This window comes from Apteryx mantelli, chromosome 3 (genome assembly GCF_036417845.1).
Source record: "Apteryx mantelli isolate bAptMan1 chromosome 3, bAptMan1.hap1, whole genome shotgun sequence".
NCBI lineage: Eukaryota > Metazoa > Chordata > Aves > Apterygiformes > Apterygidae > Apteryx > Apteryx mantelli.
The window spans coordinates 40,616,008-41,192,723 of NC_089980.1; the positions used below are offsets into that span (position 1 = coordinate 40,616,008).

General features: G+C 41.6%; 5 protein-coding genes, 2 long non-coding RNA genes and 2 other non-coding genes across 14 annotated transcripts; 4 read left to right on the plus strand and 5 right to left on the minus strand.

Annotated features, from left to right (window-relative positions):
* Window positions 1-11,181: 11,181 nt before the first annotated feature.
* On the minus strand, window positions 11,182-94,733 carry PLB1 (phospholipase B1). Its single transcript, XM_013943815.2, has 58 exons — window positions 94,685-94,733; window positions 90,439-90,479; window positions 88,778-88,841; window positions 88,252-88,310; window positions 86,757-86,797; window positions 85,792-85,835; window positions 84,759-84,843; window positions 84,163-84,214; window positions 82,928-83,014; window positions 82,382-82,444; window positions 80,961-81,043; window positions 78,850-78,928; window positions 78,090-78,194; window positions 76,457-76,549; window positions 70,099-70,167; window positions 69,205-69,285; window positions 67,671-67,737; window positions 66,655-66,713; window positions 65,545-65,618; window positions 64,091-64,134; window positions 63,172-63,280; window positions 62,180-62,231; window positions 60,172-60,252; window positions 58,980-59,045; window positions 58,171-58,271; window positions 55,428-55,509; window positions 54,577-54,681; window positions 53,824-53,919; window positions 53,241-53,312; window positions 52,493-52,552; window positions 52,019-52,079; window positions 51,236-51,294; window positions 49,477-49,544; window positions 48,403-48,446; window positions 47,013-47,121; window positions 43,232-43,283; window positions 43,014-43,094; window positions 41,834-41,899; window positions 41,378-41,478; window positions 39,208-39,289; window positions 38,689-38,793; window positions 36,812-36,907; window positions 35,630-35,701; window positions 33,672-33,749; window positions 31,580-31,640; window positions 30,828-30,886; window positions 28,397-28,455; window positions 27,092-27,135; window positions 25,764-25,863; window positions 24,328-24,379; window positions 22,281-22,361; window positions 21,147-21,212; window positions 20,495-20,589; window positions 19,266-19,347; window positions 17,810-17,914; window positions 16,602-16,697; window positions 12,985-13,059; window positions 11,182-12,460 (listed from the first exon to the last, which is right to left on the minus strand). Exons 1-58 carry the CDS (start codon window positions 94,731-94,733, stop codon window positions 12,239-12,241), a joined length of 4,434 nt encoding a protein of 1,477 aa, XP_013799269.2. The 3' UTR covers window positions 11,182-12,238.
* A 20,480-nt stretch (window positions 94,734-115,213) lies between these two features.
* FOSL2 (FOS like 2, AP-1 transcription factor subunit) lies at window positions 115,214-132,142 on the minus strand. 2 transcript variants are annotated; one of them, XM_067293175.1, is made up of 5 exons: window positions 131,797-132,142; window positions 128,895-128,939; window positions 125,614-125,868; window positions 121,792-121,899; window positions 115,214-120,227 (listed from the first exon to the last, which is right to left on the minus strand). In XM_067293175.1, the coding sequence occupies exons 1-5, from the start codon at window positions 131,893-131,895 to the stop codon at window positions 119,718-119,720; spliced, it is 1,017 nt and encodes a 338-aa protein (XP_067149276.1). In that variant the 5' UTR covers window positions 131,896-132,142; the 3' UTR covers window positions 115,214-119,717. The 2 variants fall into 2 exon arrangements, with proteins under 2 accessions (XP_067149276.1, XP_067149277.1); XM_067293176.1 differs by lacking the exon at window positions 128,895-128,939.
* An 887-nt stretch (window positions 132,143-133,029) lies between these two features.
* On the plus strand, window positions 133,030-134,496 carry LOC106485474 (uncharacterized). The gene is made up of 3 exons (XR_010883696.1): window positions 133,030-133,065; window positions 133,535-133,758; window positions 134,367-134,496. It is a non-coding gene; the product is annotated as an uncharacterized lncRNA (long non-coding RNA).
* Window positions 134,497-160,159: 25,663 nt separating this feature from the next.
* Window positions 160,160-349,486, minus strand: BABAM2 (BRISC and BRCA1 A complex member 2). 3 transcript variants are annotated; one of them, XM_067293178.1, is made up of 12 exons: window positions 349,416-349,486; window positions 345,626-345,785; window positions 328,439-328,515; window positions 316,342-316,436; window positions 297,694-297,888; window positions 292,370-292,444; window positions 250,702-250,811; window positions 207,756-207,855; window positions 205,679-205,749; window positions 204,019-204,101; window positions 182,470-182,623; window positions 160,160-163,563 (listed from the first exon to the last, which is right to left on the minus strand). In XM_067293178.1, exons 2-12 carry the CDS (start codon window positions 345,751-345,753, stop codon window positions 163,500-163,502), a joined length of 1,152 nt encoding a protein of 383 aa, XP_067149279.1. In that variant the 5' UTR covers window positions 345,754-345,785; window positions 349,416-349,486; the 3' UTR covers window positions 160,160-163,499. The 3 variants fall into 3 exon arrangements, with proteins under 3 accessions (XP_067149279.1, XP_067149278.1, XP_013799289.1); XM_067293177.1 differs by lacking the exon at window positions 349,416-349,486 and adding an exon at window positions 349,370-349,415; XM_013943835.2 differs by lacking the exon at window positions 349,416-349,486 and adding an exon at window positions 348,075-348,119.
* Window positions 349,487-349,758: 272 nt separating this feature from the next.
* Window positions 349,759-422,836, plus strand: RBKS (ribokinase). Of its 2 annotated transcripts, XM_067293181.1 has the most exons (9): window positions 349,759-349,918; window positions 364,493-364,584; window positions 368,707-368,839; window positions 377,479-377,542; window positions 380,414-380,476; window positions 387,100-387,264; window positions 392,291-392,382; window positions 402,062-402,250; window positions 421,476-422,836. In XM_067293181.1, exons 2-9 carry the CDS (start codon window positions 364,577-364,579, stop codon window positions 421,647-421,649), a joined length of 888 nt encoding a protein of 295 aa, XP_067149282.1. In that variant the 5' UTR covers window positions 349,759-349,918; window positions 364,493-364,576; the 3' UTR covers window positions 421,650-422,836. The 2 variants fall into 2 exon arrangements, with proteins under 2 accessions (XP_067149282.1, XP_067149280.1); XM_067293179.1 differs by lacking the exon at window positions 364,493-364,584.
* A 2,415-nt stretch (window positions 422,837-425,251) lies between these two features.
* On the minus strand, window positions 425,252-429,318 carry LOC106485496 (uncharacterized). The gene is made up of 3 exons (XR_010883697.1): window positions 428,728-429,318; window positions 427,971-427,989; window positions 425,252-425,358 (listed from the first exon to the last, which is right to left on the minus strand). It is a non-coding gene; the product is annotated as an uncharacterized protein (transcript).
* A 21,617-nt stretch (window positions 429,319-450,935) lies between these two features.
* Window positions 450,936-452,508, plus strand: LOC106485497 (uncharacterized). The gene is made up of 3 exons (XR_001292730.1): window positions 450,936-451,004; window positions 452,026-452,166; window positions 452,445-452,508. It is a non-coding gene; the product is annotated as an uncharacterized lncRNA (long non-coding RNA).
* A 4,361-nt stretch (window positions 452,509-456,869) lies between these two features.
* Window positions 456,870-456,956, minus strand: TRNASTOP-UCA (transfer RNA opal suppressor (anticodon UCA)). The gene has a single exon. It is a non-coding gene; the product is annotated as a tRNA-Sec (tRNA).
* A 32,607-nt stretch (window positions 456,957-489,563) lies between these two features.
* Window positions 489,564-552,301, plus strand: LOC106485571 (uncharacterized). 2 transcript variants are annotated; one of them, XM_013943982.2, is made up of 5 exons: window positions 489,564-489,846; window positions 509,624-509,699; window positions 511,019-511,509; window positions 534,640-534,693; window positions 552,098-552,301. In XM_013943982.2, exons 1-5 carry the CDS (start codon window positions 489,742-489,744, stop codon window positions 552,224-552,226), a joined length of 855 nt encoding a protein of 284 aa, XP_013799436.1. In that variant the 5' UTR covers window positions 489,564-489,741; the 3' UTR covers window positions 552,227-552,301. The 2 variants fall into 2 exon arrangements, with proteins under 2 accessions (XP_013799436.1, XP_013799437.1); XM_013943983.2 differs by lacking the exon at window positions 534,640-534,693.
* Window positions 552,302-576,716: the final 24,415 nt, after the last annotated feature.

Sequence of the window (576,716 nt, forward strand, 5' to 3'; positions counted from 1 at the left end):
GCCAGTAGGGAGAATTTCACATATAGGCACACCTATGGCAAATAGCCAAGGCAGGGTGGATCCACCATACTCTTGCTTCCCACATGCTCACTCACAACATAAAGGATATGTAGAGAATATAACTACTCAGAGTAGATGAAGAGAAACAGATTAGGCTAAGTCCCAGCAGAAAATTAGATAACAACAAATACAAGGCACTTATACAGAACTCTTCACCAAGGAGTTCAAAATGCCTTTATGCACTTAATTTATGAATTAATCACTCTGACTCTTGTGAGAAGGTTGTTGAAATTCACTTATCTGTTCTCTAGACAGGAAGATGGGGGTAGAAGAAGAGATCAAGTTACTTGTTCAAGGCCTGAGACAGTAACAGAAACCAGGTCTGCTAATTTTCAGTGTTTTGCTCTTAAAAATTGTGCTTACATGCCTCAAAGACCTTCAGAGGTCCCTAGTCCATCTGTCCCTCATGTCTGCTACCCTATACTTTTTTCCAGAGTATTTTGCCCAGTCTGGGCTAGAGAGACTATCAGTGTTACTGCATATGGTGACTGGACTAGCCTCTTGTCTTCAGCTTTCAGTGCGGGTGGAAATATATACGGGAAGACACTGGCCCTTTCGCTGTCCTGGATGTGCCTAGTCTGAGCCTACAGGATTTCAGGTCTCCAGGACTCTCAGTCTAGCAACTTGTAAAAGCATTACCAATTTACTACTCTTTTAACCAGTAAAGAAAATAAATCCTTCTTGCCATAAATGCTAATGTTTTCACACCAAGAAATTCTACGTGAGGCCACAGAGAGCCGGAGAAACTTTCCCCCTGTGATGATTAAAGTGCCAGTTCATGAAAGCTGACGTCAGCATGTGCTTTTGGGGAGGCAGAGCCCTTTGCATTTATCCTCTCCTTGTTTGTGCTCCATCTGGACGGGCTCCAGTGGAAAAAAGGAGGAAAGGAGAAGCTAATGCCTTTCTAATACATTTCTGAATTTCTTCAGCTTCACGCAGGGAAAAGGTCCTGAAGCACCTCGCTTTGATTGCCTGGGTCCATTAGATAAAAGAAACCAAAGGCAGCTGGTGCCAGTGGCCAAACTAAATTATAATTAGACTGCAATAGCAAACAGTCAGTTGGTACAGCTCCAGGGATGACTGAAGGAAAGCACGTGGGCAAATCACATAATCCCGAGATTCAATAATTTGCAGAGGCAAACCTGTTTCCTGTCACCCTGAGTCATTCCAGCTCACAATTGCTTTCATATAAAGTCATGATCATTCAAGAAATAAAGAGTTAAGCAGCGAGTACGAAGTTTCTGCTAAACATGGTCCGACAGGAAGATGGGAGGAAGCCCCTGAGCAGCTCCCTGACCCCGAGCTGTTGCTTGGAGGTCAGAGGGTAGCTGGGGTCAGTGTGAGGTGAGGAGTCAATGTGGGTCTCCCTGCCCTTGCAGGGAGCAGTGCAGGGAGGGCTTCACGATCCCAGCAGTGGCACCACGCACCGGGTCAACCCGAGCAGTTTGCTGGCAAGAGCTGCTGGACCTTGTACTAACAAACAAAGAAGGACTAGTTGAAGATGTGAAGGTCGGGGGCAGCCTTGGCTGCAGTGACCACGAGATGGTGGAATTCAGGATCCTGCGAGGCAGCAGGGCACCAAGTAGGATCGCAACCCTGGATTTGAGGAGAGCAAACTTTGGCCTCTTCAGGGACCTACTTGGAGGAATCCCATGGGTTAGGGCTTTAGAAGGAAGGGGTGTTCAAGAGAGCTGGTTAATATTCAAACATCACCTCCTCCAGGCTCAAGAGCGGTGCATCCCTATGAGTAGGAAGTCAAGCAAAGGAGGTAGGAGACCTGCATGGATGAGCAAGGAGCTCCTGGCAAAACTCAACCAGAAGAAGGAAGTATACAGAAAGTGGAAAGGGGGACAGGCCACTTGGGAGGAATATAGGAACATTGTCAGAGTATGCAGGGATGTGACGAGGAAGGCTAAGGCCCGTTTGGAATTAAATCTGGCGAGAGATGTCAAGGACAGCAAGAAGGGCTTCTTCAAATACATCAGTAGCAAGAGGAAGACTAGGGAAAATGTGGGCCCTTTGCTGAATGGGGTGGGTGCCCTGGTGACGAAGGATGCAGAGAAGGCAGAGTTACTGAATGCCTTCTTTGCTTCAGTCTTTACTGCTCAGGCCAGCCCTCAGGAACCCCAGACCCTGGAGGCAAGAGAGAAAGGCTGGAGGAAGGAAGACTTTCCCTTGGTGGAGGAGGAGTGGGTTAGAGATCATTTAAGCAAACTTGACACCCACAAATCCATGGGCCCTGATGGGATGCACCCACAAGTGCTGAGGGAGCTGGTGGATGTCATTGCTAAGCCACTCTCCATCATCTTTGAAAGGTCCTGGAGAACAGGAGAGGTGCCTGAGGACTGGAAGAAAGCCAATGTCACCCCAGTCTTCAAAAAGGGCAAGAAGGAGGACCCAGGGAACTACAGGCCAGTCAGCCTCACCTGCATCCCTGGAAAGGTGATGGAGCAGCTCATCCTGGAGGCCATCTCCAAGCATGTGGAGGAAAAGAAGGTGATCAGGAGTAGTCAGCATGGCTTCACCAAGGGGAAATCATGCCTAACCAATCTGATAGCCTTCTATGATGGAATGACTGGCTGGGTAGATGAGGGGAGAGCAGTGGATGTTGTCTACCTAGACTTCAGCAAGGCTTTTGACACTGTCTCCCATAGCATCCTCATAGACAAGCTCAGGAAGTGTGGGTTAGATGAGTGGACAGTGAGGGGATTGAGAACTGGCTGAATGGCAGAGCTCAGAGGGTTGTGATCAGCGGCGCAGAGTCTAGTTGGAGGCCTGTAGCTAGCGGTGTCCCCCAGGGGTCAGTACTGGGTCCAGTCTTGTTCAACTTCTTCATCAATGACCTGGATGAAGGGACAGAGTGCACCCTCAGCAAGTTTGCTGACGATACCAAACTGGGAGGAGTGGCTGATACGCCAGAGGGCTGTGCTGCCATTCAGAGAGACCCGGACAGGCTGGAGAGGTGGGCAGAGAGGAACCTCATGAAGTTCAACAAAGGCAAGTGCAGGGTCCTGCACCTGGGGAGGAATAACCCCATGCACCAGTACAGGTTGGGGGCTGACCTGCTGGAAAGCAGCTCTGCGGAGAAGGACCTGGGAGTGCTGGTGGACACCAAGTCGACCATGAGCCAGCAGTGTGCCCTTGTGGCCAAGAAGGCCAATGGTATCCTGGGCTGCATCAGGAAGAGTGTTGCCAGCAGGTCGAGGGAGGTGATCCTCCCCCTCTACTCAGCCCTGGTGAGGCCCCATCTGGAGTACTGCGTCCAGTTCTGGGCTCCCCAGTACAAGAGGGATGTGGCACTACTGGAGCAAGTCCAGCGAAGGGCTACTAAGATGATTAGGGGACTGGAACATCTCTCTTATGAGGAAAGGCTGAGAGAGCTTGGCCTGTTTAGCTTGGAGAAGAGAAGGCTGAGAGGAGATCTTATCAACGTGTACAAGTATCTGAAGGGAGGGTGTCGAGAGGATGGGACCAGACTCTTTTCAGTGGTGCCCAGCGACAGGACGCGAGGCAACGGGTACAAACTGAAACACAGCAAGTTCCATCTGAACATGAGGAAAAACTTTTTCACTGTGAGGGTGACAGAGCACTGGAACAGGTTGCCCCGAGAGGTGGTGGAGTCTCCTTCTCTGGAGATATTCAAAATGCGCCTGGATGCAATCCTGTGCAATGTGCTCTAGGTGACCCTGCTTGAGCAGGGGGGTTGGACTAGATGATCTCCAGAGGTCCCTTCCAACCTCAGCGATTCTGTGATTCTGTGATTCTAATCAATATGGTCATACGAATGCTGCAGCTGATACAGTAATTATATTGCAGGGTTTCTTACTGAAAACACCTAGGGATAATTTAGCTTTGGAAAGGTACTTGGACCATGAGGCAGTAGCAGGAGCCCAGATAGAAGTGGAGGGAAAAACTCTGTAAAAGGGCAATATTGCACTTACTGCTCGTCACGATCCCTTTACCAGGGGAGAGAAGAGGATCAGGAACTGCATCATTGCCACCACTTGACACAGGCCCTTATAAAAGTAAATTCCCTGCCTTGGCACTGACAGAAAGCTGCAGACTTTCCAAGCCAGAACTGGTTGCCTGTAATGAGTTGTCATGCTAATTCATTTTCACCCACATACCAAGAAAGCAGACAAAACTGTAAGGGCAAATACCCATGAAACTCAGGCTCATTGCCAGCACTCAGGCTGGGGGAGCACATCTGGAGCTACACGTTGACATCACTGAGCTGTGCGGATGCTGTGCACGACAGTGGTTTTGCTCTGCGGTCTTTGATGATAACTTTGAATTTAGTTGAACTATTCAGAAGAAAGAAAATTTTCCTTCTCCTTGCACACACTGACATTTTAAAATTAGCTCCCATTTCAAAATCAGGATGGCAATACAAAAAAAATCAAAAGTTTCCAAATCAGTAACATTTTTCAACTGTATGTTTTAAATTGGAAAAATAAATTCAAAGGCAAACATCCTATGCTTCTAAATATTCTGAAACTAAATAGTCTTTGAAATAACATTCTGAAATGAAAAATTTCACTTCAGATCAACTTTTCCTCACCATTTTTCTTCCACAAAATAAAAAAAGACAGACCAATAACCTTCTACAAGAAAAAATGTCATCCCTTTCAACAGCATCATTTTTTCCCCAATAGAATACTTTTCTGAGAAAAATTCAATCCCACAGGATATACCTTCCCCATGCAAAATAGATCTGAGATCAAATCGCAGAAAATCCTGACCCTTCCTACTCTACATGGCACGCAAGGATCCCCTGAGAGCGAAGCAACGCGACGGTGCAGCCTGCAGCCCTGCCTCTCGCAGGCAGGAGGTGGAACCTGGCAGGCTGATTACTGGGTGTGGGAAATGCAAGTGGGAGCATGACGGGAGACCAGTGAATTTCTCTCTCCTCTCTGCTCCCCACCCTGTAATCATTACAGATTGGTGCTCTGCCAAAGCACTGCCGCGCACCCAGTGCCCCGGTGTGGAAATGGGGCATCAGGGCAGGTTCTTGGGGACCTGCACACAGCACAGCTTGTAGCACCCCATGCAGACTAGCAATGTTTTGCTGCATTTGCATTTAAGCTAAGGGGCAAACAGGCATAAAATTGGTACAGCTACCAATGTAGCTACATTAGTGATAGAGTGATAAGTTATGTAGTGGTTACACAACTGGGCTGTGTCTGTGGAGCCAGGACTTCTGGGTTTAATTTCCTGCTCAGTCACTGACTCATCACACAGCCTGGGGCACATCACTTCACCTCTCTGTGCATAAATTTCATCGTCTTTAGTGTGGGGGTAATAAGACTATCTCACAGGAATGTTAGGACACACAAATTACCCTCATAAACATTCGCAAAATGCTTTAGATGATGCTTCAACAAAGGCATCAAGTATTTCACTATTGAATAAGTAACAGCCAGGGGAATGTCCTAATTGCGAGGATGGCTTATTTACTTACCTTGCACCATAGATTTCTGGCAGCCCTAAAGGATGTCTCAGGTAGGGGAAAGGGTGAAGAGGTTGTGCAACTAGTGCAGTATGAGCAGCAGCAGAAAAAGTTCGGCTCATGCCACAGAACAAGTGAGTAACGGATAAACGTTATATGGAAGGGTAAGAGGCATTTGCGTGATATTCAGACAAGAGTCAGAAAAAAAACCTTATATAGTAGACTTTCAACAATGACGGGATTTAGACATCTAATCCTAATAAGTGTGGTTCACAAAAGTCTATGTAACTTTTTCAGACTCAATAGACATTACTGTTTTCAGGTTTAAAAAGTATTAAGACATTTCAAGTTCTGCTACTGCACATTACCGTCTTGCTCACAGTGAGCATCTCACTGTCTGTCTTCCACCTGAGGCTGTCTGGGATTCACAGCCTAGGTGTGTCAGCGCCTCAGATCCCCAGAGAATCTAAACAGGGAGGGATATTCAGATTGTATCTGAAATATAATGCTAGCATTAAGTCTAATCCAAAATCAGGAGTCAGTGACCTTTGTTCAGGAACAGGATGGGTAGTTTCTACAGTCCAGCAGTTGGAGCATTTTCCCAGGAGGTAAGGAATCCACATGCAATGTTCAATTTAATGCAGATTCACAGTGACATTTCCTACCTGTTAGAAGAACACCCTAGATATCAGGCTAGGCTGAGGTGGTGGTGGTGTTTGGAAACCAAGACACTGTGCAGAAACAAATGTAAAACACATTAGGGAGGGGAGAAACAGGGGCTATGGGTTCATGGGATTTTTTTCTGTTTCTACTGATCAGAGGGTATTGCTAGGTTCTATGACCTGTTCCTAACATTTCTATATTTTAACCTTAATATATAATACTTAAGCAGTCCTAGAAGCACACCAGTCATCTTCTGGTTGTGCTTCAAAGGAGGTATTCTAGGCCTGCAACTCCATCAATAGCCTATCACCTATCATTTCCCTCATCCTGTTCTCTGGATTTTGCAGGGATCAAGGCTCAGCTCTGTAACCTGCAAAGTTTCCCTGGTGTTTCAAATGGTTCCAATACTTTTCCTTGCCTCACTCCATATAATCATATAGTTTTGCTGTGGGATGGTAGAGTTGCAGCACTCCTGCCCCTAGAGGCTGTATTTGCACAGGTGAGCTTTCTGGTAGCCCTATGCCAGCACTGAAGTGATAAAGGTCATCGCTGAAAGGAGAGCGCTACGTAGAGAGCCAGCCTGAGAAACCTTCAGAAGATACTTGACTTCTGCTGTCTAATCTATCTTGACTGTGTCTTCCCCACTATTTGTAACTTCTATGCTTTACTTTGATCCAAAAGCTGATTCAGAGGATACTTGTGGGACAACTTGGCAAGTGCGTATAAATCTCTGGCGGGTGCTGGCTGAACTGGCCAGTTCCTGTGACTTTAGCAGAAAGCACTGACCACAGAACCGAGTTGGTTTAAGAGCGCTGAAAGTACATTCTGCTTCATTCACCCACTGTGAAGCCGTTAAACATATTTTTCTGAAATGCCCAAGGCCCTCTTTTCCTGCTGCTCCTAAACTGAAGCACTGCTGAGCAGCTCTGGCAGCAGTTTTGCTTTGGGGATTTTATCTTATTGCAACCTGAGCCCACTCAGGGCCTACAGGTGGTGCTTCCATTCACGCCTAGTCTCTAGTGCAGTAGCCATAGTGTTAAAAAGGACATAAAAGGAATTTTTAAAAATCCTTGATAGTTATAATACAGACACTTTAAAGGTAACAGGGCACTTACTTTCTTCCCATCAATAATCAGTTTATACAGGTGAGAAAGCAGTATTAGATATTCGGAAGCAGCCGGTTTCTCTTACTGAAATAACTCATGCCAGGATCAGCCCATGGATCAATAGCAGAATACTCTTTTGGTGCTCACTGACCCACATCCACACAACACTGCTAGTCCAAAGGGCCTAATAAATCCTTCTTGTAAGGAAAGTATATTCATAAGCTACAGAATGACAGATTCTCCCCTTTGAAGCAGAAGGCCTGGAGAACACAAGAACCCAGCCACAGAAACACATTCACGGATCCCATACTCCTGACAGAGCTCACCAGCACATTTTCATGCCTGACTTTTACAAATCCTGCTAAAGGACTGCAATCAGACAAGAAAGCGCAGGTCACTGAATCAGTAAGTACCTGACCTCCAGAAAGATGAACTTTCTCACTAAAATCCACATAAGTGCTTAATAACTTAATCTAGCACAACTTTCATTAGTGACAGTTACATAGATCACAGAAGAGGAAGAGACATAAGCACACTTCTTCTGCCCTCTGACCAGTGCAGTTTCAACCACCCCTTATACATGCTCTCCTGTATTTTATCTGATTCATTTCTAAAAATCCCTCAAGCCGTGGGCTTTCTGTCTTTTCCCTTGAGTAACTGTTCTCTCTGATGGTCAAAAACAGGACAGTTTTGCTTTGTGCTGGGAGGTTCATCACTAGCAGCTAAGTTAATAAGCCTTTTTTCTCCCCTGCCCTGTCAAGCATGTGTTGATAGCACTGGGTTTCAAAATGTATCAGAGAAACTTACTGAATTCAGACAGGAATTCAATGGGCAAAAGATGGTGTCACATGTGGTATCCAGAAAAGTTAAATTGTGGCAAGGCTGGTCATTTACAGTTAAACCAAAGATGCTCAGCATGTGCTAAGCTAAAGCATGCCAACCTCTCTTCTCTCTTCCATCCTCTTTTTTTGGATACAGACTACTGCTGTTACAAATATTTCTCCATTCCCTTGTTTCATTCCAGTAACTTGTGAGTCACTTTTGGAAAGACTTTTGTCTCGCTCCTTCCAAAATCCCAGACATCTTCCTTCCAAAAAAAAAAAAAAAAAAAAAAAAGGGACTAAAAATGAGCAAGCATTGCAAACCTGTGGTCCTCCAACAGCAAATTCTTTAAATCCTTCAAGAAACATCAATCACCTGATTGCAGAGCTGTGAAAATCTAGGGCTCTTCTATGCCTGAGTGGCAAGATTCCCCAAGCCCCTCTCTTGAGGGTGCAGGGGGTTGTTTCACCACTTTTTAGCTAAATGCCCATCAAAGCAACACAACTCCTGCCCAGATGTCCCAACCTATAACACACTGATAAACTGTTAAAATGGAATTATCTGTAATCATTATGTTTGTATTTAACCAGCTAGAATGGGTTGTTATCTAGGTGGGGGAAACATCAGCAATCTCCAAAGCCACACAAAATTTTTCTGTGCAGCTGCTTTTCAGAGTTTTTCTTCTCTCCTCTAAGTTCACTGTGCACCTAAACTGGACTTTGGGACAAACTGATGCTAGGTGAAACTCTTTTGTACCATTTGATCATACAAAACAAAATGCAGATGCTGCACCATGACAACAGTGAGGTCCATCAGCAATGAAAAGGAGGCTAGAAATTGAATTCAACTGTTAACCTCAGCTGTAAGCAAGCTATTTGCAAACATCTGTTAGGCTCCATGACTTCCCTATTTGAAGACCAGACTACTTCCCAAGGCAAAACAAGAGCATAACACTTACCCCACCAGCCCTTCATAATGAGCTGAGTCAGGCAGCAAGGCCCATACCCCCAAATGTCTTGGGGACAGTTAATGCTCCCAAGAACTGAGCTGTAAGTCTCCTCCAAAGGAAGAATCTGTAAAGCATGTTTTCACAGGTGATTATGAAATCACTGATCACTCAGAAGAGATACTTTCCAGTGGTAGGCAAGATCACAAATGACCAAAGCAAAATACTGGGCTAATATAGCAGCTGTTTAATGCATTTTTCCATACAGACTTGGAAGTTCCTTCTAAGCACTTCTTATTTTGCTTCAATAGGCAATGTGGACTACATTAGAGGTCCAGTGAGGGAAAATGCCATAGGGCAATTGAAACCAAAGGCAAGCTATTAAAGAAAAAAAGAAGAAACGGAGAACTGACAAATCAGGAGGCAAAGATAATTCTGATTTAATGCTACACTGAATGCAGTTGGACTAAGATCGAGACCTAATAATTTGTCATTCATTCCATTTTAACGTTACCTCTACTTAACGAGCACAGAGGGAATGCTCTGCATTAATATTTTCAAGAAAACAATTTTGCTTGTGCAGCAGCTGCAAGCTGTATGACTCTTGATTTTTTTTTAAATGTCAGTGCAGTTCATCACGTACTTCAGTCTATACATGAAAAGTGCCAGGAGGTATTTCTGGAGACTAAATTAAGGGGCCCACCAAGCTTCAGCTCCTATGTGGGGCTGTAGTGCAGTAGGGCTATGCCACAGCTACAGAAACTAAAGGAAAAGTCTTGCGTTGCAGGAGAAGCACAGAGCAAATACAAGTTAAACTCTATAGTCTCTCTATTCCTGAAAGCTTCAGTAGTGAAAACATTCATTACAGAGCTGAGTGCTGAAGGGAACTAAGTACCTACAGTCCTGAAGCAGAGCCACCCAAACTCCCACACAGGAATTATTTCCACTCTGGGAGGAATCTGGACTTCAGGATGCTAGGGGAGCCGAGCACCATCTTTTCTCTTCACTTCCCAACAGGCTTCATCTCTGATGTTTTGGCTTTCAGAAGCTGAGAACAAAATATAGCCTCCTAAGTGAGGAAACAGGCTATGCAGTTATTCTAGTGAGGGACACCAGCATGAAAACTAAGATACTTTTGTACCTGTCTCCAGGCAGTAAGAACCCAATGTGAGAAACTGTACAGTATTTTGTAGCTCCGACTCATGCTCTAGGACCCGCATCCCACTCCCTGCACACACAAACACATCATTTAGAAGGGTAAATCAACACTGAACAGTTTGAGCTTCCTTTAAGATGCCTAGTATTGATGAAAGGTTCTGCAGAGAATGGTATCTTTTTTTTTCTCCCAAGCCAAGGGCAACTTAAATCGTGGCTATCCAGGGTCCCAGGAAAGAAGGGGACTTGCAAAAACAACATTTAGGGATAAGAGGAGATTTTAGCCTTCATGGTCCACTTGGATATTTGCTGAGGTTGCTCGCTAGCGAGGATGATACTTTACAATGTGTCTGAGGTAAGGAAGGAGTAGAATGCAGTGACCGCGGTAAATCTTGTCTCCTGCATCACAGATTTGAGGCTGTGTTTGCTTCCATTTACTCAGCTAAATAAATGTCAACAGTTGGGATATCAGACAGACAGCTGGTGATCCAGAGGGAAATGGGGACAGAAAGAGCAGAAGAGATGGGTTGTCTGAGCTTATGCCCAAGTTGCACACAGGTGCTTCTGTTTTGCATTCCAAATATTTCCCCATTGGGGGCTTCATATAGAGCTCACAATGGAACTCAAACACACATCTCTGGCTAACATTTAAACAAAAAAAATTCTACCAGCAATAACCCAAGCTGTGAGAACAGATCAAATGAATGGTGAATGGAACCACAGTTCCTGAAACCTGACTATACCATCTGCATTTTACACACTTACTTTTTTTTTTTTATTTCAACAAAGACAATGATGGGAGTGAAATGGAAGAATGGTAGAGTTTGAATACCTTCTGTGTGCATAATGAGCAGATTTAGGAACCCCAGAACAGGTTTTTCCCTAAAACCATTTAATTTTTGGTTCATTTGCATTTCTGAAGTGGGAAAGTAGCATGCCTCACAAAAATCACACCAGTACAAAGCACACTTTGGCTTCAATTAAAAAAAAGGAAAAAAAAAGCACAATATTTATTAAAATGTTTGACACAGGAAATTACAATGATATGGAAAACAAGACCACAGAGAACCTATCAACCTGCAAGTATAAGACAAGGAATGTCTAATTTCCAGGAAAGAGCTTTTCCAAAGTCCTGATTGGAATCTTGAAAGAACTCAACAAATTCTTTCCTGGAGAACAACCACGGAGACTCCAGTTTGGGGGCCCTGAAAACACTACAGGTCCTGTGAGAAGGGTTAAGCAGTTTAGGCTGCCAGTCAGATACTTTACGCTTGTTTAGATCCCATAGCCACATGCTTGCACAGAAATTCATTCTGGAACCAGTCACAGTACAGCCATGGCCAAGATGATACTGGACTACCTTGGGCTATTTAGCCCTAGGGAAGAAGCTGTGAGCATGGCACAGCTTCATTCTAATCCCAGATAGATAGTGCCCAGAGTCCAAGATAGTATTCCTGCCCAGCACTGCTCCATGGATGCCACATGGTTCTAGGTTGCTCAGAAGTTGGCTTGAAGATCTTGCCATGGCATTGTATTTCTCAGTGTAAAATGACCTTAGCACCTCCAACTCAATGGTCTTGCTGGAACCTAATGCATAAAATTGTGGCTTTTCTTTTCCTCTCACCTCACTTACCTTGCTTTTGAGGAACACCAGGCAATAATCATGGACTCTTTTCTAACATTTTATATCCAGTGTTTCATAAGAAAAAGGAACAGATGTGCAAGTAAGGTGGCAACATGCATGAACAAGTTTTCTCATTTCATGCAAGCAACTGACATCCTGGGTAATTCTCATGAAATGGAGAAATGTATCCCAGAATGAAAAATGTTTTAATGCTTTCAACTTCTTCCTCCACCTGACTGATCTGCAGAAGTTTATGCTATAGTATGTTTCTGATTAAGATGCTGGGCCCAAAAATCACTGGCCAACAAAGTTTGATTAATATTCAACAGTTTGGGGTTTTTTTTCCTGCTGCTCTCTGCATAACACTAGAGCAACCTCAGTGGAGATAGATATTTGTTCCACTTGCTTCAGGTTTACAGAGATGTTGATTTCAAATTCATTGCTGTGTCCATCTCATGTTGGCATTTCTTGGCTCTTCTTACTGACACAACCCAGATGAACAGAGAACCTGCCAGGACTCCAGCTATTGCTGCCACAATGACAGCCCAGTAGGGGACTGAAGGTTCGTTTTTCTCCAAGATGGGAGACGAATTTCTGAATCCACTGTTTCTTACTGTGAAAAGAAAGGGTTTCTCCTACAAAGGGAGATCAAAGGGTTTTACTGACCACAGATGACTCAACAGGCAGCATTCAGACAATATGCCATCACCCCTTCCCAGAGAAGAAATGTCAATCTTTAGCTAGATTATCAACCATTTCTCCCTTCTGTCTATTTTAGTCCAAAAGAATTAAAGACTATTTTCTGCCTTATGGCCTGAAAGTTCTTAGAAGAACAAAAGAGGACCCGTTTCAGAATCAGCAGTGGTGGCATCAATTCCCAACTTGTTTGTTGCAGACAGCCAAATGGAAACATGTAGACTAGTTAAAACTGGCTTAAGTGAGAGGCTTTCCACTACAGGGAGGATGATATTTTTGCATTAAGTCTTAAGTAGATTTTCCTGAAGACCTGCCATGTGATCACCTGTTACAGAACAGGAGGATATTTTTGCTGTTTAAAACCTTCAAAAAGATACTCTTTTAATGAACATCACCAACAAGAAGAAAGGAGAAAAACAAAAGTAGTTCAAAGGAAAGTATGGGCATCTTCATCTTTACTTACTGCAGTTGGACACTTGAGTTTTGATCTGTCACGGGTAAAGTTGTTGTAACTCTGCTTCTCACCAACTGGCTCCAGCTGAAGAAGAGAAAAGCAATAGTAAACATAATGACGAAGTTTGCTTCCTCAAACTCTCCTGGCTTGGGTAGTTACAACTTCTTATCTAATCTTTTGATGCTTGGAGCAATGAAAAAATGTAGGAGAAGATAGATCACAGGAAAGTTTCCAAACATTTTAACACTCATGAACCAAAGACACTGAGAATCTGATGAACTGTCTGCTGAAATGCTCCCTAGGAGTGAGGGGCATGAGAAGCCTTTCCTTCTTTTTGCGCCAAGTGCAGGAGAAAATAACTCTGAATACCACATACATTAAATATTCTGCTAAAACAAAGAGGTTCAATATACACCCAGTTCTCCCCCCCACCCCCAACACACATCCCAAATGACAGTATAAGCCATTGGGAACAAACCACATGACAGACGTTAATCATGTTACTTAGCATGGTACTGAAAGAAAGTAAATGCCACAGTGGTGGCAGCGGCTTCAGGAAAGATACAGAGTTACAAAGACCGGACAAGATAGTACCAATCTTTGCAGTCTTCACTTGGACAAGAAATTCCCTGGGAGTTTTAGCTAAGGCTATGTTCACCAGATTGAAAGAACTGAGTTAAATAGAGCCTTTTACATTATCAACTAAGCTGCACTAAGGTGACCATAGGCTCACCCTGAGTGCATTTCAAATGCAGAATAAAGTACGTCCAGGCTAATGCCATAGCATTTGTGGTTGGCTAGGAGCGCCACATGCCATCAGTCACCATGGTTAAGCTAACAAGCAGAAGCTTGCTCAGTCATGTTAACGGAAGTGTTTACAACTGTGTATGAAAATGCCTGAAGTAAAGGCTTCAGGACTGGTCTATAGAGAATAGCAGAATTGTCATCCAACACTTCTGGGAATACAGTGCAGAGCAGTGCTGTTGCTTCTGCTGTTATCTATACAGGCATTTACTGTCCTCAAGAGATTAAAGTGTCACCTGTATGGTGAAGAGAAACAATACCTCAAGAAACCAAACACAGTGTGGAGAAAAGAAAAGAAATTCTACTAATAAGATTCCCATATGGAAACACTGGGAATACTTTTTCTCTATAGTTTGGTGATAAAAAGTGGAAGTACACACTGAAAACAAAATGAAAGCAATGAACCAAAACGAGATGCGGAAGGTAGCCTCTTTCATATTAAAAACATAAGTAGGGATGGAAAGAAAGCTAACAAATGTGGAAAAGTTGAGAAGCAAAACCACCGAATTGTAAGTTTTGCAGATTGTCATGGAGTTCTGCTGTTGGATAAAGGCAAATGTTGCATAAAAGTCTTAACCATTTGGCCTACCTGCAGGCAAATGTTGAGAAGATTGAATTTGGAAGTTTTGCTGTATCTTAAAGGGAACAGCCAAAATTCTGATGTTATTATTTGTAAGCTATGTGGCTTGTATCCTACAGTGTTCTGTCTGCAGTCCAGCTGGTTATTTGTAGATAATTGTAACACTTCCAGTGCCAAAGCACTTGGTAAGGAGTCTGGCGTGGAGCCCAGACAAGGATGATAAGGTGCAAAATTCTGTAGCCAGCAGTATTCACCTCATCTCTACGCAATCCCTACCTCAGAAGCATTAGTTTCTGAGCACTGAGGATAACCGCATCCCTGAGTCCACATGTGTAAAGGACAATTTTTGGAAGAAAGCAGCACACAGTTCCTGCAGAGCCTTGCAGCAGACATGGAGACAGAATACAAGCTAAATGCACTGTCCATGTGCTCTTCTCCTGCGCCAGTGGACTGAGGAGGTGGATTTGCAACCACTGGGGCCCCTTAAGACAACAGGGCCTTCTGACTTCAGAGAGTGTTTTGCAGTGTGTGAGGCAGGCAGGGCAAAGAGCATCAGGGGGAGAGAGAGGCTCCTTAAGCCATCCCCATCCCTGCATACCCACGCAACAGCCAGGCACAGTCTGGCCCTTCATCTGCACTGATGTGAATCCATGTCATTTGGCCATGAGTCTACAGCCTGCTGAGCTTTTCAGTGAACAAGAAAACAATACAGCCTTAGAGTAAGCTTGCACAACCTCTCTGTACAAGGATGGCAAGTGAAAAACAGAAATGTGCTACCAGAACTAGATTTAAATAATAAACAGCCAAACCTTCAGTTAACACAGATCAACAGAGCTCTATTGAAGTGAATAGTTTTGCTTTACATTAGTAAGAATCTGGTTCCCAGTATCCCAGTAGAAGGCTTTGTGTCAATATTCCTATGTGTGTAGAAAATGAGTGACAGCCTGGACAGAATAAAACTTGGGTGGCATAGAGAAAGGACTAATCATGATTCAGGAATGAGTAACGGCCAGCAGAAACACCATGTGGCAACAGAAATCCAACCTAAAGCTACCATATGCCCAAGTGCGATCTTTTTTTTTTTCTTCTTGGAATCTACAGCCATGCACAATTTGAATGTTTTCTACATTTGTTTGGGGTTTTCAGGCCACTGTTAGTCCTACTGCACAATAAAGCTTATCAGGCTGCTGACATCTGGAAGCCCAGAGAGTGAAGCCTGGCATTGGAAAACAGGCAGATTTGCTATGTGTGCACAAATCAACGGTTTAGTGCAAGTGCATGCACTGTACACCTATTGCTTCCTATAACTCTGGCCCTCAGCTCATATGCTATGCTGAGCAACTGCATGGGTTTCTGCCCTGAATTTCCCAGTCCTTGAGCTCATGTTCATTCCAGAGGATCCTGCAAGTTTCTTGTCTCACTCAAGCTTTTCATTAAAATGAAAAGCAATTTGCCTCCATTTATGTCTATTTCTTGTATAAACCAGGATGCAGGACCTATGCTAGCACAGTGTGTTTGGGAACTGGTGTTTATGAGACAAGAGGAAGAAATGTTGCTGCAGCATAAAAATGTCATAGTATTCCTTCCACAGTATTGCTTTGAAAGTGACGGCAACATTGGAATAACCAAGTTCATCATATGCCCTTTACACACTCTGCCAGCACTATTCAAAAGCTGCCATTTCCCCCCAAAATGACAGAAGGAATGTGGCTGCAGAGGAAGCCTAGGTGCGATTTCAGCTCACCATTAGTTTCAGTGACTCTACTAGAATTGCCTCAGATACTAGAGTAGGTGGTACAACATGTCCATACTATTAATGGCAGCAAAAATTCAATCACATGTATATTCTAATAAATCTAACAATTCACTGTAGAAGGGCAAGCTAATTCAACATAGACATTTTTAGGAAACCTACAGGATTGAATGTTTAACTAGACTGAATTTGATTTAATGCAAAACATTTGCCAAATCAGAAGGGAGTTTTTCTTCAGAACTCATGGGACTCTCAGAATTTCTCATCTTGAATGAGCAAAGGCTTATACTGTTTTATACAACATGATTGCTTCGGACTGTGCTCCCAAACAATGCAACCTGAGAAGGACCTCTTCTTAGAGCTCAGGATTCCCCCTCCTGTTAGCCTACCCATTTTATTCCTCACTGTTTTATTTTGGACACCTTTCTCATGATTTTGTGTGGGGACTCCTACCACAAACACATAAGGATCTATTCCATAATCTCTTACCATATTATTCCAGAGAGCCATAGCCATCTCAGCATAGCCTCTTTCACTGAAATGAAAGCAATCTGCAGAGAAGAAACTCAGATCTGGCTTTCCATTCTGCAACAAAAAGCAAAATACTTTTCTCAGCACTTACTAAACTTTGAGATCTGACATACTGTATCTAAAAGTACACTATACTTGGCATATCCCCTTCATAATTTTGGAATTTTCTTAGAGGCGATATATTCTTATTTCAACACTATACACAAACTTAAGTACTGTCTAACCGCAAGTTGCGTACTGCATCTTGAGACCTTCTGTGTAATGTAGTCTGCTCAACTTCACACAGCACTTTCCATACTAAAACTAAACTTGTCATTAAACTGACAATCATAGCTCTTACATGGACACTGCTATTGACCCATAGCTCACCCTGCAAAGAACTGGTAGGAAACTGGATGCTTATTTTTGCTTGTCAAGTTTCTATAGCTCAGCCTCGGATTTATAATCTTTCAGGTTTTGAAATTTGTGCTGTATTTCAGGTGAATGTCCAAAATTGTGGGCTTATCCAGCTGTGGCAAATGCCTTTCTTAGGGAAAATTTGCCTTATCACTGCCAAAATGGTAACTAGTCAGTGAACTTGAAGACTGCCAGAACACAATGGTGATGATATGACAAAAGGATTATGCACAATTGGGTGCTTTAAACTAGGATTCACACTTAATCTTCATATTCTGAACTACACAGCGTACAAAATGCTAAGGCTCAAGAATGAGAGAATCAGCCTTTAGCTTCCAAAGTTGCTTTCTATTTCTATGCTGGGATAAACTGGACATACAGCATTTTCCAGTGAGTGATCTGGTCTCCACGTGAAGAAAACCTGAACGCATTTCATAACCTAGATCAGAAGGGAATTCTGGCATATGCCAGTTCTAGTCCCATACACAGGCAACAGGGGAACCAAAAGGGGACCAACATACAATCTAGATTAAGTCACAGGGTGCTTATATTTAATGTATGCACACCTTGAATGTTTCCCAAAGCCACTTTAATTCACAGAAACTATGGTCTTTCCTATTTTTTCCTTTGTTACCCTTACTTCTGGCTCCACTCTGCACTGCTAGACTATGCAGACAGAAGCCAAGCCAATCCTTGTTCCACGGATCTTACTAACTTTGATACTCAAGATGCTGGTCCTTGAATGATGAGCAAGAAAAAACAGCACTCACGCTATCCAAGGGCACAAAGGCATTTCGGAAAAATGGTTGCATGACAACTGCAAAGTCCTCACGCTGTTCATATCGACCACTGTTGACCATCTGTAAGGCTTCAGCCTGTGTGGAATTGCATGGCCAAAAACAGAAAAGTAACTTACAGGGTTCATCCAACTTCTGTCAACAATCACAAAAACATGCATATTACACTTTTCTCACTGTAGTCAACCATAAATTATTAATATAAATCCAGCTGGATAGTGTAAAGCAGTCCAGAAAATGGCAAAGAAAATAAATCTGGTTCATGAAGAGATTTTTCATGAGAAAAATGCAAAGAGGCTAGGACAATTTATCTGAAATGTAAAGATGATAATTTTTTTTAAACATACTTCATACCTTATAAAAACAGTGCTACACAATTGCAACAAGACTTAAAGTTTACAGAGAATTAAAAAAAAGGAATAAGCCCCAACTTTTTAGGAGTGGCAAATGAGTTCAGAGTGCCAACCTGAGACATTAGAAATCTGCTTGCTTTTTCAGAAAGGTGTACTTGAAGCAAAATAAGACAGGCATTGAAAATCAGCTGCTACTTTTTAAAATTATGGCCATGGACATTCGTGTGGATAATGAAAACACCTCATTACTACTTGGCAGCTTATGGGTAAAAATTCTCATGCTTCTGGTCATATCTCAAAATATTCCTAACCCCATTTCCTCAGTTAAGAACCGCCCCCCCCAGTAGGTTTATATGAGTATTTTCTAGGATAGATTTTTTGAACGTTGTCAGACTCATCAGGCAACATCCTCTGCTAGAGACAGAATAGTAACTAGAGAACATAATTTGATCTGATACAGCAATTCCTATGTTCATAAGAATAATGATGGAAGATTCTTCTGCTCCGATAGCTATTTATAGCTTTTGTTAAATTGGAGTGAATCTTATACCTTAGGCTATGAAAAGTTACTATCAGATTACAAGCTGACCCATGGTAAGATATCTGTGCACACAGATATCTTTACTTGTGGCAAAAGAAAGGAATATCAGGTTAGTTCAGTTTGTTTTCTTTACTAAGAGTTACCACAAAACAGCTGATGTGAGGTAATTTGTCACCCTTGCAGTGACATGTTAATTCATGTGAACTATTCATCGGATTCATAATGGACAAAAACACATAAAACAAAACAGACATCATAGTAACTCCTTTTCAGCTGTCCACACAGTAACTGGAAACAGAAGTGGTCTCAATCAGCCTCCAGCTCAGAACTGAGGTCAAATAATAAGGCAGCACGGAAAGACTTGTACTGCTGCTAACCAGGTAGCTGGCTAGGGTTTTAGATTGTAGCCACACTTAATCACCCCTATCTGTACTGCTAAGGGTATGTGTGAGAGAAACAGAAGTGAGGGAAGTAGTCAAGAAAAAGTAAATGGAGACAGAGGTGAAGATGACCAATTACAGAATTAAGGTATTACCTGAAAATCTCTGTTAACTCTTTTCATTTCTTGCAGTTCAGAAGAGCTTTCCTTGGGGGTTAAGAAACACGGGCAAACATTCCTTCAGAGAAAGAAATACTAAAATTAAAAGTTAGCATGGAACAGTCTATGTAGTTCTTTAGCAACATGTTTGTTTTCCAGAAGCTCAGAACAAGTGCTCAAAAGCTCAGATGGAGAAGGAGAGTCACCTCATTGGCTTAGAGATGGACAGGTACTTCAGAAAAATATCCCTATTGAACACCTATCATGTCCAGTTAAAGTCAATAAGAGCTGCAGCATTCAGAACCCTTGAAAGTCAGGGACAAAGTGTATATTGTGCCATACATTAGTAGTAAATCACATGTGTTAGAATTTAAAATCTATTCTGCTTACAGCAGAATTTTAGAAATCTTAGAGTTTAAAGACAGAAAAGACAAATTGTTCATGAAATCTGACTCCTCAGACTATTGTGTTTCATTCTGTTACCCCTGTATCTAGGGTAATGTCTGCTTGACTGAAATGTATACTCTGAAAAGGGTCTGGAATTAATATGAAGACATCAAGCAAGACAGTCAATTCACTATTTTCCTTTCTAGTGTATTTCAGTAGTTAATTGCTTTTATTATAAAACGTGCTAAACTTCATGAGGCATCAGCTCCCAGCCACTGGTCTTTGTTATACCTTCCTCTGTTAGACTAAAGAGCTTTTTCATATCCACACTGACTCCTGTGAAGTCACTGCTGCTCTCTAAATCATGTCTCTCAATCTTCTTTGAGTTAAGATTTTGGTCTCCTCCCTTGGGTGTGAAAAGCAGCTCCTGGTTCTGCATTCTGCCATACATAGCCCAACCTGCACCATAGGTTATGCAGCACTGAACGCAAGTAGAAACGTCAGGGATGCCAGCCTCTATTGCTGAGCTGTGAATGGCTAGGTGAACAGGCTTTGAAGTTCAGTAGTATGACAATTATATGGTGACTTGTGCTGTGACATGCTGCCTTAGTCAGAGCTGAGAAGAAAAGCAATGACTTAGACTGATATCTACAGGTGCATGCCTTTTAGCCAGAGTATTGGAAGAAGCGATAGTAAGTTGATGGGAATTAGTGCATTCATTTAAAGGCAGCAATGAAAGCAGCTTGAAAAGCTTGATGTGGATGTCCTACTGTAGCAGCAGTTTAGACTGATCCCAAAAAAAGCACTTTGAAAGGTGAAGATCTGTTCTACTCACTCACATTTCTGATATAGCACACTCTGAAGAGCTTGCTGCTATCTGACGCAGTCCAGAAAGCTCTAGTATCTCCACCATGTTGACAAAGACTCTCGGGAGCTGCAGGGTTTATAATAAACAGTCATACTGAGTCAGCGAACATGATACCACTACAAAGTGAGAAAGAAGTACGATCCATAGGTCAGAGAGTGAGTGCAAACTGCACTGACTGCAACCAATGGCATGTGCAAGGATAATGTATAAGGGAGAGGAGGGGGGTTAGGGAGGCACATAGTGGATGTCAGCCAAAAGATGAGTGGCAGCTTGTAAAAACTAGCTGAAATACGGCTTCACTCCCTGGGGCATTTCCATTTTCTCTAGGGTAAATAACACCTTGTGCAGTTGGTTTAGCCATCAAGATTGGCAGCAGGACTGTACTATATGTTTGGCTCACAGCAAAAACACCGTGAAACACACATTTTTTCTGAAACAGCAGCCCACTTTCTCAGGGCATTATCTAACATGGTCATTAGACTACTCCTCAGTGCTGCATTACAACTGCAGCTATTTGGAAGATGACCTTGGATGAAATACAATCACTGACAGTCTATCAGAGGTGAGAAAAACGTCACTCTGCTGCCAGGAACATAGCTTGCTAAGGTATCTTAAAACCTTACCTCCTCATAGAAAATATCCAAAGTGTCCTGAAGGTGCTTTATATACTTTTGTGCAGAATAGGTTTCCTGTGTAATTAAAAAAAAACAGATCAGTCTCCTTTCAGTAATCAAGGAGTTTACTGTTTTAACTGAACAAAGAGCCCCGTGAGAAGATACACTGACTCAATGCTCCTTTTTGCCTCTGATGGCACAGATGATATTTTTTGGATCAAGAGATTTATTGCCACACACACACAGAGGTTATATAGTGTTTGTTTTTCCACATAACTAATCTTCCCTTAATCTCTGTAGAACCACCCTCCCCAGGTATATAACAGTTCTTGGCAAAGTCTTTCCGTGATGAATGACTCCATAAATCACACCTCAGGATTTCATGGTGTCTTTCATGGGGCCCAGGCCGGGGGTATTTGGTTTATGAAGAGTGACACTTTTTTTTTTTTTAACTGCCAATTTAGGGAAGTGGAGATGGAGGCAGTCAGGCTCCACAAAGCTCTTGGGCAAAACAACTTTGTGAGGGTAATTGTAGAGGTGTAGCTGTGGGGGCAGAGATGCGAGTTAGCGTCCTCTAAAGGAAAAAGAGCCAACCTGACCAAGCAGTACCCGTCATTTCCATGGGCTGGGGTCCAGGCCCACAGCCTGTGCTGTGGGAACCTTTCTAGAGAGGATGACTGTTGAGAGCTAGGCAAAAGACATCTTTTTCACTAGAAACTGATGTATTTCATTTGGTGTCACTCTGATGCAATAACCAGGCACCTCCAATAATTTTTGCATGGAGACACTTTCCAGAATAAAACCTCACCCATGTCTCTTTAGCAACACGCATAAGACACCATACTGTCTTGATTGCTCTGTCTAGTTAGACTGGGAGATGTCTTCAGTTTATACTCCGTGTTTTGTTCAGTATGGCGCAGATTGCTGGTTCTTAAATAATGCATTGGTCCAGAGCTACAGTGCCGCAACATTAAAAGCTATGCACTCCTTTCTGGTACAATACAGATGAAAGGAATGGCAGTTCTAAGTGCTTTTTAGACAAAGAGGAGCTTTGGCTGACTGAGAGAGAGAGGAAGGCAAAATTTCCAAGGCTGGTCACCTGCCAAGCACCCAGACTAGCATGCCTAATTCAGAGATACAAACCTTGTCCAAGCAGTACTGACACAGGTCGTTGCCTCCAACAAAGACAGTGATCAACTTCCAGTCCTCCTTGAAGTTAATGTTCTAGTGGCACATAAAATAAACAGATTGCAGTGTCCTACCAGCTCAGAATTGCTTAGTCACACAGAGGTAACGTTTACAACTAGGGCTAAACGGGCTACAGGCATCAGGTCAGAACAGCAGAAAGAAGGCTTTGAGCTAAGAAGGCAGAAGAAAACTGTCCGAGGGGAAAATGTGAACTGCTTGCTAGTCTGGCCACAGTTCACTTTTTCTTTCATAAAGAAATTCCCTTCAGTAGACAAAAATTGTCAGGGTAGCTAAGTAGGGAGATATGTTTCTGTGGCAGGAAGTGTGCCAGGATGGATGTTAGCTTCAGGACAGGGATGGACAGGCGAGATTTGCCAGGCACGGCCAGACACCACCAGCAGCGTGGCAGTGAGCAGGGGCAGGGAGCGGATTCAGGAGTGACTCATGGGAGCGGTGGAGCTGGAGCTGCTGGGGATTGCTGCCAGCTGAGCAAGTATTACCCTGACTGCCAGGAGGGGAGAGGGGTGCCTCAGGGGCAGGCAGCTGGATTAAAATAGAAGAGTCCAGGAGGCTGGTGACTTCAGCAAGCTCATATAAGGGCAGCTGCAGCATCCACGTCACTGCAGCTAACAATAGGAGCTGCCAAGAGCTGGAACTCATCAAAACATTTTGTAACGTTCAGTACAAAGAAAGGAATCAAAGGCAACTATTTTTGGAGTGGTGTATTTACATAATAAACATCTGTGAGAGGAGCCCACAAACAGAGGAAGGGCCTGGGAATCACCCACAGGCCTGAATTCTCCTCCTTAACCTCAGGCTTTGCTCGGAAAGCCTTTTACAAGAGGCAAAGTGCAGCAGGGACTTTCCCCCACTCTTTTTAAAGCAGCACAAAAAAATCAGGGAATAAAACAAAGCTCTGGCACTACCTACTATTTTACTCAAGAGCCAGTGTTTCCAGTGGCAGTTCCCCTCACTCTGCCAAAGAGTCAGTAATGAGGAGTAACTGACAGCGGGGCTAGCATGCAGCTTCCGTCAAGCGTGCTGGCACAGAGAGACACGTGCTTTGACAAATCCTGCTCATTCAATACCTTCCTTTCCCATTCAGCCTGCGCCAAGGAGCACCAGGCACTCGCACTCCCTCACACAGCACTGTCCCTCAACCAACAGATCACACCCAGACAGCCATCCACCCGGACAAATTCAGCCAATGCTTGGTGAAGGGCAGCCTCAGTTTTCTTCCACATTTGCCACCTTCCGACCCAGCTTACAGCAGTGGCCACTATGTTGAAAGCAAAGTAGCCCTTTTGGTCCCTTTTGCAGCCCTCACTGAGGCAGGAACAGCAGATTGTTTCCAGGATGCTAGATCCCTTACCAATTCCCTGAAAGCTTGTGCCACTGCAGGGATTCATCCCCCCACCCTGAGTATCTTGGCTGGTGATTATTACTTGCCAATTAAGAACCAGAATTTCAGAGGTCCTAATCTCCTGGGAGAGCTTCAGTCATCCTCCTTCCTAGCATTGCCATTCCCCAGACCCAAACTCAAAGAGTGAATAGCATGATTCGTGTTAGCCACCAGGCCCCTACTTGAGCAGCTTTGCACTCAGTCTTTATGACTTCCAGTTTCAAGGCCACTGCTCACCTGTACAGTCCTATGATCTCCCTAGTCTTCACATCTCCCCCTTCTCCCCAATACAGTTCTTTCAGTCCCTGGATGAATCACACATTAAATTAGTCTCTGCCCTATCCCCTTCCTTGTGTGTTTGCACACTACCTACATAGATTTATATAGGTAAATTATAATCTCCTAATGGTAGTGACTAATCCATTGCACTTTCACATTGGAAAGCACACCAGAGACAAAACCACTGATTTTTCTTCCATCTATAAAGCACTCTTTACCACTCAAATGTCCCATCAGTTATAGTTATCTACCAGAGACCACAGGATCATTGAGGGTGGCTCAAGCTCCCAGCCTGATAGCTCAGAGGAGCAATCCACTTACCGAGCTGCTTCTCATTAGCTCCACCAATTCACGTGCTTGGGATGACATATTGCTATAGAGAGAGGAGAGAAGCATTTTAGATTTATGCTCTGAAAGCACATCATCTTCCTGCTCTCCCACTCCTCCTTTCAGGAAACCTTAGGAACAGCAGAAATCAGTACAGGGAAAGCAATGCCTCAAAAGGGAGAGCAAACAAACAGGGACTAAGAGCAGCAGCAGCTGCACAAGTGAATAATCTGACCTGAAAGGGCTTTAGCTAGGATGGCTGCCAAGTGGCAGGCAACTGGGATGAATATTTCCCATTTCAGAATTCACTTAAATGCATTTTGTTTGGAGAAAAACACTTAACCCTAGATGCACAGAGACATTTAGTTGCATAACTCCCTTTGAAATCCAGTGAGAGAGTTTGATGCTTACACATAAGCTAGGCACCTAAACAGCTTTCTTGACCTGGCCTTAAATTCCCATGGCTTGTCTCAGAGCTGGAGGACATCACTTACACTGTGGAATTGCCAGGCTGGAGAGTCCCAGCCCGTCTCCGAGCCGGATGCAACATCCATGGAGTGAACCACAAACCATGTCAAGGTACCAGGTGGAAACCTGATATACTAGCATGAGACTGTACTTGATCTAACAAGCCCTGCCTCTCTCCAGCAGCTACACAGATGTGACTACATTGTTTGCACTCCCAGAACCATACTGATTGCCCTGAGTCTTTGCTCGATACATCCATGAAGTATTTCACAACCACACAAGCTTTGCTAGCTACCCTGAAACTCTCTTGCGGTAAATGTAATGACAGTTAAGGCTGTCACACAAAGTCTTGGAAACAAACTCCATGAGTATCCACAGAGCAGGTACAGCATATGCAATATATACTCTCATGTATTTTGGCTCTCAAACTAGAGGAGTTTTTCTTCAAGAGAAGAAAGAAATTAATTCCCAACCGCTCATTCTGTTCTTCTGCTTTGCACCGCAAACAGGGGTAGTTTTTAATGCAATTAGGGTAGCAGTAGGCTTCTATTTGATAATTTGAGGAGCATGTCCCAGAAATCAAGGAATAACTATAAAATGATCATGAATTTTGTCTGATTATAGACATGGCCTGACAATGAATGAGGGACCTGCATACCAAAGGCTGGGTAGAAAAAGGAACTGATAGAATTAGAAACATATTATCATTAAGGCATTGTCTTGGAAGTTCTGGGCAAAAAGTCAGATGAAGAAAGGAAGTTTCTCTCTGTCTCTAATTTAGAAAATGATGCAAAGAAATCCCCCAAATATTGAATTAAAAAACAACAGTCAAACCACAGAAACATGCATAGTACAAGGAGATCATCAGTATTAACTCGACCTTAACATGCAGCTCAAAGCTAATCTGCCAGGCCATCGGTTCTCACCCCTCTTTGCCCTTCCTTGGTTACGATTATGCTTACAGTGCTTTGGCGCCTCCCTTCGCTGCATTGAATCCAGCCGTTTCCTTAGTGTTGCCAGTGGAGAAGCCAAAGAGGTTTGGATTGAATTTTTTCAAGATATCTTAAAAGGAGGAGAAGACATGATGTTTAGCCATCCACAGCACAACAAACAGTATTGCTTCCCACAGAAGTGCAAGCCAATCTTGTGGTGAAAATACAGGCTTGGTTTTCCCCTGATTCACTGTGACCTTAAGTAAGCTATGGACACACCTGCCTTGGAGGCTCCAGATACTGTCCAAACTTAGGTGTTGCAACTATTTCTCTCAGTGGTCTCCCAGAAGCCAGGGTCTGGCAGACCTGGAAAGTTACGTGTCTCAAGAAACTCGCCATTCTTGAATATGAGTGCCAGAGTGATCACAGCTACTTCCATTAATACTTCCCTTAATTTAGATGCTCTGAATATGGAGATCTGCCTCCCGCTTCTTCAGCTACCTGTGTTTGTTGCAAAGAAGTGAAGTTTTATTCACATTTAGAGATTTCACCCTCAGTGGGGAAGCATGATGTCTGATGGCTACTGTGTCTGTAACGCTGTCTGAAGCCTCTTTATAGAGTCATATTTACAATGCTGCATACATAAAAAAGTGCCTTTTATTCTTCTTTAGACACAGACGTGTGCGGTACAAGACAAAGCGTAATGAATTTTATTACCAACTATGACAGGTATTGTCAGACTGCTTCACAGCATGAATCGCATACATATAGATGAACTGTTGTGAACCAAGTGCCCTCTAATTTATGGTCACACTGACCACTTGCAGTTTCCATGGCAACTACAGCAACTGGTTACACAGAACACTAGGACAAGAAATTTATAGTATTTTTAGATTTTTTCAGTGCAATTTAGCAACTTGAAATCACTGGGAGGAACCATAACCTTGTCAACAGCCTTCTCTAGATGGACCACTAATTGCTTCACAACCCTTCATTTGCTCACAGCCATTACAATCACTCGTTGGAAAGCACAGAACAAAATAAAGGAGGGGCAGATCTGCCATGAACTTCTATCACCTTCAGCACATTTGCTCCTCACCAGTCCTGTCAAAAGGATGTTACAATCACATGCAGATCCTGTAGTGCAGAGGAGCTGAATCAGGTTTATAGCTAATAAGGTCAGTCTGTGTTGCAGCTGTGACTCAGATGAACTGCTTGTATCCATAACAGACAGGCATCCCCCACTGTTCACAAGGAAAGCATGATCATTTCCAGATGTCTCCTAGCATCTGCCTGGATTGCTCTCAGAGTAATACATGCCTTTCCCTTTTCTCATGTTGGTTTTCCAGGATACTCACTGGGTAAAGTAGTCTGAGTCTCCAGGGTCCCGTCACCTCCAATACTACAAAGGGAAAGAGCAGAAGCACTAAGTAAGACTAATCCTGCAACCATCTGTCTTATTGTCACCATATGTTGTTGCTGTAGCAGCCAAGGAAGGAAAAAAAAAGAAGCCTTGAACAGGACTGAGAAGATAAACTACAACACAAGTAGGAATTCAGGGAAAGTACCGAAAGGAGATTTTAGATTAAATCAAACTGCTAAGACAGATGCTATGACTATAGCCTAGCAGTAGAAAATGCTGGCAGAAATACCTTTCTCATATACACATGCTGGGATGTCCATCATCAAAAAACAACCACCCCTCTCCCCCCCCCCCAGCATATTTCCTTACTAAAGTTGCTCCATGTGACCTTGCTGCAACTGTACTTGTGTGCATAGAAGAGAGAGTGCAGTAAATGCCCATTAACTACCTATTTAGGATCCTGCAATATAGACTATAAAAAAAGTCTCTGCTTCTACCATTTAAAGCTTGTCTATGTGTCTGTGTGCACAGCCAATACCTTCCTATACCAACTCTATCAGCCTCTCCTAAACATACCTATCCCTGCATATACATGGGTGGGAGGGAGAAAAAGGATCAAGGAAAGAATGTATACATGCATGTGCTTTTCTACATACTTCTGCCCATATAAAGCAGGCAGTTTCCTTCCACTCTGTCATGGACATTGAGGTTTGCACCCACCCAGACATATATCGTCTTTGACCACTTTGCAATTGCCTTCAAACAAACTTAGTCATGAAACACATGGGACAAATTTTTTTGAATATACATGTAGTGCTCTCACCATGTTCAGGCCAATCCACATTTGTATTCATAATCTCTATCATTAGATATGGCAGTAGATAATCACAGTATCAGGAATGTTTTGAATCATCTCCAGGGGGACCAGCAGGAGGCTGAAAACTCACTCATATTAATAACCTAATACTGCCAGACTGGGGCACAGGACTACACTGGCAGCAGTCAAATCTGGTCAAGAATCACTCCCTTTCTCTTCCAGTCTTGACAAGCAGATCTTCTTTCCTCTCTTCCTTCCTCTGCCAATCTTTATCCAGCAATACTTGCTCTTAACCTCCTAACCACACATTTACTCCTTCTAGGGAGGCATTGCTCTGTAGGAGTAGGATTTAGTTACTACAACTGTGGCAGCAAACCCTTATTTGGGACACCTCATTCTCATCTTCTCAAGTATGTGACTACACCACCAGGTGACTCACACTTCTAACTGTGTCTGTAGATAAAAATACCAGAGCATTTTTACCTCCAGGAAAGTCCCCTGCAGTCTCCTTGTGGGTCTGTTGCTTGGGCTCCTACTGCAGTCTGGAAAGGATGGGAAGAATTGTTTATAAAATACTAGATGAAAAAAATGCTGCAAGCTGAAGTAAGACAGACATAGTGATTTCAAAGTGCTGAAAGCATTTCATTAACATCACTCTGCACCCAGCTAAGCTTTTCAAGTATTCCTTTGGGACTTAAATGCTCCATACCCTGATTCACCGACATACTTGGCCCCCTAGGCAACCCTATGTCTCCTATGGTTCAAATTCATGGGCTTCTCCTCCTATGCAAGAGCAGCTCATCTAGATAATAGACCATGGGGCATCAGAGGAGATGCAGTCCAACCACAGGGCATCAGACCACAAGATCAAGAAGATACAGCTTTGGAATTACTACTCTAATAAAGTTACTTCAGCAACCCAAGGGGACTCAGATTAATATCAACAGCTTTGTATTTTGGGGGGATTTTTCTGATGGAAAATGCTTCATTCTGGCATTTTCGAAAGAAAGCTGATTTGAGAGAGACTTTATAATCCGGGGGGGGGGGGGGGGGGGGGAACCACTGATGAAGAATTCCCAGCCAGTTTTAGCTGTAAATAAATCAGTAGAGGAGCTGTTTTTTAATCTTCCACAGAAACAAGTCTTTGGTTTAAAATCCACTTTTCTCTGCTGGACCTAGTTTCCTAGTCTAGCACACAGACTTGATGAGATATAGGCAGGATTTTTTTTTTTGCCAATACAGATAAGCGTGTTGGCAAATCTATTGCTTTCACTGTGCACTGGTGCTGAGAAGTCAAAAACAGACGCATTCCAGCCAGTGGCATGACTAAATTGCTCGATGTTTCATTAATCTCCAACTGCATCTAGACTGAGAATAGTCTTCCTGCAGTGTGAACTTAAATAACTTTTCTTTTAATAAAGAAAAGCTATCAGAACAAAATAGATAGGTGATGGATTTGAGCAACTCAAGGGCTCACAGGAAAGAGATAGGATTTTTTTTTTTTTTAAACCTCTAGCAAGGTCAGCACACTGACATGCATTCAGGCCAGTAATCATGAAAATGGGTTCTTCCGGAGCTTTATAGTTTATTAGTGGTTTCACTTCATTTCGTTCTCTTCAAAAAGCCACAGTGCAAATTCAGCTGTAAACACTGACTGCATTCAGGGCTCTTGTGGGACCTGTTAATTTCCACCCCCAGTCAGTAGCACTAAATCCCTTAACAAAAACCCCAGTCACATTGCAGTGGCAAGTACCAGTTGCAACTGGCAAGAACAGCATGAAAAACTGCAGCCATGTGTCACCCAGAGTGGTCTCACTCAGCTGTTGAGACAAGGACCTCAAACATCAGATTCTGTGGCCCTTGTGACTATGGCACTCTCGGATGTTTCATGTGCTAAGAGAGTGAAAATTTAGAAAAGACGTGTGCACTTGCAGGAGGAAGTCAAGCAATTAATTTTAAGAGTCATGGCAACAATAGGAAGGAGGCTTACAGGGTCATTGCTGAGGTCTTCTAAGAAAAGCTCAAAGCTCAGCAGGGGGCAAAGCCAGGATTATCTCAGGTCATGCAAAATCAGTTATCAGAGCTAACAAGGAGGTGAAGACATGCACACCTGCCTGTAGAGAAGCCTGATCATTTGAGGGCCTCGGTCCCCTCAATTTCCTCTGAACCCTACAGGAGCTGAAGCTGCTAGAACTAGCACTGGTTTTGCTCAGGAATTACAATTCATCAGAACTGTTGACACCAAGATTTGCTTTCATCCCATGCCAGAACAATTCTGTACTGCTGTGCAATTCTGGAACTTCTTCCTCAAAGAAAGTCAGTGCAGATCTGCAGTATTCCCTGCTATTCTTTTTCACTGCCTTTCTTTTCTGTGCCTATTCTTTTTCATTTCAGTTCTTGGTACATGAAATATATCAGAGTTTTAATTGGAAGGTGCCTAACCCAGGAAACAACATTTGAAAGCAAAATTCTGAAATACTGAATATCAGAAATTACCTTAAATGAGGAACACTCCATTTTGCAGTCAGTTATTTCCACAGGAATTTTCATCAACATTTCTCATTGTATGAAAACTGCCAATTGTTTGTTTTTGATTTTATGTCAGAAAAGACTATTCCTTCAAGACAGACACTCCTCTTTTCAAAAACATATGAAAGAAACCTCTGTTCAATACAGAATGTGATCGCATTTCTGCTTTGGCCTGAGTTATTCATTACTGATTTACACAATTGCCAGTATCACTCACATCCCTTCAGGCTAGCTATTTCTTTTGCAAAGGGACACAGGTGGATGAGTTTTGCTATGCCAAGTCAAAGCAATTTGCTTTCTATCTGATGATGCCTGACTTGACAACAGATGGAAAATGACGATTGTTTTTTTTCCATTTCAAACCTGGGAATACAGCAGTACTCACAGTCAGGGAATCCCCCAGTGCTCCTATGACTTTGATGTCAACAGGTCGCAGCTCATGTACTAAAATAGAGTAGGAAAAAAAAAAAGGCAGAATTATTGATAACTGACACAAAATGCTGCTCATCAAAATAAAGATCCAAAACTTCAGTTCCAACCCGATGATATTTTTACAGACTTTTAGGGAGAATAAGCCTAAAAAAGTTCTATCCATCAGCTAAGCAAGAGGCATAAACTCTTGCAACTTGCTTGCAATAATATCCTCAACTAACAAGAAAATAAATGGACCTTAAAACAGCTTTCCACATGTCACCTTAGGAAGGAATGAAAACAGATTAGATACATTTAGAGATGCATACTTTCATTCTCTTTTAATTGGTTTTAAGGTTTGGACCATAGATCAATACTTCCCATTAGCTGTATTCCTGCAAAGCATTCCAACTATGCACAGCGCACCTACTGCGCTGCTTATCATAGCAGGTTCACCAGGCAGGTCAAACTTGCTGAGCCACTAACTTGCCTAGGAGATTTTAATCATGTTGCTGTATGATCACATGTATCCACAGAGAACACACCTGCTGGGCTGCAGAACTTGCTGCATATGGCAAGACAGACTTTCTTGCTATGCTGCTAAATGTGTCAGCCTTTATTGTTTCCTTTCCATCTAGGATTTACAGTTTCAAGATCTTACTGTTTTTAAAAATAAAAGGAGAAATCTTTCCTATTTGTGATTTTAGCTTACAAGTTCTTTCTCACCTGATGTTGGGACAGATCTGGATGGAGTCTGTTCGGAACACAACAGGTCACTGCCCCAATTCTGAAGTGACAAATAACGAGACTGGTCACTTTATGGTTAGAAGACTATATGGAATATTTATGTAGTTGAATTGCACAATTAAAAGCAAAACAAAATCAAGATGTATATTCTAGTTTGGTGCTACGTAGCTCAGCAGTCTTTCCCTTTTCTTTGTGTAATGCTGTCCAAATATTGTCTTTGGTGAAATCTTCTAGCTAAAACATACCATTTTCCAAAGTCAAACATTTCATCTAGATATATCACTTCTGACAAAGTTTCTTAAGGAGAATAATTTTTCCCCTCTTTTCAGCCTGGAGATTTTGTCCTTGACTTAGGAGGTGGGGGCTCCAGGCTTGAAGTCCTGCTCTGATCTGAAGAGACCTCAGATTTAAAAAACAAGCAACAATAAAAAACAAGAAAACTCTCTGCAAAGCTATATTATTATTATTTTCCACATATCTTGCTAGAAAACTCTTCTTTACCTGGAAATTTTCAAAAATGCCTTGCTTTCACTTAATATAAAAATTTTAAAAAATTTTGAAGCCTCAGAAGTTTCAGATAAACAGAGCTGTCAGCCTCTAATCAGCTTCAGTAACTATAATTTACTATATATTTGCAAACGATATCATAGGTTGTATATTTACTCTGCCAATGATGAAACTGAGTCAATCAAGCACTGCAGAAACATCCTGGTTCACTCACAGAGGCAGCTGACGAATGTACTACCTATGTTCTTTCATAATGACAGCAACAATATTAGCTGAAAACGTAATAAGGCAAAAATTGTAAACATTGCAATGGGCAGTTCCCTGTAAGAGCAGAGATATCTGCTCATTCTGATCTCAGAGCTGACCCTGCTTCAAGCCGGAGGTTGGACTAGGGATCTCCTGAGGTCCCTTCCAACCTGAATTATTCTATGATTGCATGATTTGATCATTCAGACAGAAGTTACACAGACCAATGATCTTAGGAAGTATGAGAGTCTCATGAGGTTAGCACTAAAAGAAAAAAAAAAAAAAGCCAAAAAGGTTCTCATGTATAACACAATGTAAGAGGCTGTACAATCAGCCATCTAGTTAAAAGCTGCTTCAAGAGGCTAGAATGGCCAGCTAGGCTTATTTTTAGATGAGAGAAGAAACTCCTCCTTTACTGTCTACTGTCTCTCTCCTTTATCATTTTTACCGAATCTCAACAACAGTTTTTAAAGTGCAGGAATTACCCATTAAAAATATAACTCCTGCCTACAGATAAAAATCCCACTTGAACATTGCAAACTATGGCTTGCTGAAAGAATACTAGCTGTAGCTCTTCATAACCCTCAAGGTATATAGAGGATTTCATAATTTTGCTAGGCATTGAAGACCCTCAGTGTGCCCAGCTAGTCTAGGCCATTTTGACAGCCATCTCCAGCTACTTTTACCAAAAAAAAAAAAAAAAAAAAAGGGCATCCGTTTGCAGGAATTCTGCATGCCTGCAGCCATTTATCATGAGCAAGTTGCTGCCCTTTTCTTCAAGTTTTATGCAAGGTTTGTTTCTACAGTTTATTTTATCTCCCCTGTGCTAGTTGCTCAGTCATGATGGAAAGTGAAAGCCTCCTTTTGAGACTGGATCCCTGCCAGTGGACCCCTACTGCTTCCTTTGCTGCTGGAAACGTGTCCAACACATACAGGTGACTGCCCTCTACAGGCTAAGCTTACTTGACTGCATGGAAGTAGGACGCAAACTTCCCCAAATTGTGGGGGGGCTCATGGTCCTAAATCCTCTTCCCCCTGTTATGAGCACCTTACCTTTTGATATAGTGGTGCATCCCACATGACTTACTGTTGAGCACAGTTTTGATGAAATTGCACCAATTGACATAATTGATTTTATATGGCTTGTAGGAAAAAGAAGAGTTTAACAGGAAGATATGCAATGTAAGAGAGACTTCCATGTTTGAAAATTGGTAATAAGTTACCTCATTTAAAAACTCAGGATGACATGCAAACAGTCACTACACAGGGACAGCTTTGCACAGTTTCTATAAAATCAAGCAAAAGATGCAACAAGTACCTCAGCTGGCCTGTTAGTGGGATCCACAGGTGAGTGTGTGTAGTTGCTATTCTTGTAAGTTCCCAGGAAGGGTGTGTTCTGGTGAAAGAAGAAAAAAAAAAGAGAGAAATAGAGATTAGGCAATGAACACATGGCACAGCCCAAACCAAGTGACACTAAGATAGGATGCTACCAAAAAAAATGGCATAATTGCTAATTGCCTAAGCTGAAAAATGGGGATCTAGTTTTTGAAACTATGCTCGTCCTTGAAATTCAGAAGTGAGATTTTTGTTCAGCACATTATAGTAAAAATGACATGTGCCAGACATTCAGATCCTGACTAGCAGTCTAACATTCCCCTCTCTTAGCTCTTCCACAAGTTACTTTGACTTGATTAGATGTCTAGTCCTTCCAAAGACACCACCCTGATGTAAAGCCCAGAGAAACCTGGGCAGATCTGCCTGCATCAGAAGAGGAGAAAGGAATATTGAATCCCGCACTACTCACTTTTTCCCCAAAGAACGGCTGTACAAATTGCATGGTTATTTCTGTCCCCTACTCCTGCAACATAAATTCATGGAGATATGTACATTTTATAGGCTAAAAGTCTTCACTGGGATGCCCACTGATCTCAGACAAGAACAATTCCAGTAACTGCATGAGGAGGTGTTACAAAATACTAGAATCAGAAAGCATATTTAATTGACTGGAAGTGCCTCTGACCCTTTATTTATAGGTTTTTATCCTACTTTAAGTTGTCTCAATACAAATAATTTTTCTTGGCCCTATGGACCCTTACAGTCTGGCACAGTCGATATTTTCATGGACATGAACACCTCAAGTATGAGTTTAAAACTGTTGTGAGAAACTATGGGAACAAGGGATGGAATTTGTGGATGTCAGAATCTGAAATCATTTACTACTCCCTTTAGTAACAGAAAAGGCAGAATTCCCTGGAAACAGCCAATTCTGTTGCTTTGTACTTTTATTTTATAGTCTTTACCTCAGAGCCTTCTGAATAGGGAAAGGTACGGTGATTACTATCAATGACTTTTTCAAAGCACTGTGGGCATACCATTTCTGAAAATAATGGTTATATATTCTTTGCAAGGGATATAAAACTTTGTGGCTAATTCTCAGCAGCACCAGCATCTTTGAATGGGATTGGATGAAAGGAAAGAAATATGAAAATCCACATTATTTGGCACTGAAGAAGTTGATAAGTTAATTTAAGCTCCCTGGAAAAATTACAGAGTGAAATAAAGTAGGATTAATTTAAGTGAATCTGAGAACTTTTGAAACATGCTGATTAATAACTCAGCAAATCTCCCTTTTCCCACAGAATGGACATGATATGGACAAAATCCCCTTGTATGACCTAAAAGACCATCTTCAGATCTGAGAGCATAGCTCTACACCCTAGTCTGTTCAGTTCTTTGGGATATTCATTGAAGAAAGGGAGTCAATTACCATCATCTGCCATGGTCATTTCCACATGCTGATATCTAGCAACTACACTTCAAATTCAGCAGTTTTGATTTATAAATGTAGAAGCAGTTTCCACAGAGTCCAAAGCATCTCAGTTATGGATGAGGATAGGAAACCCAACCTACCACTAACTCAAGATAGAACAGATGCTGGGATTTTCAGAGCTGCTATCATGCCCCAAACCTATTGATTCTAATTGGAAAGATCACTCAGAATATTCCGTTATTTGCATCTTGAGCTGCCTCAGTACTAAAAAATGTAGCAAAACAAAATCTCTGCTACAACTGAAAACACACAAATCAGCATGCTATCAATTGGTATTAACTGCACAGTTAAAGACCAAGCAACACCTGAGCACCTGTTCACACAGAGTTAATCAGAGAGTGAAAATTTTCAACAGACTTGTTCCCGACATACCCAGTCCCTGCTCTCTGCAGCAAGCACAAGCACAGGCAGCTGATACCTGGCTTCCACAGTGTGGGAATATTTACCTGAGTTGGACAGCTGAGGGTAATGTCAGCCATGAAGTCAAAGGAGTCTGTTTTCTGGCCTACAGGTTGGAACTAGAAAGGAAGACAAAAGAAATTATCTTGTAGCTGTGTCTTCTCATCTTACATTCATATAACAATTCTAATCCAAAAGAATCTAAATACACCTTTCAAATTTATATAAAGCTGCCTGTATTTACAGATCTTGATTCACCCAAGACTGAGATGCATCTGCTTCTCAGAAAGAACATGACAACTGTAAAATAAAACAGCAACTCTAGAAAGAAGTTTAAAATGGGAAGTGGAAAACTACACTGCATCAGTTTAAACTCCAGGAGGATTTTGGCAGGCATATGCAATTCCTCTGGAATTATGCCAGAATACAAGGTCATAAACTATCTTCTCCTGCACAAAAGAAGATACTAAGAGTCCCTCAATTTTTATAGCTAAGCTGCATGAGGCCATCTCCAACAAGAGGTGGTCTATACGCAGAAAATTAAAACAAATTTATTTAGAGGTACTGCTTGACTGCAGGCAATCATGTTAGCTGTTAAGACAATACACTCAAACATATAGAAGTTACCATCCAGGATCTGAGATACTATCTCTGTCTGCCTGCACGCTCCTACTGCACTGCAACGCTAAGAAAATGGGTTTGCTTAAGCAACCTTTAACTTAACAACTCATTTTTATTGAGTTTTATTCATGTTCAAAGGTAGTGAATTAAAGCCACTTTAATTCCTAATGAGGAAACCTACAAGGTTTTAAAACAATTTAAGCAATCCATTTTAAATTGGCATATGCAGTTAGGATTCTTTTTTGGTGGTTCCCCCAAATAAGTCCATAGAAACATCATCTCTACTAAATATTATCCTACCTTTAGTGACAATCGGTGAAATAAACTGGAAGTTACTCAGCTGAAATCCCTAGAGGCTCAGATGATGCACTTACACCACCCCTCCCCACACACTTGCAGAAGCAAGAGCTTCTAGGTTGAGATCAGTTCTAAATTTGAAGGCATCTGACTAGTAAACTAGGAACATAAGCACTGGGAGCTCATCAACAAGATCCAGAGTTATCCAGGCCTTCATTGCAATGTTTATTACATAAATAATTACATAGATAATTGTAGGGGTAGCCAGTTATAGCTAAAGACTGTATTATGTGCCATGCATGTCACCTTACCATAGCATTCCAGAGAGCCCTGGCAAGCTGAGAATGACCTTTCTGACTTGCATGGAAACAGTCAGGTGAAAAATAGGAGACATCTGGATGCCCATCCTGAAAACGAAAACATAAAGGACATCTGAGTGCAGAAGAATCCACATAGCTCCAACTTTGGGTTGCTGAGGTCAAACCAGAGCTGCTAATGGAAGCTGCATGCTATATGTATTTGATGCTGCAATGCAGAAAGTCTCTTGATTATCTGGTGATACAAAGTATACTGCAGCAGGTCCACTAGCTGTTAGAAATGCTTAACCTCTGTGTGCCTAGAAGCTCAGGTTCTTTGATGTGCAGATCCACATAGAAATAACAAAAAACAGGATTTTGAGCTTGGTGGTTAGTCTCTCTCAAGGTTCGCCAATAAGGATAGGTTCTTCTCCTTGACACATCATCAGAGCTGCTCCACAGGCAACACTATGCTGTGCAGTGCCTTCACATGGTAACAAGCGTATTACTGATGATGTACCAGAAGGAACAGAATCCATCCCATTTCTCACAGCTGTGTCAGTTCTGCAAGTCTGAAAGAAGTAAAAAGCAAATAAAATGCTTTTGAGTGAAGGCAGCCAAAATGACTGAATACACCAACACAGTGTCCTTCTGAGCACAGCTGTACTTTAGTACAGACACTGGAACATCTGAAGGAAACAGAGTGTGGAAATTTAAAAATCTTGGCTTTCATGCGAGTCTACTGAGATGAGAAAGACTAGATTACAGATGATTGAAACCTTTTTTTCAGAGCATTCCTTCCTCAAAGCTTGAGCAGGTTTTGATCCAGTATGTTTTGGCTAGCTCATTAGAGGTCTACCACCAAAATTTGGATCCATATTTGATCTTCTGCCAAGTTTAGAGGCAGAATTTTCTGTTCGGGAACAACTGAATTTTGTGCAAGGTATTAAAAAAAAAAAAAAAAACTTTCTTAAAATCTGAAAGAATGATTGTGAGATTAAAGAGTTCAGAGATTTTTCTCCTCCTATTTTTGTTTCTGTGTTCTTTTCCTCTGTACCAAAACCCATGGAAATGAATTATCGCAACAACTAACACAAATAAATAAATAAATAAAAGCCTATTTTTCTGTATTCAGCCAGTTTTGACATTTAAGAGTTTTGTCTAGCATCTGAACTTTTCAAACTTATCACAAGCTATTTCCAGGATCACCCTGATCCAATGATACCAGAGCCATATCTGCTGCTCACAAGTTTTTTTGTCCCATCTGCTACTAGTCCCACCTGAAGTCAGGAACTGCAGATGTGTGAGAATTAGCACATGGGGTTTCAGTTTCAGAGAAGGTTTGGGTCACTTCCTAGATTTATAGTTTGCTGGGACTTGCCATACAAGGAACTGAAGTACATTCTAGTTGCCACTGACAGGGAAAAGGGCTCACTGCATAAAACTACTACCTCCATTAGATCTTGTGTAAACTTCTCTTTCTGAACAGGCACAGAAGAATTGGTTAGGGGACATGAAAAGGAGGTGATGTTGTCGTCTCCAGTGAGCACCTATGTTGCTTTAAGAGCTGTAACTTAATATCTTTGTCTTTATTAATCATTTTATATTTTCAGAAAGAAAAATATTTACATATCCTTGAAAACAGACAGAGAACAATCTCTTAATTCAAGTTTTGATTAATTTTTCAAAGCAGTAATTCATATTGACAGCACAATATGTAAAACAAAGAACTGATAACCAAAGAAGTCTAATAATCTGTTATACCAAAAATCAACAAGTTCTGATAAAAAAGAATAAAACATGACGAGCTGAAACTATTTTGCACATCAACTTTAAAGGCTAGATACTTGCACTTAGTCCTTTACATGCAGGCAAGTGTCTCCAGACCATACCTGATGAAGAGGAATCTTGGGATTTTGGAGGAAAGGCTGGACTACCACTGTGAAATTTTCATGGGTGTCATATCTGCCAGACTCCACCAGTTTCTGAATACCAAGCTGCAAGAAACAAAAATGACTCATGATAACCCATCGACATTTTTCTTTGAGAATGCAGGTATCAGTAGGAAGCTTTGTTTTTAACTGAAATACCCAGGGAGACTGACAAAAAGGTGAGCCTTTGCAAAGTGGCTGGGAAGGCTTGAACACACTACTGCAACTGGTTTTGGGGGGACCGGATTTTGTTAACTAAAACCCCACCTATCCATCTGTACTAGGGAACAGAATTTTGCTGAACAGCTTGGCTGCTGTCATATAGTATTTTGAATAACATCAAATTACCTCCTGGATAGCTCACAGGGCCCATTTGGGTAACACATTGCTATGATTTGCAATAAACAGACAGGTTGCTGGGTATTCAAGAGCTCACCTCAACTAAAAGCAAAGTGACTGCACCACTCCTGATAAACGTACCTGGTAAGCTCTGGTAGCTTCTCTCACCATTGTTACATTTTGTGAGTTTTCTTCTCCTAGAAGGACACAACTACACAGGTAACTGGGGGAGAAGTTAGAGGAGTAAACAGAAATAGAGACTGTTAAAACCTGAGAATGCAGAAGTCACCCTTTGCCACCCAAAGCCCTATAACACGGGAGCAACAAGGAAATCTACACTCTAGTGTTTCTGTGAAAGTGTCCGATGGTCCTTGCCATCTTTCAACATTACAAGTTGAATTAGTCTTATTTTCTGCCTCACATGAGTGATGCTACTCTAATATTGGTTTAGTTTCACCCCCAGGCATATTGAGGTGATGATCACTCTACTGTACCAGTTTATGTCCCATTCATTGTATCCAGGCATCCAAAGACCCTTTGGCCTGACAGAGGTGCATGCCATTCCCCCTGGAACTAGTAAACAGGTCTTTGAAATTTACTGGCTGCATTACCCCTGAGCCTTTCCAGGCAACCACTCCTTCTGCATTCCTGAGACACAGAACATGCCCCTGTCTAGAGGGTTAGCAAAGAAAGCAAACCACCCATCTCAGTAAAGCCTCTAACCAGGAGAAACTTGCCTACTCTGCAAATACTTCCCATTTCCTCAAAAGGCCTGAAAATCCAGATGCTTGTGGACTTCAACCCACTTTGAGGAACCCTGTATCAATAACTTCAACCCAAGCCCACTGAGGTCTACCTTACATATCACAGGAAGCCCTACAGTTCTAGACCTAGACACTTCACACAGAGGGTCTCTTGGCCTAAGTGTCCTAATCTTTAAGGCACAGGCATCTATACTCTAACCTTAGAAAGAGAAGCCCAGCTCACTACAAACTACTCTAGTGTGGCAAATTCTGTTCCCTTGAGACCTGTAAGACCACAGCAGCCCTAACCCAGAGAAATCTATTTGTTCAAACACTAAATGAAGATTATTAGGTGAGCCGAGCTTCCCTAAAACTAATGGTATGTGGAGTGCTAACTAGTGTCTCTACTCTGAGGTTAGAAAAATGGAATGGCCTCAACTGTTGTAACATGCTTGAAGGTCAAACAGCCCCATAATACTTTCAGCCAGAAAGGGAATGATGACCTACAAATCAAATCCACCCCTATCTTAACCAAAGTCCAAGGAACTATTACACAAATCCTGATTTAACTAGCGTAAGAACGTGATCCTAATCTGACCTGGAAGGGAATCCAGCAGCCCAAATCAAAGCATAGTTCCATAAGGGTAAGCTACCTTTAATACAACCCTGCCTCAAGTCTAAACTTGTTACCCCAAACCTTGAGCAAAAGGTTAAGCCTGTTACCTCACTCTTTTTGATCATACCAGGCCCAACCTTCATTCTTTTGCCAGGGGACTTTACCACTTTGCTCATGTTAAATGTTGTCCTGTGCACTGCCTTAGTCCACATCTTTGGAGTCACAGTGAGATCTGTAGCTTCCAAAATCTTAGACGCAATTTAGACCACTGACTTCTAACAAGCCTGGTTCTACCCCTAACCCTTATAAGCCCTCTCAGACCCAAATGAAATCCTCATGCAGCTAGCTCCTCTCCAGCCCCAGCCCTAAATCCCATGCAAGCTCTACTACCTCTGATGCAAGCTCTAGATAGACATGTTCTAATCTCTCTGATCCTGACCTAAGGAGCCTCACCACCTTCCACCCTTATCCTAACTCAAGTATAACCATAGTCCAGGCATCTAAAACTTCTGCTACCTTAATCATAGCCCAGGGTGCCCTATCTGATCCAGCCGTAACATCAGGAGTCCTTACGCGTCTCAGCTAGGAAACCCAATCTACTATTTAGCACAAGCAACTCCACTCTCCAGAGCCATAAACTTTGCCAAAGAACATCTTTGAGCCACTGTACCAAACCTGGTCCGGAGTTGCTTACACTCTGTAACCACAAATTAGTATAAGGAGCTGCCTGAAATACCTGTAGAAACAATACTTGTTCTTGGGAGCCTTTTAAGTGAAAGACAAGATAGGCAGCCCCATCAGGCAGGATGGTGTCAGCACTGGATGGGATGTCCATAGGACTCTAATGCTATCTTTGAACATCAGGTCAAATGATGAGACAAATGGAACAAAAATGTGCTTTATCATCATAGACAGTAAGTTTAGGTGCAAAAGGAAGTAAAACAAGCCTTACTCTGCCAAGTAAGTGGGGCACTGAACTTGAGTATCCACAAAAAACTGCCTCAGAGGGAGAAGGTCCATTACTTCAACCAGATTCACTAGAGCTTTTGGAACCTGAAAGGAAAGTCAGACCTTAGCTTAGAAGGAACTGGCTAGGTGGTCTTAAATGCATTTATTTTATATCACGAAGTCCAGCCACTCCTTTCCCTTTTCTTTTCTGCCTTGTTGAGAAAAAAAAACAACTTCTCCAACCCAGCTGTTGATCCTTACCCAGTCCCATGGTCCAGTATTCCTGTCTGTCATTTCAGACAGCATCTCACTACCCTCAGGTAGACAAGACAAAAGAAAATGTTTTTATGGAAATTAATAGAGTACATTTGGTACCAGAATGGAAGGAACAACAAAAGCTGGCACCAACAGTTATATACCAGTAAAAGCTAGAATGCCGGGACAGTTTCACAGCACTTGCCTGCTCATGCAGAATATCAAGGGTTTCTTGAATTCGTGTGGTGAAATTTACAGCTGAGTAATGATCCTGGTAAAAAGAGAAGAAAAGGGTTTACTGCTAATGGAGACAAGACATTTGAGTAGTGAGGATGGAGACTCACATTAATGCACTTCTTCTGTGCCACAGCAGTATGTTCAGTGGAATGTTCTTGTTCCTTTCTAGAGACCAGGAACTTTAAACCTATCAGTTAATCTAAAATGTACAAAGACTCAGTTAATTTAGGGTTTAAAATAAACCCTCTTGAATAGCAGCATGTTAAACCTGAATCCGCTGCGTCCTTCATGTGAGGATGGAGGAAGGAACCTAATATGTTTGCGTGTGAAAAACATAAACCAAGTAGACATAGGCAGGACCACAGTCAACTGATAAGCTCTCAAAGTTAGGTGAAATCATTACTAGTCAAGGACATAGCTATAAATATAGCTATAATTAATATTTGGCGGCAGCAGCAAAGACACCTATCAAGGTTCCTGCAAAAGCAGAAAATTCCCCAAGCGCAAGGGGTGCAGGGGAACTGAAAGTGCTCACAAGTTCAGAAGTTAGTGTATTAAAAGTGAAAGAGTAAGAGCTGGCAGAGGAAGGTGGTCTCTCCTCACCACCTGCCTACTCAGCTCCCATGATCTCTTCAAGGCAACCCTCAAGATAGTCCAAAGAAGCATCAAAAGATACTGAGCACCACAGCAACTTCCCCTATATACACCTCACCTGTTCCTAGCACCTCCCTGCACTGAGTTATGGGGTGATGACAAACATTGCTGGGTTGGACTGAAGGTGGTTCAAAGTAGTATAATTCCTTTTTGGGTGTCTAATTGCTGGCAACAGAGTTACCATATCAGAGGAGTGAAGCTCTTCTTCCCTTTGGCCCTTCCACTTTTTGCTCATGGTCATAAAAGAGAGTAAAGATGACAGTGGTTCCTATCCCAGTGAGCCAGAGAGAACACAGACTTCCTAACTCTGCTGCTGGTGACTGTTACTACATCAGGGCACTGTCAGCAGCACCCCCATCAAAACATACAGCAGCACATACAATTCATGATCGTTCCTGTTAAAGGCTCTAAGGATTCATGGATTTCCCTTAAAGTGTTTCTACTCTGACATCACAGTCCCACTATTGTTTTAGTTAACCATTTCTACTACTCACAGGGTCTTTGCAATAGTTGCACAGATCATTGCCTCCAATATGCACCGTTATGATCTTCCAGTCAGCATTGAAGTCAATTCTCTATGTAACAAAGAAGAAAATAATGAGCCCAATTTTCTTTGACTGGTATGTACATGGTATTTTTGAAGATGGATCTATCATGGGAAGTAACACCTGTTTCTTTTCATGTTGTAAGATTAAAGTCCCAGACAACTTACAGGATCAGTTTTCATTAATCTCAGGAGAGTTCTTGCTTGATCTGGTAATTGCCTGTGAAGAAGGACAATCAGTGAGTGAAAGAAACACCCTTAGGGAGAGGTCAAAATTATGCTCTTCAGACACCTTAAATACTATGCATTTTCAGATATCAGAAGAGTCAAGAGAGAGACACTACAATTCTCATTTTGCAGTTATCAAATTACATGTTTGCATCTTTGCGGGAAGTAAACATCAAATTGATTGATACAGATCGCATGCAAGTTCAGTAATTAGTCTGGAACCAAAAGTTTAGCTTCTTATTACAGTGTTTAGCACCTAAAACAGCTGAAATGCCAGACACTGCACAGCATCTTGTTTGTTCGCAGACGGTCTGATTAGAACTGGGCTGCTATCAACCTATTCCTTGTGCACCAAAACACCAAAGGAATCATATGTCCCAATATTTAACGGACCTCCTGAGCAAGTTTGTGCACATACCACTCTGTGCTCATTCCCCTGGTTTCTGTAGCTTGCGCCCAGAGTCAACACTTAAATTTTCAATTGTGTACTAACAGCCTTGTGTACTCTACCTTTCTAAGCTAATTAAAAAGTCCAAGCAACTTTCAAGATTACTCAGACAAGTTGACAGCCTTGCTGTTTTGCAATAGCCATTTAAGCACTCTCTCTCTCTCTTTCATGTATATACACACATACATAACTGCAACTGCCATGAATTTTGAGTTACCTAGACTGAACACTTCAATCTTGTTCCACTGCTCTGACACATCGATCCTCAAATATGCTTAAAGAACATGATTGGAAAGCTTTGGCCCTCCAGGCAGTTCTGTAGTCTGAGATGAGCTGCATCGCTCTCCCAGCTCTTGTTAGAAACACTTCACTGACTGTATATAATTTCTGGAAGTACATCAGCTGACATTAAGCATGACACACTTGTTTTGTATAGTAACCAGAGCTCAGCTCTCCTTTGCAATGCTGTATTTACTGTAGAAGCAGGAGATATTTCCCACCACCTCCCTCCAACTGAATATTGATCTAACACTAACATAAGTGTATTTACTGGGGAATGAGCCCTGACACACATCTACTTGTGACACAGACACTGTATGAATCTAGTAGTTCTGTTCACTCTTGCCTTTGTCCAAAGTCATAACCTACTTATTTATATCCCAAAGCTATCACAGGCCACAAGCTGTAAGGATTTTCCTTCTGTTCTCACTGTGGAAGCCCCTAAGTTATGGCACTGACTTTGGTATTCATCCAGAGGAAAACACCACTTATTGAGTAGACAGCCTGCAACACCTTAGATTTCTCATGCAGTCGTTGAACTGCTGATGCATCCCCAGCCAACAGTCAATAAGATCTAACAATATCCTGAATGAAGCAGCATCAATAACTTTCCATTCTTGAGCTGCAGTCTCCAAAAAATTTACATCTTGATCAACAGAAACATTCTGCTAATGGGAAACACACTGATATTCACAGTTCCTGTCACCTGTTCTCTCTTCCGAGCCTTCAATTCTTCACCTCATGTTTTCAAGTGAAATCAGAGCTGTCAAAAAGACTGTACACTTCAGCAATATGCTTTAGCTACGTGCTTAACTCCAGCATGTACTTAAGCACTTTGGCAATGAGAGGAAAGGGGATAGGCTTAAGAATATTTTGCCGAAAAAGGTCTGGACTCCTACATCGCCATCAAGTTCACTAAGCATCTCTTCAAGGCAACCACTGATTTCATCTTCGTAAACCCCCACATCTGGTTTTTAAAAGCCGATAAGGTTGCAGAACTACTTGGTTTCAGCAAGTGCCCAGCACCTCTGGAAAACAGTTTCCATATTGGTACCCAAAAATAAAACAGACCAGGTAACAGTTCTGAAATATCAGCATTAGATGCTTTCATTCATGGAGTATTTTTGCCCTCTGGATAATAGAAAAAAAGGAATATTTTTGGCTGATGAAGAATAAACCCTGGATTACACTATCACTCCAGGGCCAAGTATCTAAAGCTGGAGAAACATTTCCTCTCTCCCTTATGTTGCAACAGTTTTAAATAATTTTACTAGGAGACATGTAACTCCTCAGATACATCAAGAACCACAAAAGGACAGGAAAGAATCTCAAAAAAGGCATCTCAAGTTCAGGGATGTTACTGAAGTAGTTTACTCTGAGACACTGAACTTCTTTTCTTTACTCTTGCACACCTTTCTACAGAGAGGTAACAAATAGAGAAACAACAGAAGACTAGCAGGAATCATGAAGAACTGTCTTCATCCCATTGCTAAATATTTACAAAATAAAAAGGTGGCTGCAGAAGTCAAGACAGCTCTACCTCTTCATGCTTATCTAGTCCAGCTGGATTGAAAGGGAAAAGACTAATCAGTATGGATGAAAAAGACAGTTGTCCTTTGAACTAACATCCATCAATTCATTTCAAATGGCTACCAAATAACTATCTAATATTAATGCCTTGGTTGCTACTGATACGGACGGCATTCATATTGATGACTTAAAAGGAAATATTATCCTGTTTCAATCCTTCTCCCCCTCCAAACAGCCTCTTTAGGCTTTAACTGATGCAAAATGCAAGGCAGCCACCTATCTCATTCTTTCCTGTAACAAACAAAAGCTGAAGTTAATCTGGATATATGCTCCATATAGCAGTCTGTTCATGAATTCTCATGAATGGCTGAATCAGAGCCATAATCCATGCATGTATTTCACTGACACAAACAGAAACAAATTCAGTCACCACTATGAAATGAAATTCCTGCTCTCAGGTATGGGACGCTGTATGATACTTCAGGGCATCTAGCAGACTATTTCTGTCCAGAAAAATAAGCATTTACTGAGAATACTGGTATGAGTCAGAAGTTACTCAAGGCCTGCAGGAGAACCATAAGTAATACCTGATAAATCCTAACTGACATCGCTTAGATGCAGCAAACTCAAAGACCTCACTTGGCTTCTGGATTTCACTTTCAAGAGCTCTTTGGAAATCAAGAGGATTTTTTTTTTAAACAAAAAAAAAAAGGGGGGGGGGGATCTGGGTATTATCAACTAACAGTGTCAAATCCAAGCATGGTCTGCCAGGTCCTCTGCCCAAACTGTGACTGAATCTCAGCAACCATATGTTTTGTTAATTAAACTGCACTGATTCAGTAGGAAGCCAGGAATTTCTAGGATAAGAGTATATCAAAGTTCAACTCATACAGCCTCCCAGGTGTGATTAAAAGTAAAGGGCCAAATGCAGATGACTGCAAGACATTACAGCCCCAATAAACTGGCAGAACTGGCTGCAACTGCACCAGGTCTGCAGTGCACCAAAACTCAGATGTGACTATCAGCAATTCTTTCTTCAGATTCCAGACTGTGACTATTTTTTTCTCTCTGTCAATCTTGCTTGCCTATCCAGATGCCTGAGGCCAGAATTATGGAAGGTTTCATTGAGTTTTTCTCCTAGTAATTCTTTACCAACTCACTACATGCTCATTTTCCTAAAACATCCCTGCTCTCAAAGATTTATAGAGAGATAGATAGATAAATGGATGAATGTTAAAGACAAAGAGTAGAAACCATCACCACCAGTTTCTGTCAATTTCTTGCTTGTGGAGCACATAACCAGGACTGCTGGTTTCATTTGAAAGTTCAGCTAAGCCAGTTTTCACCACCAACTAGACTGGTTTTGCCTGCTGCTCAGAGCAAGTTATGACAGCACATGAGACAGTTGGAAGGGAATTAGATGAAGCATCCACCACCTGAAAGGTAAAACAAAAAGCTACATACTCAGCCTCTGCTTCAGGGACTGCCTGGTTAAGGAATGCGCCTGATTCATTCGCACGCCCTGTCCCAGTTGAATAGCCCACGATCTTAGCATTGAACTCTCGAATGATGTCTGAAAAAGAAGGATGGCAATGAAAGGAAAATGACCTTATCTGTTTCCTGCCTCTTGGGACCAACACACACGAGCACTGCCACATTTTTGCCTTCAGACAACACAGTACAGTTGCTACAGTCTCCATTCATCCACCAAGCAGAGGCGAGAGGAGCAACCAGCTGGCAGCGGCTCAGATAGCACTGGGTCAACTTGCGTGCCCTGTACTGTCACCAGAGGATAAGAAGATCAGAATTTAGAATTTTATTGTATGCAGCTATCCTACTTGTTATAGTGGATAAAGCCTGAACTAAAACCCTCACAGTCACCTGATGGGGACTTGTGAAGCGAGTCTGAAGGGGGTGTCAGCCCTGTAGTAGCTATAAGTGCTAGGTTTCAACTGGAGATTTTGGGTCGGTCTCGCGGCTGTGCAACATCTCACACTATTGACAAATTTGAAGAAAATCTCAGATGCATGGTTCGGAAGTACTCCCACCTTATGCTCTGTTATCTCAATAGTAATTTCCAAAAGGAGGTAAACAGCAGAATTCAGAGCCGATAATGAGAACAAAGCCACATTATAAACTATAAATGCTACTTTAACCTCAGAGATTCAATTAAACACATTTTAATGGTTAAAAAAGGCTTTATCAAAATGTAATAGCATCCAGTGAATCAATTAATTGCTTATAATTGCTTATAAAGATGATATTCTTGTTACATTCTGTTCATAACAATGAGCAACACAGAGGGCCAGTTTATTGACCCTCTTGAGGCGGAAGTTTATTATAGACAATCTGAACTCAAACTCTGGTGGCTTTACATTAACAATAAGCTGAGTTAGGAGAAGTTGCAGGTTTCAGTGAAAAGAAAGTTAAAATTATTTCCCTCAGGTTACATGTACAAGTAGTTAGCTGTATTTACCAAAGATGCCTGCTCTCTGCAAGCATCCCTTTTTAGGAAAAAAGTGTGGTAGCATATTTATTAAAAGCAAATGCTAATTGCATCACAAACATGGACATAGCAAACTTATTTAGAAATTCAGGTAACGCCCACCAAGCAGTTTGAAAAGGGAGAGGAAAAAGAAAGGAAGGGAATTTCTAGTTTCTTCTCAGTGTCACTGATGAAGCAAATGTTTTTTCATTAGTCTTGGGATATTGTTTCTTTGAAAGGTAGTTCTTGTGAATTACTCTCAGATATCTTGAAGGCATTTAAGAAGATCTCTCTGCAAACACACCGCTCAAATCAGCCCATTCCCTCTTTTTAATCTTGCCAGTTAGATCTAGGAAAGCATTTACTTACTAGGTAGAGTTGTCACATTCTCTAAAGAGGCATCCCCTCCAATACTAAAAAGAGAAAGAGAAATCCCAGTCACTCATCTCTCAGCTGGACACAAACAATAAGGAAAGAGAAAACCTACCACATTGTCTGGAAAATGTGAAGGGTGATTAATCTGGAAACTATACAATCTATCAGACTAAGTGGAAGGGCCAAAAGTGGAAGTGTTATTTGGGAGAATAGCTGAGGTTTCCATGGTAGAGATATTTGTCAGAAGGATATATGTTCTTGCAGTTGTACAGGGGTTTGAGTCAATCATTATGAAATGGCAGAAAAGTGCCTGAGAAGGCTGCATCTTTGAGCGACTGAGCCCTAGAGCACGGCAGACTCCAAGGCAGGTTTGCAGACCAATTTCAGCCTCATGAAGTCGCCCTAAGGCGGCACCGTGCAACCAGCCCCTCTGGTGACTGAGATTGGTGACAGCAGCTCCTACAACTCTTTCCCTGCCTGCTTCCTGCGCAAGAGTTTGTTCTCTCAGGTTTTTCAATTGCTGGAACACACTGGGACACTGATTTATGGGGGGGAGACTATGACAATACAGAACCGCTTCACTTTCAGCTGTGCTGTATTGTCACACCAAAAAAATCTAGCCTTTCATGACTGTGTGTGTTACATGTGCTAAAAGTTCTCCAGTTAAACAGAAACTCTATTCCCTGGTCCAACAAAAAGTTCCAGAATAGCAAAGTTTGAGAAGAACTCCCAAAAGTAAAAATTTCTGATTTGTTCGACCAGTGATTTTTCTCCAGTTCTGTAGATCTCCAATTCCCCATCTCACCACAAAAAGACAAACTGTCATGAGCAGCCCAAGAAAAAAGCATGACAGAAGCCAAAAGATTGTCTGAAAATCTATTGCTGAAAATACTTCATGTAGAACCACATTTGTAACAAAACCAGAACTCTTCATAAAAAACACCAGCCAGAGAAGCAACTCTTTTCCCACTTTCTGACATCTGAAAGTCCCAAAACATGTAGAAGAGAAAAAAACTTTTCATGGCAGAGAAGACTTGTATCTCCTCATCACCTTGGATGAAGACTTACCTCCAAGACAGTCCTCGGTATTCGGTGCTCAAATCCATGAGATTATCTGAGGCAATTCCTGTACCAGCCTGGACATTAGTTTTCATTAACCAAATGAAAATAAAGCACAATTACTAACACAATAGCCATTCACAGTGATTTTATTTATTTTTGAATGGGTCTCTTCAAAAACTTTAGAAGGCATCTGGCTTTTCCCCAAACTTCCTCCTGAAAAATGCATCAATTCCTTTCATGATTATTCACAAGTGTTGTATTGTACATAACGCACAAGATATATGATGGAGCAGTGGAAGGAAGGCTTTCTTCACATGGTTCTAGATGAGGTGAATAATGTTTATAGTTGCATTACTCATGAATGATGAAAACATCTCAAACAAACCCATAAAAATTTCAGGCTAGTGACAGGCAACACTATATGAATCCAATACAGATGAGAAAAACAGGTATCTCAGAAACAAGAAGTCCTGTAATAACATTACACTGTTTTGAGAAGTACTGTGCTACACAGAGAAATTTGTCATAGTATTACAGCAAGGAGGGAAGCACTCTCTATACTCACGCTAACAATGGGGCAAACTGACAACTACGTCCCTCTTTAAAAACCACCAGAACTCAAAAGCAGAGTATTTGCCCACAGTAATACTATAGTGTCATATTAAATTTGAGTACCGGGTAGACTGCCCATTGCTGCCTTAGATTAAACAATACTACATTTTCTCCTATATATGAGCTTTGTCAAATTAACAAAAGACTGGAGTTCAAAATATCTGTGCATTGGCTAAGTGCAGCTCTGAAACAGTAATACACAAATGCTGTTTCTATGAAAACAGATTTTACTCTCAGTTCCTACAGGCTATACTTAGAAACACCTGTAGGGTCCTGGTTATTATCATACAGCAACTGCAGCTAGATACTGACTATCTTGTCTTTGTCAATATTGCAGATTTGCATTCAAATACTTCTATTTATTTCAGTAGCCTCTTGTGTGTAGGAGTTTCAGCACCATGCCTGCCAGATAGTTGTAAAGGCTTCATAGTTTGTACACTCAATGTCTTTGTTATTCAGGCTCAGATTCAGAGAACCTAAATTCCAGTTATGGCTTTCTGCCCAGTGTTTCCCATGGGCTGGCTGTAGGATTTCAGGGGATTTGGCCAACAGAAAAACATTAGGCAGAAAGATGTAATCAGAATTTAGGCTGTCTGGATCTTGATACAAATTCCTTCTAGCCTACAAAAGATCCTCAGTGAGAATTACATCTCGGGAAGAAACTGGCTATGAGTTAAAACAGGCACAATAAAGAGACTGAATATTTTCTGAAATGGGTGAAGCCAGAGGACACTCTCCCTTGTAGATCCATATCTCATTATCCAACATCTCCTAGTCACTCTGTTCCTGAAAGAACTGAGGCAACAGGACAGGTTCACTAGCTCTTTCCTATTCAGGAGGAAACTTTGAAACACACAATAACTTAAGACTTGTGCTAAGTCCCATTAGTTTCAACATCACCTGATGTCTTCTGTTCCCTATTCAACAACCCATTTAAACACTTTCTTAAATGATTTGCCTGTGTTCAAGAGCATGTGAATATGTGCGTGGGGGAACAGAGTGTTGGAGAACTGATATCCTCTTTCCCGTTTTAGCTACCAGCCCATGAATGAACGGATCTTTACTTCCAGGAACAACAGCTATTTCCCCTCCACCAGAGCAGGGACACGTTTACAGTTTTACCAAGAAAACAGTAAAATCACCATCTTCTTACCGTCAAAGAGTCCCCAAGGGCTGCTATAATTTTCACATCAGCTGGCTTTAGGGCATGCACTGTAGAAAGAAAGAGATACAGCTGAATGTGCCTAGGAAACAATTATGCTTTTTCACCACTATATATGTGAAATGTGCCATTGTATATTCTGATGCTCAGCCACGTTGTTTTTGCAGTACCCAAATGACAAAACAGAAGCTCTCTGCAGCTCATCTTACATGATTGTAGCAGCAGCACGTGCACAATAGCTAGTTTTTTAATGGCTAACATTGCTACCAAAAAAGACAGAAGAGCGAGGAGAAAATAACAATACATTGTAATCAATATCGAGCACCAAGATGAGGGTGAAACAGTGCAGTATTAGACAAAGCAGGAATGGCATACTAAGTGATGTAAAAAGGCCTAAAGAGACAGCAATATGATGTTCATTGAAAAACCGAATACTGTCACGTCCCAGACTAATGTGCTGAAAGCTGGACTTCCAGTCCCTGTCCCAGAAACGTAGGTGATAACATTTATAGGCTATGTCAGCACCCAAATTTGGATTTTCTCATGAGATATTTTGAAGCTCTCCGCAGTCAGTGAGTCAAGGCAAGCTACTTAGTCAGAATGCTACCTTGTGTGATCGTTTGGCATTGTATCTATTAACCTGCTGCTGAAAAACGTGACATCTCTGCTGAGCAGCATTTTTCACAGTCCAGCAGTCATTTCAGCAAAACCAAAAACCATTCTAGAAAGAGATTTGAAAGTATTTCAATCTCTAGACAAAATGGGTAAGACTACCTGAAGCTGCAGAAGGGGAGGAAGGAGTCCAGTCCTCACATAGCAGCTGGCTTCCATAACTCTAAAGAGAAGGAGAGCCAAAAGAAAGCTGAATAACATTTGGCTAGAAAATAGTCAGTAGTAACTAGTTATCCTCCTAATAGAGGCCAAGTGGATAAACCAGAGCCTGTTTAGTATATAATTAATCAGACAGACCTTGGTTGCTTGATTCAATAGTCATATAAAGTATTAATCAGATTAGAATAGCATCCTGTGCCAATAACTGTGCTGTCTGAGCATGTGCTCTTACAGATCTTTCTAGATGCATTTTACCTCACTCAGGGAATACTTCCCTGTTCTGTGCTGCGCTCTCCACCTCCCAAACCCCTCTGGCCAAAGACCAATTTTGTCTGTCGTGCAAAGCATGACTCCTCTGGTTACCACACAGGAACACACGCAGCAGAGTAACAGTGGGATGGTGGTGTTGACACTTACTGGAGTTTGGTTAGGGTATGTGTAATTACTGTTCTTATATGTCCTCAGGAATGGCTCAGCCTACAAAATAAGGCAATCTGAGTCAATGCAAAACATCAGAAGAATAAGCAGAGATTTCTATTCCCTGAGCTTCAATTCTCAAGTGTCTGTAGGTGATTAATAACTTGATGCAAACGAAACCCAGGGATTTAAAAAAATTGACTTTTAAAATCCATATAATAAAAGTGTAAACCTGGGGTACTGTTTTTACACAGCCAGAAATTACAGAAGATTTGCAAGACCCTGATGTGTGCAATTAACAACAGGACTGTTGTTAAAGGCACTGCCCAGGCTGATTGCGCCTGTGCCAGCCAGGATAGTTTCACTGACCTCTTGCAGAGCTGTGCTGACTGATGTTCGCATAGGAGCCAGCGTGGCTCTGTCTCCCCCACTGAAGCCATTTCATTCAGTGTGGATACTGAAGTCTAAATGGTCTGACTAGGTAGGCTGAACACCCTGCCCTCATGTTTCAGTCAACCTATGCATGGCTGTAAGGAAGTTTTTTCCTAGGATGAGCCTGCCCTCCATCTCATGGGGTGTGGGGAGGGTGTTTTTACTGCTACAGGTTGTAGCAGCACAAAACATGCAGGGGAGAGACCAAGACCCCTCTTGGAGATGGTACTTCAAGCTGTTGGTAAAGGCTTACCCAGACTCCCAGCCATCCCCAGCAGCACCACACATAACAAACACAGATACCCTTGTAATTTACCTCACTTGGACAGTTGAGAACAATTTCATTTTCTATTTGCTGATTATCTGTCTTCTGCCCTACAGGTTCCAGCTGTGGGGAAAACAGGTGGGGGGGAACACAGAAGAAAAGCAAATGAGTATTGAAGTGCAGAGGTAACTCTGTTTGGGCAACCACTGGAAATCATCTCTACAGCACAGCAAGAGGATGGCCATGCCCTGCCTATGCTCTGACCATCCCCTCCAAACACAGTACCTGCTGTCCCAAGATTTTATCTTGAAAGCTGTTTTGCATACTAAACAGCCTATCCTATTCCCATGATATGTCAGGAATGTGGTGTAATAATCAAAATGCCAGCTATGCGTTATCTCCTGAAAGAAGTCCAACCCCCGTAGCCTTAACATGTCCTGGGATGCACTATTTTGATATGGGTGATTTAATACTTCAGGTGACTTTCCTCCAGATGAGCCTTCTTTTCCTTTGTAAACACAACTATCAGTTCAGAAGAGATAGGGCTATCTACATAGTGGTTCCTTAGGTTTTTTACTGCCAAAGGCAAGATAGAGAAGACAAGGAGAAACCAATATAACCTTTAAAATCTTACCATGTTGTTCCACAAAGCACGTGCGGCCTGGGAATGAGTTTTCTGGCTGAAGTGGAAACAGTCCGGGGCAAAATATGAACTGTCAGGCAACCCCTCCTAGAGGATGAAACAAGGGTTGCATTATCCCCTCTTTTTTCCAGTGCAATATCCCTGCTGACTTTGAACCAAGTAGCTGCAAAGGCCTTTGAGACCAAAAGAACTGAACCGGGCCAGAGAGCACTAGTAACTCGGAACTACGAAGCCCTTTAAAGCTTTTTAATATATGATTTCCAGAGTTATAAGCAACACAGACAACCCTGATTCTGGGTACCAAATACCTAGGCACAGATATTGATCATATCCTTGATCTCCCCTGACACTCGCACATTATCGTTTTTTTGTGGCATTTGTGTTTTCATACTAAAAGTCTTCTATTTGCCAAAATACTGGAAGGGACTTTGTAATGTATAGGGGATGCGGGATGAGTGTTCCCTGGGGAATATTTTGAACTAAATGTCTACTGCATAATTGTTTGTGATTACAGGGGAGTGGCTTCAGTGCCCCAGATGGTATCTTCAAGGCCCATATTCCTATTTCCGATTTTCTCCAGGCTATGCCACAAGTGTTTTCTGCAATTTTGGATGGTAGCTCTACTGAATACAGTAATTATTAGCCCAGAATAACGCTGGTCACATTTACAGCCAAGGCAATCTTGAAAAGTCAGGGGAACGGCACTAGGATTTAATGTAGGGGTTTTTTTATTGTTATTTTTACCTGTGTCTTTGGCACATTCACATTCATCATAAATGGCTGCAAAACCACAGTGAAATCTTCCTTAGTGTCATACCTTCCACTCTCCACTAACTGGCGAGTTCTCTCCTAAAGAGTCAAAAAAAGTTGTCACTGTTCCTTCTCTTACATTCAGATCACTGTGGCCCTCAGTAACTTACAGCTCATCCATGGATTCCCCCACCCGAGTGCAGAAACCCAGAAGTGACTGTGAGTTCCAGCCTATGCCAGGCAGCAAATGCAGAGGTTTGAGACACTCATTTCAGATTTCTTTGTAAAAAGGCAGCCTGTGGATTGTTACCTGACATAGGCAAGGCTCTGCTCATTAATTAGATTTTCTATCAAAAGAGGTTCTTCCAGAACCACTGAAGTGCTTTTAGTCTGGCTGACATCCCATCCCTGAGGTTCATTCTTGAGTTATCACATTCTTTGACGTAATCTGATTTCCAACAAGATAAGTTGTCAAAAAACTGCTGGTTCCCTGACATACTCTACTTGCTATGTTTCTTTAACAAATTGTTCCTTATCTGCTTTGTTATTTTATTGAATCAGAGTTGTAAAGATCTTGAGCAGTGCAATTACCCAATAGCCTACTCCCATCTTCCCTCCCGCCCTTTTTTTAAGCACTACTGCAAAATGTCATTAAAGTGAGCAGAAACTGTCCACCAACTCCAAATACTCCCTCAGTGGTCCCTCAGTCAAGTCAATGCCAACAGACCCTGGTATCACTGATAAAACTGTCTGTTATTATTCCCAGCAGAACAAAAAGAGACTATTGCCAGAGAAGAAGAACAGAAGGACTACATTTAATCTTTAAAAAACTCCATTTGCCTTACCTGATACTTTTTATTAAAGGAGACCAACATGTTGAATTCAGTGGAATTGACATCATAGTTTAGTACACAAGGGCATAAACTCCTGCAGAATGAAACAATATGCTGAGAGTGCTTGTCTTTGGTTTTTTTCCCTCCCTTTCACTAGCTGAAAAGCTGCAGCGTAAAAAGCTTCTCTGAAGGGGGATTTTTCTGAAAGACTAATCAATGATACCATTAACTCCCATCTTTGAGTTTCTACATATCCCCAATTCTTGAGCAGAAACACATATTTATTAGGGATAGATTCAGGAATATAAAATAAGGAAAAGGTTACATGCAAGCAAAAAACTATTCTTAGGTGCACCTGTGCAACATGATTTGCTTCAGTAGAATGATACAAGCATACTTAAGGATGGCGTTTCCACAAATTTGTTCTAATCTGCTATAATAGTCACAAGTTGCAGTGAGTTTCGTGCTGGTGGTGCAGCGCCACAACAGGTGCCCAGAGAGAGATGCTGGAGAATCTCTATCCTTAGAGAGATTCAAAACTTGACCAGACAAAGCCTGGAGCAACCTGCTTTACCTTTGAAGCTAGCCTTGCTGTGCATGGGGGTTTGGGAGGAGATGACCTCAGATATCCCTTCCAACCTGAGCTATTCTAAGTTTCCATGAACTAGCACTGGCCACTTTTAACGTTCCCTGCAGTTTTGACCCTTCTAGCACATGATTTTTTTCTTCTGTTGTTCTCCCATCCTGGACACACCTCATTATCACTTGAGAAATCCAAATGAGAACAAAACACTCTTTTTAAAAATCCTGTCATGTGATCATAGTAAAGCACCCCTGAGGGAGCTCTTAGAAAAATATCTCCTACAGTGGTGCAGTTATTATGTATCAAGAATATATATATCCCTACCTCCAAACTGGCAAGTCTTAATGGAGAGTAACTAACAAGCAACATGATTTACTTATGTAGGACATCTATATGAAAGAAAGTACAACGCTAAGTATTTTCAGAAGTATTTTGGTAACATAAGTAAGGCAAAATCAGTAGAGACAATTTTTTTTAGGTTATTGGCTATTCTTGGAAAAAAAAGAAACAAGCTTTCAGAAACAAAAGCCTCCTTCAGGCTCTTCTTCAAATCAGCTCCATGGCATTTATTACTCCACGTAGGGTCTGCTTAGTACCCTGTAAACTTGGATTGCTGCCAGACAGGAACATGTTAAATTCAACATGATACTTGAAATGATGGGGGAAGGTTACAGGTATCTCAAGATAATCTAATCCTACAGGCTCCACTAACTATAACTTTGCGTGATGACTAGGATCTTGAAATACGTATGCACTCTAGCCAGTAGCCTTAGTTGAAGAAAAATTACAACAGGATATCTGAAGCACCAGCGCTCTGAGTTTAGAAGCTAATTTGCCATTGACAGTCACCATGGAGCCCTTAAATCACAGCAAGAGGTTTGCAGCTATGTTCCTCCTGTAAAACCACCTTCTTCCATGAGACCCTTCAGGTGTCCTCGCTAGCCCAGCCAGGTGCTGCCAGCCTGCAGAGTCCCTCGTGGCTGACAGGACCCAGCCAGATGGCTGCAAAGCAGATGTCTTACTGAGGTGGCCGGATGCAGGAGACCCTGCAGCTCTCCTATGACTCTAGCCTCCAAGCTAACCATTACAGTCTGTGCTGCCCAATATCAGATACAAAATTCTCAGCCCAAGCATTAGTAGGAGCAACGGCTGCCCACGTTCAGAGAAGGTTGTCCCACGTGTCTGTTTAGAAAAGCGTAGAGTTCTTGCTTTTCTGAAACTAAGAAAATCCTGTCGGGAGCACATCTGGGGGGGAGTAGCCATCCTAGCAATGGCTACAAGCCCACACAGATTAACCACACTCAGTCACAGCAACTGCAGTTACTGTCCCTGTTTTACAGGGCATTGCACAAGCAAAGCAGGCAGCAGAGCCAAGGCTGTTTTACAGCTGTCTGTAATTTGTTGCCTGAGGCAACTGCCTGGTTCGCTTGTGTTTGGACTCTAATCCTCCCGCCCTTCCCATCTCCCATTCCTCTCTGCTCTCTCCTCTTGCCCACAGCCAGGAAGAAGGGAGTTCATGCAGGGCTGGTGTGATGGCCCAGCACAGCCCACGCTCCACACAACACCTTTGCTCTCCCAGCCCTGTCCAAGTCACAGACCTGCCACCTCAGCTGGGCATTCATGCCAACCTGTGAAGGTTACTCAGCCGAGGAGCATAAGGTAGCACAACGAAGCATCCCAGATGTCTACCTGAGAGGCTAATTAACAATGCAACTAATAACCAGCAAGGAGACTACAGAGATCAGGAACTACAGAAGCAAGAGGGAGAGTTTTAAGGCTCCAGAAAGGTAAATCTGCAAATAAAACTAGATTAATGTAATCAATTAAAACTCTGTGTCTGAATCTCTTCACCGTCTTTTCCCCAGAAGTGCACAACTGAGCTCCTTCTGCTTGGGCTTGAACTCTTGCAACATGAATGATGAGTCATTAAAATGGAAGCTCCACAAAAAGTGATAGCAGTAGGGCTCATAGATACAGAGACAGTGAAAGAGAGACAGGTATTTCTAAATGCTGTTTTAAAATTAACATGTGGGTACACATGTATACACAGAGAAAGGTGTTTGGTGATCTGAAATACTAGAACCTTTTCCCTTTAAGTAGAAAGTTTCCCAAGAAGACCTTGCAGCTTTTTTTGAGCAACAGTGAGAGCTGTAACATAAATCATCTTCAAACCTCATGATCAGCCTTGGGCAGCTAATGCTTTTCTCTGCATACAATTCCTGGAGGCTTGCTATAGAAAGCACTGACACCAGATTCACAAATGCCCGTGGAACCTGCCAAGAGAATAAGCAAACCCAGAGCTGGCATCAGGAGCACCAAGTGCCATCTTTGCCCTTAAACTGCCACAGCAGACTTCAGATTGGTGCTAATATAACAGGCCTGCTGATTGAAACAGCTTGCATTATTTATAATAGACACATTTGAAGTAATACTTAATCCCACGCAGTTAAAATACTAAATTACAGCCCCTGCCTATGTGGGCTAGTTCTATTTTAAATATTGGTAGCCAGTCATTTAAAAATGATGATTTCAAAAAGATCCCAAAATGTTGTTACAGGTGTTTCTCTGCATGGCTCAGACATTTGCTGATTCTGAGTGGTCTCACCATCAACTTCACCCTCATCCTGAGTATCAGATTCTCACCCTTAATGATCAGTAAAGTGTTACTTTGCAGTATAACGAATGAGCAATGCATTTTCTAGTTCTTGAATACCATATGTTTGTTCAAATTTGTTACAATACTTTTTACACTATTTGTCTGCAGCACATCAGCTAGAACTCAGCACATCCTTATTTTTTCTGCAACATACTTCTTCCAGTCCTCTGTCTCTCACAGAGGTTTTCCTGTGTGCAAACACCTCTGTATACAGCAGTGCTGCACAGATGAGAGTGAGGAACTAAATTCTCAATCAATAACCACTGACTGCTTTCCAAACAGAATGTGATCCCCACTCCCACATTACTAGAAAAGCTTATTTTACCTCTCTGTGAAGCATGTCCAAGGCTATTTGTATATTGTGTGTGTAGTTTTCAGGAGAATAGTGCACCTGTTGAAACAAGAGGGTCAGTTTATTCAAGCAGGCACAACTGTGGCAATCTGGAGTCTCACCACAGCACTCGCACTTCTAACTCTTGGGTCAAGAGTAATACTGTCCTAAGTACAACTGGCATGTCTCTGCTCTTCAATTCAATAGAATTTGAATTCTATTTCTTCACATGAGGAGCAAAGAACACACTCCACAGTCAAACAGACTTCTGCATTAGAAATGTCTTCCCCCCCCCCCCAATCTTCAGCCTTAATTCTTGATTTAATTTCACACAGAAGTTCCTTGTGAGCCCCACTGGCCTACTCTATAAAGCTAGACAGTTCAGATCCCTTATTTATTTCCTAAATCACATTGTGGTTGGCACTATTGGTAGCTGTGTAACATAAAGGAAGCATCATTATGGTCTTTGAATGCAAGCAGGACATCTCCCTGCCATTTACCTTTATGTGCAACAGCCATTTTTGGTCTGAATCAGGAGCAGAAGGTAGGAATGGTTAATTTGCTCATTCATTGTTTTAGAACCATTGTGCTTCTTTGTTGTTTTTTCCCTTATCTGAAATTAATCATGCAGAATGGAAAGTATGTGCTCTGCCGCTTTTAAGTAGGTAAAACAATAAGGTCTCATCACTATGTGAGAAGCCTACCACAGTGTTTCATCTCCTCTATAATCACACAGAATGAAGGTTATGTGAAGGTTTAATTGCACGAGCCCGAGCTGCTGGCAGACCACCCCATAGCACCGAAGCTGGTAACAGCGCACTAAAGAGAGACACTAGACATGAGTGCACACAGGGCCAAGGAAGAGGGCAAAACCTTGACAATCTCTTTTATCTACAGGTGGTAAAGCAGCTAGATCAACAGAAAGTTATCTTAGTTAATAGCAAAATAAAGCCACAGTTATGTAATTTACAGGAGTTCAGAAGATATCACTGCATTTATCATAACAACAGGTTGAACGACCTGAGGGTCACAGAGCAATTACATACCAGAGCTGCACAGCCGCAGTCTACCTTATTTTGGTCTAGCGTCCCTACCCTGCTGAGTTCTGCCTTCTCACGCACTGCAACGCATATGGACCCAGCACCCCGGCCAGCCCAGCTCACACTACATGCAGCTGAGGACTTACTGGATCGCTGCAGAATTTGCATAGGTCATTTCCTCCTATGAAGAGTGTTACAAGCTTCCAGTCAGTCTGAAAATTTATCCTCTGCACATACAAAAAAAAAAAAGAGATGGAATGAAAGTTGTGAAGGGAAAAAAAAAAAAAAAAGGTCAGGCAACATACTAAAGAGAAATTTAACATTTCTCTGGGGGCCTGGCTGTAGTTTCTAGGTGTGTTCATAACAAAATGAATTTACAGTCATGATTTTGAGGAGAAACCACTATGATGTAAATAAGTTTACAATTGTTGCTTTACAATTTCAATAGTATCACACAAAACTATTGGCTTCAGAAAACTATTGCTCAAGCTCCATCTGTACACTTCTCTTAGTAGTATCTTATGTATACATTGACTGACTCCTCTAACAAATTTTGGTAATATATCTTCATTGCAAAAAAGGTGGCATATGTTTTATTGTGTAATAAATAATGCAGCTGTCCTGCTGGAAAATCCTGGAGGGCAATACATTTTGGCTTTATTGTGAGACAAACTGCAAAGAAGGGGGGGGCAGTTTCGGCTCTGTCTAACAATATTGGTAAAAATTGTAGCACCTTTTCTCTGGAAGGATTTTGCAAAGAGATGGCTAATGTATAGTAATTATACCAGAGTAAACACAAACCTTCTTAGCTGCGAAGAAAGGTTCAGATATGTTTAGTACCACAGACCTGATGTGGTACTCAGTATCTTAGCACTTGAATTTCAGTGCCTAACACCACAAGGAAAAGCAGTAACAGTACATCAGCCTCAAGTGAGTTAAAAGTATCTAGCTTCCAGTACTATATATCCCAGCTGGTAAAACCCCTGTCCAGTGGTTTGGTCTCAAAATTTACTTATGAAAATTAAAACAGTCTGATGAGAGACTTTTCCTCCTGCTCTAAACAAGTGTTTTAGAAAGAGGATAAAGAAGCTCTAAAATCAAAGATATATCACCTCTAATATGAACATTCTTTCTAGTTAATTAGTCAAAAGAAAAAGCATTTGCACTTATTTTTCCATGTGATGTTTCCAAGCTAATAAATATGACAGAATACTGCTTAGAAGCCTTGAACAAAAAACATCCAATTGCTTAGTTGTTAACTGCTATCCCTTTTAATCTCATTTCAGACACAGCCATGAGAGTGAAACCGTGTTTACCAGAAAGTGCACTGAAAAGGAAGGTACTGCAAATATTTTTGCCAATATGTTTTCACTAGGATATTTATCTTGGACACACACACAGTTATCTTGAAAGCTTTTTGACTGCTTTCCAAATGCACGATTGGCAGGCCAAAATAATACCATGTAACTTAGGTCACTGATTGCATAGCCTATTTGTCAAATTACAAATAGAAAACACTCAAAGCAGTAGTTGAGGTGAAAAATCTGCAAGCAGTCCTCAGCCTGATATATATATTACAGACCATTAATCAAATGATTCCTAACAACAAACGTAGTCATCAGCTGATTTCTGATGTATAACTTGCAAAGAAGGAGCTAAACTGGTTTTAAAGAAAACAAGCCCTTTCCTCACTTCACATGTTCACTCCATATGATTACAGTTTGGAAAGCTTGTCCTCCGCATCCTAGCGTGTATCTTCGCAGCTAGCAAAAACATGTGCTTGCAAGGTAATTAATAGTGCCACAGTAAAATACTGGCAGACAAAAGGTTCTGTAGTCTCAAAGGGTGAGGTGACTTGGGAGGGGAGACTGTAGCACTGAACTTACCAGTTATCTTGTGGTAAAAATGATAGGGAGATTTCAGTTAGCTGGATTTCATAGCAAGATAACTATCACATGCTTGTACACATCTAGTTAAGACAAAGCTGTAGTTGATTGTGTGCTGAGGCACACTCTGCACTGAGGAATATTACATTGCACACTGCTGTGCCCACAGCTTTGTTTGGCATCTACTGTTGGCCTGTTGCGCGGTTAGAGACTAATGGCGCCACTTAACTTCATCCTCCTAAAGATACTCGTGACATGTTAAACTCACAGTATCGTTCTTCATTCGGTCCACCAGTCTTCTAACCTGTGCAGGGACATGCCTAAACAGGAAAAAAATAAATAAATTAAAATTAAAATTAAGGAATCCTGCATAGACAGCAGGGAAAAGAGAAAAGTTGATGTATGGGAGTCCATCAAATGTTGTCTAAAAAACTTGGGAAACTCCAGTTATTTTTGTCTGCTGGATGAGAGACATGAGAAGGCTACATTTTAAGCTACTGATGGAAAAAGAAAAAGCAAGACAAAACATTTAGCATCTACCAGGCACTAGACCACTTTGCAAACACAGCATAGTTACACTTTTACAAGCTATAGTAGAAAATATACTGTACTACAACAGAACAAGTATACTTCACTCCTCCCCAACATCACACTGATGCTATTGATACACATATCACTGTGAAGCATCCACGCATGTATCAGTATTATTACATAGCATCAAGCCACTGATGCATGTTTTATAAGATGTGTTCCCAAGGGAAAAAAGGGTTGATATGAATTTCACTGAAGACTCATTGTATCTGGCTCTGGTTAATTCCCAGCTTTGCCACAGACTGACCATAGGCAAGTCACTATTTTCTCTGCCTTAGTTTCTCTAAGTGAAATCTTGGTCCTACTGATATCAGGCTTTGAATATCCTTCACAGCCCTCCTATAACATGAGGATAATTTTTCTGTACTTCACCAAAGGGATGTGAATCTCTTTGATTAGTCCTTGTAAAGTACTTTGAGCTTCTTGGAAGAAAGTGCTAGAGAATGCTTTGCCATTGCTGTTATTTTATTTGACAAAGATTAGAAAAGCTGCAAAGTCCCCAGTGCATTTCTTAGCCTTTGTGCTAAAGGTGGGCTAAAGAAATATATTTGGGTGTGCCTATCAGCCTTACTGCACTCCTGCCAAAGTTTAGGGTTTGGACCATTTCAGTTGGAACTGAATTTTAAAGAAAAGTCAACCTTCTAATCAAAAAAAGAATTTTCTTCTTACTCTGCACGATCACCTGCCACAGCTTGGTTGAAGGCGGCATTATCTGTAGTCTCCCTTCCAGTGCCAATGGAATACCCTCTCAAGGAAGGATTGAACTCACGAAGAATATCTGCAGAAAAGAGTATCTTGAAACATTGCTTGCTTCAGCAGATAACGAATGACATTATAAAGATTAGACCTTAATAAAAGACCAGGTTTATCAGATACCTATCAAAAATAAACCTCTACGTACACTAAAGGTGGAGATTCATCATGAGACAACTATTATCTTGCCTTCAGGTTGCTCAGTTGCATGAATTCAGATGCTTGTGACTTAACATGACCATCTTGGCTAGCAATGTCGTTTTGCCTGGTAAGCAAGGCTAAGCAACCCTACACCCAGGAGGAGACTCTCCTGCTGTCACACGAACTGCAGAGGGGTTGGAGTCAAATCCTTTAGTCTGATCTCCCCAGACTTATTAACCCCAAAGACCTAGTTCCCTTAGGTTGCAAACAAGCCTTACGAACACCCTAGATCCAATAATGCCCCAGCCTCTAAACCTCTAAAGCATGTAAAATCTGATCTTGTAACATGATTCGGCTCCTACCTAAAACGACTTTACCTTACAGTCAAAATAGTTTCTTTAGGCTATGATCTAAGATCTTTGATTCATCTACCCCAAACACAGTTTGGGCAGAATTATAACCAACAGAAGTACACTGAAACAACCAAAACTCCTAGAAATTACAGAATACATTGTTATAGTCATTCACAACAAATTAAAGTCTGGCTATTAAGCAACTTTTGCTCAGCAGTCGACATTGAATAAGAAGCGATTGGTTCTGCCATGATGCACATTTTAAGTTTTCCTTCTTGTCTTTTCTATAAACTAATAGACAGCTCCACATATCTATCAAGTTTACAGAAAAAGGCACTTACTTGCTAGTGTCGTGACTGTGCTTATGTTTTCATTTCCTCCAACACTGTCAAAAGGAAATAAGCAAGAAAAAAATATTCCAAAATATGATGGACTTCTTAAGGTAATGGAATAAGTAAGAGAGCTCCCCCTTATGGTGTTTCTGTGTATATACACATATACGTAGACACACACCCACCCCCCCACAAGGTATTGTTTAACAATCAAAGAGAACAAGTCAAAGCAAGCTCTTTGTGTGCGTAGCAATGGGGTCACAAACATAGAGACTCTATCATAATCATTATATTAAAAACCCTGCACACTAACTGCTCATTCTATTCTCTCATGTGCTTTAGCACATATTAAATGTAGCAGAAAGAAATGAGAATTTTTAAAAACTGAATAATTTCCATCATTTTTGCTAATGTTATCCCTATTAAAATATGTATTACTTCCACTTGTAGTTAATACATCCATTCTGTCCATAACAACAAGTTCTAAAGGTAGATATTTTAGAGTGATAAGTATACTGAACATCTTTTTCCCCAACCCCACTCAGTTGGAAGACTACTACTAGACTGGCAAAATTCACCATCTGTCTGTGTGTTCTTTATCCTTCCTCATATTATAAAGTAATGCTATTATAACTGTTTTTCCATAAATGTCAGTGGAATATTATTAAAGACCAAAATATAAAAATCTGGATGTACCTCTATAGTATCCCTTTAATTTAAAATGGAATAGTTTGAAGCACTCTAGTGCCTGTTTAAACCTCTATAAAGCTGCAGTGTCTCACATGAGTAAGAAATGAGCAGAAAATCAGTTGGACAATGCAGTGCCATACAGCTGCAGAATAATAAATGAACATGATTGTCTGTCTGCAGTATGGCTTTTTGACCTAATAAAATGCTGCATAAGTAGAAGTCTGATAACTGATGAGCTATTCTGCATGATACAAGTAAAACTGGGAAAGGGTCAAGAAACTAAGGAATGTGTAGGAAATAGCAGCATAAGTGATTCCATTCTGGAGGCTGTCTGTAGCCCATTCAAACAAGACAGATGGGCAACATGGGCCATGACTTGAACAGAAGACAAGCTATAGAAAAGGCAGGAACAGAAATACTGAATGCAAAAGTAGTGCAACTGCACTGGGATCCAGAAATCCCCTTTGCAATGGCTACTGAGATGAAAGTAGAGAAAGGGGCCACCTTAACATGGACCTCATTTCATCCATTAATCTAGGCCTGGGCCAGTCATGCTACACCTTCCTCTAGATGGCCACTAGTTTCAATGTTTTCTTTATCACGAGCAAAGGTGCAAGCAGGTGCCTACATGCAGGGTGTGAAGTCAAACTCACTCTGACTCACAAGTCTGGATTTGTTACAAGAATAAGCAAGCATATCATAAGCCAAGAAAATGGAGATTTTCACCCCACAAAACAAAGGGAATCTGGTTGGGGGGAATTCTGGGGACTGACCTCCAGGAAATACCTCGGTACTGAGTGAGGACATCCAGAACATCATGGGGTTTTGATCCTGCCCCATTACCAGCCTACAAGCAGAAGAGAAGTGGAGCTCACCTTCAGAAAATAAGGCTTGCTACAGTACTTAGCTCTCCGACTGATCACAGCAAAAATAATTAAAAGGAATTTTAATGAGGCAAGCTACATAATCTTCCCAAAATATACTAGATCTCTGTTCTCAGGAGGATCAAGGCCTGAGGATATTTCAGCTCTGCTCCAGTGATTTATCCTCTTTTATCAACTTCTTGATTAGATCAAGTGGCAGAAAAGCAGCTGAGAAAGTTCAAAAGGTTCAAATAACTCTAAATTTACATAAGGAATAAATAAGATAGCAGTGTTCTGAATGTATAATTTATTATAATATCCCTTATGTCATAAAGCAGTACAGTGATTTTCCTACTTCCCACTCCCAATTTCCTTGAAAAAGGAGATTACAAGGATTTAATGTAGCAATTAGTACAGAATATAAGAAACATGAATTACAATATGAGCAGCGAAACAATCACTGATCGGAGAATCACAGCCAGTCTAGGAGTAACCATTATAGATAGTCTAGAAACAGCGTTAAAAAAATTCTCTAGATAAGTTACACTTAATATACTTGATGATCTACTGTAATTTGACTCAAATATTTAGTTAGTATAAATGGATGTGGCTTTATAGACTTTGGTAATATATCTATATACATTAGCTGAAGAATTTGTTCTTTCTATTTACGCTGCTCACTAATAGCTTCAAAGGCAAATACCTGGGGAGCTGCCTAGAATCAATAATGCAAATCAAATGTCGTGGGTTCACTCTAGCAGGGTGTTTTTGCTGCTGTACAATCTAATCTTGCAGTTTTTCCTTGTGCAGCACTCTTGTGGACTTTACATGGGAACTGTGCACACATTAGACCTGTGAACTGATTAGTTGTCAGTCAAGGTGGAGTATGGAAAAGAATGCATGAAAAATGTGTTTGGCCCATTAGGGCAGAACTGTATGCATTCACTCTCTCTCTGGTTAAAATTCAAAACTGCTTTTTTACTACTTGCTTAAGTGAGTTACTCAGTGATCTTTACTTACTGTGAGTGAGTCTCCCAGGGCAGCAATCACCTGAATATCTGCCGGTCTCAAATTATGAACTTAAAAAAAACATGGTATAAGGAAGGGAGGGAAGAAAGGAAACTTCAAATTGTGGTGCATATCAGAACTTTTCTTTAGGATAAGCATAAAGTGTTGCAGAAACTGTATTTTAATATTCATGATTGTATCAACTTAGAATGACAGATACTGACAGTCATCAAAACAGAAATGACCCTTTGTACCATAGCTGCCCATTAGCTACAGTGACAGGGGAGGCAGCAAGATTTCACTCTCATATCTACTCTTATTCAAACTTGTTTTAAGCTATGAAAATAGCTAAAAGGCAGGCACAGCTGCAGTGACAGTGCAGAGTGGAATTTTTAGGATCATTGCAGCTTCTGAAAGAAGACAAATGCACCTGGGACAGGATTCCCCATGACTTTTTTGCTTGTCTGAACTGACAAGAGTACCCAGTCCCTACTCCATACTTTGCCCAATAGTGTGGCTATCTTTAACTGATCATTAAGGATCATATTTCAAATTAAGCTCCACTTCAGAGCAAGCATGGAAAGACATCCTATTTATAAACAAGGCTACCTGAGGGAACTTGGAACCAGTCCTCAGGAACTCCTACTCTGACAGATCCCAAATTGCACAGATACCTAAGAAGGTCCACAGTATGCTTTGAGATCACCGACTGGAGGAGCTGGGGTTATATGCAGCTTTACTGCTTCCACACACAGTTCAGCTGAAGTATCCAGCTCCCTCCTGTCTTTTCCACTGTCACTTTTTTGTTCATACATGCAGGAAGCAGTTGCATAAGCTTTCACTGTCCTTGAAGGAAGACTTGAATCTTGCTATATAACTATTTATGTTGCTCAAAAAAGCATTTTAAAGACACAATAAATAGAATGCACTGCTAAAGGAAAGTGCACCTTTCCTAACCCTAACCCATCCTTGTTCCCCTTCTATCATCAGCTGAAGTGGTTCTACAATACAATTGCATAATGCTGTACCTGACGTCGGGACTGTATCAGAGGGACCATGGCCTGAACAGGGAATACTTGTTCCATAACTCCTTTCCTGGAAAGACAGACAGTGTAAGACTATATCAGACCCTTTATACTCTGGTTGTGACAAACCATTTATGCCCCAGAGCACTAGGTTAATGGATTTTCCATGTACTTTGTATACATCCACCCAACTCAGACCTTCCTCAGGCCATGCCTACAAGTGCCGCTTTTGAGGCAGGCACAGGCTTAATCTGCTAAGAAACTGCACAGCCATATTAGTGCAGCACTGCCCTACCTGTCAGCAGGGCTAGTTATTTCAGACTCCATGTCCCGCTACACCCAGCTGCACAACTTTGTGTGTGCCTGTACTCCAGGCTTATTGAGGTCACATCTTTCTGCTAAAGACTTCACGAACATCCCTGGACTATCCCAGCACGAAACTGCTTTTGCCAGCAGACCGTTTGCCTGCCTTCTCTGCATGCGTGACTGGGCAGCTGGGCTCATTTCCAGGAAAGTGCTGGGCTTATGTGTGTTCCAGTCTCTCTGTGTGCTCCAAGCTCTACTGTGAGTGAAGATGCACAATAGTACACCAAGGTGAGTGGACCATGGCACAAGACCCAAGGACATGCACTCTCTCCAAATTTCTCCATGGCAGGTAGGTTAACTTGCCTGAGGAAACTCTTTGCTGTCTTGCCCCATTGCTCCAGTTTATCTGTTTTTCCCGCCCCCCAAAACAGTGCTGCTTCTTATCACCTCACATCATAGCTATTACTGAAAATCAGATTAGTAGGTAGTGTTGCCCCATACACAGGTCTATATCATAACTAACAAAACAGATCATTATGTTAAAATGAGTGGAGAAATGTACAGTGCCACTGCAATGTCATATTCGCCATTTTGAGTGCAGATACGGTCTAGATACCATATCTAGGGGCATGAAGATGATAATGCTTCATCTTCATGCATTATCACCTCCCTCTGCAGTTGTTTGAAAGCACCAAATTCTGCTCAAAAGCAGAATACCTCATGACTGAAAAAACATGCTTTTTATCTCTGAACAACTGCAATTATCTCTTGAAAAACTAAAAAGAAAAATCCTTTGTTCTTCTGTTTTACTAACAGGTAAACTAGATTAAATCGGACCCACACAGTGGTGTCATGTTGATCTGATCTAGCTTCCTCCACAGCGGGACTAAAGGGCCCTGTTCTCACTATTTTCTTATCACAGGAAAGTTAACATTGTTATCCGGAAGTTTAAAGAAAGGTTCTTAGCCATGGAGACAAGACTTCAGGCTGACTGAAGACATCTAATTTGATTCACACTCTACAAATTCCATCAAGAAGAAAATGTGCCATTATGTGTCTGACTATTTAGTAACGCATAAGCATGGAAATAAAGAGTTTGAGCTCTGTATTGTTTTCCCCAGTAACATTGTTTGATGAGACTACACCTACAAAATGTAGGTGTACTTCCACCCACCTGCCCCACCTCCCTGGAATACACTTAGTCTGTGTGCTACAAACAGGCTTACTATACCTGAAATGTTTCTTTGGTGTTTGACGTCACTGGGAAAGATGAGTAGTTACTATTCTTGTATGTGAACAAATATGGATTTTCCTACAGAGGTAAGAAAGTATTTTTACCAACAGTAGCGGAAATACACTCAGCTGATGCTGAAGTCTTCTAGATAGGTTTTCCCCAGAGAAAAAAAATCTATATAGCTTTAATTTTTCAATGAACATTTCACTAGTGAAGTAAACCGAGTTAAACCCGAAGATTAAGTACTGGTAAGCCCTAGGCATAGCACTACCTCTTGCCTGAAACCTAACATCAAACAAAACAGATAAATCAGTTTCTGTAATGCTTTAATTGCTGTTCAGTGAAGGTTTTGGATGCCAGTAATATTTTATCACTATCAAATTACTGAAGTCAGTGCTTAGATGCAAAAAAGCTCAAGAGCCTGTTGCTCGAACCTCAGAGATGTTTAGGTCCTGAAGACAGTACAGCTCTATTAACAGCTACTAGGACTAAAATAGTCAAATCTGACAGAAGACAGAGCCAAGTCACAGACAGCCCAAATTATATAAAATACGTGGACTCAATTTTATTGCTAAGACTGATTTTAATACTGATGTTTCTCTGATATTCACAATCAATAAATTCAGATTAGCTGATCATCTTTTGAATCAAAAAAAAAATCTGACGCAGTAAGATGATTTAACTAAACTTTGTCAAAAGTTCTTGTTTTCAAAATTTCATCTTTATAAAATAAAGAGTCTGTGTCAATGAACTTCAGTAATGATAAATTTCTAGCAGTGGGAAAGTTCACATTCCCAAAAACTTCAGAATAAGGCAGCAATATCTGAAAACTTGGAAATTCTGTAAAGAGTAAATAAATAAAATCTCAAAGTGATAAGGAAATCCTTTTACCTGAGATGGACACCAGACCTGAAGCATTTTTGTGAAATCATAAGGCTTCTTCTGTCCAACTGGCTCCAACTGGAAAAGGACAAAGCACAAGAATTTTACACATACTATGAGGGCGAAGGAAGGGAGAGCAGCAATAATTCAAAGGCTTTAGTGCCTGGAGTTTTCCATCAGGTTCATATACACTAAAAACTTGTTTTGTTTATGATGAATATTAATCTATGCATTACTGCCACATGTATATCTACAAAACAAGGAAGTGAAAACAAGGCTGCTCACATGATCTGACCGTCACTCCATCATTAAAGCTGCCATCCACACTAACACATCCACTCTCTGGCAACGCTGGCCCTGTAAAGGTTCTTCCCACCAGGCACTGATTTTATATCACATAATTTTTCTACTTGCAAACAAGTTATTATTTATCAGCTCAACCATGGTAACTACGGACATCCTCTAGAGGAACATCATAGCTTAAACCATCTCCATGATTAGTTTTCATGCTCTTATGGTATGTAGTTTAAACTCCGCTGAGATTAACAGGTCAGTTTTACTTCCCTGATGGGTTGGGTACGAGCAAGCAGAAGAATTCGTCTGACAGGTAACAACTCTTTGCAGTAGTCTCTCTGTTATCCCAGACCTCATCTGTCACATATTTTTTGTCTACCCCTAGTTTGTGAAAGCCACGCTCACTAGCACTTGAGAAAGGCATGGTTAGAAGTCCTTTCTTCATCTTTCTGCAATGTGTGGTTCTAATATAAAAACATACAAGAAATTTATGGACTTTTGTGGAGGAGAAAAAGCAGCTTTTAGCAAATTGAAACTCTGAAGAAAAACAATTTTATTGAAGCTCCTCAGAAAATTCAGGTTTGACTCAGATTATACTTTGAAGGTTTGGATAAGTCCACACTGCTTTACCTGAAAAGTCGAAAGCACAAAATCCCCAACATAAATGGAAAACCAAAAATCTTCTATTTCGTGACACATTCATGCTGCATCAACTCTTTCCTTCTGTCTTGTGAGCACTATATTTTTGTACTCCCTGTGCTGCAAATTTATTTTGCAATAAAGTCAGAAATATGGAATATAACACCATAAATGTCTCACACAAAAATATGGAATATAACACCTTAAAGGTCACACACCAATTCTGTGATGATTGTAGCTTCCTTACTAAAAGCTTGCTAATTTATCCCACTTTCAGAGCTGTTTCTTTATCTACCTTTTTATATGTGTTAGACAGTAACAGAAGTGCACTCCAACTCTGTGTAGAGGATTGATAATACTCATATTTGTTGGCCTTTGTTTCTCTTCCCACAAGAGGGCAAGGGGATTGTTATTAATGAAAAATTATGAAATGACTCAAAACTCAATACTGACAACACAAAGTGGTAAATACTATGAAGAATCTTTTCATCTGTTCATGCACCTTGCTGGGTGCTAGTTAAATTGCAATCACACTCAAAAGAGTTGGGCACCATTTTAGATTTCTCAGTGAATCTCTGCTCAATGTGCACCAGCAGCAGCTGCTGCTAGAAAAACAGACTACATAAGAAACATGATTGAAGGCACTGCAAAATATGGCAATAACAAGCTTGACGTCACTGATACATTCTGGGCAGGAATGTTATATTCTATTTTGGTTGTTCCATCAAAGACAATAATGGAAAAATTCAGAGAGAAGTAGAGAAGAGATTTACAGAATTAGATATTCTTTAAAAGAGGCATTTGAAGAAACTGAGACTGCTTTTTTTGAAAGATAGGAATAAAAGGAATGCCACTGAGATCTGCAAAATAAAGCCCTAAAGAAAAGATACAGTGGGAGCTGGTACTTCTTCCCTGTCCTCATAAGACAAAACAAAGTAGCTATTTAATGACACTCTTAAAAGGAAATATTCTTCTTCCAGCACAGAGTTAACCCACAGAACATGGGACCACAGTGGTTTCTCTTGGCAGGGAATGAATATCAAACAAGTATTACACACTTATCTGCTGCTGGGAGCTGGGTGAGGAGAATGAATTTCTCCAGTAGGCAATTCTTTCCCTGTCACTTGATGGCACTGTTTCCTCGGGGCATGGGGGGACTCACAGCTCCCATGCAGCTCGTTTCTCATGTGGCAAAGGTGCAAGATCCTGGTCATAGGAAATCAGGCACTGACTCTGTATTGCAGCCTGCCAAAATTTAGCCCTACTTCTAACACACCTGCCTTATAGACAGGTTCGCATGCTGGCACGATACTCTAATGCAATGGTTTCCAAGGCAGTGTAAACCACTGAACGCAGAAGAGATGCATGCACAGCCTCCGGAGGGTGCTGCTCCCATTCAGGTTCTTGCCTGGTTTCAGTTTGTTTTTTTCCTGTTCTGTAGGATGGGTTTTTTGTGGTCTTTTCTCTTACACAAAAGGAACACAGGAGAAAAAGCAGCTTTGTCTAAAGTCTTTACACACATGAAAGGAGCTTTGCCTCTAGATATATTTCCAGAGATAAAATTGTAAGCATTTGCCAAAATTAATCAGTCAGACTCTCTGTGGTAAACATCAAAGTTATCTAAATAAATAAACAGCCTCTCTCAGCTTTTCCCAGCTACTCAATGGCTTTTAGCAGACTCTTCTCTGATGTCTGTAGTGCAAGAACCACATTGCCCCTAATTTACTAAGAATGCTTCAGTATCCACCTATGTCTAAGACAAAACTTTAGCACCTGCCAGCTCAGCTTCTTTCCACGCAGAGCGAATTTCAGTTCTACTTGCCAACTGCCACTAGATTTCCCAGGTTTTACCCTTTGGTCAGTCAGCAGGTTATCATTCCACAAGGGAGGCTGGTGCCAAGACTCAAAGCGAGTGTGGCCAACATAAAGACAGCCTGGCAGCCAGCGGGAGGAGGCAAATACTTTGGATGCAGTTTTTGTGTACCTCCTCATACTGCTATGTTTGCTGCCTGACTTGATCTGCCACGATCTTGATCTCATATCAGTTCCCAGTGATGCTTTTTTTTTTTTTTTTTTTTCCTGGGGAGCGTAAATAGTTAGCTGCTACTCTTAGCAGAGCTACAGCGTCTCTTATCAGGTAAGTGAATCTGCCAGCACTTTTTAAACTGAAAGCGTCTTTCATATCATCTGCTCTTGCGCAACGGCTGAATACGATCACAGGTAGGTAGGTAATAAACCTCGCCAGGGAGGTGCCTTTCTGACAATCTCCAGTTTTCCTAGGAAAATTCCACTAAAGAAAGAAGGCAGGAAAACAGTAGTGGAAAAGAATTGTCAAGGGAACTCTACCATTCCTGCAGCCTCTTTTCAAACCAGAAGCTACATGCGGTTTTGCCACATCTTGCTCTTCCCCCAGATCTCCTGACTGTCCCCTCTCTAAAGGTGCCACCGGACAGTTAGGTAAAACACTGAAATAAAGCAAAGTTGGTGTTTGTCTCCCCTTATGACAATTTTCTGGTTCTGGTGAATCCCTAGTGTGCTCAGTTGCTGAGACAGTGTAACTGGCCCCCAACACTCCTTGAAAGTAACACTTCATTTGGCTTATAGTATTTTGCCACTCGCTTCCACAAAATGCTCCCAGGTGTTAAAGTGACAACAACAGAGTAACACGCCAAAGAATGGGACACTGAAGGACACAGCCCAGAGGATTAAATAACATCAGGGCAGAAAAGGGGAAAACATGCAGAAAAAATGGTGAAGCAGAGTGAAGAAGGAAGGCTCTTCCAACAGCAGAAACTGCAAAGAAAAAATATCATCTGAATGGACAGGAGGAGTTTCTTGCAAGAAGTGTAAGAATTTGAGAGGAGGAAGAAAAATCAGTGTCAGGTTAACTGAATGTGCCTGCATGAGTTGTTAAACTCCAGGAATCAAACCCCAGCCCTCTTCCCTTCTTTAGAGCCAGGATTTTGAGGAAGCAATATAACAGTTTCAGAATGGGGATGATACTATCATAATTCCTTGTAAAGAATGTGAGGTGCCTAGCACTGTCATTCTGCATAAACTGATACCTGAAAAGCTGGGCATTAAGAGGTCACGGAGAACTATAGGCTGGACTTGAAAAAAATGAAAGTAAAGCCCATTAGAAGCACATGAACTCTCCTAATTGCAGAGACTGGTAAAAGAGAAGGACAATACTCAAAGCTGGAGGACAGGTTCTGGTTGATAAGCCCTGAAAAACATAGTAGTTCAGGCTGATCTATTGACATAGGTAAATGAAACTCAAATTCTGATAAATCTGGTTCAGTTGACCCCAAATATTTCCTGCTGGAAAAGCACAAAGTGGGATAGCAAACTGGCAGCACTGTGGTCCCTTTCCTGTAAGAAGTACTGATTTTCTGCACTATCTGAAAAAAATATTCAGCATTTCATTTCAAAAATTTGCTGATGAAAATATAGTGGTAAGCAGATGTAAGGAGCCATTTTTCACATCAGTTTGGATGTTCATACTTCATGTGACTTGCTTCTGACTAGGTTTAAGATTTATAACAGTTAGTATCTGGGGAGGATATGCCATCTCTTTGAATCGTTTCACAGATCATATTTAAGTGATGGTAATAACTGTGTGATCTAGGTAAATATCACCACCACTGATGGGGACACTAAGACATGGGCAGTTCAAGTAACTCACCCAGTTTCTTACAGAGAACTTAGAGACACAGAGAGACTATGTTTAATCCAGAATTCAGGAACTTGACTTTCAATCTCAGGCTTGCTCATTTGACTAGAGAAGCTAGTTGCCTGGTGAAAGTAAGGCAAAGCAGTGATAAAGGAGCCAACATGTATCTTATCATGGCATCTGTTTTACGATACAGTACAATACTGAGATGGGAACTTTGGCATTATTATGAGGAACGTTACGGGTAACAGTGAAGAACAAGATAACTAGATGCAGCACTTTCGTTCCAAGGTTATAGTTTCAGAGGATCAATTTTTAACTCTTCAGCTGCTACTACCTAACTAAAGTGGCAGGTGTAGAGAGAGAGGTAACACCTTTTATTGGACGATTTTTCCAGCTATATCATCTGGTTTAATAAGACACAGTCTCTCACTACAAATCCTACTTCTCTTGTCTTTAAATGATCAAGGGTACAAGAACTACCAGAATTAGCATAAGAGGCAACAGGAACCTGTCAATCTGTATGGATTTATTTTAAAATTTTGTTTGTTAACAGGCTGTTGCAATATATACTTTTTCCTTCATGTATCTGACAATCTGCACAGACACAGGAACAGTAGGTGCTCTCATAAAAGAAAAGCTTAATAATATCTGGCCTTTAAAGCAAGAAAAAGTCTTTTATCTTTAATCTAACTTCATTTGCCATTGTGGATTATTTTTAATTAAAATAAGATTATATATGCTTTTTTTTCTTAAATAACCATGTATTATAAGAGGGTTATTAGGAAAAAAAAAATGGAGAATCTTGAAAATGTCTAAACCAAAAGGAATAATAAAAATCAACATCTTATCTAAAAACCACTGATATCAGAGCACATCCAACCATGATATGCACTAAACAGTAACATCCTAATTTGTTTTGGCAAGTACAAAATCCAGGCGCCTGGCTTTTTTCTCTCAAACACACTGGAAAGCAACTCCAACTCCTTCAGTTGCCACCACCATCAATGCTGATACGCAAACCCCTCCAGCTGTCTGTGCACCCACAGGGTCAAAACACAAATGCTATGTGTCTGCAGCTCAAGCCTGCATAAGGAAACAGCTTCTTACAAAATTGGTCATCGTGGTAAGACCAGAGGGGGTAGGAGAGTCCATGTTTCCTTCAGACACCCCCTCCCTCCTCTTATAAGCCACCATTTGTTGGCTTTCCTTAGCTGGGTAAAATATCCAGCCCTTGAGGCTGTACAGGGGGCTCCTCAAGGCTGTTTATCCTTCTCTTACTATGATAAACAGCAGCAGAAGGATGAGAGTTAATGAGGAAACCAAGGTTATGAAACTCATTAGTAAAGGGGAGGTAGATACAGCACGCAGGAGAGCAAAGACAATAATCATCATAATCTCAGGTTAGGATGAGCCTCAGCTGTCACTGTCCCACTCTGCCACAAGTGTGGGACTAGCAAAAGAAGGGACTGTCACAGTTCATTATTCCCTGAGACTTCCTGAAGGTCTACTTTGGAAATCTTTCTAAAAAGCTTGCAGTAGTAACAGCTACAGAACAGAAGAGAGAGATCTCTTGGGACTGCCTGACATTCAGCATTACTAGACAGCAATATCTCTGCACATCTGAAGGCAGCAGTTATGGGACGGCTTTGCTCCCATATTCTTTCTTCCCCTCCTTGCTACTCAAAGCCTGGCTAGCGTGGAGATGCTATTAGGTATCCATACTAAGGCCAGTAAGCAACAGTGTGTGGTACTGCTCACCATGTTGTTCCAGAGACCCACAGCCATGAAAATGTAATCTTCTTCCAGAATTTCCACTTGTGTCTTTGACATGGTTCTGAAACCATCCCTTTCCTGAAAGAGAAAGCACTTTAGAGCATGATAAAAGGCCTTATTTTATAAAACAGTATTAATATCTACAAGGATCACAGTCTCTGGTACTCTCAGTAACTCATTTGTTGCTGACCTTAGTTACTGCTGATATGTCAAGACAGAACAAATACTGTTCTTATAAGCAACTGCTGCACCTACCACTGTAAGGCAGCAGTGAAGGGACAGCACATCCACGAGACAGTAGGAAGAGCAGAGCAACAACAAAACAGTCACAACAGTGACATTCAGGAGATCAGGGAAACATGCGGATTGTGATCAAATGAACAATTTGGAATAAACAACTCTTTCTGTAGCTGACACAGGCATTAAAAAGTGAGAGCATGACAAATTTGTCTAAGGGTTTTCTTTGTTTTAATGAAATGACTGAAGAGTTCAGTATATTGCACATAGTGGCCTTCAGATGTATCAAAAAAAAAAAAAACATCAGAGGAAGTAAAGACTGAAGCTGTGATATAAGATAACATTTAAAGCAATAATAAATAATAATAAATAATAAATCCACTAAGAACATTGTCACAAGAGCTAAGTCTGCTATATGTTTACAGACAAGTCATTCATGAAACAAGCCCAGCATAAGAAGACACTGCAGCAAAGAAAGATTTTGCAATATAGCAAATCCCAGCCTTCATGGAAAACAAATTTCCTTTTCCCAGTCCATTTTGGGCTGATTCTGTGGTGTGGGGAGCAATTCAGGGAGCTGTTATGAGGCCCAGGAACTGGACTGTGACCCACCACCCACTCATTTTACTATAATCACCAAAGGTTAGATGTTAATAGATTTTGATCCCTTGCTCTGAGTGAACCATTGTTCAGAAAGTCATATTTTCACTTTCCATTGCTGGGTCTCAGACAACCTTGACCTTTGAACTTTCCTTTAAAATCACCTGTGGCAAAATGCTATCTGGCATCCCAGACAACCCTATCAATAGAAATTCCACACTGGCTATACCAGATATAAAGTCTGAACAAAATACATTCCCAGGAACCCAGACTGCATTAGTCTTAAAGTGTTTTCAGGGAGGTAACTCTACTCTTCAGCATGTTTTACAAAAATCTTTATCATTTTTTTCCTTCACATTTTTAAGTATTTCTTGTTACTCCTTTTTGGCTTTGTTTCCACTAATTACAGTCAAGTCCTCTGAATTCTGACTATAAACACACGAGTGTAATCAGGAATGAATGAGCCAACAACTACAAGTATATGGAAAAGCTAGCAGACCTGACAGTTTCCAGACACTTGTGACCTAATCTACAGAGATGCCATGAGTTCAGCTCTCCAGGAACATAACATTCAAAAACTAAGAGTCTCTGACTGACACTGTTTGAAGTGAGCTCCATTCTCAGGACCTCTGTTTCTGATCCTGAGGTGTGTTCTGCATGCCTGACTACCCTTGTCCTCTGGCATTATACACAGCCTAGACGGGAAAGAGCCAGCTGAACACTGCACTCAGTGTCGCTAAATACAATCCAGAAAAAAATGGAACGACAGGATTTTGCTCACCAGTCTAAGCAGCAGATTTATTTCTTGGAGAGAAGGCTGAAGAATAACAGTGAAGTCATCCCTTTGATCATACCTCTCAGACTCCAGAAGTTTTTCCCAAGCATCCTGAATAGATAAACATTTAATCAGATGGGTATTACTAAGTAGACTGTGTAATATATATGCAATTCATCAAGGCTTAAACTCGACTAAGATTATCCCCATCCCTAATAAACCACAATAATCAAATCCTGTAATGCAAAACAAAGACAGTAATTTAATGAAATCTTCTTATACAACAATTGGAAACCTGCTTGTGGCTATGAGAAAGCTACATTGAATTATCATCATTTTCTTTGGAAGAACAGCAAATTTAGCAAGGCAATGAAATCTCAGGCTTACTGCCTCCCTGTCATTTTTAATGGAATTCCAGCCCAATCGTCCTTGCTTTATGGAAAATTTCCTTCTTCTAAAACAAGTGGCATCAACAGTCAGGTTACTGAACTAGATGGATCACTCCTCTGTTGGGATATAACAAATCATAGGTGGCTAAGAGCTATGTAATCATTAGTAATTACAAAAGATACTGAGATTACTCAGGTATACAGAGAACTTCTCTCCAATGTTTCCAATGCCAGAAAAGGGGTCTGGATTGCTGAGGACATGTGGTAAAATGGCTGTCATAGCTGAAGAATAACTCCTCGCTTCGGCCTAACCTTGAACATGAACAGACACACACCTCTAGCAATATGAGAGCCAAGCAACACCAAATACACCATACCTGATAGGACCATCTCAATATGTTATCATCTACAGCAGAGTGTTCACCAACACAATTGCATTGATTCCTGCCTGGATTGCTGCAGAAAAGAATAAAAAATACAACATTATGAACTTTTGATAAAAAAGACCTGCAGCATGTACTCTCATAAGCCACTGACAAGCACACACTGAAGACTAAATTGTTGCATATATTGACAAAGATACATGCAGACCCCAAATTTTCAGTATAATCGCTGAATGATATTTATTTCCACGTCCAGTGTTTTGGGCAGCTTCTTGGCCTGAATGCCTATTCAGCTGATAAATGTGCCAGACTTGCATTAGCTCAGGGTCTCACAAGCTAGCAGCATGCTCAGGATTAAAATAGCTGCTGCACTAGTTTTCAAACACTTCCTTCTGTAGTCACACTGGAAAGTTGAATACTCTCGAGATACTTTCCACAGGAACTTTTGCCTCAGTATTTGGCAACAGCCCTTCATCTAGAAGTGCGGATAGAAGCTCCGAGTTGCAAAAGCTTATATCTGCCAAAGGGTGGCCAGGCATTATCTAACAGCTAGTCAGTCTCAGCCAAATTCCTGACCTGCAAGTGCATACTGCATATTCCAGCAGCTGATGGGAGAGGATTTGAGTTTTCCTAAGGCTGTAGACAGGAACAATATCAAGTACATTTGAGATTAGTCTGGTTTCAAAAAAGCTACGTTTAGCCAGAAATGCATGGATGGACTGGAATCTGAGAAAATTTCAGTGAGGTTTGCAGGTATAAGTGTTAAGTAGCTGTCAGGATCAGACACTCTCTCCTTTTTACAGAACTCTAGCTAAACCTGTAAAATGGGAGCTTTTTGTTAATGTGCTTTTATTATTGCTGGCCGAGATGAACCTATAAGTGTATCAAACAGTGTGAAGCGCAAGACGTGCAAACTGGTGGAACAGTTCAACCACATAAACACGGCTACAAGAGCACGATAATGAGATAATGAAATAGATAATGAGAAAGAGGATCACCTTAAATTGAAAAGGAAATGTAAGAATTCCTCAGGAAAAAACAAACAAATGATTTTTTTTGAAAGGCCTTCAATATATGGCAAGGCCCATATTCCTAAATCCTTCCTTTCCACCTCTCATCTACCTGCCTCACATCCTTTCCTTCAGTGCCTGTGCAGGAGTAATAAGCTTGCTAGAATGCTCCATGCAATCACTTTTAGATGAGGAAAGCTTATACTTGCTATTAAGCACATGGTTAAGCAGCAGCCAGACTCCTCCCTTGACTGATGAAATGTCTTTGGAGCTGTATATATACAAAACATGAGAAGCACTTCAGGATGACTATATTAGTATGTATGGTGTCTTGTGCTATAGGCACAAGAAAAATAATTACTGTGGAGTAAGATGGAGTGTAATCTCGTAGGCTGTAAACTACTCCATCACAACTGTCCATGTGCACACTCCTACTCTATGCTAAATTGGGACATAAGCTACTCACACCACTGAGGGAGGGAGATGGTTGAAAAAAATATATGTATATATACACACACTCACACATATACATACATACACACACACACACACATATATATATATATATATATACACATGCAGTTACCGTAGAAGAATTGACAAGTCACAAGTTTCCCATCCTGCCATACTCTAAGACCAAACAGCAGCTCTCTCAGACTCATAGCCTAATAAAATGTTTTGTTAGGTATTTCTTTTGTGAACCTTGATACCTAGAAACTTAAACTTTTAAAGACACCTAAGATTTTTTGACTTGAGAATTGCTACTAATAAGGAAGGGCAGGAGTAGCACTAATTAAAAGGGTGGGTGTGGACTGTACGGTCTTATGACCATAACCACAGTGTGCAGTACTGAAACACATTATACAAGCTGGCAGAGTTAAAAGCACCTACTCTTCCCAGTAAATCCATGCCTGCTGAGAGAGTGTATCAGAAAAACATGGAGATCTAAAACTTTTACATGCTTTTGTATTAAGGGCAGAAAAACTGCTCAGAAGACCCTACTTCATAGTGATAATGTCAATAAGTAGCTAACTAGGTATCTGAATACTAGTAGGAGATTGTGAGGGTCAAGCAGTTTAAAAGGACCTCTGTTACCTGGCATTATGACGACCTTGGCGTATACGAGAGGAAGTTGCGAACTCAGTGGAATCCACCAGATTTACAAAGGCTTTGGGAACCTGCAGTGATAAAGTAAAAAAATAATCCCAATGTATTTTCAATTAGAGATCAGAGCATAGTGATAATGGTAAGTGAGGATGCCTGCCATGTGTGTGTCATCTCTGACCTGGTATTCTGCCTTCATTGAATCAAGGATTTCAGTCTTTCCCAATTCACGCCCGAACCCTACTCCCATACATTCCATCTACAATAATATTAGTGATCATCCATGAAGTATTTGTGACCATGACTTCTTGACTGAGAACCAGCAATTCACTTTACATTACTCAAGGGGCCACCAGCTGAAAGCTTTCAATTACAGCTAAATTGAACTCAAATGAACTAGGAACTACCCTTTATGTGGTAATGTACCAATGCAAAAGCCTGAAGATGCAAGATCCTTTATAATAGCCCAGCACTTCATTCTCATATACCCTGCCTCACCTCCCCCCAAAGCAGAAAGCAGCTTTCCATTTACATAATGATATTTCACTTTTACAAGTGCACATATACAAATTCTAAAAAACATAGTGGAGAGAATCTGAAGAGAACGTATGGGTGGAATTTCACCCATAGACAACATTTGCAGAAGTCAGTCTGAGAAAAATGAGCGGATGTGGTTTGATGCAATCAAAATGTGGCATGTTTAGAACACCCTTTAGGCCTTCACTCCAGCAAAACAAAATTCTTAGAGGATGCTATTGAAATACTTTAGATAAACAGCTAACAGCCTGCTTTAGTAGTGATATATCCTCATCTATTCTACTATTTACAAGAGCACTAAGACTCAGAGCATTTCCCAGAAACCATCCTAGAGAAGCTGATGAGTCCTAGCTCAGCCAGCTAGATAACCTTACAAAATGCTGAGATCTTAAAATGAGCACTGAATAGGAGGGAAGACCCATTATACATATTTTTAACAGGTGAATGCCCTAGTATGTACAAGTCATCACTAGATAATTAGCTGCCTGTACACTGCCAAGGTAGCTCCATGTATCCAATAAATAGATATTAGTTGTTTTCACAGATCACCCTGTTCAACAGGAATGACTTTCAGGCCTTGGTAGATGTACTCCATTATTAATGCAAATCACTTAAGTCCTAAACACAAAGATCAAGTGGTACATCAGCGTGTGCTACAAAGATAAGCAGTTACTTGTCCATCCATTCTGTTTGCATGCATCAGCTTTTAAAAACATGAAGAAAACACTTATTGACAACAAATAGAATCAGTGGATTGGAGTCGATGAGACTGGTGTTCTAAGTCACTTGAACTTTGCTGCAAGCTGTAGCCTTGCAAGGGAGACAAGATAACCAGCAAAGGATTTAGGTATTCAAGGTTGATGAATAAGTCTTACTTCTTGATATAAAAAGTCCAAGACTTCTTTAAGTTTTTTCAGGTTGTCCAATATGCAGTTCTTCTGTAAATGAGATGAGAAATACTATCAAAACTAGTAGGGAAAAAAATTATCAATTTGTCAAAAGTGACAAACCTTGTATGTTGAGCTGTGTACTGAAATGTTACTAATGACCATCACATTCTGGATTCAGCCTTGGACAGCACCAAGGACAACCATGGAACTGGTCGTGCAGTTTGACTGTGTATCATGAGGCAACTTTAACATATAAAAGAAGACAAGGATAGGGGAGAAAAGTATCCATAGACCTGAAGGTGGAAGAGAGCTAGTCTTCTGCTGTGGCATCACAGACTTGGGATTCCAAATTAAGTACAATTGCTTATAAACACAAAACACATTTTTTGCCAGGGGGTTACATCACTGCATAGAGTAGTCCCAACATCCTGGAAACATCTAGTGCTTTGGTTCATTATGGCAAAGAGCAGAGCTTAGAAAAGTGTATTAACCATCTGCCCTGATTGCTAAATCACTCTACAGAAATCTTACCGGTTGTGTGGAGGCACAGGAAGAACATGGGTTTTCAGCACTAAAGAAAACGGTGATCAACTTCCAGTCATTTTGGAAGTTCATCATCTGGAGGAAAATAAAATAAGTATGATGGTAAGAGCCCTATTTGACATTTTCTCACTCTTTTTCCACCCAAGATTTGCTATAGGTTTACATCAGCAAGACTAAACAGTAGTCCATGGCCCAGCCCTGGCCACCCTCATCACCTTCACCTGACTCAGCAGCTTTTCCTTAGAGGAGACAGCAAAAGGATGTTTAGGCAGCAAATGCTACCAACGTACACCAATAAAAATCTCAGGATAAAACCAGAAATTGCTACTGCCATTGGAGAGTCCATTGGAGAAGATGAGCACGCACACTTAGCACAAAGCCTGATGCTGCTTCTTCCCATCACTGTTGCAGTCTGCTGAGAGGGTTAATGTTCCTGAACTGCTGCAATTGGGTCACACTAGTGGGATGAAGATTGGAGCAAAAATCTGAGAGCCAGAGGACTGCTCAGCTACACTAAGCACATTAGACCACACACTCCAGTCCCAAAGAGCATTGGTTGGAAACATTCAATTCCACAAAATCTTATGCTAATTCATCCATGTTCAAATAGTTGATTAGGCTCCCAGTAGAGGGAAGAGTTATGTCAGTACCATTTTACAAAACCATAACATGCCTCAGAGGTTTAGGCTACAAGAAAAATGAGTGCATAAAACTTCAGGGTGGGATTTTCAAAGCACTCAGCCATAAGTGATAATCAGTTCTCACCAGTGTCAACCACTGACATCAGCCAAAAGTATATTTAGAGCTTTACTGGGCTTTTGGAAAATATCATCCTAAAAGACTAAGAGAAAACTAAAGAGACATATTGAGAATTATAATTTTGGATGGCTTCTCAGAAACCCTGGTGCAGTTAAAGAGTGTAGTTAGAGGTCTTACATCCTTAACCAATAGGAAACAAAACTGTTAGTTTCCATACCAAGCTCTTCAGCCACTCTGGTGAACGTATACTAGGTGGGATACTTTCAAGAACAATACTCCATACTTTTAAAAACGTACAGATTTGATTCTATTTACAACAGAAACACCAAAGTTCATTAAACTTAAGAAACAGCATTTTCTATTTTGAAGAGGTCTTTGAGTTGTGTTTAAAATATTTCATTATATTTCCCCCTTTTTCTGCTTCAACATCAAGCTCTCTGAATTGTGCTGTGCTTTAAACAAACCTGATTCTCTTTCATGACTTTCAACATTTCTTTAGCTTGATCCAGCAGGTCTCTGAAAAACAGAAAGGAAAAGAAAAACTGTCGAGCTACCAGTAAAGATAAAGCTTTGGCTGATATTTACCATTAAATCAAAGAGCATTTGAGACTTCAGGTGGGATTCATCTGCTCTCTTAAATGCCTAAAGATTAGATACTTATCTGAGCTGCACAGGGAGCCTGGAGCAATCAGCTCATATTCTGATATCTCACTTTCAGACACATGCAGTTAAGAGAGATGAAGCCGACAGACATAGGTTGATAGGCATACCACTAATTCCATTTGAGTCCAGAAAAATTGTTTTGCAGCTATAAAGAGGGAGACCTGATGTTAAGTCAGATGATCCAGCCCCCAAAGCATACAGTGGGCTCATTTCCTCCTGCTCCTCACAGGCGACAAGTGAACAGCAGTGGTACGGTCTGTCCCTGGAGTACCTTGTGCCCCCACTACCAGTACTGAACATATTCTGGGTTCACTGAAGTGCTCCAGCATCAAAGGCCTCCATCCTATACCCTTCCAGCCAAAAGTGAACTGTTCAGCCCAAAACCCCTCAGACTTACCTGGCTTGACCTTCTGATGTTGCTCCCTTTGTGCCAGGTGGAGGAAACTGCTGCTGGACCGAGGGATTAAAACTGCTAATGAGAGCTGAATGATACATACAGGTTAGGCTGTTTCTGCTTACAAAGGACTGCTGCTCTGCAATTTCACTATAAACACAACTGATTTAAGCCAGCCAGAAACAACAAGGCCTGGGAACCTCTTGGCTGGCACTACAGATGCAGCCTGTGACTCACTGCAGCTAGTCTCACCAGCGTTGTTCCTTAGTACTGTGAGTTTTGAAGCAGAGATTTGAAATACGAGTTTGCCTCCAGACTCTCAGGTCAGAAACCCCCATCCTCTTCTCTCATGCCAGCCACAAGAAGTATAGGGGGAGTCAAATGCGGGCAGCTATAGAAACAAGGCTACTGACACAGACCACACAGAGACAGCTTCCTGAAGTGCCGAGGAGCTGCCAGGTTTTAAACCCCTTTCATGCCAAGGGGAAATGGAGGTGACATTAAGACACTAGGAGGAAGATCTGGAGAGGGGGACCCTAGAGTTATCTACTCCTGACTTAGGATTTCAGCTGACGTGAAAATTTTACCTGCAACATCCTTCAAGTGAGTCAAGGCTACCTTCAGAGCCAGCTGGAGCTGACTGATGTAGTGAATGATGAATTTATATATCTGGTGCTTCTATGGCATCCCCAGCATAAATCCTGAACACATTGTAACAGAAAGAGTACTGGACAGGCAAAACCATGCAAGATTTCACTTGGCCAGTATGAGCAGCAGGCGCAGTGAGGACATGCAATGTGGGTAGCAGTATTCCTAGAGTCTCTGATGGGCATGCAAGACCCCTTTACTGCTATTTATCTATACCGAGAGTCTGTTTAAAGCCAGCATGGATAACCTAGCCTGTACTGCACTCATGTTCCCTGCATACACATTCCCTCAGCCTTCCCCCGCACCCCTGCCCAGCAAAGCCCTGGATCACCTGTCAGCACATCATTCAATCTATTTGCTCAAGTTTTAGTGTGACAACAAGACGCACCTGCTAAAGTTTCCATGCTTACTTCAAGGAAGCACTTTTCTGTGCTACAGAGAGGGAAGAGAAAGCATGAAGTTGCCATGATCCCATTTCTCAAATAAAAGATATGTTACAACACATCCCCAGTTTCTTATTAGCTAGGCTAGAGTGTGCTTATTAGCTCAGAGGGTGTATTCACAGCAGCTGCTGAAATTACGAATGGGGCCTTTCTCTCCCCAAAACAGACATGTCATCAGCTACTGCTGTGTAAGAACAGTGCACTGGGTCTCAACTTCTGCGTCTCTGTACACACCGCATGTTGCAGTAATTGCGTTTATGCATATGAATTAACAATGCAGGAATCTCTCTATGTGCACACACACACACAGACATGGGTGCTTGTTTAGCTATTTAAAAAACATTAATCTTTTAGAGTTTGTCTATGGAGTGCCAGATCCTCAGCCAGGGGTCAATGCTACAACTCAGAAGAGCTAAGCAGATCTGCATCTACAAGGATTAGCCATAGGTTTGTCACTGATTTAGCTCTGGTAAGAGGGGGTAGAAGATGAAAATGGTGTAAAACTTGTCCATGAAGCACTGGGAATCACTCAAACAGAGGGCAGGGTATCAGGACTCCTGGGTTCTTTCTCTGCTTTGGCAAATCTCTTCTTCCTTATTTGTAATTAGTGCATGATGATATTTACTGTACAGGACTCATCATGTAGTAATGAGGCTTAATCAAGGTTATTGCAACCTTAAGATAGCTGCACATCTGGGATAGGACACACATTGTAAGTACAAAGAATTTCTGCTAACTAAGGTTGGGGAAGGATCCAATGACCCAAAATCCTTTTTATTTTTATATAGGCTTCCTTCTCCTTTCAGGATAGCAACAATAAGAATTGCTTGGGCCTCATTCCTACTCTGTGGCACCATATAAATTTGTGTATTGATACATATCAGTGTTAACCTTAACAATTCATTGTTACCTTTGGAGCAAATCTTCATGATGCATGCTAGATCCTGGTGTCTGTGAATGAAAAAGCAATAAAAATACCATTAAGCAAAGCACAGACTAGCTCTGCGCACTCTGTTGTCCTATTGTACTCCACTCCTTTTCTCAGTAGTGTTGTTTTGTACGTATTCTTGCTTCACTGTGTTGCAGTTAACTTATTATTTTATTACACTGTGTTCTCATAACCTGGTAATCCCTTTTTTACGTATGGCTTAAAGTAAAATTTGACTAGTTGATGTCAAATTCGGGCAAATGAATTGCTTTTCCAGACTGTATTGAATTTCTCTGGATCTACTCCTTTTTGACATAGGATATGACCTAAAGCCATTTAGGTAATTTTCATGAATGGCACTCACTGGCATCTGTAGAAAAAAAATAAGATAAACAGAGGGAGTTCATTGATTTCCGAGTCTGAGGAGGAAACAGTGACAGAGATGTTTGCTCTAGGAAAGTAGACATTTCTTAAAACAAAATCATATATACAATTTTGCACAGCACCACCCACAGGCAATAAAGACATTAGCATTAAAAAAAAAAAAAAAAAAGGAGGATTTGCTCTAGAGGACCATGCATCTGATATGGGTGAAGCACCTTCAGATTTATGACAAACCTTCTTTTCTGAACAGGGAGGCACACAGGAGGAGTCCAGGAATGTTAATCTTTTATGTAAAGCTCTTAGCTCAAGGAAAAGTATGAACTCGTTGTGAATACCAACTCAAATTTGAGGTTGTTTTGTGATAAGGAAGCATCTCCTTCATTTCTTTGCAATTGTAGCCCCTGCAATGACTCCCAATTTTTGTCCAGTACATATTTCTGAAGTTCCTCAAAGCTTGAGGATTCTGATTAAGTGCTTCTAATTGGGCTTCACTTCTCTTCCAGATATTTATTTCCAGCTCTTAAGATCAGTAACAATCAACCAAGCCTGACTGTATTAAAACAGACAGAAAAATGTTACCCAGTGATTTATCAAAGGTGTATCTTTGTGATTCATCTAGAAGTTTTGTCTTTCAGATAGGAACACAATCTCTAGAGAAAACACTTCATTAGGATGGAAAATCTACTTCATTCCATGATAATTTGTTCTAAAGGTGACCACCAAAATTGCAAGTTTTTCCAATTTGAATTTTCCCAGCTTCTTCTTCCAGTTATTCGATCTGTTACGCTCATTGTTAGGGAAATCACAGCACTCTAATCACATATTATCTTTTTCTGCAAGAGCACTGTGATCGAATTTACTCCCACATAAAGTCAACTGGCTATTTTTAGACTCGCAGTATAATGGAACAATGAACAGCAGATATTTCCAGTCATTTTTCACTAGAAACCTTTGATGATTGTGGGAAGTTTCAAGTGCTGAAGTCCCCTAATTGGGACCCAAAACTGCATCATCAGCTCAGTTCATCATCAGCTCATCAGAGTCAGAACTGAGGAAATGGGTCACATTTGACATACTTCATGGTTGTACTTACCATTTGCAAACTTCCTATTGCAGTGACTGTTTTAATGTCAGCTGGCCTCAGAGTATGAACTGCAGAAAAGTGAAAAGCATCAGGTTAGAAAAGAGAAGTAACTTTGAAAGAAAATTACATTCACCAGTATACTAAAACATAGCAAAATTAATTAAGAGGTCTATACTGATTTTTTTCTATTCGCTGTTTTAAATCAGCAATAGAGGATGCAAAACTTTTCTTAGGTGCTCAGTAAATACTTTAGGTACTTGCATTCATTAAAGTGCTCAACCATCAATCAACAAGAGAGCACAAAACACTGTTTTGTCTGATTTAAGTAATACCAGGATCCTCAGTTAGCAACTGAAGAAACTAAGGTATAAGTGTAATTATGAACAGAACAAAAAACTCAGGCGTTCATAGGACTCACCCCCACTTAAGTTACCTCCCACCCATATACATCCCCTCGAACAGCTGTTTCCCGCCCTCCTGTTCTCAAATAGTTTTAAGAGGGAAAGCCACTATAAGGATACTATTAGATACAAACCTGAAGATGAAGGAGTCCCAGGTGACATCACCTGCTGACATGAAAACTTGAAGCTTCTTAGAGCCTTTGACATAAAAAATTAGCACAGTTGATTGCTTAATTATAACAAGGAAATTTAGAGTTCATGTAGGTGCCGAACTGAGAAGCCTAAAGATGGGGTCTCTGTTCACAAGCAAGGTCACAGCAGGGACAGCAGCACCTGTAGTGCCCCACCAAGCTGTCACAATATTTAAAACAGAGCATATTTGTGGATGGAGGGGTCCTACAGGCTCCATTCTTACTCAGTCCCAAGCTCTCACTGACATAACAGCAGTTTTGAAGAACAGTAACTCCTCTGCTAGAAATACATAGGAATGCAGATCAGGACAGCTGCATTTTCACATCCACTCTTCCAAAACTGTATACGTTTCTCTCAGCATTCTTACTGATGTCCACAGAATTGGGATGGAGCAAATAGTTCGTGTTCAGCACAATTTACTGTTATGTTCATTGTTGCAAACAGTGAATGCTTAATCTAGAAGAGTTCATAAGACCATCTACTCCATGTATCTTCACATGCTACAAGGCACACAGCACACAAAGAAAAGCCACAGCTCCAATATGCAATAGGAAAGGCAGAATGAACCTAGAGCAGAATGAACCCAGGGCATCAGCCATGCTCTGGGTCCTTGGCAACAGGCAAAATTCCCATGCGATGATAGAAAGCACTAAAGAGGAAAAAAAAATTAAAATGAGTTGTAGTTGATGCAAGGATGTGAGTGATCTGAACAAACCCAGCATGTCAGACTGCTTAGTACCACTGAGAATATAACTTCATGCCTCCCACAACCTGACTGTAGCTATGGCCAATCTCTACTGCCTTAAAGAAAGATGAAGGACAAAATCCTCCAAAGATGCACCAAGAACAAGCAGGATCCCTGAAGCGCAGGGCTGTCATCATAAATATGGTGGAAATACACACAACTGACAAAGCAGCAATCTCCCTTCAACCTCCCCTCTGCTGGTTCCAGACAAAAATCTGTAAAAATGAGAGCTCTGAGAAAGCACCTACACAGCACCACCCTGCAGATCAGCCCTGAGAACAGAGTGGAAGAGGCTTAGGTGGACTCTGCCATTGGTCATTATGTTCCACGGTCTGTCACTCCTGCAGGGGCTTCCTTTTGTCACTTGGGCGACTTTCCTGGGGCTTCCCTCAGCACTGTGACCAAGTGTGGCCAGCTGACCGTCACTATAAAGTAAGATTAAATTTGCATTGTGTCAGGGGCCACCATGGTCCCTTCCCACCACCTCAGTTGGAGGACTTCAGTGGTGCCCACACTTGCACCATTATAGCACAAGGATGAGTTTAATCTTGCCTTTCTAAAAGAGCAACAGAGCATCTAAGAACAAGTGCTAACCGCAGTAGGTCTACATACAGGATGTGCAACCTAATAACAAATGTTGCTCAGAAAAACCTTTATTTCCTGATTAGGGTGTGTAATCTTGCACCTGCAATGTTACATTGCTGAGTCATTTGTTTGCATTTCTTTTTGCAGAATTAAACAATTTAGACCATCGAGCTCTATTTTTCTTTTATTTGTCTCAGAGGAAGTAACAGCTAGACAGCTAGACTGATAGATATCGAGAAAAGGAAAAAAGATAAAGCTGTTCTCATACTTTACCTTTAGTTTCTCCTGTTCTTCCAGGACTTGACCTGCATTACCTTAAAAAAAAAAAAAAAAAAGTGCTATTTCCTTACTTTAGAAAAATGCTTCAGAAGACATAATATACCTAAAAATATACAATACTGAGAAAGGGGTAACCTTTCTCCTCTACCCTAATTTCCAAAGGTGATGCTCACCCCAACAACCAAATGTATTTTCTCAATTTTTAATATACTGGAATAAACTTTTAGTTGTTATAAGCAGATGAGGTCTGTTGAAATTAGTGGAATAAAACAAAGTTAAACACACAGGTGATGGACCGCTTGTGAACCTCATCTACCAACTGCATACTCCACAGGCCTTAAAAAAAAACTTTTCAGTTTTGTACCTGTTTTCCTCTTCAGCACACAGCTTTTCTGCTGTGCTATGACTAAATTTAATGATGTTTCTCAAAGAAAGTGACCTGTCTTTATTTGTTGCATGAAGTACAATATACCTAGGGCAGTAAATAAATACTTAACTCTCAATTAACAAAAGGAGATTTTGCAATCAACAACAAATATGTGCATGAGTCAGCCTTCAATTTTTATGCATTAAGAGTGCACCCTAGCCTTATTCTGTAAAAATTTAGAACAATTTAAACACATACATGGTAGAACTCATTGGAAAGGAGCAATTCATATTAATCTACATCTTCCACAGTCAGCGAGCAACACCACAGTGTTGTGAGAGTTTGCTGAGGTCATATAGTAACTGCTGCATTTTCATCTCTTGATAAGAGCGCTGACAGATAAAGTAGTTAGTGGAACCAGAAGTGAGACCTGCAGCTATTTGAGCTAGTTATTCTCTTTTTTTGGCATATACAAAGCAGCCGGCGCTGCAAGGCTTCGCTCTGCTGCCTGCTGGCAGCAGCACACCTTTCATTTCACATCCTAAACGGCGTACATGTGGCAGCAGCTCAACACAGCCATCGGGGTCGCTTGGGCCGGGCCAGCAGGGCCCCTCTCCCGAGCAGCCCCATGTGCTTCCCGCTTCCCCTACTGCTGCTCCTTCCTGCCGCAACACTGCGTAAATACATGAGTCGTATCGCATAACTTTGTTCAATAAATGCCATAACTTCTATACATTTTTTTCCCACTTGGGTTTCAGCCATGAACTATTTGTGGATTTATACTATTTTTATTGTACTTGATAGACAGTTGAGACTCTCACTGCCAGGCCGTTGCGTAACATTTTATCCAATGTATACGCTCGTCCTATCTGTGGTTTTAGATGACAGTTGACTTCGGACGATAACCAGAATCCCAGCTCTGTCGCCCGAGATACTGAAAGCATGCGCAACGAGGGGCACACCTGCACTCTGCTAACCTGGTGTAGAAGCTCAGTATCTCCGAGATGTTTAACATCAACAAACTTCAACCACATTTGAGGATAGATTCAAGGGTTACACTGGGGGAGAAAGAGGGTCCAAGCCCAGTTTCCACGACTAAGAAAAAAAATCGTCCCTCCCTTAATTTCAAAGACGCAAGAATGGCTGTTCTGTGTCAGACTGAAGGTCCATCTGATCTGGGACTCTGTCTTGGACAACAGCCAGATGCAGATGCTTGGGGAAAGAATAAGGAAAATACAGTTATACTTCAATGCTGTATCCTCCCACTTCCCAGCTAACTGTGCTCCTGGGTCTTCCTGAGCAAGCAGTCAGTTAGTGTTGAAGAACCCCTGCTAGACCTTTCTTCCACAAAGTTGCCTATTTGTTTTTCTAACTCATTCACACATTTGGCTGCCCCCCCAGTCCTGTGGCAAAGGAGCTTCATAATTTAATTATGTATTGCGAAAAATTTACTCCTCATTGGCTGATAACTTGATTTGGTGCCTGGTTGTTCTTGTACAGAGTAGTCATTCCCGTTTCCACAAAATTCATGATTTTGCATACCCCTGTATGCCTATATCATATTCCCATCCATCTTTCTTCCAGGCTGAAGAGTCGATCTATTTAATCTTGCCTCATGTTGAAGTTGTTTCATAAGTTTGATCACTCTTCTCCTTTAACCTCCTCCTAGACTTTTTTAATATGATTTTTTAGGTGAAAAGACTAGACAAGGTGTGGGTGAACTATGGACTTGCACACAGAAGGAGAATTGCATTTTCTGTTCTGTTCTCTACTTTTTTCCTTGACTCCTGAAATTCTGTTTGCCTCTTTCACCATTGTGAATGCATAGTTAGGACAATTTTTGCCCATATACATTACTTCTGAGCTCTTATTTTGAGTATCCTGCATAATTTTGCATCACCAAGCTAGTTTGCCCCCTTATCCAGATCACTTCTGACTATGGTGAAAAGCACATGTCTCATCACAGATCACTATGAGACTCTGCAGATTCTCTCCTCCCTCTTCTTCCTGTTTGAAAACTTACAGTCTAGTCTTATTCTTAATTCCTCATCTTTAAACCAGGGGCCCATAAAAGTCCCCTCACCCTCATCCCATGTCAGCTTAGCTTCTTTAAAAGCTTTCGGTCAAAAGACCTCAGCCGAGTTATCCATGGGCATGTGCCCATAGTCATGAATTTTCTTCTTCAATTCCACAACGAAGCTTTCCCATTGTATCACACTTGCCCTGAGTCAGTTCATTCTGTTCTTTACTCTAGTATCACCAATTTGCCTAGTACAGAAGTTATCCTTACTACTGTACAACTACCACTGCAGTTCCCCACATCTTCCTAAAATGGGGGCAAGTTTAAACCCTTGCCATCTTCCATTCCCAGTACTAACACTCATTCAAGAAATAGTTTGCAGCAGAGCTAACACACTGACATGCTCATCTTTCTGTCTGGCATGCCCCCTTGGGTGAATGTCATCTAGTCCTGGCACTCTTTTTCCTCTTGCATTATCCATTTGTTGAAGGATTTTACCGTTTCTCAGGCTTGTCCCCTGCACAGAAAGATTCTGAGTGCAAAGCCTGTTTCAAACTCCTGTGCAGAGGACACTAAAGAAAAAAAGAAATTAGCTTTTCTGCTAGGCTTGAGCTTTCTTTTATATTTCAGTCAGCCCTACAGACTCCCTGTTTCAGGTGTATTTGAAAAAGGATTTATTAGTTTTTAATTCCTTTAGCAATGATTTGTTGCTTTCCCTCAGACTCTTTTTTGGCTTGCCTGAATATAGTTAACCTATCAGAGCATATATTCTTCAGTTTTTCTTGTTTGGTCAGGATTTATGCTTTCCATAGGATGTCTTTTAACTCCTACTGCTCCCAAAATTACAGTTACTCCCTTACTCTACAGTTCAATAATTCTAGCTTTTAATTTTCTCAACTATGTCACCAATAAAAGTATTTCTCTGACAATTTTCCCAAAATAGTGGAGAAATTTCTTATCCTCCTTCCTCCCTTGCTCTTCTAGTTAACCTGTTGCAACAAATAATTCTTACAGGCTGCTATCAGTCACAGTTTTTTCATGAATCAAGTTTTCACAGGAACTCCAGTCACCATGCATTTTGTTCCCCTAAATTAAAAGATGAATTGTGATCATTTCTTCTGCTTATTTTAGGAACCAAAGCTTCTCAACAGTTAGTTATTTACCAGAGCAGCTTATAGTCCTCTGAAGATATTTATCCTCAAAATCTACTGGTAAGCTAAAGCACTACTATTGCGTACCACTTTCTCACAGATGGAGAGATGAAGCACAGAGCCAATAAGCGTTTTCAGTACTAGAGCACCTACAAAGTCAGCATCTTGCTCCAAGTGTAAAATACACAGACCCAGTATAGGTAATAGAGTCTTTTTTGTTTGTTCGTTTAGCTACATAATTTGCTCGGAGTATACAGAAAGTCTGTGGAAAAGCAGGAATCTAAATGAAGATGCCCTGAATGCCAGGATACTGCATAACCCATTTAAACAGTCTTCCATCACTGGAAAAGCAAATGATCACAGGCACAAATTCAGAGAAAACCTCTGGCACTTGCTTGCACCTCTGCACCATTTGGGGACAGACCTTATTACTAGTCTGATTATTTGATGTTTTTCTCTTCAGAAAACCTTAGTGCCTGCCTCAGATGAAGTTGGTCCCCAGAACAGTGCAAACCAATGCATGTATTTGTATCTAAAATGATCAAACATAACCAAAACTATACACAAGATCAGAGTTTTACTCATAGATTTTCCTCATCCTACTTCTAAGATTTCTGGTATACACTAACCCTGCAAAAACCAAAAATATAGGTTCCTATATACTGTGAAACTGGAATTTTCAAGGTGCCTTTCAAATCTTACCTTCTGAGTAGAGAAACCAAAGAAAGAACAAGCCTAACAGTAGCTTCATGATTAGTGCTTCTATGAATTGAGACTCTTCAAGTGCTGTTGCTTAGGCTCTATGGCTGTTCGCAAAGAAATTCTCTTCTTTTTCCTTCTTTATATTTTATCAAGTTGATAACTCAGCAGCCATAAATTTTATTAGCCTCTTCACCTTAGGAAAGCAAATTGACCGTGATAACATTTTCATACCTTGTTTCAAAAAAGATGTGTAACCCTAGTTTATACATCGCCTCATCTACGGGTCAAAGAGCAGAGGTGGCACGGCTTCTCCCACTTCTCTCCTCTGCTATGCACTTTCTCCCCCATTCTGCTCATCCTTTCTGTCCGTATCTATCAGAAATGAGCCACACTATTTATTGAACAAGTAATGTGATCACAAGTGAAAGTAGCTGCCAGTAAAAAAAAATTTGGGGGTTGCTGCTGACGGTTAAAAAAGCTATCCAGAACATGATGTGCATAGCAGGTGTGTTTTGTTGCTCATGCAACAAATGAACTCTTAATAAAGATGCATACGCTTGGTGTAAGTGTATGTTACCCTAGTCCTACGCTTTTAGGAGTTTACTGGTATCACACAATGCAAACCATACAAACTTTCTCACAGAAGAATAATGAAGTTAAGTGTCCTGCTAAGAATTTGTCTTGTTTTCAGAGACAGCTGGCCGCTTCATAAGAGTAGTCTCACCAAATACGAGCACCTACAACAGTAAGCCATCTCCCGGGACACTCAAGGCTCATACAAGCAATGTATTACACCTCAGTTTGGCACCAGTCTGTCTCTGTTGGGCATGGAAGGAGACCCCATTCCTGAGGTTACGGGGCAGCTGAGACCTTTGTAACAGCCCACATCCATCCAAAAGGGGAAAGTTGTACTCTTCTCACCTTTCCTGCCTCCGCTCCTTCCTTGCTTTCACCCATCCTAATGCTGTGCCAATCTCTCTTCCACCAGCTCCAGAGCCACCAGACCCTTCTAAGAGCTGATTTAATTCACTGAAACTGCAAAAAGCTAAGCTTAATTGACTTCCAGAGAGGTGTGAAGCACATCAGAGTCAGCACAGGTGAGCATGGGAAGGCCATGATCAGAGCAAGGAGAGTAAGTCCTCCTCCCAGAGCTGCAGTCAGCTGTTGTGCAAGGCAGTGCTGCTCTACCCTGTGCTATGAAACCCTGCTCTAAAGTGAGACAGTGTAAATATCCCTCACAACTCTCTGAGATCAAGCACTTCTTCAGGGATGTGTTACCACTCCTGAAGGGTCTAGAGAGGCTTCCCTGCTTAGTGATCACCTAGGGTTATCTTTATGTCTGGAACCAGCAGAGCAAGCACCAGCCATCACACAGAGGAAAGAACCCTAGAAAGCAGTGCAGGAGGTTACTTCTCTATCACTATCTGATGTCAATGGTGAAAGTTAAAGCTCCTAGAAACATCCTGAGCCCATAAGATTCCCAATACTGGGAGAAGAAACCATGAGGCACTGAGGGAAGTAGCGCAAAGCCTTGAGTGCCACCAGTCCTGGCACTAGGCATATTAAACCCTACTTCTGCAGCTCCAGGTGAAGTTGCAGCCCATGGGATACGGGCAGTTCTGCTTCTGGAGAATTTTCCTATACTGAGGCATTCCTCACAAATCCTTTCCAAGACAGGCCACCTGCCCACAAGCAGTACAGGTAACTCTGTTCCCATTCCGCCAGAGAATTTTCTGCAAATATCAACCTTCATACTGAACTGACCAGAAACTAGTATGATCTTAAGGCCTGGGCTGATCACACTCATGCTCAAGTTTTTCCAGCTTGAGCAAGCTCCACAACCTCTCGGTCAAACTGCAATAGGTGTAATTCAGGACTCACCAAGCTTACAGTGCATCATAGGCACAGCAAGCAGTGCATAAGAGTTACTGCATATGCACAGAGCAAGTCTCTAAGTAAGACTGTACTGCTGCCTGTATGCAAACAGTCAATCCAAGCATCAGAGATTTGGGCATGTAAGCCACACGCCCAGGTCTCCAAAATCCCAGCTACAACACTACTGCAATAGCCCAGTCACTTTTGCAGATACAAAGAGTCCACACAAGTGCCAGTTAGACTGTGATATTACACTCCCTAACAAGACTCCACTGCACCTTGATTACAGCATTAACATCAAGCCTCTGTAAAACACCCTGCTGTCCTCAGACAAAGCCCTGCAGTGTCCCCAGGTCTCTTCTGAGCCTACTGATACCCAGCTAGAGCTCCTACAGAGCTAATGGGTGACTACTTAAATAAATAGCTTCAAATGCTTTACTAAACCTCTGACACACCTGGTGTCTCAGGCAATCTAGCCCGTCCTTCAAAGGGCTGTTTATTTTGTCTTTTTGTTGTTTCATGACTGAAATTTGTCATTCTTTAAGGGAATACATTGGAGATTGATTTTATGCCCACTTAACTTTTCAGAAGTGGGGATGCAATATTAATTGTGAACACACCTAGATGTTATTCAGGGTAGCACTTAAGCAGGAATCTGCCTAGATGGCAAAAAAGTTCCTCCACCTCCTGAGTCTCTAATTTCATCCCAGCCCAAGCACAGCATGGACCTCGTCAGTGCAAACAGCTGCTCCCCGGTTCCCACGTTCATGTCTGAGAGGGGAGTTTGTTCCACCTGGGCGTCTCCCAGACCAACACACAGCTTGACAGACAAGGCTCTTTTGGCCAGGAAGGTAATGAAGAGGTAGGAGTTTACTTGTGGTCCAGGTGCCACGAAGCTGGGGGCTCCCCATGGTGGGGGCCAGTGTCAGGCACTGCTGCGGGGCCGGGCTGGGAGGTTGCCTCGGTTGGGGTCAGGGGTCCTGGCCATGACGCTGCAGCGGTGCTGGGCTCCAGCCCCAGGCTGGGCTGACGTGGGGTCAGGGGTGGTGGGGAGGCCCCGGGTGGCAGCAGGGACAGGGAGGGCTGGGGCTGCCTGCAGGGCCTGGACACTCATTTTCAGGGTTCTTGACAACACAGCATTACACAGTGTCAGTGTAAAAAGCAGTTACCTTTAGTGTTTTTTTGTCATTACATGCAAGTGCCTGTGGCTGCATCACTCAAGAGAAAGCTCTGGTTATCAGGGAGTCTGAGAAACAGCCTCCTTAGTGAACTGTGAGTGCGTAATATCCCAGAGAGAAAGCTCCCCGGCTCACTGTACATCAGGCAAAGGGTGGAAAAGGGGAGAAAGGTAGCATTAATTTGTACATTTGCAATAAACCACAGCTGCAAGAGTATCAGTTTAGCCACAAATGCCTTTAGACACTGTGACATGCTCCAGCGCTAACTGCAAGGCCTGTAAATCTGCTGTAAATGCACCTTCCCACCACCCAAATGTCAAAACAGCTCCTAGACTGAATAGCAAATGGCAGGTGGAGACAAAAATGAAAGAAACATGCAAAAGGAAGAGCAAAAAATTTCCTCTTAGATGCAGAAAGTGTCAGAGACAAGCCAAGGCTTTGGCATTATTGCAAGCCCGGCAGCTGCATCGCACAGGATGCAGGGAAAGCCCCACTCCCTGAGACAGCCCCCAGCTGCCAGTATTCAGGAACACCCCGGAATTGCAGCCATGCAGCTAATTAGATAAGGATTCACACAGACAGGACACAGCGCTAGCTGAACCTGGCATCCGATCCTGCCTGACTTGTGTGATTTTCTTTGCCATCCGTCCTGGACAGAGAAAGCTGACAGCACACCCGGCACGGATGGGCTTTGCCTGGAAGATGCTGGTGAAGAACAGCAGTCTGCTGCCTTTGTATATTCTTAAGTGCACGTAACCACATACCCAGCTCACATGTCTAGGCCCAACAGAGCGTAACACCACAGAAAGCAAAACTCAGCTATGTCAGCTCTGAAGGAAGCAACACCCAAACATATATTCAGTTATATGCACTCAACCATATCAGTCAAACTGCTTGACCCATTACTACATTTTTAGGTAGCTTATAATATACCTAGACCTTCACTTGGTATCAGAACTACAGCTGGGAAAGCCTATGGATTTTTCTCCTTGTCTTCAAGTTTTCCTCAGCTGCTCACTTCAGGAGAGCTTTTTTTCTGCGTTCCTTTTGCTTATACAGAATATTGAAAACCAGAAACTCTGACAATCAATTTATGTCTTCAACTATAGGACCAATGTTTTAAAATACAAACTAATGAATCTATAGTTGCACATTAAAAAAGACCCTTAGCACTCAGTTGTTTATTTTTAAACCCAAAATATTGCCACCAGAAGCTAATCTTTTACCGTATACACTAAGGAAGTAGCTCTTTCAGCTGCTAACAAGCAGAGGCCATATATCAGAGCGTAATGTTTTTGCACGCACAAAACTATCATATTACACCAGCCTGGCAGAGGACTTATTGTGGAAATATAAAGCAGACTAATTCTCCATTTCATCTGAAGATACAGCATGTCTGTGACGTGTGAATGCTTCAGCTAATCCTACTGCCTAGACAAGGCCTTAGATCTTGACGTTTTTTTTTTTATTTAGGAAGTATGTCCCTGTATTGTTCCAGCTATTATACCACCAACCAGAAAGGGAAGAAGACTATAGCACCATGAAATAGTTATGAATCATATTACAACAGTGAGACATTTCCCATTCCCTTGTGATGTTACGCCATTGCCTCCTGTTTCTGCACTTCACATTGATGGTAAAATTAGTGCTCGCTCTGGACCTAAACAGCAGTTCTTCCTTCACAGGAGGATTCAGGCATGCAGCAGAGGGGTAGGGGATGAAGCTAGGCCAAGGGCAGCCAGGGACATTTACCCTAGCGCAGGAATTTTGCAGCAGCAGGCAGGAAAACTGCATATTTTGAAGGAGACTGCTACCACCTGCTGGAGAGAATGCAAATATTCAATGGGAAGGAAGAAACCAAGGCTAATTAAGTCATTTCGTGCAGGAGTTGAACACCACCACTCTGGGTATAGCAGGGCTACTGAATAGTCAAAGGGCCTTGGTTCCTTCTTAAAAAAAGCAGGCTTCTGGAGTTGGTGGCTATAGGAGGATCTTAGCTGTTTCTAAAATGGCTTTCAAAAATAAATACCAAATGTAAACACAAAGCCTCAAATACACTTCTTTAAAGTGAATTTTTCTAAGCTCATCACATGACTGGAGCACTGGACTCTTCCCTTGGATATTTGGGGTTGGCAGAGCTGCTACGGAGACTCGAGCTGTGGCAATACTGTAAATAAGCAAGCTCACCCCGAAGCTATGCCCATGTTTTGGATGAGCTATGAAGCAGCAGCCTCCTGCAAACACCTGGCAGTTGCTCAAGGCAGCAGTATTGCAGTGAAACCTCAGGTCCAATGTCAATAAGTGAAACTCAAAGTTTCTTCCTTGTGCCTGCAGGAGGGCACAAGCTCCCACACAGATTGCGTCTGGTTGCTTGGCATGGACCCAGGCCCTTTAGCCACTGGCCTGAGGCTGGCACCAAGGGAACGCACACACTCTCTTGCCACAGGCTGTGCCAGGCGCTGCCCGAAGGCTGGCGCTATCCCAGGCTGCCTTTGCAGCTTGCAGAGCCAACACAGGCCCCTGCCCGGTAGGCAGCTGTCCCCATCCCCTGCCCCTGTCACGAAAGAACTGGCATGCCCATGCAGCAAAAGCCGGAGCTGCTCCTCACTGCCTTTTGTAGCAGATTCTGGGCCTTTAATTTAGTCCAAGGTAAATAAACGACTGAAAACTAAATCCAGAAAGATTGAGGCAGCTGGTCAAGGAGGTAAGCTTGAAACTTAAAATAAGGTCATATTATGAAGAGCCACTGTCTCCCCCTCTTAGCTGTGAGTCCGAAAAGGTTGTCACTGTGCTCACAGGAGAGTGAGGTACAGGGATTTCACCCAGCAGGTAACGTGAATCCTTTCCCGCATTCTGATCCCAAGGAGCCCAGGGCTGCGGGCAGGGGAACGAGGTGGGTGTGCTGCCTTCCTGCTGGTCATTGCCCTTCTGTGGGCCAGCAGGAGCCAACGGTGGCTGCAAGCCAGCTGAGGGCTCCAAAGACCCTGAGAACAGCAGATCCCAAGATTTAGAGACCTTCTGCAAAAAAGCTCTTTATTCATTTTACTGCAGCATAAAGATTTATTTGAGTCTGTAAGCAGCAAGAAGCTGGGGACCAGATACTTCCCATGGCCTCTTCTTTAGCTGGCCTCTCAGATACCAGATCAGGAGATAATGCTTATGTCTGGAGAGTCCTGTTTACAGCCACAGTCTTGGGAGAGTCAGCCAGTGCTAAAATAGCCTTGAGAGAGCAGCAGTGGCAGGAAGGCAGATAGCAAAGGAAAGCAATCTGTCTGCCTCTGATATATGCAGCGACAGTGTTAAGAGTAGGGACCTGAAAATACAGATTTTCTTCCTGTGAGTCTCTATGTGTGCTGATTCTTAAATCCAGAGTACCTAGTTCTCAAAGATTTTAATGAAAATTAGGCACCTAAATAACTGAACTTAAGCGTAGGTCTCAAAGTGATGTGATTCTCTGTATAATGGACACACTGGTATTTCCCTTCTCCCATTCTTTTCCATTAAACTACAAAATTCCCAAAGCAGTGCCTGCCTTTTGCTATTTGTGTTCACACCACAAAGGGGATCTGTTTTCACCCAGAGCCTGTGAGCACAGCTATAATTGCAGCAACACTGTGGGAAGGTCCTGCCTCTTCTGTGCTCCCTGAAGCTCTTCCCACATGAAGGCACGACACACAGACTCCATGGGGTCAGCCTGTCTGGGTCCCAGACTTGCTGACCCATCTACCCACACCTCAAAAATTCTCTGTTTACCTGACTCCCCCGTGGAGCAGTTTGCTCCTCAGCCTGCCTCTACAAGTAAGAAAATGTATCCCTTTGACCTGGATGAGCCAGCCCCAGCTGTGCCATATTCCTTTGGTGTCTTAGAAAAGAGGGGACTAGCAAGTAACATAGTGGATGGGATGGGGAAAGAGGGGGAAGGCTGCTTTTTTTTCGTAAGGGACGAAGCCCTTTGACCCTTTGGTTGCAGTTGCACCAAACAGTTACAGACTTCTGAACTCCAAGGTCCCTGAGGCTGATCATTTTTTGTCCATTTCCAGCAGAGGACCCTGGAGCCAGGAGCTTACGGCTCAGCATGCTCTCTTTACCTACTTTACACGCTACAAGTTGTGGCAAAAACATCCTCCCACCATAGTGTTTGCCAGCTATGCAATGCTCTGAGCTGCTCTCACCTGTTTTGTGGCTAACAGAGCCAAACACGGGCCATCCAGGTGCTCTGTGTCTTCTTGCTCACCAGTTTCTTTGCCTGGTGAGTGGAACCACATTCAGGCAAGCCTGGGGGTAGTGGATTCAGAGCTTGCAGAGAAGTGGGTTAAAAGGCCTTTGGAACCGGCCACACGTATTTTGCTTGGGGACGGGACAAGAGCAGGTAGCAAAGGCTTTCATTAAGCATACAGAGGTACTTATAGAAGCTATATTTATTTTTGTACAGAAGCTACATTTCTTTTTGTGAGGCAAAGAAATCACAGTTGAACAGCAAGTGAACACCATCAAGTCAACCCCAAACCCAAAGTCACACATACCTCCGCAGCACTTCAGAAAGGGGAGTGGCTACCAAGACATAAAATAAATAGGAGGGGTGAATGTACTGGAACATGAGAAGCCTAACTGGAATAGAAATATTTATAGTGCAGAGTGCAAATATCAATGCTCTACCTGGAGCACATGGCCTAGGTAAGGCCTGCTGTTTAGAACAACAATTTCAATTTTGAGGGTCACACTTGCTTTTGCCAGCTGTAACTCTCATAGTTGCCACCAGAGGACACCAAATTCCTACTACATTTTCACTCCTGAAAACAGCCTAAATCGAAACCCAACAGGGGCCCTTCAGCTGGGAATGGGTGAAAATTTTATGGCAGAGGACCTGTACCTAGCCTTAGGAGAGAAAGTCCTGGGATCCTTGATGACGTTTTTGTAGCAGCAGGAAGCCTGTATGTGGACACAGCTACACAATGTAAGACCATGAGGAGGAAGGAAAGAAGATACCTTTGTTGGTACAGTCCTTCCACAAATCTTCCTGGGCAGAAACATAATCTACACTTTCTTATTATGCAGGAGGGGAAGGAATACATCTAATTAAACAAGTCAACTGGTCTACATTCCCAAGATCTGCTAGCAACTACTTTAACAAGCCATGGTAATCTAGTTGTACTACTGCACAACTATAGTTCAGTATCTTCATAGTCAGAAGCCAATGTCAAGCTTGCATATTTCCGGGCACCTGGATGCTTTGAAGACCAGTAATAATACAGAAAATATGACTGTTTCAAACCAACATGAGATGATCAGAGACCAAAAGGCACTGCCAGCTGAACAGATGCTCTCATTCCAATTTTTCATTGAAAGAGCCTTCCAAAATTCACAGCCTTGCCAGGCTTCATCCTGACATTTCAGCTGAATATTGCAAGAATGCCATCAAGTGCTAGAGGCCTTTGTTTTTAAGACAGAAAGGCTGGGCTCTGGAACCAGCTATGGGTGCAGGCATGGGCCTGTGCATAGGGTTTTCTGAACAATTAATCTGAGCATTATTATTTCAAGTGATCTCAATAAATTGCAAAAGCTGTTTAAAATCAACTGGATAAAATTCAATAAAAACACAACAAAGTACTATGTTTGGGAAGGAGAAATTAAATCCACAAATGCACGACATGAAATAATTGGCTAAGTAGCAGTACTGCACAAAAAGGATCTGGAGGAATTAGAGTGGATCATATAATAAACATGAGTCTAAGGTATGCTGCTGTTGCAACAAAAACAAACTTTTACTTGGGGAGACGTTAATGGAGTGTCATAAGTAAGTCACACAAGGTCATTACTATGCTTTATCCCAGAAGAGTGCTCACTGGTGCTAAATGTTGTGCCAAGTTTGGGGTGCTTTCAGAAACATAGACTCTGCACTTTCAGAAAGATAGAGTCTAGCGTAGACCAGCCAGCACAGCAGGAAGTTCAAGAAATCACAAAGACACTGGACTGACTGGGGGAGCTTTTTGCAGGAGAGAGAATGATGATGATGATGGCCTTCCCAAGGCTGTTCTAGCAAGCAGCAATTAAGGCAGATATGTTTTTCCTGGTAGGCCAAAAGAAAGATACACAGAAGGGTCCCAGATCAGTGTGAAACAAAAAGTAAGACACCAAACATAGCGACAGTCTGGATTTCATCCCGTCACCAGGCATCTCTCTGTTTCTTATGTAAGCAAAAAGGCATGCAGGTGGGAGACAGGAGGGGTCACTAGTTTTGATGTGACTGTCAGTGACGACCTGGAAAGGTACTTTGAGGTGAGGAATGGACCTTTTAACACAACAAAGTGGCACACCCAGGAGTGCATACACAGACCACACCTACTGGAGCCAGTTTCCATGGGGTTGTTTGTATAGCAAGCAAAGAGGAAAACACAGGTTCGAGATGGAACTTCCTTTTTGCCCATTTTCCCCACAAATCAGCCTAACCTTATGAATAGTATGGCAGAGCCGTTCACATGTTACTGCTTTCTGCAGCTCCCAAGGACCTTCACAGGCCTGCTAGCCTCACAGCTGCTGATGGACTCCCTCCACTTCAATCTGGTTTCCACCAAGCACGTAAACAAATTTGGGCATGTCCCCATTCAATAAAGTCCTTAAGCTGAAGCTTAAATTTAAGCACGAGCTTCAACCTAAGAGTGTATTTAAGTGCTTTTGCAAACAAGGCCTTAGCCTTAAAATACATACATAGATAAAACATTTTCTCACTCCAGCTATATTCAAATGCTTTACTGAGACTCCTTTAAATGGTGTACCACCTCACTGACTCGGAGATGGATGTCTTGCATAAGAAGACTCTCTTGCTTCCTCTCTGCTGTAACTCATCGGCTCTTCCCTGCTCCAGGGCACGTACCTCTAGGGACAGATGAGATATAACCCTGTTTGTTACTACACAGAGCTAGATCTCCGAAGCAGCGATAAAGGCCCTTGCACATCCTAGCTTGCTTTCAGATACTTCCCTTTTCTGTGGAATTCTTCCTCCCCTCCCGCCCTCGCTCCCTTCCCCCTGCCCCGCTTGCTCATACTTCTGGAAAGATGACTGAAGGCTAACTAATGAGTAAGGCGCTGCTGCACGTCATCGCCTGTCTGCTGCAAGAAGGGGTGAACAAGTTCGTTTGTCCACAGGTTAAAGTGAGGTTGCCATTCGAACAAGGAGCATGTAATTGGGAGACCAAGAAGTGGGAAGCCTGTCCTCTCCTCTCTCTTGGCTGGAGCATTTAATTTCTCTCGTTTTCTTCCTTGCATATACCACTTTATGCCTGCACAGCATCTTTCAAGTGAGGATCTTAAAGGACTTCACAGACCTTAATTAAACCTCACAAATCCCTAATTGATAGATGAAAATTCTGAGTCACAAAAAGGTTAAGTGATGTGCTCATGGTGAAACAGTGAGTCAGTTGCAGAGCTTGGAGCAGGGCTCCGGTGTTCCCAGTCTAGCGCTCCGACTTCTCCCCCCTTGCCTGACATCTTAGAAGATGCTTTGAGAGCCCTGGCAAGGTTCAGGAGCTGTCTGGCGCAGCTCCCGATGGCCACTCAGTCACTGGGGAGGGACAAGCATCAATTGCGTTCATTACCGTGGTGCCCCAAAACCGAGAATGGCAGCCCGATTGCGCGCACACTGTTTAAGCACGAAAAGAGCAGCCAGTCCCAAGGGCTTCTGCGCACGCAAAGGGGTGAGACACTAAAGAGGGCTCGTGCAACAGCGCCCCACGGCTCGCCGTCTCCCCGCGCGCCGGGGAGCGGGGCAGGGGCGGCACGCCGGGGCAGGAGGAGCCGCCGAGGCAAGGGGACGCCAGCAGGGCAGGGGCAGGCGGCAGGGAGGCACGCGGGAGTGCTGCAGCGGGCGAGGGGTGGCCTGGGCTCGGGGACCCAGCCCAAACACCCGACCCAGCTTGTAGCTGTTGGGTGGCCCCGGGCAAGTCCCCTTTTGTCTCTGCTTCCCTCCCTGGCCTTTGTTTTCTTTTATTTAAACTGGGAGCTGTGCAGGGCAGGGACGGTCTCCGGCTGGGAGTTTGCAGGGCGCCTGCCCTAACGAGGCTCTAATCTGGGCTGGGGCCTCTACCTGCCGCAGGAAAGCAGCCGCTGAGCAAACACCAGCACTGGCTGGCGCGCGGGCACCTTCCCTCTGGCCCCTCGTCCCTCTGCACTGCCCACGTGAGTTTCAAGAAGCTGGTCCCATTTGGCGGACATCGTTATATATTGCTTTCCAATTATAGCATTTCAGGGTTGCAACTGCGTTTAATTGTCTGCAAGTTTTATAAACACTGAATTGTCTTGGCTGACGCCTCAGTTAATGATCCCCTGCAGAAGCGACTTTGGCCGGTTGGCTCCGAGTGGAGCTTTTGCCACACCCACCAGAAAGACTAAATTAAAAAAAGAAGAGGATAAAAATGCAGAAATGTGACTTAAAAGATGATGTTACATCTGAGGAAATGACACATAACTCCCTCTTGTCTCTGACTGACATCCGATACTGCAGCTTTGCTGAGCTTTCCTGAAGACATAAACAGCAACAGCTCTGTCTTTTCAAATCCACCTGTCTGCAGCAGGCAGAGCAGAGTGACATAAACTTTCCACTCCTCCTCCAGAGCAGCCCTTCTTGCCATCCCGGTGATTTCCCTGGACAAGGGCCCGTAATGGCAGAAGACCTAATGTGGGAGAAGCAGTTAGACTCACCTACACCTGTATTTCTTTCCTTGAGTTTTTATTGTTGTTGTTGTTGTTGTTGTTGTTGTAGTAAATATCAATAAAGCAAAGAAAAAAAAACCCTCAAAAATGCAAACAGAATTTTAAAAAAAGTCCACAAGAGTAAATAGTCAGGGCTTTTATGTTAATGCAAAAGTCACTGACAGCATCAAAACAAAGGAAAAATCGCTGGGTCAAATTTGCAACTGATGTAAATAAGCTGATTGAATTCCAGCACTGATTTTCCCTGGCTGCATGTGTCTAGCTCTGTACACTTACTCCCCTCAGCCCCCTTCACTAATGAGTTCCAGCTGAGTGGTAGGAGCTACCTTGGAAGGGGAACAGATGACACTTTGATATAATCTGTACATACGTGCCACTAAAAGCTCTGCATTTATATTTCAAAAATCAGGCAAATGCCGAGCTGCAAGGATGCCTGGGTAATTGTGCAATGCTGGGAACTTTTAGGTAGTTAATAATTATACTCAACCTTCGGTCTAGTTCCTAACAACACCCCTAGGCGTGTCGCTCTTACAGAATAAGGGCACACGCCCTGCTGTGTCTCCTTGCTTAACAGGAACACAAAGTACAGTAGTAGGAGGTGTTTCCTTGAACTCTGAACAATTGGACATTTAAGGATTAATTACTGTTAAGGAGCTTTGGACTGGCAAACACACTAACTCAGCTCTTGGCTGCGTCTCCCAGCCAAGTTCTCTCAGTCATCCTAATTAGACATTCTGATACAATCTTTAATTATATGATCTCACATGCTATTTTTTTTTCTTACACAGAACCCCTGTCTTATGTAGTGCACGGAGTGGACAGAGCGCTAAGGGGTGAATTAGGGCTCTCGCAGGGAGGAAAGCGCTTGTCTCCGAGTCATCCCCCCCCCCTCAGCTCACTTGCTGCAGACGTGAGGCCGGGTGTGGGAAGCCGAAATTCGGATCTGAGCTTGCCACATTGCTGAAAACACTCGGAGTCTTTCACAACAGGCAGGAAAGCATCAAGCCTGCTGCAGCTCCCTTGCTGCTGTGGGCAAGACGGGACGTATACTATATTTGTCAGTATTGACTGTAGCCTGGCTGGAAAATTCTGCGCCAAGCGGTATCCCGCGCCAGCCACAGCGTGTGCGTGTGGAGGTACATGTATATATACACACACACACACACACGCACACACACGCACACACACACACGCACACACTCTCCCGTGCACACCTTCATCTTGTTGAAACAGCAGGAGGGGCCTAGTGCGTGTTATTAATGTTTTTCCCCTCTGTAAACACTGCATCGCTCAGGCAATATTTCTGCGTCCTGACGTGCAGCACCCAGCGGTGCTCCGGGCCGGGCTCTTTCCCCATCCCCCTTCGCAGCCTTACCCCAGTGCGTGCCAAAAGCTGTTGAAATTGCTTTACATTTAAGCTGGTCCTCTTCATCTGTAACATCATTCCTAGGAAGTGACCTGGCTATATCCTAGAGTAACTAATTCAATGTCGTCTTGGCATGTATCTGCTCCCTTTTGCTGTCCACCCTCCTGCAGCCCCCCCCCACCCTCTAGATGCAAGGAGAGATGTTTTGGGTGGTATGCGCTTTCAGCTGAAATGCTTCTTTGCTGCGTTGAAAACTCAGTACCCTGAGGTCAGCTGAGGTTCACTAAGCTGAGGAACTCCATAAATGGTATAGTCTTAAAAGTGTGCTCTCCTCCTCTTTGCAAGGAGCATGGGGACGAAGAGGCGAGTTCCCACCAGGACGCCTTTTTAAATGCTGCACCCTCAACCCAGAGAGAGCAGGGGGGTGAGGAGAGCAATGGCATCTCCTCCCCTTGCAGCCTGGCGCACAGTAGGCAGCCACAGCTTCAGTCTCTGTGTTTTCCCAAGTGCCAGCACGCTCCCTGGAAATGGCTCCAAGATCCACCCCTCCCTCTACCTGCCAGCAGAACTGGTTGGCCTCAACAGGGAGGGTGTGCAGCACCCATGCTCGCCCCGTGCGCCAGGAGCTGGGCGCACCTTGCATGTGCAGGGTCTTTGCAAGTCCTCCTGGAGGGTCAAGGCTAGCTTGTATTTATAAGCCCAGCATGGTGCTTTGCCACCTGTCCCAAAAGTGGAGGGAGGAAAGGAGGACCTGTCTGTCCTAGGCAGTCAGCACTACCCCACACAGGGAGGAGCCCTTTCCTCCCAGCTCCTTGGCGTTCCTCGCTGATTCAGAGTCAACATAATGGGACCGAGATGGCGCCATTGATCCTGCTGGGCAGGCGGAGCCACCATGCAGTAGAGATTAGTAATGGCTTTCTTCCCTCATGGCACCAGGTCACAGGACTCAGCCCTTCGAACAGGCCCATGTTGGAGACAGTTCTCCTCCCTTCCCACCATCAGAAACGTACTTGTGGAGCAGCCACTGGCCCTGGGGAAAGGAGCAATGGTAGCAAGCACACAGGGATGTGAAGTTAGGAGCTAAAGCCAAATGAAAAAAGGAGAAACAAAATAGGGACCAGATAGTCACTGCAGGTGGGAGATACCCTGCCAAGATGACCCACCATATCCCTAGGAGTGATTCCCTGAAGGGGTCCTGCCTCCAGGCCCATAGAACAGGCAGGTCCATGCAATTATGGACCTCACACAGTCAAGGTGTGTCTCAGGGGAGAGTCATGGGTCATCAGGACCTTCACTCTACAGCGCCTTCTGTTCTGTGCCACCACCGCACACTCTCACTCACCTGCAGCTGTCTGGGGAAGGCCTGGCGAGCAGTGACTGCTCTTCCAGCAAACCCCCACTTCCATTACGGCAATGAGAGGAAGAGGGAAGATGAGCATCATGGCAGGATGAACTCAAGGATTTCCTGCCTAAGTGCCTGCCTGTCTCACTAAGGGCTTTCCCAGCTGCAGGTGCCAGCAGAAAAGCATGCACGGGGCCAACGGAAGAATCTAAAGCCAGTGAGTTGAGGTGTCACTCTCCTCGCTTATTCCCTCCCCTTCACCACAGACAGTTCACAGACAGATCTTCATTTCCTCAATTGCCAGAAGTGGAGAAGGTGATTAGATACCAGCAAGGCCTCAGAACATTACTCGGAGTAGAGATTTAATCACGGTCCTCATTGCTCATAAATACAATGTTCAATATGTAGCTACAAAAGGCAGCTAACACCTCCATCACCCTGGTGACCTGTAAAAGCCAGGGAAGGAGTGGTGGATTGCAGCCCTCTCTAAGCTATCATCAGCCAGAAAGCCCAGAATGAGAACTGAGGTGAATTGCCTCCTGCTAGATGAGGTCCTGATGTTGCTGCCCCAAACCCCAGCTTTGAGAGGTCAGAACAGCGCTGTGCCTGGCTAGATCACAGGACAGTCTAAGATACAGAGGGATCATGAGCTCACCTTTTTCCCTAGATTACTGAAGACATTGATGGGTCCCTGGCCTGTAACTTTTCTTTTAAGCCCACAGGCTGATGTCTGCTGCTCTAGCCTTATTAACATGAAATAAACAGTTTCAAAACTAAGTTAAGTGCATTTCAGAAAAATAATATGATGTAATCAGCCTAAATATGAATTAGGTGAACGTGTTTTTCTGGCCACGTTAGAGCATCCAGCACTTGAATAACTGAGCTACTCAAAAGAAAAGCACTGACCTACTTCTTCCCTTTGTCCAAAATCAACATCATCTCCTCCTGTGGACACTCACATCAGTAACCACTGGCCAGAAATGTGTGTCATCACTGGGAGTCACTGAGGAATTAGCCAGAGCCTGGGAGCCCAATTTGCATTAGAGAAGGGTGGGGGGAGTCAGGGAGAGTGTATGCACTCAATATTGATGGATTCTGCCTGACTCATGAGCACATCTAGGATCACTGGTTGTATATCCATGTTTACCTTTCCAGAGAACTTGAAAAACAACTTCTTCCTGAGGGAGAAAAAATGGTAGGAGAGCCCACAAAAGCAAGGAGGCAACAGTTACTGGCATGGCCTATGGATTTGCAGAAGGATGCAATCCTTTGTGGGATCCAAGGTCTAATTAAGGCCTGTCTCCTTCTCTTCCCCCATGCTAGTCTGTGGAATGGAGCATGCAAAATAAAAAGAGAAATCTGAGGCTCACACTGGCATGCTGAACAGTTTACATTCTTGTCTGCCATGATATCCTCCTCCCAGCTTAGTTCTTATCTGTTTGACCTTGCATAGCCAGCATCAAAAAAGCTGATATTTAGTACAGAGGAATTCTAGAGTTCAAATGTGATAGCACTGCAGTGGGGAAAGAAATATGCTTGCAGTATACTGCGAGGTGGAAAGAGCCAGCTTCTGGACTATGTGGATTCAAAAGCATTTCACAGAATCACAGAAGGGCTGAGGTTGGAAGGGACCTCTGGAGAACATTTGGTCCAACCCCCCCTGCTCAAAGCAGGATTAGTTAGAGCTGGATGGCTAGGACCAAATATCTCCAAGGATGGAGACTCCACAACCTCTCTGTACAACCTGTTCCAGGGTTCAACCACCCTCACAGTAAAAAAAGTTCTTTTTATGTTTAAGTTGAATTTCCTACACTGCAATTTGTGACCATTGCTTCTCATCCTGTCACTTGGTACCACTGGGAAGAGTCAGACTGGATCTCCTTTCCTCCCTCTCCTGTCAGGTATTTATACACATTGATAAGATCCTCCCTGAGCCTTCTTTTCTCGAGGCTAAGCAATCCCAGCTCGCTCAGCCTCTCCTCACAGCTTTGTCCTGTCTTCTTCAAGGAAAAGCTTCCTGAGGTGTCTTGGATCTCACTATGCTAGAACACACAGGAAAAACTTTCTTTTAAACCTCAGCCTTATGAGAGTGCCCCAACAACTTCCACACAGATTAATAACCTATCTGTATTGCTCCTTATGCCCACAGTAACCAATCTGTACTGCTAAATGGGGGCTCACTTGTGCCATGTGAGGCAGAGCAGAAAACACTGCACTGGCACATTTGAATGCAAGAAGTTTATTGTGATGACGTGAAACTTCAGGAGGATCAGGTCACAGCCATCAGTAGAATAGGACCATAAGGTGTTTTTTTCTTTTTTCTTTTTTTTTTTTCAAAAACGCATCATTTGTTCCACTTTGGGATATCTGATGCAATATTCTTGTCACAGTTTTCCTCTGTCACATCCTTCCCACATCAAAGTGGAAACATCACTTCAAACCAGCGTTCTGGATGCTCTCCTTTCCCCCACACTCCCACTCCAGCTCTGCTTGCCATTAAGCTTTCTTAAAGTTTAGCACATGCTTATTCTTTCCATTGGCTGCAGAATTTCCACAGTGTTCCTATAGCTGCTCCCATAGATTCTAGATTAAATTAAAAGGAAAATAAAAAAACAACCTTTCAGCTGCCTTACTGCTGTCTCTGATGTGATATATTCAGGCCACTCCTTTGGGCTACAGTTTTGTTCTTGACACAAAAGTTCTGCCTCAGGCAGGGTCTCCCCTGCAGTGAAGAACAGCGGAGACCACAGGGTTAACTACACTCGATGTGTGGAAGGAAACCTCTGAATTTTTAAGACCGGGCTACCCTCACATGCTGCCTAGGGAGATGAACCATTTCTCGGTACTTCACTAAGGAATGTGACTGTGGAGAAAGTTCAGAGATGAATCTCTCTAGATGGGGAGGGGACAGGCAAAAGAGAACCAGGAGCTGCTGTTAATTCTTGTGCACAGTAAAAATGCCACTGAGCCTTATACTGATCCTAATAGAAGAGTTATTAGTGCAGATGTTCCTAGTGTCTTTTCCTTGCATAAGGGATGAGCTACCTCTCTTCCAGCATGACTCCACACCGGAACAACCACCTGCGTCATGATAACACGCAGATCCCTCTCTTGCACAACAAGATCTGTACATCTGGGCAGGGTGTGTGTGTGTGTGTGTGTGTGTGTGTGTGTGTGAACTTGTGTAAGAAAGAGGGGAACTTCCCTAGGTGAAATGGAGATCTAAAACAAGGTGAGAATGTTGGGGAAAACACAATTTCCATGACAATGTGGTCGAATTCAGCTCCCCACAGCTAGTAGACTGGTGGAAAACACTTTGCTCTGCTGTGTAACTTCAACTTTCAGAGCCAAATTGTAGTAAGTGTGTGGACATTCCAGTGTCTGCCAGCTAATGATGGTGAAAGACAGTCACAACCAGTCAGTGCTGGGAGGAAATCAGGTGGGAGGACTAACCTCGCAACTAGCATTTGGAGACAAGTAACATTAACCCCTTTTGAAGAGTGCTGTCAGCAAACAGGAGGTTAGGGAGCACTTCAGGTTGTCAGGAGGCAAGCAAGAACATATCCTTCTGCTACCCTTTTTTTGGTGGTGGGGAATATGCTGCCAAAGGAGCCGGTTTGACAAACTTGAGGCTGGACGCCTCTGTGCATCAGCATAATGGGAAAGCCCTTAGTGAGACAGGCAGGCACTTAAGCAGGAAATCCTTGAGGCACTCCCCTTAAAGAAAGCTTGAGTACAACAGATCAAAGGGGGACTTCCCCCATGCCTGAGGCCCCATGGAAATAGATATTAGAAGATGATGCTCTTGGGTTCTTCAGTATATTTGCTTATAATAGGCATCCCCTCAAAATAGCCAGTTTTTCCTACAGCCCCACCAGGACCAGTGCAATTGAAGCAAGCTTCCCAAAGGCTCCCCCCTCACTCCTTTGTTATCCTTGACCCCCCCCCCCCCCCCGGGATACACTAGAGCTGGCTCCAGCTCTACAGCCCACGCCATCCTGTGTCTACTTCGTGTCAGCTCTGTTACAGTGTGGATTCCTGACCACTGAGCTCACTCCACGCAGGCGGGTGCATGTATTCCCCATTCTGGTGGCTGGTACTTTCAGCATTCCTCATGACTTCAGAAGTGTTTTCATACACTAGCCACAAAACTTACTCTAGCATCTCTTCTCTTATCTCCTTCCTTCCCATGCCATGAGAGCATGGTGGAAAAAACAGCTTCCCAGAGAAGACAGGGACAGGGACCAGGAGGAAGTCAAAGCAGACATTACTCCTAAAGAAACCAGTGAGTAAGGAGTAGGTTGGCCTGATGCCAGCTTGGCTAATCATGACTCATCTAACATCTCCCCCTCATCACCATATTTTTACTTGAATACAGCATCCTGCATTCCTAACCTGGAATATCTGAGTTCCTTCCACTCCAGAGACTGCAGCTGTTCCCAGGTGAGCAAGGCAATCCCATTTCAATCTCCTCCTTATTGCTAGTGAAGAAACCACCCCAGACGAAGCTTTCAGAGCAGCTTTTGAGTCCTCTGGCTGAAGAGGTGGTTTAAAAAATAATAATAATGAAGTCATCTCATCATGTGTTTTCTTAGCTCCATCCCTTTCTTTTTGAAAGGAAGATGAAAGGATTAATGCATTATTTGCCTTTTAGCCCAGGTGGTCTCCTCTGTTAGCCTCTGCCCTATTTACCATTGTTGCAGCTAACAGCTGTCTGGATTGCAGCTGCTCTAATGAAAGAAGCCCTGAAATGTGCTACAGTCGGGCACCTGGCAATGCTGTACCCATTTGTTCGGATTGAAGCAACATGCAAGCTTTTAATTGTTCATGGCAAAGGGAGCTTTTTAATGACTTCAATTAACAGAGAGAGAAGAACTCCAGTTAGCTCTTGCTATACAAAAGTGTCCACAATGTCATTAAAACAGGATTTACAAGTGTCATAACTCTCAGCAGCATAGTCAACAATACAGCCAATCATTACAACTGAGCACCAAAGGAGAAGGAGGGAAAAAAAACACTACACCATGAAGGAATGGAAGGAAAAGAAAGGAGGATGGGGCAGGGTGGGGGAGTGCAGAGGAAAAAAGAAAACTCTTTTTTTTTCAATCTAAATTGATTTTATTCTACAAAATGCTACTCAGTTAAAATTGTAAAAGCAAAACCATTTTAATATGTTCTTTCTTTCATAGCAGCAAGCTTTCTCTAACAAGCTTTTTGTTTTAGTGCAAATACTGTAGGCCTGTATTACAGTAAAATAACAAGAACAGAAACGAGAGAACACCAGAGAGAATGCCTCAGAGCTGAGATTCTCCAGGACTGCAAGAACTATATAAAGATCACAACGAGCAAAGAAGGGTCCCAATTCAACAGTCACCTTTAAGAACCTCCTTGGCAGAAACTATTTCACCACAGACAAAAAAGAAAAACCATGATCTAAAACTTCTGAGGAAAATAAGATAACGGTGCCCCCAAACCTTCAATAATCCTCATGGTTGCACATTAATCACTGAGGCTTGATTCCACCTCTGACACCTGCTTCGCAGCAGTGAAACACTTGATGCTCTCAATTTACCCACAAGAAAGTGGAATCAGTGTCAGGCCCTTTTTATATCTGAGGATCTTAAAGTAGACTTTAGTGACACTAGTAACATCACTCTAATAAAGATGCACTATCCCTTATTGATGTTACTTTGAACTACACAGTATATCAATATATATACAACATTTTATCCTCTCACTGAGCAAAAACAATTGGATATCTATTTTCTACACATCTTAATATGGTTTTAATATCAAGTAACCACAAACAAGAAAGTGGAATAACCCTTTAATCATACAGGATAGGAGGGGAACAATTAAGTAAAACAGGATGGGATTTTATTATTATCTTGTATTCTGAGATTTGTCCTCAACTCCACCTACTGTTCACAGAGGAATGATAATGCATCTTTAGAAACATATCTCTTTATACATTTTATACAGACAACAACAAAACCCAAAATCTTTTATTTAAAGAACCGGAAAAAAAAATTATTAGCCTAAAAAAAAGAAGAAGATTGGAGTATTTTTAATGCTTTCTTTATTATATCCAAGTCTTGAACAGAAAAAAAGATGTAAACATGATAAATAAATAAGAAATAAAATGTAGACTGTTCCCCCCACCTCTTAAAATGTTTGACTTGGCCTTCCTAATGAAAATGAACTTGTAAGTGTCATAATAATAAGATTTCTTAATATTTCAGAAGTCTGTTTTAGAATGGAAAAAAAAAACAACAACAAAAAGCAAAAGAAAACAACAACCAAAAACTAGGAATGTGAGTTGGGAGGATGTTAAATTAATGGCGGGCAGATCTGCTGGAGCAGGCACAAAACAACTGCCTGCCAATAAATAAGATACTGGGGGAATGCCTTAGGTTTGTTTTCGTTTTGTTTTTTTCATTTAGGATGAAGGCCAGGTGGATCCTACATACAGTAAGCAGCAAAATTAAAGGTTCAGATGAACTAAATAGATCATTTAAATAATAATTATAAAAACACAACAGAGAGCTACTGTCCCCAGCATATTGGTCCTAAATCCCATCATACCACAAGCAGTTTGAGACTTACCCAGTCTCCACACCTACAAGAAAGGAATGGATGAAGGCAATGCCAGAACTGGGAAGGGGGAAGGAGGAAGGAGGGTAAAACTGGAATGGCAAACATCACCTGGAAGCTGAGTGTTTCCTTCAGTGTGGCTGCTACTGCTCCTCCCCATTGGGCATCGATCAATTTATTATTATTTCCGTTATTAGATGCTTCATTGGGCCAGTCACTAAGGGGTTGACCCAATACCAGCTGAAATTCCCTGGGCATTTTTCTACTGACTTCAACAGCTTTTGGTCAGACACTAGTTCTAATAGCTCCCACACCCCTACTGCATGCAGAATGTGGAGACACTGTACATTTAGGAATCATCAGGGGAGGTACTCATGGAAAATACCACTTGTGGGATGGGGAAGACTGTCAATTCCCAAAAGCACATCAATAAACTTGGAAAAAAAAGAATCCAGGGCCAGACCAAAACAGCTGGACAGTTCAAGCTATACCTGCCTGCTAGAACCTAAAATAAGGTAATGCTGATCCACAAAATACAGAAGGCAGGAGACCAGCGATTCCAACACAGAAATCCTCTGAAAGGACTGAGGGACAAGATAGGCAGGCACAAGGTACTCGGGTTCTTGCAGATAACGATCATCTTTCATGTGTAGTTTCAAATGGTTCTCCTCGGTATCACAAGGCAGGAAAGGGGATGCTTCTGCCTCATCTCCGAGATGATCAGTGACAAGTCAGTGGGCAGGGGCCAGCTGTAGCTCCTTGAGGCAATAATTCAGTGAAGCAAAAGTAAAGGTAGAATCACATATTTCCTTGGGCTGTATGCCTCTCCCATAGAGATGAGGAGAAGGGACTCCCTGGTATAAATGAGTGACAAGGCCCCACATTTAAAATCTTGCTAAGCTGAGGACTTCATACTTGGTTTAAAAAAAACAACCAAACAAAAAAACTTAACTTGTTGAGAGCACTTTGGAGCTATCACAAAGGACTGAGCCAAATATGAAAATAAACATCTCAGATTTCTCGGATGGCTTTTGCAGGCTGGCAGCAGTGGGGTTTGAGTGCAGCGAAGGCCACACCTAAGGATTTTTTCAGAAATGCAATTGGATTTTGCCACCTGCCTACTCACCAGAGCTAGATAAACCTTTTCCTTTCCAAGAAACTTGCCTCACACTGCTAAAAATGCTTGTTTGCCTAGGAGACAGATACACAGCTAACGAGGTGGTCAACATAACTGAACTGCAACTGAAGAGGGGACAAGTCACTATGTTAAAAACATCACATCTTTAATTAAGGACCAGCAAGACTTAAGAAGAGGTTTATGTTGTCCTACTATGACTTATATTAACTCAGGTTTGAGAAGGCACCTGACTTTACCTAAAGTCCCTAATAGGAATGCTCCAGATATGTCAGCTGAGCCTTGACTCCAGGGATCTCTCGCAAACCCGTGATCAGCTGGCCTCAAAAGTAGCTGCCTCGCTTTAGGATTCACCACTTGTCAATGTTACATTCCGCCCAGAATAGGTGGAAATGACACGTAGAGACATTTTATTGAATAGCCTTAGATTCTAAATCCAGATTGGCCCAAACAAGCATCTGGCAAAATGGAAACAATTAAAGAAGCAGCAGTTTCTCCTAAACTGACATCATCTACATAAAACTGTACAAAAACAGGATCAGCTGTGCTAACTACCAAAAGTTTAATATCTACTTTATTAAAAAGGAAGCCTTGATGTTCATGTAGGGACAAAAGAACTCCCTTATCAGCTTTACTTGTTGCATAAGCTCAATTTCAGACCTCTAGTACTGGTATAATGATGGAAATGTTTAAACAACAAAAGAAAAAGCCTGAATCACTAAGAGTTTTACAAAGGAAAAATACCACTCATCTCTTTCTATTTCTGGCAAGTCTGGTAAATATTGGGGCAGGAGGGAAAAAAGAAAAAAAAAGAAAAAAAAATCTACCTTTAGAGCCAAAGTAGTGTCCCTTTGAAATGATTCAAGGAATGGGGCAGTGGCCAAGGTTGGAGGGAATCCAGCCCTGCTGAGTAAAGGTCTGGTTCCACAAGACTGAACTCCATTAATTCCCTGTGGAGTCAGTGGGAGCTGCAAGAACAGTCATCTCACAGGACTGGCCCTACCATTGCATACTGCATTTCTCCAGGTCTGGCCTAACCAAGAATTACTTTTTTTTTTTTTTTAAGAAAAAAAAAAAAAAGAAAATCCCACACCAAAATAAATAGCTGCCACCACAGCTTCAACATGCTGGACCAAAGCAGCTGACAAGCTGGGCAATCTTAGTGCGCACATGGCCATGACTTGTCAGTGCCTTGACATCAACAGGAACTGAGCTTGGGTCCAGGCAGGAATAGGTTCAGCACATTGCTGTCTTCAGTAGTGAACATCAGCGTTAGAGATGCGTTAGAGCATCAGCTTGTGCCCTCTGGTGTCCTCGGTACTAGCAGCCAAGATAATGGGTTGGAGGAGACAAGGACCCAGGACTAAGAGCAGAGCTCTCTGATGTGTTTCTGGTCTTTAAGCCAATCAACCCCAACAAAATCAGATCAATTACATTGCAAAAAAAACAGAGGCCAAAGACTGAGGTGCAAATAATGATAATAAATTTTCTTCCAATATCAATTTGTCAATCACAACCAGAGGTTGCCAAAAGCTCTGCTGTAATTTAAACACGTCATTGCTTGGAGTATGCAATGCCTGGTAGAGAAGTGCCTTGTGGCCTGTGTTGTACCTGAGGTTACACCATCACCTTCCTCCTGACCTCAGGAGCTGGGAATCTCTGAGCAAAGACCTGCTAGTATTAACTGCAGGGATGTGTGCTGCTTTGCTTGCCAAAGAAAAAAGGCACTGAGGGGACAGCCAGATACTTTCACCCTCTTATCCACTACCAATCTCCCTCCTAGATTTATAGGCATGTGGTGCCACCTCTTTTTCAGTAGCACATTCTGCAAAGACAGCCAAGGCGAGGGGAGGATTTGCTAATAGGAAGAGTTCAGCATCTGAGTCAGGAGCCGTGATGGGAGGAAGGTGTAATACTCCCTAGACAGCAGACAGCCCAGGAAAAGTAAACAAAGGAGTCTAGTAGCAGATTTGGTATCTACCAAATGGGGGTAAAACCCTGCCAAAGACAATGATAATGCCACCCCAGCAGCTGTTCTGATGCTACTCTGGCCCTGAGATGTTAACTTGGGTTTTGAGGAGACCAGGAGGATAAATATATCTACTTATTAAAAAAAAAAAAAAAAAAAGTCATATGAGCCTCCTACTGTCTCTGTTCACTATGTCTGTGCCACAGGTCACGGAATTACAAGCTCTGACCTTGTTGCTGAGCCCTTGCACTGCTCTCAGACCCCCACTGCCCTCCCAGTCATCCCGCTCCTGCCTTTACAACCCCACTTGTTTCCCCACAGCCCTTCCCAAGAGGATAGATCCTAACAAGCCTTTAGAGTTCAGAGCGACTGGATGAAATGTCATGGGATTGACAACATTGGAAATGATAAACAGAGAGAGAAAGAGATAGAAAAGCAAGGAAAGAAAGAGGTCTAGTAAAATTCACTAACCAGATTGATCTAAGCACAGAGCATAACCGATCAGATCAATTCACAAAGGAAAGGGCCAACTAGCGACTGTCTCCAGCTCGCCTTCAGTCCTGGTCAAGAGTGTTTCCTAAGTCCACTACAGCCATGAAGAGGTTTCCATAGGCAGCCCCTACAGACGGGAGATCACCCTCTCCAAACAGTCCTGGCACGTCAGTCCCACCCTTGCCGTTTCCTGCCTCCAGTGAGTTGGCATTGGTCCTCACTCTCCTTCCTGGAGCTGCGGCACTTCCCCATCCTTGTTCTTGCTGCCCTTGTGCTTCAACGATCCTGTGCCTGTCTCTAACACCATGGAGGGGGGCTTCCCCCATGGTGCTGGGTGGGAATGTAACACACTGGCAATGGGGGGCTGCGGGGGGGATTACAATGCCAGCAAGGTGGGAGAGTTCAAGGAATCCGAGGACTGGTCACCGCTGCTGCTGCTCCTCCGGTGAGCTTTAGAGCAGGACTCGGACGGGGAGAGAGGAGACTCCTGATCCAGCACATTGGGGTAAGTGAACACCAAGTTGGAGGAGCCAGGAGTGATGGCTGGTGTTGAGGTCACCACGATGGGAGTGTTGAGTGCCTCCTCCCCATAAAAACCTCCGGCAATGCTGATGGGCTTAATGACAGACCTCTGGGCTTTGTCAAGGACCAAAGAGGAAGATGGGATCTCTTCCTCCACAGGCTCCTGTTTCACCACCACTGCTCCGCTTGCTCCAGTCCGAACGCTCTGGAGGCTGCTGGATGGCGGGCTCCGGCGGTCCTCCGGGCTGATTTTGCACACGGGGCTATGAGCCACCAGCATGAACTCCAGTTTCTCCTTCTCCTTCTGGAGCTCAGCAATCTCCTTTTGCAGCACTGACTTCTCCTCCTCCAGCACTTCAGTTTCCTGCAGACAAAGAAGGAATAAGTAAATGTCAGAGGCTCTGACACTGCTCCTCACCCAGAACATAGCCATCAAATCCAGTCCCCTGCCATCATGAGCAAATACACCACAGTCCCTTCATGGGCCAAACAAGCACCAGGCCATTTCTAGTTGAGCATTTTGCATCTCCTGCTTTTATTGGGAAACTATCCCCAAACTTTACTAATCTAAGGGTTATAAATGGTCTTCTCATCACACTGCCTTAATTTTCTCATGGCCAGTTTCTACCTCTGTTTTGTCCTCTGACTTGCATAACTCTTTTCCCTCACTGCCTACCTGCCAGATGCCTTTACAGAGAGCACTCAGATTCCCTCCCTTTGTTTCTTGTGTTAGATTAAGTCAAGTTCTTATTTCCTAGAGGGAGGGTAGCATAGAGCAATCTCTAAACTGTTCCCATTTTCTCTCTGTAGCACATATTCTAGATGAGGTATGGCCTGACACTTGCACAAGGGACTAACACTTTTACCTCTGCTGGATCATCTCTTGATGCATCCTAGAATTATTGCATTTACTTTTCCCATGGTCACATCAAACTGATGGTTCATAGTCAATCTGTGAGCAATTAGTATCTTCCTGTGTGAGGAGCTCACCATTTAAGAGAAGTTCTGGCCCTTGGTCCTTCAGGATATGACCTCCCACTTCATACTCATTTCTATTAGTTTAGTCATGAGGATCCTTAAATTCTTCTTGTATGATGTCCTTTCCCCCCACACTGAAAATACCTCCCAGCTTTGAGTCAGCAGCACATTTCATTGGTGTGCTTTCACTGCTTCTGCTGTTAATAAATTCCAATGGTTAATAAAATCAGATACAACCAATCCCAGGCTGGTTCTTGAGGAGTGGTGCTGGAACTTTCCCTCTAGCCTCACACCTCCCCTTGCCACCCCCCAACCCATCCTCACCCCCTCTTCAGCCAGTTCCTTATCCACCCCACAGTTCTTGTACCCGTCCCTATCTTTTCTAGCGGAACTAGTAATTTCCCTTGTGACACTGGACCACATGTCTCTAGGAACTGCAGACCAAATATATCTATGGTGTTTCCTTTGTGCAAAAAAAAAAAAATCAGTTATCTCCAACCAAAGAAAGGTTAGTCTAAAGGATGCAGCTTTGATGGATACACATAATGTTTGCCTCATTTTCTACTGCTCTCAGGTGACCGTACAGTGCTTTTTTTCCTCAAAGCATGCATTTGAGGCACACAGCATCTTTGTTTCCACTTACAGATGGAGACCAGAGGTAGGGAGACTAGTGCTAGCAGGCAGGCTAGAAGAGAGTGGAGTGGCTAGGATGTTTTGGACAGTCAGCACTGGGAATTTAGGCTCCTGAGCTCCAGACCTGAGCCCTCACCACCCAAGCTGTGGTAGGGGCAACACCACCAGTCAGCCTCGGAGCAGCAACGTCAGAAGGTGAAGGCAGCGTGTGTTTCGCAGCATGTTCTTCAAACATGCTTGCAGAGGGAAAACAATGCCCTGCAAGCTAGTCCAAAGGGCAGGCGACAAGGAAAGAGAAATGCATGCAGAGCACGTACCGCCTGGAGTTTCTCTGTTAGCTCTCGACGCCTGTTACGACACTTAGCAGCTGCCAGCTTGTTCCTCTCTCTCCGGATCCTTCGCTTCTCTTCTTCCTCAGGCGACAGCTGTGGGCAAGTGCCAAGAAAACCCACAATCAGATCTGAGCAAGGCATTCCTTGAAGTTTGCGAGGATTTAACCACAATGCAAAGAAAAAAGGCCTGATCCAGCAGGATGCTCCTCACTCCCCCTCTCAACTGATGTCAGCAGAAGATGAAAGTGTGCAGTATCTCTGCTAGCACCGGGTCTTAGCAGAAGGGTGAGGAGAAGACAGTGGGGAGCAGGGGGAAGATTGTGTAAGAGGACAGTGAATCTGCACCAAGGCCAAACAGATAAAAGATGCTCTGATTGTTTCACAACTTGGGTGGTAAATTAAGCAAAACCAGAGCATGATGTTGTAAGTGCCTCTTTCTTAAAAGAAAATATCTGCTGCTTCCCACACAAAAATAGTTGTTAGCTTGAAGGTTGGAGATGGGGTGGGGGGAGAGGGGGAAATCAACAGAGCTCTCATGAAGTCCATGAAGCAACAATGATTTATACCACCCAAAAATCTGACCTCAGATTTTCGAGCACTAAGCGAGATAACACACTGTGCTTCTTGCATCAGCAGGCAAGGCTCCAGTGATATCAAGGGCTTCCTGAGGCCAGCTGACATCCTCACTGATGTAAATCAGGAACAGTTCCATAGAAACCCATAGAGTTACACTCTTGCGAAACCAGAGGAAGTGAGCAGGAGCCCACAAGACCTGGTCAAGTCAGGCTTAGCATTTTAGGTTTGAGACAAGGTTTTATAAATCTCAGCAGCGGCAGATGTGCTTGTATCATTGCAAGCAACAGGGGAGCAAGTCCAGCAACGTGAACGGGGCCGACATTGCCAGGGTCACCACTGTCTGCCCGTTGTTCACAGGAGCCAGTGCAAACACAATGGTGTGGGGATTCACGGCACACACTTGGCAAACAGAGTCACACGACACATCCTCCTCTGCCATGAGCTGACCCCGCGCCGTGCACTTCAGCCTCACTGGGCTGGCATGTGCTGCTGGGGCTTTGGCCCAGTGACTGCAAACCAAACTGAAACAAGTGGTCTGGGTGAAGCACTGTCTGATCTCATGTATTCACCAGTAGAGAATGGAAAAAAACCTCTTTCCTTAATAGCTTTCAGTTTTAATATCTTCTGGGACTGTCGATATCACAAACAAGATAGTCACCATTTTACTATCTCTTCTTTTTAGTTTTATTTTTACTCTAACCTCATTCTGGTTTGTTTTGTTATTTCCTTAGTTTCAATCTTCAGTTTCAGAGAGTTTATTTTAATCCCTGGGCATTCCCCTTGCTCTGTTCTGCTTTTTTCTGGACACTACAGGTCTGCCATTTCAGCCAGATACAGTGCAAGTCCCTGGATGCACACTGAGCAATACAAGCACTTCTCAGACTAGCAAGGACTTCAGGACATGAGCTGTGCACCTGAAAGCTTTTCCATCAGCAGGTTATAGCAATCCATCTCAGAGCAGGCCGTTCTCTCTGCCCTGGTGGACAGCAGCTGGGGCTTTTGCATATTCACCCCCCCAGCAAGGAGCCCCCTCTGAAGGGCAGCCCCGGCAGGCACCACTTCCCCTGGTACGGCTCTGCTTGCTCAGTTTCCAGCCCATACATGTGTAGGGTAAACATGTATTTGCACAAAAGTATCCTCAGTACGGCACAGCATTAAGCATGCGTGTAATTTCTGTACTGACTTGGGGCCTCTGTATACAATTTTCAAGTGCCCTTTTATGCTTTACAAGCACAGATCTCATTGAAATACTTGGGGAACAAAATTATTCCTCCCCGGGCCTTCAGTCATTTTTACATTATCCATCTCAGAGGCTATGTTTTTTAAAAATCTCAAAGAGACAGGACTGAAGACCCTAATGTGGACGTGCTTAACATTATAATGGCTCTAAAAAGGAATATTCTGTAAGCAGTTGCTGGATTTATTTGAAAGCAGTTTGATTTGGCACTCTTCATGCCCCTGCTACATGCATTATCTGTGGTTTGTCCAGGTCCAATACGTGCATTCACTGGCATCAAAACAGGCTCTTTTCATAAAATGTTACACAGTGTCTTCCAAAATGGCACTCCAATTCAGCGTTCACAAGCACCAACAGCGGAAATCTGAGCCAAAGAGTCATGGTAAACCGCCTGGGTACTGACTTAGCACGTGCCTAATCAAAAGGACTTGGATTTGAATGACCCACAATGAACGGCTTGCAAACAAGCCACAGGCCAGGAATTGCTTGGCAGACATCCTTCAGCAAATAACTCCGAACAACAAATAAACTGGAGAATATGGTGATCTCTTCACGGCCAATTTGTGAACACAGAGGCAGCATTTGTCAAACAAATTAGTTGCTGCTAATTATTCTCCCAGTTCTCGTGAGAGCTTCCCTAGCTTTGGACACGAGCCTTGTGCACAGGGAACTGGGAAGTAACCGTGTGGAAAGGGCTGGCACACACCATAGGAACCGCATCTGCCCCACAGAGGGTCAGATTCATCTTTCCCAATTAAAAAAACAGGTCTTAAGTGTATCTGCACTGGCTCCCTGAACAGAGGTGCAACTCATTCTGGACAAGCACCTTTAACCCCTTCCCTGCCTTTTAGGTCTATAAGACCAGCAGTGACTCCACATAAAATAATTGGACTGTGAATCAAAACAGATGACGTGGAAGTAAAAGTAGGGCTGATGTGCCTTATTAGAAACAGACCTCATGCAATAGCGCTCTAATGTACTGAGGGTGTGCAGTGTGTCTCATTACATTTCTCTGCAGCGACCCACACAACTGCTGCTTGGGAACAATTTGGGGAGATCTAGATTATTCATATCATCTATTAAAAAAAAAAAAAAAAGTCAGCCTAGCACTGTGGATAGATATTCATTAGACAGCCCTGGAGAATGCGGTTTCTGACAATGAGATTCACAGGACTGAAAGGATTTCAGGATAAGACACCTGCATTTAGTCCACCCCCTGCCTGAGCACAGGATCCAGGGGCCTGGCTCTGCAATAAAAGCAGGAACCGAGCACAGGCAGCAGCGGTGCAAGCTACCTCACCCCAGCTATGAAAATGCCACCGTGACAGCAATGGAAAGAGCTCTGCTTGTGGGATCATCACCACGCTGCTGTAAAGAGATCAGGCGATTGCGTGTTTGCAGCAGGAAGGTGGATTCGATCCTAGACATGCAGAAGGCTCTTTCTAATAAACTTAAGATGTTATAGGGGAGCTGCTGCTCCTCTCTGCACAGTTCTGGTTGGTGCTGGTGGTATCACCCAAAAGTGAGACTAGAACAGGGCTAGCTGCCACAGAGCATATATAAAATACCAGTTGATGCACTTAGGTCATTTACAAAACTAACAGCCAATGTAAAGCTCTTTTGTTGACTCAGAGGTCTCCTTCTGCTTGGAGTGGCAGTCAAAGACATTCAAACCGAAACCCAAGGCTCGACTTCAGAGTTTCACCTGCTTTTGATACCAAGCCGCAATGTGGCCCAGTGGTGTGAAGTGTTTTATGGAGATTGGTTAACTCTTGCCATATGATGAGGAAGCAGTAATAAAGTCACCCTCCACCTTATACCGTAGTCATCCTGAGAAACCCCAGTGCATGTCCAACACGCAGGACAGACCTCAACTCTCCTGCTTGGGGCTGGGAGATCCTGTAAGGGGGCAGTGGGGGACTCCCCCTTGTGCAGGGGAATCTCTGTATGCCTGTTTCTGAGATACCCTGAGTCACTCTCCCCACAGCGATTACCTGCTCATCTCTTCGTCTTCTGCCCACTGTGGTCCCAATCGTTTTAATCACGCCAGGTCGCTGAAGGGCCGTGTGTCCAGCCACCGAAGACAGCGGGGGCAGTGGATGGCTGTAGGGATGTGAGCGAGAATATGGACTTGACATGGAGGTGATGACCGTGGGCTGGACCATCCACTGCAGGTCTTGGCTGGTTGTGATGGCGTTGATTGTAGGGATAAAAGCACTGCCTGATCCTGGCATATCTACTCGAAATTTCTAGAATTCAGTAGGGGAAGAAAGAGCGAGAGAGAAAGAAAAGAAGAAACTGTCAATGAAAGCAGAACATGGGGGATTGCTCAGAAACCAGCTAGGCCCTAAAGAGCAGCACCAGTGAGGGCCAAAGCAGGAGCAAGAACCTGCTCAGAAGCACCTGAAAAAAAAGGAAGGGTCTGTTGGGAGCCTCTGTGGGATCCCAGGCTGCTCCCACCCATCATGGCCCTCTGCAGAAAGCGTTTCCCCTCTGGATTAACCTTGCCTTCTCCCAGCCTGCTTCCTCACCTCCCTCCTTCTTCCCCAGCATCCCTTACGCCAGCCTCCCTCCACTGGCAGGCACTGCCCCACTGCTGCCACCTCCCCCCACACAAGCCCACCACTGCTTCCAGCATGGGGCAAAAGGGGAATTAAAGAGTTTCTAGAAAAACACTTCCCTGCCAATCCAAAGAAAAGGAAGAGAAACTTCAGTTCTGAAATGCCTTTACCAAACAGTGCAAAGCCTTCTACCAAAGGATGCCCCTGAAATTCTGGTTCAGTCCATGCAAGGTTTCCATAGCAAGAACAACAGTTTACTTCTTGTTCAGTGGTTCTGTGCTCACCACGCACACAGTGCAAGAAACCCAGCCCTGGAATGGTTACGTGCAAGGATATGTATTTTAATAGCAGCCTATAAAACAGGTCTTAGGATTCAGATCGGACAAGTTCCCTGCAGCTCTCCACGCTGTCTAGACAAAACAAGGCAGCAGTAAAACCAAGGCAGTAGGTAATGATCTCCTCCAAAATACATGTACACCTTGTTTCAGACAGAGGTAAATCCATCTGGATAATGTGCTGGCACTAAACAGCAAGGAAAACAATCACCTGTCCCCAGAGGGGGAAGCAGGAGAGAAAGAATGCTTTTGTCTGTGAAGAGCTCTCTTCAGGAGCCTTTCAATGGTTAGACTCAGTTTTACAGACAAACATGCCTTGCTCCAGCAATCTTAGCACTCACTGGGCAAGGGATGGGGCTCGTAGGACCAGCTGGATAGCTGCTGTAAATTTGTGACCCTTGAAATGGTCCTGTGAAAAATGCACATTCTTTGGTCAACAAACTAACTTCCCAGAGAAGCAAGAACCCTTGCACCAGCCTGACCTCAGCTCAGGTAAGCCTCCGAGATAAGGGACAGCACTTCATAGATTTCCTTTTCAGGGTGTGTCTAGTCAAGCACCTTGCTTATGTGCTTTGTTAAACCAAGGCTACTGCAAGTAGTATTGTACGTTCTGATAGTTACAGCATTTTTGGCCGATATTATCCAGAAAAAGTCCAACCGCCTAAACTTGGAGACCAGAAGACCCAGACAAATCCCAATCTATAGCTTTGGGCAGCTCAAAACCTAGCAAGAAAGGGCAGGAGAGGGAAGGACTGAATCAAGTTAAGCAGGTGGGGAAATACACAGGCAGTATGACAGTGGCACCAAGGCCTTGGCAAAATCGCCACCAGAGCCTCCATGATACACCTGGAGCTTGAATCCAAAACAGGCTCACACTTTATAGTGAATGCCATCTTCATGATCTCTCCCAGTTAGAGAGGCTCAGAGCTGGAAACTGTAAACACTATAGAAGGGTTTATAGGTGAAGATCCCTTTCTTTGCTGTACCCATCAGCAGTGTAGGTTGTGACCATGTGGCACAGGAATGGATGCCTTGGTGCCTCCACAACCCATAGCACTATTACAAAGGGAGCTTAACCTTGCAAAAAGGAAGCGTGAAACTAGTTAAACCACAGGTGCTCAAGTCAAGAGGTGCAAGTTCTGCTTCCAATTCCACAAGTGACTTCTGTCATGACCTCTGTCTACCTGTGCTATTCCTCCTGTACCCAAAAAGCAGAGAAGAAAGAGTCCTATCTTTTTTGCAGGATTGCTAGAAGCCTATGGTTGAAAAACGTACCGAGACTTTTGGTGCTTCACTGTGCAAAGTTACTGTTTGCATTCCAGAGGAAACAATCCTTGCAATACCATATTATTGTAACTTCCAACACCTAATGACCTGCTCAAAGTTTCCATCAGAGGTCAGGAAAGTCAAATGCACCAAAATCAGCTATATAAAAGCCAGATACAAATGTCTGACAGAGATCAGGCTCCGAGTTATTCACCAAGCGGCTACTTCTCCACTTGCAGTCACTCTTGTATTTGACTTAGGACTTCACTGTAACACTAGTTCCCAGGACACTGAAGGGGAGCTGCTCAGTTCAGCCACATCCTTCTGCGGCTCCCCAGCGTTCTCTTTCAGACTTGGGAAAGAGACAAGTCAGACTGCAGTCCCTGTCTATGCCACGCACCATCTCTGTCACAAACTTCCCTTCTAACCCCTTGAAATGTCCTAAAAAGCTCTCCAAGATGAGGGCCTGTTTTGTTTTTTCCCCCCAGATATCTAAGGAGCACATGGCTGCGACAGGCTAAGCCTCAAGACACAGGGCGCTTGGGCTCCGGTTGGATTTCATAAGCATTGCTTCCTGACTGGCCAGCTTTTCCCCACAAATTTCGCCTCCCTGCCAGGACACCGTGCCACCACCACCAGCCTTGCTGCACCAAAACACTGCGGGACCCCCCCGTGCTCTGCCCAGAGCTCCTGGCACCGTCATTTCCAGGGGCAGGCCCCGACTTCATTGCCACCTTCCCTGCACAGCCCCTTTGGGCACCCATCTCCTCATTTTGGAGCTGCAGACCTTTCCCCAAACGACACCCCAAACGCCTCTCCCTGTCCCTCCTTGCCCCTCGGACAGCTTTGTCCCCCCGGCAGCCCACAGGATGCCGGCAGCACCCCTGCCCTGCGCCACAGCGCTGCCTGCCCTCGCCCACTTCCCCCTAGCCTCCCCGGCAGGGACCTCCCGGCCACTTCCTCCTCCCGGGTGCCCGCAGCTCTCCTCTCCTCACCCAGGAGAGGCGCCCCTCTGCCCGCTCTCGGCTCTCCCCATCCACCCTCTCAAAGGAGAGGCTCACAGGGCCGCGGCAAAGATTTGGCGATAACCAGACTGAGGTGCTGCACACATACCTGCATGCACAGCGCGCGCTCAGCCGCAAAGCCTCCCCTCTCCTCCTGACCCAAGCAACACGCAGATCAAGGTATCATTAAAAAAAAAAAAATTAAATAAACAAAAAGAGAGAGTCCTATTATTAAGAGCACAAAGAACTGAGATCTGTCCCCCCTCTGCCTTAACATAAGGGGTTGGAGAACAGCCTCAGAGATCCACATCCAAGAGGGTCTCCAGCAAGTCCTACCACGGTGAGGGACAGGCTACGTTAGCAGGCCACAACTTAGATACAGCAGCAGCAGGGGAATATTTCAGGCTTTGGCTCCACAGTTTCCCTTCTCCATCTCAGCGAGGAATTTCTATACGGTGCCACGTTGCACCTCCACTCCCCTCCAGACCTCCAGTTACATTTGCAACCGCAAGCGCTAAGCAGCACCAGAAACCAGTCTGGGAAAGGGTAAAATGGCCAGGGAAGGGAAGGGGAAAACAAACAAACAAACAAACAAACAAACAACAACAACAACAAAAAACCCAGTCGATCGCTAACAAATCCTCAAACGAATATCAAATCTGGGGGGTATATCCTATAACAAATAAAAAGCCCCTGATGGTTATCCCGTGTCGAGTGTCTACTTGAAGGAAAACTGGACATGGGACTGGGATATTTCAGGGGAAAGTCAACTGGTCTGAAAGAGCACACAAATTATTCCCATTAAAATCTATGTTTACCACATGGCAAGTCAATGATTAGGAATATAACATGACACGCAACTTAAAAGAAAAATGTTCCAGCACTGTGTTGGATGGGAAAAATAATTAAAAAGCATCAAAGTTTTGGCTCAGACACACAGTTTCCACTTAAACATGTGACTGATGCATCTTTTCTTGCTTTGGGAAATAAAAAAAAAAAAGAAAGAAAAATTTCTACAATGCATATTTTCTCAAGCGATAAAACTCTGCAGATCTCCACAGCCCAGAATCAGCAGAACAGCCCAATTCCTAGGGTAAAGGCAACACTTGCATTTGATCCTAATCTACAACATCTGCAAGGATCAAGGGAAAGACGATGCACAGGGCCTTGAGAAATCTCCCAGATTCTTAAAGAAAACATTTCTGTTCTTGCTAAGCCAGCGTCCTGCTCAAAGCCCCGTTAAGATAGTAACCTTAGAAACTACTTTCTGGCACCCATATCAAACACTACACATGAGAGCTGCCTGGGGAAGGCACACAACACCAGAGAAATAAAAGGGGGAAAAGTAGTTTCAGCCCCTTTCACGCAGATCTCAGTAGCTCAAATGCTAAGCACGGCCAGAGTTTCACAACCTCCTGAAACAAGTGCCTCAATCTAGTGCATCTACTGAACCTGAGAAGGAAACCGAGACCAAAGGATTTGCAGCTTGCCAAGCATGTTGGGTTTCTCGGATCGCCCTACTCCCCCCGCCTTGTCCTGGCATTTACTGCAAAGCAGTGAATAATCTGCTTCCAAACTACAATCCCTGGAAATCTTCGCCCTCAGCGCAGCCCACAGAGGGCACCAACGAGATGCGTTTGGAGCAGGCTGGGAAACGCGGAGAGTCATTTCTGGTAAAACTTCTTTAATGTGAGGAATGTCACGGGCTGGTACGGTTGGCAAAGTTTAATAGTGGACTTTTTTTTTTTTTTTAATGATCCTATGACTTCTTGATGTGAAGACAGAAATCTGCTCACTCTGCCAGTTCGCCCATACAAGCCACACATGAAATAACAATATGGGGGGGGGGGGGGAAGGAAGAGCACAACTCTGAAAAAGAAAGAGTGGGGATAGGCCAGCTGATGTAAACAAGTTATGAAATAACCTACGTTTGTATAACTGGCCCGATTGTGTAATGCCTTCCACAGAAGTGGTGGATTTAGTCTATGTAGGCATATAAGCCATTTCGAGATGTTTTCTTAGGAAAAACGAAAAGGCTTGTTAAAAAGAATTAGTCGTCTTTTACATCCATGAATTCATGCAGCTTCAACAGGAAATATCTTCCATTCTTCAAGTTCCATTTATTACTCAAGACCAGAAGCTCTCAAGAGGAAAGAAGTATTATCCCAGAGTGTAACTAGATCATATAAGCCTCATAAAAAAAAACTTGCATTCGAAAGGTCAAGAGAACAGGAAAACTGATCAACGGCTAAACACCAGCCAGCAACTCTCGGCAATCAAAGGACTGTCTGGACAGCAGGAAAAAGCAAACTATCACACTGTAAGTGTTTAGAAGGTCTCACTGATGGGAAATGTAAAAATAGTTTCACCACCACAGACAGAAAGTTTGGGGGCAGGGGCAGAAAGCAGGGAGACCCCTTTAGACACCTTAAAAGATGAAATAAAGCCTGCTTAAGGGGTGCCTGCGTATGTTTTAAGGTGGTTTTAACAGCGTTTGGAAGTCACACAAGCCCTCTCAAAGCCGCTGTACAGCGAAGACGCCCAAACTGTTGCGAGCCAGCTCACATGAAGCTGCCGGACTACCTGGAAAACGGTGATGAAAGGAGGAAGAAAGAAGAAGAAAAAAAGAAGCTACGTAAGCGAACAAAAGCAGGACGAAGCGGGGGAAGAATAAGCCCCGCATATGTATTTCCACTACCATCCTTGGAGCGGACGGGACATCGCGGGGCTCCTCGATTTCCAGGGCGGCCCTGCCCCAGCACCGCCGAGGTCCCGCCGGGACGGGCCCGCGGGCAGAGCCCCACGCGCGGCGGGACGGCGCCGTCCGCGCAGCGCGCACACGCGCGCACACCCCGACCGAAACCAGCGGAAAACTCCGCCAAACTCGCGGCCCCGCGCGCAGCCCGCCCCGCGCAGCGCAGCGCCGCGCTCAGCGCCGCCGCCCCGTCCGGGCGCGGCGCCGGGGGGAGCGGGGCGGCCGGGGGGAGCGGGGCGGCGCGGCGCGGCCCTACCTGCTGCGCGGCGCCGCTGGGGTAGGTCTCGGGGTGGCCCGGGGAGCCGCTGCTGCCTCTGGAGGAGGTGTCGAAGCTGCCGGGGTAGTCCTGGTACATGGTCCGCGGCGGGGCCGGGGAGACGGGGCGCCCGCCTTCCCGCTCCGACACCCGCTCGCTCCCTCGCCGTCTCCCCGCCCCTTTCTCCCGCCCGACCTTTTATTTTCCGCCGCTCGCCTTCCCAGGGCTCGCCGAGGGGCGGAAAAAAAAAGAAGAAGAAAAGCAGGGGAAAAAAGCTTTGGGCGGAAAAAAAAGAAAAAATTTAAAATTTTCAGAAGGGCTCAGGCGGACAGCGAAACCCGGCGGCGGGGCAGGGGCTGCCCGGCCCGCGGAGGGCGGCGGCGGGGGGCGCAGCGGGGACCCGGGGCGCGCGCACCCTCCCGCGCTCGCAGGCGCGCACCGCTGCGCGCTTCCCGGCACAGCGGCCGCGGCTGCGGAGCGGAGCGGCCCGGGGCTGCTGGCGCCGCGGCTCCCCGCCCCCGGCGCCCTTTATAAAAGTGCCGCTGCCCTCGCGCGCCGGCCGGCGCAGCGCGGCTCCGCGCCCGGCTCCGCTCCGCGCCCGCCGCTCCGCTCCGCTCCGCGCTCCGCTCCGCGCGCCCGCGGTGACTCAGAGCAATGGCACCGCGTCAACCCCGCGCGCTTATTATCCGGCCCGGCCCCGCCGCCGCCGCCGCCGCCGCCGCACCATGTGCACTCGCACACGTCAAACCCGCGGCACCGGCCCCACCTCGCCCGCGCGGGCGCTCCCACCTGCCGCCGCCGCGGGGGGGGCCGCCCCGCCCCCCGCCCCGTCCGCCCCGCCCCCGCCGCCCCCGCCGCCCCGCGGCTCCCGGCGGCCCCGCGCCCCGCGCGGCGGCGGCGGCGCCCGGCGGGGGGGCGCGGCGGGTTCCCGGCAGGCGCCGCCCCCTCCCGGCCTCCCCCCCCGCGCCACCGCCCCGCTTGGTCCCGTCCATTGTCGCACGTTGCCAAAAATGGTCATTTGCGTCGCACTACGCGAGCGCGGGTTTCCTCGCCGCGGATGACGTGCTCCGAGAGGGATTCCCTGCTCCGCCGGCCGCCGCTCCGGCTGGATTTAAAGGGGAACGGCGCCGCTGCGCCCGCCGCGCCGCGGGTTCGAGACCGCCGCCCGGCTGGGGGGGGGGGCCCGGCCCGGCCCGGCCCGGCCCGGGGGGCGGCGGTCCCGGGGGGAGGGGGCTCCGGGGGAGCAGCCGCCGAGGGCCCGCGCAAGTGGTAAGGGGGAAATAACGGCAGCGGTAACGACAGTAATAACAACGACAACAAAAAGCGCGCTGCCCGCGGGCAAAGCCGCGCCGCGGTGTCCCTCCGGCGGGGGCTCCGTCCTCCCCGCCCCGCGCCGGGCGCCTCTGCCCCGCCGGGTTGCCCTGGCGGCCCGGCGCGGCGGTGCCGGGGAGAGGCCGCTGCGGGGCCGGCGGCGGCGGCGGCGGGGCGGCGGCGGTGGCGGGGCGGCGGGCGGCCGCGCCGTCGGGCAGGGCCGCGGGCGGGCTCCGCGCGGGGCCCGGGGCGGGCGCGCCTCAGCCCCCGCCGCGGCCGGCGACGCGGTGCGGTGCGGCGCGTGCTCGGCGCCTGGGCCGCTGCTGCGCCGGGTTGGGCGCCCCGACGTTGTGCTGGGCTGGACGTACAGTGATCTTGACCGCTTTTGTTTTTTCCTTTTTTCTTAATATAATTTTCTTTGTCTTAGCGGATCTCTCCGTCCTGCCGGGAGCTGGCTGCAGAGCCGCTCCGGGCTCCCGGACCGCAGTATGTCACGGTAGCAGTAGGTAACGAATGGAGGCTGATTTACGGCAGAAACCCAAGGGCAATGACTGTGACACCCTGCCTCAAACAGGGGCTGCGTTACGAGGTTGACACCTGACCCAGGCTGGAAGGCGGCAGATCTGTCCTCACCAAGAACGGGGACTTTTGGTGAGCCACAGCAAATACAGCAACTGCACGAGTTTACAGATTATTAAAATGTTGCTGTTAAAAATGAAATGTTTATTTTTCATCCTCCCTAGAGGATTCATCCAGAACTTACAGTGTCTTTTCTGCTGTTAGGGAAGGAGAAGTCATCTAAGTTCAAGCTACAAAATCCCATTTAAGTTGTCTCATGGACAAAGCATTCTCTCACAGGAGCTCATGAGAGAGTAATGGGCTTTCCTGTGCTCCTACTGTCATCCTAGGGAAGGAAAAGGCAACACCAGAGCTTTGGGGGAAGTCTGAAAAGAAGCAGCATGTCAGTGAGACGTCTTTAGCACCTGACAAGCCAGGCGTTTGGGAATAAAACTCCTGCTGATGCTGTTTGGTTTTCAGCACCTTCATTTTCCAGGCAATTGAAATTCTTGATCCAAATTAGCTGGCCTATTTCGTGCAGCGTCTAACTTTGGGGGGGGGTGGGGCCAGGGCTATAAAAATAAACCAGTGCTTCCAATTTGCATTGCATTAGGAGAGAGGAGTTGGGGAGGGGGAGAGTTGCTTTAATAGGCACTGTGCGATTGTGACGTTGTTTTCCCCTTTGATTGTATGTCAAACAGATGATCTGCACATGCTTGATTCTGCTGGAAAGAGAATTAGTTCAAGATGCAAGAGGAATTAGCCTGCAGTTGTTAGGAGATGAACAGAGACAGAAAAACACACGTTGTAATAAAAATAACCTTAACGAAAGGGGTTTTTTGGCCTGTCACCTCTCTTGGATAGCTCTTCTGCCTCCAGTTCTCCTCAGGTACTGGCTACTGGCGGCCCCAGGATTTAGCAGATTACATGAACCACTGCTCTAACTGGGGATAATAAACCCTGGGTTTGTTCATGTTTTAAATCAAGCTGATGGTCTTGTAGAAATGAAGCTACTGTGCAGCAAGGAATGCAAAAGTTAACTGGTCCAGAAAGACAGCCAGAAAAAAGAGGGGAGGGTGGGGGGAGAAAAGACACTATAGCTTTAGTATTAGGGCATTTTGCTAGTAGAGAGCCCAGATTTCTTGTCCTTATTCCTAGAATTGTTTCTATAATATTTTTCTGCTCATTGTTAAACCTAAAATACCTGCTTTCCTCATACTTCAGCTCAAGTACAAACATTCTGAGTGTTGTTTTCAAACATTATTCCAACATGATTTTGGCACATCTACCATGTCCTGCCAAATTTGCATTAGACCTTGTCTGGGAACAACTCGCTTGAAACGACATTCAAGTGCTGTTTTAATATTTGGCTACAGTTAATGTGGATGCAATTAGTTGACACTTGTAAATCCTCAAGTTAAAAGCCCTGTGAGAAGTGTAGGAAGTTGAAAACACACCTGAGGCCAAACCCTCACTTGGTGTCAGTCAGTGGACTTCTTTGGCTGGATCTGCACCACCTTACCCTCAGCAAGCACCTGACCCACAGCCTTTGGACGCTGTGTTGAAGTAGGCAAGTTTTACAGTATATTTACATTGACTTTGCTAGAGTTGCTTCTGGCCTGAGAGTGTAAACTCTCTTGCTAAGACAGAGCCACACATACAAAAGTGAACAGAAAAAGTGAGGAAAAGTAAGCAGCACCATGGAGACTTTTCATTCTGGTACCAGTCCTTTGTAATACTCTTTTTTTTCCTTCTTTCTTTCTTTTTTTTTGGATCAAAGTAGCACAGGCTAGCCTGGCTTCCAGTGCCCCAGACACATGCATTTTTTAATCCACGTACGGACCAAGCTTCATTATGCAATATGCTCCCTGCTTCCAGAAAAACAAGAGATAACATGTATGTCTGCCTAGTCCATTCTTGCCTGAACCATAGACAAATTAAGACCAACCCACGTTCCAGGGCAGAAGAGGATCACTGTGAGGCAAATGAGACTCCGGCTGCCTGCGCTCCTGCATTTCTGTAGCAATTAGGAGACTGAAACCAAGACCTGGGAATGCTTTTCACAGTGCGCAGGAGCGAGGGTTAAGGGCACTCGGTAGCACCTTAGACTTAGCCCTTTGCACGTGTGTGGCAGAGCCGGGGATTAATACTTCCTGCTCTTGGACTCCCTTTCCAGGCCCTGCTCTATCAGTCGTACCGTGCCACCTTCTTAAAGGTGCAACAATTGATATGAGATTGAAAGGGAAAATTACACTGATGTTCCTCTTTCTCCTTGCACCTCTCTTTTAAAATCCTTTAGACTTCACCTACAAAGAAACCTGCAGTAATTACCTTGTCTTAAGCGTGAACTGCAAGCGCCATGGCTACCTGCACTGTGGGCTGGGCAAGCCAAAGCCCTGGTGGCCTGGGGCAGCCTGCAGACTGGGCAGGGGAGTCGGGATGCTCCGGGACGCGTGCCCAAGGGGCAGGAGTACGACCGCTTGGCACCGGAGGGGTACGGGAAGCTGCAGAAGAGCCCAAGAAAGGGTACAAACCTTTTTTCCCTTACGGTTCCTTGTCTCCTGTTTTAAAGCTCACCTCCGTCTCCCTCCAAACAGGCACTATAGCTATGACCATTCATTAAAAAGTATTTTTACTACATAGGCGGTTTTGTCCTTTCCTCAGACCTTTTCCTCCATTGAAGAATCAGCGTATGTGTTTCCAGGGCTCTTCAGTGCTTCCCAACAACTGTACTTTCATCTGCACAAGAAGTTAGCTTTTATATTGTTTCTCTAAGCGCTAAGAGCAAGTGTTTTGATGTTAACTTCTGAGAACGAGCTCTTAAGCTACCACCTCACACTTAATTACAGTTATTTATTAAGTATTCCAGTGTATCCAAGAGAGAAGGGAGGTTTTCTGCTTCAAAGTGTTTCTGGACATAGTTTGGCCAACACCTTTCACCAAGTAGAGTGCTTTTCCCAACCATGCACTGTCAGATCACAGAGGCTTTTCTGCTGTTGATAATCCTGTTGTTTTAGGAAGGCCTGTACACAGGGCCCTGATCCAGCAAGGCGCCTTATCTTTGCAGGAGTGACTCACGCCTTTGAATTGCTCTCAGGTGACTGCTGCGAGATGCCGCGTGTGCTCGAGCGCGCGCGCAGCTGGGCCAGGCCTACGTTCCCAGCGGGGCAACTGCTGCAATGCAGCCCCTTCGCCTTAACGAAACTAATCCTGCCGCCGTTCCTGCAGCCCGGCAATAGGCTCTCCTTTAACTCTTTCACAATCCCGATGCCAACAAAAGCCCGGGATAAAGCCGAATGCTATGATGCTATTCAGCTGTTTGCACAAAGTTTCAGTGGAGCTGGGGGTGAGGACAGGAGTCTCTCTCCCCACACTAGTTCCCTGTACCCCAGCCAAATCGGTCCAAGTGGGGGCCTGGGGCATGGCCTTGAAGGACTTAATCCCACGGCTGGGGCTGCAGCCTAAAGCAGTGCCCCACCAGTCCAAGCCCCCCTTCTCCCAAACGCTCCTGGGAGCCCTTTCCTTGGTGAAACCTTTCCCTCATCTTCCTGCACGCCCATTTTCTCCCACCAGCATTGTGCATATGGCAGTTTTGTTTTTTTGGCATCTTCCCTAGGGAAAAAGACAAACTGCTCCCTCCCTGCTGCCTTCAGCGCCTCCAGCGTGGGGCAGGACAGGCCGGGAGCTGGGGCGGCAGGGCAAAGATGGAGCCTGCAGTCCTCCGGGGCCAGGCAGCACGGGCAGCAGCGAAACGATGCTGTGGCGCTAGCAGCGCTGAGCTCTTTTGATGCTGCCCGGTACCCCGTCCACATAGGATTGCGTGGCAGCTGCAGCGCGGTGCCTTAGCCAGCAGTCCTGCTGGCTCTGCGCGGGATCAGATCCACAGCAATCCCAGACGCCAGACAAAGCCAAACACTACTTCAAAGCAGAAACAGCTTCAGCCTGCTTAAACTGCTCCAGAACAAAGGTCCTCCCTGCCCACAGAGAAGCAGGTGCAAGAAGTGGATTGGGACCAAGGCATTATTAAGAGTGACCACGACGCACAGTTTATGACACTTTGCTGGTCTAAGGAAGGAAAATAGCTTCAGGAGATACCAGCCTAGGGACGAGCAAGCTCCCTAGCCCCAGAATGTGCAGGATGCGAAAGATGGGAACAGAGATCCCAACAGTCGAGCTCTAGACACCTCTTGGCATAAGATGAACAGTCTTATCTTGATACCTATGTTTGTTTGCCCAGCTCAAAACCTGCCTCAGCAACATGAGAACTTGCCTTTCCCCACTCCGGCATCCCGGGTCAAGCACAGATACCACCTCATGTCCCTGTGGCCATATGGTCCTGCTGTCACAGCAGCCCACTGAGGCTGATTTGCACTGCTGCTCAGCACGGTGCCATGCTCACAGGCCCGAGCGAGGCTGCACATGTATGGCAAAGGGAGGACGGACCCCTCCAGCCTGTGGGAACCTGGCCTCGTGGTCCTGGAGCAGGCTTAGCTGGGACTTCTTGGGCTGGGCTTGGGCTTCTGACGTCTGACGGGCAAAAATATCCCACATGCTGTGACCACTGAGGAGGGCAGGGCAAAGCAGCCGTGACAGCACGTGGCCCCTCAGCCCAGGGGCCTTCCCATGGGGAAAGAGGGACACGTTCATGTGCCACAGAAAGTCCCCGCTGCTGACCAGTTCAGCCTGCAGGCACCGTCTGCCCGGGGACGAACTGTCATTGTGGACACACAGAGCGCCTAATGGCAGGGTAGCTGGCTACAGGGCAGAGTTTGGGCCTGATTCTTTCTTCGTTACGTGGTTTTGTAAGGGACATGAATATGTCCTTGTTGTACGCCCACCTCGCTGTATTTCGTGAACGGAGCTGCCTGTTCCGGTGGGGCTGGTGGGAGCTCAGCAAAAGGCCTTCCTCATGTCAGTGACAGCAGCAGAAAGACCCCAAAACCCACATTAGGAAGAGTGGAAAGAAACCTGTTAGCGCCCATCTGAACAGAGGCTGGGGTCAGCAGCATCCCTCAAAGCGCGTGTGCTGGGGCACGGCCAGCGCCAGCCCCTCGGCTGCTCCAAGGAGGGAAGCCACGTGCCACACTGCAGCAGGTTTGGCCCACACCGGTGCACTGCCGATTTTCTAGCATTATTCTCTGCAGTATTTGGCGCTGGCCGAGTGGATCACCCAGCTGAGCTTATCAGACAGCTCATTGTTCCTGTCTGGGTGATTCAGCCCCTCCAAAGTATTCAGCAACGGTGCAGGGAGGAGGAGGAGGGAGGCATGCGGCACGCTCGCAGATACTCCTTCCGATAGCAGATAAGCACATGCGAGTTAACATCTGAGCTCAGATCTAGTTCAGGCAGCTTGACCTTTCTGCTGGTAAACCTCCCTTGAGTTGACATGAGAGAGTTTGACAGAAGCACTCAGGGAAATGTGTGGCCAATAAGTGAGACTTACTTTTTCTAGCAAGTAATATTGATTAGAGCATTGCCTGCAGACATGGCTCGAGGGGGTGATGGGAACTCAGCATAGCTAACTCAGGCAACAGTCAGAAGGGATGGCTGAGACGCAAGGTAGAAACTGCCAGGGTAAAGTAATTCATTGACTGAACCTGTAAAGTGTCCTTTCCATCTCTTACTGTGGTGACTTTAACACTGCTGAAAGATACTGGGCTGAAAGCCTCAGGGGGAGGGTGAAGTCCTGCAAAATTTGCAAGCTGACTGCGCTCCCTGCATGGCTCACCCGTGTCCTGATCCAGGTGGATGTCTCTGTGATCAAGTGGCTCAAATCATCTTCCTGGACTGTTTTTCCCTCTGGCTTCCCCAGCAAAGGAACATCAGCTGTCAGTACTGATAATTTCCGAGAATTTGAGCAACTGGGACTGGAAGTGGATCAAGGATCCACTCTGAGCATCTGAGAGAGGCTTTTTAGTCTGTCCAGGATGGGATCTGCCCCCGGGACCTAGCCATAAAAGCTGCTGCACGACTGCGTTAGCACATGAAACCGAAAATGAGCCTGTGCAGCCTGGGTGTGGGAACCAGCGCTGTGGCACGTGCCCTGGGCTGAGATCCCCAGCCCACGCAGCCCCACCGGCACAAAGCTCAGCGAGCCTGGCTGTTCACGGTGGGCGGCAGCGTTAGACGTTACTATTTAGCCCCGAGAGCTTGGCATGCGAGGAACCGTGGCTGGGATCTCGCCGCACCAAGGGATGTCCCCAGTTAGCCCACGTCGCGGTAGGTGCCCGGGGAAGCTCAGACGGAGCTGGTCCAGCATCTTGCTGGTGGCTCCATGAGTCTGCGCGATGTTTCAGCAGGTGTGCTCCCGCTTTGAAGAATGGCTCCCTAAAGGTTTTGAATGAGGCCACTTACTTCATGGGAGCACATTTTAAAAATGCTGCTCCTAGCCTTTAAGGCTTACAGAGAGACCAAACCACGCATGAGCTGGTACTGTGCTCTTTGCCCAAGTCCACGGAAAGCCCAAAAGAGTCATGGTAGGAAAATATGAACTACCAAATTGTTTTAGTTCTGTATTTATCTTGATGACTCTTAAGTAGCTGTAATACCAGCCAAATTCTCTGGGACGTGAGGCAGAGACTGTTATTATGTAGTATTTCTTAAATGCCCAAGTCTAAACGCCTCCCATAATAAACTGCTGGCTTGCTCATGAATATAAAATGGAGTTTTTGAAAGCAGCAAAATGACCTAGAAGCTCAGGTTACACATAATCTATATGCAAAAGCAACCTGAGTTCTTTTAAAGCAATGTGTAGCATCACACCAACATGAACAGTGAGCACAGGAAAACATACTGAGCATTTATAACACTGGGCAAACTTTCAGATGGTTACAAGAATACTCTTGCCCAGGATGTTGTTTAATCTTTCCACTATGGTCTGTTCTTTTTTTTTTTTTCCTCTGCCTTCTTCCTCCTGCTGCTATGTAGGAAATGCAAAGAAAAGCAGAGCTTTTCCTTCTGTGGTCTAAGGGCATGACCGGGAGGTGGGTGCTCTGGACAGGGGCCCTTCCTGTCAAGTGGGCCCCATGCTGGTGTTTGCGGCACCAGTATTTACCCACCTCTGGCTAGGATGTGATGTGGAAAAAATGGCTTATTGCCTCTTCCTTTTCAGCTGTGTGACAGCAAGTACCTGTTTAGGCTGGTCCTTGCACCATCGGAGCACGCTGTTTCTCTGCGTGGTCGCTTTGCGCTTGGGTTCAGGTTGTCCCTTTGGAGCTCCTGTGCAAGAGCGCGAGTCCCGGTGGTGCGGGTTTGCCACCCCTGCTCCCACGCCCCTGCTGCTGCCCAGCAGCTGGGTGAAACAGCCTGCTTGCTCACAGGTCCCGAAGGCTCCCGACGTCGGAGAGCGCCCGCGCAAGCCCACGGCCAGGCGGGAGCGGGCGAAGAGGCGCAGGGCAGTGCGGGAGCAGCCGGCTGCCGCACGAGCGCCGTGCTTGGCTTGCGTGCCTCCGTGCCCACTGGGACGCGGACCAATGCGGCCCACACCTCAGTCAGCCCGTTTCCAAAGCGGGTTTAATAACATGCATTAAAATACCAGAGGATTCACAATAAGCGACGTTGTTTGTGGATGCAAGTCAGTTTAAAGAGCAATCATATGAGTGAACCTGCATGCAACAGCAAGTGCCGACAGGCCCGGGTGGCCGTGGGACACCTGCTGGCTTGCTCTCAGTCGGGCACAACCTCACAGCTCCTCTGCCAGCAGGAGCAAACCCTGTCTCATGGGCTCCACAGTCCTTCAAACACACACGCAAGTTTTGACACCTTCAAACTTCTGGGCAAGCCAGAGCCAGGCGGATCGCTCTGTTTTTTGGGTGCTTTTTGGGTGCTTGGGCTTCATGAGCAGGCAGCAAAGCCCTGAAGATGGAGGAATCCTCTGCTCTGCTCCACTGTCGTTTGTTCGATCATGCTGTGCTGGCAGTTTGCAAAGCCGTCTATTATCAGCGTGTTAATAACCTTTCACAATGTTTAATTACTTGGAAAGGTAATCAGCCCTCTGGTAATTATTTAAAAAGCATGCCCATTTCACTTGCTCTTGGCAAAGACTTCTCTTTTTTTGTCTTTCATTCTTGCAATAAATATGTTACAACTGCTCCAGCTTCAAAAGGCTATACCTATTTGTAAAACAAAGAGGAAGACTGCTCAGTGGCTTTCTGGATATCAGCTCCGCAGTAGGGTGGCGTGCCACAGATCTCTCCCTGCCGACATTATTGTGTGTGCATAAGGGACACTATCTGTAGTATTATTTTTTTTTAATGGCTTCTCATTTTAGGTGCCTTGGTTGACACAAGGAGCCAGATTTTCAGGGGCAGACTCTTTAACTTCAGCAGGAGAGTTGGCACACACCACCGACTGCAAATAAATAAACCGCAAAGGACCTATAAATGAAAAGCTGAGTCCCCCGCGTGCAGTCCAGCATAAGCAGCCCCACTTGTGGCTGCCCTGGAACTGTCAGCACTGGTGCAGTCTGCGACAAGTGGCAGCGCACAAAGGTGGGAGCAGGAGGCAGGAGCAGGGGGAAGAGGAGAGGCACATTTCTAAACATTTCCTAAAACCTTCTCCGGCCCATTGATGGGGGACACACACGCATGCATCTGACAGCTGGCTGTGCACCCGTGGGGACCTCCCAGATGACAGCCTGGTGCAGCCAATGCTAGTGGCTGCCCCTGGGGAGGCTGGCGGCCTGAAAGGCTTGGACTTGCACTAGCTGGGGCCACAGCTCTTGGCTGTGGAAAGTCTTAGACTGCATTAACTAAATTTGTCCTTTTCCACTGTTGAACATCATCTTACAAGACAGCATATTTCACTTCAGAGGGTGATGTACTCACTTTCGGGAGAAAAGCATAAAACAAGGTGAGAATAAAACATCATTCACGATGGATGCAAATGCCTCTATCATTTTCTTTCTCCTTAAGCACAAGTCTGTCAAAGAACAACAACAACAACAAGACCCAGCAGCTCTCAAAAGACCAATCTCAGCTTGCAGTTTTCCCCAAGTGTAGGCATACTCAGAATCCTGGTCTGAGTCCCACAGCCCACCTATATTTATGTTTTTCTCATTTTCTTGGAAGTCGTGACAGGTTTGTTTGTTTTCCTTCCCCCCCCACAAAAAAAAAAAAAAAGAAAAGGGGGGGGGAAAGCTTTTAACAGCCCTGGGGCAGAAAGCTCACACTTGCTAAATCACAAAGTTTGCCACATTGAAATGTAGGGACGTGCCCACAAATGGGAACTGGCTGTCTTAGCTTTTGTTCTTGAACGTTTGCCAGAACCCTTAAAACAACACAAGTAGGTTCAGCCACCTAACATCCCTGCACTTAGGGGAGCCTATAAATACATGCATTAACATATCAGACACCATCGGCGCCTTTGCCAGCAGTACAGGCAACCCTGCTGCAAGACTGTTCAGAGGTGGTGTGATGAGGAGGAGCAGAAAAGCCTGGAAGCACTGACCGTGTCTCCTTCCCAGCAGCTGCGCGAGGTTGCACTGACCCGGGAGCTAGGGTCATTTCAGAGCTCAATGATTACAGGAGAGCGAGGGGTACTGACACACCAGGCTGAGCCAGGGGAGAGCTGGTTTCTAAAAGCCCCCTCGTTCCTTGCTCGCTGTCATCCGTCCAAAAGTCCAACTGGCAAGGAAAGGTGCTGGTAAACCCTCTGCAGAGCATGGGCAGAAAGGGGCTTTTTTTCAGATGTCAGAAAACAACCTGCAGAGTTTTGATGTTAGAAATAAACTTATTCTAGATTTTAGACTCATGTAATTTGCTGTCTTCATGCTGCCCCACCAGACTGATACTGACAAGAATTGGATTTGTGTCAATAAGAGGAAAGATCAATTTATTTTTATTTTATTTTATTTTTTTACAGCTTATTTAAAGAACAATGATTTGAAGGAATAGTGAGGGAACAAAATTCTTAGATCAGAAAAGTCAATCAGGAAAATGCAGCCCTTAAAGATACACATCCAAAAAAGCAACCTATTGTGCAGCCAACACCAATAGGCGCTTCCTCAGCAAGGACCTACCAGTGAGCTTGAGACCTAACCCATAGCTCTCCATACGATTCTGGGGCTGTATATCCTTATTTAACTTGGACAGCACAACTCAGTCCTCAACTATAGATATATTTAGACTTCTATTTCAGTCACAGACTTGGAGAGGGACCAGAGGTACACCTCAGACTTTGCCTATAGTCATTCCTTGGCCACCTCGCTATTCTGCTAATGTTTATTTAAACAGATTAGGGGTGGAGCATGATCCAACAAATGACTGAGAAGCTCTCCTAACTTTTATCCCTGGCCTGGGGTCTGGCCAGCCACCTCACTATGACATTTTAACCTGGGAGATCTAGAGTGACACTTACATTTGTATATAGGCTTCCACTTCAAGGTGCTCAGAGTCTTGATTTCCCTTTTGCTGGCTCCAGACTTTTCTTTCTCTGTTCCCAAGTGGGCCAGGTCTCACACCTCAAAGTGATTTAGTGTTTTGACAAACACCACTGTTTGCCCCAAACTCAACAGGGCACTGACTCCATGGCAGGAGCTCCCAGAGCTTTACCTGCAGCTCTCGGGATCAACTTCCCTCAGGCTCTCCTCCGTGGGTCCCTGAGCAGCTTTGAACCATGAACTCCTTTCTCTTGCTTAGGAACCCCAAATCATCCTTTCCTCAGGGCTTTAGATCCCAATTTAGGTCTCCCACAGCAGAGTAGCTCTGCTGCACTAGACTGGGACTCAGCTCCTGCAGCACCCAGACCTTTCCTCTGCTCTTTCTGATCATTTCCCAAACTTTGTCCCTCACTTGGCTGCCCAAAGCCTCCCATTACTTGCTGCCCTCTTCCCTGGGCAAGCACCCCTGCCCTTAAACAGGTTCCCTCCAGCAGGAAGCAAAGCCCTTGGTCTACAGCACCTGGGCCAAAATTTTGGCATTGACTCAATTTCCACCATGGGGGAAACACTAGTGAAGCCCAGCTGGGCTGAGGCACCTCCCTTCAAGGTTCAACTCAGCCTGTGACAACATCTGAAGCACATTTTCAAGTTTCCAGATCCCATGAAGTGAGTGAGCAAAGCCCCGTACAGCATCGGGCTCTTCCCTCACAACGTCATGGCATTAGGTTATAAAGTTCAGCTTGTAAGTAACAGTCCCACCCACGATTTCTTTCCACATAATTATAGTTAGCTAGATACCAGGAAAAGGAGAGCCCCTGCCTGAGCTGCTGACGTCTTTTTCCTTTCAGGTTCAATGGCTGTTTTATTGTGGTTGAGCTTTCTTCCTTTTTGCTGCCCAGTCTTTCTTTGACTGGAATCGTTCCCCTCTGAAAACTTTGTGACTTTTGCTGAAAAGCAGTTCTGCCACTTCTGTAGAGAGGCAACTTTTACAAACGACACAGTGGTAGTTACGGGATGTGTGGTTTACCTCAAGACGTCACATCTCCTCCCCCAGAGAAATCAGAAGGGTTATTGCTCAAATTCAGCTTCGATTGTATAAAGGAAAAAAGCCCTGTGACTTTCACTACCAGTTTTAATGTTCTAAGAAACCTTCGCACGCGTTCCCTGAGGTGTTTCAAAGGGCAAGTAGCTGGGGGAAAAGATGCTGCTTTTTGGTAAACATATGAATAGTAAGTGTGTTATAAAATCCTATGAGTCAAATTTCAGTAGTTCCTCTCCAGGCAAAAGAGCTGTTGATTTTGGTAGGGGTGTTTCCTAAGCAAAGGTTGGATAGAAACCAAGTAAGAAATTCGAGTACCATATTTACTGCTTCCCCCCTTTCCATCAAATACTTTCGAGGAGTAGAAGAGGTGATATATCTGACCTGCCTTTTTTATTGCCAGTCTGGTTATGCTTGGCTGGAAGACGGTCCCTTGGAAACTGTCACCGGGGACCGTTCAGGTCCACGCTGGGAAGGAGGCCATGATAACTGTGTTTACTGAGCAGATCACTGTGCTCTGCCAAGGAAAAATCAGCTCAGCAAAAACTGTAATCCCCTTTATGAAGTGAAAGCTATAAAATGAAGATGTAGGTGGGGTGGTTGGCTCTGCAGCATTGGACACACACAGCACAGTGCTGTGTTAGTGCACAGTCGAGAGAGTGCTGGGAAAGGAAATCAGCAAACCAAATCTCCCTGTCTGAGCTAATAAAATGCAGAAAGTAGACAAACATTACTGCCAGTGGAGACACACTTATTTTGACCTTCTTCATATATGTGGCATCTCTATTGCTGGGAATGGTGCTGGACTCACAAGCCGGGATGCTGGAGCTTCAGCAAAAGGCACTGATGCAGGCCGAGATCCACCATGACGCAAGGTGAGAGCTCAGCTACTGTGGTCTGCCTGAGTTTTGAGCTTTTCACAAATTTTGCCACCAAGGACATCAGTTTTTTTCTCAGAAGCAACTTTAATAACCCTCAGGTTTTAACAGCTTTTTGTCTCTACAGACCCATGCCGAGGTGAACTATTATAAGCAAAACGCTGTGAACTCTCCGGGTGCAAGGTTTTACTTATACGTCAGATGATGTATGAGTTTTCCTGTGTTAAAATAATCAGTTCTGATTTCCAATGTGAATGCCCTAGGATGGGGTCCCTGAGAGAGGAGGAAACTTCCCTTATTTTTATATAAAGATGCTGTGTTATAGTTAATGAATACAGGGTTAAGTCAGTGGTGTCTTCCTCTACTTGTGAAGTACTGTGCTTTGGACCTGCCCAGGAAATGTAGTTGGTTTCCTGTTGGGGAGTCACACAGCATTTTGTTAGATGAAAAACTCACTCACCTGCGTATTGCTTCAGTGTGAATAATATCTAGCCTTTACATAGCAGTTTTTCATCCACAGATGAAAAACGACCTGTCTGAAATCATGCAGCGGATAACTCGGCCTCCGTCTCCTGAGGCCATAGGGCAGACTGGTTCCTCAACCAGCTGGAGCAGATGCCACAGCATTGCACCTCGCCAGAAAGGGGAGGTGGGAAACGCAGTGATGGCGGGGAAGAGGAAACTATTATGACACAAACAGATGGAACGTGTGTGTGTGTGTGTGTGTGTGTGTGTGTGTGTGTTGCAAGGACTTCTTTATCTCATAACACTGAAGTGCAAGCATGGAAGGAGTTCCCTTTATCAGCGAGGCGTCTAGGTGAGGACAGGTCGCAGTTCGATGCGCGCCGAGGAGAGGATGGACTTTGTGACCCAGCATGTTCATGCCAGGCGTTTGCATCTCTAATCTGGCTGGCAGGCTCCTTGGGTAAGTTAATTAACCCTTCAGCTGCTGGGGACCTCAGAGGACATTAATTTGACAGTCACCATAATAATATTTGGTATGTCAACAGTGCCTTTCATCCAAGGATCTCAAAGGGCTTTACAAGTATTAATTAACCTCGCCTCCCCTCCACCCCCAAGGTAAGTATGAATAATTATCCTTATTGAACAACGTGGAAAACTGAGGCCAAACTTGCCCAAGAGTCTATATCAACTGATGCAGACGAGTACAGAAGAAGAATGATTTCCAACCACAGTCACTAGACAGCACACCCACCCTTCTGTAGAAAGCAACCTCAGCTTGTGAACTGGCTATGTCTATTGTGCTCAGTTCAAGGGTTTCTTCCCACAGAACATCATATGCTCATATGACAGGAAAAAAAAAGAGTTATTTTAATTTCAGAATACAAAAAAATCACTTTCGCTTAAATCAAATATAGACAAAAAATGACATGAAAATATAAATTTCCCATATCCATGTGAAAACTTTCTGGATAACAGAAAAGAAATGTTTTTTCATTTATCCATGTCTTGTGTTAGTTTCCTTTACTGCTTTATGTGAGATTAGTAGTTTCTGAAAGTAAGGCATAGTAAATCAGGTATTGGGGAATTAGGGAATAGAATTTAAGGCATATTTTAAACCCAAAGGAGTAAAACCTTCAACTATACATCCTCTATTATTTTACTTCACTATTATGGATTTCAGGGCTTGGAGTACTTTGACTGTCCTTTGCCTCCAAGCACTCCATTTTTAAGGAGAATCAGATCATGACTGCTTAGATTGAAAGCTGAGGTTTATTTTAAAGTGATTAAAAAAAATCACTGTCATTATCTAGTCTGAGCTCTTTCACAGCCCAGCCCAGAGGAATTCAGTTAGTTGCCTTGTAGCTAGCCCAACTACTTACATCTTATTATTTGCTTAATTTTTGTGGACGTATCTGTAACTGCTGAAGGGACTCCGAAGTTTCTCCACCTTCCAAACCCTGCTCCGCATTGCCTGGAGAGGCTCCAACACTGGGCTTCTTGTTTGCAAATTCCTTACCTACAGGAATGTTGTGGGAATGAATATACAAATATTGTGAGATTCAAAGATAGCACAGTAATGGGGAGGGGAGTCATAAATATACCTCACGTAGATAATAGCAGCCATAAATTCTGTTGCCTTGATCTGGCTTGGCATTGGTGCTTTGCAGAACTACTTGCTATGCTAGTTCCTCTGTCCATGGCAGGTTTCATTATTTATTATTGATATCCCTGTATCATTATGGCCTTCGTGTGGACAGTTCAGGATGAAAGTAGCCTTTTCAGTTTAAATTAAACACTTTCCAAAGCAGTATCAGCTAAACCGAAAAACATCCACATGAGGTGTGTTACTGGGTTAAACTCATGATTGGTCTTACACCAGTACAACTTTCCTGTGTAAGTATCTCTTTGACATCTGTCTGACCCTGGAGTTCAAACCATGCTTGACATCTTAAATGCTACAGATAGGGCTCTGAGATATGAACACTAATCAGAGCTGAGAAACTGGATAATTAACTCTTCTTCTTCACCACAGAGGATCCTCCATTGCAATGACTGGCCTGGAGATGACGAGCACTTTCCCCTGTGCAGAGCAAATCTGAAGGTGGTCTCCTAGAAGGAGCGCCAACGTGGTGCAGTGGGAAGGGTCAGAAGGCTGCAAGGACCCCTTCATCTTCCTCCCCAGTAAAGGGGTGCTTCCCCATAGGCAGCAGCCACACCACACGCTGGCAGTGGCAGCCTGGACCTGGCCATGGGCGATGTCTTCCGGGCGCTGGGGTGGGACCTCCTTACCCCTGCAACACCAGCGCGCTTTTTCATTTCTGCTGAATCCTTGGGCAGCTTCAAAGAAAATGGACATGCGCTGTGGTGTTACAGCACTTCAGCTGTGGAGTCTCCAGGTGGGATGTTCAAACCCCACCATCTTCGAGCCCCTTCGTTTAATGAAAGCCTAAGTTAAGCGCAAGCATGAATGTGCAGTGACAGCAGGGTTAAAAAGCCACATACATTGTCTTTGTTATCAAGCCAACCTAGACAAATTCCATTCTTCTAGCAGATTTCTCACAAGATTGGCGAGAGCGTAAAGAGCAAATCAGCTGCCAACCACATAATGAGTTTTATAAGTGTTCAGGTACCGTGCTCGCTTTTGTGCCTCCAAACACGGATGCTGGCAGCGTGCCAAAGCTATCTCTGTTATTTTATGAGAAAACGGGCAAACAGCACAAAAGCCCATCTCCGCGAGTGCAATTTGTATGGTTGGGGCTGCACACACCCTGCAGCCGCACATTGCCAATGTGCCGCCGAGCTCTGTGCCACCGCCTGTGTTCAGGCTCGGGCCGCCCTTGGTCGTCTGCTGTCAGAGCGAGCCTGCCAACAGGTTGGGGCAGGGACTGTGTCTTCGTCACTTCTTATAAACTACATCTACCTCACAGCTACTTGCCAGTTAATTAGAAAGGGGGAGCTTCTTTTAGAAGAAGACTGGAAACCTTGTCACTCCGGCCGCTTATAACCGAACTGGGCAAAACATTTAGCATTGGTGCTGTCTGGTTCTAATTACATCTAAGAGCATTTCTCAACAGAAGAGCCAAAGTCTTGATTTATAAGCTTTTGGAGAAGAGAATGCAGTGTTTTATATTATCTTTATCTCTAAATCAGCTCTTTTTACTTGTTGCTTGTAACAAACTTGCAGAGTCTAATGCAAGTTTTTCATTAAGTTTCCCTCCATTCAAATGCTAAAAAATCCTTCACGAAAGTTCAGCATAATTGCTTCTGCATCAGATGGACAGGTTCATCTGTTTCGCTCTGCTCGGCCTGTACATGGGACGGGAATGCTGATTTTCAGAAGTGGAAGGACAAGCAAGCCTAGAGACAAACCTCAGCCTGATGGTGCACAAATTTGCTACCCTTAAAGTCAAACCTCATCGTAGGCCTGAGCACACACACCAGCTTGCAGTTCACAAACGCAGCTGAAGGTGGGATGGGGAGCCAGCCTGTTCCTCTGCCGCTCTTCAGGCATTTCCACACCAGACAGTCCTCTGGCTTCATTTGTTGCTGCATTGGCTTCCCACATTTATATAGACATCACATGGGCTGAGGTTTTTCACTCTTGTGCCCAGTATAAATTCACTGTACAAAAATTGCTTCAAGAAAATGGTATCCTCTGTGGAAGAAAAATGCTCAAATGCAGTGAAGAAGAGTTTTCTGAGCTTTGCTTCAATGCTTGTTGTGCAACATCCTTATGGGATTTCATTATTTATGATTTTATCTAGCTACTTTCTATGCCTCATAGCTCGGAGGTGCTGTTGATTAATTTTTTCCAGCTCTTTGATGTACCGGCAATAACTTGTCCATGCTTCTCTGTGTCAGGAAGGTGGAAATTGCTACAGTAGAGTCAAGGTGTGGTATCATGAGGTGGCCAAAGCTGCAGTAACAGCCCATTTCCACTGCAGGATGGAGATTCCCCCCAGCCACAGTCTTGCCACTTGCATTGCTCTCGTGCTGAGCCGATGGCACTGTAAACTGAGTCGACTCATTAAAATAGGAAAAACCTAACTCAGCTGAAAAACACTGTTTTTTGGGGTTGTTTTTTTTTCTTTTTTGCTGAGTGAGTGAGTTGAACTTGCTCTTTGTGCAATCAGATATGTACCAGAATCGGTGAGAAGGAAGAGGCAAGTGATCAGTCAGTGAGGAGTGGAGGGAGGAGGACGAGCAAGCAGCAAGAGGAAGAGGAGGGAGAAGGGCAAGTGGGAGCAGGCTGTAAGATCAGCTTTTCAAACCACACCCTACGTATGGACACTGGCAGTCTAATGCCTACTGTGCTGCTTCCATGTCTGATGTCGTAATCCATTTCTGTGAATCTTTTGAATTAGGTAGTCATTTATGGGTTAGTGGGGTGTGTTTGGACAAACTCCAATGACAGACATGAAATCCATTACCATGCTGAGCTCTGTCCTACCGCCTGCGATGCGAAGGCATGAAAATTTTTCTCCAGGAAATGAATCTTTTTCAAAGTGATTATAAAATTATATGACTAGGTTAACAAGTGATGTAAATCTGCCCATTTCCAAAAGCTTCAGTGCAGTTACACCATTTACAAAAGGATTTACTTCAAAATTTTTAGCTACACCAGCACATTAAGTTGCTGATTAACTGGAGGTCTTCCTGAAAAGAGTGCATTTATCAGCATAAATAGACCTCTTTGTTCCCTTATGTAGAGGTTTTCAGTCTGCCTAAGTTAAAGTGTTTGCCAGTTCAAAATTTATTATTTCTTGTCATCACTTCTCTTACAGTCATCACCTCTCTGGTATTAGTCCAATTCTGTGGATTTGTCAATCACCACCACAAAGAAACTCTGAGCCAAAATAAACCTGGCATGACTTGATTTCTATATTACAAATGTACTGGCACAAATGTTGTCCATAAAAGCTCTCATTTCAGCAAAGTACTTGAAATCCCATTGATTTCAATTAATAAGTTAAGCAAGTGCTTAAATACTGTGTTTGAAGTGGGCCTGAAAACCGTACCTCCGCCGACTGATTTTTTTTTTTTTTTTTTTAATACTTATACAGCTTTTAGAGGCATTTCCACATTTGAGTTCAGTCAAGACATCAAAAGCTTTGGCGAGACCAAGGAGAACTGAAACCAGATACTACGTTTTCTTCTGACGTTTTTCATCTAGTAACTGATCATAGTAGGTTATGCATTAAGGACTCAAGGACAGTGAATGAAACAATAAGACAGTCGTCTTGGACACTTCCCTCTTCTTGAAATTATGGGGTCAAATCTTAAAAAAAAATCTTACTCAGGCAAAACTACAGAAGCAAGGGGATTACTGCCACATAAGAAAAAACCTCCGATTCTGGACCACTATGAATATACTTTACTTCATGGTAGCTGATGGTGTCTGGCAATTTTATATTACATGCTACTCCTGTTCTCCCTGTATGCAATTACATAGGCATATCAGTGTAATACATGCTTATTACAAAATAACCACAACATGCTGGGAAGAACATTTTATGCTTCTTAGTTGGACAAGGCCCATCTGGTCTTAATCTGATTTTTTTCTTCTTGAGGAACATAATCTATTTTAAGATTTTCCCCATTTAACCAATGGAATCTATGTTAATTTGACCTATATTAAATCAAATTTTTTCCATTATTCTCTTTGCTGATCAAAGAGCTCCCAGACAGTTTCATGAGAAATAGGCATACCTTACAACTGGAGCAGGAAGCCAGAGTAATAGCATGCAAATGTTCCCCCACCTTCCTGGTGGTGTGAAAGCCAGCGGAGAGCCTGGCTGCCTCCTGAGCAAGCTGCTCGCCCTCAGCCGTGAACCTGCACGGTCCCCTGCCCTGTTCCTCGCTGCTCCCATCACACCGGGGCTACATCGCTTGGAAACTTTGTGAGGTAGAAGAAAAAGCTGTTTGGCGCCGTTGCTCACAAGCGTCAGGCACCGGGACGTGTCCCCCTGCAACTCGCGGTGTTGGGTGCTTGGTTCTCGTAGCATGGCCCAGGAGCCTAAGTGAGGGGCTGTGTTACATGTACATATATGTACACATATAGTGCATACGTGTACATATGCATATGGGTATACATGCACAGCGTGGAGGAAGGTTAGGCACCTGGGGAAGGGACTCACAGGAGCCGGGCACCAGGCAGGGCACTGCTGTGCCTCCTCAAAGGCGAATGCTGAAAATAGAGGTGGGTCTCACCTCTGCCTTCCCTGGGCCTGGGCACCCTGCTCCCTGCGCACAGGAAATGCTTGCTTCCATCCCCCCTGCCCCCAGATCCGCAGGGCACATCCCTCTCCCGAGGCAGGCGCCTCCTCGCGCTGGGACGCCTGGCTGCGAGGGGCTGCCGCGGCAGTGCTGGCCGCCGGGCTGCCGCGTCCAGGTCTCCGCTCTGCCACTCGGGAGCTGTGCCACTGCGCATAAGTCACACCACTGCTTTTTGCCTCGGTGCCTTGCCTATAAAATGGACATAAATACTTTACAAGGGTGTTGTGAAACCTAATTAATTAATACCTTTAATGCACTTTGATGTCCTTGGATGAAAAGTGCTATACAACTACAAAGCATTTTTAATGTTATAAAGCAAGAACTTCTTGCTGTCTTGACTTGGCAAAGAGGCTGATTAGATGTTATCAGTTTTGCTGTTTACACTTACAGAAACTGCTGCTGTATGATTTTGAGCACGTTTTGTTTTTAAAGAGTACCATACGAAAATGACAGAAGAGTTAATTTGGGGGTCTAACAATCGCCTATTCCTCCATAGCTTCAGGGAGAGGCCAGAAGTGATTTTAGTTTTGCTGCCAATGAAATATAACAAGCAACATAGCCTTTCACCAAAAAAACTAACAAAACAAAAAAGCTGATATATTCCTGCATACCAGTGTGTCCTGATCACTCCTGTTTTAACTGTGTTGAAAGACATTCTGGTCCAAGCTTGAGGAGAAAGCCATGTTAGAGGAGCTCTTAATCCTGTGCTTAAGCAATTCAGCACAGTTTATGTTTCATAGAAGTCAACTGACTCCTAAATAAGAGCCCAATGTTGTTAATTACTTTCTTCTATTCTGCCATTAAGATTTTTGTCTTTGCAATTTTACTACTTAAGTCATAAAGACCCAACCTTGTAATTGGACTGAAAAGCACTAATTCTACCTTCATGATGAAATACACAGTGGTTTCACGCCAGCAGACACCGCTGCAGAACCCATGCTTTTCTTTATTTGCTGTAACCATTTGGTAAGTAATGCTAAAAAATAGGACCAAACCACGCTTTATGGCCATTCACTTAGTGGGCTCAATGACGTAACTCTGTTTATAGGGGAGGATGACAGTACAGCTGTTTTAACATTTCAAACATTAAAATTCCAAACAGACTTGACTAGCGCTGTGTCTAAAGATACACTAATAAGTTAATTACAAAATATAAATGCGTTGACTCCTGTAATTTAGAAAACTGAAGCCAAAGGAGTTTTAATAATCTTGCTTTTTTCTCCCAATTAACGCTGTTTACTTTTTGCATTTCCTTGACCTTGAAAAATGATCACACATAATTCTATGTATTTGGTTCCACCTTTAGCCTTGAAAGCACAAATGCAACATTCAAACCATGCACTGTTCGAGCACTGTCGCACTTTGTTTAAGTTGGATTACAAAACTAGAAAAAACTCCATGTAAACATTTACTCCACATTTACAAGACAGATTTTGGAGCCAGTCCCCCCAGTAGGGAAGAATTTCGCCGCATTTCACCAGCCGTACGAGAGCTCGCGCTCCTCCGGCCAGTGCTGGGGGATAGCGGGAGCCGTCGTGCGGCCGGCCAAGCCAGGCGCTTGCGGCTGTGCCGCCTGGCGGGGATGGGGCGAGGAGCCCCCGCCGCCTTCAGGTGTCAACAGCGGGAGGCAGGAACACGCGTGATGGAAGGAACCTGGGGACATCGCCTCCGCGAAACCAAATAAACCACAAGTCTGAAAAACAGCCCCCACAAGAAACACCCCGCTGCAAGAGGGAGGCAAACCTCTCCCTCCCCCAGCCCCCAGCACCAGCACCTTGTCAGGCCGAAGCCGTATCCCCCCAAAAGCATGGCCGGCTTTGGGCGATTTCTATGCAGTCTACAAATAAACAAAACCCATGGAGTGTTTTGCATTCAATGGTTAATCACACTTGGCTGCGTGTTTATATTTTTCCTCACTGTAAAGGCATTCCTGGTCCGCCTCCCAAACAGCTTGTTTTGTCTGCGAGATTTAATCTTGAGTGGCAGGACCAGGAGCAAAGACAAACCTCAAAACAATTCTTATTTTTCTGTAACAAGATGTCAGGATGTAAAAAGCTAACTTTCCTGAAAACAGGCCCCTAGGTTAGCATGTACGGGGATTCGTGCTGCAGTTTCCAGCCCGCCCTGATGCCGGGTCACACGCAGCGCTCCGTTTCACTCCCTTTTAACTCCTTCCTGTTTGTGAACTGCTCTTCAAAGAGACGACTTAAAAAACCACTGGAATTCAAGGCACATTGGACCAGTTTCCAGCCCCATACCCTCACTGCAAAGAGAAGCTTGTTTGTATACAGAGAGCACTGGCTCGAGATGCCCAGCTTCCTTTCAAATCCAAATGCCATTTTCTTCAAGGCAACTTCAGGGTACCTTTCATAAAGTTCAAAGCAAAGGGATGATACAGTATGGCTATAGTGCTTCAAGCATGGAAGCTACTTTGTCCAGGATTAGCTTAAGGAGTTCTTTACAGCACCGCACCGTGTAGGCATCAGCCTCACTTTAAAGCAGTCCCCACTAAGAATACAAACAAGTGACTGGAACAGTCCTGCATTTATATCTTTGTACTTGTAAAGACCTGAAAACTGTTACAAATAGTGAAGTTCTGAAATCTCACCAGTTCTGCTCTTCATTTTGTTTGCTTTTTTGTTTGCCCTTGCCTCTGAATTATCTTTAAAGGTAGACTAATAGCAAGTTGTGGTTAGAACTTCATCACAGTTTCTAAAAAAATAATAAAATCAAAGAAATGTTGGCTGAAAGGGATGTCAGCAGGTCATTTAGTCCAACCTTCTGCTTGAAGCAGGACTATCACCAGCACTAGATCAGGCCATCCATAGCTTTGTCTACTCATGGCTCCAAAATCTCCAAGGATGGAGACTCCACTGCCTCTTGGGCACCTGTTCCTTGGTGGACATGTTCTCTCTCCTGGTCTTGATATCGTGGAGGTTTTTGCCTATGATGGTGTTGCTTTTGGAGGAAGAATTTTTGACAAGAGGGGTTTGTGTAAACATAGTCCAACAGAGCCTGAAGGAAAGAGTCATGAAACCTCCTGCAAATTCATCTTAACAGCTTTTTGCAGCTCCCCTAAAACTGTGTATAAATGCTAGGCATACATGTATACCACTGTTATTTTTGTCCTGTGTATGCTTTAAAAATGGTAGAAGTTGTTAGCAAGGATCAGGTCTGCACAAATAATACTTTCAGTCATGCTGGCAACCTCCATAGTGTTGTCAGAAATTTTCAGAGCTGCCTTCAAGTGTATGACCTGCTTCCGGTACCTACTTCATGGTGCCTCTGCAGCAGAGAAAGTAAGTAACGCTTCATACATCATACAGTACGGTTAAGGCATAGACCTTTCTGTCAGAGTATATCACAGTGATGAACACTTTGCTGAATTTTAAAAGGGGCCAAATAACCACAGGGCCCATTTCTAAAACACAGTCATAAAAATTACTGCAACGCTGACTGTAACAAAACGGCCATTACAAACACAGACGAAATGCTCCTGCAGTTCTTACAGACAAGCATTAGAAAGCAATGGGCTATATTATTGACACTGTGTTGGAATCTCACTGCCTTATAAAGCAGCAGCAACAGGAAGTCGGATCTGATCGAGCGATGCCCTGATAAACAAAGCCTTTCCTTCCAACCAGGCACCTCCATGTGTTGTTTGGAGCCTTTCTTTGAAAATTCTCTTCTTCATGAGCAGGGACTTAACCCACTCTGCAGTGAGCAATCCCCATCGGTGCTGCATACCCATCCCCTGGAAGTTAGAAAAGCAGGATCAAGTTTTGAGGGTTTTTCGTGCAACCTGCCCATAATTAGCCTCAAGCGGTGGCTGAGTCACTCCGAAGAGTCGAGGGTGCTATTAGAACCAGACATGCCACAGCCCAGCTTAAAATTATACAGTCCACCACTGTGCGGAAACTGCTCCATTAAGCTATCTGACCCCATTAGATGGGAGCTGTTATTTCCTCTTGGTTGCAAGTGCTGTTGCTGCTCTGAAGAAGGTAAGTCCAGCTCCCACAGCACAAACTCACCTCTTTCTTGCTGAAACCAGCAAACACCATCCTGCTTCCCGGTTAATCAGCAGGTTCCCTGAGCTCAGACCTACAGTCCTGAAGTAAACAGATGCTGAGACATAGCATTTACTGGATGCAAAGGATACATCAGTGCAAAGAACAACATACTACAGTATCTTGTTCATCCAAATGCAATGATAATATAACTGTTAAAATCAGGAACTGAAGAAATGCAAGAAACAAACTATTTCTGTAAAATATATTTTTATGTTGAAAATTTGCTTCCCCTTCTCATAACGATGATTATAGAAAAGCTCAGAATAAGCTGATTGTTAATAGGACACTGACTCTTCTACGTGCTCCTAGGGCTGGAGATGCGAGGAAAACATTTTCCGTACGGTCCACTCTCTGGTAGAACTAAGGCAGCTGAAGTCAAAGTAGGCTCGGTTGGCCAAAACACACAAGAAATCATCATTAGTTGGCAGGACTGTACTTGAGCTGCAGCTGGATTTTACAGCTGCCTTTCCCTATCAAGATGTAAGAGGAAATGCCCTACTTCAGCAGCAGCAGGGTGCAATTCCCCTTGGCACAGCTTCTCTGTCAGGCACAAAAATGAATCCAGTGCCAAATTACTAGTAACCAAAACATGTTACCTTCTGCATTCGGTATCTCACAAACAGGGAGTTAGTAGGACTTTGGTCCAGCTACGGGTAGACGAAGCTATGTATAGTAACTGAACAATCCCAAGTTGTTTCACTTAGCCACTTGTTTGCAAGCTGAGGATAAGGAAAAAGGTCAGAGTTTCTGTCACTCTTTGTTGTCATTCTGTCAGAAAAAGTTCAGGTGAGGTTTGCTGGGAGGGGTGCATGATGCTGCGCTGCTGCTGACGGTGCAGTTCAGAGAATAAACATGAGTCCAACCTCTAGAGCTGCCACTCTGACACCCGTGCTAAATTTCCTTTGAAAGATGCAAACAACCTCAATGCCTCTTATTTTTAAGTGAGTTTTAAAAAACTCCTAGCTGTAAGCAACAGTGGAATAAAAGAAATAAGATGTCAAATTATAATCAGCTTGAATCATTTTGAATAAACACTGAGGAAATAAAATGTACTCTATTTGCTGGCAGGCTTGGTAGCTTACGGAGTACTCACTCCACCCAAATCAAAGGCTTGAAATGGCAGAATAGAGACCCCTGATAGCATAAGATTTGCTTTTCACAGGTACCATGTTGCCATCCTCAGGGACAGAAAAAGCATCATTAGGACTTAAACAGAGTTTGATAAAAACATATAGCACCCCAAGGATCAATTTTCACCACAGGCAGCTGCAGCACAAGGCATTAATTCTTCAGCCTCACTGGTGACAAGAGAAATCCAGAGAGCTGTAGGCACAAATAACATTAGACTTCTAGTGTGTATTTTCCTTTTCATGCCTACAATTAAATGCTTGCTTTACTTCCTGTTGTTTAATATTGTATTTATTCTTTATTGCTGCAAGAAAAACCTCCTGTACTTTTTTTAATTTGCACTGGGGACACATTTGAAGGCCCATATTGTAGACTCAGCGAGTGGCAGGGCAGCCGCCAAACCTTGCTTCCTTTGTTGATTTCTTGATGATTTAAGACCTATTTTCAGCAGCTGATCCTAGTTTTCCCCCTGCCTTTTTGCTTGGTAACTATCACTTTAACAAAATGGTGTTTGTGCAGTGCCTTGGAACCAAGAATTGAGCTTTTAAACATAGACAGTGAAAAGAATAGAAAAAGCAGGACTAAAATCACATACATGCTATGAATTTTTCAAGGCCACGTGTTTAGAAATATTACTCTGCAAGAACTTAAGAGTTTTACTACCTAGTAGACTGCTAGTCTTTTATTTCATACATAGCTAAAATACTTGCACATTTCTGATATTTGCCGATGTTGTTTATCTCTCTCTAGTGCAAAGTTTGAAATTATTCTCTCAATCTACAGAAGTTAGTAAAAATAATTACAAAAAACTGTTCTGTTGATGTATATTGTTCAGACTTTTACTGGCTTTGCCCATAGGGACAAAACCTATTGTCTCAATGTACAAACAGGAAAGGATACAACCTGATCAACAGTTTATTTAGGTGCAGGCTTCCTTCAGAAAAGGAGGATACACTTTCCCCCTGTTGATGCTAAGATGTAAATGAAACTAAGACTTGGCGTAAGGAGATGCATACGCTGGCATTGGCATGATTATCTGCTCCGTTCTGGATAACAGTGGAGTATTTTCTCACAATTATTCTGTTGTGGAGAACACAATATTGAGCTTAATAAGTAAGAACAGTTTCTACAGTAGGACTGATTACTTTTACAGCAAATCATTCTATATTTAATGCAGGCACATAAGACACCAGCATGCACCTGAGTAACTACTGTTTGCCTTGTTAAAACACAAACCTCAAACTTGCTAAAAATAGCAATCACTAGCAAGGGTAAAGCCAAGTTGCCTCAGAACATTATAGACACCTGAAAATAAAAAAACTAAAGGAGACGAATTATGGGATTTTCAGTAACATTTAAGAAGTACAAAACAGTGCTACCTTTAGATTTAATGAGCGCTACAATACATCAATTACAGTGACATTAGTAATTTAAGGGAAGAGTGTTCCTTCATAGTCTGTTTGGTCACAGATTTCGTTTGCTTCATCAGTAAAGGACAGCACCCTGTAATTAACAGTCACGGTCAGAAGCTGTGTCTAAAACTTATTAGCTTCTCGCAGCACGCCTTATTCACCTAGCTGGAAAGGTGAGAGATTCACCTTCTCTCCTGATAGAGGACTCCACATACTGCTACTCTTTCATGTTCATACATTGAACCTGCACAGACTTGGTATTAGAAGCGTATTTCCGATCTGTAAGAGCGAGCCTCACACACTAGCACAGGTTTCTATCGCCTGCTGTTTCTCCCGTTGTTAAGGCTACTGACATAGAAGAGGAAAAGGGGGATATTTAAGCAGCAAGCCTTATCACTTGGGCAGTTTTTGACCTCTACAAAACCCCCAGCCTTACATTAGGGGGCACAGAAAGAAGGAGACTGAGGAGACTTATTCCATTCTTTCCTGCTTGAGAAGCCTCCTTGTGTAAAATCACCTGAAGTAAGACTTACGGTACTGCACTTCATTGCTAAATCTGGTTTCCTGACTGATTCACTGAAGATGCTGATTGCTGTAAGTGGATGAGAGCAAGGAAATACAGAAAAAGCCACACCTAGTAAGGCTTTAACAATGCATAGCAGATTCGTGCTAATTCTAGCAACATTTTTTTTCTCAAAAACTGAGTCAAGTCTACTCCATAAATGAATGGGAGGATGCTTAAAGACACAGATGATGCTGAAAATGTTGTTGATTCAGCAAATGAAACATGCTGATCCACAAAGCAATGACCAACACAACAGACAGATCAATGAAGGCCAAACAACACAGAATATTGTTATTTTTTATTTATTTTTCCAGATGTTTATCCAAGCTTTTCAGCAAGTTCACAAAAAGTCTAGCTTTGAATCTGAATGATTTGGTATTACTTTTAGCACAGTGGATTACATACACAGATGAATAAATGCTCAACTGTAAGTTCGCACTTTAAGGATCTTTGGAAAATTGTGCATTAATGGGGTCCAGTAAATAGAGATTTACTGCATTCCTTCAGTTAAAATTCTGACAAAGTAAACTTAAGCTTTCAGATATGTTCGTCATATTGCTATTTTTCTCATGTTTTGTGGTTCTCATAAACCACAGAAACTAGCCTAGGTTTGATTGTTCATTTTAACTGCATATATCATACAGTAGGAAAGAAGGAGCTGGAAGTCTCATTCCCATCAAATTGGCCAAAATAGGTATTATCATATAACAGGAGATACTAGAATTAATTCTAGTTTATTAGATTACAGCTCTTGTGGCTAACTTAAGTTGCTTCAATAAATATTTGATTTGATATAAAATTATTTAAACCAATTCTATCTTTTGTTTTAGTATTCATATCTAATCTTCCTTTAGAAGAGAAGAATTCACTCACAGCCATGTCTTTCCTCCTAAGATCCCATTTTTACTGCTTAAATCCAGAATACATTCTTCTGAGAACTATCAGAAAGGGTTCCGTAAAATACTGGGTGGGTCAAAAAGTGCAGGAGGGCTTTGAAATAACAAAGATGTTCATTATGTTTAAGAAAAAATGCCTTTTTTCTAATCTGAAAATTGATAGGCTTGCAGACTTTATCTCAAACACAAGCAATATAGCTTCTCAACTTTTCTACCTAAATTTTTGCTAAATAGTGCCAATGGTATGAGAGAGATGAACACCTCATCAGGTAATATCAGACTGAAACCACCAGTTCATTTTTACCTATGCTAGTGAAAAGTTGGTGAAACACCAGTTAACTTAGCACAACCAATGGTTGGTTTGGACTTTTTATATCCTCAAAGTCTTTTCTTACAAAGCTTCTGGAACAGTTGGACCTTAACAATAAAGCAGTCCTCTATCCAAAATTCTTAAGACTGAGGTAAAGGACACATTTTTGGTTAAAAATGTGAATTATGAAGAATGGCCTTCCTTTTTAAGTGTTTTGCAATTGCTAGCCTTCGACAGCATCATGGTAATTACTGAAAAGATAAAAAAAAAAATTTTGGGTACACTTGTATCACGGGCAATCAAAAATATAAAGCTAATACTGTGTTCATGGGGCGGTAACTACAACACTGAATCAAACACTGCTATAAAATGTAAGATTCCAGGGATCTGCTGATGAAGCTTGTTAAGATTTTTTTCCTTTTGAAGATACTAGAGATTGTTTCTATAAGATTTTGAATATTATGAGAAATGTTTTTCATTAGCCCTCCTCTTCCCTCCTTAGTCACAAGAGTTACCTTTTTCTTGAATATGTGTGTGTGCGGCATTGATTTTTACCTGAAGAAATGCAGATTTGAGGCTGTCCCAGTATAAGGAACCATGTCTGTTTTCAGTCATCTAAGGTTGCTGAGTTACAGTTTTACTGTTCACATAAAACCAAATCTCTCCACATCTGCTATAAGTCTTGGTTCGCATACAAAAGCCCAACACAATGCCTCCACAGAGAGAAGGCAGCCTCAGACCTCTGGAGCTGTTTACTGCTCTCAAATAATGTAGCCAGAGTCACGGGGGACACGTCAGAGGACAGAACATGACCCCTTTTCAGCAGATTTGAAATAAGGCCTCTGATTTTGATTGCAGCTTAATTTCCAGTCAAGAACTTCACTACAAGACACAAGCTAAAATTTTGTCTATAAGCTAGCTAAAAATATCTGTGATTTCTACAGTCAAATTATTTGCATATTTTTTAATAATTAAGCTTCAATGCACAAAATCTATCTATATTCCTTAGGTGGATATTCCACAGAAAAGCACTAATTTTAGTAAATATCCCAAGTGTCAGAAAGGCTAGGGAAATACTGCCAATCAATTAATTTGATGTGATTCCATTGCATAAGTAGATAGAGGTGATATAGTGAATAATTTCAAATTAAATGTTTTTTCAGTATCACTGTATCAACTCATACAATTCATTTAGTTCCTTACATTTAGCAGAAGTAGGGTACATTTTCCATATGCCATTTATAAACAACATACACAGTTAATTTTATTCCTTACTGGAAAGTACCCTGGTCTATTTACAAATTAATTTGGGAAGTGACACCATGAGAGTTAGCTGTATCTGGTGCGCCTGACACACAGCATGAAAGGAAGGATGAACAGGCAGGATTCTGCATTTGGCATTTCAGAATTAGGGGAGGTAACGTTTCCAGTTATATACATTTAAAATAATTTCTGAGAAGACATGCTGAACTTAAGCATTTAGCTAAATACATCTATAGCCCTGTATTATTCTATCAGTTGTTTTCCACAGCATCATTCATTCTTTTGTTAAAAGTTTGCTCCTTAGTAGTATTTATCTTACTTGGAAAAATTATAGGTCTAGGAAAGAGCTTTATTTTGTTATACTAATTTATATAACTACTTCCTTGTGCGGTGGTACTAAAGCAGTAGAACTTTTTCATAACAGAAAGGAAAGTTCATTAGAAAAACACTGAAAGTGTACAACTGGAAATAAAAACAAAGCATAAAAACATAGCATTTAATACTAGATGAGCTTTCAACTGAAAATATAATAGAAAGAAAAAAACTCCCAGACCCTGCCATATTACTATCAGACCAACTTGAAAGGCACTGAGAATTGAACTGCACAACTCATATCCATACCTGTGAGAGTAACAACCATAATCAGATACAATCATCCAAGGCAGAATATGGCACTATGTAGTCCATTAGGCATTTCTGGTACATATGGCAGTCTTATATGTTCTTAGGATAAACTGGAAATGTTATCTAAATATACAAAGGTTCAAAACAGGCAAAATATTTCTGTGAAAAAAATTCAATTAACACCATATGAAGACAAGCAGTTCTGAAACAAGGCATGACATATAGGACATTTTTGGCACAGGAAAATGTTATCACATCTAAACAGACACTTTTAAAATTAATCCAGTAGACACATAAAGGAGTAGTGGTGGCAGAGGCAATGGGATAGGGGTGAATATCAAATACTTGGTTTTGAGCTTACTAGCTGAAGTCTGTGTTTCATAAATCAGACAAAAACTGAAGCAATCAAACCCATTTCGGAGGCAAGAAAGCACCTATTGAGATGATCCAACCTACTTCCAGGAATTCTTGGGGGCTGACACATGCAGACCGAAGAATCTGTCCGGTATCACCTCAATGCCCGAGGTTGTCTAAAGCTTTCCATTAGCAAACGCTGCCTCCTGGAACTGAGGGACAAATGTTTTGAAATATGCCCTAGTGAAAAGAGAAAGTTCATGGTTAGGAAAGAATAAACTTAGAACATGGTGGGTGTATGCACGTAGCTATGATTTTACAAAGAGAAGCATAAAGTTATCGTGTTCAGTCCATTGTTAGTTCTCAAAAATGGGTAGTTTTTTTTGTGAGTTTTTAATACACAGCAGATCTGTATACTTCAGCCTTCTAGATCCAGTAGTATTACTTGTACTGGTGTTCTCACCACAAAGAGCATGTCACGCTGCTTAATGGGGTCAACATCAGTAACTTGACACTGAGAGAGGAATGGCCTGAACTACCTTCCATATTTTATCCAATGCAAAGTTGCAGAGATAAACAGTATTATATACGTATGGCACCAAAGGTCTAAAGACAGGCAAGTCAGTGGAACAGAAAAATCATCAGGGAAAGTCAGAATACTTGAAGGACATAAGCTCTTATTTACCTCCTTAGAGAAACCTTGATGTAATACAGAATCACTGTTGATGGCAGCCGTTTACAAAAGATGTAGCTAATTTTCTGTAGTGCGTAAATACTAACACTTTGGATGAACTCTAATTCCTTTTATTAGACTCTGAAATTCAGAATGTTATTCTATACATTAAGACATGTTTTGTATATTTTGGATCTTAGTCTATCTCCTTAGCAAAGCATGGAGTGACTCGTAAGTCCATAAAATGAGTTGATTCTAAGCATCCAACGTTGAGTTTGAACTGCACCTTTGAGTTTACTGCACTGCAAGATGCAGCTGTGTATTAAACAGATCTTATGTGTTCCAATGATATCATTTATTTGCAAGGTATATTAGAAGTTGCTTCAGAATTCTGTCCTGTGTTATCTTTGCCTACTCCTTTCTGTACACTGAACTTTCAACTTTCAGTTTCTCTACTTTTCTTTTTTTCCCTACTAAAAATCACTGGTCTTTGTAAATTTCTACGCAAGGAGAACACCCCCCGACTCCAACCATGTCAGAAAAATTAAAGTGAGAACAGTTGCAGCTACATTCATTATGGTACCAGTCTCTCTGCTAGTATACCTCCTCACACAAACATATGCTGACAATCTTCACAATCAATCAAGATATGTATTGCATAATTTGGGTAGAAGTTCTGGCAATTACTGAACATCAATTACACCTTCTCACACCTAAAAATGTTGTAAGATCACAAAAGAGGAAGTTCCCCTCCTCTTTGTGATGTTATGCCTAATAAATTAATTAAAAGATTGCTACAGTCAGCTTTTGTGCAAAATCTGTAAAGACACATGAGACGCTGTCCAAAGGTTAAGAGCATTTCCTGACTGGGGAATTGAGCCTAGAAATGGCTCAATTTTCCTAGAAATGGAAAAAAAATGAGGGACAACCAGTAAATGTGTTCCATAGCATACACAGATTCTGATATGTATTTATAGAATACACTTGGATTTATTGAATCAAAGTTCAAAAGCTAGCCCTCATAAATTATGCCCACAAAAGTGATTGTTCATACTGGCACATGTGCATACATAAACTAGCTAAGAAGGTATGTATATCATCTGATTCTCACAAGTGAATAAAATTTTTGTATTTGTGTTTTTATAGCATATGTTTGAAATTGTGGTCTATTACAGTATGTCCCAGTCAGCTCTGCATCATTCTGCTTCCTCATCAAACATCCCTTGCACACTGTCATCCACAGGATCTATCATCCTTTTATTTCTCCTTGCATTATCCATCCCAAAATTTAATTAAATTTCCTCTGCTTGCTTATTTTAAGTACCCTCTTTCTTCCCCTTTGATAGCTTCTCTGTAGACTCTTTCATGTCAGTGCTCTTCTTCTTAACTTGATAAATGTTACTTAGAACTTCCCTCTTACATTTTCCTAAACTGTAAAAAGTCTTAATTATTAAATTGAACATAAGCAGAAGTACTTTTCTGCATTTGGTTTCTCTTCTGAAACATCTTTCATAGCGTTTCTGTGCTTTGTATGAATACTACATTTATTGTGTTACATTTCAGTCACCTTTCTGTTAGGCAAATTCCAAAACCAAATGCTTCTGACACCACACACACACACACACACACACACACACACCATCTTTATCCACATCAGTATCCTTTCTTTTCACTGATCCCTTTAGTGCAGCTTGTATTCTTTGCTGCAATACTAAATCAAACTCCTCCTTACAATCTGATCAAATGTACTATTTCAAAGAGGATCTTATTTCACCGTTAGTTCATATAAACCTCTTGTAGATGTTCCATATGCTACAAAAATTATTTTAGTACTTCATAATTTGTAAATGCCTTTTTTTCTTTCTGTACTATAAAGTACATGCTTGAGTTTCTCCTTATCACTTGTGGTCTTGTCCAGAATGAGGTAAGTGTAATACCAAATATTCACCCAGAATATGTTCCTCTACTTTGCCTACCACCCCACACTTCCCAGTGTCTGAGATTAAAGAAATTATGGATCATCACACTCCTAGCTCTTGCTGAAAGAAAAAAAAAAAAAGACTCTGCAAAGGGATTCAAAGAAGAATATACTTGGTAGAACTGTATTAGCTATAGCATATTTAATAGACTGTAAAGGAAAGTTGGGGAAGTAGGAGAAGGTAGGTTAAACTGCTTTGATATTAATGAACACCACATGTAGGGAGAGAATGGCCAGTGTTAGAAATTTTACAAAAGTAACATGATTTATTTTGAATCTCTGTATTAAGGAGTAGCTCAAGAAGGAGAGACATTACTTATTATTACAGCCTGTTCGGACTTTTTTTAATCAGATGCTTTTTCAATGGAAAAACATGTTTTTGCAAAGTTGAATATATTTTTATGGAAATGCTACTGACTTTGTAATGGGAAAAGAAGGAAAAGATGACGTGCCTTGGTTTGGGCTGACCTGCATAGAGACATTTTGGTTTGTAAGGCCCTGGTACATCACAGGAGTCAAAAAGTATAAGCATAATAGCAGAAGTAGTCTAGTCCAAGAACCCATGGCAAGAATGATGGGATAAATCATTAAAACTTCTGCTTCCAGGAGGCATTATGCTACTGTTGGCAGATGCACTACAGTGTCACATTAACTACATTTTTTCACATTTTTCAAGCAAACTTTTTTCAAATTTTTTTCTTTTCATCTGAAGTTTGGGATAAACCATATGTCAAAATATTTGAATTTCCTGTGAAATGGAAATTCTGACTTTTCTCTTAACTACAGAGATTATTCGTAGAGGAGGAACAGAAAAAGCACCTATTACTGGCTGACAGTGGACAAGTTTCATCTACCAACTGGCATCGAGTTTAATGAATATATTATTCCACGATAGGATAAACAGGACCATGAAATGGATTAATTATTTTACAATTATTTTATACAAAATAACTTTAAAAGAATTGTAAGCAAATTTTCTAAAGGACAAAACTTTTCTACAGAATAAATGGCATGGGCCTCTTTCACACGGAATACTATCCCTTTTATAAACTTTAAGTTTTAAAATGATAGAAACACTTAAACACTCTAGCATCCTGCACATACACACACAGAGCAACTCTGAATGTTAAACTTTCATATAAGTTTGTAAAACAAACTTTTGAAAAAGATTAATTTCTCACATCCTATACACCTAAACTTATCCATGTGAATTTATATGTCAAAAGAACTTTGACCTGTGCCATGTCACTGAACATAATGTAAAAATCTCTCAACATTTTGTTTCAGACACTTTGCTACATGATACCCTCAAACATCTCAGAAGTGCTTTGAAATTATTATTTTAACATCCACTAGGTCAGTTTTTCAGCTCTAGTCAAGAGTTATCAAAAATAATTCAGTAATTTAGGTACCTGTTGAATCACACTGAAGATGCAGAAAGCAAACTCTGCTGCTTGATATGTTGTATCACACTGAAGAGAGCAGTTTTTGATCAATGTTTTTTCTCCTTTCTGGGAAAAAAATGAGTTCCTTCCTTCTCCTGCTTTACTCTAGCCTGTTCTCAGTGGGTCTGTGTCACAGTGACCTTACACAAAACTAAGAACAACTGCATAAAATGCTCCTTCGAGTACGGAGAAACTGGTTTGTACAAAGTCCACAGATACTCTTCACACGAGTGTTGAGTACGACGGCTCTGCATCCCTCTCACAATGGTTTAGATCTTAGCTTAAACACAGTGTAAAGAGTTGCTTTCTTTTCAGCTTAGAGTGGGTGCCAATCTTCATACAGGCACATGTCTATCTCTTTGTTAAGTGTCTTACTGTAAGAATCTATTGTTTTTTGTCTACTTGTTTTTGTTCCCTCAAATGGTCATTTTCCAAGTTCAAGGTAGTAAGCTATAGGGTTTCTATGGAAATTTTTCTTCAGCACTCCAGAAAACAACACATTTCTCTGTGGTTAACCACTATATATACTTGATATGGCACATTGAATTTCAGGTGCTCAAGGACATATGCTGAGAGTAAAGCACTTATCTTTCCTTCACCTTATTATCCAGTGGTAAGAAAGTCTTGCTATTGCAAATGGTAAGCATCTAAAAGAAGGTAGAATTGGATCATTCTTTGTTTACGTGTTTTCAGTATAAAACACTGACTGTGGTACAAGGTCTCAAGAAGCCTATGTATATTGATACATGTCTAAATGCAAGGTGTGGGCTTAGGGTGCTTAAAACATACTGGACTCAGAATTCACATGCTTTTGTGAAATTTCATTCCAAGTGTAATGTTTTTCAGTATAACTCAGTGTTGGATTTTTAAAATGTAGTTGGTAGAAAATCTACATTGACCATCTGATAATACCTGTTGGTCTTTAGATTCCAATGCTGAAAATTCTCTCCAAAGATTTTAAACTATGTAGCTGTGATCTGCCATCAAATACCACTTTGTATATTTATTGTGAAAGCATTCTACCATTGTAATGCATTTATGTTCTCTTGCTATTGAATCTTTGCTTGATTAGTGGTACAGCTAAACTATTCAATAGTACCCTTATTACTGCCTGTTGTGTAACAGCGCTAAAAGAGTTGCATAGGTGTTTCCATTTCTCGTAAAACCTCGATGTGGGAAATTCTGAGCAGAACATCAAGATTCAAACTCTGTGAGGAAAAAGTTGTATAAAATGCCATACCAATCTCATTTCTGTTCTTTGCGTCTGGGACAAGGATATTCATCACAGAGTGATGAATCACCTTCCTAAGTCATTCACAAAACAAACTCCTCTTTTCAAGAGTGCTTTGATGCCAAGTTTTCCAGCACTCTCATCTCAAAATCATCCATGTTAGTCCTATTTGCAGTAGTTCCAAGTGCCTTTTCCATCAAGAGATGATTTGAGGAAAAGGAAGGGGATGAAATAATCCTGATGACCAATACCAAGTACAGATTTAGCTACAAAGCAACATGTCCACTGCCAGCACTGCGTATTCTATCTGTGCACATTCTTCACTGGCAAATAAAGCCCTTGAGCAAAAATCTTGATCTTTCCAAAGACAGACGGGCTGTTGTTACCTTCTCTTACCTTATCAAACATTTGTATTGTGTTCCTTCTCATCAAATGACAGCCTCAAGTTATTGTACTTGGATTTTTCCTACTACTGATTTTGAGAGCAAATTCTATTCTTAAATGTTGTCCATTATTTCAAAATTTTAACTCATCCTTTTCTGAAAGTTTTAGTATCTACTGTGACTACGTTTTAACATCTTTAAATTTTGAAAGTATTAGGTTCTGTTTCTAGCACATCCTTAATGTATTCAAAATTATATTAGCTAGTACATTTAATAAATACACCCCTTTTCCCCTAGTCTTAGCAAGGCCTATAGGAAAAAGTGGAGTTTTTTTCGTTAACCTTTTCAAACTAATATATCTGACTAGGGCAAGTACTCCTACAGTGATGGGGATCTCTGAACAGTTTTGCGTAACATTTTCCAGGCTTCTGGAGTAGGGTCTGTAGCTAAGACACCCTTCTCCTCAGCAATCCTCCGCTGTCTGAATTGTCCAGTACAATTTACAGTGAATATATGTTAGAATATTCTGCAACTGCTGTTAATTGCTTGGGGAAGGGGGTGAGGACTGAATCATACCCCCTTCAGCTGTACTGAATACAGCTGAGAATCTCAGGCATTTACCCCAACTACTGTACTGTTTAGACGATTTGTGTCTTTCTGATTTGCATCAGTTTGCATCTCTCCTTTCTCTCCTTCTGCACTATAAAGGAACTGTTGCAAGACATTTACAAGTTTCTTCAAATCCACAGAATCCTGACAAAAAAAATCCAGGCCAAAGATGACTGATTCTTCATAAATTAGTTAGAATAGCAGCGTTCTACCCTCTTCCAGTTAAATTAGGTGAAAACAGGAACTAAGGAGGTCGTAGGTCAGAGTAAAGGACGGCCTGAGGCTTCTTGATGTCTTTGACCTATTCCTCTCAGACTAGTATTATTATGCTGACACGTTGCAATAAAATCTTGTTATATAAATTATTTCAACAGCATAGCCATATTAGAATTATAAAAGAGCTTCTTCAAGCTTTATCAACATCACTTGATTATTCACTTTTTTCAGTACCAAGTATTTGCACGCAGTATATACACACGTGTAGTGTGCCTTTGTATTTTTATTTTCCTGTTGCAACTTGTTTTGACACAATGAAAACTTGTTTTGAAAATACTCAACGCCCACAACAATCCCTTTTCAGGTCCCAGGCAATAGGATTTGTCCTCTCCTGACTATACAGGCACAGTTAGCTGGCTGTTTTTTTGGAACCCTAATAATTAACCTTCTGTGTAGAAGATATATATCAGAACTCTCCAAATGATAGGATTTGCTGTTTGTTTATAACAGAGCAAAGCCAAAGATGCTAACATCTTTTTTTAATAAAACCTCCCTTCTTTTTAAATTCCATTTGTCAGGAGCTATTTTGTTAAACAGTATTGATGATGTTGAATTAAAGGAACTTAGAGTAACGAATTGTTATATTTATTGCACTAGTGGGTTTGTATTTAGGTCACATTTCCTAAGAGTGCTCATTAGATCTTTAACAGGTGGTTATATTCTTCCTGCTGTATCTCTATGGCTTGCATTTAACAATGACTCAGATTAAAAGAATTCAAAGCTACTGAAAAACCATTCTTTCCATACACTTCATACCAATATTCTAGGCATAGTTAGTTTTTTCATTGTAAACTCAGATCTGAGACATTTAAACATTTTTGTTATTTTTACTATATATAATACATTAAAAACATATTTTACTTGGACGAACCATGTTATGGTGTCTATTTATTTGCAAGCACTTCACAGCATTCCTCACAAGGCTAAAGATACATTAGCACTCATGATAGAAGGAACAATAAAGTCTCCTTGTTTTCTTGCAACAGTGGGGTAATAGATGATTAATTTGATGCTAGACATTTTATGACACAGCTATTAGGAGAAAATGACTGTTAAAACAAATTATCTTACTCTGCAGCTCTAAGATACTAAAACATTTTAAGTGATAACTATTTCTCAGCAGAATGACTTTTGGATGCATAGTTTGAATCACAGTATAACAGGCAGACCCACAAAATGGATACCTTCCAAATGGCAAAGACTCAGAAACTAATAAAAATCAGGCCTATTATGGCTAAGCTAGACATTCAAAAGGCAACAGAAATTCTAAACCATAATTTGAAAATCACAAAAACTGTTATCCATGCATGGCAGCAGAACAATAAAGGTACCTTCCAGGATTCCTTTATCACTTCAAATGTACATATGGATACTTGGAATGTGTTCATGTTTCTGAATTAAGCTTCTCGATGGTATGCTTTTCGGGATGTGGTTTATAATTTCCTTACTAGGCAGCTTTATCTATAGCAAATATTTTGCTTTTATGTGAAACATGATGTCTATAGTTCTCCATTTTAGACATCTCCAAAATTGGCAATGTAAAGCACACATTCAAAGTGTTTATACAACAGCAAAACAATAGTTCTTAAATTACACTACTGTAACTAGCTAAACACTCAAATGTACAAAAGATTCAGTGCACAATGCCATTATGCTGCCAGCAATTTTTTCCAGGTGCCAAATAGATTCATCAAATAATCCCTCTTCCTGCTCTAATATTTCTACCTTTCTACCTTTTCTCCCTCCCAGTCCACTTCCTTTCACTGTGATTTACCTACAGAGTCTAGTAAACTTCCTACGTCCACTTCTACCTGTCAGTCTATAGAAAGGCACTGTGCAAGTCAGTTTGATGGGCATGACAGTAATCAAGCATCAATAGAGTTAGGGGTCTGCAGTAGGCAGCTGTCGAAATACACTTTTAAAAAAGTATTATTGCCTTCAGCTCATTTCATAATATTGCACGACAGAAAATAGTCTTCAAAATTACAAACAAAACAAAACGTGCTACCAAAACTGTAACAGGAAATAAAAGTACTAGAACTGAAACTAAACACATCTGAAGTCTAAACTTTAAATTTCACTCACTTCAGAAAGCTGTTTTCTGTATTTTACTAAGAACGCCTTTTTCCCCCAGAACTTCTTGTTGGAGTTATTACAAGTTCTAATTCAAGTCACATAGAAAGGTGCAAGAAATAGTTATATTTAGACACATTTTTCAATGGTTTGCTGATTACAGAAATAACAGGTGGCTTTACTCCATATGAAGCAATCAGAAATAAGAATTAAATTTTAATTTGGTAATACATTCCATTTGGGTCTCTGTTCCAAGAACTAAGATATTGATTCATTTTTATAAATAAAGCCAAGAATTCAACATAGCTCTGCTGTAAAAATTAAGATGACTTTGCTTCCTAACTTACCATAAAGCAAAACGAATCTCAACAACCTGTTCAAATAACAAAACAACCATAAATATAATAAAGTAACTAAAGAAAAAATATGAAGGAAAGGGGTTCTAGGGAACTGAGATGGAGTCAAGACTGTAGATCATGATGCACATTGACAAACAACATTTATGTTAAAGAAACAGCATAAATAGGGCCACTGCTTTCCCGAAGATGATAATTTTGGTTCCAAGAAAATACATGTTCCCCAAGGCATGGGCCTTCACTGACAATTGCAGAAGTAACAGCTGCTGGACATAATTAACGTCCACAGATCACGGCCAGATTGAAAGCAGTAACTACAAAAGAAACCTTTTTGAATCATCTGGAAATCAAGATTTTGGGATTTACTCTCCTGTAGATTTTTGATATAGTTATTTGTGAATTTACAAAAGTATATTGCACAAAATACCCTACAGACACAGTGACTCTAAGTGTCCCAAAACATACATAGCAGAACAAACATCTATTTTGAAAGGTTTATCAATGCCTTCTGCTTGCCAGTTCAAGGGATATTTCACTTCCTTCACCTTCTCCACAATGTACATAAATAGACTTGCTTCATCAGATGAAGGCTTGCGGTCTTAGATCATAGCAATTTTGTTTCTGCTTTTTCAACTTCCATTTTCCCCCCAGGGATTACTCAGTGCCTGGGGTACCAAGCGTCTGCAGCGACGGCAGGCACTGGAAGCTATCTGTCACAACACCATCGTTCCATTTCCTTGCCAGTGGATCATGAGAAGGATATTCCAAGGTCATCATGGAAAAATTCAGTCTTTGTATAGTCTTTTTAAATACAACGCTAACTCACAAGAAATTTCCAGTCCTATGAGCTGCACTGTGACAAGCCTGCTCTATTTTTCCTATTTGCTGAAGTGCCATAACCATATTTTTCCACTTCAGGTAAAGGTTAACTTCTTAAAGAGATACTGTTTATTCAAGACATTTCTTATTTCCTCCTACCTAGGCTACATAAGTGCACACTGAACTGTACTACTGCAGAGCAGTAAATTATTTAGTGGATTTGAAGGAGAGAGTTGATGCCAGACAAGAAGCAACTAAGAATCTTTTCTAAGTATAAAAGGCAGGGCAATAAATGAGGTGAAATGAGGGGGGAAAGTAGGGACAATATAAGTGGTAGGAGAAAGCACAAAAGACTGGACAAGAACCCATTCAGAAGCAAGGCTTGTAAGGAAAGAAGACAAGCGCAGAGATTCAAGAAGAGAGGAGATCAGAGAAGTAATAATAGAATTTGAACGATCTTTAAAACATTATTGAATCCCTTAATCGTACTTCAGAGGCTGGAAAAACTTATCATCCTCCCCAAAAATGAAAAGTTTCACCACAGATGCATCCATAATGAGTCTGAAAACCAGCATCCCTGAAAACCAAGTTTGCTCACAGGTGAAAGTAGCAATTTCATCATGCCATACACTTTGCTTTGCCAGATCGCTTATCGAAGGGGCCAAAGGCAACATACCAAAACAGAAGAGTCCTGTTTGGATATTCATTAGGACAAACCAGTCAGAAGGAAAGGAATGAGATGCCATACATCTGTGATTATATAAGACACATTGAAGAAGTTCCTTCTCTTCTCTATTTGCAAGATATGTGTTTGCAAGTAAGGGGAAATTCTCAAAAGGTCAGAGATGTCTCCAAATGAGGAAAACCAGACAGGAACAAACTCTGAAAACTTATATGTAAAAACAGAGTAACACAGATAAAAAATGAGTTTGAGGAACAATTTGATAAATGTATAAAAACTACTAACACACACTTACTAATTTAGCATTGGTTAAGAAACAAAATGCCATGACTGCCAGCTAACTCTCCCTCCCCCAAACTTGTCAAACAGTACCAAAGCCAAACAAAAAATAAAAGAAATGCCCAGAAGTAATAAAGCCGTAAAGAAAAACTAAAATCATTTTTGCATGACCTTCACCATGGAGGTGCTTCAAGAGTTTGCCATACCAGAACCCTTCTTTAAAATGGACTTACTGAAAGGTCTGACTAAAGTAGAAATGTCAGCCAAAAAGGTAAAGAACAAATCAACAAGATACACACTAACAAATCAGCTGGCCCAGATGACTTAAATGCCCAAAAGTTCTAAAGAAACTCAACTGTGAAAAGTTAAACTCTCAAATAGCCTGTAACCTCTTGCTTAAAACAGGCAGGTACCAGAGAAATATGATGTCAATTAGGAAAAAAAGAAAGAAAAAAAAAGAGAGGGAGGAAAAAGGGACAGGCAGACCAGTAAACATCCATACTTTACAAATTGGTAGAAACTATAGTAAGAAACGGAGTTAGTGGACTTGAATAAATAAGACATATTGGGGAGGAGTCAGCATGGCTTTTGTAATGAAAACTCATTCTTCACAAATCTCTTATTATTTTCTGAAGGTACAAAAAAACACGTGGACAAGAAAGATCCTAGTGACACACTGCTTGGCTTTCCACAGGCATTTGGAAAAGCTTTTCAAAGGTTTTTTAAAAAATTGAGTTGCCGTAATAGGAGAAAAGGTCCATGACTGGTAGGTCAAGGTATCAAAAAAAGATAGGAATGAACCATGAATGTAAACAGGGGGAAATCACCAGCAGGAATTGCACAGAAATCGTATTTTGACCTGTGTTGTTCAACATATTCCTACACGATCTGCAAAAGGGAGCAAAAGAAGATGGCAAAGTTTGCTAATAATAATGATTTAGTCAAGGAAGGAAAATGAGAGCCAATTATGAGGAACTGTAGACAGTCATTACAATACTGAGAGATTGCCTGATGAAATAGCAGGTGAAAAGTCAATATTGACAAAAATAAAAGGGAGGTATGTGACACAAACATCTTAATTTTACATACACAAAAAACATGGGCTCTGAAAGACTGATATTAAGGAAATCTTGATGTTAAAATGTCAGTGTACAGCAGAAGGCAGAAAAGCAAACCAAACATTATTAGAAGCAGAATAAAGCGTTAACCAGACAATACCACTATGTCACCATATAAATACATGGTGAACATATCATGAAAATCATGCAGAGTTCCTTACCTCAGAAAGAATATGATAGAAACGGTAAAGGCATAAAGAAGTGGGACAAGGGTGATCTGAAATATGGAAAGCCTTCTTTAGAAGGAGGGAGTGAACAGACTATGAGAAAGGGTGACAGAGGAGATGTGAAAAGGTCTATAAAATCATAAACATTATGGAGGAGATGAGAAGGGATTTATTGTTTGCTGTCTCTTCTAATACAAGAGCTAGGGGGCAACAACTGGAGCTATCAGGAGTTAGAAATGTAAAAAGACAACAAAGCTAGTTCTTCACACAATATATAGTTCATCTGTGCAATCCCTTGCCACAAAAAAGGTTAAAAATGTACTCGAGTTCAAAAACAATTAGTCAAACAGAAGAAAAGCCAATCAGTGCTATTTAGTATAAACATACCAATTCTAGACGTAGCAATTCCTGAAGATGGTAGAATATGCCAGGAAAATATCATTACATGCTTGTCCATGCTCTTCCATAGGCATCAGCTACTGACTATTGATAGAGACACGGTACTGGGCTAAATGCTCAGTTGGACCTAGTATGACTGTTCTTTGTGTTTAACAGAAAGAACTGTAAATATTCCTGAAGACAAGACAATGTGGCCTACCTACTGTCTTTACTTAACTGCTTGTTTTGTAATTGATCAAGTCACAGTATTAGATCTGGGCTAAAACTCAGCTCCTTCCAAATGCATAGCTTTCTCTCCATCCTTCTCTCAAAAGCAAAGGAGGATATTTTTTGTATCAGGTCTCAACTATAACACCATGCTCTAATACAGATTTAGCAACTTTGATAAATGCATAATGGAGTTCTCTAAAGAAGCCAGACCAGTCAGTGGATCACAGTATTTTTAGAACAACACCTAATCCTGGTCATCTAAGAAACACCTACATTAAATTCTAGTCGTTAATACTATAAAGCAGCTGTTTACCAGCAAAGTGCTGTCATATTCCACTTCTACCAAACTCCTCCAACCTATTCTGTGCATTTCTCTTGTCAATGTATGACAGAATCCTTTTTTGCAGAAAGAATATTTACTATATACTTAAATATACATATGAACAGATCACCCTCCTATATAATGTCTATATAAACACACACACAAAATATTAGCCCAACAGATACTTCATTTTTGCGCACTTCTATAGCACCTACATTCTTCATCTTTAAATACTTGTTTTTCTTTTCCCATAGTCAAAGCTTTAATGAGAAGTGACCAGAAACAAGTACCCCAGCCATTCTGTCTTGGCTGAAATCCATATAATGCATGACAGCACTGAAGATCCCTGGCAGGCACCTGTCAGAAACTAACATACCATATCTTAAGAGTCAGGCTTAATTATCGAAGGAGACATTTAAAGAAAAGAACATGAAAAATATGACTCAATAAGTGTGACTTTATCATGTATATTCACTCTACAGTGTATTATATGTACAAGTACAATGTAAACACCATTCTGTGAAAATTCTGATTAAAAGCTATATTTATTAATTAGTATTTTGTCCATTATATCTTACAATCAAAAATATTTTGTTATAAAAGCTTCCCATTAAATCAACTACAGAATGTACTACAAGGACAAATGCAATACTTAAATATTTTAACAAAACATATTCTCTCCATTTACCTTTCTACTTTGGTTTATAATTCTGATCAGAGGACACTCCCACAGAAAATGAGAGTTTTGATTTAATGATCTATAAAATCAAATTAGCTTCTTCATAAACTTCACATGGCTGGGTCATCATATCTCTTCTCGCTACGGCTGTCATGGCGTATTGGCCCTTTCGTGTTCTGAAAAAGAGTCTACCTGGGGCACCAAAACGCCTGCCCTACTTGATTGCAGGCAAGGAAATCACTTTTGTACAGTTTCTGATACAAGAGTCTATTGAGAACCAAAGAGCTTAAAAAGTGACCCAGCTCAGCACCCGACCCCTTAGTTTTTGCTTTTCCCTGAGGAGAATCCTTTGAACCTTCTGAATGCTCAGAAACCACTGAACACACAGTAGTGTAGGGAAGGATGATGTCCCTAGGGTTTGGGCTTCTTTTTCCTACTCTTGTTTTTCTAAACTTCATTCTAATTATATGGTAATGTTGTAAGAGAGCAGAAGACAGAAAGTCAAGAGAAGAGCTTTCTGGGGAGAATGTGTGTGAATGCAAACAAGCTAATTCTTGGAAATTTATCATTAAAAGATCCCTAATGTACATGAAACAATCGTGTAATACATTCAAATAGAATTTTTAACTTTTATGAAGAGGTAGGGAAAATACTGTAATACAAATCAAATTATAAGAAATAATTATTACATTATTTAAACCTACCAAGGTGAGGAGATTGCAAAAAAGGTGCAATGTTCTTCTGTAAACTTTTTAATGAGATACAAGGTAGCATAGACAGAAAACAAAAGTTTTGAGGAACTAGAGAAACTTGTTATTTTAAAAGAATGCAAAACATCTCAATGGATGTTCTGCCCTAAATGTGGAAGAACTCTGACTTGAAAATAAAAGGTGGATGAGTTGAAAAACTGGCTGATGTCAATATAAAAAAATCCATTAGGGCACTCATATCAAAATATACTGAATGTAACAGCAAATCACTGACATATTACCCTGAGTATCTCTAAATAGCAACACAATGATGGGGCTCCAGAGCCTGAAGTTCTCCGCTTTTTTTCAAATATCCTTTTATTAGAACAACAGATATATTTCCTCTCCTGAAGAAGGAGCATTAAAGCTTAAAGCAGTAATTTCAGCCAAACAGCAACTAGCACCTTTGCATGATACACATCCTCTCTTTTTATGATATTGAAGGAAAAGGTATTGATGAGGCTGAAAGTGCTACGGCCCAGTGCACCAGCCTGACACTTCCTAATCTCCGCATGGTTGCTTTGAGCATGAACTGCTGCTGCAGCAGCAGTGGTGAGATATATGTAGCTCACACATGATGTGTTTGCTTCTAATCTTAAGCTGCACTTAACCTTATGGCAGAGCAACAGCCAATATACAGTTGAGAGCGCTTGAGCCCTTCTAAGCTTTCACCTTTACAGAGCACTGAGTGATATGTAAAATTAACAGCACATTCAGCAAACATCAGTGAATGGCCAGTGTTATTCAGCAATGTTATTCAGAAACAAGCTTTACCAGCCAACCTGATAAAATGAATATGAACCCCAAGAATGACTTTTTTATTGTGACACCCATTCTCCATCCTTTTGCTATTTTTAATGATAGGTAGGTGGATGTATGTGGGATAAAAGAGTAAATCAAGTCCTAACTTGCACTCCCTGAGGTATGACCAAAGCCTACAGAGTAGCACTGGGTCAGACAGAAATTGGCCAGAGTGCATCTAACAACTGAATTTAATTTGTATAAACAAACGAGCTTTATTTACAGTATTCCTTCAGAAAATCCCAGGCTTAGTCTCTGCATATTCTTTAGAGACTATATTTATGTACACTTGAATGCCTATTTAAGCAAAAAACCAAGAGAGCTTTCCCATGGAAAGCACACAGAGATGTTTTACTTCACACGTACACCACAAACACGGCTGCTAACTTTCCATAATTTACTATATTTTCTTAGGTTTGCTATTGTATTTTAAGACAAAATCTTTTGGAGAAGCTGCTTACATGCAGCCACAGGCATATAAATAAATGACCTATGAGGACAAAGCCTGAGATGTGAACTGAGAGGAAATGGCATCTTGGCAGCTTGTAAGAAAATTTTTAATCATTTTGTTTTTGCTGTTTCTAGCCAGAGGAACAGGTTAAAATTTTGTGTTTAGCTGAGAAACAAGAAATCTGGAGGCATTTGGACCACGTTGTTTAACCTGAACTTGATTCATCTCTTAGAATTAAATCAAGCCGGAAGACAATCCCATGTCTAAGACAACAGCAAGCTTCAATTACCAGATGCTATCATTCAACGACAAATCTACCTCAGCAGGCCTCAAAGAAACCTGGTGATTTTAAAAACTGCTTAAGAGGACACAGAGAACACAACGAGAAACTGAATTACACAGAATTTATCAGACAGGCATGAACTGCTCCAATGATTTCAGAAAGAACATGAGCAGTTTTTCTCTGTTACCGAAAAAGATTCTGCTAAAGTGATATTCTGATTTGAGAATTTGCCTTTTAGATTAAGGTGATGTGTGTGTAAGTGTGATTGCATATAATCTACATCTATATGTATGTATTTTAGGGGAGTAATTTTGCTCCTACTTATAATTACTACTGATTGTAGTAGTGATTGTAGGCTACCACAAAGGGTTAAGTCCTCACTTCAAAAGAGATGCCTAACTTTGCTCTGGGGCCATGGAGTTAAGCAAAGATACCAAGAATTTTGAGTTTAGTCCTTGAGTTGAAGGAATCGGGTGGGCTCACCTGTCTGAACAAAAACTGGGAGAAGCCTGGGTTCAGACCCAAAGTCCCTTTGGCAAGAACATACAACAGCTTGGCCCGTGAATACGCAGGTTGTGTTCAACAGCTGCAAATACAGGCAGGGCTCGCCAAAACTGAGGATGAGAAAATCTCAGAGGGATGGTATTCTGAAATTCATGGTGGTTCTACATCCTAAGAGCTATGTGGGAATACATGCCTCAATGCCTGGCTGAACAGCGAATGAGCCCAACTGGTACCAGAGCAAGCAAAAGCCATCCTTGATGGTGTCTTAAGCTATAGTGAAGAAGCTGGTGTAAACTGATCCCTCAGGTGTCTGAAAATAAGGGAGCAGAATTTGGTCAGACCCCAGAACTTCAGGTGGGAGATCCTGTGACCCTAGAACAGGAGAGCCAGAAAGATAGAGAGACTTTTTTTCCTCAAAGAATGCGAAGCAGCTGGGAAACTGGCTAAAAGGGAAAGAAACTACATATAAGCACTAACTAATAGATAGCATTTAAAAACACAAGAAAGTTGTCCTTGATTTATCCAGGGGTAAATTTACTTCAACTGACCAGAAATACATTGCTTCTAGAGGCTGCATCGTGTGTGTGTGTGCGTGGGTGTGTCTGTATTTTTTAATTGGGATGATTTAACTTGGTGCTTTAACTAATACACTTAGTTAGAACACTTTCCCATACACCTACACGTATTCTTATATACTTGACCCATAATGTGGACACAGCAAAAATAAAATAGAATGAAACAAAAAATTAGTTGGTTGTGTTGAAACACACTATTGTCTTCTAAGAAATGTTAGGAAACATATTTTAAACATTGATATTTACACAAGATGCTAAGTTGCATTAAAAATCTTTCTTTAAAATATGCTAGCATATATTATAACAACATAGTTTTCTTGATACAGATTTATTTATGGTACCTGTTCAGGAATCACTAGTTGTTCCTGCAAGCAAAGTGTTTTTAACTAGAACAACTTCTCTGTCTCTTTGCAGTTCAAAGATAGTTATTTCAGATACTGCAACACACTTTCTTTCCCGCTTCTCAACTTCTTTCTCACGTTACATATCCAGTCTAAAACTTAAATGCAAAAGCTCAAATATAGAAGTGAATAACCTCACAAAAATGTACATGTGATAGTAAGTGAACCCATTTAGTGCTTTTTAAAAGAACTGTTAAAATACTTCTAAATTTCAAGTGCAGGGCAGAGAAGTCCATTTGTATACGCCCACTCATAAATTAATGCACTTAGCAGACAGAACATAGGTACTTGTACGCTTTCAGCTGCAAAGTAAGTGCATTTTACAGTACAGTCCTAAAAGAAGCCACAGTGATGCTTCCAGCTACTGTTTAATATTTCTTTTTAAACAAAAGATGCATAATATTGTGTTAGAAAGAAGAAACAAGTCCACAAAAACAAAACATATTTGATCAAGAAATGGATCCTCTAGACAGGGTGTTATTAAAACCAAATACTAGCAAAAATATTTTTATTACAATAGATCAAAATCCAAATATTACTTCATGTTCTCCGTAAAATTTAAAGCATTATAAAATCTGCAAATGCTTCAGTCATTTGTTGTTTGCTTCCATCATTTCCAAATTACAATCACTCTATGACCATGCCATTCATTTGATTTTCTCAGCTTGAACTATTTCCATTTGACTCCCTTATTTATGCATCTCTGCTAATTTAATTTAATCTTCTGATTGTCATTCAAAACCTTCATTCCAATATGCCATGTTATTTATGCAATTTGATGCCTGTATTGCTGAACAACTGAAAATCAGCTTGCTTAAATTTGTTGCTGTTCTAACATTTTTGGTTTGCAAAATCTAAATACAGCAGCAAGGCCTTTGCCCATATTGCTCCATTCAGGTGAAATCTGTTTTGCTTCATTAGAAGACAGGGTAATACACAGTATACAAAAGAAGCACTGCTGCCCGCATCAGCCTGCCCTTGCAACAGAATCACTGTGGGGAGTCTGCCCTGGCATCTTTAACTAAAGGGGATAATTGGATTGAAGTAGTATCTCCCCATCTTGAAATGAGGGCTCACAGAAAAACAGGAGAGGAAATGGTCAGAAGCCAACAGAAAAAGCAGTTAAAAAAAAAAAAAGCAAGGGGTCTTTGGATTTCAGTTAACTTTCTCAAGCTCCAATAGGACTGCCTCCACACTATGCTGACTGGCCACTGCTCTACCTCCTCCTGTTCTGCTGTGTCTTTCTACTACAGCCTTATTCCACAACTTTCAGGTTTTTCTTCCTTGCTCTCTCCACCTTGCATGCTTTCCTTCAGGGTCTCCTCTACACCCACACAATGCCATGGAATTACCATCACTGGCTGCTATCATGCAGATTACCCCTGCTGTGGGCTATCTTGTCTATTCAGATCGGAAGTGCTTTGGAGCAGAGATTGTCACTACTCTGCTTGCACAATGCCTAGCAGAGACTTGTTCTGATCAGTTCTTTGGCACTAATGTAAGTAAGCATGATTAATAAAGTATCTGTCTATACTCATATATGGGAATCCTAAGACTGTATTAGGACAAAACAGTTCCAGGTTTCATAATGTTGGAAATGTACAGATAAACGCATCAAATCTCTACCGACAGATGACCAGGTAACAAATGGACTTTTTAGTAGGAAATAGCAGCCTGACTTACTTTGCTCTCTTGGCCATTTCATTGCCATCCCAGCGTGGGCTGTAAGGGTAGTTCTTCTGGGCCTGGGAGTACAGTTGTCCGCTGTTAGTGAAGTGGTAGACTGACTGAAATGTTAGGGTTGGTTGGTCTCGAGGAAAGTACAGGGGTAGGTCAACTGAAAGAAAAGAAAACAGTCACAAAAATACACTATTCTGCTTTTCCCCATTTTTACTGGGAATATATCATTCCTTTCAATTGATTTAAAGGTGATGAAAAGGAGAAAATCATGATTAATTCTAATATATCCTTTGGTTTTTCCCTGTAAATAAGGATTTGATTATATTGCTGTATGTCCTGTTCTGCTTTATCATTTTTTTTGTAAAATATCTAATTAAATTTGTTTATATAGTGTATTTATATGTCAATCATAATGCTTATGCTGTGACTACTTTGTTACAGAAAAAAATAATGCAATAATATCTTTCTTTTATAGTGAAATTTTCCCTTTCAAAGAAAATCAAAATACATTCTGTTTATGCTTTCCATTCAAGAAACAAATTCTTCTTTATCAGCTTTAGCCAATTCTTTTTAGTGTCCCCATGGACATCAAAAGCGTTACCATTCTCATTTTACAGCTGGGTAAACTGAGACTTAAGGAGGTTAAATGATTTGATAAAGGATGCAGAAAGATTCAATTGCATGAGTTAGAACAGATCTCAACTTGCAGCTGAGACTGAAAATCAAGTGGACAAACAAAAAAAAGCCCCAAACCCAAAAACACACTACAAGGTCATTAACACCAGAAATGTCTCACTAAAAATAAATATCAGAACTTCTGTATAGTTCCCTTCGCTTATCACAGTCTCATGATCAGCTAGGTCTGCCAGAACAATAAAATAGCCTACAACAGTTAATGTGGTCAGAAACTATTTTTTAACCTAACTTTTTCATTGCTAGATTTATACTTAAGATTTTCTTGGCCCGCTTTTAATTTCAGGAAATTTCAGAAGTCTGTAGTTACCTTGAGTTACGACAACAGACTGCTGAATTATTTACTTTAAAGGTCTAAACTAGCACCAAGATTAACAGAAAAAATGCATTTTTCAAAGATGTAGATTTCATTTATAAAGCACCTACAATCAAACCCTTTGCTATTCCCCAAACTGCAATTCTTTAACCCTGCAAGATGGAAGAACATGCCAAATGGAACAGTATTTCCCTATAAATCTTAAAGCATTTTTCCCATTTGGCGTAGTAACGATTGAAATAAACTACTAAGACTATAATTCATTCACGTAAGCCTGGGATCTAAGTATTCTTTATTTGTCACTTCACAGACCTCTTTAAAGAGGAGTAAAGAATCCTAAGCTAATGAATAGGTTGTAATAGCCAAAGGAAGAATCAAAGCAGATTGCAAAATCGCTACAAACAACAGACCTTTAAGAGAAAGGAACATGACATCATTAAACCTGTCCTCATGCGGAGCAGAATCTCCCGTCTCATGCATTTGGTAATGCATTATATTTTCTACTTTTTAATACTTCATGGAACAGCAGTTCCAGCACCTCCTTTGAGATCTCTGCCCACAGACTGAAATATGAGTGTCAAAAAGATTTTCTTTTTCCAAATTCCATGCTATTATCCTTCGCTTTCCTTCATTTTTCAGTTTTTCTAACCAGGTCTGAATATTTAGATATGCTTTTGGCCAAACGATAGCTCCCTTTCCTCCAAATTACCCTGCAAGCTCTACAATTAAATATGTTTGTAGTAATGAAGTATACAAAAATTGACTATAATATCCCAGCTGTAGTCTCAAAATGAAGCAAATCGCTGAAGATCACAGCGTTTGCCCAGTTCTGTGATCCAGTGTCTGAGCTACGCGTTGGGATAATTCTGAAAGTACTGGTGACTCAACTCACATAGCAGCTTCCAGCAGATATTTAAACACTAACGACATGGGCAGAGCTCTGCTAATTTGAGGGCAGATCACTGCTGTAATAAAGGTTAGACAGCAAGATTGCTCTGTCAAATTCCTCTTTATAACGTGATTATTGAACAATGTCCTTGGAAAACACTGCCATATAGAAGCCATCTCTCAGTGAGCAAGCTGTCTCCTCCCCTCACAGATGCTACTTGTGTTCCACAGACTCTAAAGGACTTCACCATAGAAAGAAACATAAAGCAGGGAGATAGGCTCTCTGCTTTTGAGTTCTCAATACATTTTTGCTCCAGCTCTGAACATTTAAACTCTATTTCTTCAGGACATCATTTATCTTCCTTCTTAAGTTATCAATTCCTTGAAGGAAAACTACTCTGTATACTTGAATATTTTATCACTGTGTAAAAGAGTAACAAACTTCAGTAAAAAACTCCAGTAATAGTTTAGTCTGTGTATTTAACTTCTTTTTAAGAACTTCTGATTTTCTTTAACTTTGCTTTGAAAATCTCTGTCTACATAAAGGGGGCAAGTAGCACCAGTTCTTTTCCTGATAATTAAAACAAAGTTTTGCATTTAGGAAAAAGCATCTAGTACTAGAAGCACTGTTTAAATGGACGTTGATAGCACTTCAGAGCAGCTTTCATTTGTTATGATAAGCCTTTCATGTTTTATAATATTTTTTCAACAAAGATATCACAGAAATATATCAGAAAACATTTCCTCCTTTTTTTATAAGCAAAACCCATATAGGAATTTTCAAGACTCAAGTTATAAACTGCTAAATCAGATAATCAAATTAGATTTAAAACTGTGCATCCCACATCTGGTCACCAGCAGTATTATCCTGAACTTCAAGTTGAATTTTGAAAAATTTGACCTGCCTTTGATTTCTAAAACTATCATTCACCTAAAACCACCAAACTCCTATTTTTCTAAACCAAGTGCTCCTTTAATACAAGGTGTGAGATGAGTTCATACCAAGTAAAAAAACCTGTCCCTAATTTTGGAATGTAACCACACCTAAAAGACAAGTAAACAGGAAATAGCCTTGACTTGTAAAATGTTATACATATCGCAAGGTAGCCAGCTATTATTTCAGAAGTAGGAAATAAAGGCAAGGATTTACTTCCGGCACAGTGGATGCAACTCCATTGACATTGTAAGTGTACAGAATGCTTGGATATGGTCTTAATCATTTTATTGTACATAAAAAACAAGCAAACATCATTAATAATCAATGCTAGCAAGGTGCTTTGAAAATGAAAGGTCAAATTCTGCTCTAGTCACAATCACATGGGGTGGCACAGGTTTGATAATGAAAGTTTTTCTTTTTACCTGGTTATATATGCAATCTGACTTTGAATCTTTATGCATTAATACAAAACAAGATCTGCCTTTATGTGATATATAAAGTGGCAAAGGTAAACATTATCCTAATTACATCCCAGACAACATTTATATTTTATCATGAAAAATACATCACAGTTAAAAACAATGCACCGCTTTTGCAAATCAATACCTGAACCATAAAAACTGCAAAAGCATGCTTTGGTTTGGCATGTTAGTTGCCAAATACTTAAGAACTACAAAAACGTATTCATGTTGCATACAAGTGCTATTTCCAAATAACAGCTGACTCACAAAGTACCCTGGTGATATGTCTGCAGAAAATAAGCAGATGACTCATGTCTGTAAAATCCTGAAAGTACCAACAGACCCCTTGCTTAGTCATCTTTTGCTTGGATGCTGGGTTCACGAGCTCTGTAAAGTGTAATGAGGGATCTAGCTCTTACTAGGTCTCTCTCTTTCTCTCTCTCTCTTTCTCCTCTCTTCTAAACAGTGCAAATTATCTCTCTAAAAATAACTTCATCTACGTAAGTGAGTCACTTCAACTAGCAAGCTTACACAAGTCATGCAGTTAAATAGTAATATTTGGTTATGAAGGTAAAAATCTTGCTGTCAAACCTGGTTTTAAAGTTAAAATTATGTCAGAGGAAGTTCCATTTACCCCTTCTCTCACAGAAATAGAAACATTTCCTTTGGAAAATTTAAACAATTAGCTCATTCAGGAAAGTAAAGCTTTTTAATTCAGTTCCAGCTCAAAGTAATTTAATCATTATGATTTCTTACTTTGGCTTTTCTAAGCATCACATTATTACTGTAAGAGTAGCTCAAAGAAATAAACTGGAGAAAGAAGCTAATATCATACTAAAACATTAGTTTCTCTTATATTACAAATTATAGACCTTTTTTAGAAGTCACATTTTAGAAATCCACAGCACAGGGAAAATCACACTTTTATGAAAGCTTTACACGAGCAAAACTTGGATAGCTGTTTTGGGTAATTAAGCATTGAGTAAACTCTTCAGTGACTGAACCCTAATTTTCCCACACAGTTCATAAGAAAGCGAAAGAAAAGGGATTTGCTTATTGAGAATGAGTCACATTTTAAAGAAACGTAATTACAGTTCATAAATAGTTGAAGTTGCTCTTTCTAAAATATAAGAAGCTAACAAGAACTAACACACAAATTTGTTTCTCTTGACTTAGAATTTAATGCATACATACATTGAAAATACTGTTTTCTAAAAGCCCAAATCCTGACTCATTACTAACTGAAAAAATTGTACAATGAATCAGTAAAGTCTAATTGTTTATTTTCTTAATGAACAGGAATACCAAGATCTTGAACAGGTTACCTAGATAGTTAAACTTATGTCAACAACTGCAGAATTGATTTAGAAAGTCTTATTAACTCCAAAATAATATTTTTAGCATCTCATTCTATAGCTTTTTAAACAGTATATGAAATGAGGAAGGGATGTCTTGGCAAAAGCACATGCAAGTGCTGCTATTGCATTTCTGAAGGTAAAATACTCAGGAAATAAAAGGCAGGTTTACCACAGCATGCTCCTCCTCCCCTTTACATACTGGAGAGGAGAGAAGGAAAAACAAAACTATGCTTGAAATGCATGTGGATCATATAAATATTTTGAAGCATTTAGATGGCAATATTTAGAAAAATTTCCATATACTACTCCCCTGTTCTAGAGAAAATGAAGGTTTAGTCATCCTTTGTAAAACTTGGATAAATCTAGACATTTATTTTCCACGGAAGTCAGCAGTCACTCACTGAATGTTACAGACTGTTCTAAAACTTGGATGATATTGTACTGGTTTTCTTATTAACCTTCTCAATGCTTGAATCTGCTGCAGCTTATTGCACCTGCAACTTGTTTTACACTCCAAAGCTGGCTGATTTGGATATTTTATTGCCAAGATTTCTACTACATTGCCTGTACAACCTTAATTCAGTCTACACTTGCTTTATGAAGCAGTCTTCAAATACAAAATAACAAAGTATTCTTTCCAATTCAGTTCCTAGCCTGGACAGAATTCATCAAATGAGACACTATTCTGCTTTATCCTTTCTGACAGATTTTACCCCTCTGCATTTATTTACTGCATAACATTCAAGCCTCGCTCTGATTAAATACTTACTCATTTCTTCCTGGTCTTTTCAATGTGATGATTCAAATCACCATACAATATGATAGCTACATAAAATATTACCAAACTTGCTTCACAACACCTTTATGAGGTGAGAGGCTATTTAAAAACGCTTTTCCAGACAGGGAATGAAAGAACAAAGAAAAGACAGTCAACATGTCTACTGATGTTTTATATGTCCAAACACAACTCTCTTTCATTTAGGTTGTGGCAGTAGGCACTTCAGAATAAACTACTAGCAGACACATTTAATTAGTTTGATCAGAAAAAAAAAGAAAAGGGTTTAGCAAAGATGTGCTACAACCAAATCTCCAGTCTTAGTCATGACACCATCCGTTCTTTTCCTGAAATCCCCTGACTCGCACCTTACTTGTCATCCAACTTTGGCCAGAGACTGCCTTTGCATTCAAGTACTTCTGATAAAGCAAGTAAGCCATGCTGGAATCAGGAAATGGGATATTCCAGTCTTCAGGACCGTCTGTTATTGGTATATTTTCCTCTTAATTGTTCTTTCTTTGGTTCACTGAATTTCATTATCTGCCTGCTAGCCCAGACCTTAGCTGCAACTTAGCTCATGCTGCTGGGAAGAAGGACTTGTGGATTTGAATGAACTGCCTCAGACTGAGGAGTTCCTAGAACTCAGACCTCTCCATGTTTCCTGAAGTGTTTGTGTGGACAAGACCCAACGTGAATCTACAAGTCGAAGGGCCATGCTGCATCATGAAATCTAGACTGGTGGTAACACGGACATCGTATTACAAAACTCTCCTGTGGGAAGGCTGTACCAGACAGCCTATATGGTGGATGAGAAATCTTCATCTAACTTCAAGGGAAAACAGCTATCTTTACTTTTTACATGGAAGCTTGAGCACTGAGGGCCCTACAGAAATCATTCCAGTCACTGTACCTACAGAGTAGCCTGAATAGATTCAGTCACAAGCATTTTGGGGACTGTGGTGGCTAGCACAAATCTGAGGAGGGGCAGGATTTTAGCTATTTTGCCTTCCTTGACTCTTCTGTGCCAAAGGTCTTTAGCCCAAATTCTACTGGCAAAAAAAATGAAAGGGTAAATTTGGCCCTTTGGCAAAAATGTCAAAGGCAAATGGCAAAATGCCACAGTTTTCCTGCTTTGGCGGCGTTACTGAGGTAGTCTTGCAGGAATGAGAGCATAAGGATGACAAATAACATTCCAATGCCATTAGCGTGGGACTTCACATTAGCAGAGCACAGTCATACGAGTTAGAATTTGTTAGATATATTAGAGCTAACCTCCCCGCTGGGGAAAAACAGATTCTTTGCAGGAAGATGCTACTTTGAAACTAACATTTCAAAATTTAAAATGTGAAATGAAAAGCTATTTCTGGAATTTTAGCAGAGACACTCGTGGCACTTTGGGTGTGTTGGTAATCACAGCTGTTTGTGAAATAATTGAGTTTGCCATTGCTATGTGAAATATCCACACCATCAGCAAAGTGAACACTTATGTAGTAAATGAGGAGATGAATTATATACAAAATGCTTCCAAATATATAAATACTATCAAAAAAGAGACAACTGTTTTTTCTTAACTCCATGAGTTATACGTTATCTCAGTGTAAAACATTAAAGAATGAAGGATAAAAACTGAAGTGCAATTGGTTGTTTGTAATAATGGAACAGCAGCAATATTTGGAATTATGGGGATTTATGTGAATATATGAAATTCACAGCTCCCTGTGTTGTGCTGGGAAATGTATTTGACAACACAACAACTCACTAATCAGCCAGTCCTGTAACAGTATTTGCACAAAGACTGATCCTTTTAACATCACAAAATCTTTTTGACCTTTCCCAATAAGAGTAATATTTAAGAATAGGAAGGAAGTTAGGAACCCAATGAGAAGTTTAGAAGATAATGTAACAACATTATCTCACATCTCATATCTCAGAAACTCATTAGGAAGAATTCAGCTGGGATAAGAAAGGAGAAAAAATGCCAAGGAATCTTTTCAGTACCAGTCTTAACACATTATCTCCAGAATGCGAGGCTACTAATAGTTATCAGTTATTGAAACTGCTGGCAAATATCCAGTTTGCAATTACGTTCATGATGTTCACTGTGATATTAAGAAACACAGGAAGCTGATTTTCTTTTTTTAAATTGGACAGGAAGGACTTTCAGTTATGGTTAGTCTGGACTAGATTTGCAATAGGAATCAAGAGTTGGTGCTTCTTGCTTCAAAATTTGTGTATCAACAGTACGTTCCTTTTCTTAATGTGTCTTCTGATCACATAGCACCTTTTTTTGGAAATGGCCAACTTCAAAGTCTCAAACACAGAAGTGGTTATTTTTAATTCCAGTGCTCTTATATAGTCTGTAAATCTTTCTGAATAATGGAAACAATGACTTGTGATGGAATACACTGTTCCTACACATTATAGTGGGTGGATCTGTTTATCTTGTGGATTGCAATGAGATTGGAATAAATGCATTGCTTAGACTTTTTTTTTTTTTTAAATATGTAACCCTTCTTATTTGAAGGCACTGCTGTATCTATCTTGTGGTTCTCATTCCACTGATAACGGGAACTACAATATAGACTAGGCACCAATGGCCACTAGAATTTTTACAATTACATTGTTCTGATTTTCTCTGGATACAGGTAGATGGTATTACTTGTAAAAATATGCCATATCTTTATCATAACCTATACCTTTGTTTTTAAGTACACCATGCTTGACACAAAAATAGCATTAAAATGTGACTTTTCATTGTTTAACTACTTTAAGTTACAGTCATGTGTTGCATACAGAGTATCTAATTCTTTGTTTAGTCTTTTGGAGGAACTAAGTTATAGATCAAACAGATTCTTCAAGCATTTTCCATTTATATGGTCAAATACCATGACAAAGTGATGCAAACTTGACCTGAAAGCTGTTTTATGATGTCTTCGCTCTTTGGAGTATCATCTCCCACCTCAACTAAATCATACTCATGAGGACTTCTACAGCAAGACTGGACCACCTGCTAAAAATATCCCACGATCCTATACTGAGCTCAAAGAAATGGCATAATGGCCTCACATATCTTTTCCTTCTCTAATTCCTGTAACCATGATCATTTTAACTAAGACAAAGGCTTTTTATTTTTACCTCACTAGTTTCAGCTCATGACACCTATCAAGCCTTATTTTTACTTTAAATTCACAAAGATCTTGCTCCCCTCCCCCTTCTGTTTTTATTTCCTTTTATTGTTTCTGCTGTAACTGTTACTATAGAAACTTCTCCAAGTGGTGATGAGATTGATGCTACTAAAAGCTGCCTCTTCCTTATCTGAGGTTATACTTGAAGGTTATACTTTAAATACAGCTGCAGTTGCTATCAGCATAAAAGCAATTTGTGCCCTCTCTTGGTCCATGCTGGTGACCATAGCATGCTACTGCTGGAGAAAAGATCTCGCCCTTTGCTCTCACAGTACAGAGACATTCTGATAAATGCTAAGAAGTTCTAAATTACATCCCAACAGGATACGGAGACTTTTAAAGCATTTTTTCCCTGAAAAGCAGCTGTGCAAAAACATTGGCTTCTCTCACTGACACTTTATTAAATTATTATTAAATTTAGTAAGCTTTTAAATAGTTCTTTTTTTTTCTTTCTTTTTTTTTTTCCTGTTTTAAATGCTGCTTGGGAGTTGAAAGGAAACTGATTTATTTCATCTTCATATGGGATCACTGTGGAAATTTCCTGCAAGTCAAAAGCAACATTTGCTGACACACATGCTACCTTATTCTTTCAAACTCTACTCCATGCAGTCTTAAGCTTTCAAGTTAGAACCCAGTTTAATCTTGCCCAATTCAATTGTCTTCATACTCCAATCCAAAAACTTCCATTCAGCTTTGAATCTGCATATTGAAACTTGAATTACACCTTCAGGATGCCACTTCTTTGAGAGACAGCATATATTTTAATAAGCAAGATTTTAGATCTACAATTAGATTCAAATTCACAATTCCATTGCCAATGTAAACTTAATTTGGTTTTCTAAAGGTTAAAAGAGAAGAATTACATGTTTATTACCCTCACTGAAACCACAGGAAATAACACTGGAAAGGACCCTGATCACTCATACATCCCTTTGACCCAACCCAGTACCAAGTATACAGGCATACCTCATTTTATTGCGCCTCGCAGATATGCATTTTTTTACAAATTGAAGGTTTGTGGCAAACCTGCGTTAAGCAAGTCTATCAGCGCCATTTTTCCAACAGCAGGTGCTCACTTCATGTCTCTGTGTCACATTTTCGTAATTCTTGCAATACTTCAAACTTTTTCATTATTATTATATCTGTTAAGGTGATCTGTGATCAGTGATCTTGGATGTTACTATTGTAATTGTTTTGGGGTGCCATGAATCATGCCCATATAAGATGGCGAACTTAATAAATGTTGTGTGTGTTCTGCCTGCTCCACCGACCGGCCATTCCCCCGTCTCTCTCCCTCTCCTCGGGCCTCCCTATTCCCTGAGACACAACAGTACTGAATTTAGGCCAGTTAATAACCCTACAATGGCCTCTAAGTGTTCAAGTGAAAGGAAGAGTTGCATGTCTCACGTGAAATCAAAAGCTAGAAGTGATTCAGCTTAGGGAGGAAGGCATGCCGAAAGCCGAGATAGGCTGAAAGCTGGGCCTCTTGCGCCAAGCAGGAGCCAAGTTGCAAATGCAAAGGAAAAGGTCTTGAAGGAAATTCAAAGTGCTACTCCAGTGAACACACACATGATAAGAACGCAAAACAGCCTTACTGCTGATATGGAGAAAGTTTTAGCGGTCTGGATAGAAGATCAGACTAGCCACAACATTCCCCTAAGCCAAAGCCTCATCCAGAGCAAGGCCCTAACTCTCTTCAGTTCTGGGAAGGCTGAGAGAGGGGAGGAAGCTGCAGAAGAAAAGTGTGAAGCTAGCAGAGGTTGGTTCATGAGGTTTCAGGAAAGAAGCCGTCTCCATAACATCAAAGGGCAAGGTGAAGCAGCAAGTGCTGATGCAAAAGCTGCAGCAAGTTATCCAGAAGATCTAGCTAGGAGAACTGATGAAGGTGACTATGCTAAACAACAGATTTTCAAGGTAGACAAAACAGCCTTCTGTTGGAAGAAGATGCCACCTAGGACTTTCATAGCTAGAGAGGAGAAGTCAATGCCTGGCTTCAAAGCTTCAAAGGACAGGCTGACTCTCTTGTTTGGGGCTAATGCAGCTGGTGACTTTAAGCTGAAGTCAATGCTCATTTACCAATCTGAAAATCCTAGGGCCCTTAAGAATTGTGCTCAATCTACTCTGCCTGTGCTCTATAAATGGAACAACAAAGCCTGGATGACAACACATCTGTTTACAACATGGTTTACTGAATATTTTAAGCCCACTGTTGAGACCTACTGCTCAGAAAAAAGATTCCTTTCAAAACATTACTGCTCATTGACAAGGCACCTGGTCACCCAAGAGCTCTGATGGAGATGTATGAGATTCATGTTGTTTTCGTGCCTGCTAACACAACATCCATTCTGCAGCCCATGGATCAAGGAGTCATTTTGACTTTCAAGTCTTACTATTTAAGAAATACATTTCGTAAGGCTAGAGCTGCCATAGATAGCGATTCCTCTGATGGATCCGGGCAAAGTAAATAGAAAACCTTCTGGAAAGGATTCGCCATTCTAGATGCCATTAAGAACATTTGTGATTCATGGGAGGAGGTCAAAATATCAACATTCACAGGAGTCTGGAAGAAGTTGATTCCAGCCCTCATGGAGGACTTTGAGGGCTTCAAGACTTCAGTGGAGGAAGTAACTGCAGATGTGGTGGAAGTAGCAAGAGAACTAGAATGGGGAGTGGAGCCTGAAGATGGGACTGAATTGCTGCAATCTCCTGATAAACCTTTAACGGATGAGGAGTTGCTTCTTAGGGACGAGCAAAGAAAGTGGTTTCTTGAGATGGAATCTACTCCTGGTGAAGATACTGTGAACATTGCTGAAATGACAACAAAGAATTTAGAATATTACATAAACTTAGTTGATAAAGCAGCGACAGGGTTGGAGAGGACTGACTCCAATTTTGACGGAAGTTCTCTTGTGGGTAAAATGCTATCAAACAGCCTTGCATGCTACAGAGAAATCTTTCCTGAAAGGAAGAGTCAATCGATGTGGCAAACTTCATCGCCGTCTTATTTTAAGAAATTGCCACATCCTTCAGCAGCTGCCACCCTGATCAGTCAGCAGCCATCAACATCGAGGCAAGACCCTCCACCAGCAAAAAGATTACGACTCGCTGAAGGTTCAGATGATGGTTAGCATTTTTTTAATCAATGAAGTATTTTTTCATTAAGGTATGTACATTGTTTTTTTAGACATAATGCTATTGCACACTTAATAGACTACAGTATAGTGTAAACATAACTTTTATATGCACTGGGAAACCAAAAAAATTCATGTGACTTGCTTTATTGCAATATTTGCTTTATTGAGGTGGTCTGGAACCGAATCCACAGTATCTCTGAGGTATGCCTTTATTTAAAACATTCCTGATACATTTTTGCCTAAGCTGTTCTCTAAAACTTCATTTGGTGTTCCTGAACACAACAACCTATTTGAGTGCTTGGGCACTCAAAAAAAAAAAAAAAAAAAAAAAAAAAAAAAAAAGCCAAACTGAAATCTACCTTACCACCCCATAAGCCCATAGCTTCCTATCCCACTCCTGAACTATACATTATAACTTATCACTTTTCTTCTTGAAGCTGCCTTTTATGCTTCTAAAAGGTTATCCTTCTATTGTCTTTTCCATGAATCAAAGAACTGGTTTGTATAATTTATTATAAGTCATGTTTCCTAGATTACTGGTGATTTTTTGTGCTCTCTTGTGAATACTCCAGTCGATCCCTCCTGAGAGGTTGGAACACAGCTCAGGAGAGCAGACTTCGGCCTATTGAGGATCTGCTTGGAAGAATCTTATGGGATCCCATTACATTCCATGGAAGAATTGCATGGAATATGATCCTGGAGAAAAGAGGGGCTCAGCAGAGCTGGTTGAGTTTTTAAGGATCACCTCATCCAAGCTCAAGAATGGTCCGTCACAACCAGCAAAAAGTTAAGCGTAAGTAACAGGAGGCTTGTATGGGGGAACAAGGAGTTTCTGACAAAATTCAAACAAAAAGGAAACATACCAGAAGTGCAAGCAGGGACAGGTGACCTAGGAGGAATACAGAGACACTGTCTGAGTATGCAGGGGTCAGCTTAGGAAAGCCAAAGGCCATCTGGAGCTGAATTTGCTCAGGTATGTTAAGAGAAACAAGAAGGGCTGCTACAGTTTTATCAGAAGCAAAAGGAAGACTAGGGGAAAAAAATGGGCCTGCTGCTAAATGGGTAGAGGCACTGGGGACAAAGGATATGGAAACGCTGAGGTACCAATGCCTTCTTCACCTCAGTCTTTACTGATATGACTTGCATTTAGCAATCCTCGGTCCCTGAGACCAATGGGAAAGTCTAGAGCAAGGAAGACTGACCCTCAATACGGTAGGATCAGTTTAAGGAACATTTTAACAAACTGGACATACAAGCATCCTTGGGACCCAATGGGATACACCCATGAGTGCTGAGGGAGCTGGCTGATGTCATTGTGAGACCACTCTTGATTATCTTTGGAAGGTCATGGCAATAGGGGGAGGTTCACGAGGACTGGAAGAGAGCAAACGTCACTTCAAGAAGGGCAAGAAAGAGCATCCAGGGAACTACAGGCCTGTCAGCCTCACTCCAATCCCCTGGGAAGGTGATGGAGCAACTAATCCTGGAAACCATTCCCAGAAATGTGAAGGACAAGGAGGAGATTGGAGCAGTTAGCATGGATTTACAAAAGGAAAATCATGCTTAACCAACCTGATAGCCTTCAACGATGAGATGACTGGCTTGGTGGATGAAGGGAAAGCAGCAGATGCTGTTTATCTCAACTTTAGTAAGGCTTTCAACACTGTCTCTCATGACATCCTCATTGACAAACTGATGATGTATGGGCTAGATAAATGGACAGTGAAGTGGACTGAAAACTGGTTGAATTACCAGGCTCAAAAAGTTATGACCAGCAGTACAAAGTCCAGCTGGAAGCCAGTTACTAGTGGGACTGTATTAGGAAGATCATCACCAGTAGGTCAAGGGAGATGATTATTTGCCTCTTTTCAGCATTGGTAAATCCACATTTGGAGTACTGTGTGCAGTTCTGGGCTCCCCAGTACAAGAGAAACATGGACATATTGCAGCGGGCCAGTGAAGGGCTACAAAAATGGTGCACCTGACATATGAGGAGAGGCTGAGTGAGATTGTTTAGCCTGGAGAAGAGAAGACTCGGGGCGGCGGGTGGAGGGGAAGGGAAGAGAGGGATCTTATCAGTGTGCATAAATACCTGATAGGAGGGATTAAGGAAGACAGAGCTAGACTCTTCTCAGTGGTGTCCAGTGAAATACATAAATTCCATTTAAATATTAGAAAAAACTTTTTTGACTGTAAGGGTGGTCAAAGACTGGAGCAGGTTGCCCAGAGAGTTTGTGGACTCTCCATCCTTGGAGATACTCAAAACTCAACTGGATGTGGACACAGCCTTGAGCAACCAGCTCTAGTCAACCCTGCTCTGAAGTGTGTTTGTGGGGGTTGGACAAGAAAATCTCCAGAGGTCCCTTCCAACCTCAATGGTTCTGTGGTTTTTTTTTGTTTTTTTGTTTTTTTGTTATTCCCTACCTATGTGTAGTATTTTGCAGTACTTTCCAAATGTCTTTTGTAGCCATTAAGCATTTTAATGAAGTTCCTTTATCTAACAATATCTAACTTTAGGCAGCTGTAGTTCTTCTACACTATAGGACTGCAAGACCACTGGTAACGTGCTGTATTAACTACACTCTATAATATGTGAGAAATCACATTAATTATCCAAGCTTATTTTAGAAATACGACCTGTACTGGTATGCTGGGCCCTTGTTTTACAGGCTATTTCTAAGCTTTTAGATAAAACTTATTCTTTACAGGTTGACAATATTGATATGTTCTAGTTTCAGCAGTTCAAGCACTCTCTCCTGCCCCCATTTAGACACATTTAGACATATAAATGTGTTTAAGTATCTTTGTGAGCAGCTCCACCTCTAATACAAGGTGTATTTGTTATTATTCAAAAGTAAATTTTTTATATTTATCTATTTCAAAACAAGCCTGTAGCAGTCATCTTTGTGTGCTATTACTGCATTACATATGGATTCCTAGATAAAGTTTACTTTGATGACAAAGTAATTATCACTGGGGAGAAAGAGGAAGGAGACAGGGAAGAAAGAGTCAGAAAATCTATTATTACTTAATGAAATTCTTATTTCTAGAAATTTTACACCTCTAACAATCATATGGTGTGCTGTTTCAGCCTGTTCTTTTCTGAAAATACTTCCTGGTATTGAACCCAGGACAGAACCCTGTGAAACCCATGATCATCATCTCCTTTCTAGATTGAAAACAACATACTTGTTTTCTACTTGCTACAGCAAATTTTCAACTTGATATATATCACAGCTTCAATGCAGTTCTTACCTAAAAGAAAAACTTTATCTGTGAATGCCATGTGAGACAATGTCAAAATACGTAGACACAGATACACATATAGAGCAAAAAGAAAGGTACTGAAAAAGATCTGTATTTGAGTCCCAGCTCTGCCAGTGAGCAATTTTTCCAAAATTAAGTACATAAAATAGGATTATATCATTATATCAGGCACATTTTATGAGAATTTATTAGTAAGCTGCCACATACTTAGGCACATAGTGGTAGTATTCTAGCTAGACAGACCTATTAGATAAGAGACAGCAATAGTCCACTTTTCTAAAAAGTGCAATTTTTAAAGAATTTATTAAAACACCTTCCATTCATTTGTTAAAGTGCTTTGAGTTCCTGGAAGAACATCATTTAATGTCTACAGCAATATAATACAGTTTTAAAGGTATAGCAAATGTATGTGTTTCTCAGAAATTAAAAAGATACTGTCAACAGCAAAATGACACTGAAAAACACTTTATCACTCCACCATCATAATAATTATCATACTATAATTCTAAAATCTAGTTTTCATCACTACAGTTATTTGTGTGTTGCTGTTCATATGAAATTTTATAGTTCATCCTCCCTCCATTGTCTTTTTTTAACAGAATTTAAACTATGAGCCTAAAGGCAGTTTAGAGTGAGTGACATCATTACAAAATGAACACAGAGAAACAGAACAAGAGGAAGAAAAAGTGCTTCTGTTTGCAGGCTTACTTGCCTCCATTATAAATACCTAAATATGGAAAATCTCATTCAGCTCATCTAAAAGTAAATATCTCAGATGGAATCAAAGGAATAGGATGTTTGAAATATTCTTAAAGACAAAAACAAAAATTTTTAGATTTCAATACAAATTTCAAACTAAATCTAGTTGCAGCGTCCCTTTAAAATAAAGAATAAAAATAAGCAACAGATAAAAAATAATCAGCAAAAGGCTAATTCATTTTCCTAATGCTGCAATTCAGTTTTGGGATTAGCCTGGGACAATACCTAGCTAAGTACCCAACTGTGTGCCTGTGACTCAAGCTCTCTCTCTATCATGCTGCCTGATCCACAGCAGTGCAAGGTATCTGCAACCTTCATTGAACTCAGTGAGTGATGCACCTCACTAAATGCCATAGAAAGCTTTATTTTTTGAGTTTATTGATATTAAAACAACGTATAAAGTTTTGAAAAAAAACCCTCTGCTCAGGGTAAATTTTGCTCAAGGCAGAACTGAAGGTGATTAGGAACTTTCAAGATCAGATTCAAAGAAATACATGTTATTGACTAAAAGCGCTGAGAGAGTTAGAGAAGATGACTGATCTCATGTGAGACACTTGCTTATTAAACTGTTAAAGAATTACTCTGAAGCATAAGATCTTAATGGCTTTTGACTTCTACCAGGCACAGTTTTACATCACTGGGGCTTTGTTAAACTCCAGTTTCTCTTGTCTAAGAGTGAAATGAAATCCCTATACAAACTTTGCAGACTTTTGCCTTTTTTTTAAAATCAGTATTGAACTTCTCATTCTGGACTCCTGAAACATTTATTTTTTTATGCTTGACATCTCTGCTGCCCTGTCTTTCTTTCCTGAAACTACTAGATATCACTCTGTTCTCCTATACCTTGTGTTATTCACATTGTCACAGGCCCTCTTTTTCCTTCTCTCTTAGCTTCCATACAGTCATACATTCCCATTTTCATTTAAGGAACAATAAGAGTAATAAAATAAAAGCACCATACAGTAAGCTGAAATACCTCTTTAGAAAAAAGCCCACAAAGCCATCAAAACCCATATAAGCTCTCTGATGTAAATATTCTACTCAATGCTCTTGGCTCCTTTTCAGAAAAATGACTGGGGCAGAAAACAGTCTATTCTCCCATACCTTTTCTTGAAGAGGCTTCTTTTTCACAGTCAGACTAACTTCCCTGGAAAAAGTAGAGCAAATGCAGTCTTATTTCCCTCCAATGATTTTTTCCTGGAATTTTAAGTGTTAATCATGATCACTGCCAGGCGCTGATACCAATCAAGAGGAGCAACTCTTAAAGACTATCTTCTTTCAGCTTCCAAAGGATATGTGAGCATGTCTAACATGAGAGAAAAACACTGAAAAATCTCTAAAACTACCAAACCCACTCAAATGATTATTCATACTCTAGCAGCACATAGGAGCCTCAGCCATTGAGCATATTCCTACTGCATTAAACACTACATCAAAACAACAAACACTAACTACTTCTAACACTCACATTTAATAAGATCTATAGGTCCCTTCACAAGAGAGGGCTTTATAGTCAAAACTATAGACAGATAAAGGTTTACTAAAGTGTTTACAGGAAATAGAGTCTTATGCTCTGGGTTCCAAATTGCTCAAACAAGTACTTCCTTAAACGCTTTTATTATCTCAGCGACTCTGGAGTTTGTGTGGTAGGCATGTGATTTTTGAAATAGGAATCTGCAGAAGCAATTTCAAAAAAGAAAACAATAAATAAAATCTTGTATGAAAGAAAATGCTTTTGCCTTGTTGCATAAGCTCTCCTAAACCCAAATACCAAATATTAAGTGATGAGACACACGTTCATCTAGCAAACAACTTCCATTTAAGACTTTACCAAACCTCCTCACTAGCTCCTCACCACAAAGTTCACTGGTTTATTTAAACTGCTGCTGGAGGAACAGATGAAGTGGCCGACGAATGCTCATTAGTTCCATTACATTGACTTTCCAGGATAGGGGCAATCTCCTTTAAAGGATAAGTAAAATCTTAAACTGTATCAGCTGTCTGAAAAGCTAACAAATATCTGAATTCTAAGGATTTGTGTAGCCCTACTGATTGATTAAAACAGTATCTGAAGCATCATGGCTTATTTCTGTTTCAAAAAGAAACTCATAGAATGACTTAGTTCTTCAAAGCAATTCTTTTTTTTTTTTTTTCCACAGTGAATGAGCATGCATTCCTCTTTTTCTGAACACTACTGGAATAAGCTGAAGTTTCCTTGCACAGTAGTATAAACCTGTCTTCCCAGCTACTAACGCTTTTCCCACCCAAACTCCTCCCCCCTCCCCCCCCCCCCAGCCTCATGTGACAATATGGTTACCAAAAATTCTTTGTGTCCTTACTTTTTGAGCTGCTTTCTGCTTACTTTGAGGCTGTGGACAGATGTGCTAATCCAGACCCAGAGGAGGGTTATGTGAGCAATCCCCAGTTGCTTAGCTCAGGTAATCAATTCAAACCACATAAGCTAGCTCAACTGAGCTGGCACAAATTGTTCTGCTGATAAATTTGTGCAGATAGCAATATCCAAACAGGAATGTATCAGAAGCTGGCATTGATGACTTTTACCAAAAAAAGGGAATCCAGAAAAGGCTGTCTGCCCACAGCCTGATCATCACAGATATAACCTCCAATTAATACTCTAGGCCCAATGCTTGCTTCTGCTTCTCAGAGAAGAAACGCATTCTTCTTGAGATGAATAATGCTGCCCATTTCTGATATATTCTCTAATACAGGTCACCACATAACTGCACAGACAGCTAAGAAGGTGAACAAAAAGCCACTTCAGTTGTCACCCCGATAGCAAGAAAGCTTGTTAATTAAACTTTTAGCTTTCACACGACCAGCACTTCAGACCTCCTGTGTCACTGGTATTACTGAACATAGAAGCTGAATATCCCTGCAGTTACCCAAGATCAGTGGTAGCAAGTGTTTCTATCAACTTCAGCTAGGTCTGAGACTGCATATAAATTTGAGACACAAATGGCGGCAATTTCCAACATTCCCCATCCCCATAAATACTGCACAATGAAACAAAGCCTTTTTATTTTAATACCCATCCTTTTCAAGATGTCTTAAACAGCATTTTAAACAGCAATTGTTCCAACTGCTGTCAATCTCCTTTGTGCTGATATCCTAAAAATCTCATAAGACAAAAATTAAACTTTGAAAACTCTACTTACAAACAGGTTTGGAGTCCTGTTCTTGTGTCCATACCAATAGGACTACTTAATTCTTACTTGTGCAGAGTTATTCGTGTTTACATTTATATAAGGTATGCATACATACTCTTTGGAAGAAATATCTATCATGTGTCAAGAAATGAATCATAGCTGATATATAATTAAGTAGAGAAAGAAATCAGCAGTATATTGAAGTTTACTTACAAAACTTCATACTGAAGCTTACGCATAAACAATATCAATATCAAAAGCATTAAGCCTGATTAATGACTTCCTCTTCCACACGAACTTCTCTGAATGTTCATTGCTTCTGCTATATATTTGAAAGCACTTGATTAATTCTTAGAACTAAACCACTAAAACAATAGTTCCATTGACCACTCTGATCTAATATAACAACTTCAGCAGCTACATTAATCTCATGATTAAGTTGACAATTAGATAGTTTTCCTGCACTTTAAGGTAAAGTGGGAAGACTTTGCTCCTCATTCTGTAATTATTGCACAAGCCACATTTTTTTAGCAAGAGAAACTGTTCTGAGATTGTTGGGCTTTTGCACTCCAGAATTATCTTCCAATTTCTTTCCAGAAAGCCTCTTTTTCTTTAATTCAGTTCACTCAGTAAAACTACTCTGAATAATTTCAGGTCATTTTTAACGCGTTTCACCTCCTGGTTTCCAAACAAGTTTGTAACTCTGAATGAAAATATTTGAATTAAAAAGTTATTTTTGAAATCTCTGAATGTATCTTTTAAAGGAAATACAACTCATTTTGGGGTTTACATATCGCACAATCTCACTTTAAGCCTAAAATTTTAGCCTAAATTAAGACTCCAGTAAAATTTATTATGGTTCCTTTCAGTTGATTTGCCATTGTGCTTACAGTATACTGACCTATTTATTTTTCTCTGAATACTTTCTCTGCATACTACTAAATACATAAAGTAGAAGAGTTTTCAACTTATGGCTATCTCTCCCAGACATTTTATTAGATGCTTGCTAAATATTCAACCATAATATACATAGTAATGTCAGTGGTTAAGAGATGAAAGCCTACATTACTTCACTCAGGAAATGAAGTGCAGGTTTCAGTCCTTTCATTGCAATATCCTTTAGTACATGAAACAAATGTTTTTGCAGTGGATTGTTCAACAAGCAAGTGATGCAATGACTTACAGAGCTAAGCTACTGTATGATTTCTAAGGCCACAGGGTTAATACATAGTGATAAACCATTCAGTTATAATTGTAGCTTTCATGGGCTTTACGCCAGTTAAATTGAGCACTCTGAATATTACTTCATAGTTAAAACCTACTCTGTTATCTAACAGAAATTTGAATTTTGATTCCCCTGAAAACTAACTGCTTCACCATTTATGAAGTTATATTATCCCAAGGCAAAATCAAATCCACAATTACCACCACCAATAAAATTAAACTAAACATAATGGGGACTAAAAAAGGCAGGGATCTTCAAGAAGGTTGTACAGAAAGAAAAGTAGCATCTCCTAGGAAAAATTGTATGAAAAGAAAAGTAAATAAAGATGTAATAAGGGCAATTTCTCCAACTGTATCAGTTTTACTTTGTGTTTTTCCCAATGTAAATCCTATTAATATAATGGAAATTAATTTCAAGTCTGTGTTTTCTAGACCTCTGCAGAACGGAATTCTTTACAGTCTGAAACTCTTGGGTGATAAAAAGAAGGGGATCTGTGAGACCATTTTTGGATCTCCTACACAACGCAGGAAAAAGGACTTCTCTGAACAATGGCAGTCCTCACTTCTTGCTCTAAAAAACCTGGTATAAATTAAGATGTCATTTAGACATCATTAGTTTTTCCACATGCAAAGCTAACCCACAGTCAAAAAGAATGTAATTTGAAATATTCCAGAACTAAAGCATTAACAAACATCAACGTTGCAGCTGTCTATTTTGTATTGCAATTATTTTAAACAAAGAAATGAGAAGTGTAAGGATCAAAAATAAAGTATAAGATGACTGAATTTCCCAAAACCAAAATACCTTTGAGAGCTGTGATTTTCACATTACTGTAAGGGAAAGAAATATTAATTTCTGCTTAAGTAAACATGCGTACGGCAGCAGCAGAACCATACTTACTAATTTCTACATAAAGTAATTTCTGTGTATTTAAGTAAGAGCATCTTTTCAAAAGTAACCCAGTCTTGATTTAGAGAGTCACTACTATCACTATCAATGTATTGATTCCTAACAATTATACATCATTTTAGGTATTTCCCGCTCACGTATGTCATTGGTCCTCATTATCAAGGTATTGTTGACAGCTCAATAGGAGAAGTTACAACTGTGAACTTAACTCTGTGTGAAGTTACTAGAGAAACTTCCCAGAACATCTTTGGTTTTCTGCAAACCAGGCAGAATGTGCTATCCACAGAGATCCTCTCTCCTTCTCAAAGTACAATCAAGATTTTGTATTTTTGAAGTGTCATGGCCACATCAAAAATACATTAAGCACTGGATAAAAATAGCTAAAACTTTTAAATTATTTCCTGTAATTGTATTTTTTCCCTTTTGAACTCTTATCTTCAAGAGGATAGAAATTTATGCCTGAGGCAGAGTTACTTACTGTGAACAAGGAAGCAAAAATCTTTCCACATCAGCAACAGAGTAAGCTTTGTGAAGCCTTCTGCATCATATTCCACCACACCACTATCAACAAGAAGTACAAAAAATGAATGCAATTTTTACCTAGCATTCATTCCAATACTACATAATAAAGATGTAAATCCTGGATTACAGGGTTTGGGTTTTTTTTGTTTGTTTCTTTAGAAATTTCCAATATTAAATTTATTAACTTATAATTTTCTAGCCAAATTCAGATTAATTAAACTTTTAAGCTTAATAATTTTCTTATTTATGCTGCTGTACTGGAGGTTTTTTTTTTTTTTATCTGATCAAAAGTCATATTCAGTTTATATAAATATATTTTAGAATATAATGAGAGCTGCTAACAGCATCTGCAGTAATAAATTGATAATAATTGTACATTACATTACACAAAAATTCCCCATATGTTACTCATGTGAAGATAATTTATCATGTCTGCAGACATAAGGTAAAATTGAAAATGCAAAGAAGTAGAGCTTAAATTTGAAAATTCAAGAGTATATATAAGAAATGCCTCAGCATAAAAGTAAACAAAAGTAAAATATAGAATACTTATTCAGTAGACAGATCAAAAGTCTCAGCCATCAGGAAATGGCATTTACTAGAAGTGTGAAGCAATATCAGAACTCTTGAACCGCTTCACAAGGGAAATAAAAACGTGGCATAGAAGAGGCACACCTGGGCCATTTCTGCACTGTAGATTGAGTCAAATAATTCTCAGAAGAAAAAAAGAGTCATGTTTTTAAACCCATTACATCTCCAGGGTCTGCATCAACTTTCTACCTACTCACGTGTCCAAGTTCAAGTCATTGTTATCTACCTACAGTTGTATAAAATTTGCGCGCATGCTAAAAATCCCTTTTCTACCCTTACTTGAGAGACCTGAGATTTAAGAGTTCCTGATATTTGCAGCGTTTGGAATGACCAAGCAGAAGCAGAAATCCCTTCCTCACAATGAGGCAAGACACTGCTGATCAGGTAATCCATGTCACATCAGCTCCTGGACTCTTGCTGAAATTGGAATTTAGGGGGAAAACCAAAGCTCCTACCTTTCAGAGTGGTAAGGCACCCCGATCAGTTGATCTGTGATACTAATGTGCCAACATATCAGGCCGTGGACCTTCCAAATACAGGAATTCAACAGGAAATGACGGGCCTTTCTCTCAAGGGACGAGATACTGTTGAATGGCGGGAGCAGCCGGTCACCAGATTCTTGCCTTTATGCCAGGCAGTGGTTTCTGGCTCCTGCCAGATTTGGAACCAGACCCCACTTCTCTATACCTAATGCACTTCAAGCATTGCCTTTTACTGCAAGACCCCTCTAATCATTTTTTCAGAAACAAGGACATTTCTTTTGCACAGGGAGAAAATCCCTACTTATCCTTTTCCCATAATTGGCCATTTTTTGAGTAAAATCAGATTGGCAGCTGACACTAAGTGAAGTAACACTGAGCTTCATACCAACTTTACTATAGAAAGAGAATGCATACACATTATTCTGCAAAAATGACCAAATTTCAGCTTACCCACTAGAAATCAGTTACATAACCAAAGACCATGTGCAGAAAATAACACTTTTCCCCATACTACACAAAATAATGCATTACAAGAAAACTTACGTTCCAAAGTGACTCAGGAAAGCTGCGATATACTCTCTTCTCTTGTGGTATCCCTGAATAACATACTGTACCTTAAAAAAAAAGAAAAAAAAGAAAGAAACAAATCCAAAGCTATAAAACTTTAAAAAAAGCCAATCCTCCCAGTCTGTCATATACTCCTTGTTAAGGAAGATTTATTTTTGACACGGTAATAATTCGGAATCCTACATTTAGCTTGCATGATTTATCCTAAAATAGCTTTAAACCAAAGAGTGGATCTTGTACACAGAAAATCTTGCACATACAGGAATCTCTTCACTCACTTCTATGTGAAATGTAGCATTTCACAATATATTGAAACACTGTTTAACCATGCAAAATAAAGAGTGAAGAAAAGAAGTGCACCACCTTGCCTAACTGAAGTTTGAGCAGGAAGCTGTGACAGGCAAAACATAATTACCTGAACTGACAGCTGGCTAAGTGTCAAAGTTACACTCTGGTTATAAAAAAAAAAAAAAAAAATCACAGCTGTGATCTTAGTTGTCTTCTGAAGACTGCACCTCCAACAAAATCTTCTTACGCTAAGCTTCCTCATTGGTTTCATGCTGACTCAGGGAGCCACCTACTCAATCATGAGCATCAAGTTCTGGGGCATTCTGGGTTTCGAAAGACTTCCGTCCTGGCACAGACAAAATCCAACAATGCTAAACTTGGAAGACTGAAGGCAAAATTCTCCTTGAGCTGTGTATGTTTTCTTATTGATTGATTTGAATGGGATTACTTAGCAGAATAGTGTGAACAGGGTTTGACCCATAACAGAAACAACACACACGTTGCCAGGTTGAAGGAGCATCTGGTTTACAACTGGTTACTTTGAGTATGTACAGAATGGTTCCATACTTGATTTCTTATGTAAATCCCTTTGCCTTCCAGAATGAAAACTAACATTTTAAAAGCCTTTTTCCCCACAGAACATGAAAAGAACAGGAGGAATACGCATACATTATTTTTCTTGGCTATAGTAATATTAGAATTCCTTGGCTGGCAAAAGCTTTCCTAAATTTTTCGAAAAAGCCTTGATACAATCATTGCTGAGAGCTATGTTGCACCCCTTAAAGTAAAATTATTCTATTTATAAAATGAGACTTACTTCATTTTATAAAAACTATGATTATTTTGAAGGCTTTGTGTGGGATCTGAAATGTTATTTTGGGGAAAGGAAAACATATGATAAGTTTGCTTAAGGGACTTTGTTTAAAAAAGGATAAAAACAGTCCTGTGTACTTGCAGATTTTAAAAACAGAAAGTAATTTTAACAGAAAGCCACAACAAAAACAACTCTAAAGATAGATTCCAATATAATTATGGAAACACATTCTGAAGAACTTTTTCTGAAAGATAATTTTATTTTCCTCCTTTGGACAAACAAAAGTAAAAATCATATATAAATACAAATAGGAAGTCTATAATAGGCAGATCCCTGGATGTTGGCCCCTAAGCTTCGTATTGAAAATTATACTTAAATAATGGAGAAGCTTTCAAAATATTATATTTGTTCTTTTTTGTCAAAACATTAAGCCAACCAGAACACAACCTTTTCAGTACATGCAACGCTAAGTGGCTATTACTGTATAAACATCCAAGTAGACTGCTGATTTAGTTTATTTGGAGTAAACATCCAAGATGAAAATCACTGAATCCTCTGTTAAGCTCTCAAAATCTACAATGACAATTATGGTATGAGACTTTAAATAGAGATTTTCCAATTGGAAAATTAATAGGTGAACTATATATTTGCATTTACTAGCAAAAGAGAGGTGGACTACAATAACATTTTAACCTAACTGTAACATGTCACAATTAGAAAACCCACCCCAGGGCTTGATACCAAACATGCTTATTTACCTAAAAGATTCATTACATTCAGCACACTGTTTTGGTGCTCAACTATTATCCTAGAAATTATTCCTTGGGTAGTTTACTTTAAGTATAGCTTACCTGAACCACCTAGCAGAAGAAAAAACATGTCTATGGAAATATTATAGTGCGTTACTACAGTACAGTACAACATCTAAGGCAAGGTAAATTATAAACTTACCTTGTTTGTTAGTAGCTGGCATACTTGGGGTACATAGTCAATAAGACAACCTCCACCAGGAAAGGCTGGGATGTGAAGGGCGGATGATCCTCCAAGAGCACTAGAAAGAAGTTTATTGAAAAGTACATCACACATACAATCTTTAGGATTTGAAATTGATCTTTACACTTTCTCCTCTTTCCCTAAATTGAAAGATGAAGTCCATAACAAGGAAATGTATTTATTTTATGCCACAGTGATACAATAAGTATTGAGTGATACCTTCTATAAAATTAGGTTCTACTACTTCTCCCCATAATTAAACACCTTTAATCAAGAATATCATTAATGCAAACCATTCTCTGAAGAAACAGTTTTTCATTGTAAACAGTTAATGTTTTTTAGTTCTCTTTGATAAGTATTGTAGTTAAGGTATCTTGTTATAGCTGGAAGGAGAGGATTTTGATTTTCTGATACACCAGACAGTGTAAACAACTTTCAACAGCCATTAGTAACTTAATCACAGTCCACCAAGTTATTCAGCAACATGGTTTCTAAATGACCAAAGAATATTTTCCTCAGCCTCTTTCAGATTCCTTAAAATTCAGATTAACACCTCCAGGTCAGTCCTAACTGACTGTATAGCCAATCACATCCTTACGGATATACAATTATTTTATTTTCAAAACCAAAGGCCTAGCGAGGAGAATAAAACCTTCTCCAACACCTTTCAACATTCTTTTATTGACCTGCTCTTCACCTAAAGGCACATGTGAGACCACACCTGGAGTAATGCGTCCACTTTTGGGCTCCCCAGTACAACACAGATGTTAACCAACTACAGCAGGTAGGCCAGCAGCAGGCCAGAAAGATTACTAGGTACACAATGTACAAGGGGAGGCTGAAAGAAATTGGTTTGTTCAATCTTAAGAGAAGGTTATGGGGGGCATCTTACTGATGGAACCTAATGGTAACACCTAATGGAAAAATATAGAGAAGATGGAGTCACACTCTTGAAGGGACAGAGTGCACCCTCAGCAAGTTTGCTGACGATACAAAACTGGGAGGAGTGGCTGATACGCCAGAGGGCTGTGCTGCCATTCAGAGAGACCTGGACAGGCTGGAGAGGTGGGCGGAGAGGAACCTCATGAAGTTCAACAAAGGCAAGTGCAGGGTCCTGCACCTGGGGAGGAATAACCCCATGCACCAGTACAGGTTGGGGCTTGACCTGCTGGAAAGCAGCTCTGCGGAGAAGGACCTGGGAGTGCTGGTGGACACCAAGTTGACCATGAGGCAGCAATGTGCCCTTGTGGCCAAGAAGGCCAATGGTATGCTGGGGTGCATCAGGAAGAGTGTTGCCAGCAGGTCAAGGGAGGTGATTCTCCCCCTCTACTCAGCCCTGGTGAGGCCACATCTGCAGTACTGCATCCAGTTCTGGGCTCCCCAGTACAAGAGGGATGTGGCACTACTGGAGCAAGTCCAGCGAAGGGCCACAAAGATGATTAGGGGACTGGAGCATCTCCCCTATGAGGAAAGGCTGAGAGAGCTTGGCCTGTTTAGCCTGGAGAAGAGAAGGCTGAGAGGAGATCTTATCAACGTGTACAAGTATCTGAAGGGAGGGTGTCGAGAGGATGGGACCAGACTCTTTTCAGTGGTGCCCAGTGACAGGACGCAAGGCAATGGGCACAAACTGAAACACAGACGCTTCCATCTGAACATGAGGAAAAACTTTTTCACTGTGAGGGTGACAGAGCACTGGAACAGGTTGCCCAGAGAGGTTGTGGAGTCTCCTTCTCTGGAGATATTCAAAACACGCCTGGATGCAATCCTGTGCAATGTGCTCTAGGTGACCCTGCTTGAGCAGGGGGGGTTGGACTAGATGATCTCCAGAGGTCCCTTCCAACCTCAGCGATTCTGTGATTCTTCTCAGAACAGTGCACAGTGACAGGATGAAAGGCAATGGAGAAAAGTTGCAACAAAAGAAATTTTGATTAGATATTAGGAAAAACGCTTTCACAGTGAGAGCAATCAAATACTGGAAGAGGGGCGCAGAGGGGCTGTGGTATCTCCATCCGTGGAGATACGCAAAGCTCAACTGAACAAGGCTCTGAGCAACCTGATCTAAGCTGGGCCTGCTCTGAGGAAGGAGCTGGCCCAGATAACCTCCAGAGGTTCCCTCCAATCTAAACTATTTTATGATTATAGATTCTATGATTCTGTTCATCCCCAGAAGGAAATAATATGAACAAAGAAATTACTTCTGCCCATGCACAACATAGAGACCTGAAACCCAAATAACAGAAATAAGAGGATTCTAAAGATGTATTTATGCAGCTTAATCAATTGCCTTTATCATAGAGGGGAAGATTGAAGAATGCCCACTATTGCTGAGGATAACAGCTTCTTCAGCATGTAAAGATCACACACTTTTTATTTAAATTGGGTTGTATAAGGCTACAACCAAATGAAGTCCATGATGTTTTCTTTTGGCAGTATTGACCTAAATCTTTCTTATGGTCTTTTACCAATCAAAAGGGATATGAATTTGCATTACAATGTTGTGGCTTACATCATTCACTAAACATCCAGAATGTTGTTGGATACAATTAAAAATCTTCAGAAGCTAAATGACTTGAGGCTTCCTGTTTACACGCTGTTTCCATAAAAGATTAAATTGGTTGGAAACAAGCATTCTCTCGGCAAAATAAGCCTTTTATTCTCCAACAGGACCTGCTGGTATATTTTCCTCCATTCTTGATACCATATCACTTCGATAGGTATAAGGGTTTACAATGGTAAATATCCCTCCAAAGGAACAGAGCCTAAACAAATAACAAAAAAGTACCTCATAATGAGATATATGGAAATCTGCTACTCGAGCAAAACCGTCTGGGTTCAGCAGACTGTTCACCACACGGAACAGTTCTGCAGGTCTGGATTTTGCATATCCAAATGAAGGATGAATGAAAGAAAAAAAGCCTTGAGTACACAACAGCTACATAAAAAAAACAAACAAACTTTTCTAAGAAAAGTAAGATTTGAATGGTATTTTTTAAAATAAACTTCTGTTTTCTTGCTGCTATCCCCTTACTAAAATTACTCACAAGTACACAGGAATATAATCTTGTTCCTTGTGGATGTTCAGAGACAGTGAAGCATGACTATTAGATTATTAGGAAGTTGGATCACTTCTGAAACAGTACTTTGCTCTTAGAAACCTGGAAGTATAGTGGGTTCATCAGTCTTTAATGTTGGAGAATGAAATATTACTCCATTCTGATATATTATGAGGGGGTTGTAAAACTCACTTTAAGACAGTGGTTTTGAATTTATTAAACTCCTTAAATGTTTGTGTAAATATATCCATAAAATGTTTCCAATATCGTACATGGAGCAAATGGCATTGTCCATCCCCTCTTGCCTCATTTGCAACCAAGCCCAAGTTCCCCCTCAGAGCCGGGGGGATGAGGATTTCACTGAAGATGCTCAGAGTACAAAAAAGAAATCACAGGTTCCTCTTTTGGCTACAATAGGTATAATATCAGGAGTAACCTCTATCGGATTTCAGAGTCAAAAAAGATTCCACTCCTGTATTACCTACTTCCAATACATCTTGCAGACGGAATTATTACCATTTGTGACTAAGGGCTTCCCATTTTACCTATACCCATAGAGCAAAAGCAGCCAAACTATAAAAACATGTTGACATAAATCATGTCAATCCTGTTGAACCCTCTTCAAATGTAAAACAGACTGCTACAAGGTGTGGTTTTTGAGAAAGAGATCCCTTCACAGAAAGAAGGCTGCAACTTTTAGTATGATTATCCCCTGAAAACAGAGAAAAATGGTACAATATGTAATTTATGTTCAGTAGAAATAATTATGGGTAGGGGAAATCAAGACTGGACAGGTATTTTTTGTTCCCAATACTGGGTCAGAGAATTTACTTATTAAATATTGTAATAAAATATTGCATTCACACAGGACCTTGCCTCTGATAATCTCGAAGCATTCTACAAACATTCATTAATTAGGCTTCAACTGTCTTATGAAACACATACTATCCTTTTTTTTATATATATATATATATAAGGAGGCTATTTTTCAGGATTTGATTGAACTGTACTATACTATTTCTCTGTCATGTCAAAAGGAACCCACTTGCAGTACCTCACAAACAAGAGACAGGTCAAAAAGGCTATACTCCCTGTAACCCTATAATAAACCTGCATCTGAAGAAAGGAGAAGCGACTGATTCGAATAAGAAGCACCTGTAAAAATTAAGCATAGAAATGTGCAAAATTAAGAAAATTTGACAAGGAATTTAGCATGCAGCTCAGTATCTCATGTTGCTGTATGAAGTACCTCAAAGATCCATCAAAAGAAAAGGTATAAGAAAATAAAAATGCCATAAAAACCTTTAATAGTCAAGGAAATTCTATTTGCCAAGAGATTCCATCAGTGTAAGCTAGAGCTTCCCATGCTTCAGGCCTACTTTTCAGATAATTGGGCTTTTTAGAGAATAGATCCTGCATATTTGTTTGCAATTAAGCTTTCTTTTTTGGTATCATTGTGTTATACACTCCCCACAAATAAAATGCATTTCTATATCCAGAGATAAAAACAATTATAACATCACAGTATCAGGTTTGGTGACGTTCATTTTCTCAAGAAAAAAGCATCAAGAGATAACAATGAGGAAGTTACTTTGCTTTAAACATAGCCAAATTGATTAATATTGCCCCCCAACAACTGCCAGAGTAAGCCTCGTTACGGGAGAACCAATCCAAATTGTGTTTAGAAATAAAAATTTTTGAGTAAACTTTTAAAGGCTAGAATTCTAACAGATTCTGATAGTGGCTTTCTGTATTTTATTAACTTTCACAAAGCAACAACCTCAGTTGACGATATTTCACTAGGACTTGTACCAGATGAAGATAAATACATGGCACCTATGAGACAGGCCATATATGAACTATTCATGTTGGGACATAGACAGATCTGTTGACCCGGTCCTTTTCCTCGCTTGCTGTTATACTAAACCTACTCAGCTCTGCAAACCTACTTCGTACATCTCATCTCAAAATGGACCAGCAAGTTCCTGCTTTCCTGGGTTTCTACAATGTCAGACACAATGCGTGGTTCTGATCCCTGTTCTGTGAATTAAACTAATTTTGGGATGGATTCGGTATCGAATTTAACAACAGCAGCAGCCAGCCTATATTAACAGTAGTTTTTGTTCTGCAACACTCCAAAATACAAGTGCAGCTAGCAGAGCTGGAGTACATGCACATTTCTGCCGTTGGCTCGTGCATGCCAAATGACTTGCTCTATCTGTCTCTCAATGGATCTATTTATTCAGGCCCACATATAAAATTTAAAGTTCTTTTCCATTTCTTGAGAGCTTATAATGACATTAAAATGCCTTTCTTGAGAAATGATCCTTGAAAAACAACCAAAAGGCATAGTATTAATTCACAGGTCTACAGAAGTGACTGTTCTTGTTCCTGAGTATTTCTGCATAAAGAACTGATCAGTTCCTCTTCTTTAAAAAGTCTGGTTTCCTGAGGAAAAAGAAGGGTGCCTCCAAGTCCCAAGCTCAGAGGAGTGGGTGCTCAGCCAAGGCACACTTAAAGGCCTGAAGGAAGACACTCACACTCCCGTCCCTGTTTCCTTCAAGGGCCCCCACCCCTCCCCTGCACCCCCTGCAGCCTCTCTCAGAGCCTTCAGGCTCCCCAGACTCCTTTCCCTTCACCCCAGCACCTCCCTGCAACCTATTTTGCTGCCTCTTCTTCTCAGAACACAAAAATGCAGGTTTCTCTACACTGCTGGGAATCTTTGAGCTGAGTCCGAAATGAGGATTATTTCAGACTACACCCTATATTCCAGGGTCCTGCAAGAATAAAAACATTAGTCTATTAAGTTATGTGCTAACACAGGTTATGGAACTATAGATGAACATATGCACACAATACTGTCCATATATTTTGACCTAATGGCTTTTATCTGTTAGCCTTCCCCATCTCCCAACTTCTATGAGCTTCTCTTTGAATAGTATCACAAAGAACATCTAAGCACATTTTTCAGGCTCTGAAAAGGAGATACCTTGCACAGTGGCATTTATTTTTGCTCCAAGGGAGGAAAAAGTAAAAAAAAAAAAAAACAAAAAAACATTTGTTCATGAGTAGAGCCCAGCATTGTAAGAAGGATCATACTTATCCCTGTATATACAGTGAACATATTATTAAACAGCTTTATACCACAAGAAAGTGGTACATAATACTGATTGTACTCAACAATGTTCCTAATCCCATGTATTCTTTCTTCAAAAAAACATATAAAGTAAGAAAAAGACAATTTGAATGGTTGTGAACCATACGGTTGAAGATTTGTCTAGCTTTGAAAATGTAAATAAACAAAAAAACTTGCCTCTACATGGAAAGACTTTTTATACAGGTCTAAAATAACTGAGAGCTTGTCTCTCAGCGTGGCCAATGTTAAAACATGTTAAATCTACTTACTAGTGATGGAAAGTAGACTTTAGACTTTATAGACTATAGCCCTTTCTTTTACTTGGATACACCCTTCTTAACTCTCTAAATGTAAGTTTTCACCTGCCTTATTTTGAAACTGAAGCACGTTTCAGACCTACACAAGTAAGAGTGATATTAGTCAGGACGGCTATAAGCAAGAATAGCCTGAAGCATGTGGAAAGAAATTCCCATCTTTTTGCTCTTTTTTCCTGTTTTGAGACACTCATATTATGGGCTTTGATCTCCTTCCCTGCTTTCTTTCTCCTTTGTTGCTAAAGTAAATAGTTCACTTTTCCTTTTTTTTTTTTTTCCTTTTGCAGTTTCATCACTTTAGTACATTACACCATTTGGCACAAGAGACAGAAGGAACCACATCAAATAAAAGCACGTGACCACAAAAGCTGCCTTGAGGACCATGATCCCGGATTTGTCGTCAATTTACCATTTTTCAGAGCCGCTTGTCCATAATCTAATCCTCCCTATCACATTAGCAATGTGGTGCTTTGCAAAAGCTTTGGAATGTTGCTGCGATCAGCAATACAGCGCTTACCAAAAAAATAACAGAACAATTGCTTCTATTTCTGAGAAATCGGTTAGTGTTTTCTCCCCTTTCTAGCAATACCCTATTTAAAACAAATTAACATATGGTTTGTCCAATCAATCTACTGCTAGCTAAACTGCAACCAAAAAAAAATCCTATTACAGAAAAATTGCAGTTAAGCTTCTATTTTACAGGGATGATTTCTACCTACAATTATTTCTACTTCAATGTAGGTAAAACAGATATGTATGGCTCCAACTAGCCCATATAATCTGAGATATCTACATTACTCAGAGTAGAGACAAGAAAATAGAATCACAAATTGACCAGGAGGCAAAACTGTGCCAAATTTACTTACTTGGAGGAAGAATGCTAGTCAAACACAGGCTAAAAAATCTGGCCATTAGAGCAGAAAGGATAATACCATCTTTCTTTACTTGACCTACCAAAGGTTCAAGGTAAATACCTCTGAACCCCTCATGACTGGTGACTGGAAAAATATGAAATAATCATTGTAAAAAGCAAAAACTAAAAACTGAATGCACTTTAGTTTCATGGACTGTGCAGAAAACTGCAAATCAGGCTTGCTGAGCTTTATTTGTAGCTCTTCTACTGACTTCATATTTAATCTTCAGGAAGTTATTGCAACCTTTCTGCTTCTGTGCTTGCCCACCTGTAACATTCAGATGTTTATACTGAAGTTGAATAGTATTCATAGACTGGTATAAAAGCTGTGTGACAAAGTCATCTAAGTACGAATGAATATTGCTTTGCTCAGGTTATCCCAACTTTCGTATGCTGCTGTAGGTTAAAATTGTCAAATAATGTATTTCTCACTTTAGACAAGGCAGCTATACCAATGAAAGATTTACATTAACTGTACACATTCTGGGTTCTAGCAAACTTAAACTTACAGGCTTACATGAACGATAGCTCAGGTGATGCAATAATGAAAGACTTTGGGGGCTAGAAGCTCGGTTCCCAGTAGTTTACTCCTTCTCTTGAAGAGGAAAAAAAGTCCCTGAGAAACATAAGATGACTGGATAGCTGATTTTATAATTGAAGTTAGAATATTTCTTTTCTTCCCTTTCCTTGCTGAGACTCAGAGCTGGAAGGGGAAAGGACAGATGATCTTGCAGTATAAAGCTTTTCTTATTGCTACTTGAAAGTATAGAAGTCTGAAGCAGTGGAAGTGCTGGCATTTTCAGATAAATCAGGACTGAAGGGATTTCCTTTGCTTATTGGGTCTTTATATGCATAAATCAACACAAAGATTCTACACAGAAGGGGTCTACAAGGTTTCCACAGATCTATTAAACAACCAAAAACTTGGACTGACAGTGATGGGAAAGAGAGCTCTCCACAATCCTCAGATCTTGCATTCTCTGAAGAAACAAAACCATATGAGGATAATGTTTATAACCCAGCTCATCAGACAATTTATGCTATATAGCTGCAGTATACTGTATAGAAGTATTCTACCTACAACACAGTCATAATATTGTTCTATTTTTCGTGCAAGGGAACTTACTTTTATAAAGAAATCCAAAGCTTACAGAAAACCTCCCTAGATAGGTACACAGTTCAATAGAATCAGTTACCCTCTGGGAACTCTATTACACCTGAGAACACAAGCTTCAGAAACAGAAAAAGTCCAAGAGAGTAAAACAAGACTTATCAGAAAGGCTTCCATGTGTGCAGTGGTTTAAAATACAGGTTTACTTAACCAGTGGCAACAATACCACTATAAAAAACAAGGCACAGTGTAAAAATTTTGGTCACTTATTCATTCTGACAGTATGAAAACAAAGGGACAAGTGTAAAAGCCATGTATTTAAAAAAGATTAAAAGTATTAATAAATCCCTCAAACTTAACCTGTGGAATTATCTTTCATAATGGAGTGTTAATAGGCTCAAAAAAGAAATACTGAAATTCTCTATTACAAGAGTCAAAACTTCTGACCAACGCTGCTTTTGGGTTGAAACTTACTACATTTATGCCCCCCTCAGTTTTCCCACAAAAAAATTGCAAGGTGTATTATGAATCCAACATGCTTAATCATTTGGCACAGCTTGTTTTCAGAAAAGATACAGATTATATTCAGAAATTCATAACAAATATATAATTACAAGAACTGAATTTAAAGACACTTGTAATGATCTCAAAAAATTGTTTTTTTTTGTTTTCAAAAAGTATTAGTTACTAGTATTAAGTGCCCGTCAGCATAGCATTATTTAAAGAAAGTAGTTACAATACCTGAAAAATTTGCTAGATGCCTCACAGTTTAAACAGGAAGGCATGGTTCCTGTCCCAGAGAACTAAAACAATTTAGCATCTCACACTACACAGCACAATGAGGCACTACACAGCAAAGATTGCCTGACAGGGGAGGAAGAGCATGGCTTGCAGTAAGGAGATTAAATTGTTCATCAGAAAAGACTTGAACACAACGGAGAAATAGATATTTGCAAAGCATTTTGCTTATTTCTTAAAGGAATCTTGGCAGCAAATTTAGGAGACATATTAATGAGAAGTGGGGGAAAAAAAAGTTAAGGAGGAGTTTCTCAAGAGAATTTAATTCCAAAAGGAAATAACAGCAACTGCCACTGCTGCCCTCCCCCCCCCCCCCCGAAAAAAATTGTAGGAAAAAGCAGGCAAAAGATCAGCAGCAAACATCACTGGCCAAATTAAAAAAGGTACTGATAAGATTAGAAACATGGGCAGAGAAGCAGAGAAAGAGAACACTAGGCAGTCCTAACGAAAAACGAAGTTGAAAGGGCAGTATATGACGATTAAAGAAAGGATTCAAGATACCAGGAGAAAAGCTATGCAGCCTACACTATTGTGATTGTGTTCTGCAACCATCTGAGGAAGCAGAACAAGTGCCAGAGAGGCTGAAGACTTGTCACAACTAAGGCAGAACAAGATTTTGGCTAAAAAGTGGATTTTAACCTAACTACAATAGTTTTTCATCCTGCAGTGATTTGAAATGCCAACACAAAGATGGCAAGTTGTTTAAGAAGATGAACTATCCCCATTTCTCCTTCACATGGACTGTAAAGAAAGAAAATTATCTGAAAATTTACTTTTGAATTTCTTGTTCTTTACAAATGTACTTTTAACAGCAATACCTGTTTTACGGATATATTTATGTCCACCTTAACTGTGAATATATTAAGGGTCTTATAAGTAGCAATAAAAAAATTACTGAGAATTGACTCAGGTGCTTCAGGTTAACCACCTTTAGCTTTTCAAAGAAAATTAAATGTAGCATGAAGATAGGAGTCGGGAAGTGTAAGCTTTTGCATAAACAACAACAAAATAAAGTACTGAATAACTTAATGAAAGGATTGAGGAGTTATTTATGGCGAGGAGTGCTGGAAATTCCTCTGCACTGAAGCAGGGTGGCATATTACACAATGCTTGTCGTTGTGCAAGATACTCATCTGCTGTTTTATAATCTACTCTGCTTTAGTGATGGAGATCTCCCAGCAATCTAATTGAGCAGAACATTTATGACAAATGTATGTATATCTTCTCTTATTATCTCTCCATAAAATGGATGATGTAAAAGAGTAACTGTTTTAAGATGGATATCAGTTATATTTACAAAAATATGCCCTATATACTTATCTTTTTTTTTTTTTTTTAAATCAATCCTTGGGCATGTACTCAATATCATTCAGCTTACTATATATATATTATGATTGTTCACATGACAGGTAATTTGCCAGCACCAACACTAAATGCATCTAACCAGCAATATCTTTTTTATGAAGTACAAAAATGAATCTCAAAACCTGTACGACTCCAGCATCTTTCTTCCCTACATTTTTCACCTTCTTATGAAGACTGACATTCATTTCCTGTAACTTGCAGCCTTGTTATGTTTTATGACTGCATTTGCTTATATTGTTCTTTAATTATTTTTATGTGTTCCCTAATCTGTTAGTCAAATTACAGTAATTAAGCTTTATTGTTAATCTTTTCCTGATATTGCTTAATGCCTAGCACTTTCAGTTTTAAAATTACACGATTCTCCCGTCTCTGTGCTAAAATAGTGTTGTGTTGTAGACTCTTCCCACATATTAATAAAAACTCTTCCATTCTCCTTAGGCCAGACAGTAATCCTCACTTGTGGATCTTTTCTCTGTGGCAAAAACATTTCTTTTAAGAAACGTCCTGTCCCCTGCATTATCAGCATTGGATTTGATTAGCTTCGATGAAGAATCAGAAATGCAAAGTACTGCAAGGACAGGAAAATCTTGTAGAAATTTTTCAGAAATGAAATGATCAGTATGCTAGAAAACTTCTGGAAATGATGTTGAGAATTTGGGTCATCTCTAAGAATGTCGGGGGGGGGAGGGGACGAAAGTTGGAGGGGAAGAATGTTTTTCTTTCATACGTCTGGCTTCCTGACACTGATTTCCATGTGTATGCAGCATGATTAAGAGGCATTCTTGCTCAGATCTTGAAACCGGCTTTATCTTATGTTCACAAACAATGTGGAATGCTACAAGTCTGGTCTGGTGCTCTAGCTAAATTCTCCAAGAGGCCAAGGGAACTCAGGCTTTATGTAAGCTAAATATGTTCACATGTGGACGCAAGGCAAGAGAACAAGATAAGTTCTTCATGTAAACACAGCCACTGTGGTTTGACAATCTAATAAGAACCATGTTAAACTCTTATGCACTTAATAAGATGATATGAATCTGCCTGGATGGTTTTTAACAATCCTTTTCAGAATCTTTACCACAGGCATTTGTATATGTGCGTTTTGTTCTTATGAGCATAAATAATTCAATATTCATCTTAATATATTATCTTTAAAACAGAGGGAATCAGGGCTATGAGCATCGCATAACACAAAGACAGCCTTTGGTAGCTGGGAAGACTGGGAATAATTCTTGGAAGAAACAGCTTTCAGCTTTAAAACCTGCTTTACATCAGATATAACAAAGGCTCCTTCTATAATAAGCAAAACATGTATCTACTTTAAGAAGGAAAGGCAGAAAAAAAAGGCATAGGTCTTCTTCATTGTGTTAAAAATCAAAGCAGGGACCTATACACACACATGAAATTGGAAGTTTCATGATTTGCAACTTAGAGCTGCACTTAATTGGTGAAAAGGTGAACAGGAGAATATCAAGAACTTTGTTTTCACTCATGCCTGTCTTCTTTTCACAGAGCAGTTTCATTAATGTACATGTTGAAAGACAAAGACTGGAATGAAAATCCTGTTCACAAGGATTGCCTTTCTACTAAAATAAATTATGAGTGCATATAATATACACACACAAATAAATCAGGCCTGAGTAAAGATATACACTTATAAGTATACACTTTCATCCCTTAATCTCCCTTTAATGCACACCTTTTTTCTTTATAAAGTGGAAACATTTAGACAGTCATTGGAAGAAAAAAATTCAACTTTATGTTAGTACTCTTTTTTTAAAGTTTTGATTAATATTACTTAAATGCTTAAGGGCTTGAGTGCATTTGGAAGTTGAGTGCTTAGACAGTAGAGCGGCCTAAACTGTATCTGAAAATAGATGTATTTACAAATAAATATGGGGTGTTTCAAAAAACCTGGACTTTGTAGATGAAAAATGACATTTTCAGAAAGCTCATCAGTTTTTAAATCATTTGTGTCCTATCTTTTACTAAGACTGAAGAACTTGGGATCCTACACTTCACTGAAGGCCAACAGAGCTTAACTTTTTTTTAGGAAATCATATTTAGGCTTATGAATCCTACAGAAACTTTTTAAAAAGATTACTTCAAATCAAATATACTGTTATATTGCCTCTAGCACTAATTAGGAAAGTTCTCAATAAAAATAATGAAGAAATGGATTAAAATAAGGAACAGCATCAACCTTGCTCTTCTGTTCCCTCACCCTGAAATAAAATTTGAATGCAATATTTCTCTTTGATTTCCTTCCTAACTAGTTCTTCCTTCTCCCCCTTTAAAAACCAAAAGCACCAAGTGATTTTCATATCTTATACTAAATGTGTCAGCTATGGCATTGTAAAAACTGTTACTGATACTCTCTAAAAGGCTGACTAAAAAAAGTAAAATAAGTAATTGAAATGGAGACATCCTATGAACTAAAAGTCAAAATTCACCACAGAAGAGAACTTCTTCAAAGAAACCTTCCTGCCAATGGTGTAACTTATTTTCAAGTCAAAGATTCACCATTGGTCACTAAAGATTTATTTATCAAAATAAATTGTACAACATATCCCATTACCCTCGTGTCACTTGCTCCAATTTTTTGGCATCTACTAACATACTGTTAATACGTTGTTATACTGAGACCTCTGGATTATAGTCTAAAAAGTACTCAATCTGATGGTGCGAGAGTAAGATGTCTTGCCAGTATTTGTATGTATTCTTATTCTTTTTTTGTGAAAATAAGTTCTTCTACAAAGGAATAGGGTTTTTTCCTTTTCCTTTTTGAAGTTCTGCATTAAATGCAATGGTTTCCTAAAAATACCAGCTTACCGCTGTAATTGACTTCACAATTAAATTAACTCTAAAAGAATTCTTCCTTCATTCAAATCATTTCAATAGTTCAGCAACTTTTTCCCCATTATACAATATATGCAACTAAAACATTATTTAATAAATCATAATTAGAGTGGCTGCTAGAACTGTGCGCCCAAGATTAGGAAGCTGTTATAATTATCTTGTACGGCTAAATAACAGAACATCTATTTTACTATTTAATCTAATTTTACCTATCAACATGCGTTACAGAAATAATTTATGCTGAAGGTGAAAATATTCTAAGTTTTGGCTGTGAATGCTTGTATTCTAATTACATCTGGCTTTACCTTCCAGCAATAGATATCAGCATAGTATTGGAATCTTGTGGCTGTATTTTCCATGCATATGTCTGTATATTCTGTTCAGTACTTTAAGTTATAAGAAAGAGACTATGATACCAAATCAGTTTGATTTTGCTCACCACCTCCATCCCTTTCACTGAATGACACAATGACTGGCACCCTCCAACTCACATGATGAACTTCTTCAAAATCGTGTTAATGCCATTTGATAAATCACCAAAACCACAAAACAAGCTACAGTAATATATTTAAAGCATAAGAACTAAAATTGATTCCTTCCTCTTCTAGATTTCTTCTTCACACTGAAAGTTAATTATCTTTCATTTGATATCAAGTCACTAAATACACTGCACTGGAAACCATGAATTCTGTGTTTTAAGTCAAGTCTGTCAATAGTTTTTTGAGTAAATTAAGATAAGCAACCACAGCTATTCTTTTCCAGTCTTTGCAGTCTAGAAAAATACATAGAGGTCTTAGACTTATAGAGGTCATGCTAAGTGGGGGGACAACCACCCCTCTGCAAAGCACTTCCAAAATGAAAAATGCCAGCATCCCATACATCTAGTTTAAGTCTGAAGGCTAGATCTCTTCATGATATAACTTATAATTAAATATTTGTCTGGGATAATCCAGTGCAAATCTGACATTCTTCTCCAGCCAGAAGAGACACACTGCTAAGAGTGACAGAAAAACATGGAGGATCAGAAGATTATTTTGAAATAAAATCAAAGTAATACTGCATGTCTCTCTAGAATACCTTTCACTCTACAGGATGTAAAGTATTTTAACAGTGCATAATACAAATCCTGTGTAGTGCAGAGATCATTTCAAATCCATTCACACACAATTCATGATACAATTTATGTCAGGGAATGAAGAATATGCTATTAAAAGCAAAGTAGAACACATGACTACTTCAGAAGCTAAGTGTGATAAGAATTTCTCAAGGAGGTTCTCAGCACCCTTCAGGGAAAGGTTTATTATCGAGTCATTCTAGCTTCTCCAGAATTCTTTATTCTATTGCGAATAATGTCACACTGTCAATAACATCCCTTACATACCAGCTGCTGAAGCAGATTACCCAATTGATTTCCTCACTTTACAAAATTTAAAGACGACTTTGTACACTGTGTACACTATTCACATATAATTATAGGAGCTTGTGATTGTGAACCCAGAAAACTTTGTGTGTTTCTTTTTTGTGAAGATTTGTTTTTGTCACTCACAGAAGTTATTTTTGAATTGACTAAAGAATGTCAAAAATAAGACCTTCAGTATTGTTTAAATCTATAAATAGTATTTTAGAATTCTAGTTTGTCTGCTGGCTCCAGGGCAGGAATAGCTGATTTGGGGCTTCTACAAGTTTAGCTTATTATTTTGTTCTGAAACCTGAAGTTCCAAGAAGTCATATGCGTTTTGCCTTTTCTTCTGTTTCCTGTCTTCAACATACTGGGTATCATTGGATGTTTTTAAGTTAATTATAACGAATGTGTTAGCTTATGAAGATTTTAGGTCAGCTGCAGAATTGGAATAAAAAAGAAAATAACAAACTGGCCCTACAACAAGAACTAAATAGAGTTCTGAATTTAAATCCGAACCTTCCTGTCTGGAACTTCTGTTCATTTGGCTTCTTTCTTCCAAATGCCTGGAGGCCTTGCCTTTAATAACTACTATTATAGTTAGTGTTTCTTTGGCTACTGGTCAATTTTAATTTTCCTTAAAAAATGCAGTGGTTACACCCATATTGAAGTCTTAATGAACTCCTTCTTTCAGATTTTGCATCTTTCATTAAGAGCTCAGAGTGAAGATGCAGTGCCAGGATGCTACACATGACCAGTTTCATTTCAGATTAAGAATCAGCCATGGGGTTTAAAAAAACAACAACAATCAGTCATTTTGTAATGCAAATGAGGGAAAGATGTATTTGATCCTCCTTTATTTAGGCAAATTCTTATCCACCTTGGCTGAAAAAAAAGAAAAAAAGCTTAGTTAGAACCACAGGATTTGGAACTACTGTACATAATATACTGTTCTGATGCTGAAAAAGAAAGCAATATGCAGATGGCATATTTCAGAATAAAATCTAATTTTGAACTTCAGAAAGGGGAGCAAATACAAGAAATGCTCTTTTTGTTTTTTTCCTTTAAATACATCAATTCAAACTTGGAATCTGTATATATTTAATACAATGCATCAGATACAAATTTATTTATTATAACTTTGAACAGAGAGTTCTATGTCTATTTGAACTCATGGTTAGGAAGAGATAATCCCCTCTACCTGTATAGGCACCTGCATCTGTATGAACTTCAAACACGCATTCATATATAACTGCATAATGGTAAGTAATGTAACAGTAGTTTTTTCAAAAAAACCCCAAAGAATCAGGAAATTCAAAGCTTTTGTTCCCACATCAATAGTAATTTGGTCCTCTTATATGTACTATTATACAGTATATCAATGTAGATGCCATAACAATACATGGGCATGACATACTAAAGTTTGATGAATTATTTCTTTAAATTGCATGAGTTTTATGTGGGGAAACTTCAGCTATAACACTGCAGTGATGTAGTCTCTGTATTTCATTTATTCCAGAATTTCTCCCAGTCAGTGTTTATCTGTCTGCATTTGCTAATATCAGTGCTATCCATAGCACAAATAAGAAGAAAGTTCATGAATAGCACAACCAGCACAGCTCGGTTTCCAGCAGACTTCTATACTGTGTGTTAAAGCCACAGCATGAGTTCACTCCTTATTAAACATCAGAGAAACCACACAGGAAAGATGTTCTAAATACCTTTGCCAAAGGAAAAGCTTCAAATGGTGTACATGCCTTGTAAGACATCAGTGAATACATTCAGGCACAGATCTTGAATGAAGAGTTTTTTTCCTGATGTCTAATAAGGCATGAATTCTGACTTCCTGGAACTAGAATATTCACAACCTTTTTCTCCCATATTGACTCTCATATACCTAAAACAGAGTTACACAGGCGCTTCAGCCTTTCCTTCAAGTGGCAGTAACAGAATCTGTCTTTTCTAAATGGCTATGTTCATGAAACCATAGCAACCTAGTATTTTCAAGACTTCCACCCCCCTGCCAAATTTTTTTGACATTGTCCAGCAGGCTCAAAAAAGTTTACAGGGCAGAAATGACAGACACCTGTACACACAGACAACATGATCATATCAATTTTCTTAGAAAAGAAAACTGATTGTCCTAGGAAATCAGACTAAGAAACTACAACTGTTTCCCACCATACAAAGCATCTAACATGAAATTATGGTTCAACTGAAGTCACTGGCAGAGCTTACAGACTGGAGTGGGACCAAGACCTCACCCTTAGTCTGGGCAGAAAACCGTAGCATTTCCAAAAAAATCTTTGATTAACCTGAATGCTTAAAAAAAAAAAAAAGATGTAAAAAACAGCTGGTTAAACTCACATATCAACACATGCAATTCATATAGATGGACAGATTTTCTTTAAACACTTCCTGAATAAGAGCAAGCACAAGAAACTTTACGCCATTAGGTAATCATTTGTCCAAGTCACTGTTGTTAAGAGTTTTTACAAATGCCTCCTTAACTACAGCCCCTGGACTTCTGGTACAGCACTAGTAACCTTCCACTTTCTTTAACATTAGATCACACAGGTGCAGTCTCAAAGAAAGGATCATTGCAAAGGAAGTTCTGTAAACCTGAGATGCCAGAGGAGAGCATAACTACATAGTCACAGAAGGAAGAAAAAAAAAAAAACCCACCCTTCTAATGAAGGGAAATTTTAATAAGCAAGATAAACATGCTACTCCTAAGGAAGTCTCAAAAAAAGAACTCCTTTTAAGCAGTTATCAAGCATGGAAAACCTTAGTCCACAAGTGAAAAGTTTTAAAATATAAGAAACAAAAGAAAACAGTTTATAATGGAAAACATGAGGCAATTTCCAATTGCAGCAATTTTCAAAGGTTCTTAGCTCTCCCAGCTTCCAGCTTTACTGGAAAGCAGGGGTTGCTTAATACCACTGAAAATATCTGACAAATTCTTTTTAGTCTAAGTTTAGAGATAGAACATTTTTTTCAAGGAACCAGAGCAGGAATCTATTAGTTTTTACAGTTTAGTTTTAGACATGTTATATATTTATTGTTCACTTTTTGGGCACTACCTACATCGTAAAATTCAAAAGTGTCCATTGGTCACTACCTTCCCCCCCCCTTTCTGGGAGCTTGTAATAGAGACAAAGCTCTGGGAATTTCTGGTAGTTTCACCATAAATTTGTTAATCTTGCTCAATGGGTGGGAAAAGAAGGCAAATGATTCAACACAGGGACACAAACGGTCAAAATACCGGAAGCTGATGATTTGTGTATATTCATTAAGTACAGCAGAAAATATGGACGTCTTAACACCATTTCTTAAGTTAGAAAATGCTTTTGTACTCCTCTTTTCTTATCCAGCTGGAATCCAAAAATTATTGCAAAATGCAAGTCTCAGGGCAGGGACTGTTTTTCCAACAACCAGTTATACTCATGCATTATCCAACCCAAATGCAATACAAAAAAAAAAATAAAAAAAATTGGTGTATGTCCTTGATGTTCTTGTTTCTTCCACCACGTGATTCATCAGATAACTCTGAACAGATTTTTCTGTTCTTCTACACTGAAGAGAAGGGGCGGGGGGGAACTTGCTCTCAAAGTTCTGTGCCTAGCAAGGTTTCCTACTAAAAGCTACTCGACATTTGATTTGATACCTATCTACTGTAAAACAACTGCCTGTTATGCAAGAAGAGTATGCTGTTATAGGACAAAAACCATCCAGCACAATGCAGAAATGCTGTTGCTTACGCTTACTTGAACTGTTACAAGAATTCCCCGCATTTTAAACTGTTTCCATTTTGATGAGTGTACAGGATTATTCCTGCTGAGTGTGGTTTTATTACTTATGTTTTTTTTCCTCCCTTGGCTTTCTCATAAGGGAGGCTCAAAAGACTGGAGACTTCTTGACAGAGTCAATGCAGGCATCTCAAGCACCATGTTCTCTGTTGTCACTGATGACAGGCACCACGAGGAAGAACTCATTGGAAAGAATTTGACATTAACAAATAGTGACTTGAGCATCACCTGTATCTGGAGTCTCCGCTACTCCTTTCCAAACACAGCAAAGATAAGGTTCTCCACTCAGAGAAAACCAAGTTAAACAACAAGGCCATGTAAATGACAAAATTCAAGCCATTACAATAACCACAAACCAATATATGATGAAACCCAGAGACTAGTAAATAATTATCTTACAGAGGAAAGAAGATATTCCTCAGCTGAACATACAACTGCTTTAATCCAAAGATAGTAGTAAGACTGCTCTGTGCTCAGACAGCCTGTCCCATAAAACACAGCCCTGACAACTAGAAAAACAGGAACATTTCTCTAAAATTCACTTCTGCTAAAACAGCTTCTTTTGAACCCGGGTGTTGGTACTAATTTTACCTACTGGTACAGAGTTGCACAGTGTGGAAGGGGGTTTACACGTACAAGAACACTGATGGCAATGCATTCTCCTGAACTCTGAGAAGGCAAATACCAAAGAGCTGCTACATGTCCATCATGCCACAGGCACCAAAGCCTCTCAACAAAGTTCTCTTCAAAAGAGTTTCACTCCTTCTGCAAGTGCTTCCCTAAGTTTCAGACAAATGAGTAATATCCTCATTTCAGAACCTTCTTCCCAGTATATATGGGCATACACAATATATGTAACGATTCTTCTTCAGCAAGGGGTAGTCCTCTCTCACAAAGCAATTGCTGTTCTTTGAAAGAGTCAAAGAGCTAAGGGATAAAGGTGATCCAGCTGACAAAGTTTCCTCAAATTTCCTAAAGGCTTTTCACAAAGTCTCCACGAAAAGCTCTTATGGAAAGTTAAGCAGCTGTGACACCAAAGGCCTTGCATGGGTAAGTAACTGTTAAAAGATGGAAACAGAAGTATGAGTAAATAATATGTTCTAACAGTGGAGATAATTCAGCAGTACAGTTCAGTAGTGATCTATGCTCAAAATACTCATAAATGACCTGGAAAACATGCAAGCTGTTAGGTGACAGTTCACTGATGATATGCTATTCAGGGTAGTAAAGACAAGGTCCAAATCTGAAGAGTAGTAAAAGGACTCCAAAGCAGAATAACTAGATGATAACATGAAAGATGAGATTTAACATAGATAAATATGAAGTGATGCATGTGGAAAAAACAATCCCAACTTAAAATACAAAATGATGGACTCCAAGCTGAACATTCAACTGATCTTGGGGTTATGACAGACAGTTCATTTAAGAGGTCCGCTCAGCACTGCATTAAAAACAAACAAACAAACAAAAAACCCCCCGTAAATTCCACAGAAGTTCAGAATTATTAAGAAAGAAATAGAAAATAGGATGAAGACCCTCAATATGGCCTTCAGTAACCCATGTTTTGCCCACATCTAAACTGCTCTCTGAAGTTTTGGTCTCCCATCTCAAAAATAAAACATAAAGGAAAACTAAAAATGTTAAGAGAAGACAATAAGAATCACCAAAGTTATGGAATGGCTTTCACATAAGGAATAGCATAGAGCAGACAGTCTGGAAAACAGAAAACAAAAGCAGGAACATGACTGAGGACTATAAAGTTATGAGTGGCAGGGACAATGTGAGTAAGGATTGACTCGTTGCTGTTTCTTCCAATACAAGTAGTAGCAGAGGGGATGAAATTGTGCTAGTAGGAGCTGAATTCAAAAACAAAAGGAGGTAGATCTCACAAAATGTACTTGAGCTGTGGGAAGTTTCTGTGGCAAGAAGCTCAAAGGATAGTCTGGACAAGTCCATGGAAGAGAAATTCCTTCAAAATTACTGAATACACATGAATTACAGCAAGTCCCTGGGATGCAAATATTAGGGCAAACTAATATTAGGGAAAACTATTATGGCAAAATTTCATATATGCTAGCTCTCCTATAAACTTCACTATCATCTTAACTAGCAACTCACCGGGGTGGGTTTAGACAGCTGTGCACATGTGCATGATTTTCTATTTGGGCAACATTAATATTTTTAGACGTCAGTACAAGGTAATTTACACTGATAAATTTTAATCACAAACACATAAATCTGTAAAAGGATAAAAATTAAAAGGATTGCCACAGTATGATTATTATACGACTTAAATAGATACTAATCATTAAATGATGGAGCTTGCTTAAAAATGCAATGAAAGTAGTAATAACTGCAACGTGAACTAATGGAGAGAGAGGGAAAAAAAAAAAGGAGATATTTAGAATGGTCATCTTTTCTTCTCCCCCGGATAAAGTTGTATAGTAACTAATTTTGTGACCAGCAAAATGAAAGGTATGGCACCTTCAAAGATCTTTTTGCTTAAAGTGGCTGCTTTAGATTTGATAAAAACAATGAAACACTGAAATAAAGAAAGATCCTCCTTTTAATACCAAGCCTCTATGTAAACATTCGCTTGTAGGTACACAGAGAAATGATGGCCATACCAATTTCAAAGCAAAAACGCAGTTCTGAAACAATGACCAGACTTGTCTGACATTAACTTACACTGGGTGGGACGTCTGAAAAAGGATCCCTTCTGAAGGTGCGTGACCCTGCCCTCTTCTGCAAGTACAAGTGATGTGCCAGGGATCACGATGATGTTTTTAAAAATGCACAGTGCTGCAAAATGTACTGTGCGTGCTTCCCCACCCCAGCTTAAAATGCAATCCCTCTAACAATATCAACAGTTGCCTAACATTACATTTCACATACCGTCATGATTTGGATGGCATGTGCTTCTTTGAAAGAGAATTTGAAACACTAACAGTTACTGTCATGAGGCAGAGGGAGAAAGAGAGGGGGGAGAGAGGTTCAAGGAGAGTGAAGGAAGTAAACTGAGAATCAAGGTTACAAAATGGCTTTATTCATTCCTCTGTGGGGATGAAACAGTACAAACAAAAAAAACAAACCCAAAGCACTGTTTACTTTGGGAAGCAGAATATGTCAAAGTTCTCAAAGTAGGTGGAGTCAAATAAGGACACAGTTGGCCCAAAGACTCCAGCAGCAAGATTCCTGTGCAATCTTAACTACTTTTTAAAGTTGCTCCCTCTCTGGCACTACCATTTGATCTCTGCATAATGATACGACTCTGCATAGGTACAGCTGGCCCTAAGATCAGGAGAGAAGAGGGCAAGCAAAAGGTAACTCTAAAACACAGTGGTGATTTAAGGATACCCTATACAATAGTGAAGATTAATTTATAGGCAATCAGGAGTTGCGATTAAAAGTCTCACACCAATTACATACACTGCTGTTAAAGCTTCTTACATGAAAGTATTTTGATAATTAGTCAATACTGCTGCTTGATTGTATTTACACGTTGTTTATTTTCAAACCACTGCAGTATTTAGTGATCTGAAATATGGCTACCTCTGCTTAATATTTTGGGGGAGGTTTGGGGGGGGGCAGAGAGGAAGAGAAGATAAATAAAAACATTTTACTTGATGTAGCAGTCTTCTCTTTTGTTTGTTCTTTGGGAGAGTTATGATACAAACTTGAGCTGATACTCAAGGTATTTTTATTGATGGTAACTTGGAGTAAAAATACCAGAGAGAACAACTAGAAAGACTTACTTATTTGAAGTTCTGTAAATGAATGCTCTTCAACATTGAAATCCACAGTCATTGAAACAAGTTTCCATATGGGCAGCAGCAACAAAAGCATCTCCATACAAGCCCTCCAAATGCAGAATAAAAGCCCAAAGGAATCCCTTTTAAGTATGAGAGGTAAATTCAGTAGCTATAGTCAAAGTCAGTCCTTGGCTATTTCATTGGGAATTCAAACAAGATATTTCAGAATCATAGCACAGAAGGGACTATCAGACTGAAGATCTGTATACTAGGAATTCACAGTCCACCAACCCATTTCATGTTAGCTGTTTTAGTTTCTTCACTGCATTAAAATCAGATAAAAAACAACCATTTGCAGATTCCCCAGCCTTCCTTTTATCATTAGCTTGCTACCATTCCTGAACACTGTAGAAGGCTGGGGAGCGGATGCCACCTTCTCAGAGGCAGCAAAGATCCCAGCAGCGAGTTGCCAGAAACTTTGTGCTGGGGAAGTACAAAGCTTGTGACCAACTATACCTTACTAGGAAGAACATAGGTTGCATATTTAAGCACAAACAACTTCAGAGGAAAAAAATACACACTGAAGGAAAAAATGCGCTTTAAGTTTATAATAAAGAAAACACCAGAAGATTGATGCTATTCTATAGTTGCACAGGCCAGAGGCAAGGGGGTTCACCCTGAGACATTTTTGATTTGCACTAATCATGAAATCCTGTGCTGAAAGGTTCAAGGAACAAAAGAGTAGAGGAGAATGGAACAATCTCATTCTTTTATGAAAAGCGAGTTTCCTGAAGAATTGTTTAACTTGAGACACTTGAGCCACACAAAGACACGCTTCTCAAACATAAAGGAAATAATATACATCTTTGTTCAGACTGCCCTGACAGAGTAGCTTTTTGCCATAAATCACTGACTGTAACAATATTAATGAAGAGACTGATGGCCCCAGTCGTATGCATTACAAACTTTTCAAGTATTGCATATTAACTTCCTTGCAACTCATGACTTCTTAATCTCCAAATCTGCCAAAGTAGTGACATGCAATTGTTACACCTGACTTACTTGATTTGATACGAGTATCCATAAGACTCTAATATAATAGATAATTAAGATTCTAATATAATATATAGATTTTCATAACATGAAAGACATGAAATTGGTTGGGGGAAAAACTAGTTTTCATCTTTCAACTTGATAATGCTCATATAAAAGTTAAAATAATGTCTGAAATGCACTTAGTGTGCAGTTAGTGGCTTCAAAGTCAATGTATTAGTTGTGAAAAAAAGAGTACAACCAGATTCTTTACATGTCAACTTTAAACTCTCTTGGGGTATAACACCTGTTCCAAATTCCCTTCTCTGTGGAGAGCTACTTTGGAAATAGACTTCATCTAAGGCAGTGACCAGCACCTGGAAAAGCTATCAACCATGCATTTATTCAGTGTCTAATTAGTGTCTACCTGAAGAAGATTACACAGACAAACTTGGTTTATAACAAATTGCAGCTCATCTAGCCAAATGGTGGGAAAGGTTAGAATTTATGTCCAATATATGTTATGATTTTTCTAACCTTGCAAGAAATAAAAAGGCACCAGATTTAAAAGCAAGGGAAGTCTGGAGAATGGCTGACTAAAAACAAATCTTATTATCCAGTGCAAAAGTCAGGGTAGATGCAAGATCCCAAAGTTAAAATTTTTTTTAAATTCAGTTAAAATTCCATACTTCGCCTTGAAAATTCAGCATTGTACTATTTGTTTACCAGGGAAACCCAGAATTCCTGAATTCTATTGAATGATCTTCAGGATCAGGCATTTTCATCTCTCCTTCAGTATAAATGTATATTAAAGATGAAATGAAAAACACACAACTCCAAAAGAAGAAGAGGGAGAATAAAAGAGCAAAAAGACCTAGTTGGAAAAAAGAACTCTCTATTAAAAAAAAAAAAAAAGTATTTCCATTAGAAGAACCAAAAAGAGACTTCTGGGCAAAGCTTGGCAAGACAAGAGGAGTATGCCACCATGAACAAAGTGACAGAGAAGACAGATTCAGAGAAATGTCTCCAGGGTAGCATCTTTGATAATTTGGGGAGTGGGAGGGGGTGTATGGAAGGGAGAGGTTGCTGGAGACACTGGAGAAATTAGGGAAGCAGCTGCCCATTACAAATAAACTAATGTAACGTAATTCTATGTTACTTTCTTCATTTGTAACTTTATTTATAGTTTTATAAAAACAACGATAACAAAACTGTGTACTACTTTGTATAATTTTTTTTCCTCTTTTAGTATATGGCACTAAGAGCTACTCAAATGAAACAGATTTTTCTTCTCCAGCAGTTAATGAAAGTAAGTATTGTACCTGAACAACTCTTTTGGATACCTCTAACATAAAATAAAGTTTAAGAATAGCCACAGTGGGGATGTTTCACAAAACCAGTTTGAGGGACCAGTATCATAACAGAGGTGAAAGTCTCTTCAGCAGATGCTGTATCAAGACTACCCAGCGCACTGGTGTGATGCCAAGGGACTGAATTTATTTTCAAAAGATGTTTGTCTTTTTTTCCTTCCCAAGTATTTAGGTCTCAAATAAAAATTTATAAGTTGAACTTTATAAAGGCCTACTTCAGCTCTCTGAAGAGAACTAGAAAAAAAGTGGAACTCATGCCACTAATCAGCAACAGAAGTTTGGTTCTTCTCCATTTCTGGCACAGTGAGAATCATGTTCTACTTTCAAGCGTACTGGGTGTAATGCCATCTTGGGCAGAGCTACAGCTACACGTAAACAGCTTTTAAGACTGCATGAACAGCAACAGCCTTTGTGATAAGGGAAACTTGTCTGAACATCAGCTGGAAACTGGCCCTTGTCACTACAATATCAGGCTATACTGCTTAGATTTCCTTAGAGAGAAAAGAATGGTGACTTATTAATCAAACACGGTTAACATCTTGTGCTGCTTTGGTAGTGGGGAAAATCATGAGAGATGCTGACATGCAGGAAAATGAAATCAGAAGTTCCTGGGGCTTTTGACCCAGGAGATAAACAAGCTCGAAATCACTGGGATTTGAGCAGCAATGCTATTGAGTAATACAGAAGAATAGATGAAAACTACAGCCTGCTCCCTCCATCCAGTCAAGCTACAAAGGACATCCTAAAGTCTGCCACTTAACACTGATGATGACCACTATGTGTGGTTTCCAGATATATACTCAGGATTGCTAGACAAAATACAAGCAATAAAATTTTCTTCTTTTTTAAGCTCCTTCTTAAAAGTGAACTGAGATGCATATTCTTTCTTTATTAGCAACAGTGCTATGGAATAAGCTTCATCCCTACCAGGATTTTGTGCTTCTCAGTGAACCCAGGAAAACCTTCAGGCATGACGGCACATTCAGACTCAAGGAAGTTGCTCTTCCAACACACACTTAGAAGATAGAGGAGATAGAGAAGTCATTCGGTAGGTACAAGAAATATCAATAAGCAAAACCCTGAACATCATTGCCTTACCTTCAGAACTGTTCTTTCCAAATGTTCAGCATTTGCTCCCTACGAGTTCTTGGAATGTAACGTTGCTCTCTCAAGTGTTAGTTTTTAATGCCATTCCAACACAACTATATAGGTACAGAAAAGCAAATTTAAGTTATAGATGTTCACATGTGTTCAGTTGAATGGTACAGACCAAAATACAGATGTGCTACTCGAACATTTTGCAAGGTTATGGAAAATGAACAAATTGATGTCATTCCTCCTAGTAACCCACAATAACAAACAAATATGACTTTCCATGCGCAGCATTAATTTTATGATTAGAAGAATTTATCAAAAAAATTTCCTTACTTGTAACACCCAACTGATAAACAAACCAATTTTACTTCAGGAACACAACTCTAATCCAGGTGTGAACACACTGGTTGGAAAACTTGCATTTCCTTGAACTAATTACTTCCTATTTCCAAAAAAGGCAGTTTGGGAGATTGCAGATGCCACACTAGAAAAAAATATAAGTGTTTAATCAGAAACACTGCAAAAGTCAGTACACTGGAAGCCATTTCTGAAACATTATTGCCTGTCAGGTTTCCAGAGATCCTTTTTGACCTCCTTTAGCACAATTCCTTTCCTCTAGGCCTGAAAAACAGAAACAGATTCTCTTATTGTCCTTTAGTATTCAAGAGTTACTTATCTATCTACTTGCTGGTATAATAAAAATCAAAGTCTCTCTTGAGAACCTTTCTACTAGACCAACTTTAAAATATTACTACGGAGGCTAGCAACAGTTTCTATGTTATTAATCCAATCAGACAGGTTTATGCCTGTCATCTTTGCCCAGATTTGAACTCCTGTTGCCCAAGAGAATAGAAATTGGTGATGCAGGAAGAAATGCTTAACTGTACAGTATTATTTGCTTGTGGTTCAGCAAGCAGTTAACCACATATGTGAAGCTCTGCCAAGACATCCTCCTACAACAAAGGAACTTAAAAAAATCTGCAGAACACAAACACAATCATCAGCAATTGACATATTTTGGATAGAACACTATTTACCTAATATTAGCTCTTAAAATAGAATCCTGTATTTTTACAGGTTTTTAGGACTGAATTAAATGGAAAGACTTTTTTGCTTGCCTTAACATATAATTATAAACAGTTTGCTAGTTGCAATATCTATTTATCTTTATGTTACTATGATATTTTGGCAGAGGTCAAAGCTCAAAAATATACTGAACTATTAAAAACATCTTTTTCATGGTGGAGAGAAATGCACTTCTGCATGTATTGAATTTTTTGTACCATTTTCGGTAGAGCACACTGCTTAAATGACAACAGTGCAGATGCAAGAGGAACCTGCCCCACACCAGCGCACATAAATGAGTGTAGCCTCAAGACAGCCTATTTAGCTAAGGCAGGGCAGTGGTTAATGAGACTCTCTAAGCAGGAAGACATCTTAGGGACAAAATTTGACTACAAAAGACAGAACAAATTTCTAAGCCTAGCTAAGTTTAGCTGGTACAGACTAAGATTATGAAAAGAGATTCTCTATTTGGTTCTAGTTTTCTAGTAATGAAATCTCTTGGACACATACAGATACATACACACATATCTACAATATTTGGTAATAATTTACTTTAGAAAGGTACCAAGAAAACAAATTCATTAGAATTTGTGAGAAGTTACAGATATTCAGATAAAAAGGCAGTAAAGGATTGCAAAACATTTTATCAGTGGAACACCATTAAGAAAATGGTGTATATAAATGCCTGAATCATTTCAAATCAAGCCTCGACAAAACATTTGGAGATTTGTAACAAAAAAATCCCTGCTGGCATGGTTATAATTGAGACATCTGTGGGATGTCCTGTTGTCAAAAATAAGGAAAAAAAAATTGTTGCCATTTTAAACACTAGCCAAAGCTGCTAATTTAACCACCTTAAAAAATTGAGTTCTCTTTCTCTCCCCCCTCAAAAAAACCAGCAGCTGGTTACTGTTAGAAAAGACTTTCTCACAAAATCTTGGTTTAATTCTGTTGCTTAAGAAAATCATTTCATAGCATCAGGTATTAAAGGACTGTGTACTTGCAGTACCAAACAACTTGTCCAAGATAACTGGAGAAGAATAAAAGACAACATGCATATCAAAAGAAAAAAAAATAATCAAACCTAAACCACCTCCTTTATGCAACATGTCAGTGGCATAAAACACATTGCTCTTACAATGCTTCAGCAAAGTTTGCCTATAAATTCTAATCGCTTCTACATTTTTGACTTTAAAGGGAGTCAGCTGTAGAACCCTGTTAGATATTAATTAACAAAAAACAGGGAGTTGCCTTAGTGAAAAGTAAACAACATTCCAGTTGCAGAGTCTGATGTAACATGGGTGGTTGCATCTAGACTCTACTATTAAACTGTTAAATAAAATATGCTGAACAGGTTGGGAGAAGTACAAAAATAGAACATGAGGCCTTCTTAGTATTAGTATAATGAACAAACCCAGGGTCAATCCTATCTTTTGCTCTAACATTTTAAGTGTGCTCCACTGTACGTACAAGAGACTCAGCAATGCCAGTTACATTGCCAAGATCATTCACTACTAGTGACTAGTGGTTCCATTACAGTTTTTTTTTTAAAAAAAAAAGTTTGGCTCTAGTACATGAAATTTAAGAAAGGAAAACACAAAGAGTATTTGTGTAATTGAAGAGAGACTAGAACCCTTTAATATATGGAGCAAGAAAGATAAAGAAACTTTCCTGCATTAACTGCCTTGGTGTTGCAAGACATAACAGTACTAATCACGGTATTGACCCAGATTCTTTGATTTTTTTTGCTCCACACTGCCCTACACTGTTCTGAATTATGTCAACCAGCAGCTAGTCCCAAAGGACCATGCATTGGCCACCCTTGTCAGAATGCAGCAAACTCATGCCCTTGCTCCTCACATCACACCTCTACCAAGAGTGAGATGTGAATTTAAGTTAACTTTATATCAGCTCCTCATGACTTTCAGCCAGAGCAAACCATAGTTGGCAAGATATCATGAAGATCTGACCCTTCTATGTTGCTGGAGAAGCATGATGGGACTAATTAAAGAGCACAAGGCATAATTCACGGAGGAAGCAAATGGTGTTAACATAGCTTGTGTTGATACAGAGTTGAAAGAGAAAAATGGTGGTGCAAAAGTGAAGGGAAAAAAGGTCCTGTTATGATACAGTCATGATAAAAGGCAACTGTTAAGACATCATATGATACTGGTACAACAAACTGCAGAGCTTCAACCCAGAGGGACCCGTATGGTCTTAAGGACTGAGCCAACAGAAGCCTTGGGATGCTCAGACTGGGCTTTCGGAGGAGCTTCTCCTCTAGGAGGGCGGCACAGTCACTGAACAGGTTCCTCAGAGAGGTTGTAGGATCTCCACTGTGGGAAGTTTAAGACCCACCTAGACAAAGGGACAGCTATGCAAAATCTGATCTACTGCTGGCAGGAGTCCCATGCCAAGCAGGAGGCTGGACTAGATGATTCACAGAGTTCCTTTCCAGCAAAGATCTCTAGGACTCTGATGTGAAATCTGCCACTTTTTTTTTTCTTTAAACTACCATAACTATCACAGTTTATGGAACATGATACATTTTTCAAACAGAAGTGACCTCCAAAATTGTAATGTAACACTAGAAAAAACAAAATCAACAAAGGCATTCATAGTGCAGAGAATTCTGATCCCTGTTACTGTTGGGACACATATTTTAAATAGAATCTGTCATAGAAGAAAAAAGGTTCTTCAATTGTATATACTCTAGGGTTTTGACATATACAATAAATTGGAATTTTCTTGCTTTCACTGTTGCATAAAAATCTTGAACAGTTTTCTCTCCTTTTAAAAAATGGAAGAAGTTCCTTTTGAAGAGAAATAATGTTCTTTTCATAAAAAAGTTTATCTAAACATCTTAAAGTGTTTTAAAATAATGTTAAAATGTTTTAAAATAAATATTTAAAAATACTACTGCATTATAATGGAACAGAAAGAGAAGCAAGGTATTAAAATCTGAGACAGAAAAAAACCCAACTGTTTTGAATATGCACTGATTCTGTATACCAGACAGTTAAAAGAGCTGTTAGATTTTCACTGCTTAAAGCTTTTCACAGCTTAAACTTTAGATAAGACTTCCTTTGTTCTGATATACATTCATCACTCAACTCTTCTCTCATCTTCTATGTGTACACAGCAGGAAAGACTGTTAACCTAACTCGCAAAAATACAGAGACTATTACTTTGTGAAAAGGAAAAACATTAAGAGATTTGTGCAGAGTTAAAAACAAATGGCCAAAGGAAACGCCAGAATATACTGACGGACCTTAAAAAACAAAACAAAAAACTATGAGAAACTTCAATAATAGGTTAGTGAACAGAAAATAGAGAGTATAAACTGCAAACAAAAGGATTTGAGGTGGTAGAAATCAAGTTACAAAATCTTCTTTATAACTACAAGAAAAATAGAGACAACCTTTGAGCTATGGAACAAGTTAACAGGATCACTGTGTAATTACGTGTACATGCCATCTAACCATCTTACCATTGCAGCATAAAAGAAAAACAAAAAAACTTGGGAGGACAACCAAAAATATGAGCTAAAGGAGTTACCTACACAAAACATCACAGAAAGCTCTACTTTCTAGAAAGGAAAAGGAGGGCTAAAGAGCAGCACTGGGCCACTACTGAGGTATGCAACCTTCCAAAGAAAAAGTGAAGGCACATGTTACACAGCTGTTTGGGCTATTATCAAACGCAAAAACAAAGGACGGATAGGAAAGAAAACAGCAGCCGCACTAGAAGGCAGAATCGCTTTGCACGCAGTCCTTAACATATGGAATAAACAGTACTGAAGCAACACAAGGGAACAATTAGTATAAACGGTTTTGTAAATATCTTGGACAAATACCAGAAGAAACTAATACTGTGGAAGACACTGACTAAGTCAGGGGAGGGTAGGGGCCTAGATGGCTTTTCTGTCCTCATGTCCTCATGTGCCCTGTATTTATATTTGTATGCTTGCATTACCCAGCATATAGGCTATTTAAGGTCAGAAGAGCATTGCAGTAGCATAGTTGCCTCCAGCAAGTAGTGCTTGACATCACTAAACCACACAAAAGAGTACAGCCCTTTTATTGGCTTAAACAGCAAATATCTGCAAGCAGAATTGTTTCGCTCTATCTGTACAGGTTTTTCCACTGTACTGTAGCATATACAACTCTGGTACTAACACAGTTTTGTTCACTGAAATTGTTAAACAGTTCAAGTTTCCTCCTCATGTATTATCAGTGGCCCCTGACCAGAAATCAGTTCTAAGAATTTAGCTTTAAAATCCAAGAAAAAAGAATCTATATTTTCTTATTCTGAAGTTCCAATTATTGCCGAATTTGTCTTCCTTGGTAGGAAGTCTGACACATTCTGCATATACATATTAAATATCACATGAGATCTGTGACATTAATTCTATGATAGCCTTTGTTGATGCACATGTATATTCTCCAAAGCATACACAAAATATTCCAGATTTTTCCATTAACACCCTGCTTACAGGATTTGTAGATATATGAAAGGCTAGAATTGTTTATAAACCCACAGAAATAAAAAGATTTCAAAACATTATTACTCTATGTCTTGTTAGACAGAGACCTTAAATAAGGATTTCCAAATTTTCTTAGCTAGATATCTCAACTGAAAAAAAAAACCCAAACCAAAAAACAACATGCAGGGCACGTGTGCCTCACAGTGTACACCAGAGTCTTGGCTCTTAATTGTCCAGATTAAAGACCTGTTGGAGTATACAAGAAGTCCCTCCTTGTCCTAGGGCTCAGGGTTTCTTTCAACAGAAATCTGGGTGGGAGGAGAAATGGGATGTTGAACACCCAGGTCTTGTCCTGACAGCAGTTTTGAATTTGGCCAGGGTGCAAACCCAAACCTCAGAGGTGGGTCTTGAGCTGCTGGTTTAGCTGTAGCCCATGACATTTCAAAGATGGCACAAGAATTCATTAATTTACAGCAAAAGAGAGCAGGGAGCAGCAATCCTCATTTTTGGTACAAGATAATGATAAAAGAGGACTACAGGTACAAGAATATATTATTTCTACTCAATTGAAAAAGAAAGCTCCTTTAACTGAGGAGTATCCAACTCCATGAATGAAAGGTAATAGCATATAGGCCAGCTCTGATTATCTCCACATGATTCTTCCAGGTTGTGGATTAATTGGGTCCTGCCATTCCCAAGAAGTGCTGCCAATAGGACGTGCTGCCAAATGAAAGATATAAAAAGTATGGGACTCACATGCCCTGCTCTGCAGTCATGTTTTTAGCTACTTCTGCATTCTGCAAAAATCAGCTCACATATTTTTTCAGAAAGCAAATGTACAAAATACAGAAACTCCATTCCATTTGAAGAATGACTTTCCTAAGTTGCCTACAATCTGCCCTTTTATTCAAAGACAACTGGAGTTTACAATACTTACAGGTGTCTGTGTTGCATTTGCAATCCAAATCCTTACAATTTGATAAGGGGGATTCTCAAGAAAAAAGCTCTTAGGAAAAAAGTTCCCAATATTTCTGAAGAGGGAGCTGTTATGTGGAAAACATTACTCAAGAAAAAAGCTTCACATGTGGGAATATGCCTTACATACATATTCTCCAGGTAGGTCCAATGTGCAAGTGCAGACAGGAATCCATACAGGGTTTCAGCCAGCATTCACATGAGCTTAATGGCTCAAAGGACATACTGTGGCTGCCAAACATGCCTTAAACCAAATCAGCAATAGAATGAATCATATTCTTGACAATAATTTAGGAAAAGGAATATACACCCCCTCACACCTCCCAAAACCCCCAGTAGTCACGCTGCTAAAATCAGTGACGAATTATTTTGGGAAAATGGCAACTTACTACAACAGAAAATTAAGAAGGTATTAAAGAGAGTAAATGAAGCAAGTAAATTAAAAATGCCTCTGCTTATTGGCAGGGAAGAGGGAGGCAGAAAGTGAAGAAAACTGAGAGGTGGCACTTAGTACTACTGCAGGGTGGAGGAGAGGTTTATGGGAACGGGGCTGGATGGGGACAGTAGGATTCTGGTGCTTGGTTGGAGGAGGACCTAAGAGAATGAGCAGGAGAAGCAGGAAGCCTGGCCGATGAGAAGCTAGTTGCAAGGAAAAATGGTGTTTGAGGGAGAGGAAGAGAACAGGGGAAATGAGGATTGTGAACACTGCTACCTCAGGGGTGTCTAAACCCAGTCCCTTCCATAGATGTAGCTAGCTATGCTGGAACATCTGCATTATCTGTTTTCAGTTTAACCAAGCGTACAGGATAGAAAGATTACACAGCCCAAATGTGACCCAGTGCAAGAAGCCGTGGACTATGCAACAGGAGACTTGCCTTCTCTTACTGGCCCTGCCACTGACTTCCTCGGTGATGACAGCAATTTACATTACCTGTCTCTGTTTCTCTCAAAAAGTATAATGAAAATGACTGCTGGTGTACAGTGCAAGTGCTATGCATTATTAACTAGCCACGTGTGCTGAATTTGTGATCTATATAAATTACCACCCCCCAAAATTTCTGTTGCTGATAAAATAAAAAAAATCCCACATCACCACAAAATTTAGAAAGATTACTATTACAGAGTCTTTAACAATTCCAAGTTAAGACAACCTAACTACATTTAGTGCTCTTCTACAACGCCTAGTTCAGCACAGCTGAAAAAATATTGGCCATTAAATCCACAGGTAACTGTTGCATTCCACTTCCATGCTGGCAAATCCTGGCCAAAAAGCTCTCTGAACCACTGCTAACACAACCTACAAACTCAGCACTGAACCAATGAATTCCAGTAATCGCCAAGGACATATTTCAGTCCTTTCCTTTGATCACACAGGCAGCAGGAACCTCAGGCCAAGATCCCTTCAGCCCTTCACGTATGGTCTCCCTCCTGCCCAACAATTTCCTTGTATCACACCAGTTCTGCCGTGCTCCTCAGTCTAAACTTGTCATGCCGCTCAGTAACTCGATGAAATGACAGCAGCTGCAGTGTGATTCCTAGTGGCTACTGCCAGCTCTTCAGGATTGGAGCAAAGTAAAAGGTAACAGAGGCAATCAGAACTGACATGTTTAACATATATCTTAATTCTATGTTTTACAGTTTTTAGAAGTTTATGTTTGAAAACCCTTAACTCTCTACTTCCAAGGTTTCAGGGATCTGCACATCAATGAACATAACCAGCTGGGAGGAAGCATTAAAAAGGAGCTAACTTTGTTAACTGTTCTAAATAATAAAATAGAAAAAGTCAGAAAATTGAACACTGTAAAGTGCAGGCTGCAATTAGAGTGAAGTTATTCTCCGAAAACAAATGACTTAGTCACCATATTCACAAAGCAAGCCACATATCCCAACTACACAAAAATCAACATCAGTAGAGTGTTTTCTGTCAAAAGAAGATGATATCATGCTCTGTAGTAGTGGGTTTGGATTTACATCAAGAGCTGGAAAGAAATACACACAGCAACAAAAGCAGATTCAAAGGTTACTCCAGGAAACTTCTTTTTTTCCTTAACTGTTGAGTAAATGTGCTTTTCTGTACTCACTGTATTTGCTGTGAAGACAAATTTTAATTAACTTATACCTACTGTTTGTCAGTTTTGGTATTTAATGCACAGAATAGATATACAGCAAAAGCTCAGCTTCAAGGTTAAAGAAAAAAAACTCTATGACCCACTCATGTGCTTACATTTAAAGATAAACTGGCAGAATTTTGAGACTTGTTGGATAATTTTTAAATCTGATGCAGTCAGTAATTTTGAAGTATTTTTCTTTCATGAGGAGAGATATTTCATTCCAAAAAGACAGTTTGTGAAACTCAGCATGCTTCACAACAGAGAAACTGCTTCACTGTGATTTTCCAGCAACTCCATATTTAATGTTTTTCTTTTTTTTAAACAAAGTATTTGACAAAGGCATGCTATCCATTAAACTGCAATTAACTTAGTCCTAGACAAACCCCCAATTAAGTTTCCCTATGTATAAATTTTACAATTCAGGTATAGCCTGATTTTTACACTGCATTTGCAAGAAATTTCTAGTTAGGAATTCTTAGGAATTTTAACTAATTCTAGTGAAGAATTTCGTAGGGTAACATTTAACCCCAGTGAACACACCCTCCTGCTTGCTCTATTCCTGCCATATTCTCAAACCACAGAATAAAAAAGATGACACTTGTTTCAAAATCTTCTGGTCAGTCTGACTACTTTTACAGAAATTACTTCGGGGAATTAAAGCTGGCCCTAGAGTGCTCCACACAGTTCCTTAGAACAAGAGGTCATACATAGAAAAACAAATAAAACAAAACTCTCCTATTAGGTCACAGGTAAGAAAAAATCCTGACAGACAGTTTAGTGTTACTAACATGGATTGATTCTGCTCAGCAGCCTTCCTTTCTCCTACAAAAACTTTTTCAGAAAAGGAAGATAAAATCTGCAATGTAAACTGTAATGGATTGAGGGAGTATCTGAGAAAGGCACTGAAGTACTGTATCTGGGATGCCAGAATGGCAATAAAAATACCCCCCAAACCCCCAAACCCTATGACCAACATAGGCAATAAAAATGCCAAAAATGTTTGATGCATCAAGAAAAAATGAGTGCCTTTGTAATATTAAAATGAGTTTAAGTGTCAAAGTAAAGGTTTAACAATTTAAGCAACTCCTAGAAAATAATTTACAAAAAAACCAATTGCAAATAAAGGCTAGGAGTTCAAAAGTACTACATATTGGCCTAGCTATTCACTGAGATAACAGTAAATTTTCAATGTCCTCACTAGAATCCATTTTGACTAATTCAAACTGCTGCTGACAATCTCACTGTACAAGGATACAAGCCGAAAGATACAGGCAACAATCAAAAACCAAGAAGACCTTTATGAACAATATTGTCTGATGTCCAAAGGAAAAATTATTGTTCCCTTTTTTTCTCCATTATTACTCTTTCTAGGAGAGAAAGTCACTGAGAAGCAGTGAAACCACACCGAAAATTGCTGAAGAGGATATTTTAGAAACACAGTTCTATAACAGTATTTAGAACTGCCTATATAAAAACAAGATTATTATAATGAAACAGAGTATATACATAGCATATGACAATATAATATGAAACAGAACGGTATGTTTAATTAGGATATCCTGAAAGAAAAGGAAATATATACAAGTGAAAAAATGCAACACCTTAATGGAAAAATTTGTATTCAAAGGAAACAAATGTGTTTAAAAACTACTGAAATTTATTCAGAACATTCCAATCTAGTCAGAAGGATGCAGAAAGAGGGAGTTGGAGAGGGTTATCTTAAATCAAATTTCTGTTGTCTTTTGTAATTTCTTATTTATGCAATTTTCTATATATATTTTTCTGCTACACAAGAAAATCCCTTAAGGGGTAAAGTAATTAAAATATATAAGTGCATTACATCTTAAAATAAACATACACACAACCTGTCAAGTTACACAGTCTTATCAATAAAGATTGACTTTCTAAAAGAAACTTAACAAAATCTCTAGAAAGACAAAAAACCCATGAAAGTCTATATATTCTGAGCTCCACCAGGGGACTTAAAATACCGTTATTATCATGCAAACAATTAAGTGAGATGGAATTAAAAATATATATATATATAGGAGACCTTGGCATAACTCTTAGGAATGCGCACCTCTCAAGGGCTTCCAGCATACACAACTAAACTCTCTACCACATACTTTTAAACACTGAATTTAAAATACATTAGTGATAATGATCACCAGCACCGACAGCCACACAATGTCAGTATATAATATTGTCTGTACATCAGAAACATATAATTACTTGAAAAGAAGGCTGTCCCATATTATTGAGAAAAAACATCTATAACTTCAAACACATTAATGAAACCCTTCTACTCTTTAACTCTTCTTCACGGCACAGAATTAGATTCTCTCCCTAACATTCAACTCTAAAGTTTTGCTCTGAGAATAGAGAATCTGGACTGCCACGAAGTGTGTATCACACTGACAATTGCCCATTATCTCATATATAAAGAAACTGATACCTCTTTACCTAGCAACAAATTCAACCCCACAGAACTGTCTCAAGTATTTCATACCTCAATGATTATGTCTAACTGTTTAGTCTCTAACTGAAATAAAATCATTTTAAAAGTATCAGTAACTCAAACATTCAACAACATATCCAGCATTAAAGTATCATTTAGATGGTGGAAACAGAATTTTACAGCTCTGTTTTCACTAACTGTTCTCAGAAAAAAGGACTGGAAGGAACAGCTGGTATGGTTGAACACATGCAACCACAGTACGAGTCAATCTCTGGGACACAGAAAGAGTTGCAAAGCAGAGATGGACTGAAAAATCAGGTTACGGCACTGGCTACAGTTCAGGAAGATCCTGATGAGGGGGCCTGGCAAGGGCAGCGGGCAGGAGGTACCACTGGCCAGACATTACACAGACAGACGCGACCAGGCTAGGCTTCACAGAAGATTAAGCCCTGCAAAGCAACAGACATTCCTGCTTCCTGTGTCTGCAAAGTTGCTCTGGAATTTGAAGGAGAAGTCGTGGACTGAGTTGACAGTCTATTAACAGTTTGACAGAAATCATCAACTCAGATGAATAAACATATTTTGATACGCCAAATATAAGACCATCTCACTTCTGCCTTCTATAAAGACAGACAGATAGAGGTCTAAATACAATCAGTCATTGAGAGACCACGTACTCATCTAATGAAGTGCACTAACCAGCGTGGCACACCAACATTAAAGGTGGAAACCCTTCACAGTACCCCTACCACCTCTACATCTCAAATTTAGTGAAAGGCAGTTCTAGGCAGCATTGCAAAACAGATAATATTCTATGAATCTCCTCCTCCAACTCCCAGCACCTGTAGAAGAAAGCATAGGTAAAAGATGGGAAACACAGAAAAGGTGAATCTCATGGCTGTAAGAACTACTATCTTAAAGCAAATACACACATTTTTTAAATTTTCTCTTCAATTTTTTCCCTCAGTGAAAAAAACGTATGGAAACATTCAAAGTCTAAAAGTTAAGACTAGGTTCTCATGATTTTCCCCTGCCCATATGAAAGGTTAAGCACAGTCACCAAACTTGGAATTCCATCCTCAGTCATTAAGAACTCTCTGGCACAGCTCCCAGACCAGTAAAAAAATGACCATTTCAGTCCCTAAGCATGGAGCCAGAGCCATTAAAGCAAAACAAGTTCTACTGACAGCTGGTTTTCTTAGCATATTCACGTCTGTGTGTATATCAGAGAAAAGTCCTCCAGGACAACAGTGTTTATTAAAGGATTATTCCTATGAATCCAGGGAAGACAGCATTAACTGAGCAACAGTGCTTCTACCCTTGTATCTTGGTTTTTTTTTTGTTTTTTTTTTTAAATGTGAACCAAGAAAAAACAATTTTTATTTTCTTTACCAAAAACCATTCATGATGAAAAACATAAAATACATTACAACTTTTTTTTTTTAAAGAACATTTCTAATCTACATTAATGTGTAGAACACTGACATGCATTTTAAGCATTAGTACAGAAATTAGCTGTTCAGTTTCTTACTGATTCCTTGGATTTAGAGTCCATTGACTTTAAAGAAATGGAAAGCAAAAATGTCAGATATTTTTATTAAAAACTTTCTTTCATATAAATATCTATAATGCTTTCACTGAGAAAGATAATTCTGAGCTAGCAAGAAGCTTTCTACTGACAGGACTAAGATTTTATGAATAAAGCACAAAAATACATGATAGAGACATAAAGGGTAAATAGCCCAGCAGCTGCTCATTGTGCAGAGGAGCGCAGAAGCAGCCTCCGAATCCTTCTGTGCCCATCTAGCAGCAGGAAGAGGGCAGTGGTCAAGTGCATTTAGCAAGAGAGTGGCCTCAGGTACTGACTGATCCTCAGCTCTCTGAGCCTTTCCCCAAAGTGTAACAGCCATCAGCTGGGGATAAATAGCACCCTGTGACCGGCTGCATTTCCCAAGGTGGAAGGAGGAGCATGACCAGGTGGAGACCCGTGCTCATGGACGCAACCAACCACCATCCTCACATGGTGGGTGGTCAGTGTGTGGGGTTTTCCAGCTTACCATTTCCTCAGAAATTATGCAGAAACTTGTTTTTGTTGTATTACAGTTATGACAGTAGTTTTTGCGCAAACTACTTGTCATAAATATCACATCATGTTTCAATTCAACTTAAACTCATTTTTGAAATAATTAAGAGCAATTGTTATTGGCACTGTATCTGTTTATTGATGCAATACAATAAAGAACATAAAGAATTCATAAATAAAATTATAAAATGAAAGATCTTTTTAAAATGATCAGTTCCAAATTAAGGAAACATTAACTAGAATTTGCTGTTAATGTGTTCTGAATAACCAACTCTCAAACAAAAGGAATGTTTCAAATTAAAAAGTTTTAATGAAAAAAACCAAACCATATATAGTAGTGATTAATTATTGCTGAGATTTTTTTTTTTTTTTATCAACACAAATACTACTTCTTCTTTTTTTTTTAACTCTAAGAATTGCACTTAACACTTGCAGCGAGACACAACATCAGGGAAGTCAATGGAACACTGACATTGACTGAATGAGCCACAATACTTTTCTATTGCACTTTTGCCTCCTTCCTTAGTATATGAGCTTCTCAAGCCACCTGATCTTAGTGTCTTTATCCCAAACCGTAAAAAGTGGGTATTTTCCTGATTTTATAAATCCCTTTAAGAGTCTATGTCAAAATACGTAGAGCAGTCAGATAGTCTTACTAGCATTATGTTTACCATACACCTAAAAATAGACCAAATGTGCTTTACAACAACAATTCAAAGCAAAAACACTGTATTCATATTGTGAGGGTTCAAATTTGCTCACAAGATCTGTGGGTGAGCAACATATTTTTAGAAAATGCAATGTGGGAATGTGTGTTTATATGGTAGAGCACAAAAGCAATGAACCTCTTGGGAAAGTTGGAGATAATTCATTTACACAAACAGGCCCTTTACTCTTATTTCTTTCTCTCCGAAGTTGAAACATTTATATCTGAAAGAACTTTTTCATACATCAGGAAAATGCCACTCTCACTTGCTCATTCTTCCTAAGGTGAAGAGAGTTAATATTAACAGAATAATTGTGGGAATTTGATTTTTTTTTCCTGTTGTATCATATACTGTGAAATGTCTTGTGGGGAACTGTCAACTATTACTTACTCCACTTCAAAATCTGCTGCATAGAAAACACGGTGATAATTTGCTTATATGGCTTTTGTAGATGCAATTATTGTTAGCAGGAGGAAAGAAATTTTATAGCAGAACACAGTTCAAATGTAACATGTCATGGCCTCATGTCTTTAAACTAATCCTTAGGGATTCTTGAGGCTTTTTGTATTTTTGGCAAAAAGTATAAAGAAGTATGCATTGTTGCTTCAGTTCCCAAACACTGGGAAGTTAAATATCTAGACTGTCAGCTCAGCTAAACAGAACAGAGATTGGTTTTGGGAAAAAACAAATGGCAAATATCTCTTTGTTATTAGAGCTCAGTCAAACAAGTATTGAAAAATCTAACTATAAATTTTCTCACACCACATGAAAAGTAGCCAGTAGAATGAAGGAAGATGCATCAGCTCAAAATTAAGCAAACTTACACATATTGAAAAGGAGAGACTTTTTGCCATAAAACAAGAGAAGATGATGAAAGTAACACTGAGGTAGGTTACTCTAAAAAGTTAACACAGAAAACCTGAATCATAATTGCTTGCTCGCTCTTGCTCTCGCTCTATCAACTCTTAGGTACATTACGGATTACCAGTGCCTAGATTCCACGATGAACACCATACAAATACACAAGGACAGAGTAAGTTAGATCTACACTTTCTGATTGCAGTAGCTTACCTTTGATACAGAGATAACATGAGAAGGTGTGGCACTAAACTTCAGGGTTTATTGGCGTGATTTTAAAATGACTATCCATGACAAAGCAATAAATGAGTTATGTCAGACATCTCACATATCACTTTGTGATGTTACCTCCACATCACACATTTAAAATCAGACATACTTTAGGGTACTGAAAGAAAACCTGCTATTTTTAGGAAAACAAAGTATGCTTTTGTATTGACACTCTACTTGGTCTCAAGATGCTAATAGCTTTCTAAAGACACTGTTGGAAAGGGGAAAATAAGCAATGTATTCGTTAGCATATGGGCCACCAAGACATATCTGGGTGGCCTGAAATACAGCTAAGAGTCAACATGTGACTAGAACTGAAAATACAACGGAAACTAGTGACAGCCCATTCCTTTTTACTAGCGGCTGAGCAGAAGAATTCTTTGCAACATGGAAGGATAATTACATGCTTGACTACAATTATTCTCTGAAATGATGTTAAGACAAGTTAGGAAATTGATAAAAAATATGAAAATGCAAAAGCTGCTCTATGTATTATTTGCATGTGTGTGTAACCAAATTTTCTTAAATAAAGTATCTGGGAAGCCTTATGCCTTTAGCTAAAATCAAATCTTGGTCTTTTTTTTCTTAAATTGCATCTATCAGCTTATCCAGACCAATGCCCTTTGGACTAAAATATCAAGATATCATGTCCTTTTACTTACACTAGGCATTATTACTGAGATATTATAAAACTGTAGTAGTCAGTACTTTTCTATCTTTTCTTCTCTACCCAGAAGTGTTTTCACCAGTACAAAGGAAAGTCATTGTGGTATTGACCAGAAAAACAAAGCATCACTGAAATCAATGTTAGCTTAACTTGACTGCTGGATACTTGAAAAGTCTCATGTGGTTACTTTTTTGCAGTAATATAAATAAAGAAACAAATGCTAAAAAACAAAACATAAGATGATAATTGCCTTACTCTTTTTAAAAATCAAATAAAATTTATACAGCTCAACATCCACCAAAATCTCCTTAATGTATATTCCAGAATTGTATTTGGGCAAGTAGTTCACCCTCTCTCACATCAAAACAAAAAAATCTCAATATTACTAGAATACTAGAAGCTCCCTTCAAGGTATTAAATAAGGAAAGCTCCATTGTCAGGTGCAGTGTAAAATGGGGCCTTGCACTATAGCAACTTCCAACTTTTCCCTAAGAAAAAGTCACTTGAAAGCTTGAAGCCACAGTGATAACGCACTGAAGCAGACATAAGACTGAAATACTGAAGGGGAGGAGGAGCACTGGGACATTCTTAATTCCAGAAATGGAAGAAGAGAAATCTAATGAAAGCAGACAGATTTCTCATCCTGACCCTTCCATTTTAGGAGTAAAAATTAGCTTATTAGCAAATCTGTTTGCCAGCTGTATGGTCCAAAGATGTTAAAATGGAATATTGAGATAAAATCCTAGAAAAACTAATTTACCAAAGCTGCAAATTCCCAAAACAGTTAATAAAGCCCTTTGGCTTCTGCAACAATTTTTTATTCAAAAATATCACTTACCTATACATACATACATAGACATATATACATATACATATATATAATTTGCCCTCCCCAAAATGAAAAAAAAAAATCAAATATTCCCCCACTTAAAGCAATTAAAAAATTAAATATTCCTCTGGGTGCTGAGGAAGCATTCAGAATATGTTGCTACAGGAAAACACAGAATGGTTTTCCTAGATTAGTATGCAAAAGAATATTATATGTAGCTAATGACTTTTCTTCAGGCATAAGTGATCAGGTCACACACCCACACCATTATTATGCCTTTAAGCAATTGAAAGCAATATGACATTATCACTTACCAACACTTCTTACAAAAATGAGAAAAAATTAAAAAAATTCAGAGAAGAAATGAAAAGAACACTCCAGAAAACACTTACTGTTCAATACGTGGGGAGAGATACAGCTTAGGAAAAACCTGAGTAGCTTCTGCATCCTCAAAACTAACTGAAAGAAGTGCAACATCTTCTCCAGGATCTTCATTCACATCCTGTACATAAAAAAAATTTATATATAAAGTGACAGATAACAAACTGAATACTCTTAAGCTTACAGACAACTAATTATAGTCAAATACCAATTCAAAAGACACTTGAAGGGGGAACCTAAAGTGTGACCATTTAAAAATAGGTTGCAAATATATCCTTTCTTACTTTATCAGTACTTAGAAGACATTCTGAACTGCTCAAATTCCTTTAAAGTATCAAGATAAAGTTACTGTATTAGCAAGAGTACAGTCATGTATTTCTTCTTCCACTGGCTGAAATACATATTTCAGTAAAGATACAGATGTCATTACTAAGAATTTTAGATTTAGCATAACAGCTGATGAAAACACCAAAGAACTTTTTTGTTATAGTATCACTGAATTACAAACTCAGATTTTATATTTCTTATTTTTCAAAGTAGTACATGGCCCAAACTTTGTTGTACTTGATTCCTGCTTCTCTTGGGAACAGAGAAGATTTTTGCAGTCAGAAATTTATATCTGGAAGTCATTATTCCTCAGTTTCCTGCAAATTAAACCCCTGCATTATTTACATAAAAGACTGTATAATCTAAGAACTACTGTAAAAAACAAAACAAAACAAACAAAAACACACTAAATACTATGACAGGCAGCCTTAGTGCATTCACAATTTAGGCCCTGTTTGTATCACAACCACCAGCTATAATTTTGGGATCAGGTAGAACAAATTGTTTCTGGTTATGACGTGACATCTCTCCGACTCCTAAATCATGTATAGCACAAACAACTGAACTTCTGCTACACGCAACCTCATTTAAGCTCTTGACCTCTAGTTAGAAAGTGATGAGTTAGCAGCACAGTGACTTTTATTTACGACAAGTAATATGGTGTCACTTGCAGCTCACAAACAGAAGCCCTTCAACATATCTGTGCATATGCACATAGTAACTTGCCAAGATGCGTTTGTTTTTATCCGTTTTGGAAAAATATGAAAGGAAATAGATAACCCAGCAGATGTATTCAAAGCAGGATCAACATGGTGCAGCGTGCCCTGGTATGGTCTGTCACACGCACAGCTGTGAGGAAGGAACATGCAAACCTCTTAAACATTGTTAGGAGATCCTGTCCCAGCCAAAAAGAAAAAAAAAGAAAAAAAAGTGCCTGTTGAGTGGTTTCAGGAAGATGATCTTGTGCCACTCTAAGCTCTGGCAGGAATGAAATGGTTGATGTCCAGAGAAACTGGCTGCGTATTAGCTATTACGTGCAAAACACAACATGCCAAAAAGCTTAGTGACAAGCTGCAGGGAAGAACGGGTCTTAAAAAAGCCTGATTGTCTTACGTGAATAATGAGACAGAACTGACAATGTTTTTTTAAATTCTGACTTGACGTGCAGCTCAGTTCTGATGGCTGAAATAAAAGTGTACTCCTAGAAATGCCTATAAAATGGTCACGGACACACTTAGACTGGAAATGAGAACATGGTTTTAAACATTCAAGCACTTAAGTTGTGGGACAACACTCCATATGACTAGTGAGGATAAAAACTAATGGCTTTCCCGATGAGGTATGATTAGTTTATGGACAGGATTATATGACATGGTTGCCTGTAATAGCAGGGGACAGCACCTCATGACCCACAATGTTACTTTCAATATTATGTTTCCAAGTGATCCTACAATCTACAAGACAAGAACCACCACAGATTACAAAGCCTTTTTCTAACACACAAACACACATCTGAAGAGTGCAATCTTCATAACCTTCTCCCATTTCATGTATTTTCCTGGTTAACAAAAATTTATAAATAAGGAACAGCTTTCGCTCCTGAAGCTGAGTATGGTAATAACAGCCTTTTTCCCATTAATTTGCTAATTGTCAATCAAATGAGAAAAAGTATTAAAACATTAAGCAGCAATGCTAATGAGTAAAGAGATTTTAACAGACATTCCTCAAGTGATGACAAATATAGATAACACATTCACCATTTATGTGTACAGTTCTTCCAAGACCATATTTTTTTGCTTGTAAATTCTTTTTAAATAACAACATCTTATGGAAAATAACATACATGCTATTTACAAGCTGCATGGCACAACCAAATGTTTTTAATCTTACATTTAGTATTAATGCTTACAATGATGCACAGCTTTTGTACACACACAGTTTGACATCGTGGTATATAACCAGTTTCTAGAATACCACCCAAATGCTTACTGATCAAAGAGAATCCAAATGCGAAAACATGTGAAAAAGACAGGTTGGGGAACACTACTACAGCATCCATGATCCCATACACTATTATCACACTATATTCCTGCACTCATTAATGGCTACTTTAATATGAAGACTCATCTGGAAAAAAAATCTGAGATATATAAATAATCATGACATCTTTGTATGTTAAGCTGCAATAAGCCGGTGTCTGCAATACAAACAATAATATTAGACATGTAACATTTTTCATTTACACAAATAACACACAATAATAGTGCAACTACTGTTGCCAGCACAGCATTGCATTACAAGTGGTTCATATAGCTACTGTTCAATGCACGTTTGAGTAAAGAAATTGGCATTCTTCTATAACCACCGGTTTTCAAATGGGTACATAGTTTTGTCTCATGTACCTAAGAAACAAAAATTGAAGTGTTAAAAAAAAAAAAAGTACCCCCCACCCAGTCGCCTCCCAGTATTCCAACAGGGTTTTAAAAAGAAATGCAGTGCAGTTCTATGAATATGAATAATATGAATCTGGTCAACCTGACTGCTCAGCTGGCCACAGCTATACACAGATTTATGATGAAGTCCCTTTATATTTGACACCGCACTATTTATTTCTTTCAGAATGCACTTTATTACTTTTATTTATGCAAGAATCTGCTTAGTAGAACTGCATTCATCCTTAGTATGTCTGTTACAACTGCCATTTACAAAACTAAACTGAAAACACATGACCTACAGATAAACTGTGGAAAGCCTCTTAAATTAATAGACCTTTTTGATGTTGTCTGTGCCAGTCACAATTTAACTCCTTCAGTGATATCTCTTTCAGTCATCTCTAAAAGCATGTTAATGACTAGGCAAGATGATGCATCTTTGTATTACTAAGCAGCTACATTTCCCCAGAATAGAGGCTGATATCCTTCTTTTGCCCCAAGAATCCAAAGGCAAAGCTAGTTTTTATGTTCCTTATTAAACTCAGACAGTGTCTATCTGTTTCCAATTTCAGCATGTATATTCTTCCTCAAAGAACAGGCCAGATTTAAACAAATAAAAAAAGCAAAATCACCTCTATTTTTACTTTTTTTTTTCCAGTTAGCTTCAGAAGAGTTGCATCAATTGCTTCTTCAATATTATTCTATTTCAGAAAAAAAAAAGCTTTTGAACTCAAATCACAATACATTTTAAATATTTAAGTAGTTATGTTCCTTTTCATAATTTTTATTTAGCCCACAGCACTCAATATTAGAGGATTTTATTAAAACAAATAATTTTAAATTTTAGAAGAAAAATAGATTTGGTACAAATTAAGAATGGCTATTTTATGTGAACATTAGCATCCAAGGTTGGAGTTGCCAAGTTAAAGCACCATTTTATACCCATAGAACTTTTTCCACAAAAAGCTTTACAGAAGGTATTACTAACACTGAACTTCAGCAGAATGGAGAATACATCCTGGGCCACAGCAACTTTGAGGTTTAAAAATTGAATGTTTGTAAAAATATTTGAAATTATTAGTTAACCATGTGATAATGAATACCTACCACATTCTCCATAACAGCCTCATGATTGCTAGTAAAAGAAATCCTAGCACATTATGATACAAAAGACCCAAATTAGAGTTTTCAGGATGTCTTTCTGCCATCTCACTATTGTATACTTCTGATTTTTAAAAATCTTCTTTCATTTCATAAAAAGTCAAACCAAAAAAAGGAAATTCCATTTAACACAGAAAATAAATAGTGTTCCGTCACAAGAACTGCAAGGTTTTTTCTCTGCTTATAGAATACTTTGCACAGTACAGACTGATCTTTGACTAAGACCTCCAAACTGCTGTGGAACTGCAAAAGAATACATAAAAAAGCAATGGGGTGACAAACGCAGAAAAAGAAACTAAAGAAGATTTTCAACCCATAGTTTTTTTCTATTGCAGAGACCTTTTAATAACAGCTTACAACAAAAAATAACACATTCCACAAAGAAAAGTGTAAATTTTTAGCTTTTGAATACATTATAAAAAAACTCATGGTATTTCATTCTAATTCACCCTTTATCTATCCAGCCAGTGCAGACGAAAGGGTCATTAAATATGTATTTTAGAAACTCAAGAACAAAAGGCCACATGAAAATACAAATATAGCACAGAACAGATGAAAAGGTAGTTTTAAGACATTAAGAAAATGTTTTTTTCCCTCAGAAGCTCAAGAAAAAGACATCAGGTATTACAAGACTCAAAGGAAAAACTTAAAAATCCTACTTCTAGTTGTATCAGTTAGCACTGTTTAAACAACCATTTTGTTAGCTTTCATTCATATTAAACTAAATTTACATTCAAAAGCACACTTCAACGTTCACTGCTGCTCCCTTTGCAAAATACTTCATCTTTTCATAAAGTTAGTATAGGTTGTGTTATGAGAATTATCAAAAACACTTTAAGTACACCATCTAAAAGGCATTGTTTTCTCATATCCTACCTACTGTAATTGAAAACTGGGAATTTACTGGAACTGACAATTTATTATGAGTCAGATGGTTGATAGCCAGTCCAACCAAAACATCTGCTCTGCACAGTCACAACTGCTATAACCCATTTCCTCTTGTGTCTGGAGTCTAACCAAGTTGTACATTAGAGTTCCTTTTCCTTAAAGATGCAGATTCTGGAAAATCAGTTATTACCTTTTGTTAGTTATCAGAAAAAAATCATCTTGCAACCTTTGATTAGTGTATGCTTTCAAGAACAGATATTTCTATACATGGCACTAAGTTTGCTTCTCTGCACTAAACAGCAACACATGTGAAGTTTTAAGAGACTGCTTGCTGTATTTGTAGTAATTTGCCTAGCAGAGAGGATAGCCTATTCCTGATGGGAGAGGGCACCTGTGGCCAGTTAGGACCTGCTTTCAACTGAGAAAAGTAGTGGAAGATTTGAGAGGTAGGGGACCTGAGACTGGGGGAAAAAGTGTGGAATAGGGTGATGTATAAGTAGAGGACCTGGGGTTAAGAGTCCAGTTTAGTGGGATTAAAAGTGAGTCAAGAATGAGAGGAAAAGAAATTTAGAGTTTGGCAGAAAGGCCAGGAAAGGATGTGCAAGAAGGTATCAGTATACCTGGGGAAGGAAAAGCAGTTTCTGGCCTGCGGACATTGTGACGAATGAGGCAAAGGGAGCAAGGCTTTTGGCAGGACTGTTAATTTGTGCTGTAAGCACAAACAGCAATTGATTTGGGGGTAATGGTGAGGTAAGGAAAAGCACATAAACTGGTCAACCTAGTGAATGCTCCTGTGGGCACAGAGAGGCCACAAAGAGAACTGATGTTGTAGTTAGCTGGACAGACGCCTCTTGGAGCAGATTAGCTACCAGAAAAGCCAACTCTATGTTCAAGGCAAATCTACTTCAGGAGGCTCCTAATCCCAGCTTCAGGAAGCTCCTAACCCCAACTGATCATTCCAACCTTTTCCTAGAGGTTTTTGACCTCTCAGCTCTGACAAATGCTGAATAATTGTCTTTGTGGTATGATTCTAATTGAGTGAATGGAAACCTTCAGCAGATGAGGAAGGGATGGGATTACTTAAAATAATATAACCAAAGGCTAAACTCCATTTCCAACTTGAGTGATGTGAGGGAAGTTGGGGAGAAGGTTGAATAAAAAGGCAGAGTAGAGATAAGAGCACAGAGGAGTGAGGAGGTGTTGATTCCAACATCTGCTATCAACCTATGACAAGCAAAAGTCTTTAACAGACACTTACTTGATGGTGGTATCTCTCAGCCTTACCAAGTACTCAACAGAAGTTGAGTGCGAAATTTGTATTTCAGGAGTCTTTCCAGAGAAAAAAAATCCCCAGAAGGAAAATGCATGATAATAAAAAGCAGTCAAAAAGCAATTTATGTTAGGGTTAAACTTAACACATGTAATTTTGCGTGATATATACTTGCACTGGAACTATACTTATTAACTAATCAGAAATGAGTAATAGAATTTCTGGTTTTGAAACTGAAATCTGAATTGCATCTTAGCAGGATAAACAACACTATTTACTGTATTAGTACCAATGGCTACTTGCATCACAATGGTTAGCAAAGTTGTTCTTTTCCCTTCAAATGACAGCGTGCAATAATGTTAAAAACAACTACCAAATGAAGTGCAAGCAACTCTTACCCCTGTTGCATAGTAGTTTCAGGAGACAAATTTGAAACAAGTAGTCACATGTTCTGCAACTCCACCCTTTATGTGCGTGCATGTGTGTGTGTACACACATAAAGGGGGAGTATATATATGTATATATATACACACACACAGAAACATATATACACATATATATGTAATGTTTCTTAAAAAATAACAGAATGTACTAGGGGAAATTAGACTAAGGAATGTGAAGTGGCAAAAGAGCCTGAGAAATCTGCTTCACTCTAGGGAGAATATATAATTATTCCAGGAAATTCTTTCTTCTGTCTTCCAGGAAATCTACCAGGTCTGATCAAGGAGTGCAGATTCTTTAAATAGAACCTTTTATGAAAACAAAGGCAGTTACCTTGTGTGCACTGCCCAAAGTATTGAAATGTTCCAAAACCAGTCCTTCTCCCAAGGTAACATAGTAAAACATCTGTCTAACTCAGTCTGGGCAAAGACACACCAAAGAACATGTTTAAGCCCACAGTAATTTCTCTTTTAAAAGTTATATGAAAATGGCAGGAACAATTTTGCAGAATCTAAATAGCTTATCTGGTGGACAATATACTCGGTTTTCTTCATTAAAACAAAAATAAATAAATACTATTGACCGAGCATTAAATAAGTATCAGCAAGACCTACAAGGATACCATCTGGCATCAATAACTGAACATGAAAATAAACACAATTTTCTTTAAGTGTGAGCCACACTGCCATTATTTTTGCTTTTTTAGTATTCTACATATAAATCTACTGGGCTACCCCAAGACAAGAAGTTGAGACATGTGGTGCCTATATGACTTTCTTTTATTATGTCCACAGCAATTTATCACTACTTTCACAATAAGAGTCAGGTAAAGAACTCTGTTAGGAAAAGCAAAAGAAAATGAAGGCTAAATATTAAGGACAACATTATTCTCCATGAAAATACATGCTAGAATTCACAACTTTCAAGATTATTGTCATACAAGTGGATAAAAGTTAACTTATCTTGGCAGCTTGATAAGTTGTGGTGACACTTTCACCACAACTTTACTGCTTGCTTAGGTCAGAAAAACACAATCTCAATATGAAACAGATTCCTTTAAAGGTCAAAAACATGATTTGGTAAGTTTGGAGACTCAAATTTGGAATAAATAATTGAAGTGTGGCACAGTTTTTCTACAACTAATATTAGGGTAATGTGTAAATACAATTGATTTCAAGTGAGCTAAAATGTTTCTATACATTAATTTTATATACAAGAGATACAAAGTACACCTACAAGGGAGGATTGTTCCATCATATTGCTTTTTTAAGTCGCAGAACAACTGTATTTGTTAAATATGTTTTAATGACACTACAGTAGGGATATTTTATGTTTAAGAGAGTGGCATGTAAGATGCTTGTTATCTTAAATTTCAATTCACTCAATGTAACTTAAGTACAAGCATATCAGAGAAAACACTCTACCTGCCCTAGTATTAGACATCATATTCAGATTAAAATAAGAATAAATCAGAATATTTACATAGTTTAGAATTCCTCTGTAATGAATTATACATAGTAAAAATAACCTATTTTTTTTCTGCACATTCATGAAAAAGTGCAGTTGTTTCCTAGGACCTCAAGTTATCCAACTCTCAGGAGGGATGTTTAATTTCCTCCCGCCATGCACACTTCGGCCTAATTTATAGGTCTATAACCATAAGTGTTATTAAAATACTACAGTTTTACTATTAAGAAAATTTAGCATGAAAGATCCCCTATCACTCTGAGGAACTTCTGTAGTCAGGGAAGAGATTCCAATACCATCATATCTTTCCTAAGACTTCAGGCAAGGCAGTCGCGTGTCTCAGCCATCAACAGCTAGTAATTGGCTGCATAAAATGTTCAGAGACTCCAAAATTCAGTTTTTATAGAAGTCACTCTGGGTCTAGCACGTCCGCACTTTTAACAGAGAGCAGCACCTGTGGACTCAGACCAAGCTATGTTGCCATGTCTTGACAAACAACTTTTCTCTTTAAAGCAAGAGCCCCATAAAAAAAGTTCTCAAAAATCAAGATGTTGTTCCTTCTACCAACAAACATTCCAGCAGTTATTTTACTGACATCAGTTACACTTCTGGCAGAATAAAGGACAGCACAACGTGAGCAACAGTATGAGAATTTTTCTGAAGGTACAACACTGAAAATGTAAATGTTTCCTTATAAGAACACATCTTGGATAAATGACACTTCATAACTTGGTTGTAAACAATGACTGACTTTTTCACAAAAAGGCTATATGTAGCTTAAACACAGTCTAAGTGCCTTAAAAAGCCAAATTTGGTTAGAAAGTTCGGGGTGACCAGCAAGCAATGGATAAAAATGTAGTAAAATCTATACTTCCAAAAATATCACCAGCATCCTAAATCAAGAATCATTTGGGGAGCATAAGGCAGAAGAGCAGAGAAGGAGGAGGTAGCATTATTTTGTTCATTTAGGCTTTAAATGTATTAGTGAAAGCCATGCTGGTTTTGGACACACACTAAAATTCAGTCATAGGTATATATGTATGTGTATGTTTGTTTATATTGTGTATCTTCATTGTATAGAGGACCAATTTTCATCACTGTTTTATATGTTCTCTGTTGAAAATATTAATCAGAAGTGATCGGTAATGAAGATTCAGGATTTAGGGATGTAATTAATTCTACTGCTGTCAGGATTCAGGTGCTCTTGCTACATGCCAAGGAATTCCCTTGCTAACAACAGTCATCACTGTATCAAAGACAACATTTCTTTCACACCTATCTCTGTATTGCTACCTACTTTTATCACTTTGAATACTCCAAACTGTATTAGGAACCACAAATGCAGATCATTACCCACCTTTAGAGGACTCACATGTTCAAAAACTATGGGATACAAAAAGTTATATATGTATTTAGGCTGAATTATTTGAAACACAACATAAAAAGAAAGCATTTACAATATTTATAAATGTAAAAACATACTTTCAACGCTCTTCAAAACAAGCAAATAGAAATTAGAAGGAAACACAGAAAACTACATATTTAGGTGACCTGTGTTGGGTCACCTCCACATGATTTCTTTCTTTGTAAGTCTCCCAAAGCTATCAAGCTGCTTCCTCAACAGCTAGTTATGATCCTTTTTTTTTTTTTTTAATAGAAAAGCCCTGTGTTCCTAAGTTTCCTTTCACAGAAAAAGATTAAGATTTGGGGATGTGCAACTTGGAAATCAAATCCTTCATTGGGATTTCACTTAAATTTGAATCCCTGAATCCCACCACTTTAGATGGCTGGTCCATAATTTATTCAGAAGGCAATACTTATATTCTTCCCCAAAATTATTAACTTCTCATCTCTTTGGAAATACTAATGTCCTTGCAGAGGCCAAGGACCAGTCATCTCATGTCATAATGGAAAATAAGACCAGCTTATAAATGCCTAAGTACTTAACTCGAGTATGAACAGATCATTGATCCAGCTTGAAATAAAGTAATTTTCCTGCCACACCAAAATCCACATCTCCAGCTATAGCCTTTCTATGTGCAGATATTTATATCTTATATATGTAAACTGACAAGAATATAAATATATTATCGGATTAGTATACAGAGCTTAAAACTGAGAGCAGATGCAGGTGTAACTACTTTGAGGGAAGATTGTAATGAATTTGTGGAAGTAATGATCTTAAGTACACAGCTGAGTCTTTGAAGAACACCTGGACACTAATGAGAATATTTTTAGTAAAGTTCATGAAATGGCTCACTCATACAATTAATAAGTCTTACAAGAAAAAAAAAGAGTAAAAGTTGAAATGTATTGAAAGATAAACATCTCTGAGAGTTATTTCTGTAACCACGTTGTGGTTGAAGGTCAGAATATATATTTTTTAAAATCAATCCAACTTTTCAATAAAATCTTTTTTCCCCCCCCTCTTCACATACTCTTCTTACAGGTTCCTGGTTCAGTGAATATCACTCTGCAGAATCAGAAATACTATAGATTACATGGGTCACAACAAGAATTCCAGTGTAATGCTGTACTCTGAGATATATCTTCAGTGAACCAGGAAGTACCAAGAAGATTTCACAGCTGAAAAAGTGAATAATCAAAGTGTAAGATGAAAGCAAGCAAAGTTACACTTGTTCAGTGCTCTTTCTCCATTGCAGCTTAGTACTGCTGACCTGCTTTAAAAATATGAAACTTTTTTTTACAGGAGGGTACAAATATTAACAGTATTAACTGTTAAGAGTTGTTTTGTCAACTGCAGTTTACTGAGAATAATGAAAAAGTTTCTTATTAAAGTCCACAGCACTTTCGATTCACAAAGTCTTTATTATGCATTATTTCAAATGTATAATATTCATAGTTCTTTTCAAGAGAATACTATTATTCCTTTGTCCCAATATTTCACTTATGTTTAAGGGATCTAAAAAAAAAAAAAGAGGTAGGCCCCTGCCTTCCGCTTTGTACAAAAAATGAGCAAATTGGAGCACCCTGTCCCCTTGAGCCCTACATAAAAACTTTCACCATTGCAGCAAACAAAGAGCATGGTGTAATCATGGGCACAAATGTTCATATGCACAGATGACACTAGCAATATCTTGTAAGAACCAGTTTCTGTAAAAAAAAAAAAAAAAAAAAGAAAGAAAGAAAAAAGTGTTCTTATTCTTCCAGTAAGAAGAAAAAAAAAAGTAACCTACTTCTTGCATTTACATGAAGGTGGATCCTGCTACAGGTGATAAGCAAGACACTGGAATGAGAGATGTAAGCTGTCTTAGTCAAGAATGATTACAACATTGCTCTTTCAAAGTCTGCATCTGTGCTGCTATGTAAGTCAGATGCATAATGTCAGAAAAAGTTCACGGAGTTATTCTGTTTTACACAGAACAGAAAGGTCACTTTCTAGTCTATGTTCACAGGTTTTATACATTGGTACCCTTGTAGACAGACGGTAAAGGATCACACAAGCTCACATAGAGCGAGCCTTAACATTCAGTGGGAGAGGGATGCCAATCAACATATGAAAGGTACAAAACATATGAAGGTACACTGTTGTACTGACTTAGATATCCCCTACAGCTGAAATGATCTGACCTTTTTAACAGCTGGCTATAGCCAGAAGAAACTGTGAAGCTGAGGGTTTGGGGTAGGAAGTAGGAACACTTTGAATGGTTCAGAATCCGTAGGTATAAAAAAAAAGGTCCAAAAACATCCAGTACACACTGATCTTTCTCCTTTGATGCAGAATACACTACCAGGAAGAAAACTGGTTTAACTGATGGGTGTGGTCAGAATTTTTATAACCTGGGGATGAACTTGCAGTTAGAGTATGATGTTCCCTTTTCCTCTGAAACGTCATGCAAGGGAGATCAGCCATTAAGTGCTAAGTATACTCTCACTTTCCCAGCTGAAAGGATAGCAGACAGGAAAAAAAAAAAACCTTCAGATTAAGATAAGCAAAAAACTGAATTACTGCTAGGATAGAATATTTACATAATTCTTCATAGACAAGGGATACATACATATAGCTGAGAATCACAGTTCAGGGTCTTAAATGAATCTACCACTGGAAAAGCAATGTCTCTTTGAAAGGTAGAGTTTGAACGGAACAATTGCACCATACATGAGCAATACCTAATTTCAACAAGGCACTCTCATGGTAGTGCCTATACCATTGACTTCACATCCCAGCTAGAGGTACTGTATTGGGGGCCATTTGTAACACCATTCTGCTCACTATTTGACTCATGGAACAATCCTCCCTACTCTTGTGCGAATTTCTTGATGAGAAAGGAAGCTCCTCTGAGTACAAGACATACTTTGCAAACAAGCAGTCCAACAGTTAGAAATGCGGAGAAAGAACAAGGCAGAGGAAAACTATGACCCCGAATAAATCCTACCTCTTCCAGTCTATTTACTCGTATCCATTTGTGTTTTCCATAGACTGGGGATACTCCAAGGGATCTAAGATGAGGATGGAGTGATGTGTTCAAGGAACAATGGTGTTGGGATAGGAGGAAAACATGACTTTCAATAGGACTGTGTTGTCTTAACTGAAAAGAACAGTGCTCCAGGGACTGTGCAACTGATTATTTGAGAGCACTTCTAGAGGCTTTCCTGCCTCACTTCAGTCTCCAGGCCCACAATCTCCATCACCTAGGAGAGGCTCTGATGATCTTGGAAGTCATCAACAGCAAGACAATGGTGGCACTTAGTTAAGAAAGAGGTTGCTCCCATCTCCCTGTTGCTCTTCAACTTCCATTTGAGTAGCCAGGATGATGCTCCTGCAAACCAAATGAAATCTCTGGAAGATATATGATAAGAAGGTAACTCTTCTACTTGAGGATGCCGCTCAGGTTAAAGCTGACTCATCTGTTGCGGTTTATCTTGCTCAAGACAGTGCCTAAAACGTATGGTGTCCATTTCAGCTGTGGTCCCAATGACTTAAAGTGATGGTTGTTAGAATAATACATCATATATTTCCAGAGAAAAGATTGATTCCTTCATTGTGATAGTTACTTGATTACTGACTTAACTGCTATTCAATAGTTCAATAGTTTTCTTTTCCTTTTCTTCTTTGAAATAGTGAATTTAAGAACTTAAAGACTAAATTCCTTGCAGAAATATCCAGAAATCATGGAAGTTGGACATTCAAGAGTGATTTCCTGGATGATTTCATTGGCTTCCATCCCGCTGTTATAAACAGTGTTTCAAAAGAACTTAGTCCTTCGTTTGTGAGATATAAGTACATCTACAATGGGACTCACAATGACACTTTCTCAGAAAAAAAAGGGGGGGGAGGTGCTTAAAAAAGAGGTTAATTAAAATGCGGATTTGGAAACCACTAAAACAAAATTGCGTAAGAAAACCATAATAGCTCCCACAAAAAAAATAAGAAGCCAATCCTATTAAGATATCACATTAAAAAACAGATTAAAAACTGTGATGTTAATTAACAATATTTATATTCCTACGTACCCTAGCACATTGCAAGTTAAAACCAAACCTCTTCTGATAAGCAGTTACTTACAGAACATTCCTGTGTTCATCCATGACAAAATTGCTGCAAAGAGCTTTAAGAACCAACGGAGAGGAGGGATTTAAGTCACATGTATTCTTAGGATTCACTAAAACTGCCAAATTCAGATCAATTTTTCTAATGAAGCTTTTCACCATCAGCAACTTGATTTTTTGTATGCCTGTTTAAAAATGCTTCTAAAATCTTGGTATCTTAAGTGCAAAATTCATTCTTTTTTTACTTTGCAGTGTTTACCTAGAAATATGATGTTTTCCTCTTATTTCTGAGATCAAAATAGCATGCTTAGAAGCTATCCTATCTTGCCATTTTATGAATATTAAGAGTAATTGAAATTTTGGCCCACTGTTTTCAGTTTGCATGCTGCAACTCCTTGGCAGTACAAAAGACAGTCATGTAGTATATATAGGGGTATACACACATTCCTCCCCCCACCCCCACCCCACCCGCTCACTGCCGCCCAATCAATGACTTTTTGCTTTCTTGGAAATAGAAAAAGTTACTGGGGAAAGAGAAGAGATGATGAAAATATTTGAAGCTAGATATCATATCACTAGCCTATAAAAAAAAGTTTGAGAAATATTGCTTTATCTATAAAACATAGTTCAGGTTTTAGCCACAAGATAAAACTGTCTAAAAGCCCACCCCAATTAAGAATGAATACATTAAACAGTACCACTAATTATTGGAAGTGAATTCTTACTGTTTAAGATCTAACAGAAGAATTCAACTTTCTGAATATTCACTGCTGAAATAACATACGATCACACAGTATCACGTAGGGAATCCCAGAAACAATTCTAATGTAAGTCTGATTTTTGCAAAGTATTAGTGAATTTGAAGATTTACTAGGTAAAACTGTATAACTAGTAATAGAAATAGGCTGTTTCAAAACAAAAAAATGTAGGTGCTATCCATGGAGCATGTGAGTATTATTTGTGTCCTCACAGTAGAAGAAACTGCTAGGCACTGATACTTAAAAACAGTATCATCTACTACCTTACTTTTCCTTTGCAACTGTGCAGACCACTGACTTCTCCATTATCTTCACAGATATATCTTCACAGACCATGTGATTAGCCATGGGATTAAACTATAGCAATTCTGCTAACAGGGCAATAGCCATACATATCTGTGCATGAAGTTCATTAACAATGCGACAACTCTTCTTTAAGTGACAGTTATAATAGACTTCTCTGGATAAATCTGTCTCCATTTTCATTGCATAATCGTGAAAACAAAAATGCTCAATTTCATGATTTGATTCAAAATGTGTTATAAATTCAGGGTTACTCAATACTTATCTCGCTCCTAAATCAGAAAAATTTCACTGTGATCCTAGCATCATTGAAAATAGCAAACCTAAAAAGATGTATCACAACCTTCAACTAGAAATATAATTTTAACTCAGACTGGGTTAATTTTATAATCTAAATACAGCTCCATAGATTGGAAATGGACCCTCTTTTTTAGTTCTCCCTGATACTTCATTGAAAGGTGTAGTTTGCCACAGTAAAATCTACAATACTTTCTCTAGACTATTTTCAAACAATTCAAGAAATAATAACTCTGACTGCAACCTCTGGTAAAGTGGTCCACAGTTGAACAGATTGAAAAGATTCTATTTCAAGAGAAGATATGCCAATTTATTAATCTTCACTTTCCTTTGCACAATTTTACCATGATGATAAAATCTTTAGATATACCCATGGCCTATTCAGGTATGCATACACATATGCATGTTTTCACGTTCTTTAAAAAGTTAGCTTTAGTTACTCGATAATCAACTGCAGTAATCAACTTAAATAAAACAGAAGAGAAGATCTTTCTATCCTCTCCTTGTTTCATTGCTTCATTCAGGATTCACACCACAATCTCTCCAGGTAAAACGATGAGCTTTCAGCCCAGTTACACAGGCCGTAAACAAGAATTTCCCATTAACTTTGAAACTCATACTTTTTTCTCTCTACATATAGCATAATTAACTGATTGGTCCACAATAGAAGCCATCTCTCCCTCTACTTACACTTGGCATCAGAGCAACATCCAGAAAGCTCTATCTAGGTCAAACCTTCAGTTCTCTTGATAGGTCCCTAAACTCTAGGGTAATATTAAATAGAAATTGTTAAATATTTTTGGAAATAACCACTGTGGCACTCTGCGCTTTTTAGCCCCTACACTTTCTATGAGCCAATAAATATCAAAACTATTAGACTCTTCCAGTTTTCCAACAATTCTACTTTTGAAACTGCTTTTACTAATGGCAATATTTGTACTGAAGTAAATGGAATTTTTAATTTTTCTTCTCCTCCCTGAAAAAAATTATGCAGTTTCCTTTTATCCTCCTTTACATTCAATTCATCATTATTCTTAAACTAACTGAAGGACTTAACAGTTATCTCCACGGCGTATCTGATCCATCTTTCTTGCATCAGAAGTTTCAGCTGCTTGAGCCCCTACAGCCTGAAACACAAGCTGATGTCTTAAATGCATCTGTGTTGGTTTTCACTCAGAACAGCACTTACTCAGCACTAGTTTGTCTTAAGGCTACCCTGTGTCCAAATAGATATGACAGTGGTTGCTTGTTTGTTTTTAATAAATATAAAGCAGATATCCTTTTCCACTGGGACTAGTCAGCATCTACAGATTTGTATCTATTTTCCTCCCCCCAAAATTTTTATTTCATTCATTTTGAGAGCAGTCTAAACACTTCTGCATTAATCAAGGATACTGTGTTCCCATATTAAGAAATATTCTCTGCAGGTATTTTCGTATCTATGAACTTTGCTTCCAATATGCTTTACATGAAAACTTTAATCTTCACAAAATTACTATAATTATTAGTTGCACTATAACAACTAGTTTTGTGGCAACCACATATTTGATGCTCTATTGTTAAAAGAGGAGCAGTCCCTTTTATAAGCCTTTACCATCTAAAAGGCAGACGTATAAAGATATCTGGAAAGTCCAGAGACAAAACTAAACATCCCAATATTTTTCCTTATGTTTGTTTGCTTTGACTCATTTCTTGTAGCTCTCACAACAAACTATCTTAGAACAAGAAAGGGAATTAACCAAAGGGCAATCTTTACCAGAGCCAGCTTCACTCTGGAACATGTTGATTTCTCTGGTACTGTAACACCCCCAAATTTTTACTGTTCTGCACATACTGAAAGTTTCATCTCTTATCCCAGAGATGTTTGAGGAGGACTGCTTTAGGTTTTCAGTAATAGAGGAGAGAATGAAGATTTTCAGGAGAGAATGAAGATCTGATGCTCAGATGACACTGACTGCAAGGCAGCAACAATAATGGATTCAAACAGGTCAATACGATAACAAAATTGTTGTGATTTTTACATCTTTTATGATAAACCTACAAGTAGAAAGACTAAGAATGAAAGGTGGAGAAATTTATGTTCAGGACATGAGAAAAAAAAGTGTTATACCAACAAGGTTTAGCATATGGAAATGAATCAACAAGGAAGCGAAAAAATACTAGATGTAGATCATTGTTCTCAGTAGAATGAAAGGACTTACAGAAGCCTACAAAGCATTCCAAATATACATGAGTAAAGTTGTGAAAATGGCTTTAAGAAACTGTTTAATCATTCTCAAGTCTTATGAACAACATCATGACTAACAGGCTTCAGTAGCAGGTATGTTCCTCAATCAGAATTTAGTGTTTAAAGCCTAGATTAAATAGTAAATTTTCACTTAAAGATTGGATACACTGGTTCAATCCACTAGGCAGCAGGAGAATGAGTACCTCAATTCCCTAAACACTGTCGTAAGTCACATATGTAAAATCAAAACATCTCATTTGTTAGACTACAAGAAATAACTGACTGTGTAATAATCAATTCTTTCTCTGGTAACTATTTCTGACATATTGTTAATAAACACATGTGATGCCACTGTTGGTGCATGCATACTTGATGCAGTCAAGTAAGTCATTCCTGTCAACAGCATCTACTGAGACAATGTGCATTTGAGTCTCCCCAACATCATACTGGATGGAGCCACATCCATGACCTATTGCCACACACAAAAAAATTAAAGAATAGGTTGGTAAATAAATAGTGGACTGTACATACAGACAGACAATTCACCTCTAAGAATCACTGTACATATAAAAGGTCCAGTATAGATAATTTCCATGCAATAACAGTTGATTTAGGATGAACAGACAAGTCTACTTATTGAGCATAACACAGCTCCATCAAAGCTTGTACCTTCTCTGGAAGGCTGGACAATGTGATAGTGTTATGCAACGAGAAGCCCAGATTAAGAAGGCTTTGAGAAAGACCCCAAGAATACCACAAGCTCTTGGTGGATGACCAGTTATTCTGTTAGGGTAAGCTTTAAATCAGCCAGCTGATTAAATCCAAAGGTGGAGATTCTCTGTTCTAAGACAGCTTCACATCTGACCTGTGAGGGTGACAGGGCACTGGAACAGGTTGCCCCGAGAGGTTGTAGAGTCTCCTTCTCTGGAGATATTCAAAACGCGCCTGGATGCAATCCTGTGTAACGTGCTCTAGGTGACCCTGCTTGATCAGGGGGGTTGGTCTAGATGATCTCCAGAGGTCCCTTCCAACCTCAACCATTCTGTGATTCTGTGACCTTTCTTCATAAGCCACAAACTGCCTAGGAGATTTTTCAGCATTGCTTAATTCCATTATGATAATATGCTCAATATATACATACATCTAAGGGTTTTTTTTTTTTTTTTTTTTAATCTTGCAGCTGAATTGGTCTATAGCAACAGAACAATGTGTCTGGTTCCCTTCATGTGTGTCCTTTATCCCCTAAATCAGCTAAGTATAAAAAATTCCACCTTCCTCTGATGTTCTTCATGACACACTTCCACTGGACAAGAGAATTTCTGATTTGCTCTTTTTCTTGATTGTGTCCAAGATATATGCATGCTGACCTGGCAGCAGCTGATAGCCTATAGCTGTTATATAGCCTATAGCTATAGCTGTTAGCCTATATAACAATTGATTTTTGCTTGCAGTTATTTCAGTGGAGTGGCTATTTTAGGTATCTCTTCCCGTAAGAACTTAATTTTCTAAGACTGAATCTTTTTCAGATTTGGTTGGCCAATGGATTAAAAATCATTTGGGAAAAGAAGAGATAACAGACACACTTGGACAATATAATCACTTACATCTCATATACTTAGGAAACCACGCTAAAACTAAATGAACAATCTGGTTTATTTGAATTTCTGAAATATGATAAGTAAAATCTTGACATGAAAATTTACGAAGATTTCTTTTGTGGAAAGCGTTCACTGGATCTGTCATCATTACTCCATTCCTTCTAGATGCCGTTACTTTTAATAGAAAAGTCACTCTTGAGAAGGAAAGATGAAAGCCTATATGTCATTGTACAGGCAGACAGATGGCTGAGATAACTATGAAGGGCATTCGCAGCAACTCCACAATAAGCTGTACTGAAGGTTCAGTAAGTCTAGAAAGCAGAGATTCAAGAAGTGAAACGACTGATATTTGTATAGTTTCTCAGAAAAAGTCATCCATTCAGCTTCGGAGATACAGTGACAACAGTTTAAGACAAAATGTTGTCTTGAGTTATAGGAAGATTCAAAACAGAATTAGAGGCAAGACTGAAATGTAAGAGCTCAAAGTCTACAAACACTGCAGCAGTCATGCAGGGGGAAAGAATTTATGTTATTCTTTGATTTTAATTAAATCTGGAAACAGGAAATAAAAGAGCGCCTTTAGGGGAAGCAAAAGCAAGAGAAAGATATGCAGAATAAGCATAGACATTTCTGATTTTCATCTTTGGCTATAAGGTACTCCTTGAACAAAGCTGGTGAGGTCTTCCATTATTGTTTGTTGAGGAAAACTAAGATGATGCTATCGAACACTATCTTTTTATAGCTTACTTGTGTTTGGGAACAAACAGCTGCTTAGAACACTCACTACCAGATTGCAGCAAAGGCGCTACACTAAAATTAATTTCACAGAGTGAAAAATTCTGTCTCTTATTGTTTTGGTTTAAATAAAATACTCCAGTGCAATGTTCCTTAACCTGAATAATAAAACTCTTCAATTCTGAGAAACATTTCAGTTTCACTATGCTTACGTGAAGAGACCTTTCTTCAAGTTCCCATACCTCACGACATTGGTGGACTACCTGATGAGAACACAGAAAAATATGTTTCTTTTGAAGACCAATGATACTGTATCAGACTAAAGTTGAGACAAGCCAGTAAGAGGCAATATTTCGTTTTGAGTTTTCACGCTACAAAGGTTCATTTCTAGGTATAGTCCATGAATTTCACAGGAAGGATGAAGTGATCACATTCTTGTTCTGTATTTTCATGGAAAAAATGATATGGAAAATGGATAATGGAAGGAGAGTGAATGGGACCACAACTTGCTTTTGTGACATGGGAGATAAGTGACATAACGCAGTGGCTACTGAGAAAGGCTCCTACAAATATTCTTTGGCATATTCTGCGAGGGTCCCAATGAACTTCAATTAAATGATGGTTTATTCCTAGAGAAATATGTACATTCCCAGTGACCGAAACACTGTTCTTTAATCTTACGTAGTAAAATTACTACTACTGCAAAGTCCAATGGGAAATCCTTATTGTTGGCTGAAATTCTTTAGGGAACCTAAGCAATGGAATCAAAAACCTGAGTTTTCAACAGGTGCAGGCACCAACTTAGTTGCTGTATCTAGAACAACCTTAAGCAACGTTGTAGTTACCTGGTGTCTGTCTACGAGACTGGACTTTAACTAATCTTTTTGTAATTCTTAGGCAGTTTGTAAACAAATCTTTGCATTAATTCCTATTTAAAGAAATAGTATTTAACTAAAGAAACATAGCATGTTATAATCTCCATCCACAGGATTAAGATGCCACATCATCCTGACAAAAAAGCTTAGTGAGTATTTGCTGACCTTGGCAAAATCCTTTGCTGGTGAATGTTACTATTAAAAGTACTGGGCAAGCATAAAATGCTTTCATTTCACTGAAGTTATTAATAAGGACACTTCATATATTTTGAAGCACTGAAAAATTTTTGTCTGACAAACAACATCAATATTCATTTAGCATTCTTTTTAACCAGGACACTTAAAACATCTTTCATATTCCAGCACCTGAAAACCTAATAATTATGTGATCTGAGGCTACCTAGCTATGATACTGAGAAACTTAAGTTACCCTCATTAATTAACAAAAAACATTCAAGAAATATGGCAGAAATTTCTGGCAGCACTATCAAGGACAAGGTAGGCATGAGCAAGACTGATCTGATTTGGGATCTACAGCGCTGTTCTGTGTTGAAAAAGACTGCACTTCATTTTAGTTCTGAGTCTGCAATAGGAAGACAAAACTGGTCTCTCATAACGTAGAGCTTCTCGGGGCATACAGAAATTCCAAGGATACTGCAAAGAATATTGTAGAAGCGAACAAGGTGGCAAGAACTCTCCCCTCCAATACCACTTCCGAAAGCCAAGAAGCCTTATTTATTGTGTTTTCCATTCAAACAGATAAAGTAAACAAAACACATTTCATATAGAAAGGTCTTGCTCCCTTTGACATAGTGAGGACTTGGTAGCCTCCAGCCCAATTCAGAGCAGGTAAAGAAGAAGATGAAAGCCACTGACTTCAGAGGAGCAAGAAATATTGTGGCATTTATCAGTCAAACCTCTGGTGCTAAGGTTTGAGTTCTGTGCTGAAAAAGCTAGTGGTGGAATGGAAGCTGGCTAGTACAGAAGTAATCACAATACATTTTGCAGTCTTGCCAGATCTGATTCTGGAGCTATCAGAAATCTAGACACTGGTAACTGGCAACTCAGCATAGACAATATCAGTGTGCTTGTGCATTGGGTAGCTGGCATCATAATAAAATCTCATAATTAAGTTTCTTTTAAGGAGTTTGGGATGACTGATACAGTAGTTAGAGAATGACAGGAAGAACTGCGGTCATTCCTAAATTCAGATTTTATTTGAGCAGTATGACACCAAAGCAGTTTGAGTTGCCATTTATATCTGAAGGCTTACTTGTCAAAGAAAGCATGAAGAGAAAGATACTTAAGCCTCACCACTGAAAAATCTACTTAATTTTAATGTTATGTGAATTTGATGCAAGCCATTCCTAATGTGGATAGATTATAATTTCCCCTACTTTCCACTTCTTTCTGACATATTAGGTTGACTTTAAATACACTTTTAAGTAAGAGGCACAAAAGCATTTGCAGTGTACATGTCATGCAACATGTTTATAATCTGAAATTCACACATACAAACACTGTAAGTTGCTGGAAGCAGTTTAAGGTATGTTTAAGGCAGATTAAAACAGTCTGTTAAAGGTATTCAACAACTAAAACAAATCTTAATCGGTAAAACAAAGATTTTAGGCCTTTTCAATTTGGCTGAAATTATTAAAATCCCTCATTTCCTCCCTCCTTCCAACATTACTGTATTTAAGGATGCTACTTAAAGATTTAAAAGCATTTACTGAATGACAGCTCCTTAAATTGTGTAAAGTTCAACCATGATAAACAAAGACTCAAATGGACACAGATTAGCACACAGAACAGCCTGTACTTACCTATTAATGAATACTGCACTAAATTTAGGTCAACAGACACAACTGCACTAGTAGATAAAATAATTATTGTATTTGATACTTCATGGCTTAAAAATCTAGACTACTAGAATCTATTTCTGTTCTGTCACTATATGACTCTAGCAAGACTTCATAAACCAGCTTCCCAATTTCAAAATGTTGAGATTAATACATTTTATCAATGATAGATGAGTTATGAGGGCAGGAAAAAACAGAAACTATTAATCTTAATTCTTTTAATTAGAAGCAACTGCTTCACAAACAACAAGGCAAAACTTCAAGTTGCAGGGGCATTTGCAGTATCAGACAGTTTTTATTGACAGTATAAAATTCTTTTAATAGAAAAGAATGAAAAGTACTCCCCATGATGAGCCAGATTTCAGCCTGATACTTTTATAGGAGTAATAAATCCCTGAGAACAGGATTCATAATATTGATGCAGAAGTATTGAGACAAACTAAAAACTATTAATGGTGCAAAATACACTACTTCAAATGCTTTTACCTGTCTGAACCAGTTTTGCTGCTTTGACACACCCTCAATTTTTGTATATATTTATCCGTCTGAAGCACAGAACAAGCATATAACACAAAGCTGCCTTTATATGTAATACCATATAATTACCTTTTGTATTTCAGATGGTTTGAAAAATCTATGTTTATGAAAGTAGTTCTCCAATCATGGTCCTGTTGACTTCAATGACAGCAGAATACATCTCTCATGGAATAAAGTTGTCTGTCATCTCTCAACTGACAAAAACTCCACGAACTGACCCATTAGAACTGTCCTGCTATAAAGGCATCTGAAATATGCATTTAAAAAAAATTGCATGCAACTGCTTTCATAACAGGAGTCATAATACTTACTGCCTTGACCATTTTTCAGGACTATAAACCTCTTCTTTTTTTTCTACTAACACATACACATGGAAAAGAATCTACTATCTAGTCCTTTTCCCCAACATGAAGTGTAATGAATTTTTCTTTGCAAAATAGGGAAAAAAATCCACCAACTGCAATGTACACACTGGCTCTTCATTCCAGACAAAAGATCAATTTAAACTAGAAGTCAGCTACTGCTTACCACAGGTGAGGATGGCAGGATCTCCTTATTTCCAAATGCAGGTGACCTGATTCTCATTACTAAAGTAAACAAATGCAAACCTCTGATTAACTGTACTAATATTTTCAGAATTTGTATAAGAAAAATTAAGAAGGTAGATTCTGTAGAGCCATATTATCATTCCAGAGAATGATTTGACAGCATAAATTCTATACTGTCCATTTCTCTATATATTGCTTTGTAGAAATTCTTAATTTATTGCTTCAAATCTCCATTTAAAATTCATATGTGTAAGAATACATCTAGTTTTCTACAAAGTACACTGCAGTAAAATACAGCTGAAATAAGTAAACTTTACTCTTATTCCTCTGATACTTTTCAGAAAATAAAAAATGAACACAACAAGCTCTTTTCTGAATCTTTTTACAGCTCTTAAATTGTAAGTGCATATTACACACACACACATTTGTTGAAAAGATGCCTAGCTGTCCTCTCAGCATGTATAAATGCCTCCAAATCATTGGAATGGGTTGTATAACCAATAATTTACATTATAGAAAGAAATTTAAGACCGCAATAAATAAATAAAACATTGCAATAGAGCTAAATTGTATATAATTCAAAAGTTTTACTTTTTTTTTTTGAGTCTTTAAAAGTATGTTTTTCATTTTTTATATGAAAGCCACAGAGACCATGTGACTTGTCCTGCATGCATCACACTGAATCTCCTTAAGGACCTCTGTGGAACTTTAAACAGAACAAAGTTGTGTCAGTCGGGCCTTCATGTTGAGATGTATTTTAACCACCTTGAGATAAGGAAAGAGAGAACACTGATGCTCATTCTTCAATAGTAGCTTTAAAGATACTAATATGCCTTGGGTTTATGTACAAAATCTTAGAAGCATCCAAAGTCCTAACAATTAATGGCGTGTGTGTTATGTTCTTGCACATAACATACTAGCCTGTGTATCACCCATGGAAACAAAAGGGAACATACCTTCCTCTTATTACGCCCAACACTTTGGGTCACTAAAGGTAGGTTTGAGAGCAAGATGTACTATATTAATACTAATAAATTTAAAAAGAAAATATACTCTTAAAAATGGAAATCACACTAAAGAACTTAAAAGTGGCTATTCGCTTTGAACTTTCATGATTTCACGATTTCTTAAAACAAAACATATCATTTTCACATTGTAAATAATACCAATGCCCAGAATTTCTCACCATTCTCAAAGGAAAAACAAACCATATTGAAGAGCTGTAAATAAACATTTTACTAACAATTACATCTGTACACCACCAGGACTAAAGAGCTCTGAAAACCTCTTCTCTCCATATGCAGATTTCAGGGAACACAATCCTATGTTCATTTACTTTTTTTTCATTTTACAGATAAGCTTCTGATCACTTGCAATTGCTATCAGTCTCTAGGTATGTGGGAACAAAAATATCAAGCCTAGCATCCAGAGAAAGACTTACACAAATAGATTTAAAAAAAAAAAGAGTAGATCTCTAAAAATTAACTTTTTTAGCATGTTTTTGCAGTCAGCCAAATTTGAATTTTGTATTTATTATTAATCTACAGCTAAAACATTTATTAGCAAGCATATGTAGTTCATACTATTGCTTCCCCTGCCAACGAAATATTTTTTCAGACACACTATTCCTTCATGTACTGTTTGGAGGGAAATAGTTCTCTGTAATAAAAATTCTTCCTGTATTTTTTTTTTCACTCCCTTCCAACTTATACAAAGCAAAAAAGCATAACACATATCCTTTTATGGTTAAAAAGATCCTGACCAGGGTTCTTAATGTTCTTGGACAAGTGATGCCCACATTACCACAACGTTCCCTTGACTTAACACAGTTTGAAGATGAGGATGATGCCTTACATGCTCCAGGCTTAACATATTTGTTAGGAAGACACATCCTGACAGATGTGCTTACCAGAATAAGGTCATTGATTAATCAGGAAAGGAGTCCAGCAGAATCATGGAATTAATGTATTTGCAGATAGTTACTTAACAGGACACTGTCAAGGTATTTTTGTCAGTTTTTATCAATGCCAGTTGAGAAAGGAATATTTAAATGCTTTGCTGTATATTTATCTAGCTTTCAGCATATTAGCAGCTGGTTTGCAACTAATGGCTGCATAAAAAGCAAGTAAACAGTCCTGAACAATTTGTTATATAAAAATAATATTATGAGCATTTTAAAACACTTAGTTCTCCATGTAATACTTTTGCAATGATCTGAACACACTCATGAACAGGAGAAACAAGTCAGCATGTGGAGACTATACTCTGAAAGTTTCAAACTGGTGTTTGTAAAAGTTTATATGCACTAAGTTTAAAAAATTTTAAGCACAATAAAATATATTCTCAAATAATCCAAAATTAGAACATGAAGATAACAGATGAAGATTTGTTACAGCTCTTTCTCTTTGTGATTCAAATAGCGCATTATAATGTGTTTTGTATAGTTGTGTCTTACTTAACAGTACTTTCTGAAATTCCTTTAATATGAAAACACAAGGATTACTGGTCAATTTTTTTCCACAAATTCAGACTTTTGCTTTTTCTGTCATATCCCAACATACTTTTTCCCCACCAAAATGAGCTCTAAAGCAGCCTTAATATTTAAATGAGGTGAACCCTTTTATTACTGATTCTGCTAGCTCATGTGTAGGGAAGAAAAACTTCCATCAGAATAACAGCAATGACCAACTCAATGGAAGACGAAGGGGAAAAACAACTGCAACTTCACCTACCACAATTGTTCTTGCACTGAGCAGCTGACTAAGGATTTGTTTTTAATGCATAATCCCTTCTATGGGCAAACTTGAATTGATTTCAACAGTGTTGATATAGTCTTCACTTACAGGAGTGAGTTTACAAACAAATTCAACCAATTTTCTCAGTGCTAATCAAATATAAATACTCTACTTGAGCATTCATCCCTACTGAGCAAAGTTGTTCTAAAACTTTTCAGATGATCAAATCAAAGTTTTAAATGACAGCAAGGTTTTTCTTTATGATCTTCGCACGTTAGTGATTTTTTCCCTTTTAATTTGGTTTCCTAAGAAAAGGAGACTAATGTCATCACACTTTCAGACTCCTCCCCACCTTCCCTTCCCCAACCTCTTTTTAGTCTCAAGAATAATTAAGTCCACAGAAGCTGCATGCAGATCAGCAGTCAGGTAGAGGAGCAAGACAACTGATGACCTCCCCAAAGATAGGCAAATTCAGCTTGTGAGGAACGCTGGCAACTGGTGGGCCGATCAGCCGTAACGTTGCCTATCTTCTCACTTGCTAAATTGTTACACGGGACACATGGGAGAACAGTAATGGCACAGTGTAGGGTTTAAAGGAGACAAGGGACTAAACCTCTATGAAATGAGACTTCATTATTTCTACTGCTCACAAATCAGGTGGCTTGACTTAAAATACACACACACCTCTCATACAAAACAAAAAAACAACACACATCTGTGTTTGCCAGGCAACTGCAAGTATCACCTTGCTTCATGACAGCAGTCCTACTAAGCACATAATCACTATTCGGGTTGCTGAAACGTATGGCAAAATTCATGATTTTTTTTTTTAATATCCTATTTATACAGGCAACAGACACAGCTTCACTATTTCCATTTTCCAAGTTTCCTGTGGATGCTTCTCTCCAAATCTAATCAATAGCAATTTTTCAGTTTGGATGTTTTTTTTTCTTAGGAGGCTTCCAATGATTCTCAGTTCTTTTCTGTTAAATTATTTTTAGTGTTGTTCCTTCTTTTTTGTTTAGTATTGTAGCATTTTATTAATATACTGATTTTTCATACACAGTTATTTACCTTATTTAATATTTTGGGAACACTGCTATAAGGCTTTCTACACCATTTTTCTAGGCGAGGACAAGTTCATGAAAATAGTTTCAGAAGTTTATAAATAAAGAAGCCAAGGAATAACAATTCTGCCTACTGCCTCACATGAGCCATAGATATTATATGCCTCCAAGTTGCTCTAGCAAGTATAGTCTCCTAAACCTGATACAAGCATTGCCTGAAAGCCTATAAAGTGGGCTGCAATTTGATCACACAACTTTTCAAGAAGGGACTGGCAATATGCTGTAAAAAACAATGGAAGTTATTAAGTTGCTGCTGTTTAGTAAAACCAATGCTGCAAGAACAAAGTGCCTGCCTTGTTCATTACAACTTCAGTTGCACGGCTTTTAATGAAACATTTGCTATTGCAACCAGAAGAATCCCTCTGGTAATTCTGTTCCAACATTTCTTTTGTTTAAGGGCAGCTTATAAAGCATGCAGTTTTAAAGTTTCATATTATTAGCACCACGCTCCTTTAGGCATACCAGACAAGCAGCATGAATCCTGGTCATTGATCTTTATTCCAAGTACCCTGCCTGCTCTAAAGAAGTGTTAATTATTATCCAGTATCCATCCATTAATTTCTAAGTCTCAATAATGGTTTCAGATTTTAAATACAACAAAAGTTGAGCTGCTTTTACAAGTTTTGTGTTGCCATTTTTAAATGAATACTTAATGCAAGATAAACAGCTCTTCTGTTCACTAGCTCTTATGTACTCTAGGGTAATTGCACGGAACAAAGCCTAAACATTACTGCCATTTTAATAGCATTTTAAATATACTGTCAAAACACAACATGCATAAAACAAAAAACAGATACACAAAGAACTGCAGTTCTACCTATACAATAGGTATTCTATTTGAAAACAAAGTTGAAAACTGTGGTGTAAAGGCTGATAGCAAAATAAAATTTTATCTTCATTTTAATTCTTCTCACCCAGAGAGGACTAGCAGGCAGCAAGTGATATTATATGTACTCTGTTCCTTGCTCTGTCATTTATTTGTTTTTCAAATGATCATTTCTACATGAGTAAAAGTTATAGTTTTCTGTAATGCAGAACATTCCTGTGCTGTGTGAAATTTGGAAGGAAGGTAGTGTAAAAGTGTTAAGCATCGTAAGAGGCGTGTTCCATTTTACCAGCATATCAACAAGAGTCTCATCCAGAGAAATAATATGTACTTTTAATGAGTTCACTGCTGCTGAGGTCAGTGGCACCAGGGAAAATCTCATCCTTTCCAGAAATTGAAACCAAATGGTTTTTATTGCTTAGTCTAAGAGCTGGAATTTTGATTTCTAGGCTTTTTAATGCAAGCTTTTTTTGTTTCATTACATAATTTGGTAGGGAAAAAAACAGCATACAATTTTGCAGTGGAAGAGATGATTTACCTGAAACAATGAAACATCTTTTAAGTCATTGATCAAAATGTTAAGAGGTATCCAAGAGAAATTAAATCAACAGGTACTTAAGGCATTCAAGACCACAAAAGAATGGCAAAGAATTTTAAGGAGGGAAATATAAAAATCTGTATCAGTGGAAAAACGGTCTACAGGAAAAACCTCAAACATAACTCTGAAGTCATACAACTTTCTTCACTGATGAAAGTGGCTTGGTTTTTTTCAAGAAAAAATGTGCAAAAATGCACTGGATCTGAATGATTGCTCATTGCAATTATAATGAATTGTTATGTTTATAGAGAGATGGGAAAAGAGGAATGTCATTCTGACCAAAGCCCTGGACAAGATCTCTGTCCATAATGCAGGATTCCACTCTAGCTCCTCTATGCTTCATGTTCTGTCTGGAAAATGGAGGAATTTTTTTTCAATATGTCACAGAACTATTGCAACAATACATTAAAGAAGCATTTGTGAGATGCTCAGATACAATCTTTCTCTAGCCTATGTAGATAAAAAGAGACAGTACCCACGCATGTCAAAATGGTAACGTGTATTATTTGACCTACATTTAAAAAGCTAATCTAATCACTTAACAATAGTAAGATGAAAATTAAATAAGATTTATTACTTACAAAAAGTCATGAGTCTAGGCAAAGTGAGATAGAATAAATGATTTTATACGGGACACACTATAAATGCTAAACAATGAAAATAATCATTTGGAATAAGCATGTTTATTCTTTTTAAACAAACACATTGTCTTCAGGGTTCTAGCAAATGAGTAGCTGATTATTTACTTACCATCAGTCAGTCAAGACATCAGTCACATTTGTCTAACATTTTTCTAGACCCAAAAAGATGCTATGGTAAAACACAGAATATCTGATATCTCCAAGTAGATAAATTGGTTTAGATATATAGGGGAAAAAAAACAAAAAAGGAACATTTCAGCACTTTTTGGTATGGTTAACTCAAACAAATCAGTAAGAATGACAAAGAATGACAACAACTACAATAGCATTAGTTTAACTCTATTCACTATTTTCTTCCCCTCAGCAGAATTACTTCCCATCTATATTATGCTGGCATACTTGAATATTATATGTGCACTCCAGACAGTCCATTATGTAATTGAGAATCAACATTTAATTCATGGACATCTTTTTGCTCAAATTCTGATGTGCTGATAACCTGTGCATCTAATTGCATACAATGAAGCCAAAGAAACCCTCCTCCTCACTCCCCTCTCTCTCTCATGGACAAGCCATTTGCAATGACTTCAGGTCCCAGCATAGAAAAAAATGCAAGTTCCAGCATGAAAACTTAAATCATTAAAATAAAGAAATAAAAAGTCAACAGGTGCAAATTTTATTTATCTTTCTTTCACTGTCTCACTGAGATGTTGCTGGACAAGGCAGTCTTTTCTTTAGTTTTCCGGTCCATAAGTCTCCTTCTAAAGAAGGAAAATACTGTAATATAGCTTATGTAAACAACCAACTACATTCTGAAGTAGAAGTTACTATAGAAATGCAAAGATTAATAGAGAAATGGCACGTTATTTATCAGCAATTAGTGGAGAAGATGCTGTACTTTCTCTTGGTAACATGGAAGCAAAACAGCAGAACATCCTAGACCAGTTATCTTTACCTTATGCTTCATGATATCGTAATCAATGCCATTGTCAGTGTCCATTACACTAAAACAAATGTGATGGATCATCAGCCAACCCCAGAATCCTTACTGCTGAGAGCAATTGCTCCAATAGTAAAGCATTAATATTTTTGACTAAAACCATCAAAACTATGAAACCAAATAAAAGAGTAAGTAGTGCAATACAATGTGCCACATAGTTACTTTTCAGATACAAGTTATAAAACAAAATGCTTATTAGGCTGGCAGTCATCATGGTATTGTGTGCATTTAATGGAAAAAAAGTTGGTTTCTGTAATTTGCACCGGTAAAACAAGCATGATTAAGAATCACATGAAATCAATCATCATACAGACATATATCCATGTTAATACTGTTACTTCTCGAGAAGATACACATAACTTAGTAACCTGAAAGACAGAAAGAAATCAATGCTGTAACAGTAAATAACTGGCACTTCTGTATGTGAAGTTGACTTAAAGAGCTCAAAATATGAGCTACTGGAGAATTTAAGCCCCTATCTGAAGCCTGTGGGAAGACAACTACTAGTAGAAAGGGTGTGGGCTAAGCAGTAAAATATACTTCTAAACATCTTACTAGGTACTATGTTCGCAAATGCAGATTTGCTGGGTAATGAATTTAACAGATTATGCTATGCTCATATTATATCCTCTACAACTTCTTAATGGGTTTTCTTTTAAAGAAGAAAAGGTAACGGGGAACTAAAGTTAAAAAAAATTCAAGATCAATTTAAGACTGCTGTGTATTGCTTGTTTTGCATACTATGGGTGGACCATGGCAGATAAAACAAGTATCATCATTATGTAATAACCTGCAATTATTTTTATGGCTATTGAATTCCATTCTTCCTATGCAATACACATAATGCAAATGTAAAGCAATAGTACAAATTACAAGCCCTAACAAGGCAGTAAATCTGAATCAAGTCACGCAACATAATGTGCCTATAAACATTCCCAACAGATGCAACAGTCTTTCAAACTTCAGAAGCTGTTCTTCTTGTTTTTCTTCAATTTTCTTAGAAAAATAATGAAAAAACCTTATTTCTACTCATCTCAGAATAGCAAATTAGTAGTTCTATCACATTAGGGAAAAGTTCAAAGAAATTGACATGGATATGGTGAGATTTAGTCTAACAGTAGATGTGGCACTCCTTTCCTTCACTATTGCATTATAAAAATAAAATGTTTAAATATAACTGTCATTCGAAATACAGTTGATTGGAGATTATGATTCATATTAAGATCATAACCTATAAAAATCATCAGCTGTGCAGAATGAGCTGTTCCAGTTGACAGATCTTATTAAGAAAATATGCCAATAAATTATAGAAAAAGCTGATTTAAAAAATTCCTGTTGGCTTTCAACATATGGAGGTTAGGTGCTCCTGACATTGACATATTTTACGTCGTTTTACTGACTAGTCACTATAAACAAATCAAGCTGTTATGAAAAAGTTGGTACTAATAGGATTTGATAAAAGCTAAGGGAACTGATCAGTTTATAAAATTTAAATGTGACATGTTCTGATTGTAAAGTATACTTTTATAGGGTTTTGCTCACCTTGAAGTGTGGACCATAGATATTAGAATAAATTCATTAAAGGATGACTAATGTTATCGTTGTTTCTGTAAGTATTCCTAGAGCTTCCTTACCAAATGCTACTTGAAAACATAAGGGTGCAATTTTTATCACTGAATTATAGCAGTAACATTCTACGCTTAACTCTCCAGTGCCAGAAATACTCCAGAATCAGCAGAGTCCATCGCAAAGCACAGAGGACTTAACATAACTGTTATGTAAGAAAAACAAAACTGAATAATTAATGTAAATTAAGTAAAACTAAAATCCATGATCGTAATGGAGAGCTACATTTGCTAGGTTCAGAGGACGAACTCATGCATGAGATCGGTGGATTCTGATTTATTATTTGCTATAGATTAGTAATTGGTATCTTCAGTCACCAAAATAATGGTTTCCAAGTATCCTGGATTCCCAAATATCTTTTTTGGTATACAGTAAAATTCTAAGGTCAGTAATGAGACTGCAGCAATAAGAATCCTAATAGCTAAGCAGCCTAATGTTTCTATACGGTGGAATAAGTAAGATTTTACACTTTTACTAGGAATGACAACTGAAACATCCTGTTAAACATGAAACAAAAAAAGCCTTTATAACTAATGGAGCTGATGTTTCTTTAGTTATCACTATACAAATAGTCGCCAAAAAATTTTATTACCAAAAAAATAGTCACTATTTTTCCTGATTCTACAACTTCTTAAAATGTCAGAAACATTTCATGACATGCACAATTCTTATTTGACCACAATCATTACACAAGCCCTTCTACTTGGATTTTGTGTGCTTTTGGCACCAGAATGGTACTCTGACATTGGCCAGAATACTGGTGAAAATGAGTAATTCCTCTATGGCAAACCATTTGGTACCTTTTGATGAAAAACGTGGACAGCAGTAGTTAAATATAGATTTTTGGGTGCAGTCTCCACTGTAAGATTTGTAGTGACAAGTATCAATGACATCTCTTCTCGATAAACGTCTGCCACAAACACAGGCTACATTTATTTTCATGGCCTCTAGACTGTACGATTTACTGGCTTCAGCTACTATAAACCATTTGTTTCGAATGTTACCAGAACAAACTTGCACAGACACACTTCTAAGCTAAAATCTCTATTGATCATTATAATTGTATGTTATACAGCTTGCCTTTAAACTATTAACAGAAGAAATTTAGACAATGTTTGACATTTCGATATTCTGCTTAAGTAATTTAATGCTGGTACAGTAAGTAATCTACAGAATAGCATACTGACATCTACTATTAACATTTTAAACTATTTGGTCAGAATGCTTACATAAGTCTCAAGAGAAGCAAAACATTACAGAACGCAATTCAGGAAGTTAACTTTGTGCCTCTGTCAAAGTCTCAAGTAGTAAAAGATTTTTAAAAATTTATGTACTAGTTTAAAGAATGCCTATGGAAAGCATGGTCAAAGTATTGTGAATTATGTGAACTAAACATTACTTGAGCAAATCATATAAACTGTCTGTTTCCCTATCTGTAGGGGAGGTAAAATGACAGCTGACTCCAGAGACATGACAAGCATCAGAAGATGTACAGGTCCATCACTCTACACAACACAAAACAAAGGATATACATAGTTTATGGGAAGATAGGCAAATACATTATCCTGCATAATGTTCTATGCTATTTTGAGAAGTAGCTGCTCAGCACAGTGTAAAACAGCATAGTATAAAAAGATTAAAAAACAAAAAAAAGTCAGATTCGGGATTCTAATTCCTTCTTGCCAGTGACTTTGTGACCTTAAAGCACTAAGGAGCTGGTTTTAGCAAGTCAGCTGGCTAGTAAAATAAAACTTTTATTCAAGGATATTCATGTTTTAGTATTTGTATCAATTTAAAACAAGCCTTAAATATTGCCAAGTGAATCAAACTGCCAAATCACAATAGTAAAGAAACTGACCTGGAGGAGGAAAAAAGAAAAAAAAAAGTTCTTTGACCCTGTATATTAGACTTAACTGTTGTTTGTTGACTACTGTACTTGACTACTCAAACACACACAAGTATTATAATCTTTCAGAGTACCTGGAATTTGGTCTACTTTGTAAACAAAAGTTGCACTGAAGTCTTTAACAAAGATTTCTAAATGATGAAATCACACAAAGTTAAAAAACAAATATGTTGTTATCTTTCAATTTGAACTTGAGGATAAGCCTTTTCCATTGACAGCATTATACAGAACTGTTTGGCCCCTGGCAGTGTGTCTAGACAATGCCTGTTATTTGTTTTGGTTCTAAAAGATGTGCATTAAATACAACAGTCATCACAAAAAAGCTCTCCAGAAAAGCCAAGTTTAAAGACAAAAAAAAATCTACAAAAAATATATATGTATGCTTTGAACATTTCATTTACACTTGCATAGTAATAAATTATTGGAAGGCTGCTTTACTAAAGCTGGTCACATCATATTTACATTGGCCCATACACTACCTACTCACCAAAACACAACAACCAGGTACATAAGCATAGGAAATGAATACATTAACATTTACACTTAAGACAGAGATGGTAATCAGGCCACATCCTACCTACTCAAAACTCAAAAAACATGAAAATAAAAGAAAAATACCTAAATACCTCGTATCCGACAGCATGATTGGCAACACCCTCTAAAGTGTGTTTATACTACAGTCACATAGTGTAGTACAATTTGCAAACTACTGAGCTGGAAACGTTTAAGGAATTATAAGCATGGTAACCTGGTAAGGAGGGCTTTAAACTAGGAAAGATGGGGGAAGGGGAGAGTTATAGTGCCAGGGTAGTTGGCAAAAGACTGCTCAAGTCAGGATGCCTCCAGCAGGTGAATGCAGCCAGGGAAGTGCGCATGGGATGTGGCTATGGAGGACCCTCTTTTACCCCTCCTGGGAAACCTGCATGCTCGATCACCTCTCTGAAATGCCTGTACACCAATGCACGCGGCTTGGGGAACAAACAGGAAGAACTAGAGATCTGTGTGCGGTCGCAGGGCCATGATCTCATTGCCATTACAGAGACATGGTGGGATAGCTCACATGACTGGAGTGCTGTCATGGATGGCTACGTGCTTTTTAGGAAAGACAGGCCAGGAAAGCGAGGTGGTGGAGTTGCTCTTTATGTGAGAGAGCAACTGGAATGTATGGAGCTGTGCCTAGGGGTGGTGAAGAGCGAGTCGAGAGCTTATGGGTAAGGATCAAAGGGCAGGCTAGCATGGGTGCCACTGTTGTGGGTGTTTACTACAGGCCACCTGATCAGGAAGAGGAAGTCGATGAGGCCTTCTACAGACAGCTGGAAGTAGCCTCACGATCCCAGGCCCTGGTTCTCATGGGGGACTTCAACCACCCCGATATCTGCTGGAAAGACAACACAGCTAGGCACAAACAGTCCTGGAGGTTCCTGCAGAACATTGGTGACAACTTCTTGACACAGGTGGTGGAGGAGCCAACAAGGAGAGGTGTGCTGCTGGACCTCGTACTAACAAACAAAGAAGGACTGGTGGAAGATGTGAAGGCTGGGGGCTGCCTTGGCTGCAGTGACCATGAGATGGTGGAGTTCAGGATCCTGCGAGGAGGCAGCAGGGCACCAAGTAGGATCGCAACCCTGGACTTCAGGAGAGCAAACTTTGGCCTCTTCAGGGACCTACTTGGAGGAATCCCATGGGTTAGGGCCCTAGAAGGAAGGGGTGTTCAAGAGAGCTGGTTAATATTCAAACATCACTTCCTCCAGGCTCAAGAGCGGTGCATCCCTATGAGTAGGAAGTCAAGCAAAGGAGGCAGGAGACCTGCATGGATGAGCAAGGAGCTCCTGGCAAAACTCAACCAGAAGAAGGAAGTATACAGAAAGTGGAAAGGGGGACAGGCCACTTGGGAGGAATATAGGAATGTTGTCAGAGTTTGCAGGGATGTGACGAGGAAGGCTAAGGCCCGTTTGGAATTAAATCTGGCGAGAGATGTCAAGGACAGCAAGAAGGGCTTCTTCAAATACATCAGCAGCAAGAGGAAGATTAGGGAAAATGTGGGCCCTTTGCTGAATGGGGTGGGTGCCCTGGTGACGAAGGATGCAGAGAAAGCAGAGTTACTGAATGCCTTCTTTGCTTCAGTCTTTACTGCTCAGGCCAGCCCTCAGGAACCCCAGACCCTGGAGGCAAGAGAGAAAGGCTGGAGGAAGGAAGACTTTCCCTTGGTGGAGGAGGAGTGGGTTAGAGATCATTTAAGCAAACTTGACACCCACAAATCCATGGGCCCTGATGCGATGCACCCACGAGTGCTGAGGGAGCTGGCGGACATTATTGCTAAGCCACTCTCCATCATCTTTGAAAGGTCCTGGAGAACAGGAGAGGTGCCTGAGGACTGGAAGAAAGCCAATGTCACCCCAGTCTTCAAAAAGGGCAAGAAGGAGGACTCAGGGAACTACAGGCCAGTCAGCCTCACCTCCATCCCTGGAAAGGTGATGGAGCAGCTCATCCTGGAGGCTATCTCCAAGCATGTGGAGGACAAGAAGGTGATCAGGAGTAGTCAGCATGGCTTCACCAAGGGGAAATCATGCCTAACCAATCTGATAGCCTTCTATGATGGAATGACTGGCTGGGTAGATGAGGGGAGAGCAGTGGATGTTGTCTACCTAGACTTCAGCAAGGCTTTTGACACTGTCTCCCATAGCATCCTCATAGAGAAGCTCAGGAAGTGTGGGTTAGATGAGTGGACAGTGAGGTGGATTGAGAACTGGCTGAATGGCAGAGCTCAGAGAGTTGTGATCAGTGCACAGAGTCTAGTTGGAGGCCTGTAGCTAGCGGTGTCCCCCAGGGGTCAGTCCTGGGTCCAGTCTTGTTCAACTTCTTCATCAATGACCTGGATGAAGGCACAGAGTGCATGCTCAGCAAGTTTGCTGATGATACAAAACTGGGAGGAGTGGCTGATACACCAGAGGGCTGTGCTGCCATTCAAAGAGACTTGGACAGGCTGGAGAGGTGGGCAGAGAGGAACCTCATGAAGTTCAACAAAGGGAAGTGCAGGGTCCTGCACCTGGGGAGGAATAACCCCTTGCACCAGTACAGGTTGGGGGTTGACCTGCTGGAAAGCAGCTCTGCGGAGAAGGACCTGGGAGTGCTGGTGGACACCAAGTTAAGCATGAGGCAGCAATGTGCCCTTGTGGCCAAGAAGGCCAATGGTATGCTGGGGTGCATCAGGAAGAGTGTTGCCAGCAGGTCAAGGGAGGTTATTCTCCCCCTCTACTCAGCCCTGGTGAGGCCACATCTGCAGTACTGCGTCCAGTTCTGGGCTCCCCAGCACAAGAGGGATGTGGCACTACTGGAGCAAGTCCAGCGAAGGGCCACAAAGATGATTAGGGGACTGGAGCATCTCCCCTATGAGGAAAGGCTGAGAGAGCTGGGCCTGTTTAGCTTGGAGAAGAGAAGGCTGAGAGGAGATCTTATCAACGTGTACAAGTATCTGAAGGGAGGGTGTCGAGAGGATGGGACCAGACTCTTTTCAGTGGTGCCGAGCGACAGGACGCAAGGCAATGGGCACAAACTGAAACACAGACACTTCCATCTTAACATGAGGAAAAACTTTTTCACTGTGAGGGTGACAGAGCACTGGAACAGGTTGCCCCGAGAGGTGGTGGAGTCTCCTTCTCTGGAGATATTCAAAACGCGCCTGGATGCAATCCTGTGCAATGTGCTCTAGGTGACCCTGCTTGAGCAGGGGGGTTGGACTAGATGATCTCCAGAGGTCCCTTCCAACCTCAGCAATTCTGTGATTCTGTGATTCTGTGATTCTGTAACACAAGTCCCTGCAGCTGACCAAAACTACAGAGATAAAAAGAAATTTGGATGAAATATTTTAGATGCAAGTAAGGTAAGTGCATCACCTTTATTATTACCGTACTGTGGCATGCATGTTATCTGTAAAGACAGACAAGTGTGAACTAAAGATCGAATTTCAAAAACTGTAAGTACAGTGAATAATTCCATTTATAAAATACTGTGACAAAATTAAACATGTTGCAACCAACAGAAAAGAATTTAAGCCAAAATGAATGTGCCAATTAAAAAGCCAACTCCAAAGAATGGAAAGTATAAGAGCAAACAGATAAAGATGTAACGATTTTCCTGAATAAAGCCATGTTCCTCTCAGATAAAAGAATCTTAATGAAAGACTTACCAGTAATGAACCTTGCAGTACATATTGAATGACCAACTTGATTCTGCAGTTGTTAAAACATTTAAATTTTTCATTGATGTCAAACAGAATTCCATTAGAAAAAGCAAAATTGGATATGAAGATCCACATTCAATTCAAAACCTCAGAAATAAAGTATAATTTTGTGAAGGAAAAAAAATATGAAAGGGTGTTTTTTCCTAAATGTCATTTTCAGTGTAAACCAACGTTTCTTTTTGAACTATTCATTTGCTTGGGAAAACAAAAGATGATACTTTTGTATTCAAATATGAGCAAATATGCCAAGAGATTTATATACTGCAGTCATTCCCACAATAAGTTTCAAATGTTTTCATATAAATAATATCTGACTTATATTTAATAGAACTTAAAAATTTAAAGGAAGGAACAGTGTACTTACTCCATGTTCCACTTTTAGCCATTCTTGCTTTTCTTTGCATACCTAACTACTCTCCTTATAACACACGCTCACTTGAAATGAATTTTAAAATTAATACACTAAACAGCTTTAAAATAACCTGGTAAAACAGCCTTTCTGGTACCTAACAACCCAACTTATGTTACACTTCTAAAATTTTGTTCTTCACAGAGAGGAAAACCACCACCACCAGTACAAAGTTGAGAGGGTAAGTTCTTATGAATCAGGAGTATATTCTCAAGAATTCCAAAGATTTGTAACACTACAGAAAATACTCACAGATACAATACTCACTTCCTTAAACCTGAATATTATCTTATTATACGAAGCTTAACAGTCACACTTGTAGTGTGATTACATACCGAAATCAATGAAAACTCAGAAGAGCAATAAAAATCATTGGGGGACTAAGAGTGATTAATGAGACAAGAATAATGAGCTTTAAATATTTCAACAAATTTTAATACAAATCATATTAATTAAACCTAAGAAAAGAATTAAAATTCCATGGCATAGAAGGTAAAACACATGTTTGTACTTGGCAAATTATTTAAGAGAAGTTACTGTGCAATATAAAACTGGCTACAGATTAGAAAATAATTCAAAGACAGCATTCAGCTCTGCAGCTCAAACATTAAGCTGTTTCTTCACTAGCAGCCTTCAATTACTGACCGTTCCTCTACCTTTCAGGATAATATATTCAAATTTTTCCCCCTACATCAATGGATTCCCTATCGTGTCATAATTCAGTAGGAAGAATTGTAGCCAGCATAACAAGCAGACATGATAGAAATAAATTCATATTTTATTATGAAATTCCAAGATTTATGTCAAAAGTCTCAGCCCCCCCCAAAAAAGGGGGGGGGAGACATTGCTGGCTTAAAGAAATTAAAATTCTTCTAATAGGTTAATGAATTTGGAGTAGCTAGAGCATAATTATTTCAACCACAATAGAGTAGTTTCAGTTCTACCTGAATTTACACTGTTGCAATATGAGATGGCATTCATACACCTATAGCATCAGAAGACAAGGAGTTAAAGGCAACAGGGGCAAAATATTCATGCTACAGTGCTACAGACTGCGACAGTGCACTCTCTATCACAGTCCAAACTGGAGTTTGAGTCAAACCATTCTCCTGCTGTCAACAAACACTAACAGAATAAAAACATATTTCTTCTCCTGTGTCTACTCATCCAGATTAAACCCCAGCCTCCTACCACAGACAGTTAACCTGCTAGTTCAAGTAGAAGTCTGCATAACAAGTCTAAGGATTTCATCAGTGCACTGCCCATCAGTAAGGATCTGCTGTTTTAAAAATTCAGGCAATTACATACAGAAAACATGTTAAAGAATATTAAAGCTGCTAAGACATTAGGATTTTAGAAAGGTCAAAATAAAGGCAGACTGTGAAACTTTGATTCTGCTACCTTTTGTGCATGCTTTGTCACACAGTCACACAGTCTATGTGCACGCAAATATACCCATATTTTCCTTGAGACCACTGATTCATCCAAGACTCGGGGTGAACAGTGCTCTGGGAATCAATTGTGTAGCACTGATGATTTATCCACAGTATATCAAATTTCCTTAGAGAATGTGGAAGATGGTTAGTGAATATGGGATAGGGAATTACAATTAAAAAAAAAAAAAAAGAGTATGCTGTCATGCATGAGGCAGTAAAATGCTACTCTTCAGAAATAAAGTGGAATCTGCTCTTATCACAGGATTCCTACATGATGACAGTTACTTACATAAAACATATACCACCTTTCAGTCTACAAGTCATGTAATTTCCTCAGAGGCAGAAGAGAAGTGCAAGATACAGCCCTGTGACTGAAGCTATTGAACATACTGTGTATGCACATGTCCGAGAAATTCTTGAGCAGTTTAAAGTTGTTCCTGGAAAATATGGCAACTTGGAGTTCTGGCAGGAGCCGACAGCACAGTTCATGTTAGCCATCTTCAGCCTCCTTTTTTCACAGGGCTTCTCAGAAGCAAATCAGGAGCATGCTGCAATCCAGGTAAATTGTTGCTGCATGCTGATTCTAACACCATCATTGCTGAAGAACCCTTGGTTGCCCCTCTTACACCTGTGACTGGAAATGTGCCCATCAAGCGAGGTCAGAAGGCCTTGATGAAAGACAGCAGCTGGGAGAAAGATGCTACCATGAATACAGGAGCAGACTGAAAATATTTAGAGGCTTTTGAGAAAGAAAATTGTAAGAAGCAGGTCAATATTCAAACAGCTAGCAGTCTACAGAACGTAAGGAGGCCGTAGGATACCTAGCTCAGACTACAACCAAACATTTCAGTTATGTAGTTGTGTATGCCTTTATTTTCATCGTCCTTGGCTCAAGACAGCTTATTTGGAGAAACAGTGCAGATTCACACTTGCAATTGTGATCTAACAACAGCTGAAGACTTAAAACACAAAGATGAAGAGGAGGTCATGGAATGTACGCTGACATTTTCATTCCAACAAATTAGCTGCTAAACACTAAGTACCTATTCTTCTCCTTTTCAAATATTTAAAAGTAAACATCTGAGTAAGGAGCCAGGCATGTCGTTTAGCAGTGGAAAGGAAAGATGGAAGTTGGCAACATCAGCTGACTCAAACCTTGTCAGAAACAAGAATTCTGGCACTTTATTGTGACATTAATGACAGAGTGAATGCAGATTTGTCACTGGCTTCTCTGAATACAGTAATATTAACCTTATGATGGGTTTCCATAATAACTGCTTAAAACTGTGACTGTCCATCTGCTGTGAAAGACACTCATGTTATTGTCAACACTCAGAAGATAAGCAGTCAGTCAAATTATTCCATGTTGGTAGTTTTTGTCACAAGTTTTTTTCTTCCAAGCAAAGAAGGGAATACACTTTTACAACCTACACCAATACTCTAACGCATTCTTTGTTATTATGGTCTACAGTCCTACTTTCTTTGTAAAAATTGTGTTAAGTATCTTGTCAAATACACATATAGCACAAAATTCCACAAATTCACATTAGAAGAGTTTATGTGGAAACATTCAAGTTTACTCCCTATGAGAATGCCTTGGGTATGATCAAGAGCTTGCTGCCTATCATATGAATACCTGTGTTGCATTCAATCTTCAACAACAACACAAATCCTGCAAGGTCCTTCAGAGTGATAGGTATGTATTTAGTATCTGGTAAAATGGCATGCAAAGCAACACTATGTGTAATACCACCTTTCCAAAACCTAACCCTATCAGATTTAGATACTGTGGAGTTTCAGTTGCTTGAAGATGGGAAGGCAGAAAGTCAAAATAGTTACTAAGAACATTTCAATAATTCATACTCGCTCACAAATACTGTCAGTTTAGACATTCATTTTACCTTGAGAAGGTATGTAGGAATATTGCTGAAATCTACAGGCAACTTCAAGAGGAAGCGAGCTGAGAATTCACCAGTCTGTGGAGAAAAGGTAAGACTAATGAGACCTAGTATCTAAAACAGAATCACAAATTGAAGGTACTGAGCATGAAATATTAAACAGAAAACATGTAAGAGTTCATACCAAACGAAAGGATTGAGAATTAAAACAACATTTCTCAATGGGACTACTGAGGATGGAAAAAAAAAATTTTTACAATTTCACAGACATTAAATGAGAAAAGACTTACAAAAAATAAATGCACACATCACTGCCAGTAAGTCAACAGTAAAAAGTAGTCAAAGGGCAACAATGTGCATGACAAAAACAAAAGAAACTTTGTTAGGCCCTATATATAGTTCCATCTTGTCTGTACTCATTTCCGGTCAAAGGTCTGATGAGATCTGCAAATAGTCTAAAAGCCAAATTAAGAAAAAAATTTATAGGAACATATACATAAAACAAAGGAATCTTCACAAACATAGTAGATAAATGTAGGAGAAGAAATTTCAGTTGAGTAAGGTAGGAATGGATAAGAAATACCCTTTGAAGTAGAGAAGAAAGTACTGAACTAGAAGGTTTTATGTAATATCTTTTCAGAATTATGTGACTCTTAACACCTAGTCAACTGAAAACTTGCCAAGTGTCCCCTAAACATAGCTGTTTTTTATGCATAAAGTGTATGCAAAGGAAACAGAAAGGATTTCCTTTCTGTTTCATACACTTCCTTAAAACCAGACTTTGTCCACCTGGTTATGAGTAACCAAGTTTATTCTTTTTGAATAAAATAAATGCTTGCCTGATTTCCACATTAGCTTTTTTGTCTAAAACATCCTTATTTTGTAATTCAATCAAGTAGCTATACAGCAACTATATTTATCTTTTTGAATGAACAGTACAGAAAGCATTAACATTAAAGTAGAAAAATTTAGTACCTCTTGAGACAAGGTAACAAACGCCTTTCAGTTTTAACATTGTCCTAAATTTGCATACATATACTAATTAGTTACTTGATGACATACAATTTTTTTTTAAATATAGTACTTTATTTTATCACCTAGTGATGACAAATTAAAGCTATGTGAATATTCAGTATTTATTCTGCCGCTGTAACACATATGTACTACTTTAATACTCCCTGAACAGTTATCTGTAGCTAATTTTCATTTAAATATTTCAAATATTTTGTGAAGCCAGAAAAAGCAAGAAAAATACTGTAAGCAAGAAATGTACAATACACAAGTTGAAACAAGTGCACATGCACCTATGGTGAGTATCTATATTACAATTCTCATTAAAATGGTGAATGTAAATAGTATATAGGTATAAATAGAATCATCTCTGTTATATATACAGCTGTACCTTGTGGTAAGCAAAAACCTGTAAAATGTCTGAAGTAATGAAAATATCCTTTCTATAAGATGTAGCAACAACCCACTGAAGAGAAGCAGAGGATTGTGACAGCAATGGAGAGCAGAGAGAGCCCTTTGAAATAACTTTAGTCACCCTGCCTTTGCAGATATTTACAAGTGTCTGCATCTCAAATTCAACCAAAAGCTGGAACTGCTAGTCAAAGGCTTTTAATCCATGCAGACATCAGAAGGATGCCTTTTGGGCCACTGCTTTACTACCTTTAGCGGATGTTATCATGAGAAGTCTGCATACCTATGGGGACAGCTTATCAAAGGCTATAACAGCTTCTCAAGAAGAATGCAGTCAGCCAAGCTCTTTTAGCACCTGCACTGATATTGAAAACACTAGAAATACACTGCCATATGCCTTCACAAAGCTTGTCAGTATGCTTGTCTCCCCTCTCAATTAGTTGTGCTAATCCACAGATTGCTCTGAGCCCAGCATAAGACAAAACATGAAGGTTGTCACCAGTGATATACTATCAGACCACAAATCTCCATAATGATAGACAACACTGTTTGCTATGCATATTGATTCAGAAAAGAACTGGCTGAACAAAATGCCGAAGGAAACCAGCAGGCAGCTGCATAAGCCTCACTCAGAACGTATTTAAGGTCAAAGGGATGCTGTAGAGTGGGAACTGGCTTTCTGAAATGACATGGTAAGATGCTGTGCTGGACAGCTGAGGAATATAAATCATTGTTCGATGAGTGCATTCTCTTCTGCGATATTGCTATGCAATGAAACTGAGCAGGAAGGAAAAAAAAAAAACCCTTCTACAGAACTAGATACCTTCATTTACTTTATGCCTAAATTAAACAAGCATTTGGCCCAAGCAACTAAGTACATACAGGGAAAGATGCTGTGTTAGGCAGATGTAGCACAGGTCATATCAATGCCAATTTGTTCCTTGATCTATGCATCAGGCATGAACTAGAGATAACTTATTCTCTCTTCCAGTCACTAAACAAGAAAAAACAAGATCTTGAATGCAACCAAAATCCTGCCAGTGGTACCTTACCAGTTATATCACTTGCCAGAAGGGTTTGTGTGGTTTTATGCTGTGATCCCTCCAGCTGCTAGTTTGCTCGGAAGTGCCCTTGCAATTTGTCCCTGACAATCATACCACAAATGCAAAGCAATTACACATAGAAACACTAAAAAACAAAAAGTGAGCACATAATAAAGTCAGGTGCAAAACCCTTCCTGATGACACTAATATTGGGGCTAAATATCAACTCACTGATGTTGCATTATATACATATGCTTGAAAATCACTGACTTTTTGTGTGTGCAACACCAAGATGGCCTTGATGACAGTCACAGTACTCAGTTTTTACTCAGACTGAAATGGATTGTATAGACAGTGCTACTTCTCTGGACTTGTCTCCCAGACAAGTTGTCTTACAAGATTTGCCAAAAAATCCAGAGAAAGATTTATGGTAAAATGCCAAGTCTGATGAACTGTGGACAGCCACTGAACAGACGAATGGCCTCTGAACAAAATAACAGCATCTCTCAGATGCGGATGTAAACAAAGACTTGCAGCCTAGATCTTTTATGTCATTCAATCAAGATTATTCTGCAACATATTACTTCTAAACATTTTCCGAACCTGTAGGGAGCAGTCCCTGTCCATGGTGCTCAACAACCCAAAAGCCAAATTATCTGAGTCAGAGGGAGGTCCTGGCCACAGCACTGAGAGATCAGATTCAGGCAATTAATGGGCATCTGTATCAGCTTCTACCTGTCAACATGAGGATACTGGACTAAATAAGGGTTTGTCTGTTCTGATCTTGGATATTACTTCAGGACTTTGGAGATATTGGTGCAAAGACAGACAAGGAAATTTATTCCATTTTGAGACACTGCACTGAACTCAGGCCTTTTCTGGAGTTTTGTTTATTTGTTTTGAAATCCATTCATGCACTTAAAAGGATTGCTTTCATAATAACACAGTGCAAGGTTCACTCAGAGATGATTGTTTCAGAGGTCTATTGAGCCACTATTGATTCCTGAGAGACAGTAACAATTATTTTACTTTGTTTTGATAGCACAAATTTCAATAACTTCTAGACAGAGGAGGTAAGGCACAGTTACCTCTTACTTTTCAGATAAACACTGCTATTGTGCTGATTGTCAAGATTAACAAGACAGTTGGCAACAACAGGAAGGAAAACCACATGATTTTAGGCAATGCATACACAAGGCTCTGTCACTTAGGTACCAGGTTCACTGAATCTGCAGTTGGTCCAAATGTGACTTTGAGTCTTCTTGACAGAGAATGTAAACTTTAAAAGCAAGACACACACTAGCAAAGCCTCATATAGCTCTGCAATGATTAAAAGGATTTGCCTCAATAATATTTCCAACACCAAAAAAGAAGATCTTTATTCAGTCACCAAAGACTGAAGAAAGATTCCAAAGGCTTGAGTACATATGGCTTTTCCATAAAAAGGAAAAAAAAAAACCCTACTTTTCTACAATCTTGACTACAATTTGGCAGCTGCTAAAAATGATGATAAAATCCGAATATGGTACAGAAGGCCTTCTGCATTTCAATAAAACATTCTGACGATATTTACAGATGTGGTGAGTAGTTTGTGATGCCAGCTACAGAGAATAACACTCAAGAACAAATTAATTTCTGTGAAATATACTGACTTATAAAAATAAAACAGCGATCTGAAATTCTCTGACAAAGAAAATTTTACATGGCTCAAAATAAAAACCTGCCTAGATGACAAGAAAAACAGAGGAATATATGTATTGCTGGTTGTACAGTAAAGATCTTTGTGTCACCTATAACTTAAGGATGATGAAAGTGACATAAAGCTGAATTCTAGGCCCTGGCAACAGGAATGCTAAAATTTCATAGATTTTCAGACTGCATGCATTTCAGAAGACAGTGCTTCTAAAGGGCAGTATATGTTGAGAGTATGTTGCTGTTGAAAGTAAGAGGGGAATGTGTTCAACATAACCACAACTATACATTTCCTGATATTTCTTACTCCCAACTTCCCATGATAAATACATTACTAATGGCAAAAAGTGATTTTTGCAAGGCTTGTCTGTGGCAGAGTGAGATGAGCTAAAGAAGAAAAAAAAAAAAATTGCACACTGATCAAAATGTCTGCACAGTCAAGGTAGGCTGAAATGGCATACACAGGATGTATCTATATAGCATGGCATCCTGCCCAGGCAAAGGATGCAATTTCAGGAAATAGATAAGCCAGTTTAACATCTGATTGTCATGTGAAGACAAGGTCCTACAGACTCACTGTTCTAGCCAGTTTCAGCTCCTCATATTCTCTTGCCGAAAATTAGTCTTTTCCTTTTTTCCCCCACAATTTAGGTCCCTGGAAAAACTCAGCTCAGGTTAGACAAATGCCAGAGAGATATATGCAACTACAGCTAGTGATCGCATCAGCTGAATCATAAGGCAGAACCACACCCGAATACATCCTACTTCTCAGCAGGGTTAATTTGCCTGGGCAGAGTGTCATATTAATGAAGCCATACTGCCTCTCGAATCTTAAGCTAACTCAGACTTCCACATAACATTGTACTTTGCCCTATAAACACAGCACAGAATTTTCAACAGTTTATCAGTTCATCTATAAATAAGATGAACTAACATCAGATTGAAAAACAGATGCTTACCTGGAAATCAGGTTCAAGCAAGGTGGTGGAATGAAAGCAATGGACAAAACAGGGAGTACAGAAAGCGAGTTGGAGTTTTCTCCATTGGAAACATAAAGCATGAATATACACACAGCACACAAAGAACTCATTTTTCCAAGGCAACAGCAACACTTACACAAAAGAAAGGATCAGTAAAAGCGTTTTAGCAGAAATATTCTTAATAGCTTACCCAGTTGTTTTTTTTGCCAGCATAGATTTCCATGTTTTCTCCATAGTGGGGCTCTTCAAGTAAAGTCTGATATTCAAACATGAGACGAGAGCTCTCACGTAATCGGCTGCATTGAAATTGGTGATACTGCTGGACAAGCTCTTTCACAACAAGCAGAAGGCATTCAGGATTTGAGGGATTCCAAGAAGCTAAATTCTGTTGAATTAGAAAAGAATAGAGGCCAAACTCATTTACAGCAATAAAAAGATAAGCACTCTTTCTTCCATACCGATGCCAGAAGCATGCATACACGCAGAAATTGTGTGACAAAGCTAAAACATAATATTAAATGCAGAAGTTATTTAACACTTTGGAAGGAAACCAGGTCAAACAGCATGCAAGAGCCTTAATGCAAAATAAGTGTCTGTACAGGGAGCTACCATGAAACAGATACCAGGGCTCCTACTCTGCATAGATGGGCTGAAATTAGCATTCCATTCTTCCCCAGAATTACACTGTTGCATTTGAGGACTTCAGAAGTTTGAATTAAAAATAAAATAAAAAAAAAAACTGATACGAAACACATGGATCAAGTAAGTACAACCCTGTATAGCATCCAACTCAAAGAGCAGTCAGCCAAGTGACACCTCAAATTGACACTAGCTGTGGAAACCAATCTGCTCCGTTATTCAACTAATGGATACCACACTGACAGTGACATGACAAATGCGCTCTCTTCTGTTGCCTCAACCTTGTGCTTTACTTCACCTTGACCTTTACTTCACTGAAGAGTTAACTTGACTCTTTCCCTTAACACAAGTGCAATCCGGGCACAAAATCTCTTCAATCTGTCTAGCACAAGTTTTAGTTACAAGCTTGCCACTACATCAAGAGACACAGACTACAGTAACACAAAGCAAAATATTAATACAATTGAAGATAACTGTGTCAGTAACACAGCAGCAACGTTATCTCTCAGTGCGACTACTTCAATGTTGGCATAGCTAACACGATGAATTCCTGCCTCTGGTTGATCTTACCTAGAACAGGTCTATGTTAAGGCCAGATGAGAACTCACCCTAAATTCCAAACTGATAGGACACGAGACAATTCTGATGCAAAAGTCAAAAGACAACTTCAAACTGTTGAAAAGCCCATGTGCTTTGTACCCAGGTCCTCAACAGGTTTTGTTGAAATAAGCACATTAACACAGTCAAACAGCTTTTGGTCAGCTTTGGGTCAGCATCTATCTATGCATCACTCCCTTCTGGGAATAGGATGAAAAATATATTTATCAGTCAACCATAAAAAAGAAAATGGGTAGGAGAAAAGAGTTTTGGAAGGTGTTCTCATTCTTCAGAAACACAGATCTTATTTTAGCTTTTACAGAGTGTGGGTGGAACACTTAGAGGAACAGTTACCTCTAGAGTATACATTTGAAAAAGACCAGTCATTTATAGGCCAGAGATCCACCTGAGACTGATGGGCTCAGGTCAAGAAACACAATAGGACATAGCCCTGGCCACAATTTGCTTTGTTTTACAAGTATCAGTGAACAGCTAAGTGAACAGCTACAGGATTAAACTATTCTCTTATTCTGCTTCTGACTAGGATTCTGGAAGATGCCCATCCAGTGTGCCTCAGACACCACCCTACAGCTTCTCCCTGCAGAGGCTAACACACTGCTCTGTCACACATTTGACTCCAGCTTGAAGTAAAAATCCTCTATATTGGCTCCTAGACAGTAAAACCACCTGTAAAATTAGAACATCAGCATTGTCCTATCTCAAAAGGTGAATTATATTACAGAGAAGCTGGAGAAGAGCTGAGATAGAATGAGGTTCATGTAAGGTCCGAAAATACATACTACAGAGAGACTGAAAGTCTCTGTCTTCCATCTGCAACTGGCAAATATTTCCTCCCAACCTGAATCCACTTAAGCTTATCCTATTCTGCAAAATACGAGAGAAAATTTGTTAGGTGGAGAGTGTCTTCTAGGAAACGCACTTTGTATCATGCAGTCTGAAACCAGACTGTGTATAACCTCAAATTTCCTGTTCCCAAGCTCCTGCTCAAATAAAGCATTTCCAGAAAGCCAGAGGATGTAATATGCCAGTATGTATTGATCAGCCAGATAAGTGGGAATAACCTTTCCTCCTAATGACATTGGTATAACACAATAGAAGTGTTCTGTTAAAGGAAATGACCAACAATATTTTAATAACTAACCTAAACGCAACTGTACCTTTTGTTTTTTAAATAACATTACACCAGAGAACAAAAAAAAGCAAGAGGAAATCCATTGTCACTTGTTTAGCCTGGAGCTGTAATATGGCAGTTGCTCTCTTCAAAGAATGAAGAAGAGCACTGCATCCGAACAGTGTTTACGCTGTACTGCTGATCAGCCACAGGATTTAAAATGAATTACTTGTCTCTAGGTTTCTAATTAAATACTGCTCATTCAGTAACTGAAGATTTTAAAAGAAAATAAGGTATGTACCATTAAAAAACAAACAAACAAACAAAAATCCCAAACACATCACCTGGAGAATAATCCAACTACCCACCTAGCACATGCATCAGTTGCAATGGATTCTCACTGATTAAAAAAATAATAATAATAATAATCCAATAGCTACATGAATTTTCTGTAACACAAGTTCTTCTTTAAACCTCCACTAATTTCTGACTTTAGCATCATATTTTTATTGTAGCACTTGTTATTTGGCAATTGACCAATGTATTTCTAGCCATTTTATTAACTTTTCAAAAGTGCTGCTCTTTTCACAAGATCTAACTTTTAAAGTTAACAAAACACTTCTGAATACACTGACATGTTTCTATATGAAATTTCTTTCTCTATACCTTTAAGTGCTGCTTATTTGCCAAAAGCACTAGACTTGATCATCTGAAAATACTTAACTTTTCAATCATTTTATTGTCATCCAATTTCAATATTATATAAAAATTCAGGCTATACTGTTCTTTGTTTTAAATGGTTTGTTTCAAAAGACTTTGTTTCTTCAATCTTCCTTCTTTTATTTTTGAAATCAACAACAATGTACGCAGCTACCTATAACGTAAATAGTGTTAAAACCTAACTGAAGCAGAATTTGATATCCAGCAGGTTGATCCCTTGTAGAACGTCCTGGTCAGTACAACTGTAATATTCCAGTGATCCTTCCAAAAACATACAATTTGTCACTTTAGTCAATCAGAGTAGTGTCCTTGCAACAATCAAATGACTTCCTTCTTTAGAGATAAAAAGATGTTCTAAATAATATTTTCTTTAGCAATGAAGAACCATATACATTATTAGCCTTTGGAAGTTGTTTTCATGAGTGAAATCTTAAACTAAAGGCTTTGAAGAAAAAAAAAGAAAAAAAAAGAAAACCCACGTATCAGCTTGTGTATTTTATTTTCCGATTGGTTTGTCTGAAGCCTGTGGTATTCTAACAATGGCCAATACACTTTTTGTAAGAAACAGTATTTTAAAATATTTAAAACATTAAAAGAATGAAGCAAGCTTCCAGCGTTTCTGTGTTCTGTGGCTACATGTTTTGCCACAAAATTCAGATCTTTCATAGGAATTATGCTCTAAATAAAAGTTCAAAATCATGAGTTTTCCTTGTTACTGCTTCAGAAGAAATCCTGAAAACATGAAAATAAACATAAACCCATTTTCTACAGCCAGATTGTTGAAGCCTGGCAGGTATGAAAAACCCAACTAAAGACACATCCAGCAAATATGTATAGCAACAGACATGCTGCTTTCCATAGCTTCTCTTATACCAAAATCTCCTTCTACTTCTCTTAGCAGGACTGCGTTTTGTCTCTGACAAAATGTGCATGTTCACATCTTGTTACCAAAATCTCATGCATGCTGAAAAGAGAGAAAGACATCTTCCAAATGAAAATTGCTCTAAAATTGGTAAAGAAATGAATTTTATAGCAAAATAAAGCAAGAACACTGGCTGGGGTACTGACAGTATCTTAAGTAATATATCACTCAATAAATCTTTTCTAATTTGAAATGAGATTTCTGCAGACTTTCCAGAAAGTTAATCAGAACTTACAGAACAATCAGTACAATGTTTAAAATAAAGAAATCCAGGCTTGAATCCAATTTCTTGACCTGTTTGCCAAGAGATATCTTTAAGTTAACTCTGCAGTGCAAACTAAGTTATTCAAAAGTTAGCCAGCTAAACTGGAAGTGGCCCAGTGTAAAACAATAAAAAAGTACGATTCAACTCAAATCGTGAGTCCACAACTAGTTCTGCATTCATTCAAACCTCATATGAAGGCTGAGATGCAATTCTGAGAATGGTTACAACTACTTTTAATACTATTATCACTTTTTTCAGTATACTGTGGAAGGACTTTGCTCTTTTCTGAGCACATGGAGGCTCATTTAAAAAAATTCACTTTGGGCTGGGCACTGCTCACACTTGTGTACATGCTCTCCACTGCAACTAGCAGCACTACAAACTCCATGCTCTAATTCTTAATTTAAATCCTGAGCTTTTGGTTGGCCGTTAAGAAACTTGTGTAGCTTGCATTTTCTAAAAAGAAGGTCAATTTCTGCCTCATCTTGAGCAGTTTATTTTAGCAGGAGGTTGGTGGCATGAGAAGGCAACTATGTATTTTCTTATAGTGACAGAAGCTGGTAATAGTCAGTCATCTGTAATGACCGGCTAATCCTCATTTTTTGAATTAGTGAATGAATTCAAAACAGTGGGACTACACTGGGACTATAGGAAAATTAATGGAGTTAGAGCTTCAGTAAGACAGAAATCCAGATTTTCAGATGCCAGAAAGGTAAGTGCCCACAACAAGTAGCTACTGCCATACAGAAGCCGGCCACTCCAACTATTTATCTATCCATGACCACGTAGTTCACCATATGCAAGCTGAATATCCTGTTGTGACAGAAGCTTACCCTAAAATTGCTGATCTTATTCATTAGTGGAATGAGTTTCAAGAAGAGGTCTTTAATTTTTTTAGACTTTAGAGAAACTACTAATAGCATGTACATTCATTAGCTTTGCCCTCCACCTCACATCATATGGCAATATAAACAGAGAAATTCAGGGACTAGTAGACCATAAGCATCCATTAATCTGTGTCTATGCTGGAGAAATCCAAAATGATTCAGGAGATCTATTCTGAAGATCTGCTAGGTATTAATTTAAATGAGTTCACTAAAGAGCATAAGTTTCCCTAACAAGTATATTCCCACTGATTTTTTAGGGGTGCAAAATTCAGCTTCAAATTCCCTGCCTCTTGATACTGTCTCCTTTCAAAAGATGGCTACATGATAAATGAGCAGCTTGATAGGGAAATGTTTTTGGACCATCAGACAAGTCCACAATGTTGAGAAAATTACTTGAAGTGTGTATAAAGAGGCAGAGCAAAGATAATATAAGGCCACCCATAGAGAGTGCAATTTAAGCCATTTTACAGTGATTCATTTAAATGAATAGCAATGATACCGCCTGGATTCCAAAAAGAGAGAAAAAATTTGCAACCAAATAATATCAAACTTAACAGGACTTTTTTCTTTTTCTTTTCTTTTTTTTTTTAAAAAAAAGGTGAGGCAAGTGATAAAAACCCCAAAGTAGCTTCTCAGCACTTCTAGCTTTACAGAGTAACCATAATATTCAACTTTTGGCAAAGAAACCATGTTTAAGTTTTGTTCTGGAACATGTTGTGCTTTGCAAGCTTTCCCTTATACTTCCAAAAAACCAACCAAGACCCTGTGCAAACTACTCAATGTCAGCAATTACCTACTCCCCTCGTTTTCGGAACACAGAGAACCTTGTGTTCCATAAGCAGCTAATTCATAGCCTCCATAACAGCATATTGCTTATTTCATAACTTCAGGCAATGTCTGCAGCAAACTATAATTCTGCACTCTCAGAAGGAAAATAAGATCACAATTTCTAATTGATCTGAAGTTGTTTTTCTTTGAAATGTGTTTAAATATCCAGGTTGCCAGAATATCTTCCAGGAATGTGATTTTAAAGAAGACAGATTGTAACTGTTTTTCCTGGCTATACTACAGGAAACAACAGCAAGATCTTATTTTAAGTTAGTGCACTTTTCTATTTCTAAGCAAGAAATTAACTGCAATCCCTTTCACAAGAAAACGTCAGTAAACAAAACCTCTCAAGCCCATAACAGCAGTAACGCATTTCTACAGAATCTTTCATCCAGAATTATCAAAAAGAATAATGCAAGTACAGATTTGCATTTTGTTTACATCTCTGCACACCACATGAACACAATTCATATACTATGATAACTTAAAATCAGTACCAGTGTAAGTTTTTCTTTACCTAAAATGAGAAAAATCATCACACTGCAATATCAGCACTTATGCTCTATATAAATACATTCAGAGGACATTAGAGTCCAGTGGTTACAACAGTCTAGAAACTGGGATATCTGGATTCAACTCCTGCTTTGCTATAGTCTTCTTGGGCCACCATGGGAAAATCATTCACAGGAAAAGGCACAGGATAATTATCTGCCATATGCTCACATCTTTCTATCAACAGATATTTTTCACAGTGTTCACAGGGCTGGAGCGTTACAACAACTTTAAAGGCTTCAGTTTCTTAGCAGCCAGCACTTAAACATCCTACAGGCTGCAGTTTCAAATCAATCACTGTAAACCCACATGCCATCTACTTGTCATCTTATTTTCACAGGTTCTTCTCATTGCTCTCCCCCAAAGCACCACTGGAACAACTTTCTGGAGTAATCTACTTGAAATCATCATTTTGGGGCGTAAGCAAGCAGTAAAGACTTAGCATTTCATGAAAACAATTCAACTCAGGAGCACTTTTGTCATGGCAAATGAAACCAAACAACTTACAGGCTTTGTGTGCTATGCTAGCTATTATGTATAATAGATAATAAAGTTTGTATAAAGCAAAATTTGGGATACTCAGATTTCATTTTTTTAGTGAGAGATGGTAGAAATTGAACACAAATTAAATGAGCCTATAAATGCTCAGCTGAAATTTCAGATACCTGAAAGTCTTGAAATGCCAAGAAAGTACACAGGAGGTGAACAATATTCATCTATTATATTGAAATCTAACTCTGCTTTAAGAAAAAGCACATTACATTTAGTAATTACAGTTTCCCATTATTTCTTCTGCTGGCCACACAAGGTGATTCTTGATTAATGATTACATACCTAAGGCAGTTCTAAAATGAAAACAGTATATATATATTTTTTAATACACACAGAACACTTCAGCATTCAGCTAGAATGAATGCACCACCTCCTTTCAAGTATCATCATCTGAAAAAGGAGAGGACTCTTCTTTCAAAAGCTACTACGAATTATGCCTATATCCTGCTGTGTGACCAGTAAGGGACAGCTGATCTTTGTACATTAAGGGTGCTCTGGAGGTGCAGATTTCTGCAGTTTCAAAAAAAGAAAAAAAAACACCTGATATGGCTGAGAAACTGAGATGGAAGATAGCAGGGAAACAGACACACAAGCATTTAAAGAACGAGCAAAATAAGGAAAGGTTTTGAAACTAGTACAGGCTGAAAGTTAGACCAGTAAAGAATAAAGAAAACATAGATTGAGCTCTCCTCCATGTGGGAAAATTAATATTTTCTTTGAAAATTACCATGTGTGCAAAGATATTTCTTTGCCTCACCAGTATCTTGTGAAGAAAAGAACCTGCAGGGTCCCAAACTTAAGCTTATCATTATGGTAGAAAAATTACAATTATAAATCGTAACAGAATTCACAGCCTAGAATTTAATCAAATCTGAAACAGCATTATCAGACAGAACACTTATTTCTAACTGACCTTCTGTAATCAGCTAATTCAAAAGTCTGTTCTGCTTGCATATTCATAAGCAATGACTGACTTGCCACAGAAAAATGAATTATCATGGCTCAACAACTTGAATTCAAAGGGCACAATACGATGAATTTAAATGTATTCTCAATTCAGGAAGGTTGTGCTAGATTTGATCTTTTCTTTTTAAAACTTGTAAATGGGTTTCTAGAAAGCTAACAAGCTGCTGCCTTCAAGCCAAGCCATTTCTTAGTATTCTGGACTTTGTGTGAAAAAGTGGAGTATATTCTGCCAGTATCTTTACACATAAGGGCCAGAATCCTTTAATTTTTGCTAGTTTCTCTAATAACAACTTTTTTTTTCAAATTTTACTACAGAATTTAGTAAAGTATGATTATATTTTGATTAACTGAAGCAAAAAGAGTTGTAACTACACTGATTTTATCTGTTTGCTGGTTCCTGTTACAGTATTCTCAACACCAACATGAGTATTCTGCTCCTAAACATCCAAATAAAGACATTCTGCCTTCATACGGCCAGCTTGGGACAGCCAGCTTTATATTTTTGGTTTAAACTAACAACTACTTGAAAAATCACTACGATGAACTGGAATTTATTCTACTACCCTTACCACTAGCAAGGTCTTTACTTCCTGCCAAAGCAGGTATACCATATATAAATACATGAACATATTTAGCCGTCAGTGTCTGGTAACTGGCAATCTGACATTATGCCAGAGCACATACTTTCCTGCCAATAGGACATTACCTTTCAGGGCTTCACCCTGAAGAATCTTTCATTTGCTCAATCACTTTGCTTCCCCAGGCAACTATTAGTGATAAGAGAAAAAAGGAAGTTGCGCTCCTTGGAGAAAAAGGTGATGCGTATCAATATGCTGGGAAGAGTCAGGGAAGTAGATGATGGCATTACCAAATTAACCTTACTGACTCCAAAAAAGCACTGCTGACAAAAGCATTCTTAGTTTTAATTGCAGTGTAATATACTGAGAAAATACCGTTCTCTCCAAGTGTTTTCTATAATTACCTTTCTCACAATTTCTAGAAACCCTTTATGTCCTTATACAGAAGTGGAATAATAATAACATGCTCTAAAAACAGAGGAGATAGTACTAGATTTAGATGTCTTTAGAACAAGTAGTGGAATATTTGTCAGGCTTAGCTTCTTAAGTGACAACTGGTGGAACGTCTCTGAAAATTGATAGGAAAGACAAGGCAAAGGAGCAGCTTCTGTTTTGTCTTTAGGGACTGCAAGTTGCCCTGCCCTTGCGAAGATATCCAGTGGCATGAACAACCGATGTCAGGAGGCAGCAAGTCATAGACCCAACTGATTCATCGCTTACGAGAATACTTATAGATCCAGTGATTCCAGCTATCCCTTGAAGAATACTTGAAGGCCCTTTTTCCTCATATTTGATGGCTAGCATAGCCACACAGTTCATGAATTTACATTTTTCTCTTGTTCATGTCAGTAGACTTCACTTATCCTTAAGGCAAGATGTATTAGTACAGGGTAGAGTGACACTGTATCACTTCACAATCAGCAGTCTTCCCCCCAGTTTTCTCTTTTCAAAGACAGTTAAGAGGAATAAAGGAGATAGTTCATTGAACTGGACTCCAAGGCAACATTTTCTTTTTGAGAATGCAACATCAGCAAAACACCAGAACATAAAATTCTCCCTCTGCTACAGACATAATGTAGGTGCCACTTTAAGCCCATTAAAATCAGTAAGGCCTGTAAATTCTTTATTTTTGATTCTCTACATTTGAGTATTCTGATTCTCTATTTTTGACTAAGTACAAAGAGTCCAGGCTATCAGAGGGCAACAAAAATATAAGAGGTTTAATGCTCAGTGCAATCCTGACTTACTATGGCTCCATGAAAGGAAGTCTCAGGTAGTAACACATAAATAGGGAAAGCAACACCAGACCCAGAAGAACAGGTGGTAAGCCAGGCACTGGTGCATCAGAAACAAATCTTCACATACAGCAAAATGGAGCAAATGGAAATTACCAGAAAGCTTGCATCAAGTTAGGTAGTTCATTCAGCTGCCAGACTCAGAAATGTCTATCTCAGATTTCCTTATGGAATATTGATATAATTGAGACTGCTCATCCTCCCAGGCACAAGCTTGAATTCCACACAACTGAAACACTTTGATCAGATATTCTCATGGCCTAAAGAATAAATGGGCTGAAAGATATCAGATGTCAAAATGTGATTCCAGGGGACAAATAAATCTAGAAACGTTCTGGGATAAGTCCCACAGTTGTTAAGTGCCACTGATTGCCTAGCACTACTAAAGTTAAGGAGTTTGCACATGAAGTCAGGCAAAAGTTCTGGAGAACTGAAAAGAATATCAGAAAGCTGAAAATGGAGAGTATCTAATGGGACCAGTAAATAAAATAAAATAAAGCACAAAATTAAAAAGAATTAAGAAATAAAACAAGTTTGAAAGGCATTCAAATGTCAGCTATGCAAAGGGCTGTTACTGAGTGATGTATGAAGAGAGTAAATTGGCACTGGCTACCTTACAGTTCTTTGACTTTATACAGATTACAGGTTTAGGCATAGCCTGAGCTTTGACTTGTGCCCCAACTCACTGACTATCTGCTTAGCTATTCTTCAAACCCCAGACCAGATGCCAGTCTGCCCTACCTCTAGTCTTTTAGGTCTCGAAGGACTGTAGGGTCAGAGAAGAGTGAGGCTGCAGAGACGAACCTGAGATCCCTCCTGCCATGCAAGAACTCTGGTCACTACAAGATGACAGATGATTTTGTTAGTGCTCATACTTCAGCTCTCAGCTAAAACTAACACCTACCTATATAAGTGCTCCTCCACCCTATCAGGGATTCAGGCTAATCTATGTGATTTGACATTAGAGGAGTAAAAGAAAGTACTCATTCAGACAGGCACTTGGTTTTAGTAAAGAGACAGCAGACACTCTCAAGCCCAGTAGCAGCTACACCCCAGCCAAGAAATGAAACTAAATTCAACCGGATTCAAGAGAAGATCCAGAAGCTCAAGAAGCTAATGCTCTGGGCTCAAGTTTAAGTCAAACAGACATAGCTTGAAAGAAACATGAGACTGCATGTCTTTTTCAGCCCTTACATTAAGATTTAAGCGTTATTCTGGTCCAAAATTCTGGCCCATTTAACTCTATGATCATGGAAAAGATGGTCATACTCCTATAATGGATGAAAATAATCATTTTTTTTTAATTGCAATAGTATGAATAAAAAGCCATGAAATCATTTTCCTCATTTTACCAGCACAGAATGATTAAATTTCTTATCAGATCTATATTAGCTAGCATGGCAGCAAAACATTTTCTCTCACTTTGACATCCTTCAGTCAAATGCATCCATGCACATTCTTACTGCTTTCCTAAATCTAATATTTCCTGGACTGGAAAAACTAGATTTTTCATAACAGCTAATGTTCTAGATTTTCCACATTCTACGGAGAAATTGCATTATCAAATATAAAGAAGCCTTTGACAAAAAAAAAAAAAAGAAACATTTCCTTACTAAGCCCTTTAGTGAGAACAAATAGAATGAATTTTGCATTCTACAATAACAAGCTTTAAGAAAGAAAGACAAGGCTACCTGGCTTACCAGATATTTTCTTCCCCCCAAATTAAATATGGACAACAGCACCAAACTGTGGACATTTATCAATTTATGGATTAGCAAAACTGACAACTCATTTTAAGGGAGCTAAAAGCTAATAAAACCACTTACAGCACTAGATAGCTGCAAATTTTTTATTAATCTTTATATTTGGGGCCAGACACAAGAAGTAGAGAAACTGAAGGTAAAAAGTAAACACTCAACATTAAAAAAAACACTGGCAAAACCGCCATAAGAGAAGCAAAAACCTTTAGATTAAGAGGATGAAAAAAGGGTTAGGAGGTATAATCAAAGAAACTATTTATTTCTGTTCAGGGAAGTAGACCTAAGTTTTGTAAATAAATAAAACTGCATCAGAGAAAAAAACTGTTTAACCATTAATTTTCTTCATAACAATGACAGGTAAGACTCCATAGTTTTGGCCAGTTGCTTGAATTTAAAAACAGATAACAAAAAAATATATGAGGGAGCACTAGCTCAGAGACAGTGCCACTTTTTATACAGAGGATACACCTCAAGGGTGCTTGCAGTGAAGCAAAGCTAACAAGTCTGTACACAGGAGGACGCATTCAGGAAATGCTACGCATCAATGCTACACGCTTCTTCCCTGTAGCAGCCTCACGTCTCTCAGCAGAGGAGGCCGAAGTACAGCTATTCGCAGTGAATCTTCTTTAAAGAGAGTGTTTCATCTGGGCCTCCAAGTCCCAGGGAACATTCCCTTACTCTTCAGAGGGTGTGGGCAGGAGGGAGCGATCAACCTAAAACTTTATGATTAACTAAAGCAGAATTTCAGAACTCAGCAGATTTCTCTTCTTCCTACACTTTGGAATAGAGAGCCAATTTTTGTAAGTTATTCTAGAAAGTGATGATGAAACTTTGGAAAAGAAAGTGACGTAAATATATACAATGATTTTGTGTGAGTGGAAAATAACAAAGATATACAAGGTAGCTAACACCTCTCAGCTTCGCAAATATTAACAATTCTGGACAAAGAGAGGAGAAATAAAAGGGGAAGATTAGAAGAGAAACTCAGAAGACTAAACAAAGCAGAAAAAGGAATAATCTACCGAAGTAAAAATGCCTTGAAGGAAGAGGAGATGGTGAGAGGCAAAACATGTTTGCTGTCATCTCTCTTGCATTCTTCCTTCCAAACTGTTTGCCGAGCCTCCATCTCTAATCACACCACAACACAGACCCCGAGGACATCGCCTGCCCTCAGCACCTTGCACCTTTCTCAGCAGAACCTGCGCAACGCAGGCCTCCCGCTGCCTGTGAACAAGCGCAGCAGCCCAGCCGCAACTCCTGCTTTGGGCATTTCTCTTTTGAAATCCAGTAAGGCAAATAAAAGTCAGCTTGCCTGTGGGTTTTCTATGAGACCTCTTTCTAGTTAGGTTAAAGAAAGAAAAGAGGATTCACTAGGGGAAATACGTGGAGGTCAGGCACTCAAAACAGACAAAAAAGACATTCAAAATAAGATTCTTTCAGGTTTGGTCTATATAGGAATGTTATACTGGCATAGATCTGTCCTTTAAAAACACGGACAAAAATACACACCATAATGGCAACAATGATAATGATACCAGCAAAAAGGTCCATATGCTGGCAGAGTTCCTGAACAAAATTACTCTTTTGATGGTGTAAAACACAGCTTTGCAGGAAGGAGGATTGCCAGCACTGCCACTGTGGTGTATCCATGCCAGACAAACTTCAGCCTGACCTCAGTGACTAAACGCATGTGAAGAATCTAGCCCTACATATAGGTTACCCTATACACACACATCCCATATGTACGGATGGATAGGCAGGATTGATACAGAAGGATGGGAATAAAAAGGTCCAGAATTCACATTTGTTTTAGAAAATTCTACAGTGAATAGCACCGAGTTATAAATAATCAAACACATCATTATATAAGTCATGACATGACTGAGAAGGGAACACAAAAAAAGTGAATATGAAGAATTTCAAAATAAGAAGGTAGCTTCTAATAAAATAAAGGATCCAACCCTGCATTCTGTTTCACTTGCAAACTCCCTATGTTCAATTTAAAAAAAAAAAGATAACTAAAAGCTTTTAGTATGAGAGTGGCAGGTGAGTGGTCCAAGAACAGAACCTTCTGCTGACATCCCAAATAAAGCAAGCACAAGAAGCAGAAACACTAAAATACTTTAAGCTTACCTACACATTTCCTGGACAAAGCACAGAAACTCCCCTCACTTGTTTAAAGTAATGTTCTGAAAACCATCATGCTCACTGTCCTCACTTAGTGGCTTTCATGCTAGGACACGTAACAAGCATCCACATTTTTGCCAACAATGCAACAGCCAGACTTTTTAGAAGAAGATAGTATAAATAGCATTATTTAATACAAGGTTTTTTTTAAAAAAACAATGTGAGCATAGGAACAACTGATGCTGTTAAATATCTCACTCCTCTGTAACTGTTCTTCATCTACCGTCAGGCGCATGACACTGATACTTAAAGGAATCACTTCACTACCCATTAAAAGCTAACTCAACAAGACAACAGTAGTAATAATTAAGGTTTTGAACACAGCCACAGAATCAATACAGCCTTCATGACAGTCTTCATATAGCCATGTGATAAATATCCTGGAGTCTAACATCTACAAAGACACAAGAATTTAAAATAAACGTTGTTCTACGCAAGACATTCTTATATAGCATGACAGCTAATATACTTGAGCAGAACAGTTGGCTGAATCAGCTGCCCAAAGACTGAAATATGTACTCGGTATTAGCAGGAGTAACAACAAAGGAGCAAGGGGAAACAATCCTTCCAGTGCTGTGCACAGGAATGAGAGTGGAGCAGTGGAGCGTTGTGGGCAGTTCTGCGATGGCAATCCCCTCCTCGCCTGTGCGTGCAGCAATCTGCACTCCCATGTACACTAACCCACAAGGACAGATTCAGCACTCACTGGGTTTCAGGAAATGCTAATGTCCTCTTGCCTCCATCCCCACTAGGGCTAATGAAGCCTTTCCGACAGCAGTGAGGGGCAGAATCATTCTGGGGCCACTAACTAGAGCCCCTGAAGCAGGATACTTAAAAATAAATAAATAAAATAAAATAAATCCTTAAACTGACAGGTAGCTTGCCTATACTACTATTGTCTCTTCTTTGCCAAACAGAATATACTTCAAAAAAAATGGAAAAATGGGGTTAACATTTTGCATAAGCACTTCAATCATTAACTGGCTCACATTAACAATCAACTAGGCTAACATAACAAACAATTCTTGTTACTCAAACTGGCGTCATTGTAATGAGCTCCAAATTAATCTCATCCGTACACAATCACTAATCTTGTTTTGTGCCAACTGAATTTTTAATCAGAACAGAATGAATCATAGGTTGTTTTTAAAATACATTTCTAATACTTGTCATCCAAAACGAATAAACACTACAGAGGAGTAGAACGTTTCTATTTACATTCTAAGAAGCTGATTTTATTTATGCATACTATACACACAAGTATCAAATGCATACTATAGCTGGAGATATTTTTAATGAAATTAAAAGAATACATATGTTTATTTCTAGTAATGCTTTGAGCATGAATAAAATCATGCATCAAGAATTTTGCCTCTTTAGTATAATTACAACAGTATGACAAACCAAACTAAAAGGAAGCATTGCACCTCTGAGATATAATACCAATCTTGACACCATTCTAAAAAAATCAGGATATACACATTCATAACACAGTATGACCATACTACATCCATATGTAGTATCCATATCCAGTATGACCATACTACCATCTACAGTGCCTGTAATGAAACATGTATTTTGCAGTGCTGAACTGAGACTCAGCTAGAGTTTCAAGCTGATTTTAGCATTTGTGCAAGATACAGAAGCAAAGTTGAGTTACAACAAGCATTTTGACTCAATTTTGTAATTCTAATACCAATTTAACAAAACAGTTGATTAGCTGCTAACATATAAGGACAGGAGTGCTCAATACATCACACTCCTTTGCTAAAAAGCAGGCCCAACTATTTAGGTATTCTTTGAAAAAAATCATAATACAAAGTCTTCACCTTACAGCATCTACTTTTTAAAGTGCATTATTTCTGGAATCTTGTTTTAGCTGTCTAGCTGCTTAACTAAACACCTGTTACAGCATTTAGATAAAACTTAACTTGAAGGTCAGCCTATGGTTATGGAAACTGAATGAAAGACTACAGTTATCTGCAGTGCAGCCATTCAAATTTTTTTGGGGAAGTCTACTGACAGCCTACATTAAAGCCACACATGCTAGAGTACATGGTTCTCATTTTTAAGCTAAACATAATGCCTAACTCAAGCCATATAACAACATGTGATGACTTCTGCTTGAAAAACAAGACATTCAGGCAGCTGAGAACAGTGAAGCAAGGCTTAATGTCAGAATTCCCCCAGATCCAGTTGCATTTACTATTTGCTTGGAGACTCTTTGGACAGTACTCCTACTTTAATACAATTTACATGCTTTTATGAATTGTAGATTCAGTTTTGATTGCCAGCAACTAGTATGTCAGAAGTATATGAAGATTGCTCAAGATTAAGAACATTAAATTATGTTCAATGTGCTAATCAATTTTTACTTACAGTTAGGAGAAAAACGTTAACACAATAAAAATTCTACTAATATCTTAGAATTCAATTAAAATTATCTTCATTAAACAGCTATGAGATCTGTGGAGAAAAGCAGTTATTCAAATACATAGCATATTAAGAAAATTACTGTTAATGTAATATTCTAGAGAAAACAAGTTTGCAAGCCATGCTGAACATGAAAAGGCAAGTGCAGAAGTGAAAATACAACACCATAGCTGCAAAGAGGAGATAACAGGCTCTGATAACATCAGGAGGGACTGCAGGAGAAAGACCAAGGACCTTATTAAAAAGGTTACATTTACCTAGTGAATATTATTCCATGGCATAATTACCAAAGGAGAGCTGTTCAGTTGAAAAAATTTTAGGGGGATTGTTTTAAATTAATTTTAGAATAGGCTAGTTAGTATCTTATTATGCATCAAGGGGCAAATGACTCTTCAAGTTGCTTTCTAGTGAAGAGGACAGGAGGTTTGTGCTGTGCTTAAGCCATGACAGAAGAAAACGTTGTTTATGAACAATGTAAGAATAAAAGAAAACTAAGGATGTTTTTAATCCTTACAGGTTTTCCACAAGATCACTAATAATAGGCCCTCTCTTCACATGAGAAATATGGCACTGCATCACACTTAGCAATCTTCTTCATATGAATGGCATTTCTGCAAGATCCCCAAACTTCTCGCTGAGTAATTGCTATCTCATCTGCTATTTGTTATTCATTTCAGCTTTTCAGAGTATTAAAAAGGTGCTCCTCTTCACTTAAGAACTGCAAAAACAGGTGCTACTACGAATACTTCTCAGGAAGTTGTAACATTGTGAAATAATAAAACAGAAAAAGGGGAAAATAGGAGAACATGTAAATTAAAGATTGTGACAACAATTTTAGACTTGTCAGATGAAGTAAAACTTTTTCTATAAATAAGTCAAACAAGATAGCCATTTGGCAGCGCCATGACAAAAGGCAAAGCATATCCACCGTTCAGTAACACGCCTCAGGTAGAAAGATGAAAAAAGCAGAGGTACGAGGCTTTCCAAAGGAGATTGCAAGCTTAACAGAAAAGTGATCAGAGAAAGCAACAAAATAAGATATTCACCTTATAAAAACTATTACGTATGCTACAAAAAAAAAATTATTAAAAATAATTAAGACTATGCAATTTCTCAAGATTACTTGATATCAAGAGAATAAATCTAAACACAGAAACAGCACATCTGTCATTTCATGTGTCAAGCACTAAATTCACTCCATGGCCACTGCTTCATGTTCCTCCACCACAACACCTGTACCTCAGAGAAAACAGTACAGAATGACAGTCTCTGACTTACTTGGGGAACTCACATGCCCAATGCAATTGCTCAGCTGCACTAGGCACATGCTCTACACCAGGAGAAGCCCAATTAAAAGACATTTCCCAGCTGTATGTTTTTGCCAGTGACTCCCATCCTTGCAGACAGTCTAAAATGCAGTCAGTTTTCCCACCTGCTGCACGAAGTTACACATGCCAGTACTTCAATGCGTCAATTGCTTTTTTGATCAACTCTCCAATAAAAGCTGAAATTTTTGAGAAAAAAAATGGAAATGAAATGACGACCTGCTCTGTCAGTCACAGAGCAGGAATTAGAGTAGAGCTCTATTGCAAAGGCATACTTGTCTGAAACAACCACTAAACTCTATACCATAACCACCGGATACTGGCACTGGATACCAATTAGAATAAATAAGCCCAAACCCTGTTGACACCTGATACTGTTGACCCAGAAAACAGGGCTGCAGGTCTGCAAAAGCAGCAGAAAAGAGCCCAAAGGCAGGGGAGAGCAAAGAAGGAAAAAACCCTGGGTATCAGAAATATCTTGATACAGCTTTAGTTGCTACTAGTAACTTCTCAGAGAAAAGTATTTTAAGTACATAACTGATGTCAGCTTCTTCAAACAAACCTTTATCTATTGAGGCTCATTTTGAGCAAGCCAACACTATGTTTGGTTTCAGGTTGTGGTGATTTTTCTTCCACATTAATAAAAATGTGCAAAAAATTTTTTTTCCCCAATTAAGTTAATTTTTGACACTGTCACCTTTTCAAAGTACATTTCTTTGTCTTTATGGCAGTGCTACCCCATATGAGAAGACACCTTTTCTCGACAGAGTGGTGCCAACAACAAATGCACAACTGGCTTTACCCTTCCTCATGGAAAAACAAAACCGACACCACTACACAAAATCAGGTTACTTTTTCTGCAACTAAATGCTTTTTAAAGACACAATTGATGTTTAATACTTCTTGCAGAAAAAAGCAGATCTTTTAAAATGGTCCGATGTTAAACAGAACTTTTTTTAAAGAAACTCAGAATAGTTATTGTAAATGTCATCTTGTCTTAATTAAAATACCATAAGAAATAAAACCACATTTATAGATTCAACTTAAATCATGGTAGAAGACAACGTGTTTACATTCACATGACAGTGAGATAACAATTTGCTTTAATCTGCATTGTTAGCAAATTCCTGCTGCAGAATCTATTCTCAAAAGCCAAGTGTCTTTGCAAAGTATAAGGTTCTCAAACAGTGAAGTACTCACATGCAAGGCAGAAGGATCTGGCAAAAATTCAGCATCCTCTCCAAAGATAAAATCTGGTGGCAGGTCAGGATAGTGAGCATTGAAAATTATATCCCCTGAAAAGTAGTAAATAAAAACATTGTTTGCACCTTTGTGTGTGCTTATAAATACATAAATATTTTATGTAAGAGTGTGTATAAATATATGTGCTTGTGTGTGTGTGTGTGTGTATACAAACACACGTAACATATATATAAAAAAACTTGATATCTGTACTAAATATATTTTATATACATATCTATACAATTTTTACAAAAATTAACATACAAGACAATTACCAGGTATTTTAGGGGATGAAATTAACTTCTTGAGGCACTGCTTCTTCCTCCTTCGCAAGCATTGAAAACATGAAATATATTATTGCTTCAGATCTCAACTGGTAATTCAAACACTATTGAGGGTTGCCTCAAAATACTGAGTCAGAAAAGTGATCTCATTTTAAAAAAGCACCTCCTTTAGAGTACTGTGCTTTGCACATTAAGTAGAACTCAGATGTAAACTATCATCAAAACCAGGATTTTCAAAATACTGGAGCCTTAAAAACTAGTGGCACTTACTCCCTCTTCTCCTCCGCCCCCCCCCCCCCAACACTCAGAAGGAAGAAAAAACTATTCAATAGGAATCATTCCAATTATCCAAATTCTGACCAAGAGGAATACAGTATTCTGCATTTAAACTGAGAAAATAAAATTAAGTAAAATTATAAAACTTCATCATAGCCTGCCACTGAGTTCTCATCTTGCCAGTGTCACGAAATATACAATTACTTGCTGAGGCAATAGTTCAAAAATAAAAAGGTGTATTATTTTCCTAGTAAACATACTTCAGAACTAACATATGTCAAGAGGAAATGAGAATGTGAGCTTAAAAAAAAACCCCTATGATGAGCTGAACAAGGGCCACAATTCAAGAAAAATTGTATCTGGTATTACTTCTCTACCTCTGAATTGCTCTTTCCTCTTTATGAAGATATGAAAGAGTAACTCTAACCTTTTTCATAGAGCAGATTTGTTAGGTAGTAGACATAAGAAGAAAGAAGTCAGTATCTACTATGTATTACCACTAGTTTAAAATCCACACATAAAACTAAAACCAGTGTGGTAAGCATTATAAAAAATTCTGTTTAGAGAAAGGAAAATCATTTTTATCTTGTTTTCTTCTTCTAAATGATGAATAAGAAGCTGGAGAAAATATAATCTTACACAGCTGCATGCTCTCTTCAGTGATGCCACCATCTCAAGATATTCAACATGACAATTTTAATTGCTATTATTCTGCGTACCTCAGCTCTGCTTGACAGCAAGGATGCTGTAAAGATTAATTTGCAGAGGGTGAAGGTTCAGGACCAAGAAGCCAAGGGCTTTGGGGTAGGCATGCTCCACCGTACGTGCCAAAAATCATGAACTCACTGATAATGTGACCTAGTAGAGCAGTGTGGCTTTCTCCTATCTGCACACCTACATTCCTCCACAAACATCAGGAGCATGCCCAAGTATAGGGTACGGGAAACAGTGAAGGTCCCCCAGCTGAGATACTCAACACAGCTGACAAAAACTCAAACTTTTTCTTTTTTTATTTAAAATAAGAACAAAACAGGCACCACTCTTACAGAAAACTACTTAAAATTATAACATGAAATGCACATACATTAAATAACAGGAAATGAATACTAGATTGGCTAAACTGTAACACAGCAACGAAGAATCCAGAAAGCTACTGTATGCTAGACTGGGTATTTACCATGCCACCATAATTCAATCCTTTTCTTCATATTCACTACAATCACGAAGTCACATACTACTCCTTCCAGCATCCCCATCACTTTCCATTTACAAAACAGACAATTCTTGGGGCTGCTGAACGAGACAGCACCCTAATATATCCTGTTGACTGGGCTTTGCTTCATGGGTTAAGAGGTGAGTTATGAATAACCCAGGAAATAGCACAAAGAAAAAGCTAGGCCTATGACTTAGGTAGCTGGGAGGAAAGGACTGTATCTGTGTTCTTGCCATGAAGTTCTTGAAGTATGTTATGCTAAATAACTCATTTAACCCATACTTTTCATATTAATTGCTAATTGCATGCTCTTCATTCTCTGGATGCCTGCTTTAAGAGAGCTGATGAAACAGAGTACACACAAGTACAACTCCGCTCACTAGGAACTACACTCCAACTAGACGAATATTACAAAAGGCTGTGTAGAATAAAAAAGCAGAACCAAAAGGATCAGTCACAAAATGAGTGCATATTCTTACACAATACCTTTATATTTGTCTTGTGAAAAAAATTAATTCTAATACAACTTTACATCATGAGGGGTTTGCAAGACAGACGTGTCCACAGCAGTGAGCAAACCTTAAGAAAGCTGTGACAGCAGATGCAGCAGGAAGGTTCAAGCCAGTACCAACTCTCTTTCCTTTGATTGCTTTCACTTCTACAGCAACCAGAAGTGAAGAGAATTTATATCCCCTGGAACATCATAATATACAGTGTCTAAGTATGAATGTAAATTAAAAAGGAACTACACCCTAAAAAGCAAACACAACAAAACACAAAACCTGTTGTTCTCATTTTCTAACAAAACAAGAAACATAACATTTAATAAATCATTAATACCCTCCTTCCTATAACACCATAGCTGTTGTCAAACACAAACCCTAACTGACTCTGCTACAAATCATACACACACAGACTGGGTGACAAATAATAAAAAACAAAAAAAAATCCTGAACAAAATGGTGGTTCCACTTCAGTGTAAGCACTTCAGGAAAGAGCAGTGCTTCTTCTCTTTTATAGGTGGTAAACTGTGCATTTCTGGCAACCTCAGAAAGTTTTCAGTCTCTAAATTAAATACAGCATCCTACTATTAAAGATGACAAGCTTTTGACCTTAAAACAGTTTTTCCTCTTCTAGTTAAGAAAAAAAACCAGGATCACCTCAGCCAAATTCTCTGTTAAGTCTCGCATCTGAAGATATTCAGCTAGTTGTTGCTAAAAGGAAGAAAGAAAAAAAAAAGTCCCTTCTTTGATAACACACATTCACCTATGCTTAAGGTCTCTGTATCTTTTCTGCTTCATCCTCTCCCCTTCCATATAGTTCCTCTCATGTCTTGTCTAATTTGTGATGCTAGGACACAAACAATGACACCTTTGGCTCTAGAAAGCTTAGGTATCAACAAACCAACAAACGAGCATTAACAGTTATTTTCAGAAGCTATTTATTCTCAACAAAACATACAGTTCCAAGTTAGACTAAAAGATGAGGGGAAACAATTCTGTATTTCAGTTTTGCTCAAGTTCTTGTTAAATACTGAAAACCCAGAGAAATTTAAACTGTAATTAACAGTTTGCATGGCTAGGCTATAGAGCATAAAACAAAAATGATTTTTTACATTCAAATAAAAGGCATTTAAGCAATCACAATGGCATAGTCCACAGCAAATCCAGTTTGACTTTGCATAAATATTAACCCTAGTCTCTGCAATGAGTTTACTAAGCCTAAGGCGTTAAACACTTTGAATCACCAACTCTGTATTTTTTCCTGACCAAGAAAAATTATCCAGTTTTTAATGACTAGGGTTTTTTTTAATATTTACATTATATTATTTGTGGCTTGCCCTCTTCAGATATAATTGTGCTGGATAAAAACAAAATTTTCAACCAATAAAGCTATTTGCAAAATTATTGTGTTCAGAGTTTGAGAATGGTCACCATTTCATTTTGAAAGCAAAAACACCCCAAAATATTGCAACACTGATTTCCTCCTCATTTCACCAAAATGAAACAAATAGCCCTTCATTACATCTCCAACACTTGAATGTGTACTTCTGCATAACTTTCAACACTTTATTCGCCATTACTCCCTTGATGGAAGGCAAGATGTGTGGCATTCTGCAAAGCCATTGATGACCATTTCAATTTAAGAAATGCAGGCAAAATCTTCACACTCAGACCATATTTACCTCATTTTTATAGTTATACTGGCCCATAATTACTTCAGTGGAATTACATTTCCAATTAGATGCTGCTACAGAATTTAAAACTATTTCAATAAAGTTAAAGGCATGAAGTTAAATATAAATTTAGAAGGAAAAGGATGTTTTATACATCTTTATACATCTTCTCATTATCCAAGATTACTTTCTCTTTGTTTTCTCTCCTCAGGCAAACAGCATTAAATTGTGAAATATTTTACTCTACAAGCTTTCAAAGGAAAAGTTAATATGCTCCCAACAGACAAAAAGATGGGAATATCAATACCTAAATCTATCATTTCTTTGAAAACACACACACTATTCTTTTTTTTCCTAATTATTTAATCAAAATGCATAAGTAAGTCTAATACAGGGTAAGGGTTGACTATAAGCAAGATAGGTGCAACTCAAACTTAAATGCTTATAGTCGCCTTCCACTGGTCTATTTTAGACAGTTTTACTCTCTTGATAACTTCATTTTGGGGTATTTTTTTTCTTTCTTTTTTAACCTTAATGTAATTTTACTAGTACTGAAAGATGTGATACTTAGCGTGCCACAGAATAAACATCCCTGTTCACCTAAAGAACAGATAAAATTTGAAAGCAACATATTAGTTGAGCTCCTAAAAATCCACAAACTCTACTATTGAAAAAGATATCCCTACCCTTTAGCTTCTTCTGGCTTCAAGAATTTCTAAGTTAGTGCTAACCACATATAATAAACATGTGTGTCCACTGCAGCTTAGAATAAGACCAATCTGAATGCAATTAATTACCTGAAGGGTATCAATACATTTGGCTTTTAAACAAAACAAAACAAAAAAATCCAGAAGCAACTTGACCATGGTATGCATTCACAGATATTTGGGAGTAATGTTGAAGGCAAATGACCAATACTGTATGCAGAATTTGTTTTGGGGAAAAAAAAGAAACTGCCCTTGTTGAACATTAAAAAGAATAGACAGTAAGTAGAATTATATTATTCATGTATTCAGAATGCTAGCCCATCTCCTCTTCTAGCCACATGAATTTTAGACAAAAATGCTGATCAGTTCCCCGAGTCAATAAATTCTTTCCTGAAACAGTCCTGATTGTCTTTACAGGTAGAAACGGAATCGGTTATCTAAACTTCCATTCACCATGATTTATAACCAAGATACCAACTCATCACAGTCAGCACTACAAAAGCGTTTAAATTAACTAGTGTAGACTGCTGACTTGTCACTGGATTCCACCTCAAAGATTTCTGCTCTACAGGCTCTAAGACAAATATAGCAATAGGATACTTGTGGAAGCCCTTATTTATTGGTTAGCAGAAACAGGAATAGGTCTCAAAATGGCAATACACACACAGCCTTAGCAAACACAGAACTGCTACCAGAAGGAGATACAAGAGTAGTTCCCTTTTTGCTGTGGTGTTGCTACTACCAAGCTATCCTACTCTCAATTACAGGAAGATAATTATGCCTCAGAAGCTCCTCTTAAATGATCTGTTGAAGCAGTTCTGCCCATATGAGAGGACAGCCACCCTCAAAGGGTGTCTGGGGATGCTGCAGGACACCTGCTCACCTGAACATAAACAATAATGCTATTATAGTAAACCTAGTATAGCTTAAAACTTTTCACAGGTTGTTTAGCAAAAGTCAGAAATACTCCTGAAGCTGAGACACAATACCTGGTAGCAAGAAACCGTAATGATTTAAGCTTAGTTTTCCACTTCACATGTTAATCATGGTACCAGAAAAAGTATGGCACAAAAGTCAGTATTAGAGACTCAAAGACAACATATTTTAATAGAGAGACAGTTTGAAAAAAGGTATTTGATAGCATAAAACACCTTCCTTCTTTGTACCTCTGACACTCCGAAATAAAACCCTAGTTACCCTCCTACATACAAAGCTGAAAGGGAGCCAGTTTCCATGAGCTTGGTTCAGTTGTGTAACCATAGTTGTTTAGTGCTATCTGAGATGCCTTAGGGCATCTGAGACATCTATGGCAGATACGACACAAGGATTTTCTGAGAGACCAGGGCCCTTTGGGTCAGCAGCTGAAAAGGCCAGACAAGATAGCCTAGGGTACCTCGAACAGCATTAGACACCTATGGTTAGGCAACTGAATCCAGTCCCACTTATCCAATAAAGAAATTGTAAGAAAAGAGACAGGATTTGCAGGGTGAGGCTTTTTGGGAGGTGGGGGGCTAAATCTGTAAAAATTGAATAAAAGTCAGTCCAAAGGGTTTTTAACTGAGGCTGTCCTGAGCTGGATCCCAAACTGAACAAGGAGGCATTGGTACTATCTTAGTTTTTAGCACTTATTTACTTGGGCAACCACTTCTCAAAAATATTAGTACTAGAAGAGAAGAGGACATAGAAAAGAACAACAGATAATATAAACGGAGATAAGATCTTCATAGAGATGAAAGACAGGCAACACTGCAGAAGTTATAACAGAGAGAGACACTGGGTAGGGGAGAAAACGTAAGGTGAAAATGAAGACCAAACACATGCAAGCAAATGGACTGTAGACAATCACTAATAACTGGAGCCCAAACAGGAGTAGAAGGGAAGAAGAAACAGAGGAGGAAGGCCCTGAGACGATAATAATAATGTGAGGGCCTAGCTAACACCTCTTGAACCCCAAGCTCCACAAATCCATGCTTTTACGGATATAGTTGTAAGGCCATTTCTCTTGATGCAGAAACATACTAATAAAGTCTGGGAAAAAAAATCTGTTAATTACTTGCTCAAGAGAGGTCCAAAACACAAGTAAAAGGGATAAAAACAAACAAACAAAAAAACACAGAAAATCTAGAAGTGAGAGAAAAGTAAGGGAAGGGAAAAACTGAAACATTTAGAAGGGTAAAATAATGTAAACTCTGTGTTCTAAGAGCAAATAAACACAATAAAACATCAGACTATTTCTAGAAGTTTTCCATTAGTGCCATTCACTAATTAATGAACAAGTTCCCCCAAAAAAGAGGATTCATCACTTCAGCCACTTAAAGTAGAAAACATATTGCCAGGAATAATCTTTGGTACTTTGCATGACCCCTACTACCCTCCCTCCCCCCCCCCCCAAAAAAAAAGAGAGAGAAAGAGAGAAAGAGAGAGAGAGAGAGAGAGAGAGAGAGAGAGTGTCACATTTACCACACACAAGTTCAGTGTTAGCACTGAAGTAAAATCTCAACTATAGCACCCAGAAAGTCCTTACTACAAGAACCTCAGAAAACCACAACCTATGCAAAACAACCTATTGCTGCACAAAAAACTAACGTGTGCACTGCAGCAACCCAGTTATGCAAATCTTAAATCATACAATAATTTGCAAAATCATTGTTACATTTACAGGTAAACATTGGTGTTTACTGGCACAATAAACAGTGATTAACAAATAAACTAGAAAAGCAGCTTTTAAAAGGACAAGAAGGTCATGCACTCCTGTATATTTTTCATTTTGTTTCTAATTACTTCCTTAAAGTGGAAAGCCACAGGAAGACTAGATGAACTTATCGAAATAGATCCATCAAAGGCAGAAAAGCAGATGCAATGCTATACAGAATATTATGGGGATATTCTTAAACTAGCTAGTGGGGCAGTGAAACAGCGATTTCCTGCTCTAAGGCCCATAACTAAAATGAATAAGAGCCCAGGAAACAGAAATCAGAAGCAAAAAAAGAAAAGCTAAGCTTCAAATGAGACAAAAGAAACATTCTTCAGGATAAAGGAAACCAAAGTGGTGACAGTAGAACCCAGAGCTGTAATCCACTCACATAAAAAACAGTGAAAATCAGACAGAAGATGAAAACACTATAGTTCAAGAGGCCACAGAGAAGAACAGTGGCATCACAAGGGCAACACATTGTTTAATCACCGTTAAATTCCAGATGACAGCACTCAAGGACAGAGAGAGAGGGGGAGGCATCAGTGCCTGGGAATTAAAAAAAAAAAAAAAAAGTGAAGGGAGGGGGAAAATATCAGGCTCCCTTAGTCACAAGAAGCAGTGGAAGCTTGAATGAAAAATGAAAGTCAGAAATGAGACACAGATTCCAGGGTAAATCAGAAACAAGACACGGATTCCAGGGTTCACTGGAGCAAAAGTGCAACGTTCAAGGAATTGATTCTTAATGGCATGTTTTAATTAGGAATATCATTCAAACAACACTATTAGGGCTTACAACTCTGTTTATACTGAGAACTTATGCTTTGACGTTTACCTTGATGTTTTAGCAAGGAAGACCAATAATGCCAGTAAGAATTACAAAACACTGCCTCAAAAAAGGTGAATACTTCTCCAGAAAGGATACCGACCTGTATTCAATAGATACGGTTGTTCAGTTAGCAACAAAGGACATACTTGCTTACCATCTAGAGCAAGCTTTGTACTTGTAACATTGATTCAACCTCTTATTAGACCTTACACTCTTAACAGAACGTCAATGACACTCAGTCTTCTTGGAGTTAAAACTCCTTTTAATGTTATGGAAAACAATCAGTATGACAAACCAATTTATTTCCAACATTGACATAATACATAAAAATGTTGAGATCTCCAAGGTTGCATCTTGACTGGAGCTGAGTAACTGTTCAATATAACATTCCAGCAGCTCAGAATCAATGCAAAAGGTGAATATGACATCTGAAAAAAATGATTAAATTTCTAATTGGATCTCAAGAAAATGTATTAACATTACAGACAAGCCATTCTTAACACACAGATGTTCAATGTTACAGAAGCTAACAAAAAGATCATTTTACACTACAGGTAGTCAGCTACTACATTGCCTGCATGTACATTTTCTCCTTTTTCAAAAAACAGCAGTGAACCTCCTGGTCTTTTGGAAAACAGGACTGTGACTATGCAGTTATACTTCCCTAAAGTAGTACACCAACAGTTTTCAACACACTGGGATTAGTATTGGGGTATTTGTACAGTGGCAGCAGTTATGATTGATGATATACAAAGATCTCATCTGTTGCAAAGAGGATGTAACGCAAACCACAAAGGAACACGCACTTCAGCCTGTATTTGGCTCCATGTAGTGAAGACCATACACTGGAGATCCTGAACATTTTCAGCCACTCTTTTTATTCTGGCAGATTTCGCAACCTTCCTTTGCAGAAATACTCTGCCCTTGAAAGATAACATATCTAGCAACAGCCTACAACGGAGTATCTATGGATCTCTGGTTGCATACCACAGCAGTCTTCCCCTATCGTCGTTATACAACACAAAATTATTAAAGTTTTCTTGAATCTGCTGGCATCACTATTTATTCCACATGCTGTAAGATGGAATGATGTATAGCATTTTCAAACATGTAATGCTGAAATACAGAGAAGAATTATTACTTGAATTCACTGCTATTATTAGGTACCTCTGGAAAAGAACTTTTTTTTTTTTTACTTCACTATTCAGTTGGTCATAACAATAAAATATACAGCATGATTAAACTGGGTGATTTTGTTCTTTGGGATGTGGAGAAGAGTGCTAGCATGCTTCTGTTATTTAACTGCTTGTGTGATATTCAAATCATTGGAATTGGTAAAAAGAATCATAAAAAGTTGATTTCTTGATATTGAAGTCTAATATGTACTCCATAAACAGATTTCTAGGTACTGCAACCAGACTATTGTCATTTAACAGTCTGTATGCCCATGTCCTCACACATGGGCATTTTAGTTTACTAACTTTCTTTTATGAACCCAAGAACAAGTCTAGCCTCTACTTAAAAACAGAAAAAGACTTAAAGCTCTCAAAATACAAGAATAGGACCCCTTATTCTCATAAGTGAGAGCACTACTACAATCCCATAGAAAATACGATAGCATTCTCTATACCAATATGATCAAATGAAGCTTCTTCATTGCATCTCAACTGTGGCCATGTACTAAAATACATTGGGATATACACATCAAGACTTCAAAACAGGTTGAGTCTGCCACTTTATCACTTTCTTTTTTTTTTAATAACTTAAATATGGACAAGATTTCTACCTGTCAGAGTAGCTGTCTTTATATAAATACAGCCATTGCTTACTGAATGTTCTGAGTAAATTCATAGCCACATCTTCCTGCCTTATAATTTTATAATTGCTAGGACCTAATATTCCATTTTTATCTTTTGGAAAAGAACTATTAGTAAATATCTTAAGACATGTTTTGGTACTTTTAGAACAGATAAAATACTCATAGGAGCAGACTCCCAGACACTGGAACCTAGGTGATCTCTCACACAAACACGTGAATAAATTTACAGACCAACTTCTAGGAAAGACAGCTTTCCTTAGAAGTGGCAAATGGCAGCTTTAAAATACTTTTAATGATACAGAAGTTTGACTGTGTTGTTTTCCATTCATAAAGGAGAAAGGCTTCCAGTGTACCATGTAATATAAAGAAAAAACTACTATAGAAGGAATACAACATCATCATTAATATTTAAAATGTCTCGGAGAGCTACAGCATGCACATGATACAGTCTCAATGGATTCTAACAAGCAATAAGAAGTTTTTTAAAATGTTGAACATTTCTGTACACACTAAGAACTTGCATCTTCATGCAACATACTTCTACAGAATCACAAAATCATTGAGGTTGGAAGGCACCTCTGGAAATCATTTAGTCCAACCCTCCTGTTCAAAGCAGAGTCAACTAGAACAGGCTGCCCAGGACTGTGTCCAGATGGCTTTTGAATATCTCCAAGGATGGAGACTCCACAACCCCTCTGGGCAAACTCTTCCAGTGTTCAATCACTCTTAGAGTAAAAAAGCTTTTTCTTATGTTTAAGTGGAATTTCCTGTATTTCAATTTGTGACCATTTCCTCTCATCCTGTCGGTAGATACCACTAAGAAGAGTCTGGCTCCATCTTCTTTATTCCATCCCACCAGGTATTTATACACATTGATAAGATTCCCCTGAGCCTCCTCTTCTCCAGACTGAACAGTCCCAGCTCTCTCAGCCTCTCCTCATACAAGAGATGATTAAATCCCTTGATCATCTTCATGGTGCTTTGCTGGACTCGTTCTAGTACGTCCATGTCTTTTTTGTACTGAGGGGCACAGAATTGGAAACAGTAGTCCAGATGTGGTCTCACCAGTGCGGCTCTAAATCTAAAATTGCTAAATTCTAAATTTAATTTCTTTTATTTGAAATTCTTCACTTCCTCTCATATTCCAGTTGTTAAAGATAAAAAAGGCAAAAAAAAAAATCGATCAACCCAGTAGATAATATAGACATTAATTAGTGATTGATTATAAAAACTAATATGCTCCACTAACTCTTCATCACAAAGATCCATGCTATCCCCAAATCACATTCTTTTGCAGAAAAAAGTTGCAAGTGCAAGCAAAATTCTAAATATGTCTATGGCCAAGACAGATTATTGTTCTAAGTGGAAATCAACAGAACCTTATTATTTTTCACACGTAGATAAGCAGTAACTGATGTTTAGAAAATAATTTTCTACCTTCTAAAAACATACAAAAGCAAATTTTATTCTAATCCTTTGAACCAAAACACAGACTAATTGAAGAGTGGGCAAACAAGCATCTCCAGATCCTCCTAGAGTAAGAAAGATTTAATCATAGTACTAAATCAGAAAATCAAAGTCACATTTCTCTAATCTGGTAAGTTGTACCAATTAAAGTTCAGAGATACCTAATAAATTGATAGACTGACTTCTTTTGTCAGAGCTTAGTAAATAATCCTCATTGAGGGAGAAAGAAAGAAAAACAAAAGAGTATATAAATCATACATATATAAAGCTAAAAGAAGGACATGAGATTGTCTTAGTCATAATATTTTATTTAAAAAATTGGGGGGGGGGGCTGGGAGGGGAACTTGTGATATCTGGCCTTTAGGAGTCATGTTTTCAAATTCTTCACTATATTTAGGAAGGCTGTAAACTTATCTTAAAAAATGAAATTAGATATTCTCACAGGTTGCATGTTCTCAGAGCTGAAGCTTTAAAAAACCCAGGTATCTCAAAACTCTTAAAATAGTTAGACACACTGGAAAAAATAACCTGACAGAGAACATGGCTGCTGAAATAAGGGCCAAGATGCAATAACAACAGTTTTTAAACTTACATTTAAGTGTTTCTCCAGCATAAGGTATATGTAGCTTAAACCGATCACAGCTAGGTCCAGGGGTCAAGGACGTACACCTAAAAAAGAAGGTAAGAGAATTTGCTAAGCAGTTACAGACGGTAGCATTTACTAACATTACTCTACAAAGTATAAATGACTGACACAGTAAAGATTTTGTGAGTGCTAAAAATATTCATCTTTATAATTCTGGGAAAGAAAAAAAGGTGGGAAGGTTGCTGGAGGCCCATTCTCTTCTAATCAGCATTTCTCACCACAGCATGAGAAACTTCAGGATCTGTGCCAAGAATCTTCTTTCCTATTTTAACACAAGAAATATATGGACAAAATAATGCCCTGTTTTGAGGATATTATCAGAATAACAGCCATTAATCAGTCAAAGTCATCAAATTACTGACTTTGTATACAATTTTGCACATGACAGTTCTTTATCTATTCCATACCAAGATGGTTGCATGCTTCCTATCCCTGCCATTTTACCTATTTTAACATTTAATTTTCCTCTTGTAGAAAGTCTCACAGGAAGCCTCCAGGTGAGGAAGTTTTAGAATCTAGTACTCTAGGCTATGGCAACTCAGCATATAAGTTTATGATCTATGAACATTTCCTATCTCCTGCTTGTCTGAAACACTGTGAGACCTGACTGAAATTGCAGCGATGAGTGAGCATTTTGCAAGAATGTAACAAGAGTCACTGAAGAGCTTTTCAGCCTCCAGGCCAGAGAAGAACAACTTTTTCTCACCTTACAACTCACATACCAAAATCTTTGTATAGCAAAGAACCAAAAATCTCAGATGCAAAAAGAAAAACAGCTGCAAGAATGGTTCAGCAGCAGGAATGGCTACAGTCCCTGGAGCTCTCACCACTGTAGGGTGGTGGGCATATAACAGGTCGCAGTAGCATAAGCCTTGGAAGCCCTTAGTGGCTCACTGCTTTCTTACTACCCACAAGCCTTCTTGCCAGTCTAACACATAGTTCTTTACAGCCCCAACACAAGAGCTACACTTGTTGCAAGCCACAAAGCTCAAAGCTAAAGACTTGCTAACTCTACACAAAACCAACACTGAAAAAAAGGTAGACACTGGCAAAACAATTTGCGTAAGCTCATATATCAGATCAGAGTTGTACTACAAACCACTGACCATATAATAAAACGACAGACATGTTTACTGGGCTATACACACGGCCAAAAGAAAAAAAGAGATGAGTAGGCCAAAAAGCACAAAAAATCTGATCCTACCTCATCAGATACAACAGAATAACTCTTGCAGCAGTATCTGTCTTATTGCAGAAGGCACCAGAGCAAATAGGGTATTGTTAGTTCCTGTCAACATGCCGAAAGTGTTTGAGAGCACCATTTCTCTCAGACTCTGTCTCTATAGTCTCTTCGCTCTTTACATTTTCAAGTTAAAAAAACTGTATGCAGTGGCTTCAGATCTTTTTTTCAGCAAGCTACATTTGCTATTTAATCATATTTGTGTCCACCCATAGCCTCATCAAAAAGATGCAGCCACAGAACTATAAACCAATTAATTTCACTTAAGTTTCAATGAAAATACTCCTCCCTCCCTCCACCCCCAAAATCAAACTACTTGTACGCACCTAGAATCCAACACAGAAACAATTAACAGCCTACACTGATTCAATAAGAATACACTGTGTTGATTGAGTATCATTACAGAAATTAGGTAGCTGGTCTTGCAAATAAAAAGGAAGCAACAGATGTCATATCTTCACTTTAGAAAGGTTTTTGCCATGCCTTGTAAGAACATCATGCAAAACAATCTAGAGAAACATAATGCAGATACAACTACTATCAGATGTGCACAGAACTGTCTGGAAAGACAGTTTAAAAAGATTAGTTCACATCTTGTTTCATCCATGAAGAATGCACTAGGTTTTCTTCCGGTAGAGTACTATTTATCATTTCATTAAAAGGCTTTGATGATGGAAGAGAGACAATGTTTATTAAATCTGCAGGTGATGCCAATGTGAAAGGGAACACAGCACACTGGATGACCGGACCAGAGTTGAAAATTATTTTGACGACACAATGCTTCATACTACCACTTTTTGAATTGCATCTAGGTAGGGCTTAGCAAGAGCAGTGAGTATCACTACTCTCACTAGGAGCAAAATCAGATTTTTTGAATTTGTTTGAGAATATGCAAGATTGAAGTACCAGTGCAGCAGAAATAGTATCTTATTTTTTATATGCATTTATTAGTAGGTGAGCACAGCAAAACAGGAAGGAGTGCCCATTGCTCGAGTGTTTTAACAGCTGTGGATAAATTTAACAGCTAAAGTTATGAGATTATTATCTACTTTCAAGTCATTTCTGAGGTTCACATCACATATAAGGCCAATGCTAGGTAGCATACTAAGAAAAAACAAAACAAAACAAAACAAAACCGCTAACACCAACAAAAACCTTTTGCAGGTTCCAAAATAGCTCTGCAACACCAGTTAATATTTAATGGAAGTTTCTTTCCAAGTTTCACAGGTCACAGTTTCAGGCACATTTTTCAAATACTATCAAAATAACATTGTTATTAGCTTTTCAACAGACATAAAAAATTTGGATCCTACAAATACCCTTCAATCTTTTCTTTTAGCACAACAGGCCGTTTGGAAATACTTAGGGGAAAAGTATAATATTCTTTAACATTAGAATAAAAGCCTAATTTAATGGTAAGTGTCCCTAAAAGCAAAACTAAGTACTTTTCTTGGATTATTATACTCCACTAGAGATGTTTTAAATTTTACTGCTCTAGAAGTGATGGAAAGTGACAGCATTCACAGTCATTTTTGCCAAATTACACTCTTTGACTAGGCTGCACAAGAGACTTCAAAAACTGCAGTAGGCTGAGCAACCAAGCAAAAATCTTACATGCATCCACTTGAAAGAAGCTAGTTTCTTTCTAGTATAAATAAAGACAATGACTCCTAAGGCAAATCAAAACTTTGATATAACATCTAGCAGCCTGTGTGTGACCTTCTTTCCCCAGAAAGTCACATAAAATGGCCTGGCTATGGACAACCGTTTTCTCTCACTTGAATTTCCTTAACACATGGAACCTCATATGATTAGAAAGGTGTCTGACCTAGAAGCTTGGCCTCTATCCTCTCTAAAATATAGAATTTTGTTACATTTGCCGATCTTCTTGGTTAAAGTGGTCCACACAAAATCATGCTGAAGAATGACTTGTGACAAGGTGTTTTAGGGATTATTTGTTGTCCTGTCTTCGCAGAAAATTAATACCAGATACAACTGTTCACCCATCTGTCAAAAAATTAAGTTCAGAAGCTGACTTTATCTTATGATGAACAGATGTGCTTTCTCCCTGTTTATTCATGGAGAATATTATACTGGAGCACATACTTTAATTTAAGCAATCACCATTTTACATAGAAAGCCATGGAAGCAAGAGCTAATGTTCTGATGCTCAGAGCAGCAGTATCAATTAGTCTTCATGAGATGATTAACGCTGTACCCCAAGACCTCTCACAATGGTTTCCCTACTAAAATATCAAAGAATCATTAACTTCACAAGTTGCAGGGACAAAGGAATATCCTTGAATACATCACTTAAATCACACTGCCCTATTAAAAAAAAAAAAAAAAAAAGCAGCACTGACCTACAGGATGGAATCAAATATTCGATAAGCCATAGCTGAACACACTCTTTGCATTTTCAGCAGGTCTCACCTAAATTCCTTGAACAAATACAGAGTACTAAACTTGACTTGAGATACATTTCAGCCTCATAAAATATATATATTCCAAGCAGAAGACAATAGAACATGCTTTGCTGAGTGTTTGGTGCAACTTGCAGTTGGAATTGTCTGCGACCCTTGAGGAAAAAGTTTCTTTCACAGTAAATAAAATATATATAAACTAAACCAGTAAAGGCAGAAAGAAGGAAGTGTCTCTTCTAGAGGCAGCAAACTCAAAATTCCACCATCTTTTTCTTATTTGTACACCTTGGTACAAGAGAAAACCTTGATGTGAAAGTCAACTAGAATCACTTTTCAATTCTTATGCCTTTAGATTCTTATTTTTTTCCCTATCTTTATAGATAAAAATCTGCTCCAGTGTTCCCTGAAGACACAATATTTCATTACATTTAATTAAGAATTCACTGCAGAATTCACAACTACTGGATAAGTCATCTACAAAGGCATTATGAATAATCAAAAATCAATATATGGAGGGGGGAGGAGAATGGAAGAAAGGTCAGCCAGCGATTTTTTTTTTTTTTAAAGGAAGCATTGGTGCAAATCATGTTTCAGAAGGCTGAAACTGACGGCGAAAACTTGTATCACACTGGAACTCCCTGTCACACTGCACAAAGCTTTACAGGCTGTCAGAGGCCTGCAAATACACAAGGAAAGTACTGAGCAGCTGCTGCTGAAAAACAGCAGATCTAACCAAAATTCTGTCAATTGGGCAAAATCTGAAATGAGAGAAATAGTCTAGTCAACAAACTTTCATCTTCAGTTCCCCTTTTCTATATCTATATAAATATATATAGACATATACATTATATAGTATATATATATATATTATATAGATATATGAGACAAAGGGACTTGCATTTAAAATATAAAGCCACACAGCACTGCTTTGGGGAAATATGAAAATCCACTTACATTTAGAGTGATTGCTGCTTGTATGTATGTCTTAATATTAAAATCAAAAGAACAAATACATAATTATTCCAATTATTCCAAACACCTATCCAACAGTTAAACCCACTGGTTTCACAAAACTCATTTGTACCCAAGCTGGTTTGTTCAAACTTTAAAAATTGAACTGTACACAGCGACTACTTTTGGTCCTGCAATACAGATGTTCTTATTGATTTTGAATCCTGTTAGTATGGGTGATACTCTGTAACTGCAACAGTATTTCAATCCATCATTATTATTTGGTAAACTCCAAGGTGCCTCCAGATGTCAAACATATTCCAAACAAAGAATTTTCACCTTCTATAAGTGCTGATTTTCCTACAAATAAATATTTACATTTACTTGTAAGAACTGCATTATGATAACCAGAAATTTTAGAAGATGAGGATACTAGGTAGAGCACACAATCTAGGAAAACAACCCCTCACTTTCCTTCTTCGTCCATGGGAAGATTTGTATTTTTTAAAGAGTGAAGTTCAAATAACTATTTAAAACTAATTCAGCTGCTAGCAACCTGCTTTCACTAGCAACACTATACAAAAATCATCTAATGATCACTGTCATTAATAAAACAAATTAGAACAGCTGTATCTTAAGAGTAAACGTAGATTTACTTAACATGAGTAAGAGTTTGCCAAAACAGATGTCCCAGGTCAGGAAGGTTCTGGGCCTGCTTCTAGAACTGGGACTTAACCTCAAACCTATTTTGCGTCTACTGCAATTACCGGTGGGAGAAGCCCTGCAACCTCCTGAAGTACAGCTGCCTCTGCCAGATGCAGACATTTGGTCTAGCTTTTACCGGGGAAACTATAGAGGTGGAAGAAGAGAAAGCACACCTATACGTATTTTGAAGCCATCTCAGAGAACTTCTAAATTAAATGCTAGCAGGTGCAAAACCACATTATTGTGATTCTTTTAATATCACAGATTCCCTGTTCATTTTGCCTAGGAAAGCTTTCTTTAGAACAGTGCTTCAATCACAATAGTAATGCAGGTTGGAAAGTGCCACCACAAAAAGAATACAAAGACAGAGTTGCCAACCAGAACCACATTTTTAACGTGCTTGCAAGTGTATTTAAAAGAAAAGCTCTGAAGAGCAGACTACTTCAGAAGTTTACATTGGTAAAATCCCTACAGTTTAGGCTGGAAGATAATTTTTGTTGGGTCTCAAGGAGCTAATTACAATACAAATTAACAAAAATAATTAACAAGTGACAAAAGAAAGCTGTCAACAAATAGTTTTAGAAACATCTACTATAAGCAAAGTCGTTGCTTTTGTAGACAAGATTTTTATACTCTGGCAATTGCCTTTAACTCCCCTTAAAAACTACATGTGCACATATACTTCCCAAAAGAATATGACAGAAACAGTAAAGGGGAAATTTAATGAAGGAGTGACTGAAAAACTAATAAAAACAAGCAAATTACAGTGGAATAACACTAGTAATACACACTCCAGTAGACTATATTTCAGTAAATAAACCAATGAGTTAACAGTATCATATACTACCTTTCTGTCACAAATTCAGGCAAAGAAAATGCACAACTTTATGTACAAGACCAGCTTTATCACAGATTCTTGGAATTCATAGGCAAAATTTTAGAGAAGGGTATGCAAGAGCTGAAGATACATGCCCTTTGGATTTACTATCTCTCCTTTCCCTCCTGTCAAATTCAAACTCCTGTTTGGTATTTCTACAACTGCCATTTGATTATGTATTACTTGTAACAAGGTAGAACCTAATAATCAGGCATGCACTACTTTTACCCTTCACTAATGTGAATTCAATTTCTGAAAAAAGAAAAATCAGACAAGGAATGTTTTTACTTTTAGATGACTCTAAAAGAGAACCATACTTTGTCAAGTACAAAATTGCAGTCTACCACCTGCAGTTTCAGATCCTTTCAGTGTTCACAGAAAGAGCATATTCATACAGAAAGTTTCAAAAGCTAAGCTATTATAAGCATGATTTTTATTAAATCAGTTAGCATTGCTCTCAACACCACCTTTAGTAGCCATAATGACCCTCAACTTCTTTAAGCAACTTTTCAATAAACTAAACAGTTCTGTGATATGAAACCCAGTTAATAGGTGTTAGGAAAAACATAAGGACTAAGAGCATAGCCAATGTTTATACATTTCCCCATTTAATAAACTAACTAAACACATTATTAAAAAAGAGTCCAGTGACCCTATACCCTTTCTTTTCACATTTCCTTTTAATGTTTTTTCCTAATTGCATATTTTTAGAGCTTTCTGGTCAGGTACCTCTAAGTATTTGATTTGCTAATCTTAAACTTTTAGAAGCAAGAAATACATAGTAATACACCAAGCATCAGTTCTTTGGATATGAAAGTTAGACTAAGCAAGGATCACTCCAGAAAAGACATTTTGAAACTCACAACCCCCTAGCTTTCAACTGCACATACATTCAATGGGGTAATTTCAAAGGGCATCTAGAAGAGGTAATATTAATATAAAACACTACAGAACTGTAAAGGCCTAAAAATCTACGAGAAGAAGATATTTAATAAAAATATCAGTAGTTCTCCTATTTTTAACATTATTTATGATCCATTACAACATTAAAGAAGCATAACAGACTGAAAAGACAGGAAAATCATCATATACAAAAACTACAAATTGGGAGAATTTTCCATTCCCAAAGGACAGTCAACTGTACTGTGGGAAGAGATGAGAACCAAAACCTCTTTGGCACCTTTCACTGTAAGTTAGTAACTCACTGAATTTCAGGAAGTCCTAACGCTGAATGCAGCTCACACTTCCAGGCTGTTTTCAGACTGGCCATTCCCCTCTGCTGAGTTTAAAAATGTTTCTTTACAACTCGGTGTCACTTATAGTCACTTGCCCAGTAATTGTATCATTTAACTTAAAACATAGGTCAAAATGTGCTTATCCTAACTGCATAAAAAAAATAAAGACTTCATTTTATAAGATGTGCTAAGATGAACTAATAGCTTGCTGCTGCTAAAGAGGAAAATGAAGACTCCCTCTCCATGTTGTGTGGTTGCGTGCTATGGCTGTTATCTACCTACTACCATAGCCTCAGTGAACTGCTTCAGCTCCCTAACACGGCAGAAAAATAATCCCAGTCCCCTCAGAAGCTGGATTATTTTTATCACATCAGTAAATTCAGATGACTTATGGAAGGGTTTGATGAGCACCAGGAACTCAAAAGGGACAGGGTGAGACCACAATGCCATGAGCAATGCGGCAGGAGGAACAAGAGAGACCTGCCCTTATCACGAAGGCAACAGATCACTCTGCAGCCACACACAAGAACGAGTAGGATCTCCTGCAGGAAACACAAGGACGGGACTACTTAAGCGCGGAGTCACCTTTGGATGCCAGTGAAAAACGAGAGCCCAGTCTATCCAAAGTTCCTATAACCTTTCCTCCCAGATCCACCCCAAATCCCTTGACCTGTTTTTACCTCACTTCCAACACCTCATCCAAACCTCCAGTTCTCACCTCCCTCGCTCATCTAATAAAACCAAATTTTGCCTATGCTTCTGTGAAGCACTGAAGCAAGAACACAGTTGACTTGGTTATACAACAGTTTGAATCATCAATAGCCACATGGAAGGTATTACACCACTGGAAACCTCCAGGGAAGTGATTCCTTTTAAGCGTCTTCATTGGTTGTAAATGGTTTGCAGTTGACTTGCAAAGTCATAACTTTTACAGGGTTTTTAATTAGGTTTTATGACTAAGACTCATGGTAGCCTGAAAAACAGGACAGACAGCAGTCTATTAGTACAAAAAGTTCTTATTACAGAAGTATTGTTATTACAGAATACAGTATATTCTATTTTTTTGCCCCAATGAAAATAATCAATGGCAGAAGTGCACAATAAATTGTAAACCATTTTTTATTCAGGAGATTGAAACAAAAATTATAAAAGATGAAAAGGTAGAAAAGAGATATGTGAAGTTACAGCCATTATGAAAGGTCACTGGAAACCAAAATTATAAACATGAATAATCTGAGTGAGTTTTTCAGTTGAACAAAGAATTGACCAGAGTTAAGCAACAGGTATTCCATCAGGTTTTTGGTTTAAAAATATTATTTTAGTGATGCATGGGAATCAAGTATATTTTCCTAAAAATAGTAATTTTAGACAGAGGTTTTTCTATTTTTTTTCGTTTGCATCTTCTCCATAACAGAATTTTGCAATATCCTTTAATTAATTCTATTTCATTGGGATTCTTTTAATCTTACAATAATTAAAAAATGCCCAGCCCTAATAGTCTTGATTTTGTTCATTCAACTATTTACTGCAGAGTACAAAGGAAAAAAAACAACTATGACCTAAACTCCTGAGTGGCTTGCCTCAGACACATCAATTCCCTTCTCTCAGACAGGACACAAGAAATAGGCTCCCTTTTATCTGCTATTTTTTCTTTACTATGGATTACTTAGGATGTTTACCTCAAAGACTGAATTCAGTGTCTTCAATAAAAATATTAATTTCAGGAGCAAAAGAAACTCTGCTCTCTTACAAGTATAGCTGTATTTTTTTTTCATATGTATGCTTCCAGTTAGACAACTGTTGCCTCAAGGCATATCTCACTGTGCAGTGCAGTGCCAGGTAAGTGCCCAAGCTAAATATCTCAGGAGACAGAGTAAAATAGCCCAGGCATACCATTGCATAGATGCGGCTATTCTATTTCCAGTAGAACTTGAGATATTATACCTACACTGCATAATTCAGTGCTGGACAGAGATACTGAACTGTCAGAGAAGTTCATTTCACTATCAGTCAGAAAAAGAGCAGCACAGCTGACGGTTCAGGAAAATCCAGGACATTGATTAGGAGTATCTAAAAGGGCAGCAGTAGAGAGACTTCAACCTACACGTCAGCCAAAGAGACTGCTATGACAAGGAAACTTCCCTTTGAAATTTTCTATGCAAATTTGCACAATGACCACCACACTGTAAGAGAAGGCTTGTACAGTTATTGATTTCACACACTCCCGGGGAATGAATGTGTAGTTAGAAAATAGCATACGGATTCTGTTCTCAAAAATTAATGGCTTGCTTCCTTTATTATCGCTGACTCACAAAAATAGTCTACAGAAGTGTTCCCATTGATTTCTGCTGGCTGTAATGTAAATGTGGCAAAATCAGATCTTCAACAGTGTTGTATGCCAGTCTGTCAGGATCAAGTCTCTGATCACCCCCTGGGCTTTTAAAATTCCTAAACTCATCAACAAATGATTGCAGTGAACAGGCTAAAAACTAATTCATGATCTTTTGTTTCAGTTTCATTACAAATGTACACTGGCTATTTAATGTTATGCCATGTACATGTATATGCAGGAGAGAAAGACATACATGAAGTGTAACTGGGTATGTAAAGCTGGAAGAATTTACCAACCAGCTGTCCAGTAATATATTCTTCTCTACTCAGCAGAACAAAAGAATTTTAAAAGTCAGTTGTTGTTCTCAGCTTCTGGTCAAATGTATCATGCATCCAAGATCCATGTTATGCTAAAATCTGTCCAGCTTAACTAAAAAAACCCAACCAACCAACCAAACAAAAAAAACCCCAAAACCACAATGCTGCATCTATATGGTGCGAGGGTTTGGGAGAGGGGAAGTTTTGGAGCAGGTTCCCAATTATTAGATTTCTGATGTTCTCCTCATAGCTACCTTTACAACAAAAAAGGAAGTCTTATGATGATTTTTTTCCTCCTGCAGTGATGCATAATGCTGGGAATTAAGCAAGACATCTATCATAATAGCAGAAAGCCCTGGACAGAAATCTGCAGTGTATTAATATAAGTTGTGGCTTTCAAGAAGTGTGCAATGAGTTAACAAGGTACAGATAGCCAAAATATACATTTAAATAGCTTGCTACAGTATTTCTTTCCAACTCTATTTGGCAGGTAAATTAGTACTACATCATGTCAAGCTCTCTTTAAACAAAATAGAAAAGAAAGAGTTGGCACCTGTACCAAATAGTTTCTTCATTTTTATCAAAGCACAGAATTGAAAGAAACTACATTCAGTTTTTGCAAGATCAGACAAGAGGAAGTCACTCACCGTCGCAACTTAAAAATATCAAAGACATACTGTGCAGTATTTAAACTGAATAGATCTTAGGAAAAGTATGTAGTCTTTCAAACTAGAGCCAAAAGTTAGCAAAATTAACTAATGCTACCTTCACTTTTTTAAATCATTTGTTTACTCACAGCACTTGAAACTGGCAAGTAAGCACTTATTTCTTTGAAAAACTTCAAGCACCTTGTGTAAAAATAGCATAAAAATGCCAACATATTTTTGGAGAACATTTGCAAAACCATTACCACATACGTGCACTACACTGAAAATTAAATCTTTATCAGGCAGATATTTTCCCTTTGTTTTTCCAACAGTCAGAAACAAAAGCACAAGAGAATCCAAATGCAGAGACAGTCCATCCTCCTGGGACAGCAGAAAAAGTGCTGTTCCAAGTGCTGTTCCACAGTGAAAACTGTCTCACTTCGTCCCATCAGAGCTTCACCCTCTTCAGCCTGTTAAATTTTGCTCAAAAGTGACAAAAACCTCATTGCTTGTAGTAGGATTTCTTGTAGTGAAGAAATACATCTATTATTAGAAACTGGAAGGAAACAACCTACTCTACGCAAAATTGGCAATAGTTTATAACTTATCCAATATAGCAGTAAGACTCAAGAGACCATATCTTTCCTGGAAGCCACCACATCCTTTCAAGCATACATTTTACTTGGAACACAATTATTTTAAAAAACAGGTTTTCATAATAGCAATTGCATTCAGAAGAGTTGGACTGGTTAAACTTCATACTTGCACAAAATGCATGTTAAAAAACCTACCTATAGATATAAATGTGAATGATGGAATACAAATTTTCTTAAGTAACTTAAGTAGAATCTTTCGGTTCAAACTAATCAAAGGCAAAAGATCAAAGTGAAACTTTTGAATACCGGCTGCACTTGTGTAAGAGTATTTCACTGTAAAAAAGCAAAATTATTTCAGGAAATACTAATGTAAAATGCATATTTACATTAAAAAGGGAAATGCTCAAATGAAAGGGAAATATCAAACATACTGCATACTGTTACCAACGACTTGATAACACAAAAACTAAATCATCACTGCTCGTGAGGAAGCAGGGTAATAAAGTTATAAACATCCTACTACGACTCGATAGTGAATTTGTAAATTAAAAATCTGCTCCAGACAGTACTATACTCTTTTGATTACTCTTTATACAGGTTTCTTTCAGGAACAAAAGTAATTGTAATATAGTTTAGTATCAGACAGCCTGAAATAATAGAGAAACAGACAGGTGCAAAGAACAAAATAGCCGCATTCAGTATTACAAACCAATTGCATAAGAATTCCACAATTAATCTCAACATAAATATGGAAGAAATATGTATAACCAAACAAGTATGAAAGTTACAACTTTGCTGTGAGTTGATACCTAGGGGTATCCACTCCTTAAGTGGATAACCTGAAAGTATACAATTTTATATCATTGTATTCTTTTTGAAATTCTGCCTGCTGCAACACTTCATACTACTTTTAAAAACAAAATAATGTTCACTGAGTAAGAAGAGGCCTGCAGCATAACTTGAGGTTCAAGCACGGGCTTTGAGGGACAGTTGTAGGGAAAAAAATTTCTCAAAGGCAACAACCACCATATAACAATGTAACTTTTGAACCACTGTCACAAGCCACAGAAAAAGCAGTAGCTTCTTAAATAACTGAATTCTACATTATACAATAATTAAATACCCTTCATGCAGGAAAGCATCTTCTATTTCTAAATTAATCTGCCTAAACAATTTTCCCTATTCAATATCTTTCCCATGATTGTATGTATAAATGCTAAGAAAAATACCTTTGCCATAATTCGGTTGTCTATGAGTAGATTTTAATATCCAAATAAGATGGGTCATTATTTCAAAGAGACACCACTGGAGATTAACTGAGTGATAGTATATGGCATTGACTCAATTGGCAGCACTATCTTCTTTGGGTCTGGAACAAGGTAATACCCTATGCAAGAGTTAAATGCTTTGATCCATTCTGACATCTCAAAGAATGCCTTTTATTAATGCAACAGAGATGCCTTCCAAGGTTTTCTTACCACCAGAATCAATGCTGCTAGCAGAGCAACATTTCAGAGGGGATCTAACACCAAGGTTCTGTTTTTGTTCACCGCGGAGTCCACAGCCCTTTTTACAAGAAAAAAGATAATGGCTTTGCAAACTTGCTAAAATTCTGCTTTGGGTAACTATGTACCACATAACTTTTGATTACTAATTCTATTGAAAAGTTTCCTTCTTTCTTGTCATGCCACATGGCTGAGCAGAATTAAGGGGTACTTGCATTTCTTTCGTAGGCACTCTGCATTAGTAGTGGCCATACAATTCCTATGAATAGAACTTGATCCTGAAGGCCCTACACATGGATGTATATGCATGTAAGCATCTGATGAGACTGTCTAAAGAGTTTCTAAAACACACAGACATTATGGAACAGTAACATATTATTATAAAATATTTATATACCCAAGCACTGCAAAACAATAAGAATTTTTCCTTGCCATGATGTATTTCCCTCCCACCCTTCCAAGCAGAGCAAATTAATATATCATCATACCTCATAGCTTTAATCAAACATAAGTTCTTTAATACAGTTCATAAGACACAACAAAACTAAGTAGTCAGTAAATGAAAACAAGTGCAGAATACATTCCTTACTAAAAACATCAGACACATTGATTGACTTTTCAAACAATATCAAGACTTAAAACATATCTCAAATACATGATTGCCATTTACAAATCAAAATCAATTAACATAAGCTGTAGACCTGGAACTCGGTCTTGCACAAGTGAAATAAAAGGGAAATTCCTTCCATTTTTGTGCTGGAGAATGACAAAAGCAAAGCTCCAAAGAGGCAAGGCCTTGGAGTTGCTACTATATATATATTCAGAATATTACCATCACCCCGCACTAACCACAGCTCCAGTTTCTAAAACCTGAGAAACAAGAATTGACGAACAATAAAAAGATACAAAGTCTTTGGCTTTTTGTTTTATACACACTGTAAAGCACTGGTTTACTAGGGAAGCTGAGTACTACGTTAACCCCTATTCTTCTATCAGAGTTAACAGTGTGGTACCTGACACTGGAGCAGTCACACAGCTGTTCCCCTTGACCCTCTCATCAGTGTGAACATATCCAGAAGCTTCTAGAAGTTTTCATTTTCATAGTTTATACCTACTGAGATGATCACCTTAAGGACTTTAACTTCTTAAAAGTTATAGTAAAATTGTATTTTTTTTAATTCTTAAAGTCCTTCCACATAACAAAACAGTTTAGAATTGTTTAAATCATAAAATATTTGCATATTCTGTAATAAATTCAAGCTAGCCTAAGGCTAGCTTGTGTTTACAGCCCCTTTCATACATCAATAAATGTTCAATCACTATTTAAAACTAGTTTCTGAAACAACAGTATTTACAAATGGTGATAATCATTTCATTGAGACCTCAAAAATTGCTTTTTAGTTACTTTCAACCACTTAATCTAGTGCCTCTTCCTCACCTTCAAGTTCCACCTTTTAAATTTAAAGTCTGATTCAGCACCATTGCAACTAAAGGGAGTTTTGCAATTAACTTCCTGGGCCTCATTCTCATTATTCTGCCTCAACTGCTCTCCCCTTTTTCCTTCTGTTTATGCCCAACTTCTCTGTCCCTGTATTTCTTTTTGTTCACACTGCTATCACCTACATTAGCCCTGGCCTCCTGTTTCTTCTGCATTATCATTTCTTTTGCATGAAAGCTTAAAGAAATTGAGAACGTAAAAGGGTTTGAATAATTGCATGATGTGAGGATAAAGGAATAAAGTAGATCAATGGTGGGTTTTGTGTGGAGTTTTGCTTTTGTTTTTGTTTGTGTTTTTTTGGGGACTCTTGAAGCCCTACAAGTTTTTCTTTGGAGGCAGTACCCAGTAGCATTAGAAAATATGGTGGGTTGAGGGTTTTTTCTTGCTAATCACCTCTCATGAGCCTCTCAGAAATAGTCTATGGAGCCCCAAAAGTCCTATCTCACAAGTTAAAGACCACTGAATTAGATCATGAGTTATGGAAGGAACTTCTCTATAATTCTGTGATGTACCCGTATTATGCTCTGTAAATAGTTTTATACTGTTTATCTGCTAAGCTACACTACAAAGTAGTAATTTGCAAGGAACTTAATCATTTTGTATTTCCACAGTGACATGTAAATTCACAATATTCTCTCATAAATAAACTAAAATGATATATTTATAACAAATAAATATAACAAAAACCCTTCCTGCAAATATAACAAGAACTCTTCCATGCATGAGATTTCAAATTTCAAAGAAATGCAAAGAATTATTTGCTAATAGATCCTCTTTTAAAATAATGTTTTCAAGAAATTTTTTTTTTCTTTTTACAAATAAGTTAAGAGCCCTTAAGAAATAATTCTCAGGTAAAAGCAGAATCTTGATTATACCAACCCCAAACAATCTCAACCCATAAACAAGCCTGAACATAAAAAAAAAAAAAAAAGAGGAACATACCAAAGCATTTATGCATTCCAGAACAAGATAAAAATTAAACATTGCTAGCACTTGCATATAACAAAACCTATTCCTTTAAACAACATATGGGACAATCACCCCCAGGGGCTGTACTGTGTGTTCTAGACTCCATGTTCAATACAGTTACTGAAGAATTTGAACCACTGGGTTGAGGGGGCAGTTGGAGTGCTTTTTGTTTTTTAAGTTAGCTTCTTAGAAAACATTCAGGCTTTATCAAAGTAAACTCAAGTTTTTTCAGTAACATCACTGGACAAAAATTTTAGACACTTTTTAAAAATATCTCTGAAAAGAGTCAGCTGGAAAACACTGGTTTAAATTATTTTAATCTTTTTTTTTTTTTTTTTTTTTTTTTTAAGGCAGACAGCATAAGCAAGTCAGTGGGCGCAGAACAGAATCCTTTCTACCACCCGATCAGCTGATGCCTTCATCACTGAACTACAGCTGTGCTCTCTCCACCTTTTGCATTCTTCTTTCACAGATTCAATAGGAGAGATATAGGATAGCTCCCATCTCAGCCTTCCTAGGAGACTAATTCAAGAGAAAACAAGGTCTAGCATGATTGGAGGGTTGCAGCTGCATAACTGCTCAGCCTGTGTCACATAATTTGCAAGCCTAAATGCCAAACCAGACAGAACTAATAACAAGGTTATGCTTCTTAGACCTTCCAGTAAATCTGCACTCAGTCACAGCACCTTACAGGTGATGAGAGCAGGGAATGATTCTTTTCAAACTAACCATAGCGTAGAATTCAGACCTCCTTCCTGAAAAGGCAGCATAACTGTCAAAAAAACCCACCCTCCAAACTGTCCATGAAACCAGAATAAAGCAGCCCACAGAAGCACATTAAACAAAGTTTTCTGTACTGTTTTCAACCAAAGTTTAAACAATAGTGATGTGAGGTGGTGCTCAAGAAATTGAAGCTTGGCTGTGGTCTACTAGACAAAAATGTTGAGACCTATTGGATTAGGTTACCATTCAAAAATGGGCACCATAAAACTACATTAAACAAAAAACAAAAAACAAAACTAGCAGTTTGTACTAAAACGATGATTTAGACACCTAGAGCCAAAATAATTTCAGGTTTTGAATTCCATTCTCAAATAAGTACCTGAATCAGGGATATGGTCAGATGCTCATTTCTAGAGCAATAATGGAATTTCTGACACCTCCCATCTTTTCAATTCTTTATCAGACACCTTGGGAGTCTCCCTGCTCTGTACAACAGCTAAAGTGAACTCTACTTCTAGCACTTCACTTTTCCCATGTATTATTCATGGCAGTTACACATCAGAATCCCTTTGTACACGTGGATCTCAAACTTTATTTCTCCTCTGAAAACCACCAGGTACACTTCTGGATTTAGAAATAAAGAGAGTAACTTAGCTTATTTCAAACACTTGGCCCCACAGCCAGTTGATGTACTGATCTTGAGGGAGGTTAGATAAATGAAAAGTTAGTTTTTTCTTATTTAGCCTATTCATGACTACAGGTAATGTCATACAAATTTATCTTAGAGTATTTAATTTACAGAAAAGATCAAGTAAGCAAGTGATAAACAGGAAAGAGTATTCATAACTCTAGCTTACTGCTGAAAAACAGCACTATCAAGTGGCAGTGATGAAAGTGTTTTAACAAGATTATTATTGCCAACAATGTGACAAATTAAATCCCCAAAACTAGAAAATGGTAATAAGAGAAAAAACAATCTAGCTAGTATGTCAGCTCCAGATATACTGGAAATGTTGAAAAACATATCGACCTAGTAGAATCCAGTCCTGTAAAGACATCTGAACTGTTGTTTTGGGGTTGGGTTTTCTTTTTTGATAAGGAACTCAAACACTTACCCAGACTTCAAGTCTGTAATCCGTAAACAATTAGTAGCATCCAGTCCTACTTTTCCATTTCTGACCACGCTGGAAATGAAAGGTGAGAGTGCTGGCGAAATTCTGTTCAAGGCAACTTCAGGTGACATTTTAATATGTTCCTCTTTCCTGTTGTCTTGAGCTGTACAGGAGGGGTAAGGGGGGCGGGGAGAGAAAATCAAAAAATTCCTACTTATTTGATGTAAATTCACATATACCATGTATATATCAAAGGAAAAAGCTATGGAAAAAGCTATGGACTCAAATGATCAGGAATGTAAAGCAACTGAAGTGCGAACTGGTCTATTAAGGGAAAATGAACACAGAGTAATTTTATCTTCCTACCTCAGCAACAGTCATGGAAGCCTATTTATTCAACCCCAACACAAAACCAGACCCATTTCCTAGGCTCCTGTAATTAAGAACTTATCCCTACCAAAAAGAAGTTAAGGGAGGCCATCCTGACCCTTCACAGCCCAGCAATTGGGGAGCGTTTCCAGGCAGAGCCTGAGACTGACAACCCACACTGGGCTGTTGTTCTGCTCCCTCCGAATCCACAGGACTTTCACTACCACGTGCAGTGGGACCAGGATTTGATTCTCTCTCCATATTTTCATTTGTAATTTCTAATACAACTACCATTAGCACAACCATAATCATTATTATTTTTACATTACTTCATTAAGTAGCTATATACAGCATTTCATATTTCCCTTTAAAGGCTAACACACTCCTTTTCTTTCAAAGGTATCACTGTACTCTTTGAAAGGAATCATTCACAAAACACAGAGCAGGACACTGACATACACAAATTTTAAGCACAGCATTTCCAGAAGTGCTTGCAATTGTGCAACCCTAAAGTAAATCAGTTAAGCCATTAAGTTAGCACACTTTAAGAATGTGTTCTATTTAGTCAAAATGCAAAAACTGAGCATACACATATTCCAGCCCATTGCAGCACAAAAAGACTAGACAATGGGGACAAATACAGACTGCTGGGAGAAGAGAAAGTAAGGAAAGCAGTAACTTATTACAATGCTAATTTAATGTAATTCATCATACTCTTAGGCACTTAATTCCATCTGAAAATTAAGTAAACTTTGGAGTTTTAGAAAAATATAGCCACAAATGTCTCAAGGTAATGCAAATATGCCACCGAAAAGTTGGCTGGAAGCACCCATACTTTAAACCTGACCATTAGAGGACACTTAAAAAAAAAAAAAAATCCATCTATTTGAAAAACACCAATTAATACAGTATTTACTCCCTTACAGAATTATTCTGGGCAAGACTTCACAAGCACTTCATTGTTCATTTACATTCACAAATAATATGGATTGTTCTATTAGTAAGTGTTCTATAAAGAGCACGAACAACTCATTGCAATAGCTGCCACTCACAATTTCATAATACAATATTTTTGTTGTTTCCAACACTCAGTTACAGGCATTAGTTTGCAATTAATGGATTTCCTACAAACTGATAATTCTCTGTAAATGGTAGCAACATGAAACATTTGATTTATATACATTGTTCTTAAGAAATTCATTCACATTGAAGTGCTGTGAACCAACCCTCAAGAAAGAGGATTTATCCTAGCTATTCTGAATGTATTTGAACAAAGCAAAGGCACTTTAAGGCAAACAAAAATACTATTCAAAGGAAGATTTCATACATACAATAATTATCTTTACTATGCTGGTTCTTACATTTTATGGCAGCTAAAGAAGCAGAAGATGAAGAGTGCGTGTGTGTGTGTGTGTGTGTGTGTCTGTGTGTGTGTATAATGTTTTTTCTTCATATTGATAGATTTATCATAATTGACAATGGGCAACATCTTAAGTTTGCTTACCAAACACCAGCAGCAATTTCAGATACTACCTTCTGTTTGTTACTTCTTTTCTACCAAAAATTACTGCCTACTCACCTTTATTCTCCCCCAGAGGAACTGACAGAAGAGAACGCAAGCCCATACCTGACCTATTTCAATGCAACGTCCAGCGGCTTAGCTTGAACTGCTAATAAAAATGAGTTTAAGCTAAATGGATAGATTTTGCTCTGGAGTGGCTGAAACCGGGCACACATTTCATTCTGTCAGCTCTACTGCAGGGAGAGAAACTTCAGGCAGAGGGGCAGGTTGGCCAGCTGAAGGTAAGCACTTCTTAAACCACAGCTACATGAAATCATGCTGAAAGACAAGCTCTCTCAGGCATTTTTGAAGGTATACATGAATATCTCTAAATAAGTTTTGATAATATGACACATTTTGGGGGACAATAAACATTACGAGGGTAAAACTTTGACATATAAAAAGATACATTTGGCAATCAAAGCTGAATATGGACAGACACAATGGACTATAGGATGACATTCTTTATCTTCTCACTAATAAAATACATAGATATTGTCAAAACAAGGTGTAAGTAACTACCAGGCATTTTTCTTCATTTCTTGCATGATTTCATTCAGATCTGCAATACCTTCTACATAACAAGCCAATTACCACAAAACAAAGGGTCACTATCAACTAAACTGACTGATTTATTTTGTAAACAAAGGGATTTACAAACTATAACACAATTAGTATCATCCTCCTAAGTTTTAGTTCTCATGCATGTATTTTTTCCCAGCTTAATCTTCCTGCAATACTGGAAACAGAACACAAACATACCGAATTAACTGAAGGGAATAAAAAATGAAATTCACTAGAGAGTTTCCCTCCCAAAACAAAATATTTGAAAGAAGTAAACAAATTAATAGTTTAATCCTTTTCGATTCAGAAGCCCATCATAACTACTTGAGACAGATTTAACATATGCTTTATAGTCTTCACAGTAATCATAAATCTGAGGGACTGCTTCAGGCACCCTACAGTGTCCAGATGTAAGACTCTTTGTTCCCCCAACACTGGGTAACAGCATATGGGTACTGAATAAGTTAGGCTATATGAAAGTAAGATGAATATTCTGATGGACAAAAGGCAGAAGGATTACTTTGAAATGTCAGTGAAGCTTTTCTGTCTAACCCTATCACTTCCCTCTTTGCCATCTGTTTTTGTGCTTTTTCACTTTGAGGATCACCACAACACATATCTGGACCACAGGCAAACACAAAAGTTCGGGATTACTACATCTTCCCACCTCCTCTCATGATGCGCAAACGCATCCCCACCAGCCATCCCCAAACGCGGACTACAACGCTGATTTATCGAGAGCCTCAAGGGCCAAGCTAACCGGCACATCGCGGACTTGCAAACGCCCTCGGCATTAATTTGGGGGGGGGGGGGGCAGCTGGATCGAGCCGTGACAGGCAACGCGCCCTCCTATGCTCCGCTGAGGCCTCTCGCTTCCAGCGCGGCCCCGCGGGGCAGGAGGCGCCGCGTCCCCGAGGCCTGTCCCCGGCGCCGGGCCGCCACCGGGCCGCGCGGCGCCCCACGGGGCTGGGGGCGGCGCCGGTCCCGGCCCCGCACGCCCCGAGCCGGCCCACGCGGCCGCCCCGGGCTGGGCCGCCCCGGGCTGCTCCGCGGGGGCAGGCCCTGGCCCGGGCGCGCCGTGCCCGCCGCCGCGGCCGGGCCCGACAGCACGCCGAGAGGCGAGGCCCGGCACGGCCCGGCCCCGCGCCCGCCGCCGCCTCCAGCCAGCGCTCCCCGGGCCGCGCCGGGCCTCTGCCGGGGCCGGCGGGGGCGCTGCGCCCACTCGCCCCCCGCCCCCCCGGGCCCCGCCATACCTACGGCGGCCGGAACGCAGCCCCTAGCAACGGCCGCGCGCCTTACCCAGCCACCCGCGCCCCGCCGTGCGCGCCCCCGCCGCCGCCGTGCGCGCTCTCCCCCCCCGCCGCCGCGGCCGGGCGCGGCCCCGCGCCCGCGGCTCCCCAGGCCCACAGGGGGCTTCACCGGCCTCAATATGGGCGGCCGTGGCAGTGCCGGGGCGGACGCGCGCCGCGCAGGCGTGGGGCTCGCGGGAGGGAGCGGCGAGGGGCTGCGGGCTCTGTGCGGCCGGAGCGGGTGGGGGGTCGGCGTTGCCAGCAGGCGCTCGCCAGGGCAGCCCGCGCCGCCAGAGGCCCCCCGGCCGGCTGCCCCCGCCCGTTGCCTCTGGCAACCGGGGAGGTGGCGGGGCCTGGCGCCGCGCCGGGGCCGGGGCCGGGGCCGGGGCAGGGTGCAGGGTGCAGGGTGCGGGCGCGCCCGGGCCCGGGGCGGCCCGGTCTGGCCTGGCCTGGCCGTGGCGTCATGGCCGCCGAGGTGGTGGTAGTGGGATCCTGTATGACCGACCTGGTCAGGTTAGTACCGCCTGGCCCGGCGGCCGCCCGCGCTGCGCGGAGCTGCCGTGCCGCCGCGCCGCGGTGAGCGGAGCTTCCCGGGCCTCCCTGGGGCGCGCCGGGCCGGGCCGCACCCTCCGCCGGTGCCCGGGGCCAGGGAGGCCGGGTGTCACGTACTCTTCCACCCCTGGGCAGGGGGAGCGGGTCAGGCGCCAGGTGCAGCTGCGCGGGGCTCTGGGCCAGGCCGGGGGCAGCTGGAGCCGGGAACTGGCGGCGGCGTGGGCCGTAGGGGGAGGGAGCGGGGCCGAAGAGCCGCGCCGCCGGTGGGGGCGGCGGGGCCGGGGTGATGTCAGCCCAGCGCCGCGGGTAACGCCGAGAGGAGAGTGGGAGCAGGGAGAGGGCTGAGCCTGCTGTCGGCTGGCGCTTTGATCGGCTGCCTGTAACTTTAGGGAGAAGAGAGGCTGGCGTTCGTCTTTTCAGCTGTGCTAGGTGGCTCGGCGTTAGCTTTGCCAAAAAAGCGGCATTTCGTGGCAATCTGCATAGGAAATCTTGACGTCTGTTGCTCTTTATCAGTAGGGGAGTTAGACACGATTTTAAGAGGGTAAATAAAACTGGTCAACTGTAACTTGTTTCAGTTCAAAGTACTTGTCCTTGCTAGAAAAGCAAAAGAGAAAGCTTAGTACTGTAAAGAAACTGGAATTAGCTCCATGATAAAATAGGTTATAGTTTGATTACTTGCAGACTACATTTTACCTAACACTTTGAAAAAGGAGAGAGAAACAAAGAAGGCCTCCTCCATTCATATCTGTACAGATCCAAAAGTGGAAATGGGAACCCCTCAAAAAAAAAAAAAAGGCACCCCTCTGCACCCCAAAGCTGGCTTCAAAATTCTGGAATTCTTTTTTTAAATTAATGGATTCATTCCTTTTGATTCATCTTCTGGGCATTTTGCTTTTAGGTTTAGGCACTTGGGTTTCATTGCCATTTTTTTTCCACATAGGTGAAGTTTAGAAACTTTTAAAAATGGAAGTAGAGAAGCTCATGAATGCTCTTGATTCCAGCAGCCTGGGTTTTATAATAAATACTATATATCAGAAGACTTCAAACAAAATTGCAAGGATTGGCAGTGATGCAAATACTAACCTAAACTGCTTGACTTTGTCAGCACCAGTAAACTTGCAAATCAGTTCTTGATTTGCACTATTTTAAACACATCTGTTTTAAAACTATATATGCAGACTTGGTTAAAACAAGATTTAAAAATATATCTGTCTGGAATGCATCAGCTTGTCCTGCTGGGAATTCTGCAGTAAAAAACACAAACAATTTCTCAATCTGAATCAGCAGACAATTATATCAAAGCCTGTGAGTCAAGAAAGTGTAGAATACATGGTTAGAAGAATATTCTGAAGAGTAAGTGCAATTTAAGCATAGACATGCATTCCAAAAACAATTAAAAATTAAATATTCATAGATCCTGTGTCATTTAGTGCTTTATGTAATCTGCAGAACACGCTGGCAGTTTTCCAAGAATAGTTGTCTTGTAAGTCAGAGTAAGATCCTGTAGAACTGATATTGGCATATATATGTGAGTGATCAAATGCTTGTGATGTATGTTGCAATATAAAACGTGGTGCTTGAGCCTCAGGAATTTCCTTTTACTGTCCCTCTAAAATTTGAAAAAAGATCAAAAAATTGTCCCCTGGTTTAAACGCTACTGACAGCTGCAGCTTTGGGTTCTTTCTTGACGATTAAAAAAAACCCAAACAAACATAAAAACCTCCCCATGTTTTTTGCTGCTGATAGAAATATGGTCATTTGTTTGAAACCTTATTAACTGGCCTTACTGTAGCTGGAGATTAAAACGTGGGTTGTAGCCATAGATGCTGTTACACTAAGATTAAGTGGCTGAAAGAAAGCTATCTCTCTTTTCACTCTTAAACAGTACAAATGGTGTCAGAAGAATGATCTGACTCACCATTGTTAGCCTGTACTTTAAGGAGCAGTGAAGGGCTTTTTATTAGTGATAAGCTAATTCGATTAAACAGGAAAAGAATGGACTGCCTCATTCTTTCTGTTAATAACTCGGGACTTCAGGCACTTCATAAACTAGGAAAAATAGTGGGTTTAAATTTAGCCGACAAGGGTTCAATCTCACTGAAAACTCTACCTAATAACAACGCAGACATAGTTTACGTGTGTCCTGTGATACAAAAATCTTGGTAAGATTACCTGAAAATCTTAAACTGTAAGCTCGGATGCCCCTAGGTGGGGAACAAAACTATGACCAGCAGAGAATGATGAGTAAGATTTCTTAGATGTGGTAAAAACTGCCAGATTAAGATTAAGATTGATGCCAGTAGGGTCCCTCTTGACTGTCTTTAGGTCTGGGATTTAGTAGGGACTGTATATTCTAGGTTTAAAGCTAGGATTCTTTTCATCAGGTATCAAAGAGCCTAAGATTTCTGTCATTCGTGCTGGTATTTCAGTAAGGAAAAGGCACTGAGAGCAATGATCATGTTAAGTGCTTGTCTACCATCCATTTGGAAGCGATGGAATAGATTGTATTAGGAGTGAATGTCATGCAAGTTAGGGAGGCCAGGCAAATTTTTGGACACATTGTGTTTGGTAGGCTTATTCACCAGTCAAACCTATCTTTCCTAGAAGATAATCACATTGGCTGAGGCTGTGCCAGGGCTAGACAATGCTATGTTATAACTCAAACTGATAGAATACAGTCTTGGCCCTCTGTCTGGAAAACTAGAAGCTAAGAGTGGCAGACAAAGTGGTAAACATTCCTAGGTCTTTACAGGAAAGGTACTAAAAATCTGAAAGATAAGCTTAAAGCTGCCATTGGACATATGGTAGCCAGATTCACCAGTAGAAAAAATTATCATGTAATGTTTCTACTCAGCACAGTAAACTAATGATTTAAAGAAGCGTAACCACTGCGTGAAATAGAAATGTACAATTTGAAATTTGCTATGTCATTTTACATGATGAATAAGAAGGAAAGAGAAGGGTACTACCTTCTGTTGAAGATAGTATTCATATGTAATTTTTAGAAATAATCAAATTCAGAAGAAAGGATGATGTGCCTTTATATTCTTTTAAAGGGAAGGGGCCCAGTGGTTTGCTTTAAAAGTACTATTCTCATTGGAAATTCTTCTCTTATTGTCCTGTAGCGCTGCAGTGGCAGAATGTGGGTTTTCCAAAGTGAATTTAGTATAATCAAAACAACCTCACGTACATACATGCAGTAAACCACACTCTTTTGGCATAATAGGACCAGGAACAAAACATATTTGTGGTCACAATCACAATCAACGCTTCACTAGCAATAGCAAGCAATAGTAGTAGAAAACAAAAACAGCATTATTCTGTGTGATCTAGATATCAAACCAGACGGGTACCATCCGTAGTATTATTTAAATAGTTTCTGCTCTGACTCACATTTGCAGACTGGTCGTGGCAGTGGCATTTTAATTCATATTAAATCAGGACAAGACTAAACATATAAACCAATGAGAGTCAGACACACTAAAACAATCAGAATAAACAAGAGAAACTTTGGCATGGCAATTGAAAACAGCAAAAGCAAAGAACAAAATGTAGGATGGAAAAAAAAGTCTTTGGATAGTCGCAACAGCAACAGTTCTTCACTTTAATTTAAGAGAATGAGGCCACAGCCCGAATACTGGAAGACTGTATGTTTGTTAGGACTTTCAAAATTCGAAGTCTTAGTTTTCAGTGGGCTTCTTTCCTCCCCTCAGATTGCTTCATTCCCTTTTGGGAGCAGAACTAAAAGTTCTGTCTTTCAGCCCCCTGTTGTAACCACTGTCGTCAATAATTATTACAACAAGCAAAATGATTGACTGAAAGCATTCTGCAAGAAAAGAAAGACATGGCAGAGGAAGCACTGAGCTACAAAGCAGTATGTTGCCAGACTGGAGTGAGCAATAGTGACAAATGCATATCTAGAATTAACATCCCAGAGTAGCGTGAAGCCTTATAGATGCGTTAGGACACTAATGTCTCTAGACTTAGCAAAGACTGGCACAGCTTGCCTCCTTGCTATCGGGCTAAATCTCTGCTTGTGTAAAATGGCAAAGTTATCTCTATTAGTGAGATTCTACATCTTGCTCTTAAACCTCTCGTGGTGGTTACTGGTAGGTGAGGTGCTGAGTAAATGGTTCATTGGCCTCTTCTGGTATGGAAATGTCCATGATCTTAAGCTGTGTCTGTAGTTTCTTTTTTGAAGTGTAATATCTGGGACTATAATTTTACACTTTTCTGGAGAATATGTAAAGGAATTTTCTTATGTTTGTTTTTTGAGTGAGCAAGGAAAGTCTCACATATGACTGCTTTGCTTTGTTTCCAGGTCTGTCTTTTCCATGTGTTCTCATTTCCTTCATTTCTCATGCATGCACAGTCACCACCTTTTAACATTTTTTCTTGCTTTTATTTTTTTTTCTGCTCCTCAACTTCTCCTAGCAGCAGAGAGAAGTTCTCTCACTAGAATCCTTCAAATCCATTTCATTTGTGTGTTTGTTTTTAGCTGCAGTGCTTCCCCTGCAGCAGCCACTCCTCATTGTAGTCAAACTGCCGTTGCCAGCAGCATGGGAAAGCACAACTGTGAAGGAATACAAACTTAGTCCAGTTGAGGAAATTAATCTTTTGGATCCAGAGAAGGCATCAAGGCATGAGAGAATGTGTCATCTGTGAGTTGTTTGGTTTATGTAATACTGAAAAATCTGGGCTTGATTTCAGAGCCTGTACTATTCCCTTGTCATCTTCTCTGACCCAGCAAAGTTTGGGTGTATAGTAAATGCAGGACATGCAGGCTCTGTGTTTTGTTGTTCTGCCTTGATCCTTTTAGAGGATCTAAATGTGGTTTGGAGAAACTCTCCTCTGCCTTCTCTTGCCTGGCAGAAAGAAAGCTGTATCTAGCTCCCCCGTTCCCCCCGCCAAAGGGTAAAAAACAAGTTGATGAAATCTTCAATGTTGAATTTCAGTAAGAAAATTGTGTTCTCTTCACATACAGCTTTTGAATATCAGAAATGGCCCAGACATTACCTCCTGTGGAGCCTGCTCCAAAGCTCATTCAGATCAAAAGAGGTTTTCACTACTGTGAACAGTCATTAAATTGCCCCCAACTCCAACATCCGTATGACCAGTATATTTTAGGGTGTGACAGCAGTCTAAAACTTAATGTTTTAATGTGTTAAAAATAATGGATATTGTACTCTGGAGCTGAAAAGCTTTCAGCAAAGTTCATTTAATAAAAGATGACAAAATATGAAAGAGGGAAAAGAGGAGAAAATGTCTGGCTGGAGGTTAGTTAACACAAAATAACTCGGCTAAGGCCACCAATCGCTTTTTTTAACCCATTACAAAAGCTGCTTTTGCAAACAAGTTTATGAACTCCAAGTCAGAAACAGTGTGCCATTGATCACAGCTGGCACTCTGTGAAAGAAACTCTTGTTTGGGTAACAGACGATGCTATGGGTCATATCTAAGAAGCACCGGTGGTGTGTAGAACACCTGCTCAACACTTGTCTTTGGCTCTTATCCATAAAAACTTTTATTTTTCCTTCTTAAATAGAGTTTTGGAAGCTTTAAGAGTCTTGGGAAATCTAAACATGAAATCGACCACACAATGTCATTTGACCTAAGAGCAGGAAAAGTGTTGCTTTCTGGATTCCATTTAATTAAAATCTCACTGCTCTTTCATTTGGTGTCTTCATTTTGTGACCTACAATTAGGCACTGTCTTTCCTTCCAGAAGCAGTTCCATTTCAGCAATAGCTAACATGAGTCTTGTTTTTTTTTAAACTTGTTTATCTAGTTTGTTTTTTTTAATAGTATGGTAGTGCTTTTGAGCTAAAGAATAGTCCCCATAGTATTACAGTCAGGCCTATACTACATGAATGCCATAGCTGAAGTCATGGCTTCCCGGTAACCCAGAGGCAGCACCTGGTATTTGTCTTACTATGCATTTGGAAAGCATTTTGGAGATTATGGGTGGAGAGTCTGCTTTGTAGAAAGACAGGAAAAAAGGTAAAGAGAAGTTGGAGGAAAGTTTTAAAAAGGGCAAAAATAATAGGTGAGACATGAGGTTTTAATGCAGAAAGTGTGAGGATACTATGGAGTCAGGGTCAAGATAAAAGGCAGGGAAACTACAATCTTAGGATTGTCACATAGCAACAGCTCCCCAGCTGTCCCTCTGCTTTTCTGCTTCTCTTTCTGCCAGCTCTGGCTGCCTGCTCACTTTCTGCAGTTTTCCCACACGGCTGCATGGCAAGGTTCAGGGAAAAGCTCTGTTTTAGTCTTGATATCTTCTCTCAGCAACAGCATTTTGGAGATATGGCACCCAGTAAATAGTCTTTTACCTCCTCCTTCCCATGAATGAGTTCCCAGATGTCTGCTTCTGTTCCTACCAGCTGCAGTGTCTGGGGCTGTTTAAGTTTGTAAATTGCTTTGAGATCCTTCAAGATGAAAGGTTCTACTTAAGTGAGATCATTATCTCCTTCTACATTTCTCCACTCCCTCTTCTCGGCTCAGGCTTCTTTTCTCAAGGTAGGGTCTTGCACAGTACTCAGCATTCCAGGCTCACTGCAGTACAGAGCTTACACGCAAGTTTTAACTTCCAGTCCTTGAGTTGTTTGACGCCTCTCAGAGTACTTAAAAGCTGAAGGTTGAATATATGTGTTTTCTTGAGTTGATGACAAAATACTTAGCACTCACCGCATTGAGATCTTACTTCTGAACTTGTGTCTAACCATGTTATTTTGTGTGCTTGAAGAAACTACAGTTCTCTTCCTCCCACTTCTTAAGTACTTACTCATTCTAGGAAGCATTCCAGCTATAATGTTGTTCTGTGATCCTACACTGTGTTCTTATAGCCATACTTTGTTCATGTGGTTAAACTGTAAGCCTGTCAGGGCAGGGATTTCATGCTTGTCTGGTGTAGCAAATTTGTGGAGTAGAACCCCTGCATGTGTTCAGAGAGCCCTGTAATTCAAAATCAGTAATATGGTGTTTGGTCAGGAGAATCTCTGTTCTGTTCAGCTGCACTTCTAGCTGTCATCTTCACCTTCCATATTTTAACCAACTACTGTAATAATTTTTTTCCCCTGTATAGTATCTTTTTTTTCCCCTGTATAGTATCCCAATATCATTCACATTCCACTGAAATTTCCATCTTTCCTACTAAAGTGAGGTCATCTTAAACCTGTGTTTATGAAATTGCAGTCATTTCCATGGCAGTAGACTATGATATCATCAGTGGAGGATTATGCCCTTCCTATGTGTGTTAGCAATTAAAAATTATGGTTTGTGAGATAAAACTAGTGTTTACCAAGCTTTTAGGTTTATTCCATATGAGGCAGGGAAACTATTGCTTAATTCTCAAGAGAGTTCACTTGGGTAATGGAGTAAATGAATTAAGAAACATTTTAATCCTAGCCAGGTGATAAGTTATTTGGGGTATATTTTTGATGGCAGAAGAAAATCAGCTACTCCATCTTGTATTCTCTCACCACGCAAAGAAAACTTGTCGGACACACTATGATACTCCTTATTAGTTTATGTTATTCAGAGCTACTTAATGACTTGACTTAGAACATCACAAATTTCCAGTCTCATTAGACTGGGATTTTTCCCCTGCGAAGGTCAGTAAACTATTCTGTACTACCCACAAAAGTAAAACAAGTGCTTATCAGTCTTTGCATCTCTTTTCATGGGTGCCTATTTGCCAGCTATCAGTTGCTGAATCTCTTTGTTAAGTTTCCCTAGGTATGTACACGCTTTCTTATGGGTTGGTGACAGCAGAGACCAGTTTCAAAGCTGTGATGGCAAAAGAAAGTACATTCATCATCTAGTGTAAAGTGTTAGAACAATTGCTAATGCTACAAAATGAATATGGTGGATTCACAGTGTAACTTATTTCATCCCTTAAAACACTTCAGAATTTTTAAGCAAAGGAGGTAGAGTTTTCTAAACAAGCTGGAGAAAAGAGGGGGAGGGAAAAGAGGTTAGTTTAAAATTTAAAAATAAAAAAAAATGAGACCATCAGCCATCAGTGTAGGTATTGCAAGACAAGACAAAATTTGTAGCCATTTTTAGCTTTATAGTTTAATTATAGAAATATACTACTCCTGTGCACATTTCATCCTGTGCCTTTTCCCAAATACCAGAAATGAACTGTTATAAGATATCTGTTTAAAGAATGTGGACCATGGGATTAGAAAAAAAACCCTCAAAAGGATATCCTCTGATTACATACAAGACATATATTACATACAAATGTGTCCATTTGCACTGAAGGTCTGGGATGTAGAAAAGATTTCCCTGAAATTATTACCAAGTTAGTAGCTATAGTACGAAGAAACTCTTTCTCCCATTAAAGCTCATGGAAACAGAACCAGCAGTTCCAGGTAGGAATGAAAAAAAGAAAGAAAGACAGAGTTACTGTATGTAGATTTTTGGAGACTGAGATTACTAATGCCATAACAGGTCTGGCACATATTTACTGAGCATGCAGTCAGGTGATGCTATGGCAACCACCTGACTGTGCGGCTTCCATATCATTCTGCATTCATGCCGAGGTCTCTTTGGTCCCTGCAAACCCCAAAGTGATACTTCTGCAGAAACAAAAAGATCAGGAAATAGTAACATTGTGTTCACGGAAGAGGTTGTTGGGAGAATTACCAGTGTCCAATATCAACAGCAGAAGTGAAGGGTTTGTGTTCATTTCTGCTACAGGCAGATGTCACTTTAACTCAGTGATGCACAACAGCATATGGTCATTGCTTCTCATTGTAACATCCCATTTTACAGACAGCACAACTGCTGTCTTTTGCTTTTTGTAGAGTTCTTAGACATCTGTGCAGTTGCAAAAAATCAGAATGTACAATAGCAATAAACTGGGCATTGGCATTGTCAGAGCTTCAGGGTATTTCTTTGGCTTTTGCTGTAACCTAATGATTCAGATTCAATATTATGTTTTATTATTAATGTATCTATGATTGTTTGCCCCACATAAATTCCTTCCACATAAATTCCACAGTTTTGGTTGTTTTCCTGGCTATTATTGGAAAAAAATGACTATTTAATTTAATACATCTCTTGCCTTTTCAGTCTGGATGTTTGCCATACAGTATTCCTAATAGTCAAAGGGGAAATTGTCTGAAGAAACTCCTTTGAAAATATTTGTTAAAATAATTACAGTTCTTATGCATTATATTGTAACACCCAACACTGAGAACATTGTAACTTCTCCCCCTTTATGAGACACAGAATGCTGATCTTGTTAATGAACTATTTGCTGGCTGTACTGTTAATGGAAATAACCTCTTCCTAGATACATTTCTAGACAAAAATATCTTTGGATGAATTTTAGTACTTGTGACAGTAAAGAGCTGCTGGCACAAATCAAAAGCTGCACTAAAAATCTTACAGAGTTGATGGTAACAAATTTGTGTAAAAGCACTCTGGACAGGCATATATATGATGTCGCCTCCAGGAGTTGTCTGAGCTGTTCTCTCCATAGGAGTTTACCAGTAAGGTTTTGTTTTGCCTGTTTTTACGGCTCCAGTTGTTAGCCCCTGTATCACGCGACAGTAAGTTATGTGATGCTGACATCCCTGCTTCCTTCCAAGCCTAGTATCATATACTTTGAGCCTAAAGAAAATACAAAATGATTTTTCACCAGTGTGTTGCCTAACTAGGTGCAGCTTTATGGAACATGTTGATCTTTGTGACAGCTAATTATAAAATAAGAAGGTGGTAATGTTCCAGAATATATCAGTTGTTGCTCTCTTATGGTTTTTATTATTCTTTCTTTCCATTTCTGACTTTAGACCATTTTTAATTCTGTGTTTCCTGTACTAGATCAATAGCATGTCATCCCTGAACCATCTTTGATTTCCTCTTGCTTGCCTCCCCTTCTCCTTGGTGTCTTTCTACATCATGTTCTTACAGTGCTCTTTTCTGTATTGTTTTTTTCCTGCCTCTCATCTTTCCAAAAATAACTCTTGCTTCCAAAGGACCATAATTCCTTTTTGCTAATTTACTCCATCCATCACTTTCTATACTTCCTATCCTCTGTCATATCCCTGTTTATACAAAATACATAAACCTTGATAGTATAAATAGGTAGAAACAAAAAAAAGGTGTGTTGGATAGAGCTTAAAAGATAGAAAGAATTAGGGAGGACAGGTCAGGTTCAGCACTCAGGTGGAAAGATGGGCATTTTCCTTGTTCTCAGCTGTAATGAGAGTGAATATACCTTCCTCCTTCTCATTGTCTGATCCTGTTAATATTATTTGTTGGGAATATCTTGTTAGTGTTATTCTTTCTTCTTTTTTTTTTCCACAAGAAGCAACAAAATGAAAAATGACCTGTTGAGAAAAGGCATTGGTAGTTTTGCTGGAGCTCATAGGACTCCATGTAGAGGCAGTGAAAGTGAGCAAGTATTCCATCAGCTTTCACTCCCTGCTGCTAATGCAATTCTAAGCATTAATGAAGACACTGGAGTGGTTTAGCAGCCGACTTCACAAGCCAGTGTTATACTTACACCTTTCTGATATTTAGAGCTCTCTCTTCCCCAAGGAGTTTGGATAATGAAAAAGGTACTCACGTAGAGGAGATTCCTGCTTGTCACAGCTGATCTAACCTTGGCCAAAAAAGCCCAAGCACTCCCCCCCACACACACACCTTGCAGGTTCTGAGCTTTGCCCCGGAAGCTTTGTTGTTATTGTAACCCAAGATTTTAATAGATGCCTTTATAATTTGATTGGGCTTCAGATAGAACTTTTTTTATTAGTGAATTGAGGGTGAGTTTCAAAATAATAACTTGTCTAGTGAAAGCATTGAGAATTTGGCATATTATGTTTAAATATATTAATTACCCCTTATTATCTATGATATGTTGAGTAAGTATATGTAAACTAAGTTTTGTTTTGTTTATACTTTTCATTTATGACCCATATGGATTCTGTGGGAAGCTTCTCATTACAAACTTGATGAAAAACTGAACACTTGGCAAAATTCTTGTCTTGGGTACATGCTTTTGGAGCAACTCCTTATCACAGAAAAAAAATTAATATTTGGGGTGTACTGTACTTCCTCTTGATGACCAGGTAGTTCAAACACATCTGTGATGTTGCTCTTTATATTGTAGTTTATAAAACGCAATATGCTTGTGTACAAAATTCGTATACTTAATGGTAGGGGGTTGCTTTTTTTTTTTTTTAATATCTGGGAAAGAGTGAGGACAACACCTGTGCTGAGGTCAGTAAGTGTTATATTTTATGCATGATAATAAATCTGAAGCACAGATTACTTTGTTGATTTACTGGTACGTAAAAACTGTGATGACGAGAACAAGGATCCTGTGGCCTATCCACTCAACCATATTATTTCCACTTTGTTCAATGTTTTCTGTTAAATCCTGTCTTTAAGAGGTAGAGAACGGATGAACAGATGAATTGAAACTGTCTTGTTTAACCTGATCAGTCCTTGGGCATGTAAATATCAGTCTTTGCTAGGGTTGCACAGGGTTTTTTTGTTTTGTTTTGTATTGTTTTTCTGCTTTAACCCTGGTATTTCATCATGATACAATATTCTGTTCAAGATAGGAAACGCAGGCATCCTTCTTCAGTCCTGGGTGAGTGCAGTATGTCTCAGAGACAGTCTATTCTAACATCACCGTCAGATTGCCTTAAAAATAATTATGTAACTACAGTTCCAAAAATAATGTAATTGAGAGACATCAATGAAGAACAACATGGGAGGGAAATAGAGTAGTAATTTTGAAAATTTCCACAATCTTTCTTAAATACAAAACAGATGTTTGGTAAGAATGATGGAATGTTTGCTGAGACTTAAATATCTTAAGATAGATTCCTATTTTTTTTTTAATCTCTACAGCTTTCAATTCAGAATTACCCATACCACAGATGATGAAATCATCACTGCTGTGCCCACCTTTTCTCAAAAAGTTAACTGCTCACGATGTGAGGAAAAGTTACACGTTTGTTGTTCCATGAAAAAGCTTTTCACTTTCAGCAGTTAGTCCAGTAAATAATTCCTTTGTGTTGAAGGTTTCATACTCCTAAAAAGTTCAGAAATTTTGTCTTGATTATATCCTCCTTTCATCAAAGTGCACTACTGTGTGTTATCGTAAATCTTTAAGAATATTCATCTGGATGTCTTCTTGTTGGTTTTATCTTTTAATATCTAGGAGGGCAAAATTTGCTTCTGTGCAGAGGGTCAGCAGAAATGTTCACTGAAGTTCCTCTTTGAACCCGATTTTGAGGTCTGAAGTGGGATTTGAAGAGCTGTGGAAGTTTGTTCTCATTCTGCATGATATGAATTTTGGTCATCTTTAATTGAGGTTGTAGCTGCACAGTATTATTTTAGAAGAGGAAAAAACTCTCCTAAGAAATTATCACTGTTCTGTCCTTCCTACCTGTAGGCTCAGCCATTCATTTCATTTTCTCCCTTGCTGGATATTTGCACCAGTTTTGTCAGTTCAGTTGTTTACCCACTCAGTAATGAGAAAGTCTGTCTTTAAAAAAAATAAATAAATAAAATAACTTTTATTATGTGTTTGGTAAAATACTTATTTTCCCTGGTGGCAAAACTGATTGAAAAGATTCCTTCTGCTTTGCACCAACTCATCATTCATTTCTTTTGCTGTGGAGACAGATTGTAAATCGTATAAGATCATACAGGTCTAAAAATAACCTCTGAATGGGTGATGGCTTAAAGTTTTTGCATCTCACTCTGCCACTGTGCTTCAGCACTGCTCTGTGAAGGGACTGCTATCCTCAACCATTTTGCTAGGTACTAGTTTGGCGGTGTTTTTATGATGTTTGTTACTATGTGCTAGAGAGAGAACCCACACCAGCAAATATCCAAGAAATAATGATCAATTATTTGAATTGCCTGAAAAGTTAACTTTTTAAAGAAAAATCTGTCATGTTTGGGGACCTGTGGGGAAGAAAAAAATAGGAATTTTCTGTAACTTTTGCATTTTTCAGTCATTAATGATCTGAAGTGAGACTAAGAACCTAGAGCTGAATAGCCCCATAGTTAAACCAAACCATATTTAACTAAATTCCTGAGGCAGTCTCTTCATAAATACTGAAAATTTTCTACCTTCCAATAAGGTATTTTAGTGGATTATTGAAAGGGATGAAAGCATAAACAAGTCACGAACATCAGATTTTAAAAAGAGTTGTGGTCTTTTTTTTCTCTGTGTTATGGATACTTTCCCATAGCACATGTTCAAATCTGTAAAATATTAAGCTAGACAAAAAAGACCAAGGCTAAACCAAAAAGTTAAGCCATATCCAAAAGAGATTTGGGACTTTTTCACCGCAATGTATTAATATTCCTAGTTAGAGGCAAGAACTGTTTTTTGCTTTGTGTTTGTTCTATTCTAAGGACCATGAAAGCCCAGTAAGTTCTAGACAGTACTAGACAGTGGCTAGTTACAGCTACTCTAATCTCACACGGATTTTCCCCATCCTAGGAAATTCCCAGGAGGAGAGAAAGAGCCTGTTCAGTCATTCAAAGAGAACAGAGTCAAAGCAACATTCTAGCCCTTATGCTCTATTCCTTTTTATTAAGATACTTTTAAATGCAGCACTTCTGCTGCTATATGTGTTGATGTAGTGCCTAGAAACCAAGTTTTCCTCATATTTAGGGCTGGAGCAGAGACCTGAAGATGTTATAGACACAGGAAGAAATACCCGTGGCCTAAGTAGTAGAGATCACAGCTCCTAGATGGTCTTCACCTTTCTTCAGGAGAAAAAAAAAAAAGCCTGAATGTTTCTTTTAGTACTGTGTAAATGGCATTCATCTTAGATAACATCTGACTTCCAATCTAACATACAAATTTGCTTCCCCCCTGAATTGCCTGATGAGAATATTTGTATTTTTTTCTTTTTTTTTTAAAGAAAAATGGTTATGTATGTACTTCTCTATTTTCCTTTCTCATGCCCACAAAGAACGTGTCACTTCTCAGAAGTGTACTAGTATTTTCTACTTTTCTTCAATGTATCTAATGAGCTAGGTATGCTGTACTACTTAATTAAAACTTAGTCCATAGCATACAGTATTTTCAACATACAAAGTAGTATCAATAGTCAAGTAGTAGCTTCACGATCGGTTTAGGGCAGTCTGACTGTACTGTTGCCAGAAAAGGCAGTACTGCTCCCTCTCACACCTCCTCTGAGTCCTGGCTGCATGTTCTCTTGCACCCTGGCCCCTATACAGTAAGTTGGGTCAGTTTGCTGATCCAAATAAAGATGAACAGTGGAAAAAAATTAATTGAATTAGTAAGGCCCATGAGCAATAAAGGCAATGCAAGAGAAATGGTGGGAAAATGGTATCAGCATGGTTTTACATCAGCTTAAGCTAACAGAATAATGTACCTTTATGGTACTTTCATGTGTTGAAAACAGTGAAGAGATGCTTGTTAGTTGTCAGGTTTTATTGGAAATAAACCATGATTTATTTAAAGATTAATTTCTGCAAATGCTGCTCACTTATTTCTTTCCCTTTCTCCTCCTTCCTCCTTCAGGCTTTCTGTCTATGATTATGATCTAGTCACTGCTTAGATGAGAGCTTTTCAAGAAAATCTGGAATACCATGGAAAGTGGCATTAATGACTCAGTAAGCTGCACTTTCATCTCTGATTCAGTGCTTCAACAAGGCGGTAAATTTGTTTGTAATGCCATCCTTCCTGAAGGATGTCTGTCTGAAAATAAAAGTGTTAATCAGCTGTAGCCTTTATGGGAACTTAGGGCACATACTTACTGGAAGAGAGGGTTGAAGCCAGTGCAATGGTGAAATTCTCATTTGTGTACTTTTATTTATCCCAAACCTCTGAAATATAACTGGATGCAAGTTTCTTCATTTCCTGTGCAAAAATACCAGCAGTGTTGCTGTGTGCTCTTATACGCCTAAATATTGTTTTGTGAAAACTCTGTTGAAATTCTGGGTGGTTATGTTCCTTTATTTGTAATGTCCAAAGTATTTCAGGATGTTTAAGTGTGAAAGTTCCTCTATAAACATGATATAGCAGTACTATGCACAATTTGGAAAGCATATATATAATCACTTTATTTCATCTAGTAAGTGCTGGGAGCAGAATTTTAAATTTAGTTTCTGGTTATTCGTAAGACATAAAAGATCAATACATAGGTTAAATGCTTTGTACCATTCTCTCAAAGCTGAACAGAATTTTTCACATAAGCAGAGAGTAGACTGTTGGATAGCAAATTACATTAGGTTTTTCAAGTTAATGTTTTCAAATTACGTCAGAGTAGTAAATGACTTTACAAAACGTTTCATGTAACAATTCTGAAAGCCAGTGTGACAGTTTTTCTAATTAACTTATTTAGCCTAGTTTTGGAGTAACATTAGCTGTTTCATTACTTTTAGGATATTATGAGTATTCTTTGTGGCACCATCAATAAGCCAAAAATTTATAGGGTTTCTTAATCATACAGATTACTCATCATTGCCTGCTCATAGCAGAAGCCTAAAATGCTCATTAAAATTGTCTGATGTGAAACAGAATTCAGTAATCTTGTATAGTTGCAGAATTAAACAACAAGAGAATAGCATTACATTAGAAAAATACATATTTTTTTCTTGAATACCTGTTACAGTGAAAAATGTCCAGGTTTATGTGTAGGTCAGTACTCTGAATTTGTTTAATATGAAGGATAAAAATAGGCTGTTGGAGTGGGAAATCGTTCTGAAAGGATTGGCGATCATGCTTGAAATTTAATGATTGTTGTTGTTGTTGTTGTTTACAGGGAGCTACAGGAACTTGCCACATGTTCTTGCCTAGTCTGTTAGCCTATTTTTAAAATGGGCTAATTATAAATCACTGTTCCAACTTGATCCTTTGCCCTTTGCTTTGTACCTTTTCATCAAAACAATAAGAAAAGTCATCTTCCCGTCTTCAACAAGCTGTTCTTCAGCAAGCAGGCAGTTGTTATGCTGGGCTGCTTTAAACACTGAGGCCTGGATTCTCATCTCACTGAGCTTGTTTTTTCACCGGTATAATTATGTTGCTTTCATTGGAGTTGCACATTGATGCCAACTTAACTGAGAGAAGAATCAAGTCATGGTCTAGTCGCTGTTAAAATAAGAATATGTATGGTTGAATATGCTGCCTGAAAATGCGTATGAACTCAAAGAGCAGGACTATTAGCAGGTGTCTGCTGAAATGTTGCAATTGCTAATCTTTGTCTAAAAGTATATTAGCTTTTTGTGGAAACAAATTCTATTTAGAATAGGCTATAATCTCCTAAAAACACCCTAAGGAAGGAAAATGAATTGGGACTTGATACCATTTTCTTACTGTAGAATTTAAATGAGAAGACGTTGTGACCTATTGGCTTGAGCTGATCTCTATTTTTGGTTTTGTCACTGGCTTCTTGGCTGACCTGAGGCACAGAAAGGCAAAATGACTTGCCTAAGTTTCACACCCATGAAACAGGAATAACGATGCTCTTCTGTTTTTTAAAGTGTAGTGAGATCTGTGGATGAAATGAATTATACACGAGCTGCTATTACTATTTCTTACCAAGGCTGGGTGAAATAACTATTCTTTACTGAATGACACAATTTTAGAAGTAGGCATGCAGTACCCTGGCATTGACTGAATAGGAGTTTCCTCATCTCAGTTTTGCGGCCTTCATTCTCAGCTCCACAACCATCACTATTTTGCCTTCTAATGGCACAGAAACTGGTGAAAATAGCAATAAATTATAGATGTTACCATTAATAAACAGTATTTATCTGCACTCATTACACCTTGTTACTTGAAACCTTACAGTTATTCACTGTTATAAACAACCTGCCAGATGCTAGTATGGGGAAACAGATTTACCTTAGTGACCCTTTCCATATATATAAGGCACTGAATATAATTTTTTTAAAGCTGGTATGTTTTTTTTAAAATGGCGTAAACATTTCCCAACAGAACGTTCCTGGCTCTGCCATTAGCTGTGCATGGGAACCTTCTGGGGTGTCTCTGTGGTCACCCACACAAAACAGGCCTGCTGCCTCAGTACCTTACGCTCAAGTTCCACCCACACACCAGGAAAAAACAGGCTGCGGTATTAGCAAATAGCCCTACCTTGAGTTTGCATCCCTACCTGCATATCTCCAGAAGCAGTAACTACTGAAGAAGCAGTGATCTGCAACAACTCCTATAAAGCAAAAATCTTAATTTCTGGAGGTTCTGCACTGGTTTGGCTCCACTAGTTTTGTTTCAGGTTTTCTCAGTTTCACAGTGATCCTAAATCTTGGGATTGATGGATGCTGAAATTGAAAATTAATAGGAAGAAATGCTTGCTTTTTCCTGAGATTTTTCAGTTAATGTGGATATCAAAAACTATGTTATGCCATTAATTGCATAATTATTCTGCAGACAGTAATGTGCTCCAAAAGTTGCAGCATAAATTCAGAATGCAGTGCACACACATTTTGCATATCCTTTTCAAAAGCGCTCTGTACTGAATCACTAGTGCAGAAGCCTCCCTGATTCTCCCTGATTCACCTTCCTTCAGCATTGGAGGGCTGGGAACTGTGAACCTCTTCTAAGATTTATTGGCAAAATAATGCTATGAAATGACAGACGAGCTGAAGGTAAACTCTTCCTCATTAGGACAGATTCCTCTGCATTCTTGCAAACTCCCCTTTTCTCCCTACTGACTTTTAGAAGCCTGTCTGGGCTAGTTGTCAGTTGACTGAATGGGTTGCTATTGCACAGTAGAAGGCCTTCCTTCCACAAGTGTCATGAATTTGTTTGTAGCCTAAGAAATAGAAGAATTTCTGTTTTTAAACCTCATGCCTGGAATGCATTGTTCGAGGAGGCAGAAATTTTGGTAATTCTTGTGTTGTAAAGACAGCTTTGAGTTATGTATTTTTAACAGAAATGGCAAAAAGAAGCTAGCCTTTTGCATTCAGAGAAATTCTTCCATATAGTCTCCATGGTGTGTATTCTTTCTTTTAACTTTTGCTGGAAATACCGGAACATCTGTTAGGGTTACCAAAAATTACAGTTTTTTTTTTTTTCCAAAATGGAAATTAAACCAGACTCCCTTGAATACAGATGATGGGTCTGCACTTGTATTAGTGCATCTGGTTCTGGGCACCCATCCTCAGAAAGATGCAAATGTAATTGGAGTGAGGTCAGAAAACAACAAAATGTTGAGAAGTTGTAAAGTTTGATTTATGAGAAAAAAAAATTAAATTAAATATGTACAGTGTGTCTGAGTGACAGCAGAGGGGAGGAAGGTTTTGATAATGAACTACAATATCTGATGGGTGTGAACACCAAGGTGAAAAATTACGTAGGGTGGTTCAAGGAGGTATAATTAGATGGAAAGAAATTAAATAAACAATATGTAAACTTGAGCTGAACATTACAGAAAAACAACATAAGCAGTGAAACCTATAGGTTTATTATTTATCTGTATTGTGTTAGCACTGGGGAATCCCAGTCAGAGATCAAGTGCTCCTTTTGTAGAAAATGAAACACAAACTTAAGAGAGGGATTGCATTTCTTTTGTAATAAACGAGAAGCTTGACTGGGTGGCATATAAGGAATAAACTTAAACTGGTGATATGTGAAGTAGAGACCCTAAAAGGTCTTTTTTTTTGTTTTGGCTGGCTGTTGGACCATTTAGGACTGTAAGAGTATAACTCTTATTTTGAAGATGCTTGCTATTTTCACTCACTAATGTATGTAAATATTGCTTTAAATTGGAATAGCCTTACCACTCGATTGCCAAGAGCTGGAGAAACTATCCTTGGACATAAGTTTTTCATTGGTTTTGGTGGGAAAGGAGCCAATCAGTGTGTCCAGTCTGCTCGACTTGGGGCCAAGACCTCGCTGATCTGCAAGGTAAGCACTGACTTGCTCGTGGATTACAGCTGAACAGTTCATGCAAGTTTCAGTAAAACTTTAGATGATTTACAGAAAAGTCGGGATTTTTCTTAATCCCACTCTTACTCCCTTTTCTTTTCCTGATTTCAGCTATAAATTTAAGCATGAAATGTGGCCAGGAGTCTTTTTTTACAGTATTAAGAACAGTGCCAGAACCAAAGAATAGTGGTCTAGAGATCTGCCAGAAACTGCATGTAATCAAAGACTGCAAAACTTAGATTGATGTACCATGGAAAGGAGAATTGGGGAAAGTTTGAAATGTTAAAAATTCAAGCGAACTTGGTTAGCCCCTCCTCTTTATAGTGGTCAGTTTTACAACTATCGAGACTTAACTGATGATATTCAGTTTGCGACGTGCTATAGTCAAACTGAAATTTACTCTGTAAGTGATTGTAAATCAAACACTGACAAGATGGTAACAAATTTGGGAAGGAGAGTAAAACCTTGTGTTTCAAGGGTTAAATAATTGTCTAATTACTTGAGATTGGGATGAGATGTTCACAGGCAAATTGTATCACCTTGGCTTGCTATGGGATTTCTTCCCCATCTTCCAAAACATCTGATACGCAGCAGTTCTAAAGACTGGTTCTTGAACTGAGCGGACCGTCAGTCTGATTCAGTTTTGCAGATGCTATATTCTTACAATGCTTTTCTTTTGATTTTTGCAATTAAACATTATGGGTTTTGAGTGATCATTACTAAGGTTAAGATAAAATTTTCTCTCTCTGTAGCCTTTTTGTCTGCCCTGTGATAACTGTAGACAAAACTTCACATTGACTGGCCACACTGTTATTGCCATAGCTGGGGGAAGATGCTAGATTTGTTGGATCATTGTCTGTCTGGATTTTTTTGAAAAGTACTGGAACATGTCAAGAAATCCTTCCTAACTGGTTTTCCACTCTGATATTTAGGCTAAAGCAGGGTAGCTATAAAACTAAATTATACCTGCGAGCATTCCTGTGGGTCTTTATCAGTAGTTGTTCTACAGTGCTCTTTTATATTGAGGATGTTTGTGCTTCTGTAAGTGATGTGTATTTGATCATCTTTGTATTCAAGAGCAATCAGATTCAAGCACAACATGAATTGGCAATGAATTCTTTGCTAACATTTCTTGCTAAATGTTAAGGGGTTTATTTCCCCTGAAAGTGTGAATTTTGTTTTATTTTTTAATGGTCTTGACTATGCTCAGTCAGTGAATACATGTTTCTGGAAACATTTGCATTCTTAGTAAAATTTCATAGTTGGTATTCACAGAATCACAGAATCACAGAATTGCTGAGGTTGGAAGGGACCTCGGGAGATCATCTAGTCCAACCCCCCTGCTCAAGCAGGGTCACCTAGAGCACGTTACACAGGATTGCATCCAGGCGTGTTTTGAATATCTCCAGAGAAGGAGACTCCACAACCTCTCTGGGCAACCTGTTCCAGTGCTCTGTCACCCTCACAGTGAAAAAGTATTTCCTCATGTTCAGATGGAACTTGCTGTGTTTCAGTCTGTGCCCGTTGCCTCGCGTTCTGTCGCTCAACACCACTGAAAAGAGTCTGGTCCCATCCTCTCGACACCCTCCCTTCAGATACTTGTACACGTTGATAAGATCTCCTCTCAGCCTTCTCTTCTCCAGGCTAAACAGGCCCAGCTCTCTCAGTCTTTCCTCATAAGAGAGATGCTCCAGTCCCCTAATCATCTTAGTAGCCCTTCGCTGCACTTGCTCCAGTAGTGCCACATCCCTCTTGTACTGGGAAGCCCAGAACTGGACACAGTACTCCAGATGGGGCCTCACCAGGGCTGAGTAGAGGGGGAGAATAACCTCCCTTGACCTGCTGGCAACACTCTTCCTGATGCACCCCAGGATACCATTGGCCTTCTTGGCCACAAGGGCACATTGCTGCCTCATGGTCAACTTGGTGTCCACCAGCACTCCCAGGTCCTTCTCTGCAGAGCTGCTTTCCAGCAGGTCAAGCCCCAACCTGTACTGGTGCAAGGGGTTATTCCTCCCCAGGTGCAGGACCCTGCACTTGCCTTTGTTGAACTTCATGAGGTTCCTCTCCGCCCACCTCTCCAGCCTGTCCGGGTCTCTCTGAATGGCAGCACAGCCCTCTGGCGTATCAGCCACTCCTCCCAGTTTTGTATTGTCAGCAAACTTGCTGAGGGTGCACTCTGTCCCTTCATCCAGGTCACTGATGAAGAAGTTGAACAAGACTGGACCCAGTACTGACCCCTGGGGGACACCGCTAGCTACAGGCCTCCAACTAGACTCTGTGCCACTGATCACAACTCTCTGAGCTCTGCCATTCAGCCAGTTCTCAATCCACCTCACTGTCCACTCATCTAACCCACACTTCCTGAGCTTGTCTATGAGGATGCTATGGGAGACAGTGTCAAAAGCCTTGCTGAAGTCTAGGTAGACAACATCCACTGCTCTCCCCTCGTCTACCCAGCCAGTCATTCCATCATAGAAGGCTATCAGATTGGTTAGGCATGATTTCCCCTTGGTGAAGCCATGCTGACTATTCCTGATCACCTTCTTGTCCTCCACATGCTTGGAGATAGCCTCCAGGATGAGCTGCTCCATCACCTTTCCAGGGATGGAGGTGAGGCTGACTGGCCTGTAGTTCCCTGAGTCCTCCTTCTTGCCCTTTTTGAAGACTGGGGTGACATTGGCTTTCTTCCAGTCCTCAGGCACCTCTCCTGTTCTCCAGGACCTTTCAAAGATGATGGAGAGTGGCTTAGCAATGACATCCGCCAGCTCCCTCAGCACTCGTGGGTGCATCGCATCAGGGCCCATGGATTTGTGGGTGTCAAGTTTGCTTAAATGATCTCTAACCCACTCCTCCTCCACCAAGGGAAAGTCTTCCTTCCTCCAGCCTTTCTCTCTTGCCTCCAGGGTCTGGGGTTCCTGAGGGCTGGCCTGAGCAGTAAAGACTGAAGCAAAGAAGGCATTCAGTAACTCTGCTTTCTCTGCATCCTTCGTCACCAGGGCACCCACCCCATTCAGCAAAGGGCCCACATTTTCCCTAGTCTTCCTCTTACTGCTGATGTATTTGAAGAAGCCCTTCTTGCTGTCCTTGACATCTCTCGCCAGATTTAATTCCAAACGGGCCTTAGCCTTCCTCGTCGCATCCCTGCATACTCTGACAACGTTCCTATATTCCTCCCAAGTGGCCTGTCCCCCTTTCCACTTTCTGTATACTTCCTTCTTCTGGTTGAGTTTTGCCAGGAGCTCCTTGCTCATCCATGCAGGTCTCCTGCCTCCTTTGCTTGACTTCCTACTCATAGGGATGCACCGCTCTTGAGCCTGGAGGAAGTGATGTTTGAATATTAACCAGCTCTCTTGAACACCCCTTCCTTCTAGGGCCCTCACCCATGGGATTCCTCCAAGTAGGTCCCTGAAGAGGCCAAAGTTTGCTCTCCTGAAGTCCAGGGTTGCGATCCTACTTGGTGCCCTGCTGCCTCCTCGCAGGATCCTGAACTCCACCATCTCATGGTCACTGCAGCCAAGGCAGCCCCCAACCTTCACATCTTCCACCAGTCCTTCTTTGTTTGTTAGTACGAGGTCCAGCAGCACACCTCTCCTTGTTGGCTCCTCCACCACCTGTGTCAAGAAGTTGTCACCAATGCTCTGCAGGAACCTCCAGGACTGTTTGTGCCTAGCTGTGTTGTCTTTCCAGCAGATATCGGGGTGGTTGAAGTCCCCCATGAGAACCAGGGCCTGGGATCGTGAGGCTACTTCCAGCTGTCTGCAGAAGGCCTCATCGACTTCCTCATCCTGATCAGGTGGCCTGTAGTAAACACCCACAGTGTCACCCATGCTAGCCTGCCCTTTGATCCTTACCCATAAGCTCTCGACTCGCTCTTCATCCACCCCTAGGCACAGCTCCATACATTCCAATTGCTCTCTCACATAAAGAGCAACTCCACCACCTCGCTAGCCTGGCCTGTCTTTCCTAAAAAGCACGTAGCCATCCATGACAGCACTCCAGTCATGCGAGCTATCCCACCATGTCTCTGTAATGGCAATGAGATCATGGCCCTGCGACCGCACACATATCTCTAGTTCTTCCTGTTTGTTCCCCAAGCCGCGTGCATTGGTGTACAGGCATTTCAGAGAGGTGATCGAGCATGCAGGTTTCCCAGGAGGGGTAAAAGAGGGTCCTCCATAGCCACATCCCATGCGCACTTCCCTGGCTGCATTCACCTGTTGGAGGCATCCTGACTTGAGCAGTCTTTTGCCAACTACCCTGGCACTATAACTCTCCCCTTCCCCCATCTTTCCTAGTTTAAAGCCCTCCTTACCATGTTGGCCAACCAGTTGGCAAAGACCCGCGTGCCCCGCCTCGTGAGGTGGATCCCATCTCTTGCCATCAGTTGTCGATCTTCAAACAGGGTCCCATGGTCGTAGAAACCAAAACCCTGTTGCCAACACCAGCGGCGCAGCCAGTCGTTAACCTGGAAAGTCCGTCTCCTCCTCCTCTCATCCATCCCCCTCACTGGCAGGATTGAGGAGAAGATGACCTGAGCTCCCAGACCCTTGACCACCATCCCCAGAGCTCTTAAATCCTGCTTGATGGTCTCCAGTTTGTCCTTGTATTACTGCTAATGGCTTTACAAAACCATATTTATGCTATTTTAATAAAACCTAGTCCTATTTCTTTCTTTCTGTTGTGTATTTATTGGTGAAGAGAAACAGCAGAGAATCACAGATTCCTCTTATATGTATAAATTTTAGCATTTTGTATTTTTTATTAAAAAGTTAATATTTACTTTCGAAATAAAAAATTCCCTTTATAGCTTCACAAAATGGTCTCACTTCATGGCAGTACAGTCTTATATTTGCATAGGCCAATGGGATAGTATAAAGTCTCTCACTGAATATGACTAAGAACGACCAGGTAATAATGAGCCATTACAATGAAGTTATTTTTACTTTAACAAGTCATATTGTGGATTCAGGTTCTTAAAGCCAGATTCCCTACCCCTGCCTTGTGCTCAGTACACATTTTTGTTTTGGTCATAATTCCCAACATGTTTTATCAAGTAAAGGTGCAGCAATTGCTTCTACCATCTGAAGTTCTGGGACTGGAGTCAGTATTAATACCAGAGCGACGTTCCACTGAGCGGTGGCATCCTTTTATGAGAATTGCAATTTAGACAGAGGATCTCCTCCATCAGAGTAGACTTAGACATCTCAGATCAAGTGCAAAGGCATCCTTCATACCTCAGAGCTTTAAAACACAAAAGAGATCCAGCGACTATCGGTTGAGGGTTGGAGAAAGGGAGTTTTAGAATGACTTACAGTTATGACTAGAGCTGCCATAGAATGCTGTGGATTTTAATTTAAAATCCAAGTACTGAGTTTGGCTTGTAGAAGTGACAAACATCATGTTACTTCTGTCTGAGTATCTATGGAAATGGCTGATGTTAGTCTGGATTACCAATATGTATCACAATATCAGTCTTAAACTCCCCTCCTCAATTTGCTCAGTGTGCTAAAATAACACATTGATAAATTAGTTGCCACTTCAGAAAGACAAGACAAAGGTTCAGAGAAATATAGAAGATTATAGTCAGGCAACTGAAGGACTTGAGAAATTAAATGAATAGTTTATGATCATACAAGAACCCTGTGGCAGTAGTGAAAAATGCAGAATGGTCTTTGAGAGATCCAAGCTCCCCAAACTATTTTTTGTAGTGACCATTACAAAAAAAAATCTTTTAACCTTTCTAGATTAAGATGTTGGAGGAAAGCCATCTGAAAGAAGCTGTATGTGCTGAAGAAAGTCTTATTTTGCTTCTGGCAAACAATATGGGATGATCCTTGCTGGGCATTGATGTCACTGGCCTGATACTGCATATGCTAAATTTTACTTAAGCCCCAGCTGCATTTGATTACCATTCAGAAAAAGGAGTGCTGTATTACTGTGTTATGTAGTCAACTATTTTCTCTCTGTAGTTCCAAATGGTCAAAGGTACACAGATGGTCTGTAAGCCAAATTTAAGAAAAAGCACTGTAAGCCTGAATGCTTACTTCATTTTAAGAACATAGCTATATCTAAGATGAAGCTCAGAGTATCACAAATATCTTCAAAAATTTTTGTTCTTTTGTAGTACTGTCTTATACTTGTCTTTAGTACCTTTTTAATTCCTAAGCAAGGAAAGGAGTAAACAATCTCAAAAAAATTGTATATAGAATAGATGAAGCAAAACTGGTCAACAGGGACGTTATAATTAATTTTCAGGTACAGACTGACTTTGATTCTCTAAGCTGCTAGAATTTTAGCTGTCATATCCATCAGCTCTCCTAGCTACCCATAGAAAACATGATAGGAAGTGGGGAAAACCCAGGCTGAAACATATGTAATTCCACTAATTCTAATTTGCAAACTGTGACAATAATCCTTGTACAAACTGCTGTTGTTAAGATCTCAAGAAAGAAGAAATGCTATTTCAGCACATAATATGTTCTGTGGTCAGCAGACTAAGGCATTTATTTTTCTGTTTATCCAATATTCCATCTAGCAGGGTATGAGAAAAAGCAGAGAATATTTAAAACAATGTTATATAATTTGACATGGTCAGTAAATGTGCCTTTAATTTAAAATGAGTCTGATGCCCAATGCTCTGTCTTCCTTGGGGGCAAAGCCTGAATGGAAAGATAAGCCCTTCAAATGCACTAGGCTTAACTGGGCTGGATGCTGATGAACCAACACGGAAAAAACTTTCCAGAGGAGAAGGACCTCCACAGAGACCCCTCCAAGGGCTTCCCTGCAGCACCGAGATGTCTTGCTGAGCAGAAATACCACGGCTGATCTCAGTTGTTATGACAGTTGAAAAAAAGGGATGCCTGTCTGTCAACTGTGTAGGACCCAGACTTGAAGGAAGTATGTTTTGGTTCAGCTTTTGGAAAACAGTTATGAAATATTTCCCTGCTGAAATAACTGAACAAATGCTGAGATTTGTTGTAGCTGAAGCTTTGTAGCAGCCTGGGAAAGGAGAAGACAATCCCGTCCGGTGGAATCCATTCCAGTAGCACAACTGTTAGGTTGCAAAGGTGTGCATAGCTTGGGACTAAAATTGCAGGTGGCTGCAGTCATCCAGCCAAAAGCTACCAGAAGTTGCAGCTTCTGGCAACCTGCCAGCCCCATCTGGAAAGCTGGGAGTAGTCAAAGATGCAGAAATGTTCTAATGTGCAAACAATGACACATTTACTGACCAAAGTAAATGTTTTTTTCACTTATTAGTGGAACAGTCCATCTGGTTAGGCTACTTTTGACCTAATGTGCTGTCATCCTTTTGTAAAAGACTGGGACCATCCCTAATAATGCTTTAGATAAATCCCTTATAGATGTTGCAGGAAATGAAGTATGCTTCAAAACATGGTTATGCAATAGAATATGTGGGGGAAAAGGGTATCAGTCTGTGACACTTTATTTTTCAGAATTCTGAATTGTAGGGTTTGCTTTTTATGATCATTCGTTAGTACTCAGGCCTTCTCAAAGCTTTCTGACAGTAGGCAATAGAGGCAGTTGCTCTGTGCTTCTTAGTAGCTCAAATGCAGATTTAGCTATTTAGTGCTATTTTATGAGAAGATGGATCATTAGGGCTCTTCATGTAACTCCTTGGTCATCTAGTCTGTGACCAGGATCTTGATTTAACTATTTACCTGAGAGATGACTCCTTTTCTTTTGCAAAAATACTTACTGTAGTATTGGTCAGACTTTGATAGTGCTCAGATACACAACTTGCTCTTGGAAGTGGGAGCACAAACTATACATGCTGAACACATGGGCTAAAACTGGTGAATTAAAAACTATGCTGGTTTTATAATAAGTTTATATTAAAATGTTATTTTGACATTAAGCAAGTTGTACCGTTTTTTCTCCATATACCTCTTCTACTTTGTTCAGCTTTCATAATGTAACAAAAACATTTATTGTTCTGAATAAACAGCAAGCAGAATTCTGTTCAGTGAAAAGGATTAGTGGAGCTGAAATTACCAGCTCTTTAACTTGCTGTTGGAAAAACAATAGAGCATAGCTTGACTCTCTAACTCATCTTAGCCTGGTATTGTTGGGTAAAACAAACAAAAAATGTTGGATTGTAAACAGTACATTTAGTACTGAGAAATTATAGAAATCAGCAATGCCATGTTTATAGTCTCTTTCTAGAACATAACCACAGTTTCATATTTTTTCCGCTGGGGAAACTTAGAACTAGAAAATTCAAAATATGGACTTCAATTAGGAAGGACACTGAAGTTGCTATTAATGCTTTCAGTTTGAAACTGAATAATGATCCAGAAGTACAAGATTCAGTAAACTTCCACATTTTACACTCCCCAGAAAGCTTCAATATCAAGGGAACAAAGTGGTCATAAGAGAATGAAACTTTGAATATAGGGACGTGGGTGGAGGGGGGAGTTTTGCAAAACAGGAGGAGAGATCTGCAAAATACTATTCCAATAAATAAGGCAAAATGCTGCAAAACAAACAGTGCTGTATTCTAATTGCATCATAGCATTCGTCTGCCTAAAGACGATCTATCTATCTATCTTACTTTTTTGTACAGAAGACCCATCTTTTTTTCCTCTTTTGTATAGGTTGGGAAGGATTCCTTTGGCAATGATTATGTTGAAAATTTGAAGAAGAATGGTATATCCACAGGTAAAATTTTGTTTTTAAAGAAGCCTTTTGAATTATTTTTTAAGATTTAAAAATGAGAAATGGAGAGTTTCTTATCTCATTGCCATGTCTATGTTGGTGCAGAAATGGGAATCTTTCCACTCATCTGTTCTGTATGATCAGCCCCCAGAAGAACAATGAATAGGGATATCTATTGCATTTTCTCATGTGGAAAAGCCAGTTTAAAAAGTTTCTATACTGGCGAATTGTGCCTGTACTGTAGTTGGGCCAATATACTTGCTAAAATTATGTATGTTAATAACCCTCAAAAGAGCTCTATTTTATTAAGCCAAACCATGTGATATGTTTTACCATTCAAAACTATGAATAATTGTTTTGACACCAGTGGCAGGAATGAATGAGTATAGCTAAGAATATGGGGACTTCTGAAGTCAGCTGTACCACTGGAGAAAGAAAATAAAATGTAATGTCATTAGCTCTGAATCTCAAATGATTATGTTAGTGTAAGACACTTGAAGACAGTGCAGTTGTGCAAGTATTTAGGCAGACATTAAGGATGATAATGCTTGGTGAGAAATTGAAAAATCCAGCTTTATTGTCCCTTCTCTATTTCATATTGGGTGGGGGGGGAAGGGATAGAGCAAAAATGTATTTGTTAACTCTATATTTCACCTTTATTTTATGAAATGACATGTGCAACCATTCTATAGACTGCAGCCAATCTTTGTTAGCACACATTCACACAAAAATCAATGTTAAAAGGCTTTCAGGAAAAGGGGAAAATAAGCATTCACAATATTCTGTTACCTTGGTATCTTTTTGACCCTGATTCCATCTTGTGTAAATATGTTATTGTATGCTGTTTAAATACATGATCACATTTTTGTCTACAAGCCCTTGTCTCTTTCAAGGTGGACAGGATGGACAGATGCAATCACTAAGTAGAAGTTTGATATTCTGTTTATCTTTTCTGTTTAATATGCAGTCACAAGCTTCTTTTACTCTACATTATTCAAATCCTGCTTTGAAGACAGAACTATCAGTATTTAGTGGGCTTTTTTATTATGCTTATCAGTATAGCATCTGAATATTTCACAAATGTATATAAAGTTTTATTCATTGCACAACTTCCAACTTATACAACAAACAAGGCAAGGCAGGCTATCATAAAAAATACTGTCTGTTAGTGTGCAGTTCTAATGCTCTCCATACCAGGCCTACCTTTTGAATAAAGCAGTAATCCTTGTGTACTGAAATAGTCTTTGATCATGTAATTAAAGCTATCAAAGTGCACAGCACTTAATGAAAATGAATATTCCACAAGCAACCTTAAGTCTCATATTTTCTGATTTAAATGATTGACCTTGCAATCTTAACATAAATTTTAAATAGTCTTTATGGCAGCAAAAGGAAAGTGAAGGAAAAAATCCCTTCAGAAATTCCATCATACTGCACTTCACTGATTGCACAGATCAACTGAAGGGTTGGAACATTCAGATCCAAAGTAAAGACTTCTTCTGGTTGAATTAAAAAATATTTCAGAATGGTATTAGATTGTCACCTGCTCTGTTGATCTGCCCTGGAAGCAGATGGGATGTTCTCCTGGTGAGGCTGGTCTGGGATCCCAAGTTGCATTCCACAATTTGGAGGCAACGGTGATTCTGTGTGCACAGACTCACTGTTTTCCTTAACTTCATTCTAGTTCTGTCTCATTTCGGTCCCTGATTTTTCATCCCAGTCTAATCCTTATCTAGCCAATTCCTGTTATTACGTGTAAGGATACTGGGTACAGGATGAAAAACCTTGCCATAATGCCAGGTCTATCCACTTCCCCTTCATATCCTGGATCATTTGCATATGGTTTCTTTATATTGCTCTCTTGTTCCCTAACATACCACCTTATCCTCTTTTTTCTTCCTGTTCCCTAACATTGTGTTCTGCAGGAAGAGCGTTGAAAGCATAGAAGATACAAGCTCTCTGCTTTCAGTCCCAGTTTGTAGGCCTAGTACATGGTAAAAAGAAGCTGTAATTGCAAGGAGAGTTCTGCTCTGCCCTTGTCAGATACTCTAGCAAATCTGACTAAGTGTGATGTTCATTTTTATTCAGCCTTGTTCAAATTGGAGCACATTTTTAAACTGGGCACAAAAGGTACATCTTGGGGGGGGGGGGGGGGGCAACCCTTGCCCAGCATGAAGTTTGTGGACTAAAATGTTAGAACACCAGAGCTTCTAAAAGAAAAGGTCACCAGAATTAATCTCAACTGAAGCAGTAGATTTTTCTCATATAAAACACCTGTCATAGAATGCTTTGGACCACTGGTTAATATTTGACAAATTTACTGACAGCTGAAAACAGGTCCTTATAGTAGTAAATATTGAACACTCTATAATAGACAGTGCTCCCAGCCTCACTTCTAATTAATTTATCTGAATAAATAATCTAAAGAGGAACCATACAGCCTCACCACTACCTTCATAGCACATTTTAATATTCCTACTGAAACGCAAATCTACAGAGAAATAAATGCTGTATTGTTTTAATGTTTTACTTTTCTCCAGCCTTGAGTCTATTGTTTCTTTGGATAAAAGAAATACTTACATGTAGGAGTAGAATGCCTGAGAAAGCTATATAAATAACATGCCTTCTCTGAAGCAGAGATGTAGCCAAATTAAAGAATGTTGGACTCGCATTTCTGTTTTGTGGGTGTAAATTAACACTTTTTGTTGTTGTTAGCTTCTCTGGCATTGTTGCACATGAAAGAGTAATTAGCATTTTTAAATTGCTGGAGGTTATGGGTTCATTTTAGATTTAATTCAATTAAACTGAATCACATGCTATTGGCTGAAAGTAATGTATTGAACTAATGCATGCTGTAACTTTTCCCTTTCTTAGCATTTGTAGGTCAGACTACAGATGCTGCTACTGGAACTGCTTCAATAGTTGTCAACAGTGAAGGTACATATTTCTGCTCTGAATTGTCCTCTTGGTTCTGCCTCTACAGCCATAAAAGAAACCTTTGCTTTGTCATTGTTAATTGTGGAATTTTTCTTTTTTACATCTTTCATCTTTTCCATAATGTTATTCAGACTCTCTTGCATTTCCTCTTATTACAGGCAATTTTGTAGAATAAGATGTTATCCATAGTGGCTAAAAGGTTAAGATTATATTAGCAATGAGATGGCCATAATTCAATGAGCTAGTTGATCCATCTAGTTTTACATCAGCCAGTACCCAGTCTATCAGAAGGTTAAAGCTCTCCTTTTCCACCATAAGTTACCTAGCACTTCTACTATGAAGAAAGGGTTTCCCTCCTGAGCACACTAGGTGAGTCATTATGTCCTGAATCAGGAAATGTAATTGTCTTCAGGATAAGTAGAAGTGTTTATGTTGTTCTTATAATAGTACCAAAATTCTTCATCAAGTTGCATCTGCAGTAATGCATACTCAGTGAACTGGCACATTTGCTTGTTCTGTGTTAATTTTCCATAGCGGCTGGCTTTGCTCTCACAGAGGAAAGTAAAAAAGAGGATTTGCTTGTTTTCATATTGTTCTTCAAAACTGCTAAATTATCCTCTTCTGAAAACTTTGTTTATCTTTTCCTCAAGCAAGTTGTGTCCTTATTTGGAGAGCTCTTAGGGGAAGTGCTTGTGTCTAGATTGAAATTTAGAGCTCAGGATCAATTATGTTTATGCAAACATAACAAATTAAGTGTGATTGAATTAGTTCACTTTTGGTGCAGCTAAGAATCTTCATTTGAACAGTTACCATAGCTCAGCTGACACATCAGCTTACTAAGCTCCTGTGACACTTGATGGTTCATCTGGGCTACAGCTCAAGGTGGGAAAGGGAGCATGACTACTACACTCCAGGAGCAAACCTAGGAAGGAACTGTGGCTAGAGACGAGTCTATACAGGAACATTCAGGAAAATTAAGCAAATTATTTGGAGATTTCAGTTTAATTTTCTCTAGCTGAAATTAATCAAAACCTTATATGACAGCTCTAATTCAGAAATAAAGTAACTTTAATGCATTGAATAAACTGGATACCTACCTGTCACTTCCTCTTCCTTCTCTTGGTTTGGGTCAGCAAGTAAATTACTTTAGCAGCTCTTGAGAACTTCTCACTTATGACACAATCACATATAGTCACTACTTTGGCCATTGTAAGCAGGAGGGACAGAGATATTTCCAGTAGCACATGCTCCCAGGCCTCTCTCTTCTGTACAATAGCCATGTTTTGAGCTAGGTTTGCAGTTCAGAATAGTTGAATAAGAAGTAGAGTCTTACTACTTCCTAATTCACATGCATGGTCAGCTAAGATAAACTCAGTCTATAATTGAATGGACAGAGGATGACCTGTTGAAATTATAACACCATGAGTTGTTCTGAAGGATAAGGAGCAAAGCCATCTTGAAGATCTAAAACTTTTATAAGCACTAAGAAACAGAAACTGATTATCCAGTGCCAAGAGGTTAACAGTCAGCTATCTTACATATCGATGTCAGTGTTAATGGTCTCTGATAGTCTTGTGATGCACGTAGTGAAATGAATAATGCATGATGGCATGCACTGTTTCTTTCAGAAACTGAAAAATCCTAGATTAAGCTACCACATCTAAAACTGGCCTCCAGTTTCGTTTAAAATCTGCTACAAAAGCAAACCTGGTCAGAACTATGCTGTAAAGCAAACAGATGCACAGAATTGGTAATGGTTCTGGTTGTTACTTCTATCTAAAACCATCTGGCGCCTGAATTGAGTAAATTGCGATAAAATAGCAGTACTTATGTGCTTTGCTGTTGCAAGAGAGACTATTTTTTCCTTGTAGAAACCTGGCTGATTTGACCTAAACAGGTTTTACAGCACGTTTCAAAGGGCTTGTCTACACATGCATATTTTACCACAGTAGTTGTGCTGGCATAGTTGAAGCACCACAACATGCAGTGCAAACACTGGTGTAAAGCAGCCTCTGCTAGTTCAGATTATAGCTAGAACGGAAGCATTTGAAGGGGGAGGGGGTTGTTTTGTGTTAAGATAACAAGAGACAAATAAAAAAAAACATAGATATCATCTCTTTAATTCTCCAAGTTTTAATTACTGTATTTTCATGCACCTAACCTGCACTTCATAGTGGTGAATTGGGAAAAACACCAGCTCCAATAAACTGAGTAAAATCACAGGCAGAGGTGAGAGAGGTATTAAAGTACAGGGAGCAGAGTATGATGGAGAAGTGAAGGCAGAGGAAAAGGTGGCTATGAGAGAGCAGAGTCAGAGAAAGCTCTGAAGTTAACTTTCCCTCATGTTACCTGTGCCTGTCTAGCCTGCACAGCTGCTGAATTTCTGGGAAGATTTATACAGATTACTGAATTGCACAGGTATAAGTCATCCATTATTTTAATTGGCAAAGTAATAGACATTTAAAAATTACCTGGTACATTTGATATTCCCAAAGCTGCATTATATTCTGCAACAGTGCAGTGTATTTTCAATAAAAGATAGAGAAGTTAAATCCCTGCTTTGAATGCAAAATGGTGGAGGGAGATTACAAGTGAAAAAGTGCAACCCAAAGATGCTGCAAAGGTTCCTTTTGGGCTGGGCTCAGAAATCTGTGTTTTTCTGGAATTTTATATTCCTTCCAGCAGTTCTCTTTTATGTGACTGCCTCTTCAGATAGAGTCAACTAAACACAAACTTCAGCTTACCAGGACCCTGCACACTTATAATCTTTACTTCCCTCTGTAAGGTGACTAGCTGGCACATACATCTGCTTTTCTGAACACATCTCATCTTTGAGGGGTGTTATTTCACTTTGAACCCCACCTTTTTTTGTCTCCCCTTTCAGCCTGCCTTCCTTGCAATAGCTCTGTCCTTTACCACACCCTTAGCTAATGATGTGTTATTGGTGTTACTGGATAGTAAGAACTCCATAAAATGATACGTGTTGTGCTTTTACATACACACATATAGAGAAAAGAAACTTTTTTCTGAATAAATTTTTACATAATTACCTGTGAGGTTTTTTGAAGCTTTGCATGTATGTGGTACTGTTGACAGAGCCGTTATGCTGGCCTGACGAGACTGGCAGTTTTGAACCAGTCTGGCAACTTCCATGTTCATAGCAAAAATTCAGTGAAGGGACAACAGAGATTGGCAGGTCATGATTAACATGCATTGAGAGAACAGGTTTGGGGCTCTTGATTATTATAAGCTGGAACTCCAGCTCACCTACAGGAACACTGCAAGATAACCCGCACTTGAGATAGGCATTATGCTAACTTGAAGATAAAGTTATTAACCATTTCATGAACACGGAATAGGCATTATTTTGTAAGTGAATGTACCTTCAATATCAAAGCACTAATGGTGTAAAAGCTTTCAAAATGCACATTTAGATAAGGCTAAATAAACAAGGCAAACATACTCAGAATACATGTGCCAGCTTGATTGAATTATACTTTCCATAAGAGTCAAGCTTTGTTTTGAACCTTCAGGGTTACGAAAAAATATTACCTGAATTTATATAGGATTTTTATATATTGACATTCATCATGAACTTTAATATTTTGTGTACAAGACTATTCAATGCTTGTACCAAGTAACTGCATAAAAATTGTGATACCATGACACACCCAAAACTTGCCCTCATGTTCCTGAACTGTGTGACTTGGCAGTAAATGTCTTTCTTGTAACATTCTTTTATGGTCACAGATATCATCTTTTTTTCCATGAATTATTATGCAGAAGCTCTGCAGCTATTGTTATAATTGCATTGTTTGAGATATTGGTGAGTTCTACGCACTACTGATGGCTTTTAGGTTTTCAAAAGTAAAGCAAAGATTATTGTACTGTGATGTTTACTGGTGTGCCTTTGATTTTTCCACTGGCACTTCTCATCTGGTGCCATCTATAAAAATGAGTTATCCATCTTAGAAGTGACACTAACAGGTTTAGAAGCCTAATTGAGAACAGAATTTACATATTCAGCATTCATGCTGTTTTGGATGAGCCCAATCCCCATCTGTAAGCTTTCATAAGTTTATCAATTTCATTTAGCTGTTTTAGCTTATACCAACTGTGAATGTGGCCCTTAATATTTTAGCTGATGTCTGAAAAACTTACTATTGTAGAGCTGCACCCAACAAAACTAAGTAAAGATATTTTAGCGTAACTGTAACACAGTAAATTCATTTTCCTCATTCTTGGTGTGGGAAAAATTTCATCTCACTTGACCTGTTTCAAAGTCAGGTTTACACTTTAAGGCTTCATTTCTGGTTAATAGAGATAGATAGGCACCTCCAGACAACAGTTTATCTCCTTCTCAAACAGATATCTAAGATATGTAAGATGAAAAAACCTCTGACAGTACTTGTTTCTCTCAATTGACTGTTGAAGGAACCTAAACCTAGAATTTTATAGAATGTAGAATCTTTTTAAAAACTTTTAAAATTAGTTGATGTTGGAATTCCACCTCTGTTTACCATCTGTTTTTAACTCTGTTGTTCCTGATGCTGAGTTCCCATCTGATTTCCCTGGCAAAATAATTGCTTTCAGCAAAATGGTTGCTAGTAATACAAAATTCTCATATTAGTTGTGAGTACTTTGGGTCAGATTCTGCTTTCATGCATGCTGATATAAATTTGTGGTGACTGTTGTCATTCACAGTTAGTGTGGTATATGTTGCTAAGAACAGAATGTGGCTTCTTCTATACATTTTAGGTCAAGTCAGACTGGACTCTTTTACGGCAGTAGTAATGGGTTTCTCTGGCAGGTACAGTTGGTTTGAAAGCGGACCATAAATCTCTGACCTTTTGTAGTTAGAAAGACAATCTTCTGACTGTGATCCAGTGCAACACTGTTTACTTTGAATTTGCACATGTAGGTTTAAGCAAACAGCCTTCCTTATTGCCGTGGGCCATTAACTCTAAAGCCTAATAAACATGTCAGTACAGCTAAATAGTTCAGCAAGATAATGCAGCAAGACATGTAAATAGAGTCTGACATTCTAGGTAGCGCAGAGTCCAGGCAGAAATGAAACATATTTTTGTTCCACTGATTCCCTGTGTTTTGCTGCTTTTACTGCTGGACTCTATCAGCTTAAGGAATATATGGTTGGGAAAATAGGTGCAATTTGGCTTTGAATGCTTTCTCAGCAGGATTCAGATATCTTAACAGTATTTACTTGTTGCAAAAGGTTTTTTCTTTTTTTTTTTAAATCCAAGATGCCCATCATTGTCTGTTGAAAAGCAGGGCGTTGGCCTTAAATGCTGAGGTTTAGCTTTTCAAATGCAGCTGTTCTGTACCAAACCATTGACAGCAGAATTGCTCTGGAAAGCTTGGGCCCCTCCCTCTGAGATCATTATATTATTCTTTCCATTGTCCTGCTTTCTTTTCAGAACATATTTAGGGAGACAAGCTTTGCACGTTGCTTATTCAAAGGACTTTGAAGTCTCATTCAAGAAAAATAATGTATTTAAAAACATAAATATTTATTTACAGAGTAATTCAATTCATTACAGAATTGGTAGTCTTTAATGATTGGCAGTCCTTAAAGGAATCTTTAGCGGGGGCGGGCTGAGACTGTAAATCAAGGAACAACTGACTTATTGAATTTAATACCTTAGTGATTAATAATAAATTTTAATTTGTAGGCACCCATGCCTGAAGGTCTCTAGGTGTTGTAACAGAGATTAAAAAAAGAATGAAAGAAACAAAGAAACAGAAATAAAAGAAGGAAACTTGCATGTCTGAAGAAAAGCAAAAGAATATTTGGAACCTACATAAATGAATCTCTTCACTTAGCTGTAAAATAAACTGCTAGAATGAAAAGGATCTTAGAAATGCTGTGAGATATTGCCATGCTTTTGCTATATAGTATGTCTTTGTTTAGAAATTTCCATTGACCATCTTTAAGTTCAGAAGAATCTGCTACCCACCTTCTTTACTCATTTCCAATAAGGTTTTTCTTAGAGACAGTCATTAGCTTTGTGGTTTTTGTCGGCAAGCTGATTTCTGGTTTTCATGATGCTTAGGGGCTCTAACATGACTTGTCTTAGGTAAATGGAGCAAGCCTGCTTCTCTGAAATTTAAAGGACATGCATAATTTTCATAGTTCCGTTTCATATTCTCTGTTTTCAGCTGATGGGAAAATGAAAATTTTGATTGCATTTTGGGCATCTGCACTCAGCAATCACATTGATGCACTTCTTTTCAAATGCTAAAGAAATATTTCGGGAAAATGCAAATGTCATGCTTAGTGTATGTCCCACATCTGAACTGTGATTAGTGTGGTGCTTCTGTAGGGTTAAATAAAAACACCAAAATAAGACTGTGGAAAGCCCAAGTGTGAGTTATCCTGAAGGCATATGTACTGCACTGGAGGTGAAGCATTGCATTCATTAATCCTTTAATCTTTTTGATTATCTTCTGAAATATTTGGGTTTTTGAAATGCCAGCAATGCAGAAATATTTTTTTGAAAAGTAAATTGAAGTCCTCATCTAAAAGATATTGGAGAAAAGCAAGGGATTGTTTTACTTACCTTATTGCAAAAGGTTAACGTAAAATCACAGTATCTTCTCTTTAGGACAGAATGTTATTGTCATAGTCCCAGGAGCCAATCTGCTTTTAAATTGTGAAGACCTGAAGAGGGCTGCTGATGTCATCTGTAAAGCCAAAGTGGTTGTTTGCCAGCTAGAAATAACACCTGCTGTTTCTCTCGAAGCTCTGAAAATGGCACATGCCAGTGGAGGTAATTTAACATAAGCCATTCAGTGTCCCTCATTTGTGTTGCATAAAAAATATTCTTCGTGCTTTCTATACAAAGATCCTGTGGTCTAGTCTGATTTCTGTAATACTAGTTTTATTCACAAATGAAACAGTAGCAAAGAGATTCATGCTGCATTACAAAAATTGAATTCAGTTCTAAAACTGTGCAATGGTTACCTTGAATGAAATCAATCCATATCCTTATAATCTCCCCGTATATGTCTGGTGCTGCTTTTGCTCTTTTTGTCATGTTGGACTAAATACAGTGTTATGTCTTTAGGTCAGGAACTATGGCCCTGACCCTGGTTTTATTCCAGTGCAGAACAAGTGTAATGAATACAAGTCAGTAAAGTTCCACACACAGTAAAGTGAATGAAATTACCTCAAAAACAGACTTTTGTCCCTGTTCTCCTAGTATAGCATTAAGTATGACTGTGGTTTTCTGTACAGAAGTTAATATCCTTAAAGTAAAAAAAATGCTTTTTCTCTTTAGTCAGAATTCTTACAGTATGACTTGGCATGCTGCCATCAAATAGGTAAAGTCATGATCTGTGAAATTATTCGTAATTGTTACTGTACTTTTAAATGTAAGCCACTGTTCCTTCAGTGTAGCAGTCCACTGCCATACACCTGGATAAAAGCTGATCTTTTGCTTGAGTAGGATGGAGTTTCATTACTGCCATGACGCTTTGTCGTTTAAATGTCTGTAATAGTTTCAGTTCATCAAGCCCAGCTACCACAGTGTTCGAACAATAAGAAGTAAATAGCTAGGCAAGTGAGGCATCTCTATGAGATGAAAAATATGTTGTTTGCATCTATCCAGAAGATAAGGCTGGGAGGGGACAGCTAATAGTATGGTCAGTCAGGGATGGAACCGGGAGCAGAACTAACTGGTTCTTCACAGCTGGAGCCAAGCTTGCACCAGTAGATGGTGGCACCTGGGGCTTGTTGGCTCTTGATCCTCCTTCTGCACTGAGAGACTGTTGTGCACCTGTTGTGATCACTAGGGTTGAGTGAACAAATTCAAGTGTAGCAGAACTTCATGCATCTCTTTCACATATTTTATGCTAATTTAAGCAGCTATGTTCGATGCAAGTCTGGGAGAGAGTGGCTCTGAAACTGTGGTGGTAATAGTCATACACAATATGAACAGAACTGTGTGCATGGGGAAAATTATTTTGACCTCTGTTTGAAATGTCAAAACTGGGTTCATGCAAATACAAATAAAAATTAAAAACTTAATTTAATGAGGAAGTGCCTGGGATGCTTAAAATGGGGAGGGGAGAAGGAGAAGGAAGCTTACTGTATTTTTTCATTATACTGTGTGAAAATGGATGAAAGATTAGTGGTTAATGGAATATTACTGAGTCATGAGTCAAAATTTGTGAATTATGTTGTTGCTACTTTTTTGTAGCCCCTTCATGCTGGCAAGATGCCAGCCTGTGACAGAAGAAAAAGTATGGATTTTTTTTTGAGTACAAATTTAAAAAGTCCAAACCTGATACACTGAATAGATATGCAAGCATTTAGGAGCTGTAGACAGCACAAGGTACTGACAAGACATTGTAGTAACTGTGGGCCAGTTATAGTTCTGCGCTGTCAGCCTGCTATCGTTGTGCAGCTCTCCTAGCAGGAAAGGTTTGGTGGTTTCTGCTTTAAAACGATAGGCTACACATGTTCAAATGCCACATGCAGTCAAATCTAACTAAACGGCTCAGTTTGTAGCACTGTAAAATTTATCCTTAGCCAACTGTAAATTGTTAATGCAGTTTCTCTTCATTTAGCCTGCAGTACCCTCATGTATAATGCAGTACTGTATGTTGGGAAGTGCACTAGACTATTTTTGTTTAACAGATGCACACCCAGATGCCTCAAACCTCTGTTTCAAGTTTTGTTGCTTGTTCTTCTCCATTCTTATTAAAAGAAGTAAAAAATAAGACGGAGAAAGAATGTGGACAGGCAGGCAAGAGCCCTTTTCTCTTCAGTGAACATCACTTGGATCTGTAAGCTGGAGAGGGACAGCTCCTGTTTTGACATCTTTTCATTGTGGCACTGATTATTAGAGATCTTCTGACAGTCTGTGGGAGAAGGAAGAAAGGGCTGTGAATAATTATATTAAGTGGGTATAAATTGCAATGGAAATCTGACTGGAAAATTCTAGATTTTTCTTACTGGCCACATGCTTTGAAGCTGCTTCTGCTTCTAGGAGGGGGACCACTTCATTGATGGGCAAAGTGTTATTATGTATTAAAGTCTGTAAAGCAGTTTTGGGGCTTCTGTAATGACAGACTCTATAAAAGACAGGCTAATAATGTCCAGCCTATTAATACTGTAGTGAAGAATGAAAGCATATCATAACCAGGGCTGGAAGCAGCCTCAGTTACTAACATTGCATGTCACTTCCCAGTGGAAGATCTATTTTTCAGATGCTTTAACTATTTAATTTTGGGCTGCAATTTTCCATACCAGCTGTTTGTCTGTGGTTAAATTATTTGTAAAATTTCTGCCAAAACTGCTCAAGCATTGTGGCTACAGAAACAAGGCTATGGAAAAATACTCCCCCATTTAAAGGATGTATACCGGCAACATTAAACTTACTTAAAACTTGAAAGCAAGGGAGATTTCTTTTAAAAACATGCCTTTACAATGGTGTGGAAAACTGCCTAATTTTAACTGTATTACATGCCTTGGGAAAAAATACCACCTTTCAAGCAGACTTAATAAAGAATTTTTAGAGCTTCACAGCTAACTTCCCTGAGAGTCTGTCCACACTGCGGTGTGTTCCAGTTGGGCAGCATGACTTTCAATGTGGCTCCTAAATGTGGGTTTAAGCAGCTTATTTCTTTTAGGCTGTTAAGGTCTTGTGTAGGTCCAGGAAATACAGAGGAGAAGCTTGCTTGCTTTGAATACCAAAGAGAGAAAGCTGGTCTGGAATGGTGGGAGGGAGAGAAGATTTCAGACAAGGGAATTGTAAGAGGAATTTGCTTGATTATTGGGGTGGCAGAGAAAGAAGAAAGAAACTGCAAGGGGAACTAATGTGGAACAGAATATAGGGTGTGTCGAATAGAGAGTGGAGGTTGGGTCTGGGAGAAGACTGGCACTGTGGCATTCTGGATGTAGGAAGAAGGAAACATAGGAAAGGGGGGCACAAGAGATACAATGTGATGAAGGTTGAGTGAAAAAGCTTACTGTTACCTAGTGCCTGTGCAAGGATGCATAAAGAACAGAAACTGAGTGAGGAGAACGGATCTTGGCAGAGGAAGAGAAAAAATTGGGGCAGAACAGATTTTGCCATTCTTAAGGGGAGTGAGCCGATTAACTTGTTCACAAGCCCTGCTCCTTTTCACAGCCTGAACCGGAATCTTAAGATTCCCCAGTCTTCCCACTGCTCAGCTGACATTAAATATGGGGGCAAACTAATAGCAATGTCTTCCACCCCTGTTAGCAATGAGCCTGTATTACTGAAAACCCAAGTTGGAACACTTCCAGTGCTGTTACTGACTCGTGTATATTGCAATATGATACTGCATGAAAGAGTGTTTTTTTCAATATGTGCTGTTTGTTTGTTTTACCTAGGAAAGTATACCTAAAAGATTTGTGCTGAAAAAAATTTATTAGGGTTGCAACTCAAAAAATAGAAAATGCAGCAGTTAAGCTTGCCTGTGAAACCTTAATTTGTCTCTTTTCTGCATATGTATTATGTTGCAGTCTTTAATTATATGATCACATGCTGTTTTTCAGTGGTACGTGATCATATAATTAAAGAGTGTATTATAATACATACTGTATTGTAATAATATAAGGGAGCCAAATTAAGATTTCATTGGAAATCCTAATTCTGGCATTTTTTGACTTTTGAGTGTGTTTTTTTATCGCTTTAATAATAATGTTTTTAATGAGACAGGTAGAGAGGCATGATAAAGTTGTACATTCATAGACTAAAATGTTCAAAGAGGGTTAATCATAAAAGTCATCACCTAAACTTCTCTGTACTCAGGTTTCACAAGTCTCTGAGCATCTTTCTCTTTAGACAATTAAGTGGGATGCAGAAGTGTTCAGGGTGCCTGAATATTACATGCTATAGCTTGGGAATCTAACTATACCTTTAGGACTGAAATTTAGGCACCCAAATTGGAAGATTTGGCCACTTACTATAAGGAATACTTCTAATGCAAGAAAGTGTGCTTTATATAAAAAAGATGGTCTTGTGGTTAAGACACAAGTATTAATCATAAAATTGGCAAAGTGAGAAACCAAATCTGCAGACTTCCTGTGTTAACAGTGAGTAAGTCACTTATACTATCCTTAAGACAAACCTTTTCTGCTGTTATACAGGGCCTTAGGCTAGGATTTCAAGTTAGGTTAACTAACATATTCTACCACATGTTAAGTTAAGGTTTAGCTCTGCCAGATAACATTAAAAATATACAGTGCCTTGTCTACACTGTAGTTTTACGATGTGGCAGTTTGAACATATTAGGTAACACATTCAAAAGCACATTTAAACCTTGTCTAGACATGTCCTTCATTACTCTATGCCCCTGCTTCTTTATGTGTAGAATGGAGGTAACAATACATATTCTACTCAGAAAAAATTCTAAAACTAAATCAGTTCTTGTAAAATTTATTAAAATTCTGGAAGAAACTTCATAAATTAATTATTGTTGAAATTGTATTATTGTCTAAATCTTTTTTCATTGTGTTTTTTAGTTAATAATTTCTTGATTATTTTCTTTTCTATTACTCTTCTGTCATATTCCCATCATGGCAGGTGACTGCACATTAATTTGAAGGGAACTTTAATATAATAAAACTTTTATCATCTCTATAAACAGTGGACACAGATAATGAGAGACTTCTGTGTGTTAGTAAGAAACATTGGGAGATGTGAATGCAGTCAGAACTTGGAAGATATTAACCATAACAACAGAAAATTTGATGTTCCAGATTATAGTTTATGAATCTGAAATACTAGAGATTTAGACTTTCTTTTTCCATTTTTTTTCCAGTAAAGACTTTATTTAATCCAGCTCCAGCCCTTGCTGACCTAGATCCACAATTTTACACCTATTCAGACATCTTCTGCTGCAATGAAACTGAGGTAATGATCACATGTCATGTTAGAGTCTTAAGCAGTAAAATTTCAGTGGGATTCTGTGCTCAGCATGGGGAACAGGAAAACTGAACCATGCTCCTTTTATATAGGACTTCTGGCAAGTTTGATCCATGACGTAATGAGCAAAGAGGAGTATTCTGGAACTCTAGATTGCACTTGAAATTCAATTAATAGCTTCTAAGGGGAAAGTTGTGTCCAGCCTTCCTTGCAAGTAGATGAGTAAAACAAATCCATAAAAGGACAATTTTAAAATGTTAGGACTGAGTAGTGGAAATATTAAAATAGATCCTTGTGCTTTTTCTGTGGTCCCTTGAAATGATTAGCAGGAATGTGCTAGCCATAGTTTTGTGACAGTTTTAAACTGGCTTGCCAGGAGGTGATGCATGCATGCTGCACTTGATGGTAAATGGTAGCTTCTTCCTGTCAGATCTGTTTTCAGTGAATCTCCTTTTCTCTGGCCCTTCAACTGTATGTTTCCATTTTTGTTCTTTCTCTCCCTCTTGAATTCAAGTGTGTTATTTCTCCCAAAGCAAATAATTTTTTGTCACAAGAGACAAATTAAGCTCTTGTCTCATAAGGCCTTTGTTTAAATTTCCTATTTATTAGCATTATGCATGCTGTGTTCCTTCCCCTCACCCTCTCTTTATATAAACAGGAATGCGTTAGAAGTAACCTAGTGGACAGAAGCCTTGCCCTGAACATAGTTCAGGTTATCTCCAACGAACATGCTTTCTGCAATGCACATGATACCTTGGGGTAGGGAGGAGGGGAAGGAGCTAAGAGAAGAGCATGGCCCTGCTAATTGTAGGATTTTCCATCTGATGACAATGCCTGTCATCTGCCAGAATAAGTTCTTCAAGGCTCAGTTAGCCTTCTTTGAAATTTCTGTTAAAATCCATCACAAACCATATCAGAAGACCTTAGTTCATGAGTCTTCTGGCACTTCAGGGTCTAAGTAACCCAAGCTGATATCAGAGTTTTATTCTGGGATATACATGTCAGCCAAGTTCAGACACCTCAGTGCATTCAAAAATTCGCAAATAGCTGTTTCCTGCAAGGCGGGAGATGCTGTGACTCCTCACGTCTCTGGAAGGTGAAGTTTCCAGTGTAACTGGCAGTGACATCTTTTGTAGCTTAGGCACTCTCTAACAGCCATCAGAGTTCAATTATATGTGATGGTAAGAATGATAAGGCAAAGTATTTATTCTTGTTCAGGAAACTTGCAGGACATCCATGTGGTGTTTTCTTCATGCTTTCAGAAAGCACTTATGCCTGGACTATGCCCTTGGATTGGCTGAATGGGGCTATGGTGCACATTTTTGGCTGAGAACACCCATACTCTCCCACCAATTTAGCAAATGTCATTTGTTGTTTGCTTTTTTCATAATGTCACTATTTACTTTTTTTTTTCCCCTGAGGAAACTTATTCCCCATATGTTAGAAACAAAAACTTTGTTTTTTATTTCTTGCCTCTTCCTGATTTTTCTCTCATTGCTCTTTGCAACACACATGTTAAAGTTTTCCTTTTGTTATAGTTTATTGCTAGAGGACAGTCTTTAAAGAGACATTCTTTGAGATGTTTGGCCTGCTGGAGCCAGGGTGTATTATTATTACCACCACATGGAGAAAAGAAAATGACTTCTATTTGGAGAGCAAGAAATACAGGTGTATAATTATAATAGATTCCTGCTCACTCATCCACCTTTCCTGCAGAGCTGAGGGTAGTTTGCATGCTTTTCTATTTTCTTTAGAAAGTACCTACCATTTGAAGATAGCTGGGATCACTTTGTGCACAGTCAGGACAGGAGATATGCTCTCTGCCGATGAGGAGGTTTATCTCTTCTGATTTATGGATATGGTAGACCTATGGAAGTTCCTACCAACCCTGTCATAGGAGTCCAGATCTAATTGTGGGACTCTTACAGCATATTCTGAGAACAAGAGTTGCACATAAATAGCTTTGTTTTTAACAATAACCTTTTCATTTTTTACAGTGAAATCCATTACATTACCAGGACTGTAATAATCAATTATATTTTATTTCATCCCCTCCATGTATGTGATTTGTTATTGAATTGATTTTCAGGGATGAACTAGTGCCATTGTTCATTTCTTTTTGCTAAGAAAAGAGGAAAAATGAAGCATTTGTTTTTCTTATGTCACAAGTTTGCAAGTTTTTTTTAATCTTAGTAATTGTTCTATATTCATGTGCCATCTGTTTTCTGTTTTCTTTTATGACTTTCTTTAATTTCACATCACTGTAATGTATGCACTTGAGAAGTTTGATATAGAGACGAATGTTTACATACCCAAATAAAGGTCACCAATCACATCTCTACATTGCTCTTAAAAGCAATAAGTTAATTTGACAAATATTAAGGATAATACTGATTTTTCTTTCAAAATATTTAAACTTTATTCATTCAGTCAACTCCATCTGTATTTTCTCCATCTTCTTAAATCAGGTAGTCCTAAAACCTTTGGTGAGCCAGAATATATACTGGGAAAAGATCTTCATATATATGTATGTATGTATGTATATATATATGTAGAGAGAGGGGTTTTTTTACTATCTTTCCATTAGTGTCTGCTAGCAATCACTGTCAGAAATTGGAATTGGATAAGATGAACCTTTGCTCTGAGCCACTATGGCTATTCTTACTTTATGGGTTTGGGGTTTTTTATTCTCTATGGCCAAATCTATTGAATGTGCTGCCTACAACTGGTGTCTTGAGAGTCTCTATTCCAGCTCCATTCTCCTTCCTATTTGTTATCGCTAAGTCTTGAATAACTTCCTCCTAGCCAAAACCTTTCTGTTCCAGCTGTGCTCCTTTTGGGGGAACTTTTATTTTTTTATTTGGGATTTGTAGGTACTGTCGGAAGACAAATAGTGTATTCTTGGTTTATCTTTACTAAGCCCTTTAGATAGTTCTTAATAAATCTTCTCAGGTTTAAAGACACTTTAGAGCTATTTAGTTCAACTGTTTCTAAAACATTGCTTGGTTTAGGTTTCTTATTCATTTAAATTTACAAGCATTATGACATGGTTTTGCCAAAATGTCTTTATCTTTGTATCTTTGTTGTTTCTCCCAAATTACCTTTAAATGCTAAACTCCTGTGATTTGTGGATATCATGTGAATGATATGTTTGTAACAGAAGATTATGATAGCTGTAGAAAGGAAAGTTAGCCATTTAGATTAAGACATGTCCTAGATTATGTGGAGAGTTTGTGTTTTTTAAGATGAGAAAAAATGGGATCTCCCTTGTGATTAGCTCAATTATTACTGAGTCAGAAATTTCTATTGTTTGCTCCCATGAAGGTCAACAGTTTTGATCTATGATGCCTTTATCACAGAAGGAGAGTTTAAAAGTGTCAGTTATAGTTTCAGACAGCCATGGGATGTCAGGTCCCAAACATGTATCAAATGCTACTTCACACTTTATCATATATTAAATGTTTCAGGTTTTAATGAAATCACATGCAGTGTCTGGTTTAACAGCACAGCTTGTTCTTATGGATTTATGTGCTAGGGAGAAGCAAACAAAATTATACTATCAGTGAATTATCTACCATTAGTTTGTCTAGAAGGCTCTTCACAAGCTGTTCTTTTCAGTCTTGCTTGTTTCAATAATAAATTTTTTTTTATGTCTGACATTACTTTCTTTTTATGTGGTTCATGAACAAAAAAACTCAGAACAAATCTTGCAAGGTTATCAGTTCTTTCTTTGCTTAGCCTGTAGTTCAGTTTTATCTTTTCCCAGAAAGATCAAGCTTGTTGAGACTAGTTTGTTAATTCCCAGATGCAGCACAGCCTAATCCCTGAGGTTTGTGCAGGAATGTGCTAGTTCTCCATTCCCTTAATTCTTCTAATGAAAAATAAATGTATCAAATGTCATCTTAGTGAAAACCAATGGTTATTCTTTTCAGTTGTCTGTAAATGTTGAAAAAGAGACAACCCCATACAAGACAAGTTCTTCAGGATACTCACCATTTTTTCCCACATATTTGTACGATTCCTTGCTGTAGTATGGCTCCTAAGCACAACCACAATGTCGATGCAGCTCCTATGTTGTTTTTGTTATTTAGCGTGTGCATAAAATTACACAGCCCTACAGGTTAGGAACCTAAATATATTGCACATCAGTGATTTGAACTTGGTCCTAAACGTTTTGAAGAACAGCTGCTTCTCTGTTCAGGGAATACTGAAGAGCCCTTCAGGAGAAGGAAAAATCTGGAATGGTTACAGCAAATGATTTAGTGTGTTGAGCTATTTTAATGCAACACTTAGAACTGCTTACTCCTAATATAAAATGGGTAGCAGACTTGTGATCTAAATAAGGCCTAGCAAAATTTTAGTTTAATACTAGCAGAATATTGTGAATCTTCAATGGTAGAAAGCAATATATCTAAGTATAAATTTGTCACTAATTTTGTTAAATAATACTGCAAGACCTATAAAAATAATACAGAAAATTAGATACTAGCTCATTGTTTCCATTTATGTATTTTTGTCTATTAGGAAAAGTTAAATCATTTTTGGAAGAAATATTAGTTATGGAAAGTCTTATTAGCATAGCCAAAAAACAGAAACAGTACTGACATTTACAAGATTCATAGAATATTGAGATTATAAAACTGCATCTGGAGTCTTGGATTAGGACGTTTAAGATGTTGCTTATTAATACAGAGAGGTTAATAATAGGGATAGTCTTTATTAAGAAAAAAATTGATATCTCTACTACACAAATCAACAATAGGTCCTTTAGAATTAAAGTATTTCAGAACATCTCATGAATTGACCTTTTTGTTTTACATAGGAGAAAGGTACTATCACTCCATTACATAGAAGTTGCCAGCAATTCACAGTACATTTTAATTTGAATTCCAACTTTGTTCTAAAGCATATTTTATCAGTTGCTGGAAACTATGAAATTTCCCATGATTAGTCTAAAATGAAAAATGTTACTTTTGGGAGGAGAGGGGAGGGAATAGCTTCAAGCCAATTCATTTCAATCAGTTTTTAATTATTCTAGCATGATAAGTATTTCTCCCTGTATGTATGTAAAAAATTTATAATTTGAAACAACTGGAACTAAGTTGGCTTGTGACCCACTCTTGCAATTGCTTATGCACCATATCTGTCTCAGTACTTCTCTGGGACTCTTTACATGTGTTAGAATTAGTGAGATCAAGTTTTTGTTCTGTCATTCTCAAGAAGTCTCCTCAGGGACAAGGCAAGTTTGTAGCCAACTGGCTTACTGTGTTTAAATATTTAAAATTGTTGTATGTAGTTTTAGATGGGATAGTTGTAAAACTGGCACAGTTTCATTATTATTATTATTCATTATTTCTATTCCAGCAGTACCTGAAAATATTTTTCATTTGCGAAGTTGCTATTGTGCTAGGTGATGTGTGGACACTAAAGAAAAAGATGGACTGCAAAGAACAAACATGTCTTGTTATCGCACCGGTTTATATATGTTGAGGAATATAGATGGTAGGACCAGACCTCTGGAGGTCCCACACCCTGGTGAAGCAGGGTAACTTAGATCAGTTTGCTCAGGGCTGTGTCCAGTCAAGTTTTGACTCTCCCAGGATGGAGATCCCACAACCTCTCTGGGCACCTATTCCAGTGCTGCACCACCCTCCTGGTGCAGAAGCTTTTCCTAATATCTAATCAGCATTTCCCATGTTCCAGCTTGTGCCCATTGTCTCTAGTCCTATCACCATGAGCCTTCAGGAAGAGTCTGGCTCCATCTTCCATACATCCACCCATTAAATAGTTGTAGTCAGCAATTAGATCTCCCCTAACCTTTTCTTCTTAAGGCCGAACAAACCTGATTCTCTCAGCCTCTTCTTGTATGACCTGTGCTCCAGCCCCCAACTGTGCAGGGATGCCAAAAGTAGACCCAGTACTCCAGGCTTGGTCTCACAAGCCTCAAGTAGAGGATCTAGCACTTCTCCTCGGAAGTGGCTCTGTAAGCCATAGGTTGCCCTGAGTGCGCCACAGTTGGGAACACTTGGCAAAGGCTCACATCATAGTTTCATTCTCACTTATAGCCAGCGCGAACTCGTACTGCAGTTGAAAGTTAATTGTTTTGTTTTGTTTTATTTTGGGGTTAATTTTAACACAGATCTGCCTTACAATCCGCTTTATTGCCTGGCCACACGAACGCCTGTGCTGGCACAAGAGAAGAAGCTGTGTCGACAGGAGTGGAAGGGAGGGCAGGACCATTTTTTTATGTAGCAGTGCTGGTTTATGTCAGCTTACTGTGGCTAGACTCCACAGTCTAAAGAGACATAGAGACTTAACTAAGATTAGAGAAGAGTATGGCCAAGAACCTTCATATCAATCAAATTAAAAGTTTCAGTTACATTTCTCTTCTAATTTTATAATCAAAATTAAGAAAATTCTGTGTAGATTAGTTATATAATATCCATCATAAGTTTATTCTGACAGAAGTTTTGTGCAATGTCCTCTTGCTTTAATAAGCCCATGTAAATGAGGAGTTTTATGAGACTAGCTGCAGAAAAATAAATTTCTTCATTTGCTGCTCTTTTGTAGAGTACTATGGCAAATGTCCACATTGAACTTTTAGTATTGTTATTTAATTTTTTTCTTTACATAACCATTAGTTATTTCCGTCAATTGTACCATAGTTTGTTTGTTTTTTAAATAAGATTTTACTGAAGGGAGGAACTTAAAAACTCACCACAGTATTTAACATCAGTTGACATTTACCACAATCTCTAATTATTGGCACAGAATCAGTCTGGCTTCTGTTGCTTTTATGGTTCTTCCAGCTTGTTCCACTGTTTTTTAGTTTTACCATCCTGCTGTAAATGAATTATATGATAGTGGTTTCAAGCAGTTGAAGGTCTACTTTTATACAGACCCTGTCTGATTCAAAATAAATCTGTGTATTGTTATAAGCAATATAATGATGAAAAGAAAGATTTCTGCAAAACCTTAAATATATCAGTCCCCAAACAATTTTTGTTCCAGAAACCAAGCAAAAAATCCTGTTTATGTAGGACACAGCTATCACAATAAGGAGTACAACATTAATACTAAGCAGACAAATGTGTGTTTCATTACAAAGAATATTATCATTTTGTGATTGTTTATTTTGAGTACTGTGGGCTCAATTTCAAGAATACAAACATTTGCAAAAATTCAATATTGATACTTTTTATGGTGATTTAAATAATTCAATTACCGTGATCATGAGATTACAGAAGTGTAAAGATCAGCTAAAGTAAACCCAAATTAATTTGACTATGTCTCTATCAAAACCAAACCCACTTTCTTCTTGGAGGCTTTGCAAAATGCCTAGAATGTTTGGAATTATTGCCCATTGTGAAGTAGATTAGAAATTCATTTATCTAGTTTCATTCAAGGATTTGTGTGTGCGTTTTCATAATCTATTTTTATTCTTGTAACATGATGTGCTAGGTGTTCTGAATGTAAGAACACATAGTTCCTGCTCCAGAGATCTTAAAATTCACAAAGAACCTCAGACTTTGTAAGCACTTGAATATTAGAATATATACATTTCAATAATATTTATTATCTATCCCTAGGTGCTCCAAAGCCATTATTGGGTTACAGATTTCTTGCAAACCATGCAAGAAGATATATTCAAAAAGTTTTGTGAGGCATTTTTTGAAACAAATTCTATCTTCTGAAAACACTTTTGTACCCTTTAAAAAAACATAAATAGATTTCATTTGTCTAAATAGTTTTTACTGCAAGAAAATTTTGAGAAATGTAGTGACATTGCTAAAGAGCAAATTTGGTAGGTTTAGTTGCCTTCTCAGTAATTTAAAATGTACTATATTCTGATCTGGCATCAATGTGGCTAAAAAAAGTAGTTTTAAATTGTGTGTATTTGTACCTGCAGTACCTGAGTTTATGCAGCAAGGTCTGCCACACCAGCATCTACCTTGTGACTCAACAGCTCTTGAAATCATTAGTGCGTTTCTCTAAGGAGGGACTGCAGAACTTGGTCCTATGAACACAAAACTTAAAACCAATGAGTACTCTGTTAATGATAATATAAACTCTAATGCAGTGTGTTGGGGTAGGCCGGCCCTTCAAAGCCTCAGGGTGCTTCTCTGTTCTGGGCCAGAGTGAAACACAGGAAATGACAGTGGCAAGCAGTGAGGCCTCTGACTCGCAACTGGGGGCGGTTTACTCTGGGATGGCTGTGGTAGTTCCTGTCCCCAGCTGTCTGCCTGCCCCGCTGTACTACAGGGATGGCCTGTACTCCATGGAGCAGTGGCTGAATTGCTATGGTTTACAGGCTGCTGTGTCAAGGAATAGTGCACTGATTTCAAGTTTCAGTAATACATGGAAAAGTAATTTGAAATGTTTCAGCAGCTATTTCCCAAGAAGTTGAGCTGTCTGTGCAGCAGAGGTCGGGAAGTATAGCTGGCAAAGAGATTCCAGAGTAAGCATTCAACTGAAAATAAGCCCTAAGAGTGTGGAAGTTATGCCCGATTAATAGATGGATATCTGAAAATACTGCAGGCTGCATTTTTTTTCAGGATGCAGCAACCTTGTAGTGTAAGAGTAGCTCTTCCCTCTTCTATGGCAAGCAGGACAAGATTCAGTAAAGACAGCAATATACGCTTACTTTTACTTAGAATTGAAAGCATACTCTAGTAGGAAGGAGGAATACTGCTTGGTAGAGTGTATCAGATAAAACTTATTTTCTCTTCCCTTTCTTCCTATTCCACTCTTGTCCTCCTCTTCTGCCCACCCTCCACCAAAAAAAAAAAGGTGCATAGCATTGACAAATATTATGCCAGCAAATGTATGAAGTGGAGAAAAGGATGTTTGATTCTGGAGTCTTCATTGCAGATTTTGGGGAAATTTACTCTTAGCTGGGTGGAGCTAGAAGGGATTAATTTTAAGAGTCAGCTGGGAGAAGTTGACTCAAAGTCACCATCTGCTAGAAGAAGCGTTTATCTGTGTTTGTAAAGAGCCAGCACAAAGGAGTTTCAGTCCTGACAGAGGCCTATGGACATTGCCATAGTACACATATATAATAATCCTGTAATGGGCCCTTACCCAAAGAGGGCTTCAGACAACTTTTAGGTATTCTTATCTAAAAATATAATTTGAAGTAGACACGGTGATCAAAGTTGAGCAATGGTATTTTTTCCTGAGAGAGATTTTTCCCCAGTAATTCGTCAGTAGCTGAACCCTGAGAATTTAAAAGTTTCTCACTTAGCAGTAAATATCCTTCAAGAATAGTGACCAAGTTGCCATGTACCATTTTTCATATTAGACCACAAAATGCTTTTGCCAAGGACTGCGGTGTTGTCTTCATTTCACATATGAAGAAACCGAGGCATGTGGGAGAAATGTGATTTTACTAAAGGTTGCATGCCAGGCATGTTGTAGAAGCTGGAACAGAACCGATGCCTCCTGTGTCTCTGCCTAAGCTGCTCTCCGTTAGTCTGCAGTGCCTGAAGTGCACACTGATTTCAAGCACAGAGCAAGGCATAGCTGAGTATCAGTGTAGGAAGTGGTTTCAGGATCATCCTATAATACACATTTTAAGAAGATATTAAATACTGTTTTGAAATGCAACTGTTGTCCAAAAATGAATACTGTCAAATTATGATTTTCATTTGTGTGGGTTATTTTCCAGGCAGAAATTTTAACGGGCATCCCAGTTGGCAACCTTGAAGATGCTCAAAAGGTGGGACGCATGCTGTTAGAAAGAGGGTGTAAGCTTGTAATCGTTACTCTTGGAGCAGAAGGCTGCATGATGATATCAGTAGAAGAACCTATTCCAAAGCACGTTCCTGCTGGGAAGGTCAGGGCTGTGGACACTACGGTACGTTTTTGTGGTTTAACTGTCTTGCTTTGGAAAACACTACTTAAGCACTAAGGGAAAGCAATGAGTAATCAGCCAAATCTTTGGGCACTAGCACAAAGGCTAATTTATGATGTGAAATTGATATCTTGCTTCCAGCCTCTTGTATATTAAATATCAGTTCACTTGAGTTTTATAGGCTGTATTGTAGATATGCTAGAATTATTATAAATACTGATAGTATATTCATGTTCCTTATTTACTGAAGTCAGTACCTGTCTCTTTCTCACTGAAATGTGTGGTGCCAGTCACTTGAGCTGCAGTCCTGTTTTTTCACCTTTGCCCAGTCTTGTAGTTTATCATCTCCGTAACTTGAATGCTGTGGAAGAAAGGAGATTTTACTGCCCTCATAGTCTGAAACTGAGTGGTTGGCTCTTCTGACACAAGCCTGAATTGTTTACCCAGACAAATCCTTTACCAAATCTAGCATAAGGTACATTGAAGACGTAATTTTTACAGAATATAGTGGGGAAAAAAAAAAGTATTCGCTGCTTCATGACTTAACTATGTTATGATGGTAGATAAGGAATACTTGCTCAGAGACATTTTCATCTTTCCCATTTTTAGGGTATTTTTTTACTACTTGCTCAGAATTAAATTCAGAAAGCATTCTCTAACAGCTAAACTGCTAGATACAATACCCCCAGCAAAAAAAGAAAAAGAAAAAAATATCAGGAAAGGCAATAGTTAAGATAGCCTTGCTAAGAAAACCTCACCACATTGCACATATGGGGCTATTTTGTGTTCCTAGTATTATCTGACATAAATCCAAAATAATTCCAGGGGAGTTACTGAGAGCGGAGCAGGTCACGTTGTATGTACTAACTATACATTTAAATGCCTGTTATAATAACGTCATATTACATATGTTCTGTTACAATAATTCATTAAAATCCTGGAGATTTTACCATCTGGTGCATTCCATATCTGAATTGTATTAATAATAACTAGTTCTTCTGACATGTTTTTTATCCATGGACCTCATACTGCTTCACAAAGAAGGAAAGTAACTGCTTACAAGATGAGGAAAGGGAGGCATAGGGGACGCCTCTAGCTGAGTGGCCTCCAGTGGCAGGGCTGGGAGTAAAGTCACTTCTCTTAAAACAGAAGATCAGTGATAGATTTGTACTGTGATGTGTTGATACTGTGGAAGGCTTTGTTTCACTGTTATGTTTAATCCTTTTCAATTTAGCTCTGAAAAAGGCATACTTGGGCTTTGTTTTCCTCTCTTGCCCCTTTTGCCATTTAGAAGTTTGACCTCGAGTTAGGGTTGATTGTGTAATGTCCTAAAGTTCTGGTTAAAGAAGGCATCACTGTACTGTCGTGCGTATAAGGCACTCGATAAGGAACTACAGACACCTAACCTCATCTGCTCACATTAACCCCAGAATCAGAAAGGCAGAACTCCCAAACCTGCCTTGATGCCTGCCAAGAAACAGGATTTATTAGCTTGGGAGCAACACCTTGTGAACCTGGCTGTGCTGCTTCTTGCCCTGAGTTGGTAAATCCACCATTGCTATCAAATCTTAGTGTTAGAATTTTCCTTTTTACTGTACATCGCACAGAAGTGATGAAGAAGAAACATGTGTGAACTGCTTCTTCAAAAGAAGCATAAAATTGCTGCCAGATCAGCTATTGTTTGATTTATTATGGTATTTGCTGCTGTTGGAATAAAACAGCAATACTGAAACCACACACTGTGGCTGAAAAGTGTTTTTTATCTTGCCTAGCACTTCAGAGTTTCATGACTTAATTAATTTAACACTCCTTAAAAAAAAGGAAAGAAAGAAAAAAAAAGCAATTTCTTTGCATTTACTGAATCCTTGCCCTGCCTCCTTGTGGCCAGCAGGTTATTGGCTTTCATATAGCAGAGGATTTTCACAGTTAATTTTGTTAATCTACTTAAATGACAGTGGGTTGTTTTCAGTGAAACAGCTGTGCTCAGTTACTCTTGCAGACTGAATGAAAAAAGATGTGTTGGCCTTCCATTATAAAAGACTTACAGTGCTTAGACTGATTATCACTTTGCTTGAAAGCAAGTGGTTTTAAAGCAACCCTTCTAAATACCAGTCAAAATAATGGATAGTTTTATTACTAAAATAAGTACTAAAAGTTGTAGTAGGACACTATATTCAAATGCATATCTGCAGTGGATCCCCCCCTCCAAAGGAATAAACTCAAGTTGTGACAGCTTAGCAAGCAGCCCCCCATCAGCAGAGTGGTCAGAGCTGTTCATGTGCATGCTCCTAGGCTATCATTAAATACAAAATAAAATTTGCTGCCTTAAATTGCCCTCTTACTTCAGCCTAAGAGCTCGTGTATCTTGAGGGAGCAGGCAGTAATTTTTTAAGCTGCCATAGCAATCATATCGGAGTATGTGCCCATATCCTTAATTGACATTGTTTAGACCTGCAGAAGGCAAAGCTACTGTCAGATGAAGAGCTAAATGATGTGTATAACTCATCATAGGATTTGCAAACTGTTAGAGTGCCCTTTTGAAACTAGTCTGTATTAAAATGGAGTTTGCAATCTAGAAGATACACACATAAGATACAAAATGAGCCTCAACAGCCTTCTCCACTGTAGAAATTTTCCCACAGCTGCTGCTACTGGCCAGAGTCCTCTCTGCAAAAGTGCAGCTTCAATACTGCCTCCAGGCCATTTCCTCTGTGAACAGCAACTGTGAGAAATTTTGGTGAAAAAATAGTTGGATAGTTACAGCCATAAAGAATAACAAGTTGAGTTCGTTCTTCCAGGTAGTGTGCTCCCCATTCCCTGTCTTCATAGGCTTATCAGAGAGATCAATAGAGCATAGAGTCTGAATTTTCCTCCTAGCCCCTGAGATAGTTAATCTAAGAGTTTAGTGGCAGAACACTGGGAAAAGCTGGCTCCATCTCCCACTCTGTGGTGGGACACGAATTTTCAAGATTGAAAATCTGGCATTTTTCACCCACACTAAATCAATACTATAAAGAAAAAAAAAAGGCTTGGTGATTTTTTTTTAGCACTAGTTATCTTAATGTGGGCTCTACTAATGTATGCAGTGCTTCCTGTGACTGTTAGCAGAGCTCTCCTTTCACAGTCCAAAACATGTAGAGCACGACTAGTCGTTTAGAAGGAAGTTTTGCAAGACGTGGTATTGTAAAGCTGAAACATCTGTTTCTCTTGTTATAGCTAAATAAGACAACAACCTTTTGTTAAGAAAATAAACTTTCCCTTCATTCTACTGGTTTCTATATGCAAATTTTGAATAAAATTAAAAATTAGGGATTTATTGAAAGCTAATCCTCAGATTTTCTGTATGAAAGAAAGTAATATCTGATTAAGCCCACTAGCTGTAGCACTTTGTATTTTAAACACATTACCTATGTAAGAGACTTCTGATACATGTAAAATAAATAAAATTAAAATATATAGATAATATAAAAATCTAGGGGATACATTATCATCTATTTTGTCTACTTTAAATAGTTGCTTTTAAATCTGTTTGACTACTTAAATTTAAGTATATGCATTTCCTTTATTTTTAGTAGAAGCTATTTCCACTTTACTTGAAATTAGGTACATGAAGCTGCATTAAAATAGCTTTGAAAGATAATTATGTAATTCCATTTATGACACTTCTTCAACTGGTAGCAGAAGGCTTCACAAGCCATTCACAAATCTGATAAGCATTTCATAGAAATCAATAATGCCATGTACACACATTCAGCACTGGTGCGTGCGTAGGTGGGCAAATGCTGAAGCAGTCTGCCTGCTGCTGGAACAGACCCACAGCTGAGGTGGAGCACAGCAGCTGTGTAAGAGCCCAGCTGTGGGACACAACCAAACACCATCAGGTTAGATTTGTTCCTGAGGTGAAGTGGATGATCTGGGCACTGAACCCCATGGTCGGACTGGATCGTGATTGCTGCTGCTGCTGCAACCCAGAGCGCAGTGACCCGGCAGGGGCATATGCGGTCTGTGAATGGTGAAGGCAACTCCATCCCCACTGGAGAATGAAGCTCGGCTCCTTTTGCCCCTTTGCCCCCTCCCTCCTGCTCTGCTCCTGACAATCACGCACAGTGTAATTTACAGCACTATTTACATCTATTTACATTTACTAATTATATTCCATTGAAACTGCCAAGGAGAATTTGTCAGATGAATGTAATTACCCAAAGTTGGAATTTGGCCAGCAGTGAGATTAGTTCCCTTCCATTTTGCGAAAAAGCACCATGGGATCTTACAGAGCAGAGATCCTCAAGTGGCAGCGGGGGACCGAATCGAGCCCCTGCGGTAGTGCCAGTGGCCAGCCAGCAGTGCTGCTGGAGTGCCACGCACGCTGGCAGAGCGGAGGCCCCACCAGGGCCTCCTAAATGCAGCCGGGCTTGGCTGAGGTAGCCAGGCTGCCTTGGAGCCCCATTTACACGGGGTCAGAGCTTTAGGTGGTTGTCCGTGCTGGGTTCCTTCAGGAGATGGGCCAGCGCAGTGATCTGTGGCTGTGGCAGGCTAGAGTGCATCTGCACCTCTGGGGCTGCGCACAGCAGGTCTGGGCTTTGCTTTTTACTGTGGTTGTTACCTACAGTTGAGGACAGGTGTCCTGTCTAGGGTTCAAATAGGAGGGTTGGAGCAGGCAGAATCATCCCCTGTGCATAGGCTGTAGTGGAAAATGGGTGCTCTTTGACTACACAAGCCAGAGCTGCCCCACTGCCACTGCCCCAGTTCCAGGTTGCAGCACTGAGATCACTTTGTGGAGGAAGGTACTCTGGGGTTAGTGTTTGTAACCTCTGGTTCACTCTGGATCCCAGTTTGGATCAAGATGCTGAATAACATCCGTATGTGCCTGCACCAGTTAGGTTGACTATCTAACTTCCATCCTGTCTGGTCTTTTAAAATGTAGTGGAGGTGCTCTGCTTAAGATCTCTTTAGCAGTTTCTACTTGACCTTTGGGTTTACACATATAGATGTTGTGTGCACAAAAATCCTGCATTTGCGCACTCAAAATCAGGTGATCAGGAATCTGCATATCACTTGGGCACACAATATTTAGATGCAAATTTGGAATCACTTTTCACAAAGGTGCCCTTAGTCATCACAGGAAGTCCATGTTATCTCTTTTAGATCTTACGGGGGGGGGGGGGGGGGAACTTAGGATGTTTAACTTCACAGTATTCCTGAGTACAACCATTAAATTTCCCATAGCATTTCTTGTATTGCTGGCATTTTCTGTGTCTTACCTGTGCCTTTCAAGTGCACAGTATGCACAGCCTGCTGAGGAAAGCTGAGGACATCACAGGTTGAAGTGACATGCTTATAAACAGGAAGCTTATTTATGAGACATGATAAAATTCAAAATTTAATCTACTCAGTTATGCTTTAAATTTGACACAAGTGTATAATTTATTCTATATAGTCCTTCTCTGTACAACATTCTCAGAGACTGATGATACATACTGTTTGTCATAATCGTAAATGCTACCATTATTCTTTCATGTCAAATCTGCAAAAGAAAGGCTCATTGCTACCATATGAATTTGTCATCAAATGTTTTTTGTTCAAATCCTATTAAGTTTCTCTCTGATTTCTTATTACAATATATTAAGTCTGGCTCTTTTACTATGAGAAAGAATTAAAGAGGCTGTTTTTAAGCAGGAGAATGCTCACTGAGTAGCTTTGTATTGGACTCTGAAAATGTTATACAATCTTCATTTTAAAAAGCCTGATATAAGGGTATAGCTATATAATTTTAGATATGTCACAGTATTCAGGCCTGTACAGTAATTGTGGTCTAAGGAAGGCAGTGTGGTTTAGTGATTTGAACAAAGGACTGAGTAAGATTTCCATGGCTCTGCCAAAGACTTGCTGTAAATCCTTGGAAGAGTTACTTGTCCTCTTTGTATCCCAATTTATCTATCCATAAATTGGAGCTGCTATTAATGTTTTGCATGTAAACCATGAGAAGTCTGTTAGAGATCAGAACAGAACCTGGGAGGCCTTTTCCCAGGCTTGTCATATAACCTCAGGCCTGTTGTGCTTCTCTGGGGGCTTTACAAATTCACTGAAGTTCTTTTGCTTGAAGCTGAGAGGTCTTGTCTGTAAAAATATGGTTTACACTAAAATTTCCAGACTTAGCTGTACCTTCTGGTCTGGAGAAGCCTGAGCGAGAGGAGTGAAGTGGACACTGAAAATAAAGCCTTAGAATATAAATAAATCCAAAACAGTCCTCCTAATAACAGCAATTCTTTGTCTCCTGACTTTGTGGCATAACGTCTGAGGCTCAAGGGGATATAAATACAACACTCTGTGCAATGACTAATTACTCAAAATTCTGTGCATCAGCAGAAGTGGGACTTGTGGTTGACTCTAATATTATCAAATGCCTTTGCTATTTAATAATCTTGTAGCCGTACATTATTTAGCATGCCGTTTGCACAAAGAACAGTGATTTTATTTCAGCTATCTCTCAATAAAGTAAAAATGCAGCTGGTAGTAAATGAAGCATTTGGCAGACAATGTGTCTGATGTACAGTTCTTTAACTTGCTAAGAAGAGAAAAACGTGGTAGGGTGTTTAACCTTTTCCTACCCAAAGATGTAGCGTGAAGGAGGAAAGTGACCACAAAGGGCAAGGGCTATTTTTTTCTTTTTTCTTCTTCTTTTTCATTTTGTTTTTCTTTCCTTTTTAAGGAAGGAGAAAAAGTTACTATCGGGCAAACAACTTATCTATCGGCGGGGTTTATTCACACACCAACACAGAGTAATTATGCCCAGAGCTCCCACTAATGTCCCGCAAACCAACAGCATAATAGCTTCCTTTCTTTAACTTGCAACCAAAATAGGTTAATAAATAAGTTTAGTTCCAGTCATAGCCCACTTTCTGACTTAGCCTTCTGCATTCCCTCTTTTACAAATATGGAATCCATTGAATTTTGGAACAGAGGAACCATGAGGAATAAATTGATCTGCCAGACACTCCAATCAGCAATCTGCATTATAAATCTATTTAAAGCTGCATCTATTATGTTCTGAAGTTCAGCTGAACTGTGAAAGGGCACATGACTGAAATCACTACATTGGAGTTGACTCACGGTTAAGTGTAGCTGGGAATTGCTTGGCTCATCACAAGTTTCTGCTTCTGATTCAGGCATTCTAAATACACTTAAGTTTTTGAAGACTTGGTTGGTGGCCTAAGTATATATAGGTATCCAGTGACAAGAGGAATTGCCAGTGTTTTGTATCCCTTTGCATTGGCTGTCAAATGAGAGGAGGTGGAAAGGAGGGCTATTACTGTTGCAAACCGGTTGCTCCCTCTTTCCACCTTGACAACGGAAAGCTTTATTATCCCTATTTTACAGATAGGAAAAATGGAACAAAACATGTTAGTGATTGGGTGCTCTAAAGTGCTGGTCAAAAAATGCCCTGCTCCAAGTTACATAGGCAGTTGGTGTGACATAGCCAAAAATGAAGCACGGGGGTATACTGTCCCATGCTACTCTCCTAACTACTAGACAACATTGTCATGGGAGGAAAGGCTGTTTATCTGCCTAGTAACTGTCTATTTTAATCTGTAAGAACAAACAATGTAAACAAAATGAGCAAACAGAAGCAAGCTTGTACAGCACAATTAGCAGCCTTGTTTTCCAGTGGAAGATTCCACAGACCACCCAGGCTTTGCTCTAGTCCTTTGCTCAACCACAGAGCATCTAATTAAATCCCTCTCCATTCCTGACTCTATGTGGAAGAGAGCTTACAGTCCTGTACAGTTTCTTTCCAGATGGAAATGCATAATTTAACAGAGATACAGCTGACAGGGAGAAGTGGGCCCAAAGCAGTATTAGCAATTGCCACAAATTGCATTAAATTACAAGGGGGTACTTAATAAAGACGTAGAATAGAAAATAAGTTTAAAACCAATATTTAGTTTTCTGAGTCCCTTCTAAGGTTTCAGAGTGCCAGGCAACAAAAACCTCACAGTAAAACTGAATTTCTGACTAAGTTACTTGAGGATACCAAGAAGTATTTGGTTTTGCTGCCAAGGTACACACTGTCAGCATCAGATCATGGCATGTTGTCCTGTCTCCTCCCACAGCCTTGTTCAGTATACATGTATGCATATATGTAAAGTTGCTGAGCACATTACAGTATTGAATATGTCTGTACTCACAACATGAGGTAAAGTATTGTTCTTACCTCTGTTTTGTAGATGGGGAACAGAAGCACACAGGGATTGGCTTGTGCTCTGCTGGTCATGTGCAACCTGTGGAAGGTGGACCTGCTTCCCTTGATAAAACCATGACTATTTCTCTGTGCTTCTCTTCAAAGGCAGTTAGGACTGGAGGAAAAATGTTGTCAGGATATCAGCTGTGACCATCCAGGGCCATCATAGATGTCTACGTAAATGAGAAAGTACACAATACTGTAGGAGCTGCTTTGCATCGCATGTTTCTTGGAGAGGCTGAAAGAGATTGTGGAATTGTGGATCATCCTATGAAGATAGGGGCTTTGGCTCCACTACTACTATAATAGGAAATTTTCCAGTTTGGAAGCTACCCCACTGGTGAGTCTGGACAGAAAGGAGTAGGGGTGCTGGCAGCATTTATTTGGTGTTGGGCCAGAGTGGGAGAAAGATACAACAGCAGACTTCTGGGCCTGGGATCATGTTCTGATGACATCTAGGGAAGCTGAGTTCAGAAGTATCTTGAAGCTATCTTTGTGCCATTGCAATTCTGGGCTGCCTTAGGGATTGAAACATCTGTACAGGTTGAAAACAGAGTATGGCTGACTAGGCTTGCAAAACAGGTCAAAATCTTTGCAGCAGAATGTGCTACATCCCTCTTCATGATTTGCACTCCTCTCCTTGTCTTTATGATGAAGCCAACACAGAGCCTCTACCAAGAGGACGCTTTGGGGCAAATTCCATCCCAGACTTGTAGCTCACACTGTGTTCAGAGCAGCACACAAGAGAGTGTTAGTTATAATGGTACAGGGCAGTCTGGGATACCTGATCTGCACAAATTATTGAGAGGAGGGAAGACCAACTGTGTGTAGTCATGCTTGCCAATTAAATTCCTGCAGTTAAAAATAACTACTAGAAGCTGGCGCCTCTGGCACATCAAGAGCATCACCTTCCCAAGTGTCTTTTTCTGGCCAGAGCTGTAGGAAGTTGAAAATGTGATCCACTGTGTAATAGTGGAGTATTCTTGGCCAAACTACTCATCATTTTTTACTTCTTGCATTTATGATTAGCTCATAAATGTCACAAGCCTCCTTTTCTTCTCTAAAGCTACTTTCTGCAGAACCAGGTACCATCCAAGCTATTGTAGAACCTATTCTAACCTATTCTTTTCCTCACTTCTGTTCACATCAGTTCTGATTGTGGTGAGGGAGAAGGTAAATCTGGCTCCAGGGCCTCTTGCCTGCTTCAGTTACACAGAAATGCCAATTGCAATAATGTTGATAGTGAATTAAGACCTGATTTCCCCCAACAGAGTTTTCATTGATAAATAATTTTGGTCACTTCAGAAACCATGCAGGTTTGTGTTGGATTGGTGATATTGCATAATTAGTTTTTCAAAAGAACAAGAACAGAGAAATGAGAATAATGGGGAAATCAGGCTTCTTGCTTTTGCAAATTCTAACCACAGAAAATGCCAGAAGTTTTATTTCTTATCAAGAATGAGGGAGTTAATCCTTCTTAGCCTGTCCCCTAGACAGAAAATACTTTACAGCCTCAACTAGCCAAATCATTATAGGGTGCATTATTTTTATTCATTTGAAAACACAAATAGAGAAATACAGAGAAAAGATAAGTCTCTGGAAGTTTGTGCCTCATTAGTGGCGTCTCTGATTTTGTTACTGAATTCATTAAGCAAGCAGTATGTTCTTTGGAAAGATCCCTTTTTGGGGAATCCTGCAAAGAATATCTTTTTGTCAGAAGCTGTGGCTTTGTGCTGAACTACTGCTGAAGACAATGAGGGAGCAGAGAGCCCTGTTCTCTGATAAATTCTGGTCATTTTCTTCAGCACTCATGACCTGCAGGTTAAGAACTGCAGAATGGCTAGGTAAAAGAGAATAATATTCTTGAACAGAGTAGGAGTTCTGTCTCCCAGGTCACATCTTGCTGAACTTAGAGAGGGGAGATTCAACTAGAGTACTCATCAAAAAGATTAGATGAACTCAGCAGGAAAAAAAATGCAGGGAGCTGGCAAGAGGACAATACTAGAGTGAGCTCAGACAAAAAAACTCAAGTTTTTTTTTTTTTTTTTTTTTTTCCAGGATATGTAGTTCAGAGGTAGGCGGGAGCAGTGGCCAGCCAATAAAGGCTAGATACTGTGGTTTTGAAAGAGGCATTTGAGCATATGGAGCTTTCGTGCAAAAAAAAAATGTTTTTTTGATCAGTTCCAGGCGAGATGGCAGTTGTGTCATTCTGAGTGCATCTCATCAGATTACATGGGATCAGTAAGAGTCTTTTGGCATTTTCAGTTTGAGAGAAAAAACTCCTGTGGCTATCAAAATTACCCTCAAGCAATTCCCCCTTCTGACTTGGCTGTTAGATTTTGGGGTCCTGAAGCCATGTCAGCCCCAACATGATATTTGGTGACACAGCCCCTAACAGTTTGGCCTGTTCCCTCCTAGTTAGGGAGATCACCGCTTGCAAGGGAAACCCACTGCAAATATTTGCAGTGTACTATCAGAATGGTGTGACGCATTCTGGGCAGGGCTTGGGCTCTAGCTTCGTTTGTTTATTAAATGAAATTTGTGAATTAATGCATAAGCGTGAGCTTTGTGAGGAAGAAATTACAAGTTGGCATGAGTGTGACATGAGTAATGAAGGGAGTGAAGTACTTCTCAAGGAAGTGAGATAAGTGAAGCTTTTGATTAGAGCAGGAGAGTAGCTGTGTGCTCTTGAGGCTTGATAAACCAGTTTGAGAAGTACAATTCAACCTTCATCCTGAGAAGCTGCTATATTTAGTGCTGAGCTTCAACCAAGACTCTGATTCCATACGCTCTCAAACTTTGGGAGGGTTAGGTATAGCTCCTGTAGCATTTTCAGCTGAAAGCCCATCTTATTTCTGTTAGCACCAACATCTGCATGCTTCCCTGTTGTTGACATAACACAAATTTTGACATATATGCTGTAATTTGCAAGAGTGCCACTAGAGAGATTTGTATTGAGTTAAAGTGTAATGAGAGTTGTCCAGGGCTGTGTTTTGTATGTCATATGTTTCCTACATGTACTTCAACAGAAAACAAGTGTGGGGGGTTTCCTCTGCTGTTTTTGAGTTTCCCTGTTAGGTATGAACTTTCAGATGAAATGAAATGAAGTCACAGATCATAGCTCAGGTGTGAAACCAAAGAATAAGCAAGTACCAAGGCCAACACTAATTTTAAACTGACTATTTACTCAGAAATGTATCCTAAACTGAAATATTCCTTGCAAAATTATCTCAATCACTCTGGTAGCATAGCAGTGGTGAATTTTTTAGTTGTCGAGAATGTCATAGGTTCAGCCAGATGAATCCGCTGTTTCCAGAACGGAGTTTGGAGTGCCCGGTTCAGTGTGCTTACTCCATTGTGTAATAAAGAAATTTGTCACCTCTCATTAATACTATCTGGAGTTCAAAGGAGTTTATATGAGCAACAAGGCACTGACTTGTTTTGATGATTCAGAAAATAGAGTGCTCCCTGTGGGTGAATACTTTGCCGGCTTTCTGGATTTAGTCTGCAACACAGATAGAATAACTTGTGAGGTGTTTAACAGTTTCTGAGTTCTTCCTCTTTTTTTCTTCCCCTGTGTTGAGTGACAAAGCAGAATATTATTACCCAGGAGAACAGAGCTCTCCCTTGTTCTCTCCCTAGTTTTATCAGTGTGCACAGAGAGAATGTCATCACCTCACAGACATGCTGAGTGCTTTTCGTGTAAACAGAGAGGCAGGAGCTCTGGTGTTCTCATTCTGACTGAGAGTCTAGCAGAGCTTTGAGCAACTTGTGGAGGTCCATTTACTAATTTTGGATACCTCCGTTTTGGGGTTCCCAAGTTGCGCCTCATTTTCAAAAGATCTGTAGATCATGTGACTCCCATTGAAGTCCATGCAAGATCCAGACCTCTGAACTGAGCCCATAGATGTCTCTGAGTGGGTATTTCTAAAATTCTTGATCTTAAGTTCTATTCATTTCCTGTAATGTGAAATGAGAGCAATATTACCTACCTTCAAAACAGATGCTATATGAGTTTTGAAAATGTAAATCAGGACTGTGTTCCAAAATATTACCAGATCTCTAGACACTTTCAGCTGTGCTTTTTAGATAACATACAAACTAAAAACTGCAGAGTTGTGAATGTTGTATGCTTTATTTCCAACATTCACCACAAACCAGATTACTTTTCAGGGGAATTCATTCCTCTCTAATGTTTGTCTCTGATCTTTTTAGAATCAGTGAATAACTTAATGTAGTAGGATGTTTCAGAAAGGAAAGAAAATGTGTGCAGGAGGCCTTGTATCAAGATTAATCTCTCAGGAATGCAGGGGGTTAACGGTCAGGCTGATTAATCACTGTTAATGAACCATCAGGAAATCTGTCAGGAAGTGGGTAAAAATTCCTGACGGCTGATGTGAAGCATTGTGTGGTGTACTTTGGTTTTGATGTTTCCCAACTGACAATCTATAGTGGGTGTAGTTAGTTACCTCTATGCTCTCAAGAGATGTGAAGGACTAGATGACATGCTGCCCTTGTTCAGCTTGAGTAGGGGAGCAAGAAATTTTCCCCCTGCATGGCTATGCAAGAACCACGCAACATCAGTGCAAGAAAGGCAGGGATTGCTCCTTCCCACAGCCTCCCAGAACAGGATCTGGAAAAGACAGAGAGAGGAAGCATGGTCGTTCCCTCATTCCTCCCGTCTGAGCCACAGGGCGAGAGTGGAACAGATTGCTTTCCCTCTGCGAACTAGGAGCCAGGGTATTAGGACTCGGATACACAACTGAGTTAATGAATTGCCTCATGTTGACTGAGGGTGAGGTTTCACAGTTGGCTTAAGCTGATCCAAGATCATGATGCCGCTGAAAGGAGTGTTTCTAACCTCTTTCTCCTTTGCATCAAGGCTAGCTATCATGTGGTAATAGAGCAGCTTGCTGATCTGGGTGGAAACTAATGTTTCTTGGTCAGTGTTGGCTGCATTAGACCTCGGACAGATCTGAGAACTAATCTGCCTCACTGCTTGGCTGCACAGGCACTAGATGGCATGTGGGGGAGGGTGTGGGAACATGTGACGAGGATAAAACAGGAATGGGGTCTGTGCTTCAGCAACAGCAAAACCTTCGACTGACTTAAGACTATTATGAAACTGCACTTGAATCACTGGAACTAGGAGTGCACTCTCAACCTGCAGTGAATACAAATTAAAATGTGTTAGCTTATACCTCTCATATTTCATTTTTAAGCAGAGCTAAATACAGCCATTTTGCACATGGCTAGCAGGAAGGAGGGTATGTTAGGGTAGCAACATAATGGTTCCCCATCACTTGATCTGGAGTGTGTAGACTACATCAGACAGTTTCCATGTGTGTTTGGGAAAGGAAGAGAGGAAGAAGAAAAGAACAGGCCAGCACCACTATCATGGATTTTCTCTATGTATTTTCCCTTGGCTTAAGGTAACAAGTTCTAGCTTGTCTTAGTAACAAGAGTGCATACACACTCTGTTTTCAGAGCACAGATAAGGCACATTAATGCAGTCATGGATTCAGACCCTCAAAGTGTGAGGCACAATGTCCCTAGTGCTTCTCCTTTCTCTTAAACTCAAGTAGTCTTGCAGAAGTCAGTTAGTGTGGACCGCTGCTTCAGAAGTCTAGGCTAGCTCTCAGAAGGCTAGCCCTGCTATTTGCTTCAGGTTAAATTGTTTTTTATCGCAGAATGTGGTAGTTCAGTTTTAAGGACTTCTTATCTTTCTGTTCTGGGTTAACTTCCCTAAAACTTTAAAATATTTCAGATTTTAGAGGTTTGCGACTGATGGCCTAGTCCTATAAGCACAGTTTTGCAGAGCCCCGCCAGTATCTGTGGGGTTCGCTACAAAGACAGCAATCCTTTCATGCAGGATCAGGAACCTCAGACACCATTGGAGTAGTCACCCTTGTTAGGCCTCCAGCTTAGAGTATAATTTGAAGATATTCAGGTTAGTTTAGTTCAATTCCAGCACTGTCTTAATTCCAACTGCCAAAATCTCTGTCCAGTGAAATGGAAGCACAAAAGGGGGGAAAAAAGATTAAAAGCCCGCAAAATCAAACCAAAAAGTATTACACAGGCAAATGAATGCAAAAGTCAAAAAACAAGCCAGTAACATTTTCCAGAAAAAAAACATTCTCTGTCACATAGAGGATAAACATGGGCTGTTTTAGAGAGAAGGAAATCATAAAAAAAGACCAAAAAAAAGCTCAATAGCTGATTCAGCCACTGTTACCAAGGGATATTTCACTCCCTGAGCATTTTTCTGAAATTATCTCTTAGCTGAGACATAGACCCTCTTGGCACAAGAGTGTCTGAATGTATCCTGAAGGCTGGAACTGCTTCTCCAGCTGCACTTGTAACCTTGCATCAAAGCACACCCCAGTGATTCTTGTATGAAGTTGTAGGCTTTCCCGGCTTCTGAGGAAAGCCTGGTGAATGTCTTTGCTGACGGATATTTTTGTGTTATTTAGGGTTAACTCGTCGCTTGGGTACAGTCTAGGCAGTGATGCAACAAAGAATGTTAAGCAGACCTGGCGTAGAGTGATAACATCCTAGCATAATCCAATACTGCAGTGTTATGGGGTGATATAAATAAAACAGGAATTCTCCAAGGCCCAGTTCCTTCGAGCTGGGCATCTCTTTATTGCCATCTATTTAGACCGCACTAAATCAGCATAATCCTCAGGCTTCATTTGCTTTTGCACTGCTGTGAATGCTCCCAGTAGACTGGAAGCATTATTGCAAGAAATATTCTTGATTCTATGTTATAATGCACTTTTCCATGATTTTTAGATCAGTGTTTTGATTTATTCACTAAGTGAAGAGCTTATAGTTACAGGCATGGCTGATGTTTCTGTTGCACTGCTGTACAATGCATCATTTCTTTTAGGATTTGATAACATGATCTTACAATGTATTAAGTGGAATCCATGTAATACATAGACTGTACATGAACTATGACTTCTCGAAAATCACCCAAGCAAGGTTTTTTGAGGTTCAATAACAATGTCAGGCTTTGGGACCCAAAACCCCCTCCCCTTCTTACATAGTTGCAATTATTCTTCCCCAAGAGAACAGGCTGAAAGGGGAAAGGGTGAGCAAGAGGTCATCCTGGAAAAAGGCAGTGCAGCCGCTGCACCACTGTGAACTGTAGCTTCAGCCTCATGGCCTCCGAATATTTTTGGTGAACAAGTCATCTTATTGTATAAGTGAAATGCATCCTATTATTCTAATCGTGATTGATTGAAAAATGCTTTACTTGCTGGAAATACAACTGTTGAACAGTATAGTTTCCACTTACAAAGTACTTTCCTTAAAAAGCTTCTCAGGGCAGCATCATATAAAAATAGTTATACTAAAGTTGTGAACCAGCTTCTGACAAATCAGGACTAACAAAAGCTAAGGTATAAATAGAAGTGTTTTTGTGGGTTTTCTCTTCTCTAGAGGCACAGAATCTCGATCAGTGCTGGACTGTAATAAACAAAAATGCCCTTTTCCAGACACACAGGAAGACAAGGACCTTCCAGACTAGTGGCACAGAATATGAATAAGTTTTAAAAACTGCTGAAAAAACATAAAACTTAGTCAAAACTGTAACATTTACATTTTAGAACTTACCACACCATATCAGACCAAATTTTTTTATCTAGTTCATTATTTTATTTCATACCAACTAGCATCTACTGCTTTAAAGAAAGTTAAGTAAGTTATATTTTTGTAGTTATAGAATGAATTGTCCCCAGGCACTCAATGGTGTGAGGATTATCTTAAAGTCTGCAAAGTATTAGGATTCCTGGAAGACAAATGCTGAAGAATGTAAAATATTATGACTATGGTATCAATTCTGTGTTTACATTTTGTCAGTGAGTAGAAGAAGTGCATCTTACTGGTCATTTTCAAACTCATTATTTTTGCAAAGTTGTGTTTTTACTTATAGCAGGTTTTGAAACAGCTAAATGTAAAACTACTATTTGCTAATCCAGAGTCTGAATAATCTTTATTTTACTCTAAGAGACTGTTCCTTTGGTTCTATGTTGACCTTTACTGAATCTAACAAACCCAGCATAGTTTAATCCACAATACCAAAGAGGAAAGGTCTGTTTCTGTAGGCTGAAAATAGTTCTTACTGCAGCTAACCTTGCAGCTGAATCAGTTCCGCTATTGCTCTTGAAGTCATGTTTGGCAATTTGTGTCTGCACAGATCAGAAGCAAGGTTGAACAGGGTATCTACAAAATCAGTCTCATACATGCAACTGTTTTCAGTGTAGGAACTCCTATATTGAGAACACTCCACATACATAGAAAATGTTTACTTATCAAAAGCTGAATTTATGATTCCCTTGGGGTCTATAGTAGCTGTTCTTTAGAAAGACTGACTGCCTCAGTCTGTGTATGGAAAGTATAGATTGTAGCAAAAGTTTATTGGCCTCAAATCCTTTCTGTATATTCTCCAATTATCCTATACAATCTTTTCTCTTGCAAAAAATACTAGGAAGCCTTTTCTCCATTCCACATGGAAGTCTGCTGTTCATGCCTTTTTCCATTTTTTTAGTCATTTAACATTGTTCAGCGCTGAACAAGAGCTCTACAGCAGCTGCACATCTTCAGAGCATCATCCACAGCAGAGATGCACAGTACCTTTGAAGGGAGAACTTAGAGTCCATCCAGCTGTCATCCAAACTAAGACATGGGTGACGTGTAGTTAGTTTTTTTGCTCCAATAGCAAACAGTGCAGCAATTACTTGGGGTGGTATTTAGATATCGCCATTAAAAAAAAAAAAAAGATGATCAAAAAGACAATATTCTGTCCCGTGCTGCTGCCTGGTATAGTTCATGCCATTTTACACCAGATGTTTTGAGTATTCTTCACTAAAATAATGTTTGGCCTCTTCCATTACCCAGTGATCCCTTTATGAGAAATATTTGACGTGAAAAATGACAATTTTTTTCCTGGTAGGACTACAACTTAACAGATCTGCCTGCTCAAATTTTACTTGTGTGTGTAACAGCAGCGCCAAAATAGCTTCAATAATTAATCATGCACTGATTAGATTATGAACTCCGAGATGGGCCAGAGATTTTTGTATTATGTATCAGACAAAAGATACTGGCAATGCTTAACTAGCAGTCACCTGTTACTGCTCCACCTGCCACTGTGGGAGCACTATGGAAACCAGAAGAGAGACAAAAGCCCAACAGAAATTGATAAAACCTTCACCTGCCAGTTGTATTTTCAGGACTACAGAGCTATTGAAACAGGTGCTGCTACAGCTGCAGGCTGAAGTGTGACTTTTGTTGTTAACTTGTAATTTGCCAGACTCTGCTCTACGCTGTACCCCCAGTGTAAACACCACAGAAGATAGATAGCATCCAAAATTCAGAGTATGAGAGAGTTAACTAGGGAGTTTCCTGACTGTAATAGCAGTGCAAACAACTGTAGGAGGGCCGGGCAAGGGGAGAAAAGGCATGGCGTAGTGGTGGGCAGCTCATGCCCGGTGCTTACCCTCTTCAGGCTTCCCTTGCACTTGCTGTGCTGCCCTGCCCAAATGGCTATTTTATAAACAGCTGTCTGTGGAAATGGTACTTTCTGCAGAAATGGTGTTTTCTGCAGCTGATTTTGGCTTAACTGTGATCCTAGTAGTGAGAACCACTAGAACACAAAATTGGAAAGTTACTGCCTAGTCTTCATTTCCAGGTAGAAGTTGTGCTCAGCTATCTATCTTTACTAACTTTTGCCAGAACCTTTGCTCTTGTCCTGTGAGTCTTGGGGCCTCCTGGGTCCTCAGAGGGTTTTTATTACAGCTAGAGAGGCAAACCCCTCCAGGGGAGATAGATAGTCCAGCTGCTGGTTCTTGAATGAAATAAGGTATTACCAGTGTGTTCAGCATAACACTTTTACTGGTAAAAAAGTATGATTAAAAAAAAAAAAAGGACACTCAGAACCAGCTTCACCATACCAACAAGAATTGTTATCAGTCTAGCCTTGGAAATCAGGACAGGTGTAAGGGGAGAGAGGGAAGGAGGACACTGTGGAATGAAATGTGCAAATCCAGTTAAAATATGATTCATTTTGCCTGTTGTTCAGAACACTATAGAGCATTGAACATAGCAAAACAAGAGTTATTGTTAAGAAGCAGTCAGGAGGGAAACAATTGTCATTCACTGCTGATCAGAGCAAAACCAGTGGTTTCTGGGGTAGAGGGTCAAAGCAAGTCAGGGCATGGCCAGAGCCTGCATGGGGAAGACCCAGTCCCTGTTTGTCGGGGACTCACATGGGGGAGAACAGACCATGGGGCAGCTCTCGTAGGAGATGAGACATGGGGACAGGTAGTTAAGAGGGCCCTGGCTGCCAAGAGCTCAAGTCCAATGACACTTTCCTTCACCTCCTGTCATCAAACTCAGCACAGGTGGCAAAGCTTGTCCCAGGAATGAGTGGTTTAGATGATATACACTGCATAGACCTTCATTAATGGGAACTTTGTAATGAAGAACTGCTAAATTCTGGAGGCATCAAAATGTATCGTTCTGCAACTAGGAATTTACAGACACCACAAGCCACATGGCTTTTTTTTTTTCCCCTTTTCTCGCTCCCTTCTACCACTGCCCTTTATGAAAAACAGAAGTTAAATGAGAGAAAAATAGATTTAATGAAACAGGTTGAGAAATCAAAATCAGGCACTCCAACAACAGGAAGTTTCAAAAGCAGTGTTTACACCCACGTTAGCTGAGCTGTAACACACTTGTATTTCTTTTTTTTCCTTCAAGTTTAAGCCACATTATAGTGTGTACCTTAATTCAATGGTTGGACGAAAAGAAAGATAATATGGCACTAGTTTCACACCTCAGTTTCCTAAGCATAGAAGAGCGAACTGAACTCAACTCCTGAACGATTTCTTTACTCCTGCAATCAGTGCTGCAACTTTTGTGTTTCTAGTAAACTGCTTCCCTCTGTGAATACACTTAAACTTGTTTGTTATTTTATTCTAGGGAGCTGGAGATAGTTTTGTGGGAGCACTGGCCTTCTACCTGGCTTACTATCCCAAATTACCCATGGAGGAAATGATCAGGAAGTCTAACTGCGTTGCATCAGTGAGCGTCCAGGCATCAGGGACACAATCTTCATATCCTTACAGGAAGGACTTGCCTCGGGACCTTTTCTAATTCACATTGTCTAGCTCAATGTACTGATTTTATCTTATCTCAGACAGCATTATTCTCCTACCTGCACAGAGGTTCTCCTCTGCTGCCTGCAAAGACCAGGAAAGTCTCTTTCCTTATTTGAGAAATCCTGTTAGTTCCTGTTCTACAATAGTAAGGATGGTGGAGGGTCTTTCAAACACAGTACAGCAGGTCTCTCTCTGGCCCCATGCATAACCGTTACACTAGTGGCAATCCCATGTAACGTGTTACACTGTGAGATGTATACAAAGCTTATAGCAAAACATCTGGAGGTTACTAGGCTCCTGGCAATGTTTCTACTTGATTTTATCAGAACTTCCGACACGATGCCAGCGCATGTGAAGCGATGTTAGCTTTGAGGTTGTAACCTTTCTCCATCACCTCGGCCATCAGTTGCAAGCACTGAGGTTGGCATCTATTTAAAGCCAGACTCACTGAGCATTTTGGGAGCAGCTCTACCCACAGCAAGTACTTGGCTCCTCCCCAGGCTGTTCAGCTCTTAACAAGGCATTGTATATTGAGCTCTGGCCCATTTGTGTGCCCCTCAGACAGGGGCTGCAGCACTGTGCTCCGCTGTTCTGCCAGCCTGTGGAAGGTTTCTTGTGCTGGGACAAGTACGAGAGCACTTCTGGACTAGGCTTTATAAAAATGTTTCTAGCCATATTGCTCTAAACATAGGTGAGATAGTTAAAGAAGAAAAACCTCCAACAGAATTGACCAGAAAACTAATGTGATGATCTGCTCTCTTCATGCTTGACAAAAATCCAGAAATAAAAAATATGGCCAACTTACCTGACTTGATATAAAGACCTATTAACTCTGGTCCTAACTTATGCAAAAGCTCATCTTACTTCACCAGCTTCCCCTTGTTCCTTCATTACCCAGGAAGGAACTGGTACAACACTACCCCTCCAAGGAATGACACCAATTCATGGTCACTACTGTTGAATCTGTGGCCGGTAGGTTAGAACAACTTGCAATCCTGCCATTGAATTCCTGCTGTGGAAAATGTTAATTTTTATTGCCTTATAAAACAATAGTTCCTTTGAAGATTACAGCCTCTTTCACAATGGAAAACACAGACAATGGGATTTGCTATTTAATTTTTTTTTTAATCGAGGACTGTAAAAATAACTCAAAAGATAAATAAATGTTAGTGTGATGATCTATGTCCAGACATTAAGAATTTTCTCTCTCTACATTGTTTTATTCACAATGGCCTTCAAATCACAGGAGACGGTGATCCCAGTTCATTTCCTCTCTTTTCAGCCCATGTTGCAGGATTTCTGAATCAGCGTTCACCCGGTTCTCCCCCCAGCCGTCCTCTCCTCATGCATAAATCAAGTCCAGTCATTGTTCACATAGAACGGATTTTTCTCTTCTCTGTGAAGAGGACACGCTTTTTTGCTAGAGAGAGAGAAAGAGAGAAAAAAGAACAATTTGTTAGAAACATCAAGAGTTAAGATTCAATTCAACAAGCTTACATTCCTTTCTCCTGACTGGCTTTGCTGCTTAAATGAACGTAGAGCAACTATGACTGACACAGTGCTGCTGTTAACCAACTCCTGAAGGAGTTTAGCAGTGTTTTCACTTCACTGCATGTAATTTTTAGTTCCTAAGAGGTGCGTTTTACCTCTATGAAAATAAATACCAGGATTTAAGTGCCTGAAAATATTCAACAGCTGCTCCCTGTGACTATTCCGAGTCACAGCTCTTCAATATAGGGACAAAAATAGGTTTTTACCACATTCTACTACTCTTTGACTTCAGAGTCCAAACAATTACAGGTTACAAGCTGGAGCTGCTTGGTCGCATGTATCAACAGAGAAGTTAACTGAGTGCCATGTGAACTTCTCAATAAGCCACAAACTGAGCCTGCCACCAACACCTGATAATGAAGTTAACGAAGTCATTCCACTTATAGGTCAAGCATAGTTGATGCATTACTATGAAAGAATCTACAAAAAGATTTACAATGCCATTTGAAGAGTGCCACTGTTCCAATTAAACCTCATTATATTATTTCCTTTGAAAGCTATACAAGGACAATCTACAAAACAACAGAAATATTTCCTCCACATAAAAGTTTCACTTTAAGAAGTACTGCAACTTCCTAAGCATTCTGTTGCAGTTATGAGGTAGTGAAACTTCTGCACTACTGCCACTACTTCACTAAAAAGCTTCATTCTGCAGAGGTCCTATTTTTTTTTTCAAAAAGTACAAAACACAAAGGGAAAATACATGCCAAGGGAAAATGCTTCCTCATATATTCTTGATGTGAGCTGATACCTAAGCCCAAATTTACTTTCTTTCACACATGCATCACCTTGTTGCAATTTCTCACTTGTGTTCTAGTATAGGCTACAAAGAAAATCAGAGATTTTTTGTCTTATTTCCAATTTCTTTGGCTTCAACAACCTACACCATGTTCTACAATAAAGCTACTACTTAGCATGAGCTCTCCATTCTCTTCACATTTCCTACAAATTGTGAAACTTCTGGAGGACCGTTTTGCACAATTTTCTGATGCAGTAAAGGGAATAGTAATTTAAACTTGTTTTCTAGTTCAAGAAAATAATCCCAATGATTTCAGATTCTCATTCTGTATGAAATTCAGAAGAGCAACAACTTTGGTCAGCATTAATACTTTGAAGAGATCATACTGTTTCTCTGGAAGTTAGTCTCACCTGACGTAAAGCTCCTGTACTGTTAGATCAGAGCATAAAAGGTTAGTCAGCTAACATGAACATTAAAAAAAAAAAAAAAAAGAAAAAAAAGTGAACCACATAACCACTGGCCATGCTTTATGTTATACACTTAGAGCAGCTTTATGCCCTAGATATAAATAATCCTTCTTTGCATTAATTCTCCTGTGCTATTTCTAGTCTGATCTGGTTTATTTTTTTTAAGTTTCCCCAAATTAACCTTTTTAACGTTAGCTACAGACTGGTTCCTACCCCAGAAACTTGAGCTCCAAGTCACCTTTCAAAAAGCTTTGCGAGTAAAAGGCACTCTTGGCAAGTGCTATAAGCCCCCAACAAATCAGATTCTTAGACTGAAAAAAAACTTGCAAGGGCCAGAGGAACATGAAAGAGGCAACAAACTGTCATTTGGAGAACAGTATCATTTGTGGTGTTTATGTCTTTAAAAGAAACCCATTTTGTAAGCGATGGTCAAAGTTTATTGTCTGGAGCACCCGTGGCAGCTTAATAGAACATTTCTATTGATGCATACTTTCTGGCTGCTTGTTGGAGGTAACGATCTAGCAAACCACACAAAGAAACAGAATGAAAGAACTCCTGTGTCACTTTGCTTTGCCACTGACATGTGGCATGACTGTCATCAAAGACACTGTGATGTCTTGGGCAAGTCATTACTTTGTTTCAGTGCCACAATCTGTAAAACGAGGGCAACGTTTACTTCCCACTGGAAAGTCATGAAGAACAGCAACTGTACAGTCATCTGAGTATGAAACGTTATGACATATTCTGTTTAGATTGGAAAAATTGTTATATTCAAATCTTTTACACCACACAGTCGAGAAGCTTATACAAAGCAGTCTGACCTCTTCCCCAAGCTCTTACCAAGAGGATCGTATCTCAGCAGGACCAGTTTTTCCTGTAGCCGGAGTCTCCTGACATTGAAACAGTAGCCTGTCTCTGCCGCACTTTTCATCCTCACCAGAATGTATCTAAAGTTACAAGGAACATCTCTGTGTCAATGTACAAGCACACAGCAATGGCCACCATGTGTCTGTCAGGCTATTGTCAAATGTAGAAACTTTTAACATGAACTATTTGGCACAATCACACTCACAAAATATAGTTCATTTCAACTTTATGGATATTCTGGATGGGAGCTTTAAAACTTTTCATAACTCAGACAAAGGGCCCACTGCAAACCATAAATTTCAGCATCAAGTTTAAGTAAATAACTCCTAAATAGAACACAAGACCAGAGAGAAATAGCTCCTCCACAAAAGAAAGGGGTGGGGGGGGGAGGGAAAACAGGAAAGAAAGAAATGAGAAATCAACATACAGTTGAGTCACTATTGCTTAAAAGATAATGGAAAGAGAGGAAGGATGATAGTAGTTGAAGACATTTAGACTGCAGATAATATCATCACTTCCACATGCAGAGAGGAACTACAGCAGATACACTGGAAGAAGAGGCATGCAAAAAGGAGAAGCAGAGCTCCATGGCATCGTCTGTCCCTCCAGAGATAAAGGACTTGAAGTTAACCTGGCTGAAGAGGGAAAACCTTGAGGACTCTCAGTTTGCAGAGCAGACTAGTAGCAGCTATACTATCCCTGGAGGCAGGGAAACCAACGTGACTGAGAAAGCAGCCGGGTCCCTCACCAGTCCAGAAGTACTCCAAGATCTGTTCAACTCTCCAGAAACTTAGGGCATTTTCTTAAGTTTGGAAAGTAAGGTCAAGCCCCTTAACCAGTCTGTAAATTATGTCTTTTGCTTCCATTGTAATAAAGTGATGAATACACCTCTGCACACTCATTCACTTTCCTGGATTTTGCTGCTTCCAATACAAAATGGTCTGTCAAAATTAACCTTGAGAAGACACCCATTTTTCCTCACTTGTGCAGCTCTCACCGATGTACTCCTTGAGCCTTTCCTTTTCAACTTTGCAATCTAATTTTTTTAAGTTTTTTTTTTTTTTTTTTTAAGAAAAACTAAGACCACTGAATTCCCTCAAACAAACTGACCAAATGTAGTGTAGGGATTATCCCTGATTACTGTCCTCTCCTGTACACTATTGCAGGTGTGATGTGTAACATCAGTAACCACACAGACTCCTTCCCCTATATCTCACCCACTTCCCCAAAGTCTCTTGGTGCAGAGTTTCTCCCTTCTGGGCTTGTGGTATCAGTACGACCAGGTTCTGAAATTCTTTTTACCTTAGGCCAAGTCCTTTCTGAACAGTACACCTTGTTCTGAAAACTTGCTGCCCAATGAAGAAATATAACTACAGGCACAAACAAAAAAGAACAATGGAAAGCTGAAGAATAAACTCAGGACAGGGGAAAAAACACAAGGGGAGCACAAAAGAACAAACAACGTAAGAAGAGAACATATTCCCAAAGAACCTAGGAAGAAAAGAGAAAGGAACAGCGGGGGGTGAGGTGGGGTGAGGAACAACTCAAGGAAACGTTCTGCTTTGCTGTGCTCATTTCTGCAAACAGATAACAGTAGAATGCTAAGATGTCAAACTGCTCTCTTCTCTGTCAGACACATACTTGGAAAATGCATTTCTGATTTAAATGCTGACAATTATGCAGGAATCGTGTAGCAGAAGAATCTCTTTAAACCCAGCAAGTGGTTGGTACCAGCTCTGTTTAGGACCAATTTTTAAAATATTCAAAAAAATTTAAAAAGTACCAAAGGCCACAGTTCCCAGGGCTGTGAAGTACCAAATATTATATGGTTGCAAAAAATGCAACTTCTGAGAATTAGAAGTCAGGAAGGTATTGATATTTATCACTTCAGACCATTAGATTTGTCTAGCTAATTTTCTTATAAATAGCATTTTGGATGCAAGTCATTCTCTCCATATACAATTCTACGTAATGACGTCTCCTTGCTTCCACAGATGTAAGACTGTTAGTGTGCTGAAAGTATATATTCCTTCCTTTCCAACCCTTGAACACATCGCCTTTCTTTTCAGGTCACAGGACTGTGATTTTTTTCCAGGATTTGCTAACATCTTTCTTGAGCTGAACTAAAGAGCAAATCAAGATGCACAGAATCCTGACTGCAGCCCTTCCACTCCTCACATATCGACATACACACGTTAAACTCAGGAACCATTCTATGCCCTATCTATTAGAAAAGCAAGGTTCAAAACATCTGTCATAAGTCCTACCCACAAACAACATGAAGCCCCAAGATGCACCTCTGTTGCACTCCTCAGTTGAAAGAGCATGAAAGGTAAACAAGAGGAAGATTAGGAGGTTATTGTATAGCCTCTCTCTAATCATAAAAGCAGAGGCGCACTTCCCCTGCACAGAGCACTTTGGATATTATAGTTGAGCCACACATGACTGCCCTGTAGGACAAAACCTACCTTTGCTGCCATTTTAGAACCCAAGTGTTTTTTCACACCACTCTCTGCTTACCTGTGAAACAAACACGTGTGCAGGGGGGCACAGAAGGATGCAGATAGACTCAAAGACTGCAATTGCCTCATTTATATTAAAACATTTTAGATAGGTGCAATATCTTGTTAAGTCACTTTAAGATATAGGGTGGTAGCAGAAATCAAACACAGGTCAGTAAAACATCACTTACTTAGATTTGCTCTTGGCCACTGTTTTTTGCAGCATGAAGAGGAGGAAAAAAAAGAAACAGTTATCATCTTATCTTGTTTCCTGTACATACAGCATATAAAGATTAGAGTTTTCTACTGCCTGCCTTTGCAGTAGCCCCTGATAGATTGTGCAAAAAGATTTACTATCACAAAAGAAAATTCTCTTGTCCTTGTACTTCCAGTTGCCTGCTCACTCTTTCATCATACTGCCTTTAAAAGTGTCTGTGCAAATGCAGCGTCTAGCACAACAGATTTTACTTGTTGCAGCCTCTGGACATTTTCAATATAAAGCTGCAACACTGAACATGAATACACTATAGTTTCACAGTCACTTAAAGCAGATATGATCCATATTGCATATTCTCATTCTCCCCTATTGCTTATGCCCAGCTCTGCTCTGGTTCTTCCCGTTGCGCCAACACAAGGGTTTGCTTAACCATACAGTGAACCAGATCAGGGAGCTGATCTCAGATGAAATTAACCTTCTGGCCAGGTTAGTTTCAACTTTCACCAGTCCCCTGATCTGGCCCATCATATATCAAGAAACAGGCAAAAAAAATTTTTTTCCTTTTTCTATCAACTAGGTCTAGGTAAAGCAATCATAAATCTACAGCATAAATGTTATAAAAAAAAAAAATTGGTCATCTATATTCTGTCCATACAAAAGTCTGGTCTGGCTAGCATTAGCCTCCATGCAATCTCCTCTTGTACGGATCCTTCACCACACACCAAACTTACCCAAATACTGTGACGGTCATGATCCTTGCCCCATATTCTCTCTCCAGTTACCCTGCCTCCCCCCTGTTGACTGTTTTTCCATTTGACCAAGAGCTTCTTAACCTCACTTGTAAGGGCTCTCAAGTTCTGCTTCCCTCTATTTTCTCACCTCAGCCCATTATCACAATGATCTAGCATTCTGCCAACACCACTAGTCATAAACATTTTTACCTACTTCTCCCATCAACGTTGCTATTCCTTCCCTATACAAAAAAACCCCCACAACTCTCTGAAAACAGACCCTTCTCTTCTTTAAATCCCTCTTCAAGACTTTTATGAGAATAGAGATAAACTGTGGTTGGTTTGGAGGACAGCAAGGAACAGCTAATTTTATTTACTCAGGGGCAAAAGATAACCTGCTGATATGTGCAACCTAAAGGAGCAGACAGCACATCCAGTTATTTTTTTGGTATGGTGCTTTGCCAAGTTTCCTTCCCCTGCCTAAAGGCGGACGGTGGCTCTCCAGGGTTATTGCCGTGTCTCGGGCACGTCCCCTGCAGAGCGGGCACTACTCCTCCCTGCGGCCTGGGCTGCCCCGACCCCCACCTCACAACGCACCCAACCGCCATCATGGCATGCCGCGGCGCCGCCCCGCCCCACCCCACCCGCGCCTCGCGCCTCGCGCCTCCAGACACCCCCTCCCCCCGGCACGCGGCCGCTTGGCGCGCGCGGCACACTGGGAGATGTAGTCCTGGCGCGCGACCCTCGGGGAAGGAAAGGCCGCGCCGCCGCCGCCGCCGCATGGGCCCACGCCCGCCTCTGACATCACCACCGCGCCTCCCCCAGGCACCGGCAGCAGCCGCCGGCCGCGCCGCCGGCACGCCCAGCTCTTCCCGGCGCCACTTACAAGCCGCCACCGTTAGAAACATAACGCCGCTCCCCGCACGGACGGCCACGCGAGTCCCCTCCCCCTCCCTAACTGCGGAGACACGACCGCATCCGGGATCACGGGCACAAGCGCTTCCGGGGCGCGAGGGGGGTTAGGGGCGGGGTGCGGCCGTTGCTTTCCCGAGCGGCCGCGGCAGCGCGCGGCGGTTGGGGCGTGGCCGGCCGCAGCGAGGGGGCTGCTGTGGAGGCGGGGCGAGACGGGGCGGGGCGCGCGGCCTTTAACGGCTGGGCTGCTGGGCCGCGTGCGGCTGCGGGGCGTGGTGTGCTCGGCGCGTGGTGTGCTCGGCGCTGTACACCCCCCTCCCCCCCCTCCGGTCTGTCAAAGGCACTTCAGCTGCGAAGAGACAAAATAGGGAAATGGAGATTTCTGAAGGGTTCATAGAGCGTGTAGGCCTGCAAGAGAACAGTTTGATCTAGCCTGCAGTTGTGCAGTGTTTATGTGAGCTAAGTTTTCACTAAAAAAGTCAACAAAAATAAACTTGGGCTGTTGTAGTTTGTGGTGGAAATGTTTTGGATATGAGTCTAGGATCTCCAACGGACTAAAGGAAAGAATGCGGTGTTTATTTATTTAACTATCATGAAGCTGATGTTATGACATCATCGGCCTAATTCAGGACCCTTCAGTGTTGGGGTTGGTTCGGAAGCGTGCGAGGCGTGGGTCCTGCAGCCCCGGAGCCGCTTGCGAGAACCAGCCCTGTGCGAGGGCACTGTGTCCAGGTGTAGCAGCCTAACAACTGCCGCCTGAGAGAGGATGCTCCTGCACACCGCATGTGGCCGGAGAGCTGCCTTCTGCTCCATGGCATGTGTATCCTTAGGCATACCTGTTAACCTTCATTTGTCTTTGTTTCCTTTCTTAAAAAGCAGGAATACTGCTATGTCCTTGAAGTCCCTGAGGCATTAGGCAATTATACCTATTAGTATTTATGAGATCCTGTGCAAAAGCAATGGGCAAGGGGAGGGAAGCACTAAAACAAGTTTTGATGTTCCTCTGACCAGTCAGATAGTGAACTGTAAATCAAGAATTTATTATCCTTTAAAGAATACACAATAGATCCATCCTTACATCTTCTCCCTCTCCTTCCAATTAGATAAACTGCTAATGAAGGAATTCAAGTCCTTGAATATTTAACAATTTGTATGGCAATAAAAATGTCAACTTGACATATTTAGATGGAAAGCAAGACTTAGAATATATAATAACATGCAGTTAATTTGATGTCATATGGTATGAAAACAAATGGTTGACCCTATAAAAGATGGGAGCAACATGTCAACTCAAGGAAAGCAGTCTTGTTTGTGTCAAGTGTTCACTTGATATGTTGTTCCTTGTTTCAATTCAATTATTTCCAAATACTTCCTCTTAATGATACAAACATTTCAATCTTTTACTATTCGGCCTTGAAAAATATAAATCTAGTAGTTACATAATCTGCCCATGAATATCAGAGTGAGAACTTGAAAACATTCAGGATGATAAAGTGTTAGTGCTGTAAGACTTCTTTTCTTTGATCTGTATTATTGCCTCAGTAAGAGCACAGACTGAAATGGAATGGATTTGCCAACCTTCTGGCTTTACTGCCAGGAATATAAATCAACATTAAAGATGATTTTTAAATTAAATAGCAAGTTAAACATTTGTACAAACACATCATCAAATAGAGGTTATACTGCCTCTTTTTAAACCTCTTGCCTGCTGGCAAAAATAAAACTGCTCCAGTGACATTTTCTCTGCTCTGCTGTGACAAGGGCCGCATAAATATAGACACCGTGGATTAGAATAGACTTCAGCAATCTTCAACTTCCTTTCTTACAGCTTTTTCTGTAGACAGATTTCCATAGCTATGGGTGAAAAACAGGGAGTTTAAAACTGATATATATGGCAGGATGGTGACAGTATAGCGCATGCTGATGGCAGTAGTCATAGCCAACCCTGGGGATAAGAAGTGCTGGTTAGAGGAAAGGAGAGGGAGTCAGGACTTCTGACCCCAACTCTGATACAGATTTGCTGTGTAGGCTAGGATAAGTCATGTACTTTGAGATCCCTGATGGCATGTGCAAGCAAATGCAAATTTTTCCTTCAACTTTGCCTAGAGAAAGCAAGAAGTGTGATGAACTGTAGTGCCAGCCTAGATAATTCTGATGCTTACTAAAAAGAGAAGTCACTCATGTCTCCAGCAGAGAAGCTGCTGGTGCCAAAATGATCAGTGTCACTCAGAATCAAACATGGCTTTTTTTTTTCCATCTAGAAAAGCAACAAATTACCACGTTATAATCTGACTGATTCTTCCCATTTTTATGCTGCTTTACAGTCTGTGCTGAAGCCTCTTTTACCTTCAGGAAGTGAGGAGATTGCTACTTTGCCAGGAAAGTGTGGTCATGTTGCTGGCACACACTGGGCAGGCAAAGGACTTGTATCCAAGATTGGCAGGGATGATGCTTCTTCATGTGCACATGACAGTTCAAGCAAGTCATCACTTGAAAAACTCATAGGAAAGGAGAGAGGGGCAGCAGACTAAATGTTTGCAAGGTAAATATCAGCTTGGCACTGTATTTTGTACATGAGTGACTGTCAATTAAAGCACACAAAACCAATAGTGGAAACAAGAGAATAACACCCTAAACCCTGGGAAAAGCTCCACCAGTCCTTCCTGATTTCCCACAAAAAAACAGGCAAATAGCTAACTAAGCCAAAAAATGCCCTCAGTTCAGTGGACATAGTTTTAAAACAACCAGGCTATTTTATCTTCTTGCTTTCCATCTCTCAGCTTGTTACAACTTAGCAGGGTTCTTGCTCTCAACAGTGCTAAACAAACACTCACGGGCACTATTGTGCAAATCACTGATCCCAGATAACAAATGGATTTTTACATTCTTTCTGCGTATCTGAATCCATTATCCTAAGAGGGCCCAGAAGAAGGTGGGCATTAACTTAATACAGCTCTGAAAGAGGAACTATCCAGGCCAGGAGATTAGGAATGACAGAAAGAGCCTTATGAATTACTAAATCACTTTGAGCCAGTGACCAAATCCATTTCAGCTGCTGGCTATTTGGTGGCCTGTTTGAAGTGAGCTGGTGATGGCTTTTAGCCCAATTCCTAAAGGTGTCTGTGTCAAAATATCTATTTATTTGCTGGCAGCCTTGATAGAGAAGCCAGAAGATCCGTGGGCTTGGACCCAAATCAGCCCCCCAGATCAGATGTGGAGCACTCTGGCATGGCAGGTCAGGGCACGGTTCCATCTTCACAGTTTTACCTGTTCCCTGCTTATTCTCTTTAGAGCACTGGTCTCAGAATCTCTTCCTGGAGCTCTTTTCCCCAGTATTGACATCATTCATATGTAAGGGGGGAAGAACAAAGACAGCACGCGCCTGTTTTCTTGTGTGATTTTTCTATACCCATTTCCCAATCCCAACGTCCAAAGTAACAACATCCTTTCAAACCGCCCCCTCTTGAAATGCCACAGTAGTCAAACAGCTGCAAATCAAAACACCTTGTAAACAAGTGACTGAAATCCCGTGGGATGCCCGAGGGCTTGGGCACGTCTCAGAGTGATTATAGTTCCTGCTATACAAATTGGAGTCCATGTAGCAGGGTTCGTGCCAACTCCGAGCTCTTGCTTTTTATTTTTAGTCCTGTTTGTCGAGGGGTTCTCATGATAAAAGGAATGACATGCGGTATCAGTGATACACAGATAAAATTAGATAGCAGCCGGAAGTGATCATACGACTAATCCTCCCCACTAAGACTTTTTCCACAGGATTTGAGATCTTGTGGGCCTCAAGGACAGCTTTTCTCTGGGTGAATTCCACTTCTCATCAGCAGGCAGCTGAAAAATTGAACTCACGTGGGGCATATGTGGTGAGTCTAATGCAAAGAAGCGACTGTCATTGTCATTGCTTATGCCAACAACTGGGACCATCTGGGACACTAAAGACAACATTGTCTGGATGTGTACAGCTGATTGAAGGCTGTTCTCAGCAAGTCTCTAAGCCTTGTTCCCTCCTCAGGCCAACAGAACGCAAGGCTGTTACCTTCTGTGCATGGTGTACTGTACACAGAGCAGCCTAGTCGTCAGCAGAGCTCAGTCCTGAGACTTTTTAGTCCCCCAGACATAAGCCACCCACACCAGTGCTGAAGACATTCTTTCTTTCTTTGGAAGAAGAGTCTGCCAATAGGGAAGAAAGGGTGGAAAGTACATTAGATTACATCTCTAAAGCAGATCTATCAGGAGAACAGGATTGGTTGTCATTTGTTTTGACTTTTTTTCTGCTAATGTTTGGATTGCTTTTGTTTTTCCTACACTGTAAAATGGGAAAATACAAGTGGTTAACTGATCAGCAAACCTTTTCTATTGCTTAGAAACATACGGCATTCAAACAGGCAGCAAAGTTTACTTAGTGCACCATGAAACGAAGATGAGATTGGTTGCAATGTAGCACAAAGGCATTTAGAAGAGCAGCTGTGACATGATGGCAAAGAAAGAGTGCGTCAAAAACAAAGCTGTGAACCCACAAGGCCAGAGAGCTTACAATTACACTTAAACAGAATATGTTAAGGCAAAGGGAGAGGATAATTATGTAATGTGAAAATGGTATGGCACAGATAAGGAATGGAATTTTTTGTTCCTGTAGCTTACTGAAGGAAAATGGCTCCAGTGCCTGGACATGGTCCATTTTGTGCCAAAAACCTATTGCAGAATGAAATGGTGTATCACTCCCATCACTTTGGGCAAGTGAGGTATCTTCAGTCCTAAGCCAGAGGGACCATCTCTAAGGGAGAAGAAAACAGATTTAAGTGTGGCAAGTGGATGTGGTTCTGCCCATTTTTTAAATTTCAGAAGTAGAAATATTTTCTTCTAGAGAACTAGAGGAAGAATAAAGGCTTTAGCCTTCTACATCCCTAAACACTTTCTACTTGGAAGGAGGTCATAGAGTTCAAAGCTGCTTCTCAAATGCTGCTGTGTAGTATTGCCTTGATGTCATGCATCATTATAAACAAGTTATTATTTATTTCAGTGTTTTGGGAGAATGGACTGGAACAATACAGCCACAGCAGTTCCCTGCCTTATCCCAGCAGGCTCTTAGTGAGCTACTCATGAGCTGTACCTGGCCAAAAGATGGCTGTCTGTCATTCCGTGTCTGGTACTAGTGCACATCTCTGGGCAATTTGGAGTAGAAATTTTGATGGATTTTTATGAAGGATGGAGGGCTGGGAAGGAGGAGACGAAACTGAATGTGCAATGCCATGTTGTTTGATGGCTGCTTGGTGTGAGAACCCTGGGCTGAGAAGCCCCGAAGGCTGCTTTCCTGCAAGCACTGAATGCATCATCACTCCTTTCTCTATGCGTCTGATTCTGAAGCCAGTCAGTCATTTACACCTGATGGAATAACCGAAAAACAAAATTAAGCAGGACAGTGCTCCATTCACTTCTGTCTGTTTAGCTCAGATTTGAGCTAGATCTGGGATCAATATTTTAAAAAATAGTAATCATTGTAAAGGAACAAGTGCTAGAAATGAGGTGCAGCAAGGGCATATGTAAAAATCGGTTTGAAGCCATGGGCTCTTGCATAACTGTCTCTAGCTAATTGCCTAAACATTTTTATTTGCTGTAGTCTCCCTAGACCTATTTTACCTAACAACATACAAATAATTTGAAAGTCCTGATGACGCACTATGAGTATGATATGACCTTTGCATAGTCTCTGCCAAAAGATTGTCTTTCCTCTTTCTATTTCATAAGCACTGTCCATCTGGCCTTGCCCTGCCACGTTCCCAGATATGAAGAAATATCCTCCCTCCTGTAGAGAGGAGGCAGCCCATTAGGTTAAAAAGAGAAGCATTAAGGAAATATATTCATAGATGGCCTGTTACAGGGGATTCACTGATCACTGAAAGTATATGTACACTCCAGTCACTTTTTAGCCCACGTTAAACTCTTTGGCACTGTCAGACTACTTGACCAGATAATTTAAAACTAGCTTAAGCTCATCTGCACTTGGGTTCCTCACGCCTCTGGTAAATAGCCAAATTTTAGCCTGGCTGGAAATATTCCTTGCCTGACAAAGAACAAACTATTTCTCCACATCATTAGATGGATCAAAATCCTTTTCAGCTGCCCACAAAGCGTAGCTAGACTGAATCACATGTTTTTTCCAAAAGCTATCCTATCCAAAGGAACCAGAAAAAACTGCCTTCCTTTTTTTTTTTTATTTAACTCTGACAAGATGAGCTCTAATCTCACTATTATAGGAAAAACTACTCTTCCAAACCAGGAAGATCAATAAGGGACTAGATGTTACTCCCTAAACATAACAGATCCAGTAAATTCAGTCCAGTTCTTTAAGGGTGCCTTGCTATCTAGTCTGACCTCATTAAATGTCCAAAGGATAGAGCTGGCTAGGAATCATGATGAAGATCTGGTCTATAGCACCTGATCTTAGAAGAATTATTGTCCAAACATTTTGCCTGCTCACACAACCCAGTCTATACTCCAGATGGAGTAGGAGAAGACTGGGGTGATATTCCCAGCCCTGCCTTGCACTAGCTTCTGATGACCTAGTTCTGGGTAACTAACGAGATCCAGATCTCACTGCTTGCCTGGTACAAAAATACTCTTGCATCATTCTTGAAATCATGATGCTCCCATTGAAGAGCCCACATACTCTGGTATTTAGCTGTCTTTAGTGACCTCATGCTCATATGCAAAATGATGATCTGTGATCTGGGCACTTCATGCTAGCAGTAAAACAGAAGGGCTTACTGGAGAGGGACTATTGGTAGGTTTGTATTTAAAGTGTCTTCAGAGTCAAATCAATTCCCCCTCCCCCCCCCCTTTTTTGAGCTGCTGAACAACCAGAGGCAATCATTGCACTTCTCTGTTTCCAGTTTCAGCTTTTCACTTCTTCTAGGCGGGAACCGTCTTCTACACTGTATTTGTACAGCAGCTAGTTTTGTAGGGTCCCACTCCATCAGCTCCTCTGCACCAATATTTTGGTGTTGGTGAGCCTCCATTTTCAGGACTTTCTGCAGGACACCTTCCCAGCTGGCCTCCTATCTATAAAAACCTGTGGGTGAAATGCAGGCAAATGCATTCAAGTTAGACATACATCTGACACCAAGTGCATCTGGCAACTGCTCCAGCACTGCAGAGGACAGCCCGAGGATTTCTAGTTATTTATAATTCAGCATCAGATTGGACCCAGTTGCTTCTGGTTAGAAATCTTTTTGCAATAACAAACTAAGATTACATGAAGAGCTTAAAAAAGAGTTTCACCCCTCCAGGGCTAAATTACTTCCACTTATATACAACTGTCATATCTTTAAAGGGCAAACCCAGAAAGCTAAAACTGAAAAATATAACTCTACAACTGAGACTATCTGCCTGCCCTCTCTAGGCAATCAGTCTCATATCTGTAAGGTCCTTCATAGCAAGGAACCAAAATTCAAGCTAAGTGGATGGAAGATTTATGTACAAAGTAGGAAACAACAGCTTGGGAGGAGGTGTATTCAAATGCTAGAGCCAGTTACAAAGACAAACCTCAAACACCATACGACTGCTTTTGCATAGCATCTCACTCATGTCTGGTAAAATCACTCCGTGCTCACCCAGACTTTGCAAACTACTAGTCACCAACTGAGAAAGGCATGATGACGTACATGTTATGGTAGCACCCGGCACTGGCAAACAATCCACTTTCATATGTAGCTCCAGGATCCATTCCATACATTTTATAACTGATGTATTTTACATTAAATGGGGGAATGAAAACCCTATATACCAACTTATCTGTCTTGCAGGAGGTCTCATGCTGATCAACTCACCTTTAATGAATTTAATCAGTAGAGGAGTCATGGAGGAACATGAAGAGATCATACTTTCTCTACACTTTTTGTGAATATTCCCAATCATATGATGAGAGAGCAGTCATGCTTCACATAGTGGCTGTGTTCAGCCCTGATTATTTACCTGGGTTAATAATTGAAGTACTTAACCCTAGGGGCAAATGGATTTCCCTGAAGAATACAGAAACTGTGGAGGGGGAGAGCTCAACATGAAATGTCAGGATGTGGAGCTGCTTACAGCCCTTTATTCAAAAAATTTCCTATGTAAAATATTTTACTGTCCTCATAAGCCTGGAGGATCCAGGCTTTATTATCAATTTTCCTCTTACTCTCTTTTCAGTAATGGCACAGAGAAAAGTGGGAGGGGAGAAAGGAGAGATGAGAAAAAGAGTGAAGATTTTTTACTTCTTCTAATCTGGTATTTATATAGAAAAGTTTGGGTTTCAGGTTTTCATCCAAAAAAGGAAAATTTCCATATTTTTTCTAATTACATCTATGTGAAATATCCTCTGTTGGGGTTTTTTTGGTAGTTTCTTTTTTCTCCTTTTTCTATGAAGTCAGGACCCAGTACTGCATTGTGTTCACAGAGCAGCACACTGAGACCAGTGACTAACCAGTACCTTGACAAGAAACCTAGCCCATTCTTCAGCCACAATAATATCTTACATCTCCAGCAGTCATAAATGCTTGGGTGGCTTCCCCCAGGACAGGGCTCTGCATGGTCCCTCCCAGGAATGATATGCGAACAAACTTTCAGAGCAAATAGCTGAAAGGTCTCCTTCACTGAGAGAGGACAAATCACTGCCCACACGTGTGTCTGCAGTTTGCTTCCCTCTTCCCATTAAATCTCCTGATGCTTGACATGACTAACCTCATGGACTATCAGACTCTCCATAAGAGCCTGAGATGATCCTTTGGAGTGCACGCTCCTGCAATGCTCCTGTGACCGAATTCTGACTTACTTCTACTGCCAAAGAGTCTTCAGAGGTCCTGATTTTGGCCCTGCCTGAAAACACGCAGGTACAGCAGTGGCGAGTTCAGTTTACAAGGAGCTGCATGGTTCCTTGGTCAAACACTCTCAACTGTGAGTGGAAATAAAGAGCAGCAGCAGGTTGGTCAGTGGTCCTTCCCAAGGCCACAGACTGTACAGACACTACACTTTAATTGACTGCATAGGGAGCTAGGTTTTTGCAGCTGTGTGAACAGAAGATGATCTGCATTGCCTCTATTCCATAATAAGTACTGTAGTTGTTGTGTGATGTAGAGTGATAGCTAGGTCTGCTTTGCAAAGAGGGGCTGTGAGGTAGAAAGAGTAAATGATGTATCCAAGGGCTTTGGTGATATGAGAGTCGGAGGAAAGTTTAGAAATTAGACATTCATGTCTCCCCACTGCCTATGTTCATACCACTTGCAGCTGTACCCCCTTCAATAAAACCCAAAGATTTAGAGCGAGTGAATTGCTTCAGGCCTCCTAGGTTCATTCAGTCAGATGCAATTTATCATTAAACCTTTTAAAGCTAATCTGCCAGTTGCCAGTCTTGGCTTCATTTCTCATTCAAAGAACTGCTGAACAGAAAGGTCAAGCAGTGTGAAATATAACAATAAGCAAAGGCCATTTTATTGATTCTGATATTTTCCTCAAGAAAGGGAACAGCTCGCAATCAGCGATGCAACCCGGGATGGGCAGGGTGCGTAATCCTCCTTGCCCTGCTGCAATCTCAGGTTACCAGAGAGGATGGGCAGCTGCCTGCTCCAGCGTGCTCATTGTCATTGCTTCCTGTGAGGTTGACTCCCTTCCAGAAGGAGCCTGTAACTCATTAGCAGATAGGCAGAAATTAGGTAGGAGTGGCTGAGGTTCTTGAGTGAAACTATTAATTTTCCAATAGGACTGTGGCCTTCCAGAAGACATAGGCAGTGGAACAGCGCACATACACAGACCATCTTCCACTGCATATGCACTGAATCCTTTGCATGCAGGACTCTGGCCACTTTGGAACTGTGTATGACTGACTCATATGCAAGGCTCAGAGATGGCACTGGGTAATGCTGCATCTCCCCAGACTTTCTCTCCCACAGGAAACAACACCCCTTCCCAGTTAGGCTGAATGGAATAGTCCTAGCGATGACTTGGTACCAGCAGCTGAACTGTTTTTAAAATCCTGACTAAAATTCCCCAAATGAAATGGTAACCACCAAGGCCTGGATAATCAGATGCATGGCTTTCTTCCAAGCTCATAGGCATCCTTGAGAGTTTTCCCATTGATTTCAGTGAGTTTGGAATTCAGAGTTTAATGGAGAGAGCTGCCACTAAAACAAGGCATAACGAGGTTGGGCTGAGGGCCTAACCTCATCCATTCAACCTAGGTACTTAAAGCTTCACTAACCACTATAGTCAACTGGGGGGATAGGCCCATCCAGAGAGAAGATAAAGTCCCCATCTCTTTCTGTTAGGTATAGGTTGGTATGGGACCTACAGTTTAGGTCTCTTAGCTAAGTGCCTTATGTTGGATGGTCTTTCTGTGCGATCTCAGGCAGTTCATTTTCTCTGTACCTCTTGGCAGCTCTAAGACAGGGCCAGTTACATTTCCCTGCTTATACCTCCTGGCAGCTCTACGATAAGGACTGTTATATCTCGCTCTATATAAAGAAGTTGTAGGTCTTTAAAAGGAAGCCTCATAGAAGTACAAGGAATTATTATACATACTTCAACAAAGGGAACCCGCTGCCAAAGGAATCCGCACACACAGACTTCTGTCTTCACCAGTCCCTCTCTTCTCTCCCAGTACAACCACATTACCCCATCTGACTGTCAGTTCTTGAGCATCCTAACCATTGTTCATTCATATTTATTTCAGCTCCAGCTAGTGTTCAGTCTAGAGGCTAAGAGCTTTCTGCAAGATTGGTTTCAAGTAGATATGCAAAGAAAGGCAGCTGAGCAGTGGGCCTATTTCCCTTCTAGCAGCTTTTGTTATGATTTTAGATGTGAAATCCACTGATGGTGTGGAGACTGAATTGATTTTCTGAACTGCCTTGTTCACTGATATGAAAACCTCCTCCCTTATAATGAATCAGACTGAACCCTTATGATATTATCCCATGACCCAAAGAGTGGCTTTGCATTTGGCCTCAAGAGGAGTGGCATTTTTTTAGCTACATGGAGCTGGGAATGTTTGAGGCAGTGACTCTCTTTATTCAGAGAGTGATACACAGTAATGACTGGAGGAACTTTTCATTTCCCTGTGAATTACCAGATCAAGCAGCCTTGTCTAATCCCTCCTTCAGCCTTCAAAGTTGGGACGCTTTTATGTTTTTTAATTCTATGCCAAAATCTATTTTTAAAGTTGTTACAGCAATCGCTGCCAGATGTGAGGAGGCAAGTGCCTTCCCCCACTTTTTGTCCAAAAGAAAGAAGTGAGTGGAATCACTCAGGCATAGACTGAATCTCCCAGATGAGATCCTAAAGCACTGTGCAGTCAGTAGTGAATTAAACCTCACAAACCCTCCTGAGTTAGTACTAAGTTCTTTTCACTGATGGAAAGCAAAGAGATGGACAGAGCAAGGGACAGAGAATCTGCAAAGAGGATTTTGGTGTTGTGAGGAACAAAGAGAGTGAAGGAGGTGTATCTGGCACATCTGACTAAGTGATTTACTAAAGGTGATGTTAGCACTGTCAGTCTTTCCACTGATCTCAGCTGGGCCTCAGGTGTTCTGATCTCCAGTCCATCTCTTTCACCTCAGTTATTGCAGACTTCAATATCAGAGCTTGCTGAATAACATTCATGACTGGTATATTGGTATATTCAGCACCTAACTTCCGCTCCCAGTTGTTGAGCAACTTGCTCATTGATTCGGAGATTACAAAGCTAGAAGGAGCCAGTGTCATCATTAGTCCGAGCTCCTGCATACCATAGGCTGCAGGATTACACTGAATTGCTTTTTCTTGGAATTACAGAGAAGCTTTCAGGGGAAAATCTCCTTTTTTTAAAAATATTGCTAGTGAATGGAGAAATCCACCATCTTACATAAACTGGTTAATTACTCTCACTTCTAAAAAATCACGTTCTTTTCTAGTCATGATTTGTCCAATTTCAGTTCCCTATCATGGTTTTATTTATTTGTATGCCAGTTTAAACAGCTTTTCATTATCAAATCTCTGGTTTTATATAGGCTTTGAGAGACAGTGATCAAGTCAACCCTTCACCTGATCTTTGTTCAAATAGATTGAGCTCCTGGAGTCTTTCACTGTAGGGCATGTTTTCCAATCCTTTAATCAGCCCAGCATCTCTTCTCTGTACTTTTTCCGATGTGTTATCATCATTCAGGAATTATTCACAAATAACCTTTTCATTAATCAGGCCATTCTTCAGATGGTTGAATAATATATGCCTGATGAATTTACAGTAACTTTCCTATCGGTTGGTTATTTTGTTTGTGAATTGTTAAAGTGAACAGCTGCAGATGTTTCTCCTACAGCCTCACTGGCCATAGGAGATGTTTTCATATGTTGTTAGTCCTTCTTCTGGACAAGCCAGTATGCCATCTGCCATCGATCCCAGCTGAGCCACAATGAAATACCAACATGCCAACATACAAAAATGTTCTTGTGTCCCAGGATGGAAAGGGACATAAAAAGCAGCCACTCTTGTGTTAACTCAGCCCTTCTCCTTGTTTCCTACAGATTGCCAGAATCATTTGGTATGGAAGAAATTCTGAGAGAGCTTACCTTATTATGTGTCAACCATACAAACAAGTCGTAGTGCCTCACTGGGGAAATCCTGAAAAAGGAGTATGTTTATCACCACAAGAAGCTTCTTACAGGGCTACTTCAGCTAATGCTTTTTACTGTATCTACTGCTTCCTAACCTATCACTCCCAGTGATTTGTCTTAATTACCAGTCTCTGTGGTTATTGAGTGACACAGTGGGATATTTGTGAGCAAACAGAAGGTTGGTGTGACTGCTGGGCAAAGAGTCAACAGCATAGAAGGTTCTCTGCTCATGAGAATGTCTTCAGTCATTCTCATCTGCAACTGAAGGAGTTAGATGCCCACAAGAAATCTGTATCTGTACATACCTATACAAATTTTAGCTCAGTTGAGTATCAAAGTTGCTTCTTAACTGCAAATTAACCTCACTCCCTTCCCCTTGGTGGCAATGTTTTGCTGTCATTTGCTGCAGTGAAACAGGCGGTGGAAGTTCCCCTTTGGCTTTTCGTTAGAAAGCCACTTGTCCAATTTCACGTTCTAGACTTCAGCTGAACTCTCCTTTCTTGCTAAAGCATGTTTCCATTGAATGCACAGCTTGGTGAAGAAATATCCCCTTCCCTATCCTGCCACTTCTCCTGACCCTATTTAAACCAGACAGGTAGTTGTGGTTGGTTTTGCTCTTGGTCTCTTCGAAGCCATTGAGGTAATACAGCCTGAACTCTCTTCCCAGCTACGTGACACTCAAAACTCTTCCCCTGCCCCTCCAAGGGAAAATCAGAATAATGGGAAAGTTCAGACTTGCATCCTTGGGTTTCACTCTCTGCGGTTTTGGGCCCTTGGAAGCAGCTCTCAGTGCCACCAGTATGGAAGAAAAGAGCTATTTTCTGCTACTTTCAGCTAGAAGTTCAGAAAACCATAGCCACTTCCAGGCTCTGGATTGCTTGATCCAGAGTCAAAGGCAACCTCCTTTGTTCCACAGACTTTTTAATTTTGGTTCAACAGACACAAGTGCTCCCCTGTGTGCTTTCCCTCTCCTTTTCACCCCGCCCCCCCATCACTCCCCAGCCTGTTGCCTGGGAGTCTACAATCTTATCATCTCTGCAGGAGAAGATGTGTGTGAACTTCTGCTTCACAGGTCACCAAGACAATGCTGGAGCAAAGGAAGTGGGCAGGCAGAGCCTAGGTGATTTGACCCTAAATGTTAAGACAATGGGCTTTCCTGCCATTGTTTCCTGTCAATCTGCCTCACTGCTGGAGCTTATGCGCACTCTGTCCTGGAGGCTAAAAATGCCTGAGAGCGAAGGGGAAGGGCCATTTCAGACATCTGGGGCCAAAGAAGAGGCAATTTGTTAAACATGTGTAGCCACAAATGAAGCTTTGAGGGAAGGGACTACAAATAGCAAACTATTTCCAGATGTTCAAAGTCAATTCAAACATGCCACCTACTGGCCCTGATCTTGGAGACTTGGTAGCAATGGGACAGATGGCACTGAAGAATCAGCGAAAATGAGCTTCCACACACCCTAAAGACTTCTTGTAAAATATGGTCCCCCTCTCACCTTTTTTGGTCTCTGGACTTTACCCTCAACCCTACTCTGCAGAAGGCTTTCATATAGCCAAAAGCTAAAGAAAGCAAGGCAGAGGGCATGCAGGATTTCCCCAGAATCATTCTGCAGAAACAAAACATGTCAGAGCAACAAAAGCACACACTTCTGAACGTGAAAGTCTGGATTCTGTCTCCCACTGCTGCCAGCACATGCTCATGTGATGCAAGTAGGATGCATTTTTAAATGTGTCCCCTAGTCTGGGATTCTCCAGCTTTAGAAATAATGGCCTGTGGTTAAGAGGTGCTGAGAACCCTTCACAGTCATTAGCTTCCAAATGGTTAGTGCTCAGTGCTTCAGAAGCTCTTCATGTCTCAGCTTCTGGGCCTCTGAGGTAGCAGTGGGAGAGATGATGACAGAGAGGAAGGTGGGTCATTTGCCCTGGCTATCATGTTTTTTTTGAAGGTGGAGAAGTCTGTGACTCATTTATGAATCCCAAGATAGTGTAAGTCACCACTAGGGAACCTGAAGCCCTTAGGAACCTTGTGTGCTCTGGATCTCATTGAACTGAAGAAGACACAATTGAGGGGCACATCTGAAATACTGCCATGAACCTCCCTGTGCCTCAGAGCATTTTCAGCTTGCTGATTTGAAATACTACCTGTGCAGTTCATAGACAAACAAAATCAAAAGAAAAGTGAAATTAGTCTAACACCAAGGCTGGTAGATATTCTTTCATACTTAAGTGCCACCAAGGGCAAAACAATGCTATTACAAAAATAGCTGCTCTTTGTTTGAATCCCTCCCAACATTTGGGGTACTTCACTTTGGTCATTCATGTTCTGTTTCTCCCCTAAAGCTCTGCCACAGGGTTTTGGGCAGGAGTTCAAGTACCTGGCAGCTGGAACCATGCCCCTACTAAACCACCTAAAGACTGACATTCCAGGCCTCCCCTCATGGAGAAGAGCCTTGGTCTCCTAACTGAGCTTCAGCATCCTGAGTACAAAGCCTGTCAGATTTCATTGTTAACGAGTGAGGAAATAAATTTGCTCTAATTATTCTACGAAGAGCTTAGATGGAATTTTACAGGGAAGGAGCTTTGTCTACAGATTGCAAGAGCAGCCTGGGAGCCAGTACTCCCAGATTATATTTCTGGTTCTGCACCTAATTCACTGAGTGACCCTGAGTAAACCTTAGATCTTGGTTTCCCAATCTGTAAAAAGGGGTAACGATATTGAACTGTCTGACATAAATGTTTTGAGGCTTAATTAACAGCACTGAAGAAATCTGAGTTCTCAAATGGAAGATGCTGTAGTAATAATCAAAGAAATATTTCTAGCAGCCTTTGGTGTTTGGCATTCTTATTCTTTTTCATGTGTGGATGACACAGGCCCTCAATGAGAGAGAACACAGCTTTCAATCTACTAACTGGTGACTGGACATTAAGGAAAACTGGTCTGTAATTGGGTGATAAACTCACTGAACTTTCATTCCTTCTCAGCCTGTGAAGAACAGGCAGACAGACTTTGGCTCAACTATTTGTTAGTCTAAAATATTCAAGTAATTATTTTATGCAAACAAATCTTTGTATACAAATTGCAAACTATTCACCGTGACATTTTTTGGAGTAGTTTCTACATGGACAGAGTGATTAGTGAATCACAGAATCACAGCGTGGTTGAGGTCGGAAGGGAGCTTTAGAGATTATCTAGTCCAACCCCACTGCTCAAGCAGGGTCACCTAGAAGAGGTTGCCCAGGCAACTTTTGAATATCTCCAAGGATAGAGATTCCACAACTTCTCTGGGCAACCTGTTCCAGTGCTCAGTCACCCTCACAGTAAAAAAGTTTTTCCTTAGACAGAATTTCCTGTGTTTCAATTTGTGCCCATTGCCTCTCATCCTGTCACTGGGCACCACTGAAGAGTCTGTCCCCCTGTCCCTCTTTACACCCTCTGCTCACATCAACTCACATGGTATTATGTCTGCTCCTTAAGTGGATAACTTTCTGGCAACCAAAGACCTTTCAAGATCATATGATCTCAGATCATTCAGGTTGGAAAGGAGATCAGGGGGAATCTCAGGAGGTCTTTAGTCCAACCTCCTGCCCAAAGCAGGAGGAGCTCAGCTATAAGACCAGACCAGGTTACTCAGGGCTTTATCCAACTGGGTCTTGAAAACTTCCAAGGATGGAAACTGCACAACTTCCTTGGGCAACCCGCTCCCCTGCATGACTATCCTCATGGAGAAAAAGGTTTTCCTTATATCCTGAGCCTGAACCTTTCTTGTTTCACCTTATGTCCATTGTCTCTCATCCTCCCACCATGTAGCACTGTGAAGACCCTGGCTCCATCTTCTCGATAACCTCCTCATAGGTACTGGGAGGCTCCTATTAGCCCCCCACCAAAGCCATGTCTTCTCCAGGCTGAACAAGCCCAGCTCCCTCAGCTTCTCATTGCAGGGCAAGTACTCCAGCGCACAGCCATCTTGCTGGCCTCTGCTGAACTCGCTCCAGTTTATCGATGTCTTTCGACTGGAAGGCCCAAAACTGGATGCAGTATTCTAGATGTGGTCTAATGAATGCTTAGGAAAGGGGGTAATCACATCTCTCAGCTTCCTGGCTATGCTCCTGGTGACACAGCCCTGGATACTGTTGGCCTCCCTTGCTGCCAGGGCACACCGCTGGCTCATGCCCAGCTTGCTGTCTGCCAACACCTGCAGGTCCTTTCCTGCAGAGCTGCTCCCCAGCCCATTAGGCCCCAGCCTGTATCATTGCAGGGGCTCTTCCTTCCCAAGCGCAGGACTTTGCAGTTGTCCTTGCTGAATTTCATAAGGTTCCTGTCAGCCCATTCCTCTATCCCATCTAGGTCCCTCTGAATGGTGGTCCTGCACTCAAGCAAATCAACTGCCCCTCCCAATTCGATGTTATCTACAAACCTGATGAGCAAGCATTCAGTTGCCTCTTCCAGACCATTCATAAAGATGTTAAAACAGGACAGGTCCCAAGATAGACCCCTGCAGTACTCCTGTTCTTAGCAGCCTCCAGGTAGAGTATGACACACCAACCACTACTTTCTAAGCCTGACCATCTAAAACAGTTTTTTACCCATCTGGTAGTCCATCCATCCAAACCATCATGTCCTAACTTAGATACAAGAATATTGTGGGAGACTGTCAAAAGCCTTGCTGAAGTCATGGTAAAATGGCTGCCAAGAAATTGCAGTATGAATATTTGTGTTAATAGTTACATATATTGTATTTACATGTTTGTGCGTGTGTTTGTGTGTATGCACACACTCTTTTTAGGGAGACTTGTGAACCACTGTGGACTCACAATCTAAGAGCCAGTCAGTGTGGTAGTGATGTGAATTTGAGAGTACAGTATCTAGAACATCTACTCAGTTGTTTTCCACTTTATGGTTTCCATTTTACCTTTGACGAGGATTTTTTAAAGCAACTGTCTTTGTCCTTACATCCAGCTCCAGCTCATGAGTCAAACAGAACCTCTGGATTTGACTGATTGAGCTATTTCTATCCATAAGTCATTCTCTGAAGATTTTCCCTCTTCTAACTTCAAAAGGAATTCTAATCTTTTTAACCTCTGCTTTCCCCACTAAATATCAAACATATGGTCCACAGGAGATATGGACCACCAACAAATCAGGAAAGCTCATAGACTTAGCTGAAAGAATGGATCTGAGTGAGCCACTCCAGTAGAACAGCATTGGCTCCATGCCTGGCCTGCATAGGCTTGTCAACATAAGCAGTATGGATCCCTGGTACCATCCGCTCTGTGTATATCTAGGCTTAAAAACTAAACAAGAACTCCAGCTTCAGTAATCATGTACTTGCTACTGACGCCATGCTCTGTCCTGTGCCTGTTGTCCCATCTCCTGTTGTTTGGAGAAGCTGATCAGAGAGAGGTTTTCCCCAGCAATTAAGAGGTGGGAAGGTGGAAAAAGAAGTTGGGTGTGCTCCCCATCATGTCTCCTTCTTCTGGCTGGCAACATTATTGTTCTGATGAAGTCAAGGATATGCTCTTAGAGCTGCTGGGTGCAGAACAGGGCCAGACATGAAAGAAGCAGTGTTTTGGCCATTTTTTAATGGGGTTGGGGAGCTCACTCTCTCAAAGCCTTGAGCCACTCAAGAAGGATGGTGCCTGAAGGATCTGCTCTGCTGCAAAACTGGAGTCATTCCTCCCAGTCCCTGAGTGGGTGCTACTCAACTCTGGTACAGCCACACTCAAGACTATGGTTCATAATGGGCAACACAATACAGACCTGCGGTGCTCTGAGGTAGGCACTGAATTGTAACTAGCTGGACAGTAGAGGCTTTTTGAAAGTCTGCTCCTTCATTCATCAGGGAACTCCCATCCAGATGCTGACTGTGGCTCAAAACAATTATACACAAAAGCTGGTGCCAGAGCAGCCAGAACTGGTGCTATAAGGCAGGCCTCATCCCTCTTTACACCACACAAGTTTCCCAAACCCCATGCCTGGGGATTTCTTCTACTTTTCCCTCCTTGGACAACATTGGGTATGTAATGACACCCAGCCAGATAACTACAGGAAATAGTTTTTTTCAGACTAGCCTGTCAGCTTGCACTTGAAGACCAGTATTGGCCAGTGTGCTAGAGATGCACTTGCCTAGGAGTCAAGCAGTGCTACAGTGATGAAATAAAGCAAGTGAAAATTATCACACACCAACAATGCAGAGGTTGATACTGGCATCTGACATAGCCAGTGCAGCTTGGGTGAGCTGATGGCTGTGTGTTGTTTCTAGTTGATCGTCCACTCAAAATGCACGAAGGACCTTTATAAACATGTGGCTACCCCCCCCCCCCCCGCCCCAACAGCAACTGTCATGATAATTACTGTTTCCATTTGCCAAGAGTTGCAGTAACTAGCCTAAGGGCATCCCTTGAGTTGTGTCAGAGCCCTGTGTTCTGACTCCTGGACCCCTGAATTTTCCGTGCAATTAGAAAGACGGCAATCCTTCCTTTACCACTTCCATGACACAGCACTCAGTGACAATCAGGCAATTACCTGAGTGGCTTAATGAACCCTCTGAAGCCCTGGGGAGAATGACTGAACTTACTGGTGGATTTTCCCATCTTGTTTTCTGGCAGACAGAAAAGACAATCTCTCGTAAGGATCTTAGCTGTAAATACAGCAATAGCAGCCTATTTGGGTGGGAGGAGAGGCGATTTCATTGTACAGCCTTCCTACCCATGCAAGGATGTATCTGCATTAAGCATTCACTGTCTTGAACTGGCTGACCTGTATGTACTCTCTTTTCCTTCCAGGACGGCATCTGCACCACTAGGTTTCAGTGTCAAAGATGCTATTTTGCAAACAACTGATGATGTTTCCCACATTCAGGGAAGGGTCCTGATCTTTTTGTGCTGGAGACTGTGAATGGTGTCCTTGCTCCTGCTGTGACGTGAGTGTGGTGTGCCTGTTGGACATAGTGCAATGATGGTCAGGAAATCCTGGGAAGCCAGAGGTGTTTATGGCATGCCGTAGATACTGGAAGGTTTTGCCTGAAATATGTGGCCAACAGGAGGGAGTCAGAACCCCCTTTGCCCTCGCTATCTAAAGAATGTCTGCTCCCATAGCCCAGCCTGTGTTGCCATGGAGACACGGTCTGCCCTGATGGCCCTTGAATTCTGATCATTTCAGTGAAAATAATTTGAAGCAATCAGCAGAGACACGGGGCTTGCAGTTACACATACATCCGCACAAATACACATGCTCCTGCAACCATCTTCTTTGTGCCATGATTTCTATGAGCAAGCAGGCAAGCTTGCTTGTAAAACACAGCAGCATGTCAGCCAGCAGGGATGGTTACAAACATGGCTTTCCCCAGCTCAGATTAGCAAGACTTCCTCCTGCTGCTTGGAACAATGTGTTGTTACCACAACACAACATCAAGTTGAATAAGAAAGCCAAGTTATATCCACCCAACCTTTAAAACTTTCACCTTCCCTTCACCAATAGACTTTTCTTGTCAGGTTCAAATTATTTGCCTCTGAGTGCTGGAAGAAAATGTTTCTCTGTTTGCCTTGTATTTATTTGCTGCCCATCAGAAGGTAGTTCTGGTAAGCAAACATCAGGGGGTTCAAGAAAATGACATTGGCCTGCACTAAAATGAAGGCTCTTTTCATAGAGAGTTGAGTGCTGGTGGTATTTATTTTGTACAACTCCATTGCAGCTCTGCTTCCTGGGCTGATCTGGACTGCATGCTCTAATTTCAGTTTTTAGTGGACAGAGAGCCAAATCGCAAAGCCAGAGGCAGCATTGCCCAGCCTCAGTGGAGAGGCCGGCTGAGTCACCTCCATGCATCTCAGCTCATAGGTGAGGGACACTGGGAGGGCAGCAGGACAGGTATTCGATGCTTGCTCTAATACTGTTCTTGCGGGACTCTGCTACATATTTGCAAGTGAGACAGTGGATAGGTGTTGTAGAGAACTTCAGTCTCCCGGTCTGTCAAGCTCGAAAGTTTCTCCAGCTTTCAATTTTGTCTAGAGTTTTTCTCTTAAGACTCCCCCCTTCTTCAAACAGAGCCTCAACTCTGGCTGGGTCCCAGAGATAGATACCAAATGGCGCTTTTTTTCCCTTTCTTTTGCTCTTTCTTCCTTCTCGTGAAGCTGGCAGACTCTCCAAACACACATCCAACCAACGCACAGTGCATTCGAAAACAGGCCATCTGGCTGAGCACTCCTTGAGAATGAGAAGACAAGAAAAACAACCCTCTTGGAGCTGGCAGCCGAAAGGCAGGCAGCCCGTACGTGGACTTGATCTTGTGGTGCAATCCAAGAGCCATCCAATCCAAGGGCATTGCAAAAAAGCTCTTTCCTAATGAGCAGAATACGGCTGTCTCCAGAAGCAGCTCCAAGTCAACAATTTGAGTGGGATGCTGTAACTCTCCTCGCTGCACATGTGCTCATTAATTAAAGCCACTTTGGAAGATGCCCCTGACACCCCCGCTGGGACTGCCAGCCTAGCCTCCCCGAAATCCTGCTTGCTGCTTTGCAGCCCCCTGCTGGGCAGGGAACTGCAGCTCCCCAAGGGAAGGACAGGGCCATCCAGCATCCAGCTCTTAGCCACAAAACGGACCCATTGCTTTGCTGATGAACAGCTGCACAGGAAGAATAGCAGTGGAAGGAGGTTGCAGTCCATCTGCTTTGATGTCATTTTTTTTCCCCTCTGAGTTTGGTAACATCCAGAGTGCTCCAGGCATATAACCACTCTGGGCAAGTTGGTAAGTGACAGGAACGGAAGTGAGCTGAGCAACCCAATATTTTGATTCTTAGCTATTTCTCTGGTGCTTACGGGTTAGGTTCACAAAATCAGGAAGGCTGTGGCTGAGGTGACTGTAGAACTGTTAGTAGCCAAATCTCTCAGTAATAGAACTAGGGGGCACTCAATGAAACTCATAGAAGATTGGTTTAAAACCGATTAAAGAAAGTACCTCTTACACAGTGGGTAGTGAACTTCTGGAAGTTGTTGGCCCAGCAGGTTGCAGAGGCAGAAAGTATCAGCAGGCTCAAAATGGGATTAGACAATTTCAGGCAACAGCTCTGTGAATGGATACCAAAGGGAACTGGCAGGGATGTACAGTCTAACATCCTCAATCTAACAACAGTGAATACTGAGGAAATACAAGGGGAACAGACGAGGAAAGTGCCAGGCTTGTGCGCTCTCTTTGAATAGTCTCTCCTCCTGCCCCTGCTGGGAGCAGAGCACTAGTCTGGGGGGATCATTGCTCTGGCCCAGAAGGGTTGTTCTGAGTTCTTGTTGTGGGACTCAGCCCCTGTGCCAGCGTGATATGAAGGTAATATAAATAGGTCATTGCCCCCTTAAGTTACCAGAAGGAAGCTAGAATCTGATTTTCTTCAGGAAGTTTCATTTGTGGAATATGTTTCCATGAATGTTAACAGTCACATGCCCTGGCTTAATCTGTTTGGTCTCCCAGTCCTCCTAATAAGGCCAATGGGAATAAAAAATGTAACTATTTTAAGACAGATCTTGATTAGTTGTAAGATACAGCAGAGGAGTAGATTCAGTAACCACTCTGCTGTTGTTTTGAAAACTTCTACTAGTTTGCAGCCTAAGTTTATTTATGACCAGTTTATACCCATTTTTAAATCTTTCCATTTTTAAACTCTAACCTGCTATTAGCCACATTTACTAAAAGTTTTAGGGCATAATTCCTCCCCTACAAATATGTGTGTTCTGTTACGCTAACAATGTCCCTTTCATTTTTTATTTTTAACTTACAGGAAAGCAAAATAATATGCAAAGACAAGATGAAACAGATGTTTGAGGTCTACATTACAATTCAGACAGAATCAGCTGAAGACATCAGAACAAAATGCTTGCAAGTGTTCCTGTGCTATCAGTTACTCAAGGGATAGTTACAGGTAATACACATTTCAGTACATATTGTTTCCCTTATAGCCTTTGATGTGATCTCATGAAATGTAGATTCTTTTTAGGAATGTGTTCAGAGCTTGAAGGCAAGTCAGCTGGAGCTTTGGGAGCCTGCCACCTCCTGAGACCAGATTCCAAACTTGCTTGATCTATTTGTGTGAATGTGACTGTTGACAAATACAGAACATCAAGATTTATCTCAAAGTTGTGCTGTATGAGCATCATTTGTGCTTTATAATCCAATAAAAGATTTACGTTTCTCAATTAGGTTTTCTTCAGGTCAGTTCCAAGATTAGATGTAGTGAATGTCCAAACTAACCCCAGTGAAAAGGATGCCAGTTGGAACACTTTTCTAGTGAAAATATGGATTTTGAGAGAACAAATATTTTCATAGTAAGTGTCTTCTTTCCTCAAAATGTAACCCCCTCTCATAAATCCAAAAGCCTTAAAAGCAAATGAAATTTGATTGTTGGTAGTTTGGGGATTATACCTCTCCCTTTCCCCCAGCATTTTCCAATGGAAAATATTCAGGGTTTGGGTTTTCAGTCCTTTGCTGAAATGTCAACATTTTCCAAAGGGTGAAGGAGGAGAAGAGAAGAGAAGAGAAGAGAAGAGAAGAGAAGAGAAGAGAAGAGAAGAGAAGAGAAGAGAAGAGAAGAGAAGAGAGGAGAGAAAAAAAAAGAAAAGAAAAAAGAAAAGAAAAGAGAAAAGAAAAGGAAAAAAACATGTTCTGACCAGCTCCAGTCAGAGCCAAATGGCTCAATCCTGGATTTGGTCAGGGAAATATGCTGGAGGGGAGAAAATGGGAGTGTCTTGGTTCCAAGCACAGCCTGGCTGGGCTGAGGACTGCGTATCACAATCCATTTGTATGAATCATTCCAGTCGACATTTTGCCAGGGGAGCGTGTGTAGTGGCTTTTAAGCACTTCAGGTCAATATGTTACTTGCAAACTCTGCCTTGCTGTTGCTCCAGCCACTTCGGCTCTCTGCGCGCATGTGGGATGCACGCAGGTACACTCTGTTCAAGTTCAAATCTTCCAGTATTTCCATGACGTCTCCAACTCACACAGACAACAGTAACACCTGGCACCTATCCAGACCTGAGAATTCATCTCTCCCCATTCATAAAGTGCACGTACCTTTAAGCATACGTGATTGTCTGGATCCTCTGCCATGGTGACGCTGTCCTGCGTTCTGGTATGATTGGAATTTAGCCTTCGAAAGCCACAGCCAGCTATGGAAGGGCTGGCCCTACATAGTGAGGAACGCTGGGGTAGAGCCGACATAAAAGTTATTAACTAACTTATACATGCACATGCATGCACCACTTGCTTCTGGTGGAAAAGGAGTGGCTTCGTTCACCCTACACACAGCTGATCCCCAGCTGCCACTTCAGCCTCTGGGAAACTGCCCCAGCACTTGGGTAGCTTCAAATCTGATGAATACAAGGGCCGTCTTTGCTTCTGCCTCTCCCGAGTTGTATCCCACAGCTGCAGTGGGGAATCTGGTATTTGGATGTATACCCAGAACAGGTCTTTGTCCCCCTCTAGTGACTTGACTGCAAAAGAAGTTTGCTGAGAGCTACTCCCTCCAAACAAGATGGTCATTATTTTAGGTCAGAGTGTTGAATGGTTTCCTGTTGGCCAACTGGACATGAAGGCATCACTGGCAGGCCATATATTTATATGCACTCAGATTTTATCCATTATCAGTGTAAACAATAATTAGAAGCTTGACTTTCTGCTCTAGTAGAAGGCAATCACGTGACTTTGCTCCCATGAAGGAAGGCAATCACAGACATCAGGTGACATCCTGGTTTTAGTTATGTAGGGGACCTAGTCAGGTCCAACGTTACCAGTGCAAAAGCACATGCACCCGGGCTCTTGTAACCAAACACTTGCTGAGTCACAGCCCAGTCACCCATACACTTAGCAAGTCGCGTCAGCCATCTGTCACCAACACATCCTCCTCACCGCTCTGTGACTCCACGGGGAAAACAACAGGAGGCAGATTATGTTCGGCTGAAAAGCCAGGCTCTCATGCATCTTGGCTCTAAATAACCCCTGGCTTGCCTTCTAACCAGTGGCAAAGCCTTTGGCTCCTGTTAGTTTGGCCCTTTGTCAGTGAAGAAAGTGACATTCAGGTTCAAACGCTGAATGCTTTGGCTGACTAATGACTGACTCCAAACAAAGCAAGACTCAGGCAAGACATGGATATTATTGTGCAAAATGTCCTTACTATAAGGCAAAGTCGCAGGCTGCTCATCTACACTGGCTTCCACACTGGCGTTCTCCTTAAATCAGAGTGCTTAAAAAATAGCACTGAAATACAGTGCCCTATTTTCTAAGGCCTTGTCCCATCTCCTGTGTTAGCTAAAGGGTCCAAGAGCAGGGATCCTGTTGTGTCTCCTGTCCTAATTACCCTCTCATGCTTCCTCTGGGTTCAGCTGTGTCCTAGGAGTGCAGTCCTGCTAGGGCACTTGTGAGGGCACAGCCCCAAGAGAAGGGATAGTTTCTTGCCATGTTCCTGCATTACTGACCACGTGAAGTACTGCCTGAGTAGGTGAGCCAAGTGGGGGTTGTGTAAGCAGCTCAGGGGGCTTGTGTAGCATTACTTCACACAGAATTTCACAAACTTAGACCCCTCAACTGCTTACCACAGCCTTTGTGGCCTGGGCTCCCGGGTCTTCTTCCTCATGTGTTTGAAAGTCTGTTTTTCCAATTAGCTCCCCTCAGGGACAAATGACCCCCACCAGCAATCTGACCATCACACTTTATTCTAAGGCGAAGAAAGAGTGTGGAGTGGATGTAGTCTTTTTTGTTCTGAAGAAAAAAAGTGAACTCAATGCCAGGCACAGATCCCAGGCTGTATAGTTCAAATCACACTCAGAGCACATAATTCCCATTTGTGTTTGTGTGCACATAGGGCAAGGGTGGGGGCTGGAGGGGGGGTGAATAGAAGAATGTAATTGTCATAATTGAATCCAAAACTACTTCTTGGAAGAAAAAAATAGGCCGACACAAAACAGCATGTTCAGTTATAAATACCACATGAAAGAGCCGTATTATGTTCTACTTGGTAACTGACATCTAACTTTAACGTCCTCAGCTGCCCACTACTGGGCAAAGGCCTTTCCAGTGCTCCCCCTCCGACGCAAACAAAAGCCCCCAGCCACACTACAGCACAGATACCAATTTCTGAGGCCACAGTGAAATTCCACATAGAAAGTTCATTATGGGCAGCGGATGCAGCCTGGTAGCTGGAGGGGCACGAAGCAGATAGATAGACATCTGGGATTCGCTGTGCTCCCAGCTGCACTGGGGAGAACTCACGCAAATCTCTCACAAAGCAATAAAAAGTTGGCATGTGCCATGTGAGCTGCAGCTGTGTTTTTTCCCCCCCCAGATTTCCCCTCACAGGCCAGCTTATTCACAGAAGGACAGTCCTTGCTGGCACCATAGCTACTTGTTTCTCATTGACAACGGTGCTCACTAAGTTGGAAGCAATAGCAGCCAAATAGTGGTGGTATTAGGGCACTTTGTGCCCTTCCCTTCTCCTCCCAGTCTTTTAGCTGGAATGAGTCATTTTGTGTAAAGGAAGCACAGTCATCCAGGCTTAGATCCTCAGAGGGACTTATATATTTAACTATGGATGACGGTGTTAAGCCCAAACTGCACCCGGGAACACCAGAGACCAGATAACTGACTCAGTATTTCTTCTCTCCCCTGTGGGATTCACCTGGCAGAATCCTCCTTCCTGGCAGTGGCACCAGGAAATGATGAGGAAATGTCCTCAAAAAAGCCCCCATAGTGGGGCGGTTTGGAGTCCTGTCCTAACGAGAGGTTTTGCAAATCATCTGCTGGAGTCATTGCAAGAGGATATCACAGAATAACTGCCTTCTGCTCAAAGAATATGTTTTTTAGCTTCACACTAACCTTTATTTTTCATGGGGCTGGGTGACATTATTAGCACCAGTGCTTACTGCTGAAGTGAAGCATCTTTGTTGTAGCGTGGGTGGGAGATGGGTTACAGTCAATATGGAGCAGATCTAGAGAATGGCTTCTGTTATTTACTTTTTTTCTGTTCTTGTAGGACGTGTGACACTGTTTAAAAAGATCTGCTCAGTAGAATCCAATTAAAATCTGACTTGTCACCCAGGCACCCTTGGGAGATTTTGCTTGCTTCAGCTGTGCTGAGCACACTGCTATTTCATCAGTCCAGCATGAGCCTGCTCCAAACGGATGGTCAAAAACAAGGCACCAGGCTTAGGGAAGAACAATGCAGTGAAAATACTTGTTTTGCTGAGATGTCCAAATCAAAACGTTCCTGAGAATGGTGGAGATGCATCATCTATATCTCTCATTTCCCTTTAGTGCCCATCCAAGCAGAGGGAGAGCAGTGAGGAGGCCCTCAGCGGGGAGCTGGGACACAGCCACGGCCTCTTGCCCCACCCCACCGAGCCGCCTTCTAGCTCAGCGCAGGCTGAGAGTGAGCGTTTGTAAAAAAAAGCTCGCCGCAAACCAGCATACAGGGAAGTCTGTCAGCAGAAAGCGAGCAAGTAGCAAAAATCCCCCTCAGCAGTACGCGGCTGGTGACCCGGTCAAGCCGAGCCGGGGCTGCCCCCGCTAACGGCAACAGGCCGCAGCAGTTGAACCGTCACCAACATCCGCGCTGACAAAAGCTACAAACCGCTCCGCCCGAAAGGTGGAATTGAACCACTCTGTCGCTAGACAGCTACAGGTTTGAAGCCTGCACCCCAGACCACTGAGGGTCATCCGGGCAATTAGAACTCCGGCCTCCAGCGCTATATAAACCCCCGGAGTTGCTAAACCCAAAGCTTATGGCGACCAGCGTTGGTGGTGCCGCGCGCTTACTTTCTGCCTTCGACCGCAAATGGACACCCCCCCCCCCCCCGGGGACCGCCGGGGCGGTGTCGCCCACGGGGCGGGAGGGGTCCTGCCGCTGCCGCCGCCTGGCCAGAAGCGCCCGCGCGCCGTATGCAAATATGAGGGCGGTGATTGGCTGCCGCCCCTCCCCGCGGGGAGCCGAGGCGGAAGGTGCCGGCGGCGGGCTGAGGCGGGGGGCGGCCCCGGGGGCTCCGGGAAAGGGCCGTGCCGTGCCGCTGGCGGCGCCCCTGGCCCGGGGCGGCGGGTGACTCACGGCCCTTCCCAGAAGGAGCGGGGCCGTGCCAGCAGGGCTGCCTGCGTGCGTGTCCGCCGCCGGCAGCCGCCCCCCGCCCGCGCCGCCCTTCCCGGATCTCCGGGGTCCCTTACAACATCGGCCGCGGCGGCTTGTGCAACGGGCCGGGGGCGCCCCGCCGCCGCGGGCGAGGCCTGTGCCCGGGCCCCGCGGGCGGGGGGACCCCGCTCTGCCCCGGTAACGGGGCCGGGGGCCGGCGCGGGCCTGCGCTCCCCGAAGCGCCGCGGCGGCGGCGGCCCCCTGCCGCCGGGCCGGGCCGGGCCGGGCGCGGCTCCCGGCGCGCTGGTCCCCTGGCGCCTGGCGGCGGAGGAGCTGTCCCGGGCGGGCCTTCCTCCCTCCGTCGGCGTCTCGTGAAACGCCAGGGAAGCGGGGGCTGCTCGTCCGTGTGCGCGGCGCCCCGCCGACGGAGCTGGTCTCGGCCTCGGCCTCGGCCTGGGTCCGTGCCCGCGTCCGGCCGGGAAGGTTTCACCGGCTTGGGCTGAAACGGGAGGCCGGCTCTGCGTGGCCAGGCTTGGCCGGGGGGGTCCCTCCTCGAGTACTCAGCCAGTCGGGCAGCGCTCGGGGTACGTTATGAGCGTCTCGGGTGTGCGAGAGCCCCCGGCTCATTCTTAGTGGGGGGCTGAAAGCGTCCTCGGCTGTTGAGCGAAGGACGGGAAGGAAAGGAGTGAGCTCGTTACCAGTCCCGAAGCGGGACTGCCACAGTCAGGTCGGGCAGTCTGGTGAGTACCGACTGCGTGTGGGATTGGAAAACAGTCGGCTTTTGGGAGCATGCGAGCGTGGAAGCAGTTTACCTGGCAGCAGAGGCAGGGAGCCGAGTGCCGCGCCTGGGCTGCCCATCGGATCTGGGGCAGATCTGCGTTACCTCCCCCTGCGCCCGTCTCCCGCGCGTGCTCTAGCACCATTGCCTCAACTCAGGCCTCTAGGCGCTGCGCTGGCATAACTAAACATTTGGGCTGGATCCACGGTGTGACCGCTCATTTTCTGTGGTCATTTACCCCAAGACAGAACACAAGGCAGTGCAGAATCAGGCTCTTTGTCTACTATCCAGCACATGTAGTGTTGCTGTGACGCTTCTCTGTATTTCTCTTACTCAGACCTGCTTCCCACATACATTAGTTGCCAGAGTACAGGTCCACATTTTCTCTATCAGTGGGGCTGCCCAGTTACTTAAGAGCATATAAATATGACACACAGTATTTATCAGAGGAGAACAGAGCAATAGCTCATTTTGAGAAGTATCTTTTTTTTCTTTTTTTTTAGTGGCTAATGCCAGATACTTTGGAGGAAGACATGAGTCTCCCATGAGATACCTTGCAGAACAATAATATCCTCTGGGAGGAAATTCCTTCCTGACCCCCAGCTGAGTATCAACTTATGCCCTGAAGTATGAGGATTGAAAACACTTGTAATTTTATCCTAGCGAGTGTAACTATGGAGGCTATTTTCATAAATGTCTAAACCCTTAAAAAAATTACTAAGTTATTTGCCTCGAGAGATTTCTCTGAAGTGGAGCCATTTCTGCAAATGCATGTGGTTTCCAGTGATTTTTAATTAGATGATTCTTTTTGGTGTAAGCAACAAATAAAACCATAGGCCTATTCCCCCCTCTTGCTTGCCTCAGGGAAGTTCAGACTTAAAACTGGTAGTCAGTGCAATAACACCAGGGTAAAACTGGTACAGAACAGTACTGGCACCTCAGCCTGAAGTTGGAGCAGTTTTGTGGATGTCAGCAAAACAAAGCAAACAATATATGGTGGGGCAGTATTGTTCCCACTCACATCCAAGCAACTCTGTTGGACACACAGCTTTGCTTTCAGTACATTGGTTTAAGCCATGAATTACCCTCTTGGAACTTAACCAGCACTGGTATCATCTGGCCCACTGACTTCCAGACACATGCACAAGTGTATCTGAGGACTTATTGTTTGTAGTGAACAATTTCTTTAGCAACTTAAATGTGATTTTTAAAATGCATTTTTAACTCTTCAACCCAGAAGTAGGGTTTTTACCAGAAAGAGCTAGTTGGAATGCTGCTCCTGTTCCTTGCTAATATCTGACAGGAATCTTTCTTCTCTTCTCTGTTTTTTAGAGGGCGTGTCCCCCCTGTACATTACTGTCTCTTTACCTGATCCTTATGCCAGTAGCAGGTGGCATAATATAGCAAATTTCTTTTGACATAAAAATGCACAGGGTGAGGAACTGGGGGTGTGTGTGGGAGGAGGTACAAGGAAATTAGTCATGGGGAGGAAGAGGTTAGCACGGGGGTTTGAGGAAATCAGGTGGCCGCAGCAATCCCTCAGTCTTCCAACCAACCCTGTCCTGATGTCTTCTGGGAGAAACACGTCAGCTCAAAGATATGTTCCTTTCAGCCCAATGGCATGTGACCTTGCTGACGGATTCAAGCTGAACAAGAATGGCTGCCAGGAGTTGGAGGAGAAATTCCTAGCTCGTGTATTTCTTTTTTTAAGTCTCGGCTTTAAAAACTCTTTCACTTTCTCTTTGCTTTCCTCTCTAGCATCTACCTTTTCTGGATTGTTTCCACTGCAAAGAATCACTTCAGGGGAAGGCATGCTTCTTAGTGCGAAAATATCACACTCATCTCTCTCTTGTGGTCCCTCAGTTTTTTAAGCAGATGCATCTATCTTTCTTGTCTGCTGATCAGTCTCCCTGTGCCTTCCAGAAAAAAAAAACTATGCCAATTATTCAAGTCCAAATGAAAAATAATGGCCGGGCAAAATACTCCAGCCAACTAACCAAAGGATCCATTGGAAAGGCCAGGTCCTAACACTGCTTAATTTGCAGTAAAGGGACATGCTGAGATAAAGAAGGCAGCAGTTTTTAAAGATCAAGCAGTAGAGGAATGTGCAAGAAGAGGGACAGGCAAAAATACAGGAAATGATGCTGGACCTCAAAGTTGATGGGAAAGTGGTAGCAAAGAAATTTTGAGAATTTTCTCCTTGACCGGATGCCAGTCTGTCTAGGTTCAGACCTACTTACAGAACGGAAGTTGTGTTAGCCACTAACTTCCCCAGCAGTGGTTGAAAATGACATTTCCAAGACCTCTGTGCATCTGTTTTTTAAAGGCCTTTGCTACCTCTGACCCGTGAGGGGCTGGTGATGGGTTGCTGCCCCTGCCAGAAGCTGGTGGATTACCTGGCAGAGGTGCTGGTCTCCTCCTGTGCGCAGGGGAGAGCAGGTAGCTCCAGGAAATAGTTAGTGCAGTACCTCTGAGGGTGCCAGTTTGTCTCAGCTGCTGCTCAATGTGTTTATGAGCTCCCAGGCACTGATAAGGAATCAGTGGGTTGTCTGCTGTCTGCAGGTAAGATTCATCTCAGCTCCAGCCCTAACTAACAATACCGAATGTGTGACTGGGATATGAGAACCAGGCTGATGCATATGACAACTAAAGCCCCAGACTGTTATCAGGGGCTCATGATTTACAACTAGATTTATAAGACTACTAAAAATGCAAACAGATACATACTGAGACTTTCAAAAGCATGTAAGTTAACAGACCTGTTGTTATCAAAGGCTCCTCAGCACCTAATTTTCCTTTAGACATTTTTTTGGAAATCCTTTAAACAGCTTCATCTTTAGACCAAGTGTCTTTGAAAATCTTACTCTTTGCCATTAAAAATACAGAATAAATTCAGTTTATTGGTTTAATAATGGAAAAAATCCCTATTTCCTTGGTAGTGCTCTTAATTAAAGCATTTCTCAGTGTCTTTGGACCTGATTTTCTACCTTATGCATACAACTACACTATGCCAAATGGATGCAAAGCGCTGCCAATTTAGGTTTGATTCAATGCCCATTCAAGTTAATGGAAATCCTCCCACGGAAATCAATGGGATTTGGTTCAGGCCCCAAAGTCAATGGGGAATTCTGATTTGGCAGTGTTTTACACCTAGGCTGCACAACTATAAGCAAATATTCAAGGTACAAAGCCTTGAAGAATTTGGGGTTTTGTAAGTGGCTTCTGGGGCAACCCATAGCCTAGGGTATTTAAACAATTTGTAATTCCTGAAACTGTCCACCAAGGAAGGCTTAAAACAGATCAGTCAGAACTTTTCCCATTAGTTTTTTTAAACACTCTTACCTCTTTTGCTCTCAAGAGCAAAAATATGCTCTTGATTTTTTTTCCCACAGCCTGACAACATGTAAGCATCTTCAGCACTTTGTTCTTATTTCTTTTAACTACCAGGACCTGATTTGTATCAGGAAAGATAAGCCTCGATCCCTACTGTATTAATAAATAATTATTTGTTGTAAGGTGGGGGATGAGAAGGGCTGTTATTCTTAGCAGCAGCAGCAGCAATGAAATTTCAGCAGCTGATGACGTCAGTGCTAAAATGTCAGCGTGAAACAGACTGGAACAAATTAAGAGGGTAGTGTCGTCACTGTGAGGGCCACGCTGCCCTCTGGAGGGACTGTGGTTGGATACTGCAGATGCAGTTCAGGAGATCGGGGACAGAGGCTTGTGTGAGCTTCTCAGAAGCATTCAAAAAAGCAACAACAATAATCTCCGTCTCAGAAAGGTCAAAGAAGGTGCTGTTTGAACATCCCCGCCCACTTCATGGCGTGAGCTAACAGTGAGGGAAGGGCTGTGTCTACAAACCAGATTCCAGGAACTAGTACAGAAACAACAAAAAAAAGTCAAATTGCCCATCTTCTAGTCACTTAACAAGCTGGGCTAAATCCATCTCTGATGTCACTCCTGTGACTCAAATCAAGGAGGAATTTGGCCTGGGATGCCTTTTGTCATGATGCGTTTATTAAGTGAAGGTCATGTGCTTGGAGTAGAGGTGATCCTGAAGCATTTTATTACTTAATTTACTGAGCTATTGCATTTGAAGAATGTCTTCAGGCTATCCAAAAATGCTGAAGTCAAGGTGCATAAAGCTTTAATCAAATAGGGTAAAATTCCAGAACAAATGCATTCATGCTTGTTCTCGAAGAGTCCCTTTTTGCACATTTCTTGGCTAGTCTTAGAAGGTGGTGTTGTACCCACCCTGCCCCAGTGCAGGGCATGGACACTGGCTGCGAGGTGGTGTCTTGGGGTCCCCTGGAGGCCTGCATCTCCCTGGTTCTGCAGAGAAATTGCTGAGTCTGCAGGGGTTGTTGGGCTGTGGGACATGCTCTGGTCTGAGGGGGTTGTGACCATCCTGCCCTCTTTCATGAAGATCTGCACAGTTTTTCTGTAGAAATATGGAAAAGGCTTAGATTCACTGGATCACTCTTTCTAGAAAAGTAGCATTGGTAACAAAACTACTCTGTGTTGTTTCACTTCTTTATAGAACTGCTGTTGTAGTGTCTGTGGAGATGATGTAGTTACAGCAGACAGAGGAAAATACATTCAGACGTGCTTATCTATCAATCATACCAGCTGTTTCTGGCATGTGGCAACTGGCTGACCACAGTAAGGAAAAGAGGATGTAATCAGTTAGCAAAAGCACTCCTTTCTTAGCAAGGACGATAAGGATTACTGGCAAACTCACAGAGAGTTACGGGAATAGAGGAATTGGTGTACTGAAGTCACTTCCTACTACCCGGGAGCCCCTGTGCTCTGAGCATTGTGTTTGCTTTCCTATTATGGATCTAGGGGTTTGTCTGCATTGGTTCGGACTTGTAAGAGCACTGACCCTGTCTCGGCAGACACAAAACTCTCTCAGAGATTGCTGTAGTCTTTTATTGAGTTTTGTGGGGAGGATCCAGGCTGACTGTGAGCAGTGAGAGTGATTCTTTGCCACATCTCTACACCAGCAAAACACCTTGCTGCAGAAATATTTGCAAAGAAAAGCGTAACTTAATCAATTGAGGGAAGAGGTGCATGCCAACAGAAACACTCTTTTGCCAATATAAACTGCACTGCCACTAGAGCGGTTGGCTGGTGAGTATCAGCAATGCCTCTCTTTTGTCAACGTGGGCCACGGCTTCACTGATTAGGTGTTGTACCAGCAGGCAGGATAGGAGGTTCTCAGCCAATGAGATCACTCAAGGCTTTGCACCTCCGTGTGAGGGGAGCCCCAGATCCCTCATCTCAAGAGGAAGCAGCACCCATTTCAGCTGCACCTGTATCAACAAAGAATTTATATGAGCTGGATGCGAGATCCTGAATGCATAGCTGGTTGCTGACGCAGTCCTTTGATGGGAAAGTTGTGTGCTGCGTTGTACATGGTCGACATAGGTCTCACCATGTGGCGATGCCTAGGGAGTATCTGATGTCTTGTCAGGGGTCTTGTCATGTAGCTTTGAGAGTGCTCCCACTCTAGCCCTGCATGCAACTAATTGCAGTCTAGCACTGAGGGTAGGAGAATGCTGCTAGAACAAGGCCTCCTTACCAGGAGGGCTGGAGAGGCTTGAGAAGGATGAGGCAGATCGGGTGCCATAAAGAGCGTGTTGTTCTGCAGTCAGCATCTGAGCTCTAGGTATGTGATCAGTAAAAGCAGGAAAGGCAAAGGTTTAATGCTACCTGTGCTGCATCTTGCTTAGTCCAGATTTACTAGAGCTTTGGCGATACAGGAATTAAATGTCCACATAAGGAAAAAAGACTTCTACTTTTTGCTAGCTTTTTTTTCTTTTTCTTGCTGTGAAACTAGTCCCTAATCTGAATCACTGACAGAGAGTCAGTGGAGACAGAATGATTTTTTTCTGGATGCATTTGTAAATATCTGTCTACATTTCTAAGACTTACCACCGTAGGATATCCAAGATGATCTGTGATTTCTGCAATTTCATCTGAGAGAGCAAGTGAGTGATTCCATGTGGTAGAGACATACAGCTCATGACTCACAGCCCTGAGTCACAGCATTGGGACACTTCAGCATTCAGAAACACTAGTAGTGACAGAAATCAGTATGATGAGCAAGCAGCTGTTACTCATTCTCAGCTGGACACTGTAAGCATGTTTGTACCAGTCAGTATGGCTCTGGCTCTTCTCTGTCTCCTCTTGCAGACCTGCAGTCATCTGGATAGCATGGTGACATAGCTCACTTAACATTTGCCTCTGGGCAAGAGATGATCAAGTCTAGTCTCTGGTTCCCAGACTGTCCTGCTTGACTCTGTTAGTCTCAGCATAGAGCTATCATGGTAATTTTCACTTTAGATTACTTCTTTCTTTCATCTCTGGAGATCAGCTCACTTTACAAACATGAATGCATTGATCTGTCACATGGGGTTAGAAAGTACCTGTACCCTATTTTATAGCTGGGGGAACTGAGGCACAAAGCATATAGGTAACTTGCTTTTTGTGACAAAGGAGATTGGCAGCAGGGCCAGGAAGAGAACCAGAAGTCTTCAATACCTCACTTAATCTTTAACCACTGAATCGTATGCTCCATTCCATCCATCTTTTCCTCATGAGGTGGCAGCTTTGATAAAAACAAGAGCCCAGGAAATCACCCTGTTTATTCTATCTTGGCCTCTTAATGCCTGTGAAACTTTCTTTTTTAATTGAATTCTTTTCATGACCATCATCTTTGGTGCGGGAAATGATTCCAAAGGACAAAGACTTCGTTGTGTGTGTGCACGTGTGTGTGTGGTCGGGAGGGAGGAAGAATAAAAAATCCATTTCCAGATGGTTGAAAGGATGCATAGCACTTTGCTATTGGCAAAAACAACCTCTTTCATTTTCAGGATATGTAAGTCGCAGAATTGCAGCTGGAAAAAAAAAAGGCAGAAAGAGAAGCAGGGAGATAAAAATAAGAATTACTAATGAAAATTAACCCAGTTGATTTTTGAAAATCCAAATGCTTCATTTTTATTTAAACAGGGGTAAAATGTGCTTGCTGAAGATGATCTTTGTAGAGCAGGTTCAAATATGTATCATATCATTTTCTTGTTAGCTTCTTTGCTTTCCATTCCCAACTCTAGCCTCACAGGAAATTCAGTCCCTGGCAAGCTTCAGCTCCAGACAGGAAACATTCTGAGGAATTTCTTCCATACAGGTACTATATTTGCTTGGAGGGATAACATGGTGGAGATATTTACCACAGCTGGATTTAACTAGCAGGATATTATACATGTTGATTGAGTTGCTGGGCGTGATCTCTGTCTGCAGTCACCAGCATGCCATGTTTAAACAAATCATACTGCTCTGCCTGCCTGTGGGAAGATATGCATCAGATCTGGGCCTGATTCTCCTTCCTCTCACAGCTGCACGTCCCAATTTATGTCAAAGATATTCACTGATGTAAGACAGTATCAGAGAATCAGGTCTATGCAGCATGTTTTTATCACTTGACAAATTTGGTCTTATGCTATTTGCATGCACCTAAGCAGATATTTTGATAGGAGGACTGACTGGGAAGGAGTGCAGGCTTAGGCCTTTTGTTCACAGATGAAGAAGGCCCTGCTCTTGCCTTTGCTCTCTGAGGGGACCAAATATTGAGAGGAGTGAGCTGTAGCACCACACTGCCTTTCAGATGAGTTAGAGGTACTGAGTGTGACCTGGTGACACACTACCTTCCTGCAGCCTTTGGTATTTTCCTGTCACTTTGGACATTTTTCCTCCTTTCTCTGCAAGTTCAGAGCAGGCCTATTCTGCTCATTAGTTCTGAGGAGATCACAGCAGTCTTAGGCAGCTAAAAAACAAGTACCAGATCTCAGTTGGCTGCTTTTCGGGGTAACTTAAGAATCATCAAAGAACAGGTGGACTGGGTATTTCTCTTGGGTAGTTCCTTAATGTACCCAAGAGAAATATTCCTTCCGAAGAATATTTGGTAAGGAATATTCCTTTCATACAAAAAAACGTGAGCACCTCCCCCCATTCTTTAATACAGTTCTCAGGATACAGGATATGTAGAAGAAAGATTCATGAGCCTGTATCATTGTCTCCCAAGAGAAATGTGAGGGATTAAGTATATGGCTGGGAACAATCCTGTGCTGGCAGGGAAATGGACTGTATGACCTGTCTCAAAGATCTATGATTCACTGCAAATACACAGAGTGTGCATGAAAATGTGTAGTAACATGCACTGGTACCTTGCCTGCTATTACAGTGCAGCCTCCAGCCAGAGACAACCCGACCACGTTTACAGGTGTGCTCTGGGAACGGGATTTTTCTGTGGGGAGCAATGAAAGACAGAAGAATGCCTTCAAAGCCTTAAAGGTCTCTGTTCCACCCTGCCAAGCCATAGAAATGTAACTGCGTGCGCAGCGCTGAAGCATGGATATTTTTTTTTTGTTTCTGGGGCAGGAAGTGCAAGTGCAGATCCTCCCACTTAATGCTATGGGGGGAAGAAAACATTCACAGACTCCCCTGCAGTGTTAGTGAAAATACAGCTCTGGCCTTTAGTGCCCTTTGTTACATAAACACAAGTAGTGTAGACATATTAATCACCCTGCCATTGAGGGAGGAACAGAGCAGCAACCTCAAATGCCACCCACTCCCCATTCTCGCTCCCATTCGATGTTGCTATTTTAAGCCACACATTATTTCCTGCTGTGATTTTATTTTTTTTACCCAGCTTCTAATTCTGGCTCTGAGGTAAGCTGTGACATACGTATCCCTCCTCTCCCCCTCCCCGCCCTCCTCCTCCCCCTGCACCCACGTCCTCTTTATTGCTGCCTTTTAGAAATTCTCTCTCCATGTCTTGTAGGCAGCCAGGTCCCAAAGGTTAGGTATTGACCGGCTGTAACAAAAGCAAAAGGACTGATCTTCCTGCTTTTGGACTTAAGGGCAAATGGTATCGGGGCCACAGTTTGCAGGACAGACTGCTTTAAAAGCACTGTTCCCCTGGGTCCCCATCCCCAGAGAGCTTAGGCCCTCAGAGAGGATAGTCTTGCTAGGAAGAGAAGGCTGCTGCTCAGCAGCTAGCGATGGGTCACGGCCATGGCCAGTGTACTTCTCCGATGAAAGATGGTATTACACCAGAGCCGTGTGCTTTGCAGCACAGAAGAGAGAGGACAGAGTTCAGCTACTGTCTGAGGGGTTTCTCTCCTGAGCCTGCTTCTACAGCGATGGTGAGCAGGTTTCTAGCCCCCAAGTCAAGCTGACTTGTGTCACCACACAGGGCAGGCAACTGCCTCATTTTGCCTCTGCCAGTTAGCAGTCTGTGTCTGTCCTGTTCTGCTGTGCACATGTGTCTCCTGTGGCTAAGAGCTGCAACCAGGTCAGCCCTGAGGAAGCTTGTAACTGTGTCAGTCTAGGGCAGAAGTACGGAGTCTGCAATCCCAGGAAGGGCCCAGTGCAACCAGGCAGAGGTGGCTCTATTCCTTATGCGTGTGCACTGTGATAAGAGCTCTGCTGAGGTAAGTTTGAGCCCTAAGAGGAAATGTGAGGCCTGCTTCTGCACCATAATTGAGGAACATTACAAGTTTATCCTCTTTGACACCCACTTTCCCCTGTCCTCCCTGCCAAGCAACCTGTCCTGAAAGTCTCTGCCTGGATGCGCAGTGCTGCAGACACATCCCTGCTAGAATAACAGTGCAGGCTGGGCGGCAGGCAGGCTGCTGGCAAAACCTGGGGCCTTGCTTCCAAATCGCAGAGGACAGAGAAGTCTGGGCTGCCCTCAGCTAACCCTGGTGTATACATTTCACACAAACAATCTCACGCCTTTCCCTTCCTGTGAGTTGCTTTCAGAGCTGCTGCACGTGGCCTTTGTCAGCCTGGTATTAGCAATAGCTGTAGGAAATCCCAGGCTGGGCGTCTACGTGTTCTTCATCCTCCCCTTCCCCAGATAAGGATTCCTGTTATGCCCTTGCTGAGGTTCCCGGAGAGGGGGAGAAGTAGAGAGAGCGAAAGCAAGAAGGCCTTTGCCAAGTGGTTTAATGTTAGTCACAGCTGCTGGAAGTCTTTGCTGTGCTCTTACCAGGACCGTTATTTTTATTTTCACAGCTTGGTTTCCATGTCAGTCCCTAGAGAAGGCTGGGGATTCACATCTCTTCCCAACAGCGGCTACACGCTAGCTTTGTACATTTGCACAGTTTGTCATTTGTTTTGAAGTAGCAAGGAAAGCACTCAAGCCTGCAGTGCTAGGCAACAGTCCTATCTTAGGCCAGATCCTGGCCCTCAAATCCTTGCCTGCAAAGAGCTTACAGTTGAATCAAGCATCCAACTTTCCAGTGGAAGGAAGGGAGGGGAAAGATCCAGACTCACAAAATGGAGTGATCACACCAGAATAAAATGACTGTTTTTCCAGCATATTGTGTCCCCATGTGCAGCTATTTTAAAAGTTCTTGCAGAATAACTTATCCCACAACAGCAATGCTGGAGAATTTCCCCTTGGAGACAAGTCCTCAGAAAGGATTCTAGTAAATTGTCTTCACAGAAAATCACCCTGCTCTCGATGTCACACCCAGTGCTGTTCAGTAGGAACCAGTCAGCAGCTGACTGGCGTTTGGTGTCCTGGGGGTAACGCGTTTGATGAGGACAGCTCTCCAAGGACTGATGCCTACACGACAGCCACCACTGCCATCCTCTCTGGCACCAACTCTTGGCACCTTGTTGGTGGTCTGTGCAGAGGAGTGAAATGCTGACTGGGCAGGAAGACTCAGGAATGGAGAAGAACAGTCTACGCTGAATGTTGCCTACTTGCTGGGACCATCCACCAGAGGCCAACACTGGTATCAGCTCTGGTGGTCACTGGAAAAATAGCAGTGCTGGGAAAGAGCCTGAGATCTACAGATAAAATGGCTGTGGGGTGACAGTAACTGAGGGAAACTGGTACAGTATGCCATATTTGTCATGGCGTTCGAGGCATGTGATAAATAACCCAGCTTAGAGTTTGGTCAGACAATTGGACTGAATATTGAAAAAAAAAATTTTTTTTAAGAGCCAGATAGATCTTCAATACCCACAGTTAGGCATCTGGAAATGGCACAAGATGGTGGAGACTGCATGGCCTGTGGACTTGCTGATACTGTCCACACAGCCCCAAAGTCTTTCTTTCCTTGCACATCCTGACTTCTATGATTAGTCTTGCTTTATGCGCTCTGCACAGTGGCAACCAGATACAGAGTGGCCCAGCACATGTGGGGCAGATTTGGTGGGAGCACTGATTCAGTGAAGAGCTCCCTTGCAGCCAGCCTGAAATTGTTCTTTGTCCTGGCAGCTCTGCCATGCCTCATCTAGGTCAAGAGACGTGGCTCAGAAAGACATTCCCTGTGAGCTCTGATTAGATCTGCTCCTCCCAGGGCCCTTCAGCTGGGCTTGCTCCTTTTTCTCATTCCACACAAGGTTTTAAAAGACTGTGTTTGTAAACACCAGTCTCCAACTCGCTGCCTCCAGGGCTCTGGGCAGAAGGCCAGGGAGGTATCTAAGAGACGGCAGACAGTTTTAAGAGGCTGCGGCGTCCCATCGCTGCTTTGGAGAGGGCACGCCTTGCAGTTAATAACCATGGTGGCGGGAGTCACCTACAGCACCAGCAGGTCTCAGCACTATTTCCTGGCTCCCTGAGGCTGAGCTTGGGCTTTACTGAAATGACCTCCTCACATGCCAAGGTAAATTCTGGGTCTCTCAAGCTAGCTCTGCTGGAATTAGTGGGGAGCTAAGCTGTGCTGCCTCAAATGTATGTCTGAGGTCAGTGCTCTGAGACAATAAACAATACAGTGGACATGTGTTTGCATTTGACACAGTGCTGGTTAAATATTCACTCCCTTCCATCTCTCCTTCCTGCAGATCACTTCAGAGAGCCTGGTCACATTCATGGACTTGGGCACTCTTGACCTAGTGGGGAGACAAGGGCCTGCTGTGGGATAGCACCTGGTCACTGAACACAAGCCAGCGTAACTGGCAGTCTGAGGTGCCTTTTGAAGAGGGTCTGCCCAAACCTCCCATTTGAAGAGCCTCCCAGGCTCCCTTTGCCTTAATCCTTTTGAAAATTGATTAATAAATGCCACTGTTTGGAGCAGTGACAGAGCCTGACCACTGAGGCAAGGTTAGAGCCGGGTGGGAGTCAGAGCTGGGCCCCTCTCTTCCACCAGCTGAAATGTGACTGTACAGCATTTTGTGGGTGAGAGAGATCTTCGCCCAAACACAAGCCTGAACCTGTCTGTATGTCCAGAATTGCTTCTATCCACATATTTACCAGCAGACACATTCAGGCACAGATTTAGTTAGAGCTGTAAAGCTCCTGGGAAGGAGGGGGCCTGATGTGCTTCACAAGGTCTAGGCAGAGATGGGAGCATCTAACAGCCTGAGTGCACATGCAGGTTTGGGGCTGAGCTATGGCTGGGAAGCGGCCAGCAGTCTGGACAGGCAGCGTGCGCACCATTGGGTCAGCCTGCCTATACCTGAGCTCATGCTTCACTGTACAGATGCCACCTTTGTGCTCTGCATCCTGAAGACCCAGAGCAGCAATGGCTTTTGTTTCCCTTGAGAATAACTCAGCAGGCCTAGGGCTCCCACAGTTTCACACCTTGCGTGACAATTTGCACCTGGGTCACGCATTACACCCCTGCGCAAAGGACTTCACAGAGTGCCTGGCAGTGGGGAATCAGGCCAGGCTGGTGGGGCTGAGAGAGAAAAAGAAAAGTCGTGGCTCCTTTAAGGGAGGAAGCAGGCAGAACTGCGAGGGAAGGGAGCACTGGAAGCTGTGTTTTTCTCTCAGCGCCTCAGGGGCTGGTTACTAAATTTGGTTACTGGGCTTAAATAATGCAGCGTGGCAGAGCCCAGGTTTGAACATTGTCATATCCACATAATCCTCTCCTAGGTGGCTGAGATCTCTTGTTCTCTGCTGCCGCTATCTGTGCAAGAGTTTGAATGTGATGTCAAACATCATCTTAAATAATTATAACTAGCAGAGAAGAGCCAAAGCTGCAAAGTCTCATCTATTCCAGTGTGCTCTGTCTATCTATGTAATTTTTAAGGTGCCAAGCACCAAAGCCTCCAAGCACCGTCTAATCTGGATCTGAGCTCCCTTGGTGCTCATGGAGGCTTGAATCCTAGTGTTTCATGTAAGCCCATCTCTAATTAGCAAGCATAGGGACAGAACTGCATAACGTGGGCAAATAAGCCTCCTATTGCTGTCGAGGTCTTCATGATCTACTGACTAAAAGTCCAGTGGCTGAAGGAGTCACATCATGGTCAGTCCTGGTCCATGAAGTATTGGATCCTCTTTCCATTACCACAGAGAAGGCCGGCTCTGGGGCAAGGAGAGAGAAGGCTCTTTGCCATTCTTGGCTGTGGATCCAAGCCTCCCCGTGCAGAGACAAGGAAGAAGCAAATGATAGGAACCAGTGACCCAACTTTGTTCCATGTAGGAGAAGGGGGAGGGAATGATGTGCCCAGCTGTCCTCTTCGCTCACCTATTGCCCCATACTTTCTGCAGACTTTGGGAGGCAGATTAAAACCTGCTGGATTACCACTCACTGCTGGCGCAATGGTGAAGGGACTCACTGTACTAAAGCTACTCATCTGGAGTGAAATCGGATTAGACCTTTCCTTCATTGCCAGGGAAACAGCATTTGCCTCTTTCTAACAAGAACCTGCCAGGTTCAGACAGTGCCACAGTATTGCAATTACTTCCCCTCCATCAAGTTGCACTTAGGAGACTGCCCACAGTCTTCCTGATTTGACATGACACTTGACAGCAGGTTTTCATGGCAGAGGATACTCAGTAGTTACTAGGAGAGAGCCTTTCCAAATACTGTTTACAAACATCACATTTCTGTTCTTACAAGCGTGCAGGTCCTTTACCCACTCCCCCATTGATCAGGCCTATCCACCATCCCCCGCAACTGCTGGAGTATTTTTAGTGACATTGAATAAATACATGTTAAATCTTTCTCCATTAGTGACATGTCAGAAATTAAAGTGGCATCAGCTGTAAAGCCTGCAGCTAAGCCAGCTTCTTCTAGGGCATTTGCACATGGTTGCCCAAGAGGCTAGGAACAATGGTACCAGAATTGCTTTTTCTTCAATCCATCCATATTCTCTGCACACCCTTTCCGCTCCTCTTCCCCCATAAATACCACTGCCACCTTCTCCTGTTATTTATGCACCAACCTATCCCCAAACCTCCCCAACTTTATGTTTGGAAAGAATCTCTGGGTCACAAAGTTTGATCCTCTCCAATCACAGGCATCATGTCACAGAACTCCTGTTAGGTATTTCTCAAGCCCCACCTTAAAAGCAGTTGGAATTTTTTTGGCCCTCATTATGCCCACTGGATAGCAATTCCAAAACTTCTCCAGTAGCTAGGACTTAGCAGGTAGGAACTTAACCGTATCCATAACTAAACCTTCCATCCATACCCACAACTGTCTTCATCTTCTTCCACACAATCTCCAATCTTGTAAGCTGCCTCCTCAACTAACCTTTATCTCTGACCCTAAGCCATCCCCACTTTCTCAGTCATGCCACTTTAGTTCAAGCTCCATCTTCTCAGACATCCTGCCTCTCCCCCACTGCTTGTCTCACTTCACTTTTCCCCTGCCACATGCTCCCCCCCCACCTCGTGTTCCCTTCTCCTGACTACCCTCCATCCCTTTCTTTCCCTATCCCCCTCTTCAGGCTACCCCATCTCTTCAATCTCTTCCTCAGTCAGAGATGGGCATCTGTACAATCTCTGATGGTTCAGACAAACATTTATTTCTCCTTGAGTTGCCTAGGGCAGGAGCTTGCTCTCCTTTGATGCTCCTCCTTCAGGTACCTGGTATGGATCAGCTTGGCATCCAGAGCTGGAAGAAAAGTCTGTGCAGTGCTCACAGCCTGTGCAGCTTAAAATCGACTCAGAAATGGTGTCACAAAGGAGCATGTGGATAATGGATGAGGTGAAGCTTGAGGTAGAAGATGCTGAAATACTACAGCTATTGGCGAAGACAAAATATTTATAGCTGTGACCTGCAGGGTGAGTGATTGTGTAGAGTAGGGAAAAGCTGCCATTAAGGAAGAGGGAAATTGCAAAACAAACATCCCCTTTGGATATTTACTAGCACACCCAAAAGATTAACATTGATTATATCTCTCTATTAAGAAGCAAGATACTGAGCTGCTTTAATTAACTAGGTGGGTTCTCCATCCTCAATTACCTCTTCACAAGTATCAGGTGAGACATCAGGGCTGGTATTCCCAATGGCATAAAGTTAGGCTCTTCTGGTTAGCAGACTAATCCTGAGGCCCTGCTCTTCAAAGGTATTTAGATTTCAGACAGCTGACATTATTTAGATACTTAAATCTTTTAAAGCTCTGAGTCTTAGGAGCTAAGAGGGTGGCTGGGAACTTCTGGACTGTCTGGTTCAAGTCTAGTTTATGTCAGTCCTGATGGATAAATGTTACTGTTAGATGGCTGCATGATGTCAAATCTTTCTTTAAGGCTAGGTCATTCTATAGTTGCCTGATGTAGCTTTTTAAAATTTATTTTTATTTTTTTTGCCATTTGCTTTGGAGAAGTGGGTGTTAACTAATGTCAGACTCCAGATAATGGTTTTGACAGACCTGTGTGGAGTTCAGATTGTTTTATAGCTGTTAATTCACTTAGATGTGCCAGCCTGCTGCTTGATGGGTAAGCGTTTTGTTTCACTTGGGGGGAATGGGACACAGGGAGAGTTGGTGCCTTTCCCAGACTTGCACAATAGCAGGCTCAAAATTAGGCCCTGTGCAATTCCAATTACTTTGAGTTGCAAGCATTAACTGCTGGGCTGCCCACTTTTTATTGTAGCAATGGAATGAGGCATGGAGAGCAAACTGGCTGTCCTGGTTTGGATATGACGGAGATGCTGTCAGATTTTAGCAGTTCAGTGGCCTTTTCTTAACAGTGCTCAAAGTCACAGCTTTCCCAACAGTTGGCAATAGGTAGGGTTTGTGCACAGGTAAGGACTCCTGTCTCATTGTGCAGGAAGTCTATAGTGAGGGGAGCAAGAAGAAGAGGTTGCAGAGAACTAATCTTTATCCACTAACCTCCTGCTTAATGACCTGCCTGGATTATTCTATTGAACTCAGACCTTTCCTCCAGGTCAAAGGCTCCTCAGAAGGAAGGGAGATAACTCAATAATGGAACAGGCTCCTTCCCCAGACTTGCAACCAGGCCTTTATTAATGACGGGATCCTTCCCTCCCTCCCAGTTCAGCACCTTTAATCTCTGGAGTTAAGCCAAGCTCCTCAGATCTAGGAAAGCAAGTCACCCTTTGGTGAATCTTTGAGAGAGAAGAAAATGCAGCTCTGGTACTCAGGCTCTTCCTGTCGCTCCAGACCAAATGAGTTCTGCCATCAACCTGGCAAGCCAGTCTGTAGTGGGGAGCCAGGCTGTGTTCTTTCTGCCTTGTACAACTCATTTAAAAACAGTGGACAGTTTGATTGGAGACTCGAAGCAGGATGGGACCGGATTGCACCCCAGCTACCTGGAGGCAATAAAGTGCCTGAAATGCTCTCAGCTCTTCACCCATTTCCTGGGTTGCTGTTCTTCTCCCAACCATCAGAGTGTGGTGTCAGAAATCTCCAACCAGTCCAGTGCTCCATAGCTTATGCAGACACTGGGGCAGTCAGCACTGACAGGCCTGCTCTTATACCAAGAGTGCAAACTCCTACAGAAATCTGAGATTTTTCTCAGAAAAGGAAGAGCCTTGAGGCTCTGGCAGTGCACCAGTGATGCCAAAACTGGAGTAGGATTTACTTAAGAAGGGTGCGTGGGGCTGTGAGGATGACTTCTTGTAGAAAAGAGTTTTAGATGGAGCTAGAGGCTTTGAGTCCACCTAGGTCACACCCACATCTTGCTGGGCTGTGTTACACTGCATATGCTATGCTGCTGGAGTGCAGAGGGCTCTGAACTGTGGGGCCAGACCTGGGTAAGATAAAGGCTATGCAAAAGGATGTCAAGATATTCCTGTGTGTATATCTTTGCTGGAATTAGGGAGAGAAGGAGGGCTTCCTAACTGCCTTTCCAGTTTGTACCACTACAGCATTGTACCACTGCTGGCTTGTTGTGTGCTCTTATGGTTGTGAAGGTGCAAGGCAGCTGGCTAGTGTCACTTAATGATTCTCATGCATTATGTCAGTGGGGGACTGCTGGCATTTGACCTGCCATAGAAAAGCAGTCAAAAGAGCACCTGAGCTTTGATTAAAACCCTATGGCTTATGCCCTCAGAATGGCCAGAAAAGCAAGCCTTTAAGACATTGTTCCAGCAGGTTTTGTACCTGGGTAGGTCTGATGGACTCTACCCACCACACTACCTTTGCCTGTTCTTTTACCTCCACTGGGGGAGGAAGCAAGCAGATGTGCCTTAAGGATTCAGGTAAGGATGCTGGGGAAAGCTGTTGTGAGGGTAAGACTTTTAATTGACTGAGTAACTAGAGCAATGAGAGTTGGCATGAACAGAGGTGCCTAAAGCCTTTTCATTATATAGTAAAAGCACCTAGTGTCTTTGCTCCCCAGGGAAGTGCTCAGAGATAGTTGTCAGTCTGGCTGGCCCCTGCCCTTTAATCTGAATGTGCCCACACGGGCCAGGGGCTTTATTTTTGTGTTATGCGTTGTTTTCTTCCCACTCACTTGTGCTTTCCTCTCAGATGCCTGTGGCTGCTTTTGATGATTCTTTCTCCTCCTTTGGCCTCTCTGTTGGGCAAACTTTGCGGTTTGACACCTTTCCTTGCTCCTTTTCCTATGCCTTTGAAGGTACAAGAAGGCTCCTTGTTGTTTCTGTATGAATTTCACTTTTGCTATGGCTGTGTATGATGCGCTAGGAAAATAATGCACTAGTCCTTTTGCGGCCTATTCAGCAGTAAATTCAATGTCTAACAAGTAATGTTCAGCAAAAAAATTCAAGGCATAATGTTCTTTTGTTTTTGTTTTTTTTTAAAAGGCTGTTTGTATTTCATACTTCTCAACGCCATAAAGACACAGACATTTGGCATTTCCTTCATGATAAAGCTATCGGCCATATTTATTTTGTACTCTGTTCTTAGGTGACACATTTTATCTGACAATTTCCAAGAACCTTGTCAATGCTATTTAATTAAATAAATCTCACATCGCTCCTGTGCAACAGGCATTTTCCTCCATTTTTGCAGCTTGGGGAGCCAAGGCATTTAAAAGAAAATCGACTTTTGCAGAACCACAGAATAAACCAGCCTCAAGAAATAGAACAAGATCTTCAGAGTCCTGATTTATTACCTTCATTGTCTTAATGGCATGTTCTCCACCTCTAGTTAGTCAGCATTTTGATTTTTTTTTTTCCATTGGGCCATCATCATTTAAAAAAAAAAAAATCCACTTGTCATCTTAACCATATAATTAAAATGCTTGCCTATAGGAGTGACTTTCATCAGAATGCTCCAACCCTTAAAGGTGGATAAGATGCTGCCGTATTAGAAATAACAAGCCTAAGAGGAGATTAAGAAATGTGATCGAGGACTTGGAAAATGAAAGATCACCATGTAACCCAGAAGCTTTGATTCTTGTTGTCTTGTTCTGAATCTTAGACCACAACGTTTCCTCAGCTATTTCTTCCTGCAGTTTCCTAAGGTTTGCAAGAAGGAGATGATACTCTCTAGGCAATCTGCATACCTGCTGGCTGGTCTATAAGAAACAATAGAAATGACAATTTGCAACTGGAGTGGATTTCATATAGCCCAGGTTGGTCAGCTGTGGTGGTGTCCTGGAGTTTGGAGAACACTGATTCATCTAACTTTCCTCTAGCAGCTAATGCTGTCAAAACAGGTATTGCCCTTTTCAATAGGGGAGATGAAGCAGCTGCAAGTGGCAAAGTAGAAGTCAAATGACTCTGTACTGAGCATTAGGTCTAAGGCCTAGAAAAAGCCCTTTCTGCCACAGGTGGCCTGAAGACACTGGTATTAGCGCTGCTGTTTTTCCAGGAACCCAGCAGGATTTGGTGGGTGGAGGAAGGGGAAGGAACTTGGCCAGCCATGACAATGGGAAAATCTTGGCAGGGGCTTGCACAGTCTTGCGGCTTGCCTTGATGTCCCAACTTTTACAAGATGAGATTGCGCCAAAGTGAGGGATGCTTAGAAAGGCATACGTGAAGGAAACAGGGAACCATGAATCCTGGCTCCATGCGGGTGGCTGAGGCCTTGGGGTAAGAAGAAGGCTGAGACCATGCTGCCCTCAACAAGCTCTACACCACTGTACGACTGCAGTGACAGGAGGTCCTGAGACACTCCTCCATCAAGTGATAGGGGCTGAGTTGTTTTCGGGGGGGGGGGGGGGGCACACTTAAAATGGTCACCAGGGCTGTGTGAGTGAGCACCAGCCCCCTTGAGGTGGATTTTTTTTTTGGGGGGGGGGGGGGAGGGAATGGTTCCTAGCAGCGAGGGCTGGGGACCCCAGCGGACGCATCAGTGACACGGGGCAGCTGCCTTTGCCCCTGGGTGCCGCAGTGCCTCACTAGGGCAGAGCCCCGCTCCCCGCCCTGCTGGGCCGTCGCTGCGCCCCCCCCGCCGCCGAGCCAAGCCGGTCGCTCCCAGCGGAGGCGCTGGCTGCAGCGCGGGGGGAAGGCGGGGCCCGTCCGGCCGTTAGAGCCGTTGGGGCGCCGCGGCGCCAGGCGCGGGCGGCCGTTGGTGCGCGCGCCGCTGCTGCCCCCTGCCGGGCGCGGGCCGGAGCCGCCGCTGCGAAGAGCCCCGCTGAGGGCAGGGGCCCGCTGGGAGGGCGGGAGACCCCCCGCCCCGGGACTGCTGTTACGGGTAAGAAGGAGACAGAGGCTCCCTAGGGAGAAGGGGGGGTTCTGAGAGAGGAAAGATGTCGCCCTGCCTGAGTTAACAAGCGAGCAAGGCCTCCCCCACCCATTCTCAGAGAGCTGCTGCCGGAGTGAGCTGCGCTCTCCTTGCTGACCCCCGAATCTCTGGTACCTTCCTTGCTGCTTGGCAGGGAATGGGTTTGCTGAGCCCTGGCTGCAGATTTGTAGATGCTTTCAGCTAGAGTGCTATGCTTGCCTGCGCACGTGTATGACTCTGTCCTTAGAGCAGCTCCAGCAATGCTGTCTAGGAGTAGGTCATTTCCTTTTGACTCAGTTGCATCAGTCACAGAGTATATCTGCTCTAGTTTTAAGCTCAGGCCTTCAGCTGTCATGTGTTCTCCCACTCATGTGGGCTATGGGCAGATTTACGTGTGCACCTGGAGACAAGTCTTGGGCCTTTGCTTGGGGCCTCTTAGCATCCAACAGGCATTAACTACAGTCTGTGTGGGGGCTGTTCACAGCCTTCTCAGTTGCTATTACATATTCCCTGCTGACTTAAAGGTGTCATCGTGACTCATATTGGCCAGGCAAACCAGCTTCGTGGTCTCTCTGAGCAGGCTTTCCGAACTCTGCCTGCCTTGGTAGCAGGAAGGTACATCGCACAGAGCTGCAGACCTCCCTAAGTGTCCCAGCCATTGCACACCATGTGGAGTCAGGTCTTAAGGCACCTGGGTTTTTAGCTCACTGCTGACTCAGATGCTTATGGTTACAGTGGAAACACAGCTTAATCTAGCTATTGTCCAATCTGTTTAATGGCCATCCCACGCACCTAGAGGAGACAAGATGTGTGCAGTACATGGCTTTGTATGGGCATGTACGCATCTGGGTTTTCTTCTTCCTTTACAACATGGGTTTTTGACTTTCTAGCCCAGGTCCTTTCCTTTAAAAAGGCAAGGGCAGCTACTGCTCATATTCCATCTCTGAAGCAAGATTATTGGATGGCAACAGGGTGCTATTTCTCCACAGAAGAATAGAAGTGGTCTGAAGGTGAGACCTGGAGATAAATTCCCTATGTCTCCACTTTAACTTGCCTGGGGTAGCTTTAAAGAAAGCCATTCATTGTTGCCAGGAGGAACTTAGTGTACTCTCTAATTTAGAACACACTCAGGGTCCTAAATGTGCTATAGGAATCGGCTTGCAGTTGCTGTGTCAATCCCATCATCCCAGTGTGCCCCGTTTGCCTTTGCAAAATGACATTATGTGGCTAATGACAGACAGACAGGACAGAACAATGACTTTCTTTGAACAGTTGCAGTGTTGTTTACCATGAGGAGCAGGTAGAGCTTGTAGTTCAAGCCTTTCTTGCAGGCAAGGTGGACACGAGATGCTCAGTCACAGGAAAGCCCTGGTCTTCATACTGTTCCTGGGATCTGCCAGCTCATGTACAGCATAGATGCAAGACAGTTTTGGTGGTTCACAGCAAATCTCAGAAGCAAAGGCCCTGTCCAGACAAACACCCCCAAGCATGGAGGAATACACATTCCAGTTTGTTTATGAGTGTGAAAATTGCCCTCAAATGTTTCAGTTATTCAGAATAAAATGCCAGTGTCTGAAAAGATAGAAATTGAAAGATAAAGTGGAAGGAAGGAAGATGCTTCAAAGTCAGAACTGCTGATTAGCTAGTCAACCAGTAACTTTAACACTATCCCCCACACTTTTGCCAACATTCTTCCTACGCAAACCAAACTTGCTACTTTTAAGTATACTGTATAAGTGTATACTATACTACATAGGTGTATATATAGATAGTATGGAAGCATGTATACATAGGCACTACATGTGTATATAAATACTGTATGTTTAGGATCTGGATTTTGGGGCTGCATCTATATCAGCAAATTAAGTGGTGCCAGAGAATGTTCTGAGGCACTAGAACTCCATTGTGTATTAAATTTAATAGCTGATTCCTGTTAACTTACTCTTGCCATGGTTTTGGCCTGTGCCAGTTAATGCTTTTTCAAACACTTCCCAGGCATGGCTGAGGGAGTTAGCGTGGGCCAGGGGCCATTCCCAATAAGCTGTTTGGATCCAGCTGCCTTGTTTGGAGGATAAATGAGTTTAACGGTATGGGTGCAAGCCATCCTGTGCCCGGGGCCTCAGTGCCAGAGAACAGTCCTGGGCACGTTTAATTTACTGGTATAGGCATAGTCTAGGAGCCCAAGGGATTAGGCAGAGTTTTAAGGGTTGCGTGCCTGGACTTAGATACTTGATTTCTCCCAAGTCCAAATTTATTGGATGACTTTTGTTTTTTAATGGACATGAGCCTTGATCCTTTAACTCTTCTATCACCTTAGCTAAAAAGCCTTGTCTGTGATAATGACCCTTTAGTGTTCCAAAATAACAGGTACCCTGCAGAAGGCCAAATGGGTTGTAATTACACAGTTGTTATCACTGCCAGCATGATGGTTGCATATACCAACAGTGAACTTTGTTTAGCATTTTTAAAACATTTTTTAGGGAGCAAGGCATGCGAAACATAAGAGAAACAATAAAATCATACAAAGCAGGGTAATTTTTCAAAGACTGGGCAATTTTCTTCAGACTTTGTAGAAAATAGCTTCCTTTGCCTTTGAGTCAAACCTGGAAATTTTAAAATTAAGATAACTTTGCTAGATGAAATCATAGAGGGACTGATTAGATCTTGCAAAGGAACATCACTGCAAGTACATTCAGTTATACTGATTCTTGTGGCACAGCATCTTGGGAATGATGCTACTGAGTTTTCACTAAGCAAAAGTACTTGAGATTTTCGCTTTTGTATATCTTTTGGAAAATGGCACAGACAGATGTCTGACTGATAGCAGCACACCTATGTTTATATGGAGGAACATAACTTTCTGTATTAGGGGTGCTAATTACAATGCTCTAAGTCACATACTTTTCCTGAACCATATATCTGGTCTAATCATAGCTCTTTCTTGTAACCCTGCCTGTTATCCTCTTATCCTGATTCTCTTTGTGGCTTGAGCGTCGTTTCTATCAATATAACCACCACATTAGCATCAAAATACCTAGGCCAGGGCTGAGAGATGAACATTGACATAATGAATATCTCTTGTACCCTATGTGACTCTGCCTGTTCGGGATTGCCACTGTGCTATGCAATATGTGACCTGAGTATCCACATCCCAACCACAGCCAAATCAATGTGTGGGGGAGTGCTGGGGCAGCTCTGATACTGCAGTGCTGATATAGTGTGACAGCAGCAAACAACTGAGCAGAAGTGTATTGAAGACCATTTATTTACAGATATGGCCAGTGTCTGCCATATATACAACGAATTTGGCTGGATCCTCAGAAATCCTTCTTCACTTTTACGGGGGGGGGGGGGGGGGGGAGGGAAGGGAAGGGCTGGGGAGTGACTGAGATTAATGTCTCATCATTTGGACTGAACCTCTCTTCCCCATTTTTCTCACAATTTGCTACACAGCTACAGAGGTCTCCTGGAGACTGAATCACATGCCCCTGCTACATGCACTTCATGATATGTGAGCTGGTTAATTTGGGGACAGATGCTATGTATCTGGGCCCATTACCCATCTAGAAGGAAGCCAGAAAACAGCTGATTAGATCTAGCTGTGAAAGAGGAAAGGTTTTCCAAAGACAAGCTCCAGGAAATTACTCTTTTATACCTCCAGGAATGCTGGCTGTGGTGTGGAAGCTAAGATGGAAAGAATTTTTCTGCATTGCCTCATTCTAATGCAATCAGGTTGTGCAGGCCATACTTTTGTTCTGCTTTGAGCAGAAGACTGGTGGCAGGGTGTTACTAGTGTCAGACTTTACTACCCATCCCTCAGACTTTCAGACCAGGAGAGGTCATCCTAGGATTGGACCTGCCTCTGAATCCCACCCTCTCACTCTGGCCTTTCCTAGCGTCCTTGGGTTTAAGCACTGACAAGGGAGTGTACAGAACCTGGGATTTCCTCCCTGGCTAGCTGTGTGAGACACACTGACACCTCTGGCTAATTCAAGTGTGACTTTCTGCTAGATGCTGCACACGTGCTTGTTGACCTGAAGCAGCTCATTGCTGCTGTGTAGCAGTTCCAGATCCTGCCCTCAGCTGATATGGAAGAACACAGAAGCAGGTCTGGGAAAACCCAAGAAACAGCCAAAACCCTCCAGCCTGCTCTCCCTTCTCCTGGCAGCTCTGGGTTGCAAGGTGATCTGGTACCGAGGCAAAGAGGTGGTCTCTTGTGCCCTCTGGGGACGGCTGGTGTATAGTACAGGCATAAGCATCAGAAACAATTTGTAGCTCTTCACACGGTTTTTCTTAGCCAGCCGGTCCATAGGTGGGGTTTATAGGACAGCAGCCCCATGGTTAATGTAGCTGTCACATCTGCATTGATCAGCCAAATCCTGCCTCTGTTCTGACAGCACTGCTTGGCTGGAAAATCTTCCTCTAGACACACAGAGACATAAGGGAGGGCTGTGTAATCAGACTTCCATAAAAAACATCCCACTCCCACCCTTTATCTGCCCTTTGTCTTAGCTTGTATTCTCTTGTCCTCCTTTTCTACCATTTTTAGTGGTAACGTGCCTGCATGCAGAGCTCACTCTTTCTGATCCCAAACTTTCCTCCTTCCCAAGGCCACTTTCATCCTTGTTTATACAGCCTTGCTGCGTGGAGAACTGTTCTAACTAAGATTTTCAGTGGATAGCTTGCAAATAATTGCCCTTAGTTGTGGGAAACTGATAAAGGTTTCAGCATTTGGCCTTGGCCTCTAGAGGAGCTTGGGGAACATACAGGTGCAATTTGCATTCACAGGGTTCAGAAAGCAGAGGGTAAGTGCCATGTGTGCTTTATTCTCGTCACAACATCTTCTAAGGTTAAGGGCCCTCTCCCTCCTTGGCCCTTAGTGATCTGAGCTTTTGAGGCAGAAGCTTCTGAAGACAGTTTGTCTTGCTCTGTAGTTAAGAGTACCTTCAAAGTGCAGTTTTACTGGATGCTGGGACCCCTTCTGTTGGCTTCTGACTGGTTTATGGCCAAATCCTGGGTCATTAGAGTACTTTTCATTTCTATGCTTATTTTAAGAGCTGTATATATTACTTCCAAGTCTTTCTCTGAGGATTCTGCTGTACTGGCACTCCCACAGAGGCCTCAGCCAGGGCTCCTGTTCCTCTCCTCAGCCTCCCTGCCATGCTGGGAGCAGCTCAGTAGTACCAGTTTGCACAGTGACCTCAGTAGACCCAGAACTGTCTTTCCCCACTGATGAACTGGTGCTTGGCAGCAGCTGGAGAAGGAGTGTAGGCTAATGGGAAGTCCTAACAGCTCTGTGAAACCTTGCAAGTGCCTGGCTGGTGTTTTTGATTATCTGATGGCAATTTGAGCTGGCCCAGCCAGGGTGCAGTGCAGGCGCAGCTTGGCTCTTGCTCTCCTTACCCATACACTGCGTTCACACCAGGAGTGGACTGCAAGGTAGCAAGTTCAAGCTTGCCTCCTCCTTGCTTTTTCTCCAAGGGATGGATTTTTTTCCCCAGTGATACTAACCTGGCTCCTTTTTCATTTTCCTTTAAGCCCTGAAATGGTTCACAACTAGAAACAGGCTCTAGATAGGATGCCGTAACTAGAGGAATTGAGAAACCTCTTTGGTGTTGAAAGCTGTGTCTTATTCATAGACGTGGGATGAGCCCAGAGGCTGTCTGGGCAGCCAGGAAGTTCCAGGAAGGAATTTCCCCCCCATTAAACTAGCAACCTTCATAATATTTTCTCTCTTCCTCTGTAGAGGCCGAGTGTGCTCATTTCCTAGCACTTTTGCTTGAGAAATTTCCTGCTTTCACAGGAACCTAGGCTCTTTCTCTCTAGAGCTGCCCTTCTAAGCAGTGTAGTTTGACATTTCTTGTCTTTTGTCTGAAAGACCTTAAGTCTGAGGCAGCAGATGAGTTGGTTGGCCCTCTCTGTGGGGGGTGGGATGTATAGAGTGGCTGTTTCGTGCCTCCTTGGACTGACTGCTCCCCACTAGCTACAGGGCAGGGCTCAGAACCACTGCAGGGACTATTACCATGAAGGTGTTTGAAAAGGAAGAGACATTAGTGAGTTGCAGTGAATGAATTTGGGGAAAAAAGGTCAGAGATCCTTTAGCCAGATGAGATGATTCCTCTCCTTCAGGGGCTAAAAGGAAGAAGCTATTAAAAGCAGGAGAACTCTTCAATTTCCTTTGTCTGTATTTCTGAGGAGCCTACACGTGGCTAACACACTGAGAACGAGGGAGAGCAGGATTACTATTACAGCCTACACCATGTTTCTCTAGGTGGTGCTGCAAACATTTGCTCCTGTGCAAACAGGCCTAGAAGAGGACCCACAACACCCCACTTGGTAGTGGGCTGCACAGACAGCACATACAGGACTAGCTTGGAGAGCATTTGTGTGCACTGCAACTTCATTCTTGCAGCAGGGTCAAGGGGAAATTTACTGTTTGTTCTGCAGAGGACTCAGAATGGCTAGTGTTAGGCCAGACATTGCACAAAGGCAAAGTCGGAGATGATCCCTTCTGGACGAGCCTACAGGCAAAGCAATTCATACACAGGGAGGAGAAATTACCTGTGGTACCATAAATGATCAATGGCAAGATCAGGAATAGAGCTCAGTGCCCTTTGCCATGCTGAACACATGCTGTAGCTGCCTTTCTTCTGCCAGTCACACTGTTCTGGGAACCATTCTCATTATTTTCGTGAACTGTCTACCTACAGGCACTGGGCTGTGGCTCAGACAGCTGGTGGATGGATCTGCACAGTAGCACAGCTCAAGGAGTGCCTGATTTTGATCTGCATCTCTCTCCAAGTGATTTCTAGGCTCAGCTTTCATCCTCCTTCTGCCTTGCCGTTCTCTCTTAACATTGCACTTGGCAAACCTTAGGAATGTTCTCCCCATGCCCGGCATTGACTGTCACTCTGATGTCCATCCTGGACATTCACCCGGTTCAGATCATACCCCAGAGGGGGTGGAAGTTTTTTTTCCAGCTCCTCATCCTTCAGTCTCCCTTGGTGTAATGAGGGAAGATGCCCAGTAGATGGCACTTGAACCTCTTGCCCAGAATGTTTCTGGCCTTTAGCTCTGGGATGTTCAGACCAGAGTTTGCACAGATGGAGCAGTTACGGCATACGGCAGGATGTGGTGAAGAGAGGCAAAAGACTAGTTTGGTGTGTGAGATGGGCTGAGCAAATCCGCAGGTGATTTCCAAGGGTGAAAACAGCATCTCTGCTCTTACGAGAAGACTTGGCCAGGCCTGCCTAATGGGGCTTTCTGCACCTACACACACTCCTGTTCTTGCATCTCACAGTGTCAGTGGTACACCCAGGGGAGGATAAGCTGCAGAGGGTATTAGACTGTCCCCCAGGCACAATGGGAGACAGAACTCAAAAGATATGTGCCTTAAACGAACCCTAGCTGCATTGTCTTCGCCCCCTGCCCATCTCCCCTATCATACTGTTTGACCAGGACTCCCAGAGAGGAGCCTCTCTGAGGGAAAAGATGTGGCACACAAAGAACTAAAGCAGTTCTCTGGGGGTGCCTTACCCGTGACAGTAACAGGCAGCAACATGTGGGTATTGTGGAAGTGAGCCGGGATCCTGGCTTAGCTCATAGCATCTTGCCCTCTTTGTCATTGCAATGCCATGTGTGCTTGCATGGATAGCTTCCCATTTGCCTCCCCTTTACTCCTCCCCCAGCTGTGAGGAATTTAAACAGGTCTTGGAGCAATGCTGAAGCAGGTGTATGGGCTTACCATAAATGTTCAGCAATGCATTTTTCATGTTTTTATCATATGACCTGAGGAAACTTGGCCCCTTTGTCTGATTTTGAGATTTGGATTTGGTTTGAACCCACTATTCAGATCAAAACTCCAGGGGTGAGAAACCCACAGGAACCAAAACCAAAGCAAAGAGATCACATGAGATGCTTGGGAAGTGAAACCACTGAATTTTGCATAGCTCCACCAGTGTGATCTAGTAACAGGCTAGGTTACAGTCTGGGGTAGTCTGGGAGCATGCAGCTAAGAGCCAGGAGATATAACTTCTATTCTTGCATCTTCCACAGCTTTCCTCTGTGACATTCAGAAAGTCAAGTAATCTTCCCCTGTCTTAGTTTTCCTCTTTGGGGATAATACTACTACTTAGCACTGGAAAATATTTTACTATCCTTGGGTGGAAGTCACTCTGATAATATTCTGCAACCCATATGCATGCTGAGAAGCAACATCTCCAGACCTCTTGGAGAGCTTCCTTTCCAGTATACAGCCATGCAGCATCATGACCTATCACATACTGGGAACTCATCTAGCATGTCAGGTCTCATCCTGGAGGCAGGGATCACATAGGAACACATATGGGGAAGATGTGAGACAGTAGGTTGCAGCCTTGCTTTCTGCAAGGGCTTTCTAAGCTATAGGGCTCTGCTAAGTTGCCTGTCTCTGGTTGCAGCACTGTGTTGCCATGTCTCTCTCACTTGGAAAAGATGCAGGATGCTGTGGATCAATGGAGAGCTTGTGAACTGTCAGTCAGCGGCTCCTGACATTGTGGGTGTGGAGCAAGAGAGAGGCCATGGTACTTTACCAGTGCAAGGGTGTGCAAGGCTAGTTAGACAGTCTGTGAGTTTATACTGAGCCTGCCTGGCTAAGCAAGTGGAGCTGAGAAATGCTTGTGGCCACTCAACATGTGAAAACACTGGGAGCAAGTGTGTATAACGTGACCTGAGAAAGAACTGTTTGTACCGGAACTTGGTTTTCCTGGCTATTCTAATTATATGAAATACAAAGCAGGAAAGAACTTGTTGCTCTGCAGGTATCTGCTGCAAAATATGGAGGCAAAGGTTGTTGAAGCAGAGTTAATACAAGAAATTACAGTGTTAGTTTCTCTCATATCATAGGTGCTATGACAAAGCATCACTGGCATTTGCTTTTGCCACTTGTCATTAGTGCCATTGGCCCAGGAACAGGTTAAGCAGCCTAGCACTGAACCCGCCAGGCTAGGGTCACTGCTGTTGTTTTGCACATTGGTGAGGCTGCATGAGTTCATGTAGAGGCTCTGAGGTGTTTGCTGGTGGGATGGCAGGTTCTGCCATTCTCTGCTCCAGGGAGCTCTTCAGCTTCTCATCTGTCCTGGGACAAGCAACTGTGCCCTGGAATGTGCCTATTCCAGCCCTTGAACACAGAGAGCTCAAATATGGGAAAGCAATCATACCCGGTAGTTAAAGCTGACTGTGGTTTATGGGTCATATATTACAGACCATTACAGAGAAAGCAAATGGCTCCAGTGCCTGAATAAAGAAATCAAAATATGAATCACCTTAAGTGACATTCACCAGGATAAAAAATTGGTAAGAGATTCTCACTTGTCAAGTTTTGGAGTGTACCTTGATTATCAGTGAGGGGTCAGGAGTAATTCTTGCCTAACATGAGATATATGATTGCCTATCTATATGGAGGCTTTATGCTTTCATCTGGCATTTTGTTCTCCTTTCTTAGAGGCAGGATGCTAGACTAGCTAGGCAAGTGATCTGATATTATACACTATTACCTGTTTTGCTGTATTCATGCAATAATGAAACCAGAAGTATCTAGAACAATGTATGGTGACTGAGAGTCATAAGATTGGAGGATGATTTCAATTTGGTATGAACTGCGGGAGAAAATGGGTTGAGAATTAAGTCCATAGTGTGAATACAGAATACACTCAGTGAATATGGTTTAACAGATGTGTTAGTCTACTTCTGCTGCCATCTTCTAAGAATACACTGTTAGAAAGGCAAAAAGGTTGTTTTCTGGCTTGGATTCTGTGCCTGTTGTAGTCCTTCAAGAAAAATACTTTGCTAACTGGAGCTGAACTGAGCCTCCTTCCTCGGAAACTAAGATGTTCTTTTCCTTTTCCACAGCCAGCAGTTTATCAGTGCTTTTTCCTTATCTCATTACAGGCGTGCTGGCTGAGAAGAGAGAATTGATATGTTAAACAGCCTGTGCTTCTTTGGAATTTGTACACAAGCTGAGACCTCCTCGATGTTTCAGAACTTTTCCCAAAGGAAAGTTAGGATGAAAGGCCCTGTTGGCCCCAAGGGACAGGTAATAGGTAAGAGGAGCCATTTACCTAGATGCTGAAATCTTCTCTCTAGCATGTAGTTGGTAGTGGCTAAAAGCCCTTTGTTATTACTGCTGGATAGTGCCTCTGTGAAGTGAGTTCGTGGCTTCCTGTGAGTTCAAAGTGGCTGGGAGTGCATCAGTTAATTCCTGATAACTTTCTTGACTGTTTTGCCAGGGTGGTGCTGGAGAATCGGCCATAGAAATGGAGCACCTTGCTCTTGCCTTAAGAAGCAATTGCTGCAGATATGTAGGGCAGTTGGTACAGTTACAGTAGCTGGTGCTGTGCCATCCTGGCTCTGCACTTGTTTGCTGTGAGAAAAAGCAGAGGTGCCAGCTTCCCTGCTTCTGTAGGCCTTTTATAAGTTGTTTGGGTGGCTTGAGGGACTCCACATAGGATACAGATTTGCTTTGCTGTAGATCACTGCTCTGAATCAGGGGATGGAATGGGTAGATCATGGCACCTATTCTGTTACCCTTTTGGTGTGAGCAGGCTGCAAGCAAGGATGCAGTACAGCATAGGCAGACATCTGTACTACATCCTGAGCAGAGCCCATTCAGGTCAGGGACCCAGGAAGTGTCACCAGGAAGAACTCCCAGCCGTACCACAGTAGGCCTGTTCAAACCCGTGCTCCACTGGTGCAGTGCTACACACCACATTACCAACCCTTACAGCACCCTCATACCCTTACTCTGTGAGGAGTATTCCTGGGGCTGGGCTCGCATCACCCCACTCGTCCAACTCTCCATCCAGGATGGAGCTGCTGCTCTCCAGTGTGAAAACCAGGCTTCCCCAGCGTGCCTGCGGAGAGCCATGGAGCAGAAAGGGCCTCCCGGCTCTCCTGAGACCGTAGCCTGTGGTTGCCGTAAGGCATCACAGCTAGCCCCCCGCCGCGGCACGGGGCCCTGCACAGAAGAGCAGGGGCAACTCTAGCAGAGCACAACTTGACCATGTCACTTCCCAGCGCAGACAGCTGAAGCAAGCGCTTACCGCTGCCGCCTGGGGACGGCAGCCCCCGGGCCCCCCGAGCACCGGGGCGGGCGCGGGGGGCGGCGCGGGGGCGGTGGGGCCCCTTTAAGCGGAGGCCCTGCCCCCTGGGCTTGACACGGCCCGCCCCGGCCGGCCAATGGGCGCCGCGGCTGCCGCGCTGTTTGTTACAAGTTTCCCGTTGCGGGCAGAGGCGCAGAGCGGCCGCGGTGCGCGGGGTGCCCGGGGCGGCGGCGGCGGCCCGACGCGCACCGGGGCGGGATGCCTGCTGGGGCAGCGCGCACCGGCGGCCGCAGCGGCGGGGGGCGCGTTAGACCGCTGCTATGAGCAGAGCCCAGGGCCTCGGCTAAAGAGCTTTGCCGTCTCAGTAAACACCCCACACCAAATGTCCCCTCGGAGCACCCTGCCAGCTGTTACCTCCGTTCTTTCTGAAGCATAACGAGGGAAAAAAAAAGCAAGGGAAGTTTTATATTTATATTTTTTAGGCATTTAAAAAAGATTCCCCCCCCCCCCCCCCCGCACGCTGAGGGCTGTGAGATAGAGTGCGGTGGGGGAGGAAAGAGAGGGGCAGAGCTGAAACCGGGCCGTCCGGAGCGTTGCCCCCCTGTGTACCTGGGGGTGCTGAATGCAAGCTCTGCGGAGCTCCTCCAAGCATAGCAGCAGCAGCTCGGCAGATGTAGATGTGTGTGTATGCTTAACCCTTTCTTGGCTCTTTGGATTTATACCATGCTGAAGATCCTCACCAAAAAGCTCAGGAACCAGAGTTTGAATGAAATTCAACCTTTCCAGCTAAAGGTAAGAACACCCAGTTTGGTCTTGGATGTTTTTTGTACCCTTCAGGTAATTAATAATAGGGATAATAAAAGCTATTAACTTTCAGTTTTTATTATGCTGGGCCAGTTCTTCTCATCCAGTGTGTTTAGTAGGAACTGGCCTAGACTATATTCTGGTTACTAAAGTCTTGTTCCTTTGCATTCAGAGTTACCCTGCACAATTCAGTGGTAACACGGAGGGGTGAATAAAGGCATATGTGTCTGAATTTTTTAGTCTAGAAATATTTATTTTAAGAAAGTTTACATTTAGCTACATAGGCATATGCCTGTATATCTAGTTATCTGTGTCTGTGTGTAATCTGTAGTCCCTAAAGACCTCAGCAGGCTAGAACTGCACTGTGCTAGGCACTGTACACAAACAATTTGCCTTAAATGCCTTTCTGTTTGTTATTTACATTTCTCTCTCTTTTGGTTCTGAAGGCCGGGATTTCAGCTGAAGTTTGCAGTCTGGCTCACTACATTGACCTGTGGCTTTTCTAACTTTCCCTAGGTCCTTGTATAGTTTTTAAAAGGCATGCTAAGATCACAAATTCAGGATAAGGAATATCCAAGCCCTTCCTGCCAAATACAAGGAGGAATTTCTGAACTGTATGCAATGGGATAAAAATGGAGTCATGATGAGCTAGTTACAAAAAGTACCAGATTCTGATCTGGTGAAACTGTTGTGAATCTGGAGGTACCAGCTCAAATCAGTGAAGTTATTCTGGACTGGCATCGGTGCTGCTGAAAGTGCAACATCTGGCCCCAAATCGAAGTGATATGGGAAAAGTAGCAGCCCTCATTGCTTGGAATGGGGGCTGGGGATCCACATACTCGACTCTAGTGGAGTCTTTTGTATGTGTTACACAGAGGCGGATTGCAGTGCGTCTGTACTTCTGCACAGTCACTCAGGCCAGGCTGATGGCAACTTTGTTAGAAACGGTACTGATATTTCCTCAAAGTTTTTTGTGTCCATGCACTTCTTTCTGCAAGGATTGCAGATTCTGTGTTTTTTAGGGGAGGGAGGATTAGATTTCTTTGGAAATAAAATAAGGGCATTGCATTAGGTTGTGGTGGACGGATTCAGTGCAGAATATCTCTGTGCAGAGGCAGTGGGGGATTTCTTTTGAATGTTATATCTTCGGGCCTTGTGGCTGTGATCACCTCCTCTATATTTACTGTTTTTCTCTTGGAACCTCAAGTTGTGAAACCACGAGAGTTTTCATAAAGAAATCTCGGGGGGATATATGCAGCCTTCAGGACACTGTGGGGGCACACAAGAAAAACTGTAGGAGTGGGTATTTGTAGCCATTTTGTTCACATTAGTGCTAGGTTTTGTGTTGCAAACAGGTGGGCTGCATTTTTGCAGCCTCAGCAGAGAAGATGGACTTAAGTTTGCAGTGTTTCTTGAAATTCTGATAAATAGACCATCAGAGGTAGCATTGCAGGCTGCCATGGGGAGTGGTACAATGACTGGTATACATGTGTATGGGCAGAAAGCCAGACTTTCAAACTCTGGATTTGCATATGTTTTGTAGGCCACTGGGGACCATGGGCGGCTGCCTCGGCTTACTCCAGCCTTGTGCCAGTGTACTAATTGCTTAATAGAGCGTGCAGTGCTCTGTCTTAAGTTTTGGGCCAGAACTCTTTGCAGGTGTGGACATAGGACAGGTATCACAAAGAGTGAGAAGAATGGGAGCTCCCTATGGCTGGACTGGACACAGACAGTGTGACAGGTCCTGGTTGCTGGTATGATCTCTCTCCACTGCCTTCAGATGCTTGTGGAACAGCTAGTCGCAAGCTGAACTTCGGTGTTTTCAGCTTCCTCACAGTCTGTCTGTGACCCATGCAGGTGTGTATGTATTCTGGCACGCATTATTTAATAGGTCTAGTCTTGCTGACCTTGAACCTAGTGAAAAGTTAGTTAGGTGTGGGCATAAAATCAGGTCTGTAGTAGTGTCAGTGGAGAATGTGGGACTAATTTTGAAAGAATAAGAATGGATCTCCATTCACAGCCCAAAGCAAGAGCTTTCTGAGCTTTAAAAAACAGTATGCTTAGCTGCTTTTCTCTTTCATTACCCGCTTGCTTTTGGACTTTATGACCTTTCTTAGAAGTTCCTAAATTCAAGGGAAAACAAGCTGCTGTTGTGTTTCTAGCTCCCAAGAGTACTGCAATCAGGCAGAGTCCCAGGAGACTGTCCTTGGGGAGGTTTTCAACTCATTTTTTGTAAACTTGGAAATTTGGCTGACCTTGGATTGGCATCCAAACTTTGGGAATGTTTTTAAGATGAAATTTCTGCCCACTGTGAAGATCTTTATTCGGTACCATCTGTCCTGAATTGGTCTAGTGTGGCTGTGGTGGGTCTTTCTAGTCTTCCCCCACTTGGTAAAGCTGAGAGGCTGCCATTGCCTCATGTAAATGAATCGAGAAGTTACACATGCTTTGGGTGCTGAGGTAATAGTTTTTTTGTGTTTTTCTTTTGTTTGTTTTTGTTCTGTTCTTTTTACTAATGTTAGTCTTTAGGCACCTGACCACTAACTCTGCTCAGAGGGCTTTGACTCAGAGGTTTGCTGGTTCATGCTAGTGTTGCTGAAGAAGTAATTGTCCCCTTACTGCCCTTTCCGCAGATATTACCATAGTGGGAAGGGAGGGATTGACTGACTGATGTGTTTGCTCCTGGTATTTCACACACTGTTGGAGCAGCATGTACTGTTAGCAGTTTCTGCTTCTGGTAAGGATGATTGGGCTGTGAAGTATGGTTGCCAGGGTTCAAATTTGCTTTAGCCTGGGAGGACTGGTCCTGCTGATCCAGCTGTCCCCTCGCTGGATGTTACTACCTCTGTTGCAGGGGTGGATCAATGGCAGCGTGTCGTCTGTTGCAGTCTGTAGGCCAGCCCATTGGCTTTGAGTCCTTCAGCTGCTGCAGCTAAATCCAAGAAGGGATTGTGAACTGGAGCCTTATGCTTCAGCCTGTTGTTCAACCTCCTGCTTCAATGGTCTGGTGTTATTTGCTAGAGATTAGGCCAGATTCAGAATTCTCTGATTTTTGGCTGACTGTTGGAAATCAAGAGGCAAAAGCAGATCTAAATTTGCAGGTTAGGGTTGGTTGGGCCTGTTCCAGAGCAGACTTTGTGGGACAGGACAAAGGAGTAAGAAAAGGGGGTTGTGCACACTGTAGTGAAATGCTTCAAATAAGGGAAGAAAAAGAAGCCTGTAACTCAAGGGCTGAATTTTTATCTGGGCCTCCAGTATTACAGTCACTACACTTTTTTTTTTTTTCATGGTTTTTGGATTGGTTAGCACTGAGAGCCTCTCCTGAAATGTAAGTCAAATTGTTCAAGATAGCTTTTTAAATATACGTTCTGGAGTTGCATGCGAGTTTGAGACCAGTATAGATTCCGAGCCTTCAGAAGTACTTTCCAACCAGAGTCAGAGTGCACTCTGCAAATGAAATGGCTTGTTCATCCCCACAGCTTGGGGGGGCAGGGATTTCTCACACAAATGCATCTTCTCCAAATCCTTCTTCAACTCTTGTGCCCTTGCATGTTTGTGTAGTGGATATAGTGTAGGTGTCTATTTTGTAAGCTTTGCTTGCAAGCAAGCTCCTTGGGGCAGGGAGCATCTGGTTGGAACAAGTCTGTGCATTGCCAGTCAAACTAAGCCCTTAATTAGTGGCCCTGGGTATTATCAGAATGAAACAGTTGGATTGTGGAGTATAAAAATTAACTGGCTGGAACACGTAGCTGAAGAAAACTAAGTACTTTGAGGGTGGCAATTCCTTCCAGCTTTGCTGTTGACACAAACAGCTTTGGAGGCAATGCAATTGATGCTTCAAACCACAGGAGTTGTTAAATTACTTTTGTACCTGGAATATTCCTTTTTGGCCTGGGCAGAGGTACTTAGGACATGTTTTGTCATTTCCTTAATGTCAATCAATGTAACAAAGTCTTATGTGGAGTCTGTTTTGGTAATGGAGAACTGCATTTTTCTGCTGCTTAATTCTAGCCTTATGCTTGCTTAAAAGGGAAGTACGGACCAGGTTCTAACGAAGCCACCCTGTCAGCTCTCCTCATGTATCCTCACAGCCTGTACACAGTGCTTATACAGCCATAGGGACCAGCAAATCATGCCAGTTATTTTCTGCTGGCACCTGCAAGTAGTCAGCTATGAGATTCTGTTCTGACTGGCCGGCCTTGACAAGTGACTGGGAGTCATCCCAGTTCTGTGTGAAGAGGGTTCAGTCATCTGTGTGCAGTGAATCTTGGGCTGGCAGGCAGTGACTCTGAGTTGCTGTCCTGGTGGTAGCTGGTTACTTTGCAGAGCCAGGGGTGTGTTCCTTAAATTTTGTCTTCTCAGCTAAAAAAAGAGAGAATCGATGTCTTTATTACTGACACAGAATAGTGCATTTTCAAAGCTCTGTATAAGGGCTTATGATTTTTGTGAATGAGGACAGAAGATTAATTTCCTCTGTTTCTTTGGGTTGACTGCTTGTCATGTGCTTGGCCAGCCACTGGTCTCCAGATTGACTGAAGAAAGCTTTGCACAGTAAAAATTTAGCTGCTTTTGTCTGCTGTAGTGTGTGAAGGTGTTGTCTTCTTCATGGGCTTTCAACATACTCAGCAAACAGGTTCATTCCTCCAGGACTGTAGGACTTGGTTTTAAATTTAAACTTTTCTTTTACTAACTGGTGGTAACATTAGACTCTTTTGGTTCATCGTAATCTCACTCAGGAGGGGGACAAGTACTTGCATAAATGTAGGTGTGCAAGTATAGTTTCGGCTTTCAAAACGCCTACTAATACGCCTCGAGTTAGGCTTGTGATAATTTGGACTAAAATGATGTTAGTTGGTAAAAAATGCCGTGATAGATGGTATTGATAGACTTAGCTGAGGCAAAGGGCAGTACCGCTAGCCCCAGACGGTCAGAAGGTATAAACTGTCGAGACCTCTGCCTGAGGCCTTGTAAAATAATAGGTTTGCAGTTCTTTCTGCTTGGCTTCTAAGTTCTGAATCTTCAGGGTTTGTCATCTTCTCTGTGCAATCATCCAACACTGATGATCTCCCATAATGACTTGATTCCAGAGTGTGCAACTTCAGACAAACAGCAAATATTGCAAGCATAGCAAAATGGGAATTTCATTGACTCTGGAGCAGTTTAATGAGACATCCTGTCAGCTAGCCTCATTTATGACTAATATGAAAATATGGAATAGATTTTTTTTTAAAAAGCCCATACGCCTGTATCGCAAAGAAATCTCATTATTTTTTCTTGCATTTTGCAATTCCTGATGTTATTTAAATGAACATTTGAATTCTGAAAATGTGATCCTATTTATTTCGTTTTTGCATTTCAGTGGAAACAGATTAGTCCACCTTGCTTTGCAGGACAGTGAAGTTCTACATAATTTTCTGTTGTCATGCACCATCTTATGGCTCCTGAATTTATGTTGCACTGTTTGAGATGCTGAAAGTTTACCCAAGCAGAAGAATGGCTTATATTTGAATTAAAAAAAGAAAACAGACCCAGGCAATCATTTATGTTAATTATGGCTCTTACAAAACTGTGGTTTGCTGGTGTGTTTTTTCTTTTTTTTTCTCCCCACCCTCACCCCCAAGGCTCACATGCCCTTAGGACATCTCTGTGGAGTGCCGAATGGGCAGGGCACCACCACTCTGCTTAGCATGCCAATCCAGCCAACTTCCCTGGCTGTCCTTGGAGCACTCCTTGGGGCACAGGAGTGTTGTTGGGATGTCTCTGTATGGGAACCAAGGGCCTATTTTGCTTTCTCAGTGGGAAATATACTTCCCCCCACAGCGTAGGCAGCGTCAACCCCTCCTACCCCCCCACATTTTTCTGGAGCCCCTGTTTTCCTGTTCACTGGGATTTGGGTTGCCAGGTGACCCAAGTCTGCCTAGCAACCAGTATCACAGGTATGTGTGCTCTCAGGGCTGTTTTCTCCTGCAGTAGCTGTTGTACGTGGCCATGGTCACAGCCTGTTTGGCCTCCTCTTACCACCACTGACCGGCAGAGTCAGCCAGCTAAGCTATTTTTGAATAGGTACCAGCACCACCCACAACCACGCAGCAGGAACACCCAGGCAGGGATTTAGAGGAAAGCCAATTAGCTGTGACCTTTATTTGCATAGAAGGCATTCCCCATGTAGCATGGACTGTGCTGTTACACAGCCTCTCTCCTCTGTGACTCAGGCCTAAAAGTTGATTGAGAGACTACGTGGCCCTATGCGACCTACACAGAGCTGTTCCGTGCCCGTCCAGGCACAGGTCTGCCTGAGCTGTGGGGACACACCACACATGTGAAGCACAGTTTGAAGACCAGTTTCTTCTGGATCTGCTTGGTCACTCCTTGAGGGTGGATAGCTCAGGGTGCCTCTGGACATTTCTCCCCTCTCTTGCTATGTTTTTCTCACTTCCCAACTCCATTATAACCTCCTCCCTACCATGGGTGGGCCTCTGGACACTGACCTGGCCTCTGTGTGTACCTTGGTCCATGCAAAGTCCAAATTGTTCCCTTGTTGTAGGACAGACATTCTGAGCTTAGGGCATCTCCCCAGGTGCTGACTGATGCAGAGGATGCAGATCTTATGTGGAGAGTGTCTCTTCTTTTTCTGTAATTACTGCCAGCATGCCAGGTGCTGGCCCAGGTAGACTTCCGCTATTCTCTCTTTGAGACAGCCCCAGCAGAATGGGACTGCTACAACAGAATACCCTTTGCCTATGTAGGCACATCTGTGAAGAGCTCATATGGTATCCTTTTTATTCCAGCCCTGATAGCTTCATGGAGGGTGAAATACTGTCGATACACATGGAGACTTCCTGGTGGACCTGGACATGGGAAAGTATCTTGCCTGGAAGATTTGCAGCAAAGTTGCTGCATAACTGCTCGTGCAGTGTTCTGGATTTTCCTAGTTGCTCTAGGATTAGCATGGCAGAACATCATCTGGGGGAGCAGGGGCTAAAAACCCAAGGAAAGCTCTCTGAGTGACTATCAAATTTTCAGGCAGTTGGTGTGGGCCAGTCTCTATTTCCAGTCCTCTTCTCCCCAGCTTGTCTTAAACAGGCAGCCTGCCCACTATCCAGGCTCACTGCAGATGTTAGTCACTGCTGCAGAGCCCCTTCAGCTTGCCAAGGCTTGAGCTGTGGTGCTGGGAAGGGAGATCAATGCCTGTGCCCCGCTGGTGTGAGACCTTCCAAATGGGTGTTGTCAGTGAGGGGATGTGGTGAAACCTCAGGAGGTGCCTAGCAGGCTTGGCAGACTGTGGGGCCATGGCTTGTCTTCCTCAAATCAGGTGCTGTTGTACAGGGCTGGGATGTCTGGGCTGGTTGGTCATTGTACCCAGCACACATGTGCCTGAGATCACCTTTGCAGCCCTGCCTGAGATCACCTCACAACCCTTGCTCCAGTGTCGGCCCATATGAGAAGACCTAGGAGTTCAGGGCTGGAAAAGCCTTCTGAGGAAGAAAGGAACCAGTGCCTGAGTCTAGGTGCTCTAAGGAGGTTTTCTGTTGGTCATGTCTCCCACTTCAGAGATGTGTTGCCCTGAGGTTTGTTGCCTGACTGCAAGGCAGATGGTCTTTATCTGAATTTAGAACTATGAAAGGGCAAAAAATGTCTGGATAAAGTACTCCCATATACTCCAACATACAGTAATGTCCGCAATGAGAGTAGACAGGCCTTGGTTTCTGATATTTCTAGGGAGCAAGCTATATTCGTTGGCCTTGAGTAGCTGATTAATTGAGTTGAGTTGACTACAAACTTGGTTTTGAGCCACTGGTTTCAGGGAGATCAAAGAATTCAAGTAGGTGATGGTGTAAAGGTCTTAACCACTCTCCCTCATTTTGTTCAGAAATGTGTCTCATTTTACTCCTTCCTTTACTCCTTCCTACTCCTTCATACTATTTCTCTGATGCAGGCTTTTTTAGTTTTTTGTTCTTTCAGAGAGATGCTTTGTTTTTTGACTGATGTCCTTACTTCTTGGCATAAGAGGCCACAATCCGCAATGCTCTTTATGGGCATAAGACAAGAGAAGAAAATTTCCTTTGGTTGAAGGGGAATTTCCTGTCTTGAGGAAAAGTGCCAGACAGGCAGCTAAATACACCAGTGTGCTGAAAGTCTGTCTGGATGTAAGCTGGGAAAATATCAAATAATGCTTCCATGTCCTATCACCCAGTTATTACACATAAAGCCAAGTGTTTGCTCCAGGCAGTTGTCTACAGCCAGACTGTTGGGGTGGGGGGCAAGAGGGGGGCTGGTGGTGTTTTATTATTATTATTTCCTAGGAGTTGGTTATTCATAAGAAATAAAAAGTTCTGTGGCCAAAGGTTGGTTAACAGGAGAGAACAGTGGTATTTGGTGTGGAACATATAAGTGACATCATTTAGAGGCTTAAAAAACGCTAGCTTCCATGTATGTATTTTTGTCCATAAAAAACCCTTCATTCTGACTTTGATAGAACAAGTCTTTCCTGAGGAAACTCCTCAGAGGTATTTTGCATTGGGCTGCAGTCCAATGCAAATTCCTCTGTCTTTCACCTGATATGGTATATGGGGTTGTCAGTTTAGTATGTAACACTTGGCTATCATGTCAGCAGTTGTCTGTATTGAGTGAGGTGAGTCTGGTCTGCAAGAACACCATCAGGTTTTGTTTTGGGTATCCACTTGTACTGTAACATTGCACATAAATATGCATGCCCTATATGGCCTATTTCCGTGAATGGACCTTAAGAGTAATGATCCCACATTAGACCTAGAAGCCTATCTCTCGCAGTGGGTGCCTGGGAAAGACTATAAGAACAGAGCAAACATACTTTGATCTCATGAACTTACAGAGACAGCAGTTCTGTCTCAGAATTAGTAATCCAGTGGACTTTTTCTTGCACCTGTCCATCTCTCCCCCTGAATCTGTGTAGAGTCTTTGCATTCACAGAATCCTGTGGCAATGAGTTCTACACCTTAACTACGTCTTGTGGAAGGATGACCTTTTGCTTGTTTTGAACCTGGCTCTTATTGATTTAATTTGGTGCTCTCTGACTCTTATATTGGAGGAGACAGTAAACATTCAAATCCTCTCTTTGTGCTGCTCATCTCTAACCCATCCCTCTGTGTGTGGGATGAGAAGACCACCTCTTTGGCCAGATTCTCCCAAGTGAGGACCACTGCAAATCACTTGATGCCTATCAGGAAAGGATCTGGCACACTGCGAGCCATGGCAAGTTTTCGCATAATGCTGACTCTGACTTTAAAGACACCTAACCAGGTGGATCAAGGGTCTGATCTTGAAGGATGATCCTACATTACTGGCTTGCTCCATGGTGAAACATCAAGTCTGATGTAAATCCATAGAGATGGAACTCTGCTTGCCCTCAGAAGGGTTAACCTGGGATTTTTGGAGGGGAAGAAACCTGAAACATTTGTGTTCTGGCCCTTGAAATGCATTTTCCCTCCTTACTGTAGGACGCTGTTCCTTGTGTTTGCAAATCTGGCTAATGTAGTTCGTTATGGCTGAGCAGAAGCGAGTGTCGAAAGAGATTTCCCAACACAGGCAGCTTCTCCTCAACTAATGAAGTATCTCACAGTGATGGCAGTTGCCCTCTTCAGGTCTTCTGAGGAGAGAATGGAAAAGCTGTTACCAGATCTATTATTTGTGCCAGCTCCTGTTAGGCTGCACTTGCCTGGCCGAGGGGGCCCATGGAATGATGGGTAGTCACTGTAAACTGTCAGAGAAGCTGGCTTGTGCAAAGGGACCTCTTCTCAGTGCAACAACTTAATAACTGAGTTAGGCTAGTGGGAATGGGGTGCAAGTTGGGAGGGGTGGGGAGACACATTCTTGTGGGCTAAGCAGGAATGATTGATCTGATAGCCATCTCTCATCCTCCCCTTTCCATGCCTGTGTGACAGATAAAATTGGCTATGCTGTAGGGGTCCTTCCACTTCTGAATGTCCCTTGTACTGGCTTCACCTTATGTCTGAGAGGGTTGTCTGCCTGTGATAAATAGCATGTATTTTCATCATATTCAGATGGAACTGAACTCAGCTCTGCCATTCAGCCAGTTCTCAATCCACCTCACTGTTCGCTCATCTAACCCACACTTCCTGAGCTTGTCTATGAGGATGTTATGGGAGACAGTGTCAAAAGCCTTGCTGAAGTCAAGGTAGACGACATCCCCTGCTCTCCCCTCATCTACCCAGCCAGTCATTCCATCATAGAAGGCTATCAGATTGGTTAAGCATGATTTCCCCTTGGTGAAGCCATGCTGACTGCTCCTGATCACCTTCTTGCCCTCCACATGCTTAGAGATGGCTTCCAGGATGAGCTGCTCCATCACCTTTCCAGGGATGCAGGTGAGGCTGACTGGCCTGTAGTTTCCTGGTTCGTCCTCCTTGCCCTTTTGAAGACTGGAGTGACATTGGCTTTCTTCCAGTCCTCAGGCACCTCTGCTGTCCTCCATGACCTTTCAAAGATGATGGAGAGTGGCCTAGCAATGACATCCGCCAGCTCCCTCAGCGCTCGTGGGTGCATCCCATTGGGGCCCATGGATTTGTGGGTGTCAAGTTTGCTTAAATGATCTCTAACCCATTCCTTCTAGACCAAGGGAAAGTCTTCCTTTCTCCAGCCTTTCTCTCTTGCCTGCAGGGTCTGGGATTTCTGAGGGCTGGTCTTAGCAATAAAGACTGAGGCAAAGAAGGCATTCAGTAACTCTGCCTTCTCTGTATCCTTCGTCACCAGGGCACCCACCTCATTCAGCAGCGGGCTCACATTTTCCCTAGTCTTCCTTTTGCTGCTGATGTATTTGAAGAAGCCCTTCTTGTTGTCCTTGACATCCCTTGCCAGATTTAATTCCAAATGGGCCTTAGCCTTCCTTGTTGCATCCCTGCATACTCTGATGACGTTCCTATATTCATCCCGAGTGGCCTGTGCCTTTTTCCACATTCTGTATACTTTGTTCTTCTGTTTGAGTTTTGCCAGGAGCTCCTTGCTCATCCATGCAGGTCTCCTGCCTCCTTTGTTTGACTTCCTACTCATAGGGATGCACCGATCTGAACATGGAGGAAATGATATTTGAATATTAACCAGCTCTCTTGGACCCCCCCTTCCTTCTAGGGCCCTCACCCATGGGATTCCTCCAAGTAGGTCCCTGAAGAGGCCAAAGTTTGCTCTCCTGAAGTCCAGGGTTGCGATCCTACTTGGTGCCCTGCTGCCTCCTCGCAGGATCCTGAACTCCACCATCTCATGGTCACTGCAGCCAAGGCTGCTCCCAACCTTCATATCTCCAACCAGTCCTTCTTTGTTTGTTAGTGCAAGGTCCTGCAGCACACCTCTCCTTGTTGGCTCCTCCACTACCTGTGTCAAAAAGTTATCATCAGTGCTCTGCAGGAAGCTCTGGGACTGTTTGTGCCTAGCTGTGTTGTCTTTCCAGCAGATATCAGGGTGGTCCTGATGATGACAGATGATGACAGATATCAAGTCCCCCATGAGAACCAGGGCCTGGGATCGTGAGGCTACTTCCCGCTGTCTGTAGAAGGCCTCATCAACTTCCTCTTCCTGATCAGGTGGCCTGTAGTAAACACCCACAACAGTGGCACCCATGCTAGCCTGCCCTTTAATCCTTACCCATAAGCTCTTGACTTGCTCTTCATCCACCCCTAGGTAGAGCTCGATACATTTCAGTTGCTCTCTCACATAAAGAGCAACTCCACCACCTCGCTTTCCTGGCCTGTCTTTCCTAAAAAGTACATAGCCATCCATGACAGCACTCCAGTCATGCGAGCTATCCCACCATGTCTCTGTAACTGCAATGAAATCATGGCCCTGCGACTGCACACATATCTCTAGTTCTTCCTGTTTATTCCCCATGCTACATGCATTGGTGTACAGGCATTTCAGGGAGGTAATTGAGCATGCAGGTTTCCCAGGAGGGGTGCAAGAGGATCCTCCATAGTCATGTCCCATGCACACTTCCCCAGCTGCATTCACCTGTTGGAGGCATCCTGACTTGAGCCATGTTTTGCTGACTACCCTGTCTCTGTAACTTTCCCCTTCCCCCATCTTTCCTAGTTTAAAGCCCTCCTTACCAGGCTGGCCAACCTGTTGGCAAAGACATGTGTGCCCCTCTTAGTGAGGTGGATCCCACCTCTTGCCATCAGTTGTCGATCTTCAAACAAGGTCCCATGGTCATAGAAACCAAAACCCTGTTGCCAATACCAGTGGTGCAGCCAGTTGTTGACTTGGAATCCATTTACTCCTCCTCCCATCCTTCCCCCTCGCTGGCAGGATTGAGGAGAAAATGACCTGAGCTCCCAAACTCTTGACTGCCGTTCCCAGAGCTCTGAAATCCTGTTTGATGGTTTCCAATTTGCCCTTGGTATCATTAGTGTGCGCATGGAAGAGCATCAGAGGGTAATAGTCTGATGTGTGGACAAGCCTTGGCAGTCTTTGTATGCCATCTCATATTTGAGCCCCTGGCAGGCAACAAACCTCTCTAGACAAGAGGGCAGGTCGGCAGACAGGTGCCTCTGTCCCCTGCAGCAGGGAATCACCCACAACAATTGCTCGCTGCTTCTTCCAGGTGTTCCCGCAAGACACAGGGTCTGTCCGCCCAGTTGCTTCCCTTGAAGCCATGCCCAGCTCCTCCTCAGCCTGAAGGGCACTAAACCTGTTCCTCAATTGCAAGTCTTCAGGAGGAGTAAGAGCCTTTCTCCTCCTTTGAGAAGTGATCAGTTTCCAGCCTTCTTCTACAGTGTTATGATGTACCGTTTCACATGGCACAGAGCCCTCCGGCAGCTCCACTGCTGTGGGGGGTTGGGATTCCTGGAGCTGTATGGTCTCTGAGAATACCCTGTCTATCTCTTGCTCATCTTCTCAGATGATACGCAGCCTGCTTACTTCCTCCCATAACTCCTTTACCTGATGACACAACTCATCAACAACAGCGCACCTTCTGCAGAAGAGCTGTCTGTTAGCCTAGGCCTCATGGAGAGGCCCCAAGCACTCTCTGAAGCCTGAAACCTGTAGAGCTGCATCAGCTGTCAGAGGGTCTGTCTGTGTCGAAGCCTCTGACACAGCTGATGCAGCGACTCCAACAGCTACTGGGGAAGGTGCTCTGCGGCGTGTCATGACTGTATCTGAGGAAGCATACACTACTAGGATTGGAAACAAAGGTGCCTTCTTGCACCCTTCTGCACAAACTGCTGAGCGTATTGCTGCCTCTGTTTGCTGCACTCTAGGCCTGACTCTTATATAGGCCTCTCTCTAGCACTGACTCACAGGGTGCTTGACCCACCCTGATCAAAGGCCCCAGCTCCCTCTGATCAGTGGCAACCAAGAGAGCTCATTAGTGGCAGCTACACCTAGCTAGAGCTTCTCCCAGAAGTTAAGGCCTCCTGTAGTTGTCCTTGCCTAGATCCCCTTTCCTGTTAGCAGCAATCACCCTCTAGTTCCTCGGGGGTCCCAGAAAGCCCCCACAACTTCCAGCAAGTTCCTCAAAAGTTCTAAGCAGAGCCCAGACACTGTTGCGCAAGCTGCTGCGTCTGTTCGCTGCCTCTGTTAGCTTCCTCTGACAGTGTTCAGAGCTGAAGTTCAGCTGGAAATTAGAGGGAACCAAGTCACCGTAGCTTAATGTAGGTGGATGAGGCCCAGGAATGAAGGTGGAGCTATAGTTTTTAATTCTTCAGGCTCCTCCTTGTCTTTCTGGACTGCTGTGCTGTGTGGTGTTAACACTGCTGTGTGACACCATTCCTGCAGGGTGCGAGCAAGGGGAATGTTAGGGCTCCCTGCTGTGAACTGTCAGAGGTGCTGACCTCCTTTGCAAAGGGATCTCTTCTCAGCACAACTGCTTTGTAGGTTGCTTCTTCTGTTTCTGATGCTTTATTGCTGTTTTTTTTTTTTTTTTTTTTTTGCTAATTCCCTTATGAATTATATATGTAAAATGCTGTCTTCACGCTTGTAGAATGAGAAATACAACAGGTGGATAGTAGTCTTCCAAGAGAGTCCTTAAAACTTGGATATGGATAAGCTATAAATCTCTTCATCACATCCACAAAGCCATGAGTGGAGTCACAGAGGTGGAGAGAAACCTATTGTGTGGCTCCTGCTACATGCACATGACCGCTGGCTGAGGCCAGACGAACTGGGCATTTTTACCGAGCAGAAACTGAATGGCGGAAGGAGAGTAGGAAACTTGCCAGAGACTTGTTGGAAAGTGATGCATCTGGAAGCTTCACTTACAGGTAGAAGTGGAGTTGGAGGGGTGTGGGGTCTCTGTCACCATAATTAGTGTTGTAAACCTTAACCTGCCCCTTCAGCTAATGACATAGTTTTGAGACATGCAAAAATTCTTGCTACCAGAAAGGACAATGTATATCACAATATGGAACTGTAGCATTCCCCTGGCCCACGTACAGCAGAAGTAGTATTATTCAGTAAAGCATAGTGGTCCAGGAGGACAAGAAGGAACTTAGAGGATTGAAGGCTGTATTTTCACCTTTGTTATCAGGCCACATCCATCTGCTGAGTGAGGGCTGTGGTGACTTATTACCATCTCTAATTTCAGTTGTTGTGAGCTGCTGAACCCTGGCCCTGAAGATAACTGCAGCAATATTTATATAAAGAGGTTTTGGTTCTTGTACTGGCTTGAGTTTGTCTTGAGTGAGATTTAATAGAGGGATCTTGGCTAGTCTATTCTAAAAATATTTGCTCAGAGCTTCTGAGAACAGACCCATGGTGGATAGGAATCAATGGAAGAAGCTGTTGCTGTGATTCATCTGATACAGGTGTGTAAGACCAGATCTCTAGCTGTCGTAAAACAGTGTAGCTCAACTGTAGGCACCAGCTGAATTCTGCTCCCTGTGATCCAAGACCATTAGATCTCTGCCATTTCTGGTGACTTACAGAGTGTACATGATCATGCACCATGGGCTCATTAGTGATGTATATTGTGCTTCTCTGGAACAACAGTGAGGCATTGGGACTTGTTGCTCTTTCCCCAAAGCTCCTGATGCTTTTGTCTTTGGTCCTCCCCTGCAGAATATTCCCAGCTTAGCCCTGAGAAGGGCAGGGAGAAATCTAGAAACGGGTGTTTGATATGGATTCTGACTGCTGCAAGAGAACTGATGTGGGGGAGATGGGAGTTGCAGAGAGTCCAGCTGTGCTTTGCAGTTTTGGCATGAACAATATTTTGACTGGTCTTTTTGGGCCCCTTCCCAGTGCTGAACCCAGCCACTGTGCTTGGGAAGTTGACTCTGCATGGAGTTCTCTGATTCACTCTACTTGCAAATGAGTATCCCAAAGCCCAGGGCAGTGGCCTGTCTCCTCTGTACTTCCAGTCAGGTTTGGCCACAATTGTGACTTCTTTCCAGGAGCCCTAGACATTAGATAAACAAACTCACGATGCAAACAGTGTCTTCAAAACAGGTATTAATTTTGTCCATGGGAATACAGGAGAGTGAAGGAGAAGACTTAAAGCAATAAACAGACAACATGCATACGCGTGTGTGTGTGTGTGTGTGTGCAGACAAACACACACACACACACTCATGCACATCCTTACTGTTCTCTGTAAGCCTAGCATTTTCCTTCCTCAGGATCTAGGTAGCCTGACTTAAGCCCATGCTTCTGGAAATCAAGATTTGTTCTGTCCCACTCTGAACAGAAGCTCAGTTTTCATGCTCTCTGGTTAAGAACTTCCACCAACTTGCACCCTGAGAGTTGCTAGTCACAGTGTTACTGCAGGCATGATACCCTGCAGCCTACATGCATTCCTGATGCAGGCTGGGAAGCAGGGGAGCAAGGAAGGAGGGAGCCCTGCTGCTTCAACTGGTACAGAAAAAAACTTTAGTGATGGAAGAACAGGATTTTTCCAGCTTGAGGGGAAAAAGTGAGTGAGTGAAGAGGCTCTTCCAGTTCAGTTCATGGAAGAACTTCTCCCCCTACCTTTTTCCATCACAAAACAGCTTGTGTCACAGATGTGTTTAAGTATCTTCAATAACTGCATCATGGGGTATCCTGCGAACAGTAGGAGCAAACTCTGCAATCAGCACAGGAGAAGGAACTTTGTGTTTCCCTCTCTCTCCTCCCTAATGGCATAGAAACATACTTCCCCCAAATTTGGACATCCAGATCAATGCTGGTTGAAATGGCTAGGCAAATGGTTCTTCATTTACACCCACATGCTCACCAACATTGCTTCTGTGCTCACAGATGCTCACACGTGCATGCTTCTACAACACAATACCGCTTCATTCAGTGGAATGCTTTTGAGGAGAGGAAGTGTTATTGTTAAAGGCTAGGAGTAGTCAAGGAAGAGTATTTATCTGTAATTAGTCAGAGGATTGTCTTTTGGTTCCCTGTATCCTTTTAGTCACCGAAAATTCTTGTTATCCCTAGACAAATGTCTAGTCCCCTTCTCAATCTTCTGCTAAACTTTGTCTGTGTGGTATGGCAAGGAGTTTTAAATGTGAACTCTACGAGGTTAATATTCAGTCTGCTACGAAAGCTGGTGTTCTGTTAGGCTTGGAACACAGGAGCTAGGGTCTCGTACGTGGCAGCTGGTGGAGTTTGGAATAATTCAGTTTCCAAAACCATGATACAGTTTTTGAAGAATTTACTAATACTAATAAAAGGAGAATTTAACAGTATTAAAATAGAAGACCTTGCTAAATGACAAATGAGAGGAAATCATGGTGTCTGAAAGACAAGAAGACCAAGCAGAAGGGTATTATATGTGCATGTATATAACCCACACCGTAAAACACCCCACAAAATTGGAAATGAGAGGGCTTATGAAAGACAGTGTATGTTATGGGACATCAGAGGCAGTATGACTTTTGAGTCTTGTCTTCTTTTAACTTCATGCATGTGTAAACTGCACAGTTGATAGATTTTAAAGCTTTTTTGTAGTTAGCCTGTGGTGTATATTTTGAAAATATGGCAATTTCTTATGGGTAGTCTGTAGCAAGGATATAATAAACTCAGTGGGGATAATGAGATGAAATTGAGATAAGTAGAAATCAAGCCTGAATGTCAGGAGAAATGTGCTGTGGTGAGATGATCTAAGAGAAATGATGGGAGTTAGGAAGAATGGCTGAATAGGTGTCTCTAGTTGCCTTGATTCTGAAAACAGTGCTTAATATATTGCTCATAAAAATCCCAGTTGGTCAGAAGAGTGGGTGCTCTTTTTTCCCCTCCCCAAGGCTAGCATCAGGAAGATGATTAGCATGACTGTGGGAGCCCCATTTTTCTATGAAGCCTTTCGTATTGTCCTATTCACTTTAATTTCTTTGGGATATACAAAGGGATCAAATCCACAGACTCAGTTTCTTCTTGTTTGAGAGAGACTTGTCTTCTCTCTTGAAGGTGCTCTGAACTTCTAGAGAAGCATTCAAGGCAGTTCAGGGTGAATTAGTCTTGGGCTGCCTGTGAGACCAGGGAGAGATTACTGGAAATGAGTTGTCTATGACGAGACTTAGGGCTGGCTATGTTGTGTTTGTATGGGGAGAATTGTATATATTGGAAAGTCAGGACCAGTAGATATAAAGACCTTCAAAATGTCAATCATTGACTCAAATCTGGCTCTTGATTTTAATCATCTCAAGCCAGTGATATTGTGTGGTAGCTCTTTGACCTATATGTGCTAGATGTTGCTGCCTCATTTTTGGAAGCAGTGCCATGCCCTGTATTGACATGTACACAGTGCAAACAGTAGAGCTGATTAGTTTCCCTTGCAGTACTGTCAGAGCCATTAAACCTCATTGAAAATCCTGCCACATCCAAGGGAAGGGTTTTTATGTGGGAATGAGCCATGAACTAAGGTCAGTACCTCCCAAGTTAGAATTGGAGCCTTAGCTTTTATGTTGAAGACCAGGCTTCTGTCTCTTTGTACAGCACCTAGCATAATGGCACCTCAGGCTCAGCTGGCACCTCTATAAACTACCATGACATAAACAAGGTATTATACCTGCTCTGGGGACAACTAGAAGCTGCTAATTTGGCAATATTCCTCAGCACCAGCTGCCTTTATTAAATAACGTATGTGTGTGAATACATACAATAAAATTGTAGTTACTGTAGAAAAATAATCCCCTGTGTTTACTTCAAGAATATTAGAAATCAGGATAAATCTGTGCTACTTTCCCCATTCATGATTTGAGAGCTGGAAAAGCAGTTTAAAAGAGACCAACAAGATAGGAAAATATTTTCTAGCTTCTTACAGGGCAATGTAAATATAGAAGGACAAAAGGTACCTCTAAAAGGGGAGGAGGAAAAAGGTGGCAACAAACTTTTGCATAAAAAAAACCCTGGAGGATGGTGACAGAGTAGGTGGGTTGACTTAACAGCTGTCAAACTCCATGTCAGCCAGGATTTCTCTGCTATTCCTGTTATTTCTCTGTATTTGGTGTACATGTCTTCCCCTCACAGGCATCCAGTTAAGTGTAGTTGCTCTTTTGGGTGCCAATGAGGTCAAAACACTCTGAGGACGTTTCCTTAGGAACAATGGTGGAGGCGAAATGGGTTTGTATCAGTGTAATGGTTGCATGCTGCCTCACCTTCTATAAAAGTTAGGAACAGCACATCAAACACTTTTAAAATGGAAACACAGCATGTAACCTTTTGAAACCTATTGCCATTGGATACTGTTGTGGGCAAATAACTTGCAAGACTCAGACAAAGCTATGAATGATGGGAATGTCTGTTGTTATTTTTGATAAAAAGGCATAAGGGATAAAAAGCTCATCTTGCAGTGATCGTGTTGTTCAAGAATTGTCTCTTGTAAGGGTTTCTTTTGAAGTAATACATTTTCCTTTGACTCATTTGGTTTTGACCACTGCCAGAGGCACATACTAAGCAGCATATCTCAGAGGTTTGATCTGATATAGTAACTAGTGACTTCCAGGTAACTCAGCAGGAATTGGATCTATCTTACCTGAAAAACTTAACTTCAGAACTCTCAGCCCATCTCAAGAAGAAGTTACCAAGTTTGTTCAGTGTTAGAGTGGGTATTTGGGTATAAGGTGAGTGGTTTGGTCAGGTCCATGCAAATCCCAAAGCAAATATTTCTGAAAATTCCTATTACACAAAATATGAGTTCTCTGTACTCTTGGAGCATCTAAGAGTATTCAGTGATATTGCAAGTGCTGACAGGGAGAGCATACTGTTATTGTTTATGTTTCTGTGAAATTGTGTTTCTTTTTTTTATTACATTCTTCAGAGCTGTCTTGTACAAAAGCAAGGCGGTAAAGATGTGTCTGTTCTTCGGTGGCTTGTGTGTGTGTCTTCAAGGGGGATGTGTGGGCACATACATAAGATGGCTAAAGTGACACGCCACATCCATTTGTGGGTGCCTTACAAGATGATAGTGCTGTTGACAGGATGTGTCTTTGTTTCAGAGGTGGGTTTTGGAGATTTAGTTGTCCATGTGAGGTGGATGTGGTAGGTCGTGATGGTTACAACTTGTGTGTCTGGGGCGCTAAGGGCAGGGTATTTTTGTTTGTGCTTGGGAAAGAGTTGGCGGTGTGGTAAGGTGAAAATAGTGGTAGACTGTGTTTTGTGTTGCTGCAAGTAAGAGGGGTACAATGAAAGTTTGAGGTTGGGAGATGAGGATGTGTATACAGGGAGGTGCTACAACAGAGTGTGTGCGGTTAGTTGGGGTGGACGCCTGCAGGATATGGGTGGAGGAAGTGGCTTTGGCAGCAGCAGGCGCAATATTCAGTGTTCACAATGAAGCCTTTTCTTTCTATTTGTCCCCTAGATCTCCTACCCCCCAAGTGATGAGGACAGCGACGACTCTGAGGGAGAGAACCAGGAACTTGCTCAGATTGACAGAGGTAAAGGGACAAGATAGGAGGGCCCTGGGATGCTACAGTGGAAGTGCATTTTGCTTTTTGTCTCTGCTTGCAGAAGTGCCTCTTTCCCAGTCCCAGCTGTATCACAACCAGGTTCATTAAGTCAGTCAGCTTGAAGTCTTTGGGACCTCACAGGGAGAAGCTGGTGTTATCAGATGCTGCAGTCGCACTTTGCTTGAAAAAGGTAGAGGTCGTTAACCACAGATTAAGATGCTGCAGACCTGGGGTAGCAAAGGTCTCCAATCAGGTCAGCAGCCTGAATTGAGTGCTGGAACTAGCACTCCAGTTTCTATTCCGTGCTTGTGCATCTGCATCATCTTGTTCCAGGTTTCCTCTTCCTTGCCATTTCCAGGCTTGACCTTCCCTTCCCCCATCCCTGTACTCATTTGTCAGATTAGCTCCCTCCCTCCCTCCTGTACCACTGGTATTGGGCAGCTCTATCCTTGGACCTAGCTGAGGATCTTTGACAGAGGAGAGACAGATGCTTTGCCATAGTTTTTTGGACCTGGCATATAGCAGCTTAGAGCTTCAGTGAAAGGGAAAATTCTGCTTGGCCCCATGCTGAAGCATGTTTAGCGTCAATGAAATCTGCAGGAAATGTGCCTGTTGAGCTCTGCTAAGTCTCTGCCCTTTGTGCATGCCCTGTGTTTTATCTGGGGCTCATAATCTGGCCAAATTTAGGCAGATTTTTATGCAAGGATGGGAGAAGTTAAATTCCTGACCCACAGGACATGTCCTGCCAGGATTCTAATCCCTGCTCCAGACATTTAACCTAGAAAAAGTTCAGCAGAACAGTTAAAAAGGTGCACAGCTTGTGGCTGAAGGCAGACTCTTTTATCTGGCAAACTTTGTAATTGAGGACCTTTACCTCCAAAATCCCAAATCTTTGCTATTTGAGCCATAGACCTGTTTCTTAGAGTAATGTAACTTACTTAACCTCATCTTCCCTGAGAGCTGGTCACTAGACTAATTTTTCTGGATAGAAGCAAGTGACTGATAGCACATTTTGTAAGATAATGTCTTCTGCAGATTCAGGGAATGAGGTGGGCAACAGATCCATATTCTTGCCGTACAACTAGACTTCCAGGTGACAATTTGCAAGGTGGTATCTAGCAGACTGGTCTAAACTAAGATCTGGGAACTTCCACAGGGGAGCATTCAGCAGGAAAGTATTTCTTCTCAGGAAGGAGGGAAACCGTTCAGAAATTTACTTGGGAAGAAGTAAAGAAAACAGTTTGGGAGAGCAGGCCTGGTTTGATAGGGCATGAATGCAGATCTGCTATTTCTCTTCTTCCCACCAGAGAGAAGACGGAATTGTACCTTGACCCCTCTGGCCACCAACCAGCTTCAGAATCAGGAAAATCAATGCTGCAAGGTTCGGGCCCTTTTTCATGCCAGCCTGGATCGCCACAGCTCGGAAGAGGAGCTGGAGCGTATCAACCGAGAATTCGCTGCTGAGAAAAGAAAGTGGTCCCAGGTCAGCAGGCTTGCCTGCTGCAGTGACAGCAACAACACATCCTCCAGTGACGAAGAAGTGAAGAACTTGTGCACCATGTCCTTCCAGCCTGTAGCAGAACAGGCTGATAGCCTACACGCTAGCCCAAGCCCTGTGCTCTTCAGTGCCTCCCCTCCTAAGAGACTCCAGCCCCTGGTGCGGAACCCAGCCTCCAGACCTTTAATCTTCACAAGTGTTGGGGCAGGCTTTGAGCAAGTCATGCCTTGTAAGAGACATCGACAAGGATATGGGGATAAGGTCAGCAGGCCCAGCCTGGACCTGGAAAAAATGCAGCAGGTAAGGTGGAACTTTGTACAAGGAAAGCAACATCGCTTGAGAACAAGTGTTGTGAGCAAAGGGGAAGAAGAGTTATTGAGGCAGGGTTCAGACAATTCATAAGGCTTCTTCTTCTTGTGATCGCATCTTCAGAGCCATAATCAGTACTTCTGCTCTCTGTCTAGGATAAACTAGGCCTAAGTTTAGGGAGGACTTCTCTTTAGAAACAAAGCCTCTGCTAATTAAGTCTTTCTTGCCAGAGTTGGGCTGTTCTCTTTCTACCCATTAAGAAGGAAGCATCCCTACTGGCCAGTTTATCACATGACATAGGAACAAAATCGCTGGAGTTCACTGCAGTGGAGTTACCCCTGGTGCCATGAGCTGACCCATAACATTCACTCCCAAAGAAGTGGTTGCTCAGGGCTGTATAAAGAAATATCTGAGAGATGAAAGTAGTCCTAGATGTGATGATGATGGATATCACTCCACATTTTTTGACCTCCTTGGGACTAGGTCTCCTTTTTCCTCCTAGGGGTTTTACAGCAGTGCAAAACAGTGTGTTACGTTCTTACCAGCTTACAAATAAAAACTGTTTACAGTTTGCTCTAGGTGCAGTTATTCCTGATTTTGCAGGACTTTTGGAGGGAGTTTGAAATGAGCTGTGTAAATACTTGGAGTTTGGGAAATCCTTGGAGGCTGAGAAATGTGGTAAGGAATAGAGCAGTGGCCTGCCTGGTACTGGTGGGGTGAGCTGGCCTGTGCAGTGCCTATCCAGCACCTCTCTTTCAGAAGGTGTTGTTGCAGAGTTAATATTTCAGCTCTTTATTATTTATCTTTCATCTTGCGCTGGTATAGTGTCTATTTGAAAGAGTATCTGCAGACATCTGCTGACCCTGGTAAATTGCAGTAAGTTAAGGACAGTTATTTTCAGTTCTGATTTCTTCTTGTTAGGGAAGAATTTCCCTGGTTCTCTTTGGTTGGATGTACCAAATTTAATCTCATTAACATCCCCTTTAAGCCTATGAGACAGTCCCACTAAAAGAAAGGACTATGTATTTATTTTCCAAGATGTATAAAAGCAAGCCCCCTCCATTTCCCCATTACATAGTTGCCTGTTCTCAATCCTGTTGGCGGCATATATCCCATGAATGCATAATGTAGAGTCTTGTGGTTTCAGTACAGTTTTCCTCACCCCCTCCTTTCCCTTCTTGCCAAGTTTCTGCTCATAGAACATTCAAAAGGCCCAGTCCTGCATTTCACATCACCCAAGTCTTCCACTGATACTGACAGACTTTTAAAATTAGTCTCACATTGTAATGAGAGGAGAAAAAAGCTGAAGAGCCTGTGGCCTGTTCTTTTTTTTTGAGAGTGTGTGTGAATACCTTTCAGCCCAGGTGGATTCTCTGATTCAAATTCTAGATTAGCATCTACCTGCTCTGCCTTAAGTCCCCTTCAGCAGTGTGTTTGGGAGTGTGCTGGCAACATAGACATTGAGCAGGTTAGAAGCTAATTTGCATAAGCTTTCCAAACTGTTGTGGTTTTTCTGGGAGACCTTATGAGAATGGTTTGCTTCCTGGACCTTCTGCTTGCTACACTTCTGTGTTAATTGTGGGAATGATTCTTGCAAGAACAGTTGAAATCTGATCTTTTTTTTTTAGTAACATTTTTATTGTAAATGTCATTAACACTTCTAGTTTTTGGAATCCCAGCTTTAAAAAAAGGAAATTCAGCTCATGGATTTGATTTAAAAGTATGTACTTTTTTTTGCACACCCCCCCCCCCCTTCCCCAGCACGCACGCGCGCACACACACACACACACACACACACACACACAAAATGGGATGCAGCCTGAATTCTGTAACAGGGAGTGTGGTCATTTGTATTTTTTGGGGGGGGGTTAATTTTCAACTGGTAAAAGCTTGAAGCTTTATGAATCGTTCTTGTGTGATCTAGAAAGTCTTGTTCCCTGCATGGTTTTGCTTGCAACCTGTACTTGCTTCTGTTACAAAAATCATGACAGAAATAATCAATGATCTTGTTTCTTATGGCAATGATATGAAATCTGGGTTCAGTTTTGAGTTCTGCCACAGAATCCTTGTGTCGAAGTTAGGCAAGTCATGTTCAGTACCTCCCTTCCTCATCTATAAAATGGGGCCAGGGTGTTCCTTTCTTGATCTGTCTGCATTCTCCAACAAAAGTGATTGTCTCTTGCTAAATGTCTGGGCAACAGTTGACACCATGCATTTTTTAGTCATGAATACAATGCAAATGAGGAATGATAATATTAACTGGCTACTTCAAGGTTCTACCTGGGCTCTGAACATCAATCTGTTCTTACTTTGTGATTCTTATCCTGATTATAATGTGCTTGGCCATGAGAATACAGCTGATAAACTTGATCTATGGAAACTATTTTGAGTATCAGGTGCAGTCTCCACTCTTGTCCCTGAGCCTTACTTTCCATTCCTGCAGTTCTGTGGAGCTGACAGTAGATGACAAAGAATACCAGGCAAGATTCATTTGTGCTGTGAGCAAATGCGTTCTGAGACCAGAAGGTACTTCTGGGCGCATGATGTGAAATGGTTTGCTCAAGAGTGGGTGAAGAGATGCAAAGGGCATTGCCATTGCATCAAATCCTGTCTATGTTGGATGGTGGTGGAAAATGGGTCCAGAGAGCTGTGGTGTGGAGAGGGTCTATGCTGAGACTTTTAAGCAATTCTTAGGGTTGAATAAACAAGACAGCTTTTGCAGGAAGGCTGTGGACTGGTGGCATGTGCTGTCAAAATGTCTTTCTGTGCTCCAGTGATGTCTTTTGGTAAGGGAGAGGGGTAAATTTGGGAGGGATAAGTGGGTTGGGGGCAGTCTGAGTGCATTTAAGGGAGCAGGGAATTGCTGTGTTTCTACCTCTCTGGCCTGTTGATAAATGGGGACAGCTCTGTCATCTGGGCTGTTCAGTTCAACCTCCCTCAGCAGGAGAGGCTATACAGGAGCAGGCTTAAAAGTCCCACTCTGGTTAGATGCCAGACCATGCCTTTCCAGCTTCACAGGGCAGTGTGATGCTGCCCTTTTGTGCCACAGCCATGAGTTTGGACAGTTGGCGGGTTTATTTCCAACCCTGGCTGGCTGGTTGACCAGCTACCTATCCTCTTCCCTATTGAGTCTGAGCAAGTGGAATTCAATACATTCTTTTCTTCAGTCCTCCAAAGGATCAGAAAATTAGCTCAGAAGACTTCTTCCTTTCTTTCCCTTAATTGAGCTGAAAAGCCCTGGCTCGTGCAGACACATGCATTGCTCCAGTGAATGCCCTCTCCCAGCTGCCCCTTGATCTCAGTCCTTGGACAGCAATCTAATTACACGCAGGCCCTGCTGCCAGCCCTTTGCAATTTAATGAAGGTCGTGCATGTTCCAGAAAGACTGAGGCTGCTGCCACCCTGTGAACATGAGTTGGTCTGGCTTTTTTGGCAGTGCCAAGGGTGCCAGGTCAAGGAGTGCAGAGAGATGCTTTGATGGTTTGAGCTGAAGGCTGCAGGGGATGCTAGGGTTAGCTGAGGCAGGAGGAAGTCCAGGATGTTGCAAAGGCTCCTTGGAGCTGCTGAGCTGGTTCCCAGGGGATGAGACTAATTGTTCTTGACATGGTATGTAAACAGATAAAAGGGAAGCAAAGGATCCATCCTTCTGCACTGTGTAATGGGACTTGCTGGACTTCTTTGGTTTTTCAAGCAGCTGAAGGTGGATTTTAGAGTGCAGTTTGCAGGGAGGTAGATCATAGTCCAAGGAGACCAGCTTTGGAGTGGCAGGTTAGAAATCGAAATTGCCCTCATTTAAGTGTGGGTAGGTGGCTGGTAGGGAAATCATCGCTTTGAAGTACAAGGCAAAGAGTTTGGGTACCTGAGGTATGTTTCCAGTTATGCTCCTAAGTCACTCGGTAGTTCTGAGCAAGTTGTGAAACCCCTCTGCCATGGTTTCCTTGTACGTATGGGTAGATAATACCAAACTTGCATTGTCTAATGGAGGCTTAATGCATTATTTAAAATGTTTTAAAGTGCTAGGATGAGAAAGGCTGCTACAGATGAGGGAAGTATGTCCTGTACTAACATTTGGATTTCTCATTGTGAACATTGTATCCTCTTGGTGGGTGAATATGGTTTCAGTGCACCATGGATGGAGTGAAGCTTCATCTTCGCTTGACACTGAAGGTGACCTGTCTGCTTTTTTGGCCTGGGGCAGAGTGAGTCCTGATCTGGGTTTAGATGTAATATCAAGCCCAACAGTCTTTTTCCTGAATATTTGAATATTGACATTTTAGTTGGATTGGACCTGGTAGGGCGATCAGCACTCAAAACTGTCTTTGGGCCTATGCTGGCCGCATGGAGGCTGCAGGAAGCCAGATGGTGGGCATTCGCCATATGTGACCAAGGAGCAGTGTGTGACTCCTGGTACTCTGGGGTGTGGGCTTTCGGCACCTGACTGCTGATTTGTGAGTTGGGCTGCAGTGATGACTCTAGGGTAAGATTGCTGTCTCCTTAGCACAGCTGGGCTTTGCCCTTGCCTGCCTTTCCAGGACTTGACAAATAGCCTCCAGATAGAGAATGTGTGAGCTTGCAAGCCCTTTTCACCTCTTGGCCTCCAATTTGAATCCAGGCCTTGTCAGTTACTGAAGATTATTATCATCTGTTCACTCCTCTGAGCTTGTCTCTCTCTTCTCATGGGATGCTGGAAAACCCACTGCTGGTGCTGGTGATAGTTTCATTGCTGTCTCTGCCCTCAGCCACAGTATTCCAGAATGACTGAGCAGAGTTCACAGGCCTGTGTTGAGCATAACATGAGACAGAAGAAGCATAATAGTTATTCCTGGTCTTAAGCTCTTTGACTTTCTCCCCTGCTGCTTCAAATTTTTTCTGTGGCACTTCGAACAGCTGAGATTTACACCATTTCTTAAGGGGTCTAATGCTAGAATTTCTCTCTGAGGTGTGAAAAGTTGGGCCATAGCAATTCTTTGTTCCAAAATGCAGTAGTCTACTGGTTGAAGCAATGTAATAAGGAAACTGATGAAGAAACCAATTGCGCCATTACAGAATGAGAAATCCTGCTTCTGGTAACCTCCTGCAATTCTGCTTTTATTTTTTACCCCCAGAAAATATTCTACAGCTGCTGTTTTTCCAGCAGGGAAGCCCTGTTCCTCTCACCCCTGCCAGCATTTGGCAATGAAGTAGCCAGCGAAACAAATGGTATGTTACTGTGAGGCAATTCTAGCATGGAAAAATTGGGGGCTGAAAAAGATTTATTAGATTGTCTGATCTACCTGCCTGCAAGGATATACTTCTGCGGCAGGAGGCTGTGTGACTCTAGACAGGTATGGTGTAAGTGGGTGATGGAGCACAATAGAGATATCTTCTTTGTCTCTTTGGAGGAGGTGAGGAGATGTTCTCTTTAGGTTCGATGTCTATTGTGAAGACTCTGTGGCTCAGTGCCCCCCAACTGACATCTGGTTTGCTGATTAAGGCGTTTACAGTCTGATAGTGACAGAGGGAGGGAAGGAAGGAGGAGTGCCTTTTAAGAGCACCCAGGTCTGGGAAGTGGAGAGACTCAATAGAGAGGGAAGGCATGAAGAACCCCACCCTGCTCCAAGGAGATGATTATGACTCTGCCAGGCAGCAGATATCTTTGTCTCTTCTTTGCATCCCCTAATTGCTCTCTCTGTTATCTAATATCTGAAAGATGGTTTCTGTGCAAAGACATGCTGCAATGGAAGGTCCTGCATGCTGCCAGGGCTGGATGAATCGGAGCAGAAGAGAGCTGGTAACCCATCTAGAGTTCAGCCCAGCTACTTCCTAGAAAGGGTAGTGATTTCCTTTGGTTTCCTGAAGGAGGCAAGTTGAGTGTGTCTTCACTTTAGTGACAGTAAGGCCAAAGTTCACCTGCTGCCTGCTTCTAAATGCCAAGGGCAAGGCAGGTAGGACAAACTAGTCCTACTCCTAAGCTTCCAACAGAGATCAGCACAATAGAAGTTAGAGTATTGTCTGTACCTTGTTGAGGTACAGAAGTAATTTCTTTGCAAGTCAACTCCAGTTCTGTGTGGCATTTCTCTCCCATGCCATGGCATCTTTTGATACTGTGTTCACCTTTCAGGTGTGCTGCTAACAGACTTCCCTTCTGATCACACATCCCTCTCTGGACCTCTCCCACCATGCCAGACTTGTGTTAGCTCTGGCACAGAGTGTGTTGGCCTATTCCTAGGGCCAGACACTTAGGCTGTTCTCCCTTAATCCCTTCCTTGTTTAACCTGAGTGCTTTGAGATCTGGCTTTGTAATGCATACAAAGGGACAACAGTTCGAGGGGGAGATGAATGAGTTAGTGTATGGGTGCTTCTGTGTGGAGATACTCATCTATCTCTTTTCCCCTGGGTATCTAGCAATGCAACTTCACCTTCTCTTCCTGGAAGTGTGTGTGTTGGTGAAAATAGCTATTTGGAGTGTCATGGGGCCTAAGTGCCATCTGGGTTATCTCCAAGCATAAGCCAGTAGCTAGAACATCTGCTGGAACATCTGAAACCTGGTTCCTTGTTATGCTGCTTTGGATCCTGAAAGAGAGTCTGAAGATTGAGTTGGCCAGAATGATTTTGAGTGCACCATGGGGCTTGGAGGATGAAAAGGAGGATGAGGGAAGGAAATCAGATGTGGCTGAAATTTGGGAGAATATGTATTGAAAAGAAGATAGATCTGTGGGAGGGGAGAGAGAGAAGTGGGTAGGAAGGGGTAGAGACAGAACTAGAGAGAGAGACATTTTGTTGTATTAAGATTCCCAAAGGGACAATAATAGCACCTGACACCAGTGGCAGTGAATTATGAGCCTGATGTTAAAGCCAAAGGCTTATCATTTAGATTGGCAGGCTGCCTGGCTATCTTCCCAGTCCTGCTGTCTTTCTTTTTTCTCGAAGCTCTAAAGCCTGGTAAGAAGGTATTAGGCTAAAGCCAGTTCTTTGGCTGCAGACCAGGGAGAGGAGATCAAATGGGCATACGGCACCATTGGCATGTGTCCTTGGGAAGTGGCTCAGGGAGATGTCCTGGGGGATGCTGGTGACATTGTGTGAGGCCTGAGCTCCTGGTTTGACTCTGAGGGGTAGGTGGGCCTGGAGGGAGCAAATTTGGGCAAGGGAGTCCATGATGGGCCATCCCAGGGTACTTAGGTGAGGTGCACTAACTCAGCAAGTGAGTGGCGGGCAACGTTGCCTTACTGAGAAGAACCTGAACATGGCACCTCCAAGCAAAAAGAGAAGGCGCTCCCACAGCAGCTGCCACAATCTCTGCACATGAATGGACAGGGTTGAACTCTTGACCTCTTTATCATCTTTACTTCTCTCAGAGCACTACAGAGATTAATTCCTACTGAACAGCAGAAGGCAAAGCCCACAGCCAGTAGAAATGTGAGACTGGTTTATGGTGGGCTGCCAGCAAGCTGCAGAGAGCATCATTCAGCAAAGCCTACAGACCCTAACTGCAGCAATGACAGGGCTGGTCTAAATGTGATTTGAGGTGGGGTGAAAGGCTGCCCCAGCATGGACACTGGGTACCGAAGGGCGACTGTCCTCCAGCATCTCCCTGCTCTGCCTCTCATGTTACCTGTTGTGTGTCTTTTTTGTGGAAGGTTATCAAAGGCTGTTTTGTTTCTTGTTTTGACACCATACAGTGTGGAAGGATAGTGCTGGTATACTCTCTTTCTCTAAATTTAGCCAAAGTAGCCTCAAGGGCTTGGCAGATTAAGAAGTTTTGCTGCAACCTGTTTATACTTTCCAGCAAGACCAGTTAGTAGATGCTGCTTGGAAGTGAATAGAGAAGGTCAGGACCTTCTCTGCATTGCTCTCTCGAATAGGGAAGCATTGTCTTCACCTTCCTTGTCCTTGCTGTGTGTGGACTAGAAGGGCTGCATGGGTTGGGTCCCAAAGTGACTGTTTGGTTGGCCAGATACCTCTCCCTGTCCACTCTTCCCTCAGCATGTGGCTCATTGTGATACAAATATCTCATCATTGCCTGAGGAGAAAAGAAGTTTGCAGGCAGCTTCACCATATGCTGTCACTGCACATGTTGTATTTGGTCTGTGGATGAATGGATCTTCAGGCCTGGTAAGGTATGTCTTTTGCTTATGGTAACATCTGCTGAGAAGGAGAAAGCCTTACAGTTAACTTCTTTGGAGGAACTGTGAGGTGAGCTTGAGGAGATTGGAAAGGGTAAATGGTTGTTTGGAACCAATCCCCTTAATCCTCATGTAGTCCAGAGGGTTTGTGAGAGTGGTGTCTGTTCTTTGCTCTCCCTTCTGGCTTTGTTATATAGACTGAGGAATTGAAACAAGCAGAAGAGACAGGTTTAGTCTATTGTTTCTGTTACCCCCTACCACCACCGCCACCACCAAATGTTGAATTCCCAGCTTAAGCACTTACAGAAATGACCAGAAATCAGCACCCACAAGATAGCAGGGTCTGCTACTGAGTATGCTTAAAAACCAGTCTGTAAGAGACTTGTTCAAAGCACTGCACAAAGAGAATGGTAGCAAGAAATGGAAAGCAAGAACCCATTTGTCTCTTTCCCTTCCCCTTGCACGGCATAGCACCGTATCTCTGAAGTAGGACACCTTCCTCGTTCAGCATTGCTTGGCACTGATGTTTGAAAGGCAACACAGATGTGTTTTGGACCCTGCGGTCTTCCTGTGTGACAATGCCAATGAGTGAGAAGGAAGGAGAGGAGGTGATAATGCGGGTTTGGAAGCTGCAGGAACAGGGTAGTCATGTGATGATGGAGATTAACTATTAACGCTGGGTTTTTGTGCTCCAGTTTTGCCTCCGCAGACTGCAAGCAGGAAGCTTGTCTCACAGTGTGTCCGAGGGACTTGAGAACACAGCAGCCATTAGTGTTCAACAGGCAGAAGCTGGCTGATCTTTTAGAGCCTTCAAGTCTGTGATTAGAGTAAACACTCTAGGAAATGCTGTTTTGGGGAAAAGCTTTGGCTTAGTAGAATAGCCAGCCTGGCTGTCAGCAACACAGCTGTCCTTGGCGTGGGCTGGGGTTTAGCTCTGATTTTCTGCCTTAGCTCTGAATAGCCTCTCCTTTGTTGGCTCACATGAGAACTGCACTGCTGGGCTCTGTTCTCACTTTCCTTAAGCCTGTTGATGTCAATGGGAGTTTTGGGCACTGGTCCATAGCTCATCTCGCAGGAGGAGGCACTCAATAGAGGCAGCACTTCTCATGTAGATGGGGACAGGGTTAAACCAGCGTAGATTCACCTCTAAAACTCTCTGCCTTTCTCCTCCAGAGCTGTCTTCCCACATACACCCTTCTTGTTGGGCTACAATTAATTTTGAGGAGATGATGATAAATATGTCAGAGTTCTTTTTTTTTTAAATGCAAGGTTTCGAAAGGATAGGTGTTTTGAGGGCTACAGGTAAACTAAGAACACAAATGAAGATACTTCAAAGGAACCCTATTAAGTTTGCCCTTTTTCATCATTGAAAATGATCTTTTTCAGTCTCCTGTTGGACTTTGCTTGCTCATGCAAAATACTTTCTGTAGGAATGAATTTGAAAAACTGAGGATTCTCTAAACAGTGTTAGGAACTTTACCTAACTGAAAGTCTGTGATTGTGTCTATGTTAGGACAGAAACTGTATTTTTATTAAAAAAAAAAATAATGTTTTAAAATCTTGGCATATTCTTGCAAGCTATCATTTTGTCTTGGTGTGTTTGATTATGGAGGAACTAGGTTGAGCAGTTACACAAAGGATGAAACCCTGTCCAGTACTCTGCAAGTTGCTTGCAGTCTTGCTGTAGGCATGCCTGTTTTTGACAGCATAGGTATGTCTTTTGCCTACCTTTGGACAATTTAGAAGCTCCCTAGCTTGCATATCGCTTCACAGGCTCATCAGACACTCCTACAGGCTCTGGCATGACAGTATGTGGGGATAATGTGATTAAGAAACAAGGAACAGTTTAAAAAATTCTTTTCCAAAATGCAAAGCTAGTGGGTCTGTGCAGTTCCTAGTATAGGCATAGATAAAGTGAAAGCAACTCAGATGCCTGGTTTTCTTAATGCTGTAAATCCATACTAATTAAATTGTAGGTGATGTGGTTTTAAGCTGGGGAACCCACCACGGGTCAGGGAATGCAATTGAGTTTATTCAGCAAAGTCTGTTGCCACTGTTGTTTGCTCTACGTACAGGAAAGACAGACAAGCCTCATGCAAGAACATGGTGTACCTGACTAGATGATAAGACTGTATATTGAGCATATATTAAGGTAAGTCTCAAAATTCTAAGCTGCAGTGCTTTGTTCAGAACACTCTGATTGAAATAGCACAGTGACTTTGTGATATGTGTGTTTTCATAATAGGTCTGACTTTAGTGTGTTATAAAATAAAACTCTTAGCTTGTTGTTTTCAACTTAATATAATTTCCTGTTGAATCACATGGCCATCTCTCTTATCTTCTAAGTGTTTTTAGAGGACTGAGTGTAATTGTGTACAGTGAAAGTGGTGCTCTTGGAAAATGCATTTGAAGCAGAGGGAGGTACTCCTGGTACTGCATCTTTTTAGTATTCTTATGTCTCTTCTTTCATCATATCCCTAATATTCTTTTTGGGTCTGTAATGACTGATGAAAGAAGTGTGAAAGGCATTTTTTGATGTGCTAATTTTTCCTGTTTGCATTTTGCAGCCTCTTCTACTATGGGCAGTTAGGCTAAATATCTTATGGAAAGACCCTAGAGATGGGTGAAACGGTAAACCGCAAGAATCTGAAAAAATCAGACAGCTATCTCACAGTCGGGCTGCTGGTAGGGTTAGAAGTAGAAAGCAGCAGTAACTACTGCTGCAACTTTGAAACTTGCCTATGTTGCTTGGTCCACAGTATAAAACCCTACTGAACTGAATCACTGGTTCATTTGCTTTCTAGATGCAAGCACCCAAATCTCTCAAACACCCTCAAAGCTATTCATATAAATGTGGTATAAATTCTTTCTTTTATTATTAACCTCTCTCTGCCCAGAGGATCTTAATGAACTTGGACTTGAGACACTCAGATCTGCCTTTGTACTCTGCTTTTTCTTCTTTTAATGAGGTGATCTGAACTTTTGCCCTTCTCCAGTGTGGAGGATGAACAAGCCCTCTTGGTCGTGACCATTCCATAAGCATGAAGTGGGCTAAAATCCTGAATGAAAAAAGAAAGACCTAAATGATTTGTGTGTTAAAGTTGATATGTGTGTTATGAGCACTGGTGTGTGCTATACAGGCTGTGGTATGTAGTTTACAGGTGATTAAGTTGAAGGTTTATTTCCAGATATTTGGAGAGTGGAGCTTGATGCAGACAATGGACTGGCATACGCTAAGTGAGCAGTTCTCCAGCTTTTTCTTAGTGGGTGCAGCTCTAAGGGTTACTGTACCCTTCTACTGCCTGTTGGGAAGTGTAGTGGCCTACCTCTGGCTCTGAGCAGGCACATTGCTGCACCTGTGTGGGGGAGGTTTGAAATGTTAGCAGGAGTGCTGAGTGACCAGTGCTGGCACCCATGGACAAGTGGAGATGCTGAAACTCAGTGCATTGAAATGTCCAGGGAAAAGTACTGCTTGCTGAACTGATTTCGTTGCTCCTCACGTCATACAGACTTTGCTGGACCAGCTTCTGTGCCATCTTGGGCCATGTGCAGCCATGAAGACTTAGACAAAGAGGATGCAAAAGGGTACCAAAAGCTAGGAGTGCTCAACAGCGGTGCTGAAGGGAGCCGTATACCTATGTAGGAGGAAGGACAAAGCACCAGGCAGGGGCTGTGGGCTCCTCTGAAATCCTTGCAAGCTGCTCACCTGGATGCTGGCTTACGCCAGCCCTCTCAATGGTGGTAGATCGAATTCTGTCACAAGCTCTAAGCTTCGTGAGTGCTGTGAGACAGGTGTGGGCAGGCAGTGTTGCACTGGGGCCTGGCGCAGGTCACAGGCACGGGAGAATGTTCTCTGAGTGCAGTAGTTAATTACATGGTATATAAATGGATTAGCTCCCTGGATAAGAGGCCTTTATCCTATTAGCCAGCCAGCCCCTTCAATGTGCTCCCTTATCACTAATGTATACATGAGGTTCAAGGGGTGAAAGAAACAGGGGAACAAGTAGGTTGTAGGGTGGAGCTTGTGGGAACAGTTGGGTTATTTCATCATTTCTTTCTGTGGTTATTAATATTCTACTATTTCCACCTCTTGGATACTTATATGAGGACAAAAAATGGTCTTTCTGGTCTGGTCTGTCTGTTGATCATCATCTGGCCTGTAACTTCTAATCCAGTACTTATTTATGTAAAATTATGTTCATGTGCCTGTGCAAACAAATAGAATCTCTCACAAATACGCATAGTCATGTGAAAGAAGAAGACTCTGAAATATGCTGTGGGGCTCTGCAGACATGACGTGCACATGTGTGTTGGAGGGGCAGGGGGAAGGAGTAGGACTTTGCCCGAGCAGGCCTCATGGCTCAGGATGTCTGTCTGTTTGTTTGTTTGTTTGTTTTAGACAGGCTTGTTTTGGCTTCCCTGTTTATGTTTGCTGTTTATGCAGTCAGTCTGCATTTCACTTCTTCAAAGTTTCTCCACCATCCACAAATCAAAGTTCTCATATGAAGATATGACCTTGTGTGTTTTCTGTTTAAAATTGCCTTCGCAGGTGCCCCCAGCAGCACTGACTGAACCCAAGGCAAAGGTTCCCGAGGGGTAAGATCCTTTACTGCACTCAACTGGAGAGAGGACAGGAGGCGATTCAAAGTCACCTTTTGAGGTTTCCATTTTGAAAAACAGGCTATGCTTGCCCTCCATGCCATTGAAAAATCCTTTCCATGATTTAGTGCAATGAGTAAACCCATGTTGCTCTATTTTGAGAAGTCCCACTGAGACCACCCCTCTGGCTAAGAATCAGCTGAAAACGTGCATACTCCAGGTTCTCCCCAGACAAACCCATTGCTCTCCATTGGGCATTTTCTGTGGATGATTAGAGATAAATAGTGTAGTTCTTTTACCTCCTGGGAAGTCCCTTGTGCTAGCTATATCCTTTAGGGCAGGTTTTTGGGCTGGCAAGCAGGCAATCAGGCCCAAGAACTTATCCTGTTAACCACAAATACTTGATATCACCATCTAAAACATTCAGTTTGACTCTAAAACATGAAGAAATTAGCTTAGAGACTTGAAACAATTTGGGGCTGTTTTTTCTTTTGATGTCAATGTGTACAGCTATACTTTTGTCTGCTGGGGAGAACCTGTGTGAGTGTGCAGGACTCTTCTGGAAAGCTGCTGTCCCAAATTTCCAGTCTGTTCCCTGTTTGGTATGCATGAGGCCCTGTTGACTGGTCTGTGAAACCATATAGCCTTTCTAGTGTCTTGTGGTGTTCTCAGTTAGCTGAGGACAGTGTTAAGGTAGTTTGGGATATGCTTTGATAGTGCCTATGTGCTTTGGGTTTGCAGCAGCTGTCTGTGAATCCTGTTTTTCCTTGTGTCCCAGTGACATCACAGTTAACAAGAGTCTGTACCTGTCACTGCTTTTTTCTTCTTCCCCTTGGTATAGAGCTATGTGACTTTCAGAGCCTTCTCTATGCCTTTTTGCTTAAAGGAAACTGTGTTTATTCTATTGCCTGAGTTGTACTAATTCTATTGCCTGAGTTGTACTAATGTTTTAACCCCTTCTTGGTATGCTTGGGGGACAGTGTTTGAAGAGCAAACAAGCAGAAGGGTCTGGGGCTGCTTGTTTTGAACCTTGCAGAGGAGATCAGCCCCTAGCAGCGCTGTCTCCCATGTGCTGCAGCAGTGCTCTGAAGGGAATGGGATAATGGCGTAGGAGGCAGAACGCCTCCTAGTCTAACTCTGCCAACGGCAAAAATCAGTGCGAAGGGAGGGGTTTGTAGTCGCATCCAAGCCAGGACTTCAGTTAACAGTCACAAGCTGGAACTGTGAAAGTGAAACAAACTGTAGAGACATCAGATGATATGTTAGACTAGACTGGACATTCCCTGTGGACAGTTTTGGAGCCAAGACCAGGAATCAAGGGAGGAAACAGTCACATTGGCAACTCTGAATTAAAAGCCTTGTAAGCTTTTTCTCAGGAGCCTCTACCATGCCTGCCAGCTGTGAAACTAGAACCTCCTGTCCCTTCACACTCCTCCGTTTGCTAAGCTCTAGTGAACAGGAGGGGCTAGCCCAGCATTTGAACTCTGGTAATTTTGTCATGTGCAGATGAGTGATAGGGAATTAATGAATCCTGCCCCTTCCTTATATTTTTGTTATTCCACAGGTGCTGGAGTTTTCAGTCAGGTCTGTTTCCTGCACAAATGGAGTTTTGCATTTTTCAGGCCTCAAAGAAAACTCAGTAAGGGATTTGGATTGGCAAGGAGTGAATAGATGAACCATCTGATGTACCCTGCAGATCAGCAGACTCAGACTCTGCCAGACCAGCAGGGGAAGTGGCTGCTGAGCCAGACACTCTCCATATAGTGTGTTCAGTTCCCTGGTCCCCAAATTCAAATCAAAGGGCTAGTAGCAAAAGTGCCAGGGTGAATCTGGCCCATTTCATCTGTGCCTAGGGAAACAAGACTTCAGTACAGATCCAGAGCATCTTGGCAAACCGTATGCCACAAAGATGACCCAGGAGCAGCACAAAGCCGGAGTCATCTACAGACGGGCACAAAATCTGTTGCTTAGACCGTAAATGTGTAAGCAGGTACCTGTGTTTGCATTGTGGTTTTAGGGTTGTCTTTGGGGAGTGCTCCAAAAAACAGCCTGTAAACTGAATAATGTTATCTGCTCTCTGGGCCTTGGGGGCAGTGGGAATCCAGATGCTCTGCCAGATGGCAGGCCTTCCTGAGCAGGCTTTGGCTCAAACTCTTCTGTAGCAGGCATCAACCAGACCCAGCAGCCTTGTGCCACTCTGTTACGATCACCTGCTCATCTTTCTAGATTGAGGTTCAGCTGGCTCACTCTCATTTACAGAGCAATCCTTAGTAGGAAGACTTGCTGTTCCTATGGTTAAGACCAACCTGTGAATCAGTAAATTTGGGAATTTGGGTCATAGTCTTTTTTTTTTTTTCCTCCCCCATATTTGCCATAGGTACTTACCCGTTTCCTTCCCCTCAGCAGTGATAGCTGAGCCCCTGCCAGTAGTGCATAAAATCAGGTGACTAATGACACCGTGTTGGAGGGGATTTTGTGACCACAGAAGTTATTTTGTTGTGGTTTTCATTCTTCACCATCTGCTGAGTGTGTGATCCCGGACAAGTCCTTGGTGTACACATTTTTGGTCTTTTTTTATTTAATTTACTTAAGTTGAATTTATTCTGAGTGTTGATCACTATGTGATCAGGACTTCCTCTGCTGCCCTGTCCAGAGGTACTAAGCAGTCAGTATTCTCTCTAAAGTCAAGGCCATTGGTTCATAGCACTTGGTGGCCAGACATGCTGCCTGGAAAACTGAGGTTGCCCTATGTCATGGAGGTAGGGGTCCTACATGAAAGTGTCAGGAGACTAAATGTGTTGATGTTTTGAAGGGGTTTCTCATAGAGTAAGGACAAATATGACAGAAAAATGCATTAGTAATTAGTAATAATTAACAAATAATGAAATAGAAATAACTTTCTAAAGAGTTGAAAGGCTTTTTAGAGTATTCCACAGTACCACCACAGCTTACAGTCTTTGGATGCTTCAGTTTGTTTTTATAGGGAGGGACTATTGGCCAAAACACTTGAATTAGCCAGTATTTTAGAGTGATGTGAGGTGGTTTAACTTCTTGTGAAGCACTCTCCAGACTATGATAGATGATAATTGTGACTTAAGACTGTAGCCAGAATACAGTTCTCCTAATGTTCTGCTGGGTACAGACTGAGCAGAGACCTGGTGTCCAAGTATGACATGGGAACACATTGGGTACCGCAGCTTTACACCCTTGGGTCCAGGCAGTGGGGCATTCCTCAGGCACAGGGCAGTCCCTGGCTGGCGTAGCGCTGTACAGAGGGCAAGACAAATGCAGAATACCCTCAGATGACAGCTGGGGAAGGCCTGGTCCCCTAGTTTCTGTGTTGATCAGAAATCATATGTGTCTGAGAGTTTGAGCCCTGACTTTCTTGGCTCAGAGATGGCTAGTTAGTGATCAGTATCAATTAGATGTGCCTGTCTGTCTCTGTGATATCCCTTCTCTCTGAGGCTCCTTCTGATTTTGTCCAAGTAGGATAAGTCCACTTGGTGGAGTTGCTTCAGCTTTGCAGCAGCAAAGAGAAGCCTGTGACCTACTCCTCTTCCTTACAGTTTTTGTATTGCAGAGCTACAAGGTGATGCCCAAATCCTAGTACCAGTGCTCAGTGCCAAGGAATTTAAAAAACAATCCAAAATCAGCCTACAAAATAGTTCTCAAATTTTTTTCACTTGTTATCCCTAAACTGATCAGGAGGGAAAATCCAGCTTTGCTTTTGCAGGGTGCCCAACACCATATCAGTGGGATGATGGTAGAGCCAGGGCCCTGTTCCCTTATCCCTCGTGCCCTGCTGGGTGGGCGTAAAGCAGGGCTATGCTGAGGGGTTACTTTGCACCACTTTGCTGGATAGCAGGTGACTGCACAAGCACAGGGCATCCAGGCCATGATGTTTTCTTGTGGAGACTCCTGCGGCTGTCAGGTCAGGGAGATGCTGGAAGCTTCAGCCTCACTGCTGAGCTCTGGTGGGGCCCTGCGGGTGTTTCAAACCTGGCTTCTGGCAGGGCAGGCAGTGTGGGGGAGAGCCACCCTTGGGGACAGCTGACCCCCTTCCTTTAGTTCAGTCTGTGCTTCAGAAAGGGCCGTTTTGAAATACCTGTCTTTTTGATGGTGTGAGGCTGCTACCAGTTTGTCTGCCTGCGTGTGTCCTCCTCCCTGCAACATCTTTTCTGTGGCTAGCCCCTGCCCCCTGCGCCCCCCCCCCAGCCAGCCTGCCCCATGCCACCCAGTGGGATGGAGGTGGGACTTGGTCAAGCAGAAGGCTGGAACAGCAGCCTGCCGCACAATAGCCACTTTGTGCTGTGGCCTGACCTCATCTACCCACCACGCTGCAGCTGTACCCCTGGCCTGTGTGCCATTAACCCTCAGTATGCTGTCCCCAGCTGCACAATGGCAGGGCAGGGGGCACGCTTTGTTCTGGGGCTGGGCCAGCTGGTGGGAAGGCCGCTGTTCCCAGCCCAAGCCCAGCTCTGGGGGCTGGAGAGGGGAGGCCAGGCAGGCCCCTGGCTTCTCGAATGCCTGCCTGGGACAGAAGGGCTGTGGGGCCACGCTGCTTCAGCCAGCTGAGCATGGAGACCAGGAGTGGCATTGGGTTGGAGCTCGTGCACCAGGAGTGGCGTTGGACTGGAGCTCACACATTGGCATTGCTTCCAATGGTGTCCACTTCACCTTGCTCTCACAGGAGAGGTTTCTTTGTGGCCTCTTCACCCCTCTGCTTCTCAGATGGCACAGCCAATTCATCATTGTGGCTTCGTTTCTTTTTTTTTTCTTTATCTGTGTGGACCTCACATCACTGAGCACGATTTCTTCCTCCCTGTCCTCATCTCAGCCACAGGTGAGGAGTGACTGCCTGTTACTTGTGCCCAATGCTGAATTCGACCAGCCTTTTGTTACAGAGCCGCACTGAGTAAACTATTCCTTGGGGTAGTCTGTCCTTTTGGTAGATTTCCCTTTCTTTTTGTTTACCAATTCCTGTCTGAAAACTTCTGCTGTGATTTAAAAAGTGCAGTTTCTCTTTACATTGTAGTGTTTCCTGGGGCATTGTAATGTTTCCTCTTTGGTTCTTTTTTTTTCTTTTCCAAACAAACAAAGCAACGTCTTCAATCTATTTCTATACTTATTTTTTATGATAGGCATTCAGACATCAATTTTTTATTTGGTCTGCTTAAAACTTTGTTTCCTGGCAAAGGCTTTAAAACTCTGCCATGTGTCAGTCAAAGTGCACCAGCCCTTCTCTGGAGGGTCCTCAGCAAAACTAGGGAAAGGCAAACTTCTGGCATGGTTGTTGTTCTCCTAAGTGCCTGGTCTTTGAGTCAAGGCACAGCACGTTTACTGAACATAGAGATTTTTGATTTTGAAGTCTTTTTCATTAAATTAGTGCAAACCCTTGCAAAATCTTTAAATCGGAATGAGGCTGCTGCACATCGATATTTAGCATTTGATGAAGCTTGCTAGTTTAATGTAAATTAGTAGAATGATGGTAGATAGGTAGGTAGATAGTAGAAGCTGGATTGAGAGTTCCTATGCACACTTGCACCAAATCAACTAAATTTGTTTGGAAAAATAGTAATAGTGAAACAGCATCTCACTGAAGACAGGCCCATAGGTTTAAAACTACCAGTAGGTAATAAAATTAAAAAAAAAATCAGCAAACAAAAGAGCTGTTACTCTGTCTTATGGAGGTAGTGAAAATGAAACCATTATAAAAATAGAAAAGTGTATATAAAAAGCAGACCTAAGAGGAAGAGTGTTTATTAATATACAGAAAGATATTTTATATTGTACACTTATTTAAGAGATTGTCCGTACTCTTAAATGTTTGAAAATTAAGCTATGATTAAGCCTTTAAATTGTTCATTGCAGGTTTTTAATACTTTTGAACTGCAGTAATGTGACACAAATTCATGCTTAAGGATTATGCTATTCCTAGAGTAACTTTGCCTTAAGAATAGCTATATTTTGTTTGTTATTATATTTTATAATACAGTTTGTGCATGCACCACTTACCGGCTGGGTTAGGTTCAGAACTGTTCAAATCAGTGTTAGAGGACTTAGAGCACTACTACTTAATTGGAGATTTCATCCAAAGCAAGGCTGAATTAAAGGGCTGTGCTTTAAGAGAAGCAGGGATGGTGTTTCATCTCTGCTGTTAATGTGGTATTTTGATGTGGCAGTGATGTGTAGCAAGGCTATATCAGCTCAGGGGTTCATTACAGTGTTTTATTCAGCAAATATGCAACCCTCTAAGGGATCATTTCCAATCCCTGCAACTTTCTTTTAAATCCAGGTCCAGGATGGAGGGAGTCACTGGGTTATGAACAGAAAGTGTTTGTGTAACAGGAGGTGGGATTGGTGGGAGGGTTCTTAGGCTGAGTTGATTCTGCTGTGTTCTGGGAGTTTAACCCTAAAATGTTCTAATTCGGCCTTATTTTTAAAGCAAGGCACAACTCCTATACCCTCAAAAAGACTTTCCATGTTTCCTTAGTCATTTCATTTCCTTCTTTTAAGCAGAAGCCACAGTAAATTATAAAATAAACTTTCCATCATGCAAATAATAGTACTTCCAAGTTCTAACTTTTGGCTCTAATGCCAACAGTTCTGTCTGACACCAACAGAAGGGACTTTTTAATTGAAATAGGGAGGCTGAGCACTGATGCTGCCTCTTTTTCTTCCATTTCCTTTTCTGCAGGTGGAAGAAAAGGTTTCAGAAACCAAACCCTACAGTTTATTCTCAGCTCTGCAACTAATATACTCTGTGACCTTGAGCAGATCACTGCTCCTCTTCTTGTCACAGCTCCCAGAAAATAACTTGAGAAACTACAACCGTGCTTCCAGATTGGCCTGGCAGTTAGGGGTAATCCCACAGTTACTAAATTGAATACATTACCTTTTTTATAGACCATTCTCCCTGGATTTAGACTACTAAGAGTCCTGTAGGCAAATAAATGTTATTTCAGCTATGTGAATAGGAATTAATGATCTCGTTGCTGACTTGTGACATGGAAACCTCTAGAGAGTTAGGATGAGAACAGGCTGCCTTGGAATGTCCCTGGGCTGTTGCTAGGCAGCAGTATGTTTTAGCTTCCTAATCTGAAAGTCTGTACTCAGGTTTGGGAAGGAATTGACTCTGGAAAGGGAAAACTGAGGGATGGAAAACCATACAGATACATGACTTTTTGTAAATCATGGCTTTACCATGCTGGGTGCATTGTGCAGAGAGCATGTGGCTACAGGTGAAGTAGAAGGGATTTGGTTTGATAAAGTAACACTTGGGAACTGGCCTTTTGTATTTTCATTTTTAGCTGAAGGATTGTGTGGCTAGCTTATTCTCCGTCCCTTCCTTCTCTCCCTCTATTTTGTCTCTTCTGAAGCTCTTGGATCCTTGTAGTGAAGCTGGAAGAGTGCAACATAAGTGCTGTTGCTCTGTTTCTAGTCTAAGTGGAAGTAGGAACACCCAGTAATTTCAGAAAGCTTATTCTGCTGAGGTTTATGCTGCAGCTTTACATGTGTATGTATCACCCTGTGAATGAGGGGATGTCATGCCTTGATTTTACTACTAAGTCCTTCAAGAGGCATACCAGAGATCATTATTAACCAACACAAATTCTTGTTGTCTAGGACATCCCACTCTTGCTGCACACTGTGACCTCTTTGAACTCTAGCAATAGTGGGAATAGTGTTAAGCTCCTCATAGGGTTAAAGCTCATCACTACAGCATCAGCTAAAAGAGCACCTCCATTTTCTGCCAGTAGTGTAGGACTTGGGATAAAACTGAGCACTTGAATTGCTCTTGGTGAAGTCTGACTGATTGTCCATCCACCCATAGGCTAATTCAAACTCTTCAGTCAATCTTTGTCATCTTCTCTAAAGGTAGCTGCACAGCCGCAATTGTTTTGCTCTGTTGTTCCTTCCTATGCATTTTAATAGGAGGCCAGGGTGAGTAAAATTAAGGTCTTGGTGCCTCTGCTAATTTGTAGTTGGGAAAAAATGTCTTTGTGGCACCCTGATGGAGTCATCAGAGGAGCTATGGATAGGACCTCCCTAGTCAGTGGATCTAGCTGGGTTGGACTGGAAGGTGCTGTACTTGCTCCCTGGCCAACAAAGTACCGGCGAAGCTGAGAGTCTCACCCAGAACCACACAGCTTGGTGTCAAGTGGGATGTGGTGGGGTATGTTCTGGTTGTCCAGGCCCTGCTCTAACAGTGATATTCTCCAAAGGATAGGGTTTGAAACCAGGAATCCTGATTCCCACTTTCATTGCTCAACCCCACTCTTTCTCTCACAGACTTTATTCCATCAGTGAGCTTTTGGATTGCGCTATCTAGCATACCTTTCCTCATCCCCACCAGGCAGCATTTCGCTGTGATTTATACAAAAAGCTTATGGTGAGACCAGAGTTTTGCAAGACCTCACGACTGTTCACTTTGTCCTTCTCTATACCCATGGGATTTCTCAGCCCCACCAGGTTCTCCCTTCCCCTGACTCTTTTTCACTGAGCGGTTGTGGAGGGTCTTAAAAAAGGCAGTAACCTCACAGCAAATGCCAGTCTTACAATAACTGCCTTGCAGCACAGCTGGGAACAGAGCTCTGCGTTGTTTTATAGGAATTAGCAGAGAATTACTTGCGTAGCTGGAGAGCACAGGCCTGGGTTAGTCTAGTTCAGCAGTTCTTTGTCTCCTTCCACTAGGTTTGTGCAAAGACCTGTTGGAGTCTTTTCTGGTTAGAGAGCTTGGGGCTGTGCTGACACAGGAGCCTGTGCTTCCAAGGCAGACCTAGGGGGCAGAGGCATCAGGGATGGCCACAGGGGAGCCCTTTGATGAATAATGAAAGCAGCAGTAAGATTCGCCTGCCAAAGGATTGAAAGAAAGAGCTCAAAATCCTTGCAGCATCACCCTTCTCCCTGACGTGTGCTTGGACAGTGAAGTGCACTTTCCTAAGGCCCCAAACAACTCACAGGTTTCAAGACATGCTGCAGTGCCTGTTTGTTTTCCAGGGATACAGTAGTCTGTAAGTGTGCTGAGGGTTGGATTTCGGGTCTGATAGGCTGATGCACATAGAAATAGCGAGTGGGTTTTCAGTCCCCTTTCCAAGGCCTGGACAGCAGTGTGGGTGTACACTGCAAAGATGTGTTCATGTGACATAAAATGATGGAAGCTGGTAGAGGAATGGGATTTTTTTCCTCCAGCTGAACTTTCTCTTGGAAACATAATAATTTTTCTTCACCTGAACTTTGGCTTCAGTTTTGTTTCTTGTGAGAGTTGTGTTGTTTTTTTGTTTTTTTTTAAAGCTTTCTGAGTTTCCAGGGCTACCTGCACTGTGTTGCTTTTGTCTTGTTTTCTGCTGGAAAAAGAAGGAAGACTACAAATAAGAGGGAGTGATGAAGCAGTAAGGCCTCACTGTTTACCCTCCACTTCAGTAGGATGGCGGGACATTTTTCCTCAAGTCTTCTGTCTTAAGAATTCCAGCTGAAAAAAACCTCAATTGCTTTGTTAAAATGAGGGGTGAAAAGTGCTTTCCCACACTTCACATAGTTTTCCAACTGTGAAGAATAGAAAGCAGTCAGGAGCTAGGAAAATCCATTATTTCTTTCAAAAGCTGATGGAGAAGTTTCTTCCTGACATGTCCTCACCACCAAGATTTTCACTATGAAAAAAGTAGTTGAAGTACTTTTTATGGAAAAACTGTTTTCTGTTGAAGCCTTGTTTTTTCACTTTAAGTGGTTTTTGAAGGAAAAAAATATTTTGCTTGCCAGCTTTCAAAATGTCACCTCAGAACTGGGATAGAGCTGCAACTCACCTGTTCATTTCTGTAGTTACACAGAATAATTGCTGTTTTAAGTATGTCCTGTTTGCTAAACTGTGCGGTTCGTATGTTATGACAACTTTAGTGGCTCTTACAGTATATGGCAAAGGCATTTAGGACTGTGGGCAGGTGCTTTTTACCTTGTTTTGTAATTCTAAATAAATAAACATAATCAAAATACATATTAAATAATGGGAACATCCACATTTACATTGAATAGACAATTTTTTTTTCATAAAAGGAAGAAAAATTCACCTGCTGCAGAGCAGAGTCTAACCACTAATGACAGAAATTAGGAAGAAACTTCCTTTTAGGCAGTTGTTCCATCGCTTTCTCTGTGGAACTGCTTGTACTTTATTTTAAAACATGGAGTACTGTGTCCAAAAGACTACAAGCTGGGCTGCTGGGCTAGAGAATCTCAGATTAGGTTGATTGCTTGATGGCCATCTCTGGTAATTCTTATAGTCCTGTCTTTCACATCTCACTTAACCATCCGTTCATCTTTTTTTTTTTTTAATCACATGTTGGTGAAAGGAGACTCCCTACAACATCCCTCTCTCCTGTTCCTTCCTGCTACTGCTACTAATCCCTGGATTCTGCTTCTCTTTCAGAAGATGCTGCTCAAGAAGAATTGTGGAGTGAAGACTAGAGTTATTAAAATTCGTGTAAGTTGCTGTTTTCTGGTGCAGTTCCTTCATCTTTCCACATATTTCTAAATGTGGTGATTCTCTTTGAACCTTTGAGCCCAGGAGATGATTTCTGGAGGTTTCCTTTGGCTTGATCAGCTGCATAACAAAAGCCTCTAATCTGGAGTATCGACTGCAGTTACAATTTAGGGTGGATGCTGATGAGGCTAATAATACACTGGTGTTTCCATTTTGGAGACCATAGGTTCAAAGATTCCTTGGAGTTAAGGTCTACATCCCTTGCTGTGAGTTCATACAGTTAAGGATAACTGCCCTGTAGGGTGTCATTTGGATCCTTCTTGACTGAGAAAAGTGTTGATCTGAGGTAGTAAGTGGTGTTCAGCAGGAGTGAGAGGTACTGGTAGATAGCTCTGGAAAGAGACTGTAGCTGCATGCTGCACTGACATCTGCAGAACTATATGGGACATGGGACTGGATGAGCCAGAGGAGAGAGCTATGTTGCTTGGAAGACTTTGCAGCTGGGATGCCACTGCAAGTGTCTGAACATCTCCTGCTTTTGAGTGCACGCATACCTAGCAGGGCTAGGTTTGCTCGAGACTCTCCTGCTTGTACTTTGTGTTGCCTGCACCTCTTAGTCCTTGTCTCTAGCACCCCATCCTCTGACTCTTCAGTCAACCTTTATTTCCTTTGTGGGTACCTTGGCTCTGTGTCAGTCAGTGCTCTATGGCATTGTGGCAGATCTGTGTGTGAGTTTGCATGCTGCAGCCAAACGACATGCCTCAGTCCACTGAGCCCCCTGTGATCCTCCACGTGTTTGTGATACATGGACAAAAACAGCTCAGGGAGAAGAAAACAGATGTCCCTTGTGATAGAACTGCTACTTTCACTGCAGTAATTATAGCCAGCAATGATGCCTTGAACGAGGGATGAATGACAGAACTAGATCCTTCAGGGTGTACACTTTGCCCAGCAGAAAATGGGACCGATGCCCTTGTGTACCTAGAAGTGCTACTGTGTCTCTCCATGCTGTTGTGTGCCCCTCCCCATCACTACTTTGTGGGTGAATTTGGGAGGAGGAGCAGATAGGGCTGGCCACAGTCTTGTGCAGAGCTGGATGGTATTTTTCTATTCCTCCTATGTCTTCTGCCAGGGCACTTCAATTCTGTCTTCTAGTAGCCCCGCCATGACCCGATACCTGATTGTACATATTAATCTTGGTCTATTATGTATTCTCTTGTGTTCCTGCCTGAATTGCTGTCAATGGAGCTATCTCCTGTGCCCTGTAAGCTCTCCCCAGACTGTGGCCTGTCCTTCAGACCTCCTGAGTGTCTAATCCTGCCACTTTGTTTTAGTGCAACTTGTTTGTCACCTTCCTTTTTCCCTGCCCCACATGCTTTTGATCTTGTCTTTTTTTTAATGTCCCTGGACTGTAGTTATTTCCAGTGAAGGTTGATAGCAGTCCCCCAGTCGCTGGGCTTTCAGTGACACCTCGGTGGGTCAGTTTCCCCTGACACCGTGAGCTCATTATTCCAGCTTGCTCTGTGCCCCTGGAGAATCTGAGAGACTGAATTATCCTTTTGCTCCCTACTGAGCCCACGTCAGCTTGCACTAAAGTAAATAGCAGAAACTGAGAGCAGGCCCTTCTGACAGATGGTGCAAAATCCGTGTTTCTCTAGTCAACCTTGCCAAGCTGAGACAATGCATCTCTCTACCTGAGGTGCCTGTGTGGTTTCCATGACAATAGCACATGATACTTCACAGTCTCTAGTTGGTTTTTCATGGTGGCAGAGCTGTTAGGTAAAGGAACATTTTTACTTCCATTTTTTGAAGTGATTGCAAATCCCCACTTTATGTATCCAGTGCAGAAAGGAGGCAGCAGGTCCTTGGCAGAATATCTTTCCGAGGTGCCTCAGCTCTGGAAACAGCTGGAGGGAGGTCAGTACCTCTGAAGGATGATGCTGTGCTCCCACCTCAAGCCAGCCAGTAAGACCTGCTTGGCACTGTGTTTCTTCTCAGTGGTGCGCAGTGATGGGACAGGAGGTGATGAGCATAACCTGAAACACAGGAAATTCTGTCTCTAAACATAAGAAAACACTTTTTTACTGTGAGGGTAGTTGAACACTTGAACAGGTTTCCCAGAGAAGCTGTGAAGTGTCTGTCCTTGGAGATTCTCAAAACCCAACTGGACACAGTCCTGGGCAACCTGCTCTGAGCAGAGGATTGGACTAGACGGTCTCTAGAGGTGCCTTCTAACCTCAGCAATTCTGTGATGCTAGGCTCTTGCTCAACTTTCAGTAACTGAGTCAGAGCACATCAGGGACCTTAGCTGACTAGGGAGGGCTGTTCTGAGCTGTAAGGAGTAAAATATTTTGAAGGGACAGCAGGAGGCAAGGTGAGACGCCTGGTTCTCTGCTGCTGGGGTTCTCTTGACACAGGTTCACAGTTGCGACTTTGGCACTGTGGTTAGAGTGGAGGAAATGAAGACGGACCTCTCATAGCAAGTGGGCTGACAAGCTGTGACAGGAGGAACCTGACAACTGTCTGCGTGTCTGAACATGAAATGTCACCATGTGCACCAGTTTGCTTGTTGCTTGTGTCGCTGCAGCCCTGAGAAGCCCTGCTATACCAGCACTTCTTTCTCAGCATAAGTAAAGAACATGCAGTCTCTTTCTGAACTCAGGTGGGCAGCAAAATCCAGACAGTGTAGAAGTGGATGGAGAGGCAGTGAATGAACTGATCTGAGGAGCAGGCAGACAGAAAAGCAGTGCTGCCTAATGGTTTGTGCAGGGGGTTTGAATCAAGGATCCCTGCTTTCTCCCCATGTTTCTGCTGCAGAATAGCTTGATGGGGAAAGGATTATGCTTCCCTCATGGCTTGTTTTTCCCTCCTGTGTGAGGGCGATGGTGATAGTGACTTGTCAGCCAGGAGACATGCTTAGCCCAGTAATGTCAATGAAGCATTTTCATACTGCTCTTGATGAGGACAGTGTCTCACGTGGTTGTGAGATAAGGCTGACTTTTAAAAATACCATCCTGACTGATATTTTTGTTGCCCTGACATCTTTGGGCTTTGCCGGTGTGTCAAGACACAAGGTGATGCTGTCTCATGCATCTTCCCAGCCATGCTGTTTGTCCCTCTCCTGCCAGAAAAGCCTCCCATGGGAATATCAGGTGGAGAGGCAGTATCTTTGTCCCCTGGCGCTGGAACACTGTTTCAGCCTTTGAAAATGTTCATGCTCCTCAGGAGTCTTTCTGGAGCAGATGACCTGGGCTGGATTTTGTTTTTGCACGTGCTGCTTTAACACTAAGATGCCACCCTGTCATTGTTCCCTGTACTTCAGCTTCCTGTGGGCCAGCTCAGGCAGTATTAGCCTACAGCCTTTCCACTCACCCAGCAGTTCTTCTTAAGCAGGATGGTGGGACAGTGATGTGACAAGTTTAAGAACCTAGACAGATTAAGGTAAAGAGATTAATAAACCTCCTAAATATGCAGTGACTCAATCATCTTTGAAACATTTTCAGGAGCAGCAACTGTGAGAGGTCACAGCCTTCTGTGAGGGGAAAAAAAAACATCTCCTCCCATCTCTTCCCCCCTCCCCCCCTAGTTTGTAGAGGATAAAGAAACAGGAGGATCAGCCCCAGTGGGCAAGCAAGCAGAGATAAATCAGAGGTGACAGTGCGTGTATGAAGTATGGATTTGTGCATAATGGATACATATAGCGTAGCACATGTCAGTACAGGGTGTGGGATAGGAGTGGACCTGCATGGGTGTTATGTGATGAAGCATGCAATGTGTGTGTGCAGATGTGGTAACCGGTGCCCCAAAGAGTCAGCCAGTGTAGTGTGTGTAAGTAGAAGCCAGTGTTAGGTGTGGATGAGAGGGGCACATGCACATGTGCAGGTATTTTAACATCCAGAGCCTGTCTGTGTGGTGCAGTGGGGTGTTGTGTGAAGATACTTTCTTAGCTCTGAAAGGACAATGACTGTATGAGCATGTGCTCATGGGGCATAACTGCCTCAGTCCTGGACCAGGCACAGTCAGCTGCAATTTTTCATGCAGCACTCTACTGGACTACGTGGAAAAGTCCACCACAAGCCATCTCTGTGAATGTGAATCTGAGACCTATTTTCCAGAATCTTTCAATAATACCACAAGTCTTTAATTCCCCAGACTCTCTTGGAATGAGGGTTACTATTCCATCATCTAGCCCTATTTTTGATCTTCCTTCACATACTCCTACAGGGAGTCTCTGAATGGGATTGGTGGAGCTGTGCTTATCTCAGCAGCAGTAGGTGGGTAGAAGACACAACTGGCAAGTCCCTGGGTATCTTGAGAGCTCATGTTGGGGCAGGCAGAGAGGGAGTAGGGATTTCAAGGCTGATCTGATAACAAGCCTGATCAGAGATGTTTTCTGCTATGTAAAAATAAAATAAGAATTCTAAATCGGAACATAAACCTCTTGTGCTCTTGCCTTGATCTTATCAGTGCATGAGAATACCCTCTGCTTGGACAGGGGCCAGATCCCTGGAATGAGTTCCCCGTTTCTTATCTCTAGTGTCTGCATCCTAAAAGGCCAGGGCAGAAACATGCTGGGTTTTCTTCTCTTAAAACAAGGGACCTTTTCAGCTTGGAGCTGAGCAGGAGATATGCTGGCTTGAGACAAGGGCCTGAGCTATTCACAAATGCAAGGCATAGTAGGTGACAGAGCAATATTGGTGCAAATCTCTGGTTCTGACTGCAGAGTAAGGAGCAAAGAATTCAAAAAGTCAGAGGACTCTGTGTACACACACACACACCTGTTGCCTCTTCCATCAGAGGCTCCCAAAGTGCTTTGCAAGCATTGCTGAATATAGCATCCTAGATGCAGATAAATATCATGATTGCAATTTCAAAGTGAATTAAACTGAGAAACCAGCAAAGAATGTGACTTGCCCAAAGTGAGACAGTGTGAGCAAAACTGAGGTTTTGAATTTGATCCTCAGACCATGTTTCTTGAGATGTATCTGTATTCATACATATCAACAGCCCTGACATCTCAGGCAGCAGAGATCCCAAACTGCAGCTTGCCAACAGTTTGTCAAACCCTCCTGATTGTCTTTACTATGTGACTGAGTGCTTAAACCCAAACTTGCCCCTGGAGGCAATCAGAGAGCCTCATCTCCCTGCCCAGTTGTGTCCTTGGGTTACTTACTGGGCAAAGTCCTCTCGTGGAGATTGTAATGCTCCAGTAACCTAGACAAGATACTGGCTCTTTGTCTCCTGTTGATGAGCACATCTCTGCTGAGCTCAATGAAGCAGGTCCTCAGCTAAATCAGGGCATGAATGGGTATTTGTCTGTTGGGGCAATCAGCACCCCCCGTGCTCCTCTCAGCCAAGCCGAATGTCTGGCTCTAGACACTGTTCTTTTTAGCCCTGCTTTTATTGGGTTTAATGGCAAAGCCCAGCCAACCTTCAGCCTGTCCATAGCAGCTAGAGGAGGAACTGCCATATGTCTCTTTTTTCGGCTTCATTAAAGAACATTTAATGCTACCTGCTTTTCATAAATTCCTGCCATGCTTGCCCTTGCCCCTGTTACATCATATAAGTGCTTGCATAATAGCCATTGTGGAGTGACTGAGAGCTCTGTAAACCAGACAGCACTGAGAAAACAGCTGGTGGTGAGTTAGAACTCCAAGACCCTGTTTTCAGCTCTGCCCTTGCCTTGTGTTGTGATTGTGGTGTGATACACTGCTCGTGGGAGGAGAAAGGCTCCTACTCCTCCTGAAGACCTGAAGCTGAAGAACAGGTTTAGTGCCCTCCAGGATGAGGAGGAGATGGGCATGGCTGCCAGGGAAGTACCTGGGACAACAGACCCTGTGCCCTGCCGGAACGCCCGGAAAAAGCGGCGGGTGATTGTTGTGGGGGACTCCCTGCTGCAGGGGACGGAGGCATCTATCTGTCGACCTGACCTCTTGTCTAGAGAGGTTTGTGGCCTGCCGGGGGCTCGTGTGAGAGATGTCATGCAAAGACTGCCTAGGCTCGTCCATTCTTCAGACTATTACCCACTGCTGCTCTTCCATGTGGGCGCCAATGACACCAAGGGCAAACTGGAGACCATCAAGCAGGATTTCAGAGCTCTGGGGATGGTGGTCAAGGGTCTGGGAGCCCAGGTCATCTTCTCCTCAATCCTGCCAGTGAGGGGGATGGATGAGAGGAGGAGGAGACGGACTTTCCAGGTTAACGACTGGCTGCGCCGCTGGTGTTGGCAACAGGGTTTTGGTTTCTACGACCATGGGACCCTGTTTGAAGATCGACAACTGATGGCAAGAGATGGGATCCACCTCACGAGGCGGGGCACGCGGGTCTTTGCCAACTGGTTGGCCAACATGGTAAGGAGGGCTTTAAACTAGGAAAGATGGGGGAAGGGGAGAGTTATAGTGCCAGGGTAGTTGGCAAAAGACTGCTCAAGTCAGGATGCCTCCAACAGGTGAATGCAGCCAGGGAAGTGCGCATGGGATGTGGCTATGGAGGACCCTCTTTTACCCCTCCTGGGAAACCTGCATGCTCGATCACCTCTCTGAAATGCCTGTACACCAATGCACGCGGCTTGGGGAACAAACAGGAAGAACTAGAGATATGTGTGCGGTCGCAGGGCCATGATCTCATTGCCATTACAGAGACATGGTGGGATAGCTCGCATGACTGGAGTGCTGTCATGGATGGCTACGTGCTTTTTAGGAAAGACAGGCCAGGCTAGCGAGGTGGTGGAGTTGCTCTTTATGTGAGAGAGCAATTGGAATGTATGGAGCTGTGCCTAGGGGTGGATGAAGAGCGAGTCGAGAGCTTATGGGTAAGGATCAAAGGGCAGGCTAGCATGGGTGCCACTGTTGTGGGTGTTTACTACAGGCCACCTGATCAGGATGAGGAAGTCGATGAGGCCTTCTGCAGACAGCTGGAAGTAGCCTCACGATCCCAGGCCCTGGTTCTCATGGGGGACTTCAACCACCCCGATATCTGCTGGAAAGACAACACAGCTAGGCACAAACAGTCCTGGAGGTTCCTGCAGAGCATTGGTGACAACTTCTTGACACAGGTGGTGGAGGAGCCAACAAGGAGAGGTGTGCTGCTGGACCTCGTACTAACAAACAAAGAAGGACTGGTGGAAGATGTGAAGGTTGGGGGCTGCCTTGGCTGCAGTGACCATGAGATGGTGGAGTTCAGGATCCTGCGAGGAGGCAGCAGGGCACCAAGTAGGATCGCAACCCTGGACTTCAGGAGAGCAAACTTTGGCCTCTTCAGGGACCTACTTGGAGGAATCCCATGGGTGAGGGCCCTAGAAGGAAGGGGTGTTCAAGAGAGCTGGTTAATATTCAAACATCACTTCCTCCAGGCTCAAGAGCGGTGCATCCCTATGAGTAGGAAGTCAAGCAAAGGAGGCAGGAGACCTGCATGGATGAGCAAGGAGCTCCTGGCAAAACTCAACCAGAAGAAGGAAGTCTACAGAAAGTGGAAAGGGGGACAGGCCACTTGGGAGGAATATAGGAATGTTGTCAGAGTATGCAGGGATGCGACGAGGAAGGCTAAGGCCCGTTTGGAATTAAATCTGGCTAGAGATGTCAAGGACAGCAAGAAGGGCTTCTTCAAATACATCAGCAGCAAGAGGAAGACTAGGGAAAATGTGGGCCCTTTGCTGAATGGGGTGGGTGCCCTGGTGACGAAGGATACAGAGAAGGCAGAGTTACTGAATGCCTTCTTTGCTTCAGTCTTTACTGCTCAGGCCAGCCCTCAGGAGCCCCAGATCCTGGAGGCAAGAGAGAAAGTCTGGAGAGAGGAAGACTTTCCCTTGGTGGAGGAGGAGTGGGTTAGAGATCATTTAAGCAAACTTGACACCCACAAATCCATGGGCCCTGATGGAATGCACCCATGAGTGCTGAGGGAGCTGGTGGACATTATTGCTAAGCCACTCTCCATCATCTTTGAAAGGTCATGGAGGACAGGAGAGGTGCCTGAGGACTGGAAGAAAGCCAATGTCACCCCAGTCTTCAAAAAGGGCAAGAAGGAGGACCCAGGGAACTACAGGCCAGTCAGCCTCACCTCCATCCCTGGAAAGGTGATGGAGCAGCTCATCCTGGAGGCCATTTCCAAGCATGTGGAGGACAAGAAAGTGATCAGGAGTAGTCAGCATGGCTTCACCAAGGGGAAATCATGCCTAACCAACCTGATAGCCTTCTATGATGGAATGACTGGCTGGGTAGATGAGGGGAGAGCAGTGGATGTTGTCTACCTAGACTTCAGCAAGGCTTTTGACACTGTCTCCCATAGCATCCTCATAGACAAGCTCAGGAAGTGTGGGTTAGATGAGTGGACAGTGAGGTGGATTGAGAACTGGCTGAATGGCAGAGCTCAGAGAGTTGTGATCAGTGGCACAGAGTCTAGTTGGAGGCCTGTAGCTAGCGGTGTCCCCCAGGGGTCAGTACTGGGTCCAGTCTTGTTCAACTTCTTCATCAATGACCTGGATGAAGGGACAGAGTGCACCCTCAGCAAGTTTGCTGACGATACAAAACTGGGAGGAGTGGCTGATACGCCAGAGGGCTGTGCTGCCATTCAAAGAGACTTGGACAGGCTGGAGAGGTGGGCGGAGAGGAACCTCATGAAGTTCAACAAAGGCAAGTGCAGGGTCCTGCACCTGGGGAGGAATAACCCCTTGCACCAGTACAGGTTGGGGGTTGACCTGCTGGAGGGCAGCTCTGCGGAGAAGGACCTGGGAGTGCTGGTGGACACCAAGTTGACCATGAGGCAGCAATGTGCCCTTGTGGCCAAGAAGGCCAATGGTATCCTGGGGTGCATCAGGAAGAGTATTGCCAGCAGGTCGAGGCAGGTGATTCTCCCCCTCTACTCAGCCCTGGTGAGGCCCCATCTGGAGTACTGCGTCCAGTTCTGGGCTCCCCAGTACAAGAGGGATGTGGCACTACTGGAGCAAGTCCAGCGAAGGGCCACAAAGATGATTAGGGGACTGGAGCATCTCTCTTATGAGGAAAGGCTGAGAGAGCTGGGCCTGTTTAGCCTGGAGAAGAGAAGGCTGAGAGGAGATCTTATCAACGTGTACAAGTATCTGAAGGGAGGGTGTCGAGAGGATGGGACCAGACTCTTTTCAGTGGTGCCGAGCGACAGGACGCGAGGCAACGGGCACAAACTGAAACACAGACACTTCCATCTGAACATGAGGAAAAACTTTTTCACTGTGAGGGTGACAGAGCACTGGAACAGGTTGCCTAGAGAGGTTGTGGAGTCTCCTTCTCTGGAGATATTCAAAACGCGCCTGGATGCAATCCTGTGTAACGTGCTCTAGGTGACCCTGCTTGAGCAGGGGAGTTGGACTAGGTGATCTCCAGAGGTCCCTTCCAACCTCAGCGATTCTGTGATTCTGTGATTCTGTGATTGGGGTTGCGGGGCTGGTTAGGAACGGGCGGGGATTGGGGGGGAGTGGCGCAAAGTAGAACGGTGATTAAGACTGAGGTGCAGCCCCATGACCAGATGCCCTGGGGGCAGCGCTGTGCATCCGTGGTGGCTGTGCCTGGCTGTGCTGCTGTTCAGGGGTCAGTGAGCACTGGTTAGGAAGGGCTGTGGAGTGGCAAGGCAAGTTCCACAGAGAGAGGATGCCAGAGATTCATTAGCCTTTGGGTCACGCCTGGGTGATGGAGCAGAGAGAGAGGGGTAAGAGACAGCTGAAGGTCACAACACAGTGGCAGAGCCACTGTGTTTTCTGGCAGTAATGTCAAGTCCAAGATGGTAGGTCAGGCACATCCTTTTACTGCCACATCTAGGGCCACTGCAGTTGTTCCCTGCTCCCCTCTGTTCACATGGCTGTGAGAACCTAGCACCCATTTCCTCTCCAGTCCCTAGTGCTATAATCCTCTTTTCCCACACACCTCTTCCATAATGCACCCACTTCCTGCGCTTGGCTTCCAAGGCTGGAGCGGTTTGTCCAGAGGCAAGTGCACTGTGTCAGCATCTGTTCGCAGCCTGCTCATGCCAGGATAATTAATACTCACTTTGCAGTTTTAATTTGCGTTCCCTTTAAGTTGAAAGCATAGTGCTGCTTTATGCCAGCCTGTCTGGCTGGAGGGAATCAGGTTGCCCTGGCCGCCCACAAACTGGAGGCTTCGCATGCCCAAGTATGCCCCACGCACCAGCTTTGTGAGAGCGCTGGGACTTGGGGTTCCTGGCCTGAATGGAGAAGAACTGAGGGGCAGACAGTTTTGATTCCTCTGGAGGGAGGGAGAATGTTCCTGCTGCACAAGGGAGGGTTGGAGATGGGAAGGTGAGGAGGAAGCAGAGGACATGGTCATGTTGTTTTTGTACAGTTCAAAACTTGTGAAGACTCTGCTCAGGTGCAGTTGAGAGAATAAGGGCCAGATTGTGCTGTGCCTGTGCTTGTGTTTACTGGGAGCTTCCCTTTTACGCCTACGCCTGCTCCTGCTCAGGCATACATGAACCCTGGGGCTTGTGCAGGGACTGCTGCAGGTGTGCATATGCAGGGAAGCACAGGCCATATTGGATCAGAGGAGGAGAGAAGGTAGGGATGAGGCACAGCTCACTAGCCAGGGGGTGTGGATGCATTCACATGTTCACAAGATATTTGTGTGGTATTTAGAGTGTGATTTGCACTGGGACTCTGAGGCAGTGAGTTCCACAAGTTAATCACTGAACACTGACAAGCCTGCTCCTCTGAATGACCCTTCTGTCCCCTTTCATCATGCAGCCTCTGTCCTTCAGATTGTCAGGCAAGCAAAATCAAAGCTTGCAGTCAGCTTTTTCAAAGACACATCTCAAAGATGTGTGAGAGAGAGAAGAAGAAAGGCTTGTTACGCTGGTACCAGCAGGGACCCATAGCTGGCCTGTTTCTGCTTTTGGGCAAGTGACCAGCAAGCATCTGTTAGGCCCTTTGAAGTGCCTTCCAAAAAAGTTCGGTGTTTTCTGTCCAGTGGCACCTCTCTAGGTCTGGTAGTTGCCATCTGACAACTCTGCACACACGTTTGCAAATGTTGATGGTTTTTTTTTTTTTCCTTTTTAAGAGGAAGAGTGATGTGTCTGTAGACTATTGAACTGGTTTTAGCAATATGGTTGCACAGAAGGAAGTAGGTGTTAAGCAGCCTTATGTTGGTGGAGAAAGACAGGCCTTTCTCTCACCCTTTTAGGGAAGGGTAATGGAGAAAACAGAAAAACAGTGCAAACTGCAAAGTTCTGCTCTCCCTCATCAGAACAGCATTTGGAGTTGATCTTTCTTTTCCTTGGAAGAAAAGAAAGAATAGTGATCCCAAAATGAAGTTCTGTCATGCTCTGTCTTCTGCCTGTTCCCTAAAATTAAGCTATATAAAAAACCTGAGGGAGAAGGAGAGACTTTCAAGAGGGGAGTGGTATGCATTTGAAAAGTTATTCTTTGAGCCGCTCCAGGTTTGTGACTGGAATAAATAGTTAGAGCCCTATTGGAGTTAATGAAGAAGCAGTGAGATGTGAATTGCTGCTCCTCTGGAGGAGCTGGTCCTGCTTGTCAATGACTATGTCTTTAAAACTGCCTGAAGCGAGACTGTAATTGAAAGGAATTACCTCTCATCAGAAGATTGCAACACGTAGCTGTTAATTAATTCATCCTGGCTGCATGACTGCAGTGTATATATTTTACCCCCCTTCTACAGAGGAGAAACTGAGGCACAGATGAAGGGAAGTAGCTTGGTCAGGACTATGCTCTGATTTAGAGATGTAGCTAAGAGCAGGCCTTGAGGTCCTCCTCCCTTGCTCACAGTTGATGGTTTCAAACATCAACGTTGAAGTGTCACCAGTTTCTTTTTAATTACCTGGCAGGGGTGAAAGGAAGCAGGACAAAGTGGAATTAAAAATGCTGTATCTGTAAATGCTCTGCTGTACAGTCAGACAGCCTTCATTCTCTATGTGTCCTGAATATGGCACTACCTCTGGCTGTGTCCACTCCTAGGCAAGGCAGCCGTCTCACGAACAGGCAGCATCACGGGCAGACATCTGCCTTTGCCAAGGCTCTTCTGGGGATTTATTCCTTTCCACACAGGGAGGTGGTGGGAATCGGATGTGCCTTTACAACTTGCAATTACATGGTGCCTTTCATCCCAGAGGACTTTAACAAGAGTGTCTACAGACTGCAAAGGAATCACTCACCCACCACTGAGAGACATCCACCACTGGAAGGCAGCAGCCTTTCAACAGAGCTCAGCAGCGTTTCCTAACTGCATAGGCCCAAGGGTAGAAAAGGAGGGACTCCTGTGTTGGATTGGCCCTGTGTAGGAAATGGGTTGACAGGGTGCACAAACTGATCCGATTTTGAATCATGCCAGGATACTAGAGCTGACGCCCTCCCTCTTATGAAAAAAGACCAAAGAGCATTAAGCAGAGCTTGGTTTCGTGTCACCCTTAACACACCATTCCCTTCTAGCACATTGTTGTGTTAGGTAACTTCATTTTCCCCCCTCCTTTGGGGACTGGCTTTCCCACAACTGAAAGCATGCTTGGAGTTGTGCTTGCCTTCTCTTCACCCAAAGAAGAGAAACGTGTTTCTGTGGAGTCATGAGTCCAAAATTAAGTTATTTCACAATCTGCATTTTGGGTATTTTCCCAGACTTCACAGGGGTAAGGGAGGGGTATTTAAGAACAAATGTGGGTTTATATTAGTAAATTTACTCCTTACCTGCTTATCTTCTTTCTATGTACTTTTTCCTTGCTGAAATGTACTGTTATGTTACAAATGGATTTATGGGGCAGTTGCCCATTCTTCTGTTGTCTGAGAGTTGCTAATATGATTTAAGCTCTGCTTTTCTTCTGTATTATTTAACCTCTATGTTTTTCTTTGGGGCAACTGGATCCAGTCACCATCTGTACCATCTTCGTTAATGTGTTTCAGATATGTTTCAAACCTGGCTGCTTGTTTGCCACCTGTATTTAATGGTGATAATACAGTTGGTGACTACAGTACAGATTTGCAAGAATGTACATGTGGGAGTGCATATATGAAGAAGGGAATGTGTGCGTGCCTGTGTGTATGCTGACAAGCATCCGTGACTGAGGCTGTCTGTGCATAGTTACCTGAAATGTGGGTAACACAAATTAGCTCTCTTTGGAGTTAACTGAACTCAAATGGAGTGTGCAATGAAGTAATCTGAGTGTCCGCAGGTACTGAAACTAGCTTCCTGCTCAGGGCAGTTGTATAAGCAAGTGATGATCTGTGCTCCCTTCAACTGTCCTCTGTATACTGGTAGAGCTCAGTCCCATCCAAGGCCCCACTTGGCTTGAGTTATGGTGTGAGTGGACAGGATTCATATGAGCAGGGACTGCTCTCCTTGTAATTTTGAAGTCAGAATGTGGTTGGCAAGTGCATGGAGGAGTGTGTAACAAGTAACCAGGGAAGTATTTGTGTACCAGGAAGAACGAGGCTTGTAAGAACAGATAAGCATGTGCACAGAAGCATGTGCAAGTGAACATGAGTGTGTTTGATGGAGCACACATCTAAGCATGTGTGCCCTCCTGCCAGCAGCCAAGTGATTGTATCTCAGGCCATTCTCCAGCTGTGTAAATACATTGCTTAACAAATTGAGGGCTCTGGTTAATGATTGCTATTAGCACAGGCCCCATATTAGGCTCCATTTTGTGCAAGTTACCCAGCTGCCTGAATGCCATTAGAGTGAACACATTGGCCTTTAATGTCAAGTGTGGAGTGTTTGCTCTCTGAGGAGCCTCTGCAGGAGCTGACCCGGGGTTGCTCAGCAGGGGCCGTCAAGCAGGTTTGTGGAAAGCTCTCCAGAGGCCTGCTGTGGCAGGAGCAACGCAAACAGCCTTCCTTAGTAAAACTGATGTCCCCAGCATCGCAGGCTGCTCCTTAGTGCCCAAGGGGAAGGACAGGCTGGCTAGGACACTTTCCCTAACTATAGAGAGGCAGTTGGCCCGAGCAACAGGATGGGAGGAATGTGTTCGCCTCTCTGGCAGCCTTCCCTAGCTCTCATCTTTCTGGGAACAAATCCACAGAGCTTTGCCTTGCACTACTCATCAGAGCCAGACCGCCACATGCTGTGATCCCAAATGGTGTCATGGACTAAGCCAGATCAGGGTTGGTCATCCCTAGAGCAGGATATGTGCTCCAAAGAAAACATGTATTTCTGCAAGAAGAGAGTCAAGTGATTTGGTGCTGGTGTTCTGGGGCTCTTTCTTCCCTCCAGCAAGGCCCCTAGTAGAGGTGCTGTCCTGACAGTCTTGGAATAGGTATAAGGCAGACCCCTCAAGGTATTATTGGTTGCAGATCAGTCAGGCTGTTCTCGCAAGGGCAGCTGTGTTACTGCCTCTCCTATACCTGTAGTTAGACATAGGGCTGCTTTTGTGCCCTCACCTGTTATTGTGGTGGTTGGGCTGTTGAAAGCCATTGTCTTGCTGTTACCTGGGGGTTGCCACAATGAGGAGATAGGATCAGGTGCAGCGTGAAGCAGTACTTGCAGCTGTCCAACTGCCTGTGAATCTCTCCATCCTCCTGTGTTTTCTCACGTCCCTGTCCTTTACCTTGGCCCTTGTTCTGTGCTGTTTCCCCTTGCAGTGCCCTAGGAAGGCACTCTGCCCCACACATTGGCCCCAGAAGGCACAGAGAGTGACCCCCGGGCTCCTTCCTACTCAAAGCCTGATGAGTTTTGTGGATGACTTTCATCCTTCCTCAGGACCCTTCTTTCCTCAGCCTCTTCTCCATCTGCCATCTGCCAGAAATCAACTGATTCAGCTGCCTTCCTTAATCCCATCTGGCATTTCAAAATGGAGGGGACTGCCAGGTTCTTTGTTCCCTTTCCCTCTTGGCACTGACAGGGAACCTTCTCTGTTCTGGAGAAGGACAAATGTGCTGATTTATTCTGCCCCTTAGCTTTGAATAGGGGTTGCTATGTTACCCTCCAGCTCTGAGGCTTGCCAGAGCGCACACCATATATAACCCCACAGCAGGTGGCTATTGAGTAAAGGCCCTTAAATCTGCCTCTCTTGTTTCTTACGCTGCTGGCCAAGGTGTCAGGGGGATGTAGCAGGGCATGATTTGCTGGCCGAAACTCTAGGCACAGCTGATGCCAAGCATCATGTTGGCATTTTCCATTCTGAAGTGCCCATCTTAATTTGAAGAGGAAAGATCAACTAGGCAGCAATGCTCTGCCCACACTGACTTTTAAAGAGGCCCTTTTTAAAAGGAAAGTTGTTCTGTGGGGCCAAACCATGACCAGGATCCCAGAGGTACAAGCTACCAGATTCTGCTGCAGCATCTGGGACCTGGCTTTGACACTTTCTTAGTTCTCTCTAATTTGGCATGACTGGGTGAGCCTGACCATTTGGGCAGCTTGCTGGGAAAACTTGTGTGTGCCTGTCCTGTGATAAGTTAAAATCCAGCCAGAGTAGGGGCAAGTGGCATCAAAAGGCTGATATGTGGTTGCAACTATATGTTAGATCTGACCTTGAAGTGTCAAAATGATTATCTTTCTTAGAGGAGACAGTAGAGTTGATAATTCTTTGCGAAAAGGTCCCTTTGTGCAGTCTGGGCATGGGACACCAGGGATGTTCCTAGGAAAGGTCTAGAAGAGGAAGCAGGGAGACATCTAACAGCAAAGCCCAGGGCTAAAGGAGAGCAGCTCAGCTTCCCTTTCACTCAGCCTTTCCCATCCTCCATAAAAACAATGGTAAAGCCCTTCCTGGCAGAGATGGGAACAATATGAGGGTATGGAGCATTTAAATGCATTTCTGAGCCGCTGAACTCTCCAGCATGTGGCATTTGGTAGCTCGCACCTATCTCTGGGGTGTGAACTCTGAGATGGTCTGTGCAGGAGCATGATAAAGTACTCTGCTGGCCAGGAGACCAATGGGACTTCCTCTCCTGGCCAGAACATGTTCGTGAAGCATCCACCCTGCTGGTGTTTCTGTTTTCCAAAGGCAAAAAAGAAAATAAAGTCTCCAAGAAGTAAATGAAAAACATTTCCTATGTAATGGGGTGTAATTGCTTCTTTGGCATTGTAATTCCTGTCCCAGTGGATCCATAGATCCCAGCGCGGCCTAGCGGAGAATAGCATTTCTAACCTGTCATGACATGGGTACATGGGTATTTCTGGCCTCCTCACTCTGGATTTGGTCTGACCATGCTCTGGGGACAGGGAAGAGGAAGGGGAGAGAGTGATCTTTGGAGACCATGGTACAAACCAGACTGTGAGGCCTTCAGGTGGGCGCCAAGCATATCTGAGCCGTTTCTCACTGTTTTGGGAATGTGTTGGCTATAACATATCACAGGTTATCCCAGAGCTCTGCAGATAACATCAGCTGTTGTAGGTCCCACGTGTGTGTACCCATCTTGCAGCCAGGACTGTTCTGGGATTCTCTCTTCATTTATTTTTCCTTTATTTGTAAACCATCCTCATTCAGGGAAGTTCCCTTGCAAGAGGCCTGGATGGCAACTCCAGCGTGAGAAAGAAGGCTGGCTTGGGTGTCTCCTTCTAGCCTAGACCTAAACCTAGGGAAGGCATGATTTCCAAAAGTGTCAAGCCTCTGGCCCTTTGGCTGATTTTCACAGGAGCTGGAAGAGCTCCAGAGCTCCTGAAAATCAAGCTTGCTAAATGAGGAGCTTCCCCAAAAAGCCAGTCAGACGCTTCTGGATGTGAAGTGACTTCAAGAGAGAAAATTCTGGTTGTGCATTACAGTGTAGAAAGAGCAGAGAGACTGTAAGTGGATTAGAAATGAGAGAATTTAAGCAGAAAATACAATTTGTTAGAGGGAAAATAAAACCAGATGAGGAGACGCAATAGATAAAATAGGAGAAGAAGCAGTGATGAAGCCCAAACTGGAGACTGCAGCCAAAATTCTGGAGAGTTTCAGTGTGTCTAGGACTTTATAGATTGAGAAAGGGTGATTTGTAAATCCATATTAGACAGTTGTCAAAACATAGGACTGAAGAATGAGTCTTCAGAGGTAGCCTAGTTTGTCTCCCTACTTAAAGTGTAGTAGATCTTACTTTAAGGCCAAATGAATGTGAATTTAGCTCATCCATGTGATACCTTCTGGCAGCTATGCTGTTCTGGCTCTGGGACTCCAAATGGATCACTGTATATCCTCACCCCATTTTACATACGTGAGTGGCTACAGGCAGCCATGGGTCCTGGTCATGTAGGTCCCAGGGACCTCAGTCTTGAAGGGGGTGATATGCTTTTCTTGAGAAGAGTAGGAACGAGGCAATGAGGAAAGCACTTAATTGCTTATGCTAGTGTCATTGCTGCAAGTACCAAATGGATGTGTGGATGACCACACATTCAAGGAGGTGTGACTGTACCAGAGAGTGGGGTGTCAGGACTTTGAAGCAAGAACTTCACTGCTGGCAGCTTACGTGAGCACTGACTTCATCCCTCTTTGTATTCCCCTGCAGAGCATCAACGGAGGCCGCCCGCCACCCCACTTTGTGTATGATCCATCCATCTTTGCCTTCCGTTCCCTCAGCACCTTGAAGCCGCTGAGCCCGATAGCTCCAGTGGAAGAACCGTCATGTGCCTACTGAAGGAGTTTCTCCAAAAACCTCAGGAACTGTCAACCAACTGCCTGCCTGGCAGGGAGAAGGGGAGGGGGTGATGCCCAAGGGGATGGGTGGGGGGAGAAGGGGACAGTGGCATGTCTTTGCAATACAACCTCTCTGGCAGCAGGAAGCAGATGGCTCTGCAGCAGTGCCTGGTTTCATACCATCACCACATCAGTGTGGTGGCAAATGGAGAGATTTGTCTTTCAGGGCAAAATGAGCCAGTCAAGTTCACAAACCACACAGGTGGCCATCAGGGCAGTGTCAAACATGTTGGATGTGGTAGTTGAAGATATCCCTGAGAGGTTTGGTGACTATCATGGCCTACATGGCAGCAGTGATGAGGAGTCAGGTTGTGAAAGCAAGTCCAGTTGGTTTTCCAGGAGCCTACAGTGCCCTACAATGGTTTGCTATAGACCAAACCCTTCTCCTACTCAGAAATGATCTCAGGATTGGAGACAGATGTTAGACAGGGCAGCCTGCAAAGCAAGGACGGCTCCTCTTTCACATTGTTAAAATTGCATTCACTTTAAGCTCTCCTGAGTGGAAGACTCTGGGAGATGGAGGTGGAGGGGGTAACTGGCAAATCTGTAGGTGCATGTCCCAGTTGGTGTGCTGACAACTCATTGATCTCATCTGAAAATGGATTGAAATGAGAGGCACAAGCAAATGAAGGATTATGTTCAGCCATCCAAGGAAACTTGGCACCCACCTTCTGTCTTCTCATGGCACTGTCAGAGAAAAGGACTTGGGGGTGATTGTGTGCTCTTGGATCTCATCTCTGTTGAGGCTGTCTCTGTTCTAGGATATGGAATATTTGTCCATAGCATTATCCTTATACCCTGCTGCCCATAAGTGATGCTGTTTGTAGCTGGCATCACCAGACTCAACTAAATCAAATGTATCTGGCAGGCCTTCTAGCCTCCTGTTATACTGGCTATTAAATTCAGATCGGCCCCCAGTGGAGCAAGTATACCCAGATGTAGCATGAAGTGGGAGAATGGGATCTCTGACTTGTAGCTGACTTGTAGCCATCTGTTGGTAAAAGAAACAGGAGGAAGATTTGGAGGATGCTGTGAGCCACTTCCTTTCTGTAGACACAGTCCTAAGGCAATTAGGACCGTGCTAGGCCTCATTGCCACTGGAATTTGATTGGGTTCTGGCCTTGCATGCTTTGTGCTACAAGGCAGCAGCTAATGGGAGAAGCTCTCAGCTCTCTTGGTGAGGCAGAGGAACAAGGCATTTCCCCCTGCTGCACCTGATCAGTCCTTGTTGCCAGCCTCTGGTGAAGAGAGTAACCTCTTCTTCTAGGCATTCCCCACCTTGAGCCTGTATCTGGCTGGGCTCAAGGGAGAGCAAGTAGTTTACTCCTTGTCTGGATCAAGAGGAGCAACTGTGAGTAATAGAAATCAATTTTATTTTTAAATATGCTCCAGTGTGGAGGTCTTTGATGCCACTCTTTGGATGAGACCAACAGTCAGTCCAGCTCCCAGTAGGAGGGCCACACAGTGATCCAGCATTGCATCTGGTACTTTCTGGGCCCTTCACTGAGACTCTTGGGGAAAAGCCCAAAGGCCTTATAGGCCTGAGAACCCAAATTCCCCACCCCTGCCTTCCTCCCTCCCCAACTGCTTCTCACTCAGGCAGGCAGAGCAGTTGGGCAAGGTGGTGAGGGGACGCATGTCCTGATGCTGCCCTGACTCTGCCTGCCCTTTGGCTAAAGACCTTCACAGCTGTGCCACACCCTGCACCAGCACTGCCTCCAAGGGGACTGCTTTGGTTTGTTGGTGAGGTGCCTCTGGCAAAGCCTTTGTGAGTCCCTGCAGAATTCACTTCCTCCAAAACAAGGCTGATTCCTTTCTTGTTTCCTCCCACCCCTGTAGAGATTCTGCTTATCTCATTTTGATGACACAGCTCAGCTTTTTAACTGCTGCCAGATCAAACTGACCATTGCAGGACAGGAACTGTTACTTCCTTGGACCAAACCTCTGTGCTCAAGAGGAGGGACAGCTGTAGTCTGGTACCCATCTTCTGAGAGGCATGTTTCACGTGCAGACGGCTGGAGTGACAGCTCCCTGCCTCTTGCCAGTGCTCCCAGACTTCACTCAGTGCTGCTGAAACGGGAGCTGCAGAGGTGCTTGGCCTAGGACACATGTTACTACCAGCCTACAGGTGCTGCAGGCTGCCTTCCCCTGGACAGAGGGGGCCCAGGAGGTGGGAGCAGGGAACAGAGATGTCCTGCCAATATCGTTGCCTTCTAGTACTTTTGTAACTTTTCTCTCTGTCTTTTCTTTTTCAATCAGAAGGAAAAATAAAAATAATGAAATAAAGTGTAACAGCTGCTATATTCACACTTCTGGTGAGTCTCATGCATTTGTCATCTTTGTGGTGTTGGTGGGTGGGGCATAGGAGGGCATGGAGTGTGGCAAGTTATGACAGGGCACTGCCAATCCCAAGCACTCCAAAATCACAAGCTATGCCTGCAAGAGACTGGCTTTAAAAGTAAACTATCAGAAGCTTTTCTAAAATGAATGCCAGGTTCTTTGCATGTAAGAGGAGCTCACTCTGCAGCTGCTCCCTTTGAGGCTGGACCTGGTACAGTATATTGGCCTTCACTGGTGCAGCCCCCCAGAAGCTTCTTCAGCTTTTTAAGTGACCTGCCTATTGCATGGGGGTTGAATGTGACCTGCTGGAGGTCTCAGTTCTCCAGACAAAAGGGCAGGTGACCACACAGCTGGTCTTTGTTTCACAGTTTTAATAAGTCTTACACCTCTTTCAGCAGTTTCTCAGTAATCCTTTTCCTTAGGAATAGAGCCCTCATACTGCTCTCCTCAGTGGCCAGTAGCTCACCCCTTCCTCTGGATCTTGCTCTAAAAAACCCATCTCAGGTGCTTGTAGTCTGCATTCCCTTCTCCTCGCTCTCTCCTTAGGCTAATTTCTCTCTTCCCCATATTCCCAGCTTTTTATCTTAACCAGCATCTCAAAAGACTGTTACCTAAAGACCTGGCCTCTTTTCCAAGGCTCCCCAGAAATACCAGCTTTAATTCCCTGCAGTCCCACTTAAGCTCATTCCTAGGAGGCCTTTTCTGCTCTTCCCTCCTAGTTCCCATCTCCCCTAGGCTTCTTGCCATCCCTCTTATCTTGAAATCCTCTCCTTCCTGTCAACTGCAGCTTGTTGTTAATTGGCCTTGGCCTGCTTTCCAAGGGTTGTAAGGTGCACTTGCTGGCTCCCAGCAAGTTCTCTGCACTCGTATCTCCCATGCAGAATTGCCTTTCTCAGTGATGTTTCTTCCAAAACGGCCTGATTACTCAGTACATCCAGGTTTAGGGCCCTAGATATGGTTGAAAAACATGGTGGCCACTGTGGCCTGCAGCGCTGATCATCTGTAGACTTATGGCAGATCAAATGTGTTTATAAGTATATACATATATAGAACAGGATGTGTTGACCTTTTATCAACCACATTGTATATATAGACACCTGTCCTGCTGAAACCAGAGTACCACAGGCATAGCAGCAGAAAGCCAGCAGAAAGCCAGCAGAAAGCTCTGCAGTGTGCTGTCAGGCTAATTGGCCTGAGTGAGCTGGCAGGGCAAAGGGCTATTTTTAATGCTCCTAGAGCTTAGTCTAGGCCCCTGGCATGTGCTTGGGTTAAATCAGATTTATGTTCCTTCATGTCTCCTTGCATGCTGAGCCTCTGAGTTAACTACAAAACACAGCAGTTCTTGCAGTAAAACATGGTGATAAGCCTTGATAGTGACAACTCTGAAGCTAAAAGAAAACAGGCTAGTGGTATACACTAAGATCTTATGTAGTAGTCTTTAGCTGTAGTTACCAGTGTACCTTACAGAGGAGGTTAAGGACATCAGCCTTGTCTGGATGCCCAGCTCAGGCATGGGGAAAGGATTTGCCAAAGACTATTCAGGAAACCAGTGAAACCAGAGCTGTGATCTTCTGAAGGCCACTCATTGCTCTGGCCACTGTGCCCCTTTGCTTCCTGTACATTTGTACAGTGCCTTTTGCCTCTGTGGCTTCCAAGATACCTTATGCAAACACTCCCTCCATGGCTGGCATGGGCAGGGGTGAGGACTGGGATGTGAGCATAGCACTGTGAGCATGGTCAGTTCAGTGTAGGTCTTTCAGGACCTCTGAGTTGCTGGAACTCCTGGCTCCAGGGTGAGTCCTCCCACCAGGTTTGGGTTATGACTCGGCTGGAGGGGGAGCCTGTAACTTCTAAGCTGAGATCTTTCTCTGTTCTCAGCCAATCTCACTGGAGATATGCAGGTGTTTCCCTTCAGAGCAGAAAACAAACCCTGCAAAGAAAGCAGGACTGTTGTGCCAAGGTGCAGCGCAGAAGCTCTGAACTCATCTGAGTTAACCAACTGCAGGAAAGTGAATGGGGACAGGCGGTTGTTTGAAGAACTTGGCCACGGCTTCTCTTGATTTAGGTGGGCCTGTTTATGTTAATACTGTCCTTCAATTAAAGTAAATTAACTGGGTTAGTACTGTTACCATATAAAAAATGAGAGAGGAGAACTCAGTCCAGAGAAATGGCAAAATGGGTGGTTATATGGATACCCTGAACCTCGAGTCCTTTCTAGGGGAGAGTACAAGATCAGTTCTTCTTGCATTGTTCAAACATTTTCTCATATGTATGTATATATGTACCCACACACTCACACACACACATATATGTATATGCATGTTTCATTTGACTGTGTGGAAATCTCTGTGCTTCTACAATTGCCCACAAGTAGGGTGCCCTGTGCCTACCTGGGTCTTTGAAGAGGCTGGATGTGAAGTCTATCTGCAGGACACTCACCATCTGCGTGCTAGAAAACATGATGATGCATAGAAAACACACCTATCACCCTGTTTCCAACTGAGAGCTGAATGTTGACCTATCTGCCTACCTGCCAGATAAGCTAGGAAAACAGGCAAAATCAGAAGTGCTTCTAAGGCCAAGATTGTCACCCCGGGTGAGATGTGTGAATGAAGCTGTGTGTTGAGGTGCATTTGCAGGTGTGTGCAGCTAGTGACACATGGAGGATGTGCATATAGGTTATATATGTGAAAGCAAGAGTGGGAAGAAGCATTTCTCTGCTATTTCTGCAGTCTGAACCATTTGGGGTAACAACTAGCAGACTTTTGCAACATGTCATGCCAGTAATGTTTAGGAAAAGTGAAGAAAAAAATTATGAATACCTGACCTGTGTCCTTGAAGTATTTGGGAGCTTTCACCATTGAATTAAAAAGAAGCAGGCACCTGGACAACAGTGACTCCAAACAAAGCTCCTTCATTACAAAATGGACAGTGATTGTACACTGTTCCTCCTCAGATGAGAAATTCAGGGACATCAAATAAAACTAGCAGGTGGCAGGTTCAAAGCAAACAACCGGAGGCAGTTCTCCACGGAGCACAGGGTTGCACTGGGGAACCCTGTGCCACAGGACGCTGTGGCTGCTAAATATTTACACAGATACAAGCATGAAAAAGAAGAAAGAAAAACATCCCCCAAGAAACACTGCACACACAAATGCCACCTCTGGCTGTGGAAAGTGTAAGGTGGGAGGGTTTTCTGGTGAAGGTCACTGTATGCCTGTCCTGTCTCACCCTCCTCTGGGGCAGTGTCCGCTCCTGCCAGGGTTTGAGGTGGGCTAGTGCCTCCAACAAGGTCTAGTGGCTCTGAGAAAGTATGGCCACTCTGATTTCTTATAAAGTGCACTCTGTGTTATTAAATAAAAGTAGTTTAACTGTATTTTGTTTTCTCGGGTGTCTTGGGTTGACAATGAATGGTCTGGATAAAGTCCAGTCCTGCTTCCATGGAGGCCAGGGACAAAATCCTCATTCCCCTCCTAGAAGGTGGTATGAGGCCTTGGTAGTCACTTGAACCTCACACCTTTGTTGGTGAGGCTGGGGACATCCTGGTGGGGCTACTGAACTGCTGGCGTCAGGGCATAGCCTGGGCCTCTTGCTGATCTACCCACATAGCTGCATAGGGGCAGCCTACAGATCCTGCGGGTCCTCAGTGTGGGAGATACTGAGGCCCTTCTAGGAGGAGCCCCGGCTATCACAGCTGCCTTACTTCAGTCATGTCCCTCACCACAGCAGCTAATGGTACAGCTGAGGGGCCAGGCTTGGCTGAACCACCCACACTGAGCATCCACAGCTGCTGAGGCCACTTGCAAGGGGATGCCTCAGGCTCCAAGTTTCCCAGATATTCTCATCTTAGTGGGTCAGACCCGTATGAGAGGGCAGGCTAGTGTCCATGTGACATAGGAACAAAGTGAGTCTGGTTTGAGCACAGTCTCAGCTTTACTATATATATATATATTATATATGCAATATGTTTTAGGGGTGTAGGAACAACTCAGAAAAGCAAGGATAAGTGTCCTCTGGTGCTTGGTAACCCCCATGCTGCAATGAGAGAGCCAGAGAGAGGAGGCAGCCAAAACAACAAAGCTCCACAGGAGGAGTAGTAGCCTCAGTGACATGAAGGCATAAGTTTAGGCATGTTGGTATCTCACCATTTCCTGAGCTAGATTTTAGTAGGCTTATTCAAGAAAGGCAATAAGGAAATAGAGAATTGATACACTTCGAGAGCTAGCTGATGCTGTAGCTGCAAGCCAGCCCCACAACACTTGACCACATGTTTTCAGTTAACCCGGGACAGGATGTGCAGATAGCTCTGGACATATGAGGAGCCCAAAAATCTGTTTTCCTTTTTGTGGCTGCTCACATCATTGCCTGCTGTAATAATAGCTCGGTCTGTTAGTGGGTTGGCCAGTATTGATCGCATGTTCCCTCCTGACGCGTTCACAGCATAGTAGCTCCAAGGTCAAACGAGTGGAGGAACCGAAAGTGCCATGAAAGCTGGGTGCCAAGTGGAGAGACAGAGACAACAAAGCCCCTTTTACAAGAAAAGTAGTCATCTGCAGCAGGAGAAAATTTGCTTTCTACAGAATGGTCCCCTGGGCACTTCACTCTTCTCACTCTGATATGTACTGCAGATACCCTGAAATGGGCTAGCCGAGACCACCTGCAGGTTTTTGGCCTCTGTGTAGAGTAGCCTTGGAGGATGCTGGCATGCTAAACCAGTGGGTCTCAGAGGTATTTGCTGGCCACTGAGGGACAGTGAGACTTTGGTGCCCTGTCTTGCATCCCTGGCTGTGTGAGAACTGTCCTTGTCCCCCCACAGCTCTCCTGTTTTGTCCACCTGGGCCTATTCCTCTTTTTCCCTGGCCTCCTTGAATGTCTCTCCTCCATCTGAACCATATCTTTGTCCAGTCTTCCCCATCTCTCCTGGTTTCAGGTTCCTCTAAGAAACTGCACTGAACCAGCTCAAAGGCTTCAACACTGGGGTCTTGGTGCAATTTCTTTCTCCTCACAAATGTTCTCCTCCTGGTTTCCTTCCTTGGCCGCCTTGTTTCAGTCTTCAGTCTCAGTGATAAGAAAGTATTAATGTAGACAAAACTATGTCCCACTTTTAGAAATGGCTGAAGCATCTTTGACAATTTTTTATGAAAAGGATACCGAGAGTCATCCACTCCAGACAATTTCGTGGCAAACAGGTAACATTTGGCAAAGATGTCAGGAAGGGTCTTGCTCGACATAAGACTGCTCAGCAAACCTGGATTTAAGCAGTGCCACCAAACCAAATACAGTAGGACAAACCCTTGGTTATATAAAGCTGTTTTGAATCCTGAAAGCCTTTGTTAGGTCTTCAGTGGAGAGTGTTTACAAGCCCTGTTTTGAAGAGAGATGTTTTGTCCTTTTCTAGCTTTAAACAGTTCCCCAAAATAAACCCACTGCTATTTACTGGCATTGTTTTCTTTCTTGTGTTCAATGCTGATAAATAATCAGACCAATTATATTATATTCGTGTCTGCTCTGGTAGAAAATAATTACAACAATTACTACCAAATCAGAATGCTTCTGTTTCTCCTGGTGTCATTAGCATGTCCCAAACATTTTGTTCTTGTGGTTTAAAGTGCAATAATAACATAGTCCAAGTGCAATACCCAGTTCAATGGAGCTTCCCAGCACAGCAAGCTTCCCTGCCATGATTGCCTCTGAGATGCTGCTAATTTTCAATCATGGTGTCAGATCCTCTTCTACCACAGGGAGAGCAACTGCTTAGCCTGTGATTTACCCAATTTATTCCAGTAATAACCGGGCTGGCTGTGTAGCCATCTGTCTGTTTTGCATACCTCTCCTGTCCCCCACCCTCCACCACCATGCAGACAGAATGGTGTCTCTGTCCTTGTGACAGCAAAGAAAGAAGACATCATTTTACCTTGCTTATGTAGTGGGTCTCTGTGCACTCAAAGTGAAGGACACTAATGTTCCCCCCTCTTCTCTGCCCAGAGAGAAAAAGCAGTGCAGCCCCTTCCTTCTGATCTCTGGATGCCAGGACTGCTAGGCGTGTGGCCAGCAATGGTGCTTTCTGGGTGTATTTCCACCAGGCAAGGAAAAACCCCACCGACTCGGTTTAGGTAGGGCATGGCAGGTTATCAAGTTTTCAGTGCCACACTGGCCTCAGACTGCGCTGGGCCCATGGCGGAGGGGCCAGAGGTCCTCTTCTGGGCAGCTGCCTCCATGTGGTGCAGGGTCCTTGCCCTTTCAGGTAGGTTGGAGCCTGCCATTTGTGCTGTGTGAACTAGTTTAAGGCACACTGCCAGCAGGGAGGTGAGAAGTCTACTCTTACCCCAGTGATGCTCTTCTGCAGCGCAAGACCTGGTGCTGCCACAGCAGTGATGGCTCCAGAGCTGCAAAAAGCTTTGCAGCCCTTGGAGGAGGCAGCCTCCCAGCAGTGGTGCAGTGGGAAGTGGGACGGTCAGTTTGTGATGAGGAAATTGAGGCAGAGAGCAGATAAGGGAAGGACCTGACACATGCTGAGCTTGTCGCTGATGTCCCCTATTCCTATTTACCAGAGGTCACCCAGGGCACCAGTGTCAGACTCAAGACTGGAGCCCAGACTGGCCCTGTCAGCAGTCAGCATCAGCCCAGATGAGCTGGCTCACACAACTGCGTGGATTTGCTCCAGTCCTTCACCGAGAGGATGGGGATTTGCACATGCACTCCAAAGTCTATTGTAACTTAGACTTCAGGGAGGACTAGCGACCATCTTCCTTGCCAGGCAGTGACCACATCAAGTACACGGCTGTGAGCAAGATGGAGGGTTGGGCTGGAGAAAGAGAGACCCTAGTTCTGCTTTCTTTTGCATGGGGTAAAACCTGTGGCGCCGCATTCATTCAGCTGAGGGCAGAATCTGGTCTCACAGCCTACGCCAAAGCTCATAAAAGGCAGAGGAAAGATATACATCAGCTTTAAACCGGGTCCATAAATATGAAAGCCATTGTGGTCACGTGCTTTTGTCTGTGAAGATAAACACTGTATTGACTGGATCATTATAAAGCCTTTAACTGAAAAGTCTATGTGCCCTATATAAAGTTATTCAAACAGACCTGCACACAACTCCTTCGAAGCAGATGTCAAACAAGGTACAGCCCTAGATCAACAGTCATTCAGTATCAGAATTGCTTGAAACTACTGGGTAAAATCAAATACAAACAGAGCAGAGAGCATTTGAAGCAACTGTGGTCTCGGGGGAGATGCATTCCCCTTAACAAAGCCAAGAAAAGGGGAGATGATGCATCGTTTTTGTAATGCAGCGAGGACATGCAGAAGCTGGATTACTCGGAAAGCTCCGAGTAGCATGTGTGGTTCATATTAAATAACCTAACCTTTCTGTTTCCAATGGTATTTCTGTGGCTCTCATTACTGTAGTGCTCTACAGACTGTAGCTTTGTGATTTCCTCGGGGAGACAGCGCAATAGTTAAGGTAAATAGGATTCAGACACTTCTTGTACATACCAAAATTGTGCATTTTCCTGCTATTTTTGAGCTGCTATAGTGCTGTACAGAGAAAAGAACCTCAGTTTGGAGCTGAAATGCAGAACAGATTAAGCAAATCATTTAGATCCGTACAGAAAACTGTTGGTAGCAGGAAGACTTTACCCTGCATCTTTGGAGTCTCTCTTGATGGTCTTACTACAAAGTAAGCCTTTTCCTTAGAGGCAGAGAGTGGTTTTCCCCTAGCTCCCAAAGTTGTTTGTCCATAAATGCAGTATTTGCTACCAAAGTTACCAACTCTCAGATTCAATGAATCTGATTTCCCGTGGCACTGAGCAGCTCAGTCACCTCCAGCTGCCATAAGAGGGAACGGCGATTTCCTCAGCACACCCTCCGCAGCGATCCCGGCACCCCCACCCCAGCTGGTGGCAGGGGCCCCTTCCAGCTCAGTGGGACAGACTGCAAGGCCTGATGCAGGATGAGGCCTCGCTATGTCCTGCCGGCCTTTCCCGGGGCTTGCCGGCTGCCCATGGGGGAGGACAACCTTCATGGAGGAACAGGAAGGCTCTGACTGTCCTGACGTGGCCGCGGGGGCAGCCGAGCCGGTGGTTCACGCACAGGGATGCACTAGTAGAGCTCTGGCTAGCACTGCCCAAGGTTTTCGGCCAGATCCCTGGCTCTCTGTCACCTGGGTGGGTGCCTGGGGCCTTGGAGGCCAGGGGCAGCTCGGAGCAGCCCAGGGAGCAGAGTGAGCTGCTGCTTGTACCTCGGAGCAACCTGGGGCACGTGGCTTAGCAAACAGAGAGGCCCAGTCTGTCTGTGCAGAGCTTTCTGGCTCCTTGGCGCTGTGCGCTCGTGCCTGCACTGCCAGCTGCTGGCAATGAAACCTTCAGCTTTCAGGGATGCTCGCAAAACAGTCTGGAAAAAATTGGAAAGGAAGCAGTGTTGTTTCTTCCTGCTTATTCCTGTGCAAAGGGAGCGCTGGGAGTTGCTCTGACCTGCACTAAATGTCACACCAAGTCCATGGCAGAGTCAGGCAAGGAAACCCAGGCTCCTGTTTGCCAGGACCTTGCTCCCCTGCCTGGGCAATGCCAGCCCCGGCTTTCCCAGTGCTGCCTGCTGCAGAGGATCTGCAGCACACGCTGTGGTGTGAGATTGCTGCAGAGCACCTATGGCAGTGCCTTGGCAGGAGGGGCCTGGGGTGACAACCCCAGGAGCATTGCTTGCTTTTAGAGCTAGTGTCACCCCGTGCTGGCCACCGCTGATCACACACTGCATGTGGCAGTGGGGCTCTTACAGGGCTGGAAAGGAAATCACATTTTTGTTGACATGTGAAGGGAATTTTAGGTGAGGAGATGCAGCAATGGCTGCCTGTTGGGCACAACTGACCAAACCCAAGAGGTCCAAGGCTGACGTTTTCCGGCTGAGTTTCCGTCAGAGGCTGCCTTGGAGTTTACAGGTGGGAAGGGAACTGAGTGGCTGCAGGGTCTGCGTTATTCAGGGAGCTCGAGGTAGATACCGCAGGGCAATTAACCACCCAAATTAATTCCAGATAACTGGCAGCATCTGTAGCTGGAGTTAAAAGGAAAACACGTATTATAATTTGTGGATTGTGGGAATCCTATTTCCTTGTGCCTCTGCCCATACATTTTTGGCTTAGGGCAGTGCTGTCTGAGTATTTAACTATGAACACCGCATTTAGACAGACTTCACACATTGCACTGCTCCTTCAAGGAGCCCGGCCCACGTGCCACGGTGTGTTATAACTGTTGTGTAGCAGGGGGGGAAGCTGGGGCTCGTGGCGGTTGAACGGCTGTGCCCAAGGCTGTGTCTGATCTGTGGGACTGCAGCCCCATGCAGGGTGTGCACTCTTGTGTCCCTCCACACCTCTCCCACGAGTGATGGCAAACTTGCGACCATAGGCCAGGAGGCAGCACGAACCACTCCATCCAGCTCCTGCCTTGCGGGTTGACCAGGGGTCCCAGGAGGTTGGGGTGGGCCACCCAGGGCACCTCGCGGTGCTGAGCGGGGGTACTCTCAAGGGCTCCTGCACTCCCTGGCCTTTGCTCTGTAGACGATGGTGCTCCTTTGAGGAGGTGAGGCCGACCGAGGGCTTGTTGCAGGGTGCAGGAAATGTCCTGGCCACATGCCACAGGCTTCGGTCGTCTCAGCCGGGGCCACCTTCTGCAACTGCAAGTGGCTGCACACCACAGACTGGTAATGCCTTCTCATCCCACCTTCCTGTGGCCTGTCACAACTGCCTGGCAAAGCCACAACTCTTTCCTTGCAACAGCCACACAGAAACTCAGCCTTCACAACTTGTTAGGCTTACAGACCCATTCCTTTTCTCTGTCTAACTCTGACATTTTTTTATGGAATTACAGTTTGGATGTATCTTCTCCTTCTTGCTATAGCTGCAGTTCCTGCTAAGGCTGTCCCTTGGCCTGAGGACTCCAGGTCTGTGTCTGCATTGAGGAGGGAGGCAACAGCCCCTTTGAGCTAAAGCGGGACTTGGCCCTTTGGGATCCTTGAGCGATGCGAATGGAGGTGGAGTGACAACTCATGCTGGTGATGACGTGGTGCGCAGACGTGTCCCTTTTAGCTTTCCCTGGGCCTGTCACCGGGGAGGCGCTCGTTGTGCTTTGCAGAGCTCGTCTGGGGCTGGCATTGCCTCGGCCCATCGCTGGGTCTCCTAAACAGAGCCCATCGCTGGCTGGTGCATCAACACATTTCGGCAACAACACATTTCCTCTCGGTGCTGGCATGGCTGGAAGGTTTACATGCTGCGAAAGAGCGTGGTAATATTTCTTCCCACCGAAAAAGCAAAAGTCTCTGAATTATTCCCTGTCCTCTCTCTCCGTATCTGGTAAATCATCTGAGCTTCCTGGGCCTGGGCCAGAAAGAGCAGGGATGGAAATACACAGGCTGTAGCTCAAGCTGTCCTTGCATGCCATGGCCTGGACCAGGCTGCCTGGCGCATGGGCCACGGCACGGCAGTGCCGGGGGGCAGCGCCGGGGGGCAGTGGGGCCCTTTGCTGCCCTCGAGGCTGTCAGCCTCAAGGGGTCCCGAAATGGCACCTGGAGCATGCTCACCCCTGGGCTTGCAAAAGGGGGGGTAAAAAAAAAAAAAAAACAACACAAATGCTGACAGATGGGGACATGCCGTAGCTGGTGTGGCCCTAACCTGGGACCGCTGTTGTTAGAAATGTCCCTTGGAAAAGGTGTATCGAGCAGCCGAGCAGTGTCCCCCTGCCCCGGCTCTCCCGCCCGCGGGCAGCGCCTCGCCGTGCGCTTGCAGCGGGGAGCGCTCAGCCCCCGGCATGGCCCTCCCGCTCCTCGGAGACCAGCCGGTGCCGGCAGCCAGTTCCCCTGGAGCGACCGTTTTGCTGTGTCTGGGGCAAGGAAGGGGAGGGCAGGAGGCCGAGGCTGGCCGGGGTGACAAGCTGCCGTCCCCGAAGGATTTCCTGTTGTGTAATCAGTTCCTGGGGAAGAAAAACAAACAGCAAAGAGCCGTTTGATTTTTCTTTTCTTTTTTCTTTTTCCTTTCTTTCTTTTTTTTTTTTTTAAGAAGAAAAGGAAGAAGAAAGAGCAGCAGAGGACCATGTGCAGCTCAGAGGCGCACGGCGAACCCTGTGCCTGGCATGGGGCTGGCGCAAAACAGGCCGCGGTGGTGCCAGGAGGAAGAGGACGGAGGCGCTTCTCCCTGGAGACACTCTTGGCTCGCAAAGCAGGAGGACAAAGTGCACCGCCAAAACGGCATCACGCTTGATGTCTGGGTCACAAAAGCTCTGGCTGGGCCTCGGCAGCCCTTTCCACCTCCCCACCCTTGAGAAACGGCAGCCGGGGGCCAAACTGGCACCTCACCCCGGCGTGGACGGGAAGGTGACGGGACCGTGGGAAAGCCAGGCTGTGGCTGGCTGCTGTCAGCCTGACAGCCGTCGCAATATAAAAAAAATACCTCCTGCCCCGTGCCCTCCCCAGCCCCGCTGAGGGCTGCCCCGGCTGTACCATCACTGCTGTAACCGGCAGCGCTGGAGGATGGGAGGCGGGCAATCCCTGGAGCAGACGCGGTACAAGGCAGGACGAGGGACAGTTCCCTGTTGCAATAAAAAGCCAGCAGCCTCTTTTGGTCAAAGCAAACAGAGGCTTTTGGAAAAGCCTGCCCTAACAGGAGATGCTACTCTGAGAGCATCCTGTGGCCTACCAGGTAGTAATGCTATAAGCTGTGTTGGTGCGAACAATTAACAGATACAGTATTACCAACCCCAGACATTTCAAAATCCCAAGTAAGGCCTAAAATCTCACAGCATTGGCTTAAAAAACAGGAGATTAAAAAAATACAGTGTTTTGGAGTCTGACCAGTTAAAAACTTTTAAATATAGCTGAATTACATTTTCATCTTTTCTTTGCAGTTGCAAGGTAAAAAAAAATTACCTTACAATTTGAAGGAAACTGAGATTCCTGTATATTTATATTTACATTTACAGGGATGGGGTTTTAACAGTTCTCTAGATACTGAGAGTCTGTTAAAAACTGCAAGAGCCACTCCTGTTATATCAGATTAATTTGAGACCAAGTTACCTAGTGTGTTACTGATCACTGGTCTAAATATGCTTGTTGCAAAAAGTGGACTTTCCTTTGGAAAGGACTCTGCAGGTTCGCAGCCATGCTGACAAAGCATGCATTCCCAGTGGAAGCGGTGGCAAGGAGTGAATCTCAGTGCGTTGGAAGACCTAGAGGCAGACTGATAAATAAATAGGCGGCAAATCAAATACTTTTGAATAAGTGGTGAGGCAGTCACAATGCAATGAGGGCTGACAAAGAAATGTGATGGCATGCATGGATCTGCTTTGCAAAAGTGCAGAAAATTGCAAAGCACTACAAAAACAAAAGGCATTTGTGTCTCAGCTGGAGACTGAGGTGATAATCGCTGTGGTGAGGGAGCAACAGAGCTTTTGGTTGGACATCTCAGTTCTCCAAAGGAAGGATCTGCCACAATTTTGTCCAGGATGCAGGAAGCTGCGGCACAGAATAAACATAGCCACCTCTTTTTGCACTCCAGCCTCTGAGCTGTTTTGGGGCTGAAGCAAATTTTGAGGGATATCCCACAGGGCTGCTTTTGTTTTGCAGCTTGAGCTCCACCATTTTCAATGTTATGGTCCTGTCCTCACTTTCTCCTCCCCTGATTTCTCCATGTACAAGTTGAGATTGAGTCCTCAGGAGATGCTCAGTACAATGTCTCCTTTGAGGAAATTCGTCAGCAGCATTTTGCTGGCTATTTTTGGCCCCTAGAAACTGCTCTAGATTTGAATGGCAAAAAAGGGGATCCATTGCAAAGGCAGGAACAAATGTACTCAGCAGAAGTGCAAGTATATGGCTTTTAGAGCCCCAAAGATGGGTTTGCAATGTGCAGGGAGGGAAGGAACAATCGAAGACTGGGAAATCTTCCCAAGTTCCCTTCAGGCCTGGTGGCAGGACAGCAAAAAGCATCTTCCCACACGGCAGTGCCACCGTTGCCCAGACAGCCCTTCCCAGGTCCCTGAGCAGCAGGTGTAAGTCTTCCCCTCTGAGTCAATGCCTTTGCTTTTTGGTGGAGCGTTTTTTTTTCTTTTTTTCCTATTTATTTACCTACTTTCAAAGTACCCACTGCTATAATGACTTGAAACCCTTACCCTCTCAGGCCGGGCAGGATTTTTGTGTCTCTTTACAGACCCAGCACTGAGGCCTGTAAAGAGACGGGAGTCAGAGGGCTAGACCCAGAGTCGGGGGTGAAAACCGAGGGTGACAGGCATGCGAACCCTTGGCTCTGCACGATTTGCTTCTGATCTGAGGGGCAGTCTATTGCTGGGCAGGAAATAACCTGAGCACCACGCTAACCGCTGGGCCGAGGTTCGTATAAGCAGAGATGATGTAAGAATGAGGTAATAACACCTTATGACATCTGAGACTGCAACTATCAACACTCCTTTCCCGGGCCAGCTCTAACCCAGCTCTGGCGTCCTGTTTCCTTAAAATTCCCTTTGTAGCCCCAGCAGGAGCCCCCGGGGAGAGCCATGCATGTCTGCATTTGGTAGCCTGCCCCAAACCTCTGATGTTTAGAAAGTAAAGTATCAGAGTGTTCTGAGAAACAGGGCTTTTAAAAGTGCTTTTTTTTTTTTTTTCCCCCTGGGAATCCCCCACGACTGCCAGCCACTGGCCGTGTTTCCACTTGCCCCAAACTGCTGCTGTGCAGAGCTGAGCACCCTGCAGGCGATGCCAGGTCCCACCCCAGAGACAGCTGCCTCGGTCGTGGGTGATGAGGTCTCCCTCAGCATCACACAAATTATAGAAGTTATGAGATTGTTACAGTGATTCCACTGCTTCTAGGAAAGACTTCCAAAAACTCCTGACTAATCCAGTTTGACTTTGCTCTTTCTCCTTCACCATTTCTGGTCAGAAAACAGCACCAGGCTGTTAATGGCAGGGCGGCAGGGCTAACTCATGTCCCTGCAGTCTGGATTAAAAAGCAAATCAGAACATGACTCTTTAAAATGAAAAGAAAAAAAAATCTTTAAAAGAGAAAAAAAAAGCCCAGCAGCCCATGTTTAAGATGTTATGAATTGCTTTTCAAAGAGCTTGTTTGCCTGCATAAGACCCAAGGTACCTTCCCCTAACAAAGCTGTAGAAAAAAACCACTGTCCCCTGAGATCAGGGTGCTCTGGAGGGCAGCCATGCTGAAACTGTGATTAAGTGTTTTGGGCCATGCCTTTCACTGCGGCCTGCCAGATAAATATTTACAGCTGACCACGGAAAAGGAGGGGGGAGAGGAGAGACATCTGTAAATTCTTCAGAGCCTTGCTGCTTTTTAATTTTAATTTGATTCTTTTTTGTTGCTTTTCCATCTGCACATCCTTGTCCTTTTTTTCTCAACCCATGGATAGCTAAAGAAGAGATGTTTTGAGAGAAAGAGGCTATTTCTAAAACCTCAGGGGCCAGATCCTCATCTCAGTGACTGTGGTGTAAAATCCAGTGCTGTGATAAACCAATAGTACGGAGAGCAGACTGTAACCTTTGGTTTCCTAACCAGCATAAATCTGATGTAATGTTATTGATCTCTGTGGATTTACTCTGAGGCTCATTGTCTCCTGCCTTGTTTTCTTTACAGTTGTCCCTACCCATGCAGAATAAGTGCCTCTGTGGCTGTAATATGCCAGTAAATCACAGTGTTACACCCTCTTCTCACTGGTGTAAATGATCCCCAGTTTGGCCTCTATTTTAGAGGCAATTCTCAGGTGCCCAGTGGAAGAGCTGATTACCAGCAGCGCGGCGCATCTCCTCCTGCCAGCCCCAAGCCCTTGGAGGTGTCTTCACTGAGCGCTGCAGAGAAGGGCGAACCCAGAGCGACTGAGGTAAATAAGGGCCCGCAACCTGGGAGCTCTCTGCATTTTGACATATGAATATATACGTCCTGCTCAGAAACATATGCAGGAATCTGTAGCTATAAAAGCCACTGCACCACACTGTAATCCAGCCCAGATGTGCCCTCCTTTCATGGTGCACTCAGGGGACTCTTCTGAGCCGAAGCAGGCAGTGATTGAAAGCATTGCTCACATTTACTCACCCAAATGAAAAGAGACCCACAGCAGACTGATAGCAGAGGTCCAGAGTGAGGAGGCTAGTAGCAAGGATAGGCATCAGGAAGCGGATCAGTGCTTGAACCATCTGAACCTGGACCGCGCGGTCACCAGAGGGCTTCTGAGGTCACCAGTGCAAGTCAGGAGCCTGGCGAGTGCAGGGCCTCTCTGAGAGACAAGCTTTAAAGCACGCAGAGCAAGCCATGCTTTTGCTGGAGCTCCAAAAGCTTGGTACAAAGATCTGTGCAGATAGCTGAGTCTCTGACGATAATATGCAAGGGCTACTCACCTCATTCAAGGCTTTAAACTTGGGAAATATAAACTGAATAATGAGATGCTGGAGTGGACTTTTATGCTGACCCATGTGGGAGAACAGGGCAAAGACTTTATGGTTTGTTGTAGGTCCTATTTGCAAGCAAGCCACCAGGATTTCCTCCTCCCCATGTGGTAGCGGCTAGGGCTTGTGGGAGGAAGGCCAGAGATTTATTCCTGCTCTTATCAGTGACCTTCTAAGTAGCCAAAAAGAAACATTTCAAAAACTTCTGCACTCACTGCAGTGTTATCTGGGAAGTTACTCTTTCTATTAGTGTCATAAAACTTCATAGCTCTAAATAGAAAGCTCGGAGGCAAAGGTCTTGTCCCGAGGGCTTTGCAGTCTCAGCACAAAGAGTGTGGTTATAAAGCAAGTCAGAGTCCAGGAAGTAAATTTATGGCTGGGAAGATGGATAAATAATACGGCAAGATCAACAGTAGTGTTAATGTCAAAGTGTACTGAACAGGGTTACACCGTTTTTACAGTGCTAGAACCACTAAGAAATCTTGGACTTAAACAAACCAATTGCCTGTGAGCTGCTATGAAAAGTGAAGGCCTTGGCATTTATGCTGCCAATATCTGATGACCCAAAGAGAATCATACTGTTTCAATGGGAAGGAGCAATGCCACATGTCTGTGACAGATTTTTGCAATGCAATCTTATACTTGGGGTCAGCACTGGGTTCTGACAAAGACTGGGGTTTTATAGTCACATTCTCATGCATTACCTCCCCAAAGCTCCCAGTGGTGATATTACCTCGTGCAGTGCTGACATGGATCTGAGTCTTCATTTGTAGACCATCTGGAAGCCTCTTGGGCCTCCAGACGTGATGAGAGAAGGATGGAACTTTGTGTAGCTCTTGGAGGTTAGAAGGAAACAAGATTGAAAATCTCTATAGTTTTTTGCTCCTCCTCTCAGCTTTGCCATCCTTCTCCTTGCGTCTGTTTGACTTTGTTCACTTCTCTCAGTCTGAAAAGTAAAGTCAGCCCAGTGATTACTTTCTCTATTCCCTGCCCAATTTGTTCAGCACGTCCTAGGTCATCCCTGCTAATAAATCACATCATAGGGAAGTGGTGGCAGTCCATTAGTGGAGATGTTTTAAAGAAGTGGTTGGACAAATGCCTGTCAGGAGCAGAATAGGAGTAGCTGATACTGTCTTGGGGCTGGTGTTGAATGAGACAACCTCCTGAGGGTCTTTCCAGCCCTAATTTCTGAGCTCCTCTGATCCTGAACAGAGAACACAACAGCCAGGACCTGGGAATGCTCTTCAGGTAGCAACACCTGGCCATGTTCTCCATTCTGCTCTGTGCTGACAGGCCCCTCACCCTCTCTGTGGGATACCTGGTCACCACACTGCAAAGGCTTGGTGGGCTGGAGTGGGACCTGGGGGGCCAGCTGTGAGCAGGGAGGGTCAAAAGCTGCATCTCCCTAAAGTGTATGCCACACAGATGATGTAGGCAGTGGCTAGTGCTTAGTCCCATGCTTATTCTCCACTTGAACAGTTTGAAAACAGAATTAATTGTTTGGAGGAAATTACTGAGCACCCCCAACCACCCTACTTACTATACATCCAGCTCCGCTATGCTACCTGAGATACCAGAGACAAACTCACCCACCTTCCCTAACCCTTGTGATTTTCGCTTTGACTGTTCCTGAAGCTCCAGCTTTTGGAGGCCTGTGATTACCTGTGGCTCTTGTCTCTCGTGTCGTAACAGTAGTGATAACAAAGCTCCTAAACGGAGAGGAAAGCTTGCACGTAGCCTTACAAACAAGAAAGCAAAGCAAAGAACTCAGTCCTTTAAAACTCTCATGTTTTAAGAATGATCTGATTTTGGGGGGAGAGTGGCCTGAAGCTTGATGTTGGCAGTCCTGGCAGGTTAAAAGATCTAGATTGCAGTCTAGACTTTCTTGGTGGTTTCTCAGCTGTAGCTCACTACAGGGGGACATCTGCACTGCAAAATTCAGTGTTCGGGCCCTGAAGACTGTTATTTCTTGAACTGTGGAAGCAATATGGGAAAGCCTGAAACACATTTTTTTAAGACTCTGCCTTCTGTAGTGCCTCTTCAAAGCGTCTCCCCTGCATTAATGTGCTGGGTGTCACGGTTCCCGCTCCCTGAGGAAGCAGGTCAGCCCTCTCCCACAGCCAGCTGGTGCCGAGTGACTTCCCAGGTGGCAAGTGTGCGGCAGCGCGGGGGCCGCATCGGCCTGACCGGGAGCATCCACCGGCCCACGCTGCATCCGCACGCCCTGTCCCCGCGGTACCCAGCTGAAGCCGGAGGGAAAGCTGAAAGAAACCTGAAAAATTGTCACGGGGGTGGGGGGACCCCTAATAGGCAGCTGGGACTCGGCACTTTGCTCAGCCCTTCTGCCTGTGACATGCCATCTGCGTCTGCTGAAACATGAGTCCTTCCCTCGGCTGGCCCAGGCGACCCAGCAGCAGGGCAGTCTGCATCCCGGCACGCGGGGCGCCCGGCACGGCTGCTCGCCGCCACTCACCCTGGGTCGCGTTTCAGGGTTTGGGCCGTGCATGTGCACACGCGTGCGCTTTTAACTCACTCAGCAGTCTTTACAGGAAATTAATTTGTGTCAGATGATTTGTTTCTGTCCTTCCTTTGCTTTTTGGAGGGCGGGGGTTGGAGGAAGCAGTTGAGTCAAGACACTGCAGCTCTCCTCCAGTTACTCTGGCCCTGCTGCTGCCTCTGCTGAGCCTGGGCCATCCCTTCCCTAGGCAGCAAATAAGTGAGGGTCACGTTCCTGGTGACAGCCCAACCCTTTGGGCCACAGGTGGCAGGAATGAGCCCAAAACGTGTGTTGGTCCTGGGACAGGATGCAGGCATCTGTCTCCCTCCCTTCTCCCTCGCCCCTGCACTCCTTTGGCTGGGTCCATGTTTTGACCCACTGCCAGACGGGTGCCTTGGCAAACTACCTCTATTAAAAATTGCAGAGGAGAAACTGAAGATCTTGTTGCTGAACAAGAGGCAATTGAGGCTTTATAGCAGCAGGGAAAGTGTAGATTATTTAAAGCCTGGCATGGGCACCTGAGCTGGATATTTCTACTAAAATGCTAGTGAGTCAAACAGTTAAAGCAACAGTGATAGTTAAATCGTCAACTGTGGTGTCAGAATTGACAAATTTTTGCAGAATAGAGGCCTTTACAACTCTCAGATCTGTTGTTTCAGACTCTCTTCAGATTCAAGAAGACAACACTGCTTTAATTAAACTCATTGCACACTTTGAGTGTGATTTCTTATAGGCATGAGAGCTGAACTCTTCATTTTCACTAAAAAAGGTATTCTGGAGTCTGAATCACTGCTTACAGAACATCAGATTACATAGAGGCTGGATTATTAAAAAATCGAGTAAGAATGAGAGGCAGTGATCTCCTCTGTGGTCCCCAGGCTTTAACACTGTACTTTGATCTCCAAGATATACATCGAACAGAAAGTGTTGTAGTTTATCTATTTGCAGCTTAGATAATATGCTGACAGGCCTCCTAGCTCCTACTGTGACCCTGCCAGTCCATGTAAGTCAAGGAGGATTGGTCCAGATCAGCTCTTGGTTGAAAGTCCTCAGAAGAAAGGCCTGGATATTACATGTGGTGACAAGACAATGTTTTTCTTGGCTCAGCAGGATTGATCACCCTGCCCTATTTCTAGATGACACTATCAGTATTGGTCTTGACAATGCAAGGACTTCTGGAGACTGGTTTGAAGAAATGAGGACTTCACCGTGCTTGGGAAATTTGAGTGTGGGCCATGCATTCCTCCAACACCAAATTTTACTCTGTTTCTTTGAGCTATGGATTTTTTTTAATGTCCCAAATTGCTGTGCCAGGAGGTCATGCTTGCTTGATAAACTACAGCCATATTGCTGGTCTACAGTACAGGTCTAAAACTAAGGTAAACTAGGGAAAAATAGTGGCCCATATGTCTTTTTCTCTAAACTACAAGGCTGCAGAGGCTGAGAATGGTTGAAGGGTAGCTGGGAGGCCCTCCATGGGGTGTCATTCAACAGGGAGAAGGTTCCTCCTTGGAGAATGCCTTGGGGAGAGGAGCCCAGCAAGGGGCTGTGGAGCTGGGGGCTGCTGCGGGAGAAAACCAGAGTGGTGAACTGATTGCTGCCTCACTATTTTTTCACTGTCAACAACTGTCTATGAAACCCACAAGCAAAGTGTCCAGAGAAGGTTTACGCAAAGGATGACAAATAGCTGTCACCCTTGCTTGCTCTGCTAGTTCAAGGGCTGAAGTCTGCATAGTAGATCTTGTGAATGTGACCCTGCTGATGGTCCCTGGGGATGTGAGAAAGATATCATGCCATAAGATTTCTTTCCTTTTTTCTCACTGTGCCTTAAAAAAATAAACAAACTCTAAAACTGCTTACAACTACTCCCTGCCCCCATTATTGAACAATTAATTCCTTCATTATAACCTTAAATTCTACCGTTTCCTAGTTTTCAAGCAGTTACATCTTTAATAATGTTCTTGTACCAAAGAGGTTTTGTGCACATATGTGTCTGTGTGAGGGTGTGTGTTGTCCATTATGTCCTGCTTGGGTGTCTCTGATGTCCACCACTAGCGGCAGGGAAACAATAGGCTATGCCATGGTGGGTTCAGCAGGATGTGTGCGTGTGCGTGTGCCTGTGTGTATACGCATGCAGTGGAGGTACCATGCTGTACATCAAAGGGAAAACAAACCTCTAAAATGTTTAGTTTATAAAGCATATTGTTGTTGCAGTGCAGCCCAAGGTCTTCAAAGGGGCCCAGATTTATTGTGTTGGCACAGTTCAGAGATATTTGTTGCAGATCAGATTAAAAATGGATGAAATAAGGAAGGGGGCCAGGTGTGTAAATTACTGAGTAAAAATAGGAGCTGTTACATTTTCTGGCTATATGAATTTGGATTTTGTTGTTTTCTTTTCCCTTGCTAGTGTTTTTTTTACCCTTCCCCCCTTACAGTTGTTCCTTAGAGCCAAGGGGTCACGTCTGTGTTTTCTTGTGTGGCCACATGGAGTACGTCCTGACAGCTCTGCTATCTCTTAGGTAAAAACTGAGATTATCCAGGCACGGCTCTCGGAAAGGAAAACTCACTGCAGGCAAATATGCTTTGCTTTTATTATTGGAGGTACCGTTTAATCTCAGTCCCTGACTGTTTCTCTCCCCACAACTCTTTTGCTGGGAGGAAAGTCATCGGCTTGGTACATGACAAAGAAATTAACTCTCCTCTGTGGCTGCAGATTTTAAAGTGAGAAGCAGCCATCTGGATATTGCTCAGCTGGTTGTGTAATACAGACCAGAGAGCCTGACCTGTGATTTCCAGCTACGGGCACGGTGAGGTTTCTGTCCCCCGGGCAGGAGGTGTCCAGGTGACGGCACACACAGCCTGGTGTGGTGGACATCCACCATCCAGATGAACCTCTGCCTTGTCTGTGCTGGGCGCTTGCCCTGGGCTTCAGCCCATGTTTAACCCCCCCAAAAGGGACCATTCACACCTGATACTGGTGCCTCACGGCATGTGGGGCTGGGGCTGGAGTGGGCAGCCCTGCTTGCAGTCCCGACTCCCTCCTTTCGGCCACGCGGCTGGAATGATGGCAGGGGTGGCATGGCAAAGGCATGGGCTGTGATGTGGAGAACTGAAAAGCACTTAAAAATGACTTCTTTTTGGCTGTACTTGCCCACACTGAGCTCCTTCTCCAGTTCCAGTGAAAAGGCAGAGGCTTGTTCAAGCCATTGCGATTTGACTTTGCCCTGGGAAGGAGGAGAGCTGTTCACATGCTGGACTGATAGAAAAAAATCAGATCTTAAGATAATCCTTACTGCTGCTTACTGATTATCTCTAGACAGAACACATGCTGGCAATGTCCCTACTGGGACACTGCCTATGGTTTGCTAGGCTAAATCCTGGATCAAACATTCAGGGTAGACAGAGCTGCTGAAAGCCTGCGCTGTGAATGGAGAAGACAGTCACAGGGTGGGAAGTGTGAGTCCAGAGAGGGAAAGTGAGGTGCTGGAGGCTTTGTATGGGCATTCTCACTGCATCCATCTTGGCACCTCTTACCTTTGCATGCTGCTGTCAGTTGCAAAGACCACACACATTAAGAGATAGTTGTCTCCAGTGAGGTTTGTGTATAGATTTAATATCACAATTATGGCATGTAAACAAAATACCACTTGATTATTAAAACCATATTCACTAACACCAAGCTCCCATGTGAGAGATACATATGCATTTAATTGCTGTTAAACTTCTGCAAATGTACTTTCAGTAAGGCACTGGTATTATTTAACACACAGATCATAATGGCTACTGAAACCTAGAGCTGATGATGGAGATTAATCAGACTGGGTTTTGGCCATTTCACTGTACAACTGATTACCCATGGGCTGTTTTCTGCATTTTGACAGCTAGCAGGACTGTGCCTTGCCCGTCCTGGCTGACTCCAGCCACCAATCCTCACTTCAAACTCATCCAGTCCTGCTGGATGGATGGATCCATGAGCTGTCCTTCTCATGGGAGATAGACGAGTTGTAGCTTCTCTTGACAACCAGGGGCCTGGCTCTCTCTCATACTGATACCATCAAAGTTGGGAATAGCACTACAAATGCCAGCAAAGCTCCAGCGATGTAACGGGTCCTCTGTGAAGGAAGAATTAGGGTGATGCTGCCTTTGCCTGGGACACTCACCCTTCCTGGTC

Coding starts and splice junctions, on each gene's coding strand:
- LOC106485571 (XM_013943982.2), top strand. CDS start 489,742: ATGCTTAACCCTTTCTTGGCTCTTTGGATTTATACCATGCTGAAGATC. Junction 489,847..509,623: donor TTCAACCTTTCCAGCTAAAG/GTAAGAACACCC, acceptor TTTGTCCCCTAG/ATCTCCTACCCCCCAAGTGA. Junction 509,700..511,018: donor ACTTGCTCAGATTGACAGAG/GTAAAGGGACAA, acceptor TCTTCCCACCAG/AGAGAAGACGGAATTGTACC.
- FOSL2 (XM_067293175.1), bottom strand. CDS start 131,895: ATGTACCAGGACTACCCCGGCAGCTTCGACACCTCCTCCAGAGGCAGC. Junction 125,869..128,894: donor AGCGCGCGCTGTGCATGCAG/GTATGTGTGCAG, acceptor ACTGAATTCTAG/AAATTTCGAGTAGATATGCC. Junction 120,228..121,791: donor TAACAGAGAAACTCCAGGCG/GTACGTGCTCTG, acceptor CTTTGTCTGCAG/GAAACTGAAGTGCTGGAGGA.
- BABAM2 (XM_013943835.2), bottom strand. Junction 207,856..250,701: donor CTCTCCCCACGTATTGAACA/GTAAGTGTTTTC, acceptor ACTTCTTTCTAG/TGCTCTTGGAGGATCATCCG. Junction 163,564..182,469: donor GAAATGGCCAAGAGAGCAAA/GTAAGTCAGGCT, acceptor TCTTTTCACTAG/GGCATATTTCAAAACATTTG.
- RBKS (XM_067293179.1), top strand. CDS start 349,869: ATGGCCGCCGAGGTGGTGGTAGTGGGATCCTGTATGACCGACCTGGTC. Junction 368,840..377,478: donor AGACCTCGCTGATCTGCAAG/GTAAGCACTGAC, acceptor TCTTTTGTATAG/GTTGGGAAGGATTCCTTTGG. Junction 402,251..421,475: donor TCAGGGCTGTGGACACTACG/GTACGTTTTTGT, acceptor ATTTTATTCTAG/GGAGCTGGAGATAGTTTTGT.
- PLB1 (XM_013943815.2), bottom strand. CDS start 94,733: ATGAAGCTACTGTTAGGCTTGTTCTTTCTTTGGTTTCTCTACTCAGAA. Junction 84,844..85,791: donor AAGCATGGAAACTTTAGCAG/GTGCGTCTTGTT, acceptor TGTATCATTCAG/CTCTCATTAGCAGTTTTAAT. Junction 53,313..53,823: donor GTGCTTTGTGGAACAACATG/GTAAGATTTTAA, acceptor TTTTCCCCACAG/CTGGAACCTGTAGGGCAGAA.